Source organism: Cebidichthys violaceus, unplaced genomic scaffold, assembly GCF_023349555.1.
Source record: "Cebidichthys violaceus isolate CVI_PGR_0920_01 unplaced genomic scaffold, fCebVio1.0.p SCAF_25, whole genome shotgun sequence".
NCBI lineage: Eukaryota > Metazoa > Chordata > Actinopteri > Perciformes > Stichaeidae > Cebidichthys > Cebidichthys violaceus.
The window spans coordinates 907,805-1,423,064 of record NW_027176428.1 but is presented as its reverse complement, the minus strand read 5'-3'; the positions used below and the strand labels follow the sequence as shown (position 1 = coordinate 1,423,064).

General features: G+C 42.8%; 19 protein-coding genes, 1 non-coding gene and 1 pseudogene across 31 annotated transcripts; 12 read left to right on the top strand and 9 right to left on the bottom strand.

Annotated features, from left to right (window-relative positions):
• The first annotated feature begins 4,787 nt into the window (after positions 1 to 4,787).
• trnaf-gaa (transfer RNA phenylalanine (anticodon GAA)) lies at positions 4,788 to 4,860 on the top strand. Its single transcript has one exon. It is a non-coding gene; the product is annotated as a tRNA-Phe (tRNA).
• A 10,392-nt stretch (positions 4,861 to 15,252) lies between these two features.
• LOC137879381 (inositol hexakisphosphate kinase 2-like) lies at positions 15,253 to 33,472 on the top strand. 4 transcript variants are annotated; one of them, XM_068720042.1, is made up of 8 exons: positions 15,253 to 15,482; positions 15,631 to 15,680; positions 17,881 to 18,039; positions 27,360 to 27,615; positions 29,852 to 30,086; positions 30,633 to 30,781; positions 31,278 to 31,453; positions 31,979 to 33,472. In XM_068720042.1, the coding sequence occupies exons 1-8, from the start codon at positions 15,452 to 15,454 to the stop codon at positions 32,585 to 32,587; spliced, it is 1,665 nt and encodes a 554-aa protein (XP_068576143.1). In that variant the 5' UTR covers positions 15,253 to 15,451; the 3' UTR covers positions 32,588 to 33,472. The 4 variants fall into 4 exon arrangements, with proteins under 4 accessions (XP_068576143.1, XP_068576146.1, XP_068576147.1 ...); XM_068720045.1 differs by lacking the exons at positions 15,253 to 15,482; positions 15,631 to 15,680; positions 17,881 to 18,039 and adding exons at positions 20,770 to 20,843; positions 21,804 to 21,924; XM_068720046.1 differs by lacking the exons at positions 15,253 to 15,482; positions 15,631 to 15,680; positions 17,881 to 18,039 and adding an exon at positions 21,802 to 21,924.
• A 5,919-nt stretch (positions 33,473 to 39,391) lies between these two features.
• On the top strand, positions 39,392 to 44,063 carry LOC137879502 (protein transport protein Sec61 subunit alpha). Its single transcript, XM_068720264.1, has 12 exons — positions 39,392 to 39,502; positions 40,365 to 40,432; positions 40,534 to 40,599; positions 40,693 to 40,771; positions 40,937 to 41,068; positions 41,231 to 41,340; positions 41,600 to 41,753; positions 41,858 to 42,018; positions 42,148 to 42,345; positions 42,527 to 42,718; positions 42,808 to 42,884; positions 42,997 to 44,063. The coding sequence occupies exons 1-12, from the start codon at positions 39,496 to 39,498 to the stop codon at positions 43,181 to 43,183; spliced, it is 1,431 nt and encodes a 476-aa protein (XP_068576365.1). The 5' UTR covers positions 39,392 to 39,495; the 3' UTR covers positions 43,184 to 44,063.
• Positions 44,064 to 44,948: 885 nt separating this feature from the next.
• On the top strand, positions 44,949 to 46,870 carry chchd4a (coiled-coil-helix-coiled-coil-helix domain containing 4a). The gene is made up of 3 exons (XM_068720470.1): positions 44,949 to 45,097; positions 45,503 to 45,601; positions 45,695 to 46,870. Exons 1-3 carry the CDS (start codon positions 45,076 to 45,078, stop codon positions 46,069 to 46,071), a joined length of 498 nt encoding a protein of 165 aa, XP_068576571.1. The 5' UTR covers positions 44,949 to 45,075; the 3' UTR covers positions 46,072 to 46,870.
• A 209-nt stretch (positions 46,871 to 47,079) lies between these two features.
• si:dkey-202e22.2 (netrin-4) lies at positions 47,080 to 52,013 on the bottom strand. The gene is made up of 10 exons (XM_068720469.1): positions 51,458 to 52,013; positions 50,428 to 50,921; positions 50,037 to 50,339; positions 49,597 to 49,723; positions 48,958 to 49,146; positions 48,437 to 48,653; positions 48,175 to 48,302; positions 47,994 to 48,062; positions 47,720 to 47,890; positions 47,080 to 47,632 (listed from the first exon to the last, which is right to left on the bottom strand). The coding sequence occupies exons 1-10, from the start codon at positions 51,546 to 51,548 to the stop codon at positions 47,496 to 47,498; spliced, it is 1,926 nt and encodes a 641-aa protein (XP_068576570.1). The 5' UTR covers positions 51,549 to 52,013; the 3' UTR covers positions 47,080 to 47,495.
• A 7,388-nt stretch (positions 52,014 to 59,401) lies between these two features.
• On the top strand, positions 59,402 to 88,185 carry dnah1 (dynein, axonemal, heavy chain 1). Its single transcript, XM_068720370.1, has 73 exons — positions 59,402 to 59,563; positions 59,702 to 59,783; positions 59,937 to 60,114; positions 60,406 to 60,556; positions 60,672 to 60,804; positions 60,894 to 61,064; positions 61,182 to 61,437; positions 61,570 to 61,727; positions 61,855 to 62,066; positions 62,453 to 62,751; positions 62,983 to 63,133; positions 63,289 to 63,482; positions 63,603 to 63,828; positions 63,993 to 64,112; positions 64,201 to 64,283; positions 64,430 to 64,571; positions 64,805 to 64,960; positions 65,306 to 65,504; positions 65,612 to 65,865; positions 66,031 to 66,243; positions 66,379 to 66,543; positions 67,288 to 67,409; positions 67,761 to 67,866; positions 67,959 to 68,138; positions 68,264 to 68,404; positions 68,561 to 68,724; positions 68,862 to 68,975; positions 69,066 to 69,254; positions 69,346 to 69,451; positions 70,005 to 70,118; positions 70,207 to 70,356; positions 70,650 to 70,736; positions 70,853 to 71,039; positions 71,141 to 71,232; positions 71,354 to 71,508; positions 71,603 to 71,780; positions 71,862 to 72,056; positions 72,171 to 72,290; positions 72,781 to 72,939; positions 73,065 to 73,166; positions 73,253 to 73,393; positions 73,675 to 73,835; positions 73,932 to 74,089; positions 74,330 to 74,512; positions 74,719 to 74,897; positions 75,157 to 75,387; positions 75,611 to 75,807; positions 76,240 to 76,375; positions 76,608 to 76,816; positions 76,947 to 77,118; positions 77,795 to 77,986; positions 78,101 to 78,277; positions 78,479 to 78,610; positions 78,883 to 79,008; positions 79,149 to 79,268; positions 79,500 to 79,649; positions 79,826 to 79,986; positions 80,643 to 80,868; positions 81,010 to 81,205; positions 81,294 to 81,445; positions 81,572 to 81,768; positions 81,881 to 82,025; positions 82,302 to 82,460; positions 83,131 to 83,262; positions 83,398 to 83,568; positions 83,702 to 83,881; positions 84,012 to 84,188; positions 84,742 to 84,912; positions 85,128 to 85,258; positions 86,271 to 86,415; positions 86,974 to 87,180; positions 87,397 to 87,631; positions 88,023 to 88,185. Exons 1-73 carry the CDS (start codon positions 59,402 to 59,404, stop codon positions 88,142 to 88,144), a joined length of 11,937 nt encoding a protein of 3,978 aa, XP_068576471.1. The 3' UTR covers positions 88,145 to 88,185.
• A 278-nt stretch (positions 88,186 to 88,463) lies between these two features.
• Positions 88,464 to 103,273, top strand: mapkapk3 (MAPK activated protein kinase 3). The gene is made up of 10 exons (XM_068720386.1): positions 88,464 to 89,198; positions 94,615 to 94,754; positions 97,890 to 97,954; positions 98,187 to 98,266; positions 98,376 to 98,502; positions 98,709 to 98,784; positions 98,888 to 99,012; positions 99,997 to 100,082; positions 100,224 to 100,304; positions 102,157 to 103,273. The coding sequence occupies exons 1-10, from the start codon at positions 88,902 to 88,904 to the stop codon at positions 102,310 to 102,312; spliced, it is 1,233 nt and encodes a 410-aa protein (XP_068576487.1). The 5' UTR covers positions 88,464 to 88,901; the 3' UTR covers positions 102,313 to 103,273.
• A 2,541-nt stretch (positions 103,274 to 105,814) lies between these two features.
• Positions 105,815 to 119,651, top strand: LOC137879608 (6-phosphofructo-2-kinase/fructose-2,6-bisphosphatase 4-like). Of its 4 annotated transcripts, none has more exons than XM_068720473.1 (14): positions 105,815 to 105,958; positions 111,048 to 111,164; positions 111,296 to 111,392; positions 111,481 to 111,547; positions 111,649 to 111,723; positions 112,341 to 112,397; positions 112,494 to 112,615; positions 112,816 to 113,023; positions 113,111 to 113,257; positions 113,345 to 113,449; positions 114,189 to 114,318; positions 115,440 to 115,502; positions 115,634 to 115,698; positions 118,740 to 119,651. In XM_068720473.1, the coding sequence occupies exons 1-14, from the start codon at positions 105,904 to 105,906 to the stop codon at positions 118,797 to 118,799; spliced, it is 1,368 nt and encodes a 455-aa protein (XP_068576574.1). In that variant the 5' UTR covers positions 105,815 to 105,903; the 3' UTR covers positions 118,800 to 119,651. The 4 variants fall into 4 exon arrangements, with proteins under 4 accessions (XP_068576574.1, XP_068576575.1, XP_068576573.1 ...); XM_068720474.1 differs by lacking the exon at positions 118,740 to 119,651 and adding an exon at positions 117,014 to 117,890; XM_068720472.1 differs by lacking the exons at positions 105,815 to 105,958; positions 118,740 to 119,651 and adding exons at positions 109,720 to 109,992; positions 117,014 to 117,890.
• A 651-nt stretch (positions 119,652 to 120,302) lies between these two features.
• On the bottom strand, positions 120,303 to 123,052 carry arpc4l (actin related protein 2/3 complex, subunit 4, like). The gene is made up of 6 exons (XM_068720479.1): positions 122,944 to 123,052; positions 122,133 to 122,251; positions 121,664 to 121,775; positions 121,445 to 121,540; positions 120,996 to 121,166; positions 120,303 to 120,845 (listed from the first exon to the last, which is right to left on the bottom strand). The coding sequence occupies exons 1-6, from the start codon at positions 122,944 to 122,946 to the stop codon at positions 120,840 to 120,842; spliced, it is 507 nt and encodes a 168-aa protein (XP_068576580.1). The 5' UTR covers positions 122,947 to 123,052; the 3' UTR covers positions 120,303 to 120,839.
• Positions 123,053 to 123,553: 501 nt separating this feature from the next.
• On the top strand, positions 123,554 to 128,533 carry tada3l (transcriptional adaptor 3 (NGG1 homolog, yeast)-like). Of its 3 annotated transcripts, none has more exons than XM_068720476.1 (9): positions 123,554 to 123,587; positions 123,911 to 124,176; positions 124,870 to 125,117; positions 125,207 to 125,312; positions 125,462 to 125,597; positions 125,705 to 125,808; positions 125,960 to 126,066; positions 127,665 to 127,856; positions 127,975 to 128,533. In XM_068720476.1, the coding sequence occupies exons 2-9, from the start codon at positions 123,967 to 123,969 to the stop codon at positions 128,165 to 128,167; spliced, it is 1,296 nt and encodes a 431-aa protein (XP_068576577.1). In that variant the 5' UTR covers positions 123,554 to 123,587; positions 123,911 to 123,966; the 3' UTR covers positions 128,168 to 128,533. The 3 variants fall into 3 exon arrangements, with proteins under 3 accessions (XP_068576577.1, XP_068576578.1, XP_068576576.1); XM_068720477.1 differs by having other exon boundaries at positions 123,569 to 123,587; positions 123,930 to 124,176; XM_068720475.1 differs by having other exon boundaries at positions 123,570 to 124,176.
• A 14,935-nt stretch (positions 128,534 to 143,468) lies between these two features.
• Positions 143,469 to 153,654, bottom strand: LOC137879382 (RNA-binding protein 38-like). Its single transcript, XM_068720047.1, has 4 exons — positions 153,230 to 153,654; positions 150,926 to 151,049; positions 150,392 to 150,446; positions 143,469 to 145,314 (listed from the first exon to the last, which is right to left on the bottom strand). Exons 1-4 carry the CDS (start codon positions 153,440 to 153,442, stop codon positions 144,972 to 144,974), a joined length of 735 nt encoding a protein of 244 aa, XP_068576148.1. The 5' UTR covers positions 153,443 to 153,654; the 3' UTR covers positions 143,469 to 144,971.
• A 1,856-nt stretch (positions 153,655 to 155,510) lies between these two features.
• Positions 155,511 to 161,836, bottom strand: rae1 (ribonucleic acid export 1). Of its 2 annotated transcripts, XM_068720186.1 has the most exons (13): positions 161,732 to 161,836; positions 161,059 to 161,162; positions 160,838 to 160,942; positions 160,585 to 160,677; positions 160,399 to 160,485; positions 160,227 to 160,313; positions 159,847 to 159,918; positions 159,641 to 159,748; positions 159,320 to 159,426; positions 159,138 to 159,213; positions 158,356 to 158,550; positions 156,502 to 156,587; positions 155,511 to 155,914 (listed from the first exon to the last, which is right to left on the bottom strand). In XM_068720186.1, coding segments are annotated over exons 2-13 (1,104 nt in total). In that variant the 5' UTR covers positions 161,146 to 161,162; positions 161,732 to 161,836; the 3' UTR covers positions 155,511 to 155,913. The 2 variants fall into 2 exon arrangements, with proteins under 2 accessions (XP_068576287.1, XP_068576286.1); XM_068720185.1 differs by lacking the exon at positions 155,511 to 155,914 and having other exon boundaries at positions 156,498 to 156,587.
• A 1,777-nt stretch (positions 161,837 to 163,613) lies between these two features.
• On the top strand, positions 163,614 to 172,961 carry LOC137879453 (bone morphogenetic protein 7-like). Its single transcript, XM_068720175.1, has 7 exons — positions 163,614 to 164,019; positions 168,151 to 168,340; positions 171,594 to 171,742; positions 172,011 to 172,217; positions 172,348 to 172,421; positions 172,527 to 172,637; positions 172,728 to 172,961. Exons 1-7 carry the CDS (start codon positions 163,614 to 163,616, stop codon positions 172,875 to 172,877), a joined length of 1,287 nt encoding a protein of 428 aa, XP_068576276.1. The 3' UTR covers positions 172,878 to 172,961.
• Positions 172,962 to 173,975: 1,014 nt separating this feature from the next.
• Positions 173,976 to 179,414, bottom strand: LOC137879505 (uncharacterized). The gene is made up of 3 exons (XM_068720267.1): positions 179,147 to 179,414; positions 176,553 to 177,747; positions 173,976 to 175,391 (listed from the first exon to the last, which is right to left on the bottom strand). Exons 2-3 carry the CDS (start codon positions 177,609 to 177,611, stop codon positions 175,029 to 175,031), a joined length of 1,422 nt encoding a protein of 473 aa, XP_068576368.1. The 5' UTR covers positions 177,612 to 177,747; positions 179,147 to 179,414; the 3' UTR covers positions 173,976 to 175,028.
• A 2,789-nt stretch (positions 179,415 to 182,203) lies between these two features.
• On the top strand, positions 182,204 to 195,077 carry LOC137879490 (dysbindin-like). Its single transcript, XM_068720239.1, has 4 exons — positions 182,204 to 182,416; positions 192,590 to 192,742; positions 192,836 to 192,979; positions 193,064 to 195,077. The coding sequence occupies exons 1-4, from the start codon at positions 182,374 to 182,376 to the stop codon at positions 193,315 to 193,317; spliced, it is 594 nt and encodes a 197-aa protein (XP_068576340.1). The 5' UTR covers positions 182,204 to 182,373; the 3' UTR covers positions 193,318 to 195,077.
• A 4-nt stretch (positions 195,078 to 195,081) lies between these two features.
• cdh27 (cadherin 27) lies at positions 195,082 to 204,598 on the top strand. Its single transcript, XM_068720235.1, has 17 exons — positions 195,082 to 195,141; positions 195,765 to 195,887; positions 196,109 to 196,258; positions 196,587 to 196,728; positions 196,815 to 196,978; positions 197,479 to 197,610; positions 198,444 to 198,626; positions 198,825 to 199,132; positions 199,317 to 199,459; positions 201,813 to 202,037; positions 202,119 to 202,340; positions 202,447 to 202,568; positions 202,653 to 202,778; positions 202,970 to 203,056; positions 203,141 to 203,188; positions 203,277 to 203,351; positions 203,479 to 204,598. Exons 1-17 carry the CDS (start codon positions 195,118 to 195,120, stop codon positions 203,674 to 203,676), a joined length of 2,472 nt encoding a protein of 823 aa, XP_068576336.1. The 5' UTR covers positions 195,082 to 195,117; the 3' UTR covers positions 203,677 to 204,598.
• Positions 204,599 to 205,510: 912 nt separating this feature from the next.
• LOC137879488 (protein LSM14 homolog B-B-like) lies at positions 205,511 to 208,148 on the bottom strand. 2 transcript variants are annotated; one of them, XM_068720236.1, is made up of 8 exons: positions 207,872 to 208,145; positions 207,568 to 207,731; positions 207,310 to 207,439; positions 207,022 to 207,201; positions 206,833 to 206,910; positions 206,441 to 206,581; positions 206,172 to 206,298; positions 205,511 to 206,071 (listed from the first exon to the last, which is right to left on the bottom strand). In XM_068720236.1, the coding sequence occupies exons 1-8, from the start codon at positions 207,996 to 207,998 to the stop codon at positions 205,915 to 205,917; spliced, it is 1,104 nt and encodes a 367-aa protein (XP_068576337.1). In that variant the 5' UTR covers positions 207,999 to 208,145; the 3' UTR covers positions 205,511 to 205,914. The 2 variants fall into 2 exon arrangements, with proteins under 2 accessions (XP_068576337.1, XP_068576339.1); XM_068720238.1 differs by lacking the exon at positions 206,441 to 206,581 and having other exon boundaries at positions 207,872 to 208,148.
• Positions 208,149 to 209,334: 1,186 nt separating this feature from the next.
• LOC137879712 (piggyBac transposable element-derived protein 4-like) lies at positions 209,335 to 211,115 on the bottom strand (annotated as a pseudogene).
• Positions 211,116 to 211,859: 744 nt separating this feature from the next.
• Positions 211,860 to 221,074, top strand: taf4a (TAF4A RNA polymerase II, TATA box binding protein (TBP)-associated factor). Its single transcript, XM_068720293.1, has 15 exons — positions 211,860 to 213,012; positions 213,172 to 213,308; positions 213,581 to 213,691; positions 214,333 to 214,422; positions 214,561 to 214,683; positions 214,879 to 214,968; positions 215,055 to 215,267; positions 215,384 to 215,504; positions 215,602 to 215,704; positions 215,891 to 216,060; positions 216,150 to 216,280; positions 216,527 to 216,652; positions 217,366 to 217,422; positions 217,517 to 217,639; positions 219,737 to 221,074. Exons 1-15 carry the CDS (start codon positions 212,292 to 212,294, stop codon positions 219,899 to 219,901), a joined length of 2,481 nt encoding a protein of 826 aa, XP_068576394.1. The 5' UTR covers positions 211,860 to 212,291; the 3' UTR covers positions 219,902 to 221,074.
• Positions 221,075 to 230,150: 9,076 nt separating this feature from the next.
• cdh4 (cadherin 4, type 1, R-cadherin (retinal)) lies at positions 230,151 to 408,969 on the bottom strand. 2 transcript variants are annotated; one of them, XM_068720325.1, is made up of 17 exons: positions 408,742 to 408,969; positions 407,412 to 407,523; positions 336,334 to 336,357; positions 295,918 to 296,144; positions 288,404 to 288,586; positions 271,630 to 271,785; positions 267,457 to 267,601; positions 258,828 to 259,000; positions 250,336 to 250,473; positions 244,769 to 244,954; positions 244,246 to 244,499; positions 239,791 to 239,942; positions 235,514 to 235,750; positions 234,491 to 234,724; positions 234,228 to 234,367; positions 232,560 to 232,724; positions 230,151 to 232,079 (listed from the first exon to the last, which is right to left on the bottom strand). In XM_068720325.1, the coding sequence occupies exons 1-17, from the start codon at positions 408,793 to 408,795 to the stop codon at positions 231,873 to 231,875; spliced, it is 2,787 nt and encodes a 928-aa protein (XP_068576426.1). In that variant the 5' UTR covers positions 408,796 to 408,969; the 3' UTR covers positions 230,151 to 231,872. The 2 variants fall into 2 exon arrangements, with proteins under 2 accessions (XP_068576426.1, XP_068576427.1); XM_068720326.1 differs by having other exon boundaries at positions 239,800 to 239,942.
• A 97,572-nt stretch (positions 408,970 to 506,541) lies between these two features.
• Positions 506,542 to 509,738, bottom strand: LOC137879537 (potassium channel subfamily K member 15-like). The gene is made up of 3 exons (XM_068720317.1): positions 509,456 to 509,738; positions 507,003 to 507,589; positions 506,542 to 506,861 (listed from the first exon to the last, which is right to left on the bottom strand). Exons 1-3 carry the CDS (start codon positions 509,736 to 509,738, stop codon positions 506,610 to 506,612), a joined length of 1,122 nt encoding a protein of 373 aa, XP_068576418.1. The 3' UTR covers positions 506,542 to 506,609.
• Positions 509,739 to 515,260: the final 5,522 nt, after the last annotated feature.

The following is a 515,260-nucleotide window of genomic DNA, read 5'->3' as shown; positions in this document are numbered from 1 at the left end:
AGAACACACAGAACACAGAACACACACAGAACACACACAGATCACACACAGATCAAACACAGAACACACAGAACACAGATCACACACAGAACACACACAGATCACACACAGATCAAACACAGAACACACACAGATCACACACAGATCACACACAGAACACACACAGATCACACACAGAACACACACAGATCACACACAGATCAAACACAGAACACACACAGATCACACACAGATCACACACAGAACACACACAGATCACACACAGATCAAACACAGAACACACACAGATCACACACAGATCAAACACAGATCACACACAGATCACACACAGAACACACACAGATCACACACAGATCAAACACAGAACACACACAGATCACACACAGATCACACACAGAACACACACAGATCACACACAGAACACACACAGATCACACACAGATCACACACAGAACACACACAGATCACACACAGAACACACACAGATCACACACAGAACACACACAGAACACACACACAGATCACACACAGATCACACACAGAACACACACAGAACACAGAACACACACAGAACACACACAGAACACACACAGAATACACACACAGATCACACACAGATCACACACAGAACACACACAGAACACAGAACACACACAGAACACACACAGAACACAGAACACACAGAACACAGAACACACACACAGATCACACACAGATCAAACACAGAACACACACAGAACACACACAGATCACACACAGATCACACACAGAACACAGAACACACACAGATCACACACAGATCACACACAAAACACACACAGATCAAACACAGAACACACACAGAACACAGAACACACACAGAACACACACAGAACACACACAGAACACACAACACACACAGAACACGGAACACACACAGAACACATAACACAGAACAAGTTGGCTCAGCTGAGAGAGCATTGGACTAAAGCATTTTAAAGTTGCATGCCATTCAAAGACCCCAATGTTTAGGTTTGAGAAATTATTTAAAAAATGTTTGTAGATACGACTTTACTCAACACAAATAAATACAATACATGTTTGTGGATAGTGAAATATTTGTGGATCATAGTAAACATTTGTGGACCGTCTTCTGTGGGGTCCAATGAAACCTTCCATTACAGTTTTTCTTGATTGCTTTGACCTGCTTAAAGAAACTGGGATCCACTCGGTTTTCATCGTCACTGTCTCAGCAGAGCACAAGACACCTCTTGCAAATGTGTTAACCCTTTCTCATTGGATTGACACATTTTCCCCACCCTTTTGCAGAACAGTTAACACGGATGTCATTCAAGCAGTCCAAACTCCGTTGTTTTAGCTATGGTAACCAAAAAGAAACCATCTGTTCCTAACTATTAGAAACTACCTACATCAGTATGAAATCACTGAAGCACCTGTTTGACACTCCTTCACACAAATCTGCAATTAGCAATCAGTCTGCAGGCCTTAAAAGGTGCAGCGTCTGGGTTGTTCTTTGCCAACATGGATGGAAGAGGTCTAAGGCAGATGAGAGTGAGAGTAAGAGGTAGAGGGGTCCGAGGAAGAGGAGTCCGAGTGCGAGGTGGAGGTATAGTTGGAAGGGCTCAGGTTTCTGATGAAATTCGGGCAACTGTTATTGATCACGTTATCAATCATGGTCTTTCACTGAGAGAGGCTGGACAAAGAGTCCAACCTGTGCTAAACAGAAACACTGAAACAACAGCTCTATACAGTTCCATTTCAAAGGAACTCTGACGTTGTGAAGGAGGCCAGATGCCAATATGTGGAGGTAAGGAAACATTACTACAGTATACTGTAATGCCTTGTCATATCATGCAGTTAGAGTCAACTGGAGTCACTTTTCATTGTCATTTTGCCTTTTTTTACTTAGAGAATAATGGAGCTTGAAGCTGAGGGGCCACATCATGTCTTCATTTATGTTGATGAAGCCGGCTTCAATCTCTGTAAAGTAAGGAGACGTGGAAGGAACCTCATTGGGTACAGGGCCACTATCACAGTTCCAGGACAGAGGGGCGCCAACATAACCATGTGTGCTGCCATCTCCAATGATGGTGTCCTATGCCATATCCCCACTATTGGCCCATACAACACCGAGCGCCTCATAATATTCCTGAATGCACTTCATGACAGGCTGATCCCACCTGAGGAGAGAGGGCTGTTGAGGCCTGGCATGCCACTCTTCGTCATTATCTGGGACAATGTGGCGTTCCACCACTCTCGCCTTGTCAATGAGTGGTTTGCAGTACACCCTCGAATGATGATGCAGTTCCTTCCAGCATATTCCCCATTTTTGAATCCCATAGAGGAGTTCTTCAGTGCTTGGAGGTGGAAGGTTTATGATCACCGCCCCTATGAGCAGATGCCCTTGCTGAATGCAATGACTGCTGCTGCCCAAGAAATAGGTGCAGAGGAATGTCAAGGTTGGATAAGGCATGCAAGAAGATTTTTCCCTCAGTGCATTGCAAGAGAGGATATTGAATGTGATGTGGATGAGGCCATGTGGCCCCATCGTCAAGACAGAAGAGACTGAGTATCAATAGTGGCTATTTCTTATACTTTACTGTAATAGATTTTATTTTGGTTTACATGTATTTTGTGTAATATTTAAAGTATTTCAGTTTTCAGCCACAGTTTGAAAAAAAGAATCAATGGAATCAATAAAATTTGCATCAAAGCATTTCTGATTCTGGATCCAATTCTTTGCAAGAAGGCAAATTTGACAACAAATGGCACTGGCATGAAAGCTACGTACAGTAATTGGCTACAATGACAAGCAATGGTGCACTGATTCGCACTGAGTGCTGTATTTTGTATTTTGTTGTCCACTGTGTAATGGTTGATTGGAAGAGCTCATACACTTGTTTGCAAGTTGTGTTGTTTGAAGGCAAAATTTGCTTTTGTTGCATATTTTAAATGTTTTGGCACGGTTAGAGCCTTTTGCAAACAAAATGTGTCATTTCGACCATGAGTGCCACTGTTTCGGCCTGTGTGTTAACTGTTTTGAAAATGTGGAGTTTGAGTTGACTGCTGCATCAAAGCAATCAAGAAAAACTGTAAGTAATCAACAATTCATTATGAAAGGTTGCTAAAATTGACAATGCAAAAAAATTATTTACAGTTTTTGCAAGATTAATTGTTGTAAACCTTCCACATAGAGGTGTGTATATATATATCAGAGTAGAGATTGAACAGTTAAACCATACAAAGAGAACAGAGTAAGCTGTAAGGTCACATGTGCAGATGTCTTACTGTCAAATGACACAAACATTACAAGAGAAGCACAAGGTATTTCTGGAAAGAAATGGTTTCACAGGACTTTAAAGAAGTTTACGGCATAAGCTCACCCAAGCAAAACTCCCAAACTCCTTCGATATTCAAAACTGGAAGTCTGTCGAGACCTGCGAACAAGAAAATCAATCAAAAATAAGACGATTTGGGGTTTACAATAGTTGTTAATGTAACGATATAGGACCTAAAAGCAGAAAGAACAAGGAAGATCCTTTTTTTTGTAAATGCATTACAATGGGATAAAATCCAGGAATTATGAATCAATTTATGAATAACACAACATTTGTAATAAACAAATCTGAATAAACCTATTATACTATGGGCTATGTTTGCATTCTTTGCATGGCTTGTTTTTGTATAGTATGCTGATTTTATTACAGCAATGAATATTATTTTTTTTTACAGCTGAATGATGAAGGGTACATGTCGTACTGAGAGGGAGCGGGGAAACCCCACTGTGGGGCGAACAGCATGATGATAATCTCCAGTACTGTGCATCAAAAGCTCATATGATGATGCATTAGCCTGCTGCAGTACTCATACAAACAACCAGACATTGTTGGAGTGAATTTAGACACCATGAATAACTGTAATCAGAATGTGTTTCACTGCTCGAATTACTTCTGCTCAGACTGCTGGACCGTTCAGTGGTTAGTGAAAATGACTATAAATATTATTAGGGCCAGTCTGCCCTCGGTTTAATATGTGTCACACATGCTGCATCTGTAAGGGCTCTTGCATCATGACTGACCTCTTCCATCATGGACTCCATGCTCCCTCGCCGTCTGGTAAAATGTGTGGCAGCATCTTGGATATATTCTGCCCAGTTTCTGCCACAGTCTTTTCTCAGCCTGTCACTCCACCTGAGTTTTGAACTTTACGTTCTGAAGAATTCTAACTTGGAAAAGGACAGCTAGAGGTCCACGTTAGGGTAGCTTTACTAAATTTAGATTTTTGTTTACAATAGACGCTTTGTGGTCAGAACTTTCAAAGGTCACATTTATTTTCATTTCTTTCTAAATTTGTACAGCACTCAAGTCAAGTTAACTCAATCTTTAACATCATCGTGTCTGACTCTGTGTGCGGTGGACCGGCCTCTGTATCGCAGAAACTCCTAAAGATAAAACGGCATGTGTGTGAATTTGTATGATGCACATTCATGTGTGTTTTATAAAAACCGTAACTCTACCCAGGACGTGCCATACTAGCATACTAGCATATTACACCACACTGCAAGAGCAATTTGCAAATGTATCATGGTCATTTGTTCCTTCTAATTAAATAATCCGTTTTGTAGACACAAGATCAAACTGCTTTAGATATTTGTCATATATCATGAGGGAAAATAATCAAAACATCCCTTGTAAATGTCAATATGGTGAATAATATCCTGGACTAGACTGGCCTCTTGCGGGTGGACTGACAAATTACATGCAAATGATGTGTTATGCTATGCATCCGCCGAAATAGCTCAGTTGGGAGAGCGTTAGACTGAAGATCTAAAGGTCCCTGGTTCGATCCCGGGTTTCGGCAGTGAAAGACTCTGTTTTGTGCGCAAAGGGTAAATGAATGTCTCTAAATCAAGGGCGAATGTATACATTGTCTACAGGAATAAATAAATAATAAATATATAATTAGAAAAAGATATTTGTTGTAGTGAATAAACTAAGTTTCATACCTAAATAAGTCATTAATTGCTAAATATATTTCTAGATTTTTGTTCACTTTCATTTCTGTATTTCTGAGGTAGGCGGTCCTAACCTCATTCTTAAACAGAATTGGTCAATTAGGGGAGCCAGACAGAAGCAAACCAGTCCTATCAACTCTTCCCTGTAGACAACGTCAGGAAACTAGCTTAGTGACGGAATGGACCTTAAACGTTGGTTTGTAGTCCGACAATCAACTGGAAAGAAGAAGAAAGCTAGCAAGTAGTGCACAATATACTATATTTAACTGAACTAGGAAGCCATGTAGCTTTGTTTTTGTTTTTGTGCTGAACAGAGGACCTCAAAGTTCACCTAATGTGACACCCAAAATCCCAGTGGACGGTAGGTTTCTGCAGGGAACAGTTTTTAATGCTAAATCCCTTGTGTAGACTAAAATACTATCGCCGGTGTTCAGTGATTTATTCAGGCGTGCTGTGCATCAACAGATCACACTCCTGTAAAGTGCGTCCCTTCCTCTGTCTCTGAGAGGATGTAAAGTTGGCGTGCAACTCTGCATGGTTCTCTAAATCGGTCGCTAATTATCGTAAATCATTTGCAATGGCTAAACTATTTATTGACGATTAAATTACTATTAATAAACCAGTGTTAAAACACATGTCTTCAATTTCAACGGTTAGCTGAGCAGGCTAGCCAACTAACGTTACACGAATCAGCATCGTCACACTCCTATAATCAATCCTGCTTTAGACAGAAGTTTAGACCTCATTAGCATACAGACACACACATACACATACATATATATATATATATATATATATATATATATATATATATATATGTATATATATATATACATGTAGGTGAACAAAAATCTAGATGTATTTCTCTATATCCTGTTTGATTATGAACTTTTATTTATCCATCCATTCAATTATTTTTTTTCCATATTTATTTCAGCATTTATTTATTCTTTTATTTATATATTTCCGTATTTATACATTTATTAAAGTATGTATTAATGTATTCCTGTATTTATTTATACATTTAATTTTGCATTTATTTATGTATTCAATGATCTTTAAGTAAATTTTCGTCTTTCTAATTGGCTATAGTAAAGCAGGGTATTTTGTTCATTCTTTTTGTGAATGTAGGTTATTATTACTTTAATATATATATATATATATATATATATATATATATATATATATATATATATATATATATATATATATTTATTATTCTTCCATTTTTTGGATAACACACAGCAGTAGTACATTTATCAGCCAGCAGGTGGCAGGACTCTTGCAGAGTTTCAGCCCACTAAAGAAGACTGTGAACACTACAACCACAGACACTAATAATTACTGGTATTACATTGATTGTACATTGATTGCGGTACCTGTATACACTGTGCATGCAGAAGTAGCTCAGTTATCCTGGATAGGCGGTAGCTTGCTGAAGTGCGTCCAGATGTACAGTCACACACATACAGTCACACACATACATACTACACACTGCTTTAAGATTGGCAAATGAGGAAATGCATTTTGAGCGTTTTGTTTTCATTTTGTTAGAGTGAAATACACAGGTATCCATTGCACTGCAAATGGCACAACTTTAGGTCAGGTTTGAGAAGGCTTCAAAAACTTGAATTCTACTCTTTTTTTTAGACAAAACTATTTTTGTTTTTGTGCATGTATGAAAGTGTGTTTGTCTTTATAGGCTAAACGCACATTTGGCAAGAGGAATAACTGAAGAACAACTCAAGGTAACAACGGATAATGATAAACATCTGATCCAGGTACGTACATATTTTCATATCAAGTAGGATCTGAAACAGCTGATATAATGCCAGTATAAATAAAAGTATGTTAACGAGATGGGTGTCTATTCATGTATTTTCTTTAACTGCTCCTAAGTTTAAGTGATGGATAAAGAATAGCCTAATGTTATACCAGCTAGAAAGCAACATTGAGGAGGTAATAGAGACAAACATTGATGGATATAATTTGGTTCAGTATGTTTCTGTAGTTGAAACACTTTGGTGCAAAATAAGCACTTATGTAACAAAACAAACAAACAAACAAAGTTCAGGCCACATCAGACATAATATCACGCCAAGAGAGCCTCAGCAGGACTGCATCAGGTTTCTGGGACCTCCACCGTCTCTCAGCTGTTCTCACCTGTCTGAGTGCCAGCTGAGGCGTGTAGAGGCGAGAGAGAGCCTCGGTCCAAGAGAGCAGCTCCAGGCCACGGGGCGGCAAAAGGGTCACGGATTTACGTCATTCCCATTGAAACCTGAATGAATCACCAAATGGCTCTCTGTGGCGATGTGCTAATCAGCAGTGCATTGATAATGAACCGACCGAAAGTGATTCAGAGAACTAACAATGTGGAAGATTGGCAGGAGGGGACAGAAAAGGTGTAAAATGTGCTGCTGAGCTGCAGGCTTGTGAAGAAACGATTGTGTGTGCGTGTAGTACAGCTTGTTCCTGGAACTTGTTTGCTTTCAAAATGAGAGCTTTAAAAGTGGCCATAATAAGATCAGCTAATACTTGATTGATCTATAAGATACCCCAAAGCTACAGAAACCCTCCCACAGCAACATGCAATCCTTAGAATGAGTTTTGTTTTTTTTCCATTGCAGTTATGTAATGTTGCCTGTATGCCTGCCTTTGAAACACACTGTGTAATTGTGTCTGTGTGTTTGAGGTGTTTGAGTTTCAATGCCCCCCTGAAAGCACATTAGTCGACAGAGATTACAAAGTAATTGTTTCCTCTTTTTTTCTAATAGATGTTCTGCTTTATTCATTATTTATTGCTATGTAATTCTGTTGGTTGTGCAATCTCTCTCTCTCTCTCTCTCTCTCTCTCTCTCTCTCTCTCTCTCTCTCTCTCTCTCTCTCTCTCTCTCTCTCTCTCTCTCTCTCTCTCTCTCTCTCTCTCTCTCGACTGTTTCCACAGCTGTAGTTTGGTTTTGTGGTGGCTTTGTTCTCACTGCTCTTGGAGACTTACAAAAAAAAAAAAAGCCTTAAAATGCCAGTCAAGCTCTGAACCAATTCAATTAGATGGTTGAATGAAATCCGCAGGTGGAGAACAGTCCAGACAGCCGGACGGATTCATGGTTGCGTAGAGAGGATGTTTTTGCTCTAATTAATCCAATCTCTATTCAGTCTAGTTCCACTTCCAAGCAGCTCCCACAGACGCCGCGGTCAGTCTGGCGTTGCTTGAAGGCTTGCATAACTTCTACACAGCAAACTTTCTCCCCCGTTACAGCACCACTCTCTGCAGGGCCAAGCGATCTCTCTTCCAAAAACAGGCAGTGACTCTCCCTGTCAGGACGCTCTCTGCAGCGCAGGTGTAAAGTCTTCAGCACCTTGATGGACAGCCTGAAGTCCCTGAGGCATCTGAGGTGATAGAGACTCTGACGGGCTTTCTTCACCAAGGTGATGATGTGAGAGGATCAAAATTAATCCTCTGGTGATGCAGACACCGAGGTAACTGACGCTGTCCACCCTCTCCTCTGTCAACTGATCTCTGACAACTCCTGAGGGACATATCTGGCTCCTTAGCAGCTGAATTATTTTACATCAACGTATCGCTGTCTGTTGTTTGGTGCTGGGCAGGTAGTGTGCCCTGAGTTTATTTATTTGAGCTTTTTGCTGAAAACACCTGCCTTCTGCATGAGGAAACAGCTCAAGCAATGTTAAACATGCCCTGGCCTTCCGTGGCCCTGCAGACAGTTCTTAAATATCCACTGCTATACACAATCTAGAGTGCTCACAAAGTATGAAAGGTCACCAGGAATCCACTGTCATCACCACCAAGTTGGCAAACATGTTGGTGAACGAGTTCACCCACCCGACCCATCGCAGGTCTGTGACAGAAGTTATGGCTCTGTTCTGTCAGTCACTTTCTTTTGTGTTAAAATGCCCATAGGGTAGAAAGTGAGATTTCTTTCCTTTTTTTTCATAGTACGAAGTACATAGTACATACTTCTATGGGTTTGTTCGTTATACTTTGCATGTTTGTTTTGATTTTGATGGTAGCAATGCAGATAAGTTAAATCAAGTATTTTTTTTTATCTGTCAAAAGTGGCATTTGGTAAAAAAAAAAATAAGATTTGGCATCGGGCCCCCAAGAAGCTAGAAGCGGCCCTGCTAGCTGGTGCATCTTAAAGTTGGAGGAGCTGCTGGACAAGATGCAAGAAGTTTAACAACAACTGTGTGCTACACAAAACACCAAAAAAGTCTCAACTCATCCAAAATTCATCTCAAAATTAGGTTTCATCCTCCCCGATCCTATGTCTTCTTAAAAGAAGTACTGCTGAACTAGTATGAGGAAAATAACATAACATTTTTTATGAAGGAATGTTAATATGCTCTTGTAAAAGTCCAAAAATACAATGATTAATGAACCTGAAATGAGCATATGTTTCTTTTTTTCATACCAGGATATAGAACTGTCCCATTACCCAATTCACTGCATCCCATTTACCACTTAAGACTGCAGTAAACTCTTTGCTTGTTGTCTACTTGTATCACAATAACATGCAGAGACACTATTTGCAAGATATTAAAGACAATGAAAATCAAACTTAAAGGTGTTTTTCAACCCGCTGTGTAAAAGTAACATTTGTTTACCATTGAATGTTGGGGCAACATGACACACTGTGTAATTTAGTTTGCATGTCCCAAATAAGTGTGTCCCTAAATTGAAGAGATCTGGCCTACAGATGAGAAATAATAATTCGAAGATGGTCTTGTTGTGGAGATCTTGTGACATAACCCACCGTGGTGCATACAGTCCAAATGTGACAAGGGGAGGTTGTCTAAGGGAACAAGTATGACATCGCTTTTGTCCTTCTAGACAAAAAGGAGACATTGTCTTCTCCGACTGACTGAGTAGAAAGCAACGAACCCACTCACTGTTCCATGAACAAGCTCCAAGGACAGCGGCGAGGCTTGTTTCTCGGTGTAATCTGCGTAGATGCTGTTGTTCAGATTGGAGTTGTTCTTTCTCTGAACACTGTTGACCTTTGTAAAGGCCTCGGTGCTGATCTACGTCACTAAATCAAAGCTACAATTGATAAAAAATATGCAATTGCTGTTCTCTTCATCCAAACAATGGGGATTAACTTTGAGTGCTTGTGTGAAAAAACAAATCTAGACTTTGAATATCTCTAGCCTTGTGACTCTCTGGTAAAATCATCATGCTACTAAATTCATTTGAAAAATGCATTTTACTAGGACGTGCGATTAAAAAGTAATAGAAAAAGTGTGAGCAAGGAGAAATAATACACATACCTTTTTGGTATTGTAAGTACACTGTGCTCCCTGCTTCAGTTTACATTACCACTTGCTTTCTAGGTTTAGTAACTCTTCTCTTCCTCTGTTCTCTGCTTCTACCACTGAATGTAGACCTGGAGGATCACATACAGGATGTGAGCGCTTTACTGACCTCCTGCTCTGCATGTCCAAACCAGATGAAGATCGCTGACGTCATCTACTGGAGATCGACACCACCAGGTGCACCAGTCTGTGAACTTCCACAGTCCGAAAACTCACACGCATGACATTCACTACCACGTCACGTCCTTATGCGTCTACATTTCATTTCTGTTCCCCCCTTGACTCTCAGAAGTAGCAAGGGTTAATGGCTGAGGTGAGGCGAGTTACCCAACGCGTCAACGTGTTGCGCCAACATGTGTCAGTCACACTCTCCAGTGACAGTGCTGTTGTGTTTGTCGTGCTGGTTCATTCCTTTGTTGGTGCAAACGTGTGCGTCACTGTCATTGTGTTTGAGCACCAACATTGAAGAAAACGGACTGAGCTCCACCTCAAGCATTAACATTCACATTATAAGTAAAGTGATGGTAGATCCCTTCATTGTGGCGCTATCACTTAAGTTCAAAGATCCAAATGTTGAGCGAGAGGAGACACTTTGTCTGAAAAGGTTTGCTATATGGTCCCAACCCTCAGTGATTAGTTGTCATCTCAGTTGCTTGCTCAGCTTCTACTTTAAAGTTCCTCATTTGGGAAAAACCACAGATGTACCACCCATGTGAGAAAAAACGCACACATAAAAATATACAGAAATTTGTCATATTTCAAGAGTTTGTTCCACATTTTGAATAATAATAAATTGGGACAACTTGAGTAAAGTACCACTAACGACCTCATTTAATTTCTACTACTCTAGAGATCAAAGTGTTTGTAATACTTACGGCAACATCACCGACTGGTTTTGGCTGATTTAACGCACACTACCCTGACTAACAACTAACTTAAGCCAGCTGTGTAACGTCATAACCAAGGTTACCGCTAGACAGCCAGCTGGCGCTAGATAATTGAAGCTAATTCAAGGTACTTTGTGTAACACTAGAATTAACAGTGAGCCTTTAAAAATGCACTTAGTTGCTGTGAGTAAGGTTAGGAGCTGTGTGTGTGTGTGTGTGTGTGTGTGTGTGTGTGTGTGTGTGTGTGTGTGTGTGTGTGTGTGTGTGTGTGTGTGTGTGTGTGTGTGTGTGTGAGAGAAATGCAGGTTATTGAAGTATTAAATAAGTAGACGGTAGTGAGGTATGGTTATGGTTAAGTTAGGGAAACACTGGTGACTGAGGAAAGACGTGGTCTGTTGAATCAAAGAATGGGTTATCCTTGGTTATAGTCGTAGCATGTATAGCTTTGCTGGACCTGTTAGCTTGGAGTTGCAAACAAAACTTATTTTATTGTGCCAATTAGTGTTTTGCTCATTTGGGCAATTCACATTATTCTATAAAATGCCAGAAAACTAGAAAATGTCCATCGTCTTAAAGTATTTTGTTTTGTCTAACCAAAGTTCCAGAACCCAAAAATGTTTCACAAATAATACATTTATCAAATTGTCATATTTGAGAAGCTGGAACCAAAATAGTGTTTGAAATTTTTGCTTTTGAAATTAATTGAGTGATTAATCAAAAATGTTGGTCCACTAGTTGATCAATCCCTCTTATCATTTCAGCTGTAGACTGGTGTTTATTTTGTTTGCCTGTTCTTACTACAAAGCATCACATTTGGTAACTTATCTTTCAGGTTTCAAATATAAACCAGGTAGGTTTGTTGCCTAAACCTAAGGAGATTTCTTGCAGTAAGGCAAAGTTCTCCCATGTGCAACTACATTTGGTTAGGTTTTTCCACATGTTGATTTAGCATACAGCTATTGCAATTAAAGTCCAGCCCAGCCAGTGAATCAGCCTTTTTTCACAGATCTATTAAATCGTGGATATCTCCCCTCATGGATAGGACTCTTCTTTAGCACTTACGTAACACACGTTAGAGAAGATTCCCCCACTGTCAAAGGGCACTGACTGGCTTGGCTGGCCTCCCCCATGCTGTGATAATATTTTGTGTCATTGAAAACTAAAACCAGGTGGTTACATGGAGAATGACAAGCTGTCATCTCGCTGAAGATAGATTTTAGCATCGCATATTTCACAATCTCATTTTCTGTTGCACGATTTTCCACAGCACGTTTTTGTACATTGTACATTGTGTTGACATACACGGTTAGTTATACATTCAGCACACAGTATATTATGCTTCCATCCACCCATAACTTTAGTTTTCATATATTCATTGCATAATAATTTGCAATTATTTAATTTGCATTTAGTTTGTACTATCTATGTCAGCTGGGGCCAGGTTGTTCAAGGTTGTAATTCACCTCGTGTAACAGCAGTTGCACGATGACATGCAGATATATTGCCAAGAAAAGCCAAGCAGCTCTGGTATACATTCAAGGAAAACAATAATCATATGGGGATTGACTTTGTGAGTCCACAACATGGCAACATGTTCTCCTTTAATTTGAACTTAATTCGCCATTCATTAAAAAATTCACTGAAAATCGCCATAAAATGTTTTTGTAATCAATTCATTGTTTGTCAGTTTTTAAGCATAATTGACAGATATTCTCTAGTGCCAGCTGCTCAAATGTGAATATTTGAATATTTTGTGATTTTGTAATTTGTGTTTTTGACTGTGAGTTGGACCAAACAAGCATTTGGACATTTTGCAGTATTTTCTGACAAGATTAATTAATTAATCCACAAATTCAAATAACTGTTAGTTTCAGCCCTAAAGAATCAGGCTTGCGATAAAAGAATAATTTGTCCATCGGATTTAACCAAATACCTTATAAAACCTACATCAAGCAGCATAAGGCCTGGATTAACATGATATGCAGAGGTGGAGTGGAAGTTTGGTAAACAGACTTAATTCCTAATGCAGTGTATGCGGTTTTTGTTGCAGGGTGAGATCTCCCCTGATTCCTGGAATCCCCCTGTTTACCTGGCAGCAACAGCCTCTGCGAGGCAACTGCTGACAACTTTTCTGTTATGATGTTGATAAGGCTGCCAGCAGTTCATGCAAGGTGACAGACCAAGTAAAACACAAGTAAAACAAATCAGAAGATGATTGATGCTTCATACGCTTGCAGTTGCAGTAAAGAGGCCAGAATTGTCTGCAACGTTAGATCCTGATAGGCTGGGCTCCATTAAAATCCTTCCTTCTGTAGGTCACTGGCAGCAGGTTCACAGGGCTACTTTTGTCTGATAATAAAGCTCACAGCCAGTACTCACTTGGCCGACTTGCAGGTACTTTTAAATATATAAAGCATAACCAAGCCACAGTGCTTGAAAGTGCCATTTTCTTGTTCAGTTATCCCCAACTCTAGAGCCACAGCACGGCTAGCATCTGAGTCGCTGCCCCCTTTAGGCATGCAGCCTCTTGCAGTCAATCATTCAGCCCCTGTTAATCTCCCGAACCTCTGATCTGAGAGCTCTTATTACACATGCTCATACACACTGCCATGTTTACTGCACTGTTTACTGGCACTGCGCTGAAAGGGATGAAGAGCTTTTTGCTGGTGAAACCAACCAGTGTGCTTTTAACGGGATACGTGTTTTTTGTGTGTCTGATCTGATTTGCCTTTTTAGAGCATCGCTCAGTGATCCTATGTATACTGTAGGTCTATCCACTTAGAGTTGTCACAGAGACATGGTCACATTTTTCCTTGACTTCCAGGCATATGGGGGTCACACTGGAATGAGTAACTGGCCAGCAACCACTGGCTTAACAACAGAAACATTCCTTGATGAACACAAATGTACTGTGTCAAAACGCCTCAGAATATATCTGCTTAATGCCTCTCCCACAATGTTTACCTTTAAGGAAGGTGGACATAAAAGATTGGTCGATATATACTGTATATACGGGAACACAGAAGAGCTTCTCTCTGAGATCAAAACTAAGGGAGAAATAGACACTTGACACTGGATATGGATGAGATGAAACCACGTCAGAGTTGTGTTGTGGAGAGAAAGTAACACTGTGCCGGCACCTCATCTGAAGCCCAAGTTTCAAAGCGTGTCCTAGGTCTGGAGCCAGCAGCGTCTCTTTGACCTCTCTGAATAATTGAGGTACTTACCCCAATCCAACAGGGTGACTATCAGGGCTATCGTCACTCACCACTCAGTCATTATCTCTCACTCACGGAAAGTGTGACGAGTTTTAATCCTGAGACTGCATTCGATAATCTGCTAATTCATTTTTTTTGATTAGCAGCCATGAGCCCAGTTTGAAAGGAGAAGCATGGTTCTGTAAGGTTTGGCATCCAGGTGGATTGATGGCCTTGAATAGCACAGGGGAGAGTGGTATTTGTCATTGAGAGGGCGCTGAACACAAAGCCGTTCCATTGGATGAGTGGACCACCTGCTCTGAGTAGCAGTGGCACAATCCTGGGCCTTTGCCAGCGACATTCCTCCCTTCACCTCAGTCCCTGTAGCTCACATCCTACCATTCAGACTGACACCCGTTAAGTGCCCTTTTGTTGAGGGATTACTGAGTTTATATTTAGCCTCTGTTTGCACTATCGAAGCATTTGTTGGCACTGACGGCTCATTTAGAGTCCATATCTGTGTGTCTGTCTGGCGTCTGACTCCCTTCATTGTTTCTCCACATTTGCAGCCCGTCTTCTGTCTCACATCTCTCGGTTCCAAGGACTTCCCTCCTTCTGGATAATACAGTCTTTATCTATTTTTGTCGATGCAGGACCTAGTTTCTCCCTGTGGAGACCCCAGCTTGGCTTCACGTTTAGGACCTGAACATTCAGAAAATGCTGCGTCTGTGTGTTCCCATCATTGTGCTGGGTCTGATTAATCAGGCATCACCTTTTTTTCTGAAGTTTCTATGCCTGGCCGCCCTCAATGTGTGCACACACATGCACCTTTCATGCCATGTCCGACACTACTCATGTATGTATGTTTGTGTGTGTGTGCACTGTGTTTTAGGAACAGCCTGTTCCCTGCCTACCGGGCACGAGAGAGTTGGGCAGAGTGAATTCTAATCTTCCGCTGACTTGCTGAGAGTTCAGTTGCGGGGTTTGGCCTCTGGAGAATTGCACTTAAGCAACTGTCCTTGATGGCGAAAAAACACTGCCAGGGTATAAGAGGTCAGTGGGATGGAAACAACGGTTTCTATTTTGGGGGTTTGGCTTTGTTTATGACTGTGTTTGTGTAACCTTATTGACGTTTTGTTTAGCAACATATGCACAGTCAGAACTCTGAAGTGGTGTTTATGTGTTTCTGTGTGTTTTGCAGGCGTTGTCCTTCGAGCACACAAAGCCAGGAACAAGGTGTTTGAGCTTCAGGTAGGCATGGACTTCCTCAATTGTCTGCAATTTACCCTCCATTACTTCAGTGGTGCACTAATTTTTTACTTTCTGCTATCAGTCTTTCCCCTTTCCACCTGGTGGGCTCATTCTCTACCTCCCCTTTTGACCCCGACTGTGTCTCGGGTGTGGTTTTACTAGACCAGGTCATGTTAGTGTTATGGATTTTAGTAGAGTTTAGACAGACAGCATACCTGTTGATTCAAACATCTTTCACCAGGGGGTAAAAATAATTTATTTATTTTATATAATTTATGGTACACTGTATTGTAACTAAACTCCAGCCAGTGGGGAAAGTCCATCCTAATGCCAAATATTGTCCTGGCTCTGAGTAGAGACATTTGGACAGAAAGTTGATATGCCCTGTGTTAAGACTGATATAAATGCCACACAAGGAAGTCATCAGAGGGATAGACTCTGAGTCTGATTTAGAAATTACGACTATGTGACCTTCTGTTAGGGTTTCAACAGCATGTCCATGTCTCATAATGCACGTGTTGCATCACAGCTGAGATGATCTGACGGGTAAATCTGTACCCTAGGACTTCTCAGGTCTCCACACCTTGCACTATTCAGTAAATCTTTTCATTTGTTAAATTATCTTGGAGAACTCCCTAAAAAGGAAATAGGTTATTTGAATAATTGGTCTTGATAAATAATTCAAACTTCCTTTTCTCCACTCAAATTCAGATTTAGATGTCAGTCATCCTCTCCCTGCTATTATTGGGACATCAATTGACAAATGTTAAATGTCCAATGTTTTTTCTTTGACAAAATCAAAAACTCAACCTCCTCTCTTGATACCAGTACTATCCGTTTTAAAACGGCAGTGGTACAACCTCTCCTTGAAAAACCTGCACTAGACCCAGATACTAATTTCCAGCCAATCTAAATAATTGCTCTTCCTTGCAAATGTCAGAGCAGATCAATTCTTTTTGGAATGGTAATCATCTCTTTGAGGAAATTCAGTCAGTTTTTAGGGCAGGTTATAGCACTGAAATCGAACTCCGTAGGGTTTTAAATGATCTTCACTAAGCAGCTGACTGTGATCAGCACACTGATAGATCTGTCTGCGGCTTCTTACACCGTTGATCATAGTATTTTAACGTTCAGGTTGGCTTCTCAGGTTTGGTTTTAGATTGGTTCAGCTTTTATCTTCCAGGAATGTAAAATTGTTGTGGAAATTAGGAATTATCAATCAGCTTCAGTATCTCTAAAATATGCAGCTCCACAGGGATCTGGTATTGGGCACTTACTATTTACCATTTACATGCTACCACTTGGTTATATTATTAAAAACATAATATCAGTTACATGTAGACAATTCACAATGATATCTTTCCCTTGACACTAATGACACAAATCAATTAAACAACCTCCTCATGTGCATTACAGTTATCATATCAATAACTGGATGTGACACATTTTCTACTGTTCATCTCAGAAAAATCGGAGGCTATTATCATAGTTCCAGACTTGTCACAGAATGATATTTCTTCCCATCTTGGTCCTTTCTCATCTAACGTTACTAACTCTTTCAGAAACCTGGATATTATCTTTAACAACCACCTCAACTTTGACCAGCGTTTCTCTTCATTTGTCTAATCATGTTTTTTCCAAATGATCAAAATTCATATTTTTTAACTGCTACAAATTTAGAAACAGTAATGCCTCTATTCATTTTTCCCCGGTTAGATAACTGTCATGCCTGATGCAACAAAAACTCAATAAACTTCAGGTGATTAAAAATGCTGCTGCGTGACATAACAAGTTCCAACAGGAGAGAACGCATCACACCGTCTTAGAGTGGATTTTAATGATAACTTTTAATGCTCATAGGGGGCTAGCTCCAGAATATAGAACTGATCTCCTGACCTCCTGAGAACCTAAATGCAACCTGAGATCCTCTGGTAGGTCATTCCTGGCCATACCTGGGTCCAACCTGAAAACTTAAGGTGACTTTTCTGTTCTGAACCTGCTGCTGGAGATCAGGGAAGCTAACTTTTGAAAACGTACTAGTTCAGACTTTTATTGATTTCACTGTTTTTTTTATCATAAAATGTACTAACTAATTATTTGCTTGTTGTATTGTGTGTGAAGGACTTTGAAACTTGTTTTGAAAGCACTTTATAAATAATGGTATTATTATTATTATCTTTTCTTTCTGTCTCTTTGTGAGTGTTTTGCAGGTGTTCTTCAGTCAGCTTCCTTGAACAAGACCAAGCTTTTTCCCATCAGTGCCCATTCAGAAACCATCATCAGACCCTGCACCCCAAACCCCAGCAGTCTCGGCACCCTCTTCACAATCCTGCTTCTGTATCACCTGCACCGCTCACAGGTACAGAACTTTAGCTCAGGAGAGAAAGAGACAGAGTGACGCGAGGAGGGTTAGAAAGATATCTCAATTTTAACACAGTGATGTGTTTTGATTATGAGGAAAAATGTGGGCTTAAAAATGAGGGCTTCATTAGTGCAGCAACGGGTGTAGATTTTGTCTGAAGGGGGAAGGGCGTCTTCAGAAGGGAGTTTGGATGGGCTCTTCTGAAATCCTCTGACATGTGCACTCTTCCTCACGTGCACACACAAGCCCTGCAGTGCAGAGCTGTCTGTGGCACAGAAACACACTGCACTGCTGCCAACGCAGCCCACGCTGCTTTGTATCACCCGCCAACATCCATACCCACACAGACAGTGTAAACACACATTTCATCACAGATCTCACTATAAATCTCCTCACTATTTTCTCACTTGTGAAACTTTATGTCTCTTCCTAGTCATCTTTTTTTTTTGCGCTAATTAAATACTACACAAAACCTCCATCATAAGACCACACTAAATGGTGCTTCTTCCTACATTTTGATGGCAGTCGGTGCCACAGTAATTATAGGAATCATGTTGAAATTTTAAATCACAAGTTGTGCCATATTTGCCTTCCAATAAAATGATATGGAATACTATACTTAATACTGAAATGTGTTTGCTTTGTATAATGAATAATGTATATATTTTAGTGTGTTAATGATGTTTTATAGTGGATACGTTATTTTGAGAAAAGCAGTTTAAAGTTTAGTAGGAAACGAAAGTAGCATGCCATGCGCCAGGAATAGGAGTTTGGGTAGATTCTCACATAAAGCAGCTCCAACAAGGGCTAAATGAACAAGATCTCACATCTACAAGCATTTTACAGGTGACAGATTACTTCCCATCCTGGTCATAGGACTGTTTTATGTTCCTTGTGCTGAGATTCTGAGTTCAGATGCAGCCTGCAATGCAAGCAGATTGAACAGCAGAGTCAAATCATCCAGTGGAGTATCACAGTAGCACACAACACTCAATAGCCCCAGGTGTCTATCATGCCTGTCACAATGAATAGACTCTCAGGTGTGTAGCCAAGTATGTGTGTGACACGGCGTGTTCTTGCTTGCGTTTGTTTGTGCATGTAAAAACATGTACTTCAGTAAGTCACTCTGCAGTGCACCAAGCCTCTAAGTTGCTGTAACTGTACTCCGTCTTGTGTTTTTGCACGTGTGTGGCCTTTTTCCAAGGATTAATATTCACCTGGGTAGAAGTCAGCAGGTGCTGAGTTTGTTTGCCTTCATATGCTGAGATAATTTACAATATTGGGTGTCCTGGATGAAGCAGTTGTCTTCTCACTGCAATGATCACATGTATTTAAATATGATGATATCAGCTTTCAAACCATGGCTTCATTTTACCTTCAGTCTTTCTTTTATTAGGCTCCACTCCACTTGTTCCTTCATCATTTCCTTTAGTGTCCCGATCTTACCTCATCCAGTTTTCTTCTCACATATCCTTTTGTCTTAAATTTCTTTCCTTCATATTTTGAAATTCTTGGCTCTTTTAATAATAGCATGACTCTGTCCCTACTTTTAAATACTTGATATATTAGATACACATTGCAGTGTCCCTTCTGGTTAAGACATAGCTGCCTCCAATTTCTGTTTGGCTATCCACAAAAATGTGAGTGAGAAAGACAGTTTGTGAGAAAGAGCTTTGGTCTGGAGACACTGAGGGCATGCCATTGTGTTTATGTCACTGCCTAGCTTTTAACATTATGCAATAAGGTGCATGAGTGTGGTGAGTGAAAACAGAGTGTGTTCGTTGTTTGAGCAGATGCTTTACGTTTAACAGTTTCAAACATAGAGACCTTGCCATTAGGATCAAATAAAACAAGTACTTGTGTATTCTTCAGGCTTTTGAAATACATGGAAAGCTATGGTACCCATGTCTGGAGGCAACTCAGGTCTAGCATGTCAATGCAAAAGTGTATGTAAATTACCGCTACATGGAAATGTCCCTGACACTGCATTTAAAACACAAACAGATTCACCCCTGGCCTGTGCTTTTGCAACTGCAGCATCTGCTGTATTTTGTGTTTTGTCTGGGCCTTCAAGTGTCCGGGGTGTTGAGTGTTGTTGACATACAACTGTGTCATGGTCCCTATCTATTGGATCATCTCAACCCAAGATTCAGCCCAAATACAGCTGGGTTAGGAGCTGAGTTAGGAGTGACTGGGTGCTTGTGATACTGATATGTCGACAGGTACCACTTCCTCACATGATGTAACACAACTCAAGGGTTCCTGCCAAATACAGAGCGGCTATAATGGTTATCTGGGGTTTACCGTTTACCTGCCCACAAGGCTAGACATAAAGACAACTGCAACTGACCGATGTAATTTGTGGGTTTATGTTTAAGCAGATATTTGCAGTAATACTTTGAGGATATTAACTATTTCATCACGTTGTTTCTGCTCCTGAAACTTTGGTTGTTTTTTCCGTTTTTAGATGAAAGAACCACTCAATCACATTACCATTGGCTTCATAACTGTTGGCCGGGGTTATTATGATGAGAATAACTTGTTGTTTTCCTCTGAATAGAATTACATATTTTTTTTGAGCAGGGTCCGTGTGAGAGGCAGAGGTTTTCTCCAACCAAGCCAAAAGAAAACACTGCTCTGCTGTCCCGTCTCAGAAGATTCCTAGAAACTAAACTAAAGAGAGGGGGTGAGCCAATGCCCTTTGACCGTCCCAGCTGCAGAGGAGGAACACAGCCAAAAGGACATGGAAATAGTCCAGTCCAGGCCTGAGGGAATGCCAGAAGCAAAACAACTTAGGCAATGTAGGTTTATTGTCACTGTACGAGGCTCACTTCTTTAGTTTGTGTAAATATGAACCACATAAATATATAATTGGCGATATACAAAGAAAAACATCATAACAACAAGGGATCTTTAAGAAATTCCGCTTAATTCTTCACATTGTAGCTTGATGTCAAATTAATTAGTTATGTTGTGCCTTATCGTTGCTGTCAATGAATGCCAAATCCTGTTCCAGCGATAAAAACACAGTGTGCATGAGGCATTCAGTAGCGTAAGAACCAGTTAGCAGTTATCTGCCATACTGCATTGTGTCAATAGACTGAAGCCAGTGTCTGTCTAATAATTCTTAGAAGTGTGAACGGATTTAAGCATATATCCAGGAAGTGTGTGACGTCCACATTCCCATGTTCTGTCCAGTGGTGCTGAGCTTTACGGCTGGGCCAAAGGCAGCACAACAAATTGCTATGTCAATGTAATCACAACTATTATGATGGTTATTATAATTATTGCTTGTATTATTATTATTATTATTATTATATGACCATTATGTGATACCATGTCATTATATTGTCATTATTAGATATTACTGTTGAAGCGTATATTTATTTGTTACCACTGCAACAATTTCACTACGTCTTTTGTCTTTCCGCCACACATCTCATAGACTACTCGGACGCATACTGTTGCCTCTTATAAAAACATACACACACACACATGCCCATACGCACCCAACGTAACCCAATCTAACTGTAATCTATAGTCCCGGACTCTTATCATTCCATTACCTACGTCATAATAACTGCTTTAAAAAGAAAAAGAAAAAAAGAAACCATCTCTTTTGGCAGAATTTAAAGACTATTTGAGAGAGTGTCCTTTGAATGAAAAATTAATGAAATGAAATGAAATTTTATTTATTGTCATACATTTTGTACACATATACGAAATTTAGCCTCTGCTTTTAACCCATCACCAACTTATAGGGAGCAGTGGGCTGCTGAGAAGCGCCCGGGGAGCAATTAGGGGTTCAGTGTCTTGCTCAGGGACATTTCGACACAGGACACGTCCCAGGCAAGGATCGAACCGTCGACCCAGTGTGCCACAGTGAGTCTAAATAATTGGATATTTAATGTGAGATAGTTTTTTGAGATAGTTTTGTGTGATAGCGAGAAAAGCGCGGGTATAACAACATCAACGCTGGCCTTGTTGTATTTCAGTGTGCCAGTAGACCAGGCAGTGGGTTGGCACGCCTAAATGGAATCAACCATTATATATATCAACCTGCTATACCTGTGTTTGGCAGGTCAAAGTGTTCTCTGTGCAAAATCTCTTTTGACAAGTGAATTGTTTCCTTTCTCTGTGATCCCTGTGTTTATTTGTCTCTTGCATTTGTAATGGAGCAAGCTGTTTATTTATAGCTAGTCCGCAGCCTGAATTACTTACAGCATGTGGTATTTTTAGTGGGGGCTTAAGTGTTTATCTGGTGTGATGTCATGTGAGGTGATCAGTCTGTAAAATGACCCCAAAAACCACCACACGGGTAAGATCAGCCTTTCTACGCTGCACCCATGCCAGGTGCCCGACCAGCTGAGGTAAAGCTTGTGTGTTTGTATATATGTGTTGGTGCAATTTTTTTTTTTTTATTTTACTTTGTTGTGTGTATGTGTTGCTTCGTTTCTGCCTGTCTGCATGTGTGATTTTCATGACTTTTGAGAGTTCTGCTCACCTGAATATGAGTTGATGTGTCTTTGCATGCTTCCCCTGGGCCACTGTCTAAAATGGTCCAGGTATAGATCCAGACTCATGCCACCTCATTCAGATTATCTGTCTCGTCCTAAATCTTTTAAGGCTCTTGAGCTAGATAAGGTCAGCAGTACAAAAGCACACAACAAACAAGTTCTGAGAACCATGAAAAATACCGAGCATACACTTAACATTTAGAAGAGGCATTTATGTATAAAGGAGTAGTTGTTTGTAAGATTGTTGTGTTTACTGGAAATAAGAACCACGTGATAGACCTATCCAAGTTTATGTGTGTGTGTGTGTGCGTGTGTGTGTGTGTGCTCTTTGTTACTACTTTGCCCTTCACATTCCCCGTCTCTCTTTACTGTGTCCCTTGCATTTGTTTTATATCTAAATTCACTCAGCACCTCCATATTAGCTTTCTCCTCCAATGTCAATGGCCACACAAGGGCAAAAGACAGACTGCACTCCCCTCCCCTCCACCAACCATCCTCCACACCGGCCCTCTTAATACGGATATATCTGCCGATCACCTTTCTAGGACGCCTTAACCTGCTGTGAAGTCCTCTAGAGCTACCTTGATCAATGAATCATCGACCCACTTGACCTCCCCCTCTGTCCCCTTTGCTGCCCTGTTAATGTTGATAGACGAAAGCTCACAGATTAAGTTTGCTAGATGAGCCCCCTTGATCTCCGTAAATATGTTGATCATGGTGAGGAAGGATGTTATTTGCAGGGTTTTGTCTTTGAATAAATGTATGGAGTAGAAGGTAATGCACAGTTAAACAACGTTTTAAGGTGAAATATAGTACGATAGGAGAGATGGTGGCTTCAGCTTTGTGTGTAGCATAAATCAAGGAAGATGGATCCAGGTTTGATTTCCGGTACTTTGTGTGGGGCTTTTTGCAAGATCGTCTCGCGTCAATGCTGGTGTCCTCAAGCGGATGCAGTTTTCCTCTACAAGACAAAGACATGCATGTGTAGTAAGTTGGGTGCGAGGCTGTTGATTTAAAATTGTCAATTATTATCAATGAAACAGCTTTGCAATAGTTTGTGCTCCAGTGTAAAGTATATTAGCAAAAAACTGGCTCAAAGTGCATTTTTAAGAATGAGAGAAATGGTTAACATGATTGTAGACTTGGTCTTTAGCTATGGCGGCTGTTTCTTATGTCATTTCAATGGCAACAGCTACAAAAGAGTGTTTGATGCTGGTTAACTGAGATATAAAGATGTATTTTGAACCTCAGCTTTGCAAATGGCTTTTAATGTAAATTCGATGGTCTGTTTATCTTTGTTACTTGTGTGATAGACTGGTGACATTTACTGTGTGTACCTCTGTGACAATTTCTATAGTTACATACTATATATTGTGTGTTTTATTAAGATTGATTTCACAGTTAACACATTCCAGCTCATTTCCAGTGTGTGGAATCAGTCTAGTTGAGAACTGAACCTGAATCTCGCTTGCTGTCATAGAAGAAACCAAAATTATAATTACAATCATAAGGCTGAAGAAAAAAAACAGGGCTTTGAAATCCATTTGCAAAGCTGTTTCCCACACCTGTTGTGGTTCTGGATTCCAACTTCTTGTTAGCTGCGTATCCCAGTGTCTCTGTCTGCGACTGGCACATACCTCATCGGCGCTGTGAAAAGCCCCCGCTAACTGCCCCATGCTGGTCTCGGCCCATTTCTTCCAAGGTCACGGCGCTCACTCCGCTGTCTCCTTTTTTATTTCCATTGCTCTCTACAGCATGTAATTTCAACTGCACAGTTCATAATCAATTCACAGTTTGGGCTTCAATTACTGCATTTCCACTGCATGGTACGACTCGACACGACTCGACATGCTTGGAACCGTTCTTTTTGCTTTTCCATTGGCAGAAGTTGTGGAAAGTAATCGGGACCTGGTACTTGTTTTAGAATAAAGTCTCCCTCTCTGTGTGTTGTAATCCGTGCTTCTCTTTGCTGTGTTTAAGTAGCTGGTCTGGCTAAGAGTCCCTGTTTTTGTGCCCAGCTAGTGGCCTCTGCACTGCTCTCATACCTCAGTTATCACTGATAACGCTGTTATCCGATGAGCGATGGCGTCCTCGCGTAAGTTTAGCGCCCACCCTTTTGTTCCCCTCTGGTTAACACTGTTAGCACTGTTGCCTTTGTTTGCACTGTTCATGCTGTTAGCACCGTTAGCTGCTAGCCGCTGGCTCAGCCTTCGCCACATTGAGAGCCGTGTGGAGGCAATCCCTCAATCATAGATTTGTTTTTGAGTTCCGAATTGAGCTTCTTTAATGTTGGTTTTTGACATTGCCAGCTATCTGCCACTCTCTCTTTGATCTAATTTTAATACAGCATGCAATACAGGAGTTGACATTGACATAGTTGTATGTTAACGCTGCAGGACAACCATGTGGTCATAAACTCAGGGATTACTACTGCAAGAGCTCTGCACCTCTGTGTCCACCATCAGACAGAAAGCACAACACACGTGTGTTTAAGTGTAACTGTGGCTATTTCCTACTTGTTTGGCATAGTTTCACTTCTACTTGTGTTCCTAAAGGGAGGATTAGAGAGATTAGCTCTGGCTTTCTGACTCTGCTCCTTGCACAACCAGCCAGTGTCCAACTGTAATGTACAGCACAAACCCACGTGCCTGTGCACACACGCAAGCACACACACACTCACAAGTACAGAAAAAATACATCATGATATTTTAGAACCCACAGACATGCGTTTTGGTAATACACCATGCACTTCTGTCTGTGCTATGTGTTCCCACCAGCAGCGTAAAGGTGGACGCACATGAATGGAGAAAGCAGGGAATGACGATCAGATGTTGTTTTGCCTGCTACGATAATCTGTGTCAAGAAGGGAAGGAGGGTGAATGAGGATTATAGTTTCCACTCTGGCCACAGCATGAGTTCCTAGCAACCCGCTCTTGTCACCCCTCCTTATTTTATCCACAACCTCTGCTGCCATCAACATCTTCTACTTTCTCAGTTTCTTTACATTTTTCAATTAAATTCTTATTGAGCCATAGGCTCTGCTATGGTCTGGAAGAATTTCACTTTACGATGGAGTTTAAATAAAGGCAGGATTCCCCACAACTCTTATTCATTCATCAAGTTTTATGGTCTAGCATATTGTTGCTACACCACTATAATTCGGGGTGTAGGTGGGAGAAGTAAATACAAAAAATATTTTATTTTTTAAAGCTGCATGCATACTATACAATTATTATATCAATTATATAAACTTATCTTCTTAGTTCTTACATTTTGAGTTAGTAAGTTGATTTTGCCATCTGTCAAATTATATTTTAGACCTTTACTCCAGTCAGTTAAAAAGGGCATTGTGTTATGGAAAAACATGAATATTAAGTAAGGCCAAAGTGCCTCTTACAGTAGTAGCCATCTAAAATTGATAGGATCCATGCTGATCTGAAGCTGATCCCTGATGGTTGGTAATTGATCCCCCGGTGTAGCGAACACAGAGGGGCCTCGTAACGTCCCTAAACACCATGTGTAGAAACATTGCAATGCTTTATCTTTCCACCAGAATGAGCAGGGATTATGGAAGCTGAATCATCAGACCACTCAAGTGTGACCATTTTACTTCAAGTTTGCCCATTGCCGCTAGACATTTTCATTGACCCAGTGTGCCAGAAATCTTCTGTTCTTCTTATTTTTCATGTGTATGAGGGAGTGTGCTTCCCACAGCAAACTTTTAGTAAAGCTTGTTATTATCACATCATGAGATCATGAACATTTTATGCAGAAGCGTTTTGGAAAACACTGATAGATTGTTGGTTTTATCCATTAACTAATCTATCCAGACAGAGTGAGGTTTAAAGAGACACGCATCTGATTATAAGCTACCTTCTGCTAATAGTTATGAAAGAGACGCTTTTTTCAACAGAACTGCATAAAAAATGAAAGCAATGTTGGTGGACCTGCTGGCCGCCACAGATCCTCCAGCTGGGAGCAGCAATTTTCGATGGCTAATACTACTTCTACTGTAAGTGTGACAACATTAAAATGAAGGCGTCTTGCACCATGTTTCGCTTTTCATGTCAAAGCTGTTGGTTCTTTCAGTCCAAGTTTTCTGTGTAGTTATTAAGTCATTTTGTATTTTGTACTGCACTCCGGTTTCTGTGTTCCAATCTCCCATTTGTTCGGTTGTTCCTTTCTCTAAACCTCACTTTATATGAGGAAATGGTGTTACTTGTCGTGTCAGGTTGTTAAAACCTGCTGTGACAGAGAGAGAAACAGCTGGGCTCAGCTTTGCCCTCCCCCCTTGTTTTTATTCTCCTTTCCTCTCTCTCTCTCTCTCTCTCTCTCTCTCTCTCTCTCTCTCTCGCTCTCTCTCTCTCTCTCCCTTCCGGCAGACTCCCCCCTCCCACCACTGTCTTTGTGTGCTAGCTTCTTTCCCTTGAAGGGTTACCACCCAACAACCTGCTTTGGGCGCTCCTGATTGGTGGATTGCTTGTTATGGGGGTGGGCCCAGTGTCAGGCTTGTGAGAGCTTTACCAGTGGAGAGCCAGCTCTCAGCTGTCAGAGAGCTTTCTCTGTCTGAGGTGGAGGCACAAGCAGGATCTCTGTGTGCTTTATCTGACGCTGCAGCTCTAGTCCAAACGTCAACATTTAAAGGACTTTCTGTGGCTTTCTGTTTCTACTCAGCTACACAAACTGCCAGACAAGGAGTTAAAAAGGGAATAAGATATCCACTAAAACTTGGCTTTTTTATTGTTCTGTTTCTCTTCTATTTCCTCCTTGCTGTCTTAATGCCCACGGCGGTGTGGTCAGCACCAGAGGAGGATGGGTCCGGCTGTGGAGGCTCAGGCCCAGAAGGCCGTGGATGCAGAGCAAAAGCAGCAACAGCAGCAGCAGTGCTACATGGAGAAAGGGGTGATGCTTGAGCCTTTCCTACACCAAGTGGGGGGACATTGCTGCGTCTTGCGCCTCGGGGAGCAGACCATCTGCAAACCCCTCATCCCCCGCGAACATCAGTTCTACAAGAGTGTGCCTGCAGCAATGAGGAAGTTTACCCCCCAGTATAGAGGTAATGCAAGCTATCCTTCCTTCGCTAACCGGTGTTGTGTTATGCTGTGTTGTTCTTCATCTCGCTTTCTTTATTTCACTGATCTATGTGCTTATGTGAAAGGCAGGTGGGAGATGATGCTTTGCAGGTTGCGTGTTAATTTCTCAGATTTAGTGGAAACAGAGCTCTCTGCTCCTGCTCAAGTGTTGTTTCCAGGTGCTTGTCAGCAGCATGTTTCAAATTGTGCCACAGGAGGGTGCTGCACCTGCAGCTATATGTGGGCCTCCTGCAAACATACCACCCGGTTGCGATGTCCTATTTGTAGGAGGCTGCACTAACACAGGTACGTCACCCATTTATTTTTCTGGCAGACGGCCAGCCCGGTGAAAATGATACCAAGTGAGATTCTTACTCGCTTTGATCCCAAAATCCCCCACAAGGTCATTTGCATCTGAAATGTCAACATTGGCAGACCTCTCCTAAACCTCTGGACGACTGTGGATTAGTCCACAAACCCAATGGTCACATCACCACCACACCCTTTTTAGAATCTTAAAGAAAATGAAGCACAGTAAGTGACATTAGCAAACAGAGCGTGGTGGACTGATGGTTTAACATGTCACCTCTTAATGAGGGCAGCTGTATATCACTCACACATATTACAAGGACTTCAGTTTTTTTTATGCTTCAGTGCTGGCAACATATTAGTTCACACAAATGCTTAATAGGATAAAATTATGACATTTAACTTACTTCACTGCGACATCATGATGTTTTGCAAAAACACTTTTCTGGCCATTATGCAACGCCATACCTCAGGAACAGAAGGTGTGATTGTGACCATATTTCACAGCTTTGTTCCCCTCTATGAACGTTCGCACCCATAGACAAACAGCAGAACAAGAACAACAAAGCTTGACGAAGTCAAGTCAAATCAATTTTATTTTTATATCCTTATATATTTTTTTTATATACAAAATTTGCCTTCACAAGCTGTACAGCAAACAACATCCTCTGTCCTTAGACCCTCGACTCATCTATATTCATTCCCTAAATGTTCATTGGTACAGGAGGATATTGTTCGCACCTGCGGAAGTCCACCAACCAGCTTTTTGGTTTTTCCCTGCGTCGCTCTGGAGATAGTTCCGCTGGCAATAGCCCACAAAGTCTGTACTCGTCTGTCAAAATAGTCTCTAACTAGTCTCTCTAGTCGCTAACTAAAGACTGCATGTTTCTTACTAGAAATGATTCACTGGATATGCATATCAATATAGTGATAACGTCAATTTTGCCAAAAAATACACATAATACCTTTTATCACTACATCTATTATATGAGTCTGGACAGACATGGATGTAAACTGCAACTTGACTAGTTGGCGAAGGCAAACAACCATGAGGGGGGAATTCTAGTTGTCATCTCTGGAATTTCCCCTTTTCAAAATACTGAGCCTCAACAAAAACCTGTCATTCCCTTTTCTTGCTTTGCTTTGAATATTTTGCGGCAACGGTCTTGTCACTTCAGCATTTTCACTTCTTCATACTTATTTTTTAACTTACATTCTATTCTAATAATTCCATATTATTGGACACTATGGGGAGGAAAGACTTTATGATTATGATATGTTTATGTTTATGATACAAACCTGTCCTACTGACTGTTATTTGTTGTGCTCTCCATTCGTAGGTGAAGCCTGTAGACTAGCATGTCTTTTTTTCTGTGTACATTTACAGTGATGCTGTGTTGTTTCTGTATGGTATTTCTGTATATTGCTCATCATCTGTGTGAGATTAAATTTTTGGCAAATAAACAGAACTTAAATTATGCAGCCTTGTGTCATTTATGTCTGGCTATTATTTTCTCTGTGTTGCTATATGCATTTTAGCATTACTACTTAAGAGCATTGTTTGTTTTTTTGTATAGGTTTACACCATTAAAACCCAATGCCAGCACACTGATATTTATTGATTGATTGTTCTCTCATTCTGTCCTTTTCTGTGTTGCTTTTAGAGCTCAGTATCTCAGTCCCATCCTTTGTCGTGATTTTGTCCAGGTATTGTTAGGACAGATGTCTTAAAGAGATGTGGGTGTAGACACAAAGTACTCCGTAAAGCAGCAGGTTGGGGATAAGAGATCCTTAGCACTTAAGATCTTGTGTTATCTTGTGTTTATTTTGCTTTGCTTCAGTATGAGAGACATATCTTCCCTGCTCCATGATCCAGATGTTTTTCTGTTTCCCTCTATGTTCGGCTCTCAGGTGTGGTGTCAGTGAGCTTCGAGGAGGACGAAGAAGGGAACCTTTGCCTAATTGCTTACCCCATCCAGAGTGACCCAGCAGATGATCTGGAAAACAAGGACCCCTTGGCCGACAGCGAGCCCAAATGCGAGATGCTCATGTGGGGGAAAATGATGGCATCCTGGCCGCTTGTGGACAGCGAAACTTACAGCAAAGATGGCAGAAGCCGTCATTCTTGTAAAGACCAGGACAAGAGGTGAAATGAAAGAAAATGTCCCATCAGAGACAGCAGTACACTGTGGGCCAGTCACGATCTATTTACAACAATCTTTAGTTTTCCATGAATGGTAGAGCTGTAGTCTGTAGACTCACATCAATTGACAGATGACGCACACATTAACTTACACATACAACCTTATGCGTTACATACTGTGAAAGGCTGATCCATGGCCTTGGCAGCCAGAGAGAGGCTTATATAACTACAATAGATGCATGTCTGCATATACACCAACACTTAGTCAGCCCTGGTTTGGAGTGGCAGAACGGCCGTAAGCCTGATACTGGTTGACGGCGAAATAAATGTTGAGATTGATTTAAAATGTTTTGGATGGATCATAGTAAGTAAAAGACACAACAGCATTGGTTTCCTCTTTACATCCAATATAACAGTTTATTACTGCCCTCTTTTTATACTTTGAGGCCCACACACATACTTTACCTACGATCCCAAGCAGATGAGTTTGTTTTTTCTTTCTTCTTTGTGCCTTAATCTAATGACGTTCTCTCTCCGTCTGCCGTCCAGTGTTAAGCTGGAGGAAGAGGCCGAGGTGCTCTACTACAGACTGGAGCGCAGTCACAGCAACGCTGTACCACAGCTCAAACACAACCCCTGGACCCAACAGCACCACCTGCAGAAGATGAAGGACAAGGCCATGCACTGCAACCAATACAGTATCCTTTCACCTGTCTGACAACTACACTGTTTGTTTGGCCCCTATTTTGACGACATTCAGTATCACAGTGGATTAAGATTTAATGTCCAGAGGTTCAAGGCTAGAGGTCATGGTACGTGCCTCAGCCAACTGAGCCACCAGGACACCTTAACACCTGATGCAGCTGAAATGTATACATGATTGTCAGTGCCTGCAGCATGTAACCGGAGGGACTTTACCTCCTACAATTTCTAGCTATCAATGTCTTTGTCTGGTGGAGTTGTGCTTCCAAAGCACTCCCATTAGTTACATGATATCGATGTGACTTGCCTCCACATACAGTATTGCATGGATTGTAGCATTTATGTGAATGCAGTTAAACCTGTGGAGGGAAAAACTTAGATGGACACAGTTTTTTTTATCTAACCTTGTTAAGCAGTTGTATGTTGTAAACATAGTGTAAGAGGTGGCCCCTTTTTTTTCTGGCTCTTGCCACCTTGACTCAGTTTTACCAGAATTCCTCCTGCTGGAGAATCTGACGTGGCGGCACACGTTGCCGTGTGTGTTGGACCTGAAGATGGGCACGCAACAGCATGGAGATGAGGTCCCAGAAGAGAAAAAGGCGAGGAAGATGCACAAGTGCCAGCAGAGTACAGCATCTGTTTTAGGAGTCTGCCTCTCTGGCATGCAGGTGAGCTTCACTGTTCATGGCTACGTTTTAAAGGCACAGGTTGAACATTTGGGAAACACCTCTAAAGTGCTGTAGTTATATTATATCTCCTTGTTAATGAGACTATTCCTACTGTTCGTTAACCATTCCTTAAATAAACCTGACTGCCATGTATTGTTATGGAATCTACTCTGCGACAAAAGTCTGAAATTAGCACCTGTCAAGCACCAAATGGCAGTGAAATTTGCCTTTAGCTATTAAATAAAACTGACATTTGTTCATCATCTCTGACTATGATCAATCAAAACAGTGGCTCTGTACATTTTGGAACACTTGCCCTTTTTTCCTTCACTGCCGGGAATATTTAAGAACGAGAAAAAAAAGAGGCAAAACATTTGTTGTACAGTTAACCATTAATTATCTCTTCTACCTGGCCAGTCTAGTCCGGGTGAAACAAAGCCAATTTTAGGCACTTCTTTCAATATAGTCAAACAAGTCTTGGGTGTTATAGAAGTAGTCACCCTCTATATCTCTCCATCCCTTCAGGTGTACCGGTGTGACACGGGCCAGCTGATGTTCATGAACAAGATCCATGGCCGCAGGCTGACTGTGTTGGGCTTCAAGGAGGCTTTGTTCCAATTCTTCCACAGCGGACGGCGTCTACGAAGTGAGCTCTTCTCATCGGTGCTGCGCAGGCTCAGAGAGTTGCAAGCTGCCCTGGAAACCTGTGAATCCTATCGCTTCTACTCCAGCTCTCTGCTCATCATCTACGACGGAGCGCCCCACCAAAAACACACTGAGGACGGCCTCTCAGAAGAAGAAGAAGAAGAAGAGGATGAAGGTGAGGAGGTGGAGGCTGAACCAGAAATGGAGGAGGGTGAAGTAGCAGGTGCACTTGGTTTTACCCGCAGACCCTCCACGTCTAGCAATGACAGCACCAGTGGCGGGAGCTCAGGTGTCAGCCAGGCTCGCCTGTCCCGCTCAGACGCTGGTAGCCCCTCGGTTGATGTGAGAATGATAGATTTTGCCCACACCACCTGCAGACATTACCACGGGGACAGCGTGGTGTACGAGGGCCGGGACAGCGGCTACATCTTTGGTCTCCAGCACTTGATCACCATCATCTCCGAGCTGGAGAACCACAGCACAGACTGAAGACTGACATGGCACGCACACACATTCAGACACAGATGCACAGTAACACAGAGGATAAAGAGGAGGACTGGACTACAGAGGCGGAGAGAGATTTCTCCTTTCCTCTTCAAAAATAGACCTGGCCTGTGATTGGACCCAGTTCCTGGTTCTGCAGTTGGTGCTTCTCAATGTTCCTGTTGTTGTGTGTGTCCGTCTTTGGAATACGAACGAGGCCTGCACATAACATAAACCAGCCATCTGTTTGACTGATGTAATCTCTATAAACAGATTCTGCATCTTATCCGTTGTCACACTGATAGCCAATGGTTTCCCAGATTGTGACTGATGTAGTGACTTACCCGACGTCATCATTCTGTTTAACAGTTCACTGTTGGGACAAATAGGTTGGCAGCAATTAAATCAGTTTGAAGTCTTGAGACAGATCCAGACGAAATGTTTTCCTTATGTCCGATTCCAAAGAAGGCGTCAGCAATTTGTACACACAAACACATCCTGTTGAACATGTGTGTGTTTGCACTGGTACAGGGTTATGAGAGAAAGCAGGAGTTGTATGAGTATGAGGACAGAGTCGATGGGAGGCGTCTTCTTTTTTGCCTGTTCAATCAGCCATCCTTCTATCCCTGTTCGTCTCCACTCAAAGAGACTATATTCATATAGGTATCAGGGACAGATGACATAGAGTTATTTCTTTATTTGACATGTTTCATAAAATAAACTAAAAGTTCAAAAAAGAATATGAATGAAGAGTACTACATTCCATTTATTAATGTTATAATAATGATATTAATTAATATTGTTATTTGGCATCTTTGGTACCGCTATCTTGTATGTATGTGTTGTCCACAGTTTGTTGACGAAGAAAATAAAGACACTGGTTTGTGTTAACATCTGTCTTCTTTCATATTTGATGTCATTTGTTGAAAAGGTCAGGAACTTTATGATCACTGGGTTATTGAAAGAAACCAGAGACTTGGCTAATTTAAATGTGCAGCAATCAAATTTCATGTAAATATCCAGGATGTGAGGTCGTCCCATGGGTGTGTACAAATGACCGCTCTATGAGCACCAGCCAACACAAACACGTGATGACAGAATTATTAATGTCTCTACAATCACCCTGGAAAGTATGGGTCTGCATTCAGACCCACTCTCACCATCTGCTTTGCAGACAAATAACTGGAGCAAATGCTGTGGAGTGCAGCCAAGACACAAGGTTCCCCGGACATATATATAGACTTTTTTCCCTTAGTCTAGAAGAATTTATTTATTGCAGAGATGTTAAAACAGAGACAGGTTGTTTTGGCAGAAGGAGGAGGATGACGACACCCTGGGCTGCCTCAGCCAGTCCCGGCCATCTCTTACCAGTCTGAGGCGGACAGAGAGGAGTCGAACAATCTGCTCCGAGAGACACAGGCGCTGTGTCATGAGGAGTACCGGCGGCCTGTGTGGAGAAGAGCTATTAAGCAGACACAGGCTTGTGTCAACAGAAAGCATGCACCACTCTCTCTGGAATGTACTGCTGCCATAGACATCCATCTGACACACACATTTCAAGTCAATTTGAAGTATAAAGAACAATTTTATATTCATTCATTGTCATTTTGTGGACACAGTTTGCTGTTTGACATTTCAATCTTAATTGAAGCGACTACACCTTGTTTTGTTAAATTAGAATGTAAAAATCGGACACAGTTTAAACACTTTTTTCCCCCCATATTTCACACCACTAGCTGTGCAGACTGTTTTTCTCAATAATGCCATTGGTTGACTGTCAACACATATGTTCTTTATATACTGTATGTTGGAACTGGCTTATTCTGTAATCCTGTGGTGGTTTAGGACAGTGCAATAAACCTTTACTGTGACCCAGTAAAGGACAGACACTTTATCCTTTAAGAGTCTGGGTCGAGGCAGGGTTAGGGGGTGTTTATGAGCACATACCGTATTTGCACGCAACTTTTAGATGCAAATGTATGTTTAATATACTGCCAAAGATCAGCTGCAGAGCCACAGTCAGTCCTGAGGCAGTATAGATCTGATGTTTCTGTGCTGTATGATTGCAGAGGGATAGAAAGATTGATAGATGAGAGGATGGAGAGATGACAAAGATAAGCTCTTCCATCTCAGCTGTACTGGGAAGAGAGGGGGGGGGGGGGGGGGGGGGGGGTCAGCCAATGTTGCGTAACAGCCCCAGGATCAGTGGGCTGTTCTCAACCATCAATATGACCCCATTCTGCCATCATATTGTATGTATGCAATGCTTATAACACTGCACACACAGTGCATCTCTGTTATTCTATACCATCGAGCTTGCATGCCACTGTATGACACACGTGTGCATGTGTGTCCTTGTAGCCCAATGCTTTGTGATGTGGAGCAGTTGCATAATGGTTAAAATCACTATGGCAACAGCAGGCTTTGCTGGGAATGAAATAGTGTCAAAGCTTTTTGGGTCACGGGAGTCCCAAAACATGAATAAACTCTTTCACTACTCTACTCATTCATCAAGTCTGCTCCATCATTTCATGAGCAGTTAGTCAGTGATTGTAAATTGTACATTCTTGCATATGTACATAATGGTGCACACTTCCATTCAAAGCACACAGTCCTATGATTGGTGCATGTTGTGTGAAAGACAACAATTACTTTGCATTGCAAAAGTCATCCTTTGCCAATGGTTAAAGGTCATACATTATGTAAAATCAATTTCACTTGTTTGTTCACTTCCACCAACTCATTTCCTTTTCACTCATTATCTGCAACAGGCTGAGGATTACTTATACCTGTGAAGCACTTTCACTTATTACACTGTGGGGGGGGGGGATCTTGCATGATTAAGATGGTGGTGGTTAATGGGGATTAATCTCCCTACCTGCTTAAACAGGAATATGATTATATTTAAGTCCAGCCACCAGTTAAGTGGTTTCAATACTAAGAGACTTTCAATACTTCCAGGAATCATTATCTCTGGAGGATAAAATCACACCGTGACTCCAAAATCATTCAATTCATAAAATCCCTGCTCTCTCGCTTGATTCTGACACATGCACTACCATGGTAATACTACGAGAACCCACGTAGTAGGTTTTAACCACTTAATAGAATCAAACTGACTGTCTGTTCGTCCAGTCACAGTAGCAGAGAGAGTCAGAGAAATGGACGGCAAAAAGCAAGAGAGGAAAAAGCAAAGTGTAGCCGAGATGTAATTGGAGGGTTACATAACGGCGGCAGTGACGCTGTCAGCCAGGCGTCGGGCCTTGACCTTGCCTGAGGCCCCCGTTGTACTCACAGCATGCTGGGCCACTGACCTCTTAATTACAACAATGAACCATCAGAGGCACAGATTTACTAAACACCGTCTTTATTCAAACTCACCCAAGAAGGTGAAATGAAGGAAGACTTTCTGCCCTCTGGAATCACTCCATGGGTGTTACTCTGGCTCCCATTACACTATTCCACTGCCAGGTCTCGATTGGATTATTTGGGGATTACAGCAGTTTGGGTTTAGGCTTGAAAAATGGAAATACTATGAATACATAAAACCATTGTGAAACACTCCAAATGGAGCCTCCAAATGGAGCCTCAGCTGTCCGCAGTCTGACGTGGTTTCAGTGATAGACAGGTGCCAGACATGGTGTTATGACAAGTTTATTATGAAATGAAATGAAAATGCAAATATTACAGCCAAGGATTACGATTTGTACCCTGGGATTATCTCTACCCAATGATAGCTCTCTCCCTTATGGACAATCCTCAGTGCTAGATTTACATAAGCCCTTCATAAATAGTGTGGATGTGTGTTTTTACATTTTTGATCGTGCTCGTTCCCAGCTGAGGACCCCCAACAACATAAAACACTCATCTCTAAAAATAAGGTGCAAACTAACCGACTAGCCATGTACCGACATCACTATGAGTGTTCGTGTTCACATATCAGCTTCCCACTCGTCTGTGTCACTCTGCACAACATCACTGTGTGGAGGCATATCTGTCAGCTAATGTTTAGGTGAAGATCAGTATGGCGTGAATTTTTTATTTTTTTTGCTGTATGTGGGGAGAAGTGGCGTAATTGTTGAATCAAATGAGCTTGCTTCTGCTTCTTAAAGCTTTTTTTCTGGAAATAGAGAAATTTGATTAAAGAGGGTGTAAATACTGCACTGCGTGTGTTCAGCTATTAATGGAGAGAGAGTAGTGGTGTCAAAGGAGAGTTTAATTTGGTTTTTATTTAAGTTTCAATTATTATTCCAGTCTTATTATGCAGCTGTCAAAAATAATTATCTCTAAGGTGTCTAAGGCCTTACTAGTGTAAGTCATAAAAATAGCTCAACCACTGCTTTCCTTTTCTTTATAAAATGTTATTCATCTTTTAACCTAGAAATAAGCCATGGATCATACCAAATATTAGCTAGCACTGGTAATTATGTACAGCAGAAGAAACAAAATGCCAAAAACGTACTCTCTCCAGTTTCTTTAATCTAAAAATATGCTGCTTTTCTTTAATTTATATGATAGTAAATTGTATATATTTGTGTTTTGGACCATTGGCCGAACAAACCAGTTTGGGGGCTGAGAAATAATGAATGAATCAAAAATACTTTAGACATGTTATAGACAAAACAAAAATGATGACAGATTTATCAATAATATTCCAATTTAGAATGTAAATAGTGTGGTCCTGGGTCTATTCCCATGGCCCGAGGTTCCATGTATTAGGCATACACTGAAACAGTGGTGTGTTTACATAATTGAAGGTTGCAGACAGTCACAATGTCCACAGGTACACACAGGAACAGCCTTAGCCATGAACTGAAGGGGCAAAATGACGAAGTTATCAAAAAATGTAATCAGCATTCATGTTTTATTGGCATGGATTTTTCTTTTGTTCAAAAAGATAATAAATATTTGTGTATTGCCACAGACTATTTGAATTACCTGGTGTTGAGACACTGATTGCACATGGTGTATTAGGCTGTGTTATCCTTTTCGAATCATTAAAGCACAGCAGAATAAACAATCATTTCTGGATGGCTCTGTGTTCATCAAAGCATGCATTTGATGAATTCATAAATAGATTCCCAGCAAATAATAGAAACTTCTATTCAACATATCAAAGCAGAAGTTGACTGCTTTCCTTATGACTGAAAGGAAGAAGTGTGCAGTAGATCTTGAACAGACTAATCAAAACTCTGTGAAAAAGCAGAGACTGGAGGGGGTTTGTGTGGTATTTGCTTTCCCTCACCTGTTAGCTCACAGCTCTGTGGTCATTATGTAACCACATGAACAAATTTTTTTTTATCTGAGGGCAGATGTGCTGGCTCCCAACCACCCTCCACTATCTTTGTGTGTGTGTGTGTGTGTGTGTGTGTGTGTGTGTGTGTGTGTGTGTGTGTGTGTGTGTGTGTGTGTGTGTGTGTATGATTTCTGCTGGAAAACAAATCAAGCGATGGACGAGAATAGATCCAGAAAATGTAGACTGATCAGATGTACAAATGTCTGAAAGCTCAGTGGTGCTATCGTGTCATTATGGGTCAGTGGCTAAGTGTGCCACCAGCAGTTTGCAGCCAAAGGTGCTCACCGCCATTCAATACCACAATCCCTGACCTAGAGCTTCACAACTAAAACAAAGTGATGAAACCTTCTCATTATAATAACCATACGCACAAACAGCCTCTCTCCACTCAATCTACATCATCTAAATCTAATTTGTTTTTCTTTGTTTTCATCTAATAGAATACCGCTCACACACACACAGCTAACTTTCACCAAAGGAACAACACTGAGCCCTAGTGGTGAGAGCGTCTCAGGAGAAATTACGTAGCGTTAAAAGAAAAAAAGAGGTTGCTTCTCAAATAATTTTGATAGAACTGAATGTTTTATGAATGTTTGCAGAACACTTCAAAAAGCCTATTACAAGGTCACAATGTACATTTATTGTCATTGTACAACGGGGTTGCGTAACTTTGTAGTCCTATTTTGCTGCACAATAAAAACAAAAGCACACAAAAAAACTATAATATATACAGTATTGTGTGTGTGTGTGTGTGTGTGTGTGTGTGTGTGTGTGTGTGTGTGTGTGTGTGTGTGTGTGTGTGTGTGTATACAGCCATTTGAGTGCTTTTTAACCAGGATGGAGATATTATTTCATTGTAATATGTAACACCGAACTGCTAAGACTTTTTACAGTGAATACATTTTGATAAAATGTTACATTACACTTTTTACAGTCTTTTATATATGCTATGCCAATGCAGTAGCCTACTCTGCAGCCACAGTTATTCTAGGTAACATTATTATTATTTTGTATTATTATTATTATTATTGTGGTGTATGGTATACATATAATCATAGTATAGGGCTAATAATGCAAGCGAGCAGCAGAAGACTGGTGGTTATAAGTCCATGACAGTTTGTATCATATCTCTTCTGCACGATTTGGAGGTATGTCATGTCACTTGTCGGTCCTCGTCCAGACAAGCCCTGATCCTGATCTCGAGAGGCTCTTTATGGTGAGGCATATATCAGGGCAGCTGAAGAGTCCGGAGCATGGCGCCCTCTGGAGGATGGAAGACCTCTGTGTCACAGGAGGTTAATTTATATATATGTTAACAATTTAAATCGTGCGTTTTCTGGATTTGTTCATCACCTTTAAATAACGTGTCTTCATAGACACGACTGCACACACACACCACGTATGTGTGTGTAGCAGTGTGATTCACGTGTGGTGCGTGTGCGCGTGTCTCGGAGAAGTGACGTGTGTTAGCGGCTTGTCTGGTGACGTGTCTCTACTGTGTGTCTCTGCTGCTCTCTCTTTTCTTGCGGAGAGGCTGGATGGAGCCACACTACTGACTCCACTGAGCACTCAAACCCGGTACCAGTAAACACGGCAGGAGTCGTTCTAAAAGGACAACATGGGGAGTACGTGACATTCTTCTCTTGTAGACACGTTGTCAAAAAAAATACCTGCTGTCTTTTTTGTTTTTTGAATCTCGGAACTATAACGGACATAATGCGCTCGTCGGCAAAGCTAATTAGCTAACCTTGGATAGGTTAACGTTGAACGTTAGCTAGCTTGTAACGAGAGCTAATTTAAAGCTTTTATTCTAATCAAATTCCGTCTCAAACGGGATTAAGTAACGTTTGCTTAACAGTCGGAGCCCATTACGAGCACCCTGCCTTCCTCTTTTTAAAATAGGTTGCAGAAGCTTCCTGTTTTAAAGTGATTTGCTCGCTCGTTTTGTGATTTAATGCTAGTTAGCATCACGCTAGCTCTATGGGCTGTTCAGGATCATTCTCTGAAAAGACAGATTTGATGTTGGTTTCTTCTCCTTTCTTTTGTGTGAGCACGTTTGTAGATTATGCCAAAGTGACTAGTCGTGTACCATAAAAAGAATTAAGTAGAATCTGTTAAATCGCTTCCTGTCAAAGTCAATTTCAGTGATTGACACAGCTGATCGGCACCAAGACGAAACGCAGCAACGAGCCCCGCTAACGGTTAAACATATGACTACACACTGGATACTAGTTACTCCAACCTTTGCTCAAGTCTGTTCGTTTGTATATCCAGATGTTGCTCAGAAAACACAGCGTGTTGCTGCATTGGCCAGGTGACCGCTGGCAGCTGTATACCTGAGGGGTTTAGTGATGACGTAGCATCTGATGTGACCTGGTGAAAGAAGACCAGTAGCTTAAGATAACACCAACATGTTGTGATACTGCGACTGTGTGGTGTAAGTGCAATGTTACTAATGTCTGACAACCTGCTAATGTCTTTCTGCAGTTAAGTTTTTGGAGGTCATCAAGCCGTTCTGTGCGGTCTTGCCAGAAATTCAGAAACCAGAAAGAAAGGTACGTTACGTTTCTGTTAATATGTATAATTACATTGCATCATGTCTGCACTGTGCATATATGAATGACGTGCTCATTTTATTTTTTTTAAATCCTTGCAGATTCAATTTAGAGAAAAAGTACTATGGACCGCCATCACACTATTCATCTTCCTGGTGTGCTGCCAGGTTAGTATCTGTTGATGACGACCTACCTACTGGTTCTGTTAGGGGTGGTACTGGTTTGTGACACTGTTTCACATCTTTTTTTCTTTGATCTAGATTCCTCTTTTTGGCATCATGTCTTCAGATTCAGCAGATCCTTTCTACTGGATGAGAGTAATCCTGGCGTCCAACAGAGGTGCTTGATTTGTATATGTTTAACAGGGTCGATCACTTCTTTTAAGTCCTGTGCAGCGCCAACAAATAGAAATAATCTCATTATCACAAGTCAAAGGTCAACAGATATAGGCCCTTATGCATTGTTTGTGGTGTTGCTGTTGACACTAATGCTGTTCACCTCCAGGTACTCTGATGGAGCTGGGCATCTCACCCATTGTCACCTCAGGCCTTATCATGCAGCTGCTGGCTGGTGCCAAGATCATTGAGGTGGGAGACACTCCTAAGGACAGAGCCCTTTTCAATGGAGCTCAGAAACGTAGGTCTACTTTTGCTATTTTTAGACTTCGTCACATGCCTTTTGAAACTGATGCTTTTTTTATTTGCTTTGAAGATAGCAGACACTGTTTATTGTTTAGTAACTGTCCCTGCAAGATTGCCAATTGCAAATCATTTTTTTTCTGTTTTTTTTTTTTTGCAGTGTTTGGAATGATCATCACCATTGGACAGGCCATTGTATATGTTATGACTGGCATGTATGGAGACCCTTCAGAGATGGGTGCTGGTATATGCTTGCTCATCATCATTCAGGTTAATACAAACTCGGTGCTGCTCTCCTGCCTTCACTTTGTATCTGGAAACAGACAGAGTTAACATTCTGTGCATGAAATGGTTAATTAAGATTAAATTGTAATCGTCTCCCTTCGTAGGGGAAATAGAATATTTGAAAATATAAAACCCTGACAGGTTGATTGTGACTCTCATAATGTTTTGTTGTACACAGCTGTTTTGAGAAGCTGGCCCTCTGCCTGAATTGGCTCAATACAAAACCTCTTGTCCGTTTCTTCAGCTCTTTGTTGCCGGTCTGATTGTCCTGCTGCTGGATGAGCTGCTCCAGAAGGGCTATGGTCTGGGCTCTGGTATCTCTCTCTTCATCGCAACCAACATCTGTGAGACAATCGTCTGGAAGGCCTTCAGCCCCACCACTGTCAACACTGGCAGAGGTACGAGTACTGGGAACGAACACGTCTCAAAGCTAAGTGATGATAAATGAGCGACATCATCTGTATTATAACTGCTAACCCCGTGACTCCTGTTGTTTTTCCAGGTACTGAGTTTGAGGGAGCCATCATTGCTCTCTTTCATCTTCTGGCCACCCGCACAGACAAGGTGCGCGCCCTGAGAGAGGGCTTCTACAGACAAAACCTGCCGAACCTCATGAACCTCATCGCCACCGTCTTTGTGTTTGCAGTGGTCATATACTTCCAGGTGAGCCGGCAACGCCAACAAAATACAGTCCAGTGTCTTACCTGCTGTTGTTGCACTAAAGGAATTTGGATGAGATGTTTTGAAGCAGATTATCAGCTTACTGATCGGCACACTTTGTTACCTCACCAGGGCTTCAGGGTGGACCTGCCCATAAAGTCAGCGCGCTACCGTGGTCAATACAACACCTACCCCATCAAACTGTTCTACACCTCCAACATTCCCATCATCCTGCAGTCTGCCCTGGTCTCCAATCTCTATGTCATTTCTCAGATGCTCTCGACGCGTTTCAGCGGCAACTTCCTCGTCAACCTCCTGGGAACCTGGTCTGTAAGTATATAATGGGTGCTCCGCCTCCAGCACATCCAGTCTCAGTCTTTTGCGACATATTTGCAGACCGTTAGATTGTATCAAGGAGTCTTAGTTATTTTCCCAGTCAGGTTCTGTCTCTTGTGATCTATTTAAATCGTGGACGATCAGCATCTTACGATTAAAATCTTGTTGTGTTCAGGACGCCACAAGTGGTGGACCAGCTCGGGCCTACCCAGTGGCCGGTCTCTGCTACTACCTTTCTCCTCCAGAGTCGTTTGGTTCTGTCCTGGACGACCCGGTTCACGCCGCCATCTACATTGTCTTCATGCTCGGTTCCTGCGCCTTCTTCTCCAAGACCTGGATTGAGGTCTCAGGATCCTCTGCCAAAGATGTAAGTCTGTGTTTGTACAAGCATTTGCTCCTTGCTTCGTGTTAGTCGCTCAGGAAATTAACCTGCTTATCTCACTTTGTGCGTCTCAGGTGGCGAAGCAGCTGAAGGAGCAGCAGATGGTAATGAGGGGACACAGAGAGACCTCTATGGTGCATGAGCTTAACAGGTAAAAAACAAACGTGCAAACAGAGTCTCGGGTTTCATGTTTGCTACTTGCAGCACATTGAAAGTTGTCCTCCTGAATATGTATGTATTTATAATGGATTCACTCCTCACAGGTACATCCCCACAGCTGCTGCCTTTGGTGGCCTCTGCATAGGAGGGCTGTCTGTCATGGCGGACTTCCTGGGTGCCATTGGTTCGGGTACAGGAATCCTCTTGGCTGTGACCATCATCTACCAGTACTTTGAAATATTTGTGAAGGAGCAGAGCGAAGTGGGCAGCATGGGAGCACTGCTTTTCTAGATAATACCAACTATCTGACACACATCAGACACAAAGCATCCATCCCCCCATCATCTTTTTTTCATTTCGCTTTTTTTTTTTGCAAATCGCACAAACAGTACATTTTGCTGCTGGGATAGGTAATCTTTCTCCACCACCTTGTGTTTTCCATCGTTACCGCTCCAGCATGTCAATGCTGTGAAAACCATTTTGCTTACTCCCAGCGTTGAGCACAGTATTGTGCGTCTTCAGTCCTTTTACTCCAATAGCTGTTACCCATCTATCTGCAGGCTGCCTCTGTACCCACTGACTGTCTTATCAGCTGAAGAATGCCTACAAGCACACACGTGTGAGGTGCCGTCTTTGACTTACCTCAGGCATTGTTCATTGCAGCAAGGAACACGAAGACGGCGACGACGAGTTAGTGCTTATTTCAAGCTGAAAGCACTGCCTGGACATTTCGGGGGAAATGAAAGAAAACCATGTCTTGTTCATCAAAAGTAGCAATCAGGCTTGAGGTTTCTGGGGGCCCATAGTAGGATGTGAAAAGTATAAATATGCTTGTACTCCTAATAAGGGTTCTTGTAATCTCAGACAAGCTGTCTGTGGTTTTTATTTACCTTTTTATTTTGATATTTTAAATGACAGACTATGTTTATATTCACTCTGGTCTTATGTAGGGCAAAGTGTTTGTCCTCCGTCTCTGGGTCCTCAAAGGAAAGTGTTTGTCAGTATCGTCATGCTCTTTTATTCCCAGACTGAATCGCTGCACAATACTGCCGAGATGGTCGGGATGAGGGTGGGTTTGATAGGGATGAAAAGGGGTTTCATTTTGGTTTTTACTTTATGTAACCAACATAATTGTGTTATTAAAAAAAAAACTGGATTTTTTTTTTTCCAACATGCTTGGTAGTTTTGTTTTGATTCCTATTGTCTCGTCCTTGCATGTTCTGTGACCACTACAGGATACTTTTTGTGGGTGAAATAATGAACAGTGGCATAGCGATGAGTTGTTGGCACACATCAGTGATAGGTAAAGCTGAATTTGACACTAAAGGGAAGTAAAACAACTTAGAGCAATAAGCTATGACATACTCATCAACTTGATAGGGCTGTTGGTCTGATCTAGAGATGAGACAAGTTTGTGTCCCACGAGTTGTGATTTATAACTTTATAACTAGTAGTTTAATTCAGTTGCTGTAACTACAAATCACCACTAGAGGTCACTGTATGAGGTTTAAGATCAACTTGTTACACAGTAAAGAGTAAAATATACTCTATAACCGGGTGGGGGGGGGTTGCTATTCAAGCTGTATATGCCAGTCCATTACTACCGGCAACCTTCTCAGACTACATTCAGTGTTTATATTAAATGTTGCTTTGCAGAGCTCTAATGTGACAATGAGAACCAGGATAAATAAGAGATGAAATGCCTTCAAGACAAACCAGAAGTACAGTTACCCATTACTACTTACTACTACTAGATATCCTATGATTTGAAGAATGAGTCACCACACATAAGTTATGAGGCAATGCATTAATGGGTATTTAATTAGGTGTATGTTAAATCTATTTGTAAATTCAGTTTAATATTATTCACAATTTATTTTGATTTCATTTTTTTTAAAAGAATGATATATATATGTAAACACCTATACGTGTCTTGTAGTATGAATTAAATAGAAAAATATTTACAACATGTTTTAAGGTAGTTCTTGTGTTCATATTATTTTTGTTAAAAAGGACCTTGTGACGTCATTACGGTGCGACTACATGTGACCGGAGGGTCAGAGGTGTAACAGACGCCGGTTAGCTTGTCAAATGAGACCCTTGCAGTCGCCAAGTAGTCTTAAGTACCTCTCACACTGGTCATCTTTTACCGCAGAGGGCGAAGGACAAAAACACCGGAAGGAATGTCGTACTGCAAGCAAGAGGGTAATGTCAATTTTCTTTCGTTCATTTTAAACTCCACGACGTTCAATGTCATCGAGCGAGCCACCATGCTAGGCTAACGTACAGTAGGTTAGCTACATGGCTAGCGACGAGGAAAGCAACAGTACAGGTGTGTTTATGATAGGCTCTGGCATTGTGATGACATAGCAACACTGTTCGCTGCACTTATCAACGTAACGTCAAGTCGCTAATTGGGATAAACGGCTAGCTCTGGTCCTGACCGTCCTGTTGGAGCAGGTTAACCAAGTCAAAGAGCTACTGTCAAAGTGCGCCGTTAGGGGTCACTGTCAACCAAATAGTACAGCTATATTCTCCAGGACCAGGTCTTCTACTTTTCTGTCATCCATGATGTTTTCCTTGCTTGTGTTTTTTTTTTTGTCAATGAAGGTAAAGACCGCATCATCTTTGTGACCAAGGAGGACCATGAGGCTCCCAGCAACGCTGAGCTCATTGCAGATGACCCCAATGATCCATATGAGGAGCAGGGTTAGTCATTTAGTCGTTATGGAAACAGTGGGCCTGACTTTCAAACGTTTCTTACCTCCATGAAGGTATTCTAACTTGATCCTGTTTCTTCAGGTCTGATCCTGCCAAATGGAGACATCAACTGGAACTGTCCGTGTCTGGGCGGCATGGCCAGCGGACCGTGCGGCTCTCAGTTCAAAGAGGCCTTTTCCTGCTTCCACAACAGTAAGGAAGAGCTGAAGGGCTCCGAGTGCATCGACAACTTCCGCAACATGCAAGAGTGCATGCAGAAGTACCCCGAGCTCTATCCTCAGGATGAAGATAAAGAAAGTTCCTCCCAAGCAGAGTCCGGCTCCAGCTCCGTCTCCACCGACCCGACTGAGGGCTCCGCCTTACCCCCTGAAACTGACTCTGCCGCAGCCGCCTCAGCATCCGAGTCCGCTGCCTCGCCTGACAGCCCGTCACTCACAGACAACCAGACCGCCAGCTAAGGTCCGTCAGTTGTCATCCAGGCTTCTGTGTGCAAGCGCTGCCCAAGCATAACTGACTCTCCACGTCAGAGCTCTGACACTCATGGGCGGTAGTTACAGGCCATCGGAGAAGGACTTTGTGAAGGCAGAGGAACGTAGCGTATGTACAAGAGTTTAGGCTGCTTTGTTTGCTGAGCAATCAAAAATCATTGTACAATATGATTTAATGACAGCTGGCCAAGCTGTTTGCTGCAGGGACATTAGTTGAAAGACTCACTTTATATGCAATTGGAATTTAATTTACTGCGTGTCAATTAGAATAGCTTGTTTGTTAGCGTTCAATATGTGTGTTGTTTGACAGATCTAAACTGTAACCACTGGATTTTTGTTATTTGAGCAATGTTCATCTTTTCTTAGGAATTCACAGTTTTGACACTTACTATGATTTCACAGTTAATCCCTTTTGCTTTGCATCATTTGAGAGACCAAAAAGCAGGTAATTGGTAAGAAAACAAGACTACCGTTTCAGCTCCTGAGATGTTTTTAGTTGTGTTTTTTTGACATCTTGTAGAAACTTCAGGGGTCTATTCTTGCCGCATATGAACAATGGTTGTCATATTTCCTAATTGACTGTACCTGGTCTAGACCAAAGTGTTTTTTTGGCAAATTCAACTGTCACCGCTTAAATGTTCTTGTTGTCTTCTGTCTAGAGTCTGCAGTTGGATGCTGTGGTCACTATTCACTGACATTCGGGCCTTAAAAGACTTGAAGGATATTTCTCAGTCATGTCTAGATTAAAGTTATAATCAAACAATTTTAACTTACCTTTTCCCTTTTTGTTCTTCTAAAGTCGAGGTACAATGCCCTTGTATGTCAGTAATTTTCTTCTTTACATGTTGAAAGTCTGAATTTTATGGGCGGTTTTCTCACTGAAGTTGCCCAGAAGATTTACAAGTTGAGGACAATAAGACAGAACCACACCATCATATTTTATAGCTTTAACTTATCACATTATATTGCCTGTATATTAGTAATTTATAGTTTAATTTCATTGAATCCAAATTATTTCAAAATGTATCATATTTACTATTTATAACAAAAGTTTTAAATACAAGTAATGCAAACCAACTAGACATTCAAAGAGCTAAAGCTCAAGGTTTTGCCCTTCCTATATTTTCTGTATGATAACAACTTAAAAACATTGAATAACATATTTGTTAACAAATCCAGGAATTCATTTGTCTTTATTTTGTGTTGCACACTCGCACATTGTGAGTACCTTTCTTCAATGTTCTGAGCGAGAACAGTCATGAGTTTGACTCTTTGATAACTGATGACGCAGCATATTGTCCAGCGACTTTCAGTCCCTTTTTCTGAATTGTCCACAGTCTGAAATTTCCTTGTGAAATCCTCTGAAGCCCGTTCCGCTTTTTTTGGATCTATATTCACGTACATCCATTCCTCAGGCCCTCTGATATAAGTAGACCGAGTCGGGGTGTCCACGGGACCACCACACTCTGCATGGTGACCAGTAGACGGCCTGTCCCGGCCTCCTCTGGGCCTGCCAGCAGGTACTCCATACCTGGTGGAAAAGGTAAGACATATCTTTGGTGTTGGCTTGATATTTTTGTAACTTTATTTTCTTTGTCCCGCTTTGAACTCGCCCTACCTGGGTTTAGAATAGGACAGGTGCAGCCGCGGCTGGTCCAGGACAGAGGATAGATGCTGATGGTCCCTAAGTAGAGCGCCACATTGCCTGATCGAAGGACCTTGCGAACTTTGACCTGCACTTCTGCGTGGCTGCCTTTGTCGTGAGCAGACAGCACACTGGCCTTGATCGCTGTCATGGGCCACACGATTAAAAAAAGAGAAGGCAGAGACGGTATTTTAAAGAAAGTATGGATCACACTTTATTAAACAAGTGACAATTGCTAATTTCTTACCATAATCATGTTTGGTCTTACAGAGGTCAGACACACTTCTCAGCTTTTTCTCCTTACAGCTACACTTTCCTGTGTACAGATGTTGAGTTATATGCCAATCCACTTTTATCTCCATAATTACACTGCAGGATTCCACAACTTTAAGCCTTGCACTGCAGATGAACGTCAAAGTACTACTCACCTGTGTAATGCAGAGCAGAGACCGCAAGCTCCTTCGACCACTGTACCTCTTCTTCGATCGTGAACATGTGATCCAGATCCGGTATTTTCCCACCAATGGGAACATTGAACACCTGGTTATTTGAGTAGCTGCAAAAGTGGAATTGAGCAAATCCGGTTATGGTTGACTGTTAATAGTTAGTAGTTTGTTGTTAATTAACCACATGTAGTTACATTTTAGGTTCTGTGTTCACGTGTAAATGATTTGGTTGAATTAAGCTAACCTGTCCAGACACTGCCCAGTGGTTGGGTCACAGCTGTGAGGGCATGTGCAGGGTTTACAGCCCTCCTCTCCAAAACCCCAATAGCCAGGCAGGCAGTGGCTGCAGCTCTTGCTGCCTACACCAGATTTGCAGTGGCACTGCCCGCTTCTAGGGTGGCACCAGGGTCCCTCCTCTCCTGGACGAGTAGGCAAAGAGCCCTGTGGATCACACCAGCAGCCTGAGGAACAGAGACACAGATACAGTTGTGTATGCTTCACAAAAATGTGGTTTATTTTCCTCTTATTTTATTTACAAACATATGCCAGCAGATGGAGCTATACAACATTATGATTCCTTTTCATCTCATCCACAAACATCCCTAACTTTAAAATAATTCCACAGGGGTCAAATCAACCATTAAACCTTTATTTTGCTTTCCTGTCTGTCTGAAAACACATTAGCCAATCCCACGCCAGAGCAAGTGACCCCCCCCCCCCCCCCCCCCCCCACCACCACCACCACCTCAGTTCTGAGTCTCTTACGTGTGCATGCGTGGGGGGAGTTGATGGGCAGCAATAGGTGGCGGTGGTAGCCGTGGCGACAGCGCTTGCACCTGCGCCCGACAGTGTTGTGTCTGCAGTCATCACAAACGCCCCCACTGGTGCCACCGGAGGAAAGCCATGCCCGCTGAGAGAAGTGACAGCTATCCGCGTGACCGTGACACTGGCACTCTGAAGTCACACAGCGGTGTGTGACGTCAGTGAGGGGAGAAGGGAGAAAGGGAACATGGGTGACAAGTGAATCAAAAGTCTGTTTAGTCTATGTACCGTACTTGTATACTATAGGCAACTATGTATCTAGTGTCGTAGAAATTATTTGCATCCTGTGCAACAGGTGCACTGACCACATGTGACCAGCAATATGAGGCCGTCTCTGAATAGGTCTTAAAAAGACCCTTTAACATGTTGTTGTTTTTATGTCTGGGCTCTGATCTAAAAATGAAACGTCTTGAAAAAGTATGAAAATCTTTGCTCTTCTAAAAACGTCTTGAGTATGTATTTGAAACACTGCTATATGGTGCCTTAAACATAAATCAGTATTTAATTCTCTTTAAAGCTCTTCTCTGGCCTTTTCTTTCTCAGCAAGATGAGTATCGTGCAGTCCTGTTTGTGGCCACTTACTCTGGCATGGGTTGGACTCCCCGCTGCTGCTGTTGGCAGACCTCCAGGGACGATCATTGTAGAGCGGGGCACACTTCTCACAGTGATCCCCGGCTGTGTGGTGAGTACATAGGCACCTACCAGGCACCTGGAAAAAACACATCTTGTACTGCTCAGTTACTTAACCTACACTAGCAAACGTTACAAACACCTACTGTCTGGGGAGAGCTATAAAATAGATCCAGACAGGCGGTGTAAAGAGAAAATCACTGGCAAATTTTCCATCAGTAAGTACATTGTACATCTGGACCTAACTTCCTGACATGTGCGTGATACAAGACTGCAATAGAAAACAGGCGCGTGCAAAAACTGATGGACACACTTTCTCTCGTGATGGTTTTTCTTTTATAGTCGTTCTTTTACTTTTCATGTACCTAGACACACAGGAAAAAGCCACTCACCATGTTACTGTCCTGTCTTGTGTCTTGACTGCTGTTGTATGGTACACAGTACTCAGCATGTCCATGGCACAGGCAGGTCCCTCTGGCCAGTAAAGTGTAAATAGCATAAGGTGCGGAAGCTGGGCTTTCTCTGGTGGATGTTGAATTCAGAGCTGAGCCTGCAGGGGGATTTAGAGGTGCAGGACAGGTCTGAGCTTTTAGCAGTCTGATGCGGAGATTAGTGAGGGTGAGGCGGGCGAGGGCCTCTGGACTGTAAGGGTCCAGTCTTTTAACACTGCTGGGGTCAAGTGTCCGTATTATTACCTGGAAGGAGAGCACCAATCAGCACTGAATCAAACACTACGGATCTGCCAAAAGAAAATACGCTGCATCTTTGTGCATATTCTCTTACCTCCCCTCCGCTGCAGGGTGTAGCGCTGGTATAACGGGATGTACACAAAGAGCCTGGCTGAGTAAAATCATCAGGCCAACCAAACTCCATGCTGCAATTGTGCGCAAATAGCTTAAGAGCTTCCCAGGTCTTTCCAAAGTCAGCGGAACGCTCAATGGCCATGGCAGCAGGCCGCGGTGACCTGAACACCAAAACTACATGGGACAGACAGAACTGTGTTTCCAGGTCCAACCGGATCTCATCCTGCTGCTCCTGCTTGGCAGTGCCCGCACCTGATGCCCACCAGGTATCCGGATGCAAGAAAGGGTCGTCAGTCATGTGAGCAGATGGGTGGGTGTCCTCTGGGCTGAGGAAGTGGGGGTTCAGCGAAGGATTTGGGCAAGGACTGTGGTGGAGGGAGCTGTTCCCACAGCAGCTTGCGTGGATGAAGAGGGTCCTGCCACTAGCCAAGTTCCCGATTGGTGGGCTACATGCATGGTCCACACATCTGGAGACTGACACAGAGGGGGGTGGAGAGGCAGCAGAACACATACAGGTATTCAGATCAGTGCTTTTACGGTATATCTGGTGACAGAAACATCTACAAAAAAGAACAAGCACTTTCCAGCACTGACATCATGGACAAAACCTCTTCATTGTGTTTGCCATGAATATTTCATTTGCCTGACCATTGTGCCACTGCTGATTGCTCTAATGTGACACATAATCCCACTCTTTCCTCATTAGCATTAAAACTATCATGTTACATGCAATGGCAAGACACAATCATGCAGCCCAGGTAATAGGTATACGGCCTTTACTTTACTTTTGGGTCAACGAAGCTTAAGCAAACACAATGAAGAACTCACGTAAGACATCATTAGGTCATCAATTTCATAGCAATTTAACACATGCTGAGTTATCATAACGGTCTGCCCAATCAATAACATAGGCTAACCACAAAAAACAAAAAGTTCAGCCACATTGATGCAGGACTTAGAGAAAGAGGATCAACAGCAGCAGAGATGATGATGATGATGATGCACCTCACCTGCTCCGCTCCTCGTTGTAACCAAAAACAGCCAACAAAGCGCCACCAGCATCTGATGCCGACCTCTCCCAAGCACACTAGGCACTCTCATCCTTGTTTCTGCTGTGTTTACAACATAGATGGTGTGACAAACGCCTTCCAGCAGAGATTGGTCCCAACATTATGTGCTGCCTGACAAATGGCCAAGCGCATTTTCCTGCCAATTACGCAATGCGCAAAGCGTACAGATGAATCAAGGAGTATTTTCCCGATATCCTTCCGTGAACAATGTGGGGGAAAAAAAATCCTTCATAAAGTTCAATGCATCCTCAGTAACAGCTAGTGCGTCTCTCTGACAGAAGTGGATTCTGCGCCCCCAATGCAGCCAAAGATGGACGGGATGGATCATTGGTCAGTCCAAGAATGAACGCTCCGTATTTGAAATGTTACTTAATTACGATTTGATAGATGTTTGTCTTCATCCATTTTGCGCAACAAAAAGTGTCTAAACGATACAAATTATGTATCCAATACTAGGCTAATTAATACATGTAAATGCTTTAATTAATTCAGTCAATCTGAGAGCTTCGAGTCGCAGCGAGTTCCAGCGCTCTGCGCATTTACGCACAGGAGAGGAGTGTGCGCTCTATTTATCCATGGTCCTCCCCGCCCACACACACACACACACACACACACACACACACACACACACACACACGGCGAGGACGTTGTACTGCAACAACGCTAAACCTGGATGGAGAAGATGTATTTTTTCTCCACTCTGGCCGACTTTCATCGATTTAGGATTCTGCAAAAAGATCGTGTGCAGAGGAGGACAGACTAGCGACTTACACGGGCTCGTCAACGCAGTTAATGTGAACCAGCCGCAAAGCGCATACCAGTTAAACCAGGTCCCTCCACTAACCAGGGCCTCGTAATGGACCGAGGAAATTAGTTTATCTGCTTCTGCTATTCTGTTTTTCAGCTGCAGTGATTCCAACTTACAGGTCTCTTTGAAGTCTTGCAGGAGGAAACCTGAGAAGGGAGACTAAAATAGTCCTCAGTGCAGTATTTGCAGCTTGATGGAGCATTGTGGCACCAAAAGAATGTGACAGTGGAGTTCAATGCAAATGACTTGAACATGAAAAGGGTCTTTCTCCCATCTGTCTGCCTGACTGGATAGATTACTCTGCCCTTATGCATTATAGCCCTGGATAGTGAACACATGGTCTGATATGTGACAGTGATTCATTTAAAATTCATTTTAACTCCACACGTCAGGAAATCTCGAGTCTTTTGCTATTTTCCCTCCCTTAGAGAATAAACACCATGTCTCTTCAGTTTTATGGCTCAACTTCAAATACAGGGGGCTCAGAAAATTGGAATGGACGCTCAGAATTGGATTGGTTTCCATAAATGTCTTTAATACCATGTAAATTGTTTACAGACCTGCCTGCTTGCTTTTCCCCATGAATGGAGAATGAAAACAAAATTACCAAGGAATGCCATATGGGCAATGTTTGCTCTGACAGAAAATACAATATGATGTTTATGAGCAGCCAGCAGTGGGTTACTCGCATCATCACTTTGTCCCAGTCATCAATCCTTATTAATCTGACATTCGTCCATCTGTGTCGATTTTAAATGTATCTCCCTGTTAAAGTTTTTATTTCCTTTTCCACAGTCTCTCAACTCGTATATCACTCCAGTAGTGCATTTGTCTGTGTTCACCCCTCTCTGGTCTTTCCTTTCATCTCTCTGTCCTCCTGATCTCCACTCGTAACACCAGCGACAGCGTCTCACAGGCCTCCACACAATAAAACCCGGAGGCTCTCCATCTTCTGGCATCTCACAGTTTCTCCTTTCGTCACACTCCAGTGGTGCAGTATATGCTAAGAATAGCTTTATGGGAGATTAGGGTAATGCCATTTATGAGGGATTAACTGTTATCTGGTTGTTTGTGGCATACAGACATAGTTTATGGCTGCCGTGTGCTGATTTGGAGTCAGTTCTGGATCGATGGGACACACGGAAATGAGTTTAACATCTTTTCACATGGTTGCGGGATGGGAGGACCTGTGTGCATTTGTAATGGATAAAACATAGAGGGAAATCTTCAGTGTGGTCCAGCTGTGGTTTTACTTACACTGACAGAATCAGGTGGCTTCTGGCAGAAGTTCATACTGTATTTATGAATTCACGTCACTGAAGTTTGAGTCCAAGGTTTGCAGAAGAGCCATAAAACATTTTAAGAGCAGCTGGTTCAAGTGCAAGTAAACTAAGTTTGGTTGCTCATTTCGTCTTTAAAAATGCAAAAACACGTTGCATTCTTAATTGACTAAGTTGTAATTAAGGGTAATTTTCTGTGATATAGGAATGCAGAGCCGCCCACATCAAATAACATGCTTGTTTAGAACGTGAGCGTATCAAGGAGGATGAACAACAGAATCCCCACCTCAGTTAACGACACGTGTTTCATTGTAAGTGCAGAGAGAAGAATGTCTTTTTATTTGTTCTTTCAGTACCTCTCAGCGAATGCATTCTCTCGAAGTACAGGATGTATATTTATCCTGGCCCCCAGCTGGGAGAGGCCAAATACCAGCCAGGAAAGGTCATAGAGATCTCCTACCTGCCGCGTGACTGCCTCTCTAATTGCTCCTCTTTCTCTCATTTACAGGGCTTAATAGGGGCCGGGGGTTAGAGAGCTGGGGTCAGACGAACAGGGACTCCCCCTTCCCGCCCTTATAATCCCTGGTGTTTGTCCAGGCTGCTTGTGTGTGGAGCACATGGTGTCACTCCACACTTCTCCATCTCCATCCATGTCTTCTCTCGGTCCTTGTGTTCTACATGTCAGCTCATATATTCATCCACGGATGAAGAGGATTAAGCTGCTTCCTGACATGACTTTACCGCATTTAGCCAACACGATCACGCTCGGATTTGTTTCTCCAAATAGTACGTCTGTTCAGTTAGCGTGTGTTCAGTTGGATCAATGAAGTTTATATAACAGTCTAATTTACATGTCGCAAAAGAGACTATAACGGCACATAGTAGGCCTTAATATGACGTTATCCACTGGCCACAAGAGCCACCAGTTAAGTGCAATGGTCAACTTGAGGTTACTTGAGGTAAGCACTGAGGTCAGAGGTAATTATCCTGTTGAATGTTTGGAGGAAGATTCATAGCTTTTAAAATCTAGAGAACACAGGACTGATGTCTTATATATACTGTAGATCCAAGAAATTCCAGTTTAGACAGTTGCCCTTAAAGTCATACAGCAAATCCTAAAACTCTTCCCCAAAGCCAGCCAGTTGACATAGTTTAAATTTTAAAGGTCAAAGTGATAGGTTAACAACAAAGGTTCAAGTCCAACAAAACCAAGAGGACTGTATTTCTTTAGGATCGTTTGAGTTGTTCTATTGCTTTAATTTATTATCACTGTGAGCACGGTAATCGATGTGGACAGCATACAAAAGAAAATGTCCTCCCTGTGGATGATTGCTATGATTTTCATGTCATAGAGTTTTTTTTAAAAATATGCACAAAGAGACGGTTCAAAGTCTGTTTGCACCTCTAATTTGTGTGGGTGCGCTGGCATGATGGGTTTAGATAGCATGTTGCCTCTTTGATGTGAGAGGATGAATGACACAGATTAAGCTGTCAGACCAGAAACTGATAGAGGCCAGATGAGGCAGGATGACAAATCAAGGCCTCAGTGAAGCACTCAGGCAGCTTGCCAAACCAATAATGTGTGCAACTGTTAGCTTGTGTGTGGAATTGTGTGTATGTGTAAGTGGAAACTATGCAGAACGGTTTACATTTATTCTTTATTAACGCTTAACAAGGAGGAATTTCAGAAATATTAAAGAGTGGTTCACTTGAGGAGACTTCAGCTGAGCGGTGGTGACTTATTTTTAGCTTTAAACTCCTGTTTATTATTGGACAACAAATGAATCTCCCACCCACAAGCACACTTACAAACACACACTCCTACTACTGCTCCCCTCAGTCTTGTGTCCCCCGACTGTCTGACTTCTTTATATCTGTTTATGATGTCATCAACTAACAAGACCAAAATTTACTGTTGTGCGTCACCAACTCGCTCACTTAAAACCATTGTCCCTCTGACACACAAACACATGTACAAGCATGCACATACACAAGCACAGACACAATTTCTTGATTTCTTGGCTTTCCATCGCCCACCCACATAAACAAACTGGAATGCCAGTAGACACACTGGTTTGTTACCACAAAAACAATCACACACACACACACACACACACACACACACACACATGTGTTACAGATTCCACTCACTGCTTTCTTATTCTTCCAGCTCATATTCGCACACCCACTTAGATAAAAGATAGTGACTTGGCTTACATAACAATTTGTTTTAACTGTCTCAAAGAACTTCAATGGATTCAAAGGAACTGCAGTTTGACACGAGGATAAACTAGCTGAAAAAATACCATCAAGTGTGCTGGGAGTTGGAGGTCAGCACGATGAAGCTGGGTTAAATACTGGACAGTCATTGGAGTTCAACGTCAGTTAGATGCAGAAAGCCACAAGCGTAATAAATTCACACAAGCAGCTTTAGTTCTTTAACTTTACATCACTGAAATTCTCTGTCTGGGCTCAATATTTCTATGATCCGTGTTGTCTGCCTTTGGTTCTCCTCCTAAAAGTCACACTAACAAATGTAGCAAATGAAGAAAAAAAAATCAAATGCAGCTGTTTGAGGTCCTGGGCCACAGGTTGGGGGTTCCAGTCTGTCTCTCATGTCTGGCCACTTTGCTTCTTTGAGGCCCTCCTTTGCTCATTAAACAAGTTTTTATTGGCATGCCAAGAGTCCACCTGTGAGTCATCCAAGCCATGACAGAAACTTCAATGTATAGCCAGGCACAAGGGTCACCGTTAAACAACAGTACTTCATATGACTGGGCAAAGTCAAAAACCACATCTGCATGGAGGCGGCCTCATATGTATGTTGCTGGTATCTGCTTTGCTCTTGTAAAATGCACTGCCACAAAACACTGTGATGTTAACGTGACCATTGCTGCCCTCGCGGTGGTTATGGTCCATCTTTGAACTGACACCAGTGACAGTCATTGACCACAGCGGTGTTGTCGCTCAGATGCCCTTTAAAAAGGGAAAAAAGTGCTTTGAAAATGGGGTGCAGCGATGTGTATTAGGTTGTAAGTGTGAGGTTTAAATTATTCACACAATCTGTCCAGGAGCTCTATTTGTTCCTGGTAGTTCCATAGTGCCGATGTGTAAGTCACAAGGAAGGATCTCTACTGGAAACCAGAGCATGCCTTTGTATGTTTCCATTCCTGTGTGCAAATGCAAAAATAAAATCACCCTGCAACGTAAGGGTGTGCCTGCAATTGTGGTTGGACTGTGGGTTTCTGCTGGAGGTATGCGGGAATATGCGCAACTGCTAAACCCTCCTGGCTTGCCCAACAATGTGACAGTAAGAGGGGGATAGCCAGTGTTTGATCCCATCAGCCAACATCTGGCCCTCAGGAGGAGCTAAAGTTAGCGGCACATGCTGATGTCATTAGCGTAAAATTGGAGTTATATTCACAGAGCCATGACCCTCACAACATCCCAATACTGTGAAAGTAGGGGAGAGGGAGGATGAGAAGTGGATAAATAATATAAGGATTTCAGGATGAAGAGGGGAGAGGATGGATTATGCATCTGAGTGATTATGTAAGTGACTAATATTGATGTTCTTTAACGGTTGATGTTGAGCCAGACCTTTCATGTCAGGATATATATCTACTGCTAGAATGGGAAGTGAGAAAAGGACGAGTACGGGGTGGATCAAAGCTGTAACAAAGCTTGTTAGGATTTAATCAGTTCCACTCACCCAGAGCTGCTGGGCACATCTGTTCAATCAAGTCCCATCGCCATGGTGGGCTCCTGGCTCCAGAGATGGCTCCAGTACTGCCAACATGGTAGGCGACCATGTTTTGAGGACCACCACCTCATCAGAGACTTGTGGTTCTCGTGGGGTTTTCTTTGAAACCTCTCTGGCCCCGGATCTCCTCACTGATTTAATCAATACCATTAAACATGTGTTAATGATTAATAAATTGCTGTGGTCAGAATGCTTGAGTGTTGAGGCCACTCTGATATGATAATGTCTTTATTAGATGTGGGTTATTTAGCCCCTTGGGGAAGTCTTTCATTTGGTTTAGGCTTCCTGGTGATGTCATTGTTTTGAGACTGAACTCAATTGAGAAGAAGCCAATGAAGCAGAAGGCCTCTTACTAAACATTTAAACGGGCCTATTCTGAGTAATGACCGCTACACAGTATTGCAGTAACCATAGCATCCATATCAAGTCACTCTATTTGACCTGTGTTCTTTGTCTCCACTATAACGCATTTTGTTCAGTGTTGTACAGTGATGTAGGTCACCTCTGACCCCCTTGTCCTCATGATCCCAGCCACACCATACCTCCTCAGTGACTCTCCGGTCCCCTCTCGACCTTAATTTATCCATATCTGCGTGGCAGCATGTCCTATGCAAGTGACACGTGAAGGGTTTAGACACATGAGACTATTCATTTGTGCTTGGCTACCCAATCTCCGGCTGCTCTGATGGGTTTCAACTGAAGAGGCCAGGGGCCGGAGCAGGGGCCGCAGTGCATGATGCCTGTGATCTGCCATGGGAAACAGACACGGTTATGATGCCCTTGTGACCCAGGAGTGTGGGGATCGCACGGGTCAATGGGGGTTTCCCCCTTGTGGACACATTCAAGCTGTCATGAGTGTGAACGGAAAAGATTGGAAATCTGCTCAAAATGTGCATTCCAATCAAATTCCATTAGCTTATCATTACTGCCATTACCATCACCATCCTCACCAGGAACAGCATGGGATGTGAGTGTTCTGGTGCTTATCTGTGGAGAACAGTGTTATGCAATTTTACTCACAGTTTTGAGTATCTATGTCCCAGAGGCTCAAACTAAATACTAATATACATTTTTATTTATTTATTTTGAGTTATGTTTTTGGTCTTCTGCTTCCAGATTCAAATGCTTTTATCCAGCAGTTATTTAGCTGTTTAAATTAGAGGACTAGTTGGACTGGGTGTGGTTTGGTTTGAATTCATATTTATCTCAGAAGAGCCCCTTAGCAATGACTTTGTGAGTGTTTTTCTGATTGTGTTCACACATTGGATTCATAATATGTTGCTCTGCTCTCTCTCTCTCTCTCTCTCGCTCGCTCGCTGGTGCAGCGACTGTTTTCGTCTCCGTGTCAACCGTTACCGTGTGTGTAACGTTTATAATCTGGTCGCATAGAGACCGAGTAGTTAACTTCCTGCACTTGGAAACTGAGATTTCTAAAGTTCAGCTCGCCAATACTTTTAGCCATGCAAAGGACAATTAAAAAGAAGAGTTAGAACTCGCAATTGAATTCAAAGATAAGGTATGTCAAAAATGAAATAAGAAAACGTTGCGTAACGTCACTTGTTAATGTCATGGGGCTCAATCTGACTCGAACTATCGCAGCACAGCGTTGAGTTAACTGTTGTTACCGCTAACAGCTGACACTAGCGTCCGTCATTTGACAACAGCAGTTGGTTTAATTAGCGTCCACAGGTGACTCGGTACACGGTGGATGTTGTTAATTTCACATCAATTTATCTTTTACAAAATATAGCTATATAGCAGTTTTCATCCACATTGTGCGTTAGTCATAGTAACACATCATCAGTTCACTTACAGGACAAAGACGACCAAGTGACACAGGCAACAATTCATTTGTATTTATTAAGCAACAGTATGAATATAACATAAACAATGTTCTTTATAGACACCCATTAGTTTGAGGCAGCTAGTCCAGTGTCTACTGATTATTTTAAATGCAGCTAAACAGGATTAAATCCAGGCTTCATTGTTTGACATTAACGTTGCACATAACGGTTGTTTTATTCTGCTAGGTGATGGATAGGGAATGTTTTCCTGGTTTCGGTGTACCGGTGCCTCATCCCCCGGGCAAACCTCGAGCTTTAAGTCCCTGGTGCAAACTCCCTCCAATCAGAAAATACATTGTGAATAAACAGAGGGGCTTCTATTCGGAAGACATCACTACGTTCAAGTTCCAGGTAAAAGCACAGATGCTCATGCATGTGACTCCTTCATATTCTGACAGACATTTCATTGTGAAGCCCATGCAAGACACTGAGCTTCTGTTGAGTTCTGACCAAAAACCAAGAGACTGAATCTTCTTGTTTATTGATCAGTCCTGTACAGCGCCACCTGAGATCCAGCAGAGCTCACGGGTTCATTCCATCTCTGAGTTCATTGATCTCAACGCAACAAAAGGTGCGATGCTACTGTATTACATACATTTTTTTAGACATGTAAGTATTTCCAGTCATTATTTCTGATACGACAATATGTATTCAGAAGAGGAGCATATTGTGCTTTTCTAAAATACAACATTTTATAAAATATAAAATGTGTCCCTTTCTTTAGATACAACCTTCAAGACTCCAGATGACCAGTGGATCATTGACAGCCTAAACGATAAATATAGATCTACCTCACACGAATCACAAAATTCTTACTTCTGCCGAGGTGGAAATGCACCCAAGGTCCAGATAGCCTACCAAACCGTTCCTGGCCAGATCCCCCGCAAGTTAGCGATAGAGAGGTATGCATGCAGTGTTTGTGAGTACCATGTATGGCAGAAGAGGACGCATCATCTAGTGCTGTGGAGCTTTCCGTTACATTCCTGCATTTCTTGTAGTGAGGGTATTGCAGATACTAATGCCAAATTCACTGGTCATATGTGATTGAGTAAGGCAGTGAGCTTCTATCATGCAGCACATTAATTGTGATTTTCTCTTATTGTACATTAGCTGGTTTAGTTGGGTCCACATATTGGTTTATTTTAACTGCCTGTTAAGACTTATTTATACTGTTTTATATTGTTTTCTTGTAGACGTCGAAGGGAATATTTAAATTTAGACTTTGAACAGCTCCTGGCAGAAAAAGGCATTGACTCCAATCTCCTAATTCCAAGACATCGGAGCAATAGTGATGAGCATGTGACTACAACAGACAATCCTGTATCACCCTACCTTCCCCTGGAGGTAAGTCTTTTACTGCTGCAATCTTTTCTTTAGCATTTAGCCAACTGCCATTACATCCCATATTTTTGGGACACAGCAGCTCCCCACACTCATCTTTGCTGTGTTTGTCCTTTAGGTATTTGACAATGAGGAGTATGACTGCCGGACCCCAGATGAGTGGCTTGCCCTGGGCAATGCTGAACAATCACTTGATCAAAAACCCGTTCCTGCAAAAGCCCTGCTGCCTACAGATGACCAGATTGCCTCCGGTAAAATGTCCTCAGGAATATACTGTGTGAACAGAGATAGACACTATTTTCTGTTCTTGGGTGATTACTCTCTTCTCTCTCTTTTGAAGTGGACCCAAAAAGCTCCTCCCATGGGTACAGCTGGCATTTGGTTGGGGTTCTTGACTACAGTAAGGAGAAATGCCAGTACCTGGTACAGAAAGTTCTCCAAAACAGCAAGTTGACAGATGAAGAAGGAAATCACACTCTAAATAAGGAACACAAAAAGAGCAGATCTCCTGGTTGGATTTTAAGTCTTGGCACTATAATGACACAGTATCATCTCATGATTTCATCTGGTCTCTGTTGGTCTTGTTGATCATGTATGTATACCTTTTATCTCCCTCCTTTTTTTATAGAAGTAAACGCTATGATAGCAGGCACTAAGTTCTGGGTTCCCAGGATCAGATTGATGTTCAGTGCTGAGGACCCACAAGTCTTTGTGGAACGGATCCAGTTTGCCCTGCGCTATCGGGAGAACACAGAAGCCTTGCTTCTCTACCACTTGTCTGTGGACTGCATGCCCTTCTGGAGTGGAACACCATCTATTGATACCCACAGCCTCCAGCGTATCAAAAGATGCGCCCTTTCAACGCCTGGGCTCAGGCTGAAAATGTGAGTAATGTCAGAGAATATTACATGCTGTCATTGTCTCCTTCTTCAGAACGATCTGTTTTATAATAGATCCCACTGAGTTGAAATGTAAACTAAATAACAGGGTGTATAAAGAGAATATTATGTGTGCAGTCTGGAGAAGTGTACAGAGGATCTGGAGAAGGAGGTCAAACTGGACTATGAGTGTACAATGAACCGCATGATCCTTGACAAAGTAGTGATGAGCCACCCAGAGGAGTTTTCCCACATCACCCTGCCACAGAAGGATCTTGAGTATGTTCCGCAAAAAGGTAAGACAGTTTGCTTTGTATACATTTGTTTGAGTCAACGAGGTTAAGAGTAACGAAATGTATTACCATCCAAAACCTGGCATTCACCCTCAGAATCTAAACACTGGTTTGTTTTATCTATGTACAGGGCGTGTTCCAGTTCCTTGCTTTCCCTATAAGGAGAACAAAGCTGCTTTTGTCTTCCGTTCCATGCTAACAAAGCCAGAGGTGATCTCTGCATTATATGATGTACGGTCTGAGTGCAACAAAGTAGCAACTATGAGGCTGTTCAATTTCACCTCAACCAAGCCACTACAACTGCACGAGTTTGAAGTCATCCAATCTCAAATACATACTCAGGTATTGTAGCGTTGGGGTAGCTTTTTCTTCTGCATACCGGGCTTCAAAGTAGCTTTTATTTCTTTTAAATAAGAATTTGAATGTATTGTTTAATCACTGAAGACGTAGCATCCAAATTTATTAGCGCTAAAATAATGGGTCATCTGGGCAATTGCAGCGTATTGTTGGTCAAACCATTTGTAAAAGATTAACAGCAACAACTCTTATTTTAAATCATATGATACTGGTAAAAAAAAAAGCCTCTACAAATCCCATTCATTCAAATATAACCATGGATAAATTTTTGTTGCTGATGTGGATCACCAGAAAGAGATACCATGCAGATAAAGAAGACACCTGAAAATCACATGACTAAAGAAGCTTGAAATCTTTTCCTCCCTCTCCAGATAAGCTTGTTTCTTAGGAAGGCATGGATTTCCACGATAAGCAACAGCATCCATTCCAACCTGGATAATTGTGGTAACGGCACGTACAATGTGAACGAGTCTCGCTGGGACATATACAAGTTTTCCAAGCTGTACAGACTGATGGCTGTGGTGCACTTACACATGCGGGACTCCCTGCGCTTCCTCGTGCAGAATTCGCTGGTCAACTTGACTCAGCTGCTGTTAAACGCTTGCCACAGTGTGCTGACATGTCCTCAGGACCTGGCCTGGGGGGACGACCTTATCACTAGCCCCTACAAGTAGGACAGCATGCAGTTGCACACATGGGCACACATTCATTCATGTAAACATCTTCACAAACTTTTTGTGCTTCATGCATCTGTGTTTTCTTATGCTGTTCTTATATCTTCGAGTCAGTTATACATTATATACTCAGTATTTATATATTATATTATACATATACATTATATACTTACTGTCCTAAATATTTAGTATTGTGTTTGTAATATTACTCTATTCTCTACAACTAGGCCAAAAAAGAACCCTCTATTCCCGGTGGACTTGGTTCTGAATCAGACTGGGGTGCATTACAGTCCTCCACTGGAGGATTTTGAGACATCTATAGTCAACCTGTTTGATAAGGCCATTCTGGCCACATACAACGTACCGCAGCCTGATGAGGTAAAATAAAATCTGTAATCACCTGAATTACAGAGCATTAACTGAAATAAAGAAATGCAATGTAAAACGTGTTCATTATAGTTTCCTCTGTCCATGGATGATGATAATGACTCTAAGGGTCAATGATTTAACGGTTCCTCTCTTGTCCTTGCCAGTTTGTGATGCAGAAGTTGTTCATCAGTGGCAATCCGGTGCTCAATTCAGTGAAGCTTTTGGATCCAGAGGTAGCCGAGCTGCGAGAGAAGGTCCGCAATGCTCTGATACAAGCTGCCATACCTCTCGGGGCTTATGCTGCTGAATACGAGAAACACTTAGAGTTACACAACTTGGACATAGAGACCCTGCTCAAGTAAGTCTGTTCAAAAATGATGTATCCTTCTCCCGCGAGGTTAAGGCTCAGTCATATTTATGGTCCGTACAGCATGCTTTTCTCATCAAATGGAGTCACTATTTTAATCTTCTCTGCCAGATCTCATACACATGCAGAACAGACATCTCAAGAGCTGAAGAAAGAGATGGAACAAAATCTCAAAGACAAGGAAAGGCTCGAGCACTCTCTTCCATCCTCCATTGTCATTGGTCCATTTATTGTCTGTGTAGAGGCTGTACGTCAGGCTCTCTCTAACAAAAAAAAGGCTTTAGCCAATGCAATGCTGGACCACTTTACTCTGAAGCTACACAAACAGATTGATAATGTAAGTCATTTGTATGTATGTATGTATGTATATATGTATACATGCATTCAAGTGTTTTGATAATGCATTTCTTTTCCGCAAGATCTACGTTTACTTCAGTTTAAAAGTGGCCTTTTCCTACCTTTTTAGCTTTGATTATACGTTTTTGTCTTGTATGTGCGTAGGCATGTGAAGAGTGCAGCAGAATGAGTAGAAAGCTATGTGAAAGGGTCAACAGCATTGAGGAACTGGCTGAAAAGACGGAGTGGATAAAGCAAATCCCGGAACAGCTCAAGAGTTACAAGGTGCACATGCATGGACTGGCTATTTCTGTTATATGTCATATGAAGGGTTGCTTTGTCGATAAATCTGATGATAATCTGTCCACAACAGGAAGATATTGGCAAGATCCTGCCAGACTATGAGGTAACAGAAGAAGTTTGCCACTGTCTTTCAAATGAGGATTTTGATAAAAAGTAAGTGTAAAATCATCATGCTAGTGTTCTAATTTATACGCTCATTTTGGGGTGATAAGTGATTTTGCTGGGTTCGTAGTGATTTGAGGGAATAGAGGAAACTGTGGAGTTATTGCAGTGATTGCTTTAGTTACAAATCCCTGCAGGTGGACAGCTATTGGATGGCCTCAAAGGATAATCAGCCAGATGGAAGCAGTAGCCGTCCAGCATGCTGAGGACAAGGAGCGCTTCTGTAAGATCCATCTGGTTAACCAGTACGAATTTGAGAAACACCTAAACTCTCTAGAGGTCAGTTGATCCTTTTTGTTCAACAGTAATTGAACTCACAGCCTTGTTTGGACTTACAGTTGTCCCCCTTGATGATTTCTACTTTTTCAGATGTCTTCTTTTCTGTCAGTAGTCTCTAAAATAATCCGCTGTAGACAGGTCTTAGTTTATTCTGTCTTAATGTTAGAATTTTTAGGGTCACTCAAAGTAAATTGATATTATTTGGTTCTAACTCCCCACAACTGTGTTTATAGATGCTGGTTGCTGGGTTTGCATGTCATGCAAACGTGGATCATGCCCATGAGGTTGCCAACGAGATGAGGCGTACAAGCAAGCAACTTAAGGAGTGTCAGACAATGGCTCAAACCTACAACGCCAGAGAACGACTGTTTGGTATTCCTCTCACTAATGTAAGTGAAAGAGAATCCATCAAATGATGTCTAAATACATTTTGCCAGAATATTCCCCCCTATATATATGTTAATATATGTAAATATATGTACATATATATATTTATATGTAGATGTATGCATATATGTATATATATATATATAAATATGTATATATGTATGTGTATATCTATATATGTATATATATGTATATATATGTCTGTATATGTATGTATGTATGTATTGTAATATACAGCAACATTTAACTAATAAACTTTCAACTAGTATTCATAGATGTCAGTACATATAGTACATCAAGTATTTGTCGTACTTTTTATGACAATGAAATGTAAATGTGTATTACAGTATGATCGGCTGCAGAAGCTTGTAAAGGACTTCCAGCCTTTTAAAGATCTATGGACCACCACCTCTGATTGGCTTCTTTGGCATGAGAGCTGGCTCAATGACCCACTGTCCTCCATAGACCCTGAGCAGCTTGAGCACACTGTTACAAATGCCTACAAGACCATGCACAAATGTATTGAACAGTTCAAGGACCGTCCTGGTAGGTGACACATCTGTCACCATTCAAACTTGACAAAGTGAAGTGTGATCGTTAATATGTCTGACGTGTTCTTTTCTTGTCGCTTTCTTTGTCTTACACAACGTCAGGGTGCCAGATGGTGGCATCTGGAATCCACAGCAAGATTGAGGACTTCCATCCTTCCATTCGTCTGATTCAGGGCCTGAATAACCCGGGGATGAGAAGCCGACACTGGGAGATGCTTTCAAAACGCATTCAGATGAAAGTCATGCCTGAAGCACACCTGACCTTATCTCGCTGCCTGGAGCTTGGTCTACAGAACCACGTGGACGACATAGCTCATGTGTCTCAGGTGGCTGAGAAAGAGTACACCGTTGAACAGGTACCCTTTGAACAGGATTCATACTCTAAATACAGTGTTTTATGAAGTGTTAAGGTAGTACTAGGATGTGTAATGTATGGAGTGACCCTATGGAAAGTTTGGACAGAATTCGGGAAGCAAAATCAAATTGGTGGCTGCTACTTTTTTCGACACCTTCTGACTCAGGCCCTGGATAAGATGGAAGAAGAGTGGTCGGAAGTAGTCTTTGATGTCTTGCCCTACAAGGAGACAGGCACCTACATATTGAAGAGCCCAGATGAAGCATTGCAGTTGCTGAATGACCACATTATCATGATGCAAAGCATGTCCTTCTCTCCATTCAAAAAAAACTTTGAGGGCCGTATCAACACCTGGGAGAGCAAGCTCAGGATGACTCAAGTACACACACACACACACACACACACACACACACACACACACACACACACACACACAGATACTTATAGTATTGTGTTTTTAACATTGTTTTGCAGTGTCTTATGTTGTGCTACTGCCCTCTTCTGGTGCTTGCAGGATGTGCTTGAGGAGTGGCTGACATTCCAGCGTTCCTGGCTCTACTTGGAGCCCATCTTCAGCTCTGATGATATCAACCAGCAGCTGCCTGTGCAAGGAAAAATATTCCAGCTCATGGATAAAATATGGAGGGAAATCATAAAAAGCGCCTTTAATAATCGAAAGGTCAGCGCTTCCATAATACGTCATATTAAAACCCTTGTGTCAATTTGTAATTTTAGATTATTATTATTTTGCCTGTGTTATGGCAAATAGCATACATTTTGACAAGAGTGTGTTTTATTTATTTGTTTTAACTTAGAAATTTTGAAGTTCAACCTCATTTCCATAAAAAGTCTATAATAAACTTGATGCAGAGACTCAGGCCTATGGACAAAAATGTTCCCTATGAAACCCATTATAACCAAAAATTTGTATCCAATGGCCATTACAGCATAAACATGCATTCTATCATATCTTCAAAATGGTTTTACTATTTTCCACCATATTGAGGCATTGTTTCATGTTTGCCCTAGTGGTATGCTATTTCTCTGGTTTCCTGCACAAAAAATAAAAATGCATCAAAGTCAATGATCACTGACTTATCTCAGACTTTGAAAATATCCCCTCGCATTTAGTATAAAGAAAATAGTTTCCATACTAAAATATGTCTTGTAATTTGAAAGGTTAAATGAATGAAAATGAATTAATTGCATTTATGGTCAGGACTGATGTTGGTTAAAAGATTAAATTGGTAAAAGTGGTAAATCATTTTCAAATATAATTTTATGGCAGATTTCTTGATGCAGACATTATAGCAACTTTTTTATAGTGAGGCACAAGGGTTAAAGGACAAAGGTTTTGTTCTTATACAGTGATACAACTTAATTGTTGTAAACTGTTAATATGGGTTTCTGCATTTTTCTCTAGGTGATTGAGCTGTGTCCAGATGCTCATCTACTACACAAACTCAAAAGGTGCAACACACATTTGGAACCGCTGCAGAAGGGTCTCAGTGAGTACTTGGACACAAAACGAGCATCCTTCCCCAGGTAAGCCTTGCTGAAAGTGTCCTGAGATTCCCCTGGCTCTCAATTGCCAGTGGTGTTAATAACAAAGTTATGAGATGATTCCACGTACCATACCCCTGGAAATTATGTCATTTTTTCATACGATAATAACAATCACAAACAAAACTTGCTTTGGTTGCTATAAATGTAGGTAGCTTTGACACCAAAAGGAAAACAAGCAAATGCCTTCAAAAAGTAAATGCTAATTTATCAACAATCATATATTTGTGGACGATTTGGGGCCAGAAATGAGTTTCCATGCTAAACATCGAAACCCTTTTGATTACTCAGACTTAGGACTATGTAATGATCAGTGGATATTTGTCCTTTTAGGTTTTACTTCCTGTCAGATGATGAGCTCCTGGAGATTCTGTCCCAGACCAAAGATCCTACTGCTGTACAACCGCACTTGCGCAAATGTTTTGAGAACATCGCATGGGTTTGTTGTTTCTTTACAATTACTCTGCTCATATATTACTGAAAATATAAACATGCATACCACATACGACTGAGACTTCTGTTGGTTCTCAGCTTCAATTCCAGCCAGATCTACAGATCACACATATGTACTCTGGAGAAGGGGAGGAGGTGAAGCTGTCACTGCCAGTGTGGCCTACTGGAAATGTGGAGGACTGGCTCAGGGTGGTCGAGAAATCTATGAAGACCACACTGAGGGATAACATTGACCGCTCACTCCAAGTCTATCCGGAGGTCTGCGACCCTAACTCTCACTTTGATGTGTATTCCAATCTTCTATTGCTTATTTGTACAATTACAAATCATATTTAAATTGTCCATTTTTTGTACCACCTGTGTGTGCTCTTCTGACACCTCAGCAACCTCGTGTAGAGTGGGTGTTATCATGGCCTGGTCAAGTGGTGATAGCTGGCTGTCAGGTCTTCTGGACTGCTGAGGTGTCTGAGGCCTTGGAGCAGGGAGACTTGTCCAACCGCCTTTATCCCCAAATACAGAAACAGGTGTGGAATATGGGGCCAATATTCAAACTTAAAACTCTATAATATTTGAAAAATATACACGTTCTATAATGTGGCGATCACATTTACACTGAACATTGAGCACACTACAGTGCACTGATCACTACATTCTTAAGACTTCCCCTTTTGTTTCTGAAGCTGGGCGACTTGGTGCAGCTGGTGAGAGGACGTCTGTCTAAGATGCAACGAGCTGTGCTGTCTGCCCTTATCGTCATAGAGGTCCATGCTAAGGATGTTGCGGCTAAACTGGTGGAGCAGGATGTCTCGAGCATCAATGACTTTGAGTGGATCAGCCAGCTCAGGTTATCAGTTTGTTTTGATCTGTCATTTTTTTTGCTTTTCAGTTCAGTCTCATTTTGACGTTGGAGTTCACTGTATTCTATCATTGCAATTAATTGTGTGCAGAATACGTTTGATACTGATCTGATACTGTTTGTAGATATTACTGGGCAAAAGATGACTTGTACATCCGCGCAGTGAATGCAGAGTTTTTGTATGGATACGAGTACCTTGGTAACTCTGGACGTCTGGTCATCACCCCACTCACTGACAGGTAGTTGTTAAGTCTTAGGTTGTCGACGCTGTTTTTTTTCCCCCGAATGTCATTTAATCGTTTGAATACACTACCCCCGGCCTCTTTCAGATGCTACCTGACCCTAACAGGAGCGCTACACCTGACGTTTGGAGGAGCTTTTGCAGGTCCAGCAGGGACAGGAAAGACAGAAACCACTAAAGATCTGGGAAAGGCTCTGGCTATCCAGACACTTGTTTTCAACTGCTCTGATCAGCTGGACTTCATTGCTATGGGCAAGTTTCTCAAAGGACTGGCCAGGTGAGAGGCCATTACAAAAGTGTAATAGAATGTCTGCTGTTAAATATCTTCTTCAGTCACGTTCATGTTTTGTCCATCTTCCTTTTCGCAGCTCTGGGGCCTGGGCATGCTTTGATGAGTTGAATCGCATTGATGTGGAAGTGCTGTCTGTGGTGGCACAACAGATCACCACTATACAACAGGCCCAACAGCAAAGGGTGAGAAGAAGTTAATTCAATAGAAATACATGTGCTAGTACATACTGTAGTTATACACAGAGTAGTTGAGTTGTACAAATACTATGCCTTAGTCCAGTGAGTATTTCAATTTTGTGTATACATGTTGTACTTTATTTCTACTGCATTTTAAGAAAGAACAAATGTGCTTTAGTAAATATGACATTCATTTTATTTCATTAATTGAGTTGAAGAAACGTTCACGTCCTGGAGCAATTACAGAGACATGGAAGCATTACAGTTTACAGTAGTATTATGAAAAAACGATTTTTGCAGAGACCAACTGCAGCAATGTGCTTTTTACATAATTAAAGTCAATTATATCAATCATTAAAATTCTGAAAGTGACTAATCTTGCTGCAAATTTACTTTTCATTGAGTCCTTTCCCATTATGAAGTTGTAAAATATATATATATTGTTTTTATTTAAGTAAAGAATATGATTTTTTTCACCACCACTGCATTCCACCCAAAAAGAAGCATATGTAGTAGCATGAATTTCTAAGATCTAATTGTGTGTATGTTGTGTTTTTAGGCAGAGCGGTTTGTGTTTGAGGGGACAGAGATCCCTCTTGTCCCTTCTTGCGCTGTATTCATCACTATGACTCCTGGTTATGCTGGACGAAAGGAACTGCCTGACAATCTCAAGGTTTGATATGATGATTTCATTTTAAATAACTGTATAACACCGAGGATAAGCAGATGGAGCTTAACAAAGGAGATTATATCTTCTACAGGCACTGTTTCGTCCTGTGGCCATGATGGTGCCTGACTATGCTATGATAGCTGAGACCTCCTTATACTCATTTGGCTTCAGTGATGCCAAAGTCCTCTCCAAGAAGATCACCAGCACTTTCAAGCTCTCCTCTGAGCAGCTTAGCTCTCAGGTATTGTATGGATTCAGAGGAGCTCAGACATGACATTTACATTTCTATGTAAGTACAATATTTGTCCAGGGAAGTGGGTGTACAGACGATTGAAAAAGCTAGTTAAACTGTCGTGTATATATTGTGATAGACATTACTTTTTTAAACTTTAACACTTTGTATTAAAATATTGGTATACAACACATAGTTAATACATCCCTGAGTGGATCGAGAGATGTTTGCATATGTGTGTGTGTGTGTATAAGAATAACAAAGATATGAAGACGTGTTTACTTTTGCTCTTGTTTATGTAGGATCATTATGACTTTGGTATGAGAGCTGTGAAGACTATGATCTCAGCTGCTGGAAACCTGAAGAGAGAAAATCCCGACATGAATGAGGTTAGAAAAGTTTCTTTTGTTCATGATGGAAATAAAGTAAAGGAAAATATGACGCAAATTTCAAATCAAGCTTTGTCAAATTAATATCATTCTTCTGCAATCTTGCTGTCTCCCAGGAGTTGATCTGTCTTCGAGCCATTCAAGATGTGAATGTGCCAAAGTTTTTACAGGACGACCTGAAGCTCTTCAACGGTATTGTGTGCGACCTTTTCCCTAAAACAAAACAGGAGCCAATCAACTATGGAACACTCGAAGAGTCCATGCGTAATGTCTGCACCAAGAAGAACCTCAAAGATGTGGATGGTTAGTGTTTCTTGAAGTACATAAAATATGTTTGTTTTTTTTAGATATGCAGGTACTTGTGTTTTTAGGATGAGCAGATGACAGTCTTGTGGTTATTGCAGGGTATATAAATAAGTGTATTCAGCTGTATGAGACCACTGTGATGAGACATGGCCTGATGTTGGTTGGACCCTCTGGATCAGGCAAAACCAAGGTAAGCCTTTAACTTGTCAAGATGTTGTTTACAGTTGTATTCACAGTTATCCAACGTAGACAATTATTTTTGTTCGGCAGTGCAAAGACGTGCATGTAAGCATTACTGTCGTGTGTTTTAGTGTTATGAGCTACTAGGTGAGGCAATAACAGCTCTGAAGGGCCAGCCCTCTGTGAGTGGGGGTGTGTATGAGGCGGTTCAGATGTATGTCCTCAACCCCAAGTCCATCACCATGGGACAGCTCTACGGGGAGTATGACCTGCTCACACACGAGTGGTAAGTGATGCTTTGTTTTACGCAAACTACAGAACAACCAAAAAAAACAGCCAGACTTATACTATACACAAACACTTTTTCTCCACCCCTACAGGACGGATGGTATCCTCTCATCTGTTATCCGTAGAGGAGCAGCATCCATGGACAATGAGATAAAGTGGTACATGTTTGATGGGCCAGTGGATGCTGTATGGATTGAGAACATGAACACTGTGCTGGATGACAACAAACAACTGTGCCTTAGCTCTGGGGAAATAATCAAGCTCACTGATGTAAGGTTAAGTCTTCATTTTTGTGCCTGTGTTTTCCTCTGTCCCATGTGCATTCAGACATTCTGTGTTTTCCCCTTCCAGGTAATGACCATGATGTTTGAGGTGCAAGACCTGGCGGTGGCATCTCCAGCTACAGTGTCTCGCTGTGGTATGGTCTACCTGGAGCCCAGTATCCTGGGCCTCATCCCTTTTACAGAGTGTTGGCTGAGGCGAGTCCCTAAAGCCCTGAAACCGTTCACAGAGCAGCTCGACTCCCTGTTTGCCAGGTTCCTACAGGTGAGAGATAACTGAAAGACACCACCAGGGAATCTTAAAGCTTTTCATTATAGTAGATAATGATTGTATAAAGAATGCGCTGCCTTTGTTTTTGTTTTTCTGTACTTTTAACAGGACTCTGTCACATTTGTACGCACATCAGTAAAGGAGGTCATCCCCTCTCTGGACAGCAACCTAACCTGCAGTCTGCTTAAACTTATGGACTGCTTCTTCAATCCTTACGCCATTACAGAGGTGTGTGCTGCTTTTCTTTGTTAGTGTAGCCCCCATGAAATGAATATACATGGATTTCTGTGCAAATATGATGTATAATATATAATACTCGTAGGAGTTCGAGCTTTGTAAGGTAAATATTTAGTGCTTTAGAGAAGCTGTACAAGCTACTTCAAAACCCAAGGTTTTGAGCTACTTTAAAAACTGCAATGGTATTTGAATGAATGTATAATTATCATAATCATCTGTATGATACGGAAGCCCCGCAAGGCAAGTGAGAAAGAAAATATTGGTGAAATATTTTCTAAGTCTCATCCAAACGGTGTTCTCTCTTGTGCTTATGACTTAAGAACAGATGGAAAAAAATGAAAAACTTTACCTGACAAAACTTTTTTTGCCACCTGTTCTAAAGTCATAAACTCAGGAGAGAAAACAATTTACATGAGACTTAGAAAATGGATCAACAGATTTTTTTTCTCGCTTGCCCCACCAATCCTTTATTGTCTTGTAGGATGAGAGGCCACCACCCCAAAAGAAATTGGAGCGTCTGAAGGAGCTGATTGAGCCCTGGTTCTTTTTCTCTCTGGTGTGGAGTGTCGGAGCCACAGGAGACGCAGCAAGCTGTAAGCACTTCAGTGCCTGGCTCAAGAACAAGATGGCAGAGGAAAAGGTCATATCAGCTTCTTCACTTTAGCATCCCCATACCAAAATAATTCTAATGTAATTTCTATTGACAGCTGGATTATTTCTTGACGTTGGTATATTTTGATTAACGTAAACGTATTTGTCCTTCAGGTTCAGTTATACTTTCCAGAGGAGGGACTGGTGTACGACTACAGACTGGATGATGCAGGGATTAGTAACTTTGAAGATGATAAAGAAGACGAGGAAAGAAAAGTAAACTGATACCAATATTTCATGCAATCAAGACCATCAGATGCGTTTTAGCTTTTCTCTCAATCATCGTTTTGCCTGTACTTTAGGTCCAGTGGGTCAGCTGGATGAAATACGCAAAGAGTGTTGTGATCACCCAAGAGACAAACTATGCTGACATCATCATTCCCACTGCTGACACAGTGAGAATGTCTTTCCTCATGGATATGCTTTTGACCAATAAGAAACCAGTGAGTACTTCGATTGTAGTTGAACTTCACACATCTGTCTACAAATGTCTGTAATTGTTATAAAATAACCTGTCAGCATAAACTGTGAACATTTTATGCTGAAGCACTTATTCAGAATCCAATAATAAACGCTTTACATTTAAATGCTTCCATTGCCTTGGAAAGGCACCAGTAGACATGATTTATATTTGTGTGTGTGTGTGTGTGTGTGTGTGTGTGTGTGTGTGTGTGTGTGTGTGTGTGTGTGTGTGTGTGTGTGTGTGTGTGTGTGTGTGATCCAGGTGCTCTGTATTGGGCCAACTGGTACAGGAAAGACCCTGACCATGTCAGACAAGCTGCTGAAGAACATGCCTGCTGAATACATCACACACTTCCTCATGTTCTCTGCCCTCACCTCAGCCAACCAGACTCAAGATTATATTGACAGTAAGCTAGACAAAAGGTATGCCTGCTCTACTGTACTTTGTCAATCCAACTACACATAATTTACAACACAACAATGTATTTTTGACCAATGATTCATGTGCCTTTGTGTCAGGCGGAAAGGTGTGTTTGGACCTCCATTAGGGAAGCACTTCATCTTTTTCATTGATGACCTAAACATGCCCATGTTGGAGACCTATGGCGCACAGCCTCCCATTGAACTGCTGAGGCAGTGGATGGACCATGGAGGCTGGTATGACAGGAAACAGATAGGTGGGAATACTGGAGTTTTTTTCCCCTTTTTCCCACCCTGAGCTTTTGATATTCAATGTTGACCCTTTATTGTCCTTTTGCACTAATAGTACATTGCTCTAGAGTGTGTCTTCATGCCTAAAATATTTATTGTTACTGTTTAAATACATAGATTTGAGTTTTGTTATTTCCGCTTTTAAGAAATATGAAAAGTCTCATTAGATTGAGCTTCTCTCTTGTTTTCCTTTCCTTTCTAAACAGGGACATTCAAGCACTTGGTGGACATCAATTTTGCCTGTGCCATGGGACCCCCAGGTGGAGGCCGGAGCCCCATCACCCAGCGCTTCACACGCCACTTCAACTTCTTGTCCTTCACTGAAATGGAAGATGCCAGCAAGAAACAGATTTTCTCCACCATTCTGGGCAGTTGGATGGGTGAGTCGGGTCTGCTAAACGTGCAGAGGGTAGAGAATACTTACATAAGCTTGTGAAAAAGAAAAACTAACAATAGTGTGTAAAATGTGTCATTTTATTCACAGCGCATTTACACATGTTGTTGACCAAATCAAAATCTTACAGTTAATAGATTTTCACATGAATTTAATGTTTTCAATTATTTCACCTCTCTCTACCCTGCTATCTTTCATCAGGACCTGTGCCAGTAATCCAGCCGCTGAATGAGCCTCTTGTAGACGCTACTATCAGAGTCTACTCCACCATTACCTCCCAGCTCCTCCCAACTCCAGCCAAGTCCCATTACAACTTTAACCTCCGAGACCTGTCCAAAGTCTTCCAGGGCATCCTGATGGCTGAGGCTGTAATGATAGAGGTAGTCAGATGCAAGACAATCAAATTAATGTGTCCTAATCAGATTACTATTATGAAATATATTGTTAGAATATTCTTTCAGGTTCAGTCACTTGATCCATTTAGTACTTACAAATTCAATTTGTACAGTACAGTGTATGCGTTATACATATTATTGATGCCCAAGAATAATACATTTTAACTAAAGTGAAATGTTAGAAGGATTGAAAGTACATCTCACTACAGCCAGTATAAAAGTAGTGTGACTTTGGCGATTTTAGGACAAATTGCAGCTGCTGCAGCTGTGGTATCACGAAAGCTGTCGGGTTTTCCGAGATCGCCTGGTGTGTGCTGAGGACAGGGACTGGTTCAACAGGATCCTAAAGGACTGCATTCAGGAGTTTGACTGCAGCTTTGAAGAGGCTGTAACCTGCCAACCTGTTTTGTATGGAGATTTCATGAATCCTGGAGATGATCACAAGGTCTACACACTCATAGAAGACAAGGAAAAGGTGAGTGGTGGAAACCAGTGCTGGAAGTATTTAAGGTATGTTTTTATTTTGATTAACAGCTGGTCAGTTGGTTTATGGGGAGTAACATTGTACTTAATTGTGAGGTTGCTTCGTTTCTCTGTGCCCCACACATCAATCTTTTATTTTCCATTCTACAGCATAAGGGAATGTATATTTTTCCAAAATGCTTGATTTTCTTTTACCTATTTATTATATAATTTAGTTGGTGAAAGTGATGGATGAGTACATGGAAGACTACAACCAGATCAGTACCACCAAGATGAAGCTGGTGCTCTTCATGGATGCCATTGAGCATGTGTGCCGCATTAGCCGCATCCTACGCCAGCCTCTGGGCAATGCCCTGCTGCTTGGAGTGGTTGGGAGCGGGCGTCAGTCACTCACCAAGCTGGCCTCATATATGTGAGATTCCTACACTGTAATTCCCATGCCAACGGGCTGAGTACAGCTCTCTTGAAACAGAAGGATTTTGATAATTTTGTGTTACTGCTGCACACCTTTTTCCAAAGAATACAGACATTTTTGGATTGGTGTCCCAATTTATGGGCAGCTTTTTACATTTACTTTTAGAAAACTATAAACATCATAGTGACACATGAGATAGATACAGCAATATGTAACAATCAACATTTAGTTACTTTTGTTTTATACCAAAGTTGCATTATTTATTGATTACTGAGTAAAGGTTCAGGCACAAATATTTTTATTTATTTTTAAAAGGGAAATTCTTTTAAGATCATTCAACCAAAAGTATACACAATTTACTGTTAATGTCCTAAAACATGCAGGAACATCTTGTGGCCCAGTCCTCATAGTGTGTTTGTCCACATTCAGGTCACACTGTGAGTGTTTCCAGATTGAGCTGTCAAAGAACTACAGTCAGACAGAGTGGAGAGAAGATATTAAAAGCATCATGCTGAAGGCCGGCCTTGAGAACCAGCAGATCACCTTCCTTTTTGTAGACACACAGGTAATAACTCTAATCACCTGCTACAGTATACTGCAAGTTTGTGGTAGTTTATTAACATCACTATCATACAGTCATAGTACATACTGTAATGGAATTTTGTGGTAGTAATGCTGTTGCACTGTTTTCAATCTATTTAGTCATTCAAATTAAATGAGAGCTTAAAGTAAAATGCAACATGTAGAGTATACAATGCAGCATTTTACTCATCATTACCTTTGTGTTAATCTCCCAGATTAAGAATGAGTCCTTCCTGGAGGATATCAACAATATTTTGAACTCTGGGGATGTTCCCAACCTGTATACAACAGACGAGCAGGAGCGCATCCTGACAGCCATGAAGCCAGTGGTGCAAGACCTGGGCCAACAGCCAACCAAAGCCAACCTCATGGCTGCCTACATCAGGAGGGTCTGCAGCAACATCCACACTGTACTCTGCATGAGGTTGTACAAAGTTTTGATCGCTTGGTCAAAAGCAAATGAAAAAAAGTGGATGAATTCATCTTTGTTCTTCTTATACCCATCCATGTTCTCTCCCTTTCTGCTACACTCCCTTTCACTTCTTCCTCTGCAGTCCTATCGGTGAGGTGTTTCGTGCACGACTGAGGCAGTTTCCCTCACTGGTGACGTGTTGCACCATAGACTGGTTCAGTGCCTGGCCAGAGGAGGCTCTGCATGCTGTGGCCACATCCTTTCTTGATGAGCTGCCTGAGCTAGAAGCCAGCCCCACAGCCATGAAGGGACTGGTGAGGATGCTCTCTGTGTGTGTGTGTGTGTGTGTGTGTGTGTGTGTGTGTGTGTGTGTGTGTGTGTGTGTGTGTGTGTGTGTGTGTGTGTGTCTCAGTGGGCTTTATTGATATGAAGGTTGTAGGATAGTACCATACATTGAAAAATATAATTTCAGAATTTCCATAATTTAAATAAAAATACATAGGAACAAACTTAACCTCACCACAATACAAAATGTGTCAACAAGCTTTTTCATTTAAAATTTCTGTCTCATTGGCTAATTGGTTGTCACACTGAGCCCTAGTCTGTGTGTCTTGTCTCTTACAATGAGAACAAAGACATAAGATAGCATATAGATAAGATGAGGGCATGTGGGTGAAAACAACTTGAAACTTGCTTGAGAAAGGCTATCAAACACAGTCAACATATACAAGTCCAATGTTATTGTCAAATTGTGTGGTAATGCAGTTCGATCAGGAGCGATCAACATGCAGCAGATTAACTGCCATTTAATAAGGATACAGGATCATTTTCTCTCAAATGCATTTTTATACCTTGGTTGAATAAATAGAAATTACTGGCCACCTTAAAAGAAAAGGAAATATGTAAAAAAAAAACTGGAATCAAAAATCTAAGATACTGAAACACCTTTTCATTAAACAAAGTCTCTCCCTAATTGATTTTCTTCTCCAGACATTGATGTGTGTAAAGATCCACCAGATGGTAGCTAGGAAGTGTGAACATTACCTGGCTGAGCTTTCTCGACACAACTATGTCACACCCAAAAGCTACCTGGAACTGCTCAAAATCTTCTCAGATCTCATCGGACGCAAGAAGCAAGAACTGAGCGGTGCGCGACAGCGCATGAAGACTGGCCTGGACAAGGCAAGACACTGAACTGGCAAAATAAACATGTCAGGAATTAAATTTGTAATTTGTGTACATATGCCGCTTAATTAGCAATCTTATCTGATTACCTGCTGTTCTGTGATTCTTCAGCTTCTTAGCACAGCGGAGGATGTGAGTAAGATGCAGGAGGAGCTGGAGACGATGAGGCCTCTTTTGGAGGGTGGCATCGCCACTTTGCAAGCCAAGTACCAGGGCAGTGTGGCTAAGAAAGATGAACTGGACAACAAGTATCAACTGTGTGAGGCCCGCCTCGTTCGAGCAGACAAGGTCAGAAGGAGGGAGAAGATGGGATAAGACTTGATCCCCGCGGGGATATGATGTTCTGTTCTTAAATGGCAAGGACAAAGAAAATGCAGTGTAATATTTTCTAATGACAATAAAAAAAATCCTAATTTTCAGTTTATCTCAACATATTTAACTTTGTTAATATTGATCATTTTATGATGATGACGCATTTGTTTTCTCCAGCTTATTAATGGACTGGCAGACGAGAATGTGCGTTGGAAGGAAACAATGCAACATCTGGATGACTTGGTCAATAATGTGGCAGGCGATGTACTCCTATCTGCAGGATACGTAGCATACCTGGGGCCCTTCACTGTAAGTGGGTTGTATTTCAGTTTGTGTATGAGTGTGTACATCTTTTGTTGTTGTTTTGTGTTTCTTTGTTGGCATTACGCATCTCTCTGTGGTTTTGTGTCTCTTTGTGATCATTTTGTGTCTCTTCGTAGTTATTTTGGTGTTTTTGTATTTTTCATTCCGTGCTTATTTTAACCTTTATTGTAGTTGTGTGGATGCTGTTTGTCTCTTTGTGATTTGAGTATTTTTTAAGGTTAGTCATAGTGTGCCACTGTTTTTCTGTCTGTTCCTAGGGAGAGTACAGGGCAGCCATATCAGAGGAGTGGCTGCATTGTTTCAAAGAGCTAAGTGTTCCACACACTGACGAACCCAACATGATCAACACCATAGGAGATCCAGTCAAGATCCGCTCCTGGCAGGTCAGAACCATCCTGTCATCAGCTGGCATTCAGGGCCTAAGCCTTTTAACATTTTGATTGTAATTAGTCAGACCATCAGACTGAATCAGTTTTAGATTCTAATCATAAGTCATCATACGTTATCATTTCTATGTGCGTAGATATCAGGTTTGCCCAAGGATAACCTATCAGTGGAGAATGGTGTGATTGCCCAGTACTCTCTGCGCTGGCCTTTATTCATTGATCCCCAGGGACAAGCCAACACATGGATCAAAAAGATGGTGAGAAATCTGTGTGCTGATCTGAACTGCAGAGGGTGCCAGTGAGACAAAACTGTATGAAAAGTAGCTTTATCAAGATCTGAATTTATTCCTTCACAGGTGCAGGTGCTCAATACGTTGTTAAACTAGGTTCAGTACATACAGGTGTACCTGCTTTGGCTCTGTGGCAACCAGTGGGTGTACTGTATTTAATCCACTGTTCATTCATACTTGTTTCCTGTTGTCACTTAGGAGCAGAACAATGGATTGGAGGTTATGAAGCTAAGTGACTGGGACTTCCTGCGTAGTCTGGAGAACGCCATTAGATTTGGTAAACCCTGCCTCTTGGAGAATATAGGAGAGGAGTTAGATCCTGCTCTAGAACCTGTCTTGTTGCAACAGGTGAATACACACACACACACACACACACACACACACACACACACACACACACATACACACACACACACACACACAAACATTGATTACAAATGAAAATCCCTTGTAATGTATGGCAGTGTTATATGCAAATATCTACCACATACTGGTCTGCTTAAGTCACATTTTTCTGCCCTCAGACATTTAAGCAGCAAGGTAGCACAATGCTGAAGCTCGGGGATTCAGTCATCTTTTACCATGAAGACTTCAAGATGTACATCACCACTAAGCTGCCTAACCCACACTACTCTCCAGAGGTCTCCACCAAAGTCACCCTCATTAACTTCACCCTGTCACCCAGGTAACATGCCTTTAACAGATAAAAGCAAAATTATTTTTCATTCATTTTAAAAAAACTTTCAGTTATGATCACACTTTACTCAGCTCCTTCAACATGTAGATCTGACAGAACGGTTGTTGTCTTAATTGGCCCAGCATCCAAAATACACAGGCTGTGTATTTATTGAATATAATTAATATAATTTAAAAACAATGGTAATGCAAGATTGTCTATTTGTCTTTCAGTCTCATCTGTTTGTTAATTGTTATTATTCTGCAATCTACAAGTCAAAATCAAATTGTTAGCTAAGGATTTTAGGGTTTACATTACATTACATTACAGTCATTTAGCAGACACTTTTATCCAAAGCGACTTACAATTCAGTATCTATCTACACACCGTAGATGCAGCTACGGGAGCAACTGGGGTTAAGTGTCTTGCTCAAGGACACATTGACATGAGACTAGTAGAGCAGGAGCCGGGGATCGAACCACCGACCCTCTGATTGAAAGGCGGCCCTGCTCTCCACTTAGCCATGGTCACCCCTTTATTAAAAAACTGTTTGCAACCATGTGATAGAAAATCAATATTTTTTTCAGAATCAAATCTAGGGTATGAACTTCTAACAGTTATGTATTGGTCTTATGATCTGTGTTTGTGTAAATGTGTGTTTCCAGTGGTCTCGAGGACCAGTTGCTGGTCCAGGTGGTGGCTGAGGAGCGTCCAGACCTGGAGGAGGCTAAGAACCAGCTGATCATCAGCAACGCGAAGATGAAGCAGGAGCTAAAAGAAATTGAAGATGAAATTCTGTTCCGACTCAGCTCCACAGAAGGAAACCCTGTGGACAATGAGGAGCTCATCCAAGTGTTGGGGGCTTCCAAGATCAAAGCTGGAGAGATCAAGGTAAAATAGTGGGAGAGCTATTACCTCTAATATCGTATATGACCTACCTTGGAAGGGTTTTTCTACCTTCAGACCTTATATATGATACAAAGGCGATTTGTCATCAAACTGACAAGCTACTATTGTTGGTTTTACTGGTAGGCCAAAGTGATGGTGGCGGAGAAGACAGAGCAAGACATTGACACCATCCGTCTGGAGTATGTGCCGGTGGCTGTGCGTGCTCAGATCCTCTTCTCCTGTGTGTCGAACCTGTCCAGTGTTGACCCCATGTACCAGTACTCACTGGACTGGTTCCTTGGCATCTTCATGGCTGGCATTGCCAATTCTAAGAGAGCAGGTAGAAAGAAATTCCATAGCATTGAAACCAGATGAAGGGATGTTTCTCTGCTTCCACTGATTTTCTTTTCTTGATATGTTTCTCACAGACACTGTGGAGAAGAGAATCGCCAACATCAATGAATGTTTCACCTTCAGCCTGTACAGCAATGTATGCCGCAGCTTGTTTGAGAAGCACAAACTCATGTTTGCCTTTCTCCTCTGCGCTCGCATCATGATGAATGAGAACAAAATTGATATGGTGAGAAACAGGGGAGTTTGCACAGACTCCTTCCCCATTTTAATTTCCTGTAGGAACTCATACAAATACATAAAATTGAGTTAATCCAGGTACATTTAATGAATCTGTGTTGTGTTTCTGTGGCAGACTGACTGGCGCTACCTGCTTTCTGGAGGGATGCCTGTCCAAGAGCTGACCAACCCGTCAGTGAGTTGGCTGTCGGAGCGCACCTGGCAGGACATCCTGGGCCTCAGCGCTCTGGAAAACTTCAACAACCTGGCAGAGAGCTTCAGCGAACATCTGCAGGGTTTCAAGAGAATTTTTGACAGCAAACAGCCACACAGGCACGCATAGATAAATACTACGCTGACAAACGCACACTTGTTTCCTTAATTTGAACTGTGCAGAAGCTGTCAATATCTAACAAGGTGTGCATGTGGGTTTGTTTACCTCTAGGGAGCCTTTCCCTGGAGAATGGGACACAAAACTGGACTCATTCCAGAAGCTGTTGGTCCTGCGCTGTCTGAGGGCTGACTGTCTTGTTCAAGGCCTGCAGGACTTTGTCTCTGCTCAGCTGGGACAACGCTTCATTGAGCCTCAGGTAGCATCACTCTCCGACCTCTTGCCTTAATGTTGATATTAAAACCAATATGTCTTATCTCTCTGACAGTGGCTTAGATGTGTGGTAATATTAACATGGCAATGATGGTTCCATTTGTTTTGGCTGGGTCTGCATCAGTGCAAACATTGGTTAATGTTTGGAGTACGGTATTAACTCTGCAAACTTCACCTGGAAATCATTTCCGGTTGTTTGCTCTTCAGTATGCCACAGCGTTGTTTATGGCTTGTTGTTCCTTCTCTCTCCATCTTTCCACAGACGTCAGACCTGTCCGTGGTATTCAAGGCGTCGTCCCCCTCCACTCCCCTCATCTTTGTCCTGTCCCCTGGGACTGACCCTGCTGCTGACCTCTACAAGTTTGCTGATGTCATGCAGTTCTCCAAGAAAATGAGTGCCATATCTCTGGGCCAGGGCCAGGTCAGGGTCACGGGGGGTGCCTGGGAATTATCTCTCACTCTCTCTTTCGTACAGTCTCTCTGACCCTGGGGAGAGGCACTGTACAACACTTTCTCACAGAACCAGGCCATTCTCATTTGTCTTGTTAAGAATGGCCACCTATGTGCTAATTGTTTCTCTATTTATGGCCATAGGCCGGGACAATGTACAAGACTACTTTGACAGATGTTAGATTACAGGACACCATAAGTAAGCTCAAAGAATAACCATAAAAATCTCATGTGTAGGTTTTAGGATAAATGCAGACTCATCATCCACAAACCTGAAATCTAGTAGCTGGCCAAACATTTCTCCCAGCAACACACTACCCCTGTGGCTGTTCAATAGGTGTTAGTGTGTGTTTATCATATTACTTTCAATTATGTGAGTTAGAATCCTGGCTCATACTGGGCTGTTACATCACCCTGTCCTCAGTTTCTGTCTAGAGCTCTTGAGCCTTTCTGAAAGACTCCTAGAATGTCAAACTGGCTGAAGAGAGATCATTTTATGACTGTTACTCGCTCTTTAAATACGGAACAACTTTCTAGGTAACGTGGATGTTTTCTCTTAAATTTAAGCCTTGTGTTAAGCTTACTGTTGTTGTTGTTGTCTTCACATCTGCCTTTTCTCCTGCTGTTGTTATGTGATTTAGGGCCCCCGGGCTGAGATCCTGATGCACTCTGCCTTGGAGAGAGGTCAATGGGTCTTTTTCCAGAACTGTCACCTGGCGCCCAGCTGGATGCCCTCCCTGGAGAGACTCATTGAAAACATCAACCCAGAAAAGGTCAGATCATATGCACACACATACTTCACACTATTAAGTAGTATTGTATGTTCGACAAGCTTTCATTTACTTTGCCAGTGTTAATACTTCCTTTACTGCCCACGGGCACCACATGTCCCACAACACCCCAAACAGGTACACAAGGACTTCCGTCTGTGGCTCACAAGTCTTCCCAGCAACAAGTTCCCGGTGTCCATTCTCCAAAATGGGTCAAAGATGACTATTGAGCCTCCCAGGGGAATCAAGGCCAATCTTCAGAAAACTTACCTAAGGCTCACCAATGATTTTATCTCCTCTTCCACCAAGGTCTGGCTTGTCTTCTGTCACCATCTGAGTCTGCTCCAGCTTATTGTATTCATCACTTTATACCTTTGATTAGAAAACCTGCCTTGTAGATCAGTTTCTCTAACTTCTTCCTCTCCTCTGCTCTCCTCTCCAGACCGCACACCTCAAGTCTCTGCTCCTGTCTCTGTGTCTCTTCCATGGAATTGCTCTGGAACGAAGGAAGTTTGGCCCACTGGGCTTTAACATTCCCTATGAGTTCACAGACGGAGACCTGAGCATCTGCATCAGCCAACTCAAAATGTTCCTGGACGAGTACCAGGACGTCCCATACAAGGTGGGAGGAGAGATGTCCATTGCTCACCATTAATTGCTATTGTGACATGTGCCTTGTCCTGTAGTAAGACCCCCACATTGTCTCAGAGAATGAGTGTGTGTTTGAGCCTTTTCGTCCTCTACCTGTCCAGGTGCTAAAATATACTGCAGGGGAGATTAATTATGGCGGCCGCGTCACAGATGACTGGGACAGACGATGTCTGCTCAGTGTGCTGAAAGATTTTTACTGTCCTGCTGTGCTTAATGATGATCACGTCTACTCTTCATCTGGAGTCTACCGGCAGATAGACACCAATCTGGATATCAATGTGAGATAAACGCAGGAGCATTCAAAAGATTGTGATAAGATTAACAAAGTTCAGAGCATTAGACTTGACCTTTGTCTGCATCAGTAGGTATACTCCAAAACTGCATATATTTTTAAAGGTTGGGGAATCACATTGCCTCTCTCTATTCTAATACCTATCGTTGAGTCTTCAGGTGATGAATTGCCAGACAACCATCTATGAAACATGATGATATGTTTGTAATTAAACACCAAAACACTAAAAGAGGGAGATAATTCTTTTGAAAGCAGAAAACAGTCAAACTATATTGAATCATTCATTAAAGGGTCGATTAAGCAAGACTGGGTGAAACTACCCTTTAAGACACCCATTACTTATCTAATGAGAAGACTAACTTTAGCTTATTGAAATGGACCACAGGTTGTGTATAAGATGTAGTTTTAACATCAAAATGAGAGAAAATGATAAACTATAGTAAATCAAAGCACATCAACTTCTGAACTGCTGACTCATAACTCATTGATAACAGTTGGTGTCCACGAGTGACCTGATGTCATGGTAATTCTGACTCTAGGGTTACTTGGCATACATTCGTGGTTTGCCCATCAATGATACACCTGGGATCTTTGGTCTCCATGACAACGGCAACATCAGCTCTGCCCAGAAGGAGACTTTCGCTCTGCTGGGAGCCGTTGTCCGTCTCCAACCCCAAGCTGCATCTGCTGGGGGCAAAACACTGGAGGAGGTACAAATATCTATTGATTTGATTTAGTCTACTCTAGATTTCTTAGTACTACTTTTATAATGTCATAGTATGCAGGGACAGAAAACATCATTTCATCATCTCCTCCGAAAATACTTAACTGAGCATTGTTTTGACATGAGTGTGTTTCTAAATGCCTGGACTACGGCTGAGACATGATGTGTTTCATTGGTGATGTGCCCGTTCCCGTACCGTAGACAGTGGAGGAGATAGTGGCCGGCATCGTTGAAAAGATTCCTCAGCCTTTCAGTGTTCAGGAGGTGATGGAAAAGTACCCGGTCCTCTATGAAGAGTCCATGAACACAGTGCTCATCCAGGAGGTCATCAGGTAACATTAGGCTGTGCTAAAAGATAACTTCACAAACCACACCTCAGGCCTCCTTGATATAAACATGATTATACGGTTTGGTAAAATCTTTGAGATCAGAGAAAGAAACTACCATGTGTGCTGCACTGAAAGCCTCTTCGACAACATTTGCAGCTCAGTGTCCATAATAGTTGTGTGATTTTTTTCCCAATATCAAATTGTTTCACTTTTGAGGTAAAAAACAGTAATTAAATGCGTAACCAACAGTAGTGTAATATCTCTATTTAAGTCAAGTAGCTGAAATTGTACCCTTCAAAAGTCACAGCTTGTAATCATAATTATATGTCTAGGTAATCATACTGTAACAATAACTGCTTTTTCATCCGGTTATGTGTGAGTAGCTGTAGCTTGTGATGTCAGCAACTCTCAAGCTGGAAGCTGGAATTGTGATTGCTGATGTATTGATCAACGGTCCTTTCAGCTTCTCGCAAATATATTATCTTTCTTTTTACACTATAGAGTAGTAAAAACGTTTAAGTGTTGTTAAACTACCTGATGTTATATTGTTGTTTTGTTTGTACACTAAACTTGATCAAAATACGTTTGTCCTTGGACTATTCAATTCATTAATTTTACTTTTATGAACTCCATCTGGGAATTTTTGGTCATAGTTACTTATTAGTAATTTACAAATTATGACTTATTTAGATTTGTAGCAGGTATGTTAGCAGTAATCATATTTAAATTGTATCAGGCTGCAAGAACAGAATGGGAAATTATTTTACTGCTTTTGGGCCCTCAGTGTGATTTCTTGAAACATGTATCTTACATTTTTACTTCCCTTTATGACATATAATTGTTATGTATTTGTCTTTGCCCATCTTGATCAAATGAACAAACACAAGTGATGCACATGCTCTTGTAATTGGCAAATAGTAGGAAACATGAATGACTGAGTAGTACTGAATCAGGTATTGCCAGTTTAAATTATTAGTACTTCAGTAATTGGTCTTTGTTTCTTTTTATCTTTCAGATATAATACGCTGCTGGCAGTCATCTCTCAGAGTCTCAGTGATATTGTGAAGGCTCTGAAGGGTTTAGTGGTGATGTCATCAGAACTGGAGCTTATGGCCAACAACCTGTTCAACAATGTGGTGCCCGATATGTGGAAAGCCAAGGCAAGACACCCACAACAGTTATTCTCCTTCTGGTTCTCTTGTGGGTACCGGTGCCCATTGCTTGTTAGTTACAATCACTGTTAAACATTATGCAGCATAACATGTTGAAGACAACCCACACGACAAAATGCTGCGTTTATGTGAATGAATTCTCTTCATTTCAAAATCCTTATTTGTAAACAATTACCGTCTCATATTTTTATGCATTTAGCAATTCTGTGGGCAGGATGACTCACCCTGGATAATTTCAAAGAAAAAACGTGACTCACACACACTAAGTCAACATACACAGACGCATACATAAAGGATTTTTAGGGTAACGCAAACTGAAAATGCCACTTACAGAATACAGCAGTGGGCCTTGAACTGAATATAACTGTGACATCCATCTGTGTGCTTTAGTGGATGCATTTGGGGATGAGACTGAGACGAGACAGTTGACATTTGGGAGTGATCTCTAAACTTTCGGAGACATTTCTGTCCTGCTCTAATAGTTCCAGCCTGTTTTCTAAGAATACATAGCTCTTTGACTGGGAATGCGTCTCTCTCTCCCTGCAGGCATACCCGTCTCTAAAGCCCCTGGCCTCCTGGGTGTCAGACCTGCTTCAGAGGATCAATTTCCTGCAGAGATGGATCAATAATGCCATTCCACCTGTTTTCTGGATTAGCGGCTTCTTTTCCCCCCAGGCTTTTCTCACAGGAACCCTGCAGAATTACGCACGTCGCTCCGGCACCTCCATCGACACAATTGGATTTGACTTTGAGGTCGGACATTAAGCCGACTGTTTTAGCCCCACTGGCTAAAAACATAAAGATTTCGGGTGTAGCATGACATATTTACCCGTCTAAATTGACTTTGTATGAATATCGACACATAGGGTCAATCTTTATTAGCATTGCTTTGAAGATTTGCTATTAATGGTTTATACAGGCTGTCACCCAGTCTCTTCCTCATTTCTTTTGTAATCCCTTCTACCTCAGGTAATAGTGAAGTCAGCGTCAGAGATAACAGAGAAACCAAACGCAGGGTGCTACATCCAAGGTCTATTCCTGGAAGGGGCTCGCTGGGATTACGAAGCAGGTCAACTCAGCGAGTCCAGGCCCATGGAGCTCTACACTGAAATGCCTGTCATCTGGCTGATCCCCAAACCCAATCGCAAACCTCCAACCTCTGGGGTCTATGTCTGCCCCATCTACAAGACCCTCACACGTGCTGGTTAGTACACAGTATCTGAGTATTTGCTAGATTAGATAGCGCTGGAATTCATTTTTTTAGTCAAGAAAAATGTATTCACTGAAACTTTTGCTGAGGTGCATTAACCCTGTTTTTCAGTGCGACTAGGTGTTGCTTTGCTTGCTCTACTGTTTGTGTGTATCCCCTTTTGGTGGTTTTATTACTCACCCAAAATAGACTCCAGTTAGTGTCTTGTTTCACGAAGCGTCTGAAAGTGCAGCACTGTATTTTCCACCCACAGCACAGTAGCCAACACCTCGTGTGCTGGCATGGTAGACTGCTCAGAAACACTGAACTCAGTGCCGTGATAGAACAAAAATACAAACAATTCAAATGCTTTTATGTCACTGAACTGCTTTGTGTGCTTTCGTAGGGACTTTATCTTCAACCGGTCATTCCACCAACTATGTGATGGCGGTGGAACTGCCTACAGATCTCAGCCAGAGACACTGGATCAAACGGGGAGTAGCCCTCATCTGCGCACTGGACTACTAAATTCTGACACACAAAAAAAAGCACCTGTTGTATCCACACTGTGCAATAAACTGTTTTTCATAATGCCTTATGAGTGTAATATTGTTAGATTATTTACTTTGATTGAGGTTAGAGGGATCCTGTTCCAGGGGTTTGCTTTAAATCTACTCTCCTCCCAGCTTCACTTGTTCTCCACAGTGCTCACTGGACACTGAACTGAATATACGTCCTGCTCCTTTAAGGCTTCCACATAGATGGGAAATATGACTTAACTGTAGGAGGGTGGTGCTTACACAAACGGTGACAGTGACTGGCCATGTGACCACTACCAAAGGACTCCAGATCACCGGGAAGCTGAGATCAGCAGAATCAACAGAATATCCTCACACTGCTGTCTGACTTCTCTAACTGGAATTTAATTTTTGTGACATTCAGATAATCTAAAAAATATTCGAATTTCTCTGACCGGTTGAAAGAACAGTTATTTTTGAAAATTGGCGGGTATTAAAGTTCAGTGAGAAAAATAGCTATTGGGCAGTTTAAGCAAATGTAATTTGTTTTATAAACTATTCGTTTTAGATACAGAGGAATTAGTGTGTGGAGTCCATACAGTGCCCAGTCCATACAGTGGCTGCGGTGCCCAGGATAACCAGACGCGCCAGCGGTGCTCAAGGATTCCTCTCACCTTTACGCAATTACCGGAGGGCAGCGGGCGTCATCGCGTTACTTTGGTGAATTACTCGCGCTTTTTCTACTCCGGATCACCGCCGGTGTCAACATGCTGCAAAATGGAAACGGAAATGAGAAGCCGCTGAAAGCGCCAATGGCTGAGGCAGAGCCGGACTCCCCGGCCGACGAGCCCAAACTGCAGCAGCCCGCTCCCCCCACAACTGACAGAGAGGACCCGGGCGGCGAGTCCACACACTTCGCCTTGCCCGATTATCCCAAAGTGGAGATAAAGCGCAACGCGGTGACGGACGAGTATAAGATCTCCAGTCAGGTTCTGGGCTTAGGGATCAACGGAAAAGTTCTTCAGTGCTTCAACAAGAAGACTGGAGAGAGGTGCGCACTGAAGGTACTGAAGTCACTTGACACACATGTTTGTGTTATCAACAGGGAAGTAGACAATAGGTCCCTTCAGCTCTGTTTACACTCCCCATAAGTAAACTTCAATTAGCCCAGTCAGCACAAAGTTAGATTTAGTGTAGTGTAGGTCACTCACAGCTTTATGGAAGACTTTTAAGCATTGTGTGTGCCAAATGATCCCGCTTGAGAAATAGTTTGACATTGTTTTAAGTTGTTTTAGTCACTGTCCAGTGTCCAAAGCTGTCACTCATTTTGGAATAGTGCAGCATGTAATAGAGCAGAGGGATATTCTGAGCGTTTAGCTTTTAAATAGAAACATTTGTAAAAGATATAAAAGGGTGTTAATACCTGTCTGGAAATGTAATTATTTGTTTGTTCTGTTATTAGTGCCACCTTGATATGGAAACATTGTTTGGTCTGTGGTCTGTATGTATTTAGGATCTTAGTGTGGAAATGGGTTTTACTAGTGAGTCTGTAGCCCAGATTCAAAAACATTGGCTCTAGGACTAACACTGAAGCTTGTAGTAGTGACAAACAAAACCCATCTTTCTGTCCCTTTGTTCAGAGACCTACACTCATGTCAAGACTATGACTGGTGTACAAGCATGTCTGGGGATCTGCTTTTCATATTGGGTTTGAAATGTACGGCGCATGTCGCCCACTGAGCTCACATGCTCTGCATGCATGTGGACAGGCTGAGCGTGAACCTCAGCCGATCACTGTATATCAGATGCAAGTTAAAGGCCGCATGGTCACCCAGCCATGTGCCATGATATGTTACGCTGCTTCATGGGGGCACGTGGATTTTGACAGTGACACCTTGTTCTGGGGGCAATGGAAACTTGAGCACGCCCCCCTTTAGAGGCCCACAAGCTCGGGTCGTCAGGCTGTCACCACTTTGGCACAGACTCTGAGAGATTTACTGGCTTACAGTAATCCATCTGGATCTGAGCTGTCAAAGCAGTGTGGAGCTGTAGAACCAGACTCTGGGATGGACAGAGAAACAGAGGATGACAAAGAGAGTGAACTGCAGTAGACAATAGGGACTCAACAACAAGAGATGAATGAGCAAGAGGGACAGGATGCCTCGTAGTGTCATATCAGAGAGGGAGAAGAACACGGTTTAGAAATGACAGCGGAGAGAAAGATGAATATATATATTTATAAAGTCATAGTAGAAACTTCTTGTTGGCTTTAAAGCAAAGGTGTGTTAATCTGTGAAAATGTTTTTCTGTGTAGTCATCCATAAAAGCTTCGCCTGGTGCTCGACAGACCTCAGATTCCACCAGAGAAAGCTATAGCCGGGTGAGGGTGACCCCAGCTTTGAGGAAGCCCCACAAACCCACCACTCTCAGCCTCTGAAACAACTTTGATCCCTGAAAACGCTGTTAAAAGGCTTTGAGAGATGACAAATGAAACACTCATGAAATCACAATACGCCTTCTCTATAATAGCTCTTACTGGCGTCTGTGTGTGTTGGTTTGCTCGTGGATTGTACTGGACTAAGTGACTAAGTGTACCTGATGGAGTGTTTATTTTACTTTATTGCCATTCAAGCTAAGTCACCACTTCCCTGTATTTTTTTTTAATCTCAAGGCAAAAAGGGAGAGTTGAGGAGAGTTGACCAGCTCATTGGCTTTTTAATTAAGTGTTGCTCTCAGTGCTAAACGTAGTGGATGGGTGGTAACGATGTAATCCACTTTGCAGCAGAGCTGGAGGGGAGCCATCCTGTTAATGTCATTCAGTTAAAGTCATCAGGATTCTTTTAACTTGGATTTGTCTGACTCCCTGGAGGAGGGAGGGCCTGGGAGAGCCCTGTGGTGCGCGGCGGTCCTCTTGAGCACCCCCATTAACTGTTAATACCTTTCGGGGCACGTATTTGGCCGCTGATTGTTCCATCTTAGCGCCTGAAGTGCCTTCCAGCTTAGCACGTGGAAAGCTGTACAAGCCACAGGTTCGTGCTCTGGCAATCCAATTCACAGTTCATGTGTTTGTATGTGTTCACCACTGTGGTCAGGCCTTTGGCATGATTGTGACACATCTGGGTTTCCTCTGGGACCCACAGACACCAAACTGTCATAGAAACTGTCTCATTAGTTTGGTAAGCTCTTCATGGAAGTGATCTGCTGTATCAAAACTACAATCAGATCTTACGCAGGCTCACTCCAGGCCACCGGTTAAACAAGTTAATCAGTCTCTGAGGTTTGGGCTCCATTGACTCTTTAGCTGCTCGTTGTGTGCAATTAAAGCCCATTACCCGCTTTGACGGTAGCATGGAGGAAACATGCTGCAGAACTGAAGATCCATGAGGTTGTCGTGAATGAATGAATGCAACGAGAGATCCTTCCTGGTTGAGGACCTTTGTGTTGGTTTCGATCATTTGATCACTGTTCATATGTTCAGTTTAACACAGAGGAACTTAAGATGCAACATAAGATTGCAATACAGTACAAATATACAAATCTAAAATAACAATAAAGTGCAAATCTAAAATACATACACTGTATATGCAATGCCAAAAAGAAAAACAGGTTTTCAGTGTGTATGATAAACATAAACAGGCCAACAGTAAGGATCTTGCTGGGTTGCAAATAGATAGATAAACATAAGTGTACTTATGTTGATGTTTCTTTTGCCTAGTGGGGACATTCAATGAGGATTTTCACAAGGTTTTATGTAAAGTACAATGCAGTTTAACTCTGATGTCAAGCACAACTCTTACTTGAGGTGAAAGTTTACTGTGTGTTAAGTGTGTTGAGTGAGATTTTGATAATTGAGGTTTTTTTTTTCAGACTTTAAATAGTATTATAACACTGCAAAGAATTCCACAGGAATTATTATTATTGTTATAAAGAAATGTTTTGGTTGGTCTGTCCTCCACTTTAGTCCAGACGGAAATATCTCAACAACGTTTGGACGTTTTACCACGAGGTTTAACACACAACCAGAAGATGAATCTACTGATTTTGAACCCCTGACTTTTCCTCTCTCGCCATCATGAGGTTGACGTTCATGTTCATTTCTTCTTCCAACACCCTGCTTTATGATTAAATACCTGTAATTGTAATGCCGTTCTCTTGAACATCATTTGCATTTTGCAGTTTAGTGCTAATTAGCAAGAGTTAGCATGCTAACATGTTAAACCTGCGTTGAGCTTGTTCTTTTTTGCACAAAGCCGGTATAGACAATCATTTGATCGTATGTTAACACTCATTGATGAACTGTATACCACTCTGCTGTAGACTTTATGAGCAGCGATTTATTGGTAGAAGTTGTAAATATAAATCACCTTTTCATCAAGACAGACAGATCAGGACTCTCTAAGCCACTAATATGTAATAGAGTGCAAACATGCTGGAGCCATATAAGTGTGTGTGTGTGTGTGTGTGTGTGTGTGTGTGTGTGTGTGTGTGTGTGTGTGTGTGTGTGTGTGTGTGTGTGTGTGTGTGTGTGTGTGGCTTCAGTTGAGAGGTAATGTGCTGTTAAACTCAGTGGGCATTACCAGGTCAAGGTGTGTGTGTGTCTCAGAGATCTGATTGGTTTAGAGGAGTGTGAGGATGTGGTTGATTGGTTTATAGCAGGATCAGGGACAAGCGTGTGTTTAGTCATCATGATATGGCCTCACATGACAAAAGAGTCCATCAGAAGATTAACTGTCTGTCTCATTCTCGTAATCGTCTCTTTGTCCCATCCCCCCCCCCCCCCCCCCTCCCCACACACACACACACACACACACACACAATGTTTTATTTATGTATTTAATCCAATACAGTCCTCTTTTATTGTAGCCAACTCTGGTTCAATGCAGGAAATTAAGGAAAGCAGCTCACATGCTATCTGCTCTGATTAAAGTCATAAAGCTTCAAATGATACCGCACAAACCTGCTCACTTCTTTGCTTTACAAAATAGGACACACGTAGCGGTAGATCAGACAAATAAGTCACCGGAAATCCTCAACTTCTACTTTCAACACACTGCTGCTCCGAAACACTCGGCCCTCACTTCCTCTTTGACGTTAGCGTTCTAACATTTGGGAAGGGGAAATTGTTCTATCTCCACCCATAGAATTGAAATTATAAATATTCTTTTCACATTTTTAGAAGTTTAAAGTCACCTGTTAGAGGAGTGTATATATGTGTGTGTGTGTGTGTGTGTGTGTGTGTGTGTGTGTGTGTGTGTGTGTGTGTGTGTGTGTGTGTGTGTGTGTGTGTGTGTGTGTGTGTGTGTGTTTTACGTCAATGAGTCAGCCTCTCTGTGTGTCATGTACTCCAGGCTCAGGCCTTGTGAACAGCAGGCGATCACTCCATTCCTGTCACATCCAAAAATACACCCTGACTGAAGATGTGTGCTATGTCAAGGTCCACCTGCTGGTGTGTGTGTGTGTGTGTGTGTGTGTGTGTGTGTGTGTGTGTGTGTGTGTGTGTGTGTGTGTGTGTGTGTGTGTGTGTGTGTGTGTGTGTGTGTGTGTGTGTGTGTGTGTGTGTGTGTGTGTGTGTGTGTGTGTGCGCGCGCGCGCGCGCGCTTATGTCAAAAGCACATCCTGGCAGGCGGCCTTAAGGATTGTGTTTGCCCTACACGCAGTGGGTCAGTGGAGACAGTCAGTTGCATTAATGTTGTTCATTATTATAAGCTTTTATTTTTCTCTTACTGGGTCTACACTATTGAGGCTCACTTTTCACCAACTAAAACAAAACAAGTAATTATTATTGAACCACATAAGACTACATTGATGGTATAGGTCACAAAAAAGTATTTTAGATGCTGTTTTAGGTCTCAGTGAACATTAATAATGATTCTTTCTGATATGAACATTAGCGCTGCAATTATCAATCAATTTCATCATTGATTAAACCACCTGTTATTTTCTTGATTGATCCATTGATTGTTTATACAATAAAATATTCATCACAGTTTCCTAAAGTCTAAAGTGACACCTTCAAACTGCTTGTTTAGTCCAACCAACAGTCCCAAAGCCAAAGATATTGAATTTGCAGTCATAAAACAGAGAGAAGCATCAAATCCTCACACTTGAGAAGCTGGAACAAGGAGAGAAAATGAAATGACTCAACAATTAATTGATCAATCAAAGCTGTTGCAGATTGATTTTCTGTTGGTCTAAGAATCAAAGTCAAATAACATGAGACCAAAAGCTTCATATATGTCAAGCAAAAAATACATTTTATGAGTTGTTTAATAGAGTTTGCTCTGAAACCTGAATTTTGACGATTACATGATTACATAAACGTGATGGGATTCCACTGAAAGTCGATCAACGCACAATATTGAACCAGCGTAGAATCTAGAATATATTAAGTTAATCAGTCCTGACATACTCTTACAATTTCATTTCTACGAATCTCTAATTAAATACATATTCATCATATCACATCTCTGTGTCTCCCAGATTCTCTACGACAGCCCAAAAGCCAGACGAGAGGTGGAGCTCCACTGGCGAGTATCAGGAGGACCGTATATTGTTCGCATCATCAGCCTGTATGAAAACATGCATCAGGGAAAGAAGTGCCTGCTCATCATCATGGAGTGGTAGGACTCACATTTCACCACTCTACCCATCAGCTTACACACTCTCACACACACGCCTCCATATTTAGTGCAAGTTATTGAAAAAAGCGTAATGATTAAATTCTCCTGTGTCATAAAAACATTGATTAGACAAATGATTTAAATTGGACAGTGATGAGTTATTGGGCTATTTTATTATCAGGCTCAAACTGGGAACAGAGTTTATGACTACAGTGTCTCTTAAATCACAGCTCTGCTCTCTCTTGAGCTGCCCTGCGGAGCACAGATCTTAAAAAAGGAGGATGATGGGGATTTATTCAACAAACCTTTTTCAAACAAACGTTTCCCAGAAAATGGGAAGTTACAATGACTCTGCACAGATTCCACAGGTTTCCGCTGGAATATTTGCATTTGCTTTGTGATGAATAAAGAACACAAGCTCCGTAGCGACTACAGACATGTGACCCGGCATATTTCTCTCAACAAGAGGCCGCTGGTACAAATCAATCAACACACTGTGTGTGATCGCAGAATCACATCTTTATATACGCATAACACTGAAACTGTTGCTTCAGTTTTCACAGCAGGTTTGTTTCGTCTCGAGAAAATAATCAGCGTATTACAGCACTCAACTAAAGCCACTCTCTGGAAAGTTCTGTCGGAAAGTACATTTTTTCAATATATATAATATGCTTGTATGTTTTCACGCAAATTAGAGCCTTAAGCAGAAGCTTTGTGCCACTGGGAGCATGTTAAAGGTCCGTCATAAGGCCTGAAGACGATGGTGAGATAGAGGGACAGAATTCCATCCGGGCTTCTCATGTCTACAAACAAACTGTCCATAACGTGTGTGTGTGTGTGTGTGTGTGTGTGTGTGTGTGTGTGTGTGTGTGTGTGTGTGTGTGTGTGTGTGTGTGTGTGTGTGTGTGTGTGTGTGTGTGTGTGTGTGTGTGTGTGTGTGTGTGTGTGTGAGAGAGAGAGAGAGAGAGAGAGAGAGAGAGAGAGAGAGAGAGAGAGAGAGAGAGAGAGAGAGAGAGAGAGAGAGAGAGAGAGAGAGAGAGAGCTTTGACGTGTCTACATGTAGCTGAACTTTGTTCCTTTTATTGCCGCTCACTTGTGAATGGAAAAAAAACCCAGAATAATTCAGTGGAAAAGAAAGAAACCACAGAGGCTGACAGCAGAGAAGTGACACCGTCCTCTGTAGCTTCTGGGGGATTTTAGATAGTGATTAACTGGTCCTCATCATCACATTTAGTGACAGAGCAACTGTTTGTGTTGTACTTTATGTGTGTGTTTCTGTGTGCTCTCAGTGTGTGTGTGTGTTTCTGTTTCTGTGTGCTCTCTCAGTGTTCACTCACTGCTTCCTGTGTGAGCGAGGGTCAGAGGAGGAAGGTGGTACAGTCAATTCAGCGCACAGACATTTGTCTTTCATCTATCTGTTCATCTGTGTGTTAGGGACCACAAGAAGTCCGCTCTTACTTAATGCTTAGTAACTTACCTCCTCGTCATACTAGTGCACAAACATTTTTCTGAGGACCGGAACGGAGAGTCTCAGGCATCAGTGAGAGCCGTTTGATGAGTGGTTGTGATTCTGAAACTGTCTGAACTTTAAAAGAATTAGGTCATAGGTGTCACCATTCCTCAGTTATTGTATTGTTACACAGTTTATTATTGTCAAATTAATTGTTTTGTTCTAAAACGGCTATGAATGAGACTACAGAGGAAACAAAGTAGCCACATTACTGTTAAAATGATGAAATACATTATCATTTTACAAAATCCCTTAGATAAGAATATTTTCCCTTCTACCGTATTTCGGTTCAGTTTTCCACTCTGCTTTTTTCTACTTTCACAAAAATTTCAATTTCACGCATCGTTTCTCTTTGCAAGTAACTGAAAGCTTTCTACTGAAATCCAACCCAGTGGCTCACAGTGTAAAACTGTGTATATAAGATGTGGTGTTTTGTCAAACTAACTGTGGGGACGATTTGATTATAGTAACTTGGAATTGTGTATGGCCAATAACATGTCATTGCTGTGGTTATGTCAGCTGATCGTTTCAAAATCACCTTCAGTGTACTTTGCACCCGTGAAGTTTACCTGTTACACTGTGGGCGGACCCCGTCCCCATTGTGTCACTAAATTGAATTGTTTACAATCCTCGTTTTTGGATTGGCCGGATATCACTCCCGACACAGACGCTAGCTGGCGGTATAAAGGTGAAACCACTAAACACTCCGCTCCATCTCAGAGGTAAATAATGTGCTTTACTGACACTACAAACATACGATGATCTTATAGAATACGATGCATTGCTGTAGATTAAACTAACCAACATGCAACATACACGTTAATGCAGCAATAATATACAGTATATCCTGAAACATCAGATATAATAGTAAAACTCTGACGGGGAACGTTTTACTGCACGGGTACTTTTACTTTTGGTACTTTAAGTACATTTTGCTGATAATAACATACTTGACTACGGTTTTGAATGCAGGACTTTTTCTCTTAGTGGATTGTTTCATCAGTATGCTATTAGTACTTTTAGTGCAGGGAAGAATCTGAATAATTTTTTGTCCACTAATTCAGTGATTTAAGTTTGGGAACTCACTTGGCAAACAGTTAATATACAAACAGTGCTTCAACTTTATTGACAAAAGAAACACAATTGAGTAATTGTATTTCAAAACGCTTGTATTTCATCAGCCTCTACAGTCTGAAAAGTTAACAAGTTGTCAGAGAAATGTTGAATATTTACCTCTGAGATGTAGAGGAGTAAAAAGTACAATATGCGTGGCTGTTTAAGTTGCACATGCGGGACCTCTACACACACATACACACACACACACAAATTATCTCATTTGTGCTCATGGATATTGACAGTGATTTGCCCTCAATGAAATGACTTAAATTTAAATATGGAGAGCATTTAACAATTTGAAAAATGTTCTTCCTACATGTATTTTTCTACAGAAGGCGAAAATATCAAAATGAGTAAAGAAGACCTGCTCAGTGATCACAAAAGTTTTTAGAAATGCTCAGAAAATATTATTACTTCATTCAAGGTTGATATCTGTGATACAGAAATGACATTATGCCCTGGATCGTCATTTGTGCAGTTTGTAAATGTGTGTGTATGTGTGTCTCCAGTATGGAGGGAGGAGAGCTGTTCAGCCGAATCCAGGCCAGAGGAGACCAGGCCTTCACTGAGAAAGGTGAGGACTCATGGACTGTGTGTCACAGGATGTGAGAGAGAATAAACCGTTATTAACAGGGAAGAACGATATAAGGCAGCCATCTTGGATAACATTAGACAGAAAGCACAAAATAGAGAGTTATATATATGTGTGTTTGTTCCTTTCTGAGCCCTGTTTTATGTGTATCTTTTGTTGTGTGATACTGGAATGGCTTCTGGTTTGAGAGTGTGTTCTCCTCTTTTCCTCCCAGAGGCTTCTGAGATCATGAAGGACATCGGCACGGCCATTGAGTATCTCCACCACATTAACATCGCGCACAGAGACATCAAGGTGCAGAGCAATCAAGACCTCCACCGAAATCATGAAGAATGTGATCCGTTCTGGGTCATTAAAGAACATTTTGTCATATTTCTTTGTTCTTCCTTTGCCTCCTAACCAGCCAGAGAACCTGCTGTACACCATTAAAGAAAGAAACGGGGTCCTCAAATTAACAGACTTTGGCTTTGCTAAGGAGACAACGCTACACAACCCTCTGCAGACCCCCTGTTATACACCGTACTACGTGGGTATGTTGCTTTATTTTTTTTAAAGTTTTTTTTTTTTTTTTCTGACGTGAACTGTTTATGCTTGGAAACATTGTCATGTATTCTGTATATAGTATTTTTATTTATTTTTTTGATGAGAAATACAAAATACAATATTTTTTGCTACTGATCTCCATTATATTTTTTTGAAATCTATTTCTTTGTGTTCATGTTTTGCCAATGATAAGCTCCTGAGGTTTTGGGTCCTGAGAAATATGACAAGTCATGTGACATGTGGTCTCTGGGCGTCATCATGTACATCCTGTGAGTACTGATCGGGTGGTTCATTTGATATATGGATGTCTTCAAAGGAAGCGTTTAAGATTTTAAAGTTTCCCTGTCTGTCTCAACCTGTTTGTCTCTGTAGGCTGTGTGGCTTTCCTCCGTTTTACTCCAACACCGGGCAGGCCATTTCTCCAGGGATGAAGAGGAGGATCAGGATGGGCCAGTACGAATTCCCCAACCCAGAGTGGGCTGAGGTGTCACAGGAAGGTGCGAAGCCCCCTCCCCAAAAAACACACACACACACACACACACACACACACAGGCCCTGTCCACACTCACACTTAAACATTTGAAAATGCTTGTTCTTCTCTCCATTTCTAGCCCTGAAAATGTAGTTTTTCACAAATATTTTCTAGAATACAACCTGCTATCAATGGAATATTAAACTTATATCTTTACCCACACATTTCTGAAAAGTTTAATATTCCATAACGATTAAATCACTCTGTCATGATGACAAACGGAAAGGTATGTCAGTGACAACACATGCGTTGTGTGTTATATATGTGACAGGTTAAAAAAACATGAGAACATGCAGAGTATGTTGGTCAAAAATTAAAGGAAATCCTAAAACGACCTGCCTCTACAGGTTTACTGGATGACCTAGTCAAAGACATTCTGTGTTCAGCTGCAGCTGGTTAAAAATATCACATCATGTGGGTGAAGTACTGCACTTTGCTTTCAGACAGCTTCAGTTTACGTCTACACCTTTTAGCTTCTCGTGTCCTTACCTAAGTGCACTCTCTTTAAACACACAACATTTTCCAGCTATGGTTAAGGTAAACTATGGTCTCTGTCTGCTGCCCTGCAGGTCACAATGGCTCATCTGCAGCACTCACTGGCTGTATTTCCTGGTGCTTTCCTTCAGTTTTACTTCTAAAGAAATACAACAAATTGTCTTGCCCAACCCGCTCTATGAGACATCAGAGACAGATAACTCAAGACACATCAGGCAGCTGGTGTTGTCCTCCTAACCAACTGCGATGACAGTGCATGACGCTGTGCACACGCTGTCATTTTTCTATTTTTTCACTCGGTCTCACTCTTTTCTCTCAAGTAATCCTATTCGCTGTGAAAGTAGGCCAGTCTGTTCCTGAGTCCGTGAATAGCTTCACAAGACACACAATTAGGCATGTATGTGTTCTGCTGCTGATAATGTAATTATCTTTGCATTGCCTTTTGCTCTTCCAGCCAAAGATTTGATCCATGAGCTACTGAAGACAGACCCTAACGAGAGAATGACCATCACTCAATTCATGAACCACCCCTGGATTAATGTAAGAATCTGTGAATCAAGTACAGAGAGACATTGTATACTTCCTGTACTGCTTCCTGTTTGTCTGCTACAGCTGTGTGTGTGTGTGTGTGTGTGTGTGTGTGTGTGTGTGTGTGTGTGTGTGTGTTTATGCCCTCTGCAGAAGTCGATGGTGGTTCCCTCCACTCCGCTCCACACCACCCGCGTGCTGACTGAGGACAGAGAGATGTGGGAAGATGTGAAGGTCAGAAGCACAACAACACTGACCCCCTCTGGTCACATATTCACATTACAACCTCTTACTGCTGGGCTTTCAAAGCTTTAGGTCGGCCTCAGTGTTACAGGGCCACTCCAGCAATTAAGTATTACACATCTGTAAATGTAGGGAGTAGTGAGAGACAGATTAATAAAAGAATAGTCAAAATCAATGGGGCAGAGTAAGGGGCAAGCTCTGAAAGCGCTGGATCCTACGTTTCCCAGAATGCAACTCAAGAGCATCTTAAATGCATGCCTGGTAAATACCCATATGCTTCAAACTCCTCTCCCTCAGTTTGTGATACTCTTTGTTAAAATTTGGAGTTTCCAAGCCCAAACTGAGATACTCCCTGATGACATCACTATGACATCATCGAGGTAATTTCTCAGCCTTTACAAAACTGTAAACAAAAAGCAATCCCCTCCAATGATTATAATGATTATAATGATTACCACATGAAAGCCAGCAAAGGAAAATTGTTAATTTTATTTTTTTACACCCAAAATTAAAATGCTTCAAACCTAGGACTTTTTTATATGTATCAACATCTTGATGGTCCCCCGATAGCCAATAGGGGGAGGCAGTGGTCCCTGTCTTGTCTGTAAACACACACACACACACACACAGTTTACATTTAACACGCACACCTAAACACAAAGGACCTTAGCTGCCCTGTGCTGTTTTCTCCAATTCTGTTTCTGACTTGCACAAAGCAATGTGTTTAAAGAACAAGAACGCTGTTTGCTCTTATCGAGTCACCGTGGGGTTAATGTGCAGTACTGTACGTAATGTACTGCACCGTTGTACGATGGTATATTTCTGCAGTGGCTGTAAATGTGAGCATGGTCATGGAGATAATGGCACATTCCTCCACAACATCTGAATGAGCAGGTTTGAAGCGATAAGCTATGAAAAGAACATTTCCTCAAAAAGATACACACAATACGCCTCTGTTCAGTTCTGCCATGGGCAATGCTACATTGTGCAAAACATTTCACGGATTGCACTCCTGAGCAACCACTTCTCAAAAAGCACAAAAACGTTACACTCTTTCTACATAGGTAGACTGACACACGACTGAGCCTGGCCTCAAATCATGAACCATAAAGGATGAAGTATTTCCAGCGCTGTAGCTCTCAGCTCCAGTTTGCAGACCAGCCTTCTCTTGTCCCCGGACAGTGATGAATTGATCTTTCCCAAACTCATAACAGTGTTCAGTTTCTCTCTACCGTGTCCACTTTTGGTTATTTTTACCTGCACTTCCAATCTGTTAGTGAAATAGGAGTAGTAGTAGTTCAAGGGTAATAAAAAAGCACCTACCAGCACCCCTAAAGCTGGTGTGTAAAAATGCAGAGTTGTTTTTTTTACGGGGGGTTGTGTGCCGGACAATGTCTATGCCAGGACCACAGACCCATAAAACGTCAACCTGACATTTTGGTGCTGGTAGGTTGATCTTATTACCTATGAACAGAGCAATGCTCTTTCCCTCCGGTTCCAGTCTTAATGCTAAGCTAAGCTAACCAGCTGCTGGCACCAGCTACATATTTACTGTACAAATGTAAGAGTGGTATCAACCTTCTTATCTAAAATGGGAATAAGCATATTTCCAAAAATGTTAAACTATTGCATGTCTGCACTGATTAGCTAAAATCTATTGATGTAAAGGGGGTAAAAGTAGCAAAGTCAATCATTTCAAAACTCCTAAAGCCCCAGTTTAAATAATTTCTTGGTTGAGAATAGGACTCAACAAAGGTTTACTTGCAATATTATATTATTGCCCTGTATAGTATCATCGCTGCCCTCTTCACTGAACTGACACACTCTGCCCTGTCTCTCACAGGAAGAGATGACCAGCGCTTTAGCGACCATGCGTGTGGACTATGACCAGGTTAAGATCAAAGATCTCGACACCTCCAGCAACCCGCTGCTCAACAAGAGGCGCAAGAAGGCCGCTGCAGGGGCCAAGAGTGGCTCCACGGTCTGCCAAAGTCAGTGAGGCGCAGAGGACTGTTGGTGGAAACCCAAGCGGGACAGCCGATTGTGACGAAAAGCGGTTCACAAGAGGGAGGAAAAGCTGATTTGTGCAGGAGAAGATAATTTAGAGATTTGACTCTTGAGAGACTGGATGTCGAGGAAATGTTCTCTGAAATAAAGGGACAACATCACAGTGAGAGCTGGACATTTATAAGACGTATCAAGACATGATATCACCTGTTTCTCCTGTCAGTGGCAGAAGTCAACAGCTCTGTTCACTGTGGTTTTACCTGTTTTTAATTATCTTTATGTATGTACATCATTTTTAGACCATGCCAGTTTGTAAGAGTGTCTGTGTGCAGACATGAAGTATTTCTAGTATGTACTGTATTTGAATGCTGGGTTGCCTGTTTGAGGTCTCCTTTTGTAACTATGCACTAGTGTGCAAATCACACACAAAGAGAGACAAAGCAACTGTGGACAGACTGAAACTAGTGCACTCACTATTACCTGCGTGGTCTTAACGCTGTCTGTCAAAGCAACGCCTGACACTGACTGTCTTGTTAATAACATCCACAGCATTCAACCCGAGTGAGTATTTTTCATTGAAACCCCCTACACCTATTACCCTGCAGTGAATCTGACTCTGTCACTGCTGCAGATAAACATTGTCTTCTTAAAGGAGCTATGAGAGGCGGCACACAGCCTGTCTGCTTCCTGTCAGTGTGAGGCCAGAGAGCTTCATGTATCTGTGGCGTAATGGTTGGTTTTGCTACGTGGATGAGTTGTGACACTTTTCTGGAGAAAGGTCTTGCGCATGTGTTTATGAGGGTTGACAGTAAATATGGGCTGCAGTTTCACTTCACGTTAAAACATCAGCAGTGCAGCCTCTCGGTAATGGAAACCTCATCTATCAGGGACATCCACTCCGTGTAGAAATTGGATTTGTTCATACGGTTGTAAATAAAACTTTATAAAGCAAAGCTTCATGCGTTTTTTTCCCGAGGACCTTGGAACTATTGCTTTTGTATTCATGCCTTTCAGGCTTTGTGAGGCCGCTATAAATAGCAGCAGTGGAATAGTTATTTGGGACGCAGCTATCTGACTTGGTGTTCGACTTGGAAAGGTCAACAATATTATGTTTAGATTGTATGTTGAGTACCTTTCCCCCACTTTGATCACATGCAGTATTTAGGTGATGGGTTAAGGGAAGCTTATCATAAAAAACTACTTGGCTTCCCTACTGTAAATACAGGATGTCAGCCATTATTAGATGTGGCCCTAATAGAGCATGACCTCTCAGCTGTTGTCCGGTGCTCCATGACTTTGAGTATAAAAGTTCTCAGAATAAGACAACAGTGTATTTGTTGGTGGAATTTTACAGAGTTTTGCCATTGATATACTCCCTCATGAGGAGGCAGTCGTTAGTTGTTAGTCAGCCATCTCACAGAGACAAGTGCAGTCATGATTACAGCATGTATCTGTAACACCACTATGGTGTTGACATAATAGTGTCTCATGCACTTGTTATTTGTTATAAGTCACTGATCCTCCCCCTCCAGCCGCCTTGACATTGGCTCATGGAGACACCTGAATACAACAGTTCTTATTAGGTCAGAGGTCAACAGTTAGGTTCGGTCATTGGTCAACAGTTAGGTTCGGTCATTGGTCAGTTTTTTCAGCAATATTCACAGGACAGACACAGAGCTAGGCCTTAAATACTTTAGTTACATTTTTGTATTATTATTTGGGAGATTTGATTTGGTAATACATCTTTTAAAGTCTACTGTTATTTTAATATAGGCTACAGTCAGACACAGTACCTTCTGATAAAAGAGATACATTCTCTCCAAAAACTGTGCAATGAAAGTTGTATATGTATGGAATAGCCTAGGGGTGTAGAGCAGACTGAGGTGTGATCATTGATTATTACATGGTCATGTAAGGTTATTATTATTAGATTGTTATATTTACAGAAGATTTAGGAGAATTGCCAAAAAAGGAAAATTGTGTTTGCGACTACACAACGTTTAAAGCTGCACAAGTGTAACCCCTAAACTCTGAGATGAAGCCCAACGAGACAAGTCTGACTAGTATGTGAGTGTGGTTGGGTGTGTGGCGTGCAGGGTGAGTGTATATGTGTCAGTGGGGTGTTGGATCACTTTGCCTTTTGGGGTGGAAGAAAAAGTCGAAGGTCAGAGAGTTGTCTGACCTTTGACTTTTTCTGTCATGCTCAGTCCAAGTGGTCTCAAACTGTCTGAGATCCATTCGTTCCCTTTCCTTATGTTTCATGGCCTCCATGGTGTGAAGAACTCAACGAATCCCTGATTGTGTATGTGTGTGTGTGTGTGTGTGTGTGTGTGTGATTGTCTCATTCATCCACAGATGTGCAATCAAAGGCCTTGTGCTTGACAATAAGTGGCACCACTATCACAGGCTGCTGGTAGGTATCATGACTGCCACTGAAAAATAAACCCAAGAGTGTTTTCCCCATGCCACGGAATTTGCATGACTTCATAGCACTGTACTTTGAGGATGAGACGGCTGGGTAAATGATCTGAAATGATCGTATTTAAAAAATATGTTCAACCCCACATCATCCCTCCTTTAACTTTTTCAGCAAATCTTTACAAAAACCCTGGTAATTCATTCACAGTGTCCACAGGTCTGCCGTTGTCCTCCATCAATAACGCCTGTCTCTCATTTTCTTCTAACTAACCTTCCCGTGAATGACACATTACCTCTTAATAAACTCGTCACAGATATGTTGTGTTTAATTATCCTCATGTTGCCCTGTCACACCCTAATTACACACAGGTAGTGTCAACAAACAACTTCTAAGGCTGCACCATTAGTGGTTTAGCTGTGTCAAAATAATAGGATGCACAGTAATGCAATCCATTTTTAAGAAACCTTTGATCAATTATAGAGATTTCCTTCCAATTGGATATTAAGGACTCTGAGTTCTGCTTATTCATGACAAAAAGCCTGATGTTACATAATTAAACATGGGCATCTTCAAAGTAGGGTGAATATTTTGACTAGCACTGCAGAAAAACAAGCTCTACAAGTTAGACTGCTGCTGGGAAACTTCTAACTTTTCCTGTTTTATTCCTGCACATGAACTTTGCATTGCAAAATGTAGTATCCATGGTGAGTGCTATTGTATGTATTATATAAAAAAAAAGCATCCTATAAGGTAAGTATGGGAATTACTTCTCTGAAATCGTCTGAGATGATATTATTTTTATATTGTGGTACATCCACAGAAGTGTCCGTGATATGCCTTTAGCTGCGTGACTCTATGCGCTGGAATGTTTCCAGCAATGCATATCCTCAACTGAACCTTAAGTGTCATACAAATGTTTTTAACAACTTTAGCCCTGTCGCGACATGTGGGGACATTTCTCAACAGTCAAGTGGTGGGTGGGGTGTAGGAGGGTGCAGGGGGGGGCAGGTAGGCTGCAACCTCACTCCATCCAGTTTTGGAGAAAACCTCCCTCACTGTGTGTGCGTACTGTACAGTGAGCATCAGTGAAGAGAAGCGCTCAGCAGGCTGCCGTTTGAAGCACGTACACACCGCCAGGCGCTGCGCTCCATCAGACAGACGCCCATGATGAGAGGCTGCTCCAGCCGCACCAAGCTCACACAGAACCGGGCCTCAGCGGGTAAGACGCTTCGCTTTGAAGGCTTTAGTAGTTTTGACTGTGCATCTTTAAACCGGATGACGGGGGGCGGGTGTATGGTCGAGAAGCACCGATGTGCTGTCGGTGTGTTGGCGCTGTCACCGTCGAGACCTTTACCCTACATTACCACAACAAGCGACAATCGTTGGGTTTATTATAGCAGCCAGCCTCGTTCGTAGCAGCAGCAGCTGTGCGTTGACACAGAGGGTCAGGAGCCAGGCGGATGTTGTTGGACTGCTGCCGAAAAAAAACAAAACAAACAAAAAACATTCGTGCAGCCTAAAGCGGATCTCCTCGGGTTTCTTTTCAGTTATTCATATTGTCATTTCCCAAGCACTGATCATGACGAAGATGCTGCTGACGGTTGATGGTTTACGTTTTCTGGCTGATTATGCATTGTGTTTATGTTTTTTGTTGTGATTGTACAGCTCGCACTGGGCTGCTACGATGACACTGTTATTGTTGTTGTCTTCTATGTTGGTTCTTGAGCTGAAGCGGTATCTGAGGCGTGGTGGGTATTGGTGTACTGTGGAGTGTAACGTTAACATACTATATTGAGAAATGACTTGTCCAGTGTAGTTTAGGAGCTAAAAGCTGCTAGCAGCAATCAGAGCACTGTCAGCTGCTGTGTCGGGGAGGAGCTCGCCGAGCTGTTTCCTGTTCATTACCCCAGTGTAAAGTATGCAAGACACCACGTTTGAAAAAAGTGTGTTGACGTTTTCACCACAAGTGCGCATGCGAATGACTGCCTGCTGCTGTTTCCACACGGGCTACCCGAGCTACTTAAAATAATACATGTCGCCTGACCAACTTTCATGCATCTGACAATGTACAGGAGGCTATGTGCCACAGTTTGTATGTTTTTTTTTATTCTGCAAATGCACTGTGTTTAGGAGCTAAAAATATACCCCCAGCATGAGATAGTGTGCCATTTATGTGCAGACCTGATGAACCTGACATGTATTATAGTCTACTCGCAGGCAGGGGATTTGAGAGAGAGTAGGAGCTATTTAATTAGAAAAACTTCCATCTCACCATATTTAGGTCACAGGCCCTGTTGCTCTATAAAGACTGACTAAAGCTTAATACAATCAGTGCATCAGATAGTCCAGGAACACAAACAGATGAACAGAGAGTTACCACCCTATCAGACAAACCTGCACATATAGTCCAGTAAAACACCTCAGAGTCCTGTCTTTGTAAAGCCTAAACTGTTCAGTTTTTGTTGACACTGTGTAAGTGTGGATTTATCTCCATGGCAATTGTGATAGCAGAGTGACCGGACTCTGGCACTCTGAGATGGACAAAATATTAGAGACACCCTTATGGAAATCCTCTGGTACCTCCCCACCCACACACACATCTGAACATTATAAACATTGCATCTGTAGGAATTTGCCGCAGGGCTGTTGAGTTGGGTTTTATTACAGGTGTGTCTTATACACTAGTTTAAAAGTCTAGTCAACACACATGCAGAGGAAGAGGGAGAGTAATGCTGCCATCTCGTGGGCATTGTCAGCTCGTGTTTGATGGAACGCACCCTCGATAAGAATAGATCAAATACGTTTAAAACATTTGTCACTTAGTGATGGCTGATCTGTGAATGATACAATGATAGTATAGCATTATTGTCACAATAGATTTTTTTTTTACACTGGATATTTTGACTTGTCAAAGCAGGAAAATCATTAACAATAGCTCCATTGTATTAAAATGTCAGTAAGTTATGACAGTGTGACAGTGAGTCAGCATGCACAATACCAGGAACCTGAAACTGAAGCAGCTAAATGGACAGTCATCATTCATTTTTATTATTTTTTCCGGCTTGTGACATGTCAAAATGTCTTCTTTTAAAAAGGCCTGTTAAATGTTAGAATCAGCAGAAAATGTTGAAAAAGGAGAATTTTTCTTCAAAAATAATCTGAATCTGAATACTCAAAGTAGTGGTTGGGTTCGTACTCTATCCCCATAAAACATCCAGCCAGTTGTTCTGTGCCTTGCTTTTCTTTTGTCACAAATACTCAACACACACATACTGCTATTTATGTAGAGGTGCTTGTAAAGGCATATTTTGGGCGTTTGTAACGAGCAAGGCTTTCTGTTTCCCAATGCTGGTTTGAGTTTCATACATGAAGTGTAAGAGTGCTTATCGATCCTGCCTTTTTTCTTTAACCATGACCTAAATCTTTTGCAAACTTTAGCTAAGCAGTTTTAACCAAACCAATGAGCTGGCAGAATATAAGAGTAATGTTTAGTTGTTTCTTAAACCACTGATGAACAACTTTTTTTTTCACCTTTTAACCTTTTGTTGTTTAAAAGTAGAGGAACTTGTAAGCTGATAGAAAAAATGAACAAATATATAAAATAGCAGATTCTTTAATAACGAGTCCAGTAGAGACCCAACACAAGTGGAATGCTTTGTCATCAGCTCAACTGTACGGAAATAAATGCATTTATCTTTGTTTATTTTTTATTTATGTATTTATTTTTATTTCAAATATTTTTTATATTATATCAAATATAGATTGTATTATATTACAATATATTACATTATTGATTACATTATTACATTGAGCCACAGCCTCTTAAAAGTCCTCCTTTCTCCAAACAGTTCTTCACTTTAGGAGATCTCATAAGGGTCAAGATGCTTTGTGAATAACTTTTATCTTTACTTGTTTTTGTTCCTCACTTGTTGGAGCCCATCTTAACTCTAAGGAGGAATTTCGTTACTAATAATAACGATTTGTACTAGGAAGCTTAATGAATACGGCCCCAGGTGTTTTGAGTCATTCTGGCTGAATAGACCTCTGCTCAGGTTGAAGTTGGACAAAGCTGTGGTGGACATGAGGTCACCAAATAACAAAATGACCATATGAACCTGTAGGGAGTAATAGAGATATGAATCAAGCACAATCCTTACACGCTCACACAGTGTTGAGAAGAAGTGAAATCAGGCAACATGATGAGTGAAAACCCCTGTGTGGGTGGATCATGGCTATAGACAATGGAGCAAATGACTATGTGATGTGAGAGAGGTTGCTCGTAGTAGTAGTTCTCCCTCGCGGCCGGCAGCTTAACTGTTTTGGTTCATCGCTCTCATCAATCCCACTTCCAGTCAGCGGCTGTTTTCAGTGAAAAAGCTCTGTAGGCTTTGTTACAGAAACAGCCGACAGACTAGGTTAGCTACTACCTGTTAAATATATGGAGCATTTAGCAGCCAAGGAGGAGTCAGGTGTTTCAATCATGAACTAGAAGGTTGAGTTTGTGGCCTATGTTTGGGTGACCACAAACAGACCTCCAAATAAACACCAATGACGCAATTTTACTTTTTAACTGTGTTTCGGTTGCCCTGCTGCCCCAAGCGGTTAAAATAATAATTAATTGGCTAAGTGGCTAACTAACTATAAGTCTATACCTTTTTCACTGCAGGCAGACATCATTAGTGTTATTTGACACACATGGGCTTTTCCTGCTGCGACATCTGAAACATATTTTGTGAAAGGGGGTTTCTATAAAACTTGCATCACACCATCAGCATCTATTGTTGCTCAAATAAGTCTAAAGCGTTGTTTTTTCACAGTTATACTTCCCAGAAAGCAGCTTTGAATAGCTTGTGTTTTCTGGCTGAGCACTCAGCGCAGCTAATGTCACTTACGGTAAAGCAGAAGATGCGCTGCGCCCGTATTACGGTCATTACGGCCAACAAGTTGCTTTCCATTGTGGCCAGACTGGAACACGTGACAACAGCTCTGAGAGCGAGAGAGAGACAGCGAGAGAAAGGAATCATCTCCATCACTACCGCAGAGCAGTGCTGATGAAACACCGGTCACATTCAGAGCAGCATCCGGGGAAAAGGCCCCGTATTCCCGACGCGGCCGCCTCCTCCTCCTCACCGCCGGACGGAATGGAGGACAAAACACCGTCAAATCCGCGGGAACTCACTCAAAACCCACTCAAGAAGATCTGGATGCCGTGTAAAAATGGCCTTCCTGAAAAGCACATTTCTCAAAGAAAGGGTGCGTATGACGACGTGGCGTCACTTAGCGTCTTTATCTATTTCACCGGTGGCGGTTTGGCCAGAAGCTAATGCTAATCCGTCCCCTCTGCATGAAGTATGTAGCATATCTCTAAATTCGTTATGTGTTAGCTAACGTCTCTACGGTTATAAACGCGTGGACCTCAGTTCGCAGAGTTCATGTGCCTCGCTGCTGCTGCTGCTGCTGCTGCAGCCATCTGGGTGACACAGTTATGTAAGGACTCACATGATGCCGATGAAGGCTGCTGCTCGCATCGAGGGGAAAGGACTGACACTAGAGGTGTCCATGTCATTGTTACTGTGTGCTAAGTCAACCACCAGCTGTTGATAAAACATGAAATATATCCCTGTAGTCATGTGAGCGATTTGCACCCCCGCGTGGATGTGCTGTTGCATTTGCTGTCACTTGTCTGTATGGTCAGTGTCTCCTCACCCGAGGAAACAATTAAAATGGCATTGAAGTTATGAGCTTGTGGTGGGTAAATGGTTCTGTTTGTGTGTGAGTGAAGTGGGTTTTGGTATGCACTGGGACAGACTGTGGACATGGACATTATCTTACAAGAAAACTTGAAGTTGCAGCCCCCCATGAAAACTATCTCGCTCTCTGACCCAGTCATCTGTGGACACACTGAGTGTGGAAACACCAGCTGTTAGCTCTCTCCAGATGTATTGAGTAGTTCAAGTGCAGCGTTTCACAACTCCTCTGGCACAGCCTGGTGCCACCGTGACCTCCTGTGATGTGACTTTATCTTCATGGCAGATAACGCAGGGTTACACACCCGTATCAATAATGGACAATCTAATAATTACGTTAATATTGACTCTTATAAATGATAGTGTAAGGGCAGATTTTGAAAATTGGTGGAGGCATTGTCCAAGATGTGAGAATAGTTGTAGAACAAAACCTTGAGATAAGATAATATCCTTGTACTGAGACGCATTTTTCACTGAAATCACTTTTACATCTTTCATTGCATAATGTGTAGCGAGCGCACGACTTAAGCTTTCTTTCCCCTCCTCCATCTCTCGTTGCAGTATGTATGACCAACTGTCCCACCCTGATTGTGACAGTGGGCCTTCCTGCCAGAGGGAAGACCTACATCTCCAAGAAGCTGACCCGCTATCTCAACTGGATCGGCGTGCCCACCAGAGGTACGACTTCCTGGGCTTGCGTGAATAGTTTTGTAGAAGCATCGATTCTAGAGAAGAAAGGGAATGGATGTTAGGAGGTGCATCACAGGAGAAAGTTCTCTCAAGTGTCCTTCCCTCCATTTTTGCCGTAGAGTTCAATGTTGGGCAGTACAGGAGAGAGTGTGTGAAGATCTACAAGTCCTTTGAGTTCTTCCGTCCAGACAACGAGGAAGGGTTAAAGATCAGACGGTAAGAGTGTGAACTGGCCTCGGACTGCCTTAAGAATGTATTTAACCATGTGACCTTTTTAAACACATGTTATCTTTGATCTTTACAGACAATGTGCCTCAGCAGCACTGAACGATGTGCGACAGTATCTCACGGAAGACGGAGGCCAAGTGGCGGTGGGTCAAACAGTAATATAGTTTTGGTTTAGATGGTTGAGGTCGGTCAAACATAGTGTGCGATGCTAACAAGCGTATCTTGTTCTGTCTGTGTTAAACAGGTTTTTGATGCAACGAATACCACCAGAGAAAGACGGGAAACCATCATCCAGTTTGCAGACCAGAATGGCTTTAAGGTAACTGTTGGGTCACAATTGTGGGAGGACATACAGCATTAGTTCACATCATAGAAATACAGTAGACGTAGAACGGACGCTCACGTTCAAATCAACGTAGCAGGTCAGAGCGGTGGCCGCTGACTTCCTTATAAACTAACTTGCGTGAAGTCGCTGACTCACTAGGTGAGGTTTTGCAGTAACGACTCAAAGGAGCAGTGGGTAAGAGAGCAAATGAAAATAAAATGTAACAAGTTATTGCTACATACACAGTGTAGGAAAGCACATTGCTATCTCCAGATGAGTGACAACTGTGTTTGGCTCCATTTTCTGTAAGTGTAGCATTAAAGCATGGTGGAATTAGCAAGCTAACTAGCGGACAGCTGGCTATTAGCTAGCTTGCCAATTAAGCTATGCTTTAATGCTAAACTGGTTACGAAAACACAACTCAACAGCAGACATGTGGCCAGCGGTCCCTCCACATCATTGTGATGAAATGAAAGAAATATATACTACGGAAAAAATTACCATTACAATCCTCCCTGCCGCTTAGTAGAAAGACATGCTAGCTAGCTAGCTAGCTAGCCATGGTTGACGTTCACACTGAGCTTGATTAGTTCCTCCTCCTCGTCTCTCAGGTGTTCTTCGTGGAGTCTGTGTGTGAAGACCCAGATGTCATACAGGAGAACATAGTGGTAAGTGAATGAGTTTATCTGTTTATTTTATCTCAAGAGAGGAAATTAACTTCCGTCCAAGTTGTGCTCATTCCTCTCTGCTGTTTCTCTGTTTAGCAAGTGAAGCTGGGAAGCCCCGACTACACCAACTGTAACACGGAGGAAGCGGCGGAAGATTTCATGAAAAGGATCAAGTGTTATGAAAACTCCTACGAGCCGCTGGATGAAGTCCTGGACAGGTGAGGGGAAAGCTTTGTGTGGAGAGTGTGTTTAGTAAAGATGTCCTAGCGGTGGGAAAATATGGGATCAACTAGCTTAGCATTTTCAAATATACTCTGGTCATTTCACAACTAATTATCCTGTGGTTCTCAAACTGTACACGGGTTCGGCTCCGTCCGTGTTACACGGGAGGCTTAACGTTTCTGTGGTCTCCTCTCAGGGATCTCTCCTTCATTAAAATCATGGACGTGGGTCAGCGCTACTTGGTCAACAGGGTGTTGGACCACATCCAGAGCCGGATAGTCTACTACCTCATGAACATTCACATCACGCCGCGCTCCATCTATCTGTGCCGCCACGGGGAGAGCGAGCTCAACGTCCATGGTCGAATCGGTGGCGACTCTGGCCTCACACCTGGAGGGAAAGAGGTAGATCTGACTTTTTTTCATCAATATGTCTTCAGTTTTTCTCACTTTACTAGAAGAGATGGTAACATTTCTTTTTTCTCCGTGCAGTTTGCCAAGAAGCTGAGCCAGTTCATCCAGGCTCAGGGCATCAGCGACCTGAAGGTGTGGACCAGTCAGATGAAGAGAACCATCCAGACGGCCGAGGCTCTCAGTGTGCCCTACGAACAGTGGAAGGTCCTGAACGAGATCGACGCTGTGAGTACCTCGTTCTGGACTGCTAAGCAAGCACAGCCGTCTGCTGGCATGCTTGCGAAGTGTAATCTGTGTGTGATGTAATTTTAGGGCGTGTGTGAGGAGATGATGTATGAGGAGATTCAGGATCACTATCCTCTGGAGTTTGCTCTGAGGGACCAGGACAAATACCGCTATCGCTACCCGAAAGGAGAGGTCAGTGGCTAAAGTTCAACTTAAAGTTTTGTCTAATGATGGGATTTTATGTAACTGTTTTTGTATTTTAACATTGAAGTAGCATGCTTGTGGACAGTGTGTCTCTGTTTTAAATGTTTCAACTTCCCAAAGCAGAGTCTGTCCTCCTCTGTGAAAATAAGGACGCTCTCACTCTCGCGTTCTCATAAAAACTCACACGTCACGACAAACCCAATAAAAGTGTGTCCACATGGCCACTGGCCACTTACTCTCTGCTAATGAGGACAAGCAGCCTCTTAGAATGATTTGACTAAACACCAGATTACAGTAAACAAAGACTTCACGTGCGATTGTGTGTGCCAGAAAACGTGGGGTCAGCTTGTTTACTGCGTGTCTCAATGCCTGCTGGTCTGTTCTCACCTTAGGTTCATCCCATTACCTCTCCATTAATGTAACACAGGAAGATGGATGTGGGCATTAGCTGGCTGCCCAGGCGGACAGGGCTTTGGAGAATCTTGTTAAAGCTGGTGTTGGTCTAGACGGCCTAGATGGATTTTTCCACCTGCAAAAGATGTAAATCTGTTTAAGCGATTGATCATTCAGCAGACTGTGAGAAGAAAGTGGATCGCGTGGACGTTTTAATTTACTGATTTATGACTTTCTTTGTTTTATTCCATTATTTTATTTTGACTTCAAATGTAAAGGTGTTGGCGTGCTCGTTCTCTGATTTTCCTCTTTTGCTATATCTGTTGTGACTCAGTCCTATGAGGACCTGGTGCAGCGGTTGGAGCCGGTCATCATGGAGCTGGAGCGACAAGAGAACGTGCTGGTCGTCTGTCACCAGGCCGTCATGCGCTGCCTGTTGGCTTATTTCTTGGACAAAACAGCAGGTCAGTCCTAAAACTGAACTCCTGAAGGCAGAGCTCGTTAAATCAGACACGTGGTGGGAGACGTAGAAAGTCACTGAATCCACTAAGTAGAAGTAGATAAAGTAAGTCGAGGGAGTGCATTCACTTACAAAGGGTGGTTTAATACTTCACAAAAAAAAAAAAAACAGTACTGTAGAGTGAAGATTACAGATTATATCAAATTATCTTGAAGGCACATTTTTCCTTTTAGCCACACAGTTACACTTTCACCGCAGTAAAGTATTTCTGACTCATTTTGAATGAAGCACTGGATAAAATGTTTTGCACTTTGTGAAGCAGTCAGTGTAAAGCCGTGACATACTCTCATAGCGCCCAGATTAAGAAGTGTTTCACTCTTTGCTGACTGACCTGATTTCCATGTTGTAGACCGGAGCACTGCAGCAAACAAAACTGAGAAAAAATTAAAAAAATAAAACTTTATTTTTCTTTCATTCCATTTTTTCTTAGTTTATATTGTATATTTCAAGACTATGGATGAATATTATTTGGATTTTATTGATGCTAGTGTGGTCCCATACTTCATACATACTCTATCTGCTCTTTTTTTAATTTATGAAATAATAAAAGAATTTATAACATTTATATTATTCAGAAAAGGAGTAAAATTAGAACAATATAACAAAATATTGTGTCCAGAGCAGCAAACCACTGAGTGAAGTTTTAAAAGAATGAAGAACAGTCCACAGAAATCTGATCATTCATCCTGTTCACTGTCCTCCTTCTATTGCTGCTAATTCAGATTAGCTCATTCATAAAGATTAACTGTTGGACTAATTCGTGCTCTGTGGCTTGAACATACCAGTGATTAATGGGACGCTGCGGACATAACAAGTTAGTGCTTGTTGAACAGGCATTTTAATAAAGTACTCTCGTCTTTTTACTCGTAACGTTTTCATTGCACCTACTCTAATGAATGTATCTGTATTAACTCCAGCAATATCTTTACCTTCCCACTCCTGTCCTTGCCATAATGAATTACTCTTGAAGATCACACATTACAGATTAAAAGAAGAAGTGTATGACGTGATGTTCAGGAATGAGAGTTCTTTGTTTCATGAATCTGTGCGTCTGTCTTCACACAGAGGAGCTGCCCTACCTGAAGTGCCCGCTGCACACCGTGCTGAAGCTAACGCCAGTGGCCTACGGTGAGACTGGTCTCCTATTAGCATATATTACACGTGATAAATCTGTTTCTAATAAAAATAAATGTGGGGCGGGATGCACTTTTTTTGGCCACCTGAACGAATAAAAACAAATCTTCTGTCTGCATGCTCAGGCTGTAAAGTGGAGTCCATCAGCTTAAACGTGGAAGCTGTCAACACACACAGAGAAAGGCCGGAGGTGGGTATATTGTTAAACACACACACACACACACACACACACACACACACACACACACACACACACACACACACACACACACACACTCTTTGCGAAAGGGAAGATGGTTCACAAACGGGTTGACCCGACAGCCTCAGGGGCCGGTTGCGCCAACAGGTCTAATGTCGGTCATTACTTTCCGTTCTAAGCCCGACCTAATAGTTACACTGTTTGCACCATCTAGGCTTAATTAAGCTTTCTTCTCACTTAGACCAGGTGTAAATCTTACGCCTAGTCAGGAGCCGGCGAACAGTCAAAATCTGACTCGTGGCCGCAGTCGGCTATGAGGCGACCATTTCTGGATCATCACTAAATATTAAGCAGAATCTGATTTTGTTATTTGAGTTGGTTTATATTTTTTTACAATTGAAAGGAGCTTATGGGATAGTTATGGCTCATAAGCATAAATGACACTGCTGGTTTGAATGTTTATGAAAGCCTACCCTTCATTGGAGGTGGTGAAGTTAATATTTGTGTGGACAATAAGATACACAGTGATGAGAGATTTATGCCTCATCAGAAGTGTTTTCAGTTAGCTTTTGTTTTTAATACACTGCATTATGTCCGAGCTAGCAGTTGGGACCAGGCTTAGTAAAGACCAGTTGGTGCAACCAGGTGCTGAACATCATGTGTCTCATGTGGTATTTCACCACCACCGCAGTTCCCTCTGATGGCTTTCTGGTTTTTATATCAGTGGTATGAAATAGCAATGAGTTCAGAGCAGGTCTGTGTCTGAGCTGTGTGTTAATCATGTGCTATCAGGGCGACAGCAATGACTAATGCTCCTGTTGCTTCTAACCTTCCAGGTTTTCTCCATCACACCCGTTAGATACATATGCCTCTGTGTGTGTGTGTGGATCATGTTGGAGTTTGATAGACTGATAAAAGTAGTTCTCAGAGAAATATACCCGTCTAATACAAATGTTGAGTAATGTAAAATGATGCAAGGCTTAGAAAACCAATAAATCAGGATCATTTATTTACTTTTACAGGTGAAATGTGGGATTTTTAGATGAAAAAAAAAATCCCACAAAAAGCCTCTTTGTGGGATCAAACGTTTTTCATGTTTTTGTAGTGAAGAAATCCTCAGATTTTCTAAGAAAAGCAGGCCTGCAGTGGTTTGATTTATCCTCCACTTGCACTGCTAACACATAAGTGACGAAGATGGAAACATAAACACGCCTCTAAACGTCCGTCTGTGTGCAGTGGATTCAGTATCTCCTATGTGTTTTCATCCCTCCCCCTCTTTGTGTGTTTTGTTTTTTTTATCAAACAGAACGTAGACGTGTCGCGGCGGTCAAAGGAGGCTTTGCTAACAGTGCCAGCTCACCAATGAGACAGTTACACCCCCCCCCCCCCACACACACACACACACACACACACACACACACACACACACACACACACACACACACACACACACACACACACACACACACACACACACACACACACACCTTCATCCTCCTTTACCCGTCTTTACGCACACTGTACTGGGCAAACTCAGCAACCTCTAGTCTTTCTTCTCCACCTTCCTTTTGATTGCACCCCCCTCCACTGTTCCGATCTTCTCCACTTATCTTATATGACATGATGATGGTGGTGGTGGTAATTGACTGGAATCCAGTTTCTAATTTTGACGCGGATCTTGTGTCTCGAGCACGTTCTCCCATTTTTGGAGAATGAATGAAAAGCAGATGAAGGGTTTCGGAACTCATGCGTAATCCCAGTTGTGAAGCATTGAAATTGAATCACCTTTTTTTTTGTTTGTTGTGATTTAGTTTGTTTTCTCATAGATTTTTCCTGTTGAACTGATTTTACGATGTTAACTGTTAGCGATCTTCTCACTTTGTATTTCTGTTGGTAGAAGTCGGGACGCTCTACTCTTAGTTTTACAGCATTGCACAAAACAAAGTTGTGCCTTTTTATATTTTGCACATAAACAAATCAACTCTGTTTATTTTCTTACTAAATGTCCTCTATTGCGGCTTGTCTCTGGTTTTAGGATGTCTAGCACTGTCTAATGAAGATCCTCGAAGTACAGTCATACTTTGTTTCATTGTTTTTTTGTTCATCAATGTGAAGGTTCTTAAAGTATAATACATAAGAGGAAATATTTCTGTTTGTTTCTAAATAAACTCAACTCAACCATTTCACGTATCACTATCCCACCCTTCTTGTGAATCATTTTAAGAAATATCTAAATGAAAATGGCTTTCCTCTTAATATCTGAAAGTTGAATTATTTACCTTGAAGCGAGGTCCTTTGATGGTTTATCTTGAGATAATATGTCTAGGCTGCTGAGCTGGACATTTCTTACTCTTTAATACTTGAGGATCAAAAGTGACAGACCGCTTCCTTCCTATTCGTACGATCCACAGCGTTGCACTTCCTGCGTACTCTGCTGTGAAAACTGAAGACTCAGAGGGTCCCCCCCCCCCCCCCCATTCATTCCTATGCAAAGACTCCACTGCATAAGAAAGTGCTGCCATTCATCACCCTCAACAAAACGCTCATTGTGTCACACACACACGCACGCATTTCTTCCTGCCTCCATTTAGAGAGATAACAAAACGTGCGCTGATACTCAGCTAATAATACTGGCCCTCTGTTAAAAGGCGTGGTCAGTTTTTGACTTGAAGAATGCTCTTCCAATGCCAAACAAGTTTCCCAAGAGTTGCTGCCATGTACATGGTGTGATCCAAATAGACATGGTGATGAAATAGGTCTGGTAATCTGCACTTGCATGGCTTTTCAAAGGACCCTGAAGCATCCAAAAAAAGGTCAAATCATCTAATCTATCAATCCAAAAACCATTTCTAATATGGAAAACTGTCTTGAAAGCTATGCTGCAGTACAGTAGTAGTCACAAGTGCAGAAACAGGAATATATACAGCATGACATTGTATATAACTTGTTTTTCTCAACTCCCTGTAAATGTGTTGGTACACATGCAGTGTTCATTCAAAAGACATCTGACCCCGAGTCATTCCTCTTTCCAGAATGTGAACGTCCATCGCACAACTCGAGACGCCCTGCACACCGTCCCCCCTCACCTCTGACTGCGGTTGGACCTCTCGTTCTCTCTCGCTCCCTTTTGAATGACTCGTGCTCACAGTGGTGACCGTCTGGGTGATGTGCCTCCTGCTCCTCCATCCTCACCTCATTGTGCAGCAGTAGAATTAACCCTGCAGGAAATAACATTAACCACGTGGCTTTATAAAATGATCTTTCTGCTGCATGTTTGACATGCTACTGTTTTGTACAAATCATTGTTTTATGTCATCATGTGCAATTTGAAGGTAACAAACGTCCTTGGAAAACAACACTATGAAGCTTATTATTTTTGACTATGTGGTGATTCTATGAATGAATGAATGAATGAATGTTTGTTTTATGGTGAAAACAAACATGTATTTTACAGATGGGTCAATCATCTGTTTCTGCAAACAGACCTTCAATGAAATATGAACATGTTTTTGTGAAGAACATATTTGAGGTGCAAAGGTTTTGGAAAATAATATATTTAATATAAGCTCAAAGCTGTTGATGTTAATATGGGTGATGATTTCAAAATGTACGTCCCAGTTAAAGATGTTATTTTTATAAACCTGTCCGTCATTATCTCTGTCACTGTGGGTTCAAGTATTTATTGGGGCTTCACTGATGATTATCTTATCTTTAATGAATCTGCCAGCACATTATCAATGAATATTTGAGTCTATAAAAAGTCAGAAATAAAGAAACGGGCATCAGAGCCCAAGTTGATATATTCTACAGTGCTGTTTTGTTTTACCAACTGTCTAAAACCCAAAGCTATTTAGTGAGTTATATTCACACTTGTGCTAAAAAATATTGAACATCTAAAATGTTGCTTGTTCATTTTCTGTTGATGAAATAAAAGACTAATTGTTTGCTCTGTTATTTATTGAGGAGGAGGAGGAAGAATAATAATAATCAAAATCAAGTAGGTGAGCTGGCACCGCATCAATATATGATCATGAGTAGGGAGTGTCCACAGGGTTATTTTATCTCTCTTGCCATTTTCATAAAGATTATGCCAATAAGTTGTGGCACAATTGTGGTTGGGATAACCCTTCTTCAACCATTATTACTTCAGTGCAGTTGAGCAAGGCATTTCACATCCAGCATTACAAGTCTTGTGGATCAGAGGTAGGTGTGTGTGTGTGTGTGTGTGTGTGTGTGTGTGTGTGTGTGTGTGTGTGTGTGTGTGTGTGTGTGTGTGTGTGTGTGTGTGTGTGTGTGTGTGTGTGTGTGTGTGTGTGTGTGTGTGTGTGTGTGAAATTAGAGTGAATTTTCAAAAGTTATATTCTTATTTTTCACTTGCTTCTCTGTGAACTAGTCTAAACCCAAAAGGTTCACACAGTCCGTTGTGTTACTTCCCTTTCCCCACAGCTGAAATAACACAGTAAGTATATAAAGAGAGCTGTGGTGAAGAGCTCAATAAAAACTACTTCCTCAGACAGAAGCGATCTGTTTAAAGGTACAGCAGCAGCACAAACGACACAGAATGATAGTTAGTATTTAAATAACAACACCAAAGGTATAAACAAAAGTTTTATTATCTTTCATCATTATTTTCATACATGTGTTTTGGTGGTTTCTTTATAGACAGCTCTTGCTCCATGACAGTCATTTAACACCACACAGACTACTTTCCGCAAACATGGCGTTCCTGAACAGAGACAATTTTTGGAAACTAATTTGAAACGACAGTGACGGATCACGCTGACTCACATACACGAAATACAAAAACCTGGCCGGTGTATTTGCAACGGCACGTTCTCAATGCCCCTGTACTCGTGGCTATCATCTGGATTAATACTTTAAGGACCCGCCTTTGAATGGGGATTTGTTCTACGTGGCTGAAAATGAAACTGGTAAATATTTCATTATATACAGTCATTGATATTCACGAGTACAGGGAAATACTCGAGAACGGTGCAAATGGTGTCATCGCCGGATTGGTCGTGTTCCTCTCATCTCCTTGCTGATTGGCTGTTTACTCCTTTAGTTTTCTACTCTTGTGCTGATTGGCCCTTTGGAGCGTTTTGCCAGTTTGTTTGGGACCAACACTGCACTCAGAACTGTGGAGAGGAGAAATCTAATTATTTTCCATGTTTCTGCCTTTAACAACACAGAACATTTGTCCACAAGTACAGCTATTAGTCTGACCGTTCTATACAGAAAACCCCCAGATAATATCTAAATTAAAAAGCAGAGAGCAAGTTCCTTACGTTCTTGAGGAATTCCTCAGCAACGATACGGGCCCTGGCATTCACGGACAGTTTCATCTCGCTAATCTCCTTGTCGATCTCCTCCATGAAGTGGATGACATAGTCCACCAGCTTGTGTTTGTACATCTGCTCCGTGTGGAAGTTGGTAATCAAGAAGCTAATATCATATCCCTGAAATCACAGTGCAAGGGAGAAAGAAAAGCCTGAAATCACTTGAGTCATCGTAATCACGGGAATATTGAGGGATTTTATGTCAGTATATAGTTTCTATTTTTTATATTTCTATTTGCATGAAGAGCACTTCGACATTCTTTCATTTTAAAGATAAACACTTCCTGTTTTGTTTTTTTATTCTTCCTGTATATTGATTCCTCTTTTGTTCCTCACATTCTTTAATTCTATTATACAAAACCCAGATTACCCGTTCATCTCTCTCTCTCTTCTCATACCTCTACTGGTTTCCTCCTCAGAATGAAGAAGTTCTCCGCTCTCATCATCATGAAGCGCATGAACTTGTGGCAAAGGATCTTCTCAATCTCATCAGCCTGCAGTGAAGAAGTTTATATTTTTAAAAATGCATTTTAGACCGTGACAGAAAATTAGGAAACGTGCGTTGTGCATAGCTCATAACCAATAACAGCCTGTTTTTTTTGTTTTTTTTAAATCACCTGTTTGACAGCAATGCTGACTCTGACAGAGTTGATGGATCCCTCGATGAGAACCTTCTCCTTGTCATTACGGCTGATCACCACAGGTTGAAGTAGCAGCTCCTTACTGCTCCTGTAACCACAGAACAATCCAGCCATTACAGACAAAAATACTGTGTTTCACAGAGGCTCTACATGGCTCTTATAGTCACTTGTTGAATAACTCGCAATCTTCTCATTGCATTTGAAAAAGACACCTCCAAATAGGCTGCGGCAAGTCCCCACAGGCCCATTTAAAGGCCTCGCTCGTGCTTGTGTCATTTTTTTCCTCCCCTCATAGATTTTCTTAGGCAAGTTTGCACAAGTCTGCACTCGTGTGAAAGCTGCAGATGATGAGCTTAGGGGCAGGAGAAACTGCAAATCAGCGGGACAACCACTGAGACTGCACAACTTCAAACACACACACACACACACATGCCATTAGACATACCTGACCTCCACCTCCGGCTTGTTGTGACGCTCCACCACCTGAGAGGAGAAGTTCTCCAGACAGAGGGCCGCTTGCAAGGTGGCCCTCACAGCGTTTAAGTAGGGGCGCAGAGTCGCTGTCTGAGGAGACATTGCATTAGATCAATATCTAGGTATCAAGAAGATCTTGTTGGATGATGCATTTGTTAGTTAAGAGTTTAGATCAGGTTTAACAAGCATACTGAACCTTCCAGTCTATTGAGGGTGACTTGATTAGCAGGGTCAGCCTGTGAGGTCATGTTTGACCAGGAACCAAAAATATGTGTATGCAGTGATGCTGCTCGGTTACACTTTAAGGTTTCCATCTTTATATTTTAGAGATAGAACGACTATCAGTCATTTTTAGAAAGAAAAACATGATGGTAATCCATATGTAAGTTGTCTATAGATGAGAGGTTCTTTAAAACATTGATTTCGCTCGCGTTAACGTTAACAGATCGTGACCGAGATTGCAGAACATCCACATTATTTACGTCCTCCTACATCACAACAGATACACATCTTCCTGCCCGTCTACTGACAGAGCTTTTGGGGGAGCTGACTCTTCGCAATGATGAGAAAAAAGGGGGCCGAGAGGAAAAGACAGCTCAGCTCGATCACTTTAGTTCCTGCAAACCGTTTCAAGGATGCCCGTCCTCTCATTTCACCACAAACCCCCGTCTACGACAAATACGACGCTAGCTAGCTAATCTCGCCTTAAATGTAGCCACAGCTAGCGGAAATAAATGGCTAAATAATGAAATATACAGGTACACTTAGTGCAAGACACTTACCATTTTTGTGTTGTAAAAGACGGAAGTTCCTCAGCCACGCCTGGGACTGCTCTTCCGTAAATTCTACATCGTCTAGTACAGATAGGGTGCGCTTGTTTTCTATATGGCTCTTTGGTTTGACGAGACGGATTTCTCCGCATCACAGACATGCAACTGTTTTCCGCTTATAACTCCGCCCAGTTGGAGTACGTTTTCTATAAAATGAACATACCCTACGATGAATCCATTCCGGTCTCTGAACAGGAGACATATTGCTCTGCGACCGTTGGTTCAGAAATAATTTTTACTTTTTTTAACATGTTCTTGAATAAAACATGTTGAATAGCAACGTTACAATACACATATAATCCAATAAGATTACGGAACGACGGGTTTAGCGGAAATGTGTTTAGTATGGCACCGTGACAAAATATGGTTTGATCCGATGATACCATTCTACCATTAGCTCGGTAGTCACCGTCACATCACTCAATATTATATTGATATGTTAACACAATAACACAACAGAAGCCTGCAATGTGTATAGTATAGTGTGAGAAAATAATGTTCTAAAAGCGAAAAGAGGCCATGTATCAATTTGAACAATTTTCACACCCCTCTTTTACCATAATGGCTCCATCCATCATGGACGCCATACACTGACCGTAAATATCAATCCTCTAAAACATTCTTTGATATACATCTGTGCTTTTCGTTAGTTCTGTTCAATTCTTGTAATTTAGTCAACTGAATGTAAAATGTTCTTGTGCAAAATCGTGAAATCATAGCTACCGATATTTACATGTAAGAGTAATTTGGGCAGTTTGGGCCCAGCGAGTTCGCGTTCTACACAGCAGACCTGCGTGTTCGTGTATTTGCGTGCGTGCTTGAGTGTGTGTGTGTGTTAATGCGTGTATTGATGGAGGGATGCAGACGAACTGAACCACAGCTGGACACCTCTGTGTCTGTGTTTTAATGATCATAATAGCCCACACACTGTCGATCAGTTACTTCAGATCCGCCAGGTCTTCGCCACACAGCATCATGAGTGAGTTGAAGGACTGCCCCCCACTGAAATACTACGACTTCAAGCCCGTCGAGCATGTCAAAGTGTGTCCCCGCTACACTGCTGTGCTCGGCCGCTCGGAGGACGATGGCATCGGCATTGAGGAGCTGGACACCCTGCAGCTGGAGCTGGAGACGCTGCTCTCGTCAGCCAGTCGCCGCCTCCGAGCCCTAGAGGAGCAGAGACAGGTAGGAGGAAGTTGGGACACCCCCCCCCCCCCCCATTATTCATCTAACTTGTTTTGTGGTATGGTCAGTTTTCTGTGTCTGTGAATCTCAAATGAAGACAGCAAAAATGTCACTTTTCACATTGTCTCTCTCGTGTTGGTTTGCTTTTTGTAACCATGGATGGGTTATGGGTGCCCCAGGGCCTCGGATTGCCAGGGGGCCTCCAATCTGGCCTGAGACATCCGCAGGAAGTTGAACACCAAGGCCCTCAGTGAGCACAATGCAAGCTGTCCACGAGGGCCTGCCAGACCCCTCAGGGCTTAGAATGTGAGGGGCCCCCAGACCCTTTTTAATGTTTAAAGCATAAACTGACCACCAGGGCCCCTGCGGCTTAAAGTGTAAGCTGACCCCTAGGGCCCCAGGGACAACTATGGCCTGAGGCCTCAGGATGCATATGCTTCTGGTGTGAGTTGACCACTAGGGCCCCCCAGGCCCCTCAGTGCACAAGTGTAACATCTGGATTGGCTCTAGGCTGCTTGCTGCACCTTCTCTTTCTGCAGGATGGGACTAAATAATGAAATATTGAACAAAAATAATCGTGATTATGACTTTTGCCATAATCAAGCAGAGGAGGAAGGGGCCTCCACAAGACATGTGCCCAGGGACCGTAATCCGGTCCTGTTTGTAACCCCTCTTTTCTGTGCTGCCTCTCAGATCCTCACAGACTGGCAGGACAAGAAGGGAGACAAGCGGTTTCTGAAGCTGGGAAAAGACCCAGACCCAGCTGCCTCATCTCGCCACAAACCAAAAAAGCAGAAGTTGGACGGCAAAGGCGCTCACGCACCAGGTCCAGGTCCTGGAAGACCCAAATCCAAAAATCTGCAGCCTAAAGTCCCAGAGTATGAATTCACCGACGATCCACAAGACATTCCACGCACACCTAAAAACGATGCACCCAACAGGTCAGCAACAACCGCCATTCATAATATCGCTCAGTTCTGTATTTGCTTTGTTTGTTTTGTGTTAATTATTATTTTTGTTTTTTTTTCAGATTTTGGGCATCAGTTGAGCCATATTGTGCCGATATCACGAATGAAGAGATACGGTTGCTAGAAGAGCTTCTGAAAGCTCCGGAGGATGAGGCTGAGTATTTCAAAGTACGACATCAAAAGCCACGCACCTTATTATTGTGTTACACCTAAATCCACTCGAGGCATTGCCAAAATTCTGAGTGTTTTTATTGTGTAATGCAACATTTTCCTTTTAGATGTGTGTTGAGCTTTTGTACTGTCTGTGTGAACTGTAGATTCCGGCTCTGGGGAAACACTACTCTCAGCGGTGGGCTCAGGAAGATCTGCTGGAGGAGCAGAGGGAAGGAGCACGAGCTAATGACAAGAAGAAGAGCCTCATGGGAGGGCCGCTGTCCGAGCTGGATGCAAAAGGTGAGGGAAGACTGCAGCCTGCGCCTTGAATGACGGCACAATGGCATAACCATACTGCACAAGCATGTATCCACCTTAATACTCCTCTTCATGTTCAACTGCTGTAGATGTGGACTCCTTTTTGAAAAAGTCAGAGTCCCAACATGAATCTCCAGAAGACGGATGTCCCTTCGGTCCTCTCACACAGCGCCTGCTCCAGGCCCTTGTAGAGGTCAGTATGCTGGAATCACGCATGTGCGCTGATAAAACTTCCAATAATGCATATTGGCTTTTGAACATGCAAATGACTGATGAGTGAGATATGGCATCGGAAACATTCATGTTTGAATATTGTGAAAACGCTCAAAACACTTTTCTTCCAGGAGAACATTATATCCCCCATGGAGGATTCACCCATACCGGACATTTCAGGGAAGGATGCTAATGATGGCGCTGGGACGTCTCCTAGAAGCCAAGGAAAAGCTTTCAGGTATTTGTCCAACACTACCTTTGAATGTAGAAATCAGAAGCATCTCCAGATTACATAACTTGGCCCGTTGGCCGTCATGTTTACACACAAATTACAATCACACACCAAGTGTCTGAAGTAGGATAATAAACACACGTTCAAGCCATTCGTACCAGACTGCTATCGGGGGTTAATCGCAGGTCATCGGGCCTCGTTCACTAATATGTGCGTAGAAATGTTCTTACTTTGCACACAAGATAAGAGCACACGCAAAATTACAGCCGTGTTCATATCATGTGCACACCGGCCAATTTAGTTCTGCCACCATGAATCAGAATCAATCTAAATTAATCAACAGGTGTCCACTATTTCAATCAGCATACTGCCACGCAGCCATTTTCTATATAAACACTTTTGCTTTGAGGTTTATTGTGGTGAAGTTGTGAAAGAGAGGAGCGTGGCCCCTAAAGCAAAAGTCAACTAATGAAGAATTCAACATAATAGTTTCTGAAGTGTTTCCACGAGAGAGATGATTATTTAAAAAAAAAAATGAGTCTTGGGCTGTTGTGTCAGCTGAGATACTGACTGTGGCTCATTTAAAAAAGAAGTGGTTGAATATTAAAGTTTATGTAAAAAGAGAATAACAGACCAGAAGAAAAAATAAGCAAACCGGAGGAAGAGGAGGACCATCTGATTTTTCAACCCGAGATGAGAGACTCGGCGCAGTTGTTGGACAAACATCCATAAGTGGATATGTCCAAGAACTTAGGGTGAAAGTGAGGACATCCAGCGAGGACTTTCACCCAGAGGTAATTTATTTCATGATCTTATTGGGGCTGAACCAAATAGTTTGAAGCTTCATTCATAACGTTGAAATTCAAAATCAACATTTGAATGCTGCACAACTTCTTTGTTTTATATTGTGTTCGGTTTAAACCCGGTATTTCTGCACATTTGCAGTTAAAGATTTGGCTACACAAATATTAATATACTATTTACAGAATTAGATTCCACTGGTGGCTGCGTATCATTTTCTATGGCTTGTGTGATCCTAACATTTCCTCTAGAGTGTAACATTTTTTTAATTTTTTTTTAAAAGGACCATATCTATTCTAACAAAATATTCTGCTTCAATCCGTTTTTGTTGATGGTAAGCTTCATTCATAAACCTTTACGCTTCAAAATATATGTTTTGATTAAAAATGATTGATGAGGATGAAAGGGTATCAAAGATGAACTGTTTTGAATATTGTCGTCTATTAAAGCCTTGTTTCATGGATGTTGTTTTAATATGTACTGTATTTTGTTAAAAGGTGAGCGTACAGATTTGTGAATGAGGCCTATAGTCTTTCTCATCACGCAGGTCTGTAGCTGTACTCTCATGAACTGTAGATACATTCACTAAACAGAACTGAGCTGCAAACACCTGCATGTGATGAATGTTTATCTTGCCACACATATATACACGGGTCACACCGTTAATCTGACTGAGGCTGCCCGTCTATAGTTCCGTATGTTGGTTGTGAGTCTAGTCTCAAATTGCCACCCTGAACTTTTTTGACTTCACTTGATGTCACATGTCTCATATCTTCGATCTTTCTCGCCCCCCCCCCCTCCAGCGTTCCTCACACGCGTTCTCTAGAGGCTCGGATCAAAGAGGAGCTGGTGGCTCAGGGGCTGCTGGACTCAGAGGAGCGACCTGGACCAGGAGGAGACTCTGAGGACGAGGTCCTGGCAGAGCTGCAGAAGAGGCAAGCGGAGCTCAAAGCCCTGAGTGGTCACAACAGAGCCCGCAAGCAGGAGCTACTCCGGTGAGGACACAGGCCACCAATGACTAGATAATGTACCACAAAGTAAGCTGTACTTCAATTAAAGTCTGATCCATAATCAGCGGTTGACCTTACGTTTTATATTTCTGCTGCCTCACAGGTTGGCAAAAGAGGAGATGCGCAAGCAAGAGCTGAGGCAGAGAGTCAGGGTGTCCGACAACGAGGTCATGGAGGGATTTCGGCGAATCATGGCAGCCAGGCAGAAGAAACGCACTCCAACCAAGAAGGAGAAGGACCAGGCCTGGAAAGCACTGAAGGAGAGGGAAAGCATCCTCAAGCTACTGGACGGATAAACGTAGAAACAGTTGGTGTCTGGTGTTTATCCAGAAAAGAATGTTGGAAGAAGAATCTTTTCCCCACAGATTGACGCAAATCAAGAATCGCTGTGACAGCCGTTAGATGGTCAGTAAACCGCTGTATTTATGATAATGTGTGACACTGTTTACTGCAGGTCTGTGTGATTTCATTAGGGACATTTCTGTAGTAGTTTTTGTTGGTCATGTACAGCAGAATGCTCGATTTATCAGTAGCATTTAAAACGCAAAAGAGACTTTCTTTCTTTGTCAGGTGAATTTTTATGTCGTTTTTTTTTTTCTTTTACCATTGTAATGTTGTGAAAACAATACACACAAATGTTTGAATAAATCACTACCACGTGAGGACAGCTTTCTGTAAGTGTATGAAATGAACAATTCAGAGGATATGCACCATTATAGTGTGTGCTGTAGTCTTTTCTCCAGTGCAGACGATGAGTCCTCTGCGTACTGAATAAACACTGCTGCTACTGATTCACATAATGCTTAAACATCATCGGACTAATATATATTTCTTATGTTGCTATGTTCATATTCTTATTGTTGACCATTTTCCATAACTGCCACAGTGTATAGACAGAAAGTTAGATTTTACTTTATATTTTACCAAGCTTATAGGCTAAATAGGTCATGCTCAAACAACACAAAAATGTATGCGTTAATGTTTTAATGACTCTTATCTCTGTGCAGATGTATGTATGTATGTTTCAGTTAAGTTAAGCCAGATGTTCAAATTGCTCCACTGTTTATGTGCTGACTTTAGAATAATGTATATTGGTATTTACAGTAATATTATTACACCAATAGGAGGAAGCATCTTAACAGGTAACAAAGGCAACTGCCATGAGCGAGATTATTTGCCATATGCTTTCTTGTTTGTTTATTTATTACTGCGTAAAGTCATACAATCTATTGTGTGAATATGCAAAATAGCATCTTCTCTCTCTATTGTTATTTCATTTTTTCTATTTATCTACCTTGTTGTTTTTGCTCCATTTAAAAGTCAATATGCGGAGGAATGAGTAATTATATTATTTACTTCTGGCACGCTTTGGGAGAAAACATGTCAAATAGTGTCTTATCTTACTAAACTCTTCACATAACAGCGGAAAGTGCTCCTCTTTGCTGAGTCACCACAAGATGGCAGTCATCGTCTGTTGACTGACGCTCCTGTGGTTGACATCAGCGCAACACAGCATGTGTCGGTGCGATGTGTATCCAGTGTTCACTTGAAGATACCCTCACGTATCTCGATCCCAGTAGAAATCAGGAGACTGCGTGTCTCACGCTGTGCATCTGCTTCACAACACAAGCGCCGGTCACGCTGCTCTTTCACCGACCATGACTTGGTCACAGACACGTGTCCACCACCGTTTTAACAGCCATGTCAGTAGCTCCAAATCTTTATTTCTAAAGCATTTAAAAAATATATGTATATTTCGGTGAAAGTGTTTATATCAATATCAATCATCCTCATTGTTTGTTTTACCCCCTCTGCCCAAGAATGATCAAAAGGTTTTGGTAAGTGTAGAAGAATGGTGCCATCAGGCTGGTTGTTACTGTGTGAAATTACATTTACCTTAAATATATTATATGGCAGCACCGATGATGCCTCTCACCTTAACAAGCTTCTTTTTTTTAATTTGACAGACATGTATACGCACACACGTGTGTAGTGTGTGTATATACAGCATATCAGTATGCTTGCAAGACCCTTAGTGGAAACTGTCTAAACATAAAGTAATACCCCTAAACCATCTTTTCAGAACGGACTGGTTGAAAAATATAAACTCAAGCTCTGTGTCCTTTAGCAGAGCTTACAGCCAGGCTGGAGGCTACAAGAATGGCCCGATCCTCATTTAAAAAAATCCCTCAGTTTAGGTCGATGGCCTCTATGCAAATTCATAATGCCTTCAGCCCGTATGTATGAAAGCTTTTATTAACATGCAGACCTATTGAATCCTCCTCACAGGTGAATGAGAGGCTGAACAAATAGCCGGGCGGCCCTCCAGGCTGGGCGTATTGCACAGGGCTTTTGTTTGCATTTGTTGTCATTAGACCTCAACTGAAGGGCAGGAGGGTTTTGTGTTGATACATTGCTCATACATGCTTAGTGATGCCCGCCTGCTGTTTGCACACCACGTATTGAGCTGTCTGTTTAAAGGCTTGCTGGACTCCTTTTGACAACCCAGAGGGACTTATGAAGAGGCTCTAACTTCAGCCTCAGCTCCCCTCAGTGATGTCGCTCTCTCTCTCCTCTCAACGTGAAATTCAGCTATGTGGTGAGCTTCTTCACTCCTCTATGTCATGGTTTGTAAACCTTTATGGCTGTTTAAGTACAGGGCTCTCCACTGGAGGGTCTGCGTAAGTATCTTGAACTTCAGCGTTCTGGCACAAGATGTGCAGCGGCTGCATGTCTGGAAGCTTTTCCTGTATCTCCTCAAGCAATTACAAGAAGAAAAATGGAGTGTAAATACAGTGCTATCATGTTGGCAGGCTGTGTGTAATTTGTTTACATTAGCCCACACACACACACACACACACACACACACACAGACACGTGCGCACACACTTATCTAGGCTACTATCACGCCAGGGCTCCTGTCAGTGGGGGCCTTTCTGTCCATTGGCTCTTTGTTTTGTCAGTTTGTACGAACTTTGTTTCTTTCTCCGGGGCTCTCCTCCTACTCCACCTCCGTCCCTGCGTTCCTGAGCTGGAACTGACCATGGACACACACACACACACACACACACGCACACACGCACACACACACACGCACACACGCACACACAGATACATAGGAGTTAAGGGATTTAACATAAATCTGTTGATCCTTTGTCCTAATGCTATGTCAGCTTTCATGCTGGATTGAAATTGTGTGTGTGACAGAGACACAGAGGTTGAGACAGCTGCTGAGGCTGACTGGTCCACTGAGACGACCCTCTGTGGAGCCAGGCCACGCCTCGGCTCTACTCCCCGCACAGAGAACTATTGTCTTCAGAGCTGCTTCCACTATTCTGATGTCATGCCTTGTCTTTCCCCAGAGGGCTGCTGTTGCCGCTGTGCTAAAACTTGACAGATCTTTTAGTCAGTGGTACAAATGACTGCATGGATACATGGTGAGATGGTTGCACATAGTATCACACACACACATAAACACTACCCTGGTCTGGTTTGAATCTCATTTGCTTCTCATTTGCATGGCAGTTGATGCTTTTCTTGAGTGGCTCTGGCACCTGAATTTGGCAGCTCATATGCAAATCTTTTTTGCCTCGTTCAGCCCCACCTGCCTGTGAGGCAAAGATCAAGATCCTTTGGTCTCCTTTCCAGCCTGCCATGTCTCCAGGGTAGTTTGTACAAGATAAGCACAATCAGTCACAGACAAGCTCTTCACTTGCACTATTTGAGGCAACAAACCCAGTCAGACAAGTGTAGTCTATAAGTTGCAAGGGCAGTATTAGCCATGCTATCGATGGCAATGTCGGCTGAAATATCTCAACAGCTATTGCCAGTTCAAAGAGGATGAATCCCACTGATTTGACTGAACCCCAGACTTTTGCTCCATCATCAGGTTCACATTTTTCTTTTTTTGGTGAAAAATCACTATTGGATGGTTTTGCCATTGAAATGTAATGACTTTGGTGATCCTCAGGCTTTTCATCTTCCACCACCAGCAGGTCAGAATGTTCGCTTATCCTGTGAACTATCTAAACATCTTCTAGATGGATTGGCACATGTTGTATGTGGTATTGTAATAGGTAATCCCCTGACTTTTCCCCTATCAAAGACAATTGTTGTTCACAGTGAAATATTGTGACTTCCTAATGAGTTTGGTAATCCCCTGACTTTTTCTCTAGCGCCATCATTATGTAAGCCTCAGCTGCACTACTAAACTAAGATGGTGACCATGGTTGAAGCTATAGCTCTCTAAACATCAGCATGTTGGCATTGTCACTGTGAGCATGTTGCCTTGCTAGCATTATCATTTAGCAGGCCTAATTCAGGCTGATCTCACAGAAATACGTGAAATGACCACAACCACAGGACAGTGAATTATGACGTGGTGGCACAAAAGTTTACCTTTTTGTTTTTAACTACTACTACTAAGTCGTTTTGTTGCCTGAACCTAACGTTAAATTGTTTCTGTGGTGCCAACATGTAATTTTACACATTAAGTGCCACCATTGCGTAATGCGCTGTTCAGAGGTTGTGGTCATTTCAAGTAGTTCTGTGAGATCACGTCGGCCTAATTAAGTGCAGCTTCCCAGAGCGCCTAACATGGCTGTAGACTGAGGTTCGATTACTGTGCTACTGATAGGCCAATAACACAAGTCGCTAAAATTTGTCGTTAACAATTCTCCGCCTGTATTTACTCAACGAGTCTTTTCTTTGTAAAGGCTCAAGTCTTGCAAAGTCCATTAGCCCCCATCTGATGCAAAAACACAGCAAAGCCTTTTCTCTTTTTCACCTCTGCAGCAAAGTGAGAGCTAACAAGGGTCCGTTAGTGTTTGACTATACTTTATTAGAATCACCAGGTTAGCAAGCAAGATAAGAAAGAAAGAGATAGGTGGATAAGAGTGTGCCATGTTAAAGCACTGTTTGTCATTGGCAGTAAATTTGGACAGCAGAGGTCAAAGCTCTTGAGAAATATGCTTCTCTAGAGATAAGGCCAGAAAGCAGAGGTATGTAGAGGGGACCAATAAGGGGAATGTATATGCTCATATTTCCACATACAATACTGTCTGCCACTGCAGCTTCTCATTATGTGTGCAAATTGTTGCAATGGGACTAGAAGAGACCCGTCCAGTGGTTGTGGGACTTCGGGGTGCCGGATGGACATCATGCCCCTTTGCTGGGAGTTCCTTTGAGCTGTAGAGAGAGGACATCACCGGCACTCAGGATAATGGTCGGTGAGGTAGAGAAGAAGATGCAATGAAAAACACTTCTCTCACCACCCACCACTTCTCTGTCATCCTCCCTCCATCCTCTTCCCATCTCTCTTTCGTTTCCTCTGCTCTGTTATTATCACCCAGTCCAGATCATTATCAGGCTCACTCTCCCCTTGCTGTGACGGAGAGGAGGGCCGGCCGCCCACATGGCTTTGGTGAGAGATTTCTAACAGCGGCAGCACAGGAGGAGGGGGGAGAAAACCGAAGACAAGAGGTCCAATAAAGTCCATCTAAATATAGAGGCAGCAGGCCCTTGTCCTTATAAAGAGCTGCTGTTGGATCCGGGTGTACTATCCCTGTACACACTGTGTACCGAGACCTGATCACTCCCACCATGATGGGGAACATGACTGTTGGTGCATGGAAACACACACCCGCACACACAGGGCTACGCTGTTTTATGAGAAAGAGAGAGAGAGAGGACGGGCGCTTAGGGAGTTTTTTCTCTACACCAGAGGGCAAATCATGTTCGGTGGAACATACTAAAATAGGAGAGGTTTGAAGAAACCTCCAAAGAAGAAATGATGGGAGAAATGAGTGATGGGGGAGGAGGCTCTCAGCCTGAGAGTTCAAGACAGTGGAGGAGATTAGGAAAAAAGATACGGATGAGTTTATGCCCCAAAATACCTCCAAGGGTGGATTATACATTATAATTTATATCAACACACATCTCAAGCTCAAAGATGCCCCTTTTTTGGCTTTTTTACTTCTCTAATCCTATCTTACTTAAAGTCATTCTGTTTTTTTTAAGAGAGTTCTGTCTTCTAAACTTGGCTTTGTTTTTAAAGGAATAGTTTGACATCTTTGGAAATGTCTGCAGAGTGATTTTTTAGCTGCAACCAGCAGCCAGTTAGCCTAGCTTAGCATTAGGACTGGAAACAGTTGGGAACAGCTGGTCTGTTTGTCAAAAGGTTACATATACACAATATATATACTGTATATATATATATTTTTGTAGCATATTTGTGGCTTTAGTAGAAAAGACAGATATGTAAGGCAAATAGTGAAGATAGAGAATGACATGCAGTTCACTTTTTGTATAGATTTTGTTTAGTCTGAACAAAAATCAAAGTGTAAAACGTCACGTTGTGGTTTGGAGATATTTCCAGTGACGACAATATCTCTTGCTTAGTGAAAAGAACGGTACTTCCTTATAACTGTCAACATGGCTGCAAAGCCTCCATTGCTTGCTAAATAAAGTCCAATATTAATGCTTGTAAACTAATTTCAGCTAACTAGAAGGCTCTAAACACTCTTTGCTTGTATCTGGTTTCACTTCATGCAAACAACTACAAATACCTAACCAGTAATCATCTTGCAATAATGTGTGAATGCTCCCAAGTTGGAAGAATGGGGAGTTTTCCTGTTGTGGATGCAGCAATGCCAGGACCACTTTCAGTCCCCAAAAAAGGTAGCAAAATGTTTATTTAAATGGAAACAGTGGTACACTGAACACCCTGTTATGTAAGTAGATTAATTGTGTGTGTTGCCTTTTTAATAAAGTGGGGTTTATACAGGTCTACACGTTGCTGCTGATTGGGTAACACCTCTGACACACCCACCAAAATATACCGCAAAGCCCATTGCACACTGCTTTGAGGAAATTAATCACAGAAACCGTACTAAGAAGGTTCACACCGTTTTTATATTGAACGTGCCTCACGCAAAAGACAGGTACCTGAAATAGAGTTGAAGCTCCCCAGTTCAGTTGTAAATGATCAGGCTTCAGTCAGCAACATAAAGGGGACCTCTTCACTCAATGCATTCCCCACATGACAAATTAGCAAATCCAACAGCTGCGTCATCAATGTAAGTGTGTAATGTGATTTACTTCCATATCCTATCCTATCCAGTGACGACCTGTGCTGTTTTCTTGCTGTTGTCGTCCGTGAAATCAGCAGCTGCTGTATACAGGTCATGTGCTGGTTAACGCACACCACAGACAAGACGTTTCACTCGGAGACACAGAAGCAGGTCACTTACGGTGATCTGCAAAAGAGATACACACATATTGTTTGCCACGCTCTGTGTGAAGCTAACAAGATCATTCTCACAGCTGTCCCCGTATGCTAGCGGTGACAGCAAAAGTTCAGAAGTCAAACAGGAGAAAATAGGTTCACTGTGTTTTTCACATCCTCTTTTACACCTGTTGCTTACTGTCCTCTGTGGTGTGTGTGTGTGTGTGTGTGTGTGTGTGTTTGTGGCCACACACTGAGACACTTGTGGACACACACACACACACACACACACACACACACACACACACACAAATCATTGTAGCTGTTCAAGTTGAGACTGTGTACCAAAGGCAAGCATAGAAAACATCACACAGAAACAGAGTCACTCACTGAACATCAGCACTTCTTACATAAGAGCTCCTCTTCCACACAGACAACTCCACAGCACAGTCGGACAGAGTCAACGTCAAACTCTGCATGAGACAAAATGGGTGTAATTCGTGCGTGACCACTCAGTTGCTATGTGTACAGCTGAAGTGGATCGATCTGTGTGTGTGTGTGTGTGTGTGTGTGTGTGTGTGTGTGTGCCAGCCAGTGTGAGACTGTGTCAGTTTGTGGTCGTGAAAGCCCCACTGAGAGAGGAAGCTCAGCTGTCAGTAGTTGTCAGGCCTCTGCTTTTCTCTCTTTCTTTGCTGATCCTGCTAAAGCTAACCCCCCCCCCCCCCCCCCCCCCCCCCCCTTTCTCCTCTTTTTTGTGCCCCAGCAGCGGCTGGCTGGGTTTGAGGTTGAGGTGGAGGCGCTGGTTTGTACAAGCATGTTGGCCAGAGATAAGGAAATGTGTCACAGGACCAACAAACCTCCCTCTTAGCTGAACATCTTACGAACACACACACACACACACACACACACACACACACACACACACACACAACAAACAAGTGTCAGAAATATTGTTGCCAAAGCTTAAGGCATTTATTCCGTGATATGTGATATTATAAACAGAGCTTAGACCACGCTTCACCCTTAGATTTAACACGTTTCACCGTCTCACCTCCTCTCTTGTCTTTCTTGTACTCTACCCACTGCTCTGTCTCACCCCGTTTAGGGTGTTGCTCATTGCTACATCAGCTGCTCACGTGCAGAAGGAAAAGGAAACAAAACACCAACTCTCTGCAAAGCCCTGCTCCACGCTTGTTGGGGAAGCACTCATTTCCATGTGTGCGTGCCGACACTGCCGGACTGGTGTGGTGTGAAATGGACATGAGAGGATGCGGGGCTGAAAGCGTCTGTGGCGCCTCAGCTCTGCTTTCCGTTGGGGTCGGGATAGGAGCTGTTGGTGAGGGGATGGGGGGGGGGGGGGGGGGGGCTCTGATGACCCTCCCCAGGCTCTGCTTGAGTGAAAGAAACTCAGATCACATTACAGAGCTGGAGACTTAGATGAAGTCGCAGAGTGAAGGCAACTACTACTGGGCTAATGGAAGACACATTTATGAACTCAAAAACAAGCACACACACACACACACACACACACACACACACACACACACACACACACACACACACACAGATTGATACATAAACTATATCCCATATATCCAGAGTTAATTTACTCAGAGTGCAACCTGTTCCAGCTGTTGTTGCGTCTGTCTTATCTGTCTGGCCAACTAATTAATTCCTCTTCACTCCCATTAACTGTGATAAACTCCTCTGGCTCACCTCATTATCACCGGCCTCAGCAGAAGTGCCAGAAGGAGCAAGAGTTTTGTGAGTGGCGTGAAGGGCCATCAGTGCAGCTGATAGGAAACAGACCTGTTGTTGGATAAGCACTTGTTTCTGCCAGAGCCCTGAAAACTCACACTGATCCACAAATATCACAATCTGTGTCACCCCCAGAGTCCACAGCCCTGGTTGCGCACTTTCCTAGTCACTTTCAAGTAACATTTTCATTGACTTAAGACAAAGGCTTATTGTTTCCCAATAGGGGAGCATGTGATTGTAAAGTAAGTGCAATAGAAGTCTTCTTCCAGTTAAAGGGACACAATGTAAGAAGAAATAACCTACACTCACCCCTGTTCTTTTTCATCAACAGCCTGCATCCCTGACTAGGTCACGGTAGGGACCAAGGGACATGTTTATGTAGAAGCGAGGAGTATATTGGTTTAAGACTCTGCTATGTGCCCAGTTTTACCGGCTGAACCAGCGGAATCTTTTACTCTGCTGAATGATCAGGTTACTCGGCTTTTTTGAGGTCATCTCCAACTTTGCACTCAGTTGAACTGCTTTTAGTTGTTATAGCCTTATGTCTCTTCCTCCTTCAAACCTTTGTGCAGGTATGTAGGATGTTGTGTAACATAGGAGTTTCAGTTTGACGTTTTCTTCATTCCTCCTCTCCTACATAAATCTTAGCGCTGTACAGCGCTGTACAGGTGTCCCAACTGTTTGGAAATTCTTCATTGGTGACTCTATCAGCTATGGTTGTTCTGAACTCCAGTTCCCTTTTTTTACAGTTAATCTCACTATTTATCCCCAGTTAGCTTGGCGTATAATGATTAAACAGCATTAATACACCAAGTAAAAACAAATTATTATGTTTTTCAACTATACCATCCTGCACATCACTGTTCTAACCGGGACCTTTACTTTCCTTCTCGTTGAAACTGGGATCTCTCTTGACTAGACCACGTTATCTGAATGGGTTTTTGGCGTGGGGGGGGGGGAAAGGTCACAGTAAAGAGCATTTGATGGGTTTCTGGGGTCTGGTCCTTTCCTCTAAGAGCCTGGGTAAATATAGCCTGTATCAGAGGCCTATCTGAAGCCATGGGTTAGCCATGTGGGACTGGTCTCTGTCGTGACACACAGACACAGGAGGACCTAGAGACACGGTCATTCATGTGTAGAATTTGCCAGGGGTTTTAGAGGCCATCTAATAAAGGAGCATTTGCATGAAACAATGTTAATGCATGATCATAGCTGATCGCAAACTAAGGAGTTTAAAAGGAAAGGAAATTAAACAAGGGAGGCACCCTGACTGCTCATAACTATCACAGCTTTGATTAGATGTAATTAATCAAGCTGTTACAATTATTACTTATTGTATACACAGCAAGCATGTAGCCAAAGAGAAAGGCAAAACAAAGTTGAGGTCCAATTAAGAGTATCAATTAAGCCTAAAAAGATAACTTATGTTGTTTAGCAGTGCCATATTTGTTGTATGTATAAATTATATTTTGAAGAGAAATTATTATCATGAGTTGAGTGTATTTACTTACCTAGCAGGGTTACAATGTGCTGTTAACCAGAGAGATTCAGATTCATCTAAATTTAGGGGAACATTTTTAAAAGGAACATTAATGATTACAATGCTCAGCTTTGTAGCTGAAATCATCAAGTCAGCCAGCTAGCTTAGTTAACTTCAGTTTATCTGGCAATATTTAGTTAGCTACCCCTCAAGGTAGCTACCTGGCTAGCTATCGTGGGTGGCACATTCTGAGTAACTTATAAGCAGAATTTCATAAACCTGGGTAAATAAAAAGTGTCATATGTAGCTGTGCTCAGGATTGAGGCACTAATACTAAATCACATCACCTAAAATTAAGAATAAACTAGTTGCTCAAGTTTGGCTGATTATTTGGTAATTAATTGGTTTACTTTTCTGATCATTTTCTGATATAACTGGAATATAATTTTGCATGATGCTAATGCTACATGGTGTTAAGACCTTGAAAAACAAGCGGTGTCGTTGCCTACTTGTGATTAAAGTTGAGCCGGGGTCTGATAAGGTGGGACTTTTTTTTAATGACAGTTCTGAGGAATCCCTTTACGTCAGAGTTGCACGACAGAGCAAGAAGCTTGTGGTGAGTGAGATTTGACTGAAGCGACTTTGCATGGGCATGTGAAAGAGAGAAGGAGAGAGTGAGAGACTGAGTGAGAGACTAAGTGAGAAAAAGAGAGAGGCCTTATGGTGACTCAGCATAACAATGTCTGCTGGGCCTGTATGACCTCGTTCATCAAGCTGACGCTCGGCTCCCTTTCTGCTCCGCTCTGGTTGGATTCACAAGGAGAACGCAAGAAGGGCAAAGGGATAGAGAGACAGAGAAGAGAGGGGAGGGATGAGGAAGAAGAGAGGGAGAGAGGAACAGTGGCATGTGAAGAGAAACAGGACCACGAGTGCTGAAGTGAGGAAGACAAGAAGAGATGTTAAAGGGAAGAAAAAAAACACAAATGACAAGCAGAAAAGTTTAGTAAATAAATGTGTGAGTGTGATCACAACCAGAGAACAGGGAGGTGAGATAATGAAAGATAAACTGTGACAAAGTGAGGATAAGAGAGGGAGACCAGAGCGGCATCAGTAACAACCAGTAAACACAGCAGCAGCATGGACATCAATTCTGTTGAATGCAAGTGTTTTCAAAATCTGTGACATGATTTAGCTATAAAGAAGTGCAACTTGTCCCAACACGTTGGCATGGCTTCTATCAAGCTTTTTTGCTTGTACTTATACCTGCTGTCTTGTTCCCAGACACAGCTCTTTAACACAAACACACTACGCTGTCATCACTGAAAAAACAAAAAGCTGATATATTCTATACAACCACACACCTTCACCAAATCTGTTTAAGGGGCACGCAAGTCAATTTATGCATTTACACTCACCCAACATGTGAAATCATTTGTATAATGTCCTCTGTGGGTGAGGTGCTTTCTGACTAAAATAACCCTGATGTCGTTTTGGAGACATACAATTTATAAGACAAAGTGTCCATTACAAACTGATGGAGTGGAGTTTAAAAGACGTGGGCATTTACGAGGCAAGGATGGTCTTTCAAAAGACACCACCAAGTTGCATTATGGGAAATGTAGTATATTTCGGGTAGTTTTTTCCCATAGTAGTGATTCTAGATCATGCTATTCACATTTTTTACATCATTTTTTATTATGACTTACAATACTTTTTATTTAACTATAATGACTTTGTATGATATACATACTAAACGTTGCCACTTTTAGGAGTTTATATGACATAGTATAGTGATTCTCAACTGGTGGGTTGCGACGCACTTTTGGGTCGCGGACCGTTTTCAGTGGGTCACAGGCCTTTGCCTGAAAAAAAATAATGTAAAAATCCTGTGCTTTTATTTTGAAGTGGATTTTTTATGCAGCGGAATTATTCACACTCCTTAACAGTATTTGGCGTTAATACCTTGTAATGCTAATAGACACCCATTTCACAGTATAGAAGAACACCCACAAAGTGTGTTTTCATATGCTAATTGAGCGAAACGCAAGTACGACACCTACTACATGAGATATGGATTTTCTTACATTGAGGACAAAAGAGGACAAAAACCTCAATGTGTTTTGTGCAGCGAGGTTCTGGCACAAGAAAGCACGAAGCCGTCAAAACTGAAGCGGCATTTGGAAACAAAACACCTAAAGATAAACCTGTTGAGTACTTTCGAAGACGACTTCAAGACCTGAGGACATCACAAAAGTGTCTTACTTACCTGCAGCTATGGACATGGACGTGTTGGATCAATCCACAGCGGATAAACTGAAAACTATTCCTCTGTGAAATGACACTATAAGTAGGCGAATTGAAGACATGTCGGGTGACATCAAACAACAGACCACAGCTCAAATAAAGACAAGCGGTCATTTTGCATTACAAATGGACGAATCTACAGACATAACAAACAAAGCAGTTTTACTCGTTTAAGTGAAACATGTGGGACGGGGACTGACAGGAACAAGAGAGCTCCTACTACTGCGACTGCAGAGGACATTTTCAGCTCATTTTCAGCTATACTGTGACAATTTTATGACTTTTTCGACATACTATAGTATGACTTTTATCACTTTGTTCGGCATGTTATACTATGACTTTTTTATGACTTTTTCGACATGCTCTAATATGACTTTTATCACTTTGTTCGGCATGTTATACTATGACTTTTTTATGACTTTTTCGACATGCTCTAATATGACTTTTATCACTTTGTTCGACATGTTATACTATGACTTTTTTATGACTTTTTCGACATGCTCTAATATGACTTTTATCACTTTGTTCGGCATGTTATACTATGACTTTTTTATGACTTTTTCGACATACTATAATATGACTTTTATCACTTTTTTCGACATGTTATACTATGACTTTTTCGACATACTATAATATGACTTTTATCACTTTTTTCGACATGTTATACTATGACTTTTTTATGACTTTTTCGACATACCATAATATGACTTTTATCACTTTGTTCGGCATGTTATACTATGACTTTTTGACATACTATAATATGACTTTTATCACTTTGTTCGGCATGTTATACTATGACTTTTTGACATACTATAATATGACTTTTATCACTTTGTTCGGCATGCTATACTGTGACAATTTTCTGACTTTTTCACATACTATAATATGACTTTTTTGGACATACGTACTATCCTATGATTATTCTTGACTTTTTTTCGACATACTATGATTTTTTCATGACTTTTTTTTTACATACTATATTAGGACTTTTTGTGACTATTTTTCTACTTGATATACTATAACTTTTTAATGCTTTTTTTTCAATCAACTTTAAAATGCATTTTCATGACTTTTTTCGACATGCTAAAATATGACTTTTATGACATGTATTATCACTTTATCACTTTTCGACATGCTATACTATCACTTTTTTCGACTTTTTTATGACTTGTCGACATGCTATGGCTTTTTTTGACATGCTATACTTTTACTGTGTTATGACTTTTGCAACATGTTATACTATGACTTTTTTATCACATTTTTCAACATGTTGTACTATGACTTTTTTCGACATGTTATATTATAACTTTTTCAACATGTTACACTATGACTTTTTTCGACACTCTATACTATGACTTTATCACTTATTTCGACATGCTATACTACAATTTTTGACATGTTATACTTTTACTTTTTTGACATTCTATACTATCACTTTCTTCGACATGTTATACTATGACTTTTTATGAATTTTGCGACATGTTATATGACTTTTTTATGAATTTTGCGACGTTATACGACTCTTTTATGGCTGACTTTTTCTAGAATTTATTTTAGACATACTGTGGAGAGCAGGGTTGTCCTTCAATCAGTGACTTTTTTGACTTTACTGTGGTTCATATAGTATGCATTTTTATGTTTCTTTTGACATATTACCTTTTTATGACATACTATATGACAACTTTTGAACTATGTACTAAAGAACTATTTCATGACATTTAAGATTTCCTAAATTATGACTTTATAACATACCATACAATTATGTTTTGCATGATTTGTTTTTACATACTATACTTTTTATGACTTTTCATAATTTATACATGACATCTTAAAGCACTGCTCACTGGACTCTATATGTTATTTTGATATGCCTATTATGTCCCCAAACTTAATGGAAAAGCAAAAGGAGGACTGGGTATCAGAGATCAGAAAAAGAACTGAATCTCATTGACATGACAGGTAAAGGTGCAGGGTGGCCACACAGAATGTCTAATAAGGTCTGAATGTATTTCAATAAAGCAACACACAAACATTTAACTCAAGTCTATTGTAAATTATCAGATTACACCCTGGGTAAGGACAATAAAATAATGGATACCTTTATGTTTCTAACAGCTTTGATTGTGTTTTTTTCTCTCCAGGTCAAAGTGAGGTCTATAAGTGACATCTTCCAAAGTAGTTGATGTAATCACAAGCATGGAGAGACACTGCTGGGAAACAGAGCTAGTTGAGCTTGTTAAGCAGTTTTTTTTAAAAGAAAAAAAATCATTTGAAAAACCCTGAGTAACAGGGCCTCAGGGCTCCTACACAAAACTCTTAGTGAGAAGGAACGTACGCACGTGTGTTAGCCGGGGGAACAGCCAGCACCCCTGGCAGGTGGCGGTGTTGTGACTTGATAAAAGTCTGGGTCTCTTGCCCCCCCCTCTCTGCCCCCCCCACTCTTCTCTCTCTGCCCCCCCCCCCCCCCCCTCTTCTCTCTCTGCCCCCCCGCCTGTACAGGACACACACACACACACACACACACACACACACACACACACACACACACACACACACACACACACACACACACACACACACACACACACACACACACACACACACACACACACACACACACACACACACACACCTTATCACCCTACAGGGTTTTCACAGTATCATCACAGCAGCATCTGCCTTTCAGTTTTGGTATGAGTACAGTGACATTGCAATAACATGACATACTGTAAACACAAATAGCTCAAGGGATGGCAATGTGAACTGTGGACAGAATTAAGGTCCCTTTTTGACTTCATTTAAACAATCAAAGAAGACGTCAAGAGGCATCTTTAAGTACAAAGTCTTTATTTCGATTTTTTTTTTTTTGGTATGGCTTCTTTGAAGGGACTGTAAAAGACATCTAAAGTGGGAAAAAAAAAAAAAAACTAGAGAATTTCTGATGCAACCGGACAAGGACTGTAGTTGTCGTGCACCAGGGCAAATCCACAGATATGGTGACTGAAAGGACAAAAAAAAAAAAAAAAAAAAAATGGATGAGACACCTGTGGATCTGCAGGTATGCCTCTGCGGGTTAAATGACATCAGTGCCACAACTATAGTCATAGTAACAAAAACAATATGCTATTTTAACTTAGTACCTCATATAAATACCTACATATAAATATTGTAAATGTACTTGATGACTGAAAACATTTCAAATTGCTGTACATGAATGTCCTTTGAGAGCAACAATCTCAGTGAGAAGAGGAGGAAAAGAAAAGAAATACACTGGTGTCTGAGCTCAGTGTCAGCTACCTTTAAACAACGATACACAGCCCTCCTGGTCCCCACCGCCCACATACTGCATGTGATTATCTACATCCATTTGAAAATATCAAGACCCAAGTAAGCCAGATTAATGTGACTGACTGCTGAAATGCCAGTTACAAAAGGGCTCTATGCACTTGGTTCTGTGGTGGGGGGAGTGCTTGAAAAAAACAGGATTCTAAAAGAAGTTTCTCTTTTATTAAGGCCTCTTTAATGAATAAGAATATAAAAACAAAAAAATGTGAAGTCCAGACATCACAGTCTCAAAGCAATGGAGCCCCCACTGTCTTATATACTTGAAACTATCTTTCCGTTTTGTCCTTGAGGCGAAATTTCTCGTCGTCCTCCTGTGATGTGGAGAGTTTGTTCGTGGTGCAGACAGTGCTTTACCTCACTGTGGACGGCACCAGGATGGGATCACAGATGAGAGGCTGAGAGGCTTGCCGTACGCCTCCCCAAATCACCACCCTGTCTTCGACCCGCACCCAATATCTTACTGTTCCCGAGTGTCCTAAAGCAGCAGCGCCCTTCATATCCGCCCCAGATACTCTGGAGACGGGAGGAAAGAGGTGTGACATGTCCCAGGTGGCTCTCCACTCATCCATATGTACCATGGACACACATCTGATTGAGCCATAAACATGATAATAAAGGCATACAAACAAATATTGACAATGACATTAATACAATAATAAAGGACGATAAAAATAATAAAAAAAATGAAGTGTCAGCTTCTGGAAGTGACCACATATTTTATGCTTTTTAGCTTCCCAACCTGAACCTCGAGAGTCCTCCAACCCCTCCCAACCCCTTTACCCTTTAACCAATGAGCAAACGGCTCATTCTGATCCTATAGTGCAATAGACCCACCCTTTTTCCTGAAAGCCTCTGCTGACGATAGCTGGGTCACCCTTTCGGGCGTTTTTGCCATCCTCTGTCCAAAAAGGTCTGCGTCCACTACTCCCTCCTCCTCCTCCTCCTCCTCCACCTATAGGGCTCCTTCTGCTCCGCTTCCTTCACAGGCTCACTGCATACGGTCTGGCTGGATGTGCTGCTGCGGGGCGTAGTGTAGGAAGGCCTGGGCCGGGCCTGCGGCGGAGGGGAGGGCGGGGTGGACGGTGGCCGGGGCTGTTGCCGCGGCGGCCGGACCGGTGGTGGCTGTGGGGCTGGTGGCGTAGCTGTAGCCAAGGAAGCCGGCCGGGGAGGCGGCGTACGGGTACTGCTGCTCAAAGGCCGCCTGGGCGTACTGGCTGTAGGCTGCGCTGTAGTCCATGTAGGGGCTGCTGCTGACGGCGGAGGAAACCTGAGAGGGCAGCACCAGGCTGGGCTGCACATATGCTTGTGGGTAGACGTATGGCTGGGCCAACCTGAAGACAGACACAAAGACCGGGGAAAGGGGGGGGGGGGGTGTATGTGTTAGACAAGGGGGTGCTGAAGTGCCAGAGAAAGAAATCTCAGGGCCTGGCTCCCATTGTTTACATTACTAAAGCATGTTTGGGAATACAAACTCTCTGTTGGTGTTCTGAACTTAGCGAGTTCTCACACAGATATCCACTGTTATTAAAGACTAATAGACAAGAGGCACAGGAGGTTAGGAGAAGGTGACTCAACCCTCTGTCTGTGTCAGTTAGTAAAACCTACAAAACCTGTTCGGTTGGGCCTCCTGGGATAGATGGGGGTGGAGGGTGGGTGGGGGGTGGTTGAATGACAGAGTCAGCCGTTACTGGCAGGTTTTCAAGCTCAGGCATCAACAGAGTGTTTTAACAGCTGCTGCTCTTCACTCGCTAAACACACACACACACACACACACACACACACACACACACAAAAAAGAAAAAAAAGAAAAAGGGAAGTACACGACGGCTGTGCAGAAGTTGCCGAATCCTAGTTCTCACTTGAGGATACATCTCGTGATCACAGGTGATGACGCTAGAGGCGGCGGGGGAGCTCATCAGGCCTGGGTGCCAGGCTCTGCTGGGCCTCACGGGCCAGCTTTCAAAATATAGATGATTTAAAGCGGCCGGGTTTGGGGACTGTGCCGTCTCTCCTTCTCTTTCCCTCTTTGCCACTTCACCCGTGAAGGAAAGGCAAGGGGAGACTGGTATAGGAGTCTATTTTTAGTCAGGACTTGAAGTATCTCTCCTTGGTTTGCCGTCTACAGGGAGGGATGGTTGTGGCAGTGAGAAGCCCACCCTCCATTTAAAGGGTGATGTAACAGACTTTTTTTTTTTGGAGAGCCTTTATCTTTGATAGTACGTCTTGGGGGGGGAATACATCCACAGACAAACACCACGAGACAAAGACAAGATAGTGACAACATATGTCACAGACGCTGCCTCTCAGTACTGATGAAAATCTTCCCCTTCATGGACTGTATTTAAATTTTGGTCTTAGCTTTTTTTCCTCCAACAGATTTAATCCAGGAGAAGAAGTGGATCAGTAATGAGAGGCAGCCGTGAAGTCGACACAGCAAAAGATGGAAGCATGCATGGATAGGGATGTCATCACGCTCTCATACACCCACACACCCACACCCACACACACACACACACACACACACACACACACACACACACACACACACACCCAACTCCCCCCCTCGTCTCTTCCATCCACCCACCCACACCAGTTACAACAGCAAACCCCAAACCATGCCATAATAGGGAAAGAGTCACACCACAATCAGCAAAAACCTCTTCAGTTCATATCACACGAAAGAGAAAAGATAAAGTGACACTCCAATCCATCACAGCACACCGCACTGCACTCTCAAGCCATCACTGGCACCTTGGAGAGAGGCTGGCTGGCTGGCTGAGGGAGGGAGGAAGGGGGAAGCGGGGGGGGGGGAGCAGGCAGACATTTCCTCAAAACCCCTCCTCGGGACTAGTCCTGCACTGTGGGCATCTTCTGATCATCTGCTGGTACACTGGTCAGCTGGCAGCAGAGAGCAGCCGTGGCAGAAGGTTGGATAGGAGGATGGCAGTGATTATTGTCAGAAATAACATCACGGTCTTGTTGCATCATTGAGTCAATGTAAAAGATGTGTATTCATTCAAAATTAAGGAGAATCCCACCTATGATACGACATTGCAAACACAAAAACAGAGCGAGGCTGATGACCGCTTTAGCTATAAAAAAAAAAAAAAAAAAAAAAAAAAAAAAATGAACAATTCTAAACGGCACAGTAGAAACAAGTCAGAGGCTCATTGAGATGCCTGGCGACTGAAGGGGGAAGAAATGACATGAATCCAGATAACAGCCGCGTGTAACAAGTAAGCATAAGCAAATGAAGTTAACCCCGACCCACGAGTGCAGTCTACACTTTGCCCTCACAGTGCTATTGAGCTACGCACAAAGAGGCATTCACTCTCTCACACAGCCTTCAGAGATGGTCATACATTAATGCTGTGGGGCGTGTGTGCTTTCACTCGCATCACGTAGTAAAATGAGTCCTGCCCTCTCCGCGGTGCGTCTCCGCAGGCGGTTTGCCTTAATCAAGGCTTCAAAATCAAGTGACCTTGTTTAGGTTAAGTGGAATAGAAAGTAATGTAAATAATGTACGCCTAAAGGGAGTTAAGGAGAGACAAAGCCCTCCTGTGTTATATCTGTGGTGTGCCCAGAGAGATGGAGATGTAATTTTTTATTTTTTTTATTTAGCTGCTATTAAAAGAGAAGAGAGGGACGGGGACCAGGGGCAAGTTGGGGACAGCAGTGAGCTCCCGGGGGCCACCGAGATACCAAGTGGATTGTGGGGAAGTTGCAGGGGGAATGTGGATGACGGCCAGAAGACCATAGGTCAGCTGGCTTTGTGCTGACTGCCAGTCTGTGTGCGTTTGAGATAGTGTCACTCATGCGGACTGAAACACTAGAGAGAGAGAGACGCTCGAAACGTTACAGACACAGGCCGAAGTGATCCTCCTCATCATCATGGAGGCAGCATAATGAGCTGATGTGAAAAGCCTGGGCGATATCACACCGAGCGGCTAAATATTTCTACACGATAAGACAAAACGACCTTCAGCGCATGACTCACTGCAACACTAAGTGTGAAAGCAGACAGGACTGGACTGGACTGGGTGTGTGTGGGGGGGGGGATTAAACAACACCTCACAATACTTGTAAGGCGACTTGATGTTCCTTCCTTGTCTCTTTTGTTTCAGAGGATTGTGAATGCAACAGGAGGAAATAATGGTGTTTTGTTTGGCACCTGGAGAGGTTAGTTTCCTAGGGAGCACACTGCCTCATTAAGCATTAGTCCCAGAAAACACCCCCAGATACACCCCCCCCCCTCTCTCTCTTTAAACCCCCTCCTCTCTCAGTCTCTCAGAGGTGTCAGTTTTCAGCATCTGTATCCGACACACTGCTAGTGGAAGCACTTCAATTGGATGAATCAAAGTAAAAACCAGTGTTTAAAGTAATAAAATAAAGGATAATTGATGTGACGTGGGATAAAAGCGTAGATAAATGGGACGGCGTGGAGGAGGTGATGCGTGAGAGGAGATGAATTTGCGAGTACACTGACAATTCCTCCCCTCCCCATCAAAACTATGTTCCCGACCTCGGTGACCCCCTCTGGCCCTCACAGTCCACGGCATCTGCTGACAACAGCCCCACACACACACACACACACACACACACACACACACACACACACACACACACACACACACACACACACACACACACACACACACACACACACACACACACACACACACACACACACACACAGCAGTAAGTCCGAACAGGCACACTACACGCGACGCTCCACAGCACTGTTCAAAATCCTGCTTCAGACCATGTCCTCACACCATATGTTGTCAAGGGGTTTGGGGGGGGCAGAAAGAAAAGCCACTTGTGCCCTCTTGCATCTTAGGGAGGCCTGCGTCTGTCACCCGCTGCACAGAGGAAACTCAGAGGCAGGCGGACAGGTGCTCCGTGCGCCTCTCTGGGGGTGGTGGTCATGGGAGATTAAGGGGGTGTAGAAGGCTGTAACACGAGCCAGCACCTGTCTGGCAAATGCCTCAAAGCAGCACTGTGCTCCACATTTCAAACCCTCGGGGTTTCTGTGCCATCCGCGCTCACTGTGGTAGCTGGAGCACAGACGTTGGAGGGACTTTCTAGTGTCCCCCTATGGTCTTGGAACATGATGGGACATGTCCCCAGTGGACTTTGGGATTAATCATTCAGACCCAGTACGGTATTACAGAAGCGGATATGGCACATATTCATTTCTTGTCTTTTTTTGGGGGGGTTCATCGACCTCAAAAACCACCAAATGTTTCTTCTTTTGTTTCGTGGACTGTCCTGGGATTTCCGTGTAGCTCTTAAGCACTCACATGCTCTGGAGTCAAAAACTGGATAGGGCTGCACTACTAATTATTTCATTATACGTCAATCTGCCCGTTGTGGTTTTTATTTGTCATGTAATTCATGAAATGTCAGAATCACTTAAAGTGCACTTAAAATTTTAAAAAGAGCAAGCTGACATCCAGCTTTTTTTTTGACCAGTCTAGAGTCACTAAATATTTGTCCTTCATGCTGGAAAACGGCTCAAATAGTTAAGGGATTATCAGAATTGTTGACCGTTCATTCTCTGTTCAGCTCTTTCCTGAAAACATACATCGGGCTGAAAGTAATTATTACTTTCATTATAGATTATCTGTTGATAATTTAGTTTCAATTACTGGATTAATAATGTAGTTCGTAAAATGTCTTAAAACAGTGGAAAAAGGCCCCTGGTGAAAAAGCTTTTTCTTCAATTTACAATAAGCAAATTGAAAGAAGCTAGAACCAAACAGATGTTTTCATTTATACTTAATATATGACCTTTCTGTTGATCAAATAATCAACCACTTCTTTTCAGGGCTCCTTGAATCTCAACGTAGAAATGTTGCCGTTTGCATTTCTAATACCGGTAATCAAAATCTGAACACAAAACCACGTTTGTAAAGTTAACTTGACTCCTCTGGGTATTTCAATCTTCCAGACAGATCTGAGGTTTTGGTGTGTATAATATGAACAGTGGCGAGAGATAATATCTGAGGGCTGCGGGGGATGAGGAGACTCATTACATCAGTGAAATGCTCATTAGCTGCCCAGCAGACCGTGGCTCCGAGACGCTATCCAGGCTGTTTCTACAACACGGCCGCTTCTAAGAAGACGCCTCAGCGAGGGAGCCACAGTCAGGCAGCTACACGAGCCAAGAGGACAGAGGTCCACAAGTGAGTCACACATTCACCTCTGGAATGCTCTTCTATTACCACAGATACGTGAAACACCACCCAGCCCTACAAAACTCAAATATGCTAATAGGCTACTTCTGGAGTTGCATGTGGACACAGAAACTGACATGTACTTTCCAGAGGCCCCGTTTGTCAAAGAAACAGTAGCCTAGTGGCGTCCCACAGAGTGTAATACAAGCGCCCACTCCCGCTCACTTACCCATACTGCCTCTGGATGAGTGCTGGGTGAATGGGCTGCACTCCGATGGATATGCCTGGAAGATAGGAGGCCGGCTGTCAGACACACACACACACACATTTGCATTTACAGAGGAGGACCAGAGAACAATACACAAAGGGCATGGAGAGACAGAGGCAGCGCCTGTTTCCAACCTACCACAAATGGAACAACAGTTACGAATGCGCTATACGCACTAGTGAAGCATGTATGCACTGGGGAAACTGAAAAAATATTTGGTATTGACAATTTAAATAAATATGCTGCATGTGGACCACATGGGTTGTGTTACTGGACTAAGACTGCCTGAACCCGGGTACACCTGCTTGCAGCTGTAGTTTTTAAAACCAGTTTTATTTGAATATAGTTTAAATTCATTTATGGTTTTACGTTTTGGACATTCATACCGTATGTTCTACGTGTGACGCTGCATTCGCCATTGGTTGATCAGGACCATTATTTCCACGACTTCATGGTTGAGTTACCTGGACATTAACACAACATATAGCATCTCACCTGTCTGTATGCTGCGGGGTTTGGCCCCCAGGTAGGCCAGGTTCACATTGGCCTTCCTGCCGTCGATTATGGGGTTGGGGTCCTTGCAGGCTCTCTCGGCTGCTCCTCGGTCTGTCATTGTCACCTGGTAACAGAGTCAGAATCATCAACAAGGTTGTTGTTTTTTTTTGTAAAAATTATTCATCATCTCATGTAACAAACGGTAGCACGGAGTCTGCAGCACGGCTGGTGATAAGTAAACTATTCGGGTAAAATAAAAACCAAAAAGCACTCGAGATGCATAAAAATGGACTTTGTCTGTTGGTCTTATCACAACCACCCCCCCTTACAGGCTTTCCACTGTAGAGAAACAACAAACAAAGACACAGTGATAAGCTTTGAAAACTGCCCACAGCAGCAGTAGCCAGCCACTTGACTGCCACTCAGGCCCGGCAGACCTGCTGAAATATGGTTCTGGGAAGAGCAACAAGGAGCTTATCCAATTAGGGACACATTTATTAAGGAGATTGGTATTAGTCCACCCCTCCTCTCTCCCTCCTGGCATTAGACGAGCCCTTCTGTTTTGATTGCCACATTCTGCCAACTCGGAGGGGTTCAGTCACCTCGGTGTGCAGCGAATGTAGGCCATTGTTCAAGAGGACGTTTTTAAAAGCAGTATGGCTTTTCATTGTGGAAGGATCCGGAACAAAGCCCACTCCAGGGCCTGTGTTGTGAACACACAGGAAGGAACAAGACTGTGTTTACACTGTGAAGAGCCTTGCTGTGGGGGTTGGGGGGGGTTCTACAAATCCACCTCTAAAAGTGTGTGTTTAGAAAAAAAGGTGCGCTCAGCGTTTGGAGCGCCTCCCCTCCACTCCTGCTGCCAGCTTCCTCTCCGACTGGAACGCTCAGAAAACAGAATGAGCAGGTTGCCTCATGCCACACAGAAAGTGTGCGGAGTATAAAGTGCTGATCACGGGGACGCTCGCCGTGTCCCTGGCAGCACCCTCATCGCACTGAGCCTGTTTAACCTGAAACACCGGCCTCGATACACAGCCGTTGGAGACCAGCTAGACTCACGGGACAGCTTTCCTCTGAGTTAAGGAGCTGATGTGTAAACACCGAGAGCAATTGTCTTACGATTCTGACTTGGGAAGATAAACATGCACACATGGCAGTTTTCCATTCCTTCTTTGGCCTGACAGTACATTAGCGCTGATGTGTCTTTTCAAGGTTCTGGTAAATATTTGCATTTCTTGTGCCGCTTCTGTTCTTTGTGTCCAAGAGAGAATAACCATCTCTGTGTGTCTGAAACAGGACAAGTAACCTATTATTGGACGTTTAAATCAGATATCACAAGAGTTCTTGAATATTTCTCATTAATCTGACTGAAAGAAACTGTGGCCAGGGGCTCACGCTGTGATTAATGTGGTGATAAACAGCACTTTTCCCACCATACACAACATGAACAGAGATCAGAAGGCAGGCTCGATTAAAGTACAGCGTAGTTTATATTTTGTTAACTAAAAGGCATTTTAAATGGCTTGTACTCCTCACAGACTCCAAAAAAAAGAAGAAAAAAAAAAGATAAGATCAAAAGGGAAGCTTAACATAAATTTGTAGAATACTAGAGAGCCAATTTGTCGTTGGAGGAATTTCTTTCCAAGCAGCCAAGATGTGATGCAAATCATGTGCTATGGCCGACTGCTCAGTTACTTGACAATGGAGGGTTAGGGTGTGCAAGGTCAACCTCCCCACTGCTCCAAAATAACCATATAAAGCGAGCAGGGAGTACACACACACACACACACACACACACACACACACACACACACACACACACACACACACACACACACACACACACACACACACACACACACACACACACAAAGACATAAGCTGGGGCTGCTCAAGGGTGAGTAAGGGGGGGGGCATCTGACATATGTTGAAATATAATCTTCTTAGTTACCCATCAACTAGTGTGAGCCCTCATGCCCATTAAGCTAAAATAACAGCAAGCCAGCGAAAGAAACAAAACAGATGCTGTTTAATTATGCGAGTAAGCTTCAGTGAAGGATTCCCTTTGACATGCATCTAAATGACTACATGCAGTAGATGCACCTCATAAGGATGCGTATTCATACAAATTCCCATATGGCGGAAAGACACCAACGCGCACAAAAGGCAAGTGTTGTGCAGACACTAAATACTCTTATTGACAAAAGTTATAATGTGGCGTGATAGTGTTAAAAGTTGTGACTGAGAGCTACGTGTCTAATGGTGGATGTCGGGTGCATGGCTGCTGTTGTTGTTTGTACTCACAAAGCCGTATCCTCTGGATTTACCGGTCTGCCTGTCCGTTATCACCACAGCCTCGTCAATGTCCCCGAAGGCCTCGAAGTATTTTCTCAGTGAGGCGTCGGTGGTGTGGTACGGCAGCCCACCGACGAAGATTTTGGTAAAAGTAGTGTCTTTCTGGATGGCTGAGGGATGCATGACTTCCAGGGCGCCGTTCATGAACTGATGCAGAAGCATTGGTCAGTCGTGGAGAGAGAACACCAGAGGCACGCTGGAGGAAAAAAAAAAAATGTACAAAGCGCCTAACAACGTCCCAGCATCAGCACAACAAAGCGGAGTATTTCACTGTTATTATGCCGCAGCTTCCCTCTCGTGTTAGGACCTCCGCTCCGAGTTGTAGCAACCTGATGATGACAAGTACGAGCTGCCGAGGACGCGTCCAAACTTCTTTTCTTTGCCGCTGTGAGGAAAAAGTGCCGGGAGCTTTTATATGCCATGGCTGAGACCACGCCCACCAGACCTCTTGACCAATCAGCGTGACCGGTGAGAGCCCACTTGGGCAGCGGCTCCTCCCATTGGTCCGCCTTCCCCGGCGCTGTGCTGCACCTGCTTTTGTCCTTTACGACACAAAGAAAAGCCCGAACTGTACGCCAGAAAGCGCGGCTCTGCCACATGGTACACTGTACCACTGTAATGAGGAAGTAATTGCCTCGGCTTCTGACCTATTTTACCTTTTTCAAACTTTAAAAAAAAAGCAGCCATTACAGTATGCTTATTATGCTTTTGCTGCGACTTCACGTTATAATGGTGACATGGCGCATAGACCCCGAACAGGACGCAACAATACATTCATTATGCGATGTAGTTATGCTTTAAACAAAAGAACAGTGGACACCACATCACTTCAACTAAAACACAATAACCTGTTTATGCTGGGCCTGTAACCGTCCCTTTAAAAAGTGTCCTATCATTTACTTTTACAATAGTCTTACTCTTTTTTTAAAATCTTCTTTAAATTAAGAGACCAGGTCTAGACTAGTGGTACTGTACAACATGCCACGGAATATTAATCTAAAACTACTAACATTTTGTATAAAGTTGCTTTGATTTTTCCTTAATTCCTTTTGGAGAGGACTTTCTTTTAGCCCTGACAGGTATACACGGCGGTGTGTCCTTTTGTTAAACTGGTTAATGTACAATATGACTACTTCATTGGACCCGTCACAACAGGCCACCTCTTATTACCCTATAATAAAAGCACATGACTGGCACATTTTGTAAAGAAAGAAAAAAGGCACTGGAACTCAAAGCTCTTATTTTTTCCAGTGCCATTGATGCTTTCTACACGTCTCTACGTGCTGCTTAGAAACACCGATGACCTCTTTGCATGAAAGGGCTGATCCAAAGGGTCCATGGCAACAGGTCAATCCAACAGTAAGCTTTCTAATGGCCTGACTGTCCCAAAAAAACCAAAAAAAACTCTTCTTGTAATATAGGAGCCAGTGAGTCAGCCTCACATATGATCCTGAATGGAGTCAATCAGGTAAAAGAAACGTGGTGCAGCACAGGAGACAGTGGTCTAGAGGTGTGGTACTATAGTGTCACCCCTTGAGAAGCTAAGAGGCGCCGGTGAACTGTGGCAGCAGCATATCTTCCCGCCCCCGGTGCCTTGGAGTTCCACCGCTAAGTACCAAGGGTCAAGTTAACAGTTAGGTGACATACTAATGACCTCAATAAAAAGGCATTTAATTCACACCTTCTCCTCTATGAACTGGTTCACTTTTCACACGTGGCCTTTGTAGCGTCCCATGCTACCTCATTCATATCCTCTTGGTAAATTACCCCCCATTTCCAGCCATGTATCCCCACCAAAAGGACTTAACCTGGGTGAAGGACCGCACTGAACTGCTTTGATCTCATTTGTCCTGCTTTGCTCTCTAACCTCAGCTCTTTGACTTTTTTTTCCACAGGTAACTGTTGCAGTTTAGACACTGAAAGGGTAAAATGCTCCACCTGCTGGTCAATTTGGGTTAAAACAAGCAGACAGGAGGGGGTCATTGTGATACAGATGTTGTCCAAAGTTTATCATTTTTGATGTTTGTGATGATTCCAATGTAAGACAGCAACATGTGTGAGAGACCTACACGATAGAGAGAGATTTACAGCTGAGACACCAGAGAGCGGTTAATGGGTTGGCATGCACAACACAGTTCTGTGAATCACTGACACACCTGTAAAACACCAAACACAGTAGGCTAATATTTAACCTACTCCCTCAGGTTGGAATAAACATGTTCAAATCTAATAGTATGCACTTGGTTATTTATTTTACATCCCAGTTTTAGTCACGGAGCTAAACCACAGAGTAACAGCAAATCATAAGAGAATGAAAAGTCTTTGGATAGCTGTAAAAAAACAACAACAAATAAAGAGAGGAGCTGGACACATTAAAAAAAATTGGAACATCAAAATGAATGCCAAACAAAGCCCTCCCTTTCTATGATGACCTCTACGACCAATTGTCACGCAGCTGTCATCAACGCCAGGTTGGGTAGGCCCCTCTGATTGGTCCATGCACAGAACGCAGCACCACGGCATTGGTCCAGGTGTTTGCCGAAAGGAAGGAGTCTGTCTCGAGCGCACACACACACACTTAAGCAGCAGGTCTTCCGCATTTCTTCACAAGAGATGCGACTTGGCACGACGAATCTAAAAGACAGGAGGGAGCCGTCAGTCACAAAGAACATTCTTCTTGATTTTTGTTTATTCCTAAGAGAGTTCACTGTGTCCCATTTTTTGCACTGAATAAACAGTATCACACTTCAGCAGACTAAAATCAATCAGTGCAGATGATTCACTGTTAATCATTACTTGCCTGTGTTCAATGTTTCTTGATTCTTTTCATTGTTATCTCCATAATTACATAAATAATCATTAAATACCTCGTTGTGTCATTGAAAACACTGCAACGCCTTAGTGCTAACAAGCTAAAATCTATAAATAAAAAAAAATCCCCAAATTCCTGACTGGACAGTGCAGCTTTACAGCATAAACTACAGAAGCCTTCAAAATAACCTCAGTCAGGTCAGTACAGTACCATTCCCATACTAAATGGCTACTTGTACTATTACATGGAAGTACAGAGATCGGACTCATGCCCATGTTCATGCATGCCAGGGATTATGGGGTGCCCTGAAGGCCCCAGTACGAGTCACAAAGGTACTGAAGAAGAGGGGCAGCCCCAGTACGGCGACCACATTCTCCAGGTTTACAGACGGCGGCTGTACTTCTCTCACCATTTCTTATTCCGAGGCTTCAGCTCCTCGGCAGCGTTCCTCAAGAAGATGTAGTTCTTTTTCTGGGGGTTGTAGTACTCATGTCCCTGACGAATTCAGATGAGAGCACAATATTACAAAGAGAGAAGGCCACCATGATGTGCATGCCACAGTTTTCTACTATTGCAGTTGAAATACAAACACCTGCTCTCCACAATTGTAAAGATTTAACACCTACAGTTGTGGTCAAAAGTTTACATACACTTGTAAAGAACATAATGTCATGGCTCTCTTGAGTTTCCAGTTATTTCTACAACTCTGATTTTTCTCTGATAGAGTGATTGGAACAGATACTTCTTTGTCACAAAAAACATTCATGAAGTTTGGTTCTTTCATGACTATTATGGGTTAACAGAAAAAGTGATCAAATCTGCTGGGTCAAAAATATACATACAGCAGTGCTAATATTTGGTTACATGTCCCTTGGCCATTTTCACTTCAATTAGGCGCTTTTGGTAGCCATCCACAAGCTTCTGGCAAGCTTCTCGTTGAATCTTTGACCACTCCTCTTGACAGAATTGGTGCAGTTCAGTTAAATTTGATGGCTTTCTGACATGGACTTGTTTCTTCAGCATTGTCCACATGTTCTCAATGGGATTTAAGTCAGGACTTTGGGAAGGCCATTCTAAAACCCTAATTCTAGCCTGATTTAGCCATTCCATTACCACTTTTGATGTGCGTTTGGGGTCATTGTCCTGTCGGAACACCCAACTGCGCCCAAGACCCAACCTTCGGGCTGATGATTTTAGGTTATCTTGAAGAATTTGAAGGTAATCCTCCTTCTTCATTATCCCATTTACCCTCTGTAAAGCACCAGTTCCATTGGCAGCAAAACAGCCCCACAGCATAATACTACCACCACCGTGCTTGACGGTAGGCATGGTGTTCTTGGGGTTAAAGGCCTCACCTTTTCTCCTCCAAACATATTGCTGGGCATTGTGGCCAAACAGCTCGATTTTTGTTTCGTCTGACCACAGAACTTTCCTCCAGAAGGTCTTATCTTTGTCCACGTGATCAGCAGCAAACTTCAGTCGAGCCTTAAGGTGCCACTTTTGGAGCCAGGGCTTCCTTCTTGCACGGCAGCCTCTCAGTCCATGGAGATGCAAAACACGCTTGACTGTGGACACTGACACCTGTGTTCCAGCAGCTTCTAATTCTTGGCAGATCTGCTTTTTGGTGGTTCTCGGTTGACTCTTCACCCTCCTGACCAATTTTCTCTCAGCAGCAGGTGATAGCTTGCGTTTTCTTCCTGATCGTGGCAGTGACAAAACAGTGCCATGCACTTTATACTTACAAACAATTGTTTGCACTGTTGCTCTTGGGACCTGCAGCTGCTTTGAAATGGCTCCAAGTGACTTTCCTGACTTGTTCAAGTCAATGATTCGCTTTTTCAGATCCATGCTGAGCTCCTTTGACTTTCCCATTGTAGCGTTTGTGGGCGTTTGTATCCAATGAGCCCTATTTAAATGGCCTCAGAGAAGTCACCAGCTGTAGTCACTCATAATCACTCACAAGAAGTTAAGAGGCCATGCTATGAAGCTCATTTCATTGACACAACTTTCTAAGTCACCAAAATTGCTAATTCATGTTGCTGTATGTATATTTTTGACCCAGCAGATTTGATCACTTTTTCTGTTAACCCATAATAAAGTCATGAAAGAACCAAACTTCATGAATGTTTTTTGTGACAAAGAAGTATCTGTTCCAATCACTCTATCAGAGAAAAATCAGAGTTGTAGAAATAACTGGAAACTCAAGAGAGCCATGACATTATGTTCTTTACAAGTGTATGTAAACTTTTGACCACAACTGTACCTTTGACCAGTCGTAACTGGAGGCGTATGCAAAGATGTTGCCATTGCTGTTGAAGCAGCAAGCTGTAATAGGCTGGTCGAGCTGCTCTGAGGTCTTCAACTTGGTGCGGGCGTCTTTGTCCCAAAAGCTGAAGCGCCCGTCTGAGCCCACGGTAGCCAGCGTGCCATGGACAGGATGGAAGGAGATGGCATTCACCTGATGGGGGGGGGGGGGGGGGGGGGGGGGGGAGAATGGAAATCATGAGGTGAGACATGAGGAAACATTTAAACTAGTTCGGTTAGTGTGACTATATTGCAATGAGTCTGTGAAAACATACACAAGGGTCAGCCACATTGCATTAAAAAACAGTGGATATGACAAATGCAACTGGAATTTGTGAGGGAACCATGTCATTATTCAAAGGATGCAGCAACTATACATTAATTGGGTGTATTTAACAATGTGAATTACATTAATGTTAAGCCATATTCACATTCATATTGATCTTAGATATTGAACACTGTGCTAAAAAGTGTCATTAATTATATTCTTTTTAATTTTAGGTTACTTAGTTCCAAGGCATTTATCCCTATTGTCCCTAGTACCACCTACGGGTTTCCTGCTATGACAAACAGAATGTCTGTTGTGCAAAAAGATCTATTATAAGAATTTGCAACAAAACTGTTGACAATAAAAGTCCACAAACTGTTCCAACAGAATGTGTTAATACAATCTCATTTAAGAGCACAAACGATACAATTCTTTCACAGTGTAAACTCTGTCTTATAAACTGAACTACTTACAGCATAGATGTCCTGTGGAGTGGTTGTGTTGGTTCCGTTCGACCGGTGACACTTAAAGGTGAAGTTGTCTTTGGCTCTGCATGGGATCAGGGAACACGTTCATGTCATATTTTGCTTTCAGGCCTTTGACAGCGAAAGCAGTGTCTTAACTTATGCAAGAACTGATTGTTTTAGACACTCACGGGTTTGGAGGGTTGATATAGTGGATGGCCACTCGGCCCTCGATGCTTCCCAGTGCAAAGCCAGTGGGCTTGTTCTGCTTGTCCTTGAATATGGCAACACAGCGGTGCTGCAGGACCAGGGCAGAGATGTGCATTGGATCAAAAGATAGATCGGTTTCATTTATACCTATCTTAACTTTGACTTTATATCTAGCATCAAGTAAAATGAAGATAATCTGGCTGTACATAAAACTACCAGAAGAAGTGGCTCGATGTATACAGAGACATGTTCGAATTGGGAAAAGACAATGACAAAATATTTCATGGAGGAGAATATTTCACCTGATGTTTGAGAGGAGAATCTATTCTGCGAAACTCAGAGGGCTGGTTCTCCAGCTGGTACACTATCAGGCCTCTCTCCGCTGTGGCAACCACAGCCATGGGGTACACCTACATAGAGGTGAAAAAAACAACACAAAAAGTCACATATTTAATGATCTACTCACTAAGTATTACAATGTTTGTTATTATCGTCATAAACCACTTACAACATCTGCACAGTAGCATCTCTCTGGCATCTGCAGAGACATCATGGGATTGGGAGAGCGGGTGTCCCAGAACTGAAGAGAAGAACATGTCATGTTTCCCAGTTCTTCACTACAAATGTAGATATGCCAACGATCTGATAAGTGATTATTATGGTTACAATTAAGTGTCTACTCAAATACATCAACAAAAAAAGTCTCAATCGTTGCCATCGCAGATTGATAAAATGCTGATGGTCCAGTGGGGACTGAAGTTAAGATTACCAGAAAAGTGGAAGCAGAATGGACAATCATATTTCATGGTCTTGTATTTTTCAGATATTTCTGGGATCCTAAATTAAAAAAACCCAAGATGTGTTGACATGTTCTGTGTGCTGTTGTACCTTCAGTGTTTTGTCCCAACTGCCGGTCATGATACAGCTGTAGTTCGGGGCTTTTATCCAGTGGATTGCTTTGATCGGACCGTCATGCTGGGAGGAGAAACGGTAAGAGGTGTAAGATGATTCTGCTTCATTATTATGACTACATAGTTAAATTTGTTTACTCTTATCCAACCTGTGCAATCTGCATAGCTTGATTGCTGTTAAGATCCCACATCTTAGCCGTTTTGTCACAGGAAGCAGTGAAGACTTTACTCCCATCCTGGTAAAAAAAGAAAGAAAGGCACATCAGAAATGATTCCATGGCGCAGCAGGTAGCATCTACTCCGGGGCTTTAGCTACTTCGTAAGATGAGACTTACGTCACTCCAGCATACATCCAGCACTGGACCTGTGTGCATCTGTTGGGCTTTGGGGACAGTCTGCCCATTGTCCTGAACCTCCCAGCACCGGACCTAAGATCAGATGATACCAGATACGTAGACTGTGTTTAACCAGCATACTATATGATACTCATCTGGTGCAGAAGTAGTCCTTAGTGGAAGACAAGCCCGGTGAATCATATCAATTGAATCTACTACTGAACACCATTGATTGATTGAATAAATAACTCACATCGTTGGCCCAGGATCCTCCGATGAGGAAGTTCCCTGGCATGGTGGGGGGGCTGAACGCCAGACAGCTGATGCTGTCATCTGGAGGTGAAGTCACTTCAACATCCTGTAGGAACATAAACAAATACAAACATTTAACGGTCAAGTAAAAAGGTAAAAAAGCACAGTTTTCAGAGAGCCATCCTAAGAGTTTATAATTGTCCTGCAGTCTGCTGGTTTTACCTTCATGGGGTTATGGCTGTCAGTTGTTGCGTTTCCAAAGACTGCCCCTGCTGCTCCAAACCCGGAGGTTGTCCCGAATAAACTCATAGTACATTAACGTTATTCTGAGAGAGAAGACAGGGGCACGGTGTAATTCACACAATATCATCAGGCAACAGGTAGCAATAGCGGACGCACACTGGATGTAGCGTTGAATATAAAAAAGGGCGTGTAAGCAAGCACATACTGTACATTACTTTAGCTACCGACCTTTATCATAGCACTCAGTTATCAACTGAAGAGAAAACGATTAAGGTTGGATATCAGGAAAACGTGGTAAACAAACCAAAACAGTTGCCACTTGACAAGACGATGCTAATGTTGACGCTACCGACGTTACCGTTGCTAGCTCCAAATGCTAACGTCAGCTAGCTTGTTAACGTGAGAACATACGGGCAGTGTGACCGTGTGTGGTGTATAAAATACGTTTGAGCGCAGGTAACGTTAACGTTCTATATTTCAGTCATTATCCATTACGTGGGTAAGAAAACAACGTGAGAATTCAACGCTAGCTACCGTTAGCTAAATCAGTTTACCAGTAGCTAACGTACCGTTACTGGATTAAGACAAACTTCCCAGTGCAACACATTGTATTATGTGCAGATAAGTCTCACGAACGCATGAACATACTCACCCCAAATGTGTTGTACTGTAGATAAATGTGCCGTAACGCTGAAAATGCCCAAATAATTTGGCGCATCAAAAAATGTGGCGCTTGTTCCTCGGTATGTCGCACTTTGATGATGTAACGGACCCGGTAAAAAAGCATGCAATGTCACGAGCAAAACGCTTGGGGGCAGTGCATGAAAACAAGTCACGTTGATGGAAAGTAACCAAAGTAACTCAGATCTGTGTGGTATAAACTGACGACTTTTCGCTCTGTATCTCGTCGATAGCTAGTTTATCTCAGATCAGGTGGGAAAGAAGTGAAGGCTAGTTTACCATCATTCCTAACCGACAACAACAGTAGTCCAAGTGTGCGTCTCATCAGTCTGCCACAAAAATGCACCTTCATAGAAGTAAAATATGTCTATATGTGTACATTGTACACATGAATTTGACTTTGCCGTGATACACCGCACTTCAAACTTGAAAGCAAGATTAATACGATAATTCTATAATGATGACAGTACATACAATAAATACGATTTGTGACAGTTTGCAGGTGAGTAGTGGAGTGAAATGTACAATATTGCCAAATATAGTGAACTAGAAGTAGCATCAAATGGAAATACTCAAGTACCTCAACATTTTACTTAATTATATAATGATGTACGTTTGTACTGTCCAACACTGGTAATAACCGAGCCTGTTTTCTTTTTATATTCAAATTTATATGTTGCCAGTTGTAATGCGTGGGATCTGGGATGATGACGTGGCTATACCGTCAATTAGAGGACCTGGAGGCATGCATTAACGGGCCTTAAGCAAAACAGAATTGCACAGTCTTAAATGGTTAGTAATGTTTACAGATGTTTGTAGTGGAAAGGGAGGACTCTTGTCGTTAAAAGAGTAATAGGGATGAGTCATAAAGTGACCTCTGCTGGGAGAAAATAAAACATCTCAAGTGACTGTTTGGTTGTGTGAGATGAGTTTGTGTATGGGTTAGTAAAAGGTCACTTTATTCTGTGGCTGTATGACACATTAACTTCCAATTTTATGTTCCGATCCAGTCACCGCTGTCTCAGTAACTCAGTAAAGCACACATCTGTATTTAGTGTAGGATTCTTGCTTTGTCATTCATTGTCCACCCCCACCCCCATTAACTCTATTAAAGGAGTCACAGAGTGCTTTGCACATTGTTGTAGTAAGTCATTGGGGCTATTGGCATGTCCCTTCATGTGCCTGTACTGCTGATCACTCAAACCCCTCAACAATTAGGGTGGGCCTGGGGTTTATTGTTTGAGTTCAAAGGTGTCTCCGTTGAAGGAGGGATTAAAGGATTTTACCTCTTTACCTTTGGACTGATCATTAAGCGTTTTTTTCACTAAGTGCTAAAGTAATTCCATGTTCACAGCGTTGAGGCACTGTGACAATACTTAAAAAAAATGATGGAGCATGGGATTTGAAAATAATTCGATGTTGATGAAGAGGTCCACTTTCATCAGTGGCTAAACAATCATGTCCAAACAAAGAACGCAGTGATTGGACACTTAGTTTGAAAGGTCCACACCCTACCTTATTACCAAGATAGAGAAGTGCACTTCATGATAGGACACTGAGCTATTGCCCCTCATTGACTCACCCCCACACACTCTCCCAATCTTTCCAGGATTGGTTTATCCCACTCTAAACCCCTTCTGCCCCTCCCCTGAAACAGCGCCTCGATAAAAATCCATTCCCAAATTCCCACCAAGAGGAGCGCACGGCTAAGACAGCGCGCAACAACAGATGATGAGGGCATGCTCTTCTGAGTTGATAAAGGATAGTGTGTTTTACTCTTAATAGGGAAGGTGTGTATGTGTGAAGCGCATCCCTAGTCTTATCCTGACTTTCGACTATAGCCGCGCGTAAAAATGGGACAAATTGTGACAAGCGCCCTGGTGACGATAACAATCCTCCAGTCGTGGGGTTACTGCGTGTCGGCCACGCAGGTCGCCTTCTCCAACTTCTCCGTGGACAACGAGGTGCGCTCCAGCTTCATCCAGCGGCGGCTGCGGAGCCAAGAGCGCAGGGAGATGCAGCGGGAGATCCTCTCCATCCTGGGGCTGCCGCATCGTCCGCGGCCGAACGTCCACACCAAATACAACGCTGCCCCGATGTTCATGCTGGACCTCTACAACACCATCTCTACAGACGCAGAGCTGCCCGGATACTCCTACTACAAGCCCGTTTTACCGACCCAGGTCTCCCCCGTGGTGACCCCGCAGGACAGCCGCTTCCTAGATGACGCAGACACGGTGATGAGTTTTGTCAATCTTGGTAAGTTTACAATCTGACTTTATATGGACAGTGTCTTGTTTTCAATTCGAACTTAACATTTTATATTTGCGTTCATATGTTTTAAAGTCCAGGCTTTACTAATTATTACTTGAGGGACTTTATTTACTATGATAATGTTTTCATGAACATCTTTCTTATTTTTTGAATTATAAGCCTATGGGAGTATTCTTTGCAAAATGTCCAAATCAATGACTACTTATTATGTTGTCCAGGGGTTCAAGTTTCATCTCTTGTTATCTGATTGAATCCAAGATTTAAAATGCTTTCCATTTTGTTGTGAGATATCCAGCCACCACAGAGTGCTTTGGTTAAGTGTGTTTCTGACATTGTGGCTTTTAGGTCACTTTCTTTACTTGAGATCAGGCATTATGCATTCCGAGCTGTAAATGTTATGACAACATGTCTGTATCCGATTTCACCAGAATCCCTTCAAAGCTTTTTTTTTGGGGGGGGGGGGGGGCTTTAGCATAGCTTTGTTTCGCATGACCAGGAATTGGACGGGCATTTCTAAACCTCTAGGGAGTGAGAGTCAAGTTAGCTCAAGATACTAACTGCATCACATGTTATTGCTGTAGTAATCCCTGATAGTGCAGGTGCTTGTGTTGTGTGCACTGCATTCCTGTAGTTGTGTGTTTGTGTGTTTGTTTGGAAGGCGCAAATCACATGGGTCACAGGCTCACTCAGACATTATTGAATTTATGAAAGGCAAATCCTTCCTTTGTTTCCCTTGGAGATCCTACAGCGGCTCTGCTATCACTATGGTGAGGCAGCAGACGGCATGGTGCCTGTGGCTCTTATCCGGATGTGGTTACACCCAAAACCAACCTGTGTCTCCTTTATGCCCCCCTTCGACCTCAGGAGGAGGGTTATAGGTCAACCTGAACAGATGAAGTTTTTCTTTTATCTGAGATACAGCTCCAAGAAACCTTTAACCCATGCTGTCTGTTTGTTTGCCATTAAGATTGAACTGAAACCTTTAGAGTGAAGAGACATTTAGACTTATTTCTCAGCACATAAATGTGTAGTTAATACAAAACATTTGGAGGCTTTAAAAAAACATAACAATTTGCGTCCTCAATCGTGAACTTCTAACTGACGGTCTTTAGCTAATGAGATCTGGAAACATTGTTTCTGAAAACTCATAGCAGACTTCTGTGGTTCCACATCTGAGGGGGTTGATTATAAAGAGGAAGGAGGAAAACACGGACACAATGAGTGTGCATTATTTCTCTCTCAAGCCCACCACGGCCTCCTCCTGTGCTGATGATTGGCAGAGTTTTTAGCTGGGGCTCCCACAAAGTGCTGCAGTGACTCTATCTTGGTGGTCCCTGGATGATCGCTTCAAGACTGAACTGGATTATGGTATTTCCCTTCCAAAGACCACAACTTCCAGCGTGAGGGAGAGCTGCTGTAGCGCTGCCCGGCCCCTTGTCCCAGTGCACGCAGGTACATCCTGCAGGTGGACTATGCATAGAATAATATTTCTATTCTCATCTACTCAATATGAAATTAATTATGGAAGAAGGAAAGGATTAAGGAAAGTTAAATTAAAAGGTTCAACCCCTCTTTTTTTATTTGTTAAACTGTATTTAAAGGGCTTGTGTAGTCATATTAAAGCGTCTATGCACCCACACAGTATATCGCATCACTGCACACATGTTGATACACATACATGGCTGCATGTGTTTACTTCTGTTAGAATGCCAAACCGCGGGTCGTACTTCAGAAACACCAGCAGGAAGCATTCGTCTCATTGTCATGCAACATTAGACAAGGCAGCTGCTATTGCACTGCACATTTGTGGTCCCTCTGCACATTTATTTCTAAAGAAATACATCAAACGTAGTGCAGAAGACTGACTTAACATTAAATCTTATCAGTTGTTGCAGTTCTGCTCGCTGCTCTCGTGCTCGTCGTATCGACCGTGTTCAGTATGGGCGTTTTTTTTTGTTTTTGCATTGACCTCAACACACCTGCAGTGCATGGGAAAAGGCCTGGTGACCAGAAATGCCACTGGCTTTAATGAAAATACAAAGGGTACAAAATGCTCTACTAACAGCTGGAGGAACGGCCGTGTCGCTGGAGAACAGAAGGTGTATTGTGTTTTTGAGAGCAAGCGAGAAGAAATGTGTTTGTCCTGTTAAGCTGATCTGTAAGAAGCCTAAGGAGATCATACTGAGAATTAATTTTACCCCACCAGAAAATCGCATTAACCATCTCATTATTTATACATTGTGTGCAAAATAAGTCCTCTCTGACGAGACTCTTCAAGCCCATGTCTGTCTTTTTAAACCGTGTTCAGAAATACTTAGTAGATTTGGTTTGTCGTCAATCAGCATACATGGTGCTACATTCTGTAGGAAAGAAATGTTTGCATCCGTGAAATATTTGTTCATAAAAGGCCTTTTTGGTGGTTTTAATAATCTGGAAGGAAACAGCTTAAGAAATGAGAAATGAAATTAAGAAATCAGCGCATGCAGACATTCATGGATTTGAAAGGGCAAAAAATGTTCACTTGAGTAAAAGGTTTACAACTAACTTCAAGCAGTTGAAAATTAAAGTCTGAGCTTGACTGATGCATAGAATGACTAAATAATGTCTGCAGTGTATTATTATCCACAAAGGTTATATTTTAGTAATTTTTGGAGTTTTATTTTTATGCAGGCGTGGTTATACATCATTAAACCACCCATGCTGATGGGTAAAAAACAACATTTACTATAAAGTTGCCACAGGTCAATGATAGCTTCGTGGCTGTGTGGCCCCGCAGTGTCAGGAGTAATCTGAAGTGTTGAAATGCCTCCCAGAGGGAAGTTTGCATATCTGAGGTCTGATCTCTGCAGCTAATGGTCCCTAACATAAACACACCAAGTCCTTACAAGCAATTATTGCTTTCATAAAAACACCCCTCGTTCCTTTCCAGCATTTAATTGCGGTCAAACAAATGACTAGCAGGGCTCAGAATGCACTGCTCTTAACGATCAACGGCTTGTGTGCGTTTCTGTGTCGTTAGAATTGTTTTTAGAAGACTGTGAGTCAGTGTGTGTATGTGCTCTTATGTGAAAAAAAAAGTTTTTCTTTCTAGTGTTGAGGTGCTGTGTGTTTGGTTGTCGGTGCACTGAAACAATAGTGGACCATCAGTGGGAGCGCAGGCTGATGTCATGATGATGTCATGGTGTACGCCAGTGGGCAGGATGTGTTTAAGGTGACTAATCGCTGCTCCGCTCTGCACACCTTCACCAGAGACCTCCACCGCTCTTTCCAAGGACAAACACATTGGCTAACGCTGTGAAAACACGACACTGGAAAGCTTCAGGAAGCTTTTGGGGTCTTTCTGACCACCGATCCTCTGGAAAGTCTGAGAGTTGGAGAGCTTCAGCTGGCTCAGGGCGGGTCGGAAACCCCACAGTGCCATCAGCGGCTGCTGCTTTACTTTATCCTCCACCCTCACATACACAGCGATACATGGCAAAATGATCAGGGAGGTGTGGGTGGTACAGCCTCTGGTAGCTAAGTCACACATGAATTTGTGTGTCTTTCTATACTTTATGTGAGTGCGTTTGTAAAAGCACACTGGCAGCTGCGGTTTTCCGGGCAGTGCCTTAACGGGCCTTTTCTTGTGGTCAGCACATGTGTGCAATTTAAACAGGGAGCCAAACTGAGCCCTGAGTGTGTTCTCCCCCCCCCCCCCATATATATATATTGGCACGTATGGCAGATTTTAGTGATGTTTAGATCAATCACTTCACAGCAGGATTTTCCCTATTTCTGACCCAGTGTTTCCGAGATGTGGGCAGAGTGACACACATCAGAGCAGCGTTTGATTTTGCAACAGTTTTGACAGATATGCAACCACCGACTGGCTCACCATACTAACAGTGGTTTGCCTTTCCCTCAGATGTACAAACTTTCCAATGCAGAAGTATTATTTCACTGTGTGTGTGTGTGTGTGTGTGTGTGTGTGTCAGCTGATACAGACAATAAATGACTTCTTATAATGGTATCATTATCTGGTGGATTATAAATGGAGCATTTTGATAAAGCGCATCAATCAAATGTTCATTATTCACCTCTATTGCTTTCTGTTGTTTTTTTTTCTCTTTCCGATAGTCGATCAGGATCAGGATCTTTCGCACCAGCAACACAGAAGAGAATTTCGGTTCGACCTTTCCCGTATTCCCGAGGGCGAAGTTGTCACAGCAGCAGAGTTCAGGATTTATAAAGATTTCATCCAGGAACGTTATGAGAACGAGACATTCAGAGTCAGTGTGTACCAGGTCCTGCAGGAGCCTCCAAACAGGTATGGATGTTTTCTTTACAACGTTTCACAGGAATTACTGCTGCTTACCCTTGATTTGCTTTATCCTTTGTCATATGTATTAGCTTGATCTCCTCGGTAGCATTTAGGCAGTCGTTAAAGTACTCAGATCTTTGACTTAAGCAAAAGTAGTAATACCGCAGTGTAGAAATACTCTGTTACAAGTAAATGTCCTGCATTTAAAAGTACACTAGTATTGGCATCAAAATATACATAGTACCAAAAGTAGAGACCAGGGTAATTTATTTATTGATAATATTTTGTAGTGTTTATCTGAATCAGCAAAATAACTGGTAACTGGAGCTGTCAGATAAATGTAGTGAGTAGAAATTACACTATTTGCCTCTGAGATGTAGTGAAGTAGAAGTATGAAATAAACAGAAATACGCAAGTAAAGTACAAGTACCCCAAATTTACTTTCCACCACTGGATGTAGGATCGGTTCACTCAAATTACTTATATAGTATTTCCTCACTTACCTCTAGTCGTGCCTGTTTGTCAGGGTTTTGAGATATACACAATACAAAAAAGGTGAACGTAATTACATTTGTGGCACTCTCAGTATAGAAAAGTAACATTTAAACAGTTCTACAGCTACACTAGCATTACTACGAGCTAAATGTCAGCTAATGTCTGCAACATTCTCACAATGTCAAGGCTAACAGACGTTTAGAACGTAGAATGTTTACCATGTTCAGCTTCGTAGCTCGGAGTGTTAGCATGCTGACATTCGCTACTTAGCACAGGTATTCGGTCATAAACCAAAATATTGGACAGAAAACAAAAACTGACGTGATAATTGAAGGAGAGAAAGGGGTGTTGCAATCCATTTAAGAAGGAAATCTATAATATTTTATGGCAATCCATCTGAGCGTTGTTGAGATATTCCAGTCTGAACCAAAGTGTCTATTGCTATCCCTAGAGCCACGCCACTAGCATAGCTAAAAATGTGACTTTTCACAAACAGTGTCCTTGTTACCGGATAATGCCCCAAGCCCACTGTCAACCGCTTACATAGTGACTAGTGGAAACCAGTTCCTAAGACATGCTGCTGGTGAATATTTTATTGTAATGTTTCAGTACTGTGAGCACCACCAATTCAATTAACCTCTGTTATTTTGGAGCAAATGTCTCTCCGACAGATATCTTAAAACCCAGATATAAAGCCAAACCTGCATGCTTTTTTTTATTTTTATTTGGGTGAACTGACCCGTTAAAGCATTTGTTCAAATGAAGTCATCAAAGCTTGTTTCACTAGTACACGTGATTATCCTCTTATGCTAGTGACATGGTATGAATAGTGTGGTTGAGTTCAAACAAACACCTCGTGCTACTGTGTGTTTTCTTGTTCTGGCTGGTTGTTAGGCTGCTGCGTGTGCACTCAGCTGTCTGCTTTGGCCGTGTGTCTCTCTGCATTTCCCCACAGGTTATTTCTGCTGATGTTAGTGTCAGCACCGAAGCTGTTTACACAGACATTAGTGTCAATTACAGAAACACAATTATTCTCTCCAGAGCGAGTTTACTCTCACGCAGTCAGAACAGGACAGTCCCCAGGAGACATGCATTTATAACACGCAGCTCCAACCGCAAATAATGCTCTCCACCCTCAAGACATCCACTCTCTTTCTCTTACACAGGTAGTCATTCCTCCATGTTTCTGTCTGTCTTACTGTCTGTAGCTCGGTTGTGTCTTTCAGCCTTGCCAGCCTCTGTACTCTCACACTGTTTTCAAACCACTTCTGAACACGACAAATTATCCGACTGTAGAATACCTAACCCACACATTTTATTCTTTCTCACAAATCAAAGCTATAGAAATCATATGCTGGCGGCAATAGATTTAAAGTCCTTCACCGGTGACAGCGGGGCTGACGACGGTGTTAAAAGCAACGCCATTGTCATGCACAGACACACAAAGGCCAATCCACACAGACGAGCAGCCAGCAGGACCACAGGCAGACGTCGGCCTGAGGGTCTGGAACTCAGTCTGCAAACACAGCCATTGTCTGTGAAATCTGCCCTTAAGACGGCACGTATCAGTATAGGAGATTTCTTCTGGGACGTGAAGAAAGTGCTGCTTTGATAATGGCTGTTGGTTGTGGGTGGATAGATGATTCACATGATGCTTTATGAAGGACACTCACCCTGGATGTTTAGTTCGCTATAGACATCGTTTTGAGGCTGAGCTGACAAGACAAATCTTCTTTAATCTTGCACCCAAAATATTTTTTCATTTATCATTTGAAGAATTTTGATTAAATTCACGACGAAAAATGTCCAGTCACAAATGTAGCGGACACTTTTACATTGTCTGTTGTGCTGGCTCTGTGCTTCAGCACATATTTGTTTTGAATTAAAACAGTGACTATTAGGTTTAATAGTTGTCTCTCAGCTTTAGTTTGAAGTTGTTGAAATCCACATCTGATAAACAAGGTTGGAATGCCCCCATTTATATAAAATTTTTAGGTGACACAGTGTCAACTTAACCAAAGTAATCATGTTTTATATTTGGTTCGTTCGCAGACTACATACATGAACTATGTAGCCTCATTAATAATTTCTTTGTCAGCAGAACACATTCTCAGTTGGACTGACGTCAGGTGTCCGACTTGGCTTAACAACAACATTCCACTTTTTGGCCATAAAACCTCTTGGCTGTCTTTATACATTATTTCCCTGCTGCATTGTTCTAGAATTGGGGGAATATAGAGAAAGAGGGTAACAATTGCTACACTGTTCCCAGAGTATGGAGGTAAACACCTTTAAATACAAGGCTGAAAATATCCACTCTAACCTCAAAGCCATTGTTTCATTTTCAACCCAATGTGCTGGCGTACTTTTGCCAAAACAACATAAAAAAAAAGTTGTCCAAATACTTTCTAGCAATTACGGGACCACACATGCAGTTTGGCTTTATCTAGCCTATTAAAAACTAATTTTGATGCAACTTGAATGGCAGCCAACCGTTTCCCTAGGCATACCATACACTTTTAGACAGCCTTTGCTTTCAATTAAATTCAGGAATGAAAATGAATTTGCAGAAACATAAAAAGAAGTGATGGGTAACAAATCACAGTAGACATTTGGTCAAACCAAGCAAAATTCAGAATATATTTACGTCTGCAGCAGAACATACTCCATTACTCCAATACTCCTTTGAAAACCTGGGTTTTGGCACTCAACGCTTTCAACCTTTAAATGCCTTGAATTCAATTACATACTCTCCTCTCCTCAGTGAAGTGCAGCTCTTTCTGCTGGAACAGCGGGAAGTGTGGGCTGCAGAAGAGGGCTGGCTGGTCTTTGACCTGACCGACACCAGTAACCTCTGGCTGCTCAACCCTGAGCAGAACCTCGGCCTGCACCTGGTCCTGGAGGACAGCCACGGTCAGTCACAGCCATACATTAACTCACATGGGGAACAGCAACAATTGCACAATCACAGTCTTTGTCTGGACTGATGATTTAATGCTTTCTAATCTGTATATTGAGTAATTGTCTGTAGGGGCTTCTTACAGAGAGCAAGTTGGTCGTTTTGTGGTCATATTAGGATGAACAAATGATTGTTGAGTAGAGACGTAGATGTGTGTTATTGTCATCTTCAGTGGTTGGTTGACTCTCTTAATAGTTTTGTTCACACGGTCTCCCATTATAGGTCAGAGGAGGAACCCCAGACTGGCGGGGCTGGTGACGGGCAGTGGACCTCAGGACAAGCAGCCCTTCATGGTTGCCTTCTTCAAAGTCAACGAGGTGCGTTTCCGCAGCGTCCGCTCTGCCCACGGCCACAGGGGGCGCCAGTCCAACCGCTCCAAACCCCAGAGGACTGTCCAAGATGCACTGAAGGCAGTGGAGGCTGCAACAGGTGCCCGAACCCTTCAAATCTCACCATCATTGACTCTAGTCATGGTTTAAGTGACTCTGATCAACTTACTCAAATACTTTTTGTACTTTGATACTTGTGTGTACTCATACTTGCATATTTTCCATCTCAGATAACCTTGGCATCTCCAAAGAGGGATGTAAAAAGCATGAGCTGTATGTCAGCTTCAGAGATTTAGGATGGCAGGTATAATTAAAATTTCTATCAAATTTTTCTATATAAACGTTCACCTTATTACACGTCCAAAAGTGACAATTCACTGGCATTTACCGGTGGTTTTACTCTGAGCAGGACTGGATCATAGCACCAGAGGGTTATGCAGCGTACTACTGCGAGGGAGAATGCGCCTTCCCTCTCAACTCCTACATGAATGCCACCAATCACGCCATTGTGCAAACTCTGGTAAGTCCCAGACAGCCCCAATGATGACAGGCACTTTCACTACAACCTCCACTTCATGTGAGGATTCATTTATGCTTCTTCTGACCACAGGTGCACTTCATCAACCCGGACACGGTGCCCAAGCCCTGCTGTGCCCCCACGCAGCTCCATGGCATCTCAGTGCTCTACTTTGACGACAGCTCCAACGTCATTCTCAAGAAGTATCGTAATATGGTGGTCAGAGCATGTGGCTGCCACTGACCGCTCGAAACTCCCCCTGTGAGTTCTGCAATTTTAGAGGGGGACGCTGAAAAAGGCGGAAGTGAAGGAACCAGAGACAAGAGATGATTGACTGGCTGGTCACCAGGGAGCTCCTGCCACAGAACGAGCTTTAAATAATCTGGCGTTCTGTTTTTTTATGAACAGCAGCTGAGCCTCCAATGCAGTATTAACCACTACCACAAACCAAATAGAACTATTGGTAACAGAGAAAGGTTCAACAAAGGTGTTTCTTTTGCTCCGACTAGAAAAAAAAGTGCAGTGGAAGGACACCAAGCAGTGTGGAGTTACTTCAGAGACTCAAACAAAACGTTCAGTGCTGGAAACATGAAATTAAAAGGTTACTATTATCCGTAATGTGCAACACATATCTCTCTGCATTTGAATTCAGGCACTGACCATAAGGCGTCAGAATATAAAATACTGCGGAAATGTGCATTTAGTAACGGATTCCACAGCTCGTAAAACTTTAAATTGCCATCTTCCTGTTGAACTGGAACAGCAGGGTGAACTTGTGTCTGTTGAGGAAATAATAAACTTCAGCTGGTGCTGAACCGGTTGTTCAGCAGGCCACTTGGACCACGTCAGGTGTATAACATCTGGCAGCTCGCGTGTGTGCTGCTGATGTAGAGGAGCGCAGTGAAGAACGGCAGACTGGACGACCTGCCTGTTGGACCTAGTTTCCTGGTGCAGACAGACATCACCAGGCCTGTGAAATCTGCAAGATGTCAGTGATTCATCTTCATGAGAAGGACACCAGGGCGTGCACCTTCGCCCCGACTGCAGCTGCTTTTTTCATGATAAAAAGGGAAAACTGTAATTTTATTTAGTTAGATTAAAGTTAATAAAATGGAAACTATAAAACAAGAAGCAGGTGTGTGTTTTTACCTCATCTGGCCTCAATGATGTTCCCTGCAGCATCATTCAACGCACCTCTGGCTTGTAAATATATGTTTTTTAAGTGTTGATGAGTTTTTGACATTTATGTGAAAATGATGCAGAAACTTTACATATATTTATTAAACAGTGAGAAAACTGTTTCACACGGTACAGACAGACACTATCTGTGCGTACAGCACCCTGTCTGCCCTAATTGGGACATCATAGTTGAGCCCACGTGGTTTGCATTTCAATTTTCCACAATTTCATTGTTTGCCAAAATAAGTGCTATGTACACTCAGAAGGAAATCACATTGCAGTGCTGACATATGACATTGTACGCCAATCACAGATTTGTGCTTTTAAAGTACTTTGAATTGCACAAGCATCTCCACTGTTAACAATCGAACAGACATGTGGAAAAAAAGAGCAAAGCAGCTATATACTGTAACAACCAGGCAAATAAAGGCATTCACGCTGACATTCACTGAGAAGCTGAGCGCTTCCAACGCAGCATATAACAACACAGCCCACACCGTTAAAAACAGATCGTACGTATCTGTCACCTTAAATAGAAAATAGAGGTAGAAGCGTAAAACGTAATCCTAGTGATGCAATCAAAGTGGTGTTGATTGTCAATGTTAAAGCTCACTCTCAAACAGGAATTAAGGAAATGCAGTAATTTGGAATGAAAACGTCATTAATGATCATAAAGAAGTCTTACATAATCTTTAGGCAGAAAAGATAGAACTTTCGACGATATGATGAGCGGTGAAAGACCTGAGGGAGTATTCTTCTTTGCTTTTCAAGGAACGTGGGCTGATTTAGTCAGAAGTGCTTGAGATGAGACGAACACTTTGAACACGCTTTATAACCCAAACGATATTCTTTGAACCTGCAAGAGCTTTTTGAAATTCACTGTCACTGAAACAGCTTCCCAAAATAAATAAATCACATAGCCTCACATGAGACTTTGCAGAAATTGTAATGTTTAACTCAACTTATATTGTCAGTGTTTGATCCCTGACTTACCCTGACAAATTTGCAAATATAGGTTTACCCTCTGGGGGAATCCTGAGAGTTCATCTTTTATCTTTCCACTTTAGCTTTTACTCCTTAGGTACAATTTGAAAAACGACAGTCAAGCACAGAAATATGATTCGGGAGGTAGAAAGACAGCAAATACAGGCTGAGTATAGCAGAGCTTAAAAGAGATCGACATGCTTCGTGTCCTTGAAGCATCAGCCCTCCTCACTACATGCAGTTAGTCCCTGGACCTCTCAACTCAGGGGCAGAATAGCGTCTCCTGCGGACCGCGTCTGCCTCCGTCTTCTTCTGTCCCCCTGCTGGCCGCACTGGCCCTGGAGGGTCCCGGGGTGGTGATGCCTTTAGAGACTCACACCCTCCCTCTGGCTTAATGGTTGAGGTTTTTGGCTCCAGGGTGGCTGACGGTGGAGGCTGGGAGGCTGAGACAGGAGTGAGAGCCAGGCAGATGTCTCCCACACTGAGCTGGCGGCAATGCAGGCCACAGAGACGGGCAGTCCTCTGAGGGCTGCAGGAGGACCAGCCAACCCCTCGCACAAAGAACGGGTACTCCACATAGACGTCCACCAGCTCCTGCAGGAGGATGTTACATACGTACAGGAAGATGAGGCACAGCAATGCAGCTTACACACTTGTTCACTAGGGGGTGCTACTGTTTGGACAATCTTTTTTTTTTTTTAATGTAGGCTACTTATCTGAAGCAGTCAATAGATTCAATAGAGACCGTTGATGAATGCAGGTACTGTCAGTTTGGCGATAAGCTATTTTCACACTTCACACTGATGCCCCTGAGATATAGCTGAGTGGTCAGTATAATTTCACCACATGCCAAACACAAAGTTAGGCCAAGGTCCTGCAGTAATGATTAAATCTATTTTGGTAATTATATTTGAAAACTAAAGTCAGATGAGTCCCATTTTTGTTATCATTTTTGTTTTAGAACTTGTCAAATGTTATCTCTTATGACAGAAGATTTTGTTTGTAAAAAAAAAAATGAAAGAATGTCAGTGAAAACTGAGGCGTGAAGATATGCATTGTTGTCTGTCAGTCTTAAAAGTATAAAGTTGGGCTTATTCTAGATATTTTCTTTACCGTCAACAAAACCCTAAACTGACGCGCCATATGTTTTTTTACACAATACTTCTGAGAAACCTCTTCCATACAGTGTGTGGGAAAGACATCAATTTTGTCCATTTTTGACAAAGGCTGCTCTATTTCCTGAAACAGTTCTGTAGATTTTAGCAAACGTTACTGAAACAGAAGTTAGTGGTGCAGTTGGGGACTATTCTTTAGCTGCGTATTATTACAAATGTTGTGTGCTGGTATTTTATGCTACCAGGACAGGGTATGTGGGAATGTCCATGGTCATTGTCACTTAGTTTGGCTCATTTATGCATTTTAATATTTTTGGGACGATGGAGATCTGTGGCTGAGAGGACTGAGAGACATCAGGTTTTGGCTCAATAGACAATACTTTTTACTTTCCATTGTATTTACTCAGAATATAAAATATCACCAGCCTTGCCCTTTAACATTTAATAGTAAAGGCTAAAGGCATTTTATCATTTAGAATTTGAGAGGATTTAAGTATTCGCACTATTTATCTTATAGTTTAAATGTCAAATTCAACAATTGTACAGCATCTCCCATATGACCATTGGGTAGATTTATTAAAATAATGCATGTTAAGGGCCTGTTGTGATTAGTTAATACTACAAAGTGATTCTCCTTCACCTGGGACTGCTGGTCGTGGAGCAGGATGAGGAGGCGCGAGATGGAGTAGGAGGACGCTGAAGGGGTGATGCTCTGCACCGTGCAGCAGCTCAGGCGCAGGTCAGGACAGGCCAACGATCCCAGCAGGAAGTCCTCCGTCTGCAGGTGCTCCACCTTCCTCAGCCTCCCGTCTCTGAGCTCGATCAGAGAGCCTGCCCCGAAGTGAGGGAGCAGCCAGGGAAAAAGGTTAGGAGAGGAAGAGGAGGAAGAAGCCTGCTCAGAAGATGGGAGAGCAGAAGATCTCAAGGCGTCCTCCTTCATGGAGGTGCATTTCTTGCTTGAGCTATCGTCTCGGGAAACTCGTATGAGGGAATGTCCAGAAGCGGGATGTTTGACAACCTTTTCTGATTTGTGCAACCCATCATATTGCAGAGTGAGATCCTCGTGTGGAGAGTGAGGTAGGCATGTGCTCAGTGACGGAGGACTTGCTTTTTCAACCCTGGGAAAATACTCAACTTTTCTGTCTCTTCTCCTCACATATGGTCCTTTGTTCCTTCCATTGGTCTGCCTCTCGGTGTCTAAACTCTTGTCCCTTAATGTCTTGAGCTGCTCCCAGCTGTACCCTCCCCGCACCCTTTGGAAACCCTCGGTGACCAGGGAGACGGGGCTGAATCTGGAGGGGAGGTGTTGATGGCCCAGGTGGAGTGCAGGTGTACCAGACAAGGGGCTGTGGTGCTGATAGTGGTGAGGAAAGGCCCATCCAGGATGCACGGGGTTGAATTGTCTCCACTCTGCCCAGCCACGGTGATCCCTGAATGCAGAGAGGTCGTGAGGTTTGGACCTGGTGGATGAGTGAGTCTGCATCCAGGGCTGGTACAGTGCAGGAACCCGTCTCGGTACGGGCTGGAAAGGGCCAGTGTGCTTTGTCTTAAACTCACTGTGGCTCTTGTAAGGGTAGGGCGCCTTGAATGTCGCAGCATCACACTGCTGCTGTGATGGTGAGCTCGGCCTTTGGTCCCTCTTTTTGAGCGGGAGTTTGTCCCTGTCTGGGACTAGATCTGGGTTCGGTGTGAAGCTCATTGGCTCACGCTGCCTGTCACTCACACTGGCACTGCATGTCCTCCTGCAAAGGCCTGAGGAGGTGTTGTGAACATGTGACACAGACTCCAGTCTCTTGGCAGGCGTTGCGGATATATAGGTCCAAGGTCATCACGATCTGAAAAGTCAAAGAAGCAAATAGCAGTGCACTTAATATCCTCGCGAACAAGGTGTCAACCGGTAGAAAAACATCAGGTCTTCTATTCAGACTCTCTGTTTCTGTCACTCTATCTCTCTTTTAAAAAAGAATTTTGATAAATGACCGATTTTTCACCCTCTCCTCTGAATGCACCACCTGGTGAACTCATTGCCTGTCAAAATACCCTATAGACACGACAACAATGCCGTCACATTCAGCTTAGAATGAAGGCTTTCCAACCACCACCAATTGCAATAACGAAGGGGCTGAGTTTGATGGACATTACCAACTCCTTTGAAGAAAAATGAACTATGGTTACAAAGTACTGTACTGCACAGTGTGGTCGTAAAGGAACGAGCGTATGGAGAACAATGCAAAGGAAAAGGTTGGTGGAGAAAAGTTAGATCTTATCACAAGATTAATATAATTTAATCAAGTTTTCATGGCGGCATTTTCCTCTGGAAACAATGAAAGCGTTTGTATCAGGGAATAAATAGGTGCAGGACTGAAGCGATCGCCAACACCTCAAGCTATTGAGAGCCCATCATCCTCCTTCCATGTATGCACAATAGTGAGTCAGTTCACAGTTTCTCACCTATTCAAAAAGAAGTAAAGAGCAGTGTAGGACTTTTACAGCCCGTCAATGCAAAGCTCATCTCAATGCCCTGGATTATGTAATCATCATAGCTGAGCACCGCCGCTGAATGGACCTCTTTCACTCTGCCCGACAGGCATGTCTCTGATATGAGCTGTTTCTTTATTACGTGTGTGTGTGTGTGTGTGTGTGTGTGTGTGTGTGTGTGTGTGTGTGTGTGTGTGGGATCAGACAACAACCTCACACTGACATTCCTGTGCGAGCTCTCAGCAGTATGCACACACATCAGATAAGTATTTGTCAGCTAAATGCATGCAGTGAAAATGTAAATTCATTCCAAGAGCCTCCAGGTGTGGGCTGCTTACCCACAATGGCCGACACACAGGTACGATCAGATCGTGACCCAAACGGGCCAACACTGCAACGCTGTGCATCGTGAATCACCTTATGAGGTGATCAGCTCACCACAGGTCGCTAATCTACGGAAATGAAATGTTTGCACAGCGGTGTTCAGAGCCATCATGAGAACGATAATCTGCCCGAGGACGGGATTATTTGCATACAGTGACTTAGTCAGCTTGATGTTTCTATCTATGGAGCTGTAGCGCAATACAACCAAATATAACCTCCAGAGACCGCAAAGAGTTCCATCAACACGCACTCAGAGCGAAGCCAATCCACGTATCACGACCGGCTCTCTTGGTGGACTTGAAGACAAGAACATGGCACATAAATCAAGATAAACTGGTGTTCAGAGAAGCTTCATGTTGGAGATTTACTTACACGTTCCTCCTTCCATCCATCCCTTCGTCCATGCGTCTCCCTGTGCCACTCATCTTCACAATGCGTGTCCATCCATATTCACAGATGCTCCACACACACACACACACACACGCAGACACACACACACACACACACACACACACACACACACACCTGTCTGGCTTGTGTTCTCCTCCCAGTCTGCAGGTGGAAAGACAAAACAGAGCAGAATGATCAAGCAACCAGACAAGCTCAACAGACTGTCTATCAGACACGCTCTCCTCCCTTTCTCTTGTCCTGCTCTCTCTCTCTCTCTCTCTCTCTCTCCCCCCTCCTACTCGCCTTTACATTTTACACTCCCACTCCACACTCAGTCAGTCAGTCTTGTTAACCTTTCTCAGACAGATTTGATGTCTCTCTCTCTCTTACTTTTACCTCTCTCTCTCTCTCTCTCTCTCTCTCTCTCTCTCTCTCTCTCTCACAGTCTCTCTCATCTGAACTTGCCCACCCCATGTTTGCCGCTGAGTAGCACTCTCAGCCTCTCTTCCATTTGTAATCACACTCCTCTTCCTCTCTCCATATTCCACACACTCTCTCTCCTTCGCTCCACAGCTCTCTGCTGTTGGGTGTATAATTAGAAATGAGACTGCTGTGCAACTCCTCATCTGATGGTAGGCGTATGACTGCCTGATGGCTTTGGCGCTTTGCCTGGAAGAGTGAGGGCGGGAAACCTTGCTTTTGACTAAAGAGTGGACACACACATGAGAAAAAAAAAAGAGGGAACAGACATCCTGCTATCACATCTGCAATGTGATAGAGCATAGCCATCACTTGTTGTGAATTCTTTCTCACCTCAGCATGAAGACTAATAATGTCTCACTCTGAATGAGCGCAACACCTAACCCTGTGAATGCTTCGGAAATGGCAAGTAATTGCATTTGAGCAAAGTGTTCAATGGTCAGCATTAAGCATGAAGGTCTTTCATGGTTGTGCAGACAACATGACCCCCCCCCCCCCCCACACACACACACACACACACACCCGCTTGCTTTCTATATATTTTTCCTCACTTGCTTTCTTGCTCTCCCCTTTCATCTCATTTTAAAACACAAGAAGGAGGACTTGGCTTTTGCTTCATGGCTGCCTCTGCAGCACAGCAGCCCAGTTGTCAGCTATTGATTTTGCAGGGCCTCAGCAGGTGAACCCCCAGTCATGAGAAAGCCCACACATAATCTAGTTTGAGGTGGAGAGGATTTCTCACTTTGAGTCACATCATGCTTCCTCTGCCCACTCTTTCTCTTTCGCTCTCTGTATCTCTGTCTTTTTTATCTTCGGATGTACACACACACACACACACACACACACACACACACACACACACACACACACACACACACATATTACACTCATATTTAGGCTAAACCATCATAACCACTGACATTTACAGTTTTGAGTGTTTTATGGATAGAAATCGCCAATCACTCCCACCACTTCCCAACTGCTACATTACAGCCCGTATTTGAAGTTTCACTTTTCAGCGGGGCACCGACGCAGAGTTTGAGTTTCAGTAGTGAAAGTTTTGGTGCTTATTTATGCACGTAAGCATATAAAGGTTTGTTATTAATTTGTTGCCTTGTGTGAAGATCTATGTGCCACGGTTATTGTAAAGCATTGAGGAAAAAAATGATGCATTTTCTGTTGATCAAAGTTACAGTGGATGATCAACAAGTTATGTCCTTTTGTGCCGATTCTTACACGCAGATTCTTGCAATGACTCACAACAGCATCTTTTCCGGCCTGTAACTGAGGCACGGCATCCTTTCAAAGGCTCTCTCGAATGCCGATGCAGTGTTTTGAGAAAAAGGGAAATGATGTAATGTTGCTCTGTGAAACCTCTGCATGCAAACATTGTGTAATCAGCAATGCAACTAGGAAGAACTGGAAGTGTCATCTGTTGTCCACTAGATGGTGTCTAAGACACACAGTCTATCTGTACTTTTACTCACTATTTGGAAATTACGTCTTGAGGTAATTTTTCAGCAGCCAAAACATGAGACAAATTAATAAATACATCAGTTTCAACAGTTTAGTAAACCATGAAGAAATCTTTCCTGACAAAAGTAGCAGCCATGAGAAAAGTGAATTTGGGCTACAACTAACAATGTATCTGCTGGATATTTGGACTGTTGATAACAACAAGATGTCTACAGATACCACCTTAGGCTTTAGGAGTTCTTTTGACAGACCAAAAGTATATCATTTATAATAATATGAAACAGAGAAACGCTGCAAATGCTCGCTGGATCAAGCTGTAACCAGAGAATGTTTGGCATTTTTGGTTAACATTTTTTTAATGAAAACAAATGACTCTAATAATTAACTAAGCAGGTACAGATTCATGTTTTGTCAATTTACTCATTGATTAATTAAAATGACTATTTTAGCTCTAATAAGAAATAAAAGGATCTTTCTTCAAATGTTTTCTGCAGAATCTTCCTCTAAAAAGACACCAAACAATTCTACTTTTGTGTAAAAATGTTGCTTTTAGTGTTTGGATGTAGAATCTATTTTGGGATTTTTTTTTTCAAAAGTATAGTGCGCACATTCCTCATTCAGTGTGTAATAATCTGGAAGGATCAAAATGTTCTTTGTGAAGAGGAAACAAAAGCATTTGAATCGTTCAAGGGGCATCAGTTCCAATTATTATTAAACCAGCTAGGAAAAGTAAAAATACAATAATTAAAAGGCATAATTGTTGTCTGCTCATGTAACATGTGTTGACATCACTTGACCCAGAAGTTGACACAGAAGAGTGAGCTTTTAAATCCGGAACAAAAAAGGGAGAACGGGACAAGAGACAGAAGGAGAGGGAGGGAGAGGGTGAAAGAAGACAAAAATAACAAAGGCATGTGCCTGTCTCTCCTTGGCATTTTCCACTCCGTTACATAAAATCCCCCTTCCCCTTTTTCTCAATCCTTTCCTCCGACTCCCTCTCGGCTCCTCCCTCCTCCCTGTCATTGGTCAGCTGGTCGGCTCCACAAAGCCACAAACTTGTTCTCTCCTCATCCAAGTGGCTCAGAGTCCACCGAGTCAAAGAGGGGAAGCTGGGAGGGAGAACAGCGAGCATCAGTCACCTTGGAGCAGTCGGAGTGAGCAGAGGGCGTGGGAGATGATCCGCAGCCTCTCTGCTGAACTCTCACCCATCATCTCTGATTGATTATCTCCTTTTTCTACAACTCTCCAGCAACATGAGCTCCTCGTCAGCCAACCTTCACAGCAAACGCCTGCCCTGTGAGTCATCTTCAAAACTTCTAAACATTTAGTCAGAAACTCATCTTTTAGTTCAGGTGGATATTTTAAGATGTAGCCACAAGTTTGCTCCATTAACACAGTTTTGATGTGCAGATGTAGAGCGGGGCATCGGGGAGGAGAACATGATTCTCCATATATGGTTGTCAGAAGTACAGCACACACAAAGATTAAGGCAAAGAAACAGAAACTCAAGCTACAATGAAAGCCTTTCCAACTGCTGTTCCATTTCATGTATTACATATTACAGAGCTGCCGTTTTCTTTATTTATGATAGACACCAAATGTATTAACTGCTCCACGAGGCATACGCTGTGTGTGTGTGTGTGTGTGTGTGTGTGTGTGTGTGTGTGTGTGTTTCAGATAGAATGTAGAAGCCGGTGTGACAGCTCAGTCAGTGTGTTAAATAGCTGCTGTTGTGTTGATGTTACCTGAAGTGAATGGTCAAATAGCTGCACTAGCCAAAAATCAGACAGGAACATTGAATCATCGCCCTGAGTAATATACCAGTAATACCAAGTGAATAGGTCACACTCTCTCTGCACAGGAACAGGGATGCATTCCCACACACACACACACACACACACACACACACACACACACACACACACACACACACACACACACACACACACACACACACACACACACACACACACACACACACACACACACACACACACACACACACACACACACACACACACACACTGAGGCAGCCTTGGATTAGGGCCAGTGCAGGGCTCCAGACAGAGATCTCTTATTTCTAATGGGATTGTGCCTGCAGATCTCAGAGTAGTCGACTGACTGCAGCTTGTTCCACAGACACACCAACCCAGATGGAACACACAAGAACTGAAACTGAATTAGTCCCAGTGAGATCAGTTTCTGATTTCACGAAGCTAAAAAGGATCAGGGCTGCGACTCCAGAGAAAGACGTCCCCCATCTGTTGCTCTGCCCAGAGCCTCTGTGCCTCTACAGTCCGCTCTGTCTCGTTTTGATTATTGTGGGACTGTGCCAGAGAGCGGCACATCGGTGTGCTGTAGAGTGAAGGACCGGCCAGCTGCTTAGAGCCTGTTACAGACAGCAGGGTGTCGGGTGGAGAAGGAATTGTTCCTATTCTCCATGTATTCTTAGCGCAGTCCCCTTTGACTTGACCCAGATAGGAACAAGGAGTAAATGATGTTTATTGAGCAAATTAGTGAGGCAAAAATCCATAACATGTACCGTCAATATCTTTAATGGATCACTCTCTGAAGGATCCATACAGTACGTTTATCTGCTGTGCTGCTCTAGTCATTGGAGCTTAATGTCAGAGCTAGAGGGACACAAATGGGAAAAATTAAAACACTTCTTTTTGTTCCTCCTCCTTGTTAAGGCATTGATTACAGTTGCAAATTTCCAGCAATTAGGTCGCAGTTGTTGAAACCAAAGACGTGTAAATTGTTAATACTAATGCTTACCAACGTGTGAAAAGCACACATGTGGAAAAAACACACAGATTATTCTATTATAAACAATGCCGTGTGGCATATCACACGTGGCTAAATATACTCTATGTGTGTTTGTGTATGATTATATTAAACCGCCGTGGGTAGATGGGTTACTAAGGTTCCCATCAATCTAAGTCTAAGCTGTGCAGCCCTGGGGACATGGAGCAGCTCCTCTCATTAGTTCTCTAACAAATCCATCTACTCACTGTTCAGCTGAATCCTCCGTTTGGTCAGTTAATGATTCGGAGTTTGTTCACCGAGGCGTCGGCATTGCTGGGAAAAGGAAACATCACTCCTCTGACTATCAAAACAAAACAAAACGAAAAAGGTTAAAGCTGCTAAAATCAATACGTTTATATTATACACCTGTGAGGGTGTGCAAGGAAAATAAAATCCATCAGAGTAGAATACAATTTAAAAAAAATGACCAAATAATACAGAAGAAATACAATTATAGTCACAGCATTTATAAGTTTCCAAAATTGTAATAAAGAAAAAGATTATTTTAAAAAAATCAACCCAAAATCATAAAGTCAGAATTATTCTTAGAGCTTACAATTACCAAATTTAAGACAGTATAGTTCAGATGTAATGTGGTTTGAATACTGTATTCTTATAAACTACATACATTTTTTGTGATTGTGATACCATGAAGGAATAATCAGTCAGTGCTACAATAAATCATGATAAAACAGTGTTGAGTCTTTTGTAACCAGCAGCATCTGCGGACTAACCCGCCTCAACCTCAACAAACATCTGAGATATGTCTGAGTCTCTGCGTTGAGTCTAAGCAAACATTCCTACAGTTCTCCCAGCTGAAGTGGAAATAGTTTAAACCGGCCTCACAAACACAGAGAGAGGCAGCTGATCCAGGGACAGGAATGTGTAGGAGCCTTAACCTTAAGCCTGACAGAGACGACGTACTCGGCTAACCTTCACTACATAAGTCAACGTTGGAGTGTAATTACAGATTCAGTCATCACTCCAGACGCACGTTGCTTTTATTGTAACAATAGGAGCAAACCAAATAACACCGTTTTCTTTATAATAAGGCTTCTATGATGATTAATCGTTTTAAAATTACGCTTGTTCAGCGTTAATTATCTTGCCCAAACAACGCTTTGAACATTATTAACAGGTTGGCTTGTTTGAGTACATGTTGATCTTCTTCTACTGTGAATTAATAATTAGTTATAAGAGGATTTGTTAAAGTGTATATTGTCAGCTGGTGAAGTCTACTGTGTTGATCAGAATTCATGGCGGTCTGCTTGTGGACTTATGGAGGACAGTGGGACAGGACACTGACCTACAAACAGTCCTATTGTCAGTGGGGAAGGAAGGAGAGGGTTAACACTGATGTCATTGTTGTCCTGACGGACTGGGCTGATGGGGCTGGACGCTGCTTTGTCCCAGCGAAAACAGACAGATCTAATGTGTAAATGACAACACGCACATGCATGCATTGAGATACAGACCAGACCAGACAGACACACAAGCACACATCAACTACTCCAATGCATAATTTACGGCGCTTGAAACTGGAGCCCAGTAAGTGGCAGGTTTTTGGAGAGGAAATAGGGATTTGTTTTGGCAACCAAAAATAAAAAAGTGTGAGACAGAGCAAGTGCATCGTCTCCAAAGATAGTATCGTCCATTTTACGAGCGTGGCCAGTTGTCTGTTCCACTTTAGTTCAAAGCATCATGTGCTCTGAGGAACGAGGAAAAGACACAAGCAAAGCAATGTGAACGAGTCACTAGAAAATAGAAAAGTGTAATATGGGAACTTTACCCTTTAGGATGTGCTGAGCAGGATGTGGTAATGTTAGTGATACATTAGCACATTGCATTCATAGTTACATCTCTGCTCTTGCTGTTCGAGCCGGATAAATCTTCTACCTGTAGCCAAACAGGCGCTCTACCATTCCTCACTGAGACACCATTAATTACTGTAACAGCTCGAGCACAGAGACTGATCCACTAATGACCAACGGAGACTGTTAGCAGCCTGCTGTTGGGGTCAATGTTGCGCTGGAAGGTAAACGGAAGAGACTCTCAGTAAAAAATAACAAGACATCCTCTTTAACTAACGAGCCCATGCAGAATTCATTCTCTCTATCCTCTCCATCTCTATAACCCACACTCTTGACTCACTTTTGGCTAACCTCCATCCCGTCATTCCCTGGATTTCTTTAAAGACATCCTCTTTGTTTTTAGCCTTTCTGCAAGTGTTCCTGACCTTTCCTACCTCACTCATGTTGCTGCCTGTCTGTGTTTACAGTCTCTCTCTCTCTCTCTCTCTCTCTCTCTCTCTCTCTCTCTCTCGAGAACCCATCTATGTGAAATAAAATCAGCCCAAACCAGTGTTACCACATCTATCCCAGTATTTAGGAGTCAGCGTTGCCGGCTGGCTTAGTGCCAGCAGGTGGTCATGCCTCAACTAGTCCACATACAATCACAGAGTGTGTTTGAGAGAGACACACAGGGAGAAGAAGAGCTACACTGTTACTTAAGTATGGAAGGCAAAAAATGACTTATTCATCAATAAATATAAACAAATAAAAAAAAAACTGAAAAATCTAGTCATATGTACTTACTCATATGTTTGATTTTAACATTTATTTATTTCAGAATTTATTGATGTATTTATTTATGGATGATGTCATGAATGTCACACAGGGAAACACGTGGAAGTATGTAACACCACCACCACCACCACCACAGCCATTTAAACAGGGATGACCTCATCCATTTGTACAAAGAAAACTACTTCTTAGAAAAAGCCTTGGGTTGGATGAATAGACTCAGGCTGAGAGTCTGGAAGAACTGCTCCGTAATCAAAGCTGAGGAGGTTGTGATGTTTCCCACTGGGGTTTCTGTTTAACTAGTGTTTACTCAGGGGTCATAGCCAGAGCTGCTTCTTCAACCAACAAGTGTAAAAACAACTGGATCGTCTGGAGAGTCAGTTTTCTCTGCTCAGTTCTGCCCTGACCTTCTCTTTCCCCGTCACAAGGGAGCCAGCCTGTGAGCTCACATTTTCATTTAGCACAGTGCTGGGCTAATGGCAGCCTGTGAGCGACACCGAGCCCTCCTGCTATTCCTTCACTTAGCCTTCAGATCAATGCGTTGCCTCGACTGTTTGTGCAGCACTTCTAAAGCGGCGTTTCAGGATCCCATCCTTGAAAATGTGACAGTGGAAAGAAGCACGTGATGCTTGAATAAATTGATACAGAAAGTGACCTGATTCTCAGCATTTGTGTGTTCTTTGTGTGTAGAATATAGATGCATAGTCGAGCTGAAGACAGTAGAGCATTGGCAATCATGTGGGGATGATGCATTATATCTGCCACGTCTGCTGAGAAGTGATGACGGAGTTTTCACACAAATTTGATGAAAGCAAAAAGGAGGAATTTAACAAACATCTCATTGAAGGCTGTAACTCAACTAAACACATTACAGGCTGAGTTTAGGTGAATTCAACCGTGGCTAAATTCAAAGCGATTTCCTGTAAATGGCATCATGACTAAGGAGCGCAGGCCGGTCCCGTTCCCTCACATCTGAGCCTTTGTCCGGCTCTGAATGGGCTCTTTCTCTCTCTGCCTCCTGAGCGGGGGATCTGGGTTTGTCTTTATGTGGGGAGGCAGAGTGGCACACATACACGTCAGGCCCGCTCTGTCTGTCTCTGTCTTTCTGTCTGTTCCAGTCATTCGGCATGTCCAACTGGGTCTGAACCCATGGCCTTTTCTTTCTCCAGTCCCTGAAGACTCAGAGGACTCAGCGGAAGGAAGGAGGGGGAGACGGAGAGGATGGAGCAGGAGAGAGAGAGAGAGAGAGAGAGAGAGAGAGAGAGAGAGAGAGAGAGAGAGACACAGGCAGAAAGAAGGAAAGAAAGTTTAACAGGAAGGAGGATAGATAGAGAGACAAAAGACAAAAAGACAAACAGGAACAAAGACACAAAGAGACAGAAAGATGGGGAAAGGAAAGACAGAAGAGAAAAAGAAGACAGAGAGAGAGAGAGAGAGAGAGAGAGAGAGACCGGAAGTTGTTCTGCACCGCCATATTGACGGCCGTCCCAAAGCTCTTATTTCTGCTACATCCCAAGTCTCTTAATTGCATCCCCCTGAACTTTCGGTTCAAGCGAGGATCGAGGAAATGACAAATAAGAGACTTGGGACGTACCCAAAGACAGACAGAAAGAAAGACATAAAGAATGAAACATATACAGAAAGAAAGACATAAAGAAAGAAAGATAACAAGATATAAAACAAGAAAGAAAATAGAAATAAAGGCAAAAAGAAAGAAAGAATCTCTTGAGCAGCCACAGGCCCTTCAGACATCTTGCAGTATGAGACTAAAGACTTTGGGCTGCAGCGGTCTGTACATCTCATCAGCAGTGGACGTTTTTTTCCGTGTGAGTGGTTGTACTAATCAGAGGTCACCAGGGTTGTCCGCGGCCAGGGAAGCCGTATCGATCAAGGTGATTAAATGAGAAAAGAACTGGATAGGGAAGCAAAATCAATGTGAGGATATGCATCTGTAGCTAACCTTTAAGCTCACCACAGGCCTCAGCCTTTAAGTGGAAACAATCAATGCTGTGATCAATCAGTGTTTAACTGAGCGTGAAGAAAAACTACAGGATAAGCAATTTGTGTAAACCTGTAGCTTTTAATGAAAAGCATAATTTTTCTTGGTTTCAGCACAAACATGCTATTGAAGTCCTGTCCGCCCTTCTTTTGAGAAGTAAAGAGAGGACGGTCTTTCATCAAGTACAAATCCAGTGTTTTGTCTGACGCGATGTCCTCGGCTGGTCACATTAAACAAGGAGCTCTTTTCATTTAGATGCACGCGTCAAACAGGCAGCTCCTGATTGTGAATGACATCTTGCTTTGTCAGCGCTGCTCCCTTCGCTTCCGAAAGACTCCGTAGACAATATAGTGTTTCTGATTGTGCAACAGTGCAAGAAAAGGGACGCATCACACACTCGCACAACCTCCGACATCTACATTAAGACACAGGAATGCTGCAAACACAAACTGCCATAAAGACGACTGGCACAAGATAAACAACTTGTAATCATTCACCTGCCACCTCACTTTTCTTATGGAAGATTGCAGCTACTAAAGAGCAGTTGTACCATGTGACTGGCGGCACTAACAGACTCCTTCATTGCATAATTGTAATCACTAACATCGCCTCTTACACAGACTTTCTGTGTCTGCTTGTTAAAGAGCAGTGATGGAAAGTACTTGAGAGGGTGAAGTGCGCCAATTTTACACACCAAAGTCTGTGTACAGGTTTCCAGAGGGAGCTGATCCAAATCTGATGAATTGCCTCGACAGATGTCACTTGAGTCGGCGTCAGTTGGGGCTGAAGTTTAAAGACGAAAGAAAATCTGGTGATGTGGAGTTAGAAAGAAGTGAGCTCACCAGACGGCTCCTCATCTCTAGCTACTAGCATAATGTCCTTCAATCTCCGACCAAACTGTCAAAGTTGAATTGTGGGTAATGCAGTGACCAGGTTTTGACAAGGAAGAAGAAAAAGACAATGTCTCTGGTTCTGCTGCGGCTGTGGAATTTGAAAGATATTGGCATTTACCAGAGAGGGTGACTAAAAATAAAAGATTTCATTGAGTGGCATTATGGTTAGCATAGGCTGCAGCATTTCTGGAGCCTGACCCATACTAGGGACGAAAATAGTAGTAATAATAATAATAATAATAATATCTCAGTCTCTGCTCCACCAATTTTGACCATTATTATTATTTGCAAATTGATTTCTTGCAAGGCCTCAAACTCTCTGGAAGGTATCCCATTAAAAGGGAGATAAGTGAAGCTGGATCTTTGTCAACATGTTTTGTTGTCTTGGGAGCTAAAATGCGGTATGCATTAGGTATGCAGTAGAAAGCCTTCATGTCCATATGGAACAGGAAATGAATGACGTTTTGGTTAGGGATGAAGAGTAAGGAGGAGGATGAAGCAGTTTTGTGCACAGAAGGGTCTGAACGTGTCCGACAAGCCAGCGAAAGGCATATGAGGTCGGTTTATCAGATCATGTTATTGAAGACTAGCCAGGCTGCACAGCACTATTGATTAACACTATTGATATTGTTATGATCACTGACATGATCATTCAAAATGTCATTTACACAAGACACATTGATGCTTTGTTCTTCTGCTATTTCAGCTCAATAGTTTGAACCAAACACATGCAGTTACACTATGATAACTGTGTCAGGGCAGATATTGTCAACTCATCACTTAGATTTGTGTGTTTTCAGTCTTTGGGGAATTCCAGTCTATATTTTGTCTCACACATACAGTAAGCCCATAGGTGCAGTCAGCCGGTCCAACCCTGTGGTTTGAGTTGTCCTCTACTTCTCTTCCCTCCAAAGCTGTCTGCCCAGTCTGATCCCAGAGCCAAGCAGGTCCCTGCACCCAGGAGGCAGGCTGTCAAACAGGGCAGAGCAGAGCTGCAGTGACAGGCGAGTGTCCTTATGTCACCGCAGACGCGTGGACACGACTTGTGGGGAGGACTGCGCTGACACAGCGCTCCGAGGATCGCGACCTGTTGCTGCTATTAGGCAACGTTGCAGCTTTATCCTGACTGCAACAGTTATGAAGTTATGGCTGAAATGCATCTTAAGGGGAGTCCCCTAATATTGCCAGAGATAACAGACAATCCCTGGAATCCTTCCCTTTCCTAGTGTTGTAAACATCCTGAGCTGAACGTCTTACTACTCTCCATCACCCAGTGCTGTGTATTTCTAGAGCTGCTGTGTCTGCTGCTGTCAACACAGGCTGGGTAATCTTCCCATTATTCCCAGTTTAGACATGGCTTGAAAGCCTTATCCAATTAGCTCAATCCCTGACCGCATGTTGTAATGGCACCTCAAAACGCAGACACTGCTCTAATGACTCATGCAACATTTCAGTTATAAGCTGAGGGGGGAAACAGAATAGAAATGCACTTTACAACTAGAAAGGCGCACTCAGTAGAGCGCAGATCTCCGCCAGGTGTGTCTTCAACGACCACCGCTGTATTGTGTGATTGAATGAATACAACCAGTGCTGTAAAGTCATCATATAGTACACTTCATGCAAGCGTGCCAAAACACAAAAGGTAAACTCACCAAGACGTCTGGCCGCTTAGCAGCGGCTGAGTGGTGGCGAGATACTCAACAGTGTGTACACTGGTAGTTCTGCTAGCGGTTAGCCAAACACAAGGTCAAAAAAATACAATAAAAGTGAGCCGCAGAGCAGCAGCCGAAGGGAACTCAGCAGCGTGTGTAGTTGTAGTTGCGTTAGCCAAACACACCGTCCAAAACAGTTTTTTGTCCCACCGTGTCTCTGGCCGCGGACTAGTGCCTGTAAGTTATCACTAACGGCCCCTATACCAGCCAGTGGGGCAGTTAAGAGTGGTGAGTGAGGGGCAACAAGTCAATGGCAGTAAATAAAACAGAGGTGTTTTGAGACATTGTGAGTCACACCAATCATGAGAGGTCCTTGAAGCATGCAACCATAACTGGCCACCCAAAATTATTGGGTAGTTTTCTGCAGCAGAATGCGAGATTAGCCACGGACAGACACAGAGGCGCACACTCACTCAGTCATGGACGCACAGCCGAACGCATAACCTCTCTCCAGGATTACGCCTGGTGGAGATAATAAAAGAATGCAAAATGTGTCAGTGCATAGCTACTCGGTATGTGCAGTAGTTCCATTTCATGCCAAGAGTTACATGAGAAGAATGATATTTCAGATGTCTGTAAGGTAAATATGAAGCTACAACCAGGACATAGAAAGCTTAGCTTAGCACAAAAAAATGGAAACAGGGTGAAACTGCTAGCTTGGCTCTGTCCACCTACAAAACCCTCTAAAGCTCACTAGTTTACAAGTCACACTTCATCGTACAAGTTGTTGTAAAAAGGAACTGCTTAGCAATTCGACGTGTCTTCAGACTCAATTCAAGTGTTTCCTTCTCAGTGAAAGAAAAGAGCACTCACAGCGTCAGACATTTACAGTCCAGCATTTCCCCTCTCCTCATTCCTCTTGCAGTCACACTGCTGCAGTTCACCCATCCACTCGCACACATTGGACGTGCACTCAGCCTTATTGCACTGATGCTGATGAGGGAGAAAAGATTAACTTAGTAAAGGACCTGGCAGCTTGATGTGTGGATCTGTGGACATTTAATAAATGTGCAGGCTAGAACAGTGGTGAATGTTTGGCAAGCTTGTTTTATTAGCGTCCTGACAAAAGACAGAAAGAGCAGCTTGTCAGTGGAAGTTCAGTGGAAAATGGAAACAGTTGATCAACAATATCGTTTCATAGTCAAGATATATGTGACCAACTTTTCATTACCTCTCCATAAGTCCATACAAAGGGGATTCCGCCTCCTGATGTCTCTCACTTACAGCTCAATGGCTCCCCCTTCTGGCTACCAACATTTGGCCCCTGAGTGACTGTAAAATGGATCTCAAACTATGTGTCATATTATACAACACCAGGTTATGTCACTGCCTAGCACACCTACATCCAGAGAGGAGGAAATGGTTTGAAAATATCCTTGTATGGTGCTTGATTGTAATGCAACTTCCTGGAAGCAAATGTTAGAATTCCCGTGAACTGGTTTCTAACTTAATGTCCTTCCTGTTGCGATTGCCAGCGGAGACCGAGCGAGGCCAGAGGCTTCCAGACGTGGACGCAGCACAGCAGCTCAAGCTGAGAGAGAGACAGCGTTTCTTCGAGGAGGTCTTCCAGCATGACGTGGACGTCTACCTGTCCTCGGCGCACCTGTGTATCCGAGACTATAAGAGGCGTGAGTCGGACTGGTGGCCTTTTTGTAAATCCATGCACAAATGCACGCTCCTACACAGATGCCTATCATTTCACTGCTTCCCCTCTCTTGCAGCTCCAATTGGCAGCATCTCGTCCATGGAGGTGAACGTGGACTTGCTGGACCAGATGGAGCTGATCGACATCTCTGACCAGGAGTCCTTGGATGTCTTTTTCAGCTCTGGGGGAGAAGAGGGGGTGCTGACCTCCCCGCTGCCAGGTACGGCAACCAGAAACAGAGCAGAGATTACAAGAAGCGCTGCGCAGTTACATCCCTAACAAGATTTTGTTTTCTCACCCATAGTCCAAGGAAACAACAACAACAACGAAGTCATCAGTAATGGACTCTTTCGACACGTCCTTGAGGGTCTTGATGCCAAGTCCCGCGCATCCTCCACGTCTTCAAACTCCTCCTCTGACAGTCAGACTACCAATGCCAACGGAAGAGACACCCCAGTTGTCCGGTCAGACGATGAGGAAACGCACACCAGCAGAGTGAAGCGAAGAGCCGTGCCTCCAGAGATAGAGAGGGTGAAAAGTCAGACTCCATCTTCGTAGGAAGCACCCTCTGCACACCAGGTCTCTCCACCTGCAGCGCGGTAGTTGACACCTCGGCCGAGGGCAAGGAGTTGACTTTGAGATACAAGCTATTGAAAGAGGCCTCTCAGCCGCGACACACTGGCTCCTACAGCTGCTTTCAACCTTTCCTTTCATTTATGAGTTGTGCTCTGTGTGTGTGTGTGTGTGTGTGTGTGTTTTGGAGGTGAAGACCGTGAACTGTAAATATGGAGATTTATTCATTCTCACCCGTTTCCATTTATGTTTTGGCACGTGTTGACAGATACGATTTGCTCCCCGGTTTCTGACCTCACGGGACCTGTTGTTGGTAAACGATGCATTTTGTACAGTATTAACAACCCAGGGCAGTAAAGCATTGACTAGAACAATACAATTGGGTGACTTGATTACATTCATTTCGCAATACAAGGCTTTATACTGTTAAAAGTTCTGTATTTCAAACCAACACATTGTCCTGCCGATGCAAAAGTTTTCGAAGTTCCAATTTTAAATGAATCTCAAACCGGAGTTCTTTGTTTTAACAATAAATAACTAATAATCAACAAAACTGTTCCTGGTTATTTCAAGGTGTTTTAGATAAATGCTATTCACCTAATTACCTAAACCGAAAAAGGGAAAAGTACAAACGCTAAAATTAAGGGCACGGGCGGATCTGAATTAGTTGGTTTATGGAATCTATATCTGCCTGAATAACCTGGTATTATTATTATTAACCTATTATTCCCTATACGAATAGACCACACCAGACACCAAAGAAACCACACACCCAGGTAAACGTAAAACAATATATTAATATAACTCAAAATTCACTCGGTATACAAAATACACAACCAAAAATAACCGTGAGGCTCCCGCCGTACTTCGGCACAATAAACTAAACATTCACAAACGATCCCCCCAAACCCCGTGTCCCATTAGTTCTGTAAGTTCCTTAAGTAATGAAAAATAGTCCGTTGACAAAAAACAATCCCCGAGGAAAAGTCAATAACCGGCGGATGCGTGGCGAGACGCCGCGGTCCCTGTATCCGCCGAACCCGCGCTACCTCACCACAGCTCGTCCCGATGTGGCCCTCTGTGCTGTTCCTGGCAGAGACTCCAGCCTGTTAATCCCTTACAGCTTTCTTCGGATCCTTGGCTGAGCAAATGCCGGCAAACCGTGCTTTCCGGAGACCAGTGAACGGAGCTCGCTTCCTCCAGTGTGCGCGCACACAATCTTCCCTCGCGTCACTTTCCCCCCGACACAATTTATACAAAACACCGGTGAACACAATTACACCAATAACAATAACAGATCCTATTTATATCCTGTGTCATAAATACTAGCAACTGATAAGATTACATTACTTTATGTAGGTGAAGGAACATAACCCACAGGTTCCCCATTCACATTTGCTGTAACTAGCAGGCAGACTTCTGGCAATCATTACAAGCTGCTTCCATGGAAGCTTGAGGAGAGTACAACCACAGCCTGTAATGCAATGACGAATGCAAACAAACAAAAGCTGAGACTTCCCTGCAAGCGTTGTTCAATTCTAAGGAACCTGCATGAGTAAACACACACACACACACACACACACACACACACACACACACACACACACACACACACACACACACACACACACACACACACACACACACACACACACACACGTGATTATTATTCTTTGTGTGTGGGTGTGTAAAGAAGAGGGGGCAGGGTCTTGTCTCCCTTTGCTTACATGTCAGAAACAGCCAGTCCTCGGACACTCTCACAGTTGGATGTACTGAACAAGCATCATGCTCTGCTTCTTCTTCCTCCTGGTAAGTAGGAACACGGACTTCAAATCTTTTTGAAATGACTTTTAAAGTTAGTGTTACTTAAAAAGGAATATTCATTTATCTTTAATTGTGATTGAAATTGTGATTTAAATGATGTAATATTAATAATATTTATTATTATTATTATAATAGGGTTCCAACAATTTGATTATCTATGAAAATCAGTTACTTTTTTTACCTTTGTTTACAGTCAATATTATTTTCCATCACTCCGCTGGTCTAAGTTCCCGTGGAGGTCAATGTCTTCACACAAGTGTTTAAGCGAGTCAGTGGTGTAAAAGTTACCTCTTTGATACAAAAAAATTAAAATACTCAGTATGGTCAAACATGAGTTGCAAAGTACAGCATCCCACTGTGATGGAATAATTTCTGTGGAAATGTCTGTGTGTGTTTGTATATTTATGAACTGGTTTCCCAACATAGCGGCGCAAGTTTTAAATAATTTCATTGCCAACTGTAGAGACAACTTCAAATATGAGCTCGGCCTCAAACAAACATTCTTTCTTAGAAATGTCATCATAACGTTCATTATGAAACTCCTAAGGAAGAATGTCTTCATAATGAGGACGCCGTGCTTCAGGTTTGGTTGGCTTCTTGTCTTTCAGGTTTTCTATTCCTCAAGTGCAACATGCTCAGAGCTGCTGAGCCGTCACAGGAGGAATTGGATCATTGACTCTTTTACTATTGAGGAGGGGCATCCAGGGCCCTTCCCATATGAGCTGGGCAAGGTGAGAAACCATCCAGTTAGTCAATAAAAAGTTGAGCCAGAATAGCCGATGTGTTCATTTTCAAGCTCAAATACCAAATATCAATTGATAGACCTGTTGATTATAATTAATACAGTTACCAAACATGGCAGATCATGTTATTTCATCATGAAAATGTATAAAAGACAAATAAAAAGTCTCAGGCTCCCCAAAGCCAACTGTAAAGTGTTTGTTGCTTACAGATAAACCTTGAGCGGGACTATCAAATTCATTTTGAACTCTTTGGAGAAGGAATAAATGAGGAGCCAATAGGAGTTCTCTCTATTCATAAGGAATCTGGCACCGTGTTCGTACACAGGGCTGTGGACTACGAGGAGAAGAACATGTTTCAGGTTAGACTCGCATATAACGTTCCAACATTTAGTAACAACTAGTAATCCACTTTTGTTATACTGCTGTAAAGTTCTACACACCGATTAGGGATGCACAATATGTCATATTGGTATTGTAATAAATAAACAAACTACGTTTTTTAAATTTTCTTCAGTATTATTATGTTATCTTCAGGCCTTTGCGGCTCATACAAGCAGGACTCCTCACAGTGGTGTTGCACATTTAAATCTAGTTTTACTCCATATCATTTTACAACATCCATTAATTCAATCACATTATTTTCTTTGCATTGTGACCGCAATTGAAATCACATCTTTCAATCCGCAGCTGAAATTTCAGGCCATAAAGACCGATTTCTCGATTGACACCAAAATAGGAGTTGAAATCTCCATATTGGACATCAACGACAACCCACCACGCTTTCCGGTGGATCTGTTTGAAATCAGCGTTGATGAGAAAACCCCACAAGGTAAAGCCTACAGTAAAGAGTACATGCTTTTTTTTCCTCTCACAATGTCTAATAAGTACACTCCTTTCTTCTCATTTTCCCAACAGGCTCACCTCTCCTGACTGTGGTAGCCTATGACAGAGACCAGAGAGGGACGCCAAATTCAACATTCCACTATAAAATCAAGTCTGTGGCTCCAAACCCTCCAGACACCAAGTTCACCATTGCTGAGTCCGGATCAATTTCATTTAAAGGGTGTTTGGACCATGAGGCAAGTGTCTCTACAGTACATACTATACAGTAAATCAAATTGAACTAGCTGTTCTGTATGGAAGCCCATTCCGACCAGCAAAAAAAGAAAAAAAAAGCCTTTTTTTTTTATGTGACTTTTTTGTTTTGTTTTGCTGACGGGAATGGACTTCCATAGTTCTGCAAGGTCTTCACTTAGAGAATGTAATATATGATATGTATGCAAGGGAATACAGCAAGCTCGCTTTGAGCAAGTTATGTTAAAAAACACACTGCAGGGTGAGTTGACCACGTTTTTTTTTTTTAAAAGAGTAATCTAATCTAGTATTTATCTGTGTTTCAGGGACTGGATGATATATGATATCTCATATTTAATGGATTTATTCATATTTATATTCACTTTAGAACAATATTGATTGTGATACACTGATCATTATAGAAGGAGCACACTGGACTGGAGTAGTAACCCAGTTCTGTAGACTATAACTGTAATCAAATTATTTTTCATTTTCTTGCATTAAGGTGGCTGAAATGTTCACAGTGGTGGTGGAGGCCAAGGACCATGGTGACGTAGTCAGTCTTTCCAGTTCAACCACTGTCGTCATCTATGTACAGGACGGCAACAACCACCTCCCAACCATCAGCGGACAAACTGTAAGCAGTCGTCCTGATTAGCAATGTCTGGACAACGTCACAAGGATTTTAAAACACACAGTTCTACATATCTTTCCAAACACAAGCAATAATCACGCCTCTAATGTACGATTCTGATGTACAGTACATGCTAGATTTGGCATATTGCTGTTGCCATTTGAAAATATGACAGGAAGTCATGTTTAAGTCAAAACATTAATCTTTGAAATTCTAAAATGATATTTTTGTTTAAACCTATTTTCAATTACTCTAGGAAAAGAAAAAAATGATAGGAAAACAATAATATAGGATTAAAACTTGTCACAGTATTTCAAAAAATATAAATATATTATTAATTATTATTGTCCATATAGGGACAAACAAACAAACAAACCAAAACAGAGACATGGGAAACTAGAAATAAATAAAGCAAAAAATACAACTGAAAATGTGAAACAATAATAAACGGAAGAGGAATTTATGCTGCAAGTTGGAGTTGCATAATGCAAAAAAAACTATTTACTTTTTCTGTTTTACTCTATCATCTAATATAATTATTTTCAATAAGTGGACGCAATGTTTTTCAAACACTTTTGTCAGTCATTTATTTTTATATAGTTGTTTAACCCCCAAATGTATAACCATAAAAACATTATTTTTAAATGAGGTAGGAATATATAGAACAGATTTTTCAGTGCTATGTTTATCCAGATAATTTTACACTTATATCTTCTCGTCAACTCTCAGTTATTGAAGGTGAAACATGTAGGCTACACTGTGCTTGATACTGGTGGTAAGAAGCAGCATGGCAGGTTTCTTTCCCCTGACCTCTGCACCTCGGATTCTTACTGTAGGGCTCTGGCAAAGTAAAAGAAGGTGAGACCGGGACTTCTCCTCTGCGGCTGCACGTTTCGGACAAAGACACCCCAAACAGCCGGGCGTGGAGAGCCAAGTACACCATCCAGGGTGACGAGGGAGAGCACTTTAACATAAAAACAGACCCAGACACCAATGATGGAATCCTGACAGTCATAAAGGTAAGTGACGCCTAGCTGCATGCTTCACATTACAGCGACACCCACCTCTAGTCGGATATGTAATTACGTCGCATTCTTGTCACGGTACGTCTGCTCTCACTTGTGGTTTACACGTTTAAGTGCTTTAACAGAATTCATGTTTTATGAATGATACATACAATAAATGAAAAATTAAACACAACCACGGTATAATTTCAGCCTTTGGACTTCGAGGGTGGAGCCCAAGTGGAGCTGACCATTTCAGTGGAAAATGAGACGCCATATAGCTCCTGTAAAGTGAGGGAGAAGACGCCCAGAGGCCTCTGGAAAGTTGACTCCAGTGAAGGTGACGACGATCCTCCGTCTCACTCTGTAAAAGTCGTCATCGAAGTTGAGGATATCAACGACCCCCCACTTTTCAGTGAGACTGTCAAAGAGGCCGTGCTGAAGGAGAACGCACCCATTGGAACCTGGGTGGAGAAGGTGACAGCTGTGGATCACGACTCCAGTCAAGCGAGAAGTTTCGTGTAAGAGGATATGTTTACGGTCTGGTTTGTTTGTCTAGCCTGATTTTTAACAGATCTGGATCACAACATGTATTATTTTTCACTTGGGGAAACGGCCGTGGCGAAAGTCCAGTGCCCTGGTTGTAATATGTGGGAGCTCTAATCTGGGACCTCCTATACTAAAGCACATTGTATTCGTCCTCAGGTACAAAGTGGGAAATGACCCTGCAGGCTGGGTGACGGTGGATCCACACACAGGAGACATCACAACATCCGAGACGCCAGATAGAGAATCCCCTCATGTCGTCAACGGCGTCTACACCATCTTAGTGCATGCAGTGGACGAGGGTAAGACTCAAAGTGTTGCTGAATGGCACAGACGCAAACCAATTATTTGATTTGAGGAAATGTTTCATTCAAATCTCTACTGCTTTGTCACACTATTTTAGCCATGCTACAGCAGCATGGATCTAGGGATGACTTTGGTTATCCCCTGACTTTTCCTCTGGTGCCACAAGCAATTCAAAGTTTTCCCTTATTTTGTGAAATAACTCCAAATTTGCTGAATGGATTGGCACAAAATGTGTTTCACTCCCTCCAGTAAATACACGACACCTTTAGTTCGTTTCCACTGATGGATTTATTCCTCGTCGTGCGCCACCGTCCTCAATCCACCGTCGAACTATATAAATTACATTTAAACATACAAAACAATCTGACATGAACATTTACACAAACAGTTTAAAACGCAAATATGCACGTTGACAAATTTACATGCGTTACGTACCTCACTGGCTGCACACAACCGAGAGGGAAATGAGTCCACTTAATACGTCCGATCAAAGATGATCACTTTAACTTAAACAGTAACCCTTTAACTTCAGTTACTTTACTTAAACCTTTAGCGACTTCTGCCGCTTCACCTGTCCTGCTTTCACCGTGCCACAGTCAAAACACGTCCCAGTGCAACGACGCACGCAACAATAGTTCCCCCCCCTTTATAGAAAACAAAACGAAAAACCCATACTCATAAAACAAACCGTACAAACAACAACATATAAAGAAGCATACTAAACAACAACATAAATAACCTTTATGGCAGTTAAAATGTGGTATAGACTTTCCCCAGATGATTAACCCCGTAGGTGGAAAAAGTAGCCTACTAGATCATTGTCTGGTACTCAAAATAAATTTAAAAGAAAAACTAACTTTGTTAAAATGGCGGGGGGGGGGGGCAACAAGACCGCTTCTGTTCAAACCAATAGATGGGCACTCTGCAGTCAGTGCATACAACCGCTTATCAATTATGAATATACAACTGATTATTAATTATAAATTATTCAACCGATTATTAATTATAAATATACAACTGATTATTAATTATAAATATACAACTGCTTATCAATTATAAATATACATATAAAACTGATTATTAATTATAAATATACAACTGATTATTAATTATAAATATACAACTGCTTATCAATTATAAATATACATATAAAACTGATTATTAATTATAAATATACAACTGCGCTCCAAAAAACCCAAAAAGAGACTCATCTCAATAAATAAAACGAGCTATGGACACCACGGCGCCTTAAACTTCCTTTTAGAATAAACAGTAGAATAAAACATCCCCACAGCAGACCACATGGACATGTAAAACAATACAACACACGAAACTACGTTGCCAGCGGTTGTTGACGTTCTCATCGGCGCTCAGCAGCATGTTGTGGTACTCACCGATCTGAACGTCAACGTGAAGTCCTCCATAATGTGGTCCAGGTTCAACGTCTCAGAGCACGACGGAACCAGTCCATCGGTCTCTCTCCCCCAGTGTAAGCAGTCAACTCGGCCTCTCTGGTCCCGCTGCGCTCCTCACACACCTGAGTGTCCACCACAGCATGTCATGCTAGGCTAGCCAGACCCAGCTGTCCATAGTGTGCAGGTTACGAACATAGTGGGTGTGTTAATTGGAGTAATTCATTAATTAAGCTAGATATAACATTTTTAAACTATGACAGGGGTTCAATAATGCTAATTATAACCGCACCCCAGATGTGATCCACAATACGATTGAGCTGGAGGTGCTAGTGGCTCAGGCACCTGAACCCGTGACCCATGAACTGAAACCAGTCAAATCTCTGATCATTTCCGCAGTGTCACCACTTTGGACACGGATGCATGAAGAGAACGTGAAGCTCCGCCGTCCTGCAGCTTCTTTCCTCTGTTCTATTCCCACTCAGTTTATCAGGGCTTTTCATGTGACTTGTGCTTTTTATTCCATAACGGATGCAACTTGAGCAAAGTGCTTGTGATAAATAGTGGCCTAAGTATAATTACAGAGCAAAGAAAATCTCCAAAAAGTAAAAGTACACACAAAAAAAAGAGCAAATAAGGAGAGTAAATGTAATTCATCACTTGCACCCCTATATACCACCTATATCCAAGCACCGGTTAAAAGATTTGTTGGAATAAGTTTGGTGATCCTTTTTATCTGGCGCCACCAACATTTCCATTTCTGACCAAATACCAGCAAAACAGCCTAAACCTCCCACTGCCGAATGTTAACATGCTAATCTAAGGTGGTGAAAATTATACCTGCTTCACATCAACATGTTAGCATTGTGATTGTGAGCGTGTTAGCATACTCACCTTAGTGACTCGTATTCTTGTTTTTTTTCCCCATCTTGGACAGGTAAGCCACCGTTGACAGGCACAGCCACATTGAACATCCATGTGATTGACCAGAACGACAACGTGCCTCACCTCACGGTGGACTATGTCGATGTGTGTGTGTCTGACGGCCCCATCACCACCAACATCACAGCCTTTGACCTGGATGACAGTCCATTCGGAGGGCCTTTCACATTCGAACTGCTGGGGGATGTCAACAGAAAATGGAAAATGGATCCCTCATATGGTAGAGACAGCAAAGTGAAATATTAGGGCATACATAAAAAAATTAAAAAAATACATTTAAATTTGTGATTGCCTCTCACAGGATACATAGCTGGACTGGTGAAGGAGCCCGATGTGTTGACTGGCCTACATACAATTTATCTGAAGATCTCTGACATGCAGGGAATGTTTGGCTCTTATAAACTCAGTGTGACCGTGTGCGACTGCTCTGTGACATCCAACTGCCGAAACCGCGCTGCCACAACAACAGGTGCCTCCGGCGCTATAGGCGGCGTAGTGTTTGCTTCACTGTTTTTACTCCTGGGTAAGAAATGAAATTGTTGCCTTTAGTATCTGAGAATACGGTGATATTGTCACAATTCTGATAACTCACTCCAAATTGCATTTTGTGGCCTCCTACTCGCTGACAGTTCTGCTACTGATGGCGATAGTCATCACCTGCAAAAAGCAGTTCACCACCATAGAGACCAGTAACTCCTCCGGAGAAACACTCCTTGTATCGAACATTGAGGCACCTGGAACCGACTGCCAGGTCACTGCTTAAAAACTTTTGCCTGTGATACTTTTCCAGATTTGTGTCCATGCTAATATCAGTTACTGTTTTTTTCCCCTCAAGGTACCTAATAGTGTCCTGGCACTGTCCACTGATAAGATGCACTACCGCTCATCTCAAAGGGAAAGTCTGCATGACAGAAAGCGACACAGCTCAAATTCAAAAACGGAGGGAAACGATGGAAATTATGTAGACTAAGTTTTTGATTAATTGCAATAATCTTCAGATTTTGATGAGTTTTTATGTTGGACTTTCAAAGGTTTTCTCACATAATACTTTGATGATAACCTGCCTTGTAAAAATGAAAGAGGTATTTTGAGTGGACCCACTGTAGTCAAAATGATCCGTTTATCACAGTTGCTCCTGTCACTCTTCAACAGGTAAGGGAGCAAAACTCCATCCGCAAACACTTCACAGATTACAGACCGGAGAATGTTTCCCACCAATTCAATGATGACTGGATCCAGGTAATGTGCACTTATTGAAGGTCAAGTATCAGTTACAACTGTGCATGCAAATAATTCCTGTAACACTCTTTCCTCTAATCATAGACAAATGGGAATTCTCTAATAGCCAATGGCAACTACCGCAACCACCAGGTAAACAGTTGTTTGAATTGTCATTATTGCTCATTACTTTGAGGAAGCAGCTGAAGAAACGTAATCATGTAAACTTGTTTTTGTACAGATTGATGACAAGAGGACAATGAAATGGAACTCAAGCTCTGCAATGGACCGAACTCTCCGAGCCCTGCTTCATAAGGTTGGTAGTCCACCTATAGTATCATGTATACTCTGCAAAGTAAGACATTGTAAAAGCATTCTTCTGCCTGCAGCAGAATAATCGCTGTATAGTAAGACTTTGCTGTTTTTTTCCACTCTTCCTGCAGAAGCTCTCTCACCGGGAGACAGAGAAAGACCTGCCAGAGTATCCGCCTCACCTTTACGCAGATGAGAGGGACTCGGACAACTTCTCGGAGCTGGACCGCATCAGCATTCACGACGAGGATTCAATCGAGAACGCGCTGAAAGACTTGGGCCCCAAGTTCAAGAAACTGGCTTCCATCTGCAAGCCGCCACATACATAAAACATCACATAACCAACATATTTGTGCTTGAGCTGTGAAACAAACAGGACATTTTTGAAACCATACAAGGGCTGCAGTCGAAAAGTCCAAAAATTACCTCTTAATGTCTGTTCCTAACCACTTTTCCTTGACCTCTATGGACAAAAAAACATTGGGGTCAAGGAAAGATGTAGTGGAGAATTCATGAAGAGTTAGGAAAAGACAGCTGTGGTGCTTAGAGAATCCGACTACACTTTCACTAAGCTACGTAATTGTGATGTGACTGTGGACGTTACTGACGTGGGACTGGCATGGGGAAATTACGATAAACTCCAAAAAGCACATCAGATACCATATATAAATATATATATTACAACCCAAAACCGACCATTCATGTGTAATATTAAACAGTTAAATATTTCCTGTGAATTCAACCATTTTTTATTTAGCTTTTTACTGTTTAATTATTGATTGTAGACCTATCTTGTTGCTATTGTGAGGAATTTTAAGTTTTAAAGCATTCCTAGTGCTGGATATTATGTGTCACAGTGTGTTTAACCAAGGAGTGTGGTCATTGAATGTATATTGAGTGTCTGTGATGGGGGTTTGAGGAATGTCAGAAGGTGTAAATCTGCGGGGGAAGTGGGTAGTTCACTGAGGTGTCTGCCCAGGACAATGGGTCAGGATCCAAGGAGGAGCCCATTGGACTTCAGCCAATCGTGGAGCTGATCGATAGGTTGAGGAATGTAACTCTGGGGGGGCAAAGGAGCCGTTTGTCCCCTGAGAGAATCAGACTTCCTTCGTACCATGGGGCAGATACATCTATCTGTCCTGTGGTATGAACGGGGTCTCATATTTCTTGAAATATTTTACTATCAGTAGTGTAATTTGGTTTGTGATTGTTTTGGCTTCTGTTAACAATATTAAATACTTTTGATTTTGACCTGGACCTGCTGACTCCTGCCCTGCTTGCTGATGGAACAAAGAGTGCAAAGGGGGGGGGGGCTGCTGCTTCTTCTCCTCCTCAGTGGCCTTCTTCCTCTCTGTTTGAGAAATTTCTGAACATTGCACTATACAGTGTCCCCTTTGCTGCTGTAAGTCTGTAAATGTTCATGCCATGGAATGAAGGATTATCTTCATATATAAACATGGACACACTGGGGAAAAAGACTTCATTACCAAGGTTGGAATTAAAATTGCAAAAGGAATATACCAGTCAGAGGATTATATGGTAAATGAGTTGATTGAGGTGTGAAGAAGTATATGCGTTTTATTCCTGCTCCTTTTTTCAGACATTTATAAATGTATCTGGTTTATGAGAATTGGTTCATTGTCCGTTTGCTATATTTACTTCTCATTTTATTGATTTTGTACAGGTTAGAATGGAGTAAATACATATAAAGTGAAAGAAATGGTTGTCAGTCTATTCATCAACGTGAATTTTATTAGTTTATGACTATATGAGAAGAATTGTCAGAAATCGGTGCAAGGGCATTTCATTTATCATCAAGGACCATCGAAGGGTGTGTCACTTTAAGCCGCCGCAAGGAATTGTGGGACTGTATTATCTTCATTCCTTTGGTAAAGGATGGTCCAGTGTTTCCTATGCTAAAGGAGCCAAGAAGGGAACCATTGAAGCAGATTTCATTAGCATTTAGATACTTCTTATCATGGCAGTCACTTAGATACTTCCAGGTCGTTTCACTCTGTTATGAACCTTCCAAAGCAAAACGGACTTTTCAACCGCATCCCAGCTGTGGTTAAAAGGTTTATGGATGCCAATGCCAACACAGAGATGGAAGCCATTCTGATAATTATATGTTATTTAATAACAACTGTTAAAGTCCTCCACAGTTTTCATTTTACAAGTAGGCGAACAAAAATAAACTAGAGCTGTCCTCCAAAAGCAATTTGGAATTACATTCAGACAGTCAAGTAGAGAGAATTTAATATATTCAGCAAACAAAAACTACATTACGTGCCTGCTGGCCTGTTGAAAAGACAAATTCCACATTAGTTTTACCAAGCTAACTGCAAATTAATAAATTTGCTTCCAGCATACAGCCGCTTGATTAAAAGAAATTGCTCTCCCATTTCATATAATAAAGCTTCAAAGTACAAAATTCCCTGAATGCCAATTTGGGATAAAGTGAAAAAAAAAAATTGGGGGGGGAAAGGGAGGTACTTTTTTTTTTTTTTAAATGAGTAGAAAACTACAATATTTACAGAAAAGGTTAACAGAAAGAAACAAAAGCGCATTCAAACCCTCCCACTAACAATTTTTGGGAGGGCTCGCTGCTCGGGGGCACTCTGCCCTCTGTGTCCTCGGCCTCTGAATCCTCGGCCTCGCAGGAAGCGGCCGGGCACTCCAAATGTTTCCATGTTCATTTTTTTCTCCTCCGCCCAGGTGGTTCTCCTTCAGACGCACAAAAACCCCAAAACATGTTAAATATGTTGTCGAGCGTGACAAACCGCTGAGGTAACAGAACGACAAACAGCAATAGTTACATAATCACCTGGGCTTAAGGTCGGAGGAGACGTTGTCAAAGAAGCATTTGGCTTTGTCGTAGTACTTCTCTCCGACAGTGTTGTCTTCCTGCATACCCGGGCTGTCCTGGGCCTCCCCAGAATCCACCTTTTCTACTGCGGCAATTCACAAAAAAAAATAAAAAATAAAAATTTTTTTAAAAAAAAAACCTAAATTGCATATATACACGTATACCCTAAATTGCTTTACATGATGTTCAATTCACAGATTGATAGATATCCTTTAAATGAAACATACCCACAACCTCCTTAGTAAGATCATCTTTAAACTGAGCATTTGCAGTTTCAAAATCAAAATCTGACTCAAACTGCAAGGTTGTGGCCTTCGAGTTTTTCACGAGAAGTTGGCCTTTGCTTCGATTCCTGGACCTGCGACTGCCTGCACGTGAGCACCAGAACAATTTTAGACAAATAACACAAATGAGTGTAAAACCGGTTTTAGTAACCATTTAGAACAGGTTCATCTAGTTGGATATTTACATGTCAGACAGCAGAGCTATGAGAGTCTACTTTGGGAAAAAGAGAAATCCTGCGGCCAGTCTGCCCTCTGATGGAACAAACGGTAAAGACAAAGACACTGCAACATGTCAGTGAGAAATAGCTCAGAGTGTCCATTTCTAATTTTGATACCTTGTTTTTGCCTTTGTTGCTGGTTCTCAGTGCCTTGGCCTTGAACCTTGGCTGCACTTGGCTGAGATGGTGCCCGACCTAAACATAAATAAGTTAAACATTTATGTCTTTAGATGGATTAGAAGCAACGCTAAAAACAGAAGAGTGCTTTCTCTTGTACAATATGAGCCACTGTTTGAGTGCGCTTACTGGTGGGAACGTTCTCCTTATGAACCTGGCCAGAGCGCTGGTTTGGACGAACAGGCTGTTTGCCCTGCGGCTGGGTAGAAGTCTTTCCCCTTTTCTGGGCGGCACTGACCGAGGGCACGGTCTGGACAGCCTGCTCCACCATGGGAGCCCTTCTGGCTGGGATGCCATGAAGTCCTGGTACTGAGGGAGCAGGAACAAACATGGTGGGTAAACAGCCACTTTAGCATTGGGGAAAAAAAAAAGAAAAAAGAAAAATCAAATATGACATTTCCGAGACATTAAACGTACCTAGGCCCAGTGCTGCGTTGTACTGCTGGTTGAGTAGAGAAGTAGCAGCCAGCTGGTTGTAGGTGGGCATCATGTCCCTGTATGAACTCCAGCGTGGGTGATACGCTGAAGAAGAGTTGCCAAGGGATGACTGAACGCAAAAAAAGTTGAGACAAAAAAAAGGAACCCTGTTTAATCAATAGAGTAGTATGACCTTTTGATGAACATCATGTGTAAATAACATTAAAAAGTCAGCCAAATCTCAGAGCGCACACACACCTGTACAATAGCAGGGTCACGAGGCAGCCCGTGGTGGGGTTTCGGTGGCTCAGACACAGTGATATCTTTGATGTCACTTCCTCTGAAGATTATATATTCATAAATTTCATCTTTGGGTGGCGCCGGTCTGTCTGTGTGCCGGTCCTCTGTCCCATAGGATTTAACTGTTGGGAAACAAAAACCGTTTTGTTTATGTACAGCATGAAGATTACATTAAGGAACAAACGGAAAGGTCACTCTACCTTCATGTATCGAGATAAGTGTCAGAGAGAAACACGTGTCGCATCTAGGTCTACCAACCTACCTTTGGCTAACGCAACGGTGGACCTGTCCGTGTCGACAGACGACAATATCCCCTCGTACCGCATCTGCGCCTTGGATATCAGACTAATCTTACTGCCAATGTACGGGGTGCCTCCTCCAGCACTCATGTTTGTAGCGAAAAAAAAAATATGTTTTTCAAATTCAAAAGCAGCGGCTAAATCTCAGAGCGTTGAACCTCGGCACACATCCGACACGAATCAATCATATCAAGCTGTGCGCACAATTAGCGAGCACCTGTGTTGCTTTATAAGGTTGTCAGTGACGCGCCTCTTCGCCGATGGCGCTCACCTGCGCGTGAAATGGGGTTAGTTTCTTTTGCTAGCCGGCGTACACCGTAGAAACGAAGCGCAAGACTGTGGACTATACGGCCTTGGTACAACTGGACGTCCTGTTGCTATGACAAGCACACGACCGGAAAGGCTAGCGGTGACCATGGAGGAGTTTGAGGGAGCGGTGGAAAGTGGTTTTAAGAAATTACTTTTATTTTACTCCCTTGACGACACAATTATGAGCACTTGATTCATCTGTCCCACTTTATCTACAGGTGCCAATATGTAGGCTATGGGGGCAATTATATCTCCCCATAAAGGTGAGAAGATGGAAAATCAACTATTTATTTATTATCATATTATATGCCATATCATATTACATGACTCAAATCGCATTTGGATGTTAAAAATAAAAGTAAATTGGAATATATATTGTGAAATGGCCGTTTGATGTACAGGTTACAGGGGTTTAGCACATTTATATATATATCATACGTTAAATGTCCTTCAGTTTCCCTTTTCTTTTTCACATAAATATGACATGATTACCCCAAGTAGTACAATACAATACTATTTATATGCCATTGTCATTCTATTTCAAGTGTGGGTGAAATTCAAAAAATATTGCCACCTGCAAAATTCCTCGCAACTGTTTTTGATAATGATAAAAAGGTTGAGGATGTGATAATTGCTCATCAATAGGAAAAGTATAAGCCTAGAAAATGACTTAATAGCAGTGAGGGGTCTTGCAGCCTAACACCTCTTAGATTGGACTAAACATTTCTAACTTTTCAATACATGACTACAGTAGCCTTAGCTTACATTTATATTTACATTACACTTACATTATACTTGTTTAACTTAGATGCACGAGTGACTGGACCCTACACTCTTCCATAAGTGGGTCAAAAATGACCCATATTAGAATCAATGTGTTTTTATGCCATTTTTGTCATTTTGGTTAAGAATAATCACTTGTATAATATTTAGTATTATATTTAGGACCACACAAGAATGATTTCATGTTTGAAATATCTTTATTTTTCACTTTTTAACATTTTTGAAAAAGAAAATGACCCAGAACAGCAATAGAAAAATGTGAACATCCATTGTGTGTGTGTGTGTGTGTGTGTGTGTGTGTGTGTCTGTGTGTGTGTCTGTCTGTGTGTGTGTTTGTGTGTATGTATGTGTGTAACTGTCCAGTCATTGACAGTTCCTCTCTCTTTTCCCTGTTTTGCCTTCTTGTCTCATCACTGTATGTAGTTCAGACAAACTACCTGTTTCTGGCTGTGATCATTGCACACAGGTACATTGCATTTCCCACACCTATTGTTGACTTTGCGATCTTTGTTACTTGGGCAGATCTGACACCTCTTTCTCTTTGGTAGGCCCTGTCTGCTTCTTTCCTGTGGCTGGGTTGTGGCTTTTGTCATCTCACACATTTTTTTCTTTCTGCTATTTTCATCCACTACTTTGTCGTGGTGCATCGTGCTCAGGAGCACAACAGCTTTTCCTTTCTTTCTGACATAGCTGACCATGGTAAGGCTGTCGTTGAATCCAAACTCTGTGCTGTGAACCTCCCTGGACTTGGAAGGCTTCATCAGAGGAGGGATGTCTGGCTTGTTCTGACGTAGAGTCCCCACAATAGTGAGATCCTTCTCCAGGAGATGCTGCGCCAGAGGCACATTGGTGAAAAAGTTATCCATGGTGATGTTGCGACCTGTGTTTCTAAATCTACTACACAACTGCTGGACAATGTTTTCCCCCAGATTCTTCTGAACTTCTTCCCCTGGTTGTCTCCCCGTGTAAACTATACCATCTATTGCATAGGGGATGCGTGCATCACAAACCCAGAAGATCTTTAGGCCGTACTTGGCGGGCTTGCTTGGCATGTACTGTAGAAACTTGCACCTACCCCTGAATGGCACAAGCTGTTTGTCCACAGTGACACAATCACTGGGGATGAATCGCTGTCTGCAGTTGACCAGGAACAGGTCCCATACATAGCGGAAGGCTGCCATATGGTCTGTTTCCAGTCGGAAGGCTCTGGTCCTCTTATCATCGAAAGCGCAAGGTACGGCGAATGTCTTCAAATCTTCCAACAGCCATAGTGGCCTTGTACATGGGATTATGTAGAGGACTCCCAAACAGCTCACGGACTGATACATCCCAGTTCTTCTCACTTCCTGCAAGCAGGGTCAATCCAATGAAGGCCATGAATTCATCTTTGGTGACATTTTTCCATTCTTTTCCTCTAGCTGTTGCTACTCTCCGTCTTTCCAAGTTTGTGCACTTCATCACCTCTTGTATTATATCATCAGTGATAAAGAGCTCCCATGCATCTTTTGGTGAGACAGTGGTGCTAAGCCCTTGTCCAGGCCCTGACCGACTTCTGAGGATATTGTGGCTCTGTGTTCTGCCCTGGGTGGGAGGTAACTCGCTCCAGTAAGAGCCCTTCCGACTCATTCTGTTGGACATGATTTGGACACTTTCTTCTTCAGAGGACACAGAAGAGGAATCTTCTGAGTCAGATTGATCCTGTTCAGTTGGATTTCCAGGTGGACGACTGCCACTGCCACCTGGACAATAGTCCAATAGTATCAGCTCTTGCTGTGTAAAATAATCTTCCTGAGGGGTGACACTTCTGATATAGTCTGTGTGGTCCACAGTTAATTTATTACTGACAGCCACAGTTGATAAGAATCAAAGGTTCCCATTGGATTCCATAGAAAATGCATGCGGGTCATTTTTGACCCACTTATGGAAGCTTGGGGTAGTAATACAAAAACTACAATTTCTTAAAATGTATAAAAGGTAAGTTAAAAATGTAAATGGCATTATATCAAAAACATGTATTTTGAGGAATACCTGGAATATGAAATGATAACAATTTTTCATTACGAAGATATTTCAAGAAAACAACCTCACCGGGTCATTTTTGACCCACTTATGCATCTAAGCACTGTAATCTGTTTGTTTGTGCACTATATTTTATTATGAATGTTTATATGTTTATATTGTTTGCACTGTGTTGATTGTTTAATGTTATGCACCATCCATGTACAATTCCTTGTGTATGTGCAACATACTTTAGCAAATAAACGGTTCTGATTCTGATATTTCAAAAATGAAAGTAAAACATAAACACACACTTAGTTTGCATCGTGCATTTATCTAAAAAAAAAATCAGCGCACGTGGGACCTTAACCCCAGTATTAGTCCCGTGACTGCTGACAGCACTGTAGGCTATACTATTAGCTCTCTAACAGGAGGGTGGGGCGCCCTCAAACGCCTCTTTACAACAGCTACTTCACTTGTTGGCCAAAAACACTGCAGCCATCTTGCCCCGCGCGTCAAGAGTGAGTAAACTCTGAAATTAGGTTCGTTGGCTTGTTGTAAACCACGTTATCACTCTACCAATAGTCACGCGGTGCAATTCTGAAACCAAATCGCCATTGGGTTTGTGTAAACACGTCGGTGACGATGTAATATTTGATGAAGACAATTCGTCTCCGATACGATGTTGTTCCGTCTCACGCATCCGCTGGAATGACAGCTGAAGCCATTGGTACCGCCTTTTACAATGCGGAGCAGCCAATCACAGCTCGCCAAAATCCCCCGCACGGAGACGTTTCACTGTTGTGCGCATGCGCATGTCAGTTGGTAAGTCCCTCCGCTTCTCACAAGCTCGCAGGAGTGTGAAGATGGCGGTTGGGTCCGGTCCGCTGGATGAGCCTTTTTTACACACAGAGGCGAATAAAGCGGTAGTTTGTCATTCCGTTCAGTCTGTAGAGTCACATCTGCCGTTCTTGTGTCACAACAACCACTGGTGTAGGCACGAGGCAGCCGGTAATTACACGGCTATAGTTCACGGACAAGAGGGTAGCGCGAGCTAATGTCCAGCTGGGACTTGGTCAAGACGGTTGCCAAAAGCAGGTACGCTGTAACTACTACTGTTGTTTACCTCTTTGTCTCTCCGAGTATACACGAAAACCAACAGCTGACTGAGAAAAACAGTGTCAGAGTATTGCACCCATCACAAATTCAAGATTGTTCGTGCTCCTTTTAAACAAGTTGGAAGTGCAGGGGGGGGGGGGGTTCTCATCATAACGAGGTCTCCATGGTTCAACCATGGATGCGTCGACGGACTCCACCACGGGACGCGACCCGGACAAAACACTTGTTGTCAGTGGTGCTGTGACTTCGCTCCCTAATCACCAGGGGAAAGTCGACTCACACTCAGCGCAGACTTTCAATGGGAGCCGAATTATGAACTCTCACAATTCAGGAAGTGCCGACTCTCTCGCGGGGGCGACGGTGACAAGTGGCACCGTGATATCTGTCAACAACAGTGGACCAGTGGTGTCAAAGGGGCTGGCCAGTGCAGCAACGCATCCCTCGTCAAACAGTGTAATTCAGACGCATCTCGTGAACTCCCCGAGTGTCGTCTCTGCGACAGGAGGACCCACGGTGACGCTCGTCAGGCCGCCTGTGAACACCGCGGGGTCGGGTGCAACTGTGAATGGGAACAATAATAATGCGAGCCTCAACACAGCGGGTCACACAGCAGGTCACACAGGTTTAGGCATACACACCCCGCCGTCCAACCCGGTGTCTGTGAGCGCAGGGCCGAACATAATCAAAGCAGAGCCACCCACAACAATAATACAGTCGGCACCGCTGCAGGCGGCTGTCAGTCCTGGTGCCGTCGGCGCTGCCCGGATTTCTCCGACGGTAGCCAGCGGTCCCGGCGGGATCCGAGCCCCGACGCCTCAGATGTTGGCCCCGAGGCTGCCCCAGACCTCACCCGGACAGCCCAGTATCGGCCTCCATAACATCCAGCTCCCCCCGGGTGAGTGAAGACATTCTTTTTACACGTTTGACTGATTGACCAATCATCGGTTTGTTGGTCATCCAATACAAACTCTATAGAAAGTGTCCTCTCAGACTCAACATCAGTAGTGTGCCAGATTCCCTAAATAACACAGAACTGTTCTGATTTATGGTTCAGGGATGGTGCTTGTGCGCAGTGAGAGTGGACAGCTGCTGATGATTCCTCAGCAGGCTCTGGCCCAGATGCAGGCCCAGGCACAGGGAGGCACGGCACCGCGCACCGCTACACCGACAAGCGTGCCGCCTCCTGTCCAGGTAAGATCCTTTAGTCCGCCTCGGAAGAGCTTTGTGCCGGCAACCATTGTGTCACTCTAGTGCCACGGTCAGTGTTATTGTCCATGTACAGCTCGCCATCCTGCCTACAGCTCAGATTAGCACCTGTTGAGTAGAATATTAGTTCATTTATAGCTCATGTGTAGGTATATGGATAGCAGTGGGCTTGTATATTATTGTGTTGTATTCATTGGCGTATCTTAAAGATGATATGGACTTTACATCGATGATATTTGTTTTGGGTCTCGTCTCAGGCTCCTGGAAACATCAGCAGACTAGTGGCCCCCAGCACAATCCGTCAAGGCTGTCCCGCCCCGACGCCGCTCGCTGCGACCACCACTCTTCACAGACCTCCCATCCTTCAGGTAACCCCGTCTGTTGGCGTCAAAGGATTTTTATTATTATGCTCACTTGGCTCGTTTGTGTCCATAACTTGCTCATGCTACAGACTGAGGGATGATACTAAGTGACCTATTCACTGTTTGACACATAAGCCGGTAATATCATACTGTAATATAAAACATCATCAGAGTGACACTAGAAGGAGTGCATTTTGCCTCAATGAAAAGGATACAAACTCTCATTCTCTAGAAGATGTGTTGTTTGGTAGACGTGTGAATAAATGTTTTTCCAATTGCCCGGGTTTATTGGTAATCCTGAAACTTGTTTCCTGGATTTTCTATAGTAGAGTTGAGACCTGTATTGAAGGAATTCATTTATTTATAAAGAGCTTTATGTGTCACACACGCTGAAACATGTCAGCAGATTTGCCAGTTACAAATATAGGATGCTGACGTCTTTACTAATGTCGTAAAAAAAACAAACATATTTTTTTTTGAGGAAGCAAACCCAACTGAAATTCAGTGCAGGAGAAGAGCACCTGTTTCCTCTTATGAACCTGACATTTGATGCAACTCTAAAACCCACACATGACTAGAAACATGGTTTTGAAACATTTGAACAACCTAAATACCATGTTTATGATGGTGATGTCTTGTCTTCTCAGAGCTCAGTTGGGGCTGCAGCACCAGGAATTACCCCCAGGACCGTCAGCCAAACAGCTGGGACCACAGTGGCCTCAGTCATGATGAGCAGAGTGAGTTGTGCTATGCCCCGAGGGATAAGATGCTCGTTAAATAGTCGTATCATAAAAGAAGGCGAGAGATGCGGCGATGTATAGCGTGGCTATTCAAAAACGAGACGGGAATCTGTTCATACTCTGTGTTTTTGGCAGGAGACAATAGAGAACGTGAAGAAATGTAAGAACTTCCTGTCTACGTTGATCAAGCTGGCATCCACTGGGAAGCAATCTACAGAGACTGCAGCCAGTGTGAGAGAGCTGGTCAAGGAGCTGCTGGTGAGTGAGCCCTACATACAGGAGACACACATGGACATGTCAACGGCTATTCTAGGTTTGACAAATGACAAATAAATTAAATTATTTACCTAAAAGTAAAAAAAGAATCCCAGCTGTCCTTTAAAAGTGGAAGCCTCATCTGTACCTGCAAATGATGGCTCTCTCTCAGCTCTTTATGCCTGAATGTCGTACTAGGAGGGCAGACTGGAAGCGGAGGAATTCACCAGCAGATTGTACAAAGAGCTCAACTCCTCCCCGCAACCTTACCTTGTGCCTTTCCTCAAGGTAAGATAGCTTGTATTCTATCGTCATTGTCCGAGTGTCATCTTTAAGCGCGTTTCTGTAAAATACAACCCGTTCATCTTCTGTAGAGAAGCCTCCCAGCCCTGAGGCAGCTCACCCCAGACTCAGCAGCCTTCATCCAGCAGAGTCAGCTTCCCCAGCAGGCCTCAGGTCCGGTCCCCTCCACCTCACCCATCCCCACCACGGTGGTCCTGGGCAGCCCAGCGCCCCGCCTCACTGCTGCAGTCAGCAGGCCTCAGCTCCAGCCCGGCATAAGCAAACCAGGACTGACCCCCTCACTGGTAAACCCACCGTCAGCCTAACTCAAATCTATTTCCACTTGCACAATAAAACATACATTTTATATATCATTCTTGTAATAATGACACAATCTGCATTTGGAACTTTATCCATGCAGGTTATGCAGCCCCAACAGCAGAGAGCAATGTTGAAACCTCAGGTAGTTTTATCCACAACCCCCATGGTGACTCTCAGGAATCAGGCCCCTGGCCGCATCATGCTGGGACAGCAACAGCCGGGTGAGGAAGTCAATTTGATCACATCCCTGTCTGTCTGTCTGTCTGTCTCTCTCAGAGTGACCTGTAGTATTCATTGAGATTTTTGTGTCTCTGCCAGTTCCTGTGAGGACGGAGGTGTCACCTGTTTTTAAACAAGCCTCTGCTGCATCCTTGAGCCTGGCTCAAAAGAACAAGCTGAAAGAGGCGGGGGGCACATTCAAGTAAGATTACAGAATTCAAATCAGTTTCCACCATAAATGTCCCTTAATCACAAAGGTTATAGTGAAAGCATCACTTGTAGGTGGTAAATGTACTTTTGGAAACTCTTCGAACTTGCCCAGCAAAAAGAAAAAAAAAAATCAGCTATTTTTTTTTTTTTTTGCCTACACCTTCGTTTATGTTTACAGAGACGAGGACGACATCAACGATGTGGCCTCCATGGCTGGAGTGAACCTATCTGAGGAAAGTGCTAATATCCTCGCAACCAATTCTAGACTAGTGGGAGCGGTGACACATTCCTGTAAGGACGAGGCTTTCCTCTCCTGTCCCGTCCTACAGAGGAGAATGCAGGAGATAGGTGAGACAACGCTTTTGACAATACAGCATCTATCTCATTTATTCCTCCATCCACATCCTAAAGCCCTGTTGTCTCCGTTTCTGTTCCAGGTAGGAGGTATGGGGTGACAGACCTGGGTGCGGAGGTGGTGAACTTTGTCTCCCACGCTACTCAGCAGCGGCTCCAGAACCTGATGGGAAAAGTCACTCTAGTGGCTCAGCAGAAAAACGTCAACTTCAAGGTTTGTTTACGGCATCATTAGAGAGACTCGTACCGGTATACATGTCTGCTCCCCACAGTGCAGATTGAGTCTTAACCAGATGTTTGCATCCAATCAGTGTTGGTGCTAAGACACTCAAGGGTCCGCTGTATTTACGATGCAAGTGACAGATACAACGTTTTGAGCGCACATATATGCAGTAATCTCTTTTGTATCCTTTTCTGGGATAACATTGTGGCACTGACACATTGTGCTGTCTGTCGGCAGGAGGAGGACACGCATGAGCAGAGCAGTGATGTTCGTGCTCAGCTCAAGTTCTTTGAGCAGTTGGACCAGCTGGAGAAACAACGCAAGGAGGAACAGGAGAGAGAGATCCTCCTAAAGGCAGCTAAGGTGCAGCTTCACTCACAGATAATAATAATAATAATAATAACAATAATAATCATACAAATATGTCCAAAGGCTATTGGTGAAATTCACTTTACACAAAATGGTAGTAAAAGGTAATGGGGTAGCTGCAGTGAAGAGTTACAATCAATTCCTTTCTTTAATGAATACTTTGATAAAATATTCTGTTAGTATGAACCATCTTATGCACTCGTCAAAACGCGACTTATTACATGCAGCAGGCATGGCATTGAAGATCTTCTGGGATTAAATAGACTTTCATCCATTTTTATTTCAGGGTGTTGCATTTTTAATGTCTGGATGAGATCAACCCATTTATTTATAATAGCAGGTGTCATAAATGCTGATTTGTTTGGCCTACATTTAGTGCTTTGGTATCCCGCAGCGATTCTCTTCTCCAGAAACACATTGATATTCTGCAAAGTTTGACTAAAGGTCTCTTGCGATTGATTTTGACTCACCCTCAGGATGTTAGGATGTAACTCTGAACAATTTCTAACAAATGTACTGTGTGATATATCAAATAGCAATTTGCATATATATACAAAACATGTTTTTTGTTGAAGAATTGTGCAGTAAAAAAAAGTAAATATTGATGTTTATGAGACTATGTAGGGGACGTGAACTCACAAGTAGTTTATGTAGAATCTGCTTCTGCCAACATCGCGTATTAACGTGTCTCGTTCTCGGCTTTGCAGTCTCGAGCTCGACAGGAGGACCCAGAGCAGCTGCGTCTGAAACAGAAGGCAAAAGAGGTAGGATGAGAGAGGCAGGACAGTCAACTAGTGTTTCTGTAGGTTTAAGCGATGCATGCTGGGATTTTCATGTCGCTACGTGTGCGTTATCCAGATGCAGCAGCAGGAGCTGGCTCAGATGAGACAGAGGGAGGCCAACCTAACAGCTTTGGCAGCCATCGGTCCCAGGAAGAAGAGGAAGATTCTGGGCTCTCCATCCTCCTCTGCTGCAGCCGAGGTAACGCTAATTACTGTACATTCCCCAAATAGTGTTATTTGTCCTGGGCCAGCTGGATAAAGAAGCGGTGGCGTAGCTCGTTTATCCATAAAGTCACCATATACCTTTGGCACCACTTTCCTTCTCAACCTCAGCCGTCTTCACCCTGCAGCGAACATCTCTTTACGTTACTTAATTAGCATAAGCTGGACAGAGACTGAATGGAGAGTCACATATGACTCACACTTTAACAGAAGATGTTAAAATGCCAGTAACAGCAATGGTATTATCCATTTTTCCATTGACCACAAATCTCTCTGTTCTAGACTTTTGATTGCTCTATACACACACACACACACACACACACACACACACACACACACACACACACACACACACACACACACACACACACACACACACACACACACACACACACACACACACACACACACACACTCTCTCTCCATGCGTTGGGGGTTCGGCTCTGTTTAGTTTTGGTGTTTTCTTTCTCTCCACATTCATTCTTCCACTGTGTGGATTCACGAGGGAGCATCCACAATAGCAAAGGCTGTTCTCAGAAATAAGCGTCAAACCATTTGCTGCAATAACCGGCCCTGTTTGATTCCCTCAGGAAACAACGTGCGATATCCCTTCTTCTGTTTACTTACTTTGACAAAGGCTGCAGTAATTTAAAGAGGTGGTGTTTATTTGTACACCTTCCCTGCCTCCCAATAACACTGCCGCCTTTGTGCTGGTCTTCTACATGTAGACTTTTCTAAAGTTTATTGAAAAATACAACAAATACAGATGTCACAGAGTTGTATTGTATTCTGTTGGGTACGATGCAAATTGCTGTAGCAGTAAATGGTAAGTGGGAAAGATGTTATTAAATCAAACAAACGCCCATGGAAATAACATTCAAACAAAACAGTATTGTATGTTTCTATAAGCAACAGAGTACATGACTGCTGGGCTTCCTAAATAGTCTGCATGGTATTGCTAGCAAAAAAAAAAAAAAAAAAAGGCATTTACACAGGGTTTATAGCAATTAAAAGCATGCAAGAAACGGCTTCTAATGATCACGGTTACAGTGATTAACTGAGTATTTTTCTCTAAATGAAAACCATACTCTCCTCAAGGCTCATGACAAACTGCAGAAAACGAGCCAACAAGACGCAGCAGCAAAACAAGGTTTCCTTGTTCCTTGTTTCCAGTCATGGCTGCTCAAAAACTCATCACTACTTTATATTTATGTAATTAATATACAAATGGCAATTAGATGAAAGAAAAGAAAATGATTATAATAATCATCCAGGGACAGACGTGATCACGGTTCCTGCTGCACTTCATCCAACATTCCCATAGTAGACTCGGCCTACTGTGTCACAAAAGCCTTTTCTTTAACCATTTCTAAATGTCCTATGGTGTGGCGTTGTCTCGGGGGGGAAAGAAATCGTTCTGATGTATTAAAGAATAACAAGTTCATTGGCCAACATGCTTCTATCCATCACATTTCTTTACCGATCTTAAAGCAGCTCAGGGTTGTGTGTGGGGCTGACGTCTATCCCATCATGCTTCTGACAACAGGCCGGGTCTATTTAAGTGCTCACACATGTAGACAGACAAATACAATTCCAATATTATTTCATCATTTCCCTATAGCTTTAGCCAAACCTCTCTGCTGGCTTTCTAGTGTCAATGCACTTTCAATCTCAACACTGAGTGTGGATTCATTTATCTTGATCAAATGGTACATTTCTGTTTAGTTGAGCTATTCCACAACCTCCCCTGGTAACTGCAGAAGTAGGGCTGCGCTCTGGGGTACTAGCTCTCCTGGATGGATTTCATTGACCGCATGCTTTTGGACTGTTGAATTGAATCCGGAGCAACCCATGCAGGAGAACATGCAAACTGTGCACGGGGAAGGCTCCAGCCAGATGGGGCTTTCTGCTGCTCCTTAGTGGTGAACAATAACCATGTCAATGTAAAAAAATAAAATAAAAGGGTAAAGATGCATGCAGGCGCAAACTTTTCCGAATATTTCTTTGGGTCTACTCGTATACATGTCACATACCCCCCCACTCTAAACCTCTCTTTCTCCCGCCCATCTGTCAGGGATCAGGACCGGGCCCCTCTACGTCTGGCGGGGCGGGTCCGTCGGGCTCCAGACCCACACGGCAGCGCATCACGCGCGTCAATCTCAGGGACCTGCTCTTCTGTTTGGAGAACGAGAGATCCAGCAGTCACTCCCAGTTCCTCTACAAGGGCTTTCTCAAATAGACTCGATGTCAGAGGGGAGGAGGAGGGGAGTGTGTGTGGAGAGACCAACCGCTCCCACCACAGAGACGGCATGTCTTCTAAATGAAGAAGAGGAGGAGGAGGAGGGCGGCATCTCGGCACATTTGGAAGCTTTTCGGATATATACCCGATGACCTGAAGTACAGTAATAACCATATTGGATGGCCTCTCTACCTCCCCCTCCCTTTAAATAATGCCTATTTAGCTTCAGAACACTGATGGACTAATGCCATTTACCCTGTACAACTATTCAGAAAGTGCAGTAATGGATTGTGTGTTATGAGGTATTGTTTATGTATGAAAAAATGACTTATTATACATTATGCACTGTCACGCAGTACAGTATATTTTCAGATTATTTGTATGCGCATTAGACTTAAAAGCAATGGTAATCATTTTGTTTTCAAATCAAAATTTGTTTTAATACACCATTGACTAATTTTATTGAATAATGATTTGATTTTGATGATTTATTATTAGTTTGTACTCCAAACTGTGTAACCTACTGAGTTGCCTTCCTAACTATGAATAAGCCATATAGCCAATTAACCGTGCTGTAACCCATGAAGCAGTAGCTCTGTATCGTCATCTCCATCACTATACTTTATTTGTTCAGCATATTTATTTACTAAACTCGAGCTTAAATCAATGTTTAGTTATTTATTTAAGTTTGCGTGGCGTGTCAGTTGTTTCATGTAGCTTCAATTCAAAACAAAATGCATTTACCTGCATAGGATGTGTTTAAAATGAGTTTTGATATTGTGTTGGGTGTTTTAGATTTTAGTGAGTGAAGAGGGGTTTGTTCTTTTTTTTATCTTTTAAGTTCTTTTTGAAATTAGTTTGACATGTATTGATTTCTATAACTTCATAGCTTTCAGAAAGCTTTTAACCCGTATTGTTATAGCAAACATATATCTACCTGAAAGTGATTTCTATTTTTGTAGCTGCCCACCAACACATATTTTTACTTTTTCAATAGTGACTGACATTGTCCGACTCCAGGAGGACACAGGAGTATCTTCTTGTACATTTGTAAATGTTACACCTAAAGTTTACACACGGTTTTGTATAGAATTGAGAATTTACCCACCCAGCATAAAGGAAAACCACATTTTATCTATTAAGTAGTTTGAATAAATAATGATTTTACAGTAACTGGTATGGTTTGGTGTTTAAAAGGTGTTTTTGTATTGCATTGTATCCCACTAGGGGGCAGCATTGCATTATTAAAACATCTGGATGTGAGCTCCATGTGGCACTGAGGATACTGAGGCTTTGTACATGAACGAGCTGAATGCCTTTAATTCCTTCTTACTCTACCTGTTCACAGATAATTCCACTTAATCCTCTAACATCTGCAAAGCCACATGTACTACACCATGTGTGTCCCCTGGGTCTACACAGGCATCTATTGAGCACAACTCCCAAGAGCAGAACACACAGCTCTCAACCTAGAACGAAAAAAAAAGAAAAAAATCACAGTCTGCTACCAGTCTGTGCGGGTCTATGTTGGGAAGTCTCGTTTGAGTCCGTCTCCATTATGGGCCCCAACACACGGCGCACTGGCAACAGCTGCAACATCAGCTGCGAACATTCTCCACAAGCATGGGCTGGAAATAATTAGGCCACTCTGCCACTGGGACAGTTGCCTGATGCTGCAATGATTGGGAGCAGCTTTCGTATCGCCGTTGACCAAAGAGGAACAATAAGTGTATATTTGCAGCCATCAGTGGTGATGAGCCACACTTCCATTTTCTATAATGAAAGTACATCTGGGAGCCACTAGGTGGCAATTTTACCCCATTACAGGATTGTGCTGTAGCTGACGGGGACTGAAACGGCAGGTTCTTCTTTATAGTTAATAGTATCTCGTTACATTTTGGTAGACGTTATTGTTCACATGTTCATGCTTTGCTCTGCTGGACAAAACAGACCACTAAGCCAATCTGTGAGGCAAAAAAAGAAAGGGAGAGAAACCCTGGATTGCCAATTATATCACAGCACAGTGACGCTGTGAGAGAGCAGAGCTGGATAAAAAACCCCGGCTTTCCGTCGCGAGTACAGAACCGGCGTGGCCTCGCAGTCCCTCGCAGTCCGTCTTGGTGTCGGTGACTCAGGTTAGGCCTCGACCCTTGCGCCTCAGCCCAATCCAATATTTTTCCTGGTAATCCTCCTTCCACTCCTCAACACTGCTGCTCTTTCAGAGTTAAGTCCACATAAGCTCCCACTTGAGTGCCAGAGGCAGAGCAACAACGGGGATGGTGCGGTTGCCTAGCGACGTCTCAGTCACTGCACCTGAGGGTGTTGGGTAAACACCCCGAGCCTGCCGAAGGGAAGAGGAGAGGAGTAACACCGCCGTTTCCTTCCTTGACATTTATTAAAAGAGGGGGCTGTTATTAATTTGTTACATTCATTGTTGTCATTTATGACCCCAGGGTGAGATTATATAATAAACCAAACATAAAAGCAAGTTCATTTATGTGTGTGTGTGTGTGTGTGTGTGTGTGTGTGTGTGTGTGTGTGAGTACGCCTGTGACTGTCGCTCTGTTGCTTTTGTCTGAATCCAAGATGCGATTTGACTGCAGCGATAGTGCTTCTCAGCAGGGTCCATCTTGCCCCATCTTGCACTGTTATGATAAATCTCCAGTCTGACATTTTTTCTTTTTGTTTACGCTCACAGAGGGGCTCACTTTTAATGATGGTTAGAGGCTGATGAAAGCCCCCCCCTCCCTCCTGCCCCCATCACTCACATGAATCAGATGCTTATGGAAATCTTTATTAAAAAGGTAAGACCCCTATAGCAAGATGAATACGAGGGTTGCGGTGTTCCTTCATTGACACTACTTTGCAAACCAATGAATTCAAAATTCCATTTGTAATCCCACCATATTCACACTGTGAGACAAATGCAATACTAAGAGTCAGTTAATTAATTTTATCCCTTTTAACGCCTCCTTGCATATTGTTGATTAAGCTTGGAGCTTATGAATAAAACTCCCCCCAAGGAGGAGTGTGAGAATGGGATTTGGATGAACTGATGTGGCACTTTATCGTCCATTAAGATGCACAAATCCAGTAGCCTATAACCACTCTTATCCTGGTATGAAAGTGAATGATTTTCAGCCTTTCCTGGAATAATCAAACCTTGCAATATAACATTCAACAACAACTCATTAGTTTGCACCTCCTCGCAAGTCCATTTCCTGTGTGCCCTTGTTCCACCTGGGTTAATGCTGACTTTAGGACTCTTTTGTTATGGGGTCGACGAGGCCAGTCTGCTTTGGCCCGGAGATACTATAATAAGGCCAGTGTTTATGACTGCTGCTGAAATGGGTTTGTAAGTGTGGCTAAACCTGTGCGGTATTGACGCTGGGGTTAATAGCCTGTTGGCCTCTTTAATAGAGTTGAATCAGGTCAAGCAGCAGACGCCGTCAGCCCACAGCAGAGGAACATCTCCGTTTATAAAGTCATCTCCTACAAGAGGCGGGACACACACCAAAATGTGTTGAGCATACACACCTGTGGTTCACACAGAGGAATGTAACAAACAAGCTAAGCTAAGGTGTTTGAAGAAACAAAACTACAGACTCTACAGCTATGCTAGTGGCTTTGTGAGGCTGTACTTAGGCACAACGGTGCTTTGAGCTAAATGCTTGCGTGGCAACTATAGGGTGACCGGATGAGAATGGGCGAAATTGGGTACAGGGGAGTTGGGGTGGGGGTGGGGGGCGGGGGGCGTGCAAAATGCTTTGTTTGGATCTCGTAAAGGCAGCAATGATCCATGGGTATTTCCCTCACCACTCCTCCCAGTAGTTGCAGAGATGTTTTTAGTTTTTGGCTGAATGCTCACAAGGTTCTGGGACACTGGGCTCCATCTCAGCGATGGGAAATGTTCTATTTCCCATCGCAGCTTTCAATTTGCGGCACAACTGTACATGGCTAAAAAAAACACTACAACGGCCATAATTCATGCAGGCTACGGAGATAGCATTGCGCAGCACCAAGGTAATGTTTCACAACGATCAGTATTTCATGTTTTAATGGCTAGAACTACTCAAAGCTCAGGTTTAGTTACATTTTAGAGACAAACAGGACAGAATTTGGGATTCAGGACACCCGCTTGTAATTCGGGATTGGGACTGGAAGTTCTTCAGGATGTCTGGTCACCCGTTCATACGAGTCAGCCGTCACACGGCCGCAGTGTAGTTCATACACTTCACTGATAAACCAGGGAACCAGAGGCTTCGAGGTCAAAGAAAGTTTTAGTATCACGTCTAAACAAACTTTAATATACGTTTAAACATTAAATGAATACTCTGCCAAACATCTCAGAGTTGCCAGATCTATTTTATAATCAACAGTTATAACCAAATCACAAAACCTATAGTCTACATTTACAGTGTCAGTGTACTGCAGCAGTAATAGCACTTACCATATAAAAAGGTCATACAGGTCAAACTCTATAGCACCAGTGCTATGTGCAAAAAAAGTTAACGCAGAGTATTCTGAGCAGTTATGTTCACCATCTTGTTAAGCATGCTAACATTTGCCGAGGGAGACTGAACTCAAGTATTGATTCATCTTGATGGGTACTCGCCGCTTTTTATGTGGAAGTCGAATCAGTGTTAAAGGTAAATGTAGCCGACTGAAGCAAATATTTGTATACAAATACAATTGTTCATTTCTTAATCATTTGAATTATGTGTTTTATGCAAATAACCACAATAGAAAACAATAACAAAGTAAAAGGATTTAGAAGTTGACACAGACTTTTTGACTGTTGAATTTATTTTTTGGGACATTAGTAAACTGTTTTCTTGAGTTGCCTCTTAGCAAAATGCTGAGCGAATTTAAGTTGGGCTTTTATTGTGAAAGGTAAAAGTGGAAGAAGTGAATCTGTCAACAATGTGGAAGATAATAGAGTTACATTATGTTTTGGCTGAGAGGTCGACAGACCAACATTGTCATCCATACACCATGGCTGAAGAAAGTCAAATTCAGCCCAATAATGAACTGCTATAAATGAAATGTCTGCAAATTTTGGATCAGAAAAAAAACAAAAACGGAATATGAATGACCATGAGAGAACTTTAGGCCAAAAAAATCCACCTCACCTTGATGCGCTTTTTAAGATTCAGAAAGACAAAAATTAATTATCCTATGTGTGCCTCATCTTTAGTAGCATCACAATAAAACCTATTGAAGTAATGCTCTTAAGATGGTGAGAGGAAATTTCACACAAACATAAGCACAGAGGCATCAAGCTGCAACTAATCAGCTTACAAAGGAAACAAGGCCAGACACTTAGGTTGTCGTTCTGTCCCGTCATGTTATTGTAATATCATCATCATACATTTACAAGATTAATTATGTTTCACGTGTGGTGGTCAATTATTTATTTATACTAATGAGTGTGCTGCACATCCATTATTCATGGTAAGCTTTGGTCTGTCTTCCTGGAGCGATGCTGACGGAGGGAAATGGTTGGGCAGATGGGAATGGAAGCTTGATTGTACCCTAAAGGACACCAGAGTCTAACTTGGCTGTGAAGGAATCATCTCAAACCCTTTAGACATGTAGCCAGTGTCCCAGGAAAGGCACTTAACCTGTGGCTAAGGTGGAGAATTTCACCCAGTTGATTAGAGCAGCTGCTCTGCTCGAGGATGCAGATTGAATTTCCAACTGCACTCTAGCATGTAATCACCAAGAGAAGTCGGCCTCCAAAGAGCTCTTCTGCATTTGCAGCACCACCACAGGTTTCACGCACTTGTGTTGAGGACGTCAACAAATGTGACAAGGGCAATCCCATGATGCATCATTCATGGTGATCTCATGATAGATGTTCCTGAATAGTTCCATATCCAAATGTGTTTGGGCAGTTGTGTGGACATACATAGTGTAAGTGTTAAAACTAACGTATGTACTAAAGTACAATGTATTACAGCCCCCCCCCCCTACCCTATTTCTCACCCCTTTAACTACCAACGCGTTCCCATAACAAACTAAGTTTTAATTCAGCTGAGTTTAAATATGTAGTTTTAACAATAAAATGTTCCTCTATAAAATGTTTCAAAAGGTGCCTAAAAGAAAATCAAATTGCTGTTTTGTAATTTCTTTTTTCTGTATTACTGTTCATGTCTTTCTTGTCTTAGCTGTTATATTTATAGTTGCTTCACTCATAGGGACTTGTAGCATTACTATTGCTTAGGAGTTAATGCAGGTGTACAAACCAATATAGCACAAGCCCATGCTTACTCTCACACACATGCAGGCACACAATCGACACAATTACATTTTCTTTTGTTGTTTGTAATGTAATGATATTGTTATCATATTTCATATCTTGTAAAAAAACATCTTGTCAATAATATTTTACGTAGTCATATCTTATGCATATTCATTTTATGTTCTCTGTAATATTGTCGATTTTTTATATTATATAAATGGAGGTTTCAAATAAGCCCAGTTGGCTTTTTGCCTCTTCCTGCACTGTGATATCTATTTATCTCTGTTTTGTTTGTTTATTTTTATTTTATTGTTCAAATTGTGCAAAATAAATAAACTAAATAGTTAACTAATGTAAAACGCAAAAATACAAATGAATAAATTGCAGGCTTTAATCTGACTAAGTCGCCGTGCAGCCGACAAAATCTGTATCCTCAACAGGCGAGAAAAACCCCCCACAAAAAGTTAAACTCACAGTTTGTTGTCAGTCCTCGAGGAGCAGTTCGGTGTGAAACCCTCACCGCTAGATGCCGCGGTGGCGGAGGTGAAATCCTCGTCCTTTCCGGTCAGCAACCTCGTCGCATCTGAATGGCCCAGCAGTGGTCTTCATCAGGACACACACACACACACACACACACACACACACACACACACACACACACACACACACACACACACACACACACACACACACACTATCCCGGTCACCATGGAGTCTGCAAGTAGCTCCGGTCGGTCTGCCCGCTGTCTCTTTTTTGAATCCCTCGCGCCGCTCCCCTGTTGTCTCCCGCCCTCTTCCGGACCTGCGACCAATTACTACAGGTGGTAGTGACTCAATACCTACAGTGACCAATCAAACTAACTACCTGAAACTAAAGGTACAATCAGTGTTCATGTATATGTAGTTTACCCACTGTCTGCAATATTGTTCAGAACCATTCATTTTCATTATTCAACTATTTACATCCTAGTCTATACTATATTCTATACACTATATGTTATGTCTTAAGCCCTCATTACTTTCAGTTTAATTGCCTTACATAATTAATTTATCCAACTATAATATTAGGAACTAACTTGTCTTAATACCTTATTTTTGCACTGGGGCAATATAAAATATATAGTATGGCTCTTAGGAATAGATTTTGGACATATGACCCTGCTAATAGACACAAGTTTGTGCATGCTGGTTCATTGTCACCCTGAGTGTGTAAACATGGACATGAGTATCCCTGTTATCATCAGTTATGATCATAAACGGTATAAACTCTATATAACCATGTAAACACACTCACTTTAAAGGCTTACTGGAACACCTCATTAGTTAAGTAATTCCCGTGGTTTTTAGTACTGACAAGTCAAAGTGTTCCAAATTAGCGATTTAATTATTTACGTGCAACTAACTGACAGAGTGAGCCTGGCTTTTTGGGGGCCCTGGAGGTAGCGGGGGCCCCAGGGCTGTTGCCTGCTTTGCTCAGTTGTTAATCCAGTTTTTTTTTTATAGGCAGCGCTACAATAAAGCGCTGCAGAGATGATGCATTTTTCAAGGCCAACCCAAGGAGGGTTAAAAGAGGAGATGTTACACGTCATATCATTGGGGTACAACACATGTTACACCACGGTTGCCTGAGCAGAATATACACAACGAGGCTGTGACAGCGGACTAGTGGGCCAGAACACTCTGTCTCATTTAGCCTCTTGTTAGTAACCGGCCTTTTTTACTCAACAGCTTCAAAATCCACACGAGGTGTATTTACTGATGTACTTTGTAACGTAGAACAAAACATTAAAATCCCTTAAGCTTGTGTTAACTACAGACCTTATTTCAGGCAGCTAACACATTAACACATAAAAAACAAAACATTGACTTTGAGACTAGGGAACCGGGTTTTAGGACTCATTCCTGTGGCGCTTTATACTGCTACAAACTACTGTACTAGTGCAATTACTTCACTGGCTGCATTTATTTCACCAACAGTAACTAAAGCTGTTGAATAAATGTAGGGGAGTAAAAAGGCCCTTTATTGATAAGATACTCCGCTTCAAAAAGCAATCACGATTAGCAGGAAATGCTCTTTTCAAATGCTGTTTGATAATGCACAGACCGCTTCAGACCTCACTGATATGAACATCCTGTCTTGGTAATAGCAGAGTGTCTCCCGTGGACCAGCCATCCATAAATGGCTGGTCGTTAAATAGTAGACGCCCCCCCAGCCCCCCCCCCCCCCCCCACCATCCCCACACTTGCAGCAGGAACATCAAATTTATTCTGCTGCTTTGATCTCATTCTAAAGTCCTGAAATAGCAGGAGGCTCAGAGTGGTGTCAGCAGAAAAGCAGGCAGCAGAGCCAGCCCGTACCGGTCGGTACCTTTGCTGAATAGCAACATCAACACTAAAGTAGGAACAGTTGATCACACAGCCGGCATCAGAACCAACATCCGGTGGTGTTTTTCAAATTGGACTTTTTCCCAGCACCAACCCAAGAGACTCACTAGCTATATAGCGAGGAAATGAAAAAAGCCAGGCTTGGACATGTTTGAAGAGGAGAACTTTATTTACAACACACAAGGCACTGGCTGCCAGCCAGCAGCAAAGCTCTGTCTATATACGCCATTTATCAAGGGGGCAACTCAAGTGTGCTTTCTTCTTTCCCTCTGCCTATCTGCCACACAGAAACCAAGTGAACTTCGGCTAAGCCCATCAAAGAAACTTTCTCTGAAATTAATCTGCTTATCTGCTGACTGGCTATGACCAAGATGACCTTTTACCAACTTGATTATTATTTCAGAGCAGTGGAGCCCACCTCTGATGGCTCTCTTATTACAGAGACATAGGTCCACATTTTTGCCTGGTCCATAGCAGACTTCACTATTCACTCCAAAAGGTTAACTTAGGTCTATTACCGGATGTTCTCATTACTGGAACACTCCAGTAGATGAGGAATCTTTCCCTCTCCATTGCCCGCTCCTCCAATCTCGAGCCATAGTGGACAACACACGGTTAAGTATCGCTCTATTTCTCTTCCTCATATTCAACCATTTCTTCCCAAACCATTTCTAAATGTTATGCATTGTCCCTGCAGTGCTTACTTCCCCCCTCTCTCTCTTTCTCTCTGCTGACCCTCTCTTCCATCCTACTAATCACCTCTACACACGGCCTACCTGCAACTCGCCACCGCCTCATTTTTCTCCCTCTCTCTTACTGCCTGCCTCTCCGCTTTCTCTCTGGGTGTCTCATTAAAGGCGCTCTATCTAATGAGATTACGCCGTGGGGATTAATGGTGTGGCTAATTGATAGACACACAGCCGGAGAGGATTAAATCCCTTTAAGTCCCCAGTGGGTTTTTTGGTGCTTCAGCTGACTAATTGAAATCACAGGAACGGACACAAATATACTTCCTGACCTCTCCTACTCCCTCTTCTGGGATGCAATAAAAGGACGGATAGCGGGTGTTTTATTAGAAAGTGAAGCCATCTCCAAACAATAGGGTCAAAGATTATCTGCGTAGTTCCAAAGGGAGTCTGTTACGTTTATCACTTAAAAATGAAAAACTCTTGCACTTAAAAATACATTACTTAACTGTAAAACAATAAAGATGGTCCTTCAGTGTGCAAATACAAACCAATCATTTCATGAACAAAGGTGAAAATGCAGTAATTTAAAGCTACTATGTGTGGAATTTCTATGTGTGTTAGAGTCATACATTGCTGTCTAAGACAGTATCTTTTTGCAATATTACTGCGGGGACACACACACACACACACACACACACACACACACACACACACACACACATCAGAAATTCCAACACAGCGTTTTTTAGTCAAGGCTACTCGACATGGAGCTGCAATTAATGATGATCCTCAAAACAAGACGAGCCCATTATAATCTAAAACTCTGAGTCCAATTATAGTTGCCATGTGACACAGTTCAGCATACACCTGAGGATGATTAATGCAGGGAATATAAAAAAAAAAAAAAGATGCCACATTTTCAAAACACGTCTTGTTTATTTTCTGAAGCACACATCCAGTATCTAGATGATTGAATAAAAGAATTCCAGGACACTGAATAATAGAACAACTATCAGCAGGCATGGCTAATGAACCTTCGTCTGTCCCGAGGTCAGAGGCCAACAGAAGGAACACATCTGTCAGAGACAATAGAGAGTGAAAGGGGAAGGCTGTGTTTTCACATATAAAAGGAGTATAACAAAGCATTTTTTAGAAAACAATCTCATGAGAACAAAAGCAGAGAAAAACTGAAACAAAACATGTTTAAGCAGGCATCTTTAAAAAAAAAATATTGAATAATGCTTCAACAGAAGACAAAGAAACAAAAATATCCACATATTAAAAATGAACGGGCCAAAAATCCCCTAAGCCCAATGAAGAGCTAGAGAAAGAGCAGCAACTTTTATGTCATCAATACTTCAAAAATAGGTATCTTACAGTATTTTTATTTTCTCAGTGTCTTTATACAGAGTATACTCATATAGTTTCCGCTGACTATTTTCACATTCTCACCACATAGTAACAAGTGCTTTGAGTAAAACACCTTGAAAAAAAAAAAAAAAAATCATGCACCTTTTAATATTTTTGTTGGCCTATAAAAAACGGGAATGTTCAAGGCGACAAAAAAAAATAATCTTTTTCAGATTGTTCCAAGTCATTTCAAGTTCCACTGTCTTACACCGTCTGACTACTCAGATCATGCCTACATAAGCTTTACACTGTGGAGAGAGCAACACAAAACCATACAAGGCAGGCAAGCATCTCAACATAAAGGCTCCTAAACTCGTGAGTCCACAGAGGAAAGGCAGGCATTCTCCACTAAATTAGAAAAACCCCCACATGTATAAAAATGGTCTCACACAATGTCAGCTTGTCGACAGGTGATGCTTGTGAAAGTCAAACTGAGCAGGTCCTCGGGGAAGAGTGTTGTCTTCCCCGCAGCAACTGTTACTGGCTCGTCTATTAGGCCATAATTCATTGGGTTATGATATCCGATAGTCTGCCCTGGTTGTGTCCTTCCCTCCTGGGACTGGCTGCTGGGGTTGTTCATCTGCACCACTGTGAAGGGGAGAGGAGTGACAGGCAGGGCTGGTTTGAGGAGCGTGAGGGGGGGGGGACACACGACGACAAGAGAACGCGCCTCCACTGCACTGCACAAATGGCAACCGATCCTGAGATAGCAGGAGTCTGATACAAAAACACACCACAAAAGGCACTTTATAAAATGACAGTGCTTCTGTTCTAAGGAAATTCAAGTTGACAGAGTGAAAGAGAGAGTCAGAGAGCGTCGCCCCCAAAAACATTCTCTTCAGTGTGAGACTAAAGCAAGAGATGGTTTTTTCGTTTTAAAAAAATCAAATCAGCACAAATTCACTACTCGCGTCTCTCACGACCGCCTTGATTCATCCCCAGAAAGCTCCGGGGTCCAGCACGGTGAGAGAACAACCAAGAGAAAAAAACAAAAACGTCACACTAGAAACTCGCCACTACGAAATATAAAGCCAGAATACAGTTGCACTGCAGCGGGAATTCATGTTTGCGGGGCATCGGTCGCTGTGAGCAAACTAACGCAGCCCATGTGAGGGTCTGTTCCTCACACGTCTACCATGGAGACTGCGTCGTGTTCTTGGCCCCTGCCCGGTTTCTGGGAGCATCCATTCAACCGACCCCGCCTCTCCTGACTCCTGCCGCAGCCCCACCCAGCACCCCGCTCTCAGTCATCGTCCCCTCCCCCGTAGAGATCGGCCAGCTTCTTGAAGCGAGGGCCCCAGTCGTTGAGGTAGTCGTAGTCCTGGTCCCCTGAGCTAGAGGAGTTCAGTGAGCTGACGGATCCGGCGGTTGAACCGCTGCCCTCGTAGTCGAACACCAGCAGGGAGTCGTAGGGAGGAGCTGTGGGGTCGTTGTCTGCTGCCCTCAGACCCTGGAGACATGAGGACAGATAAAGAATGAAAGATATACAACCTCCTCTCTACAGTAACGGCACTTCCTGTTTGGTGTGGTTAGACCTACATACTCTCAGGATGGTCTTTTAGCGACACTGGATTTAGGCCAGTCTTTGCTCATCAACAATAAAACCGAGATGATGATTTTTCACAGGCTCAGGTGGCCGGACAGTAAAAGTAGCAATAAACCGCATCTCCTCTTCCTCACTCAGCCATTATGGTTTTACTGTTCCATCATGGTCTGAATGCTGTTTCAGAGCCTGACACTGAGCTGTGTACGGGGGACAAATATTTATCACAGTATCCCTGCTGATGGGAGCACATTTCTGGAAAATAAACCTTTGTATGAGTCACATCAATGAGGTCCGTGGACGCTGCTATACTGCCCAGCTTACACACAGAAACAGTAAAGGGAACTATGCAACACCGAGACATTTTCCTTCCATTCTTGAACTTACATCATTGATGAAGTCTCCTATATCTCCAGGGTGGGGCAGACTGGGTCTGACGGGGTACTGTGACTCAGAAATCACAGGTCTCTCGTCCACTCTGCGCACCCCCGCCGGCTTACTGATGATGTGGTCTAAAGACTCGGGCTGCTGCAGCTGGCTCAGGTCATAGTCCTGGATGAAGGCCATAGAGGGAATGGTGAATGAAAATCAAGATTTTAACCTTATTAACATAATGATCTACTTTTTTCCTACGTTTGCCAAATCTACAATTGTTTTTTTTTTGTCAAAATGTGTTTTTTTTTAAACATTCAGTTGGGTCACTTAGCAATTCAACCCCAAAATCATGAACCCTTTTCTGCATATACAGTACTCGACATGCATTGTGTTTTGAATCCAGCCCAGTTTCCATGTTGGCCCGGCTCCCTCTGTCCGTCCTCACAGCCTCACAGACTTTGATGATCATTCCTGTTCAGTCTGCGAGGGCTCAGGGCTGACCTGCAGATATATCTGTGCTACGGGGCTTTCTGACAGACTTTCAGCCCTTTTTGTAAATCTGCAGTGTTGCAGTCTTTGCTTGAGGGAATTACCCACAATTCCTAGTGTTTTACTGTTAGAAACAAGGACGTTCAGGGAAGTCTAAAATGATAAAAAAAAAAAAGAAATACTGGAAGCGATAGCGTCTGTGGTTTGAGGTAGGGCTATAACTTATATCGCTATATCTACACAGAAAAGGGACTCCTCATATGGGAAGAGTTGCACATCCGACTGTACTTGGCATTCAAGCCAAGCAGCACATTCAGCCTCAGCACTCGCTTGTAGGGCACAGGGCAGATTGTACACTGAAAACTTTTTTCAAAGTCTAACAAAAAAAAGGTATATAATTATTCTCTACAAACGCTATTGGCGAGCCAGCTGATTCAGACTTTCTCAATCCTCATTGTTCATTTTTTTTTTAAAACAATTTTCTATGTCTTTCTTTGAATATCATTGAGCATTTCATCTCATATTCATTAACTGTTTCATCGGTCCTGTTTCAGATGTGTCAGCTTTTCTTTATTAATTGTGGAGCTGCAACACTCAACCAATAGAAAATTCATCAACGACTATTTTAATAATCAACTAACTGACAAGTTTCACTTGTTTTTCAAGCAAAGATGCCAAACATTCACTGGTTCCAGCTTCTCAAGTGTGAGGATTTGATGCATTTCTTTGTCACATGGGATAGTCAACTGCATATTTTTGGGTTTGATTGTCAAATAAAACAAGCAATCTGAATACATCACCATGATCTGTGGGAATTAGCGACGAGTGTCACTATTTTCTGACATTCACAAAACTAGTAATCAAGAAAATATCAGCAGACTATATTTAAAACAATCATTAGTTGATCATTTTGATTGATTTTTAACTGAGTGACTAGACAGATTCCTGAACCATGCTAATGTCCTCTTGGAATATACGTTAGTTTGACTTGTGTCTCTTTTGTTTCTTGGTGACCAAACTTGTTTCCTTAAAGGGATAAATAAAGTCTAATGTAATATATCAATACATTCCGGACCTTCCATAATAGTCTGTGGATACATCTTTAAACAAAAGATTTTCATGCCACTGCTGGTGTACAGCCTTTTATGTCTTTAGTTCATTCTGCATATATTTATGATCGTCAAACGATACCTGGTCCTCCTCTCCTCCTCCCTCCTCATCATATTTGAGGATATTGTCTCTGACGTCGTCCTCGGGGTCGATCAGCAGCGGCTTCGCCTGCCGCTCCTTCTCTCTGCGCTTCATCCACACCACAAACAGCAGAACCATGCCTGTGAAACACAGAAACGGCAGCAGTTGTAGTCTTACAAACTCCATTTTCGCATTTTCACGACACGATACGTACTGATACACCGATCCAAACAGTGCAAAGGTTTGCTCGATTCCACACTCACTGAGCAGTATGATGATGCAGATGAGTATCGCGATGATGGCCCCGGTGCCGAGGCCGGCGGCCGCCACGGCCCCTGTGGCGCTGCAGTCCCCGTTATCATCACAGGGACAAACTTTGACTCTAATCACAGAGCGGTTGGACAGAGGAGGGTTCCCCGAATCGGACACGATGATGGGGATCTCGTACACACTCGCCTCCAGGTAAGAGATCCTTAGCCTCAGCTGAGCATAGTCACCTGGAGAGTGGGGAGCGAGATAGTGTTGGTGATGGAGAGAAAATGGGGACAACATTAGGAGATGGAGGGAAGTGAGTAGGAGGAGGAGAAAAAGAAGAAGAAGAAGAAGAAGAAGGGGAAAATAAGATTAGACAGTGTACTGCGGAGGAATTACATTTTGTTTACTGCAGGATATCATGTCATCATGTGCGTAGGTATGAGGGAATGACATACCAAATAAAAGCTGCAACCAAACAAACTGCACAGCAATCATTCTGACATGTATGTATGCGAGGAGGCATTAGAGATATAAAAAGAAAACAGAATGTATGACCTTCAGCATCTATCACTCAGTCAAGCTAAGACAAGAGCCTCAGTGGGAGAAGAATCCAGGTATGTGATCAGATTTGTCCTCAAGACAACTGCTGTGATACATCCATCTGGGTGGATTAGGTGACAGATCGGCTGCTCGGGGGACAGAGAGATGAATGGATCTCATTTGTCACAAACGATGGATCGTACGTCAACACTGGATGGCACCCGCGTCTCTCACTGTGAGCTTTGTGAGACATTTTGTTAAACTTGGACTTCTCTCGCAGCTTACAGCAATCCCTGGTCCCCTGATTGATGTCGCCAGTTATTCTGTTGAGGGCTTTTGCATCCCATCTGTTAAGTTTATGGTTTAATTCAGCTGGGGATGCTAAATATATCATTCCCACATAGCTCCTAAATTATACATCACACGGGTGGGTGAAATATTTGCAATATGAATCGGAGCTGCAGTAAAAACAATGTACAGCGTTCACGTACCACTGAGTCGGGAGATAGTCCAGTTGCGGCGAACGCTGGCGGGGAAAGAAGGCAGCTCGAAGACAAAGGGCCCCACGTTGGGGTCGGCGTCGGCGTCTGCGGCTGTGATGTTGACCCTGGAGTTGGGGCGCGCGTGCTCGCAAACCTGGGACTCCCTGGGGATCAGCACCGGCGCGTTGTCGTTCACGTCGATCAGGTAGATCTGGAGGGTTCCTGTCCCGCTGGCTTGAGGCGAGCCTGAGGGGAGGGGAGTGGAAGGAGACGAGGCAAAGAGATCAAAGGAGGAGATGGCGAGATAATAACTTGGCGATCGAGAGAAGGGAGTAAACGGCTGTGAGGCAGAGGAGTACAGATGAAATGATTTTGAAGATGGAGCAAAAAAAAAAAACAGGAATGGGGAGTTGAGAGACAGTGTGATGAGAAAGCAACAGAAGTAGGCAAAACAATCCTTCAATTTCAATGACATGTTTCGAGCTGATTCGAGCGCGGAAGTGAGAAAATGAGGCGTGCAGGCAAATAAACAATGGGGAAGAAGAGAGGTTTTGTTTACTGAGGGACTGAAAGTGGAGGGACAATACTGAGTACATTTGTACAGAGCATCCAAACAAAACAACCAGAACAAATGAAAGGACGCATACTTTTTGTTTCAGTCCTCGTGTTTAGATGTAGCCGCTTCCTGAACAGGCCGAGGCGAGACTCGTTCTGGATGGGACAACGCTAAAGATAAAGATTGCTGCTATCTGCACTCTGCGAAGCCCACTGGGTAATGACGCTAACCCTTCGCTACATCCAGCAACACAAGCTCATCATAACTTATTCAGGGTTTCTCACGGCTGCCAGGCCGGAACAGAACCATCAGGATGTGAGACACATTTTTGATGTTTTATGCATTTGCAGCAAATCTCCTATGTGCTTTAATTATGGCGCATAACTGACTGAGAAATGTTGTTTTTCTGCCGCGCTGTTTCTGTTGCTCTCGGTGGTGTACAACACGGTGCTGGGAATAAGCGCCTCATTGTTCTTTTTTAGTGCACCGCTTGCTTTCAAAAAAGTGAAGTGAACAGGAAGTTGTCTTGCTGGGCTGTCTCTTTTTGTAATGAGGTTGCACTCTAGTGTGAGGTTAAACATGCACGTCTGACTCAATGCCTCTAACTGATTTTGTTGAATAGAATATTTAAAGGCCCTGGAAATGTATTTTCTCAATCAGCTTGTTACTTTGAGTGGTGGTGTGCTGCATGAACACAAGACGGCCAGTCAAAGTTTTGGCTGCGGCGATGCGATGACATATTTCCATGCATCAATCAGGATTTAGCAACATTTGAATCAAAACATGACAGTTATGGGGTTGTTTATTCATGTTGCCAGGCTGCAATCAATCTAATCTGATCAAACCACACACCAAATGACGCTTATTAGCAGTTATTGAGTGCTAAAATCTTATTATAAATAACACAGAAGGATGTTTTCTTGCAAAATCTTACTTTGATAGTTTCTTATTTAGTCATTAGTAGTCAATGTAATAGGGAATTACTTTCAAATGTGAAGTTTTCAGGGGCTTAAAGCTATCCAAGCACTGGCAGAAGTGTGGGCACGCTGCAAAACAAAGACTCATAATTGATAATTTCTCTCATTTTAGTGTTTGTTTCCACTGGGAAGTGGTTCAAATTACTGATATAAACATATGGGCAGAATTAAAATGATCAACAGACTCCAGTGTGCTGTAAAACAAACAGCAGACGATTAAGGTTGTTTTTTCTTGAGTTACGGAGAAATCTGTAAAATGACTCAATAAAAATCAGTGGATGTGATCATATAATCATTCTAATCTCCAGGGCTGAATTAACTAAAGTGCAGTAGATCAATAAAACAAAGGTAGGTTCTTCTACTGTACTATATTTTAAAAGGGATCTATTTTTTTACTTCACAACATTTATGTGAGCATTTATGTGAGCTACTAGTTACTTTGAAGATTAAGATTTTACTTGCAAAACATATCTGTTTCTAATATGATCTGATGATTTGTTAGATTAAAGTAGGCAATGCAGAAATAACCGAGCATCAGTAGGGTTCATTCACATGGTTTGAATCGATATGATATTCATAAGAGTGTTTTTTTTCCAGTAACAATATATGTCACAATATAGCAAATTAATGCAAAATCACATGTGAAATAATCTGACAAACGCATGTAAATCAAGAGCTTCAGTAACAAATGTTTGTAGTGTGTGAGTAAATTTAGCCAAGAATCATTAACTCTTGTAATACGATAACAAAATGTTTGTATTCTCACAATGAATTTCCACTGAAAGTCGATAAAGTTGTATTCATCACAAATAATAGTAACCAGCGATAATTTGCCAATAATATAATATACAGTTAATATAAACCACTTTAAAATGTGTCCCTCTGCAAAATAAATACTTTCACTTTTGCTACTTACTACAGTTTGCTGATTCTACTATTTCACTTTTCCTGAAGTGAATGCAGGACGTGTGTGCACTGCTCCGTTGAACAAACAGACTGCAGTGATATATTGTAGCCTTGATATTCAGTTGACAACCCACTGCCCACAGACTGTCAGCAAGCCGAACAAAATTCCTGATGCAATGCAGCATAGTTTACCCCAGTAGCTCATCAGTTTTGTATTTCAACTTTTTCTCCTCTATCAGACAGTAACTTGGTGCATCAACTATGTAAAGGTCTGTTGCCCCTGGCAGGCCCCAAGGCCCATCGACCGTCTTGTCGGTTATGATTGGCTGGGTGCTTTGTTGCTTCTTTCGCTTCGCTTGAGAAGAATAAGTAAAGAGAATTTCAATCAAAGTAGAATATATCCCCTTGTTGACACTAGGCTCCAGAATCAATAGGGAGTCAACACTTTGAGCTTAAGTTGGTGTGCTTTGGGGCAACCGATCCCTCATTTCTCACTGGAGTAAAAACACCTGGGTCCCTCCTACTTACACAGAGAGCAAGCACCTCTATTTGTAGTGCTTTAGTTACGCTCCATACATTGTTGCGGCAGCTGAGGCTGATACTCAAGACCTTCATTGGCAGATCCTGTTTTCATTTTTCATCCATCAGAAGCAGGGCAATGAAGGTTTGCTGTATACTGTACAGTATATGAACAGAACGTCCCACACATTCACAGTTCACACGCACTGTAGAGTATCTGGCAGGAAAGTAACAGTGACATATTTAACAAATACAACCTCCATTTATGGAGTTCCATGTCACAAATCCCCAACTGTTTGCAGAGCTCTGGTCCATAAAATTATTTTAATATCAAGTAAAACGGGAAGCCTTGCTCAGTTTGGTCATAATGAGTTTAGAGGCACTAACCTATGTAATAAGTTAGACCTGTGTTAGCGCCAAGAGTTATGTTCCGGTTTATCCAAACAAGTTACTTTACCACTATAATGTCAAGCGACAGCACAACACCTTGCCTGAAGTTATGGACCCTATTAATAATATCATGATTCATAAGGTGTCTGGATGATAAGTGCGAGAGTAGTGAGAAATATGGCAGCAAAATGTGTTACTTAATTAAATACGTTGTAGCCCATAATGACACCCACTACATTCATCCCGTCTGTGCTACACTACTTTCATTCTCAAGATGATGAAAATGACATTAAGCAGCCTCCTTTTCAGTCAGATGATGATTGATGTATGGTTATCAACGTTAAAATATAGCTGATGTAATGTTTTCACAACAAAAGAAAAAAAAAACATCGAAAACAAACCAGATTATGAGTCTACATTGGTGCTAGCGGCTATGCAGGCTGTCCATAGACGTAGTGGTGCTTTGAGCTAAACGCTAACATCAGCATAGTAAAATGCTCAATGCCAACATGCTGATGTTTAGCAAGTGTTAACTCGGTTTAGTGCGTTAGCATGCTAATATTTGTTAATTAGCACTGAACACAAAGTAGCACTGTGGCTGATGGGCATCTACAGGTATTTGGTCATAAAAGTATTGGACAAAGAACAATTGTGACCTGATGATGTCGTTAAATAAAACTCAATCCATCAAATATTTCTTGAGATTGTTCAGTCAAAACCACAAACGCCAACCTCATGGTGGCGCTAGAGAAAAGTCAGGGGATCACCAGAGTCGTAAGGATTCATCTTCTGGGGACCATGAACGACTGCGCCAAATGTCCTGGCCATCCATCCATCCAAGATTTTTTTGGTCTAGACCAAAGTGGTGGATCGAAAATCGTGTCCTACTGTTTTATTATTTACTAAGAGTCACAACACACACAGTCATCATGACTTACCAGACTTACCATTGTCGAACGCCAGGAATGTGGCCTCGTACACGTTGTTTTTGACGTACATGGACTCTCGGTCCAGCAGGGCCATGGTGGTGATCTGACCATTGGTCCTGTTGATCTTCAGCCAGTTAGCTGGGTCGGACAGCTTGGAGTACCTGTGCACGCACAAATCCACAGAGACAGAGGGACAGCGAGAAAGCCAGATACTTCATTAATCCAAACACAAATAGTATGGAAACTTATGCCAGATGTTGACTTTTGCAGCCAACTGTTACTTGAATTCCAGCAGCTCTGCATCTTTTATTCCAAAGTACCCATCACCAGGTTGAATGTTCATTACCATAATAAGCAATACCAGGCGAGCACCTTCGATATATTACAGTGACATGGAAAGCGGAACATATGTTCAGCGAGCATATCATAGTAGCAGCTCATTAGCACGAAGACCGATGGAAACACGAACTCAGTTGCAGAACAGCCGAGCAGTGGTCTTAACAACTTCACCGCTCTTTGTACCCACACAGCCGCTACAGCAACTCTCATCGCTGTCACCGGTCGATACGTCAACAGAGTGGAACGTGACAGCTGCAATTAAAGTCTATGAATCCCATTAAGAACTATGACGAGTCCTAAAAACTTGCCGAGCGGAGGAAGAGCTTCTCTCTCAGGTCTAATGAGAAGTGTTTAATTGCGTACAAGCGAGAAGTCTCACTCGAAGGTTAGACTGTCAACGTGTCGCCACAATGACAGGAGGTGGAGGTGAAAGATCCGAGCAGACGGAGAGGAAAAGTGAGAGAGATCAGAGGCGTGTGTCTGAATGTAAGCATGGCCGGTAGAAATCGTGATCAGGGGGAAAGGAGGCTTATTTAAAGTGCGTTGGAGGCTGACACTGGTTAGTTTGAGCCTCACAGGCATGGAGAAAACTTATTCCACCTCCAGCTTCACACACACACACACACACACACACACTTCTACGCTGGTGCACACTTAGTAAACAGGCAGACAAAGGGACAAAATGACACATACCAGCTGTCATATTTTTCACATTTTTTTTCTTTAGAGGATTGAAAAAATAGTTGAAAATAAATCTAATTTCTAGTGAAAGACATTGTCATGCAGTGTTAGTCAGGATCTGTTGTTACCCTGCAGGTTAGACTCTGGCGCTTGCGTGTCATGCCTGGCACTCTCATCTCCTTCCTGTGCCAACAAGATGTCACCTCCTGCTGTCTTCATGTGCAGATGGCAGAGCAAATTGTCTTAACCCTTAACCCTTAATGTTCTGTTTGGGGGCCCTGGAGACTCCTGGCCCACATTAACGGCTCAAAAACATACCCTACATTACAGTTAAATCAGCTGTGATAATTCATGACTTTTCCTAATTTTAGGGGATTTACTAATAAATATTTTCTTTCGGGCATTTTAGCGCATGTGTCTCTGTTGTGCCTGGCGAGCTCATGGCTCATGTTGAGAGCCGTGTGGAGGCAGTTCCTCAATCATAGATTTGCTCTGACTCTCGTAGAAAGAACCTTTAAACTCACCGCTAATTCCAACCTTAAAAGGCACTCTCCACTGATGACAGGTCTTGCATTACACAGTTGGGGTGATGGGTTTGAAAGAGATGGTAATTTTGGAGGTTGGAGCATCCAATTGAAAGACACCGTTGAGTTGCATTGTTGGAATTGTAGAATCCACCTTTATTAAAGCTGGACCCACACTTGAGACTGTATGTTTGAGAAGGCTCTGAGCGCTGCAGGTGACGTACAGTACACTCAATACTGTGCGTGAACACATCACTAGGAAGACACAGCCTGAGGACTGAAGCTGGTGCTGCTGCTCTGCTAATCTGCTGCTTCTGCTCTGCGGGCTGTGTAGACATTGTGTAAATGTCAGGGTGTCTCGACCCATGCTGATTTGATTTCGACCTTTCCTTTTCTAATTTGTCTCTCTTGAGTCTTCATGAAAGTCCGTTACTGAATTCTCACAGTACCCCTTTAATCCTAAACCCAGGCTTTAAACTAAGACCCTTTAGAAGTGAGGACTAACCAACATGTCCTCACTCAGCAGGGCTAATATTGTCATACTAACAAAAAAAAAAAGAAAACCACATACACCCATAAATTAGCTCATGCTGCCACATCTAACAGTAAAGTCAGTTGGCAAAAAGGCTCGCCCTCACATCATCTTTCTTTTCCACCAGAGAGAGGAAAAAGCAAGAAAATTCAGAAACACGAGCTGGCTCCTCTCCCATCCACTGCTCACGCACAAGCCTTTCACTCACCCTCTGTGGGAGCTCGTGTGCATGTTGTGAGTCTACGGCTCTGCATTTCTGTGTCTTTTTTTTTTTCTGTTGTGAACTTCAGTGAGGGTTCAAGCGAGGTCACCTAAAGGGAATACAGCAGCAGCAGCAGCAGAGATGAGGCTGTCTGAGCATGAGCTGAGCGTCTGTTGGCAAGCTGCTTTAGAGAAGACAGCAGCTCTGAGCTCCCATCAATAACAGACACACAGACTGACAGAGAAGAAAGTGACAGGGTCAGCGGGAGGGAGAGGGAGGGAGGGAGGGAGGGAGGGGTGAGGCGGAAAAAAGAGAGTAAAAGAGGAGTTGCTTCTATCAAAGAGCAGAGGAGCTCAGCCCACTTAGTTTGCATGACATGTCTTTTTAGGAGAAGAAACCTGAAATGTGGATATTGCTCACTCCTCTGTGCAGTGTAAATATATACATATATATAGTGTATATGAGTACAGCTCCCACTCCCTCCCTCGATATCAATTCAGTAACATTTCCACTGGGTTCCTCAGTGGAAGGGGCCGTCTCACTGACATTAAGAAAAATCAATCCCTCACGTTGGAGCTGGCTATGGAGTGGAACGCTGCCGCTGGACCTTAGTGGGCATGTGGGAGTTTCTGTGACACAGGGTCGATGCCTGGATGGCACCATGCCCGCGGTGTGTCACCCCAGTATGGATGAAGGATGGGTTCAATGAGGAGGAAGAGAAGGTAGGGATCTAAGGAGGGCAGACAGACAGTGTCCAACTCATTACAGGATGACCTCTTTACACCAGTCGCCTGGCAACGGGGAGGTAACTGGAGCCCGGTCTGTGGGCGGAGGGTCGGTTGAGAATGTCACCGAAGAGGGATAAACGGTGGAGAAACTGCTCACAGCTGATAAAACACTGGTGACACACTGATTGAAAAGGAGATTCATATAGTACACAGGGTGGGCGAAATATTGGAAATGCCTCACTATACAGACTATCAAGAGGAGCTCAGAGGAGCTTTAGTCCGCAGAGTAATGCGAGTCCTTAACCGCAAATGTATCCAAGAATCTCCATGTGCGTTTAAAGAAAAGACAGACGGTTGTTTGAACTAAACAGGTTGAGGATGCAGCAAGTAGCATGAGCAGTGATTGCTGACATGACAGTGGCACCCACAGAAATCAAAACTTTAAAAAAGTACACATAAATCAAATACAAATAATTTCATGCATAAATATAAAGAATCTATTGGGACTTTATGACATTTAGCATAATAGTATAAGGTATCAATGCTGCAAAAACCCACACAGTATATAAGGAGGTGGATTCCTATGATTTTTCATAAACTTTTTCTCCTCATTTCCCGAACAAATGAATATCTTTTTAATTTGTGTGTAGGAGGTAGTTTTGTTTTTGGTTTGCTTTATTATTTATGACACTTACTCTAATTAGTTAACCTCAAATGTTGTGTTGTAAGATATTATTTATACACAGACATAACAGTGCAAGCAGTGCGGCTGCACTGGGGACAGTGAAGTGTGTGTGTGTGTGTGTGTGTGTGTGTGTGTGTGTGTGTGTGTGTGTGTGTGTGTGTGTGTGTGTGTGTGGGGGGGGGGGGGGGGGGGGGGGGGGGGGGGGGGGGGGGGGGCTCTTGAGAGTGATGCCACTTGGGAATTACACATGTGTTCAAAAATGAACCGAGTTCGTTCACCGCCAAGTTTGGTACTTTTGTCATATACAGATATTTAATGATGATTGCTGGGTAATGTTTGTTAGTGTATGTTGATATTATCCGATGGCAAATCTCTAGTTGATCATGTGACGAGCCGATATAATGGTTTATGTGTGTGTGTGTGTGTGTGTGTGTGTGTGTGTGCTTCATAACTTCATAGCTACACTAGGGCCCGTCATAATAGTGTACACTGGGGCCCATTGTAACTACCTTACGCCACTGCGGTGTATCTTTTTTTCTTTCCAATTGTTTTTATTTTATTTTAACAAGAGAAACAAAAACACAACAATTAGTCCCCACACCAACACCTCTGGCGGAGTCCCAATAGACAGTACAATTGGCGTTAGTAGATCTAAATGGAGAAGACATTATACACACATACACATGTATGTAGATCAGCGTAGATAGCTGTATGGTATTATTATTATAACAGTAATAGTCTAGGGTCTATGACACCACTGCGGTTTAAAGTACCTGACAATCTGGTGGATGAAGTGGTCAGGGTCCTGAGCAGCGAACACGGTAAGAGTGGTCCCTGCGGGCACACCCTCCTCAAAGCGGATCATCTTAGGGTTGACAGGGAAGACAGGCGGCTCGTTCACATCCTGAACCGAAATGGTGACGCCCGCTGTGGACTGAAGCGAGGACTGGATGCCACTGGCCAGGTGGGCCTGGTTGGAAACCACCACGGTCAGCATGAAGGCCCGATTCATCTCAAAATCCACCGGCTAGAGAAGAACAGAGGAGGTGTGAGGGAGAGAGATGCAAAAAAAAAAAAAAAAAGGGAGGGAAATGAGTGTGGCTGATTGCGAGATTAGTTCTAATTGTGTTCCAATTTGAGAAATGACATATAATTCAGTGAAAACAATGTGAGACCAAAGTACTCAACATCTGGCACTTCAGAGCAGGTGGAAACACAAGATGCCATGTGGAATAATAATGGACAACAAAGATGTGGGCGTGTGCGGAGAAGCCGAATGCGCGGCATCATTTGTACCTTGACCACCGTCAGCATGCCCTCGTTGGTGATGGGGTTGGTGCGGATGGTGAAGTGTCCGGTGGGGTCTCCGCTGACGATGCGGTAGACGGCGTTCCAGTTGGGGCTGTGGGGCTGATCCCTGTCCACCACCGTCAGGTTGGTCACCACCACATTCACCTTGTTCTCTGGCACCTCCCCTGAAAACTACAGAGCAGGAGGGAGGGAGGGAGGCAGGGAGGGGAGGTGACAGCAGGCAGCATGGGAGAGATAACATTATGCTGATGTTGCTCCAGCACTCGGCTAATGCATGCTAATGAGTTGATTTATTGAGGTTCTTAACATTCGCTTGTGTCATCATCAATCTTTTAGCATTTTCCATAACTGTTATTATGAAAACAAACTGCTTTTAGGGTCATGCCAATAATGCTCATTACATTGAGAGTGCAGAGCAAAACAAATGGGGCAGAAATTAGAAAGATAGGAGAGGAAGACAGCAGACAGAAGGATTCGTATTTGTTTAAAATGTGGATAATAGAGAATCATATCTCCCATTATCTTAATGCTGTCCCCTATTCCACGCCAAGTCTGCTCATATGAAACTCTTATTTAAACTAATGGATTTGTTCAATTAGGTGTTTACCCATTTAATTTAGATTCTGTGCTTTCACCAAATCTAGGTCTTAATAAGCAATTAGATAAGTACTATAATTAAGGCAGTGGTAGGAATAATCTTTGGCTAATGATCTTCATTATATTGCAATCTGAAACAACTCCCCTCTGAACTAACTCTGGAGGAAACTTGGTTACAGCTGCAGAGCCTGAAGAAGAATTCACTGCGCAAAAGGATGCATGTCCTTCTCTATAGGGATTTACCAAGCTACAGAGGGATGGGCACTCCAAAGGTACACACACACACACACACACACACACACACACACACACACACACACACACACACACACACACACATGCACACACACACTAAAAGCTCACATTGTCAGGCAATAATCCACGTTTCCTCTTGTGAAGCGTTAACTTGTTTATGGGGTGTGTCTGCCAGATGCTGTTCACTTTAATGGCTTCATCATCGTGGGATTGAAGCAGCGTCCAAACCTCCCCATTCCTCTCTTTCTCTTCTTCCCTTCCTCCCTCCCTCCTTCCTTCCCTCCCTCTCTGTGTGCGTGCGTGTCCCTTCTTCTTCTATCCCCTGCAGTACGACCACGCTGATAAGCACAGAACAAATTAAATATGCACTCTCAGTCTCTTGTGTGTGTGGGCTCCTCCATTTCATTTCCACCCCGGGCTTTAGCAACAAACAGCACCACGAACCTTCCAAGCTTGTTGGGCTGTGCTGTCAGACGGCCAAATGGAGTATGCCCTCTCAGAGGCATACGCAATGGCGCTGACTGGAGGGGAGGACGCTTCCAAAATGGCCACTCTCACTAAAATGCAATGTGGACTCATTGATAAGCCACCAGAGACACAGACTTCCAGTTTCTGAAGGATTTTGTAGTTAAAAAGAAGGAGGGGAAAAGGAGCAGGGCGAATAAGATTCACTCGTAGGTAATCGTTAAACCTCTGCCTGTTTCGGCAGTTAAATATAAGATTCAAATGACGCAAATGAAAAAGAATCATTAAACTTTAACTTGAGTTGCTATGTCACAAAAGGTATAGTCAGTATCACAGGTTCTAGCTCTATAAGGCTTTGTATACAAACTTTATGGGCTTTGCTTATTCAAACAGTCAACAAGGAGAACTTTATCGGAGCAAAATATTAGGAACAGTGTGAGCTTGTACAGCAACACCAGGTGAAGACGCTGTGGCAGTCAATGGGATAATGGTGAAAACATATAGAGCAAATTTTTTACGTTCAGTTCAATGATTTGACAACAATCGCATTAGGATTGTGTGTGTTCTTTCATGTTCTTTTGAAAAGCTTATAACCAGGAAGTAAGGTACTGTGCATCACAGCTGAGCTCACAACTGTACTGTACATTTGGTCAGTAAAGTCACTTTCAAGATTCAGTGTGTTTTGGCAGCACATGTGCTGAAGCCCTCCAAAAACACAGAGTGGATTGAATTGAGCAAAGGTGCATTTTTATTGCTTATGAATTCTTTTTTTACTTTTATAACTTCACCATTCAAAGAATCCTCATTGACAGATTGTGCCAGGGTCTTATTTGATGAGCCTTCGACATGCCAATAGATCACAAATGTATGAAGGTCAGCACTACACAGAACCCTTCTAAAACAGGGCCACTTATGCCGGATCGTTTCTAATGATTGCTGTTCATGTTTGAAACTGTCTATTAACGCGACCAGCCTTAAGACGTTTGAGTATTACAGTAGCACAGCCAGGGGAAATCAGTGCGGCTACAGTGCTGTACAGAAACCAAACCATTTTAGAAATATAAATCTGCATCAAGGTGCACTGCCCGGCAGGGGAAATCTACTACCGTTTTACTGAAAACGGACTCTCAGACAACAGAGCTACAGCTCAAAAAGACAAAAAGACCTCTTCTCTTCCTTCATGGGGTATTGAGAACAACACCAAAGGGTAATGACAGCATTATGTACCAATAAATGTCCCAAAACACACTCCCAACTAATATCAGACTGCCATCAGTCCACTTAAGACGCTGTTATGTCTCCACTATAGTGTAATAACGATACAGCTACTGGCAACCGGCGTCTACCACCAGTCTCATTTTTCATGATATACAGACATATCAAGCCACTTTTCCTAGCAGTCTGCGCTTTTTTTTCTAACACAAATCAAAGTCAAGGAGTGGGAAGCAAGGGAAAGTGGTGAATAATCTCTGGCACTCCAACTCTTTCAGCTATTTAGAAGCTGCAGCTCTACAGGTGAATCACCAAAAGCACTCTCTTCAGATCTGTAAGCCTGTGTGTCTTGGAGTTCAAGCTTTCAACCCCGCACGTCTTCCAAACAACTCTCCTGCTCCCCATCAGTGTTCACTGACTGAAGAACCACTGGGTACACTTTAGCAGGGGTGTGATACACTTGATTAGATACTTTGATTAGATAGATTGTCCCATGCAAGTACCAAGCTTTCTTTTTGTTTATCACACAATGACAAACATAGCACTACCATCGCACATTCAGGCCCATGTGGTGAAATGAATAAAAGATTTTATTTTTTTTTCAAATTAGACGCTATATATCAGCTCGGGTTACGCCCCCGCAAGCAATTTCACTTAATTAGCGCGCTTATGTTTTCTCCATGCCTCCCGTAGAGAGCAATGAATTCTTCTCGCGTCTGTCATGCACAAATAATTACTGAACTGCTCCAAGTCTAGTCGTTTGTGTGGGAAGCAAAACAAAAAGTAGAGATTGACAAAGCAGCGGAAATGGCATCTGGTGAGGAACAATTTCTTTGCCGTGGATGTTCAGGTTAGAGCGGGGGGCTGTTTGCGTCAGAAGTGAAGGACATACAACGAGAATACAGTTTTTTATTATTCATTTCTACTCATTACCTTTGAGTCACACACCGGACAAGCTCAGGCAAATCTACAGTCATTTGCTAAGCAGGGTTTCGGGGGGAAAGTAATGACACCCTGAAGAGTGGACGAACATCTTTCACAGCGTGTGAGAGCATACATCCCCCTGTACTGTATATGTCAAGGACAATGTACAATTTTCTTTTTTTTTGTGTCTATTGAAGTGCAGCATGACCATTTTCTGGCTAGCTGGCACCCCCCCCCCCCCCCCCTGGTGACGAGCAGTGACGGAGGCAGCACCGCAGACGGGGACGGAGCAGCTATGAGCGGAGCGGCAGCCTTGTTCGGTGAGCTCTAGCCCTGACAGCTGGGGAGCTGTTATCAGGGCATGCGGCTGGAACTGTACTGGCACGCACGCCGCCGACGGCCCCGCCGAGGAGACAGGGATCACAGTGTGTGACGCTGACACACTGCTCGCTCTGCCTCTGAGCCCGGCTGCAGACAGCATCTGTTTCTCTCTGGAATCTAAGAAATCCAAGCGCTCGCATGAGGAGCAGCTACAATCCTGTAGGTCTGTCAGGCTGCGGTCAGGAGAATAGAGAATACAAGCTAAAAATGAGGCAGAGGGCTTCTGCTTACTCGTCAATAACCTCAGATATAGTAACCCTCACTCTCAAAAAACGGACAACTCCCTACTTCACCACACACACTGCCATGCAAAAGTGGGCCAGCATGGCTTCCTGTCAGACCAATGCGGAGGTATCAGGGACCGGGGCCAGATGCCTGCAGACAAACGCGGCCACCAGAGGCCCCGCTGGCAGGAAAAACACCGAGAGGAAAGGAGCGAGGAGTGCAACTCGATTTCTCACTTTCATTCACAGTGGCTTTTTCTGTCCCTCCATGTGTTGTTCTTGCACAGCCTTTCTTTGTCGGTCACCGTTATTTCATATTCTTATTATAGCTGTCTTTAGCCTATATCTTTGTCTTTGAATGCTGTATTTGCATTCCCTTCATCTCAACGCTCTATGAAAGCATATTGCGGTTGAGCTACTATTGCATGGTTGTTTTCTCATACTATCTGGGAGCATGGAGGCCTGTGTACACTGTTCTGCCCAAGAATAATAAATCCTCATATGCTAATGTGTATGCAGCATAATGGCTCTATGGCACAACGGGGTAGCGTCAAGATTAAATGAGCAATTGTTAAAATGATCGATGCAGGGTCAAGTCCTGAGGTGAAACTGTTTGGTGGAGTCCGACCTCGTATAGACATTACATTCCTTATTGATCCTATTCTTTGCCTGAATTAGGGCATTCCTGCATCAGGTCATTGCATAATCTTCCTTCTGTTTTAGAGCAGAAGTGCCATTCATTTTGGAATCTTAGGCTTTAAAAAAAGCCGAAAATATCCATCTAGATTCTAAATATGTGATCATTTAATTCAAATAATGCCTATTTTTTTGAAATTTACGCCAACGTTTTGAGAGCTGTGAAGAGCTGCTGGCTGTGAGAGACCAGCACATGTTGACAATATGTTTGTAATTACTCTTAATGTCAGAAAAGGTGGACACAGGGCCACACTGCATGTTTAACCATGGGGTATGAAAAAATGATAACACATTAACCCAAAAAACACCAATTTGACGATAGCTAAATAGCTATCAGATTAGACTTTGACCGGCATGCACTGATTAGCCTCGGTACTTTTGTAGTTCCTCATAGCGGAGACACTACAAAGTAGTTACAAATGTCCTCATGTGTGATTTCAGTCCATTTTCATATGTCGTCCTCCCAGTCACTGATGGCCGATGGATGTGGGATGTAAAACCATTCGAAAGGTGCAGGCTTGCTGTAGAATGTTCCCAAATATCATCTGTTGTTTACAACGCTACTAGCACAGAACCGAAAGAAGATTGGGGTGGGGAGGGTGGCTGAATCTAATATTTCATTCTGACCCCTTAACCCCCTGCAATATCCTCCCCAAATATACTGTAAATAATATATTTATAGCAAACAACAAGATGATGAAAATACAGCCACTCTCTAATGTTGAATAAGGGGCTGTTGAATATATGGTTACGACACCAAACGAGTGAACCGGGAAGAAACTGCTGTCTGGGACTCACCGTTCTGACTGTCAGTTCTGGGGGATTGTCGTTGATGTCGGTAATGCTGATGAGCGCCGTGGCTGTGTTGGACAAGCCAAAGTTCAAGTTGCCCTCCATGTCAGTGGCCTGGACAATGATGGTATACTGGGACACTTTCTGTAAAAAGAAGCAGAAAACACACCCAAGGATTGATATATCAAATGCTGCGGCAAATAAATATGTTTGCCGCGTGACAATGACATATGTCATATGAATTACTGAATACGTGAATGCATGAATGAAAAGCAGCCATGCATACACATCGTCCCTTCATTCTACTCAATCACTGGAACAGCAGAACAACTGCAGTCTGTTGGGAACCTTATTTTCCTCAATAACAGATAGACATCACACACACACACACACACACACACACACACACACACACGAACATACACAAAGTTGCAGGGAGGGAGCACCGTGTAGGTAAAAGGCCCATCCATTATTGCCTAAAAGTCTTGGCTTTCCGCTGTGGGAACAGACCAGGATCATCACTCATTTTAATGGAGGCGCTGCCACTTTAAGATGCACCACAGTGCTGCAGATAATACCAGAAGGTGAATGGGCCTTATTTAGTCCAGTTACAGTGAGGGGGAGTCGCCCCCAGAGTGTACTGCAGCACACGCTGTTATATTACAGTGCCATTACAAGATACACCATCAAACATTAGGCTTAGCTTAGACACAGCCACAAAACAAAGAGGCAGAGAGACAGTGCATCCACATCCCAACATTGTGGCACTGTCCATGGTGCTGAAAGTTCAGTCTGTCCCCAGACTCACCACTGGAAGGAAGACCCTGTGTGTGTGTGTGTGTGTGTGTGTGTGTGTGTGTGTGTGTGTGTGTGTGAGTGTTTCCACCCTGACAGTATAAGCCTGTGTGCTTTGTGGTCTCTTCTCTTCCCATTAATCCATCCACAACCTCCATTGTGTCACAGCGCAGAGGGGGAGCGAGAGTAGACGTCAAGGACAGGCCAGCGTTCGGCGCACAGGACCTGCTGCATTGTTGAGCATCCACAATGCGTCGGATCGATGGTCAAATGTTTGTTTGTTGTGAGGCTACTTTCGAGATATTCACCCGGTGGGTCGCACTTGTTAACGACTTGACAGCCAGTGGCACTGATGTCAGAGACTGCCTGGAGGAACCAGAACCATCCAAGACAGAGGTCTTGTAGAAATAGATTGGGGAGTTATTGCTTTGCTTTTCTTATTTCTTTGAGTCGTGGCTTTTTTCCCCCCCCATCCTCTGGTTTATTCTGTTCTCTTTGTTAACTCACATTCTGCACCTCTTTTGATCTCTTGCTATCTTTTTGATTTCATCTTGGTTGCTCAGTGTTCTCCGCCTGTCTGTTCTCTATCTGTCTGTCTCTCTGCCAGTCTCTGCGTATCTCCATATCTCCTTTCTCACTCTCACTGTTTTCTCGGTCGTGACGGATGCAGTTGATTGTTAGATCAGTCAAACCATTGAGGCCAGTTAAAACACCCAGCCGGAGTCATTTAGCATCTCTCCAAGTCATTATGAGCAGCGCAGACATGTTAATCTGCACCAAACCAGCCCTATTAATGAAAACTCAATACTGGCTGCCCTTTATTAGACTCGTAATGAAATATCAATACCATCTCCCCTCATAGAGCGCATCAGTAAATAGAGCCTCCGATGAATGTGACTCTCGGCAGACTCGTTTAGATCCCGTCACATACATCAATCTAGAGAAAGCACCAGATGGCTGTAGAAGGCTAATAGGCTCGAGCTTTGATGGACGCCTTTTCCTTTGGTCAGGTGAGGGAAAAGTGACGGGAGCTGAGCCAGCAGGTGGAGCTCTCACACAGTATGAGATGTGGCTGACGCGCGCTCTCCTGCAGGGTTATATCACTCATCTGAGAGCAGTTGTGAGTTTATGGCCCTTCTAGTGCACACATACACATCCGCTGACGCTCCAGTGAGTGGGAACAGGTGGGACACTCTTACACAGGGTAACCACGTGCACGAGCGCACCGAGCGCACACACACACACAGAGCCAAGCACACTCTGCTGTCCAAAAGTATCTGCCCGAACAAGCCAATAAAGGGCTCTCTAATGAGTCCTACAGAAGTGCTGAACAGAAAATCTCTCTGTTAGATCGGAGTCCAGCGCTGGCAGGAAATAAAGCCCCTTGCATCACGACCAACGGCAACAGCCCAGACTCCCCCAAAGGCCTTGAGCCTCACGGACTTAATCTGTGGAAGCTGAGAGCCGTGAGAGACCACAGAAACACCTGTACACAGAGCTTCACCATCTATAAAAACCCAATGCGAGAACAAATGAGGTTGTCCACCAACCAGGAGACTGAAGAAAAAAATAGGAAAATGGCTTAAGGCTATCAATGTTAGCTCCCTGCCGACAAGTCAAGCCAAGCAGCACACAGGACCGCTGGAAAAACCTGGCTGCTCATGGTTGGGAAGCAAATGGACTTGTTCTTTAGTGAGACGAACAAAGACGAAAGTAAGGGAAATAATGGTCTGAACATGTAAGGCGGTGTCGAACAAGAAAATGGAGAGGAGTGGTTTTCTGCCGAAGCACATACAGCGGTGAATTAATTATACCTGAGCTGAGTGTGCATTTCCACTTGGCGTGCCGTAAAGGACCACTCAGAGAGTAAGAGACTTGCTCTTACTTGTGTCGTTTGAAGATTGAGTTCCGGCCTGCCAGGCTCCGAGTGGCCACAGTCATTAGCTTGTCACTTACAATCTGCCTCAAATGGCCCAGTGCTGGTGGCGAAAAACTGTGGAGACCAGCTCCCTTCCTTCGTCTGACTACACTCTTTCTCTACCTCAGTGACCCACAGTGTCAGCGACCCCCACTACAGTTTCAGTTCAGTTCAGTTTGCTTCTATTAAATGTACTCAGTTTGATGGTATTCAACTCCACTTCGTCTGATTTTAAATTCAGTTCAGTTACACATACAAGTTGCCATTGAAAAAATGTAAAGTTGAGTTCACGTCTACACAAATATTTTCTAATTTCACTTCTTTTCCCTGTTAGTCCCAAAAATATGCAGAGAAGTCTGTTTTGTCACCATCTTCATCATCCACCCCTCTCTTCAGGGATGTCTCTCAGCTTGAGTTGAGGACAAAAACAGCTTCGAGCTGGTTTGAAGAGAACAAGAACCTCTGAATCCCATTATAGAGACAGTCACTCAGATACGTAGGTACTGTAAATCTGAGATACAAACTCAGAATCCACTTGATTAGATACGCCTCCACATTTACGCAAACAGCTCAGACTCACATACTAGATAAACAAAGGCGGTGAGTCATATATGAATAAAGCTGCAAGAATAAAACACGCAGACAGGGCAAGACATTTAGTTAATTGTCCTACTGCTAACAATGGCAATGCTAACATGCTGCAGGTTTAATGTCTAACACAATCACTATCTTAGTTTTACATGTTAGCATGCTAACATTTGCTTATTAGCACTAAACACATAGGACTGATGGAAATGTCAGTAATTTGGCAGGTATTTTGGTCATAAACCGAAGTAAATGGAAATTTAAAGGCTGATGCATTGTTGGAGAACTGTGAGTGGATCAACAAAGTTATTACAATTAAGGGCAATCCATCCAATAATTGCTAAGACATTTCACTACAAACAACAAACGTCAACCTCATGGTGGTGCTAGAAGTAGGGTATTATCTGGGGTTATCACTAATGTAATTAGGAACATGTCTGGGGACCATTCATGTTTATAGCAAATGGTGTGCCAATTCTTTAAATAGAGAGATATTTCATAGCATGAGTACACAATCTGAACTGCTAGAGGGAATGTCAGTGTATCACCAAAGTCATTAGCATTCAGCTTGCGGGGACCATATCTGTACAACATTTGATGACAGTACGACCAGTATAGTTAAGATAGTCTAGTCGAGATATTTCAGTCTGAAAGCTATGCTGTCTACATACAGAAAGAGATGGAATGGGAGAGATCGTGAATAAACCTGTAAACAGGTTTGGCGCAACTGCCTCTCTGCTAATATCTAAAATAGTCTTTCAATTTCTGTCCAGTACTGCAGGATGGACAAAGCCAAAATATGTGTATACGATCTGAAGGGAAATGCTGACATTTATCACATGAAAAGGAAAACATTGACATGGATTTGAGATAGCCTGGTATTGGTCTTATAGGTAGACTGCAAGATTTTAAGCATGTCTTGTGCTGATACAATGAAAAATATTTCCCAAAGGGTCCTTATGGGGTCCAACATTTGTGGACGTATTGGGGGAATTCTATTGTAAACAAATGAGACAAAGCCCTTTAAAGAATAGGCTGGTGTCGAGAAGTCATCGAGGGATTATCCATGGGAAAAGAACAGACAAAAGAATGGATTTGCAAATATCTGTTAAGATTTTGCTTTGGTGGTGAATATTTATCCGAGAGCTGTTGACCTAAGCCCAGACCAAAATAGAATCTACAAGAGAGTGCAGAGAAACATGGTTTGAAACTAGAAGGGCATAAGTGCAACAATTCATGTTTTCCAAAGACGAAACAAGGTCTAATTCAATACTTCTTCGGCGCACATAATGAGGTGGATATTGAGTGGATGTTTTCTTGATTGAATGTGGGCAACAAGCAGTCAACATCCACCTGCACGCATCAATATTCTCCATTCAGTAACCCGCTCACAATCTTCCGATGGCTCTGCTGTCTGGCTCCTGGAGCTTTGGTGCAAGGCGAGGCGTTAACATAACTCAGGGTCTCTGAGACAATAAAATCCCAGACCCATTTAGGATGCCTGACGTCCGCTTGTATCCAGTGGGGCTCTGCAGATCCTAATAGAGCCAGGCTGTGGGCACTCATGTCCTTGAGGCAGTCCAGGCGATGTCCTAATCATCAGCCAGACAGTCCAACCTAGAGCTGGCATCGGTCCGGTGGACGGCCTGGCGCTGGGCCCCACCACGCCACGCCAGACCGTTCCAATCCAGGGCTCATGGGAGATTGAGACAGCCTGGGGTAATGAAAGACAACAGCTCTGCCTGCCAGTAGAATCGCAGCCATGGAGAGAGGGCACAAAGGGAGAACATCCACGCCAGCTGTGGCACCCTGACATCTCCCGCTCTGCTACCTGCTGCAGCAGACTCGAACTTCATTAAAAATGTATTCTCACGGTAGACTGATAGACGACTCTATTTTTGGTACGGCATATATACTGTACATAAAACTGTAGGGGTGGAAGAAAAAAGACGATTCACTTTGCAAAAGATTTTTTAATGCCTTAATCGATTCAATCAACTGCTTTCTTTTAGTGTATGCAGGGGTAAGTTACTGCTTTTGTAGTTGTAATCTATGAGAAACGTGATGTTATGCGTTTCAAGAAGCTGAAGCGAGACAGCAAAAAGCGGCGGACGGTCCGAGATCTGCGGGGATATGCCCTGCACCCTCACGTTTTAAATCCCAACTATGGTGAACACTACACATACAGTAAAGTATGGAAACACTTTGGGTTCCACACATTGTCAGAAAGATAAAGGATAAAGGATGTTTATTGTCATCGTAAGAAGATACAACGAAATTCAGTTGGTGACTCATCAGTCAGTTCAGCAGCAACAAAAAGAAAGAGCTGTGTTCTGTAAAGCAAAGCTGCATGCAAACTCTGTCATGGACAGGGAGCGTTATCATTTTGCAGTAACGTTAATACGTCCAATATGATGCCTCGACTACGGTCAAACCAGCCTTCACTCACATCTACGTGGTCAAATCCACCAGCACTACAACTGTAATGTACCCATGAACTGACATTTATGCTAAATGCATGCTACCTGTGTCCTTTAAAATAAATAATTACTAAATAAAAAAGTATTGTGACAGCATTGAATTGTTAGATAAGCATATTGTCCCAGTCCTATAAACTGTATAAACTCTAACCTAAACCTTCACCTACTGCAACTTAAATTGTTACCCAAACCTTTTAAATGCAGCACATCACAAAATCAAACCATAAACCGACATACAAATAACCATTTTATACTGTAGGATGGATAGAGTCAAACACACATGTATTCGCCTTAGCCCGGCTTGTTAGCTTGTGGGCAGGAACACAGTGGAAGCATTTGAGGTCAGGAGAGGAGAGGGGTTTGCGGGCGGTGAGTGATGGAGAATAATTGGTATTCAGCGGTGTCAGAGGTAAGTGATACCAGGCTAACCTCCATGTACCCCCTGGTCTCCTCAACACGAGAGAACCTGCCTCACCCCTTAATTAGCACATGAATATTGTAATTAGACACCGGCATGGTGGACGAGGATGAGCTAAAGTGTGAAAGAAAGAGATGGGAGAGAAGATGTGGAACATCATGTTTATGCAGCAAAGGTGTTAATAAAGGTATTCAGTGTCCATACGGCGAGAATGCACATTCATGTTGTCGTGTAGCAGCGTGTGTATACGCGACTCTGGTTGCATGGATCCAGCTTGACACCTTTGGATCTAATTCATCATATCTGCTGCTACACCTCACTCTGTGTGAAACTCACAGCTTCTAAACAACAAACAGAGCTGCATTGGAGTATAGCGTATGCCAACACGTGCCCATGTGTCTGAGCACGTTTGCGTGTTTGCGATGATGACCTTGACAGCAGGTGGGTGAACTCCCAGGTGTGTCCCAGTTTTAGTGGGAGGATCAGAGGCAGGTGGGACTGAGCCTGGCTTGATGTGTCCAGATTAATGAGCTTTCTCTCGCTCACATCAGCTGCTATACTGCTGCCGCCAGGGCCAAGCTGGAAACAGGGACACAGAACTGGCTCGCACTCACTTGACTCATTTATGTTGTCCCACAAATGTACGACGCTATCATGCCATGCCAGCTCCGTGAAACATTGGAATAAAGAACGAGCAGCATTGATGTACAGTATTGTACTCTTCTGTTATCGAAACCTGTTTTTGTTCTTGAGATTTTAACCGTAATTATTTTCCAAACACGCTCCATCTTACTGTTGGTAAAATCCAATTTTAATTTCAAAAGTGTTGCCTGGCCGGGTTTAGTGTCGAGAGGGACCAGCGGGACTTCTCAGAATATAAACATTATGAGACACACTCAACGCTGCTTTAATGTCGGTCGTAAAATCAGCCAACTAAATTACGAGGATGAGATTATCCTCATAATGGCGGCATATGAATTTGAAAGTTTTCCTGTATTTGCCAATTTCTTTTTTTTTACCTTGCACCGCAGAGAGACATAAGAGAAGGTTTTGCGTGTATGTGTGTGAGAGAAAGGCTGCAGGATGAACAATCTGCCATGAAACACTATACGGCCAACAGTCACCTGATGCATCTCGGGATAAACAAAAATCGACCCAGCGTGACCTTCCTCATTAGCAGATTAAGATGGAAGATGGAGCAGATACAATGTGTGTTGTGGTGGTGTGTGGGCTGGTGAACAACCACAGAAAGCAACACATCATCAGTGGATGAGACAAAAGACGGCAGTGAAGAGAAAGCTCCCGCAACCTTGTCAGCAGAGCGGTGCTGGATTTGCGTGGCCATTATATCCGCCCTGCTCTACGCACTGAGAAAAAAACCACGAGATATTAGCCTGCCGTTTATATTCCTACAAAAACGACTGGAACAAATTAATTAATTTGGTGCTTGGTTTGTTTTATTTGACATTTTTTGAAAGGGCGAAAGCTGCTGAAAGTAATCCTGACTTTTTTTTTAAGGTTTGGTGACATCCAGGGATGAAATTGGGATTTGTGAGGCAGGAAGCACTGGATTTTTACAGGTTGCTATTTAATAGCATTGTGCATCCGGAAAAAGCTGATGGTAAATGCGTAGGGATTCATAATTAACTTATAATCAGACATGTTGGGGTTTAACAACAGTCAAAATGGTCAGAATAACTCTCCAAATAAAGACATTTAAACCAAGCATTAATCATGACAACTCACCTGTATTGTGGCCGACCTGCATTTGATTGACTTGATGTTTTCATGGAGACACAAGCAGCTGTGAATCACAACCCAGCTGTGTTTTGTGTGCGTGTGTGAGCAAATGATGTGGGATTTTGTCCCTCCAAAAATGCTGTGTAAAATAATACGGTTCTTTCTTTAGCAGGGGGCACATCGGGGAGAAGTAAGTCCAAAATAGAGTGACTATGGGCATCTTGGTGGCTGGGTGGGTAAATAAATAGTTCTACATTTATGGAAAACATGCTTATTCCATTTCTTACCATGAGTCAGATTGATACAAATCTGAAGCGTGAGCCAGGATACATATTTTACTTTAGTGTAAAGACAGGGGGAACAGCTTGCCTCTCTCTGTTCAAAGGTTAAAAAGAATCTGCTCTGGTCTGTCTGGTTCTCTACATTAACCCCTGAATGTAACATACAAACCGTTGAAGGCCAAGAGAATAATAGCACAACATCAAGTCACTGACTTGCATTTCATGGCTAGGTGGACACAAATGAGCGGTGAGAGTAACGAGGACACAACGCTGACACTGACCTCTCTGTCCAGGCCGGCTGCCACCGTCACTATGTCTCCGGTCTCGCTGTTGATGGTGAACATGTTGGGGATGGGACTGTGGGGCGTCTGTGACAGGATGCGGTAGCGCACCATGCCGTTAGCTGTGGTGGAGTCGTCCGAGTCGGTGGCTGTCACCTGCATCACAGACGAGCCTGTGGAGAGAAAGCTAGTTAGCTGGGGAGACTCAGATAGAACAATCTGAAAAGTAGATGACGGCACTGGAGAGGGTCAAGTTGGGTCGAAAGCAAGACGGGAAAAAAACATGTTGCGGCATTCATTAAAATACAAAGATGTGCTTTTCAAGGTCCCTTTGCTCACACACATTTTTTAAATATGAATGGCACAATGAAGGTCTCCCGTTTAATACATTTAAAGAATATCAAAGAGAAGGAAGAAGGCTCAGAGAAAACTCAAGTCAATCAGACTTTGCTAATTGCTGTGACATTCTCTGTTCTTTGGCAAAGCATCTTTTAGAGTGAGAGCACAAAAACACAAACAAAACAAAAGCTGTTAAACAAGCCCCGTTTTTCAGGCTGTGCTGTTCTGTCATCTGTATATAGAAAGCTGGTGCGGCAAAGTTTCCACCTCTGCAGAGTCCATTTAGTAATGAGCAGCGCTGGGTCTTCTGCAATTTCCACCATCCATTATTTCAGCCTTCAGCGGCACCGTGGCTGCCCTTAATGCTCCGATGCTCTCTCCCTATTTGTCTTAGAATCACGGATAAACACTGCCATTGAGGACAGACAGCACGGCAGTGGCGAGGCGGAGAGCGTGTGTGTGTGTGTGTGTGTGTGTGTGTGTGTGTGTGTGTGTGTGTGTGTGTGTGAGAGCCTGCGTGGGTAAAGAGTGTATGTTTGTCTGCGTTTACTTACAGGTATATGTGTGCATCTGTATGCATATGCACGTGTGTGTGTGTGTGTGTGTGTGTCTTCACATTACGTATCAGTGCGAGGGGCCCCGTGGCCCCACATCTTCCCCGAGCAGAATTATTGATTTGCACGAGTTTGTCAGCTGGGCTCACAAATGCGACCAGGCAATTAGGAGCACTTTGTGCTGGAAAGAGGAGAGATCACCTCGCCTCTCTCAAAGGGTTCTGTGAAAATGTCACTTTCCATCAGGCAGCTATTTACAGGCGGCTGCTGCTGCTGCTGCTGGAGCCCAAAAAAATACTGTCAGCTTGCAGGAGGGGGACAGCAGAGAGAAGAGATGGCTGGAGCACTAACATGCTTAAATGAGAAGACAGTGTAAGGAGAGAAAAACTTATAAAAGAGGGAGACAAGGACATAGGAGCTGCTGTAGCATAAAAAGCCGACGGGGAAAGAGAGAAAAGGAGAGGGTGGTAATTATAACACCTACATGTTGTAATTTTGATAACATTTTTTAAAACATACCACTGTTTTCATGTAAGTGAGCACGAAAAAGCATCTCAGCAGCTAATGCATGAGCACTCTGGTTACCGCAGTGGGCACGACGGTGGGTGGTAGGTGTCATGTTGAGCAAGCACTAAACCAACAATGTCACAATTATCACATCAAAAGCAATTAAAATAAGTCACAAAAAAACAAAAACAAAGCTTGAATGCTTCAGTGTACAGCAGAAGTAAGTTTTGCCTCATAAATGTAACGTCTCAGCCGAGCCAGCAGAGCTGCCGGACTGGTGGCAGATTCGGCTGTCCCTTCTGGGTCTGAGCAGTTACAGGTGTCTCCATTCTCATAATTGGGTCTAGATGGCACCATCATTCCTGTGACAGCCTGTATGGACAGGATAATTGTTGCCTCGAATTCTATTTCAAACGTCATTAAGTTTCTAAGAAGGATTTGTCACTTTTTTTTTCCAGCAATGAAAAGAGTCCAAGGAAGAAGAAGAAGAAAAACAATTACGGCTATTCCACCGAGGACAGCGTCAATATATATATAATCAGCCTTTCTAGTCCCGTAGGGAGGAAGAGGACGTGATGTTGAATCACATGTCAGTGCTGCTACCTTTCACTTCAACGAGGAGGATTCAGTGATATGATGATGGTGCGCTTTTACATCCAAAGAGGGGCGGCCATGCCTGAAAGGGTTAATCTCTGAGCCGGTTTAATTCCTCTTTAATTTGAACACTAATTCCAAATCCTAATTGCTTTTCCGCCAAAATCGCTGGAGCTGAAAATTTAACTGGTGGCAGGCGCGCATATTGTCGGCCATTTTGCTCACGTGACTTGAGATCACCGGTGAGGTCTATCTGCTGCGGAAACATTAGTCAGCCAGAGTCAACATCTGCCTCCCAATTACAGGGAAGAGAGGAGAAAAAAAAAGAGGAAGATGGATAGAGATAGACAGCAGTAACAGGGTAATACACACAGATGTAAAGATAGGAAGCAGAGGAGGAAATTGCAGAGCAGAAAAAGAAAGTGAAGGCGAGAATAGAGGTGAGGGTTTATAAAGACCACTAAAAGCAAAAGTACAAAGGGAAGTAAGGGGCAGAGAGGGCAGGGGATGGACGGTGTAAGAGGATAATAACTCTCATCAGTGGAGGGAAGATAGAGGTTGAAAAAGAGGCCACCGTACAGTGGATAGAGAGCAAGAAGGCGAGGTAGAGGTTGAGAGGAAAGGGAGGTGAGAGAAAAGGTTGAAACCCGGTGAATCTTGGGGGAAGTGATGAAGGGGACATATAGTGTTCACACAAGGGCCTCTAACTGAGCCCTCTACTCTCCGACAACACGAAGACAGAGTAAAACCATTCAAACCGTTTAAAAAAAAAATGAGGTCAGAAAAAGGCAGCATTTGTAAATCGATGCAAAGGCCAGATCAAATGCTCACTATTCACCATTACCGCATGATAGCCGTGCCTGAGGAGCATCGCTACCTGTTTACCCTCATGCAGGCTGGCGCCTGAGCCAGTGTGGAGGGCAAACAGCCGAACCTGCAGAGGACTCCAGTCTGTCACACAGAAAGGCAATAGAGCAACTACATGGGAGGAGTTGTTTCGGATGTCGAGGGTTTTCCAGTTGCAGTTACTGTTCATTGTCCGCATGGACAATGGTAGCTGATTGGAGGCTGGAGCACTTCCAAAGCTCGGACGGGCCTAAAATGATCCTGGTTGAATCATCTGTACAAAAGATGAGCAGTACTGTTTGTATTTCTTTGGTTCTTTAAGGAGGCACTGCACTAGGTAGAACTACTTATCCTGAGAAAACATTTGCCTTTTGTGGTTCTGGCAAAGACAATGCCATTAACAGGTACAATTAATTATCTGTTCTGCATTGCTTGCGTGTGAACAAAAAAAAAAGGGAACTGACACAGAGACAGTTTTTAATATCTAAGCGACAGCGGTAACCGAAGTGACAGCGGTAACCGAAGTGACAGCGGTAACCGCTGACGCTCGGCGTCATTAAAAATGGTCTGGATTGACACTGCGGATGAACAATAAGGAGCACAGTGAGACACACCTGCTCACAAAGTCCAGGCTCAATACTGATTGAAATATCGTTGTGCTTTTTCACCTCCGCTCGCCTCCATCACTACATTTTTCCCTCCTGTGCCGATCCCTAATTACCCCCCCTAGGCAAGACGGAGAGGGAAAGTCTCTTAAACCTCTCTGCAACTGTTAGCAAACTCTTCAGCAGAGAGAGAGAGAGAGAGAGAGAGAGAGAGAGAGAGAGAGAGAGAGAGAGACGCAGCGCACCTGTCCCCCCATTTGGAGGGCAAATCGACTGTGAGAGAAGGCACTCAGCGGCTGGTTTTGATCTTGCACTCTCATTTAGGGAGGCCTTTTTGAGGAAGACGCTCGTTAAAAGGGAACAACTTGCTGTCAGATTAGGGGAGAAGGGGGGAGGGAAGGAGAAGGACAGAGCGTCACGGGGCAGATGTTCTGAGTACACTGCAGCATCAGAACGCGAGGGCTTTCTGAGGAAGTCGCGCCGTGTCAGCATATCTTTATCCGAGGCCACTAAACACAACGCAGGGATCCTCTCACGTATCAGTCCAGAGGATTTTACAGAGATTCAGATCAGATCAGATTCAGATCAGTTTAATATATTTTTTTTCTTCAATGTATGTGTGTGTACCGTGTAGCTCTTGAGCTACAGATGTTTTCTTTTGATGATACTCAACCTATTTGCACACATTTAACAGGTTTATCAGGTTTCTCAGGATAATCCTAGTTTAATATTGAATCCCATTTATTCCTCATTAACAAGAGGTGAATGTGCTCCGATAGCTCATTTTGTCATGCACTGTTTTGTTACATTTGATTACCTGCACAAATTAAATTCCATCAGTCACAGGTTCACGCGGTGCTGAGCAGGGGCCCGGAGGAAAGAAAGTAACAAATGAAGCCGTTTCAGATTGATCCTGGCTGACGGCTTGATCGGATCTCTCACTACGTAACATCTGGTGACGGCGATAAGGGCGGTTCCCTGTAGGTCTCCCTTCTTTGATGGTTTTTACACGGCGCTAGATGTGAAGATGAGTTGTAATGCTTTGGAGAACCTTTGATATCGGGGTCTGTAGATACAGAATGTGATACCGCTGCGGCTTTGCACATATCCCCTCCTCTGCTTGGCATTTAGGAAAAGAAAAATAGGGGCCCAAGGCTTTTTATCGAACAACTATCCATAATAAAGGGTTGCTGTTCCACACATTTTCAAAACGTTAAACATTTGAAATGATTCTATATAGATATAAACATCTCTCTGCTGAGACAGTGCCGACAAATATGACTTCAACAGAGCTCTTATTGGGATAATGGAGCATTAGCATCGGCTGCATGCCATCAGGAAATGTTCTTAAGTTTAAAGCGTTTACACTTAGTGCCTTATCATGCAGATAATTTCCTTTTTCTTTCCTTCTGTTGAGAAGTTTGTCTTCACAGAATCAAGAGGTAAGTGAGAAAATGGGTTTTTAATTGCAGGTCGGTTTTTAGATTTGGGTAAAATAGCCTTTAAATACATTTCATGGCACAAGTTTTATGACAACTCAATCAACTATTGCATCTCATATTACCGTGATTTTTTAAAAAGTATTAATTGCGCCGTGTCCTGATGGGCACAAGCAGTGCATGGCTGTCATACTGTTTGTGACTGTAACTGTATTTTGTTGTGAATCATTAATATGAATATTCTTTGATGTTTCCCCACTGTTTGAACCCGCTGTGGGCAGTGGGAGACAGAGAATTGAGATATTCCAGCAGCATCGCTGGACACCGCGCCCCGAGCAGCACCTGTCAGCTGCAACGCTGTGATAGGTTTCAAAACACCACCTGTAGGCAGGAGGGAAAGAGAGAGTGTCACCTGGAGTAACACCTCAGGAATTTCCATGGCTGTCTTTTGAGTCCACAGACTGATTGATGCACACCGGGGATCTGTGAAGCTCAGGCGTTGTAGTGGATCAAAATAGTGAATAAGTGTAAAATAAATAAATAAATAGAACAGCAGCTAATGTGCTCTTCAGGACATTGAAAGGTAAAGACTGAAAGAGAGAAAAATGTGATGAATCCAGAGAATCTGAGGCACAGATAAGTACTGTTTGTGCTTCGGAGTGCCTCACATTCCTCTCCGTTCAAGTTCAGATAGTTCTTTTATTTAGTCGTAATATTTATTGTTGTTGCCATAGGTTTTATGAGTCTATGTAACAAGAGTTTCTGCTGTGTAAAGAAAGGTGCGTCCAAAAAAGTTTAGTCAAAGTCAAAATTGATATCAATTAATGTTTGTTATGCATTTGGGAGACTTTTAATGTGAAGAACTGAATTAATCACTGAATTAATTAAGGTTTGTTGGCAACTATTTTTCAATAAAACAAGTCTACTGATCCAGCAGGGAGGAAGAGTAATGCTATGTTCACATTACAAGCGACAAAAACAACAAAATGGTCCAGTGTGGCCAGCTGCATTGTTAATGAGTCAGCGTTGAAATGTTGCACACGCGCTCGTGGATGTAGTTATGCAGTTAAATAGTACTGAGGAACTGGCTAACGGCGTTTTTTAAAAGATAGAACGGAGCAGGACGAAACAAAAACACATCGACGGGTGTCCGCCGTCAGTTTGTCAGTTTCCATTGAAATGACGAGTACGAACGCAGCATAAGCAGCCCAAAAATAACGAGGTACTTTTATTGTGAAGACTTTAGAAGAAATTAAATGTGTTTATCCACCGTTTTCCAGCCACTGCTTTGATCACGAAATATATTGGATCATTATCTGAAGTGTGGACACACGTATGTGGACACAACTGAGTTCTAATCTGGTGCATCCGATCACAAACGTTGTATTAAAAAAGACATGGGTAACCCGCTCTCTATCTGCGGTGCTGCTGGGTACAAAAAAAAAACAACTTCAGCAAAGCTGTGCGGAACTTCATTATTAGTGAGTAAACGATTTAACTGGCGGAGGATACATTAAAGGCTTAAATGGGCCAGAAAAGTATAAAATGTCTCCTTAAACCAACACCGAAGATGAATCGCAGTCCTTCCTGTTTTCTTCGGCTAAACAGGCAATTAGGCCAACACGGCGTTGCGGCCTATTTTCCTAATTAAAATTCATCAATTCAGAGACCAAATGACTTAGCAAAGGAAGCTTGGCACACATTAAGCTTCTCTGACACAACTCTCAACACCTGACATTGTGCGATGCACAATCAAATGTTTCTTGGCAGTGATTGCTTAATGAAGAGCAGCGTAATTATACTGTACACAGTGTAACATATTTTTTTTTGGTTAATTGGTATCACAGATTACCTTCCGTTCAAAACAAAATCTAACTCAAAGACTTTTTGTCGTCGCAGGCTCTCATTTGAAACTAAACAGAGATTATCAGAGTGAAAAAACGAAGAAAGTAGCTTTTGGAATGTGTGGTTGCCCTCGCTAATTAGGAGCTCTGTACATAGACTCACGCTCCACTGAGGAGTAACCAGAGTTTACACACACACACACACACACACACACACACACACACACACACACACACACACACACATAGTCAATCCCATACTTGCTCATACACACACACACACACACACACACACACGTACACGCACAACATGCTTTCCTATATTGTTTACAAATTCCCCTGAGATTAAACTTTGCAACAGAACAATATCTGAACGCTGTGAAGACAAACATGGGTCCTCGGGGTCTGATTGTTAGAACAAGAGTTCTTCCAGTCGAGACATGAAAGCTACTTGCTCATTCTGCTCTCGTCTCCGGCTTCGCACTGACCGCAGCTCTGTTCCCGGATTCCGAGCGAGGGTCTACATCTCTCCATGCTCTGCAGAATCTGATAATGATGCATCCAGCCAAGATACTGTGACACAAATATCTCATGAACCCGCCCCGGTTTGAACCGACACGAAAACTTCAAGAGTCACGGCGAATTCACACGTCAGAATGTCGGTCGGGCATACAAGTCCAAGTTTAGTCAAGGACACCGTGAGTAGGATTGAAGCGTTAGGGTTTTCTCAAGGGCCCTCTGAAGATTGGAGAAAAAAAAAGGGCATCTGATTGGTCAAACTTACTGAAGTAGAGGACGTGAACCAGATCATTAAGCAAAAAGAGGTTGTCATTTCAAACATTGTCTTTCAGCAATTCTTAGTATTTCAAACCAATACAATAAAAACAGCTTTGAATGGATTATTGCATTTTCTGTGTTCCCTTCAGTTGTTACATTATACATTTTGAAGTGTAACAATTGGAGATGATTGCAGGCTTGTGTTTATAGGTATGTTATGGCTTCCATTATGACTCCATTCTCTAGTCAGAGCTGAACAAAAAGTGCAGTTTGAGCTCATATTGTCCTTGTATAATAAAATGAAGCGGCACTTCCTGTTCGCTTCTTCTTTAGTCACAATGTGAGCTTTGTTGTTGAGTTGGTATATTCGGTAATCCTGAATCTGAGAGGCGCAAACATGATACCCTTGTATATGTAACAAAGTCTATGCTCAAATCCCCACAAGTGTCTGTTAAAAGTGCTCTGCAGCATCGCTGGTTGCTGTTTGTAAACACACCATTCAAAGTCGCTCTCTCCTCCTGACTCACCCAGTGAGAGGGAGCGAGAGAGAGAGAGAGAGAGAGAGAGAGAGGGAGGGAGAAAGATGGAGAGAGAGAGAGACAGAGGGAGAGAGAGGGAGAGAGAGAGAAGGAGGGAGGGAGAGAAAGAGAGGGAGAGAGAGGGAGAAAGATGGAGGGAGGGAGAGAACGATAGGAAAAGAGGGAGAAAGACGGAGGGAGAGAGTGAGAGAGCGGGAGGGAGAGACATAGAGGGAGGGAGGAAGAAAGGGGGAGGGACAGAGAAAGAGAGAGAGAAAAGAGAGAGAAAGAAAGAGACGGAGAGAGAGAGGGGGGAAGAGAGAGTGATAGAGAGAGAGGGAGGGAGAAAAAGAGAGTGGGGGAGAGAGAAAGAGACAGGGAGAGAGAGAGAGACAGCGAAAGAGAGGGAGAGAGGAAGAGAGAAAGAGAGAGGAAGAGACAAAGAGGGAGGGAGGAAGAAGAGGGAGATAGAGGGAGAGAGAAAGAGAGAGAGAGAGGGAGGGGATGGAGAATGAATGAAGAGAGGGAGCTGCATTAGTGAGAACAAAGCGGTGAATCCACAAAACAAAACTTCATTTTTCAGATCGCTGTATTCTAAACTCTTACCTGGTTTGGACCCTTCAGCCACGGAGCCGTTGTACACCTGGTTCTGAAACTCCGGTCTGTTGTCGTTCATGTCGATCACATAGATGTACAGATCGATTGGATTCTCCACTTGGTTGCCATTCATGTCCACTGCATGGGCTCGCAGCTGCCAACAGAGGGAAACAGCAACGCACACAAAGAAAGATGGCGTTATTAGCATTCAATGCTGAACATGAGCGTGAATAAATATTCCAAATGTAGCTCAGCTGACAACAGGCCGCTGGCTTGATTGATATGAGCGTGTGCAGAATGTCTGGTCTGGAACAAACTCGGCACACATACACACACACACACACACACACACACACACACACACACACACACACACAGACACACACACGCACACACACACACACACTTTGACTTTATTAATTGGCAACTTCATCTAATTGGCAAACGGTCCGTTTCTTGTTTGCCAACGGGGCATGAGTGTCCTGTTGGTATCTTGGCACGGACCACAACAACACGGAAAGGGACAAAGTCGTGAAATGTTCCAGCCACACAAACAACACCTATTTTGTTGTTAGCGCAGCCAGAGGCCTAAGAAAATATCAGAGATGTGTTTCTGCTCAAGCTGTGGCTTCTTTTTGTCTCGCGTTTGTTTTTTTTCCGACAAAGCCAGCCTTTTGGATGGATGTCTCCGACTGATGAGCTGTTCCTCGACAAGTCGCGGTGTGTGAGAGGCGTGAGAGCAAAGAGGAAGAGAACGAAGGAGAGGCGCGTCGAAGGGAAAGAAAAGAAAAGGCTGAATGAGATGGGAAGGAGAGGAGGAGAGTGACTGAGCCTTGTGCAAGTAAATGAGAGATGAAAGCACAAAGAGGCAGTGGGAGGGGGGGGGCTTGAACAGGGAGGACTGACAAAAGCAATCATCATCGACACTGGGATGTCTTAATCTCCACCGCTGCTGTTACACACCCTCCACTCCCCACCAATCCCCGCTAATGATATCTAACATAACGCGGAGCTTTGTAATAGCCCTGGAACCAAACCGGCACAGTTCACTGTGACTTACATTACCCTCATCCAATTGCCTAGGAATACATATCCTCTGCCGAAATGCTATTCAATCACAGCTTGGCTTGGTGAGAGGAGAGGGGCTCTCATTCTGGCTAAAGCTGACACACTGGCAGCAAAATATTTTGTCAACAACAGTTGAGGAGGATCCGCCTGCCAGCCAGCCTATTTACAGGAAGTGATGTATTGTGGGGCGACATGAAAGATGGAGTGGCGGCACCTGCGCTTCGCCGCAACACAGCTAATCATGTCGGCTTTGTGCCTGCCTGCCTGTCAGAGATGTTTCGAAACATCACCGAACATGCGGCCGCTTGAGCATTCGCGCGCGCCTTCAAACACCAATTCAGACGCGGACGTTGACAAAAGCGAACGGATACACGCTGGTGGGACACACACACACACACAAACACGCAGCCAATCAAAAGAGCCCCTCTTTAGCCACTTAATGGTGCTCAAGATGCTAGTGTTCCATTGGCCGGAGCATAGCAAACAAAGATGGAGAGGAGACCCAACAAACAAACAAGCCCAATCTGTTTTCTCAGCTGTGGACACTGCATGCTGAGGGATGTGTGACTGGGATATGTGTGACTGCTTCAGCGCGTGTGGGTGTGAATGTGTGATAATGATTGTGCCTTTTTGTCTGTGGTAAAACGTGTTTGTTGTGCGTGTACATTTAGGCCTTTCTGCCTGTAGATATGTGTGTGCATCCCTGCCCATGTGTGTCTCTAAATCTCTATAATCGCGTGTGTGAGCGCCAGAGTCTGTTTATATGTTCCTGTGTTTGTGTGCTCGATGGAGGAATTGGAAATGTGATCTTGGGGCCTGGAGGAGTGTGTGCGTCTCGCAGACTGTAAGTGTATCTGTGTGTGTGTGTACTGACATCAGTATTCTGCAGGGTGAGCTTTAGTATGACTGGACCGACCACAGAGGAGAAATACAGTTTGTATTTGGCCCGGCGGTCCCATTAACCCATGAGCTGCGTGATAAATCGATTTGATCAATTAATTCAAATTGGTTTAGGACGAAGTTTAAAATTGGAAATCAATTTTCCGTTTAAACCAGGTAATTAAATGTGCAAGTTCTCCTCAGACACAGGCACAATATTAACATGGCAGCTAACAAAAGTGAGGGGTTTGTCTTATAAAAAAAGCCCCGTCAGCAACCAAATAATTGTGACATTTTAATAATCAAGAAATAATCAATAACATAATTATTCACAAATTTACCTCAAGAGGCTTTACAACCTGTACAGCATAAACCACTGATTGTAATCCGTTTAAAACGCACATACAAAGACTCACTGTACACTGAAGTACACACATTCATGCGACCCTAAAAAAATAAATAAACATTCTCATATTTGCTCAATTGTGACTCACAGTAGGTCCGTCTGACAAAACTGAGGCTGAGGCTAACCTCCGCTCTCCTCACCTCGCAGATCACTTCCCCTCTGCTGCCGGTCTGTCAGAAACAGCAGCCTCGTCTCTCTTTTCACTTGAACCCAAAACTGACAAGCAAAGTTTGGCCAGTGAGAGTGCGGCAGTGCTGGGGACTTCCTGTCTAGTTCAAAGGAAGTAAGCGCTGGACTAAATTTCCTCTGGGTCGAACTCTGGCTACATTCTCCTACACTAAATCATACATCGCATCGCAGGCAGCACGGGTCCACGGGAGTCTAAACAGGAGCCGCATTCAACTTGAAGTGCCCTCAACCTAACATGCTGTTTTCACTACAGGCAGTGTCAAATAAGAACTGTTTACTGAGCGGCTGTCCTTTCCCAGGGACCAATAACCTGGCTGCTTTATTGATCCCAATTTGCTGGTCGAGTGTAAGAGCAGGAATGGAGAGACAACAAACACAAGCGCAGCGGTGTCCAGAGTCCTGAACGCAGCAAGCAAGATAACAAGAGGCTCATCTAAAACTAAATGGAGCACACACACACACACACACACATACACGTACACAAAAGTATGTGACAAACCAATCAAGAAGGCAATCATCTAGAGCGTAGTGTTTGTTGAGGCGTGTGTGCATTGGTGTTTATAATGTGTGCGCTGACAGAGATCCACTCTCCTTTATTCTATTCTTCCTCTGAGATGGCAGCATGCTTTTGAATTAGCTCTATCAGCAGCGCAGCCATCTATCATGCTGTCAGGCACGCGGGTGTCGGGAGTCTGACACCAGCGCTCACCTCGAGCCGGGGATGTTGGATATAAACTGAAGCCTGTAATGTGTGTATGTAAACCAATGGCCTATAGCGTTAACACAAGTCTCATGTGGTCTGCATATTTAATTCACAGATTCATAAAGCTGTTTAACCCCGAGGTTCCAAAGGGGGCCAGGAATGAACTCCAACCTCCAGCCTCCTGTGTGTGCAAGTGTGTGTGGCGGGGAATCATATGGGCCATATGCAGCGCTAACTGTACAGCTGTTAGCCTTCACCTTTGAACGGCACAGCTGTAAAGTGCACAAGGTGAGTGTGGGACAACATATGGGAGGGGGGGGGTACAGCAGTACAGTACAAGATGGGAAAGTGGGACACACACACACACACACACACACACACACACACACACACACACACACACACACACACACACAGAAAGTAAGAAGAACTGGGGAAGCGAGAGACCCGACCCTGTCGATGGTAAAAACACACATCGTGTATCAAATCAGCATTCCAGACATGTCCGTTCACACTAGACGCTGCACCTGCTCATTAGCTCTGATGGTGAGAACAAAGACAACAGTTTTCACTCCACCTTGGTTCTGTCTCTCTTCCCTCTGTTCAATCCACGCCGCGCTCCTCTGTGCGGTTAAACCTCGATATAAATGCCAGCTGAAGTGGCTGAGTGTTTTGTCGAGCCATTCGTCCTTTCATTGTTGGCTTCGGCATCAATCAGAACCTTGAGATGCTGGTGTGGAGGTACTGTACACTTTCTTTCTGAATGCGCTCCAACTTGTGCTTTTGTTTCGGCAGGTAACGTTAGGGTTAGAATGAAAGGCAGATGGGGAAGATGACAGGCGAGGCTCATTTCCACAGGGATGATTAGGAGATAATGAGACGGGGGGGGGGGGGGGGTTATACAGAAACAGACAAGACGGACTGGTTTTGTCCTTACATGGAAGGAGGCTCTCTCCTCTCGGTCCAGGGGCTGTGTGACAAACATGTTGCCGCTGATGGGGTCTATGTTGTAGATCCCACTCGGGGGCTGATCGGCGCCGGCTCCCGTGATGCTGTAGCGGATGCCAGCAGCCTTGTCCTGATCTGAGCGGATCTGAGAACAGAACCAGAGAAACAAGTTTAACACTGCCCTGGCTTTCTTCCTGCACTTGCAACAGAAAGCACAACACGATCAGAGCATAGAGACATGAGCTGTCAAAAAAACGCATTGTGAAATAAAGTTTGAGAGAAGCGTGAGAGGACACGGGGCGTTTGATAGAAACACAGATGAAAACATTTCCACTGCCATCTTTCTTTTTGAGCTCACGCTTTGAACCTACAGCCTGAAGCTAAAAACTGAAAATTGAACAACGTGCAGTGAGGGAATGAGAGCCACGTTCAGATGATTTTGTCTGACCTGTTGAGATTTTGGTTTTCTTTATCTTCATGGCGGCGTCTCGGCAGACCTTGAGCAAGTGTAAAAGGACCTTACTACCAGCTATGCTGGTATTTTTGAGGCTAACTGCCCGTTATTCTCAACCACGTCTGACTGGTGCTTAAAATCTCAATATGCCTGGTTCACCTTCAACACCTCAGTTGTTATTTCTCACACAAATCAAAATGTGACATTTAAAGACTGATATATTTTACTTTGAACAAGTTTCAGTGTGAATGCCTCCACTGCCACTGCAATAGAAATATCAATACTTTTGCTCAGCACCGCCCTGACTCAAAAGAAGACAAAAGGAGATGGGATTGAAGCATTTCTGTGGCATTGATTTCCAATGGGCTCCAAGGATTCAACTATCTCACAACACAATGCAGCAACGTTAATGTGACATCTAACTATAAAGCAAAGAATGTCTGTACGTCTGTCTGTCTGTGTGTGTGTGTGTGTGTGTGTGTGTGTGTGTGTGTGTGTGTGTGTGTGTGTGTGTATGTGTATGTTCTTCGCATATCTCAAGGACCGATCTACTTCACACCAGGCGGGTGTATTGCTGGGGACCTAAGAACATTGAACTGGGTGTAATTTGGCCAGATGGTGATGCTATAATAACGTTAGAACTTCAAAACCTAAAATCCCTTTTTTCTTTGTATTCAGACAAATCTATCCATATGAGCCACGCCCATTTGGTTCAAGAAAGATTTTTGAATTGTGTCCATTTTTTTTTTTTTTAATGATCAGCATATTGAGCACTGTCACCAAATTGGTCCAGAACATCTCTGGACTTGGATGGATGGAGTTTTAAAGTTCTATACAGTTTGCTCAAATGCTTTATGTGGGCAAGGCTTATATTACCAAAAATGTCATGTGTATATATGACGTCTGTGAGTGACCATGGGAAATCTGGTGTCAATAGGTGGCGCTGTAGCAGCATTATCTAATGAATATCAAGGAATCTCTCTGTCTGTGTGTCCTTTGCATATCTCTAGAACCACTCATCCGATCTACTTCAACCGTGGTGTGTGTATTGCTGGGGACCCAAGGAAGTGCAGTGTTGAAGTTGGTGCAATTTGAACCTGCGACACCTTCAATATCTTCAATATGCTCGGGGCAAGCACTGTTCGTGCTGTTAGCACCGTTAGCTGCAAGCAGCTTGCTCAGCCGCCGCCATGATGAGACCTGTGTGTGGACGCAATCCCGGCCAACATTGAGTGAATCATAGATATGCTCTGAATTTTATGTTTAAGTTTAATGAATAATATTTAATCATATTTAAATTGTTATAATTTGTGAGTAAAATCTTAATCTGTGACGTAACCAGTAACATTTCTATGCATGGTAGTGTAGTACAACAATGCTTTTCTCTGAAGTACACAGGAAGTAGTATACAGCTGAGTTGCATATTTTTTAAGTGCTTTGGGGGCCTTTTGTAAGTTGAATCATCATCTAAAACAAACTACAGTACGACTCAGTATACAAAGCTGTATTGTGATTACTGTGTTCACGTTTAGCATAGAATCATTTAATCAAATTACAGTGGCCAATGACTCTATAAATCAAGTAATATGGATTGATTTTATGGATTTAAGGAGCCTGGACAGTTTAATCTATCTCTAGGTGCTTTATCTTCATATCATCTTCCCTCCCAACTCAGATTGACTCCTTTTTTTATTGGGAGTGAACCATCACTATGGTTTCAAATTACAAATCAGAGGTAATAATCCCAGAGTCAAATGGTGAGAAAAGGAAGACTTGGCTCTTTTTCTCTCTCGATCTTTCTCTTCTCCTCCTCTGCAATTTGCCCGGTCTGTGGGGCTGCAGATCATGCATGAAAATGAAATTACTTCATCCGTTCAGCAGTGACGGAGGCTTCTGCATAAAACATCTCTCTGTTTGAACATGAAACCCTGTCTCTTAATTTCCACCGTGGTCCTCCCACACCCACGGTGTAGCACTCTGATGCGAGCTTTCACACCCGCAATTTTCATTTCCTGAGCTCGCTTCACACAGGATCCATACGTGGACCCTGCAGGTTCAGGTGTAATGTACAGCGTACTATTACTCCTATCAATCTGTGCACTCAGCCTATTCTACTTGGCGTACATGTAATCACTGTAGCATGACAATAATACTGTAAGACTGATTACATTTATTATTCACGACGCCCACCCTCTGCCAATCAAAGCGAGATGAAATGACGCATCGATAATAACTTAATTTGATCATTCACCCTCATCAGTGTCATAACGCGGTGCAGAACAGACGGATTATGCGTTCCAGTAACGAGAACATGCCTGAGAAATTCTCGGTGTTATCTGTGAAGTAGACAAACTTGTTAAGGCCAGATCTGGTCGAGTTGTGGGAACATGCAAAAAAAACACTGCAATGAAAAAAAAAAAAAAAAAAACACTGCCCTGCATCTATTTCTGAAAGTATTTCTCGGGTGCATAAGAGGCAGCTTGTAGTCATGTATGTGTGTGATGTGAAGTGTTTGACAGGTAAGAGATTCTCTGTGAGCACACCAAAGCGAGGATCAAAAGGACCAGCTCGGTTCAATAATTAACAAGGCCGTCATGTGGGAAACGAACATGTGAAGTTTTCACCTGCCACGGCTCTGCGCTTCTGCTTCCGGACGTGTGCGCGCGCGGTTTGCGTGTCTGGTGGTGTGAGTGTCTGAGTGTTCGCGTGCGATCTGTCTCTTCGCTGGAGCTTCAAAGCAGACCGCGTGTTGCTGCCACACTGGTGGAATAGCCCCAAGAGGAGACAAAAGGAGCTCTTACACGTCATGCGGCCTCCGCCTTTCCAAGCCTGCTTTAAAATTCCACATCAAGGCCACCCGAGACCAGATGTCACATTTGCCGGTGTCTCTTAATGAAGAGTCTTTATATCAATAAATTGAATAAATGAAGAAACACGGCTTCTCGGAGTCCTGGGAATCCCATGAGTGACAACTGCTCAATTGAGACATTTGAATGGAATGCTAATGATGAAAGCTGGGATTACTATCCTCCTCTCCATCCCTCTCTATCTATCTATCGCTATCCTTCATTCTTTCACTTCAGTACCTCTTGGCAGATAGAATGGCTACTAATCATGCAAAAAAATAGCAGATGCAAGGAACTAACTGGCTGTCTGTCTCTGTCAGATCAGACCAGACATCAGATAAGTGACCTATTTGTAACTCTTTGAGAGTGATTTCCTTGATTACTGACAACCACTGGGATCCTGTGGGACAAGCTATCAGCGTGAGAAGAAAGACGGAGGGGGATGGAGGCAGAGAGACACGGGGAGCGAAAGCAACGAGGAGTTGGGGGGGGGAAATTAGATGGGGAATTAGTGTTCTGTTAAACTCCTCGGGGTGATGCGAGGCACGCAAACAGACAGAGGGAAAGGAATGTAAAGGAATACATTTCCATGTATTGAGCAAAGTGGCTGGCTGCCTAATTAGCGCAGTGTGAAGTTTCAGTCTGTCCATATCTCCTTTAATTGATCCAACCCTGTATGATCACCCTATCGGCATAAATAGTTTGATGCCTACATAAACAGGGACTAATTTGCTTGTTTGTTTGATGGTACTCTGCCTTTCATCCCTTCAATCCATGTCGGACATATTTCTAGCGAAACCGCGCAACGAACAAAACCAGCGTTCTGCTCTGCCAAGGACGAGCGCACGTGGAGCTGTAGTGCTCTTTTTCCCTGGCAGTATTTGGCTTCCAGGAAGCAACATTCATTCAACCAGCAAGTCATTAAAGGACAGTGTGCTGCGGGCACCCATGGGATCATTAAGGGTTACTGTGTGCTATGGGCTAATGTCACACAATAATGGGAATCTGTAGTTTACACTCTTTGATAGCCTCTTTTATGTCTCGTCTGCGCTTAATGGTTCAGGTCTGTGTTGTAGTCCTTTGGCTTCACACACATCTCTCTCTCTCTCTCTCTTTATTTTTATAGCTCTTTATGGGCTCAGCCTCCTCACTCTGCCTTTAGGGCACATCAAACACCCCCCACAGGTTACACAGGCTCACAAGAGCCACACCAGGATACCACGGGGTCATTCAATACTACAGATCTATCCAACACACTATGAATTTACGGTCAGCTACTCTATCATCAAGAGGACAATGCTGCATGTTGTTGCCTCTTTTTTTCAATTGATCAAATGCTCATGGGGGGAGGGGGGGGGGGGGGGGGAGTGTGCTCCACTGTAGGTTAAAGACCTGTAAATGTCACACATGCACGTTAAATAGAAGCAGTTGAATTATTCTCTTAATGTCTGAGTTTTAGGACTGCGGAAGAAGCAACAGCCAGTTCAACCCGTTCCTGTTATTCTAACCTGCTTTGGTCAAATCCCTGAATATAAACGGTTGCTCTGTCTGCAGCTTGTGTAGCACCTTAGTGCGACAGATGGAAAAGGTTTTAGCGGCAATGTAAACTGGAAGTTTAAAGCTTTAGGAGGCTCGCACTGCTTGCCCCAGTCGATGTAGCTCAGGAGGCCGTCCTTCGGTGTGTGAATGTGTGGGTGAATGACAGGTAAATTGTAAAGCGCTTTGTCTGGGGAGGTAGAAGGGGTCTATATAAATGCAGTCCATTTACCATGTTTTAAAAAAGAAAATTGCTTTAATGGAGGTGACGAGTGCAACTTTAGCATGACCCGTAGAAAGAATAGAAACAATTAGGACAAAAAAAAAAAAAAAGAACCAGGTTGAAAAATAAAATCCTTTATATAGTGTATCTGTGAGAAATTGGGTGATGGTTTAAATGTACTCTCTATCCTTCAGGAGATTCAGACTCTCGTCTTGTCTCTCTCCCTCTGTGTGTTTGCTTCATTCTCCCATCTCTGTGAATGTTGTGCTTCAGTGTTGTAGCCTGTCCTCTTCCCGAGTTACATGGTGTTGAGGAGGACGTGCGGCTCAGGCTCTATAGCTGTTTGGCGCTTTTCGATCAATCTATATGTTCACTACGCATCATTTTGTTGATTGCCTACTGTGATTTTAAAATGTTGGTCTATTCTGTACACACAATATCTACTGCATGTCTGTGCGTCCAGGGAGAGAGATCCCTCTGCAGTTGCTCTTCCTGAGGTTTCTTCCATTTTCCTTCCCCCTTAAAGGGGAATGTCGTATGCTGTACAGATTGTAAAGATAATGGGCAATATATATAAAATTTACTTGACTAAAAATATGTTGGGATGATTTGATTAACCTTGATTTGATTTTTTTCTTTTCTTTATTTCTTTCTATCTTGGAGATACACTTAAACTTATTGTTGTATTAAATTGTGCTTTAATAATTGTGTTCTCAATCCTAACCCAATAGCGATACGTTTGACATGTGCAATAATGTTATATGTGTATAAAGTAAATAGAGTGAGGCAAGTGGCATAAAGTCAGCTATTTATATTACCGGGTGGCGCCACTAGACAAACATAGAAAAACGCCTACTACACAGCAGTTTGGAATGTAAGTATGTAAGTTTGAGGGATGGTTAATATGCAGTAAAGCTAAATTAACGGCATTTCCATGCTGAGGTGCATTGTGGGAGGAAGTGATGCCAAACACTCAGGGCACAGACTACGACTGAGCCTTTCTGGAGGCCTCTCTGTCACGCTTTAGCCGTCATAGCTGTCAACCATAATTAAGACAACGCCTGCCAAATATCTGGATGCCTTCAATAGAGACGACTTATTGACTGGATGCCGAATTTACTCACAAGCCTGCTCTGCTTTTAGACTCTGTCTCCCACTCTGAACCCTCCTGTTTACGTTGGCACAAGAGCACGTTAGACAAAACAAAACGGTTATAAAATAGGGACGAAGAAGATTATTCTGACTTTCTATTGTCCAAAAATAGAAATAATGAGGCAAAATTCAGGATTAGATTGAGGTATTCTGTCGATGATGGCTGGTCCATCATGTGGATCTAGTGTAAGCAGCACACAATCAGAAGATTCCAGACATTTTTTAACAGGGGTTTTAAAGATAATCAAATCTAATTTGCTCTCTCGTGCTCCTACTCTTCTCCCTTCAAATGACACAGATTTCCTTCAAGTAGTGTGAATTTCTCGTAATTTCCGCCGCAAGCTCATACGTCTAATTTCTATTTGCTTTACTGCTCCTTTATACACTGCTGCCTGTCGACCTGGAGAATCGCTAGCAAGCTCCTTAATGGTTACAAAATATGCTTTCATTCTTTTTTTGTATGATTCCATAGCAGATTCACAGCAGGTCTGACACCTTAGTGAGTGGTTTAAAAGGGAAAAAAATGACACTATCATGCTGCAGGAGACTACTGATATTCATATCTTGAGCAGTCTGCCTTCAGTGTCACCACTGGGTTTAGCATATTCAGAGCTGACAATAAACCTTTACACTCGTGGCAGCGCTGGAATGGCTGCTTACATGAGTCACCGCAAATGGATGAACTGCCATGTTGAACGGCATTATCAAACGCATCAGTGCATCAGAAAACTACACAGGCATCCTTGAAAATCGCTGTTTGATAATGTCTCATCTCTCCCTGCTGTTATACAGTATCCGTTTTCTCTTTGTTGAACATGAGGGAAATGGCAAAACTACATGCTTTTTAACTTCCTCTTAAATTTCAGTTTTGCATTGCTTTGATCCCTCCTGCTGTGTGCTTGTCACTCTTCAAAGCTGATAGGGCGCAGGAATTCAAATAATCTGATAGGCCATCCACACAAACATCCCACGAGAAGGAGGAGGAGGAAATATGAAGCACAAGATGAAAGAAAGAGAGATAGGCTGACAAAATGGAAACAAAATGTGGGACCTCAAGTTTTTTTTGAGTTTTTTTTTTTGCCAGCCTTCAAACTTTTTCTCGTACACAATACAATAAACGCGAGAGAGTGCGGCGATGAAGAGGGGTAAAACCTGTCATTTAGTGGCGTGGTGAGAAGGGAATGGTGCGGATGGTTTTAAAAATAGTCACATTGGAGGTCTGTGTGTGAGAGAGGAGCTGCAGAGAGCTCAGGTTTAATATATCTCAAGCGAGAGCCACCGACAGCCACCGTCGCACACAGTTATCCCTGATACTCATAACGAACAGCCGCGTCTGGGCCTCGGCACACAGGCATGCTAGTGCATTATGGATCAGAAACTGAATGGGAAATGAACCAAGCTCCATGCAGCTCTGCAATATGTTTATTTTTTATTGCCATTCTTTCTGTGTTTGTGCCACCGTATCAGTTCGTCTCTCACTCTCCTCCCAATGCTCCCAGTGGGAGGGAAGCAGTGAGAGTCCCATCAATACAAACGAGCGAAAGTCGCCACTTGAGGACGGTTTGTCTGCTCTGGTACTGACACTGTTATTCCGCCATTCTTCTCCACTTTCTAACGCGGTCAATTGAATTGAATCCTTTGAGTTGCTAAGGTTTCCTGAGGCAATTCGTCTGTGAAGTGGGTTTGGATTTAAAGATAATAGGGTAAGACTTTCTCTTTCTCAAGACAATTTAAGGAAACAAAGCTGAGACCTTTTGGGGAGGATGTTTTTCCCCCCACAGAGGAGGTGTTTTAATGTGATGCATGAGAGAAAAAGACAATCCAGTTATGTGAGTGTGAAAAGAGGGAGGAAGCTTAGAAGGCAACATCTGAGGACGCAGAGGCATCGTAAAGAAATATCTCTTTTAATGAACACCAGAAAGCATTCTGAATGCCGGCAGCATATCCAATAAATAACCTTCAAATGAAAGAGTTTGGCTCTCCATTTAAAAAAAAATAAAAAAAACAGATATGAAGACATTAGATGAAAGAATTTTTTTTTTATACAATCTCATATGGATCAAAGCTATCTGGACTTTGCCCCTAAAAAGATTGACCGCGAACCTTTTCTGCCGTCTCTCTCTTGAACTTGAATACCCTCCTGTTCCGTCCTGTATGTCATCCGTCGTTACCCAGAACAGAGAAAGAAGTCCCGGCGTTTTCACATTTTTGTATCTGCTCAAAAATAGATTAGATGCTTTCTCAAGTCACTGCCTCCACCTCAGACCATTAACCAGACGGAGGAATGAAATGTAGGATCGGAGAAAGTGGCAATTAGAAGGAGAACAAATATTAATGGAAGTTAAGAAGTGCCTCACAAACCCAATTACAGCATTAGCCAGGCAATTTAGATGAGCTCTGCGAAAGGCAAGAATCCTGTTGAAATGTACCAGCGGTCTCTCTGCATTAACAATGGCATTAATTCCCCCGATTCCCACCGAGGGGGGAAGAATAGAGCAAATACAGCCATTCTGTCTCCTTTATAAAGAGAGCCGCATTCCATAATTCTGCGATGGGAATAGAAGAAGGCCGCCGTTCCATGTCTTACCCGCCCCAAACAGACCGCGGACCCCCTGGAGAGTTGCAACTCGTTAAATAGCACCATTCTCCTGCTCTACACAAGGCTTTCCAATACTAGAACGATAGGTAAACCACAGGTCTTCCATGCACAGAGAAGATCCCACAAGATAATTACAGTGAAGACATGGTTGACTGCTGGAAGGCTGACTAAAGGGAAAGACAGCAGCAAGAAGCGGTAGATATAGAGATATAGGTAGAGGTATGGACGGAGGGAGGGGGCAGCGAGGAGCTTTCCGCTGCGCTTGCACTTTTCCTCTCCACCTACCGCCGTTGTCATATCGCATCCTTCAACCAAAGCTGCTGCCACACGCTCCCATCGGGGACATGCGGCCCTGACAGCCTGGCCAATCAGCAGCACCCTGAGGCCAGTTGAAAGGCCTTCTGGCGTGCCTAAGGCTAGCGGGGTCCAACCAATCAGTTAGAGGCCAGGCTTGAAAGGAGGGCCATGCTTGGCTCAGGGAGCTGCTAAGGCTGCCAATGGGAGTCCAGAGGGGGAGTTCGAGTGGCTCAGAGGGAGGCAGCCAGAGGGGTCAGAGGGGACGAGGGCAGACTGACAGTTATTTAGTGAGAGGCTGAGCTCTGTGTCACTCACAACAGCACTCCGCCTTTGTACTACTGGGCCGGCTCTAATGGGACTGTCACCTTCTAATTGTCCGACTGGGGATGCAGAGAATGACAAACGCGCTCAAGACAATGCATAGAGACACACACAGATACGAAGATACACACCCGTGCACTCTCAGACGCTGGCACAAAACCAGCAAACAGAAGGCAATGTGCACAAATGATTACACATACGTGCTCTTTTTAAGCTGAAGGAGATTTGTGTTCATGGGAAAATTCTCACATTATGTTGGACTGCACTGACCTGCACATCCATCAACAGCAAACGCAAGGGACTATTTTATAGAATACTTACATTATGTGTGTATATTATGTCTTCACTATAGTTCCTAACTTTCTCTCACAGTTTTTTGGTGCTGGGCAGGTAAAGTGTTTTTTTTTTTTTTTTTGCTGAAGGCTGGCGTCTGCTGCTTGAAAGAGAGTTAAAGAGAGAAAACCAAGAAACCAAAACAAAGAGCTAAAAGACAACGTTTTTCTGCAGAGCTGAGGGGAGGTGCAGTTTGGTTAGAATTAGTAATTAATAAACCTTTAAACTTCTCCACAGCTGTAATGAGACACATTTTGATCGATTTATAAATGTAAAGCAACACATTTTTCTGTGAATGAATAAATGAGATTCATTTTAAAATTAACCTCAGAGGGAGCAATTAAAATGATGTGATTTCCTAGTCACTAAGAAGAATTTTATAGTGCACTATACAGCCATGACTGAGATCTCGAGACCAGCGCATCAATTTTGCATCTAAAGGGACATTTTCACCAACTGACCTTCTTAAAAGAGCAAAAAAATAAAGATGTATGTGAAGTAGAGGGAAAAATCAATGACAGAACAGTCACAACAGTAAAAAAAACACGAATAAGTCTTGAGCCATCATCGTCTGCCGGACCACTCAAGAGGACATAGACTCTAGACGGAGTTGGAGTGGGTGAAAATGAAGCTGAGTTGAAATGTAATGAGCAACTGATTGTATGAACTAATTCTTACTGGATCAATTGGTGTTAACAGCTCTGCAATAAGGAATTACAGACTGAATTATTGGAGTCATTTTGAGGTATTGAAATGATTATGTTAATTAAATGATAATCTTTACCTGCTGTCAATAGGGAGTGGAAATAATTTTGTTCACAGCGTTCAGCTCAGTCATGTAGTGTAGTGTTGTGTTTGCCGTTCAGTGGTGACTAAATTATACATCACTAGTGCGGTGCACGTTCACAACAAGCCTGTTCAGAACGGACCGTATACTTATCCTGTGGTGTTGTTGGTGGCAGTTTTCTCGAAAAACCGCTCACATAAACAATTTCACACTCAACACTGCACTTTGGGTCCTGAGCAACAACACCTGCCATGACATAGTTGCGTCACAGACCCGAGTCACGGCTACTCACATGTCAGAAAACACCGGTGAAATAGGCACAGAGTTATTCATGAAACAATTCAGCAACAAATCGAAATTGAAAGTTTCGCTTTGACCACATGTTACTGTATGTAATACCTGTCTTTTACTCTTCACTTGAAGACAAAAAAACCTCTCCTACCAACATACCCAGTTACAGTACGGGCGAAAAGTAAAGCAAGACCAAAATCCCTAAATCCACCCCTGTAAAAACACACCAGCGACGCTGTGAAGCAGGTATTTTGCTGGCGGTAACGTTATTAGTGAAATATGGTCCTACTCATGGGGGAGAAGAACACAGCCAAGACGCCAAACACTGTTGAAATACACTCTGGTTTGATTGTGCTTCCAGTTGGCTATCCGCTCGTGTTGACTCCAGGGAAGTGAAAAAGAGTTAGATTGTAGAGTTAAATTGCAGTCCCCCCCCCCCCCCCCCCCCCCCCCCCGCCCCGCTGTTTAGTTAGAGTGTATTCACATTGAACGTGTCACGTGTCTAAATTGCACCAAAGTCTACAAAAGCACTCCCGTGGGTCTCCGGCAATACAAGCACCGAGTCTGAAGTAGATGAAGTCGAGATAAGCGGTTCTCAAGATATGCAAAGGACAGACCGACAGGCTTTAGTTCGATGTAATGGAGCCTACTGCTGTGTGGCTTAGCAATTAGGACAGAACATGTGACACAGTCTACTCAGTAAGCAGTCCTCTGTTTAAGTAGTGAAGAATATAGAAACTACAGTTCCACAAGATCAAACCCCTGCAGTCCTTAAATAGCTTGAACCCAAATAAACCCCACGATCTGACATTAACCCTCATCCCCACAGGCCCCAGAGGTAGTCTACCTTTTGTCACAGGTGCTTTATTCTGTCATTGCGACTCTTCATGACTTTGCCAATCGTTTTTTTTTTTTTTTTTTGGTAAATATGACTTCACATCATTGTTTTCTGCTTCTGTTCTAATTTGTGCTTTTTAAAAATACAAATGTATTGGAGTCCCCCAGTCAAAAGCACCCGCTTTCAACCTGTGCAGTTTTAATAGATTCAATAGAGTAGACAGATCAAATGTTTGCCGTGGGTTCTACTGTAGAGTATCACACACTGTCAGGGGGGGTGGGAGCGCTCCGTCAGTCATTTTGAAGGAAACACAGATTTTCTCTTGAGCCCTGACTATTTTGGTTTACACAATATGCTAATTAACTGTAACTTTCCCAATATAACAAAAAATACAAACGACTACCATGACATGCTACGTTTGAATGTATTATTTAAGTTAGAAAACATTTAATTAAAGCCGTTGGGCTCCCCAACAACTGGAACTCAGAGTAGCCAATGAATGAGTAACGACTCCCTGCCAATCAATCGGCTGGTATACGACATGAGATGATTTAGAGGAAGTCATTTGTGATGCAATACTTTGCTGAAACTACATGTGCTTGGGATGCTGAATGAGTAAAGCTTTATTTTGCTGTTGTTTGTCCTTCACTGTCCCTCACTGCCTCTTTCAGAAGAGAAGGAATGTGCTTTCCATTCCAAAACTGTGCTGGTGGATTTAGTAAAGTAATTGATTTGATAACCTTTCTTTTTCCGGGTGAAGAATTCTATTCAGTGTTAAATTTAGATACATTTGGTCCTGAATGATGTAATCTAACGGTGTACATCATACTACCTAATTTACCTATATGTCGGTGGAAACACGCACGTGTGCAGGCACGCCCACATACACAATCTAGATACAGTGGAAACAATATATGCCAATGCAACAAGAGATGCAATAAAACTGCAGACGAAACAAGCGTATCCAAAAAGCATATTACGAGCTCATTACGAGCTGTAATGAAATACACTCTGCAATATGAGGTTGTAAATAACCCACCGTGTTTTCATTTTGGGTACTGAGCAAACAGCAGTACTGACATTTCAATATCACTGAGCTTACTTGCCCCTACACACACACACACACACACACACACACACACACACACACACATATATATATATTGATACAGTATATCTCACATATATTTTAGCAGAGAGAATAAAATAACAATAAAAAAAGGCACACGTTCCCTCCTGTTTCTAAAGTTTTCCTCTGCAAAAAGTGTGGAAAGTTAACTGGAGTGGTGAGTGAACATTTGTTTTTTGTTTGTGTGCTTCTGTTTGCTTTTGATGAAATCCCTCTAAATGAGGAGCCCCCAGTCATTCCGGCTGTGACACATTCAACACTACACTGTGCCGTATCATATTACCCATGAGCACTACCGTAATGGGCTATTCAAAATAATGAGGTGAACCAAATCATGCTGAGATGCATTTTAATAGGCCGGTTCACCTATTCACCTTAAGACCTGCATTCTTCTACAAGAATGTGAATGCATGATAAGGACTGCATATTACAGTTTCATTTAGCTCCATGGAAAGGACATGGAGTCATGCGGAGAGGAAAAGAAACAGCAAACACAAACTTTTGTCTGGTCTTTCCCTTGGCTGTGGAATAACATAATTATTAAATGACATGTCCAAAATGTGCTCAATTATTTCCAGCTCATGTTGTTTGCTTCCTTGTCCAAACCGTGGGTCAAAGAGGGAGCCAGTGTTTGAGGCCTGGTTCAATGAAAGGAGGGTCTTCTCTCTCCCATATTCAGACTGCTTTCCATCAGTTTTGCCTCATTGGCCCCAGTGTAGGTGCTGCAGGAGACGGTTGAGATGAGAATGCCACAAATGGCCTGAAACTAATGTTGGCCTCCCTCACCCTGCAGATTTACAGCACTCCCCAAAAGACTTTCTGTCTTTTCTTTTCTTTTTTTCAATCGCAGCCTGTCCCCTTTTCTCCCTTTTACATCTACCACCCTTACTGCTTTTCAAAAGGAGTAGTTCTCTCCATCCACCTCAGTATCCATTTAACTCAGGCTGTTTTTCAATCTCTCCATTTCCACTGCACTTACATCTGTCATGTCAAATAATTTGACAGCGAAAGCTCGGAAGCATATTCCATTTGAGCACAATGGTAAATCAATGGCATCATAGCTGCACCACTTGTGGTTCGTCATGACCGAATTGCACGTCAAAGGGAAAATGGCCAGCAGTGGAATGGCGCTCTTTCACACTGTTGGTCTGTGTGTGTGTGTGTGTGTGTGTGTGTGTGTGTGTGTGTGTGAGAGAGGGCGAGGGTGTTTTTTCTTTGTTTCGTGGAAGTGAATGCAGCTTTCAGAGGCATAAACAGAATATTGCCATCTGAGCAATAACAGCTGTGATGATGATGACGGTGGTAACGTCAGAAGGCAGTGGAATATAACCTCAATAGCACCATAAATATTACACAATGACAATGAAGGAATAGATGACAGCTTTATGATCGTATGAATTATTTTTTATAATTAAATCAGCAAGTACTTTCTTTTGTACATGGAATTGGATTTGCCTTGGATTAATGAAATATCCTACAGCAGCAGAGCTACATTAGCCTCTCATTGTGCTCCCACTGAATCAAAGAGAACAACCACCACCGCTCCACCACACACCTCTTTGGGCGCGTCATTTGCATCATTTGATGCTTGCAAAGCCGTAATTACACTCCGAGGGTTAATTGGTCTTTTTAAACCTAGTGAACCGGGCTGTGTGACGGCTCGAGTGTAGAGACACAGGTGAAGAAAACCTCAAAGAGTTTCCACGGCGCAAAGAGTGCCGGCCGTGTCCTGAAATCAAGTGTGTAGGCTTTAAAGGCTGTTCTTGGCCACTTCTGAGACCAGCAAGATAAAGCACGAAATCCCCAGAGCTCCTCTCCTCGGCCGCCTGTCAGAACGGAGATTTGTGTTGAGGAGAGAGCCGGGGACAGCATGAGTCACGCACCCCATGGTGCACTACTTTCAGCTACGACTGAGGGCTGAGACACACCTATATTGTGTTCACACACTGTATAGCTGGAAGCAAGCTGGGAGACGTTCCCTCGCACAAACACACACACACACACACACACACCAAGTCAACCTCAAAACTCACATGGCCACACGCACAAAGGAAGCCCGTGAGGTTTAATCCAACCATCTGACACCCGACATGTGAAAAGGGGATAAAAGAGGGTCCATTTCTCTAGCAGGGCAGCACAATTAGGTGCCTCCCCTGACACTGCGTGGCCCTGCTGTGTGTGTGTGTGTGTGTGTGTGTGTGTGTGTGTGTGTGTGTGTCTTGTGTGAGGGTGAGTGTTTCCATGCCTTGGCGGAAAATCTGCCCTCTTGCCGACACACTGGTGAAAGGCGATTTCCGTAATCCGGGAGTGTAAGCCTCGCTGTACAAATGGGCGTAAGGGACTTTGTGTGTATTTGTGTGTGTATATATATATATATATATATATATATATATATATGTGTGTGTGTGTGTGTGTGTGTATGTATATATGTGTGTGTCAAAACTGCCAGCAAAAAGCTGCATGTCTGTCTGTGTGTCTGATAAGAGGCATCAAGAGAGGGGAGTTTAGAGTAGCAGCACATAGCTGAGAGTATGATGCCTCCATGAGAAGCTTGCTTTAGATTTTCCTTATTTCTAGTATTCGTTGTGATCCACTGGTTGTAATTTAACAACTGGTTACATACATGCTCTGTTAAACTTTTTATTTTTATTAAATGGAAATGGAAAAAATAAGATGAGAGACCAAATCCAATATATAGCAATATTCTTTTTTCGGCTGTCAGTCAGTTTCATTAAGAATTAATTATTTTTTGCAGACTACACTTGCAAATTGAAATTATTTAATCATTGTCAAGTGCTTATTATACATGTTCCATTTAATGACTGTTGCATGCTCAATTGTACTATTCTTTGTTATTTATTCTGCTTTGGTACTTTCCCTTGTTTTATAATTCATTGCATATCTCAGAGGGAAACGTCTGTTTAGACGTTATACACTAAATCCCTATAGGCGACCTTCCCAACGTTTGAGGGAAATTCATAAAAGAGATCCAGGCCTTTGGAAATCTGCAGAGAAGGGTGTGTATGCATATTTCTTTTAGTCGTAACTCAACAGAGTTAAATGCATCTGGCTCCTGGTGGACGAGTGGTTGACGCATAACAGTAACATGTCATCATATCCTCATCTCTTAGAAAAAAATCTTAAAATCTTAAAATCTAATATATTAGAATTGAGATTTGAAGACATTGAGTTTTGGTCAGAGAGAAAACATTGTATGCAACTTCATTGCAGTAAAGCAATGCATGCCTCTGGAAAACTGAATTGTGCACAATCATTAGCATCCATATATAAAAAAAAAATCTGTTAAACTGCTTTATTTGTTGCAGAATAAATGCTAAAACGCTAACGCAATCCTTCAGCAAACGTGGATCTCCAAGTGTTCCCCAACCTCGGTACAATATGGATGTCGTGATCGCCCAACAATTTAGATGTGCCGTAATCTACAAAAAGATGCACTGTGATGCGAAAAATAGTTCACCTGCTATAGTAACAGGTGTAGGAACGCCACGGAGAGAGAATACTCCAGAGTAATCCTCAGATCTATTCTTCTGAAACCAAGCATGAAGTGCATATTTGTGTGCTTTCCAAGCAACGATTATTATTTTCCTTCTGCCTGTCTGCGGCGCCCAGAGGCACAGCAGACAAATCACCTGGCATCATGACTTAAATCGGAGACAAGTGCAGCGCTTTTAGCCTGCTGGGTGTGCTTGATAGAAAATACCAGAATGTTGTGTCTCTTGGCCTCGTGGTGATTGTAAGAGATATTACTCCATATTCACCAATCTTCTCTCTTTCCTGACCTGAGTAAGTGCTTAGAAAAAAAAAAAAACATGACTTGTCTACCTTTCATTGCATTTCTCTGCAAAGACAAGTTATGTAAAAAGTTCTGCGGTGCACCAAAGACATATTCCACATCAAGTGTGGTATTTGCTGAAATTATATAAACATGTCACTCACTCTGACAAGCATGTGAGGGAAGGGTCCTCGGGAGTTTTCGGGCACGTTGATAGGCGGGATGACCCAGTCTCTCTTCTGTCGCCTCAGCCCATTGGCAGAGGAGCCCCTCTGATGTTTTCGAGGAAACTTGATAACTCTGGGTTGGGAATCCCAGGCTCTTGACAGCATTTCTTCAATGCCACCCTGAAAAGAAAAACCCAAAACATGTCACACTGTGCCACATCTCGCATTGAATAACTTGCGCATCGTTATCGTTTGAAGAATGCTATTTTCCCACGACAGGTTGGAAGGTGAATCTATAAAGTGATGCTAAAATTGAAACTAAAATGCCGGGTGTCACGCCGACAATAACCCCATTTTGGAGGAGTGACAGAGCGGAAGACACGAGAAAATATGAATCTTTTTTTTTTTTTTTTCATGAATGCTGCTGCATCACATCTCATGAGGCCTTTGGCAAGACACACTTTAGCCTGCCCAAGCCCTCGGCTAAGACAGCGAGGCCTCCCCCAGGCTACGCGGCTGGGTTTTGTCCACCGAGGTGTTGTGCCTTTGTCTGCATTCCTGCACAGATTTTTAAAAGCAGACGCCATTATTCCTGCTGAAGACAGAGAACAATGTGACACTCTGCCTTGACAGAAGCCTATATCGTCAGATAAAACAGGTGTTGATGAAATACCAGTGTAATAGCAAGGGGAGCAGGGGAGAGAAACGGGACACCACCCAGCAGTTTTGTTTGGATGTGAGAACTACTTCTTATTTTTGATGGCGAGGTACCTTTGACATCATACAGGACAGCGGTATTATGGGTAACTCCTTTGAAGGAATGTATGGGTGTATACAACCCTCCGCGATGACTCCCTCCAGCTACAGCTGCAGAGAGGAGATTGTGTTCTTGCTCATCTTGCCTCGTGAAATGAGGGTTAGAAGGGTGTCTAAAAGACGGAGTGTTTTTTACCCAATCCTCTATGGTGTCCTCCTGTGTAAAATGGTTGTATTGCTGTAATCCACCTAATCCTATTGTTGTCTCTGGGCCCTGTGTGTATACACACACACACACACACACACACACACACACACACACACACACACACACACACACACACACACACACACACACACACACACACACACACACACACACACACACACACACACTCATTGCCATTGTGTCACTGTCACCTGAAGCACAGTGGAAATCCTCCTGCTCATCCCACCTGGAATACACACAACGCAGGCAACACACAGGCAACGCAGTGCACCCGAGCAACCGCGGCTTCGTTGCCACGCCAAACGCAGGCCGCCGGGTTCATCATATCAATATGCACCCGCTTTGCCTGTGACTGTAAGCTGCACCTGAGCAAACGCAGGGTATGTTTTTCATCTTTTGTTTGAACTCTTCAACACATTTGGCAGCTCACATGATTGGAGCTCGGCGCGGACCTCCGTACAGCCGGTGCTGAGTGTTTAGCTGGGCGGGAGCACGGCGTGGAGGGAGCGGGGGCGACCGAGCGGATGGTTAGAGGACAGAAAGAGGAACGAGGAGGGACCAGATGTGTTTCCCAGATAAGATAACTCTCGTTCCGGCTCCACTCATCCAAAACACTCACAGGTACCAACTGGCACGGGGGAGGCAGGGATGCTGCCAACCCAGCCTCCATGGACGGCAGGTGGAATTAGTCTCTGTCTGTGAATGCGTGTGTGTGTGTTTCTGTGGCGGTGTGTATATTTGCAGATGCTCATTTCAAACAAATAAGGAAAAACAAAGATCATGCTGAAAAAACGAATCACGCAAAGCAGCACAGATAATGGCGAATCATCAGGCCTGTCTCCATGTCAGCGCATAGGGACAGCTATGACATATATGAGACCACATCACTGCTCCTCCTCATCTATGCTCTGTCAGTGTGCTCCTATCATGATAGAGTCCTTATCTGCAGAGAAACACAATGAATGAATAGCTGCTCTATACGCCAATCAGCCCACTGACGTAGGCGGCCCCATCAGGCCTGACGATAACGAGGTTGAAGCATCCGATTGGTCGGGGTCCCAGCATTCCTTTGGAAAGGATGCCAAAACAGAAGTCAGGAGGGGAGACGGTCAGGCAGAGAGACAGACAAAGAGGGAGACAATGAAAGGGAGACATCCTTTTATTTTAAGTCTGCTTGTGGATGATATCAGTGTAGTGGCTGCATGTGACTGTCACTTTCAAACAGCATGGCAGATGACAGGCTGTTGGCATTGTGACAATACCAGGATTACAAAGGAAAGAAAGAAACTCTTCGGGCGCTGCGAAGAAGCTAGGTGCTTATTAGGTTTTGGGGATTTTTTATTTTTTTTGTCTGAATATCTGTGTATGAATTTAGTGTGCATTGTGTTCAGTCATGCCTGTGCGCACATATGGGAAATCATGAGTGCAGGCCTTAATGCAGGCATGACTGCACATGTACAAATGCGTGAAAATAACGCACAAACATATGTGCGGGTGCATCAGTCTGTGCGTGACCCAGAGAGTGCATGTGCATGAGCACATGACCAGGAGTCTGTAAGTGTGTCCCTGAAGCGCCCGGGGGCTCCTGCAACCCAGAGGCAGGCAGGGCCAGCTGGCAGCTCCCAACTCCCAGGCAGGCCGCACATTACTGGGGCATTCTTCAGGCCGGCAGCCCTGGAGCCCTGGAGCTGACATCTGGAGGTTATCAGCCTGACAAACGGGCAGAACAATACAATAAGAGTGTGTGCTCATTTTCCCATTCTCTGTTCGGTGTGGCTCTGAAAACATTTGATTCAGGTCTTCAGATGTTATTTTTTTGTTATGTCTTTAGTGCTGCAGTTCCCTTTGCTAGTTCGCTATGATAAAAAAAGAGAGATCACAGTGCTAGTCTTCAGTCAGGAGAATGTTCTCCCGTGAGATCTTTTCTCAAAAACTAAAATGAAGAAAAATAACATTTAAACCTAACTTGTGTAAAAAAAAAAAAAGTATTGAAATTCTCATAGCTGCTATTTGCCTGTTGAGACGTGCAGCTTTCCAGTGTGGATTGTCAACATAATCAGGCTATAATCACAAAGTTAAAGCACACAGCGAAAGCGCAACCATCCGACCATGCCAGTCTTGCTTTTCATCGACCAGTGGACCCCAGGGTCCTACGTTCCACCCCGCTGCCGGCCTTCGCTGTAATCTACCTCGAACAGGTGAGGCTGTCTGGGGGAGAGTGCGGTAAAAAATGCAAATCAAATAAGCACTAAAACCCGCTCTGGCAACCGGTCGAGTCCACATCCAGCGGTGCATAACTGATGGGCTCTAAGCTGGTAGAGAAGTCAAACCAACGTGCCATGAAATCAGTACGAGCTGGAGAGCACTCAACGAGAGGCCCTACCTGTGTGAGCTGCGATAGCCTGAGTACATAGACACAGTGGAAAGGGCTCTCGGGTCAAAGATGCACTACACTTCAATTGCTGTGGTATTGTACACAAAATGATACTAAAATGATACTAAAATCAGAGGGTTGATCACCGAGCACCTTTCTGCTGCCAAAACAGCACAGTGAGAAACTGAGCCAGTTATTAAAAACAAATCAGTGCACTCTCACTGGTGCTATTCGACAAAAGCGAGCGTAGCAAGAGGAAGAAGTCGCAACGTATTGTTGTGTTTGAGCCAATTCAACTGAGAACTGATGAACAACCGTCTCTACACAAAATGAGCTGCTATTTGAGCCGTCTGTGTATTAATCAGCATTGAGAGGAAGAGGATATCCACGTTGATAAGGCAGAGATACTGGAGGTTGCCGTTACTGTAGGTGATGCGATCATTTGTAAAATAAATAGAACAAAGAGATGAGCTCAGATAACAACTACTTACCTCTGTGTGTGTGTTTGTGTGTTTACCGAACTAGAAAAGGAAAATTGGCCACACTTCAGTTCCCGACTAACTTTGGTATTTTCCTTTCTTTTGTGTCTAAGTGACTAATGGGGACCACAATTTTGGAAATTGGTCCAGTATTGAGGGAGAGTTCTGCAACTAGCAGACACAAAATGAGCTGCGAGGGCAAGTGAGCAGCGTCAATGTAACTTTTTTTTGTTCTTGCCACTGACAGGCTCAGATTGTCATCATAAGTGTCTGACAACATTATGGAAAGGAGCCTACAGAGAAATTCAAAGGTTATTTTTCTTTTATACTTTAACTTGATCTGGTCTGTTTGTTTTTGTGTTCCACTTAAGGAGACGTCTCGTTGAGAAATCTGAATATCATTATACTCTGGCTCAAATTAAATAGGCTACAGGCAGCAATCAAATTCAAAGACCTCATCTATATTGTCGATATCGTCCAAATACATTTAGCCATGACATTGAATATCTTTAAGGTAACACTAAGCTACGGTTTCTGTACTCCAACACAACAAAGACTGACTAGCACTCGTGTTTCCACCATTCCAGCAACATATCACCTCGCGAGATTTCATCCTTTAGAGAGAGACTCTTTCCATTTTGTCAGACACTACCGCTACGCTATCGCCAGCGCAGAGGCATAAATATCACGAGAAGTCATTGCCGCACACAAATAGTTTACAATGCTACTGTATATATCGAGGGAGAAGAAATACGGGACGGATTAACTACGGCACGTTTAATTCGGTTTGCCGTTTTTGCACGAACATGTTCATACATGGTTGTCAGGTGACAACCGTGACAAATAATACTTTCACGTAATCACAGAAAGTATTATTTGAGCTTCAGACTGGAAAGAGTACTTTTAGACTCTAGAGAGGGCAATGCTGGCCCGCCGTGGGGTCTATTACTTTGGTCTAGATTGAAATTTATCTCTAGCGCCACCATCAGGTTCACATTGGTGGTTTTGAGTGAAAGGGTTTTGGAAATTATTGGAAGGATTGTGATTACATTTTTGTACAGACATTCATTTTCCCCTCAGAATGAACTGTAATCAGTTTAGTGATGCCCTGACTTTTTCTCTTGCCCCATTATCTGGTCTGCATATAATCTGTCCAATACTTTGGTTCAAGACAAACTACCTGCAAACGGAATGACGTTCCTATTCATTTCAATCGTACTTTATATTTAGTTCTAATTAGCAGATGTTAAACATAATAAACAATAAACCTCTGTGCACTACTGTGCCATGAATTCGTTTGAAGTGGTTTTCCTCTGCATCGTACAAACAGTCAAACTGCAGGAGAAATGCCGACTTTCTGCTTTTACTGTCAAATGAAGGAATGGTTTCTATAAGTCATAAATAGTAGATGTCAGTGAGGACAAACTGTTTAAAAGGGAGATTTTTCAGCCTCGTGGAGGTTGTCACTCAATGTTTCACTCAATGCCTGGAATTTTATGCAGTTTTAATAATGCGGGTCCATGAGAAATGGTAGTACTGAACTAGTTCTACACCATGTTACAAGCAGCAGGGACATGAAATTAACCACCAACCAAAGTGTATTTTTGGTATCTTAATAGGCATTCCTTCACCCATGTTCCTGTCGCACATTATCCTGTAGCACATACTATATTTTAATAATTACTTTTTTAATGACTAGGCTCCTAATGAAACAGGTATTCAGGTTTTATTCCTCCTCGGGGCGTACCGGGACATTGGAACTAAATTCTACGGTAGCAGTAGCACCCGTTTATTGCATGTGAGGAAAGCAGTGACACGAACACATGTAAACATTATTCTTGCAGGAATGCAAGCTGCACTGCACGCATGAAAGCTGGTTTTCAAATTTCCATGTGATTAGAGAAAAAAACACATTTATTTCTTGTTCAATTATTGAATCTTTCTCCAGCTCCATGATGTGGGGAACATTATTATACGCCGAAAACTACATCACCTGGTCCTCGCAGACTCCGCTAGAGTGGAACATTAGCTCAATCAATGTCAATTATTTCCCAGTCTCCATTATTGCACTGCCAGGAGTGGGCAGAATTTTAATCCCCACTCTGCAATTGCTTTAGCTACACGAGTCTCTGGCTTTTTGTCATGATTAGAAACATGACGGAACATTAAGCCCAATGGCGTTCAACAAGTAGTGCAGGAAAAATGATAATGGGTATGTCGCTCAACAAAGTGCAGCCCGGTGGTGGAAGTCAGTAACAGTGGCTATACATTTGGCCCCGTGTAGTTTTACAGTCTCTGCTAGCCAACAGAGCCTTGGCAGCAAATAGGGCCATGTCTCTACTTGTCACATACAAAGAAGCACTGCATCCTAACTGCCGTGCACGCAATGTCATAAAATCTTGCCTTAGAGGTAGCTGGAAACACAATGACGGTGTACATGGTGACTACACACAGGGTCAGAGAGACAGTAGTGTTCCTACTGTAAATACTAAAAGGACTCTGAAAAGAGGCAGTTCTGATCAGATCCTTCATTAGGAAGCTGCTTTACACTTTCTCCAGATAATGAAGCATATCTAATCAGGCAAGCAACCTAGGGTTGGGGTTTAATAGCATTTCATTGAATTTAAATCCAGTTCCAAATCCTCTTATCAAATCTAAATCCTTTTAAAAAATACTTTTATCAAATATAATTAGGTTTAGCTTTCAACACTTGCAAGTAACTCAAGTTATTAATGTCTGTAACAAAGATCTGTAACCACCATTTGTTGACTGATTAGGCAGACACAGCTTCTATACTGTATTAAATAATTAAAAGCATCTGGCACATAGTAATATCTTCTTACTTCGACACCCTCTTTTTCACAAGCTACTTGAATACTAGAGGTCCCAATACGGAGCTATTAGGTTTATATGGTTAAAGTAGTGATGTGGTATGTCCAACATTTACCTGATATTTATGTGATACGGTCACGGAGAGAGGAGTAGTTAATCTGTCTCCCTGAACCATTAAATCCCACATCCTCGGTCATTTAGTGGTGTTACATAGTGATGTTTACCTTACAAACTATCTTTGATTGTGTGTGCAGAGAGCACATTAACCACATAACAAGAAAGGTTTTATTTTGTACGGTTAACGTGTCTTTTTTTGCTAATGAAAGAGAGTGATTTGTGGGAGCGTTATCAACAAGGATCGTTGTCCATTAATCAGAAGGTCAGCGGTTCGATACCTGGCCCCAGCAGTCTACATGTTAAAGTGTCCTTGGGCAAGATACGGAACCACAAACTGAGTGTGCTTGTGACTATTTATCGCTCCTAATGAGTAGTTTTCACCAACAGGATATGAATGGGTGACTGCTGGCTTGTGTTGTAAAGCGCTTTGAGAAGGAAACGCAGTCGATTGACTATTTATCAGTATAACATGATACCATCACAACACCAGAACCCTCAACCTCAACACCTTTAACCTCTGGAAAGTTTCTTTGGACAGAAGATGGGAAAACAGCTTTTCAGCAATGGTCAAGAGGGCAAGTGGCATTTTAGTTGTAACACCCTGTGAGTTAGGGTTAGGTGAAAACGTATTAAATTGGCAGCGTAATCCCGAGGGAACAATTGTAGCGGTCCCATCCGTGTGCCCTTGTGTCTATCTATTCCTGAACGTGTTCTCCCTCGTTACCTTCGTCAGGGCTAAAGGATGAGGATGTCCGGCCAGGGCTAGCTTCACGGTGGTCTCCCAGATGTGTGCGTCATGGAACCCCCGGGCCGTCACCATGAACTGGACGGGCTCCGACAGGTTGGCCAGCTCCTGCTCGGCATACACCGACCCGTCGGGCCTCACGCTGAAGTTGGGGTCGCTGCTGACGAAGCCCACCTCTCTGCTGCGCTGGCAATCCTCGAACTTCACTGCAGAGAGAGACAGAAACGGGGGAACGGAATTAGAGAGAAGCACAGTGAGATTTACTTTCCGCTGGGTGTTTCGCGAATCCTTGACACATCTGGCACGTTTAAGATTAACCTGCATCCATCAAGATGTATCTTGAAACATCCCGTCCGCTGTGACTTTTGATTCCCAACTTTGACGTCTTTGGCAAAAACAAACTGCTTATCTGGTTGTGAAGCGGAATTCTTTTTAAAATATCATTCTTTTCCCAAAGTAGACGGATAGCCATGTTGAAACAGCCTTTCCCTCCGGAGAGCCAGAAGAGAATTAGGCTGACTAGGGCCGACTGCGCTCCATGCTTTGCTGCCTGGCGCGTGGAGCACAGTCTTGAATGACATTCGGAGGGTTCAGCTTGACTTAGACGAAAGAAAAGGAGCAGTGAGGATGCCCATGTTTGCACACACAAGCTTCATAATCCTGTTTCCAGAGTAATGTACTATATTGGTCTGTATGAGCGGTGTGGAAGGATGGTTTGCAGCGTTTCCACTCCCCACATGAGCAAAGGGTCACAGAGAAACAAGCAGAGAGATGGTGTTCGGCTGCTGAGTGCATCAGTGCAGATTGTCTGGTGACAGCAGACATGAATATGCCATTACACCACACAAAACACAGGCGAAACCAACGGTCTCCGACACGACTATTTGTAAAATCCTTTCATTTCATTGCCAAATTTAATCAACACTCAATGCATCATCATCATCATCCCATGATTCATAGCATGATGCAACGACATGAATGACTGATTTGTTGTTTTCAACGTGTCTATTATGTCCACACCCCACCCGCCCGTCTCCGTCTACCCGCAAGTTGAAAAGCATGTGCTCTGAATGATGCTATCTCACAAACTCTGGCTGTTGATAACAAGACAAATTGATTTCATAAATCACCCAGGGAACAGATCGTCTGTTATGAGCTGTGGCAGCGTGATTTTTCAAAAATCCAGCGTGAAGAATTCTGCACAGCAAGCTTTTTATCAAGCCATCTATTTAATTTATTGCCCAGCTTCCTGTCAAAAACAGCTCCCAAACAACAGGCTAATAAAGCACGAGATCTCCTCGGCTGTTTGTTTTCAACCTCTGAGTAATTGCATGCATAATGGGACGGACGGTAAACACAGTTTTGACAACGTGTGCATCTGTCTATGTTGGCAAATGCAATCCTTATTTTCATTAGAAGAATAACATAACAGAGAACAATCCTTATGTGAATGATATGCTTTGTGTTAACTGACTTTGGGGATCATTTATCAAGCCAGTGTGTGTGGGGGGGAGGAAATCTCACATCAGGTTGTGACAATATGACACAGACCTGCTTGAATTGTCCACAGATGAATTGTGATGGCAAGCATGTATTATGCAAATGACTTCAATTAGCTTGAACTGAGCAGGCTAATTGTTGTCACTTAGACAGGTCTCTTGTGGTGCAGCTGGGAGAAGCAGGGTTTAAAGACACGAGCACACACTGCAAAGGGCTTATGCTTATGAATGCGCGCGGGTGTGTGTTCCTGCCTGTGTGTGTGTGTGTGTGTGTGTGTGTGTGTGCATACGCATGGGAGTGAATTCAAACCACAGCTAGCTGGTGCATATATCAATTTGGATGTTAATTCTACATTAAAACCATCAAGGTCTCCAAGGGTCTGCCTGTTGCCCCCTGTGCTGTGGTTGATGCCAGTTGGCATGGGAACACACATGTGGACTGTGAGGGATCGCCATAGTGCAGCATTGTTAGAAGAATGACTTTGATTTTCTGCTAGGGCACCGGGCCACCTCTCAGCTTACCATTCACCGCCCACTGGTTCGTAGCCGCGAGGGGCCGGGACCACGACCCTGATTCCTAACACATCTACTTAGTGTGAAAATATTCATAAATGCGTTGATATTCATTAAAACTCCCGTTCACAAAGCGCATTCAAATCAGTTGGTGGGATCTGATCTGCCACGCTGTTAAATGGAGATGAAAGCAGCAGAGGGAAACAACGCTGAGACTAGATACTGATAGAGGAACTGTGCATGTGTGTGTGTGTGTGTGTGTGTGTGTGTGTGTGTGTGTGTGTGTGTGTGTGTGAGAGAGAGAGAGAGATGGCAGGATTAAAGGAGAAGGCGGGAGATGAAGATAGTGTAGCACACAGAAAAAGAAAGAGGTAAATTAGAAAATATATAAAATCAAACAGTAATTGGAACAATTTTCTCTGCCACAAAAGAACAATCCTCAGTTTTGAGACACGAGGAGCTAATGTGCAAATGTAGCAATGCAGATTATTCATCGCTGTCACATCATAATGGAAATAGAAGCAGTGAGTGAAGACTAACACTGGGGATAACTAATCTGTGCGTATTTGATGTAATTGTTCTCTGTTGCATGTAATTTGTTTTGTCATGTTGCGCTGGGCAAACTACAGCATGCTTACGTGCGAGAAATTGAAGTTGAAATGAATAACGTAAGGCGATGCTTCAGGCTGACGGCCCTGAAGGTCAGTAAACCCGCAGTCAGACCTTCATCAATTAATAATCACATCCATATTTTACTGCAGGTTCAATCAATACTGCCACTGGACTCATCTGGAGCCCAAGGACTGAATGGAAGAGACTCCGGCTGAGTGCATCACTGCATTGTTTCTCTACATGTTATTGTTATATCACACTTTGTATGACTGCTGTGTACCTTTATCAATGATATTTAATCATTTCGCTCACTCTTCTCGGAGGCTCAGTTGATAAAATCCAGCAAACACAAGGACATCAGACTTTGTTGCCAGATATCTCCAGGCAGCTCCATTCACCAGCTGTTCCTCCAGTAATGTTTAAGGGTGATGTGTGTGCTTGTCAGTCAGCTTTATAACATATTCATTTCAACAACTCTAAGCTAATAGATGCAATCAACTCGTCGTAGTGACATATGCGGTAGGATAAGTCTAAATCAGCTTCTTTCAGTGAGTTTTTAAATACATTTTGAAGATCAACTAAATATCTTGACGATTGGGTTTATCTATCCAGCATGTATCTCAGCGTCAGGGTGAAGACTCTCAGCTATACTCACTGTGTTCAACTTTGAAGACCTCTCTGCAGACTGAAGCTTGTTTCTGAACACGGTCCATGCAAACAGCAGCATGGACTAAAATGCAAGCAGTACTGTTCTGCTTGGCTAAATAACAGAGCTAACAAATAGCAACTAACTTAATGAGACACGGCCTATTACATTGTTATTCATTCCCATCATGCTGACCAAAGTAATCGCAGTGACCGGCTCGCCTGCAGACAGCAGAAGGTCTCTCCCTAGCGCAGTTCTACTGATAACGGAGTTAACTGCAGTTAACGGAGGTTACATTGACTTGCATCATGATGCGTTTAAGCTCCAAACGGTAAAAATCAATATTGAGCAAAGAAAGGTAAATTAAAACATTATGTGTTGGAATGTAATCTTGTAAAAATTAGTTTTTGGCGAGAAACTTGAATGAATACAGTTGTTTGAAGAAGCTGTTTTTATAGCAATATAAAATAGATATTAGAAAGGGAATTATGACACGTTTAACTTCCTAATGCTTGCTCTAAGCAGCTTTTGATACATAATTAAAAATACTAATGCCCCCAAAATATGTTTAATCAAATCATCTATTTTCTTATCATTTGAATTGTGTGCTTTCATGCAAATAACCAATTTATATGACAACACAAAAGGATAAGCAAAAGGATAACATAGTTTCTTTGTCCAAACCATTTCTTAATAGGCCCACATTTTCTGTTTTGGACAAGTAAGTTTGGCTATCGCACACAAACATCTCAGCTACTTGCCCGAAGGTGTGTCAAGAAGTGTCAAGCCGTGAAAATATACACATGTGGTGGTGATGAAGTGAGTGGGCGTGGCGAAATGCGCTCCGTGGGAAGGCCGATACTGTTGCTTCAAACTGCCATCTCAGCAGTTCACAATCAGCTGGCAGCGTCAACTGTGTACAAGTAGGGTCGATTTTGTGCCTTGCTGGTTATGGCAACGGCCTTCTGACTCAGAGATCTATTATGTCAATTGCCTTCTTCGTCGTTATCGATGTGTGTCCCTGTGTTTTGCTGAAGTAGTGCCGGAGAAAAACATCAGGGGTATTAACACCACCAGCTTAAGTGTGTGTGTGTGTGTGTGTGTGTGTGTGTGTGTGTGTATGTTTGCATTCAGTTTTTCTATTTTGTAGCCTAAAAGCGCAGTGTGTGTGTGTGCCGTACAGTGTTGGTCTGCCTCTGAGTGTGCATGTATTGAGTGTGTGCATCCTCCTGAGTGTGTGTGTGTGTTTGTCTCTGTGTGCCAAAGTGTGTTCTGTATATTTTAGTGTGTCCTGCCATCCACAGCGGTGTTTGGCAGGCTGCTGAGGCTGGTGTCATTCTGCTTGGCTGCTCTTCTTTGGACGCGTACGGCAGAGAACATGCTGTCCAACAGAGCGGCTAGCGCAGCACAGGCGCGGCTAAAACAGAGCGGGCAAGCAGCCGTGACTGCCGACCACCGAGTCCTCTGCACACACATAGGGGGAGAGAGGGGGAGAGAGAGAGAGACACGCTTATGCTCTTTGTCTCTTCCAGCTTGAAGATCCACGACAATACCCTCGGGGAGGCCAAAGCCGCTCTTGTATGGAAACATTACATGTGCATAATGTAGATGACAGGTAGGAACTCTGCTCTACCTGCTTTGTGCATCCACACGGAGCATGCCTCCCTCATCCCTCCGCATCCGCCTACCCCATGTTCACCTGTCGACCGCGCACGCCTCCCCGCCATTCTCTCCTCTCGCTGTCACCCGTCTCTTCCCCGTCTCCTCCACTTCCCTGTTCAGCAGAGACACAGCAGTCCTCCTTACCTCCTACCATCCTTACTTCCTCCCTGTTTAAACCCCCCACCTGTCCTCCTCTATCTTCCTCTCGTATTCCCTGCAGACTGAGGAACTTTCTCCCCGAGAGCCGGTCCGAGCCAAAGGCCTGGAGACCCTGGTGGGCCAGTTATCACCGCTGTTAAAGTGAGCTGAGAACATATGGCACAAGAGACCCAAAAGAGGTGCAGAAAAGGGTCAAGATTTGTAAGCGTTTATTCACTTGTTAGCTGGTTTTTAGAAGAGATTATATGATTTTTGCGGATCATTTTTAAGACTTCGATGGATCTTTTTATAGACCTGCTTTTATATAACAACCTTTATTACCGTCTTAGCCTCCCTGTTATGAGTTTTGCTTTGATCCTGCATGTCTCACCCCATTCATTGCGTCTACTGCTAATTTGATCTGCTTTTTTAATGTGATTTAAGTGATCTGTTTTTTTGCGCTTTAATAGGTGTATAAATAAAGATTATGATATCAGCTACAACAGCTAAAAATAGACGTCTGACAGCAAAATGGGGACGAGACGGGACGGGACATTTAATACCCTCTTTATGCAGTAGATGCAGTTGTAAAGAGAAGTTTAAGTTAAAAGTCTTGCAGTGGAATACTTGGTAGAGAGAGTCAGGATTTACCACTAGTGGAGGGGTTAAATAGCTCCAGACTGAGCATATGGATATTTGTTATGGTGCCGTTCATCGCAGTTGTGCCACAGTGCTAAGTAAACATTCCCTCTGGTACCCTGCTGCTTTTCTCAAGCCAGCGGGAAAATCAACGCCACCCACTCAATTTGCAAATCACAGTATTTTTGCCTGAGGCTGTGATAGACAGCAGCACGGAGCCCGCTGACGAGTAAACGAACACGGCCAAAATACAGAGCATACTGCGTTGCAAGGAGCAGCAACGATCTCAGTGCAACTTCAGTGCTGTTGCAATTGTTGTGTGCATGTTGCAAGTCATTTGATGGATCAGCATCATTAGTTTCAATGGTGGTTTTGGTTTTTCTAGAATGACAATGATTCATTGAAAAATGACAAATTTGAGTGCACTCACCAGCATTAAACTGAACAGTGAATAAAAATGCTAGGATGCCAAAGCATTTATTCTTCAAGATAAACAGTGTCACTAACAATAAGTTGGTTTAATGAAACAAATGACAAAACCCTGAGAAAAGAGCGTGTGCTCCTCCAGCGTGCGTCTAAACAAGAGGAAGGACTAAACGGTCAAGGTTCCCGACTGACAGTGACATTACAGCAGCTACTCAAGGGGCATGCGACTTGTGATATTCTTTCCACCTTCGAGAGGCAAACGAAATGAGAAAAGTTTACACCTTTCAGTGGGCGGCGACGGAAATGCAGCAGAGCAGTCGTGATTGGCAAGTGAAGATGTAAAATCTATTTTCAGATGTCGTGATTTATCACAACTAAAGTGCACCGTCTTGTGTATCTGCCGTCAAACCTGAGGCACCCCATGCAGCATATACACAACCCTTGAAAGTCTTTTGAAATCCAGCCCACTGTGCCCCCACAGGAATGCTCATAACTAATTCAATTTACATACTGCTTTTTTTAAAACACTGCAGGTACAATGTGACTTTCCTGAAAAGGATTTTTTTTTTTTTTTTTGCCGCAGTTGGAAATGAATTTCTCTGCCTCTGCAGTTCTGTTTTAACAAAAGCCCACACAGTTCCCTCTGACAGCTCGCTCTCACAAAAGGAAACCACTGCGACTCAAGTGTGTGTGTGTGTGTGTGTGTGTGTGTGTGTGTGTGTGTGTGTCGCTGTGTGTGCTTGTGCGTGCGAGGGACTCAGAGCAAGAGAGATAAAGAGACAGAGAGAGAGAGAGAGAGAGAAGAAGAAGAGGGACATCGGAGTGGGAGTGTGTGACACCAGCTCTTTGCATTTACGATTATTACAGCTGATGCATAAATGGGGATGAGTGTCATCGGCTTCCTGCGTTCCCATAGGTGTGTGCGTGGGAGAGAAGGTGCCGTCAACCTGCATTTGTGTGCGTCGGCGCTCATGTTTCACTTTTTTTTCTAAACACCGCGCGCTCGTGATGTGGTGCACTTGTGGCGCTGAGAGAAGAAACCTTGTCACACCGTTATGTGCATATGGCCAACATCCGCCCACAAGCCCGCCGCCTCCCCCACCCTGTCACACCTTTGATTTCCTTCTGTCGCCTCCTTCTCTTTCTGCAGGTGTGAGGGGACCAGGTGTAAAGGGCCCTGCCGGCCTGTCAGCTTACAGAGAGTGATGTACAGCAACCACACAAATACAGGATGTTGTGTGGGCCTCATCTTCTGTTCTGTGGGCTTCCTTTCAAAAGGTTGTCACGCTAGTTCAATGGATTATGAAGATATTTGTTTCCTGCACATCGTCTCATTACACTTCACTCCACGTGAGAGCGTGAACGTCGGCGGCATCGCGCTGCCTGCTGCATTCGCCTGCATTGGGGTTTTTTCACATCCCCGGCCCTCCCTCTTATCTGTGCATTAGCCTCCTCTCGTGGGCGTGAGGCATGAGGAGGCTTGAAGAATGAGAAAGGGGAAAGAGGCGAGATAAAGAGGGAGAGCGGGAGCAAAGCAGAGCGGATGCAATTAAAAGACTGGGTCACAGATCGCAGTGCCAGGCGTCAGTGTGATTAATACACCACCATTCAGCCCAGGAGCTTTTCTCCTTTCTCTCTGTGTGTGTGTGTGTGTGCTTTTGTTTGTGAATGTGTTATCTTGTAAGCATGCCACAGCTAGGGGGCACCAGTGTGTCTCAATACGCGCCACCCTCAGGTGTGCCAGGGTTAACCCTCTTTCAGGTCAGGAGTCCTGTTGACCTCGACAAGCAGGTCCTAAGGAATGATCTGGCTGCTCTGATCAGACTCTCATTCCACCTGTTACAACAAGAGAAAACACGGACGTAAGGGAGGTCAGTGGGCAGACATTTGTCAACACTGAAAATATTGTTAAACTTCACACTGTTGTGAACTTTAACAAACACCCACTATCTTTGCGCATGCCTTTTGGCTGACCATCTACTCAGCAGCTACTCACAAATTTCAAACCGCAAAAAAGTCAGGGAAGTCTGGCTCCCAATCAATCCACCGTCTGCAGAAAACCTTCATCAAGGCAGGAAACGACACCTTGAAAATCCCCCCAATTGAGCTGGTGGCCCCTGCAACAGTCTTATGGTAATGAGCAATGTTCCCCTTTTGAAGCACACAACTGCACAAACATATCAACCGATTCTTTGTTTTATTTCTTTCATCTGGCTCCCACTCACCAGACCTTGCCTTCAAGGCTTCCCCTTCGATTTAGCGCGAGCAGAGAAGGAGCGGCGCTTTATCACAGCAATATCTTTTTTAAGGAGGTGAAGCGAAGACACTGCCTCAAGGCTACACACTGTCTGTTATCTCCCAGTACAATATAATCATTTCACACGGCCCAAAGCGAGGTGGTGGGACCTCAGCTGGGCCAAGTGACAAAGAGGGGAATGTGAGCAAACAAGGGGCAAGGATCAGGGGACAGAGGGGGCTTATGTCCTTGACTCCCACTCAACCGTATAATGACTGTAATGGAAAACCCAATATTCTCCAGTATTTCTTCTTTTTTTTTTTTTTTCTAGCGTGAGTCACATTTCCTCTACTGCCCACACCGGTCAGCGTAGAGAACAAACTTCAGGTTTTAGATAATAGTTACACTTTTATCATATTAACCGACGCAGAGATGTTCGGGCCGGGTGAGTAAATGAGTCCAGTAACAGGCTGTGTTCCAGTCAGTGTGCTGTGTTTATGACTGCAGCATCTTTTAGCTGGTTATTTTTAGCTGGTCTTGATTACCCTGGAGACCGGCCTTAATAAATACTTTAAGACTAAAACAGGCTTCCTCCCGATCCCCAGAGAAACCAAAGACTCACTCACAAGGTAATCAGCTTTCAATTTTCTCCCCCCCATCCCCTTACCATCTCTCACTTTATCTCTCCCCTCTCTCCACTCTCACTCACTGAGCAGCCCTTTCTTCTCCCGGGTTATTCCTATTTTTCTCCCCATCTTTCCCCTCTTCTTGTGTTATTTGCATAAAAGTGTTTGCATCCTTCCCCTGTGATTGTTTAGCTGCTGTGTTCAGCATCTTGATTTGATTCCCTACAATTGGCCTAATTAGCATTACAAATATACACTTAGAGAGGAACAGAAATATCTGTTATGCCCGACAGACTAATTTAAGGGAATTGGAGGCCAGATGAAGAGGAGTTTGTGTGATAAAAAAAAGGTGTATCGCCGTGTCTCAATAACGAGCTGTCTTATCAGAGGCCGCTGAAACTGCACTTTTTACTACGTTTATGTAAATCAAGGAATGGCGTGTTTACTTTGACGGCGTAGGAACTGCATACGGTGCGGCTGACAGTGGCAAAGTATTAGATGTTCATTTGTGATAAAAGGTGTAATCACAACAAGAAAGGTGCCTCTTATCTTCTCTCGCTCTCCCTCTCTCCAGCCCAGATCATGTCTTCAAAAGCCAATGATTAGACGTAAGACAGATCTCCTTCATTATCCGCTGCTCTCATCCATTTCTCTCTAATCCTGTCTCTACTCCGAAGCCCCCTGGGGCGAGCGATAGGCCGGGGCCAGCCATTAGTCTCCAGGCCCCGAGACCCGGGACCAAACTCATCCGCGTTTCTCCGTCGGAGGAGATCAAGGCCATCTCAGAGGTCAGCTACAGTACAGCGACTGCTATCACATGCCCATTATTGCCACGCTTCTTCTTCATTTTTGGGTATTTAGCTGCTGTTTAAAAGTTAAACTTTGCTGGTCACTCATCTGATCGAAGGAGGGAGACTCCGAGATGGAAACATGCAGCCTCATTGTTCTGTCAGATTCCTGCCATCTGAAGCCTTACAGGTCATTCTACTCATCAATCAGCCAAAGTTACTAATGAAAGTAATTGGTTTCATTATTGTAAACCAGCACACTTGAATGGGTTTAAGTTGGTTTCCCTCCGGAGGGCCGGAAACCAGCGAAGCAGATGAGGTTCATCTGAAGAACGCAGCTACGTGGACTACAGGGACAAACTGTTGCGAGCCGGGTGCTGATGTTGTCATTATGAAGATAATTGCGTCCAACAAGTAGCCTTGAGTCATACGGAGCAGTGTTCAAGTCGAAACAGGAATCAATGCACGCTGCTTCAAGCCTGCAACAGGAAACGTTGCACATTAAGTGTCAAGCTCACTAAAAGTAGAATAAGAGGAACAGAGTTTTTATGTAGACATACAGTACACCAATGAAATGGATGCTGCAAAAAGATGAAAAGAACAAACTTTAAAAAAATCAACTATATCAACAAAAAAAAGAAGTGCATGCATAATTTGTTTACCTTATATAAATACTGTAAGTAAAGAATCTACACTGTTAAAGCTGCATTACGGAGCACGGAGCAACATTAGCATTCATACATGAAGTCATATTTCTGTCCACCTGCTGAATGTCCAATGCTCAGTCTTCATTTAGCTCCGTTTAGTCTTCATCAACCCCTGAGGGAAAAATTTGGCACTTTAGCTGCTAAAAGCTCCATTATATTCACCACCTAGTCGCTAACTGTCTGGGGTTTGGTTTGGTTCTTAACATCAAATTATTTACTAGTGCAGCTTTAAGTCAAAGTCACTTACTGTGTACACACGTAGCGTAAATTGCTTCGTAAACAACAGCACATATTGTATATAAGCTAGCATTTAGCAATAACTCTGACCGAATCGAGAATGCTTCATTACACATTTACACGATGCCAGTTTGAGATATATGAAGGTACTTGAATAAAAAAGAAAGAAAGAGATTTTCAGAGTGCAGCCCTCCCTTAAAAGCAACAAATCTGAGTTTCTTTCAACAGCCATTTGCTTTGAAGTCACCCTGGCCTGTACCAGAAAATCAATTAAAAACATGACTAATACATTTGCACCCATCATTTTACACTTTTCCTCTTAAGAGCGTTTGATGTCCCCCTGCTGCATAACACGGTGTAAATGTTGAGATCACAGAGATAGTGACGGGAGGATTTTAACAAGGACCCTTTCGCACTTATTCGCTGCTTCAAGTGAAGCTCCGACCTAAAGTGGAATCAAATAATGAAAAATATCAGTCCGCTTTTACTGTGCTGTTTTTGCACAACACTCGACAGAGGAATCCAACACGCTACCAAAAAAAAAAGCCAATCAGACAAACGGAACAACGCTATGCCCTGCGAATCTTCCTCTCGAAATGCTTCGCAAGTAATTCTAATGCAAGTGTCTCTGCTCTGCCCCGCCTTACATTTCCTATATAAGTCGCCCGGTGACACTTATCAGAGACATCTGCAGTGGTCCTCAATACGAGCATACCGCTGTCCCTTAAGTGGGCAGCACTAAGCCTCATTGTCTGCTATAGATGTAGGGAGCACAATAGGAGAGGCTGAATCTCTCTCCTCAACTATCTACTGGTAGGGGAGGCGAGGTCGGTCTCCCTGGGCCAATGGCTCCAAAACCATTATTCTTATCGCTGCAGGACAACTCACCGCAGGGCAGAGAAAACCCTTCTGAAAGGTCAAACGAGTGTGTCTCTCATTGTGTGTGTTTACCCCCACCCCGCCGCTCTCACACGCCACACATTTCTGTATTTCTCATTAACTGATAATACATCACTCGTGACCTTGTGATAAAAATACATTAGCTGGAGACAAGTCATTAATCTATAAAGAATCAGGCTGTTTAGGTTATCAGGTGAGAATGCGTATACGTGTTATCGCACAGGTTATGGGAATGGGCTTAATTGCCCTTCTTAAGCGAGTCACTATCAGTAGCGGAAGTGGTTTAGGTTTTGTTTTGTTTTTAGGTTTTGGTACTTCTGTATCAGTGGTGCTTGTTTGAGAGATAAAGGAGACTGCTGCAGTACAGTGGTGTGATGCACTTTTATGAAGATTATGGTTTGTAGGGTTGCAAAAATTCTGGGAATATTTCATGTGGAAACTTTACAGGAATGTATGGGAATTACACGGAAATAACAGGAGTGAAATGGAAATATACGGGTTATTTTCTCAGGCTGTATTTATCATACGCAGATAGAATCACACTGTTTACTTTATCATCAACAGACATTCATTTGCAGAATAATTCCTAATTCAATGCATTTGTCAGACACATTCAGTGTGAAATGTGTCACGTGCTACGAGCAAGTTAACTAATGGGGAACGGTAGTTTGAAAATTCGAGCCGACGGTGTGTTCTGTGTGCAAACTTTGGGTTTAAAGGGAACAACCAATTTATAAAAGACATGTTTTACGATAAAAAATGAATAGAAACTAAATAAAACTCCTTATTTAGATCAATGAAGCTTCATTCCACGTGGTAAAAGCTAGCGCTGACACATAACCTTGACAAATGCAATGCTTTAATTAGACAATATTCCCCACATTTACACTTAAAGTTTTCTAACTGACTTTGCAATATCAATCGATACAACACAATATTCTTTCTCAAACTTCCTTAATGTTCTCTACCAGCATCAGAAACCCGTAGGAGTAAAGACAAGCAGCCCATGCTGACCAACCGCAGCTGTTGCGGCCTCAACATGGTATCTCTAGCTGCAAAACAAGTACAAACAAGTACACCAGCTTAACACATCCCTATTAATCCAGTAAATCCAATCATTTTGTTGCTTTCTGGTCGGCCCTATTGACCACCAATTTTCCTGTGTTAAAATAAATCCCTCGATGTACCTCCACATCAGCGTATGGGCCTAATCTTCTGCCTAAGCGAGCACGAGTGCTGCTGTTATGGATTACCACTCTTCCAAACAACGAGAAAAAAAACTCCAAAGATAAACTGTCAGACCTACAGGATAACCCACAAGACAAAAGCCATCTTCAGACAGCTCACTTTGAACAAAAGAGACGTTCACGCTTCAATCAAACCTGGGAGGCGGAGCAGAACTGTCTTACAGAAGAGGGCAGATTAAAAAAAAAAAAGGAAGAGGGCTCAGTAAGAGGTGGAAAACAGAAACAGAGCTTTTTTTTCTCTCGTTTCAAACTTTAGATATAATTATTCCACATTTTTCTATTTTCCCTCTGAGATACATTACTGTACATTGAAAGTATATGTGTGTGTGTGTTTGTGTCTGTAACAATCAAAAGACAGCGAGAGAAGCTAAAATGTGTTTGTATTAAGTAAAATATGTTCAATCATTCTTGGTATAATTTTCCATTAATTAAATATGGCCTATAATTAAACAGAACCATTAACACTCCCATTAAAAACTGTTAAATACACCATCCATTCTGTCAATTTGGCAACCTAAAGCTGATTGGCTGGTTGCCAGCCTGGCAAACCACTTCTAAAATTTACTCTGGGGCCCTGGAGAGGTTGGCAACATTTTGTTTTTGCTCGAGTTGAAGCTTGAGAATCAAAACCCAACCAGAAATAACTGTACTGAATACACAACACAAAAGCACACTGAGGGCCGGGATTATTAAATTAGCACTTTAACAGCACTGTATCCAAGGCAGTCTTTGGCAACATTTCGGTGTTCTGGGTCTTACTTTATTCAACTAACATGATTATCCTGCTTCTTGAGACAGGCCCCAACTGAATAAATAAAGAGACCAAACACACATCGCCTACGTGCGCAAAATGAAACGCAGCATTAAAATGACGATTCAACGTAAACCGTTCTGGAAGCAACAATGTTGACGAAACAGATATTTGTGAAAGCCGCTGGATGTGTTTGCGGTGCACAAGTTAATCTATAGAAAATCTACCAATGCTGGAACACGCGCAGTAATGTCAGTGTTAAAACAAATAGAGTGTTCCCTTCTCAAATGAAGTTGTCCGTACTTAGCAGGAAGCCTATGCTCTTCATAATCATGGAGGAACACGTCATCGCCTGCGCTGTTGTCGTCTGAAGTGTTTTCTACTGTTTGCAAACATTCCACATGCGCACAAACCTTTCAGGGTGAAAATACATATTGTGCTTGTATAAAAATTCCAGGCAATAAATCTGAGTGTGAAAAGCATATTTAAACCTGCAAATAACCATGTAAACAAAGTCTGCGGCGGAGGAATGTGTTCCAACAGAGTCGGCTGTACGGCAATCACAGGCTTCAGGCGTTTAAAATCCCAAATTAATTGCTATGCTTTATTTTCACGCCATCCCCACGGCTGAGTTTGACTTTCTTGCCAGCATCAATTTGTCGGTGTAGGTGCTAAACTTTCTAAGTGGGGAAAGTTCCATGCCTATTGCTTGTGTCATGCGCTGTGGCTCGCCAACCTATAGCGTATGCTCGGACTTGAGCTGTCTGCTATGCATAAATCTCCGTCCCGCCACAGGCGGGAGGTGACGAGAAGAAGCAGATGAGGACATCCAGTGCAGTATGAAGGATGGTGGCAGCCGTTCCCCCAGGCCACGGGGATGGCACTACATCGATCCAGCCACTCCGGAGCCTGAAGTGCAGAGCCTTTTGGCTTTGTCAGCACTGTTCAGCTCAGCATTGCTCCAACTCCCCTGATCACTGTCAGAAACCCAGGAGGAGAAAAAAAAAAAAAAAAAAAAAACAGAGAATAGAGGGAGAAAATGCTGATGTATCTGGTGCCAGACAGGCGGAGCATTATTGGCTAAATAACTGCTAACTATTCACCTGGCGCTTCTTTATCATTTTCTAGCTGTTTTGAAATTCAGGCAAATTAATGTTTACTGTCAGGCAAGGGAAAAGCAAAAAGACAGATGGGGTTTTTTTTTTTGTTGTTTTTTTGGAGCTGTTCCTCCTTCATCTACCTCTAAACACAAGCACCTGTTAATTCAGCCTGCCAACCGCTGCGCCAGGAAACTTAATTCTACTAATCTACTCACATATTTACTCAGGTGGAGGTGTGCTGGCACCACTGAAGGTATGCTCCGTTGTCTTCAGATGGCCAGTGTTTGTCTTCTGAGGTGATTCACTACACACTCTAGTTTATATCGTGTGACATTAATCCCTCGAGTCACTTTGGATGTTCGCAGAGAGTCTCTGCTCGCTCTCCTCTTTCTCTACGCTTACTAAATAGAGCCAATACAAGCCAGACCTTGGACTTTGAGCTTCCTGTTTTATTGTTACCTCTTTACGTTTAAGTTTCCTCTCGATCCGAGTCACAGTACAGGCGAGCAGGAAATCTGCGGCATCTAAAAGCACAGGGCCTTGAAGAGGTTTTGAAGTGCACAGACAGACTGATTGAATTTGGTTAAAAGCTCACATCCTGGGGTTAGTCTGGGGCATTCGGAATATGGCAGCCAACGTTGGCCATAGTCTTCAGCATTGTGGCCCTGTGCATTTTAGACTAAGCCCATACTCAACAACGCAAACACATCTGAATATCTTTGGATATAAGCAATAGTTTGACATTTTAAAGGATTGGCTCATTAACTTATTTGCAGTACACATGTAGGCTGCAGCTGGTAAGCTTAACTTAGCTTAGCACAACGACTGGAGACAGGGTACACAGCTAGCCTCGCTCTGCCTAAAGGTAACAAATTGCCACCTATAGCGCTTCTAAAGCTCACTTATTAGCACGTTATATCTTGTTTGTTTAATCCTTAGAAAAACAAAAACGCGTGAAAACAATTTGTCATTTTCCAGGTCATGTGCTGCACTCATTTCTAGCTATTACAAATCACAATTGGGTTTCTGAAGGATTCAAGCACATATTAAGCAGGCAAAATATAAGGTGCTAGTAAACTAGCTTCAAGCTACATTTCCACCAAGAAGTCCTGTTCGCTTCAGTTGAGTTTTTTTACACATTAGAACAGTTATTTTCGTGTTTCCATTAGCAAAAGTGGCGGATGGTACCAATAGAACCTTTTCATTCTCGGTAACACCTCGGTCGAGGTTCCAAGCGAGCTGAGTCGATACCAAAAGGTGAAGTTAAAACACTGCAGAACACTGATTGGTCACTAGCGCGACATGAGAAATCAGTTTTTTTAAACAGCCAAGCTACAGTCAAAAGCCACCGCAATATTTTATTCACACGACCCCAGATTTCTTTCTTTTTTTTAAAATGGCAGCTGGCAATTGACGAAGTACAGATCCTCTTTTTGGTGTCAGATGAAATGATTCAGAGAGTGTTGCGTTGAAGATGATGTCACTGCAGCTGAGAATCCTGACTAAACTGTGGGAGTGCTATCTGCCGTGAGAACACAGCATAGAGAAAAGGACTGGTACCAAAAGTGAGGAGAGGGGAGCTCAGTGTGGAAACACTGCATTAGAGGTGCCGGTAGGAGGATGTTGTATCCTTTGGACAGAGACCGTCTTTGTGCTAGGCTAAGCTAACCAGCTTCTGGCTCCTTTAAAGACATGAGAGTGGTATCGACGTTCTGATCCAACTGTTTGAGACACAGTATTTCTCAAACACGTCCAAATATTGTTTGAATTAGCAAAACATAAAGCATGGATTTGCTTGCCAATTTACATTAACATTACTTCTTGGTTTTGTTTTCAGGTGGATCCTGGATTTTTCTCTGACAATTAGACATTTTTAAAGAGACCTTCTCGCTTTAGTCCTACATGAATAAAAAGTTGTAGCCCGATGTTCTTGACACCAGCCAATTATACCTCAGGATTTATGAGCAGCATGGAGTGGCCCATTATTTTCTGACACACCCCTGCTCACTTCCAAACAGTCATTGCAGCATAAAAAAACATTTATCGGTAGAAAACAAACTCAAATCATTCTGCCGGGACTTGTAAAACTGAACTTAGTCTTTCTGCTGTGCACAGGGAAAAAAAAAGCTTTCATTTACCCCATAACTATTTGTGTGTTCAGCATTTACAGTGTAGTGAAATCCATTAGGCACAATTGCTATGTTGGCATGGGTACCGTTTAGGTGGGATAAGCAAATTCCTGCACACACAGGGAAATTTGCAGGAATGTCAGATGTGGAGAGACGACAAATAACCATCTACGGTATGCGTCAACATAATCACGCTAGCTTGCTTTAGGCTGAAGAGATATTTTGTTTTCTCGGGGGACTAACAAGAGGCCTATTAAAGCGCCTGCACCTACACATATGCCTATACTGTATGGTTCTCATTATCATATGCACTTTGAAATATCTTCTGATCAGTGACAAAAGTCTAGATAGTAAAATCTTTATAATAATATTTTAAATCCTATGAACCGGGAATGCGCTAGTTGATAAGGTGTTCATAAAAGTTATTCCATGTACGGCACACGATGAAATAATGGAAGGACTTGGCATTTCCCTCTGATGTATTCTGAATAAGTATTTCCAATGAAAAGCTTACTGGTAAATGTCAAGCTGGTTGTCATTAAAGACGCTCTGACATTTTTATTCCATCTTTTAAAGGAGTGACTCCATCTCTGCCAACTGAGGCTCTAATATCTGCTGCTCCCCAACCGACAGAAGACAGACAGATTAACTCAATTACTCCCTGACTTGAGTGAATGAAGGAAACAATACATTTCTCATTTAAAGCCTAATCCTGCGTGGGAGCCGCGGAGGAGGAATATTGCAGGTGTGTGTGTGTGTGTGTGTGTGTGTGTGTGTGTGTGTGTGTGTGTGTGTGGGGGGGGGGGCAGAGGTGGTGGAGCGCACGAGGCTCGAAAATGAATTCCGAGGAAGCCGGCGTGTTTGCTCATCTTTTTTCACACTCTCTCTTAACTACAGTCAAAGAGCAGCAGAGTGAGAGAGACAGCAGGCGGGTAGACGGAGAGGAGGACAGACGGACAGACGTGATGGAGTGACAGGCAGGCAGAGAGTCAGGCGGAGAGGAAGAGAAATGAGAGAGACAGAATGGGGTTTACAGCTCCCATATGTCAGAGTTAGTTTGCAGGATGAGGCAGCACAAAATCAACCAATTTCCACAGTGCTGACACACTCAAACTAATACCCTGCACGGGGCATTACAGTCAGCCCCGTGTATGAAACATGGTGTGACACATGTGGCGTCTGTATTGTCTGCAGCATCTGTCGCAGGGGCACAGATGGCAATGGCCATCCTCGGCGCCGCTCCGCCGCCGTGGGAGATTGTGGTCTGTGATGACGTTCTACTGACAGCGCGGGCCATCTGTCATCACATGACAACCCGTTTTAAACGTCCGGACGCAGTGGAGGTGGGTCGCGGAAAAAGGCGGGCACCGCGTGAAGGATGGATATTTGTACGGTGTGCGTGAAAAGGTCAGGGCTCAGCGCTTACTGCGGCAGCAACATCAGTGAAACCCTGGAGCGGCAACGGCGGTGAAACCCCGGATCCACAACAAAGCTCTGTCAGACTGCAGGAGAAAGCTGTCAGTGCAGACGCCTAAACCTTTGCCGCCCTTCCCTCTCACTTGCCTCGCTCTGACTCATTGTGTCAGCTCTTCAAACTCTCTCCATTCTCTCCTGCCTCAAGCTAGATGCAGAGAGCAAAAGGAAGAATGAGTCCATCTTCGGCTGCTGTAAACAAAAAGGAACACTGCTTTGTGGTCGGAGAATTTTCCCTCCCCTGTCTGCCTGCCACATCAGGCTTCTCTCGGTTCCATGTACATGCAAGAGGGAATTTCCCTCCTTTTCCTCATTTACTGGTCCTTTGGTTATTGGCAGATAAAAAATAAATTGAAGAACGGGGAGATAATGAAGATATGATGAGGACAAGGCGGAGACAGTGATCCAGGAATATTGAAATTGACTTGAGCGACTCCACAGCTTTCTCCTCTCCCTCGTCCTGAATGGTGATACGGGCTCATTAAAAATTCATCGCTCCACGATGAAAAGAGCCGACGTCTGCATTTCAGCCGGACTGAGAGACTGCCAGCATTGTCTGGACTGTCTGCGGCTTTGGTGTGTGTACGATCGTGTCTGCTACTGCAAAGATTGACCTTTGGGAATCAGGTCCAAAGCAGTGTAAACCAAAAATACAGCATACATAGCAAGACTAAGAGTCTACAGCCAGAGTCTGTCATTTACAATGCTAACATGTTCATCATTTTAGTTTTTCAAATGTTAGCATGCTAACATCAATGCTAATTAGCTCTAAAACTATAGTACAGCTGAGGCTGATGGGGATATTAGTTGTGCAGGTATTTGTCGTGTCAATCCATCCAACAGTTGGCAGTTAAGACATTTGGTAACATTTTCTATGACGCCCATGTCTACAATGCATTATAAACATACTTATAATGTATTGTAATCTGCTTATGGCACTGCATAAGCACATTGGTTAAAAATCATTATAATCTTTTTACAATGTGTTATAACCTCTGTTATTATGCATTGCAATGTGATTGTGAGTCACTCTAAGTGGTTAAGTCAAGTTAAAATTACATTACGATGTTTTGTGTGTCGTTCTTAAGCATATTCTAATGCATTCTAAGTATGCTTAGAATGCATTATAGACATAGGCGTCATACTGTTACCAGACATTTCACACAAAATGTCGACCTCATGGTGGCACTGCAGGAAAGTCATCGGATCGATCACCAGGAAATCATCTAGTTGACTGAGAGATATTTCACTGGATCCTGAAACCTTTGATCTGCTGGTGGTGCTTGCTGAAAAGTCAGGGGATCACCAAGAGGTTCATCCTCTGGGAATTATGAATGTCTGTAAAAAAAAAAAATCATGTCAATTCATCCAATAGTTGTAGAGATATTCAAGTGTAGACTGAAGTGGTGGACCGCCTGACCGGCAGACAAACCAACATTTCCCTCCCTGGAGCCACTAGCATGGCTAAAAATGGCAGCGTAAGAGTAGATCTTCACTCAATACCACATTCTCTGCATATACAATTATAAACTGAATTAATGGCCATGAGCGGCCGAGGTCATAATGTAAGGAATACATTTCATTTTACCATTCACCATTCGCACTCCATACAAACCGCTGGGATCAAGGTTTGTGCTGCAAGAAGATTAAAATAAAGTAAATGCTCAAGAGCTAGATCCGGCAAAGCCATTCATTTAGTCATTCAGTGGCATCACACATCCAATGACCTTACTTCTTTTTATTCTATAGACCGGACTCCTTACTGATTAAATGTCCATCACAGAGTTTCACACTATACATACTCTGTGAATGCTCCGCATTAATCGGTGCTGTGCTACTGTAAGTGGTTTCAATGGGTTTAAGAAAACAATCTACTCATAGAGCATCGGTAGAAATTGCAGGGCTTCACCTACCGGCAGAGTTCTTTGGTGAGCAAGTTTTTCACAATGTAAAAGAAATATCAATTAAATGAGCCATCCAGTTCCCACAATGCACCTTTAAATATCAATTTTTTTATCATTACAAAACTGAATGATGTGGCTGATGCTGTTTCTTGCCAAACCTTTCCACCTCCTCAAATGATGAAAAGCAAAGGACGGATCGGTTTTAGTATGAATACGCAAGAACATGTCTTTAAACAGAAGAATATGGTCGAGTGGCACTTAACATTCTACATTTCTGTGGTTGTCAACAGTTTGTTTTCTTTGTGTTGCTTAGTTGTATTCAAACCTATTTTAGTTATACATTCACCAACAGTTTTCAATGTCATATTTTATATTAAAAATACATCCATCTGTGTGTACAGCTGTTTCTACAACAGCATTGTACTCGACCTACGGTATTTGGATCTCAGACGTTATGTCTGCTTTGCGAGACAAAACACAAACGTGATTTATTATTTTCATTACACATTTGATGAGTTTCTGCATTACAGCTATTTTCTTCAATTCTGCAACTGTAAATAGAAATTTGATTGGAATCAAATTCTTCAAGTCAAGCTGGGTTTTTTTTGGGGGGGGGGGGGGGGGTTTAGAGGCTAGATCTATTTGTGGAACAATCTTGTACTCTAGTAAACAATTTCATTATAAACACATTGGTTGTAAGGATATGAATGGTGATGACACGGTAGAAAAGTCACACTCACAAAGTATGGTTGAAGACACGGTCCATGTTGCAAGACAGACCTTTCCAAGCCCAACGACATTGTCTTTTGCAGGTTTCAAATTATTTTTGAGCAATCTCAGTTCGAGGACAGATAAACCTCTTCGGTCAAGGGACCATATTTCTGGGTTTCCAGTGTAACCAGCGGATATCCAGGCCAATACTTCTTTCCCCGTGCGCCTCATGAGTAGCACCTTGAGATGAGGGACTGGATTTGGGGTTGAGAGACGACGTGTATGACCGGACTGTTTCACAAGTGAACGGTTGACAAGTTCATTTTAAATCAACACAAATCGAAATCATCTTCAGACAATGGCCAGAATGTTTACAGATCGCATTTCCGCCAATGTGTTCTGCCACTTTTGCTCTCCACACTAACCGTTTATCTGCATTCAACCAATACGTGTAGGGTGAGAGATTATGTAGGGTGTAATGTAATGGGATATTTTGGAGGGAAGTTACAGTCTGTCTTTATATGGACCCAGCCTGCTTTTCTAATAAATACCGCTAACAGTATAAGAGAAGCTCATTTCACTTTCAAGGATAAGGTTAAGGTTGTTTTGTCCATTTTCCCACTGATACACATTTACAAGGTTTGGTGACTCCTTTTTGCTCTACATGAAATTACAATTATTGCGTAACAATGCTTTTTCTTAAAGATTCTTTGAAGAACTTTTACTGGTTATACAACAGTCCCAATTTAATATTAATGCCCTTTATAAGCAAGAAGATTTTCAATTTCTGTATAGTTATTCTTAATGCTTGTCATTGGTGCCACCGGGTCGGATTTAGCGCAAAATCAGATGAAAGCATGCAGGTTCACCAGAAACTCCTTCAGCTCAAACTCCAGTGGGTCCACCGTGGACCGACCCAAATCCAGCTTCACAGCCACCTTCGACCTGCGGTTGGAAGCTCCGGCAGGAGGAGGACACCTCTGCACTCAGCAGCAGCGGCTCCTCCTCCGGCCAGGAGAAGAGCTTCACCTCGCTGGTCCCCGCTGGGAGCCAACACCGACACCACGCTGCTGGAGGCCCAGGCCGTATTTCTGGGCCCGCACTGGAGGGAAGGGAGGCACGGGAGAACCAGGACTGAGTGAGGCAGACTGTCAGACCCTGCTGCAGTAAAATGAGAGGTTTTCTAAAGAGATTCTGTTACGGAAACAGTAATGCTTTTGTTTACAGGGGGCGCCAAAATCAGCACAAAATAAAAGTTCCTTGTAGTAGCTTTATGTACAGTTTTGAACTACTGCATCTGCCTCAACTGAGGTCTAAGGTCCTTCCAAACCATCCAACCCTCCTTCTTACCCTGCTCTGCGGCTTATCTGAGTTTGGGTTTTAACGCAGACGTCCTACTCAGCCACGACCTCCAGCTCTTCCTGGGGGATCCTGAGGAGAAGCGATGTGTAATTCCTCCCAGCAGTTCTGGGAGGGATTATACACTCGGGTCTCCTCCCAGTTGGATGTAGCCAGAATACCTCCACAGAGAGTCATATGGAAGGTGTCCTGATGCCCAAAATCACCTCAACTGGCTCTGTTTAGTGAGCTTGTCCTGGATATCTGAGCTTCTCAGCCATGCCTGAGGGTGAGCCGGACACCCAATGAGGGAAAGTCAATTTGTCCACTTGTAGCTATGGTATCAATCTTTTAGTCACAACCCAATGATCATAGCTGAAGGCTGGAAGGTAAATAGATAAAAAGGAAAAATAACATCAGGGCCCATATTTATTATTCCATATCATTATATTATATTATATTATTATTATATTGAAGTTACTTTACAGACACAACACATTCAATAGAGAAATCATATACAATAGCAGAGAGTAGCATCATCTGTGGGTGTATGACAAGGTACTCATAAGCTGAAGGCTAAAAATTGATTTGGGCTAAAAATTGATTTGGGCTAAAAATTGATTTTGGTCAAAAATAGTGAAATTACCTATATATAAATTGCATTTCATCTGCTTTTTTTGTAAATGGCCTCCAGCAGTTGGGTTGGATCGACCACTACGTCTCGCATAAATCTGCAGAAAATGAATGCAGACAATAATATGAGAGGCGATATTTTTGCCGCTGCTGTTGCTCTGCTCTATTCATCCTGCACACAGACACGCCCACATAAACTACAACATCAGAGGTCATGTCTCTCTGCCAGTGATATATGTTGGAACTGTTATCGATTTACTTGGAGAGTGTTCTCATATGTGCTCGAAGCTACGATATCATGTTAGCTATAGTGACCTTCACAAATACAAGGAATCAAACAATTTACATAAAATCTTTCAAAATCACCTTAATGGACTGATAAATTATTGAATATGCATGATTTGGAGCATTGAGGTGCAATAAACTGCTGGTAGGGCACATTTGAATATATTCATGTCCAGTATATAAAGCTGAGCTTCAATAAATAATAATTGCAAAAGCATCGGCAGAGTGAATGCACAGACTGCAGCCCTGTATCTTCCTGTAGGTTAAAGGTGCACTGTAGAATTTTCTTGTGTACAAAATAGGTCAAAAAAACATGCCAACATACATTGCTTCCTCATGGAACATTTTTATTAAAGCAGGAATGTGCATCTCTCAATAGCGCTACAAATGGTCAAAAGCTCCACAAGGTACTTTAAATTATAATGCATCTTATTATAGGGATTGTAATAGCAAGAACAGCAGGCTACATAAATGCCTTTGTGTGATTGATTGATTTATTCAGAAGTTAATGAACATTAGCAGGCAGCTTCTGCTGTGAATTATTGTTTTGAAAAAGAGTTACAATGGCAAGACTGCTCGCTTGCTTATGTATATATGTAAAATAATTGTATGGCTTTTATTAGTAGGTTTGAATACTATGTGTTTTAATATTTAATTAAATCTGAAACAATGTGATCATCACAAACAACCTGAAATTAGAACATATAAGTAAGTGAATGAAGACTGTTTGACCATATAGAATTTATATAGGTTTAACGGTTTGACCTTTTAAGTGTTCCTGACATGAAGCAATTATAATTATTATCCAGCTATCTATCTATCCATTCACCTTGGAGGGAAATCACGGCAGAATGAATATATACTGTATATATTTTAGTGTATTTTCCTCAAATTCATATTACATTTGAAGTCAAAGAGTAGAAGACACTCCGTTGCATCATCATCCATAGATCTTGGTAAAGTCTTGTGTTTGGTAAGCTTTTCCTGATTTATTTTGGCTATGACATTTTATAAAAAATGTAGTGAAAGAAATAAAGATAAGGACGTCATGAGAGCGAAGCAGAGCGAGAGAGAGTTGTATAATGAGGAAGAGAGACACGAACAAATTGAGGGAGTGATCATGTATAATTTAAGCACAGTGGTTCTCCCCAGAGACATCTTTGTCAGTTAATAGGTTTCACTTTTTAACGCAAGAAGCTGTGGCAGTCTGCGCGGCGCTTCACAGCGTTTTTGAGGCAAAAATAAAAAAGGGAAAATGAAAAACAAAGGACATGGAAAGACAAAAGAAGGATTAAGTAAAAGAGATGCGAGGGGAAGATAAAGAGAACGGGGAGAGAAAGAGAAAAAAAAAAGGAGAAAGTATGAAAATTAGCAAAGACGCTGGTGGGCTTGTGATCAGATAAAAATAGACGGCGAGAAAAAGGGATGAAGAGGCGAGTCATGTTCATGCTGAAATGTGCAGACCCTTTTCAGAGTGGCTACTAATGCACCAATGTACCACTCAATAAAACGGTATGCATTATGTAAGCCCTCACACAAAATGAGTATCAAAACAATTCTCTATCTAATTTTACTTTTACTCATTTTTCAGTTTCTGAGTGTGTCAGTTTTACAAAATGGGTAGAACTTCACACAGCAAGAGATAATTCATACGATTAGTAAGCTCTTACTGTCGGTGAAACCATTCTTCATTCCTGTACACAACTTTAAATGTGCAACAACACAACCCCTACTGCGAGTGCTTCAAGCCCAATTATGCTGCACATTGACTGGATGAAACGCAAAAGAAGATCCTTATTGTGGAATGCAGACAGTGGAGAGCGTGAGTGAGAGCGAAATGAAATGTTTAACATTCTTTGCTGGATATCCTTGTGCTACACGGACCATAATGCTTTGTTGCTCTCCACTGGAGGAGCTGCGGTGTAAGAGGCTGTGATTGCTGGCAGCAGAAACATCCCTTGATCAATGAACTTTCACCATTTATCAATAACAAAGGAGTTAGTTACAAAAACCTGGATGCACATTTAAAATACACACTTAAAATACATAAGTGTGTAATGAATCCTACATAAGGGCATGATATACACAGTTATGTATGCGCAAAACAAGCAAAAGTTTGGGAGAGTTATATAATGTAAGGGATTTACTTAGAAGCTTTGGTTGATTTACCAGAAACTGAAATCATACTGTATGATCATGTTATTCTAAATGGTTCTTATTAATTAGTTAACTAGCATAAAGGCACAGAGGGGTGTATACGTATTTGCTTTTGTGGTCAGTGTCTTTTGACTTTTAGACTTGTAATGTGCAACGTGATGCGACTGCACTAAATGGAGTAAGTGTGGTTTGCAAAAAACTTCAATAAAGAAAAACTGAACGCAAAGTGAAAAGCAGGAACACATTTTTTACAAATAGTGTCATTGTTCTTGTGTGTTCTAAAACATGAGAACCTTTGTAGCGTTTATCTAATTTCTGGTGTTCATGCTCACACTGAAGAAGCTGACCTCATGAGAGACGAGGCGGCTACAGAAGCACACAAAGTTTCTTTGAAATCAACACCTGGTGAACAAAAGAATGTTCAATGCACTTTCTTCTTCGTAACTTTTGTTCAAGGTGGTCGTGAACGAGTTTTCATAGATGGTGGGTTAAATATAGCATAAATCAGCTTCTTTAGATGAGTAACATATGAAGCCTATATTTGAAAAATATATCCAATCATTTTTTTTCATCCAAGAACTACTTGGTTTAAGTGCATGTGTACATCAGGAGGAGCAACAAAGGCAGTACGACGAGGATGCACCTTTGAGATGAGCCGAAGCCCCTTCAAATGTCTCCTCACGTTGCCGACCGTATGACCGATCATGCGTACAATTGTTCAATTTATGTTGACATTACAAGATCTGAAATTCATCTCAGAAGCCTGAAGTGCTCAGTCAAACATTTTTCAGTCAGTCAAATATTGTACTGTCTTCTTGGTCCCTACAGGCTGTCAGACATCTCAGCGAACACTGGGTGTCCTAAAAATATCTCGACTTGACAGTGATGAGATCATCAGCTGCTGCTATCTGCGGCTAATCTCCGGCTCATCAGTATAGGACGCTATAGGCTGTGGGATCACAGCCAGCCTTTCTAGTGTATGAGCCGTGTGCGTGCGCAGCAGTGTGCAGTGTTGAGCTAATCACTTAACCGGTCCGCTAAGGGAGCGAGCTCACTGAGTGAGAGACGAGTGTGTGTGTGTGTTTGTGTGTGTGTGTGTGTGTGTGTGTGTGTGTGTGTGTGAGCACACTGTGGATGACTGAAGAGTTCTGGCAGAACGAGGTCACTCTGTTCTACCAGGTGAATTTGTGTGGGGGTGGACAGGATAAGGAGGTGTGTTTGTGTGTGCATCTGTGTGTGTGTGTGTGTGTGTGTGTGTGTGTGTGTGTGTGTGTGTGTGTGTGTGTGTGTGTGTGTGTGTGTGAGAGTGTGTGTGTATATGTATGTATGGCTGCATTGTGATGTTTGAAAATGCCAAATATGTGTTTCAATTTTGCAATTGGAGTAATAATTTCATTCATCAGCGGTTGCGACTTCTCACAGAAATTGTAGAAATTCTGCACAAATTACTGATGCAAACAGTATGATTCTGGTAATGTGGCATATCAACATCAGCATACAGACTTTTCCAGTAAGAAGTCCATATATTGTCCAATTGTGATGATTGACTTAACATCGTGGTAGTGTGACAACCTGATAGATGGTCTACTGGAAGCTGATTTCTACTTCTAAGAGAGTGGCAGGTGAAGTTTGGAGAGCATGTGAGAGCTGATGCTGATTCATAATAAAAAAGGTTACTTTTTAATCCTATACCAGTTCAGGACCACCAGGTCCCTCCATGGTGCGACGGAGCTTATTTTTTCTCTATGTCAAGACTATTAAGGCATCTGCTTTTGATCCCCGCAAGGCAAATGCTTGCATGCAATGAAATATAAATAAGCAGCTAATGTGGCTCTCTGCAGACCCAGCCAATGATGTGATGTGATGTGAACACTGTGCTGCTTAATGAGTGTCTCAGGAGAAGGCAGGTACATGTCTTCTGTCCCTCCAGCCAGCCCAGAGCAGTGCCCTTCTCTCTCAGCATCATTAACTCCTACAGTAATGACGACAAAAACACACACTCATGTAATGAGGCTAAGTGACATTTTCATGCGTTGAGACTACAATAAATGTGAGGCTACATAATGTGTCAACACATAAAGTCATCACGGCGAAGTTTATTAGCTGAGAAAACTCACGACAGGGCTTGTTTATATAAATGACGATTTTTTTTTTTCATATTGTCAGCAGGATTTTTAAAGAAAAATGCTAAGATGAACTGAAGCCAAGGAAAATATCAAATTGAACACATCTTGGAAGGTGATGTTGTGGTACTTAATCATACTCTTAATGAGTAACTAATAGAGGAGTTGTTTTCATAAATGGCCATACAGGCTGGTGTCCCAGGACAGCACCTTTTACTGTTTGATTAATCCCGTTCAAGGTGTCTAGGAGCCCTGTTTTTATTTGTTGCCCTACAGGGTGCATTTTATTTTCTGCTTCAGACAAACAGCCCTTCATTTATCACAACCCGGCCTGAAAAGACACCTGTCGCAAAGCTGGCACCAGAGAGGGAACGGAAAGGAGAGCCTGGGGGAAAACTAATGTTCAGTGTGCTTCGTCCTAAATATTAACCAGGCGCTTCCTGCTCTAAACCTGCTGATGGTAGCCACTTCTAGATAGACGGAGGGAGGATGCGGCCCAATCCTCCACGGACAACACTGCCCTACTTGTGCGGAGGTGACCCCCATGTGTTCTACACGGCCCTAACATTCACCATTGTTATTTATGAGCTCGCAAAAGGTGTCCCGTTGCAGGGAGACTGCGTGCCACCTGTTTTAGCAGTGGGTTAAAGTACAGCGCAATGTGTTCTGCAAAGGTGAAACTGGAGGTGCCTGAGTGGAGATAACCTACTCAGCAAGTTTTAAACTAGGCTGCAAGCTTTAAAGTCAGCTGCCAGCTGCTACACCTGGACGGCAGACTCATTCTGAGGTGCTATGGGGAGCTCTTTCAAATACCACCATGTTGTTGTCAAATGAATTGGTGATAATTGACATAATAAAGACTACAGATTATATGGTCAACACAATTTTACACCTCCCATGAGTCTGGTCATGGGCCGCTGCCCCCCTGTTGCAAAATCCTCGCCTGTCCTCCACTCAGCCCTGTTGGTCTGCATGTGTTTGCTTTTCAGGGAATGGTTCAACGTTGTGGGAGATACATTTATTCACCTTCTTGATAAGAGTTTGATGAGAAAATCAATACCACTCTCATGTTTGTACTCTAAATATGTAGCTGGAGTCAACAGCCAGCTAGCTTAGCATAAAACTGGAAACAGAGGGAAACAGAGGGTGTGTAGTAACTCAATCTGCCCAACCAGCACCTTTAAAGCTAATTTATTAACACATTTTATGTCTGTCTAATCAGCACAAAAACCAACGATGCCCTGGCGTATGCAGGTCTATTTCTTGGCCAAGCGATTTTGTTGCCTTTGTGGAGACGGACAAGTTGTTTCCCTCTGTTTCCAGTATGTATGCTAAGCGAACATAACCAGCTGCGTCCTCCGACTTTATATTCACTGTTCACACATGTATTGATCTTCTCATTTAATGTCGAAAAAAAATTCCTTCATAGAGTAAGAACAGGTAAAAAATCCGACACCAGTGTTAAATGAAGAAGCTCTATGATTCACTGTGTGAAAGAGACTGGGATCATTTATGTGTAAATAGTAATATTAATAGTAGGAAACACCAGGCCTGACTTAAACCTTGCCTTCATAATTTTGTTTAACAAATTAAAATAACCAATACATGTAAATAAATGTACTGATTTATTGTTTGATAAAATAATGGCATCTGATACTCAATCCAGCTATTTGAGTCAGTATTGGCCCGATATCAGTATCAGAGAAAAAAGCCCATAATAGAATCTTGACATAAAAAAGAATATATCATATTACCGACTCAACTAGACCCGATGTTAATGTGTGTAAATGTGTGGACAAACCCAGAGGCTGTGACTGTAACTACATTTAATGTGGTGTGTGTCAAAGAGCACGAAAGAGTCCATACAAAAAAAATTAACATGTTAAAAATTTAACATGCGTTTTCATTTTCGCAAAAAAATAAATAAATAAAAAATGGCACACAGACTTTTCACTCTCCTCACAGCCTTGCTCTCTTTTTCTCTCATCAAGGGCCCACGTGTGCTCTGGAATTTATGCACCTCTGGTTTTATGCAACCAGGTGGGCTTTAGCATGGGAATCAGGTGCAAGAAAGAACAGAGACACCTTGAGCAATCCCTCACTGCTGATTCTTTCATTTTCTTTCTCTGAAGGAAGGTTACCATTTAGGCTCACAGTCAAGCAGAGAATTAAGGATGTAATCAGAACTGAAGATAGCCATCTGCACTGTATTTGTGATTAAATGTGGAGGACATAGGTTGGCAATTTCCTTATTAAGTGCTGTTGTGCTGAATAAGGGCCCTTGGGGTTTATTATCAGTTCTTTAAAATGCATGACATTGAGGAGAACTCCAACAAAGATCTACATCAGTCAGCAGCCGCAGAAGCTCTCAGTGTGGTCGACGAAGCACCGGGGTGGAGGCTATTACCGAGTTCATCCTCGTGGCAGTCGAAGCAGCTTTTTCTGCCAGGAAATATTCCCCCTTTCTTCCTCCCCGTTTAATGATGTTAAAGGCCATTTATTTAAGCAGTCTCTTTGCTGTGCTTGTAGTCCAGAGGTACATGATTATACCGGCTGGACATACTGACACAAACACAATGAAAGCAGACATGGTCAATGGACTCCAAGTGAACTTTTACACCACTTCAAAGCATCAAGGTTGAGCAGAGGACTCTTTCCTATAATGAAGAGGAGATAGTTAATCTAGCATTAACGCCTGGCTTCCCATGAGGGAGCACCGTGATTCAGGGAGGTGTGAGGGGTTGTCAGTAAGCGCACACACACACACACACACACACACACACACACACACACACACACTCTCTCTCTCTCTGCCCCTCCTTTTTCTTCCTTTCTCCATGGTGATACAGACACACCACAAAGGGCTCTTGAATGAAAGGGGCGTCAAACGGCCATCGATTTCTAATAGGGAACTTTCAGGATCAGCATGGGGCCTGGCCTAAGTCACGTCTGTGCGTCGGTCAAGGACACCATGTGTGGGAGCATCAACTGGAGCGGTCTCTCTCCGCCGGGCACCAAATGAACCGCCGCAGCAGGACGCAGGGATCAGAGAGCAGTGGGAGTCTCCTTTCATCTCTTGGGGATTAGCACTCCCATAGGCAAGAAGTATACATGTGTGTATGTGCACTGTGCAACACTCCGGGAGAAGTATCTACCTTTTAGCCACAGGCTACACACTTCCTGTTTCTGCCGTACGCTGAGAATCCCCCCTAAGGCCACAAAAATATGAAGCTCCATAGGAAAGAGAGAGATGAAGGAGAAGACATTCTCCTAGGGCGAGTTTTCTTAAAATAAACATGAAACTCTGTTTGTGCAGTGACGGTTATAGGCTGACTTGCTCCACTGTCGGTTGATTATGTTTAAAATATTCAGCGTGTAACACCATTCAAAGCTCCCTGTTATGTTTCGAGAGGGAACCCATTTGTAGGAAGCAGGGAACACAGTCACAGTGACACCAAAAATGTTGACATGTGCTGGAGAGAGTGCCATTCGTGGTAATACTTGTACAGGCATTAAACATGCATGGAAACAGTGAAGGCTCCACTGGACTGCATCCACTCAGTTCTATCGACGCAGTAGTGCCATGAGAGGGGGGGGGGGCGAAGAGCAAAGCCATCTGGGAAAACGGGATTGCGTGACAGTCTTTGGGATCCTGGATCTTCAGCCAGTTCACACTAAGCAACACCTCTAGTGTCACAAGCTGCACACGAGCTCCACAGCTGCACAGAGGCAAGAAAAAAACAAAACAACGTGCTACACAAAGACACTCAATCCTCACCTGCCTCCTTGCTCTTTATCTTACACTTCCATTCCTTCATTCATTTATGCCACACATCCCGACACTGATCGCAACCCTTCACACACTGTCAGGAGTGAGTGTAAATAAGTAAGTAAAATGTATTTATATAGTGCTTTTCACAAACAAGAGTCTGTGAAAAAGTGCCTACCAGGAGCGGTATTTCAAAGAAGAAAACATAAATACAACAATGTGACCATACAAGGGCCAATATTTTTTTTCAAGAACAGTTTTTAAAACATGAAATGTATTTAAGAAAGCCAAATAAAAACACACAAATAACACACAATAAAAACATAAATTAAAAGCCGACCTGGAGCATGACTTTTACCCAAACGGCAGTCTAAACAGGTGTGTCTTGAGCTGATTTTTAAACAAATTCACTGAATCAGCAAACCGTAGGGATGCAGGCAGAGCATAGCTTTGGTGCTAGTGCCTCAAATGCTCGGTCACCGCGGGTCTTAAGGCATAAGAGTGCGTGGGACAGACAGAATATTTCTACACGTTTGACCTGAGAGCGCGGGCGGGTAAATAAGAGCGAAGTAGTAGTAGTAGTAGTAGTAGAGTGAGAATTTCAAAGTGGATCCTATACGCTACAGGGAGCCAGTAAGTAAAGAGACTTGAGTGTGGGGGTGACGTGAGACCTAGTGAGTAATCTGGTGGCAGCATTCTGGATTACCGTATTTAACGGTTAATAGCAGACATATTGAGTGAGGAGAAAAGTGTGTTACAATAATCAATGCGAGAAGAGATAAAGGCGTGTATGATAATCTCTAGTTCAGTTGTTGATAACACAGATCTCAGTTTCCTAATATTTCTTACGTGGCAGAAGCAAGTTCTAGACAGCTGCTTAACATGGCGGTCAAACGACAAGGATTTGTCAAATATTACCAGTAGATTATGCAGGATGAAGTGGGCGGCAGAGGAGAGCGGACCAATACTCTGCTTGATCGTATAGGGAAGACTTCATCTGGTGCAATAACCAGAACCTCCGTCTTATTAGCAGTGAGTTGTAAACAATTTTCTGCCGTCCAGTCCCTAATAGCATTGAGACTGTCTAGGGGTGTCTGTGTGTCTCTCCTTGCGCTCACTTGCTTCTTTTGATGTCACTACCAAGAATAAGAATGACTGCCGCTGCGCTCTGTGTCCTGGCTACCAAGAACAACCACTCTCACTCTAACTCTGCAAAGCTGCCTGTCTGCACATATCCAGGTACTTAGTCTCACCATGGAGACGGTTTAGCAAGATTTATGTCCAATTACAACCATCCAAATGCGAATACATCATATCATATTGCCCATTTAATGAATAAAAATTGGACAGCTTGCATTTGGGCTTATGTGAAAAGAGTGATGACAGCGTTGTTTTCCACTTGTGTTTTCTTACTCTATATATCACCTACGTATTCACAACTGCCCACCAATCCAATAACACCAGAGTCCCATTTCAGACAGTTTAACAGCACGGCCCACCTAACCATGGTCTGTTATTAAAACAAACCTGGCCCTGCCACCACTGAATGCCTTGGCACGGTCGTCCAACAGCAGCGTTCCTGCCATGCCAGCCGAGGCCCGGACACCAGGCTCTGGGCAACGAGCAGCGGGCAGCTCATAAATGAGTAATGGCAGTCACATTAACATTCGGTGGTAGGGCAGGCTAAGGGCAAAAAGGAGGGGGACCCAGGGAGTGCAGGCGCTCCCTCTGTCTTATAAAAGAGCGGCTGATTAATGTTTGATTTTCGCTGGCCTCATTCTTCCACCAGCACAGTGCAGAGCTAATCTACAGAGTGGGTGAGAGTGATGGAGGTGTAAGAGTGGGGTGAAGAAAAACAGTTGGTACAGGTGCTTTTTTTGGAAAGGTTGAGCCAGCAATATGCTGTCTTTCCTCCGGCCCTAAACGGAAAAACATCAGTGGTGCGGAACGGTTCAATCAATTCAAAATGAATTGGGACATTGATACGATGGGGCATGGAAACGATGATTTAGGATGAGGGAAGGACAACAACGAGTCATTTTGGACGAGTCACCAATACTACCTGTTTTACAAGAGCAGTTCATCCTGTAAAACCTCAACACATGAAACAGGTTACTGGTGTTAACTATATTCACCCTTTTACGCTTATATTTTCGCTATTCCAGCACACACCTAGCTTAACGCAAGAAAGTTACTGAATAAAAAAACTAGAACTAAAACCTAATTAACAATCGAAGAACGCAATCTGCACCAGTACATGTTGACCTCTAGTATGTAGTCTTGACACTGTGAAACAAAGAGTGATAATTATTTTTACTACATATTTCTGAGTTCAAATAACATAAATGAACTGTGCTGCTTTGAACTAAACGTCAACAAGCTCACAATGCAAACATGCTGCTGTTTAGCAGGTGTAACGTTGACCGTGTTCATGTAGCATGCTAGCACTAGCTAATTAATTTGCTAACTAAAAGCAAAGTACAGCTGAGGCTGACGGGAATGTTATTAGTTTAGCAGGTATTTGATAAACCAAAGAATTGACACATTTTGTCCTGATAATGGCACTAGAAAAAAAAGTCAGTGGATCACAGAGGTCATCAGGATTCATCCTCTGTCTGTGCAAAATTTGGTAATCCATCCATAGAGTAATGCCGTTAGCGTGTTTGTGTAGCACCATGAACATGAATCATTGAATATGGAGCTGAATTTATTCTGGTCACATACAAACCACGGATAAATGGAAAAAAGTGCTGCAGATTGTCAAAAAGCATTGTGGAAAAATGCAGAAAATCACTGACACAAGTAAATGCAGATGAGAACCTTCAAATATTCATTAAACACTGTATGAAGCCTCTACTGTAAACACCTCAACAGACGGTCATATTCAGTGTAATTAAAAACAAATATGGACGACAAGAATCTCTGAGAATTCACAGTGACAGATTATTATCTTTAATTCTTTTTTTCCATATATGGCCATATGCTGCCCTGCGTGCCTGACTCACAGGTGAGCGATGAATGTGCTTTATGGGATGATATGGGAGAAAATGGTAGCAGGAAAGTGATTCTGGCAGTTGAGAGACTGGGGAGCAAAGGAAATTAGAGTTTGTCATAGGTGACAACGGTACACCTCTTCAGACTTCACAGAAAACGCTTGTTTCATTTATCTTTTCCGGGGAGAATACTTTACAGCGTGTTTCACAATTCTTCCTCTCTCCCCTTAAATTGAGTGGTAATACTTTGCATTGGATTACATTGTAGTCCTGGAGCTATTTCAGTGTCTATGCCCTAAAGATGAAAAAGGAACGTCCTTTTCTTGGTGGACTTACTATTATAACAAAAGACTGTGGTTGGTGTACATTAACTAAACATTACATGATTCATACAGAAAGTTAAAGTCCCCATAGCATTTTTATGGGAGAGCAGATACACTTATGATCACAATTACGATTTAACCATCGTTAAGCAGAAGTCTGCGCTCCGTTTTCCAAAACCAAACGAGACGATTGCTCACGTTAACAAGTACACGTTAACAAACTCGCTGGACAGTAATTAACAGTTGCAAGATCATTGGTGAATTCTCCACCTTCCATCTGCTTTCAAGTGCAGATGAGCAGTGTGAACAGTATTATGCTGTAAATGGAAACAAGCCCATTGAGACTGGATGTGCTCCACAAATCTGCCAAACAACAAACTCAGTGCAGCAGTGGAGAAGTGAGTCAGAGAGAGTTTAAATAATATTAATTTGTCAAGTTAGGGTTGATTAAAGTGATAGAGGTAGGTGCGGTTCGGATAAACGTCAAGGAAACCGGAAACCAGCAGGTTCTGTCAGCTGGGATGTTGACACGCGCCGCATGCCGGCAGCTCCAGCAGTAATCTTATAGAAGTGGCAGATTAGTTCTTATAAAATGTCTGACATGCATACGCACACATACACACATGCAGGATGCGTGCTCATTTGCGCACACGCGGAATTCAGTGCATACAGTGACAAAGTAATCTGTGCGTGTAAGAAACACTGAGAGGTGGTTGTGATTGACAAGCAACCCGTTCCCGCTGAAATACCCGTTTGACAGAGAAAAGAACCAAACGCAGGAGTTAAAAAGCCAGCCACAGAAATCGCCTCAGTATACTCCACATGAACGCAAACGAGAGTATTTCGTATGCCTCTGAGGAGCTGAACATCTGAGGTGAAATGTGTGTTAAAACACCAGGCTTTCCCCCCCCCCCTTTTTTTTTTCAAAACGAAGAAAATTGATGCTCTTTGTGCAAACCCGGGTGCCAATCATGAGCATGCCTCTTTGAGGGCCAAGCCTCATGCGAATGTCAGCTCCCTACTACATTATAATTCCACCCCAGATCTTGAAGGATGACACAGTTCCAAAGCTGCACTCGCTCCAGTGCGCAGCTCTGCCAGGGAGGGAAAGAGGGGGGTAATAAAAACTGCTCGCTTTTTTTGTTCAAGAGACATTGTAATTTAACTGTTGGTAGCAAGCAGTGGCAATCGCCTTTAATAATGGTCTCTACACCCTAATTTGTGTAGGGATTTGCCCAGACCAGCTTTGTCTCACGGGCCCTTAATTCTTCTGTGCCGTCCGGCCAATGTCGCTGGGAGAAGGCGAGGAGGTGCCTGAAAGTACCGAGTGGAAGAGAGAGGAGAGATATTTACAGTAAAGGGAAGGAGTGAGAGCAGGGGAGGGAAAAGTCTCCCACAGCAGGAGGTGATTATGGAAGGGAGAGATACTAAAGTGTGCTCTGCCATTTCCTGTTCCTCATAATATCAGATAATGTTGGTATAATTAAACCCAGGAAATGTGGCTTCATTAGTCCCAGTCCGGGTGTTAAAATGAAGTGTGAACTAATTGGTCAAGTATACACCATGGCTGAAATTATAGAGATGTAGAGATAGAGATGGAAGCAGCTAACCATGCGGAGATAGATATGACTGACAAAAGCCTGACAACAAGGACGATGTATTGTTTTTTCGCAGGTGATGTAAAAGCACATTCGACGTTAAAGTGGTCTGGTGAGGAAAAGCTTGCATTGTGTATAATCTGCTCTGGACCTCAGCACAGAGCCTTAGCCGCCTTTGGTTCCAGCAAGTCTCCTGTCTGCTCTCATCTGCATCACAAAAAGAGGCCTCGTCTCAAGAAAAACACTGATCAAGTCTTATCTTTTTGAGACACGTAGTCCACTGGGGAAAGCCGGACTTGTAGCCATTAGGCACTGTCCTCTGAGCCTTGACCCTCTGCACGCTCAGCCTTTGTAGCAAAAGGCAGTGGCAAAGCTTGTTTCCATTCAGCTGGGAGAGGTGGTCAAAGCCACGAGATCAAGCTGTTCCCAGCACTTTCTTTTCTTTCTTTCTTTTTTTTTGCTGAGAAATACTTGTCTCAATAGTTTTTTGGTAGATGGTGTGCAAAAAATCCTGCACAGAACAAGATCTTATGTTTTCCTTGGTCTCCCGTAGGTTTGACAGCATTTTTGAGGAAAAGTTTGAAAATTTGGAAATGGTAAGTCTTAAATTGGGCATAAAATAGGAGCTCCTCGCTGGAGACAGGCTGCCATTTTTATGCTTGTTTATTTCCTTCCTTGCTTCTTTCTCTCTTAGCACATACTCTTGCACAAACCATCTGCCATACAGGTCCTGTGTGACTTTACTTCAAGAGCTCTTAGTGGCTGTCTTCATCAGCTCAAGATCCGCTGCAGAAAAACAGCTTTAATTAGTACTGAGGGGGAAGAGAAGCAGAAGGGGTCGCACGCTTCACTATATTTTAGAGAAAACTGCTTGCAAATGATCAAGAATCGCATTCCACACAGCTTCTCCTTGGCAAAGGCATTTAATGCTTTTTTCAACACTATCCCTTTTGTGTAATAAAACACGTAAACGCTTAGATTATTAAGTAGACTAGGCTACTCTTCAAATGAACACATGTTCAAATTAGCAGTAATAAGGCGAGCTGTGAAACTACAGCGCTCAGATCACTTGGCGCAATAACTCTCAGGTTGCATGCAGGTAAATCAACTTGTCCGGCTAAAATTGCCAACCATAATATTTCAAGCAGCCTTGTCAATATCCCTGAGCCTTGAATTTGCCCTACTAAGCATTGTGCTCTGCAGCTAGAAAGATTGAAACAGCAAATGTCAGAACACTGTTGAGCAGCGTTCAGGATCTTGTGTTACACGAGAAAATGAAACTCTACAGACTGCAGTCTGATCCATTCCAGCAGGCAATTACGCCATTTCACCAAGGCCGCTAGGAAAGCTTCACTAGAATTGGGCTGACAGAAATGGCCTCTCTGACACATCAGAGGAAACTAGGGATGCCCCCACTCCCTTTTTCTTCTCTTTGCAGGGTTTGTCAGGGTTCTTCGCCGCTCGTTTTTGTTTCAGAAGGGCTTTGAACATTAGCTTCTGTTGTTCTGTTCTGCTCTAGCTTTGGAGACATTTCACAGCCCATTAGCTGCTCTTTTAGCCCTAACCACGACTCAAAACCCGGCAAAGAGAGGAAGGGTGGGGGAGTCACTGACATAGTGACAGACTGTACATAAAGCAATTTTCCTGCACATGCATCTGGTGCACAGGTATTACCTTTTCATGTGGAAGATTAGAAAATACTATTTATACATTTTGGGAAAAAACATTATTGGCTTTATTGCCAAGTTAGCTTAGCTTAGCTTATCTTAAAGACTGGAAGCAGGGGGAGACAGCTAGCCTGGTTCTGTCCTACAGTTACAAACTTTGGCTACCAGCTCTTCCGAAGCTCACTAATCAACACATTGTTTGTTGTTTGTTGGATGTGTTCAGCTATGCTAAGCTAGGCTAAGCGGCTGCTGGCTTTAGCTGCATAGTTAGCGTACATACATGAGAGTCGTATAAACCCTCTAATCTTTATCTTGGCAAGAAAGCACATAGCCATATTCCCCAAAATGTAAAACTTTTGCTTTAATATATTTTGGCATTTAGAGGAATCATGATTTTTAGAAATTATCTTACTGAGATAAAAGTAGCTGCTGGGAGATCCAGTATAGTCATGTTAATTTGACCATAAAAAAACATTCATATTATATAACAGATGCTAAACTGTACTACTGTCTCAAAAATATCCCTGCTGCTTTTAGGGGAAAGAGAACAAGAAAGAAAGCATGCAAAGCAACTAGTAGAAATCAGAGCTTGAAGCCAGTGGTCAGAATATTGTAGCGTAATCAGCAGTACACGCACCGTTTGGTTTATAGCATTGCGGTTTGGCCAAGACAGAGTTAAGGTGGTTTTCAGTGCAGTTGATGGGGTTGAACAATTTGCGCGGCTGGCAGAAAAACCATAATCAATCCGGAGACTATAGATAAGGGCCCTAAAACCAGCCAAGCACAGCGTTTTCTCTTATCGCAATTACACCTTGCCCTCCTCAGGTACAGCCAATTAAGCTAGGAGAGGATGCGCCGGCAGCCACTTCACATTGAGGAGGCCTATCAGACGACTCCAAACACACCCCATCACTGCAGAGGGGGCAGAGAGGAGCTTGTTAAGCACATGAAGATAGGGGGAGGGAGCTAAATTAGTAGCCTATACTGTTTTGCACTGCAGGTATTGAGGCCTACTGTACGTTTCTGGTATTCCATCAACGCACTGGTATGAAAACAGGAATTGAGTGGCGTGCTCTGGTGAGTGATGAGCAGTCTACTGGGTGGCTGCGTTTCATCAAGGGACCAAGGACACACAGACCTTACCCTGACACTAACTCCTCTCACTCTCTCACCTGCTTTTTAATCCATTCATTACGTCACTCCTCTTTTCCTGCCTTTCATTGCCGAACATCATTCACATTATGTCACTACTTAGCAGTACAGAGCAGGAAAGGGGGTGTGGGAGAAGAGAGAACTCATGCGTGTGTTTTAATGTGAGAGCGGTTAAGAAAGGCAGCGATGAGGTCAAAATCAAGGATAAAACTTGGGATGAATACAAATCTCCACCTATTGTGACTTTTATTCCTTTCTCTTTGTTCGAGTTTTACTGGAGTGGAGGAAAAAAAGTGCCAAACTGTCGCTAGCTTGGCAATGAAAAATTTATCACACAAGCTTCTCTGTGCTGCAGATCACTGTCTCCTCCACCAGCGAAAGGCGGTTAACCAAACACACAAAAGTAAACCTCAAGTGCTTGATCTGAACCACAACTTTACACTCCTCTTTCCTCTCGCCACTTTTGAGGTTTCAAAGACCAGACACACAGCATGTGGTGTTTTGTCTCCACCGTGTGATGCCACCACACCAATTTAGCTTGACAATTTAACCCCAAAGCATCATCCTTCAAGGAGCGGAGGGCAAGTTGAGCGGGATTGCTTCTGTCCTCAGCGCCATACTGAAACTCTGACGATAGCATGTACAGTGGGGAACATCGAAGCACACAAAGCAGCGTTATAGAAGAAGAATGGCCGACACAGACGCTCTCACGCTGCTTACACTGCGAACCAGATGTCTGGCCAGAGCACACACACACACACACACACACACACACACACACATACAAAATAAAACCTAAGATATACACAAAGCCAGTACTGCAGATGGACTTTCCCTTTAAACCTGTTTGATGAAATGATTGAAGTGCTCCTCTAAGCACAGGAAGCCATTGATAACAACACAACAGAGGGGAGCCAAATTCAAATTAAAAGGAAAAGAGAGGCTGCCTCAGTGGGCGAAACCATCGACTCCCTATTTAGACTACATGGAGATGCGTTCCACTAAAGCTGGAATGAGACAAAGTGAAAAAGAAACCACTCATTGGCTCCTTATTGAATACTATTGGAGTCAAAAGGGGGTAAATTGACTAAGTAGGTCGAGGCAAAATGTGTGCAGGGAAAATATGCTAAATTCAAATTGATGTGATTGGCCACATGGGTCTGTGGATGCTGCTTCCATAATTGCCTGCGCTTGATGTTTTCCTCCCCGTTTCAACATTTGCCGAAACACGCAATGTGATGGAGAGGAAAATAGCTTCCTGGTGAAATGATGTTTGTGGCGCGGCGCTCCCCCACTGAGACTAACATCTGTGAATGGTTTCTTCCACATCAACGCAAACAGCCAATCCGCTGTAGACGGTCTACGCACAGATAGCTGTAAATCAAGAGGGCATCCGGCGGCGGCAATACTTACCACGTTCACTGGACAGGGTGGTATCTGTCCCCGAAAGACAAAGAGAGAGGGAGAAAAAGGGCAAGGGGAAAGGAGAGAGAGAATGATGATTAGAACATAATAGGCTTCAGTAAAAGTGGCATTGCAATGCCGAAGTCACCGCTGAACAAGAGAAAAAAAAAACAGATCAATTTCTGAGGATTAATGGGTAGTCACAGGCAATAGCCGGACAGTGACATACAGTATACAGAACGTGGGGCTACTATCGGAGAAAATTTGCTGTCACAACGGTGTAGTCGCTCACATTTGTCTTTGTCTATTATCCAGGCAGCACCATTTAACCAGAATACAGTTTGTTCTCTCTCTTACACTTCTTGTCATTGCCTCAAGCAGTGGGATTCATCATTATCTTCAAACGCTTGTTGCGATGTCTACATTGCTCTTGTGCTCACTCAATGAAACACATGAGACTTGCGGGATATTGCATATGCGTATCGCACGCACTTATGTACATCGTCGTGGGCGGTATTTATTCAGGCCGTGGCACCACAGCTGGGTGGCCATGAGGAGAGGCAGCCGTGGAGGCTGTTGACATCTCTCTCCTTATTGTCTGCCCTTCTCATTGTCCTCCAGCAGAGTTGCTAAGGCAGATTTGATCAGAGGTAAATTCCATGGCTCACTTTTGCATTTATTGCTTACATTGTTAGTCTAGAAAGCCTTTACGATGACTGCTACTTAGAACAATACCCAATCTGATCACATAGGATCTGCTGGTTTTGGGCATCATGAATCCCAGCATTACATTACATGACAGTCATTTAGCAGACGCTTTTATCCAAAGCGACTTACAATTCAGGATCTATCTACTGTAGGCACAGCTACGGGAGCAATTTTGGGGTTAAATGTCTTGCTCAAGGACACATTGACATGAGACTAGTGGAGCAGGAGCCGAGGATCGAACCACTGACCACGGACCCTCTGATTGAAAGGCGGCCCTGCTCTCCACTTAGCCACGGTCACCCCGACATCCCAGTGATCCCAGTGATGGAAAAAAAAAGTGTAAAGAAAAGGCTCACTAGTGGCTCTAAGCTTCCCCTCTCACAAGAGTAGTTTTGTTTGAACTTTGCTGTCTCACAAAAGTTTGTCGAGAAATGCTGGAAAGACTCCAATTGTCCCAGTTCTAAGCCACATTAGAGGCCTGGCTCAGTCTACCGCATCAGTTCAGACTAAAACATCTCAACAACTATTGGATGGATTTTGGACACACATTCATTGTACCCAGAAGATAAATCCTCCAAGGGTCGGGCGATTGTTTCTATTCATATCGTCCAATCACCACGGGGCGGCAATAGTAGGAGAGGGAGGGGTAAGCTGCGTCACAGCACACCGGTGAAATGCCAGCATAGACGACTTAGACTTAGTGTGAAAGAACATCTTGTATTGAACATATTTCTACTAATAAAATAGAGCAAAGACAAAGGCAAACTGGTTCGTAATAGCTGGTTTGTAAAAGCGGGCGGACATGCCGCTCCACCAGAAACATCTCTAAATGCACAGCAAATGCCTTCTGTCGTCAATATGATCCTACTGACCGGCACCAATATCAGGTTGATATGGCTTTGAGTAAAATGTATCAACTACATTTAGCGCATACATTGATCCACTCAGGATTGTAATAACTTTGGTGCAGCACCACCATTAGGTCACCTTTGTACCTGACCTATCAGCCTCAGACACACTTTGTGGTTTGTGCTAATTAGCAGATGCTAGCATGCTAACACACTAACTGGCATACATGGTAAACATTAAACCTGCTAAACATCAGCGTGTCAACATTGTCATTGAGATCGAATGTATTAGCATGCTGACGTTAGAGGTTCGCTGGAAGCACCACTGTGCCTGAGTGCAGCCTCACAGATCTGTAGACTCTTAGTCCTGTTTTACTCTTAGTCAAAGCACAATGATGATTCTACAGTGTGCTGTCAGGAGATGTTTAATGGATTTGCTGAATGATGACCGACTCCTCAAAGGATGACATAAAATCAAATGGGAACCTGCAACATATGGGAAAATGCCTCATAAGCTACAATCACCACTTAAAAGCTGTTATGAATAGTTTCCCACACAACAGCTATGTTGGATGGCGCTGTGCTAAACAACATTTCTTAGTTAGATCTGATCCTTTCCTTCCACCTGTTTTGCTTGCAGTCATGTATTATATACACACCTGCTTTAAACATATGGACTAAAAATATGTTTTCTTGTTGTTTAAATAATTAGCAATATCTATTAAGAGGTGTAAGGTCTCAGAAGTATTAGAGGCTGTAAAATGTTGCCGTTGCATTTGCTGCCGGCTGATCTCGATTGAAGTGTCTGCTAAATTATTACAACTTGAATATGAACACATAACCCGTTTGAAAAGTTGCCTCCACTCAATTGATTAAATTGTACAGATTTTTCTTCAAACAGTCCTCATTTTTCGGGATGTATATTGATTTTCTCGGGTTTCTCTGCAAACTTGTAAGCTTGATGACAGCTTTTGGCCTCATTGGATGTAGTTGTAAACATCAAAATGCAAAAATGCCTATGTGCCTCGCCATAAATCCATTCAAGTTAATCTTTAAATTCCCTGCAACTTTTTGACTTGTTTACTAAGAGCACATAAGCAGCGTCTCCATTCCCCTTCTCCGCGTATAAAGCCACCCCAATCTATCCCAACAGAACTTCGCTCCGCGCATGTTCAATTATTCATCTCCCTCTGTCAAGAATTCAGCCTTGCTAGCACTTGCCAGTATCCCCCACAACTTGGCAGGCAGGCTCATATTTGGCATATGGTGCAGAGCAGTGCTGCTTCTCCTTCTCTCTTCAGTTGGCCTGCTAGCACTCCCAAGGAGCACAGCAACACACACTGTCATGACGCACGCACACACGCACACACACACACACACACACACACACACACACACACACACACACACACACACACGCTAATGATGCACAATGTCTGTCAGTTTTGTAACTGAGACAACCCCTCCTTCCCCATTGAGTTGCTGGGCATTCGTCCACAACCTGTTTGCCACAGGTCTCAAGGTTTTCAACAATAAGCACTGTACATGCTGTAAGAGCCAAATCAGACATAGCCTTACACACAATGTTGGAATACTCAAAACTGCCTGATTTGGTATTAAGGAAATATTTGCCACTAATGTGAACAAGTATTCCATTAATGTCCCTGCACACCTTCGCATGTGTTTTCATTTACTTTGGCTCTTTAGATCCATGTTTGGTTAAAGTTGGGTGGAGCTATGCTAGCACTTTCTTGAGGTCACCAAACTGAGATGGGGCTGGATGATCGGACGAATGTATCGGCTATCGGCGAAATGTTGAGTCTACCGACGGTTGGCTTTTTTGGGGGGGATTTATGTCATTTTATTTTGCTAATGAAATGGTCTGCCTCGGAAGAATGAGTGCAAGCCGCTGCACAGCGAGCAGCTGGCACGGTGCTAAAACTAAGTGCACTGCACAGCGGGGAAACCAGCGTGTCGACACGGCATATTTCACATCTTACTCAGTGAATTAAGGGTTTTATTTCAACCCAACCAGAGTTGGTGATTGTTGGTATAGCGGAAACACTTACCAAGACGGTACTGCTGATATTTTTTATTTTTTATTTGTTTCTGTCCAGTTTGAATGAAGTGGGTTTTACCGTACGATGCATTAACATGGCAATTAGGCAAGTCTTAGTTCGATGAAAGAGAGAAACTTGAATTCAGAAGGAAAGAAATTTGAACATATCAACAACCCTACTGTGAGAACACTTTTACCGCTTTACCAACCTGACAGGTGCAGCAAAGCTAAAAGAAGGGTCAAGAAGAAGTCAATCCAGCTGAGCGTTGACACCCAAACCATTAACTCAAAACACCTGCGTAGCTGTAAACATGGATGAGTAGGGGCTTCAGCAAATCAACCAGTACAGTGTCAATAATATAGGCCCTTTTTTACAGAAGACATTTTGACTTGTCACAGTAGGAAAAAAACTAGTTTAAACAGTACAATGAATAATGGCTGAATTCCATTTAGCTGCTTTTGGGGTCTTGGTGTTCACTGTCAATGTAAATGTTGTAATACTCACAGAGATGTACATCTATGTATCGTGTGTAAGACCTCCATGGTAACTTTGTAACTCTATTTGTGTATTGTTTATCATTATTATAGATTATCTCATACAATCTATTGAGCATTAGGTTGCAACAGCTAAATGATTGCCAGGTTTGCTAGCTGATTGCTCACTTATCTCAGTTAGGAAGATGATGTCACCGGTCTCAACGTCAAGATTAAAGCCATCAGTTTTTCCTGATTTTGTTCACAATGGCAAGGTTTGTTGTTCAAGAGATTTTCAAATCACCCTCTCGCACTCATCACGGCACTAGCAGTGCTGGCAGTAACAACAGAATGCATGGTGGGAAACTGGTCAACAAACACCCGGGGTTGAGTTGTTTAATGGTGGACTACAAGTATGCTTTACCACAGAATGTAAAGTAGTCCTTTATGTCGACAGCACACACTCAGAGTCATGATCTTAAATGTGTGTGTGTGTGTGTGTTTTTATCATCTCTGATAGCTAGCTAGTGCACTCCCTGGAGGCAGAAAGAAGAAAAACCCACTAAAGCATGCATATTCTGCCATTCCATTGATGGGGAAATCACATCAGTGGTACAAGCCGATCTGTTGCAGTTGGATAAGTTGATACATGGAGCATTTGAGAGTATTGTACTGTAGATAATTTAGACATGCCGACCACAGTTTTAATTTACACTGCCTTACAAATTCCTCAGGAGCTGTGCAGCGACTAAAGTAGGATAGAGAGACACAAAAGACTTTTATTCTATCAATGTTCTCTTTATATTTAGAGAACATTAAATCAGCAGCACTGAAAAAGGTATGTGGCCTGTCACAGTGACAGTCTTGTGTCATCTTTGCTCACAAGTTCCAGAAAAAACGTTCTGCATTCCTGTCTGAAGCGCACTATCAGTTTTCTTTTTAAACACATTCGACCCAGTTCTTCAAACAGCTGCTGTGAGAGGAATCAGTCAAAGCAAGTGATGGTGCACACTTCCACATATTGCAAAGTCACCCAAAAGGTCACATTTTCCCATTTCCTTCACCAATGACATGAAGACAACATTTTTAGCTTCCAGGAAGCACCAAATTACATCCGCGTTGTCTGTTTGATAACCTTTTTCGCTGCACTTGGCCATGGAGGCTTACATCCACTGTTACTGTGTTGTTGTGAATGGCAGCCTATATTTTTGGCATTTCTACATCAAAATGGCTTCAATCCATGTTGTAAAAATTCTGAAAAGAATGAAACTTTAGTTGACGATTAATCGTCATACAAATAATTGTCCTTTTCCATTCGTTTCATGCCACACTGTGGTGCCGTTGTGTTCGGCTTTGCAACTTGACCAAAATACATGTTGTATATTTAAATGGCTGCTCATCAAAATGATGCAATTGTTGGAAAAAGAGCTGCTCAAAAACAGTAAGGTCAAGACAGACAAGCTATCTTTTTCCATATTGTTTTTCCTGACGTTGGACTTGTGCTAAGGTAGACATTCTATTTTCCTCAACCCAACCCAGCAGAAGGATATACGCACCCAATTCACTTTCCATTTGCTGCCATACACCGGCCTAGCTGTGAGTAGGGATGCACCAATCTGACTTTTTCAGTCCCAGTACAGATACCATACCTGTGATCGGCCAATACCGAGGACCGATCCCATACCAGTGTTTAATCAATAAGCCTCACTGTGTGGAAGTGACAGGGACCATTCTTTTATTTGTGGGGAAACATCAGGTTTGACTTACAAATTGCTTTCCTTACTTTGTTAAACAAAAATATGACCACAAACATGTTCTAAATACTTATTTGTTATTGAAATAAAAAATTGTGCACCGTAGTAAAAATCTTCAAAATTGACAGGAATTACTGTTCAAGTGTAAACCTTTTTAATGCAGCAACAAATTGGTCAAAACCTAAACCCTAACCCGAAGTCTATAACGCATAAAGTGTGTAAACATAGAACTGACTTGAATAGATCGGCTTCTCGGTCACCGATACTTGATCGAGCTTTTTGAGTCAATATCGGATCGTGTGTCTGTGCATCCACAGATGTGAGTCGGAGAGACATGCGCTAACATATGCAGAAAGGCAGTTAACATGTTCACAACATCCGAACGTGTTAAATCCCACAAACACACACACGCCGCCACCTGCCATGGGACAAGTGAGTGCGGACTGATGAGAGCGCGTCTGTTTGCGTGCAGATGCGTCCTTATGCCACATCTTCTTGTTGCCCTTGCGATGAGTAATAACCGGAGAGCATTTTCAGCTAATAAATAATACATTTAAGAGTCTAATCAAATTGAACAAATGAGTATGTCTAGAAAACTATTAATCAGAGAGCAAACGTGTATTTACAAATATAACACTGGCACAAACAATCAATTATTCATAAAGTGAATGCTGGGTAAGTGGGCTTCTTCCCGGGTGAGATGCTGCCATAATTGGAGTGGGACTACAGGAGTACCGGCTGGTGTGTGTATGTGTGTAAGTGTGGTTGCATGTGTACCTATGTGTCTGTGTGCACTCTCTCTCACACACACACACAAACACACACACACACACTTCTCCCCATGCGCCAAACTTCCCCCAAACACGACAAGAGCAGGCAGAGTCGGCTCATTACTGCCTAATGAGTTGTCTGATTAGTGCCGAATATAAAAGCCTCATTGTCAAGCGCTGTATGTTTATTTTGATTAATTATTGTACTAAAGTGACTGAATGGAAGCACAATGACATGGAGCATTAACGTTTTGCGGTAATAGGGCCCTTGTGGAGTGAGCGATCGTATATTCAACCCTCAATGCGACGCATAAACCACGGCCACTGCCTGACAACGGTTTCTATTAGACTAACAGATACGCATGTTTGAATTGAGCTCTGGGCTGCCAACACGCCGCTCGACCCTCAACAACACGCGATAACATTAGGGACGGCCTAATCCGTGGTCCTGCAGACAGTAATGCTGACACCGGAGAGGGTCAGTGATTCTTCTCTTTGTCGTGTTTTTCCTCTCAGTGAGATTTGTTCACGGAACACTAGAAAAAACACGCCAGATGGGATTTTATGAAAGAGGTGCAAAACTCCCAATTTGTGTGCATCTGATGAACGCCACTTCTACTGACATATGTGCGAGTCTGTCCATACTCCATAGTGATTAGCATGTATGTAACTTCGACAATATGACAGCTACAATAACTTGGAAAATAGCTATATGGCATGGGGGACTTAATTTGATGACTTTATTTATCGTTTTTCATATCATATATAGCAAGAGAGAGAGAGAGAGAGAGGTGCTTTTCCACCAGTGCTGCTGGAAATGTGATGAATGACAAAACTTGATAGTCTAGTGTTGATTGTGAAAAAAGAAAATATAGTTTTAGAGGTGTGAGCTAGCAGAGCGCCAGATGCACAAACACCCTTGTCGAGAGTTTAGACTCTGGGCATCACAGATTAACAGCATGTTTGGTGAGTGCTGTTGTTTGCGAGTCAAACAGAGAAACGCTTTTAGAGACGCTGCTATGGCGACCACGTGTCTTTCACTCCTGTGACATTTGGCACGCTGTCAAAATCCGAATATGTTCTGCTGCAGAATGCGGGGTGATTAATGACGCCCGCGAGAACATTCGGGGATACAAGACTCCCCTCTCCCTTGACTGTCCTGATGAGTGGAAAAAAAAGAGTGCCTTTGTCAGGTTTGACTGCTCTCTTGTGGATATTTTTTTATCATAATTATTCACTTTGATCAATCAGTTTACCATGTTTCCCTGTTCAAAAGAAATGCCTGCTTGGTTAAATTTAGTATGGTTTTCATGCGCCAAAGCACAATTTGCTGAGGTCCGTATTAGACTAATGCCGCATTAATAAACATGAACACATCAGTAGTCACAGTGGAAAGGTTTCCGAGTGTATCTTCTCTAACGCACGTCTCTAAACATGGAGAATTTTTATTGAGCCAAAGACCAAATGAGGATTTAAAAAAAAAAGGGGGATAAATGGCAAAATGTTATTAATGGTAGAAAATGCGATTCTATGACTGTGAATGAGGCTCATTTCTAGTCCCATAATCTGCCTCTTTCTGTCTCTCTGCAGCCCTCCTGTCCGTGAGCAGAATGTCACTGCTGTTGTTAGAGGAGGGACTGTACTGTGCCTGGCCTGTTGCTTTGTACACACTTTAAATCAGAGGTTTAAATGGGGCACTTCAGGAGACTGCTGTTACCCACACCCAACTGCCAATACACTGTAATCACTAAAGGCCCCCTTTTTCTTTGGAGAGAAGCATCGCTTACGTGCGCTGCACTCAAAACTACGAGGGTTGCACTGGGGATGCATTGGCGATAACTTAACGCACACAACTTTGTGATTTCACGTGTTTTGACAGCTCCGCCTTTGCTGCAGGCGAGCGGCGGGTCTGGCTGAGATTTCACCCCGTTTGCGCTGTACGAGCCCCCCGGCACATGTTCACACTTTGAGCGTCTAAACAGATCTTTGTCATATCGTCCACGTTAAAAACAGATACCAACAGGTTGAGAGGTTATTTCAAGAAATGCTAAACTTCTAAATGTTCTCCATCAGAGAGCCTATCAGGTGCTTATACACTAATTTCCCCAGCTCAAGTGTCTCAGGCGAGGGTTTCAATCCTGCCAATAACCTTTTCAAGCAAATAGAATCTATCCAAAAAGGAAGTGGCTAGTTGGCTGCTTTTCTGACTCTCTCTCTAGGGTTTGGATTTTTTTTGTTTTCTTACTTCACATCTTCAGCGTGTTATTCAAAAAGCATTCTTTGTTTTTCAATTTCCACCCTCAAGATTTTTCAATGGTATCTTCCCTTGTTTTCAGAGAAACAAAAGACAGTAACGCAAAAACTCGATAAAATCAACAGTGGGAATACTAACAAGATGGAAAAAAACCCAATTCTGTCTTTATTCATCTGGAAAGACGAAATAGAGGACGGGGGCAGAATACAGTTTTTGGGGGGTTTTGGTCTAACCCTTACGCGGATACGCGGATGTATCCTAAGGGGGCAAATTGTGGTACAGCAGAGTAAACAAAACATAATATAGACACGATTAAAACACGGAACAAGAAACACAACAAGCAAAGTCCATGATCATCATGTTCTTTCAACAAATACAACACACTTTGCACATCTCTACTGAACGCCCCCCTGTTCTGTGAGATAACATAAACTCCTTCTGTATGTTGTTCTACTACAGCTTGTTAAGTTGGGCTATTGCCATAGGAATTAATGACTTTTAAATCCTATAGTAAAAGCCCAAAAGGAGAGTTTTGATTGGTGGCACCAATAATCACACATAAGACCAATTTGTTGAATTCATTTTCCATCAGAAAAGTAGTAATAAAGCTGAACATGACTGATTTTTGTTGAACATGACCCTCTCACAGCCTGATGTCCTCCCGGTGCCGACATTTAATTCACCATGTCAGGGCGCCATATAGTGACTTTCTTAACGTCATTGTTAACAGCCTCAAAAGCTGAATCACTCCTCTTGTGCAGAGTGCTGCCATTAACATATGCCGATAGACCCTAAATATAAAATGGTTCCGGCCTGTTCCCGGCTATTTGTACTTTCTCTCAGCTAACATTAAAGCACTTCCCCTGGAGGCTAAACACATTTAATGGGGTGACTCAACCTTAATGGTAATGCGCTGTAGGTAGCAGCCGATTAATTGTTATTGTTGAAGCCCAGTAGGTGGCTTCATTTCAGCATGTAAACTTCCTGTGTGTAAGGACGTGTGTGGGTGTGCGTTGGACACCCAGGTTTGTCCAGTCGAAGCCCTCAAATGTAAACCTCTGCCTGATGATTAAATCCAAATGAATATGCATGCGCAGCGCTCACTCACAAACGCCCAACCAGCGTGAATTCGCAAAACAAAATCTTCTCCCAATGCAGCCTCCCAACATGCAGAGACGAGACACGGAGGCAGAGAAGGATGGGGGGGGGGGGGGGGGGGGGGGGAGCGGGGGGGGGGTCCCTGCTGTGATGAACTGGTGCTGACACAGCCAGATGTTTAGTTAAAATGCAGAGCCCCGGTGCGGGATGGAGGGAGGAGTTGACATGCGCTTCGGGGGCTTTAGGCAGCCAAGTGCTCCTCCGTAGCCGCCTGGTATCTATGTAGGCAGGGGTGAGTGTCTGCGCTTTATCTCCTGTGATTTGCATTCGGCTGAGTGTGCGTGTTTGTGTGTGTGTGTGTCTGTGTGTGTGTGTGTATATATATGCAAGCCCCTTGCAATTCAGTAAATGAAAGAACAATCTATTGTGTGAGTGTGCGCATGCCTCCATGTCTGTGTGTGTGTGTGTATGTGTGTGTGTGTGTGTGTGTGTGTGTGTGTGTGTGTGTGTATGTGAAGAGTGGTAAATTGAACATATGTCTGAACCAAGGTCTCCTGTCGCAGTTTCCCCTCTGTGGACTCTGTGGAGCTTGAGGGGAGGGTACGCAGCACAAGCTCGCACAGAGTCAAGCAGAGCTCACACACGCACACACACACACGCACACACACACACACGCACACACACACACACACACAGCTGACTCAATGCACGCGGAGTCTGTTGCTGTTTGGTGGCAAAGGCAGAGCTCCTGCAAATATAACAAAGTAAGAGGCGAGCGTTCAGAAGCAATCAGCCACGTGTTGTGGATGCCATCACATTACCGACCGACGGCAACAACAGCCTATCGTCGTCATCATCACCATCATCCCTGCTATCATCATCTCCATTAGCGTCATCTCTTTCATCGTGTTCCTGCTGGCTCCCTTGGACACGCTGCAGTGAGCCATGATGGAGTCAGTGACAGGATGACAAGCAATGGGGCTGTAATGCATTAAGTGTGTTGTTCTAAAATAACATGTACTCGAAGCTGCCGAAGCAGGCGGGCGGGCGGGGGGGAGGGGGGCAGAAGGGGCGGGCAGTGGTTGCCCTGTCCTCCTCTCTAGAAACTAATCTCATTTCCCTGTAGCTTGAATTAAATAAATGTCTGACATTAAGAGCGGTGAAGGATGAAGGAGGGCCTGGGGAGATCAGGAGCCGGGTGGGCTGGGGAGGGCAGAAGGTGCTTAGTTAGACCATGTGGTTCCACAGAGGCTGGGAGGGAGACGATGAGGGTGAGAGGAAGGAGTGGACGCTGAAGAAGGGGATTCACAGCTCCACTTTTCTTCTTCTCCACTCACGCAGCGCACGAAACAAGCATAAATAGCAATTAAACTGTATGATGAGGGAAGAGGAACGACTGCACCTCTGCAGCAGCCAGGCAGTGTCTCTCCGTTTGCTCCGTGTCAGCTTAACCCCCCTCTCCACCACCCCCACCCCAGCTCCAGCTCCTCACAACCCCATTTAACCATTAAGCCAACAAAGAGCACCGCTGCCTGCCCGCCAAGCCAACCAAACCACCTCAGCTTCCTCATATCCCCTGGTTCTATTGACAATCAGCAGCTAACAGGTACTGTGAAATATTTCCCATCCACCTGGGACTTATCCTCGCAGTCATATCTGTCCAACATGGGACTATTAGGAGGCGACTAAAGGCTGCCATCAATCCCTTAGGTGTCTATTTGATGATCCCCACATGGGAATACGTGCAAGTCTTAGCTAACCTGCTGCGCTATTTTAACAATCTCCCTTGGGTCTGTTCGGGGACTATTATATGTCTGCTGGAGGAGCTGGATGGTACATTATGAGATGCATGTCGACATGTAGACACTGCTTAGTCACCTTCCATGTAGTGTGTTCTGAAGCAGGTTGTTTGGCTCCGATTCCCCTGAAAAGCTGGCAAAAAAAAGAGACGGCCACAGAACCATTCGACTGACTTTGTGAGCGGTTTTGTTGCTTGGTGACATGAAAAGGAGATGACAGAATGGGAGACTGGTTAAAACTAGCTGTTAAACTTGTCCAGTCTGACGTCGTCTGAAAGGACCGGACCATTTTTGACACGTGGAGGCACATGAACGTCTGTCATCAAGCCTGTTTTCTGAAGAACAACCGGCGAGTCAGACGTTGAAATGCAACTTCACACCAACCGCACTCTTTCACATTGACCTCTCTAAGCTTCTAAAATGTCAATGGTCTATAAATGGTTTTAAATAATTACTTTTATTGTATTAAACATCTAGAATGCATTCAACTAGGACTGGATTTTGAATTTGTATATCTTTACTAGTGGTATAACGGACCATTGTCGATCCGTACAGATCACCCCTCACGGGTTCGGCACGCATATGAACCGCTGATTAATTACAGTTTAAAGTTAACCATCTCAGTGTGAAATAAAGTGTTACTGTTGAGCTTTATCTGCCGAAATTCAGTAAAATATGCGACCAGGACATCGGCATTTATGCTTAATTTACAGTCACTGAACTCTGATAATGTTACATTGTAAACAACCAGTCCGTGTTTAAACTGACTGAGGAGAGCTAGTAATCGTGGCAGCATCGCTAACGGCGAACTAACGGATGCTCCATTAATTTACACTATGATGCGTTCAGGCTCTGTTCAGTGAAAATGAGTATTGGGCGAAGGTAAATTATAACGTTATCATGATGTGTCCACACTCGTAAAATGTAGTGTTGGTGAGAAACTTGAATAAATTCAGGTGTTTGAAGGAGAACTAAGCATCTTATAATACATCATTAAAACTACTAATTAAAAGATTTGTTTTAATCAATAAAAATACAAAATTGTATTTCCTTATCATTTAAATGATGCGTTTTTATGAAGAAAAAATACCCTCTATAAATTACTATAACAAAGTAAAAGAATAACATTTACAATTTTTGATGGTTTACACTTCAGAGCTGATGAATTTATTTTTGGTACAGTAAAAAAAAAATAGTCTGGAGTCTTGTAGACCAGCTGCTATAATTAAACAACAAAGGGATCTGTATCTGCCAATATGGATCATCAATGATCGGCAATTAGTATCGTCGGCAAAAAAAACGTGATCAGGAATCTCTAAAAGTTAGATTTGCTCTCTTTTTTTATTTTGTGCTGATCCGATCTGTGACTCTGATACCGTGATCCGATCCCAACCATGAGTTTAATGATTCATTGCATCACTAATCTTTACGACAAACCTGGATTACAAGACACCTTTATGAATGGACCAGTCAACAACTAATGGAATCTGAATCCACAGCAAATCATTAAATAATCCCCCAGTGTCCAGAAAGGGGGTCTTCAGAACTGGCTATTGCTTGATTGTGTTCTAAAAAAAGCCTGGACTACTCATGAAACCGACAGAAAAACGCTCCTTAATTGACTTTCTGCACCCGTGTGGCTCATGTGGCTCAACACCGATTGCTGTGTTTGTGTTCGCTCCACTGTCATTGGTTGTAGTTCAAGGAAAATAACAGCGGGCAAACCCGAGAGAGTGGGTCACATGAGAGGTGATGAGCTCTGTTCTGGGCGCTGAAAAGGTCAAACGGAGCACTTAGGTATGTGAAGGCACTAAGTGGACAGAGAACATACCTCAAACCTCTCTTGTGAGGGTCTAAGGTAGCACTTAGGGGCATTTGCTTTTCAGCACCTTGTGTGGCCTGTCCAAATATTTCAAGTGTGTGTGAGCGTGTGTGTGTGTGTGTGTGTGTGTGTGTGTGTGTGTGTGTGTGTGTGTGTGTGTGTGTGTGTGCATGGGAAGGGTTCATGGCTTACATTAAGATACGGTATTATTTAGGAGATGCAGTCAAGACCCACTTTAACCACTCAAATACAGAAAAACAACGAAACATAATTGTTATGTCTATCGCTGTGTTATGTGATCATTTGAATAAGTGTCTAATGTTTTAGTTTTTTTTACTCCGTATCGAGAAACTGCTCTTGAAACATTAATTGTATCTTAATGCGTGAGACAGTTGCCATGACTCCCACAGGGCTGTTATAGAGGGAGCATTGATGGGGGTGCAGCACCTACAGTGCCGGAGTAACGGTAACTATCCTAAACACGAATCCTCAGAACAATAAAAGACGGATTGACTTTTTCTCCGTAGATGGCATTTAAGTTCACTGCAAGTTGCCAGATTGTGTGCTCTAGGATGTGTTTGAGCTGCTTCTTTTACCAACAAGAGCTGTGCTGACTCGGCTCAGAGAGGTTGTTCATTCCCAGATTCCCAGTGGGTTTATTAAGTGCCGGATACACACACTCTGGGAACCCTTCCACCGTGTTCATTCATAGACAATAAAAAAAAGCAATAAGCCTACATCAGTGGAAGTCATGTCATGCATGTGCATTTGATATACTGTAAATTGTCTATTACATTAATCCCCAGATGTGCAACTCCGATCACGGCCACTGTGCTAGAGGCTCAGCTCTGGTTGCTTTGTACCCGTCCTCATTGTATATGAGGAGTTAAACCTTAAATCTACCACGTGGATTATTTTTGTAAACAAACAACAATTGTGTTTACCTTCTGTGTTTTTCACCAAAACGTGTGTATGAAGTTTCAGGGAAAGGGGCTGCAAAGAAGCGCCCCAATAGTCTCTGAACAGGTTAAGTTCAAACAATGTCGCTCTGACATCTGACTTCCTGTCTCATCTCCTCATCTTTCTATCTTTCCTTATCAATGTCTAAACCCTGATTTTCCTCCATTCTTTAATAGTTCCCTGTCCCTCTGCTCACAGTGTCTCAGCTATGTCCCATATGTGCTGTATTTGCATTTTTATGAGGTGACAATTGACTTGAACAACAAACACGATAAAACTACTACGTAATTATGCCCTCTACTAAAGCCCACGCAGGGAGCAGATGGTTGCATTCATATGTCATGCTGTCATATGTCTGCATAACCTCAGTGAGAAGAGCTTCTCGTGAAAAAATAACCCGCCCTCTGTCAATACAACTACGCTGGGTGGCTGGGAAACAGTGAAATTCCATCATCTTCCCGATTCAGTCTCTTATAGAACCTATAAATTACAATCTGATCTATTCCAATGCAACTGCAGAAACTCTCTCGATATTGCGCCAATAGGAGACAATAAACTTGTCATGTGGCTTTGGAGTGACACTTGCATACACTTAGATTCCGATATAAAAGTCCTAGTCTTTATTTGATGCAGCACTGGTGCGCCATTGTTCTGTCCCGCGGAGGATTAGTTGGGAAAATCTAACTTTTGCTTTCATTTCTGTTTTCATGAGAGACAACAAAGAGTGAAACCACCCAAGCGAATAAGAACCGGAGTTTTTCTGCTCCCATGTCTATTTACTTCTGCTGTTCTACATTTCAGAAAAACAGCGAGCAGACTGAAGCGTGGCGCCGCTGCCGAATATTGCGGGGCTTCATCAGTAGCTGCGAAAGTGTCGAATCTTTTGTTTATTCTTAGAAGTTTGAGCCAAGCAAACTTTAATCATCTGATTTAGTGCGTCCAGGAATGAATTACCAGTTGTGCCGGGTCGTGTATTTTCTTTAGATTGCTGGCCAGCCGTACACAGACATTTATGCGTCAACACAGGACAAACTAAGGCAGACAAACAGCAGCTCCAGCCCATCTAATAACAGTGGGGCTTATCAGCTGCCTCTGCCTCCTCTAATTTTCATCAGTTTTGACAAGCCCATTAAATGAATCTGGGACCAAAAATAAACATGTTTTTGTTGAGCTGAAGTGACAGGCAGTGATCACACCTCCCAATGTTGGAGGGAGAGATACGTCGACTTTTAATTAAAAATGCGGCGTCCGTGCACAGCGGCCCATCCACGATAAGCACGACTTTTGCCTCCAGCACACAAACTCTTGCGAGGACACTAAGAGAAGGTGTGATCCAAGACGTAGCACATTACTGGTGTTAATGATCATTAACACAGACGCTGGAATATTCTGGAAGATGAGTGTTGGTAGAAGGATTACAGAGCAATCCGCCATCTAATCCTGACCTGATAGTAATGAGTTTTATTATCCGTCTTCTTGAGTGTATTAGTTGTGTGGTTACAAGGCCTGAATTCGTGATGAAAGGACAGTTTGGCTTTTCAGATTTCTTACATTTCGCGACCGCTCGGTCGTTCCGCATGCCGCACTCTTCGTCGCAAATGAAGAGCAGAACAGTATCGCCTCGCCGCAGCGTCGCATCTCCAGCCTTGCAGCGTGTTATCTTAAACAGGCCCTGTGGCAAGAAGCTCTTCAAATTCAAAAATAAACTAGAGATGCGCTATAAGAGCCTTTAGGATCCCCGGTGGACTACCCGGGACAATGCGGCTTCGGCGGAGAGTGTCAGCACTCAGGGCCTTTGACGGCCAACACCTATTTTCCTCGGGGTGACATCTTTATCGGTGGGCATTGTCATCCAGTGGAAAAACACAAAGGGCCCACCCGCCTATCAGCGGGACAAAAATCTGTTTCCATGACAACCCCAGTCTCCAAACTTCAAAGCCATTTCTGTCACAGAAGCTGACATGAGGTGAGCTATCATTACTTTCTTTACCCCCCCCCCACCCCCCACCACACACACACACACACACACACACACACACACACACACTCTCCCATCTTGCTTCTGCTGCTTTTAGTTCGACTTCTCTGCCTCCCGTCGAGTTGTCTTGTACCATTACTGCCCCGATCATTCACTCCAGCTTTGTCTCATTTTCCTCTCTTTGATCGACGTTTATTTCCCAAAGCAGCGACCTCTGGGTTAAGACGGGAAAAATAATGACTCCAAGTTTAGTTTCTGTTTTCCCAAAGGCCTGAAAGCAGGTTCACGGCTTGAGGTTTTTCTTCTGCATTACTGAGCGGGTAATGAATACAGTGGTTGTTATGCAAACATTTGTTTCTGCTCTACACTGGACTCGATCCGGACTATGGATCCCCGAGATGTTTTGAAGAGGTCTATAAGATCATTTCTTTTCATCTGTTTGCCAGGGGTGCCTCCTACTCGTCGAAGATGCGTGGAAGAAACCTAATACCTGAAAAGTAAAAAAAAAATAAAAGAAGAAAGTGTGTGCGTGAAAAGATAGGAAGAGGAAGAAGATGGGAGATGAAGGTCCCTGAGCAAATATTCCTTTATTTTTTTCTCTATCCTTATTTGCCCTGCTCTGAGTAAATGTCAGACTGTGCTGGGAGCTGGCAGGAACAGCTTATTATAAAAATCTGAACCTGAAGCATCTTGCCCCCTCCACTCGATGCCAACATGCATCAAAAGCAAAATATCGAGAATAAGCTGAAGTCGGATATGTATGCTGTGCCTTAAGTGCCTATTCCTGCGGTCACGTCTTTGCTATCAAAGCCTACACGACCATGAGCAGGACAGAGGCCGGTGACCGGTACCAAACGTGCAATTACAGCAGTCACTCGTGTCTAGTACGATGAAATGAATCATTACCACTGCAGCATGAAAGAACATAATCTGGCACGCTCCCAGCTATTCCCCTATGGGGACTGATTTGTGATCGAGTCTGAAGATAGACTGTGCATTCAATCAACAATGCAGCTTTCGGCTTTCAGGCCACCCCGCTGAAAGGCTTGAGGGATACAAGAGATCAATAGAGATAAATTAATTACTACGCTGCCAAATGGGAATGCTGCGTGGACAGAGTTACTATAGAAACGCAAAACTGCACGGCAGGCCACAAAAATGATATTGAAGCTAACATCTGCACTGCTACAAACGGGGTCCAAGGAGGAGGTCTTTGAGTCGCCTGCGACACGCCGAGATCGTTTGCTGCACCGCTGACATTAAGAAATACCCAGTGGCTTGAGGCAGAGCAGCAGCTGGCTGCAGAGAGAGAGAGCCATAAGTGAAGTGCTTCAACACTTAGATATTGAAGCCAATCCAGCAACAAAACAATGCCGGCTTGCCAGGGAGGCGTGCGACTCATTTATGTGAGTGTGACTCACACAAATTCATGATATGAAAGCAATTAAGACAAGACGCAAGCAAGGTAAAAAAAAAACAAGAACAACAAGGCAAGAAAAGGGCAGATATGATGAGCTGCTGTGTCACTTATCGTCGCCGTCCACTCCTCCTCAGCGTGTTCCACTGTGAGTCCACAGCGGGGCCGGGCTGCAAATCGCGCTTCCTCCCAACACGCTGGTCTGCAGAGAGCGTGCCGGCTGCCCAGCCTGCCCGGGGGCTACATCTGCGACAACACTAATATTATACAGGCAACCAATGAATTCCTGAAGAGCACAATCAAGGGAGAAACAGCCCCTGCCGCTGACATCGCCCTGGCGCTTGCCTCCCTTCCTGCTACTTACATGAGCAATATTCCAAGTTGTTGTTTTGCTTCCATCAAATTTTCCCATTAAAAGTGGCATTTCATCTAAATCAAGCCCCCCGGGGTGACAATAACTAAAGGGAGGTGAGGGATGGGGGGGATTCTCGCGTGCAGTTAGGCGCACATGCACGGAGTCTGTGCACGTGGGCCTGTGCGCACGCCTCCAGCACCTAACTGACTCCGTAATCATGGAGAGTGCCATTATTTGTAGCCATCAGAGCGACATCAAAGCAATTACATGTGTCTCTGCATTCAGTGTGGTTATTACAGCAAACAGCACAGCCATTTATCTGAGATGTATAAACATTACAGGTTCCTCTCCTCTCGTTTGCTGCCGGCGGCACACCACGCTGAAATCAAATTCACAACTATCCAAAAGCAAAGTGTGTGTGAGCGTGTGTGAGCGTGTGTGTGTGTGTGCAAGGGGTGTTGTGGGATGCGTTGTGTGGTGGCGAGGGGGGTGGGCACGCTGGGTGACTTCAGTGGGGTTCACAAGAAATGCGAAATAGGCTCCATTCTGCACTCGCTGCATATGAATCATTGTTCACTTGTCACACCGCCACTAGAGCGAGAGACTGAGAGAGACACCAAAGAGGAGAGGAAATGAGTGCACGCAAGGAGGTAGGGGAATAGAATGAGCAGCAGCTCTTGACCAAACACTCCTCTTTTAGGAGGACTGGAAAAATAGTCTGGGAAATATTCGTCCCCGCAGGCACCGAGCTCGCTGGGACTCCTCGAGGACCGGGGTCCTTAAACAGCTGAGAACACGCGCGACTCCCCCCGGAGACCTCACCACTCTTTCACACCAGAAATGAAACACTAAGACATAATATCAATACTGCACGGAGAGCCGCACACTTAAAAGCATTTTTTTTTTTTTTGCCTTAAAGCCCAGCAGCTGCATGTAAGTGCTGGCTCCTGATCAATGTGCTCACGTGTGCCGAGTTCCTGCTGTATGTAGTTATATCCTGCTATAACGATTGAAGCCACAGTTGAGAAGAGTGGTCGACGCATTCTCCTCAGAAAAAAAACATGTCACTTCTTGACAAATGCAGCTTTGTGGCAATCAACTTGCTTTTGTCTGCGTCCGCTTTCTATACCCACTTATTCCTGTACAATCAGTGCAGAGTTACACTCGCGGTGCAACGGATCAAAAAACTCACCGATTCGGATCAAATCATGGTTTTGAGTCAAGGATCGGATCAGCAGAAAAACAGGGAGCAAATTAACTAACAACAACAAGAACAATAATAATAATTACAATCATATCATATTTTTTAATGAGCCTTATCAGCCGATAAAGACTGTTTTTATTTGTTTTGTTATAGCAGCTGGTATACAAGGCTTCAGATTATTATTTTGTCGCTAACAATTATTTCAACTGCTCTGGAATCAGTGTAAACTTTCAAACATTCTTAATGGTATCCTTTTACTTTGCTATTGTCATCTTTATTTGCATAAAAACACAATCTCAGGAAAAAAAACATTTTTGTTGGCATTAATAATTTGGACTATGTATTATAAGCTGCATAGAGCTATTGTTAAGAAATAGAAATAGAAATAGAAAAGGTCTGAATTCCCTCTCTAATATCTGTTGCTGTTCAAACATTTCCTTCAAACAACTGGATTTACTCAAGATTACATGTAAATACATCATGATAACGTTATAATTTACCTTTCGCCTCATTTTCACTGAACAGAGCTTGAACGCACCATAATGTAACTCAATGGACCTCCGTACGTTAGCCGTTAGCTCCGGTGCAGCCGATGTCACTATAGCTGCATCCTGCCAATTTCAACACGGATTTGTTGTTGACAGTGTAGCATTTTTAGGGATCGGTGAAATCTTTTAAAATCTTTTAAAATTGTGAATGTAACGAGTAGTATAGCGACTCTATTGTTGTCAGAGTTAACCATGCGCGGCCCAGCACTTGTTTTTTGAGACATTCAAATAAAATCAGTCCTGTCGATATAGCGGCTCAACATGTTTCTACTCAACATATAAAATGAATCGTATACTTTATATGTGTGAATGGCTGGGTTGGGCAATCACAGCTGGGACGGTACGGTAGGTGACAGTGTTGTTTCATCCTCAGTGAACTCCTGATCCTGAACGCTCCCTCTCTGCAAAAGTAACACAAAAGTTCGGCTCACGTCATTGCAGTCAGCAGCGCGCAAATCAGCGGTGTGTCTTTGAAACCATACGGCCTCTAGAGACAGTGTTAAGAACCAGTGAGGCGTTCGTTTACACGTCTGCCATGACCTTTACCTTCTACCTTAATGAGATTTCCATTGATTCACTTTCCTCCGGAAAATAAATCAATCGGAAACTCTATCAAAAATTGACACAACACCCCTGAATGCATCAACGGTTATGTCTCCGACGAGTCAATTGAAGGTATAATGAAACATCCTATAAAACAGCCGGGTTATTATGCTCGCTGAGCAGTGTGAGCGTGAGTCTCCGTGAGTGTTGGAGAGGCGAGAGGAAGACTTAACTCTTCATCTGCCATGGACCAATTAACCCCCTCACCACATGTTTCATTGCAGATTCGGTGGTTTGCAGGTGCAGGAGGAGGATCAATAGGAGTTCAAATTCATTTGGGTTATCATTATTTAAACATGTGTGACAAGGACAAACTCAATAATGAAAAGAGGAAAACAAACTAGTTCCTACTCCAAGGCTAGGCAAAATAACAGTTGAATCTTACCTGGCCATCGATATCTAACGCCCAGGAAAGAAGTCAGAGGAAATGGAGGTTTAGAGTGAAGCGCGTCTCTGATGCCCCTTCGATAATTACAGGCTGCTTCAGCATATTCACAAATGACGGCGGCCATAAAACAAAATGCCCTTCATCAGTTACTCCAGAGCAAATATACACAGTTTCCTCTCCTTTTAATATGTTCCACATTATGTCTCAGGCAGTGAACCGGTCATATGCCGTGATGTGCTTGTGTGTGTGTGTGTGTGTGTGTGTGGCATGTGGAAGAGCATCCACAAAGAAGTCGTCCTGGTGTACCACAGTATCCAACTGTGTGTGTGTGTGAGTGAGTCTGATTAGACAAACAAAGGAATATCTTGGAAGGCAAACGAGTGGGAGCTCGGCAATTAGGTGTTTCAATTCCACTGATTGGGAATGACAGGAGCAACACACTGTGTTGAGCCTGACACACACACACACACACACACACACACACGCATGCACGCACAAGCACACGCTCGCACACACACACACACACACACACAGCAGAGAACTCTTTGCTTCATTTACTGCAAACCCCAAATTGGATCTGATAAGCAATTAATGGTGTAATTGGCCGTTGGAGAGGTTGTCTTCTCCCTGGAGTCTCGCTGGTTCCACTGGGCGGTAGCGTGGAGAGGGAAGGATGTGTTACTGATAGAGCTGGGTCAATAAGGGGAAAAAAAAAAAAAAAAAAACTCTGCAACTTGTTTGTAAGCAGAGAAGAGTAATGACACAAGTCCAGCACTCGGTAACCAAACTTACAGATCTAAATTGCAAATGAGAACTGATTTCCTTTTCTATTCCACTCTAATCTCGCTCCGTTGGGCTCTTGGTGCGCGGTGACGACCTGCAGAACAGTTTGCAGGCAATTTTTGTTGCCCTAGAAACGGTCAGAAAACCAAACTGGAGGCTGGGAAATGACCCAGTGCCAGTGTGTAATGAAGGCAATGCAGAGCACTTTGAAAGCAATTCTTAAGTGTAGCCCATTTACCATTTAAATGTGTCCACTTTGAAAATGTATTCAGTACAAACACAGGAAACTACACTCATACAATTTTCACATTGCCTATTAACAATGCACTGTTTCTGTTGTCTAAAAATTCATTGGGGTTCCACCAAGATGATTATATAAGATATAAGGAATAATACATTAATGAATCATCTTGTTTTCTCATGTGCTTGTGTTGTCATTCTGTTATTTTATGCCAAACATACAAAAGAAACGTGAACCTTCTGCTTCATATCCGCTTAGTGCTATAGACACAAAATACATTATGAGCATTTCTGCACCTTAAATTACTAGATGATATATGGAGGACCATGACAACTAGTGCAACCGTGAGGGTCACTGATGTGCTTTAATGGTTTTAACAATGGAGGAATGAGCTTTGTCTTTACAGACAACACTTGTTACTACGAGATATTCATTGTTGATTTTGTTCTTTTTATGACATGTGTTGACAATAAGATAAATAAAATATCACCAGGCTTATCCAAATAGACGGAAAATGTTTCAGCATAAAAACAAACAATGATTGAGCATTTTGAATGTGTTTCCACCAAATAATCTTTTGGTGGAATAATTTTTAAAGAATAAAACCCAAGTGTTATTTTTTTCTCCCCAAAGCTGTCAGTCACAGAGGTCTTTCAGAGATATGGCGACAATCAAATCAGATCCCCTCTGCTTCCTGTGTCATGGCCGAAACATAAGAGCTGGTGATTGATGAAAGGCGAGCCCCAACATGCCCAGCAGCAATGGGCCATACATTCATCCTGAGGCATTCTTAATGGAATTGACCTTGTAATAACCCCACCCCCTCTTTCCTATTTATTTTTTTTCTTTTCTTTTATTACTTCTGTCCCTGCCCTTCTTTAATCCCCCAGAAAAAAAAGTCTTTTCAGAATAGGGGGGGAAAAAAAACAAATTACTGAAACCACAGATGTTGCCCCCTGCTGCAGCCGTACTGTGTTTCAATGAGTCAGCAGTATTATAAATGCACAGTTCATTATTAAAACTATCCAGAGTCCCAGGCGCTGCTCCAAACGGGAGAAATGTGATTTTCTCTACGCATAGTGGAGCCATCGGGTTCTCACAGGCTCCTCGGTGAAATTCCCATCAAATATCTTAAACACACGCAAAGTTGGTCATCAACGCTCACACAAAGTGATGCATGGAGGCATGCGGAGACGCACCTGCTGCTTGTCAAATTCAACCTCAAGTAGGTTGCTCTTGGTTGTGCTTCGGCCCGTGCGGGTGACATTTCAGATGACTACGAGCTTGTGTCTTATTGCTCTGTTGGTGTCGTCATGTTAACAAAAAACCAGGGCCACAACAAATTGATCGGAGAGCTATTCAACAACCACAAGTCGCGAGTTGCGGAACGCTCTCGTTGCTAAACTGCATCCCCGGCGGCGTTTCTCCACTTCCTGAAGCTGTAACAAGCAGAATGGCCACACTGCAGCAGATCTACGCTTTTGTCTGTTTCCCATTTTCTGGAGGTGCCGTCCACAGAAACAGCAACATGATGCATGCTTGATGTGCAGAACAAATTCCCTTTAGCCCGCGGCTTGTCAACCGTATCTCCCTGGAGGAAAAAACGGAGAGGGAACGCCACAGTCTGGACTGGCAAACGGAGAGAAGAAACCAGGGAGCAAGTTAAAAAAAAGAAAAAGAGAGATAGATAGAGAGAGAGAGAGTTGCAAGGTACAAGTAGAGCTCTGCTTTCCAGCGGAGACATTTGACCACGTTGCTTTGATGTCCTCTATGCAGGCTTATACTTTCTATAGAGCTCCCTGCTGCATTTTTTTCCTTCTGTAAGCTGAAACACCCACAGGTGTGCTGCCTGCGTGTAAACCATACACAATAGGATGGCTTCAAAGCTCGCCTGAATTTGCCTTTCACATTTACAAAAATGTAACAAAATATGTCCCCGGGAGAGACTCTGTGAGCTTGTATTGCACTATGAGCAACAGCAGAGAGGATGCTGAGCTAGGGAGGGGTAGAATGCATTTGGAAATGTGATGTTTAATGGATGAATATTCTGCTGTTTTGTGCTGTTTCAAAACCCCTCATATCCTGGGGAGTGACCAGATCTGGAAATGTGACGAAACCCACCAATTACACGAGAGAAATCTGAGAGGCAACACAATCTTGTTTGCGGATGCTCCTGCCCTGAACGCGACCTGTTAGGCAGCCCTCAGCTCTACCAATCTAACTCTTTTAGGTTTTGATATTAGTCTCAGTGGTTAAGTTTAGCTGACTGAGAAACGTAACCCAAGGCAACAAGTGCACTTGCAGAGTTCTGCCTGCCTTTAACAGCGTTTTCTCCAGCTTGGCAGTCGAACACAGAGCTACGACTATTTCACCTGCGATTGTCTCCTTCGATATTCTAATACAATTCACCGTCACTCAGTTTGCGCTGACTGATTAAGTAGACAATATGAGTGTACATGCATGACATCACTTTCAGTAGGTGTAGGAGGAAAACATCATCTATGTGCAACTTTCTAGAATGAGGCTGTGCGTGAAGTGAGTTTGCTCGCCAGCAGTTCTTATTTTCTAGTTTAGCGTTAGGATTCGGGAGGGAAAAATTGACAGGAAGGAGATTCAAAGCTCCGATGTCAGAGGTACACAGCAAGCACTTAATCCCTCTGAGCAACCAGGTCCCTTCCTTCCTCCGCTCTCTGATAATAGTTAAATTTGAGGTAAGAATGCTGATGAGGTATCCCACTGAGGAGGATCTGAGGATGAGCCCGTCACAGACACCACCTGCTTACATGGCGCCGGCGCCGGGCTCCCCTTCTTTTTATCCTACATGTTCCCTTCCCTCTCTCTGATCTCTCTCGCTTTAAAGTCCTATCATAGATTTGCAGAAGCCTCGCACTTTTCCCCCATTCCTCTCTGTTCGCTCCCGCTTACCTCTGTTTCAGATATCTCGGTCTGCCTGTCTCTTACACCGTCCATCTGCCCTTCCCTGTATTTCTCTCTCCATCATCGCTTTTTCCTTGTTTACCAGCTCCTCCCTCCCACCCCGCCAACAATCAATGCCATTTCATTCCGGTGAAGGAACAAATGGAATTCCAGCTGAGAGCGTGGCAGCAGGCGGCGAACAAAGGCTGCCGACTGCTGCTGCCTTCCTCCTTCCTCCTGCACCAGGTCCCCATCACCTCCTCACACATATGTACACGGGCCCGTTTAACATGGAGGCACACTGTGACCCTGTAGACATTTACAGAATGCAGAGCTGCGCGCGCTAGTTCACTTGTAAAGGAATGATGTGGTAGATAAAGCATGTACTCTTTGAGTGGTGCATAATCTCTGCAACTGGTTATATATATATTCTCATCACTTGGTCACGTCGCTCGTCTCTGGTGGTCACTTCATCTACTATGGCTTGATTCCTGTATGTTGCATAATGTCCTTGTAAAGCTCCTTGAGACTTACAAGGACAGGTGGTCTGAGAAAAGCTCTACATAAATTAATTTTGCTCAATTTACTTTTTTCTCTCAGTAGTGACTTTGTCAACGTAACCGTCAGCTGTGAAGAAATATGCGGCGTTTCCTGTGGCTGCTTCACTGTAGTAGCCATGGCAGCCTTCACTAGTTTTAAAGGGTAAGCACTAGCAAATGTTGGGTTTGCATTAGCAGAAACGTAATGCAGGTGTGACTCATGGTAAAGATCGTGAACGGTCAAAGAGATCAACTGTTTTACATGAATGCGCCGTTTTCCAGTGAATCCTTCATTCTTAGGTGGGAAATCTGTATCAGGAGCGGGAATGTTGGAAAACCTGATAGAGCCATGAATTGGGTTTATTTCATGAAAATTATAACATTATGGAGTTTTGTCCATGTTGCCCTAAAAGCTGTGAAAGTTCATTCTTGACCTTTATCAGCAGTTCCGTGACATCTCAATGAATGTTCATCTGCTGATGGGGGTGATGTGATATGCTGCGAGACGGACCCTGTGGTGAGATGGTTTTCTTAACTGCTGTTTCTGTGGTCAAGACTGAACTTTAAATCTCAGCTTTGTGAAACACAAACTTCTTCAACATAAACTCCAAGCCAAAAAAAAAGCCTTTGGACTTCTGGGAGAAATAAAAATAATATTTTTTTATTTCTGGTGTCCCGGAGCAATCGATTGGCTGTGAGCTTGAACAGTCCATATCTTGCGATTGCAGAAGCACCAAATCTTGGCCTTTTTTATTATCTCCGTGACTTTAATTCTGTGTGCCTATGTAACACCAATGAACCTTCCTCATCTCGTCGTGGTTACCCCATATTAGGTGGTTTGAAGAATAGATCACTGCAATGAGCACTTACCTGTAGAGTCAGTGTTTCACCATCCACTTGTAAATAACCTCCTCGGCTCCACAAAAAGGGAACGTGTGACTGTTAAAAAAATGACTAGCGCTAGTGTGTAGTCACCATACGTTACCAAGCTCCAGCACCACACATGTCACAAAGACAACTTACTCTGTGCCAATACATGTTATGAACAGGTCTTCAGTCATATTGTAAAACCATCGGCAACAGAAAATGCATTGACATGCTAGAAAACCCATTATGTTGTTTTTCAAATCCACAGTACTCCATGAATAATACCCCCCCCCCGCCTCAGCCCAGCTTGCACTACTGCACCTCACTATCTGCCAGCTGCATGGGGCTCCCTCAGGCATAGCCCTGCCTGGATGTCTGGCCAGCTGTGGCCATCCCCTTAAGCAAAGAGAAAAAGTGTGTGTGTGTGTGTGTGTGTGTGTGTGTGGGGGGGGGGGGGAAGGGAGTGTATGTAAAAGAGAGAGAAAGGGAGTGTAAAAGAGAGAGAGAGAGAGAGAGAGAGAGACTGACCAGCTGTGAGAAGCTGTTTTCTTCTCTTATAACACTGCACAATCAATCGAGAGTGAACCCATAAAATAAAAGCAAAGCATTAAGACACCTGAACACGCAGTATGTGCACACACACACACACACACACACACACACACACACACACACACACACTCGCGTACAGCACACGTAGCACAGGTGAACGCCGTGTGATACAACAGTTGAGCGATTCCGAGATGCCCGATATGACTGAATAAGCACTGTGAGCACAGCGGTACTCTGGTGAGTTATTAATGAATGCACTGACATTTCTTTTAATCGCCATGCCCTGTTAGATGCTGTCCAGCACCGTGGGAGGTGCGAGTGTGTGTGTGCGTGAGAGAGAGAGAGAGTGAAAAAAAAGTGGTAACAGATAATGAAAAACATAATGCATCAGCATACGGTGGATTGCGCAAAGGATTGCAGAAATAAGTCGGTGATCCCCGAGGGAAAATTCAGGCCCATGCTAGAGCAGCCCAGGAGGTCCAGCTAACATTAACACACATTATACGCTAGGCCAGACTTACAGCAGGACACCCATCGCATGCTGTTAGCATCTCTGCTCCTTTTACTCTGTTAATTTGAATTTATAATCAGCTGGACTGTAAGGTTACATATGGGGAAAGGGAACATCTATTCACACAAGTTTCCAATAAACCTAAGTGTGATTCATGCAACTGTGCAACTGACGCATGTGAATACATTTAAGCTTGCATAAAAGAGATGTAAATCGCCTTCGGCAGTGTTCCTGCAGGTCAGGCACATTTTTATTACATTACTGGCTTCTCCTACTTTCATATTGCAGCAGCTTTCCTGGAGCTCTTATTAATAAAGGCTTTTAATGGCATATGCTTCAAATATTTGCACAACATATTACAATGGCTGTAGATGAATCTGCTCCTTGATTTAAATTAGTTACATTCGGAGATTCAATTAAATCACCATCACTTTTGCAAGTTGCATTAAGTGCAATCAACAAGGGGGATGGAAAACCATGTTTCCTTTAACACAATTTGCATATTACATTGGCACTGGTTATGTGTTCAGCTCCTTGGCAAGGAATGTGCTTACTTGCTTCCAACTGCTAAAGACATCTGAGAAAACCGTGGCTCAGTCCTTTGTGTTTCTAGATGTGTTTTTTTTTCCTGAGAATACATTATTCGAACACACAGTTTAGAGGGTAGAAATAAGAAAGCGGTTCTGTACGCAAATCGCAACATGTCCAATAATCACGACACGCATTAGCAAGTGTTGCCGCGTCAGGTCTGACGCATTCGCGGTGTGACTGTGAGATCAAGTCGAGCCTCACAAATAAACAAGTGTGCACTTAAAAACACGACTGTGACTCACGTGTTAAGAAAGCTCTGGCACGTTTTTTTTCCCAAAAGCCGTTTAATGCGCAGTAATGGTGACAGGCAAGCAAAAAGGTTGCCATGTCTATCCGTCACAACCAATTAAATCATTCCTTGAAGTGCGTAGGATTTAGGCCACGCATCCCCAATCACCACCGCCACACCTGTGCTTCTGATTCGCCTTTAAGCCTCACAAGTCGGTTAAACTGCACCCGTCACTATACGAAAACTTTCCCTCCCCTCCTCTCACCTCTCTCTCTCTCTCGCTGTCAGCTGGAGTCCACTCTTCATGAACATCACCATCCACAAAGCGTGCTACTCACTTTACTCCATAGACAGCCCAGCTGACATTAAGGCAGATGGATTTTCTCTCAATCCGCTTAAGACATCAGACGCTGAGTGACTTTGTTCCATTTTTTAAGAAGCATTTTAATACTGCTGCTTTCATGTCTGAGTGCCTCCCCACTGATACAGATATTGAGTCGGTAGACCGCCGCATGACAGGCAGTCGGACGTTGTCGAGTGAGAGCAATAGAGTGCTTAGAAACTCCGCCTACCTACATTAGCTTGATGATCCTAGTGTTAAGATGATATCTGGTGATGGGTTTCTCTGCAGGTGGGTGCTTCTATGTATATATGTGGAGAAAAAAAAATCAATCTAATGAGGTCTAGGGTCTAATCTGAGGTTCGCAGCGGTTTGCTTGTGACACCTTACGAAACTAAAATTACCACCTCGCTGTTGTATGCCTCCGCCAACCAGCAAAGTTGCGGTTTACATCCATGTCAGTCGAAAATGTCATCACTTCATCATTTTATCCCGTTAGAAATGTGTGTGCAATTGTCACAATTGTCATTAATTCTTCAGTTATGGCAAAAAATGTGCATTGTGAGGTCACAAAGAGTTTTGACCATTAACCGCCAAAATGTAATCAGTTCATCCTGGAGTCCAAGTTCGCCAAATTTGAAGATTTTACTTCGAGGTGTCCCTGAGATATAGCGTTCACGAGAATGGACCTGACGTCATCATGTACCGACCGACGGACGAACAGAGAACGTGATTCCTTCCGGCCACGGCTGTCGCTGGTGCTGAGGCATATAAAGTCCCCCGCTTAACTTCTCAGACGATTTCAAAAATTGTTCAAGGAACACAGAGGTCAAACAGTCCAAAAAAAAGAGGATACATTTGTGATGCACAACTTCGTTCATACTTTATTAATCACCTCACAACCCTCTCAGATTTATCTGGTGACCCTTTGGATGGTTGGGAGCCACATATCTAGACTACCCACGTACAGTAACCTGCTCACTTGTGTATGCTTTTCAAAATCCAATATTTGAATAGGATTTGTATTCACCCGAGGGAGCCATTCTGTATGTTAACTATGCTAGAAAGTTAATGGAAAAAAATTCTCCTCAAGCAGTTTTGTGGTGGTGTTCAAGTTCACAAAGGGCTCCTCTTCACCCCTCAAACCTTATCTGTCCAGACAAAGGGAATTTCTCTTCTCTCCCAGAACTTGAATTTCTTCCAACCTCATTCCAACACAGAGGCCGGCAAATCCAAACTTGTCACTTTCTGACTGTTTTTTTTTTTTTTTTTCAAAGGAAGTAGGGGAGAGGAGAAGAGATATGGGAGGCCGGGAACGAGGCAGTTTGTCTGAACTGAATGTGTTTTCTGTGTTATCACTCCGAGTGGCTGAGGTCCGATGTTGGCTTGCCTCTCTCCTGCTTTTCCCGCGGTCTGCCATAATAGCCGAGTCATTTTGTGTCAGCACAGCTCAGCTCCGGAGGTGGACAAAAGTCAGATCGGTCCATGCGGCATGTGTCAGAGGTCATGACTGCTTCTCGCTGCTGTGGCCGCGTGGTGCAACACATCCCGGCTGACCTATGTGGAGAGCCAGTGTGACACGAGCACAGTGTTTCTATGTGAAATCACAGCTATGTTGAATTTTGGTGGCGTAGTTGCTACCTTCATTGATAGAAGTGAAACTCCCCCGAGGGAAGGAGCACAGCATGTTTCATGCAAGGACAGCTCCATCACTATAATACATGTAACATGGGCTTGAATCGCATAGAGGATTGATGTATAACCCTAACCCTGCAACATTCATCTCTCTGCGTGACAGCTGCAAATCACATGCAAGGCGTGACCAAATCTGACCTACACAGGTAATCATAATTTCTCAATATATAATAACATATAAGGTGAAAAAAGCCCATCGAAGACACAGGAAATGGTTAACTGTGTCTTTAGCCTTGTAGCTCTTCCTCGTAGTGAGAGCGCGAGATAAAATGCAGGGAATAATGCAGAGATTAGGCTCATAATCAATCAAATAGATTAGAAACAGCGACAACAGTCAAGGCAGCCGTACCCCATAGGGTCCGCAGTCAGTCCGCAGGAAGTGTTGAGTGTTTTGGCTGTGATTGGCTACAGAAGGGGGTCTGCAGGAGAGCAGCAGCACCACCGCAGTCGGTCCCACATCGTAAATCATGCTCCCTGCTCCTTTAGATTGGTTTAAATCGAGCTTCTCTTTTGGGCCTTGACTGGGTCCCTGGGCTTATTAGAGCCCCACGCCGAGAGAATAACCAAGCTTGCTATTCATCTGAGAGGCCTTACAAAAGAAAGCCGGGCAAGACCCATTCACTTAGATCATCCACTTAAGTGTATCCTCTTACATAATACACAAGCATCTTTAAAAACGGGACACATTTGCAGCACTGCACACTGGTTTGACACTGAAAAATCACATTTTTAAAATTTGTTGGGTTTGCTTTAGATTTGCTGGTAAATATCATCCAAACTCTCAGACTGTTACACGAAAAGTCAAATGTGCCATCAGTTAGCCTCACAAAATCTCAGCGCAGAACATAACAGTTTTATTTCAGCTCCGTATGCTTAGACTTAGTTGCGTATTTTTGCTCTGCGAAAAAGAAAACAAGCTTAATCAATGAAGACGCCAACATAAACTGACTTTTGTGGAAAACAATTACCAAGCTAATAACAACAGACAGAGGGAAAAATAATGGTGAGCAATTACTGCTCACACTACACCTACACACATTTGCCGACAAGTACAAGTAACAACAAAAATATAGAGGAAAACAACTCCAACAGTGAATAGCACGGACATTAAACCTCCACAAGTTGCATCTCAAAAAGAGATGGTGTTCAAACCCAATCCTATTTGAAAAGCTGCTATTTTTTCAGATCAATGCAGATGGTGCTCTAAACAAATCCAATGGCCACATAAAGACACAGTGGGAGGCTTTTCAACTGCTATAGGAGAGGCACATTAGCCTGTCCTGGCTGTTTATGATGGCTCCACACAGCTCAGAGATTACTGTCTCAAACCACTGGGAGCTGGGGTTAAATTGGGCCAGAGCTGTCCGGGTCTCAGCCCTGACACGTACGCTCTTTTATGTCGCGCTGAAGACCCGAATGGTTTCATTGTAGCCCAAAACATTATTCAAATGCTGCGAAGCTCAACAGACACCGTTGTATGTGTGAATGTCACTGAGTGACTCACAGTAGGAAGAGTAGAGGAGAGATGGAAGTGTACAAGTCTAGGTGAAAAATATATATATATATATCAATCTTTTTGTATTATTAAAAAGAGAGGGAAGGGTAATACGTTAACCTTTGTATTGTATAATTTGTAATATGTGATACATTTGTCTTCATCATGCTTGTAGGTGCCATTTATATAATTTGACAAACCTCACGTTGCATAACGCTACTTTACGTTGTATGGCAAGAACAAGAACTAAAGCATTAAATGACGAGATGAGAGAATGAGAGAAAGACGGACAGACAATCTGAAAATTGTATTTGTGTGTGTGTGAAAGAAAACCCTTTTAATATTTCAATAAATGTTTACAGAGGGGTGGAAGAGGGTCTCAGATCTCTACATAAGTAAAGGTAGCAATACTACTGTATAAGCATATTAGATTAGTTTATTGATACACTACTGTGCTCATCACTTCAATGTTGCAACTGGTAAAATGCTTTGTAGTTAATCTATAATCATATATTAGTTGGTATATTTTGTATTATTAATATGAATCGGCATAGTCACTACGCTGTCAGATAAATGCAATGCAGTACAAAGTACAATATTTACCTCTGAGATGTATTGGAGTAGAAGTAATACGGGGTGACCGTGGCTAAGTGGAGAGCAGGGCTGCCTTTCAATCAGAGGTTCGGCGGTTCGATCCCCGGCTCTACTAGTCTCATGTCAATGTGTCCTTGAGCAAGACACTTAACCTTAAATTGCTCCCGTAGCTGCGTCTACGGTGTGTAGATAGATACTGAATCGTAAGTCGCTTTGGATAAAAGCGTCTGCTAAATGACCGTAATGTAATGTAATGTAAAGTATAACGTAGAAAGAAATGGAAATATACCGATATGTTGAGCCATAAAGCACGACAGGTTAGACGGAAACATGGAAAATTGCGGGGCTTTTTTATCAGCAGTGGAACCCAATAGCCTTAGATATCTGATAGCTTATCATGTAGATGCAGCATCTTGCCTTATCGCGGTGAGGAGGCCTTGTGGGCCGTACATGAACACTGGCAGCCTTACATCCCTGATGGGGGCTTCAGCCTGATTCTGCCCAGTCAGCAGAGCCCAGAAGACTACAGCACGGCGCTCTGCAGAGAGTCTCCGCATCACTCAGGGAGGGAAGAGAGAAAACGAATAACTATGTCAGTAATCAATGTACTACGTCAGTAATCCGTGTAGCTTCTGTCTGTCTCTCTACCTGTCTGTAGTAATAAAATCTGTTCCATCAACCTTGATGTGCTCTATTGGATACTGTATTGTATTTATTGTCCAGTTCAGATTAGAAAACCCTGAGAGTGCTTATCACCACAGAGCAGAGCACATCATATAGTGCTGCCCACAATAAACCCTCCAGATCAAATCCACTGATGACTAATCTTGACATGATTTTAACAACTGCACTCTATCTGGTGAGGTATTGTGCTGAATAAACCTGTTCCTTAATAGCGTGAGGGCCCATTGATGCAGCTCACATTGATTTTTCCTGTCTATTTATTTCCCCCTCATGCAGAGTCTCCTCCAGCCTAACCTGCGCCGGCTGATAAACACGGGGCGTCGATGCGGAGCGAGAGGTGTTGGGATTAGGCAGGGACATCTTTCAAAAAGGTCACTGTCTCGTTCACAGGGCAAGGGTCGACGGGAGCGCCGGGGACGGCCGACCTCGTCCTGAATGTGAGCCGAGGTGACAGGTGGGGAGTGGCAGGCGATAAGCCCACCCGGGGAAGGGCGCCCAATGCTGCTGTGCTGTCAGAGATAATGAGTTCAAAGGCAGGCCAAAGGTCGAACAAGAGACATGCGTGTGCGTAAAAAAGCAGTGCTAATCACAGCCACACACACATACACACACACCAACAGGTCACGCTACATGCGCTGGAAGCAGAACAGCAAGATATATAAGAACTTTACACATAGGCAACAGAAAAGGTAAATGCATAGAAAACACACGTAGATACATGTAATCATACACAAAGAGCATGGCCATGCACACTTATCCAATACCATTTTACAGCAGGAGCATTACGAGAGCAATTTACAACGACGGGTCAGCTTTCAGCACTTAGTTGATAACATGAGTCCGCTGGCAAGTGTAAACATAACGTGTGATCCAAATGTGCAGCAACACTTGATATGAGACACAACACATTTTCTAATATGTACACAGAATGAACAATGTGTTAATGCAGCTAACATACTGCGAATAAACAGATTTATACTGTTAGCAACATTGTAATGTGCATGTAAACATGCCCATATATGGTTGAATAACTGACTGCAATCACTCAATTCAAGTATAGGCGGGTGCTAATGATGGAAATATATTTCATTTCACAGATATCAAATTTCTAACAGAACACCTGCTGACAGGTATTATTTGTATAATATTTGGGATTTGTCTGAGATTCTGCATCTGCACCAGGCTGTGTGGTTACTTTGGCATAGTGGACATTGTTGGAACTGCAGGTCACATGACACAAGTGACGTAAAACAGCAGAATTTACTGAGCTTTGTTTTGATTTGAGCCCTTATGTCTAATATCCTTTTTTTAAATGTCATGAAAAGCGTTACTATTAAATCATTTTCAGGCCAAATATGTGGAAGCCTGAGGAACATTTTTGTCCCATTCATGGGATGAATGGGAACACAGTGTCCAATTCTCCTGAAGTAACCATGAAGAATCTGTCCCATTAAAGTGATGGAGCTGATGTAACTGACCATCCTTTGAGGCCACGCTGCTGATACTGTATTTCACCTATTCCTAATGTATTCGTCCTGCTCCATCCTCTCCTCTACATTATTCCACACAGCTACAGGATAGCGATGGTGTCTGCAGTCACCAAAATGAAATGGGTTTGAGCTTAAGCCCCCCCGAGTTTGCACTTGCATCGATTTCAATTTTTTTAAGACCTAACTCACTTCATTCTATTTACCAACCAAACCTTGTTACTACTGCCTGGTGCTGATGGAGAGGTAAGTAGAGTACATTGTATTTTAAAACCAGCTTTACAGACATCAATGCAGCGGTTTAATGCAGTATGCCAATCTGCTGGTGTTTTCCAATTAAAGTGCGTGGACGTGCTATAGGCAGTGGGGCTGTCTGGTTGACAGACAAGTAATTATAGGTGCTCCAATCGGGCTATCGCTCTCTGGTAATGGCAGACCTGTCACACTCACGGCTCTGATGATATACATTCATCTCTACAACTGTCTGGACACTCCAACTGCACGGCAAACACACAACTTTGCAACCTTCCCAATGCAGCTCAACTGTGACACGTAAAATGCAGATGGGAAACGTCAGCGCGACAAAAAGACGCTTGAAGCTCTCTGAATGTGAAAAATCCATTTGTGTGTGCCAATTACCATCACACGTGTAGACACTATGGTTTGCAGTTAGTGTCAGATGTCACTGTTGCCTCTGTCATCTCTTCCTCTTCAATTGTTTTAGACAGATGTGTTGTACTCTATCGAAAAACTTTAAAAATGAACCATAAAGACTGTTAACACCCAACATACAAAGAGTGAGAAAAAGATCCACATTTATCACTGCGCAGGGAAAGAAACCGGTCGTATGAATGATCATCACCGTCTTACCATAGAGTGGTCTGGGCGCTGGTTTTACAGCACAAAAATACTTCACTGGATGAGAGTGAATTTCTGCTCATCCAAAAGAGTAAAAAGCCGTTTCCACTGTCTAAGTGGTCATAGCTTTATTCAGACAATGGTTTACATGTTGGACTGGGTAATTGAGCCTTTGTTGGAGTAACTGGAACGGAACGGAATAATGCGACCTCCACTACACTGCAATAGCTCAAGCTGTGAGATGTGAATGGCACAAAAAACTGTGTGGTTTGATGGAAAAATGGAGATAAAGCTCCTCACAGTATTTTTGGAAGGAACGCATCGAGATAGAAAATGTTTTTTTCCTTCCTCAGTAAAATGACTTCAGTGGAAGATGGATGATGCCTCAGACTCCACTGCTGCGCTCTGCCTTGTTTTTCTTGAGCTACACAGCCAATATTCTAACACCACACAACTCTCTAACCCTAAAAATCACAAAGAGGGGGCGGGGGGGGGGGGGGGGGGGGGGGGGAATGAAAAATCTGCGAGAATCGGAGAGGCTTGTCCCGGTGGAATCAGAGGCACTTTAAAGGATCAGAGAGAAGAGGTGATTCTTCCAGCCGGGCAATTTGAGAACAATCAGTGCGAATTGTCGATGTGCTCCTTCCAGCAAGAAAGAGGCAATGGTACCATTGTTCATGTCAGCAACACTAAACATTGCACTGTTAAGCTCTCCATGGAGGGAAGGAAGCAAATGCATAGAGTTCTGATATGGATAAAGTATGATGGAGAACCGGTGGCGAGCGGCGTTGGGAACAAAACAAAACTTTCTTTCGTCTCCAAATTAAGCTTCACACATTTGAATTGACCACAGTACTTTCGGGTCGATTGCCTCAATGATCTGCTCTGTTGCCCGTGTTCTCAGCTCCTCTCAGCTCCTCTCAACACCTCGGTTTCCAGAAGCCGCCCCTCAAGTAATCCATCAGGATCAATCAAGTCACAAATAGCTATCTGACGTCACACCGAAGCCAATACGCTGTTTGACGCATTCAGTTACTGTACTGTTTATATAACATCCGGAGGGTCCACATAAAGCAGCACCGTTTTTCAAACCCAATGAATAATTTTCTTGTCATCAATTCACTGCTTTATTACAACCAAAGAGCATATTTCCTACATCAAGTAGACCCTGAACTCATCACATAACTGGAGAGAGAGACCGAGGCCTTGGGGAGTAGAAAGAGAGGAAGCTTTCACTATCTCCCAATACCTCATTTTGCACACTGACCAGGGCATTAGAACCTGTCAGACTGAGTTTAACTTGGGCAGGTATCCATTCACCCAGCACAGGATACTTCATTTCATCCATGAGTGAATGGGCACCAGCTGAAATAAAACCCTACTGGCAGAGAGGCTCTGGGCTGGGGGGATGGAGCTCCATCTCTGTGTGTGTGTGTGTGTGTGTGTGTGTGTGTGTGTGTGTGTGTGTGTGTGTGTGTGTGTGTGTGTGTGCGTGTATGTGTGTGTGTGTGTGTCTGCATATAAGTGTATAGATGCATCAAAAGACAGCCTTCCGGTTAAGGTTGGAGTTTAGCAGCTGGTGTTTTGATTCAGCTGTGAGATGGGGAGCTAGATAACGGAGTAAGGCCCTCAAGCACGCCTGCAGACATGATTGCATGTATGTACACTGTATGTTTAAAACCACAGTCCAACTCCCCGTGTCTCTGATCCCTTATTATTTCTCAGAATGCCTCTCCTTCTGAACACTCAGCAAGCAAGGCCTCAAGTAGAATTATATAAGAAGCACACTTGAGGACATAAAACCTCCATTCACTTCATTTAAAACCTGCCTGTTCTAAGGGCCGCAATTATAAATGGTATGTGACTACTTGGGTAATCAAGATGAAACATGGTATTAAAAAAAAAGACACCGTTGTGCCAACTGCATCACTTGCACTAATTGTCAGAATTTTACGCAGTGGTGCCATCTATAGCCGCAGTATGAAATATACAATCGTTAATAGAAGCAGACTGGGCTGAACACAGGTGCTGTAGACATTGTACATTTGTAAATGCGGAACCGTATCAGAGGAGCCTATGGTAAGGAATGCGTCTCTGAAATACATAATGGTGACCTTCAACCAATGCACGGCGTGATAATTGAAACCAATTAGAATGGAAATTCACAGATACGTTGGCTGTGATTTCAACTGCAATTAAACGTGTTAACAACACTCCTTGGGGCACTTCACAGGTTTACCACAAGAGTCCCTTGAATAGCATTACTAGAATAGCAGCCGCTCATTATAAATTACATCAATATCATTCAGAGCCATAGTTTACATATTACTTATTTTCTTCCTGAGAACACATACAGTTGCACGCACAGGCCCGCGGGCACACGAGCTGACACAAGTTGTCACTCCACACACTGAGCATTGAACACAAGCTGAGCCACCGTACGGCCAGATGTCTCACAGCTAATCCCACTTCTGCATGTACAGTTTCACATCTCATGCAAGCAGCCGGGAAAGGACAGACACAGACGCTGGTTGGTTGTCAGTTCCCCTCGGTGCCGATCAATGTACTTCTAAATCAATGCTAAGCTCTGACTAACTGATAGGTCTCGTTTCTGCACTGTCCGACAGCTGACGTTAAGAACGTTGCGAGTAACCTGCAGGGCGGTGGTTGTGGGATCTACCATGACATGTCTAAAGGCAACGAATTTCATTCGTTTCATTAGCTCTGTAGCATGTGGTAGTAGCAGGTGAATGACCGAAGTGTTGCTCTGTTATTGTCAAGTGATACATAGCAAGTGTGGTGAAAATGTGTTTTGTTGCATAGTTCTATTGTCTGTGATTTGCATGGCATTGTGGCCATCGGTATTTGGAAAAACGGACCTGTTTCTTTTCACTTTATTCTTCTTGTTGAGTTCTGCAGACTTCGTGAGAAGGTGATAAAAACAGACACCACCCTCCATAATCAGATGCAGTGTCTGTCTTCCTACAGCCCCATGCACACCGCTTCAACATGCAGAGGAATCCAGAGCTCGACAGGCCTGCTCTGCCTAGGTACAGTTGCTAAGCTTTAATTGGAAAAATCGCTGTTACATTACAGTCATTTATCAGACGCTTTTATGGGGAGGGGTTTAGCAAATGATCACGCAGTCACACTCTCTTATGCAGCGTATGAGTTTCTAAAGTGATAATTGTCGTTACTTTTGAGTGAATTGAGAACTGCACGTGTGCATGTGTTACTGGAATAAAAATAGAATTTTGTGTCTCTGCTCTTCTGTGGCTGATTTACAGTGTGTGTGTGTGTGTGTGTGTGTGTGTGTGTGTGTGTGGGGGGGGGGGGTTACTGGTTTTAGAAGATTGCTTCTTAAATTGCAACATAGGATTGTTGACAAACCCAAACAATAAAAGATCAATCTATTTCCTCACCACTGTGGGTCCCTCATCCGTGGCAGCATTTAAGAGCTCAAATTAATCTGTCTTCAAATGCACCTTCATATTACATGTGTCATTGCATCGCGGTGTCATGGCTGGTCCTTGTGAGTATATAATACAGCAGGGCGGTTTAGCTGTGTCTCTCATCGCGCTGATCAAAAAGTGTTGTGCTCGGCAGGCCTCTGAGGTGAAGGGTCATCTGAGGTACCTCCATGTCTTTGGATGAAGTTCTGTCTAGATCTCTTTTCTCTATTCATGTGCCCTTTTTTTTTTTTTTTTTTTCTAACTCTCTCAGAGCTATTTGGAGGATGTCCCATGCATTTGATCATGCAACATTCACCGACGTTCAGGTAGGTCTGGTGAATACCAAAGCTTCCCACCGCGGAGACTCACCTGAGCACACAGCCGCTTCTGATGCAGCCTGAGCGCCTGCCAACGCTGCGTGGCATCTCGTTCATCATCAATCACTTCAAGTAAATGTCTCCTGCGTCTCCCCTCCAGGGATTTTTTTTTTTGCCCACTTCTCGTCACCGAACATGTTGCAGACTTGTGGGCTCTCTTGCATGACCTGGTCGCTCGTACCAGAGCTCCTCAGTTGAATGTAGGTCATGACTTTGACTTGGCTAATCCTGAAACACTAAATGTCTTCTTCCTGAGCCCCTTTTAAGTAGATTTGCTTGAATACTAAGGGTCATTGTCTTGTTGTCACATTCAGCCCTGCTTTACTACTTGTTAGAGCACTGAGCAGTCAGTTTAGTATCCTCATGTATTCAGATCCACACAGAGAAAAAGGAAAAAGTCCCAGGACTGCTTGACTGTTGGTATAAAGACGTTCTGCAGGTGGGCAGTGGGATGCCGTTTTTGAATCCTATGTTCCCAATCCTCATGTTTGAGGGTTTTTTTGGCCAAATCTTTTCCTCAGTAAAAGTTACCCTAGCGTGAATGCCATTTATATTCAGCGCTCTGTTTATTACTGATGGATGCACAATGACATCAGATGCACCAGTGGAGGCTGAAGGATCGCTCCATCTTATTCTTTTCTTTATTCTTTGGCTACTTTCAAGCCAAAGAATTCTTTTCTACTTTTTATTTTGCTTTCGGCTCTTGGTGAAATTCTGTTTCCATTTGTATATTATGTGTCTCAGTGGACTCCCAGAGCACAAAACTTTTTTAATAAGAGTTTATAATCCCCTCCAAACAGATGCATTCAGGTCATCTTGACACATCTTAAAGCATGTTTTCTTTAAACTGCATGAGAAACGCAGAATTCAATAGGTTCCTGATCTGTATTCATAGGACTGTCAACAAACTGCGCCCCAAAGACATAATTACATGATATGATCACTTTGCAGCCATTTTACCCTTTGCTTTCACCTATGCAATGCATGAGATGTGTCGTCTGTATCTCACATTTAGTGAATAAGTGAGAATAAATAACTTGCAAGCCATTTATTTCTTATACCATGAAATGCCATTAATAACAATTTTAACATTGATTATAATTACTGTTAGCACTCCCAGCTTAATCCACTAAAGACAATAATACAATAATATGAATTCATTTTTTTGTTATAGTGTGTTTTTCTCTAAGTGGAAGCGAGGTCTGTATAAGCATATGGCTTCTTCACCTTTCCTGACACTTTTCTTATTTTTTCATTATCTAGATTTGTGTAGGCAAAATAAAAACGAAAATAGACACATGATCCATACAATAGCAATATTCTACAATAAATAATTGTACATCTGCTTATTTCAAATGTCAAAATGTCTCTATGTTTATAACCGATGACACAGATCCACCAAACACATAAAAAAAGCTACTGGTGACATTTTCCTTGCCGTCTTCATTTGCTCATTTCCCTTACCAGCGTGGCGTGTCTTCTTCCTCCTCCTCCTCCTTCTCCTCCGCCTCCTCTGCAGACATCAACATGACAGCCACTTAAACTATGACCTATTCTGCCTCTGCCAGAAAGGCTACAGGGAGGTCACACCCAGGTGACCCTGTGGGTCCTAGTGATCCATCTGATTCTCCTTTCATTTTTCTGCCTGTGTGCGCTTCCCATTTACTGACCTTCCCAGTCCATCCCTTCTGGCCTCAGAGTCTGCTTTGCAAATGCAGTGAGGGGGAATGACCGTGTCTGACTAAGGTCAGCAATTGCAGCAACACAAAACCTCCCTCACAAAAACAGTTTGTCTGTTTTCCTAATCGCCGATCGGGGGCAAGAGATTATGTTCATAAAATTTTAACATCCTGCATAAACAACACTGTTATTTTTTTGATAGCTTGTTTTTTTAAGCGGCTCTTGGGCGTTCAGAAGCCAGGCGGCCGGTCCGCTATTTCAGTCCAGGCTGAAATAGCTCAACGTTTATTGGATGCAGTGCCATCAAATTTAGTACAGACGTTCATGTTCCCGAGAGGATGAATCCTAATGACTCTGTTGACCAGCAGGTCAACTGTGCTTTCTGTTTAGCACTAATTAGCAAATGTTAACACGCTGTCACAGCGAACCTAAGCTGATGAACCTGCTATTCATTATTGTAATTGTAAGCCTGACATTAGCATTTAGCTCAAAGCACCAATTTGCAGCATACTCAGCCTACTGGATTCATGACTCAGTGCTCTTGTACCTTCTACGTTTTAAAGAAGCTATTAAAGGACATGTATGATCGGGAGCATGGCTACAATTTTTTCTGAACTATAAAAATTCACAGTATTAGGTTGCCTCGATCTTACACTAGAGCAGAAATTGGTCTGTTAGAAAACGTTGCCTCTTTATTTCTCCGTCTCTCTTTTGCAGGCCTACGACTGGTCTGAGCGGAATATGTGACCACTGATGACAAAGACACACAGGAAATGAATGGCTGTACAGTATGTAGGTGAAGACAACGAAGCAGAACAAACAGGTGGACTGAGGGGAAAAAACAACCAGGTCAGACACGTGAGTACTGGTCCGCTTCTCAGCAGCCAGCCAGCCAGCCAACGGCAGACTAACGTGATCTGCATCTCAACCGGGTGCAGCACAGCACTTTGTCCTCTGGCACACTGGCAGCTCACAAGCTCCTTCAGACGGAGCTGCCAGGAGAAAGAATGAGCCTCTAAAGCGTCAAGGTCAGGTATAAGGTCTAGATGGGGAATAATAAACATGTTTAAATTGGCAGCCTCTTGCCTGGCCTGGACAACCATTCAATTACAGATCGACAGTGTGCTAATTCAATGTTAGATGTGAGTGGCTGATTGAGTTTGAATTGTCGCTGCTTGTGGGATTATGAAACATGACAGGCTTTTTATAAGGTGTAATTAACGCTCTGATTTTAATGGGGACATGACAGGTATTAAATTGGTTTCAGATCTCATTGTCAAGACTGACTGTTAGGGATGATGTTGGGTGTGGGTGTGTGTGTGTGTGTGTGTGTGTGTGTGTGTGGGTGTGGGTGTGTGTCCTAAATGCTATGTTGCATTTGTGAGCATTTTGCACACACAGCATTTAGAAACCCGTCATAGTTTTCATCTTATTTGAAAAGCTGAATTCCTTTTGATTTCCAAAAATACCATACGTTTTAGATTTAAATATTTAAATATAACTTTGGAAACAAAATCATTTATGCTCAGTACATCCGTACATGGGCGTTTCTCATGATTGCAGGGCTACAAATATCGATACCGGTTTATATCATTTGTGAGATGACCAATTCAGAAAAAAGAACAAGCAACAAGTTTTTTCAATTCAAAGCCGCTGACACTTAAAAACACTCCTCCTCAGGCATAACGATGTCTCTCGAGGTACCTAACTGTTCTATTCATGTTCAGCTGAACAGCTTGCAACAGGGCCTGACCATATGGCTCAAATGCGGATATGGAAAGCGAAAAACTGGATCTGGTTTGTTTTTTTCTGGCACTTGAGTCACAAAAACACATTCTAATGAGAATAATTCTGTACATATCAACATTAAGGTTTTTGTACGCATGATCAATAGCGATGACATCGCCTGCATGCTGGAAATGTCATATTGAACTGCTGCATCGTCCCATCTGTCTATCATTTCTTGCCCCTCTCTTCTAACGTGCTCCCCTGCTGTTCCTTTCCACTGTAATTCTAAGGCAACACCTGAAACAGCACTTATGTGCAATCTTCCGAGACACATACCCCTCTTGTGCCATCTCTGTGAGCGCCAGCTGTAGCTACCTCGCTGCCTTTCTGTGCCATAAATACTGGCAAATGGAGTGTACAATAGCCAGTAAAAACCAACAATTAGAAAACCCGTCTCCCTCAGGGGCCGGCTGTCAGAGGTATTCATGCCCATCGACCAGATCTTTCTCAACACTTTGATTTTGTAGAAAGAGGCGAGTGGGAATAATGAAACAATATTTGATATTGTGTCTGTGGCTGCCATATGCATCACATAAAACCCTGTTAAGCTGCTGGAAGCAGACCATGATGGGACCGCAGCAAGAATTTCTCGGACTGCATTATTTTATTTTTTTTTCTTGTCTTTCCGCACTCTCCATCATCTGACATGACATGAGGTGACACCATGCCTTGGCCATTTGACAGATGACATTGTCCCAGTTCATTTCAGAGGTAAAGAAGTGTGGAGACACCTTTCGCTTCTCTCTAGTTTCTACCCGTCTACCGTTGCAGAACAGATTATATGGGTTAAACTTGAGTTACGAGACACTTCAGGGCAGATGGACAGATAGAAACGTGATAGACTGGCAACACTACGACTAAAAACGGAATGGAAAAATCTCTTAAAATACTTAATATTATATACTATATACTAATATACTTATTTAATACTTAAATGCTGCAAAAATAAAATTTGCAAAAAAGTCTAACCTCTCAAAAATGAATTAAATTGCAAATTTGATAAAGGTCACCAGTTAAATACTGCTTTGGTAGAGATGTATTCACAGGAACAGTCTTGACAGTTAATTTACTCCACTGGATCTGTCTAATGCACAAACATGTTTGGGAAATTAAAGGTAATTTTCCATTTTGTTCCCCATGAATCAGACATCTCCACACTATACAAATAGAGCTTAACATTTGAAGCCGCTTCAGTCAAATGGAAAACAAAATGATCAAGTTGATACCTGGAAGTGCCATTTTAAAAGTGTCTGAATTTGTTGGCGTTCCAACTTGGCAAAGAAAACCACACTCCAAGGCACTTTGTGTTCAAATCTGAGCCATAACGTATCATCTTTCTCTTTTTTTTTTTTTTTTTACATAATTCTTCTCACAAACCAACTGTCTAACAAAGTACAAAGTCTTAAGAAGACTTTCAGAAATCTAAAATGTCAGCTAATTCCCTGCCATGTCATGACAACGTAACTGATCTGATGCCACATTAAATCACACACTCGGAGAAAAGAAGCTCATCTGCATCCTTTTGATTGGCCCTCGGACGAAACAACCCACTGGAATGTAAGGAGGAGGCAATCTCAGCCCTAACTCTCCACCAACGTTGCATCCCTTTTCTCTCCGGAGGGTTCATGGCTGCGGGGCTGTGGCTTGTCAAAAACAATTACATCCCTTGGTCTCGGGGAGGGCCTCCTCTTAATTTAAACTGATAAGCATCTCCTTGCATATTAGCAGTGAGGCCCAGCGGTCATCCTGCTCCCCGCAGATAATGGACTGGGCTGGCAAACAGCATTTGTCAGGGAAAGCCACTTACCTGGGCCGTGCACGACATGCTGAGCAATGCTAATAATAGCCACTCAGCCAGACTAGCAGTTAGCAGGCCGCGATCCCCAACCCCGTGGCTCGCCAATCAATAGTCATTTACTCTCGCTCTCATTTCCACCAAACAGAGAAAGAGACATATTACTGAGCCCCCTTTTCTGTTGCTTTAAGGCTGGGCTGTGAAAAAAAAGGAATACGTTTAAGTCTCCTCTGCTTGATCAAGTTGCTCTCCCGTTGTACCCCAGCAGCGTCTCTCAAGTATGAGTGTTGATCTGAAACGTGCATGTTTGCTGATCATTCCATGGTATACAGTGGAAATGTAATATACGTTTACAGGAGCATGATGAAAGCAAAACTGCATAAAGAGCTTGAGGGAGATATGATAATAAAACATTGCAATTCTCTGGTGCCGGTATATTTGTACGCCATGCCTAAGGCTTGTAATATCATGGTAAAGTAACTGACGTTGAACACAGCTGAAGTGTTTTCAACCTCCCCGCCCCATGCCTTGACTATAAGGCACAACATTATTATATGGAGACAGTAGACAGCGTTGATGGATGGACAGATGACACATTACGGAAGAAGACAGACGGCGCTAACTAATGGTGAGATGAGAGATCCAGTAAAGAGATGGTGATGATGAGGATGGCGCGTGAGACAGAGGGAGAAAACGGAAGAAACAAACACTAAAGTCTGGAGGAAAAGACAGCGTGATTAATCCCTGTTCATCATCTCCGCTCATGCAGCTCACGAGCAATAATGGCATTCATTTGGCTGGCGAGTCCGCCGGAGTGGGACGCCGTTTCCTTATGGCCGCGGGTTGGCATTAGCCCAGCGCACTTATATCATTAAATCACTCATTAGTGGCGGAGTAAACGACGTAATTCGATTTACAGAGCCAGTATCACTCCCCCAGCAAACAGGTGAGTTGCACAAATACAATTACGTGGCAACAATGACTTCGGGGCGGCGGAAATTATCGAGGAAACCCATCGGCTCCCTTCGTGCATAAATGCACATCGACATTTACAGGAAGATCCGGAGTCCGAGTTGCGTTGACACAACGAAAACAAGCTGAGGACAGTACAAGCCGGGCCGTGACCGACAGTCCTGTTTTCAGAAATGTGTTAAATTTCACTGCCGCGCCTCAGAAGAAAAAGCCAGAGACGGTGAGATCAAAGCATACAGCGTCGCTGTCATAAGTAGTTAAAGCCGCGATACAGACAGTCCATGAGCCCTCGCTTCCTTTAAAGAAAGACAAGAGGGACAAACAAGCGAAGAAGAGACGGACATAGAGGCTGGATCTTGTGTTTGCACACTGCTAAGCGTCTTAAATGGAATGCGTTTTGTCATTCTGTTTGTCCTCGGCTAAATACGTGCGTATCTAAATATGTCACTGAGAATGAATAATGCTAACACACTGCTGCCTTTGTGTAGTAGAATATTACTCCAGCAAAGTATAATAGTTGGGTTAGGACACATATTGAAACTAAGTGATTCAGGAATCCAGAGTGTAATGGGGGGTGGGGGGGGGTTTGGATACATTCCAAACAGCCTTTACTCATTTGCATCTGAATGGTCACCACCATTAGTATGGTAAATATGCTGTAACACATGATAAGCACATTTGAGAGATGGAACACGCACCAAATTAGGGCCGAAGAATATATAGCCGCACAAAGTGTAACACAAAGAAAGTTGCTCCCTCCCACACGAGCAAAGCAGACACACAAACCAAGCAAGGCTTGCAGAAGCCTTTTGTACCTGTATCTCATCCTGGTCCTGAGGGGCATTTGCCTCCCCTCTGTGTAAGCAAAACTGACATCCTTTATAAAAGATTTATGAGCCGAAGATGCAAACGATAGAGCGTGAACTCCCTTGGGTGCAGCCTCTTCCATCTGTGAAGGATCACCTGTTCTTAGGTGGGCTAAAGCGCTTGTTCCCTGCCAGTGTACTAACAGGCGTGCAGGCCGTAGGGAGCAGGCGGGGGGCTGCGGTAGGATGCTGTGCAAGTGTACAGCCTCCTGGCGGTGGCTGCGGCCGGGGCTGAGTGATGCAGCCACAGTGGCAGATATTATGGAGTTCTCAAGCAGCTGACAGAACCTTCTACTGTCTGTGGCGTTGCTTAAACACACGGCCAGAGGCGACTTGGAAAGGTAGCTGATAAAAATCTGCCTTTGATGTGAGCGCACTAGAAGAGAATCATTTGGCAGCTATTCACCAGAGGTTCTTTAGCTCCACATTGACCTGCGATCAGTACCACTTTCAGGACTCTTTGTGGGAGATTTTCAAAGAATTGCTACAAATAAGCAGAAGGTGAGATCTTCCAATTAAAAGGCGAGACCACAAGGAAGCACAGTGCGTGCGATGTGAATGTATTTAACATCTCTAATGTCAGCACAAGTACTGTAGGTGCATGTTAGACGTGAAAACACGAATGCCGCCGTACCCAAAAAAAAAAGCTTAGTGCAAAGACGAAGCACAGACAGCTAGAAGTGGGACAGCTCCTACTGTGCCGCTGCCAGCTCGATGTAGGAAGTGTGTGGGTGGGGGGGGGGGGGGGGGGGGGGGGGGCAGTGAAACGCCACAGCCAAGCCAAGAGGTGAAAACAATTTGCAACTTCAACGGGATCCACAGCGGAGGAAAAGCTTTAACATCAAATCCTAGGGAGCCCCAACAGGATTACAGCTCTACGCCTCTTTACAACCCCACAACTGGTACAGAGTAAGATCAACACCACTGGTTCCACTGAGGGCCCAGTACCAGGCACAGTGTCATCGGTTACACTTTCCCTGTCAGAGCATTAGTCCGAGTCTGTGTACAGACACTGTTTCCCCACCTGCGCTCGTTCTGCTTCGTTCTCTGCCTCATTCCACTTGTTATTCAGATAAATGAATAGCTAAGCACTGTTGCCTTGACTGAGTTGTGCTCCTGGAGGGGGCTCATTGAGCCAAGTCTCCCACAGGAGGGGGGGGGGGGGGGGGCACTAAAATAATGGTGTGCTTTGTGTGGGGATTCTGCTTCATCCCCCCCCCCCTCTCTGCCTATTCGCCATCCCTCTCTCTCTCTCTTGTGGCCTCCCGGGGCGCCTCTCCTCACCTCCCTCTATACGTCTGAAAGATAAACGAGCCCTGGTAAAAAGAGGTGTCACACTTGTTGCTTTTATCAAATTTTCTATTCATCCCCTGTATAAACTTGATGCTCCTCACCATGACCGACCTCCTCCCACCCCCCACCCCCCCCACCCCTTCCCTCCAAGGGCTGCTGTAAGCTTAAACAATGAGAGCGGCTGTCTCCCAGAGCTGCTTGCTAATATGCAGGGAGTGCATTTAGTCCGTTCAGACACATTTAATTGCCGACCTTGTTCTCACGCCACGCCCCTGCTGCTGTTTTGTCCCTGGTTCATCACGTTTGCTCACGGCGAGGCAAACGAGAAAATACTGATGCAGTTACGAGACACCGGTCTGAAATGCGAGGTGCCTCATTGGATGGTGTTTTTAAGGCCATGTCCACGGCGTCACAGGTAAACACTGTTTACACGGGTTTTTTAAGGTCCCTTTTGAAAATCTGTTCACACTGACACACAAAAACAACTGAAAAAACAAATCTATTTTTATTTCCTCTCTTATTGTTGCAAACAACAAAGCGGTGCATTACAGCCACTGGCGCTCAGCAGGTTAAATCCTCCTTCCTGTCACCTCCTCCCCTCCACGGTCGGATATTGTGTTTTCAGTATTGCCAACGCGATTCTGGCATTCACAATGAGCAATCACATGGAGAGTCGGAGGTGTCGGAGAAGTTCGCCCTCGCAACATTTCTGCCCCACAGCACCCGAACCGGAGCTGAGAAGGCGCACAGCATCAGGTGGGAAAATGCCTTTCATTTTCTCCATAAACACCAACGTGACATTTTCAGTTTCAAGTGTTGAAGTGGTGCTTTGGATTGTAAAAGAAACACTATTTTCATGAGGATGACAGAGGAAGAGGTGTGTATTAAAATGTAGTCAGCTTAGTGTGCCCATGGTCCTAAATCATAGCCCATTAGGAGACATTTTTACCTCGACGAGACATTGTGAGTCTCAGACCAAAAGAGAGCTTTGGCCTGATAAGAGAGAAAATTGGCCAACGCGGTCATTATCATGCTAGACAGCTGAAAGAAGTTCCCACTGTGGCCTGAATGAAAGGGGAGTCATTACCGGGCTTTCCTTTGCAAAGCCACCAGATCAGGAGGAAGGTGGGAGCCATTATCCATTTGTTAATTGTGCCGGCTAGTCGTTTCTCATCCACCTTTGACCTTATAGGTTTCAAGAGGAATTTACTGTCAGTTGGCGACAAGGCAGAACTGTGAAAGTAATGCACTCAATACACCTATTCAAATCAATTGTTTTTCCCGCGATCCTCCCATTCGTTTGCTTTCTATTTAATCACCACCTTCACTCCCTCCTGTTCCCTCCGCAGGTTCAGTTCATTCATATCGAGGAGCGGCTTTAAGAGGAAGCACGCCGAAGTCTGAAAAAGACTACAAATCTATAACATAAAGACAGCGAAATAAACTGGAGGTGTGGAGTTTGAAAGACAAGGGTCTGTAGATGGCAAAAACGGGGTTAATGAAAGATGCGACCAGGTTGCATTATGGGAAATGTAGGATCTGGTGGTTTTTAAATCTAAACCCATAAAAGGACTAAAACTTAGCATATCTCCGTCTCTGCTGCAAGGATTTAAATCATTCTTTTTTAAATTTATATCTGTCTCTTTTTAGTCTTCTAACTTTATAATACCTCCACACTAACTCTCCTAGAATTCCCCTTTAAAGGCCGAATAGATTTACTGGTCTCCTCTTCATCTACTCAAAAACTCCCCTTTTCTCTCTTTCCCTAAACTTCCTCTCCGCCGCACTACCGCGGCTGGCTGTATCTCCTCAGAGCAAGGACAGACAAAAAGGTTTATAGCTGAGAGAAATAGCAACCCTGGTGAGTAATTCCTAAGCTAATGAAAGATCATCTCTCAGCTCATTCTCTAGTCTCACTTTCTTTTCTCAATTCACGTTCCTGGGGGGGCTCCTGACTCAACTAAGCAGTCCACCGAAGTCACGAGCTGAATCTTCAGAGCCGTCACCCTTCTGTCAGTGCTGCACTTCTTCAAAAGAACCAAATTAAGGTGTCACTATGCATCAGAGTGGCCCTGGAGTGAAACGCTTTCTCACACCCTCACACATATTTATATAAATGCCACACACACACACACACACACACACACACACACACACACACACACACACACACACACACACACACACACATCAGAGATGCAGAGCCCTTTAAAGAGCAGCCGGCGGTCCTGTTATGTCACATATCTGTGTCATGTTTGCATGCATGTGTGTTGCGTGTGCAGGTATAAGAACACGTTCATGCATGTGAAATACTTTATCACACGGCTGGTTGTTTAACTATGTCTCCATTAACACCCTCCACCGTTTTATCGTGCTACAACGGGATATATATTAGATTAGCCACATTTAAATATTTGCATCCTCTGCTGTTTGCATTGCTTTCGGGTTGCCCCGACGTTCTTGCTCTGATCTCATTTAATGACTCTTTTTTTGCTTTAATGAGTCAAAACTCAAACTTTATGAATCTCATCTAACTTGAAAATAATAAATTGTGCCCCTGAGGCCTTCCCGTCACCTACGAGGGAATGTGATAGCGAGTGTTGCATTGTGGGCAGAGAAGACGTGCAGCGGGGGAACAGGTGCTACAGGGTAATTACAAACACAGCAAGCTTTTAATTATGCTCTCTAGTATGAACTGTTAATGAATGTGAACCTCATGCAAATAGCGATGTCTTCCCACTGTGTCTGCACACATGTGCAATCACCCGCGCACGCACACAGACACACACACACACACACACACACACGCGCGCGCGCCACATACGCACTCACATCAAGTGTTAAGGAGGGGGATTGGCAGCAGATAGCTCCGGTGCAGTGCCTCCTCGTGGCTTGGCGAAAAGATGGCTCTCCTCTCAATCCCCACTCTTGTTCCGCTAAGAACCCAAACAGTGACAGCTGGAAACTTGCTGGGCTTAGCCTGGACTCTGTCACCTGGTGATGTCAAATCACCTTACCAGGTCCTCGCAAGTTTGTTGGAACGACCCGTACAAAATAAGCCTGCGTGTCTGTGGTCCACAGCCTGACCCGTCTAAAATCTGCGGGCTTTAATCCGTGCAACCTGCCACCCTTTGCGCTCACCTCGTAGCACCTGACACGCTTGGAAGCACTGATAATTGATTCACTGTGAAATCCCCTCATTTGATTTCCCCTCTCGGTTTTTCTGTTTGTGTACACTTGTGTGTTTTGCCGCGCGTGCGGCTGTCTGCTGGCATGTGTTGCATTTTCCATATATGAGCGGTGGATAAATTATTGCCTAAACTATTCCGCTTAAATTCAGCTTTTCTCCCAGCTCCCAGTCCCGGTGGAGAGACAGTGTAGACTACTGTATCAGCGGCCACGTGGCCTCCCGTGGTTTGTCTCTCTCGTTCGGCGAGGCTGTCTCGCTGCGTTACATTCTGTCCCTCCATGTCTTCGTCCCTGTTCTTCTCTCGCTCTGCTCCACTTTCTTTCCCTGTCCTCATGTCATCCCTGTCTCCCAGATCCACGATGTTAAAAAAGAAAAAAAAAGGACCAGCCAAGCCAAGCAGCAGACGAAGGTTTTTAGAAGGCATGAAAATAGGCTGAAAATCGGATTAGGGCGGAGGGGAGGCAGACTTTTCTATTGAAAATCCATTTTGTGATAGGGTGGCCATTGTATGCGTAAAGACAGGCAGGACATACACTTGTCTCAAACAGTGTGGGGGTGACAAACAAAGAGAAGGCCACCTATCTGAATAAAAGAGAAAGCTGTCATATTGAACGTCACAGTGGATGATGCTGCATTGATGTTTTCACGAAGGAATCTCTCTCGAAGGAGTCTTTGTGGTCCACTGTTATTATCCAAACTACTCTGATTACGGAGAGGAGCATGACACCCAGTGCAGCGGTGAGGCTCATTGATGTGTATTTAAGAGTTTTTGGACAACAATGGAACTGTATTGTGTATTGAGAGCTACGCTAGTTCAGGCTTTGGTTACACAGACAATACTCCATCGATGTTGGTTTTGGTCTTTAAATTGCATCTGTTGATAATAAGAACAATTTAAAATAACACCAGATTTATATTTAAAGAGATAGTTGGGATGTTTTGAAGTGGGGTTGTATAAGATACTTACAGAGTATTTACTACATAAGATGGTGGTCAGCATGACCCCAGTTTGGAAAAGCAGGTACCAACACAGAAGCTTAGCAATGTACTTCTGTGGATGGGCGCAGCAACAAAACATATTTTACTTGTAAGCTATATTTAAAAAATGTCCACTGCTTTAGCGAACCGTCATCAATGCTATCAATGCTCTCTTTAGAGCACCCGACTCCTTTAAGAAAAACGCTAATTTTACCTTGCAGAACATAGGAGTTGCTGGTCTACCGCTGCATCGATCGGTTAGTTAGTGTTATTGTGTGACTTCTATGTTTTAAAGGGTTAGTTGGGATTCACCAAAGTCACACTGTAACACAAACTAACTAACATTTCGAGGCAGCGGTAGACCAGAAACTCTACTAACGTGGATAACGGCTTCCGTTCCCAGTCGCAAAGGGCTTCTCTGGTGGTAAAAACATTCTTGAAGTGATTAAAATACGTTTTGCTGCTGCCCCCCCTCAATCATCAGAGGATGCATGCGTTACCACAGGCCGTGGTGTGTTCGTGTGCGCCTCTCTTGGCTGTACACTACATGTGACACAGTGGCCTGCTGAGAGACACATTTTCTATAAAGACAGGCACAGGAGGGCATCAATGGACCCCCGTCGTCTCCATTTCTAGTGTCCTCTATTGTTTCTGGCTATCCTTTTTGCCATTAATGTCCGTCAGTGCTAACAGAGCAGGAGAAAGGCAAAAATATCATCCTTCAAAGCACACACTGTTCCTCGACGCAATACAGCCCATTATCACCATGGCATTTCTGCTAACAGTGGAGAATACAGAGGCACGCATTCAGAGTATTACATAAAATGTAATTATGCACGGCATTTCAGAATGTGTTGTACTGCATTAAAATGTCAATGGATCATCTGTAGAGAGAACAACCACATTACAGAGAAGTGCAAAACAGGAAGCCTGCGACTTGTCAAAAGTTCCCAAATCCAGACAGTTGATATTTTGGTTGCTGGCTGAGATGCTCCAGTGCTCCGCTGAAGCTGAGCAGTCTCCAGTTGATAATCATCTGCTTTGTGGCGGGGAGGCAAAGGGAGATGAAGCAGATGGCACTAGTTTGTATTTTGCCGCGGATGCTTTCTCTGAATAAGGAACGCTCTGCTGAATGCCAAGCTCTGTGGGAGAGGAGAAGCAAATTGAAGCCCTCCTGCACCGCGTTCCCCTCGTCGGGGAAAGGGCTGTTGTTGTTGTGTGTGTGTGTGTGTGTGTGTGTGTGTGTGTGTGTGTGCGTGTGTGTACGCTCCAATACTAAAGTGACAGTCAGAGAGTTCTGCTCACTCATTAATGCGCTGAGCTCGGGGATGGACACGCCACGCCGGAAATTCATGACCTCACTCATCTATTCTGACCCCCCCTACACCAACTCTCGCTGACATGCCTACGCTGATGAGAAATGATTCTGCTATGGTTCTGCAAATAACCAGGAAAAACAATGTAACTGCAAATTCAATTAAAGAGTAATGACTTAGTGTTTCAGCTACTGTTGGTTTCTACCCTGAAAGGATTCCACTCCCGCATAGCCTCGAGCCAACGCTTCCTGAAGAGATAGTGGACCTCATATGTACACCGAGAGCGACTTTTACAGTTTAATCATGCATAATCCAAACCACTTCTTTTTTTTCCCACAGAAATGTAACAGAGCTTCGGATGGTCTAAATGTCACATTTGGTGGCATTTCAGCGAACAACGATAATGGGAAACCAGAGGGGAGTCATATCATATAGCAATAAGAGCCTCTCCCCCATAGCCTATTTGAATGCAATTATGAAGAAAAAAAAAAATTGGCAGAAGTATAATTCAAGTTCAACACAGTTGACCTTAACGGGGCTGTCTGAGAGTTATCTGAATGATGTAACTTACTGTTAATGGAATATGTTTATGCAGGAGAGCAGTAAGTGGGGCGAAAGGTCAAAGGGCATTAGTGAACAATGGAAAGTGGAGCAGATTATGAAGGGAAAGCGATGGGAAATGAAGAGAGAGAGAGAGAGAGAGAGAGAGAGAGAGAGAGAGAGAGAGGGCTGGAGTTAAATCCAGAGAGAGAGAGAGAGAGAGAGAGAGAGAGAGAGAGAGAGAGCAGCTTCTGATAAACAGTAACTGTATCTCAGTACAGTGCACCTCAATGTCTTCCTCTCTTCGCCTCTCATTGCCCTCTGCTGTCTCACACAAGCCTGCTGTCCTCCATGTCCACACTCCTCAGTACAGTGCTCACTCTGAACGCACCGCGTCACAGTAATCTGTGTAATCTGTTACTCAGACATCCCTCTGAGATCTCTCTTGTTATCATTTGTTATCAACAGGGGCCCCTCTGTGCAAATGGAAGCAGACGGTGGTGCAGTTCGGATCCCATTTCACACATGTAGCAAATCAAACCCAAGTAGCTGAGGCAGTTTCATCTTTTGTAATGGCGCTGAAAGAGCTTGATGAATCAACAGCGTCTGATTTAGAGAGCTCAGAAAACCGTGTAGACAACGTAAATGCTGTCCTACATCACACAATGTGATGTCTACAGCACTGTGCTGCTGATTTATACGAATGTAGTGAGGCCATCTGAGGGGCAGGCTGCCACCCCCCTGCCCATGTGCCATCTCTCTGTGCTGGACATGGACACTGGCACGGGCCGGCATAAATGATTGAGTTGGATGTCAGAAGTAAAACTCTTGCCAAGGGGCCACAGCATTCATGCTAATGGGCTGATGGAGCCTAATCTAAATAAGTGTGAATAAAAGGGCTTTTACTGCGAGTGCTCACATCTAAAGCAGAGAAAACGTGCTGGAAATGGCTTCATCTTAAATCAAACATCGGCAACTTCCACCGTTTAGCTTTCACTTCACTGTTAACTATCCCTGGGGGAACGTATGTTGGCGTGGCCGAGCCGTTTCCCGCGCCTCTTGTGTGAGCACTGTTTGTTTGTTTTGCAAGTCCTCACTCTCCCGAAGCCGATCTGAGATCAATCACGAGGCCGAGCGTGATGGAGAGGCCTGTCGGAGCTCTCTGTTGCGGCCTTGATTCGGTAAAACAAATACAATAGGCAGAAAGGTTCAACACAAGCTAGACAAGAGACCACACCACAAGTGCATTCGGAGAAAGCGGTGAATAATGAGGAGGGAGGATAAATGTCAAAGAGCGGGGCAGGAAGAAAAATGATGATGTAGAAGAGATAGAGGATAGGCAAATGGATGAAGAAAAAAAAAAGAAAAAAGGACTGGGACAGAGGCTGAGATACAGAAAGCAGCAGGAACAGCGCTGTTGTCGGCCCGCGTTAGCACAGCCGAGCTCTTTGCCTTGTTTCTCCTCGACAGCATGTCATCAGTGCAGCCCTGCTCTGTTTAAGACCCTGCTGTGGATGGTGCAGTGCGTGGCCATGTGATGACAGGGAGGAGGCCTGTGAGATATGTAACGCAACTCCGCTCACACGTCCTTTATATTCTATTATGTCAGAGTGCTTCAGCGTCGTGTCGGCCCGAATAATACCTTTTCTCTGATGTTTGTGTACGTAACGCCGAGCTCTGCGGCACTCAGTTGGATTTGATTCAGCAGCATTTACAAGACCACATATGACAACACAGCATAGCTCTTTCCAGCCATTATACAACCCCGTCTGCATTTAACCTTCCCACCAGCACTTCAAAGAGGCGTCCAGGAGCGGGCAGCCCCTGCCAGACCCCAGAACGTGGTGCTCGCCGCCGCCAGAGCTCCCACATCAAACTACTTCCTGTGCTTCCCCACTCCGCTTCATACCGTGCATGTGGGGGAGTGGATGGCACGCACCCGGTTTGCCAGACCAGGCGCAGTGGAGCGGAGGTCAGAGGTCAGCTTTGCGCCGGCTGCGTAATGAATGAGATGAAACGCTTTCTTCCACCACAGTGCATGAGCAAAGGGCAGTTCGAGACGCTTTGGTCAAACTGCTACAGCGGTGTGTTTCTGCAATCACGGGAGAAAAATAATTGGCTCGATGTCTCATATTAATGACACGAGGTTTATCTTGTTATTACAGCTACTTATTTCATTAAAACCAGAAACTTTTCTCCTTATAACGACACACAAAACTTTTCCTAGTATAAAATGATTAGTTAGTTCGTCATAACAACAATACTCTTTCGTATTGTTCTTCTTATAGCAAGAACAAGTCGGAGCAATTGACAATGACGGACTTCAATAATTCAGATAAGTGCATGTAGGACGCACAGCGAGATTCTGCCATTACGGATCACGGTATTTTACCGTATGAATCCATTAAGCCCAGCTCGGCTCTGAACGAATGTTAACAACAAACCTTTTAAAAGCTTGCTAAAAGTTCAACTTTTTGTTAATGCACAAAGCCTGTTACAGCATCTTCTTGAACAGTTATTTGTCTTGGTAGACATAATGAAATCATTGACATAATGAATCTTTGACTGCACCATTTGACGAACTGATCTTTTTGGGAATCAGTGTCTCCTTATAACAAGATGTTGGTGTGTCATTTTAATGAGATGGTTCTCCATATAATCTGTTGATGTGTCATAATAATGGGGATACAAAAACATATCATTATAATATGATCCAATGACAAAACAAAACTCATTAAAACCAGAGAGCTTGTCATTATAAACGAGAAAGAGCAGATTTTATTCGTCATGGTGGCATCCGTGTGCTGCAGCCGTACAGCTGCAGCCGCACTAACCCTAACCCTAACCGGGTTAGCTCTTTCCTTTGAGTGGGATGTCATCTTTAAAGTTTTGCCTTCTGCTCCCTCTGAGAATTGGTTTCTGGGTTCACAACCAAATGAAAATTAAATTTGCGCTTGACATTTCATCTTTGCATATTTTTTTTTTTACAGCAAAAAAAATAATTCTGGTCTTGCATTTTCAAAATTACATCCAAATCAAGATTTTGAGTGAAAGACTATCGGGAATTTCTGTACTGGGAGCAAAGAAACGTGTTTGTATATTATGACGCTGTCCAGGTGACTACAAAGACTCACAGGATGTTTTTATCTTTTAGAGATTAAAATACATGTGCCACATGTGTATTTTTAAGTGCATAATCAGTTTCTAAAGCACTCCTTAAGTAAAACGGACACAGAGTTCCTCAATAATCGTAAATCTTGGTAGAAGACAAGGTGTCTGTCTCTCTGACTGGCAGTATTTAGAGAGAAAGCCTGTAGAACACCACATTTCATGTGCATTTATCAGCCCTGAGGGGTCCATTCATTAACCGATTCAGCCCTGATACAGAACACTCATATTTCTACCAGGCACATGCTGCACCCCTGGCAGTAATATCAGGAGGATCCTGCTGTTATCTAACTGCCCTCCAGCTGCATCCTTCATCACTGCAGTGTTAGTCTTGCTGATGTCTCTGACCACACACACACACACACACACACACACACACGCACACGCACACACACACACACACCTTACAAAAATGGATGAATGGTAACAAAAAGAAAACCTGTGCAGGTTGGCGCAGACAGCAGGAACGGAGGCGTCATCTCATTTACCTTGATTTACACTTACATCTGCATGCTATCTGCATAGGTCACACACTCTGAGCCTCAGTTACAAGTGGCCTTTTTGCCATTTATTAAGGCGCTAATAAGAGAGAATGTTTGATGTGTGCCGCGCCGTTAATGAACCAAGGCAGGGTTTTATAAATACATAATGATGTTTACCGTGCGATCGGGGAGATTCTTTTTCATTTAAACCTTATAATAAAACCAAGGTTGTTTGCTCATGGAGGTTTAGATAGATATTTAATCACGCCTTTAAGATGGCACAATAATCTGTTAATGGAAACTACAGTATACAGCAGCACTTTATGTCGATGCAATTGTGACAGACAAAGCGGCGGCGGGAGCATGTCGTCACCGCACCGTGAAGAGCTCCATGTGAATGGATGGAGGTTTGACTCATCTGCAGTCTCGCAGGCTGGCGGGGGCTCCAGTCCTCTGCTCGCTTATTCATCTCTTTCTCCCACTGCCAACACGGTCTGACACACACACACATACATTTGGCACATCCTCACCAGCCTGAACACCACCACTTGCTACACACAATGTCATTTATCTAAAACGAACCAACATTCAGAGGCACCACATGGCCACAAGACAAATAATGCAAATTGACTTTTCAATCTCTCTGTGAAGATAAGTGCAGTGCAATGTACAATCAAAGTCCATTAGAATAACAGTTGAACACAATTCAAAGTCCACCGGGCCGATTCCCAAAGGTGTTCGGGGAGTAGACTAAACTCGACATCCTAAAGAAAATATTCAGCCATGAGAGTAAATTATGCATACAAATGTGCCACAGGTTCGAAAGGAAATGCTATGTAGATTTGCCAGTTAGGTGGTTCAGGGTGCAGAGGAAGTAAATAAATAATCCTGTTTAATAATTCATTGAAATTCATGTTGCTTTGCCTCCAGCCTTGAGAGTATTTAGAATGCAGCCTGCAAGGGCCCTGCTTCTGACTTGTGGTGGTGTGTGGTAAGATTATGGAAAACAGGGTGGGAAGCTCAAGTATGCGGGCGCACACACATACCGGCATGTAGGCACGCAGAAATACATATATATGTATACCGTGTATCATATGTTCTGTAAAACAGTGAAAAAAGCATGTCCACTGCCAACATCTTATCCCATTTGCTCCGTTTCTGCCCGGAATGACAGATATAATCTCGGGAGTGTGAAGAGAAGTTCACACGGAGCTTCAGGCTGAAGAACACATTGAACACTGAAGTCGAGGAAGATGGCAACGCAGGCACACAGAGGACTGCAAATTGGATCTAAAAGTCTTCCAATGGGAAGAAAGGGAGAAAATAAAAACGGGGAGGGGGGCTTAGTGATCCATGTGTAATCCATTACTGATGCCTTCGCTTGATAGAATTACACCGGCAAATAAAATTATCTTTTCTCTCTGTCAGTCAGTCAGTCAGTCAGTCAGTCAGTCAGTCAGTCAGTCAGTCAGTCAGTGTGTGTGTGTGTGTGTGTGTGTGTGTGTGTGTAGATGGTCACTAACATCTTTACAATATCTAAGGCAAGAATTTGTCTGCATACAGTTAAAATGATGTGCCAAATGTGGCTTCTGCATATTAAATATGTGAATAACCGGAGGGGGGTTGATGATTAAGAGACTTCTGTAAAAACAGCATCTTTAAGTACTTGCAGTGTACAGCTTACATGTTGGCACCGCCAGTCTCTGTTAATGCCTAACAAGACAAAGTTAGCAATTCTTTCGCATTTTCCACCTGTTGGCAGCTGAGAAATGAATACAAAGATTTGTTTAAATTACAATGAAAAATACACGCCGTGTTAGGATTGAAGTGCAAGTATTCACATGTTTACTGCGATTAACTAGGAGTAAAATAACTGTTACAACGACTGTAGGCAGGGCCTTAAAAGCAGTTATTGCAGTTTAATTGGCTGAACCTCTCAGCTTGCAGCTATTTCTTTTAATTACTTTTCCTGTTAAAATGGCAGCTCACACTTTCCCTGTGTGACAAACATTTTTGGCCGGATAAATATAAATGAGACAGAATGCAAAATCTGTTAACTACACTCAACATATTCAGTATTCAGGTTGTTCAACAACAGTCACAAGTGCAGAGAGGCATTCAACAGTTCTCAGCAAGTTACAACTAAATATCCTAAAGCAATACTTAATAATATAACCAAACCACCAGAACAAAACACTGAATAATTATCTCCAGGTCTGCGTTTAAAAATTGTCAAGAAATCCCAGTTTCCCAGGATAAAAGGTGGCACGGTTATGCTAGTGCTATCGCTATCAGGCTATCAAGCCTCGGGGTTAAGTTATAAGGAAACGTAAACATCGATAATCTATTTTCACTCATAGATATACTACTCGCTAAAATATACAGTTAATCTGCAGAGGTCAATAGGTAACACAAACCATTAATTGTTAGCGGGGCTGTGTTTACTGTGGGTTACATTAGGCTAAGCTAGTAAGCTAGGCTAAGTTTAGCAAACAGGGCAGGGCCTGCCCCCTAACACTAACACGACTCTAAAAAGTGAAAGGCAGCAAGTCTAACATGATTTGGACTAATTTGGACTATACACAAGTGTCAAATATGATACTAGTGCAAATGTTCAAGCAAGGAACAATTGTTACTCGTCCATTTAGAGCCACTGTGGATGATATACAGGCCTAATATTAAAAAACATCCACCAGAGGTTAAGACTTCAGTATTCATTCATTCAGCCATTAAGTGTTCAACATAACAACTCGTTTTTTACAACTTGTATTATATTACAATGACTTTAACATCTTTACAACGGCTCAACATCAAAGAGAGTACAGGATCGCCATGGAAATTTACTCTGTACAACCTGATACCAAGCACATGTTCAATGCCTTTGTAAGTGTCGCACAGTTTAATTCTTTACTTCTATAGTATACACCGTTATGCAGCTTACTATGTTGGCCACACACATGGCAGCATTGATGCTCAGGCCTTCCTCCAATTCCTCACTCGTGTTTCAACTAACACGCTGCAGGGCCTGAAGGTGGAAGAGGGTCTTGTATTGTTGCCAACATCCACCCTAGCTCTACGATAATGAGCTCTACGGGCCTTGAGCCTGACCCAAGCAGGAAAAGCTATCGGTTAAAAATAACAGGCAGAAACGTTGTCATCGTCAAAGCATCACGTGGCGTTCCAATAGTTTAATATAATCTAGGAAAGGCATAACAAGAAATGCAAATTAAGCTGTGAATCACCACATGAAATCAGAAAACCCACCAGATATCCACGGACGGTGGATGTTTATTCATGACAGGTGAGTTATACACAGTGGGCCTGTGGCCCTGAAGGGCAGCACAGCTTATTCAGCCAGGACGTTTAACTCTCGGCTTCATAATGATACTTTTAGAGAGCTGTTCAATGCTTTCCATGTCTAGTTAGAGCGCAGACGGCTACATTAGAAATGACTGCAGCATGTTCAGCCCGTAACCTGTGGGCTGCAAATCAAAAGCCTGCATGTTTAGGTACAGACGTGAGATACTGTATGCAAATTCCATCAGCATAACAAGCTCTCTGCTTATAACAGACGCAGGCTCCAGCAATAACTGAGCGCCAAACGACAGAGCTGGTGGCCAACATCTTTCATTTGTCCGTGGCAGCTCTGACGTGTCATCATTTGGCTTAGCCTTGATGTTGGATTGCTTTACACAGCTATAAATTTGACGCTGCATTTAAATAGGTGCCTGGCTGGAACAGCCATCATTCACTTTGCCACAGCCCTGTGGTGGTTGTAATCATAATGACACAGTAATGTGGCTGCATCCGTTATTTTTTTCTGTTTTTCTTTTACCCAGGCTAAATTTTCTGTTTATGGCAATAAGAAGGCTTCTATTCCCAGAGGCCATAGTTAGTCAGACTGCCTCTTATTGTCTTACTGTCGGTTTGTGGTGCAGAGCGCAAACACTGTCACCAACACCACCGCCCCCCCCCCCCCCCCCTCCTCCTCCTCCTCCTCCTCTATGCCTCTCTTCTCTGTTGGTTCTCAGAGCTATTATTTTTATCTGAAAACCTATACGAGGCAATGGAGAGAAAAGAGACAAGAGAAAGAGATGGAGAGGGGAGGGGGGGGGGGGGGAGGCACACAGAGAGAGACAGAGTGGAGCAAGGGAGGAAAACTGTGATTCTTCTGAAGCTGTGATCGATGCAACCAGCATGTGTCTGCGTTGCACGTTGCCAGCAGAAAAGGAGGGCTCTATTGATTTGCTCCCATATTTCAATCAAAAAAAGTGGGCTCTCAACCCCGGATTTTCTTCTGTACCTCTTTGAATTACCAGGCTCTTACGAAGTAAAGACGAGTATGCCAAACGTCAAGCTTAAGCATATTTGAAGAAACAAAAAAACTCCATCTTGTCATGCAGAGACAACAAAAGACACATTTGTGAGTGCAACTGGGACATCTTTGGCATGATGTTTCAGGTGGATTTCTGACTGCTGCTGGCCGATGGCTATAATCTTCTCGTGGGTATTTACAGTGCGCCTCTATCCAATTCACAAACAAATACGTCAGGAAGTGAGAACCGGTACAAAAGGCACAATCAGATTAACAAAATAATCTTTTTTTTTCCTTCTTTTGTTCCCTGGCAGGTTCACCGTGTGCACATTCCCCGGCAGAGATCAGAAGTATACAGGTCTGCCGATCAGGTGGATTATGATCATGTAGACCGAACCCAACAGGAGGTCAAAGCTGATAGTATAATAGCACATTTAACATTTGGGCAGAAACCCACAGGGGCCTCTGCTACTATAATCTAATATACGGCAAGTGTTAAAGTGTGTGTATATGTGCGTGTGTGAACTGCTCTTGTGTGAATGCAGCTCTAAATATAAATCAGTGTGTGGCGCTTTGTTTGGTGTCATAGTCTTTGAGGAAATGGGATTCATAAGGGAGGCAGTCAGAGGTTGCATGGTGAGCTCCCGCAGGTTTCGAGTGAGAGAGACAGACAAGACAGCTGAGATAATGTGCTCATGGTAAGAAAGCAAAGTAAGCAATAAAAACATAAAAAGATTAAATTCTTTCTCTGACATTCAAGCTGGTAATGTGAGAGAACAGGAAACCGAAAGGATTAAGTCGTAACTATTCTACGGCAGAATATCTTCTGTTTATTCTGGTCAGCAAAGCATATTTGCAGATTTGTCGGCCTCCCACAGACAAATCTGCATCATAACAGGATGGAGCATGGTCCTGTATTGTGATTTCCAAATCAGCCATCTGAATCCTAGCCAGAATGAGCTCTTTCAAACAGACAGACTGTGCAAAGTGTGACCGAGTTCCCTCTGTTGTAGGTAACAATCGCAGCTTTTTTTCAACAAAGCAAGCCAGTCACTACTCAGGGGGCAACGCGCACTTAGCAGAAATACACACAGAAACCTCGTCTATAACATGACAACAAGATAAAAAGAAACAGCTTCCTCTAAATCCTAATTGGAAAGAGAATGGAGAGTTTCAAATCAAATGAGAGGAGATGAGCTGCCTAAGAAATAGTTCCCAGCAGTGGGCATCCCCAAGTCACCGTGCATGAGCAAATAAGCCTGCACACAGCCCGCTTTTTAAATCAAAATAGACAGCAAATTGATACAATCAAATCCAAAAAGCGCTACCACCATAGGAGATGCAATCCCTTTTTTTTCTCCATGATGGAGTCAGGATTTGTGTTTCTATTTTATTTTATGGTGCCATCGTTTCCCAAACTGTTTCTTTTATGTGCCTCAGCGCCTGGTGAAAAATGGCAGAGAAGCTGTATATCTTTCAACTCCAAGGCTAATCTGCAGCACACACACACACACAGTTTATATGCTGCTGTGTATGTCATTGTAGTTGCACTCTTTCATTTGGTATTTAAAACGGTGAATAGCAGGCGACAGTGAAACAAGCCCTGAATAAACTCTGCTAGCACTTGGCAAGTTTTCACCAGTGAGAGTTACAATAACAGTTTTAATCCTTAAAATAAAGTCTAATGCAAGGAGCCACGCTCCAGTGCATCCTGATGCGGCGTAATGCACTTTAACCGAGCAGTTGAGTGGCGTGACAACGTTTGCTTCTCCAAGAGCCGGCTTGTGAGCGTGGAGCGGAGCTGCAATCAAGAGTGCAAATAATCTGATTTTAAACCGAAATTGTGAGAAACATCAAAGCCGCCATTCTGAATATCAACACAGAAATGTGCAATTTAATAAACGCTGTAATTTCTTTGGCATTTCAGCAGTCGGTGGAAAATTGAATTTTACTGTTAAATCTCAGTGAAAATGCCGAGGTGTTTTAGAAATGACAGTTGTTAATTAATATGGGAATACAGAAAACCTTCCTTCCTATTTGATTGACAAGTGTACAGCTTTACCACTATAAACAGGTATCTCTCTCTCTCTCTCTCTCTCTCTCTCTCTCTCTCTCTCTCTCTCTCTCTCTCTCTCTCTCTCTCTCTCTCTCTCTCTCTCTCTCTCTCTCTCTCTCTCTCTCTCTCTCTCTCTCTCTCTGCTGTACACCTCTCTCCCTCGTCCCTCTTCTTTGCTTACTAATGAGCCGTGAGATTGACAGCTGGATTACTGGGCTGGTTTGTAATCCTTTAATTTCTCCATTTAAGATAATCACTCTCTGGATGGGGCGCTGCCTTCAAACACATGCACAACGTATACTGTGTTTGCATATAAATAAACAACTGTGTGTTCACGCATTAGGCAAAAATGAACAAGAAAACGTGGTAAAAACAAGAGCATGCAGGCACCCTAATCAAACATGGATTCCAAGCGGAATTAATCCAAAGGACAAAGTAGAGCACAAGCTGCTCTCTGGCAAGGGACCTTTTTGATATTGGAGTTTGTAGAACAAAGGCATCTTGACAGTGCAGTCTTTTAATTAAGGCGATAGAATAGCAAAAGCCCCGTGGCTTCAGAAATGGCTGTACAGTACAACACAGAGAGGCCCTCTGGAGATGCGTTCAGCAGCTTAGAAGGATCTATGTGTTGAGTCAAGCCAAACGTAAATCAGTTTGATTGGGCCGTTTTTTTTTCATCTCCGCTGGTGTCGCAGACTGAGGATATGAGTGTTGGAGAACATGAGAGGTCAAGTGGCGACGCAAGGTCAAACCGCTTGGCCGTGATTCATCAATAAAGTGTCACTTTGAGCCCCTGACTCTGGAGTGGAGAGGGGGAGGGGGAGGGGAAAGAAAAAGAGGTGCAGCTGACCAAGAGGTGGAGGTTCTTATAGATTGTCGCAGCTCCTCGCATTTTGTAAAATGAGCACATGGCTTGTTTGTCTTATTGACATGTTGTCTTCTTAGCAGGCTTGCTAACATTAGCCACGGTTAAGGCTGGATCAAATACTTTGTCATAACAACATGATTGATTAGAATTTGCCTTAGTGAGCTCACTTAGAGACAGAGAAAGAACATAATACATGAAACAAAGTATAAAACAGGTAATACCCATACCCATAGAATAATCATAATAGCATAAAACGAATGAGTAAAATAAAATCCAACACATTAGAGTGCCATAGATAAAATACCAGCACCTGTAGGGAAAGCAGCAGCAGCATCAAACGACCCACTAGACAAAGTGCTCCAAGTGTACAAACGTCTCGCGCAATTATTTAAACTGCAGAGTTAAGTTTGTGGCGTTAAGGCGGCGGACAGCTCGTTTTGTGATGAGTTGGACGGTGATGGTGTGTGATCCCACCAGCTTTACTGTGACAGTGGCTTGATGGCGTTCGACCAGCTGGTAACGGTCACATGGGTAGATGAATAAAAGTCAAATGTGGTTTATACAGTGTGTCAGTTCTGGCTTTGTATCTCCCAATGTATTTCATTTCTTGGGGGAAGAAAGCTCGGAACGACTCAAAGCCAATCGCGGCTTTGAAGAGCCACAATTTCAGACTGATGATAACGGAAATGGAAAATTTGTTCAAAGTCAGATTTTTCCGCATTACCTTCTGACAGGCGAGGTTTGCACAGAGCTCTTACTCGCTTCTTTTCACTTTCTCTTGCAGAGTTAAAGCCCTATCTTTTTTTTTCATATTAATTGTAGTAATTACCATCCAATAATCCACCTCAATGACACTGAAGTGTGCATTGTCATGCAAACAAGCAGGATGACATGCATGTGAGTAATTTGAGCTGAAGAAACTTCAATGCTGAAGACCTGATTTGTATTCAGTCTCATGTAAATCCTGCAGGGGGGGGGGGGGGGTTATTGTAATGAACTGGTAGATCGTGGGTAACACTTACAGCTAAAAGGTGAGGCTGAGGTCTCCTGGTGGGAAAATTAATTAATTAATTTCTGGATTGCAACAACAAAAGCCAATAGGGTCTTGATCAAGGCCACCGATCGTTAAAGGACACCGAGATACAAAGCGCTATTACACATTGATTGTGAAGGAGGGCGGCCAATTAAAGGAAGGTTTTCGATAAATAATACAAATAGTATTCAGAGAATACAAGGTCGTCGACGGTAGACATGGTGTTCATTTCTTCGAAACACTGCTTTTTGCTACTTTCTTTGATAGTGCATGTAAAGAGAGGCATCCATCAGGAAGGTTAAATTGTAATTTGCAGTTTCTGAGAAATGCCAAAGAAACACCACTTTAAGCTTTGTCCATGAATTTGATTTAATTGTTCTCCCTAAATTTGCCCATGTCTCAACTCCAGAAGTACAGTAGTCTCTAGTTCTTCCTCCAACAGTCTCTTTCTTATCCGTTAATCCCTTGCCAAGGACTCTCTGTTTTTGGCTTACACCATCAGAAGTGCCTGGCTTCTTCTTTTTTCCCCCTCATAATAACTCCATGATTTAACCCACAGCCGCCAGCGCCTGCATCCGCATGAGCTGGCGGTTGAGGTCTGATGAGGTCTGATAACATCGCGGTAAGCTCCGTTTGAAGGTCAGAATTCGGGGCACAATTAGCCCACCTCTGTTTTGTCAGGAACTGTAGATCCGCTGCGTAATCTCACACAGCAAACAGAGGCGCTCTGAAAAATGCAGCAGGAGTCTCCGGCAGCTTCTCACGTCTGCTCGCAACGAGATGGAGATGAACCATGGCCGTCTGTCAGCGGGCTGCCGATCATAAGGCAACGGAACCATCCGAGTTGTAATGAAACTCCATGAGAGCGCGTGCCATGACCCAGCGACCAACCATCAGACTAAAGCTAATACCAGTACACAGCGAGAAGAGCTCAGTGGAGATCAGTGCACTAGAACTAATAAAATTCACATGGAAGCCCCGACAACAGGCAATAAGATTTCTTCCGACAGCCGGTTTCCCGTCTATCAAACACCCCCCCCTCTCCTCTTTTTTTTTACTCACTACCTCCAGTGAGAAAATGACTACAAAACAGGATGAAAAGGATTGTGCTGTGGCATGTACTATATCTTGGGTGGCTTGCTTGATGGAATTGGCTCAGCATGTATGTCATGTTGCAGGGAGTTTGAGGGATATGGGAGCATAGCGTGGTTTGGTAAGAAGGCAGGTGAGATAAAGAGAAATGATGTGGCTCATCTTCTGTACCTGTATTCTATCAGCTCGCCACAGACTGCAGGTCCTGGCTGCAGAGATGAAAGACTCTCTGGAGGACAAGAGAGATGTTCGGGAGTCAGAGGGAAAATGGCATCCCGCTTATCAAATGCCTGGAAACGTAATCCCACACCCCCACACCCCACCTCAGTTCTCAGTGCTGGACGTACTTATGAAAGCCCTGTCACTTTGGATAGTAGGTTAGGAGTCAGGAGTGCTCCACAGCACAGCGAACGCCGAGCTGGCTGTCTCAAAGCAGATATGGCTCCTTGCCAGAGAGTCTAATTGGGGTCGTGTTACAAGTCATTTTGTGTGTGTGTAACTTTTAGGGAATTGAACAAAAGGAAATCCACGCCGAGAGCGTATAGCTGATGGGAGGCGTGATCCTCCTCAAATTAATCTTTTAGATTAAAGTACGGCGTGTGCAATTTTTAACTGCAATGGAAAGGCCCACTTTTAAATTAAAAACCCTGGGACGAAGGGAGCGAATGCGCATTCTTTTCTTCACAGAGCGAGTTCGTCTCCTCCTGATTCACGAGACAAGACGCGGGGACAGAAAATGAAAACAAGCCCATTCTCTCAGAAAGGGCCTTGTAGATATCGTGTGCTTGGTTAAGGACGACACACATCTTGAGATGCTGTCTGCCAGAAAACATTTAGGTATCATCAGTATTTTTTTTTTTTTAATCTCATTTTGCCAACAACAAAGTGGCCGTCTGCTGCATTTCTAAAGCCTGACGGTGAGAAACTGAAATTGATTTCTCTCCCAAAACAAGGTTTCTCCAATCCAGTAAAATCCATCAAAGTCATTTTCTTTGTCATATAATCTTGGCGACATGAAGCAAAATATTCAGTGAAGACGGGCATCTAGAAATCACACAGAGCAGCGTTGTTCGCGGTCTCTCAGGACTGGCCGGGGGCAAAGGGTGAAACTCATCACTGCTGGCTTTTCAAATATGCGTTGACAGTGACTTAAAGAGACACCTTCATGACTGAACTGTATTTCAAATCAATCTCTTTTGTGCCGAGGCCACATCCTCTTGTCCGTGTTCCTAGGTGTCTGTTCCGGCTCTTGGAGCGAGGTGATGGTTTACACAGCGATGTGCAATCACTGGAATATTTCCTTTCACGGCTTATCTGCCCACAGCGGGAATCTGCACGGACCGCGACTCGAAGCCCCGGCTGTCTGCTCGCCTGTGTGCCGCGGCCTCCCCCTCCAATCCCGACCAAGCTCTCAGACAAACATCTCCATGGGAGCATGGGATGATTTATTCAGCGCAACTTAGCGGCAGCGCGGAGATTTGGGACTTAGTTCAACAAAGGTCTTTTATGGTCAACCACAAAGCAATAACAGCCGTTTTAACCTGTAAAGCTGGCAAAAGAATGACCGAAGGGGGCCCTGAATGATGCATTACGATTCAAAAATGACCTTTCAAGTCTTGGGCAGACTCTTCGCGTTACCTACAGGGGACACTATATGGAAAAGAAGCAAGGTTTAAGGGCTGTACCAATGTTTTTATTCATTTAAATCCCTGCGGATCAACGGCATGCTGTTTTGTTTTAGATTTTTAAATGTTGGTGCAGTAGCATTGGTTTGTATGTGGTTGGTTTATATATGTTTTAGGAGTTTTAACTCTCCATTAGATTCAAATTAAACATCCCACACTGCTGTTGTACTGCTGAGTGCACTTTTGGGGCTTTAAATGGTCTTGAGTCTAAAAGGGGGGAAATCAGTGAAGAAAGAATAACATGATCCTTTGTGGGTTGAGAAAAGTCACCTCCTTCATAGGCTCCTAACCATGTCAAATAAACGATCAGTGTTTTGGTCTTTTTGTGCAGTAATGCAGATACAGTTGCAGGTAGGAGCGCCCTAATGACCGAGACGTTTAAGGCCATGAACTGCAACATCAACTCTACACTTTCTCCGATGATGCTTCCTTAAAAAAGGAAAAACACTTGGACAAAGGTCAGCACTAATGGAAAGTGAGATAAAACACCTGTTTGGTCCTTGAAGCACACACACAACGGTGTACAAGGCGTATGCAGCAAGAGCACCAAGGCATTTTTTCTAACACATTAAATGAACTAAAATAACACCAAAATGTTAATGCGACCCAAAGTACCCGTACGTGATCCAAACGAGAAAACAGAGGAAAAACAACTCCCCCTTCCACCGCAGCGTGATGAAAGCTGCTGCGGTCCACACATTGTTCAGCGACTGGAAACAAGAGGCCTGGTTCACACTGCATCTGCTGGGCCGCAGCTCTTTAGTCCTCCCCCCATCGCTCACTGTCTCTCTCTCCAGGGAGACAACAGCCACGGACCACAGCGGCCCAGCAAGCCCCCTATAGCCGGCTCTGGAGCGTCCCAGACCCTCCCTCATCTCGTCCCCGGTCCATTTGTTTTCTTGTAAAGTGACAGTTTCGGGTTATACATATTGTGGCGTTGGTATTTAAAGCTTCCTACCGCTTTGTATCCCACTGTCTAGAAAACAGGACCTTCAGTGAGGCTATCCCCCCGCACATTCATCATCGCACGAGAACTTACTGTAAAGCTGCTGCAGCCACTGTCCCTTTGAGTGGCCAGCTGGGAGGACAGCACGGCTTTCAGATTGATTTCCACGAAGAGCAAACACAGAGACAGACAGAACCAAAGCAAAAGGCTGCTGATGTAGCGCACAAGGTGAATCAAATTGATGCAGTTGAGCTGTGCTGTAACCTTTTTTTAGCAGCTAATATGAACACCAGGACATGTCACGTGTGTGTGTGTGTGTGTGTGTGTGTGTGTGTGTGTGTGTGTGTGTGCGCACAGAAACACGGAGGAGGCACCGACATATGTTATCTGTCCGGACACGTCATTCTCTGTTAACAATGTTTGGGTCAGTGAGGACGCCTGAACCCATTTCCAAACAGGCAGAAGCCTTGAGCGCCGAGCCCCTTCAGGCAAACTCGCTCCCCAAAGACCGGCTGCACTGTCCTTGTCAGCCTCCTAAATAACTAAATAACCTCCAGAATAAGCCAATTGTTTTGCCCGCAGCCGGGGAAAATGCTCAAACAGCTGTTACAATGAGAAGGCCATTTCCTCCTGGCAAACCGCATTTCACCTAATAATAGACAAATAGTGTATTTGGCCATATAGGCAACGTGTCAGGGGAGAGCTGAGGTTATTGTACAGTGTTGAGCTGTTGCCCGCAAGTGTGAGGAACAGTGTCGAAAATAGGTGAGAGGAAATAAAAAGGAGAAAGTGCAGAACAAACTTAATACTGGGCTCATATTTCTAATAAACAAGTTGTGAAAATCAGCACAATGCTGAAGCAGTCCTCATCCAAGAGGTTGAGATAAAATATGTTATAGAAGCACTTCCTGGTTAACGTCTAAGGTGTTGTTCGTCCGTCAATTATGCAAATTAGGACCCTAGGATGTGAAAGAGCGGGATTTTTGGGGCAAAGATTCACCAGCAAACAGAAGAGACGCGCTGATGAAACTACGGCATCATTTTAAATGGCAGGAGATGAACCTCACAGCAGATCCAGCCCACTGCCTGCTCTGGAAGGAAACGAAGCGAATGAAAACAGAATTGAATTCTTCCGAAAGAACAGAAAGAATAAAAAAAGGCCCGGATCGTCTATTACACCGAACGGTGGGAAAAAAAGAAAAATTCTGGGCTTCCAGTTGCAAACATGCAGAGTCGGGAACAGGCCATTTAAATGATTCTGCTTTAGCAGCCTGCTGCTTAGTCAATCAAAAAACAAAGTAATGTATTGGGGGGGGGGGGGGGGGGGGTGTTCTACTGCAATCAGTGTAATTTAGGTGTTCCTTCATGAGTGAAACTCCATATCAAATGACAGTTCTTGAACAGAATGTATTACACACCGGCTGTCACGTCATGTTTAATCATATCCCAAGATTATTATTTTTTTCAATCCAAGCTGCATCATCATCATCATCATGTTCACAACTGGATCTTTGTGCTTGAACGCATGCACGTCTGTGCTCAAGATGAGCTGCTTATGTTGCACAGTCACAACCAGAGAGTGGTGTGACCTTCTTTAGGAGTGATGGAGAGCCACGCGCCATAATATATGTCCCACACACACACACACACATGTGTGTGTAGACACACACTCACTCGCTCAATCACACCATGAGGTCTGGGGGACACATCTGGGCAGGGGAGAAAAAAAAAACATCCTCAGTCAATGAACGAGGTCCAGCAGCGGCGGGCTTACCTTTGAGAATGCTCTGGCCGTGCAGCGCGTCTCTGGAGACGATCACCGTGTAGAAGTTCTGGGAGAAGCCTGGTCTGCACGGGGGTTTGAGGGCCAGACCCGCCTTACTCCCCTGAGGAAGAAAAGGAGAAGGGCTGTTAAGCACTGGCAAATTGACTCGCAGCCACAGGGTCACGATCTGATCAGGCTGATATTGAATCTCGCGTGACCACGATTTGGTTCAGACGAAAACAGCACGCTGCACTTTCACAGTGTGTAATAATAATAGCCATTACAGATGTTGCCATCGTACGTTGAGCGACATAAAAAATTATCACACAAGTCATGATAATGACGTCGATGATGAATCATTAGAACGGTGATGACTGTGGCTAGTGTTGGACCTAAACGTCCATACTGCCTGCTGACTGGAGTGAGAGAGAGAGAGAGAGAGAGAGAGAGAGAGAGCACAGAGTGTGTGTGCATGTGTGAAAGAGACCAAAGAAAGATGCTTTGAATTATACTGTTGATTTATATGCACATTGCAGGAACAAGGTTCCTCCGGCAGGCATTTCATTCACCACAGAATGCACCATCAGCACACACAAAAAAAACCACCTCATTCATCACACATCAATTTGTGTTTTTGTAAAGGAAATATGTTGCACTTTGTTGCATTATACAGGCGACCCAATGTTTCCCTGACAGCACGTGAACAAAGCTCAACAAACCACTGCAGACATCTAGGAAATCAAGCTGATTATAGAGCATCATTTGCATAAGTTTGAAAATAAAGTAAGGTAAGCTATTCGTGTTTTTGTCCCTTAAAATCATCCTTCTTAAACAAGCACTAAACCAAAAAAAGCGAGTCGTCAAGTGAGCCATTAATTAATGATGTGTGGAGCGGGAGAAATGACGGTGCGTAACGTGAAGCGAAGTTGATCGCAGCCAACAGAACGAGAAGCCCCTCCAGAAACCACTGTCCTCTGCAATAATGCACTGCAGCTTATTTGGGCGAGAGGATGGGGAGGCTGGCGAACAGAGTTGCCTCTGACTTTCTTTCTTTTCTTTTTTTTTTTTCACTGCAGTTAAAACAAAAATATTCTTGACCTTAAACGTCGCCAAATTAAGCTCGATTACACGCATCATGTTGCCTTTAGCGCAGCGCTGCGGGGGAAAGTGAGTCGTTCTCTCACACACACACACACACACACACACACAGAGACAGACAGAGACACTTTAGTGGGCTCACACGGCGCGCTGCAAAGCCCGAGTGAGTAAGCGCCACAGCAGTGCAGCACTGCCACTGTACCGATAGCCGGAAAGACGCGTAGAAACGAACTCATCTTACCGAGGATGCGCCCACAAGTAAGGTGCACGCCAGGATGACGCAGCCAACGTTCATCTTTGCGAACTCGCGTGTTATGTGGAGACACACAAAAAAAAAATAAGAGGAAGAGATGAAGTCTTCTTCGCCAAAGGCACCTCAGTAATTCCCGGAGCCCTGTTTCTTCTTCTCGGGTGCTGAGCGAACGACCGTCCCTACTTGTCTGGCGCAAAAGTGCCGCTGAGACAGGGGGTTGCTGCGCTCTGTCCGGAGGAAGCCGGTGCCCATTGGATAGCAGCGTCACTACAACCCCTCCTACCGCACGGCGGAGCGGGCAAGGCTGTGCGCGCTATCTGCACCTCAGACGACTCCCTGTGATGACGCCCCGTGCGCTGCTGGGCTCTGTAGGGAGGGAGAAAAAAAAGAAAAACGCATTTTCCGGGCTATTTAGATTCATATTTTCTCTTCAAATGGAGCAAAGGCGGGTCCGGCGGTGTGAGTGACGAGCAACCATGCGAGTCCCTTCACGTGTCCATCAGCTAACTGGAGTCTATTTCACACCCCAGTTACCCCCTCTGCCCCTGATCCACGGTATAAGTACGGCAAGAGCTGCCGGGTTATGAGCTTTTTATTAAAGCTGCTATGATAGACCACTGCGGGATAAGAATGTACGCTTCAAATGAAATAAAGGTCCAACGAATCAGCAGCCAGTGTGAGGAAATATGTCCCTTTGGTTCAATATGTAGCCATTCGTATGTTTTGAATACTTATTTCTGATGTCGATTATTCCATGTATTGTTATATGTGAGGAATTTTCAGACACTATCTTAAAATCACTCTGCTGGAGAGAATGTGTGAAACCTTTTTTTTTTCTTCTTTTTTTTTTTTTTAAAAAAGATAACTTGAGATTTATAAAACTTAAAAAATGCCATTAGGCTGATAAATCTACAGTTACTGTACAGTCTTGTGAAATAAAGCCCTAGGAAAAGTGTGAACTGTGCCTTTAAATGGTCTCACAATTTAATAATGTTGACATTTCCAAAGCCTCAGATCAGTGGCTTAATTTCCATATCTGAGAGGTCATGACAATTTAATCCCATCAAAAGGAATATGACAGCATTGCGGTGCCAATCAACACGGCCCAGCCTGCCCCTGTCACTGCCATTCACTTTGCTGCTTTATTTGCACCGTTAACTTCCACAGTATTGAAAAGCTGTCTCTGTTTCTCAGTTCCCTTCTTTCAGTTTCTTTCCTTTAAACGATATCTTCAAAAATAAACTGCTTGAGGCTGATAATTAAGAAGTACTCCTCATCGAGTTGACTACTGCAGCTCTGTGGGTGTTTCTGTCCAGAGGCCAGGATTTTTTTTTTTTAAGGTCAGAGATATCAGAAATGCACTCCACTCGTCTGCCCGCAGGACATTGTGCTTTTGCTTTTATTACATACCCTGGAAAAACTTGGCAGAGGAACTGTGGGACAAGGATTTAAAACTCATGCGTTGTACAATAAACAATGAGTCGAATGAATAACGTCACACCTTTGTGTCAGTCACTGTCATTTCCTCACATGGGACCAAGCTGCTGACAGGAAGGAGGGTTGAGAAGGAAAGGAGGAATTGTCTTAATGTCCTCGAGTGAAACATACTCCTGCCAGCAGTGCTACCATATTTTCCTGCATCCAGAAGTTAGTTAAGGCCATAAGCATGCCGTTTTAACTCGACACCTAATTAGTAATGAACATACAGTGCATAAAGTGACCGAGGTCTGATCCCCCCTCCCCTACAACACAATGATATTCATGAAATTATTGTTTTCCTGAATTAGTACCCTGAAGAATGGCTCAGTAAATTTCTGCGTGGCTCGAAGGTACCCTGCCAGTTTCGGCATGCAAGTAAATTATTCCTCTCGAGTATCGAGCATTCGCCTAATAAAAACACCATCTGGGCACTTGAAGTGAATTGGTTTAAGGCTGTGATGAATTATTAAACAAATCTTACAAAATGGGTCCCAGTTCTCTTTTTATTGTGGGGGAAAGACGTTACCGTCGTAAACACCTTAAAATCGACGTACACAAATTCTGCTTTCTATTTGTTCAAATGCTTTTCCTCCTCAGTCACTGCTGGTGAGTTATATGTTGCTCTCAAACAACTCCTAATCTCTTGCTTTCTCTGTCTGCCTTGGACACCACAAGCCACATTTATACAATACTTCCATTCATAAATTTTGTTTCGAGAACTGCAGATTTACAACAGCACAGTTTTTTGTTTGTTTTTTTGTATTCAATTTATCACCAAAGGCACAAAATTTGTGATGGCTCATTGGGAATTTAATGATCCTGCTTGCATGAATTAGGGCCAACAAGTACTTGATCACTTAGGTCTGATACCAGCATAATTAGGGAAGACATCTGACTTACTAGAGATTTATAGATGGATTCACGGATTAATATTCATGATATTCTTATTTTCATGATGTACTTTTTGCTCGTACACGCCGGTGTTCCACCCACCGTTGAAGTGAGACTTCATGAACTGATGATAGTGATCATAGTGGAGTATCTCGCCATCACTCAACATATCAATAGCTCTGATCCGCATGAGCTACTGAACTATCACACTTGATTCCAAGCAACATGTGCACATCAATTATAGTTGTGTCTCATTATACTTAATGGGGAAAGACGTTGCAAATTGCAAATGCTATTTATTGGCAATGGCGGTTATGTAAACTATTTAATTTGTAGGTGTTGACACTTCACCCCTATGAAGTCAGACTTAGGTTATTGACATGGTTTCTACTTGAGAAGAAATTACTTTAAATGTCAGCAAGTCCTACATATTAATGACAAAATACTTTTTTTGTTCAGGCTCTCAAGAGCGTTTTCTGATCTGAGAGTAACTGCTTTGTTGCAATGAAGGGACATGAATTAAGGGTTAAGGGCATGGCTGTGGTTTGGGAATGATCGTGAGTACGGTTAAAGAAACTTCTTTTCTGGTAGGAAACAGAAAAAAACAAACAGCGATCCCCCGTGTTTAAGTCTGATCTTTGTCGACCCATCCATCCATCCCGACCTCCTTCCTCTGTGGACTTTTCCGGTCTATAATGAATGGACTTCCTCCTTTGGTCCCATCATACTGTGGCTTTGTCACTTGAACATTAACATGCCTTTATGTTGTTGCTTTGGGGCACTTGCTGAAATGACTAATTCTGTAGTTTTTTTCTGGGGATGACTCTTAAGAAAATGTTTCCACACGTGTGATTTATTGGTTATGAGTATAGTTTCTGTAGGTTCCACCAAAAAACATCCAGAGTTCACTGGTTGATTGGGTCACTGTTTTTACAATGAGCTATCATATTTTGAAAATGTCTTCCCACAAAAACTACACTATAGGTCATTTCTACAAACAGCATATTTATGTTCATATAAGGCAGCGTAGTAATTATGACGGGAGCGAAGGAGGAAGTCAGGTGACGTAGTATGGCGACATGTCTGTGTAGGTGGGGGAAGAGGGTAAATGTATGGGTCAAACAGGACTGTGACCCAGGAGACCAGTGTTCATGTCATGTGTCATACCAAAATTCATCATTAACTTACTTTAACCCAAACTATAATCTTTTGCTTAACCTAATAAAGTAGTTTCGCGGCCTACACCAAACCCAACTGTGACACAACTGTAACCCCACGTTTTATAACTGTAACCGGTCATATGGTCATATCGGTTGGAGGAGTTGATGCATATTGTAGACCTTCAGAGTTCTAATAAAACCCGTTATTACGGAAGTTCTAAATTCTAGGTGTATAAAATCCATCATGAATCTTGAAAGCTAATTAATGGCATCAAATGTTTCTTCATTTCCAAACCGCCCTGGTTATCCTGAATAAAAAACATGCAGTGATTTTGAGAGGCGGCTAAATGAAAGTAGTGCTAAACCACAGCTGAGGACTGAGAGGACGATGAGATAATATGTGTGATCCCTCACTGGACCAAAGTCGTAAGGCACCTCTCACTTCTATGAAGTCATAGGTTGACTACTTAGTATATCTCGGTACCATCACATGCACTCCACTCAGTCAGTGTTGAGGCATTTCACAGCTTTGTGCCTTTGTCTTATCAAACATGTTCATTCTTATTATTGAAAAAATAATATGTGTGCAAACTTTCACTCAAGAGTTACTTCTTCATTGTCTGTTGGTATATTTAAAGCCTGTTGATTAGGTGTTATTGTGTTTGCTATAAGCCTGCCAGCTCACCACTCATTACTCCCTGCCAAGCAGATGAATGAAGCTCATCAAATGAGAACCAAAAAGGCTAATATCCCGCTTGAACGTGTAATTAATAGGTGTGTTGGACACTTTATGGCATCCCCATGAATTCGCAGTGTGACAGAATCAGTTTGTGTCAACTTTGAACAGACGTATTGACGAGGTAAAGGAGCCACGCAGAGTTCATCAGCGCAGCGACGCCACTGATGATGCAACTATTGCACCGTTGTCAACTGCGCGGGGAATAGTACGACTTGCCGTCGATGTGAAACTCTCCTCGCTGCTGACCAAGGAGAAAAAAAACTTCACAGACATTTCCAGAGTTATGTGACACCAAAGTGAAATCAACCAAACTCTCCAGAGTAATTTAGTCTCTCAGACAGAGAGAGAGTGTCATTTCAGAAGTGTCAAGAGTGCAATGATTTCTGGAATATTTGGAGGCTTTTCAGGTTTTTCAATGATACACGTGATTCAGAGGAAAACAATGTTGCAACTGCTGCCACTATAAATGGTATGAAGAGATTATTTTCTACCATCTATGCAGCTATGTTTGTGTGTGCAATTCACACCATATCAGTGGAATATGCTTTATTATGGCAACACCAATAGGGCATAAAGTATTGATAGGCCAACTTATATACTTATCACATGTTGTTCGGTCTTTTGCACACAAAAAAGCATCTTCCATATTGTGAATTTCATACTGTAACAATAATTTATGAGGGTTTGAGTGTTTTTCTCCCTGAAGATTCAGGTTGATGCAGTTGTCAGCGTCTGAATATCACATTGATACACACAGAGAAACTGAAAGGGGCAAAGGAAGGTAAGCTCCATTAAACTGCAACACAAATCCTGCAGAAACTCAGAATCCTCTCAAGACTTTCAGGAACTGCTGTGTATTTTTTAGTTTTAATCTGCGCCTCCTTAATGAATGAAATGTTGATATGTGCACAACAGCAACGCCTGAAGACCACAGGAGGCAAATGATCCGTTCGTAAAAGACCAGAGTAAACATTTACTCAACACCGTAAGAGGACGTAAAAACAAATATAAAGCAATTTCATCCATGATCTGATTTTTTAATTTAGCCAAGATTAGAGCATATTTCTGTTCCAGTGAGCTTCAAACATTTTCGGATCCTACTGTCTCACCAGAGAGCAGACTGTAGAATCCAGCAGGGGGGGGGAAATACAATAGACAATGGGTCACTTTTTGGACTGTGGTCCAAAATGAATGACACAGAGCTCCAGGCCACTCTTCATATTTAACACAGAGATGTTCCCCTGCAGATGCCTGTATCCCTAACCTTTAGACTGCCATTTCAATACACCAGGATTGCTCGATAGGCGCGCGGAGAGGGGCTCGACGGTGATGGATGACGGTGGGTGTCGTTTGATTTTCATTGGAACCGAAACATCAGAATCTACTGCGCCTAATTAACCTCTCTGTCTGTTTTCACTTGGCAGACTTCCACAGACATGTGAAGGGGAAATAAAGCTCCGAAGCAGCTCATTCAAAACATATTTCACACGCAATTTATATTCTACGTCGGCATTTGTCACGTTAATAGATTTGTTAAGAAATGTCCTCAGAGACAAAGTGCACTGCATGGTACCAACTCTTCGAGAAATACATTTAAATACTAGTCATTTGCTTTTCCAATTACAGCTTTGTGGAGAATCACTATTGCTACCTATATTATGCTCCCTGGCAACCTTTTTTTCTAGTGTAAGAAGCGCTTCATTTTTGTACTACAGACACGTTGGGCATTGAAAAACTTAAAATTGATTTTAAAATCAACGTTTGAACGTTATGAAACAAAAGCAGTACATTGATGTACTTTTTGAACCGAACCCCTGCTCTTGTCAAACACTGTTTGACTGTGGTGTTATCTAATGCACAGGACAAGGGCTTTGTCTATGATTCACTAATTGGTATGACTTCTGAGCCAACGCTCTTGCAATATCTGCCACTCTTCTTGGGAGGGACAGGTAAAGCAGACGTTCGCAGAACTGAATGTTATGAACAGAAAGCATGTGCTGCTGCTCCTTTTTAAAATGTTTCTCCTATTGAAAGATAGATAGACGATGTTTTCTTCTATAAAACTGTTAAAGATGTGATGAAATACTCAAAGTGTAGGTGAACTCTCGCGTCTACTGCCTTCTCATCGTGTGTGTAATGTGGTTCTCACACAGTTTCCTAAACGGAAGGATGAACGCCCCCCCCCCCTCCATAGAAACGGGATGGAGGCTTTGGAGAAGTGTTCAAATGTGTCAAAAAGGACACCAATGAGGCTGTTGCAGTAAAGATCCCTAAATATTCCCTGTTCGTCAACGATGAAGTAATTACTCAACTTTCCCCTGAGTTTAAAACTTGTGTCAACAACTGATCGTCACACTTGTGTTCCCCAGTTGTTTATCCTGAACCAGTTAAAAAGGATGAACGTGGACGAGCGGACTGTCGTCAGGTTCATTGACTCCTTCAAGCTGAGTAACAGACGAACTGCTCTGGTCTTTGAGTTGCTGGATATGACTCTATCGGACTACCTGATTGAAATGAAAACCGTGAATTTACATGACGCCAGGAGTGTAATCCAACAGGTGTGGATACAGTAGCATCCGACACAACGCTAAAGTTGTGAGTCCACCCTTTGAATGTCATTGCTGATCTTGCAGATGGCCATAGCCTTTGACGCCCTGAAGACCATTGGAGTGATCCATGCAGACCTAAATACAAACAACGTCATGCTGGTGGACAGAAAAGCTCAGCCACTCAGAGCGAAGCCCATCGACTTCGGAATGGCTGTTCTGACCTCTTGCGTGAAGCAGGGCGATCGTCACCAAGTACAGAGAGACTCGACTCATCTATGTGCGTCGGCGATGTCTACCATCCGCTCAAATATGACAGTGTTCTTCATTCTGTGTTGGACATTTGTTTCATTTTCAGGGCTCCAGAAATTATTTTGGGACCATTTTCAGAGGCCATCGACATGTGGTCTCTAGGTGTTGTGATGGCACACATGGTGCTCGGTGAATACGATGAGTTGCATTTTCATTTACCTGGTTTTATTCGCATTATCAATTTGCGTTTAAAGAAACCCGAGTGGAAACGCAGACATTTTGTAAATGAAAAAGCTGGTGTGTCGATAAAAGCAAAATGCAACAAAGTGCAATGGAAACAGATTGAGCGAATAAACAATGACGTTCATGAAACCATTGAAATCCATTGAAGAGACGGAAAAACACTCCACGCAGATCTGATGTAATCTTCCTCACATTAACATATTTTCATCTTTTGAGGTTCGACTGGTGCGTTTTTAAGTACGTTGCGACCTTTTCTTCTGCAATGGTATAATGGTTTCACCGACAGGAGCAATGGAGACGCGTATTGCTTATCGCGATGAACCAACCCCTAATAATTGCATAACGCTGCAGGTGTATGGAAACAAGCATTCATTTGTTTTCTTTTATAGACCTTCTCGAAATTCGGTTCAAATTTGTGATACATTTTGATGGAAACGGCTACTGACTGCTTCCTTTTTCCTCTCTTCCTATGAGATTTCATACGGCTGCATCCACATATTCTTTGCTTTATCTTAAGAGCGATTGCTCTAGATCTTCATTGGGATGCACCAATCAAACACTGATATCAGATATATTGGGCCGACTCTAACATCGTGGATCGTGTATCAGTGACAATGGTACCGATCGATTCAATTTAACTATATGTTTACGTCTTTGTGACTTTCTTATGTGCTTTATTCAATGTTTGACAAAACTATATGGTATGTCTGCTGTAGCTTCCTTCAAAGGAAGTATCCAAAAGGGAGTGCTGTGGAATGTTTAGATTAGTCATAAATCTTTAGTGTAGGGAGTATGTAAATTGTGTAGATTAGAAGCAAAAACAGATGTCTTGGTGTGCAACACACCTTCCCTCCCTTCCCCTGTGTGCTGAGATGCTTATAAACAATAGAGAGACTGGATTCTTGGCCCATCCTCCTGCAAACTGCCAGCAGTTTGTACAACAATGAAGCCTTCTCTGCAGAGAATAAATATTCCAAAGACAAACTTCTTTTCTCAATGTTTCTTTCAAAGTATTCAGTACTATAGGACTCACTCGGTACTATTAAATCGTTTTTTCCACCACACAGGTGTCACTATCAGTATCGGGAATGAAAAAGTCAGATTGGTGCATTCCTAGATCTTAATGGTTCCAATGAGTTTTTTGGAACCAATTACATTTATGTTTAATTCTGTGTTTCTCACCAAATTAGTGAGGCCTAGCAAATTTGTTGACTTAATTTCCGTCTTTTTGAAAACATTTACAAAGCTGACCTGTTAATATTTGCTCATTTCTGTTGGTACCAAAAAGTATTGAGGTTTGATACCCAGCCAGAGCTCCATAGTGGGCCTTTAAAAACACTTCAAATTCCCGAAACACGGTCACTTCCTGGGAAACATCTTTAATGATGACCTCATCCTGCACTAGTAGGTGTAAACATAATGCTGCGTTCCAGATATCTCAGTGTTTGGAACTTTCCCGGTTGAAATTTCAAACTTCCAACCTCCAAGAGTTCCAGGTGCACAATGCTTAATTTAAATACAAAACATGGCTGACTATGACAAACTGATTTGAGTGGTGGAGGTTGAAAATATTTTAATTTGGAGACTCAAGTGACATCACTTGAGTCAATTTTGTGCAGCTCCCCTCGGAGGCCCAAAAGGTGTTACACAACGTTGTTCAGGTATGCAGAAGCAAACAGACTGTGATGTGTAAAACCTTTATTGCTCTGCTCTCAAGGTGAGACTGCTGTATATATGGATGCACTCCATGTATTATTCACTGGAGGTTGTTTTGTGTCTGTGTGCACTGATATTTCAATGTTAAAAATATTCTTGGAAAGCTGATGTACTCTCTGAAGGCACTATAATTACTCTTATTACATACTGTGTAGCTGCATTAGGCAAATTCATACTTGCTTAAGCAAAGAAATGCAAGCACAGCTTTTACATGACTGCATTGTATTGCACTGCATGGGGGACGAGAGGGGGCTTAATTAATAAAAGAAGCAATCTTCAGGGAAGTTCTATTCAATAATGGCAGCCCCACAAGTTCTAACTGTCTCTGAATCTAAAAAAAATAATAAAAAAATGCAATAACACACAAAACTGTTGTGTGAATAATTTAGATGCAGAATGCATAAATAGTGGATTAGGCTTGATTTAATTATGTCTGTGTGAAAGCAGAGCCTGGCGTTAAACAAACACAGGCAACCGGAATGAAGCAGTTCAGCACCCAAGTGGCAAGGCCTTGCAAAGGAGCCAAAAGCGGGCTTCTGTCGAGATCAAACGCAACCAGCAGCATTTAACTAGGGCCAGACAGAAAGACAGGTACAATAGACTCGGCTCCTCTTTCTATTGTTGCATAGAGAATTGGATGCGATTCTCTCACAGGAGTGTATCCAACATCATTTTCATGGGAAGATCATTGTATTGTTTACTTCACAACACTATCCCTCTGTATTCTTATTTGCACTCATCAGGTGATATTTATTTCACTTTGATGGGACACCAGTTTATGCAGTGCAAGCCTTGCGATGGAGCTCTGTCTCCCTGAGCCCTTCTATGATTTCCAATGCATGTTATAGAGTTGGATGTATGTGCATACCGACTGCATACATTTCCAACAGTCTTTGTCTGGTGCGAAACGCAGTCAGCACATTGACCTTTATTGATTTGCTGTAAGCAAATACTAGAAATGACATATGAATAGTTGCATTACCATAGAAATAAGTCTGCATGGGGGAATATGGTCACGACGGCCGCGTCTTCATGGGCACTCATGATTCTCGAGCTAAAACTGATCACGTCACACAATTCAGAGCTACTATTTCGACCCTGATAAGACGTGCCGTGTTCGTTTGTGAGTGGCAGAGCTCTGAATGAGAGCAGATGTAGCCAACCTGAGAGGCAGATGGGGAGAAATGGGAACTGATTGCAGAGTTATTCTCTGGGCAATGGAAACCAATATGAGGGGCCAACAGTAAGCTTCGTCTACATGGGCTGAATGGCTGATTGAGTTCGGGTGGAAGAATGGGACTTGGCAGCGAGGAAGGGAACACCCCTTTCATCCGCAGCCATCCACTTTCATTACAACACACCTTTGAAACCAGCAGCACATAATCACACCTGAAACCGGATCAGAGGAAGTGGGGGGGGGGGGAAATTGCGGCTATTCACAAGTTGCATTATTCAAAAACTTCCAGCCGTGTCCGCAGTGCGCGCACAATGCATTCCAAGATGTCAAAGTTTGACAATTTGATTTATGCTAATGTGAGTTCACTTTTATTGTTGTCCTTGCATTCAATTTCCAGCTCCCATAGTGCAAGCGCTGCCGTCTTTTTAGAAAACCATGTTCTATTTGCAAATGCTGAAATTAATGGATTCCTCATGTCAGGAGCCGCCCGCCACATAGCCTGCTGTAGCATCCCCCATTGGCAGGACAGTTAAAACTGTGTGTGGGTGTCATACATCTTACCCTATTTGAATTTGCACTGCCCTCTGTGTCTCCTTCCAGGTAGAGATATGAAATATTGACTGTTCTCGTCTGGGCCTGCAGCCCCCCCCCCCCCCCCCCCCCCCCCATTAAACCACCACCCCCAGCGACTCTGCTATCAAAGTGCTGGCGCAGCAAAGTGGAGAGTGGAGCAAGAGGCAGATATATGGGGAGGCACGTATGAAAGGGGGAAAAAAAATATGTAAAGCAGTAAGGGAGGGAGAGGAGCGGCCGCAAATTATGTATAAACAAAAAATCATATGGGTTGCTATCCAATCAGTAAGACCTGTGATAATTGAGAGAATAGGAAAATGTGGATTGAAATAGAAAGCAAACGCCAAGAGAGGAGGAAAAGTTAGACACATGAAAAGGACAGCAATCTGAATGTGAAGTGCACTGAGGGTGTGACAAGACAGCCGATTGTGCAGTAAGTGGTAATTATACACCCCAGTCTGCAGTCTGCTGCTGAGTGACAAATAGTCTTCTTGCTGTACACTTGCCTGTCTTTCCCTCTCTGGAGCACAGGAGGGAAGCAGCAGTGGTGAGGCTGCGGCTGTACGATCATTCTGAGTATAAAATCTTTTTAAAAAAAACACACACACACTCGGTCTGTCATTAAGCTTTTCTCAGTACAGCAAATTCAGCAGCAGAGACAAAGGCAGTTGTTAAAGCCCAGGCTTTGTTTCCAATTGAAAATTAAAAGGGACAAAGGTAGAGCTCCTGTGGCATGCCCAGTGATGATGACAGGACATTACACATAGACAGCAGCTCCTTGCACAATTATATCAACTTGAATAGAGCAGGAAAAAAAAAAAAAAGCTGTCAGAAGGAGACACATCATCCTGGGAAAGAAGCAGTAGACAGGGCTCAACACTAACTTTTAACTGGCATCAGCTTTTGGTTGCTGAAACGTAATACATCGTTGTCATTTTAAGTCCCTTTATGTTTTGACTAATTAAGACACTGTGCAGTTATATTCAGCTCGGTAAGGAAATGTGACATAAAAGAATAAACGCTGTATTACAGTAACCTAAAAAAAGCTGTGTAATTTGTGTTTTATCAGTTAACCTTCAATTCCTGATGTACAAAATAGCAAGTCCCTGGTTGCGTGTTCATCCGTTCTGTCCCTTTAAAATGTTAGTTTTCTGGAGCTTTTTGAGCCGATTCCGACCACAGATCCATTGGCCCTTCAGCATTGAAGTTTTGGATTGCGAGTCCCTCAGGTGACACCAACATAAGTTTGTCCATCATCTCTTCTTTCAGAGATGACCTCCAGTCTGTCTAGATTCTGCTGAGACAGCTGAAGAGACACCACATCACATGGCATCAAAATGTGGGCGGTAAATGGCGGTAGATGTGTATTTTGGGATACATGTTTCGATGTTGCTGTCCCTATACTTTATATGTTAAAAAGGCCAAGAATTGGTTGCCAATTTCTCAAAATGGTTGCCAATGGTTGTCAATGGTAACCTGGCAGCCGTTACTGTTGATCCCTGGTAGAAGAGAGAAAAGCAGTGTAGTGAGTAGTGTTGCCAAAAATATTGTAAGTATCGATACATAGGTACTGAATATTTGAAACGGTTTCAATACTCATCTTCCGCAGTATGTATACTAGAGTACCAGCTGAGCTTCTGCACTCTCTGCTCTCCGACGGCAACTCAACACACCGCTACCCTCTCTCTCTTTAATAAGAATGTCAGAGTTAGAAATGATAGTAGCGTGATAACACTAGCCTTTCCTGAAGGGTGGCTTGACTTTTGTGTCAGTCTGTTTAATACAGTCTTATTTTGCCATCAGGATGAAATCACAGACAGTTAAAACTATGAATTGGGATTTGATTTAAGATGAAATCCCCAAAATCACCAGTCTTATCTGGGAAGAACTTTTCCAGCATTTATGAAATTATTGACTGACTGAGGTAATTGGGTTGCTATAAAATCAAGTCAAATTTTTGATTTTTCCGCAGCACACCAGTCCAATTATTGAGAAATGTGAAGACAAGACCGCCTTTGTTGCTCAACAAAGGTTAGTTCTGCTTTGTGGCTCTAAGACATCGAGCAAGCCTAATGTTCTGCTTCAGTTTAAAACCGGAGACATTAATAAGCTAATGTTATCCCCGTTGCTAGCAATCCTTACTTTAGCACGGTTTCATGTTTTGGCTTTGTGCTGTTCTTTCTTAGATTTGAGTAAATTTAGCATAGATATACTGTATTTCGCTCTAACTCCTCGGTTGCTCATCCTTGCAGTCCTTTCTCTTTTAAGTTTAATAAAATACAATAATCAAGGCATTAAGCTCACCTGTGTAGCTTGTTCAAGTATGTTTGCAAGTGCTGTGCTAGTAGTGGTGTCGACCATTGTCGATCTGTGATTAATCACCCAGTTTAACGTTAACCATCACAGTGTGGAATAAAGTTTTACTGACTATCGTTATCCGCCAATATTCAGTAAAATATGCGATCAGGACATCAGCATTTATGCTTTTCTGGTCACTGAACTCTGATAATGTTACATTGTAAACAACCAGTCCGTGTTTAAATTGATCAATAAAAATACCAACTTTTATTTCCTTATCATTCGAATCGTGTGTTTTTATGAAGAAAAATAAACACTATAAAGTACTATAACAAAACAAAAGGATAACATCTACAATATTTTATGGTTTACACTGACTTCAGAGCGGTTGAAATGATTTTTGGGATGGTGGCAAAAAATAAATAGTCTGGAGCCTTGTAGACCAGCTGCTACAATCAAACAACAATATGGCTCTGTATCTGCCAATATGGATCATCAATGATCGGCAATTAGTATCAGCGGCAAAAAAACAGGATGAGGGATCTCTAAAAGTTATAATTGCTCCCTTTTTTCTTTTTGCTGATCCGCGATATGACCCGAACCGCGAGTTTTATGATCCGTTGCATCACTATGTGGTAGCATTCCTGGTTTCATTCAGTTTCTTCAGTCACATACTCTCACACTCTCCTGTCAAGTGCTTGGAAGCAGTCAGTTTTAACAGTCAGAGAAAGACTTTTTCAGACTGCCTTTTGGGGTTTAGACACTGCATGTCATCTCGACCTCCTGACAGCTGACTCTGTCTGACCATTTTGCAGCAAAGAAGTCAGGAGAGTCTTTCCACTTCTAACTCCAGCAGAGACACTGTTTAGACAGCCAGACTGAAACTAGCTAGCGTACGCAACATTAAGGCAACAAATAACCCAAAATACAGCACTCTCTTAAAGAGTCCCTCTATTTTCAAATATAGTGCACAGTATTTACAGTCACTTTGACTTAAGTGTCCACATTTTTCATCTGAAATACAAGCACTATATAGCAAAAATTGCAGGAATTGCAATTGCAACACTTGCAATGAAAACGTACAATTTGCTAGCAATGCCACATAACGGTGCGTCACATTCGATAGATGTGGAAGTTAAAGTCAGCGTTACACCTGTCGGTGATGACGCACGCTGATCTTGATTTACTGCTCACGACAGAGTACATTTCCAGGGTTCATTTTGTAGGGAATGAGTGAACGAGGGCGCCTCAGACTCATTCTGTATCACTGGTAATAGGACTTTTTCACAGCAGGCATTTTGACTTGTCAGAGCAGGAAAGGTGTGAGTAATGACACTAATGATAGCTAAAGTATAAGTCACTCCAGTTAATCGGCATACACGATACCAGAGACCGAGGGGTAAGCCCCCCTTATGCGCATCAGTTGTGTATAGTGTAAAAAGGTGGTTCAAATAATGCTATCATTAAGTTTAATTTATGAACCGTTATTAACTAATCAAACAACCACAACTGTTCCACATATGCACCCTGTGACTATGTATATAGTGAACAGTATTGTATAATGTGTGTTGCATGGAATTTATATGCTGTATGAATTGTTGTTCATCTGCTTGGGGACTGGGGATGAAAAGGAGCTTTTAGCTATATATTGAAGTGTATGTTTACCTATACGTGGTCCCCTGTTGTTCAAGGACTGCTTGAATCGGTTGACTTGCTGAGTCATGATGCTAGTTTTTTCCTCTTGCATTAGAAACGTTTTAGTTTTTTTGCTGTAAAGGTCTAAATTGTGATTTCTTTGATAATTTATTTTAAGGTTTATGCACATAAGTCTACACTTTGACACAAAATATACACTTTTTTGCATTACCAATTGAATAAGAACATGACACCATACCACATGTCACCTTTTGTTCCTTATTTGGTAGTGAGGAAGTTGGTAACCCTTCAGAAACCTGATCCCAACTCTAGGAAGAAGAAGAAAAACAGCCCTTATTCCATCTTTGGAGTCATCACACTTTATTTCAAGGTGCTAACCAGGCAGCAACCTCCAGTTCTGCTTGCATTCTTTCTAATGGCCAGCAGGGGGCGACTCCTCTGGTTGCAAAAAGAAGACAGATTGTATAGAAGTCTATGAGAAAATGACGCTACTTCTCACTAGAATTATTACCTCAGTAAACATTGCAAAAATGAGTTAAATGGTCTCAGATGCTAGTTTCAAGTCTTCTTCAATACATCATGATCACATGTCACATGTCACATTTAGAGTAAAATAGCAGTGTATGCTTTAGGGCGTGGCTACCTTGTGATTGACAGGTCGCTATCATAGCGTTGTCCGGTCTGGGAGTTGTCCTCGTTTTCGTCTTACAACTTTCACAAGATGGACACCTGAAAAAAAATGTTTTCAGCTTTCAGTTGTACTTAGCTCCACCTGCTAGTGTCACTTCTGGTTGCATGAAACCAAAATGGCAACTGATAAAAACCAAGATGGCGACATCCAAAATGAACTTGAAAACTTGAGAACCGTATTCCACAAATCAATGGGTTACTTCACTGTGACTACGTCTACTTATATATACTGTATACACTCTATGGTGCCAACCTATAGTGCTAAGTCTGTATTACACCAAATAAGTAGCCTTATATACTTTTGTTGTGTTACATATTTGTAGCACTTTGACACTAAGAGAAACCAGGTACAAAGCATAATTTAGCTCTTCTATTTTGACGTGACTGCCAGTGGTTGTGCATTTGCATGTTGAATGTGTCTGGGTTGTTCACGTACAGCCAACACTTGTTGCTCGTTAGTATGTGAGGTTGCAGGTGCAGAGATGGGCAGGGCTGTCCTAATTTGGGAGGATTGGTTCTTGTGCTGGCACGACAATGTGGCTACAATAAGGAACTGGGAGCATTTTCCTGCTCCGTGCAGCCAGAGCTGGCCATCTTCATATCCAGGCTGGTTTGACCCACTGTCAGGTGTTTATAGAGACATCACTTCATTAGCTGTGGATGACTCCGGACACACATAAGGGCCCACCATCTGCTCCCTGAGCCTCGCCAAGGTTAAATATTCTCTTGGCAAGATGGAGAGGAAGGCGGCGGTGAAAAGTGTAAGCAACAATGGATGGAGAAGGTTGAGTTAGAGAACAGTAATGGAGGGGAAAAAAAGCAATATTTCATAAGCCATTAGTTGGACTGGGGGCAACTGAATAATCAAGGAAAAGCATTAATGCTTTAACCACTCTCTGGAAAGGAAGTTGGAAAACACTAAAGGATGATTTAGTTTTTCAAACCAATGTGACACGTACATACATAAGTTTTGCGTGTGCACATGAATGAGTATGTGTGCCGACTAGGCCATTGTCATTACTCAGCCAAGTAACTGGAATGCAATTAATGGCACAGAAGCCATTAATTTCTCTGTCAAAGCATTCATGTTGTTTAATGCATCTGGACGTCACGATCGCTACCTTGATCTTAAGCGAAGCATTAGTGCCAACAGGTACGGCCCCGCTGGAAGTCAGTAATTGCTGCGGAGATTCTCTGCACGTCAAGCACTCACCCCGACACCGGGGTCACCTTAGAGATGAGGGGATTGGCTAATTCGGCTAATTACCCTGGCAGATACTGATGAGTTCTTCCATTAGTGGGGGTCACCCTCTCTTCCCTGGGGTCCCGATGTAAAAAACGCAATTAGAGATACACGTAGCTCCGAAATCAAATTCTGTATGTCTTCACTCTGACGCTTCTTATTTTGGAGGATGCACTGAAATAATGGGAGTGGCTCATTGGAAATGTTGCATGTGTGTGTGTGTGTGTGTGTGTGTATGTGTGTGTGTGTGTGTGTGTGTGTGTGTGTGTGTGTGTGGGGGGGGGGGGGGGGCTATCTATTAGGCAGTGTTATTTTATATTGCTAAAATATGAACACATTGTGAAAAGGTCCTCTGAAAACAGACATATCTGAAAAGTGCTTTGGGGGAGAAAAAGACATCTCTCCTCCTCTGAGGAGCCAACCGCACCACATCCGTCTTGTTCATGGCCGTGTGAATGTTCCTGCTAACAGCACACCTTTGTGCAGACTGAGCCACCGAGAGACTCTCCTCCTGCTCTGAATGGACAGGATCACATATTCAAAGCCATTATGTTTTAGGGGTGAGGAAGATCAAACATCAAATTACTATAAGGCTGATTTAGAGCCATTTAACTGTCGCTCATGGACACAAAAGGAGCCAACCAGATTTTTTTTCCCGGAACAATTTCCAGGGACCTCTACTGTATTGCATTATAATGTCTGAATTTGAACTGTCATCTTGGACCTCATTAGGAAGACTTCCATGGCAACCGTTTAATCGTGCTCTGGTAAAAGTGTGTATATGAGTGTGTGTGTGTGTGTGTGTGTGTGTGTGTGTGTGTGTGTGTGTGTGTGTGTGTGTGTGTGTGTGTGTGTGTGTTTGTTACGAATAAGTACCTGTGTGTTTGTGAGAATGAGAAAAAGCATGTAGAGGTAATCTGCTGATCTCCTGACCGATATCAATTTACATGGAAACCAATTACAGCCGAGGCTGAGGGAAGTGTCTGGTTCCAGAACAAAAAAAAAAAAAAAAAGCGATGCAGAGGAACGTGTCGCAATGAAAAAGTGGAACTGAGTGGATGAGTGCTGAGATGCAGCGCGGTGGATGATCTGAGGGCCTGCGTGCTTTGATAAGACTCTTAGACAAACCACAGCTCCTGCTTCAGAAGACTCTCTCCTGCTGGGGGAGATCACGGTTTGAAAATGGGACTCAGTCTGTAACACGTCTTTATCTCGATCATGATGATTACGCAGCAAATGAGAAGCTCTTAAATAACAACTTATTCTTTTTTTGTCTATTGCAACAAAGAATGTGCAGATTTCCATTTTTTGATGAACGCGGAAATGTCAAAGCAGACGGTAGAGAAGTAAGTTTATCTTCTAACCTTGACTAAGTCGGGATGCTGTAACGGGTGGTGTATGGATCCAATTGCAGTACAAAGGACTCAGAAGACAGAGGTAAAAAGTTCAATGTTTTACTTAGACTCCGGCAGACAGGCAAACGGTTTAGAAACCGGCAAACAGGAATCAGGAGAGGAGAGGCAAAGTTCTTGGTCAGGGACGGAAGGCTAGGTCGAATAACCAGGAGGCAGATGAAGCAGGGAATCAGGGACAGGCGAGGTCAGTACCGGGAAGACAGGCAGGAGAACGCTGGAAAGACTCGCATGGCAAAGAACAATCTGGCAAAGGAGTGAGTGTGGAGCTGGTGACTATATGCTGGGCTGATTGCATGTGATGAGAGGCAGCTGTGTGCACAGGTGAGTGGAGTGAACTGATGAGGTGGGCGTGGCTGACAGGTTGAGTGGGGCAGAGGCAGGATCAATGGAAAATTACTGATGGCTGGATGACTGAACTGTGACAGATGCAAGAAATGTCATTCAGTCTGGTTTATTTACCACAAATATATCTATATCTTTATAAAAAAGCTTCTCAACAAGGTGCACGGAGCAGACATTTTCGTACGGCTCTTGAACATGAAAAAGCTCCTTTTACCCTCTACACCTTGAGAGATTTATTCCATAATTCAATCTTCACCATCAGCGCAAAAACACACATAAAGACAAAACCAAGCAGAGTTTAAAGATTTTGTCTGTTGAGGAAAAAAAAAAAAGAGGAAGCGTCCATGTTTGGCTTGATCTTCCCCCAGCAGGAAGGTGGAGTGGAGTAGGGCTGAGGTTTAGAGCGGCGGGGTTCAGGTCAGGGGAACAGAGAGGAGGAAATGAGTGGAGACAGGCAGTGCTCTCTGCGGTGAGCCTGTGACTCTGCTTGGCCACCTGTCAGGCCCGGTTTGCTGGCTGTCAGGCAGCAGGTTAGGATGGGACAGGCAGGGTGGGGGGGGGGGGCTGTGAGAGGGACAGATGAGCTGGTGTATGCAGATCTATGTCAGGTCAGGAGATGGCTATTACTGGGACTTCAGAGGACACATGGACATACAGAATGCAGCAGCCGGTGTTGGGGACCGATAGTGGCAGGTGAGTGGAACAATAGTGCGTAATGATGCCGACAATGTTTGTACTGGATTTACAACTAAAGGTTTTCGTTCTGACCAGTGATGAAGGGGTGAGTGTAAACAAGTGTGCGCCCTGCGTCACAGCCAGCTGTGAAATCAATTACGTGTATATATTTCTTTATGTTAAAAAAAACAACTCAGAATGCTAAATTTGGTGGAATGATTTACAGAAGACGTACAAGATTATAAAGCTGTATTCTGCAAATGAGAGGGAAGCTATTCTTTAATTTATGGCACATTTCAAGTAAAAGAAAGTTCCATGTTCTAAGATTACAAATGGAGAAATAACATTATTTTCATTACTGATTAATCTGTTAAAATCTTTAAATCAACTCCTTGTGTTGTCTTAGGGGTCAAAAATGATCTTTTTTCAACTTGAAATTCAATGACTTGTCCTCGAATGACCCCAACATGAGAAAAAGTTAAATATTGCCTTTGTTCATATTTCCAAAAAAGCTGTACACCAACAGGGTACAAATCTTGTCTTAGGGGTCATTTTTGACCTGGCAGTTATAAAATCATTTTCATACTACAGAAACCATAAAAACACACCATACACACACACACACACACACACACACACACACACACACACACACACACACACACACACACAAACACACAATAAATTGAGATAACGTGTGCTACTGATTGAACTCAGGGAAGTTGCAGCATCTCCCCTCCACGACCCCACACCTGACTGAAGTTCGCAGACAAAATACAAACAAGATCAAAGAGAATTAAAGCTGCTTAAGAACTTAAGGCAAGAAGGTTCATTTAATGTCACAGCACCTTTCAAACAACTGCAATTCAAAGAAATGCAAATTAATATTTGAAAACACAAAGGGAAAAATATTAATGTTAATATTGATTTGATCGATTTTCATATAGACGCATCGTTTTTTCAATAACAATTGCATAAAGTTTGAGAAAAGTGCAGATAAAAAAATGTAAGTAATAATAGTTTGTTAAAGTGCAACGCCTGAAAACGATGAAAAATGCCTAAAAATGCAAAAAATGGGAGTATTACTGTATTGCCCCTAGTGGTTGTATGGAATAAAAATTTGAGTGTATGTTACAGAACACAATGTGGACATACACTACAGATTTCGTGATGATAGGCCACATGGTTTTGAAGTTATATATATTGCTGTAGAAGGCCACGCCCCTATGAAATTCATTGGTCCATATATTTCTATTGCAATGGGTTATCAACAAGCTTTTAGTATGATATAGATCCAATAATGATCCATGGCAAATTTGGTACCAATCAGATCCAGCTTGTAGGAGGAGATTGTAAAAATGTGTTTTTCACAAAATTCAAAATGGCGGAAAATATTGGTAGGCGGAACTTAGGGGTCTGATTGGCTTTTTTGTAGAGTAGGTGGAGGTGGACATGTGTTGAATTTCAAGTAAATCGGACATAATGGGTAAGAGTTGCCGCAAGGCATTGCCGGTCAGACTGCTAGGGGGCGCTAGCGAGCAATTTTTTCATACTTAAGCATGGGACCTATAAATTATAAAATTTTCACGCAGTCCTGGTATGCTTGCCAAATATGGGGAGTTTTGGGATATGATAAAGCCCCCAAAAAGGCGATTCATTTGAGTGAAAAAGAAGAAGAATAATTCCTACAGTTTCAATAGGGACCTCGCGGCCCGACGTTGTCAGTGCTCGGCCCTAATAATAATAAACATTAGAATAACAATAGGTCCTCCGCTCCGACTACGTCGGTGCTCGGGCCCTAATAATAATAATAATAATAAACATTAGAATAACAATAGGTCCTCCGCTCCGACTACGTCGGTGCTCGGGCCCTAATAATAATAATAATAAACATTAGATGAACAATAGGTCCTCCGCTCCGACTACGTCGGTGCTCGGGCCCTAATAAACATTTCTTGAATGCATTGTTTACTAATGGGGAATGCAGTCAGATGCTATAAAGGTGCTGCAGATGACAGTACCCCCATTACTCTCTTTACTGTAGCCATGAGTGCATGTTTCACTGCCCAGCAGGTCCTAGATCTGATTTATTCAGATGTCCAGGAGGAACAAGAGGACGGTGATTTAGAACAGGAAGAGGTATCTGAAGAAGAAGATGGGGAAGAATATGACCCAGAGCATGATGAATCATCTTCAGATGAAGAAGAAATCGCCCAATTTGAAAGAGAGACATTTTTGTCAAAGAACAGAAAAATAACATGGTCCTGGTCACCAAATGACGACCAGGACAGGATGGCAGCACAACATGTCATAAGGATGACCCCAGGGCCCACAACACATGCAGTTGCCCAGGATATTGTCTCCACACTCAGCATGTTCATCACACCAGCCATAGATTGACCTGCGTGCCTACATCTGGCTGCTATCTTAGCAGGTGTGTATAGGTCCCGAGGCGAGGCTGCATTTGTGATGCAGAGAGAGGAAGGACGATTTTCCGTGCAACAATGCCACTGAAAGTCTTTCATACTTTCTCAAGAACGATAATAATAATCGTGAGTCAAGACCTGCAAGGCGTGTGACAGACAAACTAGCTGCCATTAGAGAGGTCTGGGAGAAGAGGATTCCACTGATTAAACACAGTCTTTCTGCACTGTGAAGAGGAAACACCTAGATATTCACAAAGTTTGTGATGAATGACAGGTTGTTTCTTCATGCAAAATAGATTTGTGAATGCAATCACGCTGCTTTATTTTAGGGGTTTAGTGAAAGCGGGTCATTTTTGACCCTTAGGACAAAAATGACCCGTGTTAAGACAACACAAGGGTTTAACTTTTGGTCTAAAGAATGTAAGAAAATAATAAATCTAGGCTAATAAATCTAGGCTGACAATTTGCTAGTTTTGTCCAAACAGTTAAAAATCACATCAAATAATTTTAAAACATTTATAAATTGCTAGACACAGTCAGGGTTCAAAGATCATCTTTGCTTTTCGAGAATAATTTGGATTAATTAAAAAAATACTGAATTGAAAGCCTGATGATAAGATCCATAAGCTTGCCAATGCATTTGAGTAAACTCCAGCAGTTTGACTCCAGTCCTTCTTTTGGTTTAGGGTCAGTCCATTGATCACTCCCCTTCATGAAAACCATCCCATCTGGTCACTGGGGGGGGGGGGGGGGGGGTGGAGTAAAAATCTGACATGTTGTATTCTGTTTGAGGATTACATCAATCCTCAAGTCATCTTCAAGTCAGTCTTCTCCACATACAGGAGATAAATATTGAACAGTCGAGCGATGCGGAGCAGGGAAAGAGGGCGGGTACACGCACGCGCTACACACACACACACACACACACACACACACACACACATATAAACAACACGCAGAGAGAAGGACAAACTTGCTACACTTCAGTGGCCGCGTGCACAAGCCTCACACACTTGTGCCGTGGATGAAAGGCGATATCAGGCTCTGTTTGCAGCAAGGTGAGGTAGGGGACATACTGTCGGAGTTCTTTAACACCACAAACCTGACAACACCACGGGCTGAGAAGGTAGACAGTTTCTCCCCCATGCACGCTTCAGCTTCTTTTTTTTCTTCCTCTCTTCCTTGCACGCCACTCCACACACTCAGAATCCCTGACCTCTGTGGTGTGAAATGGAGGGCCGGGGAGGGAAGGCGGAGGGGGGGGGGGGGGGGGGGGGGGGTGCGAAGTAAAGCGAGAGAGCTGTCAGAAGAATGCATCCAGCGCACACTTGACAAGACGGAAGTTCAGATGCGAAGCCCTCATCATGCAGGCGGAGCACAAGGGGTGTACGTCTCAACTCGAGCGATACAGCAAGCGGGACACAAATCGGGGCACATTGGACCGTACGGCTGCTAAATCTGTGGACATGAAAATACGAACATGCGTGTTGACAGTGGAATACTGTCATCGACGTTTGCTGTTATACCTTTCTCGTGTCTTGGGACAATTGTTTGGGAACCTTTTTTTTTTTTTTAAATCAGACGTGAAGTTTACTCCCAATAAAAACTCGGCTGTGGGGTTTGTTTGTGGATAAATGTTTGAAGATTACTGCAACGATGTCCCGTTTAGTCATGATTAATGGTATCCAATCAGGGTTTTTTTTCGCGCAGTAGCCTCTCACCACCCAGGGGTGTCTATGGAAATCATTTTCATATCGCGAAATTGATACCCACTCTCTTCTCTGCCTGCCTTACCCTGTACATCTGACCTAATCAAGTACACAAGATGAATATGGGCTGGTCATGTGACTGGGTCTTGATCGGGTTTACGCTTTCTCTTTCTGCATCGCAAAAGATTGCTAATCGGCAGTGAGTTATGGCAATAATAACCAAGCTTCCTTATAATTAGGTAATCAATTCAATCTCCTGTCAATTGGTCCAGATTAATGCTCCATCTTCGTCCCCCACAGGGGGGCCATAATTGAAGGTTTCTGTGACTATTGACTTACGTTGAGTAAACATCTGTTCTTTAATATTCTTTGTGGAGTGCAGCCATTAATTATAATTGTGCCCAATTAACAGAGTACACATTCGGAGGAATATATCGGGATTAAGTTTGTTCTCTGATGAATGGGGTGCCAGCCTCCCCCTCAACATCAATCGCAATTATTTTATTTCCGACTGCACTGCTTCCCACCAGCACTTTGTATAATATTCTTCAGTGGTGGTATTCAGTATAAAACCCTCTGAAGCAACTCTGATCTTCCAGCAAAGGATGATATTTTATTACCAAAACAATCACAAAAACCACCTTTGCACAACACGATGCCATTTGTTAAGCCCAAAGGAAGCTCTGAGGGTTGGATTTCCATTGAACACCCACGTGCTTGACCTTTTCTCTCCATGGAAATGCTGCAGAGCTGCCCCTTCAGAGACCCTCTGTGGTTCTGTGGGTAAGGGTTGCAAATAATTTGTAAAATAGAGAGGAGGGAGAGCTAGCAGAGCTTCTTGTCTTCCTTCAGAGTAACGCGTCTCTCCCCGAGGAGAAGAAATCAAGAGGATGGGGTCAAGCAAGGATACCGAACAGGGCTTCAGACAAGTCTGAATTTCAGGATATCTATGCCGACATGAAACCACCAAATTAAATTCCGTGCAACCGAATCCCCCCTTTTTCTCTGCTCTAAAACTCCCTCTCTTTCAAAGCAGGCAGGGAGGAAAAATCAATAGTGTATGTATTGATATTAATGTTCAGCATTAAGCATCTAAATGAAATCATAGCAGCAGAGAGGAGCATAAGGCCTTTATTAACAACATGCGCTGGAATCAAATTACCGTCTACTTGCGTCTCTCAGGTGGCTTTCCTCCAGGTAAACCAAACTGCTGCCGCCGTGGATTGTTTACCTCCCTCACAACCGGGCCTCTCTGGAAAGAAGAGCCGGATGCACTCAACTTGTTGAAGTGGGTGTTAGCAGATGGAAAAAGCAAAATCCTCCTCATTGTTTCGTACGTTCGGGTCCTTCTGGCTCTTGGTTTAGAGTAACAGTCCCACAGTACCATGGGTAGCGCGCATGAGGACCGCTGAATGAGGCGAGGAGCTAAATGGCCTCCTGGTTGCCCTTTTAGTTAGGTATTCACTAGAGGTGTAACGGTACGCAGAGGTCGCGCTTTGGTTCATAACCCGGTTGAGGAGCCATGGGTTCGGTGCCCAAGTTTTTTTACAGTGGAGAAAAATACAAATGCATAAGGATGCTTTTCTTCAGTATTTTGAACATTGAGTGTAGTGCAAGTGTTTAAAACCAGATACACCCGAGGGTCCCCCATTTGGACGCAGAGTACATCAAAACTTAGAGAGTTTTGTGTTAAAAGTAACTGGCAGAGAACCCACGAAGAACGAATATAGTGATGTTATAGTTCTGCAGAAACCTCAGCGTCCTGGGAACAACATGAACTAGGTCACTTCTACATGAGACAAACACATCTCCCATCAGCCAAGCAAACAAATAACAAAATATCATAAATCATACTCGATATGACTGGGACAGACCGGAGAAAAAGGCTGCTACACTCCGTTAGCAACGTGCTACCTACGAACATGCAGCATGAAAAAGCACGAGCGCCTGACGGAGATTACGGACATAGTTTCCATTTCTCTCCCCGGTAAACCATCGCAGAGATATTCAGCTTCGAACACAAAAAGTCACACAGCTTTCATCGAATATTGTACTTACTTTTGGTCGAATCTCAGCGAAAAAATGGAATATCTCCGTACTTCCAACGCATGTTTGTCCAGCTGCTGGTGCTCCGTGTGAATCCGTTCGATTCGTGTCTCTCCGACACTCCTCGGATTCTTGGGAGGGTTGGAAGCTCAGCAAATCAGATTTCAGAGCTGGACCTTTTTGAGCTTTATTGGCTAATAGTGCTGTCAATCATCTAGCTTTCAATTCCAGGCAATTCTATTGGCTCCTACGGTTCGAAGGATGTCTCAATGGTGAAAATCGGAGAAGGGGGGGCTGAGATACAGCCCTGAACAGAGAGTCTGAAGCAGGATTTGACCTTAAACTAAATAACTAAAAAGGGCATAGAAAGAGCTTAAAACACTCAAAAAAGGTCCAATCTTCGGTCTATTGATTCAATGAACATCATGAGTGATACATAGAAGTGATATAGAGTGTTTTTGAATTTTAAAAATACTTTTTTATTCAAATCTTGGAGTATTTGATCAGTTTTCTAATTTGAAATGCTCTATATTTCATAAATGTTTCACTGTATCTATGTATAGCTGTGTATATAGAGCCTATATCAGTTGTTCTAAGAGCCCAGCATATTAAAAGTCTTGGATACCCATACTTTCCAAAAAACAATACCCTAAAAGTGCTGTTTTTCAAGATCGAGCTTTTGAGTTTTCCAAGTTCTGCTGTGTTCCATCCTTATCTTATGTGAACCAGTAACATGTATTCTGATAGTTCCATGATTTTTCTCATCTCAAAAATATATAAAAAAAGTTTTTGTTTTTTTTGTTTTTTTTATTTATTTATTTTTTTTTATACAATTAATTAGGTATTTCTTATCTTTATTCGAGCTGAGGCCTGCAAATAGGCCTCGTTTAAACACAATCCTTTTGCTGGACCGAGGTAACATTTTGCCCTGTGGCAACTTTGGTAGTTGTACTATTTCCTCTATTATACGGGTTATTTTTTCTTCACTCGGGTAGTCATTTGAAGGATGCCGTCGCATGTGCATTAGCGTGTTCGTTTTTTAATCTACATACAGCGTAGCAACGCCGAACCGTCCTCGTCTTATAGTCAACTTTCTCTCGGTTGCTGCGGTAGAAGACCAAGAACGCCAAGGCTGCCCACAGCGTGACCTGCGCCTGTTGCAAACGGCGTTCAGCTAAAAGTTCACAGGCTGAACTCGGGTTTGAGAACTTTGGTCTCGCACTACGAGCATCGATCTACATACAGTTTATTCCGCGTGTGGCTGATTGCACCGGACCGTGAGCCCCAGACCGCGATCCCCGGATTGTGACTGATTCAGCACGAATACACAAACTGTTACAGTACTAGATACAGTAGTGTATGCAAATTCAGAATCAACCGATGAAGTCACACAACACGTACCATGTAGAGGACACATTGATCCTCGTGCATTTTCAAACATCATAGTCAGTTGCTTCTTGAATTAGTGTACTTAAGCAAGAAGCACCTTCTTGTTTGGGTAGTTTGTGCTTGAGAAATATCACAAAATGGATCTTTTTACAGCAAATGGAGATGACAAAACATGCACTGCAAACATAGCTTTTAGATTACAGGTGCAGCTCTCCGTGAAGCCCCTGTGGTGCACACACTGCCAGTTTTGCAAAAAGCCTGACAGGAGCTAAGGTGTATTCCAGTAAAAAGGGGATAAATGGCAGGAACTTCTAAATAAATGGTAATCTAGCCAAAACCAAAAAAGCTCAGAAGCATGTACATGTCACCGTGCACTGGGACAGAGAAGGTTGGAGTCAAACGCATTGCCGTAAATAACACGGCACACATTCTCAAACAAATCAGCCTCCAACTTCCCCGTAGACATCCAAAGTAAATATATTAAGTACCACAATCTGGTATCCGTTTATGTATTTTCACTTCTTAACACAATGTACAATAACATCATATTGAAAACAGTTTGGGACCAATATGTTTGTCAAAATGGAAGTCTCTTTTTGAGCTGAAAGGACTAGCTAGCGAATAGATCAACAGAACATTCATGTAATTTTCTGTATTTTCAAACTGAAATAGGTCTGTATGATTAAATCCTTTAAGAAGCAATAACCTTTACCTTGATTAAAGATGTTCAGATGTGTACGTGTGATTGCTGTGGTGGCGGATGAAGTGGCCTCTTCACAGTCCCTCCCATGGCTGACATATTACAATGCGGGCATGGGCGATGGTCTATTAGGCCTTCTTCAGACTAGTATTTGTGTGCTTATGAAGCAGGGGTCTTCAATATTTATATCAAATCTGAATAAAAGCATGAACTTGTCAGGCCCGGATGCATTTAAATACTGAGTAGCCCTCCATCGTTTCTTTCCTGGGGCGAGCTCTTGAGATGAAAGGTAAGAGAGCGGAGAGGCCAGGCCTGGTCAAGCGATTTAGAAATGCTGATATCTGCATCCCTTTGAAAATCAAACGCATTGCCTTTGTCATCGGGGGCTCCGTCTTTGATATTTCTTTCTTTTTGTCACCATGATGCCCAGCCTTCTGATGTCTTATGGGTAAAACACTGCTCCAATATTAATAGTAACCGACTATATTTTCACATCCATTTGACCCTAAGAGACAGATGCAAGACAGATACAGACTCCTTCTGCAGGGAAGAGTAGAATGAAGGAAGCAAAGCTACCACTGTATATGACAAGCGAGAGTGACAGTGTACAAACTGGTGAAGGCTCTTGGGATTTACACCGACTGCATCGTCACGCTCTCAAGAGGAACCACGTCAACAAAGACAGCAATATATCTGTGTAAATAGCTAAATAACAACTTTACTTATACTGCCAAAGTGAGGCTAATGCTTTCAGTAAAATAGCGCTATATGGATTAATAATGGCAAACCATTCAGAAGATGATCGTTTCCCGTATGGAAGCTCCTGCATTCATTATGTTTCTATACTCATTAATTTGGGTTTTTCTTCCAATTTGCAGCCATTCTACACTAGTGGTTACACACTTTGCAACAGAAGTAGATGTGGGTACTGGCCAATCATAAACGTGCTCTAGACCAGGAGTTTTTTAAAAGTCAGAGGCTGTGATCCTCCCCTCAGACAAAAAAACCCTCATCCCTTCTTAGTTTACTTGCTTAGTTTCTCTGAGGATGCCTATGGGATCATGATTATGTTATTTGATCCCATTAGTATTTGATATGACTCCAGACCACACCAAATACATGAAAAAGGTTTAGACACATTTAGGCTATTCTGATGTTCATCGTCTTTTGATAACTAATGTACTTTAATATTTTTTTTCACTGCCATTCATTGAGCCTCCCCTGAAACTGCTTGGAGCCCCCTGAAGACTCCCACTTTAAAAACCTCTGCTCCAGACTGCAGCTAATTAATGGAAGTCAGATCTACCACTCTTAGAAGATTAAACTACTTCTTTGCAAGTTTTACCTTATTATTACTAATGATGTGTACTTTACAAAGGCAAACTTTTTTTTTTTTCTTCATACTTTACTTAATTGTCATACTTAATTTCGGTCAAGTGTGAAACTTAGCGTACAAGAACATGAAACATGCTTGATATGGATAATTGGGACTAGTCTGAAGAGGCTGCAGCTGTGCTCTGTGCAGCCTCTATGTGTCCTTCTAAAAGTGCAATATTAGCTTAGATTTTAGATTCGACTTCATTCCCATTGCACAAGTGCACATTGAGCACAGGTACTGAGAAAAAGAGCAGATGTGCATGAATGCAGTAAAGAGCAGAGTAATGTACAGTGATGTAAATGGTATGGGGAAGATATGAATATGCTACATATATACATACAGTATATAAACATATACACACATATATATACACACAGTATGAACATTGTGTAATGAATACACTACATTACATGACGGTCATTTAGCAGACGCTTTTATCCAAAGCGACTTACAATTCAGTATCTATCTACCGTAGACGCAGCTACGTGTTAAATGTCTTGCTCAAGGACACATTGACATGAGACTAGCGGAGCAGGAGCCGGGGATCGAACCACTGACCCTCTGATTGAAAGGCTGCTCTCCACTTAGCCACGGTCACCCACTAATACATAACAGCATTGACAGTATGCAACAATTACAGTAGGCGGTACATGCAAGTATGTATACACACACACATATAGTGCGGGTGTAAGTACAAGAAATGCTAATAGTAAGAAATGACAAACGGAATTAACAGCTGGAGGTATGATAAGAATATGGTTTGTGAAAAAAAATACAGTGTCATATAAGATCCAAATTGATTGCTTTTATTTGCAGGTCAAAGAAAAGTGTCGTATTTTTACTCAATTGTGAAGTATTGACCCAAAAGTGGTTCATCAAATTCCTCTTCTATTTATTCCAACCGATTCTCGTGTACCTCCAGCACCACGGGGATGACTGAACTGCAGCGCTGCTGTGGGCTGTTGTTCAGGACTCAGACAAGTCAGATTCCACTTGGGGTCGGAGCATTTTAAAACACTTCTTATCTTGGGGCTGCTTTCAGAGAAATGAATGACAACCTGGCTGACCACAAACACCGACAGGCCACCGCGTGTGTAGACACATTTTTGAGAAGTTGGTGTGGGGTTTTTAAATCTTTTAACCAACCAAGTCGTCATGCTGCCAGAGCGTTATTTTAGGATTGCCTGGAATAGACGAGGCCCCAGCTCGTCCAGAATGACTGGCTGCTCCATAATCAGCGGGTATGCCAGCAATCCTAACACGCCATCTGGGGTCCGAGTGCAATGATTTCCTTATTAACGACCGCAGCATGGGGACGAAAAAAGGCTAACGGGGACAAGAAGCAACGGGTCTCCCTGCCAGGACACTGGTCCAGAGGAGGTCTCACCGACTACCAGTTTAGACCCATCAACCCCCATGAATAATGCTGGAGAGCTGCCTGTGGCCATTCTCCTGGCTGCAATGAAATGCGTGTGGGAAAAGTGCCCTTATGTGTGTGCGTACGTGGGCCTGTTCTGTCATAGCAGGTGTGAATGTGGTCTGCATATGTGTATTTGGAGTGAGGAGTGCTTAATTGGTGCCTCGAGTGACAGACTCGGAGACACATTGTCAAAGCTGTGAATCCTCGCTGGGGCTGACAAGACAGCAGTTATTCTGAGCAATCAGATTGGACATGTGGTGACTGACCACGCTGCTGGGACCGGGCCGGACACCGAGAAGACGCGTCTCTGTGCATCGCGAGGAGTCTCGGGGGCCCAGCGTGGGCCGGCTCTCACCGGACCCCCGTTTCCTCTCTGGCGGCATGTACCGATGCCCGCCATCAAAAACAACCAGTCCTTCTGAGCAGAAGATTTGACAGATCAATCCCCACAGCACGCCACGACCCACACAGGATCTGTCAAACCTCCGGCACTTCAGACACACTGTCACACGTTATTGAGCTTTGCACCTTGCGGATGCTTAAGTGGTAGTTAATAATCAGATTTAGAGTGAGTTTAAGTGTGTCTGAATCTTGTTTCCATTGTAAATTGAGATGTACTTGGAAAATATTTACTGAATGTTTTATTCATTTGAAAAACACATTTGTGTTGGTGGATCTGTAAGACCTTGAAATTGTCTTCTTCTAAGAATCATTAAACAGGTCTCAAGCATTGTGAGCGTGTGTGGGCGGTGAAATCCAGTAACAAATATCAAGAAATAATATGTTTGAAGTTTTCATTAAATGTATGTCCTAAAAGTGTGTGTGTATCATACTGTAAAGCTGTAATAGTTGTGAATATGCTGCATTATAATATGGAGTAAAGAGACGCATTAGATTATCTGAATCTGTTCCCCAGTCTGGACTCCCATTCAAAAGTGTTTAACGCCCTCCCTGAGTGTAGCTTGTCACATAATGGCAATCTTAAGTACATCAAAAATCCTCAAGCAAAGAGAACATGATCATCTGTATTCAAACGAGAAGAAAATAAAAAGGTTTCCAGGGACCGCTGTGCATGCCGCCAACATCACCACCACTCGGGCTCAATTTTCAGAGCTATAAAGTAACGCTGCGTTTCCCTCCCGAAGGTATTGAACGCCTGCATAAAAATGCTCTGTTACAATGCCGGCTGCCAACGGTGATCTGAGCTTTCTCTTTCCCCCCGGTGCAGCCTGCAGTTGCGGCAATAACTCTGGTGTTACAGCAAAAGCTGGGACAGCAGCAAGCCCTGGTGCACACCCTGCTATTCACCATTTGTATTTTTTTTTCCTGGCAGGGATACATTCAGCACACACACGCACACACACACACACACACACACACACAGACACACACACACACACCGCCGAACGAGAGAAGGATCGATATGCTGCTGGCTCCGCGAACAGGATTTAGCTCCAATTAGATTCAATTTCCAGGTGTCATGCTTGAGATTATTTTGTTTTGACAAGAGTTGGGGAGGGGTGACGGTAATAAGCAGAAATGTTAAATGAAGGAGCAGCACCGGAGCACCGCCTCGAGATTATCACTCACAATAACTGGGTTTGGGGAGTCGAAATTTGAGACTGTTGACATTGATTTCCTCCTCCGCCGAAAAGTTCAAAGAGGGGACAAGTTTTCTTTTCTTTTAAGCTAAACCACAGTGTTCGAGGCAAATGGAGGTATCTGCGCAAATGCCTCTCCCATAAAGCAAACTATGTGCACTGACAGCTGATGATTTTACGTCTGCTCCGTATCCACCTCTCACATCTCTCTCCCTTTTCCTCCCATCGCACCACCACACCGTCTCTATTACCTTTCCTCTCTCCGGGCACTTTGGCTTTCACTTGCTATCGTCTGCGCACAAACGGCAGACTACAATCATTCAATTTTTTTTTTTTTTTTTTGCCTTGGGTGAACTCTCCAATTCCCTGTATGGATGGTGACCATTACAGATCAGACAGCGCACGCGGGCGGAAGAGGGGGGGTGGGGGGGTTGTAGAGTCACAGGTGGACACGTGACAGGTTGTTAAAGTCTCGGCTCCGTCCCCGAGTAGGAGGGACTGCCCTGGGTCAAATGGAGACGGTGACTGTAGAAGTGTGGCGGAGACAGACAGCGATCATAACAGGCCTAATGGGCAGGACTAATGGTGCAATGGGGCTCCAATTACAGGCCTTTCTGACAGCTGCTCACCACCACTCTGGCTTCACCTGCACTGGGAGCGCCCAGCAACCGATGGTCCGGCCTGTTGAGGACATTGTTAGCTCGCATAGAGTTATCTCCCTGATGGAAACAATGGTCCACTGCACACAATTTAAAGGGCCTTCGCTGTGCATGGAGGAGGGGGCTGTATTTATTAACGTAGAGAAGTTATGGAAATGTTGGGTCACAAGACTTTTTTTTTTTTTTTTAATTTGGTTGGTTTCAAGAGAGGATTGAGTTGTTTACTCTCCTCACCAATGTTGTTATTGAGCAACGGCGAAATCGAGAGGCATGTCGTCATCTAGTTTATCACAAATGTCAATATGTCCGGAGGAAGCTTCGGGGTTTTTGGAGCCATCGGTCGACAGCGGCGATACATCACTGGATCTTATTTTCCCGGAGTTCTAATCCAAATATTAATTGTGCTTCTGCGCTGGGCTCAATCCATCTGCGAGGAGTATATTAAATAAAGAGTAGGTCCTTCCTCTGTGAGCCCCGCCCGCTCATGCTGCCCAGCATTATGCACACACATTTGTCTTCGAGGAGGGCAGCTTGTCCTGCTTGTGAATTACTCTCCAGCGCTTAAAGAATATTCATTCACTTACTGCAACCTGTCTGCCTCCTGCCCTTCTAAATGGCTGGGGATCATTATCAGTGATAGAGAGAGGTTTTTTTTTTTTTTTTCCCTCTCTGTGTGCTGGCAGGAGCTTTGTTTACAGTATGTGTTCCACTAAACACCCGAGCTCAGCATTTGTGTTGATGGATTAAAGCTTGTTACGATGGCAGAAGCATTTTGGGCCGCCAGCGAGGCACGTCACCCTTCAGCACATTAATCATTTACGCTGGTGAGAGGCAGAATTGTTAAAAGGAAAAAGTCCTGTTTATTAAGACTTGTGACGAGATGAGACTAAGCAAGAGCAGCTTAGCCGGAATATCTTGATCAACGATCCTCGCACCTTCTGACTTCTTTGTAGCAATGTACCAAATGTGAACAGATTTCATCTTAAGTGGATCAGCATCCGAACGATTTGTTTAGCCATGACCAGTGACCGGCCAGTCAGTCTCATATTTCATATTTTCTTGCCGGTCACATGCAGGCCGCTGCAGCGTGAACGTTTTTTTGTCGGCACACAAAGCTGCACAGACAGTAAGGTCACACACACACACACACACACACACACACACACACACACACACATGATCCGCATGAGGGAAGGAGACGTAAAGCTCACAGTTTGTCACAACTGTAAGACCAAAATAAGCCGTGGAGGAAGGACCTTTAAACTTTTGGAGCAGCTAACTCAATCAGACACTTCTTTTGTTGTTAGTCGTTCCCCATGAATGACGCTCAGAGTGATCGCAGTGACTGACTCTCTCTCTCCGGCACAGTCCTGTTAATAACTGAACTAACTGCTGACGTTAACAGAGGTTGTGTTGTCTTGATCATGATGTGTTCTAGTTCTGCTCAGTAAAAATGAGATTGAAGATACATTTTAACACCATCATTGTGTGTTCAAATGTTCTTGTAAAATTGTGCTTTTGGTGAGAAACTTGAATAAATAGAGTTGTTTGAAGGACGTGATACTGGAGGGGAAAATATAACCCGTTTCATTTCTTAAGCTCTAAGCAGCTTATAATATGTAATTAAAAGATTTTTTTTTTATCAAAGCAAACATTTGTAAACAAATACAACAATTTTTTCTTAATCATTTGAATTAAGTGTTTTTATGCAAATAACCAGTTTATATGACAATAACAAAGAAAAAGAATAACATTTAGATTTGACATTTTACACCAACTTCTGGACAGTTGAAATGATTCTTTGGGACAGTGGTGAAAAAAGTTAGTCTGGAGCCTTGCTGTCAATTATAGTTCTTTTAGAAACTCTGAATGGGCCAAGAAAATTGCAATCGCTGAATCTCTAGAACCAATTTTCTTCTTTTTTTAATTTTTGCTTTCAGACAAAATTCCTGCCCTGTTGTACGTATATTGTAAAGATTTCTGGGGGAAAAAAAGGGGAAAAACACTTGTTAGACTTAGAATGATACTGCCTCAGTCTAACGTAAAGAGAGATCAAATATGTTACCAGAATCAAATCGAATAACGATAACTAAAATGTAGCTTTTTCTTGGACTGTATCAGCGTCAGTATTTAGTACTAAATAAATCAGATTTATTATGAATTACCATAAACCACTGACTAACACTGGAGGGGTACAGACAATAACCAAAAAGAGAGTAGGCAGACAATCCACAAAAAATGACTCATGTGCATTACTAAATGTGTCATGTTGGACAACCAGGACTTCAAGGTCCACAGTCAGAATTCTTTTTATCTACTCCTGGGTAACATTTTTGAGAATGAAACCATATGGATCTGTTGTGTATGCTAATGAGGTTGTAACAAGCAATTTACAAAAGTTTTACAGAGTTTGACAAAACCACCAAGCCACACAGAATGAAGTCGGAGACATTTAGAAAAAAAGAAGGCTTACTTGAGTCCCTCTGTAATGATGACTGGTGGGAACGAGGGCTAAAGCCTCGAAAACAAGACCTCGGTGGCAAATCTGTGTGCGTTGATCCGACACTTCCAGCTCGACATTCCTTACCACAAACTGGACCTCTGCATGCCAATTACTCAACAGATAATATCTGTGGTGACTATGTGACTGGAAGGTCCATTACCGCATTGAACCTGAACTAGCATTAGCCTCTCCCCAGTAAGGTTATATACATACTCAATATTGCATTTCAATAGGCTGACCTCAGCTGTTGCGGTTTAACATGCCAACTCTCAGAGCTCCGCAGAAGACTTCAGCGCTATTATAAAAGTCAGTGGGTCACACTCAGAGCGGATCACTGTTTAATATGAGAATAATGTCTGTTCGCTCGTACAGTCTTCCTCAGACCATTTATTATTCCACAGGCAGCCGCGCGCTCAGCGCAGGGAGAGTCTGGAAAGTTTCTTCATTCCTTGTTTTTCTTCCTTAAATTTCATTCCTGTGTGGCCAGACTGGTGTGAAACTCAGGCCAGCATGCTGTGCACAATTAAATCCCTGTAGTGCAATAGTAGTGCGGATGATTTCTCTGTATAAGTACCTGTGTTACAGCATATTTGATTGTGTTGTCTAAAGACTCGCAACTACAAATTGGTGTTTGTGCTGCAAGTCTGTACGTTTTTATTTTGGCTCTTTCTCTGTCCATGGTGTCAGTCATCAGGTCCAAAACAACACTGGACTAATTAACTGAAGAGGGCATGGAAAAGAAGCCGAGAACAGAAAACTCTCTCATTCCCTTTTAAAAGTAGTGTTTGCTACACGAGGGACCTCCCCTCCCATGCTGCATAGCTTTTTGTCTGATGTAGAGGGAAATAGACAAGTAAGTCTTTTCCTCCCTCCTCCAAGCTTTGTCTTGTTTTATAGGGAGTCTCCAGAACTCAATTTCCATGTCATTTAAAGCCTGGCCCAGGGAAGAGTGCTAGTCAGAGGTGTAAAATGTGCCCTTATCTACCCTCGACACACACACACACACACACACACACACACACACAGAGACACACACACAGAGACACATTTATCTCCTGACGTCTTTACAACACATTGCGGTCATTTAAAGCCAAATCAGCTCAAAATGTTGACACACTGTATTTCAAAAATATAGAGCAGAAAAAGATCTTTTGAGCTTGTTTGTTTGAACCGTAGAATTTGATCGAACAAGTGTATCCGCGAAAACAAGGAGGAATACTGTTAGACTAGAAAAAATCATTTCAGGCCAGCATACCTAGTGGGACTGGTCGTGTTTTACACACAGCTCATCGTCTACCAATGAGGAGCACAGCGCATCCATATGTCTTATGAGAACAGAGCACAAACACTTTCCATATAGCGATACATATAGAAACAGAGACGCAGCTGGTGCGAGCTTGATCTCCCGTCTGTGCAGCTACAATGCTTTTTGTGTATAGAATATCTACCCTACTTGTTTTTCTACATAGTACACAAGTCCCATTTCTTTCCTCTGTTGCCACTAAATATTTGACAACCACTTGCTGACAACACCAGAGCCAGTCTTTGACAGCTGTACACTGCACCTCTTCCCTCATCCCCTTACACTGATGAATCACTGCACCAGCACAGCATGCTGAATGTTACGCTTTATTTATTATATATATATATCGAGTCCTCACTAAGACCAAGAAAGTGGATCACATCACTCCAGTTCTGAGGTCCTTACACTGGCTTCCTGTCCAACAAAGAATTGACTTTAAAATCCTGCTGTTGGTTTATAAAGCACTGAATGGTTTAGGGCCAAAATACATCTCTGATCTGCTGCTACCTCATGAACCATCCCGACCCCTTAGGTCGTCTGGGACCGGTCTACTTTCTGTTCCCAGAGTCAGAACTAAACATGGAGAAGCAGCGTTCAGTTTTTCTACTCCACATATCTGGAACAAAGTCCCAGAAAGCTGCAGGTCTGCAGAGACCCTCAGCTCCTTTAAATCCAGACTGAAGACTTTTCTGTTTGCTGCTGCCTTTAATTGAACCAGATTCAAGGATATTAATCAATTTCTGCATTTTACTACTGTATTTTATTCCTTACACTGCTTTTTAGTGTTTTAATGACTGTTTTTAATGTTTCAATCAATGTTCTTAATTGTTTTTAAATCTCCTTTTCTTTCTTTTGATGTTTTTAATGGTTTTATGTGAAGCACTTTGAATTGCCTTGTTGTTGAAATGTGCTATGCAAATAAACTTGCCTTGTCTTTATTATTTCTTACCTGCTTAGCATTCATGCAAGTACATAAACACAAAATAAATTGTTTAGAACACAGCATGGCGCAATATAAAGTTGTTGTAAGCGGACATAAGGCAGCTAGCCTGGCAAAGGTAACACCAGCACCTCTAAAGCTGTAAGGGTTAGGGTATTTATGTAATCATACATCACTACATCTGATTACAACCATCGTATATTGTGTTAATTGTTTATATGCCTGCTCAATGTAAATTAGGAGGATTAAAGTGTTGTTGTGGTTTTCTTACTCCTGGAAGTGTAAACGACCTCATACATATTCTATATGTATACCTATCTGTTCATTAGTAAAGGTTTAAACTGAAGGTTTGGCAAGGTGGCAGCACTTTACCAACAATCAATACAGCTGTATTGTGGAAAGGTTACTTCCTGTTTGAAATGTGTGGAAAGTGCAGTTTATTTCATTTACACCAGCGATCCCAACCTCCCATCCTCGGCGGAGGTAACTAGGCATGTTGTGTTGTGCTGTTGGCTTTAATAGAGCAATGATGAACTCATCTAGTTTATGTGATTAAACAGATTAAACAGACTGCTGTTAATAGCAAGCTGGCTGAAAAGAGGAGAGAAAAGAATATGTAGGTTTTAAAAGCGTAATCAGGGGGAAAATGTGAACCGTCCACTTCCACATTCATCCTGTGGAAGTGGACGGATGAGCTGTGTTTACGGCATGAGCTGTGTTTTCTAATGGGTGTCATTTCCCTCCACACACTGGTGATCACTGTGTGCTGCTACGATGAAGAACACAGCGTTCCCATTATGATCACAGGAAATAATCGGAGCATCCATCCGTTCATTCATTTGTCCATTTCCCAAAATCACCTATTCCTACGCCGACAGTCACTGCGGGGCTCGTGTTTGCATTGCGTGAAAGGCAAAGTAAGGCAATAGCAACACTGGGCTGCGTCGATTTCGGCATAGTTGCCCTTCAACGTTTTGCCGCACACGGCCATTACAAAAAGGAAAAAGCTGCAAAGAGCGTTTCTAAAACAGCATCACACAGTCCAAATTTTGTCTTTGAATGTTCAAAGCAACAAAGATTCAAAATAATGGTGTCATTCATGTGTGCCGACAGTCAGCCAGAGGAACGGACTAATAGAAAGTGGGAGGAAACTTTTAAAGTGAGCAGCTTTAATGGAAATAATGAGCCACCATGTCCGAATAACTTTGAAAAAAACAGCCATGAGGGACCATCTCATGTCGTCTTCATGTCATATCAGAGTTATCCTAATTACCAGTTTCTGACTTGTAAATAGTGTTTGCGTCGACATCTAGGTCGTTCAACTGTGAAAACTGTGTTCTATGTATAATGTCTCCAGAGTTGGGAAACAACCCTGATGATGTCATCTAGGTCATCTCAGATAATCTGCCTTAGAAGCTGTGAGCGAGGAGTTTAAAAGATGTGAACATTTACCATGCAGGGATAGTTTACCAAAAAGAAAATGCTGTCGTGTTGCATTATGGGAAGTACAGGATCCAGGAGTTGACGCATTCAAGGAACTAAAAGTCAGGAAATCTCAAACTGTTCTGCATTGAATTTTATCCCTTTTTTTTTTTTTGTCTTTTGTGACTTTATGGAAGTGCAACACCAAATCACAGGCGTGAACCTTTGAAAGGAGAATTTGCCTCATATAATTTATTTAGAGGATAAACAAATGTACCAACATTTTCAAATGATGTTCAGGTCTTTGTCATTACGCAGACCTGAACATCATTTACAAAATGATGACGTTTCAGCAGCCGTTCTGTCCAGGTGGTTTACCTTACAAAAAAAAATAAAAAATCGAAAAAAGAAAAAGGAAAAAGAGATGCATGTTGCAGACGTGCTGGGCTGCAGTGATGGATACTGGTAATTACTTTTAGTGATCTCATTTAACCCTACACACGCACACGTTTAATTGCCTGGAACAGAAAAACACAAATCGAGTTAATCTGGTGTAAGGGGATCCCATGTGGAGAGAAACCTGAGGAGCGATTGAAGCCGGGCGGCGCTTCATCTCGATAGGGCGTGGCCGTGGACTCCTACAGATTCTCCAGGGAGAGGAGATTAGTACGACTCTGATCTTTATCCCGCAGAAGGTATCGTCTCGGTTAGGGGGCTCTAGTTTTTGCACTCCGTCTGTGTGTGTGTTGGTGTGAGAGAGACATTTGTATTTATCTCGTACTGTTAGAGTAGCAATGATAAAGTATACAGCCAAAAATTTTAAGTGTCAACATATCTATGCATTTTGCACTATAGTGGTGTAACACAAAGCTATTATTCGTCTGCTTGTGTCACCAACATATCTGTGGATTTGTACGGAACGTGGGTATTGTAAACCTCGGAAGTTGTTGGAAGTCGTCAAGAATGCTCCTGCCAACAAAATGATGGAATATTTTAAGATAAATGCATTTGAACACCAAAAAAAGGTTTAAAAAAAATAAAGTTAACTGAATCTATAGAAAAGCTGTGGAACTGATAATAGTCTGAGTGAAAAATAAGTGGAAGAAATTCAAGAGGTTTTTAAAAGTGGAAAAATACAAGTCAAGTTTCACTGGGCAACTGTGTAGGACTTTCTTTAACAGCTGGTGGTTGTGTATAAAACAAAGTTGGTCTTAAGTGCCTATGGAAAAAAAGAGGAAAGTATTGATTAAAATCTGCATGCAGAATCAGCTCCTCCGTTTTCTCGTCCACTGTCACGTTGACAAATGTGCAGCCTTCAATATCAAACCTATGGAACATCTCGCTGTTTGAATATTGAGCTTAATCTCTGTATTTTTAGCTTTAGTTTGTTTACATTCAGGCAAATCTGCATCGTGGAAAACCTCACTGCTTTAGCTACAAGCAGTCGCTGTTCCCTTTAGTTCCAGAAGAAATCTGTGTGAATCTCACGATTATTAGGAGAGATCTTGAGTTATGAGGAGAACTTTTTCTATGGTTTAAGGACGGTAGTCCTCGATCACGAACCCTGACACCGCCATTAAGAGTGAATCTCCCTGATGTCTGTGTGTGTGTGTGTGTGTGTGTGTGTGTGTGTGTGTGTGTGTGTGTGTGTGTGTGCGTGTATTTAAATTTGAGTTACGTCTTTGAGAAAAAGTGCTGTGATGTTTGTCTCAGTCAGACAAATATTACTATATCAGACGTTTTTCATATCAGAATGATATATTTAATCATATCCCAGTAATTTTTTGAGTGATATTTATATCAAATTAATCTATTTTTTTTTAATTTGACTTTATCTTTCTAAATGCTTTTCTCATCCGACTGTGCTTTATTGTGTCGGTGCCACAAAGCCGCCCACTCATCTGCGATCAGTGTGATCGATTTACATACACATTGTCTGCAGCACATGTGTTGCTCCATATTGTATCCGTCTAATGTACGAATCATCTCTTCCCTCTACAAAGCCATCTTTGTTGTTACGGCCTTGTACGTCTAACATCTAATCAATTATTGATCAACGGACACAAGCAATTCCTTTACGAATAAATAGAGCAATTTGCACTCAGCGCAGTATATCAATAGCCCGTATGACGAACATGACACTTCCGTCTCATGATAGCTGAGATTCATCAATAGTTCATGAATGGACAAACATTGGTGCCCACTGTGATTGTATCCCCGCTCTGAGTGATGGCATCTCTCTCAGTGCAGGAAATTAAGAGCAGCAAGAACCAGATGGAGATTCCTATCGTCTCTGTTTTATTTCCGCTGTGTGAAGGTTAACAGGGACTCAAACTGCTTCTCAGATGGAATTCTTGAAGTGCTTTTGCCGAATAGCTTCGACATACCTCGTTATTAAAAGGTGAGCATCGAGACAAAAATGTGTACTTTTCCCTACCCTTTTGATAAACAAAACAAAAAACTATGTTAAAGTTAAGTTAAGTTAAATGGAAGAGGCTGAGGCAGTACAAAGATAGGGACACATTCAAAGGTTTCCGACAGCCAATTTAGAGCTCGTGAGAGAGATGGGTTTTTTAAACCCCACTGCCACAGACTGGACAAGGAAATTTCAGTGTTTTGATAAGCTACATCCCTTTCCTCTGCAGTCACTACTCTTATGTATTTCATCACATACCATCTCTTCAGCTTCTCAGTTTTCTTCCTTTTTTTGTTATTTCAAGGCAGCTCTCAATAGTCTCCCAGCAATAAGACTTATATATACCTCTATATGGGGACTATGATGCTTAAAATGCCTTCATGACTTCACATAAAGTGGAATGTCTAATCCTTCCAGCTTGTTGTCAACGTTTAATTGGGGGTATTTGGCTTTTTATCAAATCTAACCGCCACCGCCAATCTATCTACGTTTGGATAAAAACAACTTTTGTCTCCTCAAACAAAGAGAGAAATCATTTCAGGCAGATCAAATGTGCTTTTTGGGCTGTGGAAAATGGCGTATGTGAAGGGTTCATCAGCAATGGCGAAATGAGAGAACCTGACATTTCCCAAATGTTTCTGCATCCATGAGCATCGCCGGAAAGGTCTGCAATAATGCATATTTAATTATATTCATCAAATCAGGAAGGCCACTGCTAGTGAACTCTTCCCATTAGATCAATACATCCGCATGATCTGGCAAGTTAATGTGATCGTTCTGCCACTGCCGAATTCCTCATTGAGCACTGATCGCCACAATTTCTGACTATTTTCCCTTTCATTATAATTCATCTGCTGCTAATAAAACGATCACACAGCTCGCAGACTCCTGCAGGGATATCCGCCTCAGAGATGCACTGCGGATGAAACTCAGATGAATCTTTGATGGAGGTTGTCAGATTAATCTTTTTTTTCTTTTTCCCTTTCTTCACTTCTGCACAATCTGTGCATTCATACCTTGACCTTGTGTACTTCGCTGTGATGAGGACACTTCACTGACACGGGTCATTGCTGCGAACGTCTGAGAAATAGATTAGCAAACTTCTTCCTCTGTTGGTCGTTGCTCGCACAGAGCGACCTGCCGTCGCTCGCGGGGTCGGCTCGTTTTCTTTACTGCGGGCTAACAACGACCCGTCTGCTCCGCTATGAGAGGTGGGGGCTGATCCTCCTTTCAATGCGGTGATGTATGATTCCTGCGCAGAGTGGGCATGTGTTACCTATAGACTATAGGAGGGATCAATACTGCAGCTGGCGGCGCATGCATCCAAAGTATAAATCTCCAAGACATCTGAAGAATTGAGCAGCAGCACTCTGTCGGGGGCTCTAACTCCCTCCTCATGGTCCTCAAGCCTGCCCCCGCCTCGTCCTCCACACACACACACACACACACACACACACACACACACCACCATGACCAGCGCTCCTATCACAGCACCCTACTTTGACACGAACTGAGAAATAGGATCCAGTGCACTCCCAAGGTCACCGACACAGTCTCTCAGGCTCCTGTGATGATACGATACACTTCACACTGTCTCGGAGAGTTAAATGAATCTTCAAGTGCAGACGTACAAGGGAGGGGGATCCAGCGATGTTCCAGACTTGACAATAAACAACATATCAGATGGTGAAAGAAGTCGAAGATATTGATAGCCCTGTCTGCTGAGGCTATGTGCTGGAGCTGCCGGAGGGGGGCCTGCCAGTTTCCAGATTCCCCCAACAGCACAGCGTGTGCTTTTAAACCCAAAGTAAACTTTGGAGTTTTTTTTAATGTCAATAGTGTTCAGCGAGGCCTCGAGGATGAGCGTCAGCCAACCTCAAACTAAATTATGAACCAGCGAAGAGGGGCAAAGCGTCTGCTCGAAGAAAGATGTTTAAAAGAACACTAGTGCAGAGTGGTGGCCATGAATATTTGAAGCCTCGGTCGTTGAGTGCAAAGTGCAGCACATTATTTTGTCCCTAATTGGTGTCAACTCTTCTGATGCAAATGTGGAGCTAATAAGGTATTGAACTGTACAACCAAGCATTGCCTCTTTGTTAGCTTTCTCCAGGTGGTACGGCGCCTTTCGAAAAAAAGCAGATTTCTCAACTTTAGTTAGAGGTGTCTGATTTCCCGAGCACACTTTTTCTTCCTTTAATTAAAACATTTGGTGCGGCGGCAGGTTGGAACGGCTTCTGAGAGCGGCGGCATACGTCACTGGGAGGATTATGAGAATCCAACACGGGAGAGGAAAAGGTGCTTAACTGTGGAATTACAGCTGAAATGAGTTTTTAATCGTGCAGTTAATGTCGGGGAAATGTGAAGCCCAGAGACACTGCAAATTGCCTCCATGAGGGATAAGACGCCATCAAGTGAGCCAAGTGGACAGATTACTTTATATCAGATTGCATCTTAGTAGAGACAATAGAATCAAGTGTCTTTGTAGATACTTTCACCTCCACTGTTTCCTCATGTAATTGCTGTTTGCGGCACTTAATGTGCATAATAAATGTATTGCTGAAGTTTGCAGTCTCAAGCTCGAGACCTGCCTGAGTTGCAACTTCTACCTTTTGCAGAATATGAAAGCCAAAGGTCACATGCACTCATTAGCCACCGCTAATCCTATTTTAGTCTTTAATGCTTGCATGGTTTCGCTGCAATAAAAACCGACTCCCCCTTATTTTTCAGCCCCGACTGGTAGAGCAGCAGAACTGAATGTGCTCCCGTTAATGAGATACTGGTTATCTCTATAGCACACCGCCTCCCGCCCTCTCCCAGCACTGCATTATTGTGCATCTGAGAGGAACTCTCAGTGTCATTAGCGTTCAAAGAGGGTAATGGAGCAGAGCCTACCAAGTTTCATGAGGGGTTACCATGACCCAGTGGTAGTAATAGGCCAGGATGGAGAGGTCTGATTATGTGGGATCTAGTTATTATTTTTTTAAAACATGGCTGAAAATAAAATGGAGACAGGCTGTTCTGGGGCTTCGTGTCCTGTTTTACCCATCTAATGAATGGCTCACGTTGAGTGATTATGAAAATTACCCCTCCTTGTCACTGGCTTTGGAAAATTCAGCATGAAAGTTCTCAATCTCAGCGATTTTAAGGATAATTTGCGGCGTAATGTCAGAGTCCATCATTCTCTGGAGCACACCTTGCTTATGCATAAATGGATGATGAATGCCGGCGCAATGAAAGCCTCATCTTTCATCGCGCGGACACCGTGGACACCGAAGTTCCCGAGAGCAACAAGTCAAACGGTTTGTGTAATCTTCAGCATGGGGGGCTTGTTTCCTTTTAATTCAAGTGGAGAGAGCCAGCAAGAGGAGCCCGGTGATTTTAATTCCCCAAAGCATTTCATTCTATCTAGTCTGTGTGATAACATCTTTAATTCCATTTTAAATAGGTTTATATGTCCATCATAAAATACTCCCTCGTGGGTTTAATTATTGCTGTAAGATAAGAGGCGCTATGGGAAGAGAGCCGGGACAAAAAGAGAGAGAAAGTCATTTCTAAAGATGGAGACACAAATTATGTAGCTCGGTGTCTGATGGTGTCCTTGTTATTGCTTATCGCTGGTGACATCACTTCCTGTAGCTTTCATTCGTTCGGCTCTATCTTGTCATCTGTTCGGCACAGACAAAGGAACTGCAGCATCTGCTATGAGCCTGACACAAAGAGGCTTATTACGGCAAGTGTAATCTAAAATATGTTTTTTTGACACAGTCACAACACTGTAGATGTTACCGGCAGCGACTACGGATGCACTGACCTGCGCTTACTTTGTCCATCACAGCGCATGAGCATGGCTATTTGCAGTGGTTATTGAGAGCAGCTCTCTTCAGTGTGCACACTATTGCTTCTTCCGGTGTACTCTCACTTTCCTCATCCAAACACACACATGCATACATACACTGAAACATATTTGACACACACACACACACACATACATACACACACATAAATCCAGATGTGACCAACAGTGAATCCTGTGAAAGCCTCTCTCTGTCTCTGCGGCGCCGTCACCTTCAGACCAGATACTCGCTGCCTAAAAATTGCTATGTCAACCATAAAATTACCTTCAATTCAAATTCACTTCAGCTACTTGGAAATTCTATTCCGTCAAGCACAAACGTATTTCATTGATAGAGCTGAATATTATATACATATACATATATATATATATATATAAATATATATATATATATATATATATATATATATATTTATTTTTATTTTTATTTTTATTTTTATTTTTTTTTTTTTTATCCTCCCCTCCAAAAAAGTACAAATAAAAAAGAAACTGGTGGTTTGAAGTGAGAAGAATGTGCTGCGTGATAAAAATGGGTAATCTCTTAATCTGTCCTTCTTATCCGCCCATGGTGTTTTTCTGAACTATTCTCTCGCTGTAACCTCCATCCCTCCCACGTACCGTTAGGCAAGCTGCGTTTACGACTTCATCTGCCGCAAGAAATGATCACCTCTGAAAGTCAGCCCGAAGAGACACCACTGAGATGTAACTTCTTAAACTTCACCACCACACTGAGCTCCTGTTCTTTGTATAAAAGGACAAAGAAGTCTGTGAGCGCAGCTCCTGTGTGAAACAATGCCTGCAGTGACGCGTCGCTCCCCGGCGACGCTCTTAATAAGCAACATCTGAAGTTTAAACCAGAAGGAGAGGTGGCATGTAGGAGTGATTCGCTCATTCATATTGATGATTGTCTGTACTTGCAAAAGGTTACAATTAACAGCGAATATCTTCTGAAGTTTGAAATCCCCTGACTGTATTGATTAAGTGTCAGTTGAAGTCAACAATACCGATGGGACCTTAATCACTGCACTTAATGAATGATGTTTTATTAATGGCCATGTAATAAGATTGCCTTTATCTCGAGCTATCAATCTTCGCCCCCCTGCTGAGCGGCGCAGTGAACACTCATTAGGCTGCGTATAGATCTTGCTCTTTAAAACTACAGAGGACCTATAGAGCGCTGAATCTTGCATGAACACAGAGCAGTTCTTTTACTGATATCCAATTCAGAAATCAAACCAGTGATTAGCAAAGCATTATCAATGAATACATTAGTTTGCAAAGTTATTCATCAGTCGATTAAATAAAAAGGGTCAAATCAAAAATCAATGTGTGAAGTGTGTTGGGTTTCTCTTATTGTGTTTGGTTGAAGAGAGTCTTCTTTCCAAATAGATATTATTTTACAAACGGCTGTACAACAGTTCAACCAGACTGACAACTGAAAGGGCAGAAAGAGAGAAAGATCCTCGGAGCAACAGTTCAATAAGAATAGAGAAAATAACTATCATCGGAAAAGAAATAAATTGGACGTTTAGCATCAAAATGTGTGCAGATTAAAATAGAAACAGGTTCCTGTTTCAAGTGCACAATAATGCCTCTAACAAGCTGGAATTAACAGGCGTGTTTCTCAAGTAAAGCTCTTCCTAAAACTTCACAATAGAAAGAGAAGGTTGGTGTAGTGGAAGGTTAATACTGTCGGAACTGGATCAATGAAAATCAGCTGAACATACTATGGGCAGAGAACTTACTTTAAACCTCTTCAATGTGACCACTTAGTAGAGCGCAGAGCACCCAAAGAAAAACGACTTCCAAAAGCAAGTGAAAAGCAGCGCTACAGTATTCTCGCCTTTAATGCAACACTGTTGGGACACCATCTAAATTTAAGTTTGAATCATTGAATTCTTTCTCTTTCGGGGGCCAAAACTATATCAAATGTAAATAATACATTTGATATCTAAATTATACAGTGTGTATCTCTGTTAGAACAGTAATTATTGAAGGAAAGAAGGAAAACATCAGATAATTCCAAACCTTTGAATGCTATGAAATACTGTATTATATTGAATGTTTCAAGTCATGAAACAAAGAAAATCAATCTGCCATCATAATACCACATCGCAATGACATTACACATTCATTAATCAACACTTGCAAATTGCACTTCATCTTTGCACCCCACACAGTATGTTGCTCTACGAGTTTCCTAAAATTGCATTTTAGGGTCACAAGTTGTATTTCTGTTTGGGGACAAAAGGTTGATGCTGGTTTTGACTTTTAGAAAAGGGCATTGTTAGCTTCACGAGCGAAGATTAATATAGAAAGATTTCAATGCTGTAGTTTCATTATAATTTCATAGCAACGGTTTGATCGGAGTAAGTGGTGTGGGCCTTTATAACACGATGACGGCTGTTGAGTGATATACTGGAAGGTTTACAGGGGCCAGTTCAATACAAACAATTTAGCTTGATCAAAAGCCAAGTGACCAGTTTTTGGATTGGTTGAGGGAGAGAGTGGATGAGAGCGGTCGGCTGACAGCTCTGCTGAGGTTGGTTTTCTGCATCTGGTCTCCCTGTGCTCCGGTGGACTGTGGCGGGCCAGTGGACTAGGTCTCAGAGGCCCCCCCCCCCCCCCCCATCCATCAGAGGCTCGACACAGGTCGGAGAGATTGATCTCTCTTTCACGTGGGCCTGACACACGCTGAGCTCTGGCGAGGCTTGTTGAACAAACGCCATCCTCTCTGCCAATAAACCCCCCCCTCCCAGGCATCTCACGGGACAGCACTCGGCGTATACATTAGCCATAACTTTTTTATTTTAAATGCAGGATTTATAGACCCCACAGTGGAAATATATGACAGACCATGGTGAATTAATTATTCCAAAACAATTTGATATATCTGATTATTAATTCTGGGACACGAGCTCACTCAGAGCAGAGACTGCTTGTAAAGGTTGGATTTATCATGTTGACATTTTGTCTCTCTCTCTTTCTCTCTCTCTCTCTCATTCCCTCTTTCATTCTCTCTCTCTCTCTTCTCTCAAGCTCTGCCCTACAGTTTTGTTTTTTTTCTTGCTGCAAAAAGAGGCAGAACACAAATATGCCCTTTTCATCTGTCTTCCGCCTCTTTCTCAATGAGAACGCTACGGATGTTTTAGTAAGAGATTACAGCGTGCACACAAACATATTGTTCGCACACACCGGATGTTGACAAGGGTTCTCTCTACTGGTGTGCCATGCATGGCGGAGCACGCAAAATGAAAGGTCAGGCCCATCAACACCACCCCCCCCTCCCCCTTGAACGGCAGAGACACCAGCCTAATCCAGTTGTACGAACAAACAACAAAGACGCGAAAAAAGGGAGAATTCCAGTAGATGCATCAATCTGAAAGCATTTAGAGAAGGTTAAGCCCCTGGGTTTGTTCAGCGAGCGCTCGACAGTAGCGATGCACTCCCGGCTGAAACACACGTGACTGAACAAAGGACAGGGATATCGTTCAGGTCGCTACATTCCGAGGGTAACGCTGACGGCGTGCAACAAGGTCTACTGCGGCGAGCTTTTGTCGTGGTAACCTCACGGGAGTGTGTTATGACTTGCTGAGTCATCAAAAGTGAAGAGCTGATCCCACCAGTCGGGTTGGAAAGTCACAGAGCTTAATTAAAACTGTGGCGGTCTTTGTTGGGGTTTATTTCTGTTTATGATCGATATCGAGTCTTTTAATATTGAATATCCGCCAACCAAATTTACCAGGTTCATTTTCCCTTTCATATCACAGCTGCACGGCATACTGAGGCAGTAACATTTCATTAAAATAGAGTGACATTAGTCAGGGGAGCCAAGTAGCTCTGCTTCATGAAAATAGAACCTGCATTTCAGGCTCTCTGTCATGGTTCCCTATACTATGCAACGTCTGTGCAGAGGAACGTCAGCGTGGCTCTGCTGTGGCGGGAAGCTTCGGATGGGAGTCAGACCGTATTTCTTCATCTCCAGAGTGAACTAAATACTGAAGGTCAGCAGCTCTTTTCTTAAACCAACAGCAGCGCCTGAAAGTATGGCTCACCTGCCAAAAGTCACCGAAAAGAGACACATACAAGAGAGAATAAAAACACTGCAAAGAGATGCCAAAATTACTACAAATGTCTGGGTGTCTTGCTCCTATATAGGAGGGGAACAGGACCTTTCACATTTCTGCGTTCAGGGGCCCATTTTCTCATAATACGTCCTTGGCGAGGCCATAGTGTCACCGACAGAAAAAAACTCCAACATGACAAGTGACCTCGAAAATGAATTCCAGCCTACTGGTATGTCATTAAACCAAGCCAAAACACACACAATAGCCATTTCCCCAAGCTCCGAGTTTCATTACACTTTGGTTTCCTCAGTTCTATTTTTGCAGCCTCTGTGTGTGTGTGTGTGTGTGTGTGTGTGTGTGTGTGTGTGTGTGTGTGTGTGTGTGTGTGTGTGCGCGTGTGCGTGTGCGTGTGTGTGTGCCCTTGCTGTGATGAGAAATGTGAATTTCTACACAGGACATACAGCATGTAGCGCTACGCTACCCTCTCAGACGCGCTGCATCACAGTCACAATTTACATCCCACCTGAAACATTTCTCTCGGCCTTTCTCTGCAGCTTGATTTTCGCATACTCCCTTGAACATGAGTGGGCTAAAAGCATCACCATTACTCCCTCACACTCTTAAAGCGGTGTATCTGACCCACTAGAGCGGGCTGGTGGGAGTAGGGCCGTGAAATAATGATCACTAAGAATTCTATAAAAAGAAAAAACGGTTGCGAGCATTTGTTAGTCACAGCGGAGGAGCGATTAAGGCGGACTGATTGAAAGCGTCCCGTGTGAGCGCACGTGTCCGACCGCGGGAAAAGTTTTTTTGGCGATCGGCGTAATGGGCCAAATATCTGCTCCGCTTGGCTCCTCTCTCTGCTCCGCTCTGCAACGCTCTGCTCAATTAATCCGGAGCCTCCAAATGACCCTCGAAGGTGACTCGCTAGATAAGTGCAATTACGCAGGAAACAAGGGTGCTGCCAATTAGTCCTCAAGTCTTCTCGCGGCGGAGGGCCGAGCACGTCCCACCGGGTCGGCCTGTTTGTGACTTCATTAGCAGGCTTCTAAAAGGGGAACGTGAACGACTGGCCTAGATCGCACGTCTGCGCGTGGGGGAGGGGGGGGAGGGGGGGGGCATGTGTTTGTCCTTAGAAGTTCAGGAATGACAGAAGAGGCGCGGGAAACATTTCAGCATCTCAAATCCGTCCCGACGTAGATTAGTGACAGTTCTGTACGCTGGCGGCAGCTTACACGCACGCTTTTTGTTATTTTATGCAGAAAGACTCCGGGGAAGCCAAACTGATGTCTCGTCATGCCAAGGAGTGATGATGATGATGATGATGACGGTGATGGTGATGATGATGCATCCAGCGATGGCGAGAGAGGAGGTCTCACTCCTCATCCTTTCTCTCTGTCTCTCTAATGCCTCTTCGCTCGTCTCTAATTGCTCCCCCATTGTTCCTTCCTGAGCAAATTGTTAATGAGAATTTCCTGCTATGTAGACGTCAGGGGCACAGTCACTTGTTGTCTGCCAGCGCAGAGTCTGTGAGTAATGGGTGTGACTAATGCTGCTTGGCAGCCTCCACTCTCGTCCCTCCCTGCCATCTGTCCCCTGCCACCCCTCTGGGTGCACCGGGGTGCTCTCAGCAGGTCTCAGTAATCACACACCCACACACACACACACACACACACACACACACACACACACAATTCCAGACATTTGACAACCTCCAAAGATTGTTGAAAAGGATGTTTTCCGAATCTCCGGGTTTCTAACGCGCGCACACACACACACACACACGCTCTGCATCATGTGAGTCACCGTCACAAGTTAGATTTAACGACTAATTGTTTTCTTTCACACTTTGTTCACTTAGAAATGATTTGGTCTGCGGATTGAGCTTGTGCATGTGTACGGCTGCAGAATATCAATTCAAAATGCATCAAAGAAGAACAGACCACTCACTCTCCTTCGGAACAACACATGGATTAACATTAATGATGACTAAGAATTCTACTTTCTCTCTTGGAGAACACGCAGTCGACTCGAACAGAAAGCACCGACACAATTTAACGAAAATATTTGTCAGCATTCCTGCTTAACTGCTTTTCGTGAAGAAACGCGGCGTCCATGTAGCGACGCAATGGCCAATGATATGTGTGAGCGAGTGTGGAGGATAAATGTGTCCGGGATGTCGGTGCTGGCTTTAGATAGGGAGAAGCAGCATGAATCTCATTACAAGGGCCCCTGGACTTACCCCTGCAGCCAAGTGAATCAATCTGAGTGGCTTTAAATTGGTGTCCAATGAAGTAGGAATTGATCCGTTGCCCTGTTCTGGTTCTCTGAGGCTGTTCGGACTGTAATCTTCAGAAGCTGCAGCTTCGATGGACTTCTGGCGTCCATTTTGTTCCCATACAGGTCATTTTATAATTGGAAAGCAATTCATCCGCGGAAGACAATATTTGACTCACTGGTGACTCCAGCAGTGTTAAACTTGACTGAATATTCCTTTTTATTCTATTTTTGAATGTTACCGTAGCAAATTTCATGGAAATCTGAGACCTGAGGGGTGTATCGGGAAGCAATATTCGTGGGTTACCGAGGTGCGTTGAGCCTAAAGCCAGAGCGTTCAATGTCATGAAGGTGGCTCCTCTTTTAACTTACAGATTATGTTCCGAGTGTCTGATTTAAATTGGCTATAAAAAGCGAACCTGGACCTAGATGCTCGAGTTGTAAGAGGTTCACTTAGGAGGGAGAGAGTGTGGAAGGACTGAAGAGATCTGTTGGCTTTTCCTGACAATATGATACAGATTCTCAGCTGGGGGAATATATAAATATCTATATATATATATATATATAAAACTTGTTGAGATGTATGTTAGTAGTGACATGCAAAAGCACAAACTGTATGCATCGCCACAAGAACTAAGCAACAATACTGTTTGCCTGTATTGGCGAGGTTACGAGAATACGTTTGTAGTGTTCTCCGACCATTTGCCCACTCTTGATCTAAACGAAGCCTTCTATAGAATAGAACATTAAAAAAGAGACAACAGACCTTATCTCTGCCTATCCGAGTTAGGTTTGTAGTGTGAAAAACGCCTGTAGTTGTTACTGGTGTCCTCTGTGTCTCTGGGGCGCAGCGCCAAAGAATCTGTTGTTCTGTAATCCGGCAACGTGATTTATTTGGTACAAGGAACAACTACAGAGGGCTACTCTCAGTTTTGGTAGCTGTGGAACGCAATGTTGCTCTAAAGCTTCCTGGTTGTCCTCGTTTGTGCTACGCTTATAATAGCGAGAAAGGGCAGAGGATGTTATCTATGAGGATTTTTAAGACTGTACATTTTACAGTGTTTAGGCTGAGTCGGCTGTATTATAATCCGCAGAGAGGCAGCCGGGGACCCTCCAGACCGATTATGGCTAGAAAGGATCCGTCTTGTGTAAATAGGCTTTAGGCTTTGTCGAGCCAGCTGAGGCAAAGAAAGCCTGGCTCTGTCAAACTTGCGTTGCGGTTTCTGATGTTTTTGTGATTACGAGTGGCCACTGGCCATATTAATGGAAATAAAACGCATACCGGTATGATCATCATGTACAACAATGCGAGTAGAAGCACTCTTGGCACCTAAGCAGCAGAGGTATCACTGGGACTGTAGTTTGCACTGTTCCTGGAACGGTGCTGAATGGCCAGAGGCATAGTCACTCTGGTTCTGCCTGCCAGTCATTATCCTCATTTCGCAGGGAGACTTGTCGTCCCAGAAAATATAACGGTCAGTTATTACCTTTCAGCTGTTCCATGCATTTGTTAGATGGAATAGTTCTCTCTTTATGTTGCGCAAAAGCCTGATAACTGACTGTTGGAGCAGGTGTTACGCTAACCTGTGAAGTGTTCTTAAATGTACTGAATTTAGGATTTAGTTGCTACTATTGTACAATATTTAGTGTAAAGTTGCAGAGTGGAAAGAGGTTAATTATTTAAATCAGCATCTAACCAGCAGGATGGATAACAGCTGCTATGCAGGTTGACTCTATTGGCTTTCAATAAGGTATTGATGTCAGGTAGAGACCGTACTGAATGCAGTCACCAATCTGTGACATCCCATGATGCATTGCTGCCAGCAAGATGGAAAAAAATATATATATACACAACAACAGAACCTAAAACACAAAAGAAGACACATCATACAAGCAGGGGATTATGTGACGGCTGTGTGAGAACGTGTCATCTTAAAACGTTCTCTTTGGTTCTCATTGAAATCCCCACACAATGAAATACAGTACGTTCAGCGCTTTTATGCTCCACCTTGAGAGGAACACACAGACTCTGCCAGGCATCAAGAAATGGATTTGCTACGGATGTTTTCAGGGTCACTCTGTTGGTCCATAATCTCATTTGGAGTGAATGAAATAAACATATCCGTGGGAATTGGACACAGTTAATTCTGAAGGGTGCAAATTGATTTTCTGTAGAGCCGGGTATGGAGAGCAGTTGTGCAGCATGACGACACTCCGCTGATGAAAACCTCTATCCGGGGATTTTCTTTATCAGCCAGCTTTCACTGTATGGGGAATGGCAGGAGTTTTAGTTCTTGCAAGAAATGGATGAATGTCTCTCTCTCTCTCTCTCTCTCTCTCTCTCTCTCTCTCTCTCTCTCTCTCTCTCTCTCTCTCTCTCCTTAATGAGTTGAAGGACTGACAGAGTTTAAAATTCAACATTACATTTTGGAATTAATGACGCAGCATTTATTTTACTGCTGATCTTGCCTCCAGCCTTGCATTAATGCAATAAAAATGTCAGTAAAGAATACCCTGTTCTCTTTTTCTATATAGAGGACGTTTGTTTTTGTTCTTTTAATAGTTACTTTCAACAATATCGTGTTGTGCAGCCGCTGAACGGGGACGAATCGATGTGACCAAGTCAAATATTATGTTGCTGAAAAGACTCCGCGCTTGAAGCAAACCTACGTTTGATGACTCTGTGTGATGTGCCTTTGAATATTCCACCATGCCCATTTCCTCACCGTCAGTGCTGCATTTCAAACTTATCGGCCGTTATTAACATCATTGAAGGGAGGCTGCTATAGCAACCGGGTCAGTGGAAATGCACTTGAAATGCATCACAAAGGGAATGGCTTTCATGCTGCTTTACCTGCTTAACATGTAGTTAAGACATATATGTGTATACGTAATGCATCTATCTATATATCTATATCTATATCTATATATATATATATATATATATATATATATATATGTGTTACATTGTACTCTAATAAACTGCTCCCATTCATCTTTTTTTTCTTTTTGAGCTTCATCTCTTTCTCTCTTTCCTTCATAAAATCGGCTATGAATAATTTCATGTACACATTAAGCTTTACAAAGTCTGCCTATTGTGAAGCTGGAAAAACATAAGCGATGAGTTTATGACTCTATAATCTCTCTACATACACAATCCTGCAGAGAAGAGCTGAGGCTGGCTCCTAAAGTTGCTGCAATCAATAGTAATTCAGCAGAAGCCAGAGGGAAGCGAGTTAATTATCTCGAGGTTTTCCGGTATAATTGAACAGATGTGTTTTGAAATTGGTCACCTCACCATTGCCATGCCAGTGGTAATATCCTCCCACACCAGTATGGTCTGCAATGCAGAAAACCAAGAGCGAGGGGAGAAAAAGGGAGACGGAGTTAGTGTACGGTCTTCGCGAAATACAGCACACAACAGTCCACCCCAGAGACGGCTGGAAAGGCAATTAACCCTTGACCTCTCTGAAACACTAGCCATACGCTGCCTGAGACTAGCTAGTTTAAAACTCTTAACCTCACAAGACCTTGATTTGCAGCAGTTTGAGCCGGTTTTGAATTGAGTCAGCTCAGCCCCGTCATACATCATTCATACCCTGAGCGTGCTTCGCTGGGTGCCCTGTGGTCTCAGCACCACCGCAGTCCTCATCTGCGTGGGGCCCTCCGGCCACAGGCTGCTGCTGGTGATAAGAAGATGGCAGGGCCGCACCTGACGAGTGGCATCTCTCTTCCATCGCTTCTCCCATTTCATTTCCCTGCTTTAAAGAGGAGACATCAGGATGCACTGGCCTCAGGCTGCTACCTCCACTCTGCGTCCATGATTCTCTCTCTCTCTCTCTCTCTCTCTCTCTCTCTCTTTCCTTCTCTCCTTTTTCTTTGTTAGTCAACATTAAACATACTGCCTCTCTCCAAAACGCAAGTGCAGTGGCTGCTCAGGAATCTCCAGGTTTTTATGAACAAACAAAACCTGCTCCTCTTTCATCACTCAAATACTCCCGACACCTACCTAATGAACACTCAATCAATAAGGCAGGCCACAGGTCACACAACACCAAGAGGCAAACTGAGCACCACACAATTCTCACTCTGAAATAGTTTGCGTTTGCATCGGATTCCTCCACATTGGATGTTGTGACATATATATTTTCAATATGCCGCACATTGTAGCTTAACTTCAGTACATAAGAAGAAATTACAAATTTATAAAAACAAGTAATAACACAGATCATCACCACTTTACACGACATTTGTATTCTGCACTAGATTGGATTTTGGATCGCTGGACCACCTGAAAGCAATTCAATTCAGAGTCCACTTACACGTCCAATTATGCTTAGAACTAAAATTTCCAGATGAGCCTCCAAAAGGTCACAATTACTTTTTTTTTTACAGAGCTACTTTTGAATTATGTCGCATTACTGTCAAAGCCATTCACTGCAGCTACGGTCGGTGCTTGGCCTTGCACATTTTTCATTCATCTTTCTAAAATCCTGTTTTTTTTGTAGATGAAGGAGGTAAAGAAAAAAACACGACAGAAATAATATTCTCCGATAAACCCGCTGTATACCTGACCAGCACAAAACAGCAGATGGGAGAAAGTTAGCAACGAGCTAGTGGACACATCAGAGCGTTTAGCCACTAAAGCAGATATTTCCCCCAGGAGTTGGCAGAGAGCAAAACAGTTAGCGGGAGAGTGAACACCAGGGGGCCAGACTCACAAATAAAAGCTTAAATTGCTCTGTATTCGCCAAATGTGTAAATAAACTTTTGAAGATGATAATTTGTACAGTAAAACCTGCCTCCGCTGCCTCAAGGTGGAGAAAAGGATCCTTTAATGCAGGTTTAAAGAAAGCATAGGATGGTTATTTCAGTAGATCATGACACATTTAACTATTTATATGTTGTAATTAGAGTGTAATTACCCCATCATGACAAAGATCCAGAGCAGACTTCCCTAAATTCACCACGTCACCATGTGCTCCGTGCCACCTCCACACGTTAATGAAGGCAGCCAGCTGCCTAACCATATGCCTCTGCCTTCACTACCAAATGGAAGCGAAGCCGAATTACTTTGTACTTAGACGGCTTTTGTAGTTTGAAAGCGAAGCAGCTCCAGCACCTTCTCCACCCCATCCCCTCCTGCATCACCTGTCTAATACTCTTCATGCACTTTGTATGCCATCCATCGGACGCCTTTCTTGAAATAGTCTACTCTTTTTTTTCTCACTATTTGAACCTGGGTGCAATTCTAAATGCTTCATTTGTCTTTTCGACGTGCACTCATTCCAGCATAAGCCCCACGCTATTGAACTTCCAACATGTTACATAATGCATGGGTTGGTAGCATATGTAGGAGAGGGGAGTTTGTTTTGATCTTAGGTTTTCAAAGTGAGGGTATCAGTCCCCCTTCCTTCCAGAACCACAAAGTCCCTCTCCACTGCTGCTTCTTTCACCTTCCCCAGGATCAAGTGGCATTGATAAAAGCTTTCAGAGCGGCGCTGGGGATGTGTGGGCTGAGAGCAGAGCGGGAGTGGATGCAGCTAATGTACATCCGCGCATGTTTGAATGCACGGCTTATGCGACGGGGGAACATTCGAAAGTCAGCCCTCAAGGTCGCTTTATCTTTTTAAGTAAACATTTTTTTTGTATTAAAAAAGTTTTTTTGTTTTTTGTTTTTTTTAATTGGAAGTCATGGGTGTCTTCTTTCGGCTTTCATGAGCTGGTTTGCTCCTTCGATTCCTGCTTTCGCTTTGATCATTTTCGATCTCTGTAAGATACTTTCATTCTCCGTGATACTCATTAGTGATCATTTGGCCCAATTAATTCCCAAAGACCATAACGACCTGTGCAGTGGAGTGGGGTGACATATTGTGTTAAGCACAGTAATTTCATAATTACTTTGTATGTGCTTTTCGCCACAAGGGACCTTTTAACAGCAGAGCTCTCTGCATTGTTTTTTCACCCGTGTCTTCTTTTATCCGGTCCAATCTAACGCTATAGGGTAAGATAGTCTGAGCTGGAACTGCACAACAGACGCTAGCGTGATTATCAGAGGCTTCTTGTGTACCAGTTGCTTCCCTCTGTTAATTGCTGATACTAAACAAAATCAAACAGAATCCACAAGATGCATTCGGGGTATCTTATATCCAGACAACAGAAGAAAAAAAACCTCTTCTCTCTGTGAACAAACTCCGTATTTTTCTTCTTTCACCATCTCTCCCTCTCTTGGTTCCTAATAAGTGTGATCAGAGCTGAATGGCCCAACAGCCTGACCCTCATTATAACAAAAAGTAATAAGGATAAGACACCAGTGAACCAGGCCTCATTAGGCCAATAGCTGGAAAACTCGTCGAGGGTCATCACCCGAGACGTCTTGCACCGCTCGCGACTCTGCTGCTATCCCAATGTCTCGCAGCTACGCAGAAACCATTGTTCTCCAGCCAACAGCATCGAAATTAAATGGAAGGAATTACACAAGACCTCTGAGGTTTGTGTTATCCCCTGCTCTTCACTGCTAATATGCTATTTTCTTCAACCCTACCTACATGCTGCTGGACCCTGCAATATTAAAAAAAAATGGTGTGATGCATTGCTGATGTTTTGTTCTATTTTTTTTTATGTCATGCAATGCTCACTGCAAAGCCCTGAATCCATTGATTTGCACCGTGCTGTCCGTGAGCAATGACAAGCAGACATGCCTGTCTATTAGACAGGTGAGAGGTTCTCTGCCTCGCGGTAATACATTCAATAAGCCATAGCATACTCTGCCCCGTCCAATCACTATCAATCACTTTCAATTCTGACAATGTCTGCAAACAAATATTATCCTATCGATTCCATTTAAATATATGTCTTGCCGAATAAAGATGAGGAGAGCACTCCTGATAAAAAAACTTTTTTATTCATGCTCCCTCAGCAGGCAACAAATCCCCAACAATCAGCTCTAGAGCCGAGAAGAAGTTTCGCTATTATTTAAATGATTTTTCGAAAAACAATCATTCTCCTCAAGCAGTCACTACTCAAGCAAATACCAGTGGTGTGCAGAAATTTGGGCACCCCTAATCTAAATGCCTTCTACAGTGAATATCTAAATGAACAGAAGCTAAATGGTCCAAAGTTAAACATGACACATTTCTTCTAATTTAAAAGGAACTTATGAAATTGTATTACATTTTTTTAAGAGTTTAAAAATAGTAAAAAAGGGGCCTTCTCCTTTGGGTAACTACAAGCATTTTCAGACCAACAAAAAGCTACTCTTTTACATGCCATCATCATATATTGATTGATTTGATCATATACGATCAAAATAGCCTTCGGCTCATGGTGTTTGCTTTGTGCTGCTGCTGTGGTGCTCCTGGGTCAGGTCGCCGAGCAGCCGCTCTTACTTGTTCTTTGGCTCGGTGGGCGTATGCTCATGTGTTAACTTGCTGGACTTCCCACGTTGGCGTGTTTTCTTTCATTTTTAGGCAATGTTTAGCTTTATTTGGAGAGATAGACTGGAGTTTCCTCTGGTCGAAAAACGCCAAATAACAGCTTGCAAACGCTTCCTGTAGCCACCTAAGAGTGTTTCAATTCTTGCGTCTGGAACTTTCCCTCATTCTTACTGGTAGAATAGAACACAAAATCTTTATCATTCTTTGTCAGAACTTCGTGGTTGATTTTGAGGTATGCTTTGAATTATTGCTGAAATGCCTTACCTCTCTCCAACTTCAATGGATTGACCTTTGGTAATTAGGCCTGCAAAATATCTTTATATTTGTTGGAATCCATTCTTCCTTTCACCTGCACAAAGTTTCCTTTGCCCCCAGATGCCACACAACCCTAAAGCATAATAGATCCACCTCCATGCTGAGCAGTTGGCAAAGTGTTCTTTGCTTTGCCCTTTTTTCTCCAAAAACAACTTCTTCAGATGTGATGAAAAAATGTCTACTTTGTTATAATCAGTCCAAAGCAAAATGTTCCAACAGGTTTCCGAATGTTTTCTTTTGCAGGTCGTAGAAAGGCTTTTTTTTCTTTCAACTCTGGCTTACAGGTCTTTGTTGCTTAAAGCAGTTTGCATTGTACAACAAGAACAACTAGAACTGTGTCTGCTTCTCTGTTGTTGTGAAGTGTGGGTTCTTGTGTTTTCTCACCAGGTCATTCAATCTGTTATTCTTGTTGCTCTTCCAGGTCCCTCGACTTCAACTGTTCCAGTTACCTTCCATTTACTGACAATGTTTCCGACAGTGGAAATGGGTAGTTTGAAACTTTGAGGGTTTTTTGTAACCTTCTCTGCTTTTGGTGGAAATGAACAATCTTGATTCTGACGATGCTTGAATAACTGTTGGTTCTTAACCACCAACAGAACAGCCGGATGCTTGGAGTTACTTCTGAATAAATATTTCAGCCCTGGAATTATATTCACCTAATCATTTTGTACCAGGCACAGAGATTAATCCGAAAGCCTTCTTCATTTTTTTTATCCTTTTGAAACTATAAAAAAAAATATATATATATATATTGTAAGTTTTAAAATGTGACTAAATGTTCAACTTCTAGAGGTCAGGATAGCTTCTGTTCACTTAGATATTCATTGTAAAAGGCATTTTGATTAGTGGTGCCCACATTTTTGCATGCCACAAAGCTGCTATTCACGAAATGCATTTTGTGACAAAAAGCCAATTCATTGAATTGGCTTAACATCATTTAGGACAAAACAACCTTGACTGTTGAATAAGCAAGCCTAATTACAAGACTCTCTGTAGACACATTTCTCCGACTGTGTGAGGAAGCATTGTCCTAAGCAGAGCGGCTCTTTACTTGAGTGTAATGATGTTGAATGTTGCTGCAAGACGGTATCCTTATATGATATTAGTAAGGTTCCAGCAGGATGATCACAGGTCAGGGACGACCCAAGGGGCCGCAGTTTTAAACCCATTAAACCCCATTATGATAGGAAGAGCATTACTTCAGCAGCTTCATGGTATTTTAATGTGCTGGACAAACACCCTCATACATTCTCATGAATAAACATTTTGACGGCTGCAACTAACGACGATCCACGCCATCGATTAATCTGCCGAAACATTTTTTTTTTTCCGGTTGATCTATTGATCATTTGGTTTAGAATACATCAGAAAACTATGAAAATGAACACAATTTCCTTGAGCCCAAGGGGATGCCGTCAAATGCCTTGTTTAGTCTGTCTACAACAGCATCGTAATATTCTCACATTTCAGAAGCTGAAACCATAACAATGGACTTAAATGATCAATCACTTATCAAAACAGTTACAGAATAATCTTATGCATATCGACTAATCTTTGCAACTGTAAAATTGTATAATGGCATCCCGGAATTATCAATAATTTTGCTGAGCAGGAAAAGTACGACTGAGGTCATGAATATAAAGTTCTGGCAATGTTTTAGCAAATGTATCATCATAAAAGGGGAAGTTGTTCTTTTAACAAGAATCTATAACAGCTTGATTTGTAACAGAATTCTGCCTATTGGGGCGTATTGATTAGATTGTTGCTTTAGATTTAAGAATGTGTTCAGGCTACAGAAAGCTGAAGCTCCTTCTGTAAGGATCTGTCCATGGTGCTGAAGTTGAAGCAGGCTACATCAGGCCGGTGATCTGAGTCACAGTTCCTTCAGCCGTCTGCTTTTAACAAATCAAGTCAGCTTGTAAAACGCATGGAGCTGTTGGCTCGTTGCCTGAGACTGCAGGTTTGTGGCGCTCCCCAATTAAATATCCCAATGTGAATTAATACAATGATTAAAACTGTGAAAGTGTGTGAAAGTGTCATATTTAGATATATTTTCCTAAAGGTCTGAGGACCAAACTGTCATTCATAAAGTGGGTACAAGTGATTGACAGTGTACAGGACTCTTTGGCTGCCGTCGGAGACGTTCAGCCCATATAAATTCTGCTCGGCTGCTCTTGTTGGCAAGATGTGCGCTTCGCTGGGAAAGCTAAATAATCGACCAAGTGGATCGCAGCGCGCTCCCAGAGGACCGAAGCCAACCCTGATGTGACAGAAGTCAATGCAGCCGCTTAGTGTTGACAGACACTGTCCAATCAACAGCATTCTTCAAAATAGTCTTTTTAAAAGACACACACATACACACACACACACACACACACACACACACACACACACACAGTCTCGCTATGCTTACAGGGACTCATCATTGATTTCCTAGCCCCTTACCTAACCATAGCCCTTACCCTGAACCTATTAATCACAATTTCTAACCTTAACCCTGAACCGCCTCAAATTAAAGGTTAAGTTCCCATTTTTGTTCAAGTCTGTCTTAAAACAGCTCTCACACGTGTGAGACAACAACATCCCTTCTATATCTATTTTTCTTAGCAATCTGATTCATAGAAATCTAAAAAGGTGAAAACTATTTGGTAAAGAAATATCCCTCTTTGTGTTATCGTTCCATCAAGGAAACAAAAAGCGGAAGACCTGTAAATGGCACACATTGTCACATAAGGACATCATTTATTAATATACTATGTTGTTGACACTATGTAGAACAGTGGAACGCATTAATATAAAATCAACCCTTGAGTAAGTCTCGTGTCTATTTGGAAAAACAACGTATCCTCATACATAAACTTCAGTTTTCACAGGAAACAACTCAGTTAGGTTTAGGCAACAGAACTACTTAGGTTTAGGAAGAGATTGTCTATAGAAAAATCTTTAACTTTATGCCATTTGTCTCATTTATATTTACGTCTTTCTCCAGTAAGTTTCTTAGAACTTGGCTTGGTTTGAGTATTTCTTATGGGTCCCTATAATAATGTGTTATTAGCAGACAACTGGCCGACCACTACAGAGAAACTAAGGACCCCCAGACACTTAACTCAGAAACTAGATCAGGAACTAGAAGTTTAAGTCAAACATGCAATTAGAGTAATTATAAGAACAACGGATTAAAAAGTTATGCGTTTGAGACACAATTAAAACATCACAAAAGAACAGCACAATAATTCTGTTTGAAAGGAAACATGCAGACAAAGAGAACAAAGCCTTTTTAAAGCAGCACAGATCTGTTTTTTTTCTGTTTGAGAAAAGAAACATTGTTTTATGTTAAAGTCTAAAATGCCATGTGCCTACAATATCTAGGCTAAGTGTATTCAAATACACCTGCCTAAGATTTACTGCTGCAAACTCGTTGCTAGAGTACGTACACTTTAGCAGATTTTGTGTTTCTGTCACCAGCCTGGTCGCAGATGGCCCCCCCCCTCCCTCTCTCATAGCCTCCATCCCATCTGCAAAGCTGTCGTCCCACAAAATCACTCTTGTACCTGCCGTTGTTTTCTTGATTGCTTCCTGTACCTCCAAGTTTGGCCTTAAGGATAACATTGATTAGGAAAAGACCACGCTCTATTTATTACTATTGCGATTTTTCTCTCGCCGCCGTTCTGTTCCGAAACACTATTCCTGAACCGCGGGAGCCAATTAATGTCCAAACAGATGAGCAACGCCGAGAGCTAAGCCTTGCCGCAGGGTCAAGCAGCCTGAATCTAATCTCCTCGACAGAATTACATTTCCGCCATCATGCCCCCCCCCCCCCCCCCCCCCGTACCTGCTGACCTGCTCTCGGGCCACGAGCTTGCGGACAGCATTTGTCGCGTAATCACATGTTGTCATTGCAGTGGAATAACTGTACATGACCCACGAGGAGCAGCGTGTGGGTTTATTGGCAACGTTGTCGCTGCAATGGACTGATGGTTGAGGAGACTCGGCTGCCAGAAATGGAAAGCCTGCAACATTTAATGAGGAGAAGTGCCTCAGTTCCATTTGATTCTTCATGTGTCGTACGATCACTTCTTTGATGTGCATTTCCATGTGCACACCATGTCTTTCCTCTCCTCATTTCATTCTGATTTGTGTTTGCGGAGAATGGAGAGGGAGATACAAACACAGAGAAATGAAATACCTGCGGCAAAAGTGGGACTTTACACTTGAAAGTGGAAGACATTACTTATGCATTAGGTATGTCTTTGAAGAACCAAAAGCATGCATATTCCCCTATTCCTTCCCCCCAAATAATACAGATAAAATCAATTATTCATCTGTAAATGTTTATTTCACTTCAAAAACAAGTATGACACGGGCCTTGATGTTGGAAGAACTGTTCCTGCAGTAACCCACACTCACAGTGCCCTCATTGGAAGTTTGTACTTCTGTTTTAAAGTTGTACAGAACTGTCCTACAGCAGGAATGAACAGTGATTACCAACAAATACAGAGTCAGCACATGTTTTTACGTTAATGTTATCGTCATCATCAGCATTTTATTGTGGGCAAAATGACCCTAAAAACAGGAACAGCGGGGGACAGTAGTTCCTTTTCAACAAAAGAGTTCAAGAGCTTAAGAATAGGCAAGAAACAAATAAGATAGGAGTGTTTTTAGCCAACCTGTTGAATAAAATTAAGATTTGCTTTATTAGAGAAAATCCTGATGAAAATACAAACAGCACACCGGACAAACTCAACGCTTAACCACGCAAAGATAATTGCATCCGTGTTAAATATTTTGAACCGATTTAACTCAAAACCTTCTAATTTTTAATTTCAAAAGCCAAACACAATAATCATCGGGTGAACTTTTGAAATTAGCCGTGGAGCCATTGTGCCACTTTATTTAACAACATTATCATACAATACGAGGTTCTGATGGTCTGCTCAGATAAATGAAAATATCTGTGGTTGAAAATGGGCTTAAAAGCCCTGACGGAGTCTGCAGTTACATTTTCATTACTTCAGAAGCTCTTGGCAATGCACAGCTTACTGATTAGTGAGGGCTTTCTTTTTTTTTACTTGTAATTTTCAGCATTAAGGAGAAAGGAAGAGAGGGGAATTCTGCAGTTGTTACTCATAATTAAGCTTGATCCGTACTACTACCACACTTAATGCGTGAGACTTGAGCAGAAAAGTAAGGCTAGTTTAAATAAAGAATAGGTTGATACCCACGAGAGGAACCACACAAAAATACTTTATCATAGTCCATATATGTAGGTTTTGTATACTGTGTATGGCCATCCAGGCCCAACTCAGATCAGCAGTGTCAGCAGGGCTCAACACTAAACTGAACATATAGATGCCATTTTTAGTTTGCCTTCATTTTTGAGTAATTAAGATATGCAGCTATACGTCAGCTTAACACTGAACATGTGACATGAACCTTCCCGTTCATCTGGTTCTTTGTCAGTTGAATCCATTTGCACTAAATGGTAAATGGACTTTTCTAGTCTTCCGGCCATTCAAAGCGCTTGAACACTACATGGCATTCACCCATTCATCCACTGATGGCAGGGGCTGCCATGCAAAGGTGCCACCTGCCCATCAGGACTTTCAAACCATTTTATGTTAACGTTAATGTGCAACAAGACCATTATCAGTATCTTGCAGTCCAATGCAATACGCTGGAGCAACAAACTCTACAAACACAAGCATTTTGCAGGGCGGAACCACTGGATTGCGTTACATAATTCATCTCAGCCTAAGGCTGGTACATAAGAATAATTTAGGCCCATCCTGGTTGGTTGCAAAAGTACAGTTTCAAAGATGTGTACATGAAAGGTTTTCTACTGAATGGATTATTTACAGTTACATATTGGCAATAGTGTTGAGGGCCTCATCTGGTATTCCACACCCCCAGCTCAGCTCTGTCATCAGCAACTGTCTTATCTATTATTTCTTATTATTTAAATCACAGGCATAGTGGAATAGCACCTAAACACCAGTGATGGAAGTTGGCAGATAAAATGACACAGTCGGCCATAACAAGGCTATTTCAGTCTGCAAGATAGTTCATTTTCCCCGCAAATGGTTCATTCCGCGATTCATCTCTGACACATAAATTGTATTCGAGCCCGGATCCTCCAAGGGCTAAAGCGAAGTCCCTCCTCTGCAATGTTAAATGACCTCTGGAACAATTTGATTATGATGTCTTGCTGACAGACAGATTTATCACAGGAGTGGAGCCATGTAATGGATATGAGCACAGCTCTGGTGACAGGAGAGAAGACGGTGGGAGTGGAGGGATGAGGGATAGAGGAGTAGAAGCAGGAGAGAATGGACTCTCGAGCCCGGCTAAGTAATCCCTTTGCATGTGTGTCACATGATAAATAAATGACAAATGACTCTTCTTTGCGTAGCCCCAGTAAAAGTGAATTATGGTTTTAAAGTACCAGCGGCATGTTAACTTCACTCAGAGCAAATGGATCCTGGAGGAGCAGTTTTACCACAAAACTGTAAACACTGATTACATTTACGACCCCCGTTTCAAGCCCGGCGTGCCAGACATCAGTCCTGGCGACTTCCTTGCTGATATTACCAATTCTATTCCCAGTCGCCAGGTCTAATGAAGCTGGATGGGTTTTCTTTAGCTTCGGCCCAGCAAGCTTGACGTTGTTAGACGGTGTTGACGTCTCTGCAGACACAGCGCACAGAGGTCTTACAGGCTGGGCGAGCCGCCATTCAACAACAACACGAGCGTTTTCAAAATGTCACCACTGAGGCTCAACTCCTGTGTAAAATCCGCCGCTTCCGTCCGTCTCCTTTCACCGATTGTCTGTCAGCAGTCGGCTGAACTTCATAACACCGCGCACAACGGAAACACCAAGGAAGACCGACTCCTGTGACATTTGTTTGGGGACTTGCGTGATGTCTGCAGTCTCTCCGCGACGGATGGAGGGACCTGTGTTTAACTGTGCCACTGATGGAGACCTCTGTCAGGCAACAAGTGCTTGACATTATTCTTCTGCTTGCACTTTTCAATCAATCACAGTGTTTCAGAGTGTTTCCATGGAGACTGGGGAGGACAAAGGTGAGATGAGTGTGTGTGGGGGGGGGGGAGTGTGTCAGGACAGCTTATCTGTCAGAAAGTGCATCAGGACAGGAGAAATAATGTGACCGGCCCTGACAAACCTTTCACTTTGCTTTTCTCTTACATAGGCTGCTGTCAAACTGACAGCAGATTTGTTTTCTTGTGGCGGGCTGAGGAAAGTCGCTGTCAGACCGCTGGCATACAAAACAGAAAAAGGGGGAAGCGATATCAGGACCAAGCTGCTGTGAATGGCAGTAATGAGTAGATAAGAAAATCCTCTGATTGTTCATTTTCTTAAGTACAAAGGGGGTAGTAAAGAGAACATTTTTAAATATATATCACAACACACAGGAAGCCTAATTCTTTCCATATCTGTACGCCTCAAAGAGCAGCTAACAACCACCATTGTTTATTCTGCAGTCCAGATGCCAGGACAGAGTGTGGGCGTTTCATTTAGATGCAAATAAAATCATAGAAAAACCACACGAAACAATGCAATCTACCTTAAGGTCACAAACAACAACGAATCCAAAAAGGCTTGATTTCTCGGGCGATATATGCAAACATGGCGCACACATAAACGCTCACAGTGATGATGCGCTCTCACTGCTCTCACACTCATGACCTCAACTGACAGGAAACTAAATGAAAAGTTTGTATCGCAGTATGAAGATAGAAAGAGACAAACAAACGCACACGTCTACCCAATACAGCTGTAAAAGAGTGTCTGGGTAATGTAGGCTATAGATAATTATTTTAAATGATAATTAATAACTCACCTGTTGCTGAGCTTCACAAAGTCCCACCGCCGACTAAGTCTCGGTCTTGTATCCACTGTTGGTCTGAAATATCTCGCTGCGTTGTGTTTCCATAATGTTCTTTTTATATGTTTAAATTAGCTGCTTGGAATTTTCATGGAACAAAACTGTCCTTGAAGTGAACGCTCCACAGAAGTCATTAAAAAAATGACACGTTAATACTAATTAGCTTAACAACGTCATTAGTTCGCTCAGGTGAGAGTTGTGTCGCCTAAACTTTTGTGTGAGGAAATACTGCCGAAGGATCACGTTAGCTGTGTTAAAAAGCGTTAGAGTGTTAAAGATGAACACATTTAAAGCTGTGATTCATATTTACATATTAACAGTAGAAAATGCGTTGTGTGAAAAGGGTTGTTTCCAGTGATGAACACAAATAACAACAACAACATGAACGTGATATTGACGTTGAGGCACCACTAATTATAATCCAGTAATGTAATATTTATTAATCTGAAATGGGCCATTCTGCATGAGTACTTTTTTTAGTTTTTTTTTACAGTATTTCTACTTTTACTTAAAGAACAGATCTGAATACTTCCATCACCATCACTGGCTTTAGTATCTTTTATCTTACTATTTCGGTTCATCTCACAGCTCTCACTGGTGACATTTCAGCAGCAACAGCCAACTTTCTACAGCAAACAACCTCTGACCCACTGTAAACTGGCTGCCCAGTACCGAATAGCATACGCCAGCTAAATGGAACTGGTTAACAAATGGCTAATCAACACGGAGGAGCATTTAACCCCCAAAGAGACAGATATCTCACACAGCAATTGGTGGAGCCAAAAAATAAAAGATAAAAGGAGAGTCACTATAGCAAGGTGGCCAAAAGCAGTCCAAATAAGTCCAAATAAATGCTAAACCACTTTATACAGAGATTATATATGTCACTTTTGTGTTTACAGCTCATGCACAGCCACAAAGTTGCTAAAAATGTAAAAATACTTGGGAGCAAGTAACAGACAGTGATGACATTTCTGTGAGCTGACTGTTACAAGTTTACAGGATTGGTCACAAGTTTACCATTTTGAGTTTCCTGTAGCTGCTTTTTAAAAATTGCATTAAAATAACTAAAGGTTTGATGGTGTATCCGTTCTTATTTTCCATGTTCATTTGAAAGTTCGAGCTGCACAACTCAAGTGATGAGCGTATAAAAGAGTTTTTGAAAAGGACTCAAAGCAACTTGTAATATCCAGTCAGTCAGCCATGAATCGTGGCTTTACTCAGCTCTTTAAATGCGCTCAATGCGAACAGGATCGTCTGGCCTGGTATAATATAAAGAAAATAAGTGAAAAATAAAATTAAAGTTTAAATGGACAGCATTTTCTGATGCTTGAATCAGTGTTATTTCATTTCTTTGACGGCAGCAGCAGTGATCAATAGAATACTTAATCAGCCAGATATTCATGTGTTAATACTTTCTACAGAATGAAGGCAATGCCTCTGGTTTATGCACTGCAAGCCATTGCATTTTAATGTTAATGAAATATTAAATTTCAAGTTGGAAATCTTCTTACATGGGTTGGTGTTGTTACCTTAATAAATCACTGTCATTAATCTTCCATTGAGGAACACATGCATTTGAGTTTGAGTTAACGTCTCCAGAGATGATGCTAATGACTTTCTCTGAGAACATTTTCGCTGTCATCAATACATGCACCCATGAGAAGTAAACACGTCCACAAACACACATAATTTTCTTCTTCAAACAACTTTCACATCGTCAGTCTTTTTTTTTGTTTTAATGTATATTGACCGTGTATTTTAGCAGCTTATTTACTCCACACTTCAACCGCTGCCGCTGCTCCAGAGCCATCACTCAAACATGAAAACGGCTCCTTATGCACACACATCTCAGCAAAATTAATGACTTGGAATGATGCAAGTGTTTTGCCTCTTTTGCAGAGAAATTTCACACATTTCTTGCATTGACAGTTTTGTGGGCTTTCGGACGAATTTGATGAAATGACTTAACCACTGAAGTGAAACTTACAGCTTACTTACTGCAGTAATGATTGCATGTTTGTTAAATGGCTCCAGTGGCATTTCTGCATGTCACGGCGTGCTACGGCGTGAGCCTTCAATCACGGCATCAATCATCGGGAAACATATTATCAGAGACAACACACCCACAGAATGCGGGCTACTATTTTACAAAGACGTCGACAATTAATTGATAAACAGATCCGTTAATCACCTCACAAACTGAATTAACGTACACTCTGAAGTCTACAATCCAGTGATCAAAATGTCCCTTGAAGATCCTAAATCTGCACTTCAAAATGAAACAAGTCAAGTTAAAACGACCGTTTAAAGTAAAAAAAAAAAAAAAAAAAAGTAGTCCCATTGATGTTTTTCTTATTATTTCTTGCTTGTATTCCCTCAGTGTTTTTTTTCTTCTAAGAACCAATGGAGAGACTGCTGACAAGGCAGCTGGCCCAGATTTGGCTTCCACATGCAGCAGTATGATCAATAGATTGGGATTCATGAGGGCCAGTGGTGTGAAACTGCACCCTCTTCACCCCCCCTCCCAGAATTGCCCGTCCAGGAAAACTCAGTCAATGACGTTCAAAAGAAAATGTACAGGAGATTGATTATGCAGACAGAAGTGGGCTTTTCAGCACTATCGCAGGTCACGCCAGCATAGACTCCAAGCGCTGCAGTCAATGCAGCACAGTGGGGGCCACAACATTTAATCTTCTCAGAGGCTGCATAGTTCTTGGAGAGAATGTGTGACCAACAGCATGCTCCAAACAAAATATGTGGTGTGCTCGCAAAAAAGGCAATTGAACTGCTGTTGATCAAAGAGCTGAGAGCAAATTCCAACATGCTGGCTGTGACTCAGACAAAGGAGCTTGAGAGACTTTGTGATCAATGACTTCCTCTTCAGACAAATTGGACTTAATGTAGTCAGGTTCATGCCCTGTTTGTTTTTGTTTTTAATATATATATATATACGTATATATATTGTCATACAGTTTTCCCTGTGTGTTCCCTTACGAACCAAACGCAGGATAAGGAATACAGAATACAGGTTTAAGTAACTGCCTATATGAGGACTCAGCTCATCAGTCAGGTTATCATATGAGGGTCCAGACTCACACACTAATATACTATCCCCCTCAGCCATATGAGTTTTCATCCCCGGTTGAGGTTAACAAACGTAAACAGTGAGCCGGGGAAATTATTTTACGGTTCTGGGGGCATTGTACCACAGAGTAGGAGTGTATCTTTAAAGTAACCATATGTGTAATAATATGCTTCCGAAACACAATCTGTCTCCAGCATCAGGAAACAAAACACAAACTCTTTCCTAAAGAAAAATCGTCTCAGTTTACATGCAAGCACTGCTCATTATTGCATTTTTATCCTTAACTATTGCGCCACTCAGTTGTTTACTCAGTCCAAACAAAACGCTGCATCTGAGGTGATGCAAAAACAGGAAAATTAGAGCTGGCAACTTCAAGCTTGGTTAGTTTGTTCGCTGATGAGCAGAGGAAGATCCTGCAGACATAACCTGCCTGGGCACTGACTACGCCTTGTCCAACTTAGCTTTGGCTCAGCCACTCTGTGTGTGCTTCATCCACTGCTTAGGCAGCAAGCAAATTGGGAGCGGTGGCTCTGTCTAATTGAGACACTGCGTCATTAACAGGCAGCCCCTTTGGCAGTAACCTCCTGATTTATGTGCCTCAGACGAACGGGCCAAGAATATCTGACTGTAGCAAAGCAGCTGCAAAGCAAGATGATACAAGAAGAAGGAAATGTTGTAAATATGAATTGTTATTGTGCTGTGTGCTGTTATTAGCTACACTAGCAGCGTGGGTCCAGGGATGGAAATGTTGATCTGCCGGACCACCACTTTGGTTCAGAGATGAAATCTCAGCTGTGTGATGGACTGTCATGACGGTCATCGTCCCCACAGGAGGAATTCTAATGACTTTGGTTATCCGATAACTTGTACATCTAGGGCCATCATCAAGTCAAACTTTTGTCCGATTTTTGCGCTTAGTGCTAATTAGCAAATGCCAGTAGGCTAACATGGGGAACAAAGGGGAAAATTCTCCCCTCAAGCGGAAATATTCGGCCAACCTAAGAAAGCCGTAGTTAACATTAAAGCTGTTACATGACTTCTAATTAAACATCTAAAGATAGCAATGTACAATTGCTCATGTACTGTAAATCCCAATAAATATGACCTGGTAATATCTAATGCTGCCCCCCCCCCCCCCCTCCCCCCAAGTGTCGCTTGCAAACCACGACTTGCCTTGTTCTGCAACAGGCTGTTCGAACAGCACAATGAAGTCAAATGAATCTACCAAATGAAAAAACGGAGACAGATAATAGAATCCACTTCATTTAAATAAGATTAGTAGCCTGTGAATTAAAACACAGTGCCACAGCTTTAGTATACTTGACCATGAAAGATTTGTGCCTCAATGACACAAATATTGGCAGTCAGCAGTGTGCTGACAAAACACAGGCAATGAAAACAACATCAGTGACACTGCCTTTGACTATAATTGAATCACATCACTCTGGATGTGTTGTTTTGTTCTTCGCCGAATGAGTATTAACATAAGATGCTGTAGCTCTGTTAGCCTTGACTAATGGGGATCATGTGTTTTATCTGCAAATGATTTAAAAGAAATAAACAAAACAATTGTGAAACACTAGTCCCTCAATGAGCAATGCTGCAATGAGCTAAGTAAGTCTCGTTTCACACAGTCTTCCAGTCTAACTTTGCTAGCAAGGAGTGTGTGTGTGTGGGGGAGGGGCAAATGATCCAGGAGTGGCGGGGAGAGGGCGGATCAGATTCCAAAACACTGCACTGTGGAAAATATGTCCACCATTAATTAGCTCAACTCCCTATCATGGGTAAGGCGAAGAAAAATGGGAAGCAATTTTCAAGTTTTCATTTCCCTACCTGCTTCAGCAAAGGGCAGGGTGAGCGATGCCTTTTGGGTTGTTGTGGCTGGCAAGCTGGCAGAATTTATAGAATGATTCACCAGCTTCTAAAACATGATTTCAAAAGGTTTATTTATTTCATTAAAAGCATGACGTTCATATGAAAATTGGAAATTTGATAAGCTACACATGCTCTGTGAGACTCAAACTCTAAACCATGAAGGGAAAACTGGACCAAAGGGAGCTCACTTAGGGGGTTGTAGTGGAGAGCCTCTTATGAGACCAAACTGGGAGGTTTGGGATGAAAGGTCAGCAGATTGCAGAAGGTTGCAGCATGAAAGGAGGAGCTCAAGACGGTTCAGGACCGTTCTAACACGCCTGTCCATTGCTGAGCAGCGGGTCAGCCAATCTGGACAAGCTATTGTGTCAGCCGCAGTGAGGCCAGCAAAAACATCCTATAGCCACTTATTTTTAGCTTCATCTCCAACCTGAGGGGATGTCAAAACAACCAGAATAAAAACGTGCTAAAAACTGTGCAACCGACATTGAACATTGGTTTCTCTTAACCATGACGACAAAGGCGCCCTAACCTTAACCAAGTTATTTTAACCCAAACCCTAATGAAGTTCTTTTGAGCCTTAACCTATCAAGCGTTTCTAGCGTGTTTTGTAACGCAACTGAAATTGTATCTCGGACAAATGTTGCTAAACTATTATCTAGCATCGTGCTAGCAAACTTCATTTTGGGCTTTTTGACTTTTCTGTTCAGAAATATTCTTGTACCATCACTGTATTATTTAGTTTGTGCCTGCTCTGGTTGGTAGTGGTGGTTTGAAGACTAGATTTAGGAATGAACTGCGGATGATGCACAATGATAGTGCTTGGTATTTATAAAATGCATCCCTTAAAACTCATGTTGGTGGGGATGAATTTAGAAGGGTAGGACTGCTGCCAGTACAGCTCAGGTTGCTGTAATATCATTGAGAATGCTCCTGAATGCTCGGTAGCTATAATGACAGGGGCCCGTGTATGTCCATGTAATAATGTTGCCAGAAGCTCACACAGGTGTCATGCTGTAGAACAGCCTTTCATCACACACCTGTTGCTGGAAACACCAGACGGGCTCATAGCAGTCAGTCAGGTCAGGACTATTTTATGGAATAAGGTCACAGATTTATATGAATTAAATTACATTTTTACTTCACCCATCAGATTTTGATGTGGGTGTTTCTTTTTGTGATTTTGAACGCTGAGTTTTATGTTGTATGTCTTGTGTTTGGTCTTAACATCTTGGGTGCATGGTTGAAATAAGTGTCATCTTTTTCAATCTTGAAGCATTCGAAAGATCAAATACAACAAACAACAAATCTGTACGAATGTCAAAGCATATTCCACTTGGGCCTGCTCATCTAAGTACCTTAAAGAACTATAGGGTTATGATGATTTACCTTATTCCGCGTCTCCAAGAACAGCTAGTGCAGCTCTGACTGCACCATCCTCTGTGCTATAGTCGTTTGATGTGCATCCATCTCCATTTGCAATATAAAGTTTCGACTGCGCAGGGAAGTAATATTATATAAAGATTTTGTACCTTGAACGTGTTCATTTGCTTGTTTTATTTTCCTCCAATAGCATTTCAGTTTGACTTTTTGGTCTAAAGAGGGAAAAAAACAGATTCCCAGAAGTCAGTATAGCCTACATACAGTGTATTTCGCTGCTGTGTCTCCCCTCGGTGTGTCGTCTCTACGCAAAACCACAGACCCTCAGAGACTTCCACTGCTTTCAATTCCTACAAAGCCTCCAGACAGGCTTTTGCTCTCCATTTTATGTCAGTTCTCCTCCGCTCTCTCAGTTGCCCCGTCTTTCTGTGTGAGTAAATGAATTCCCCCCTGATGGTAGGGGATGTGATGTGAGAGCAGCGATCGGGGCACTTTAATCTCAGAGATCCATCCTGGAGGTTTGTGCCCCGCCTCATCACTCTCTGTTCAAACACTGAACTTCCCTGCCAAGACTACAAGGATTACAGCACAACCGTTCTCGTCTCACTCCATCTACCGCCCTTTAATGCTCTCGCTCGTTTTCTCTCTCTCTCTCTCTCCATCTCCATCTCCCTCATATCCCTACATTTTTTAAAACACAGGCACACGCAGAGGCATTGAACTCTATGCGAGCGCCTGCGACTCAGAGGCCATTAATATAACAAATCTTCACACAGAATTGCCTCCTTCTTGATCTGACGATGAACGATGGCGCTCACACACACACACACACACACACACACAGTCATCACATACAATCACAATGTGCACGTTTCATTGTGTGCATAAAACAATACAAACAACTGGAGATCTGATTATTAGTACGGAGCACAAAGCGCTGTTTTGATGTCATTTTGAAAAATGAGATCAGCGAGAACCATGACGAACGAGGTAACACGAGTGCAGCGCTGAAATAAAACCCCATGAGCTGTGAAATTATGTTTTCAGACGTCTTACCATCTAAATGAGACAGATAGAGAAAAGTGTTTAGAAATAAGTCGCTGCAATTCATGTAAAAATCCTGTGTGGATTTGCGTGTCCATGCATCTTGTATGTTAAGCGTGAATATGAATATTCACAAATCATTTGAGATGTTTACACTGAGATATAAAAACAAAAAAATTCAAACACTTTCTTGTGAGTGTTGGTAAGCCTGCTGCAGCTAGCTATTTTAAGTATCAGACTGCTCCTTTGAAAATGTGTCAACTTAATCTGATCATCTGGGTGAAATCATAACACATAAGGTTGAGGGATTGATTCAGCACTTCATGGGATATCATGTTAATTCAACATCCAAATGAAGCTCAGCGGAAGTGCAACCAAGAAGACTGTCATCATGCATCAAGTCTTCATGCTTACTCCATTTATTTACAGTCTCTCTTTCTTTTTCCTTTTCAACTCAATCAGCTGACTGAGGGCGGTCAGTCTTTCAGTTACAACAATCAGATTTAGCCACAGCCTCCGAGAGACAATCATCTAGTTGCTGTCAAATTTTAAAACGGTTCCTTTCTCTGTTTCCCTCAGATGTTATTTCATGGAACCTTCCTCCAACCCATTCACCTCCAGATTTCATCACCCACTGAGCTCATCAGAATTCCCGCTCCACAGCACATCCATCCAGATCTTCAGCCATTGCTCTTCACCACCACCGGCGTTGTCTAGACTCCATCTGGGAGATATTCCCGTTCAGCTGATGGCATCACCAATTAAAACAGTGACGTCACGATTGGGTCTGATCGGAAGACTCCTCTCATATCTATTAAACTTTCCCATTGCGCGCGATGTGGAATTAATTAATTGAATTTTTCTTGAAGCCCGTTTTCAATTAAGCCGCTCCTGATTGAACTGTGTTGTTAAAAATCCATATGCATCCAACACCTGCATGCCGACCTGTGACATTTAAAAGGTGCTACATTTGAAATGCCGAGCATTAATATAGCAACAAACAACTCTTTGTTATGTAAAGATTTAGCAAAGTAAAGGCTATCTGAGCTGAGAATTAAGTCGCTCTCCCTCTGTGAGTGCGTTGTAAACCGAACCTCTCTGTGTTACGACTGGTGAACCACAGGGAAAAGGCAGGACTCAATAACACCACCAGGACACAGGATAAGTTGTCAGAAGAGGTTCGGTACACGGGTAGTAGGCAGTCAGAACAGGCATAAATATGGTTGAGGAAAAAAAACAGGCAGAGATATCAAAACCAGGAACATGAAACACAAGGAAATCACTGGAGCGTTTGACACCGTGGACGAAGACGAACTGGCACAGAGACAGGGGAACACAGGGTTTGAATACACTGGGGAGGTGTAGGTGATTAGACACAGGTGGTACCAATCAGGGGCAGGGCAGACAATCACCGTGGTGGAAAAAAAAAAACCCACACAGAGGCAGGAAGTGAATTGACCTGAAACGAGGGGAGAGGTAAGTAAAGCAAAGTAAAACTGGAAACACTGATAAATGATCAAATAAGAACAACATAACTGAGGAGACAGGACGAGACATTTGTTTATTTAGCTGGTCTGGTAGCGTGTGCATGTTAGTGTATGTGAGTCCCTCTGTCATGTCTCACAGGCTAGCTGTTTGCCGCCGCTCTGCACAGCACTCATAGGTTACTGCCCATAACACCATCCTACAGCACTGTCGCAGAAGAGCAACGGTTCACCCCCCAGGTTAAAAATGTTAGCTCTGTCATCCCTGTTGCTGCTGTTTGCACTGTTCGTCCTGTTAGCACCGTTAGCTTCTAGCCACCAGCTCAGCCGTCGCCATGTTGAGAGCCATGTGGAGGCAATCCGTTAGGTTTGCTCTGTATTTTTAATTCATCACCTTTAAACTACTCACATTTACTAAAAAGATAACAACAAATCAACAAAAACAAATATAATTGAATACAACTTACAGGCTGTTCTCTGCCGACAACTGATTGTGCTGACGGTGAATACAGAAACATGAAATTCTACTTGAAATAACTCTTCAGTGCTGTGGGTGAAATGAGTGGGTGGATCCTGGGATTAATGCTGCGGTGAGATGGGACAGAGAGGGAAAATTTCAAAGCAATTTCAATAACTCATTGACAGGCACTGAAACCAGCCATGAGTTGTGCATCCTTGGCTCATGCACAGCTTCAAATCTCTTTGTCCTCTCCTCATCCTCCTCTCAATCACATGGTGGTGTCCTCACTGTAAGACGGCAGCATCTGATTAATATGCAGCTGAAATTAAAAGCTCTCTTCGTCAGAGAGCTAATAATACAAATCATCACACCTACATCTGAAGTTATTATATTTCTTGCTTTAGGGCAAGTACGTTATTAACGCAGAACCCATCAATATACTGGATTTTTAAATTACTGTGAGATAACAGTTGACGCTTTGTTTCTGAATTATTACTTTTGTTACGTTTATTTCATTTCTTGCTATGCAATGTATTTACACCATCCCAAAATTGACATACAATTAGATAAATCAGCCATTATGAAACCAAGCGAACAACATTTCAGCACCTTTCAGAGGGAGAGAGAGCAGCATTAATCAAGATACACTTAATTATGTTGGGCTTAGCCTCACTTTAACTGCTGCTATGAGTAATGCAGACAGATAATGAACAAACCCATCAACGTGTTTTACCTCTCAGAGGGCCTGTTATCAGGAAATGATCACCCCAGATCTGTATGTAGCAACCTGTTGACATGGCCTCATCACAGCAGGAGATGGAGTCATTTGGTTTCACACTGTATGCGCCATTAGAGGGTGAAACCTGCATGAAATCAAGCTGTGTGAAACAGAAGAATAGCAGGAGTCACACCTTCACTTCAAAAGGCTCACAGTCAAATTGCACCCAGCAAACTTCGCTCAGGTGCCTCTGACACATCTGAAGGGTGAGGGCAGCGTCGGGGAAAGATGTGATGAGGTTAACACATGCGACCATTTGGCTGCAGGCACATCTGCTGCGTAAGTGGTAATAATATCATGGGTCCCAGCTCAAGGTTTTTTTATGACATGAGTTGGCAAACAAGCACACGTGTGCATTTGTTACAGGCCTGAAGCACGAGTAGTGAAGAGATGATGTGTCCTGCAGGAAAAAAAGACAGGAGACGTCAATTGTTTTCGTTGAACGCTGTTCTCTGTCTTAACTAAACAGAACTCACCTCCTTTTCTCTCACAGTTGAACCTTCCTTTTCACGTCTAGTTATGAGGGGGTTCACATATCAAACGGCTGAGATAGCTGACATCTTACAGCTTCTAAATATATGCAAATCTGTTGAACAGTGATAGTTAACTCATCAAATATTGCTGTAAGGCTTTGTGAATTACAACTCACATTCAGTTGTCTCTATGGAAAGCTTCCTGAATGTTCTCTCTCAGTAACTTTAATACTGATATTAATACTGATGTATTAAGCCAGCCTGTTGACCTATCTATCGTTTTACTGCATACATAAACAAAATCTTAACAACAATACATACTGTCGGCCCACATTATATAAACACCTTTGACCATTTAACCTCATAAAAACATAATTGCATCCTGTTTTACTGCATTACTTTAGTACAGTCATGAAACTCACTCACTCAACCACACTTTACCTTGTTGTATTTCACACAAAACGTAGTCAAACGGTTATTTTAAGGCACAGCTGTCACAGTGACAATAAATAAAAGGTGTCTAACCTGACCAAACACGATTTTCAAATTTCATTACATCTTAAAAGTCCTTAAAAATATATAGCGATGAGATGACACACAAACTAACCTGTTTCGTAACACAGGAGACATTGGCTGTGGAAAAGGACGGATGCTCTTGAGTGAGAGGCAAAGTGTGGAGAATCAGCCTGGAGGACACCAGAGACTGGTTTGACTGATTTTTCTCCATCTCATCATCAAAGCAGAGGAGACCCCCTAGTTGCCCATCACATCATGATTACTGCAGAAAAATGAATGAGAAAAAGAGAGAACATGACCCATGGTATAGAGCAAAATGGGATCCACCTGATTAAACTGAGCATATAGATGCAAATTTCCAGAGGAGATAAGAAGATAAGTGAAGCCTAAAGAGTCCCATTAGAGGGGAATCTCAGTGTGAACTAGAACAGTAAAGTGTCTTATTATCCCAATACATATGAAGTATTGAACATCTTTATCATGTAAACATTAGATCCCACTCTACGTTGCATTAATGCAGTCAGTACAGTTCTCTGCAATGATCACAGAACTCACAACTCCTTTAAAATGGCAATGGATTTCAATATTTTTGTAAATACACATTTCCTTTCTTGCGAAGTGAGAAATTGATACCACGCTCATGTCTGTGCCATGCATATACAGCTACAGAGAGCAGACAGTTAGCTTAGCTTAGCATAAAGATTGGAAACAGGGAGAAACAGCTAGATTTGGCATGTCGAAAGTTTTCACATTTCATTCTCACAACATGTTATGGTTTGACTATTTCTTGGTGGATAGGCAGATTTTGCTGCCTTTGGTCAGAGCCAAGATTCTCTCTGTTTCCAGTCTTTGCTCTAAGCTAAGCTAACAGGCTTTGGCTTGTAGCGTCACATTTAACGCACAGATATGAGTGTGGCATCAATCTTTTCATCTAACTCTCAGCAAAGAAAGCACATAAGCGCATTTCCCAACATGTCGTCCTCTTCCTTTAAGACTGGCATGTTTACTGTGGCTGAACCTCCGTGTAGCTGCTCATTATTTTCCTGGCTGACAGGGCCAATGAAGTCTATTCAAACCAGCCATCACAAAACAGTCTTTCGCAATCGCGGATTAAAATACATGGCAGGCTTTAGAAAAAAATCATCTGCAACAGACATAAGAAAGGAGCACTTCTCTCTGGCAGCATGGAAGCCAAACAGGGGAGGCACAAATCGCTCAGAGGGCAAAAATGTGTTCAAAAGCCTTTTCACAGTGGAAAAAACAAACACTAAAGTAAAATTGGTGCTCATAATAGTACCAAAAAATAATAAAATCTTCTGATTGTTGTTTAGATAAATGACCATTGTATTGCAATCCAATAACCCGGCATGTGTGCATGTACAGGCTACATTATCACACTGGTGCCAACAGACAACGGACAATAGAAAGACTCTAACTCAGGGCAGAAAGAAGTCTTTACTTACTAACAGGGTTCAGTAAACAGGCAAAAGGTAAAACATACATAAAACACTCGCAGGAGTCTAAATAAAAGGAAACAAGGTCTAAATCACACTAGGAACACACAAGGAACATAAGGCTGAACCGTTAACTATGAAAAGCACAAACTGGCAGCAGACATGCAGGGAGCACAAAGACTGAATACACAGGGGAGGAAGGCTAATGAGGGACAGGGGAGACTGTAGGTGATCACACAGGTGGCAAACCATAGAACAGACTAGCTGTGGCACGTAAATTGAACCTGTTTTCCCTGGTCGTTTGACTAGTAAGAAAATGGAGATTCTTGTTAGTTGTTATGGTGAAAACACATATCAGTGGGGCTGTAAAGACAGTGGATGCAGGGAGTGAGGCAGAGGGACTGTTGCTAACTAGCCAGCTATCCGCTAGTTAGCTAGCTAGCTTGCTAATTACACCTTTCTTTAATGCTACACTGCTTACAGAATATGAGACGAACAAAGTTGTCACTCATTCGGCACTAGCAATGTGCGCTGTGACAAGAGTATATGGATGAACTGACTTACTCTGGCTCTCTGCATTGTAACGTTACCACTCCACTGCTCATTTCAGACGTTACAGCAAAACCACCTCGTAAATCGATTTAGTTCATACAGAAGTTAGCCCGCTACAAGGTCGCAATGGCAAAGGTACAAATAACAATGGCTGCCGCATCCGGCTACATTGATTTGAATGGGGATGTCCGTTTTACTCCTATTCTATTTCTATGTGGGACACAAGGGCAGGAAGTGAAGTATCTGAAACGCGGGTCGAAGATGATTCTACCAATAATAAACATAACAACCTTAATGAGGAGACAGGAATGTAACACACACAATTTTCTTTATCACCACCTGTATGCCTTCTCTCCTAAATCAGACCCTCCTCATATGTAGCCAGCAGTAGAAAGTCTTTACCGATACGTTCAAGTTTATGAAATGTTAGTGTTTCAATAAAATGTGGTTTGTTTATTAAAGCTGTTCATTTGTTCTGTGACTGGGTGTTTTGTTTTGTGGATTGCCATGTCATTTCTTTAAAATGTTTTATTTATTTCATGATTTTCTCATTTGTTTCATGAAGTGCACTTCAAGCTCCTCCTGGCCGTAATATTGCGGAGACAACTTTCATACAAAATTGGAGACATAAGAAATATTCTTCACGAGGCCTACACCAATATGAGGCAGATGAAAAAAGGATTTTTTTTTTCTTCTTTTGTTTTTACAGAACGTCTTTTCATCCAAACTCAATTCCTCCCAATAATGACCAGGTTCATGCTATCATGACAGCAGCATCATATTCATCAAATGAGCATCACTCAGCCAGTTCATCGTTGCACTGAGTCGAACAGAGGAGGAAGAGAAAAACAATAATGTTTCTGAGCTCTAAATTGTGTTTGCTGATAGCGCTGCTGCTTGGCTGGCTGTTGATGGATATTACTTTCCATGCTGTTCCCCAGGCCGCTGTGTGAAGCAGTGCCTTTTGAAATGAGCGATCGTGTGATGCTCCTCTTAAACTAGTTCAGCATGGCATCATTCATCATCTGCGGCACAGCCAGCGGGGAGCGGCAGCGTCCCCATGTCTGCCAGTCACAATGGGGTTACAGGGAGAATTGCTGTCTGCAACCTCGCAGTGCTGCACTTTGCACTGGGCCACTGAGATAGCACTACTTCCACATTTCACATACATCAGAAACAAGTGAACCACAGTGGTAGCTGTTTCAGGAGTTGTTTCAAAAGTACTGCCGCCCTGCATCTATCCCGTAATAAGACATTTCTCCTGAGGGCGGAGAACGGTGCAGAGGCAATGTATCACCTATGTAAAAACTGGGACTTAAACATCTTTAACAACATAGTGCTGTTCTTGAACACACTTAGCCTACTGCTTTTTCACAGTTATGTCAATATATATTTAAATGACTTCCAAGTCAATCATTCAAATGGGCATGATGATTTTTTTTCCTCATCTACACCTGCTGTTTGCCTTTTCGGTCAGTTTGTTCGTGCTCCAGTTTCAGGCTACTATTACTTTTTCTGCAGCACATTTAGAATCCACACCTGCCAACTCTTCAGTTTGTGTTTGTGCAAGTGTTGTAGAGGAAATGATTTGCATGGGGAGCAAACACATTGTTAGCAGTTAATTCAAGGCTGACTTTGGAATCCGCTGCTTTTTGGAAAGTGTTACCCACAGTGTGAAGGGCAAAGCTCAGTACTTCTCAGGCACATCGGAATTCTTATTTCCAAAAACCTTTTCAAGTGACTTTTTACCACATAATTGTCTCTGAATTTAATGGACTCAACTTGAAGTGCTTTCTGAAGTGCAGCTGCTGCGCCGACCACTTTGTACCTGCTGCATACATGGAGCTGCAGCTTCGTGGGTGGATAGACACCAGTTGTTGGCCATGATAGACTGCAGGGAAAAAAAACTACATAAAACGGGCTGCCCTTCGAATGTAAAACAGTTTCAGAGTAGTTTAAAAAGGAACACCCACACTGTGTGTTATAGTACACAACAAGTAAGGCCTTGTTACACCTGCATTTAAATTTGATTTCAGTGGAATTGCTGTGACCAGTAAACCATCTTCCCTGACCTTATGGAAAACATGGAGCCTGAGAGTCCAAAACAGCAGAATCGCTTATTTAACTACACAAAAGATAAATACTTTACAGACTGTTATGAGACTGAGTCAATGGTACAAATAAGCCTCTTGAATTACATGTGTGAACTTATTGGCTTGTTAACTGAGTTAATAGCTTTCTAAATGGGAGTTAGCAAGCTTTCTACCTCGGAGAGCTATTGTGACTGATTTACAATAGCCCCATATTCCCAGCTGGCTCGCACATTAGCGGTTAGCTTGCCAGCTTCAGTAGTTTGCCAACCAGCTCTGCAAGCAAAGCCACCACATCACAGAGCTTCTAGAGCCACACATTTCACAAAGACGCATTTTACTGTAAACTGGGATCTAGAAGGGAAGGAATATAATATAATATATGTATTCAGTTTGGTGTATAATTACCTGAAACTAATAATCTTTGTGTTTTCGTTAGCTTAAAATGAGCCCTTTATATCTACATAGGCTGTGAGTCCTCTTCACAGTGTCTGCATGTTGCACCGCCATGTTTCTACAGTAGCCCAGAACAGACAAAAGAAACACTGGCTCTACCGAAAGCCTTTTGTGTTTTTACATTACTTGAAGGCCACCTTAGCGCTCCTTCATGCTTGGAAAAGGAGGGGTGAGCAGAGAGGTTGGTTGCAATCTGCACCCTCACCACTAGATGCCACTAAATCTCACACACTGAAACTTTGAGCCGTTTTTAAACCCTAAATTATTAATTGCGTTGAATAAAATAGGTCTGGTTCTGTACACACAAACACACGTTTGAACATTGTCATATGAATTGCCCACAGTAAGTAGTAAGCTCAGTTATTTTGTTGAGCAGTTATTCCTCAGGGTGATAAACAACACAGACTGAAAGTGGTTTCCACTTTAACATAACTTGTATTTTATTTATGATTAATTTACTAGTATTTACATTTATGAACTACTGATAAATAAGCTTGGGGCAGTGTTCAGTTGTATTTAGTGGCATAATGCTTCTGATTTGATGTAAAAAAGACACGTTGCTGGAACAGCATTATCCTAGCTTGATTATGGTTTATTCAGTGTCTTCAGTCATTAGGCATTAGTTCATTATTATGCTTTAAGGTTTTTAAATTTGTAATTGATTTCTCACTCACGCCTTTTGTGGGATCAACCTCTATCCAAGTGTAGACTCACTGGCTTGCAAGACCAAGTGCAAGTGTTTTTTTTATTATTTCTTGGAAGTAGAACGCTTACTACTATACAGTGTTTGCTTGTTTTACCCTATTTACATACTTTAATGCCGCCTTTTTTTTAAAGCGTGATTTTTTTCTGGAATACCATAATTAACTCTGGCGGACTTGGCAGGAGGGCTGCATGTTCGAAAGATACGCTGCAAAAAACGCCCTTGTGTATGATGAAGTGCCCTCCAGGGTGCCCTTTCAGTGGAGAAAACAACATGCAGTGCACAAATGGGGGCCTTTAAATGGAGAAAACATGATGCAGTGCCACTGGCTGCCATACATGCTAGAAAACGTTCTGCACGCTGGTGCCCTTTTTATTTCTTTTCATCAATGCCCCTCTGACAGCCTGAGTCCTCCACTGACACATGATGACGTGAAATAATATAAATTTGGCAAAATAACCCAAACATTATGTGTAGGCAGTGGATTTCCTAAATATCTCAATCGACCATCTGCAAGTCGTTTTTCATACTGTGTACACACTGTACCAAGGTGCAAAAACTGGCTTTTGATTATATGTATATATTCAGCACCTGGTATAAATCTGTAAGAAGCCAACAAGAAGGGCTGTATTTAGCTCAAAGCTCTGCTTCTGAAGGCTGTTAGCACACACCTTTCTTAACACTCAGCTGGCACTGGTGAGCGGGAAGCATTTGATCATAAGACATAAGTGATGTTCAGCATCTCTTGCCATTAAACTCTATAAGGAAAGTGTGTTCTTTTTTCAGATGCACAGTTAAAAACTAAATCTGTGAGATGAAAAAGCAGCAGGAATGGAGCAATGCCACCTCAACCTGCCTGTAAAAAGACTTCACAGCTTAGTCTAAATTTATGTGGCCTGTTTCATTTTCAGAATGGGATTGTGGTTCTGGCTAAAATATAGAATGCTCTTTCTTTCTTTTTTTTACCACACCTTCAATAAATCTGCTCTGCATTTTTACTTCTTGTAGATGTGAATTCGGGCCAAGACACTTTAAAACGAGTATTGCTTGGCATTGATTCGTGAGGGCAGGAACAGCAGGTATATAGCTCCAGCCCTCATAGGTCATTCATAGCCATTCAGTGTAATTTGTTATTTTGCTGGGCATATTGAAATTGAAATTATTAAAAAAATACACACATACAAACACACTTAACCAGGGGTTAGATGTTTTAACATTCAGTGTAATTGACACACTGCGTTGAAGAACCACAGATAAAACGGTTTGATGTCATGCTGCTTTTCATTTCACTGCGGCTTCAAACTTGATTACATCAAGTCTGAAGTTCAATTACTTGTAAGAGTCATCATCTGACAGCTGTTCTGTAAAGAAAACAACACACACACACTACATTCCCTTACATAGGACTGTTCCTCTAAATACCACAGAAGTAAACAAGAAATGAAGAAGGACTGGTCTGGTGATAGTGGGATTGTCGGAAAATCTTTACTTTAATCACTGGCAACACCTCTTTGCAACATCAGACCCAAGTAAAGGAGCAAAGACACATTTTATTAGCAGATATCGCAAAGCGCTTCACAGCTATAAGATTAAAGTGCAGATAACGTATAAGACAATGAGATTTAAAACAACCACAAAGTGTTCTTCAACAAGCTATAAACTTGAACAAAAACCAGTCTACACAGGGTGTGAGCAGTTTTTTAAAAGTGTCTACAGTCCAGTGGGAGTGAGTTCCAAAGTCTGGGAGTTACAACCTCAAAAGAGCGATTGCCTTTGATGGTCTTAAAGTCTGGAGTTTGATACACGAAACAAGTCCTGGCCGGATGACCTCAGTGACCTGCTGACAAGATGCAGCACTGTAGTAAGTCAGTAATGCGAGAAGGAGACGGGTCGTGTGTTGATTCAAAAGTTGATAAAAAAAAAGAAAAGGATTTTTGCCATTTCTGAATTTAATGGGGAGCCAGTGTAAGAATACGAATTTCTGGAATCGTAAATGTATCAGCGGCAACCATTTGTGAAGCGTGACGCTGCCACCATTTGCGATCTTCGTTTAAGCGCCGCTTGCTTTTCTGAGATAAGCGCTTGGTACGAAGCCCCGCAGTAGCCCTGACCACTCATAAACGATCAACAGATGTCCTGAGGAGTCAAGTAAACAGATTGTCAGCTCATATTCCACAGGTGGTCGAGCAAATGTCTGTGTTGCTGGTAATAAACCTGCATAGACAGTGAGTCAGCGTGTATGTGGGACGTGTGGTTGATATCAAGCAGAACAGCGGCATATACGTATTCTGCTGGACTCCAACAGAGAGAGACCTCTGGCTCTCAACTCTGTTTAATCACCTCTCCAAGGAATACACAGCTCCACTGAGCTCGGTTAGCTGCAGGTGACACACACACACACAGACACAAACACACACACACAAACAGCAACTTCAGTAACAGAACCTTTAGCTACATAACACAGCAGTAAGCAGGATATTCTGCAAAGCAATAGGTTGCCTATGACTCCGAAACATTTTAATTAAATAAAACATAAATGAAGAGAAGCCTGTGAGCTAGTCGACTTGAGTTCACCATTGCACTTTAGTGCTATATTCTTTTAAATGTCCACTGTGTGGGATTTAAGGGGATCTACTAGCAGGAATGTAATATAATATGCATAACTATGTTTTCATTAGGGCATTAGTGCACCTGAACTTAGAAATCTGTGAGTTTTCGTGAGCTTAGAGTGAGCCCTTTATATAGGTAGTTCGTCCTCTTCATAAAGTCTCTCTGTTGATATATTGATATATATATATATTGACACGGAGCAACATCGTCATTCATTTGGACTTGTGTTTCTGTCTCCCTGAATTTAAGTCCACTATTCTCTCTCTTTCCACTCTGTTTCTTCTTCAATGGCTAACACGTGTTAGCTGATGTCTGCCGTTGCTGGGCAGGCATACAGTGGGTTACAAAGTTAATTGCAGAAAAAAAGGCGGCGGCTGCTACTGAAATGACCCTGGTGCGAGCTGCTTTGCATTACAAATTGTCATTTTTCCCCTAATGATAATGTAAAAATATGAATTAGTACATCATCTTTATTCCCCGGCTAAGACGCTGTTCGTCACAATGAAAAAAAAAAAGGTCCAGTTGTGGGAGCATGAAATGAGTGATTGACAGTCATTATCATTCTTTTGGAGTTGTGTTTTTATGGCCACCTCCAACATTCACTCTCTGTTCCTTTCATTTTTGGTCTCAACCAACTCCTGAGGGAAATATTTGGCTCTGTAGCCGCTAAACGCTCCGCTATTTTCACCAGCTAGTCTCTATCTGTGTGTGTCTGCGGTTTGCTGATGAGCAGGTAATGTAGAAGGTAGTGAATGAGAGCGGGGAGAATGAAGGAAAACAGAAAACGTGTGGGCCAGACCGCTAAACAATGAGCTGAAACTATAAAGCTACGTAAAGGCAAGGGGAGTTGCAGATTTGGGTGATGATTCTCTGTAGGTTTATAACTATGAGTGAGACCTCTCATTGATACATTATGATACAAAATGATTGCTTATAGCAGCTTGACACAGACGGACGGGGAACACACACATTGCCTCAGCAGTCCTCTGATCGTCTGTAGCTAAACTGGAGAAACGCACAAAGCAGCTCAGCACTTGATCAACTCAATAAGTGAAAATTGTCCACTTAATCTGATCATCTGTGTGAAATCATAACAGATCAACACGAGGGATTGATTCAACATTTCATGGGATTTCATGTTGATTCAAAACCCAAATGAAGCTTAGCGGAAGTTCAATGATAAAGTCTTCATGCAACTCTATTTATTTATTTATTTGCATATTTCTCTCTCTTTCTTGTCCAACTCAATCAGCTGACTGAGTCACTCTTGCAGTTACACCAATCAGATTTAGCCACGACCTCTGTGAGCCAGTCATCTAGTTGCCTTCAATTTTGATATTGTTTGTTTGATTTTGTTATTTTCTCAGCTGCCATCATCGTCTAGACTCCATCGGGGAGATATTCCTGTTCAGCTCATGGCATCACCACCCCTTAAAATAATGTCATCACAATATATACACGTACACATTTTTTTACTTTTGCATTATTCATTATTTTAATTACTCTTAAAGCCTGTTTTCAATTAATTCCCTCTTGATTAAACTACATTAGCTGTAAAAATCCATATGCATTCCTCTAAACAATATACACAAATTAAAAACATGTAGGCCTATTAAAAATGAAATGACATCAAAAAGGATTTCTACAATTATTGTAATTCATAAACGTACAAAACATACAGTTAATAAGCTCTCCTCAAAGCCACCAGACTTCCAACCCTGGTCTGGTAAAAAAAAAATTCACAGTTAGATGTGAAAATATGCTTGCTGGACCCCCCTGCCTCTCTCTGCTGTTGCTCAGTGCTATTCCGAGTCTGTCGCTGTGTGACAAAAAGTCTGAACAAACTTTTAAATTACTAGCCCTTTTGATCTAATATGAGTGAAGATTCAGCAACTTTCTCAACTGAAATGTGATGTTGGCAGACTGCTGAGGTGAAATAATTAAAAGTTTACTCAAATATTTCACCTGTTTCCTAATCGGGGGGGAAAGGAAAAGCATCGTGCGCATAGGATTGTGGGTGTTTTAAAAGCCCTGAGGTCTCAGTCCTCGGAAGAATTTGAAGGACGCTCGGAACTCGTTGAACAATCCTTCGGCGTGACTCGATGACGAAGCATCTTTGAAATTCAGCCATTGAAGGATCCTTCTTTGACATTCAGATAACACCATCTTGACCCACGTTGACACTGTTAGTTCTGTCACCACTGTTGCTGAGCTAGCCGTCGCCATGTTGGAAGCCGTGTGGAGGCAATCCCTCAGTTATAGATATGATCAGAATTTGGAATTTAGCACATTTAAACAATACATTTCAAGTTATGGGATTTGGGTATAAAATAAAATCATTTACGAGTTATAATCCTGAATAAAAAATCCGCAGTGGCCTTAAATCTGATGTTTAGCGCTCTCCGATGCGGCGCAGCTAATCAAAAGGCTGCAAAGAAAGACAGCTAAACCACGAGACAAAACCAAAACCAAGGCATGCTTGCATTTCTTTGGTGTTTCAAAGTGTAAGATGTGTTTTATCTCTTAATGACTTGCACCTGGTGAACAACTGGTGTTTTGTGTGTGTTCTGAATAGCAATTATGTAAAGTGTCAAAGGAGCTATTATATAATAAGTAATTTTCCATAACAATCAGGTTCTCTGTATTGTTTTCCCTTGACACGTTCACACGTTCCTTTCTGTGGTTATAACAGATAATAGCTGGGCACTGACCTTGTGTTAAACAAGACCCGATTCTTATTCTAACGCTCGCCTCCTCCACAGGACTACATGTGTTAGTGTCACATTCAAGTGCCATTATGCAAAACCCGAAGAAAAAAAATTATCTCTATAGCCACACATTTAAAAACCCAAAGTCAGCATCCTCACTCTAAATTGCAAGATCTCAGCTTTCTTGAGTTTCTTGTGGGTTCGTCTATATTCTTGTTAGAGAGAGTGAGTGACTTGGAGGATCTCTGCAGGTGGCGGAGCTGTTTGGGGACGATGAGCGATGGTGTGTCGTGGGACCATCTTTAATTCAGATGTCTCATGGTTCTGTGGTGGAGAGAAAACAAGAGATTTAAGATACAAGATTGATGCTCAAGTGGGAGGCGTGCACAGCCAGTGTGAGTCACACAGCTGAGGCATCATGCAACAAAACAAGCGGTAGATTTGCAGTTCATATGTCATTGCGAATCGATCGCCTGGGCTGTCTGGTTTGGTTGTTTTATTCGTAAATCACATCAGACGCTGTCTTTTTATGTGTTTGGTTGTGCTGAATTGTGGCTGACATATTGACATATTAACATAAAATACAGGTGAAATTAATATTTCAGAATTTGTCGAGCGAAGGACACTTTCGATACATAATAAACATGGCTGGAAACCCCCAAGAGGGCCCTGCGGCAAAAAAAAACCAACCCCCGGCTGACTCCTCTTCCTCTTCCTCTCACTTTCTGAGCATTGGGTCAACTTCAAGGACCTGTCAAAGAGGCAAACACGTGGCAGAATAATTTGGAGCCCAAGAAACCAACCGGTTCTGTGTCAGTTAGTTGAAGAAGCATAACAACTGTATTTGAAATGACACATGCTATAGCCTAGTATATGAATATGAAGAGGGGAACTACCTTTAACTTGAGTTACGGAGCAAATTACTAATTCATGCGCACAAATTTAAAAAGAAATGATCCCGACATTTGCCTGGTAGTGTCATTTCAAATTCTGTAATTAATCCTGCCAGAAGAAGAGGGTCAAGAAGTCATATAAATCAAAAGATTTCTATTCATTGTAAACTAAAATGTGCTCACTAAAATGTGTCATTTTTATTATGGGACATCTTGTTGATATTTACCTTATGGTGATGTCAGGGGGTGACCAAAACCAACTAAGAATCATCTATTGGCGACTTTGAACATTCATCCATAATTGCCATTCTTTGGCCCGTCATACAGAAAGACAAGCCCTCCTAGCATAACACACTACCAACACATGGCTGGATCCCATGTTGTGTGAGTCTTTATCTTTTTATACATTTTTCATGGCAAAAGCAGGAGCTTATAGAGATTCAGTGTACGTGGACGCTTACCAACACGGTGTCTTGTATTCTGGTCTTCTAGCTGAAGTGTGCGTGGCCATCATCCAACGCTCCCTAACCGGCAAAACAAAGACATCCTTCAGGGGGTTGAAGGTAACTGCAAGGAGAGGTGTGATTGGAGCGAGACTGCAGGTGCTTGAATGAATTGTATGTACAGCGGTTCCCATGTTCCCCCGGAGACAGCGCACCTCAGAGAATCCAACACAAAGGAATAAAAGAAACACAAATCGGAAGAAAACGTTGCGTAATCTCATTTGCCTGCTAATCTGATTACTCCCAACGTCACATATATTCACATTTTGGCAAGCCCATTTAAATCCTGCTGTTCCAAGTCCACTTAAAAAAAACTATTATAAAAATGAATTGAAGTCCGATGGACACCATCAGTACAAAAACACTATAAACTGGTGTTTTTGTATGGTTGTCCTTCAAGAGAACTGGTTAATCACAATACCAAGCCCTGAGAGGCTTGATTCATTAATACAGTTTGAGATTCTCTTTTGCTGCTTTTTCCCCCCTTTGTTCCACCACCTCATACACTACTACACCACCTCATACTACACAGTTCTTCTGTTTTGTTTGAAGTTATTGTTCAATCAAAGGTAAACGCTTCCATAACCTGGTGTTTCTATTATGATAAAAAAAATGAAATAACAAACAAAACATCCACACATTACTATGAATGAGCGGGAGAGTTCATGGACTCAAGTCAGAACTTTACATTGATTTCTGATCTTTTCATACCAGCAATATTATAATAACGCAATGAGAAGTGCCGGTAACTGACATAATATGCCATACGGGAGGCACTTAAATAGAGTCGTTATATACCACATGTTTCTATTTTAGGCAGCATGAAGGAATAACGACAACCTGCGAGTGACATCTGTTGTTAAACTGTCAAAAGGATGGGTGTGTTGTGTGACAGTGTATACAAAGTGCTAAACTTATCTAATATTGTCTGAGGTGTGTGTTTCTTTTTTTTTTGTGACAACCTGTTTGAGTTTAGGACCTTATCCACCGCTTTTGTTAAGTTAAGCCACTTAGACCTCAGAACACTCGCTTATCACATTCCATATGTTGAGATCATCTGCGACGGACAACAATTGTGTTATCCAATATTTGGCTTCGCAATCCAAACTTCCACAGCTAAACTAATGTACCGCTGCCACCAGCACTCTTCATAGTTGCCTTGGAAACGAAAACTTGCGGTAGCTTGTCTGTTTAGTGAAAGTGAAGTAATTGATGCATTATATGCTAATCAGAAATAACAGTGTGGGTAGGATGGTGTGGATGTTCACTCAGTTGGCATACCAAGCAGATGCAGATGAGTGTAAAGCTGTCGGTTTCCTGGGCAGACCTTTGATGATGAATGCCAGACGCAGCTCTGCTGATGGAAACGTCTGCTTCCTGCTCAGCAGACCAGCAAAGGCGCAGTCAATGGAATATTAAAATCATTATATCAGAAAATGAAAAAAAAATAGTAATAGAGTGTTGGAGGCGGGAAATGGTGGCGCGATAAAACAGCAGTGATTGTTCAAAAGGAACCATTTCATCCGCCTGGGATCAGATGGTGCTGTGGTCATCGCTGATCTTCTCAGTGCAGGTAAAACGTATTTGTTTTTGGTGGACAATTGAATGTTCTGCTGAAATATAAGATTATTTTAATTGGTTGTGAGACTTAATAAGGTCCTAATAGAGGAACACATGCAGGAAAATATGCCACATTAAACTGCATCACTTTTATGTCACCGTGTGGACGGCGACTTAAATGGCTAAAAAGATTATCCCTCTTATCATTGTTTCTCTTTAATGTTATCATCTATTCCCAAAAGTGTGCCCCCTAATGAGCATGGCTCTATAAGGAAAAAATGTATACAGCGTTGCCTCAAGATACAGTAGCAATGATTTTAGGCTCCTGACAGTTGTCGGGGAGAAGAAAAAAAAAGAGATGAAAATGGAATTAAACTGAAGTGTAGTATTGTGAATTATTTAGTGCAGAGGCTGTAGCAAAGATCTGACTACTTGCTCATTTAGGAAGATTAACAGATGTGGCAAATCACTTTGCTGTCAATCTTTTACAGTTCCGAGCTGAAGAACTATGAATAAATCGGATGTCATATCTCCACCGGGAACTATTCTTTATATCTTCCTCTTTTCCTCTCTTCCCTGCACAGTATGTCTAAAAATAAAAAAGGATGCATTTGTTATCCAACTCGACTGAGGGCCATTGTGTTGCATTTTTCTCTTTGGCCTTATCTCATTCATTCAAATTCTGCCCCGACAGCAACTTCTGAATCAGTCTTACTGATTACAGGAGGAAACACATTTGTGCAAGTTCCATATAGAGCTGCACATAATGAGAAAAAATATGGCGCTGCTGCCGGACAGCAGATAAGTGTGACCTGTACGACAATGGGAGGATACCAGCCACAGATTCAGTAGAATAGACCGCTGTCCTCATCTCACGATGACGTATACCTCTTCAAACTGGACTTCTGTTTAACATTGCTGAGACTCTTGTGTACCTTTACCGTCACAATAAGACTTTGTCCCACCTCACATCTTTAAAACCTGTCCTCGAACTGAGGGGCACTCAGACCCAAATGAAGACACTTTCACACAGACATTAATCTGCCACTGGTCGCAGCCTTGCTTTATGGGCACAGATATACTGTCTAAGGAGAATGAGAACCTCACTTCACCACCTCCTCCCACCTCTCTTTCTCCCATCTCTCCCTCCATCTCCGAGCCACTGTTTAGACAGGAAGTCGTGTGCTCAGAGAAGCTGTTGTCTTGTTAAATGGTGCAACCGAGGAGGAAATGGATAACAGCCAACCTTGGTAATTGTACAGACTCAATCACTGGGAATGATTTGGCTCAAAGGCCACTCTCCTTTTAGGCGGCTTTATCAGTTAGCGCTGTCGTGCCTTGTACAGCTTTGCCTCAACTTCTTTGTTATGTGACAAACTAGAGTCCCCCCTCGAGTCCCCCGTAGACCCCCTAGTTGCTGCGTGAGGCTAAATGCTAACATCAGCGTGTCAACATTGACTGCTAACCAGCTGAGGTTTAGCAGATATGTTTACCATGTTCCCCATCTTAGTTTAACCTGTTAGCATGCTAACTTTTGCTTTTTAGCACTTAGCACAAAGAACAGCTGAGCTTGAGAATGTCATTAGTTTTGAAGAAATGTAGTATCGGACAAATGTCAATTCTGATCTGCGCTAGTGGAAAAGTTAAAAGATCACCAAAGTCTTTGCATTTCATCCTGAGGGGTGCTTGAATATTTTTAGCAAATCTTTCCTCAATCCATCCAATAAATGTCAAGTCATTTCACTTTGAACCATAGACTGTATATAAGAAGCGGAGGTAGTCACTGTGACGTCACCCACGGTTGTGGACTACAGTTTAGAAGCCTTGACTTTGGCATTTTGGCCGTCTTGGTTTTTTGTAGCCAAAACTGTCACAAGAGGGAGAGATGAGTACAAACAAAAACTGAATAAGACATTTTGTAGGCGACCAAAATGTTACAGTTAACTTTCATAAACTGAAAACACACCGTGAAAGGTTAGAGTTATAAGACAAAAACAACGCTGTGGCAGCGACCTGTCACTGACAAGGTAGCCTTTCCCTAAAGCATACTCTGCTTTATGGTCTATTTTACTGTAAATAGGACCGTAATTTATTAAATGATTTATTGAAGAAGACTTGAGACCATAAAATCATGTTTATAATGTTTATTGAGGTAATAAATCGAATGAGGAGTAGGGTCATTTTCTCATAGACTTCTATGCAATCTGTCTTTAAGGCACTTCGACATTGGCTACACTTTTCAGACCCGGAGGTTATCGTCTGCTCTGAACCTCAAATGTCAACCTCAGGGTGGCGCTAGAAGAAGAAGCATTGATCAACATGAATGGCTCTGCAAAATTATATTACGATAAACGCAATAGTTTGATATTTCAGTCTGGACCAACCACTGCCAAACATACCTGTGAAAACACTTCTATAGGATATCAATTCAGTGGAGCATTTTGCATTAAAATGGAAAGACGAGGGAGCGTTTGACAGTGTCTTGTTTGACCAGTAAGTCAAACACCCGAGGCACACTAATGTGGTTACATGGAGGCTTGGGTCTCCTTGCTGGGAGGTGACATGGACATCATGAACAAACACAGAAAGTGGTTTTATTCACTTTACTTATGATAGCTGTTATCAAATTGGGATGTCATTATTGCAGTGATGTAGGCCCATCAATTAGAGGGTGATTCAACCTCTCCTTTATATACATATTATCCTTAGTTTAAACTACAAGTGATGGAGCAGCGGGATCCTTTTGACACAAAATGGCAAAGAGGCACAGTGTCAAACACAGCCTCTGATTGGAGAAGACAACCACGGAGTAAAAACAGCCTTTATTACACTGTTCGACACAAGCAGCAAATTGGCTGGAAATTAAAACTAATGAGCAATTACCCAACCAATGAACTCCTATTAATGTCTGTTTTCTCAATGCTCTCCAACTGAATCCTAATTTCTACTTATTTAATCAATCTGAATAAATACGACACTTGTTTTTAGTTCCTTAATCTTTCATTGTTTTTCACTGTGAGCCACGGAGAATCTGCGTTTCCATTTTGATAAACATCCAAGAAAATAATCTCCGAGCTCTTCTTGAAAGACTGCGAATGCAGCATACACGAACATATTTCTCCATAATCAAAACATGGCACCCGCTATTGGTTCAGTTTATTTATACATTCATGAATACTTAATATGCATGCGGCTTGTATTATGAATGTCCTGCCCCTTATTTCTGCCATATAAAATGTATTATTTACCCTTTACAAAGAGAAGAGTTGCACTCTGCTTGAACCGACGGCTTGTTTCCTATTTAATCTGGTATCCCTTACCATGCAACTGCACATGAAAGGCCCTTCAACACGGGACGGTAATGACTTAACAGGGTGTGTTCACAAAGAGAAATCTTTACCAATATAATCAATTATTCACCCGCTCTCTCGGTCCTGAACAGCTATGATACAGCAGAGGATAAACATGCATGCAATGCTTCGGTGATGAATTCAACACTGTAATCAATGAGCAGTGAGGTAAACTGAAGGTTATTGTTGTTGTTTTTAATGAACTCGAGCATTGCTGTGTGGGCTTTAACATTTTGAATTACAAGTTTATAGATTTTCAGTCACTTTCTCTCCAACAGAGCTGAGCATAATGTTCAGCAACCTCAGCAGAGCTTACTGAGGAACCTCTGTGAAGATCCATCATTAAAGAAAGCAAAAACATAATATCAAAATGACCGGACTTCCCGCAGGACTGCTTTTCCGTAAATGTGAACAGATGGTCGTGTGTGTGCGTGGAAAGTAGACTCACCGACAGGATGTGGCTGTTTTAAAGAGATCACTACCACCACCCTCAGCTCACCACCTGTAACAACATACGCAGGTCTTTGTGTCAAAGTAAAGCCAATTCATTTTACACTATCATATGCCTCGTCTGTGTTTTTTTTGAAGATAGGCCTTGGTACAAACTTTTCAGGCCCACAGTGTTGGTGCAGCAACAGTCACAGATATGAGGAGGCATCTTATGCATCACAACAGAATAAAGTGAAGCGCCATCTGCAATATTATTGGGGTAATTATGGAAATTACACACCAGCTTTCATCATTTATAAAGTAGTGATCTTTGTGTTCGTTGTTCTATCCTTTCTGGTTGATAGTGGAAGCTCATAGGCGTCTTTACGCTTGACTGAAAAGCTGGTGCTCGCATATCTAGCATCTGAACATCTATTCTCTCTGAAGTCACAGTTCATGCTGTCAGATGAAAACAAAGTCCTGCTGTCATGCTTTAATTCCTTATGCAAAGGTGACGGCACGCGCCTCTGAGGACAAAGTCCCATCCCCTGTGTGCTGAAACACACACATATAAGAATATAAGGTGCATTTGCATTACTGCTATTCTTGTGGTTATACAAATTCCAAAATAAAACGTTATCGTGCAAAGACAAAGCAAACAGGACTGCCTGTGTTGCAGAAGTCCTCCTGGTGTTCACATAGACCAATGCTGCCCCCTAGTGTCAGAACTGGGAGCAAGAGGAAATTAGACGCAAGTCACTGCTGGTTACCACTGGAGGTTCCTGTTAATAACATAATGAAATGCAAAACGTAAGTGATCCTTCAGTTGACCCTTCACAGGGAGGTCAAAGTACAGGTCAGATGCAGATTCCTGAAATATTAACAAGAGCAGATAATAATTGCAAATGAAGCCATCTTGGGGAGTTGGCAGTAGGCAACCTCTTCTGATTTTAAAATGAGCCGTGGAGCAGCACCCCTGGAGCTTCGGTGACGTTTTGTCAGCGGTGTTCTTCATCGGGGCAGATGTAGATGCCTACAATGCAGGAATATGGCTCCTCGCGTTAATAATGGACAGACCCTTAACCACTGGTTCTTCTTCACAGTACAGCAAATGTGAGGTGTAAATTGGTCAGTGATTTGATCATTACAATAACAACCAGCACGGTTGTTGTAATTGAGGTCAAGGACCTGAGAACGGCTGCTCTCAACAATGCGTCTACCCTGCTGATTTAAGTGGAAAGAAAAGAAATGTTAATGTGATGCTGCAAATATGACGACACCTGTTAAAATGTGTTTTGAAGATCCGAGATCAAACTATGAGCGATTAACATACTCCTCTTATTTTCTCTTGTGCCAGATTAAACACTAAGCTACAAATCAGAGATTTAAAGGGTCACTGACACACAAGTTTAGTATTGTATTTCAGGAAAGTTGGGTAACTCACAAACTGAAGATGACAAGATTTCCTGATTGTTCGTCTAGCACAGCCTACATTACCAATAATGCAACCAATAGTATCCTTTTGATTGACCCTCCCTGTCTGGTTAATTAATGCCAACCTTTTCCCATCCATATCCAGATCGTAACGCAGGCTTTCTGTTCTATATTTTCTAACCTCAAGCCCAATTCAAGTCAACCCTAATGATGTAATCAGCTGATGATGTCATCATGTTTTTTTTCCCAGACCTTACAAAGCTCCTCCAAAGCCACAGAGGCCGTTTCTCACAGGCTGAGTTGTACTCTTCATGACCTGTAAACTGACTCACATGTGTAAAATCGGTGAAGTGCCCTTTTAATTAAATTTTGAGTATATGCCTTACTTTATACATAAAACGAAAAAAAGAAAGTTGTTTTAAATCTAAAAAGTCTGATTAAATTCACAATTTCCTTGTCTCATGGTTAGAATTAAGAATCTAGCGTGAATAATAGCACTGTGTGATTTAACCACACATCTAAAAAGGCAATTAAACACTCATTTGGAGACATTTGTAATTTGCGACTTTTTAGTGCGACTGCTCATATTCCATTCTTTGTTGACACACTCATTCATCACAGAGAAGTCTGGACTGGATGCCGCCTTCAGACAATCACCGCTCACTGTACCGTACTACGTGTCAGTGTCCAGTTTTCCACTGCACTGAGCAATGAGGATGGAAATGTTACCAAGGGAACCTGCCGGAGCGACGGTGTGTACGTTTCTACCGGAGGACGCTGATAATTACACAGTGGAAATAACTGAATGTCACAGGTGACAACACGGCAGAAAGTATGACCATTAAAATATGACTGCCGATAACCAAACCTTTCTCAGGGACCTTTACACACATTTCCTGCAGATTTACATAACACAGGGACAGTAATAGTGGAAAACATGGGTATCACATACTTTAATTATTTTCTTTAACACATTTCTCTTTACAATATTATTCAAAAATGAAAAAATATATTATAAACTGTAAAGGATTTTCATGATATGCTACATTGTATCTGGTGGCAAATAATGCTACATTCATAGGACTAGGAAAATCAGAGGTCTGTGGTGTGTATAAAAAGTCCAGAACAAAAGGCTACACTAAGTCAAAAGGTGCAGAGCGTTATAAGGACTTCCTCCTGGTGTGAGGACGGTTCTTGCCCAGACAGAGAGCGACGCTGCAGGGGGAGGCCTGTGACAACGTGGTGCAGGAGCTGCAAGAGGCACGGTCCACCCTGTAGGAGATGGAGTTGTAAAAGACGGGGTTGCTGTGGCCGCCCGGCTGGTCGCTGCGAGGCGGGGAGGGGCTGTCGTAAATGTCCGGGCCACAGCACACGCAGGACAACAAGGCCCTGAGTCTGCTGGGTTCTGAGCGCTTTGGGTGCTTAGAAAAAACAAGTCTGCGCTCGTCGAGGGGGGAGGCGAGGAGATTCATACAGCTGGTGCCCCCCTCCATGGGAAGGCTCAGGTTGCACAGGCTGCTGTGTCCGTCTTCTCCGTCGTCTTTATAGCTGACACCGGCAGTTTCTGCCTCCTCCTCCTCCTCCCCCGACACCTCCCCATCCCCCCGCGTGTCCTTCGGCTGCGTTCCCTGCTCCTCTACCACGGCTTCAGGCCTCGCGTCAGGCTCCTCAGTGCTGACAGTGAGAAACCTCAGGACCACCAGGTTAAGAAAAGCCCCGATGACCGTCAGCCCCACCAAAATGTACATGAAGCTGAATGCCACGTAGGGGGGTCGCTTCTGGAGGGCATTTGTCTTCTGCAGGGCCACAAAGTCCCCAAATCCGATGGTGGTGAGCGTGACGAAGCAGTAGTAGTAGGCATTAAAGAAGGTCCAGTCCTCGAAGTGGGAGAAGGCAGCGGCTCCGATGCCCAGGGTGCTCATGCAGGACAGCAGACCCACCAGGACCATGTTCCCCATGGACACCTCGGTCTTCCGTAAACCCAGGCCCCGCTTGGCTCTGCGCAGGAGGTAGCGGACAACGGTGTTGATCCTCTCGCCCAGGCTCTGGAACATGACCAGGGTCAGAGGGATGCCCAAGACTGCGTAAAACATACAGAAGGCCTTGCCAGCGTCAGTGCGTGGAGCAGCGTGGCCATAACCTACAAAGTCACAGCATATTGCAGGTCACATAATGTCGAGTACTACTGTTTAATGTCTAGAAAGATTCACAGTCACCACCAAGTGTCAAAGTAGGTCTTAAACACTGATCAAAGCAGAGCAAGTTTGATTTACTGTACCTAGCTAGTTCCATGGTTAAACCTTCATGAATCAATATATAATGCTTAATGTGAACCTGCTCATTGTGACACAATCACTGAGAGTTTAACACCTACTCGTTTGGACAGGCATTTCCAAAGCTAGCACCTGTAGCTGGTGAAGAAAGACCAACAATGGTCTGCGTGTTTTGATGTTTTTCTGCCCCCTACTGGCCAAAACGTGACGAATGCAGCTTTAAAGAAGAGTGTAAGGTGGGTAGACAGGGAATACATGCTTATAAAATCTGTAATATAAGACAATGAATCTTATGTTACAACTTTTTATCATGAAAAACGTTTCATCATCAAAAGCCCTGCGCACCCACACAGGTGTTTTCACTTAGTCCGGCTCGTTAGAAATGCTGGAATTGAGGTTACCAAACCACAAGAACTAATAAAAATGAATGAAATGTGTAGCCTCTCACACGCTAACGGTGCGGCGAAGTTACACCTGGTGTCCTACAAATATTTGCTCCGTCATCCATTCACTTCTAGCGGTTCCTGTTTTGGTGAGACCTCCAGCCGGCTCCAGCGGACTCACGCTTTCAGTCAGTCAGCCAATAGGAACACTGATTGGAGAAGTGCTTTTTCTAGCACGTTTAGTACATTATCACACCACCGAACTACAAACTTTAGCATTCCCATACACTGTTTACAGTGTGTGATCGGTCTGATCAACATTCATCTGAACTCCCCATCAGAACATTGTGTCCTTTTTGCATGCGGGATAATTTAATTGAACGGAAGTTCTTTGGGGTACATTTTTTGCCAGGTACTTCAAAAAGAAATCCAGCTGCTGTTCTACCATTAGCAGTAGATGCAAGAACATTCAAGGAGATACTCCACCGGAAATCTAGTAATCGAGTAACAAACAGTCACCATCTGAACAGCTCAAAGGCAGCTGTAAGCTGTAAGAGTTTCATCCTCAATGTGACCAGATCTCTGTGGAAAAAAAGTATTGAAAAGTCCACAGAAACGTATCAAAATTAGTATAATGTACTTTGCTCTCCATATGCTCACTGTGTTCCAGTTATATCTTCATCAAAACGTGGCTTAATGGGTCTACATTAAAAGGCCTACCATCTCAATCCTCACTCAGGACTGTTACACTGGAAAACATGAACTATTGTCTCAAGCTATTCTCAAGTTTGAGGTTTAAGACAGAAACAGTGTATTTTTTCCCAACGTACGCACGTGGGTGTAAAGAAGAGAAGCGAAACATATTGTATGAGAAGTTTTGAGGAATTTTAAAGAAGTTTCATAATGTTTTGATATTTTGAACCCAATGTGAAAACTGGTCACTATTAGAATTCATAGTGTACGTGTTAACTTTCAACCCTACTGGTGGTAATGTTTCACAAGAACAAGGGTAAAATATCCCTTTTAGTGACCGTAAATGTCACTTAAAGGGATGTTGTTGTTTTCAAAGTGCTAATCGATGGGAAGTCGTTAAAAGGCAAAAGCAAACTTCAGTTCCTATTTGCAAAATCACACACAACATGCATGTCGCATTATGTAACACCTCACAGTGCATCGCAGCCCTTTAAAGTTTCAACCTGTTCCTCTAGTAAGTGGACCTATATCAGGGCTCCACCTTTAAACAGAGCGGACAAACACAAACATGCGTCATGGCCTATATGTTGTTTTTTTTTTTTGGGGGGGGGGGGGGGGGTTCCAGATAAGAAGCGGGTATGGAGAAATCATAATTACCAATTGTTGTGATTACAGTGATGGCAAAGTAAAAAGAGCCGGCTAACTTCCACTGCCTCCCGGCGCGGTGCGGCTCCGACTGGAGGACCAGCCTCTCGATGGCTCCGTAGTCCTCCTCCGTGAAGCCGAACTTCTTCTTCAGCCCGTTCAGCTTCTGCTCCAGCGCCCTTTTCCTGGAACTCTCGCTGTCCGACTCCAGCGCGTCAAAGACGGCGGCTCCTATGAGCAGGTAGCAAACAATGGAGAGGATGAGAGAGAGGGTCCTGATGTTCTGCGTCTTCATCCTCAACTCCGGAGTGCGCGCGGAGCGGGGGTGGGGGAGGGGGGTGAGGAGGAGGGGAGGGAGTGTTCAGAAGTGACCTGAGCTCAACTCAGGCAGCAACTTGCCTTTTTCCACAGGACGTTAGTCGCTCACAACAGGACCTCATTCACTGTAAATGAGGTCCAGGTGAACTCACGCACACGTGGACCCGGTCTACAGAGGTCCGTCCCTCTTGCGCTTACTGTAACGTCACTTTGATGGTTGACCCTCTCCGTGCACCATGACGAGTGTGCGGACACGAAGAAGACCCACCTCACCTTAGACCCTGACTTTTAAGACGTGCATGCACGAGGACGATTTTGTGACATCACAACACAATACAGTGTCGTGCAAAAGTATCCCCCCCCCATTACAAACTGGAATTAAAATCCTATTTTATTTGTATTTGATTTATGGACATACACAAAATAGTCAAAGTGATATAGAAACAACTTGATTTTTTTCAAAATTGTTTTTCAAGGTACTGTATTTAATCTTTGTTTTTAACAAAATATTGCGTAAATAACTCGATAAATAAGTATAACAATTCCTTATACAATGTGATTGCATGGACATCTAAAAGGATCTTGGTGTCCGTGACATTATATCCTTGGTATTCCCAACACAAGCATTGTCAGTACTTGAGAGTACTTGAGAATTTGAGAGCTTTTCCATAAATAAATAAAGCAGAAAAATGTTAATAATGAACTTCAGTAAGCAAAAATAAAGTGCTGGCTGGCTATAGAAGCCTAGAGAGATTTTTTTCCGCCACTTTACTCCTCTTGCACTGTTAATTTAAACAAATGTTTTCCTTTTCTGTAAATTTACAAGGCGACCACAGTCAAATACAACGTGTTAGTTCTCAATTATCGTCCCTTTCTGCCCCCCTTTGTATAAATACTGCGCATATGTTGTAAAGTATATTTATGCTGCAAACTTTTCAGACTGACTCTGCCAACTGTTAATCACTGATCCTGTGTTTGGAGAGGTTTGGAATCCACAAGTGTGTGTGTGTGTGTGTGTGTGTGTGTGTGTGTGTGTGTGTGTGTGTGTGTGTGTGTGTGTGTGTGTGTGTGTGTGGGTTGAGTCTGCTGTGGCTGCCTCGGAGAAGCACAGCACAGAAACAGCTGTGCCTTCCAGACTCTACTCTCTTGATTATTTTGCCCTGTGAAGCGTTCATGTGCGGAGTATTCACAATAAACGCTGGGCTAAAGTATTACTCGGCGCGATGAAGCATTAGCTGGTGGCGGCGCTGACCTTTATCGAGCACACTTAGTCCCTGAGTGATTCAGCAAGCCTTCGTCATTAACTAAGTCCACCACACAGACGGAGCAAAAGACAGACCGACAGTAGAGACGCTCTGAGTGTCTGTGTCCGTGAAGACACAGATGCCTGGTTCATGGAGGCTCTCGGTGGCATCTGCTGGGTTTTTTCGCTCAGCGTCATTGCAGAGAAACCAAAAAAAAAACAGGTTGACTGCTGTAGCTCAATGCTGCAAGATATTTCAGTTTCATATCCTGCTTGAAGTTCCCATCTATTTCAGGAAGACATTCCAATTTGTGGGACCCATTCATGCACTAAACCAGGCCATAAAGAGCCCGAGATCTGTCATTTGAATTCACATTTATTGCCTCCATTCCATAGAAAACATATGGCTATCTCTGCGCTGTGTTTTTATCTTCCGGCGACAGCGCGTGGACCTCATCCCGCTTTAGTAAGCACAAATGAATATATTGCCGAGCAGATGTTAACAGCGTAGCATGCAGACAAGTCTCGATTTTTTTTTTCCACGGGCGGTGAGAGCAATTAACTCCTTTTGAAAGGAGTCCCTGGGAGATAATAGCCTTGCCAGAGTCCACTTAATGAGAGCGCGCGGTGCTTACAGCAGTATTATTCAACATCACTTCTTTATGTAGATTTCACATCGTTTGCAGGAAACAAATAGACCCACAGAAGAAATACTCACATCAATAGAATTGGTGATAATGTATTTTGTAGAACCCAGAAGTTAGCATTGCATCGGTTGCCTTGACAAAACGCCAATGGGATTTTCTATTGGATTTTTATATATGTATATATGTGTAAGCTTTTTTGTTCAGCAACATAACCTTCGCAATTAAACCACTATTGTGATTTTTCTTCGCATAAATGCAATTACCAGAAGAAAAAAGATATGGGCTTTTGTCACCACCACTAAGCCAAGGGTGGACCAGTGTCTCATTTAACCACTTTAAGACATGTAAAAGCTTCAAAATGCAAAAGAGGATGTATTTATTGACACATTTTTTATTGTAGAACAAAACATTAAATTCTTTTAAAGGGACAGTTCAGCCCAAAATCATAAATACATATGTTTCCTCTTACTATTTGTAAGATAGTAAGAGGAGTACTACCTCTTACTTGCTATTAATAAATCTAGATTGTTTGGATGCGAGTTGCCTAGTTTTGGAGATATCATCCATAGAGATGTCTTCTCTCAAATGTAACGGGACTATGGCCCTCGACTTGTGGCGCTCGAAGCCTGTTTTTCCTGAAACTGCTCACAACAGGTCAGAGGATTATCTTGAGTAGCCCAGTCATGATTTCTGGTTGGAGACAGTGTTGAGTTTTTCTAATGTTATTTTTTAGCGCTTTGAGCCTATATTGGAGAGAAGGCAGACATCTGTATGGTGGCGATAGCACTACAGCTAAGAGGAAAGACACGTATTTTGAATTATGAACTGTCCCTTTAAGCTTGTGTTAACCACAGAATTTCAGGCATCCAACCAAAAGCCCATTCAAAAAAAAACCCATTGGCTTTATGACGAGGGAACCGAAAGTGCTAAAATGCTCATTTCCATGTTTTCGGACTCATTCCTGCAGCACCCCATTCAGCAGTATACTATGCAATCACTGCGAAGAACAAGGGACTATTTATTTAGTATGAATCCTGTGGTTAAACAACTCTCCAGCCATGAAGTAATGATGCTGCATTATCTGATGTGCTCATCTCATATCTCTCTGCTCTACAGGACATTTCATACATCCCTTTATCTTCCACAGGAAGACATTAAGAGCAGGATGCCCACTGACATGGAGTCGAGACACTCATCTGTCCAAGTGCTATTCCCGTAGAATATGAGGCGGGGGAATCTACTGCAAACACGATACTATCTTTACACTGATAACAGCGGGTGACAGTGGAGATAACGGTCGTTATGATGATCATATATTACAGATACACGGCCTATTTTGGTTGTAAAAACAAAAACGCAGCATCTTTTTCAAGCCTGTTCAATAGAAAATAAATAAAGAAAGGCTTTATATGAGCTTGCAGGCGAGGATCTTTTGGGCGTCAAGTCATTTGTGTCACAGAGGGAAACAGGCTTGAACTTTGCAGCTAATGTGAACAGTCCTTTGAGCCTTATTAGCCAAAAGGGCATGGATGTGGTCTTCCATTCGTCTACGTCACCTTAAGGGAGAGGGGCCTCATTCAGCTGGAGGAACCTGGTGTGAAGATGGAGTGTTGTATTTCTTTTTCTTTATGTGCATCACTGTTTTCTCAGATGACAGTAGATTGTATAGCCGACTGCAGCCTTTGTGTGTTTTGAATTATCGTCATAGTGACATTTGCAGTTTGAGATCACAGAGTTGAAATAGAGTCTGTGTTTTGGCATCAGGGTCATTTCTTCCTGTGAATGTCCTGGTGAGTGGATCACATAGTGTACCAAATGAGCTGACAAAAAGCAAAGACACAAATCAAAATCAAATAATTCAAATTTAACAAAAAAAAATCTTGTTATGGTTAACATATTTATTATTTTGATATATTGGATGGCTGGATAATGTAAAGTTTCACATTGAAATATTAAGAAGCAATGACATACAGGCCCTTTGCAGTTTTATGCTCTTGTTTAATTAAATGATAAGCACCTACCAAAGGTCAGAATACACATAATTACATAATTGTTGCATAAGTGATAGAGGGACAATTAGAAAACATGTTCAGACTCAAATACAATTAGAGTCGCTACAGTCTTTTTTTTTGCACTTTTCATAAATGAGACCCAAGTAGTATCGATTTAAATGATACAAATCTGTGTTTGAACAACATTCCGAAGGCTCATGTGTGATTTTCCTGACAGTGGTACAAATGGACTCATGTACTTGACAAACAACCAGACGTAGTTCTTAATTTACTCTTGAAAATACATCAAATATCTAAATCAAAGAGTTTTGTATGGCAGCCAGAGATCCTTTCATTTATCCATGAATTGGAAAAAAGGGCTTAATTTAAAAAAAGATATATTCCTTGAAAAATGCCAAAAGGACAGGTAACCCATTTTTGTTTGTACCATAAAAAAGAACTATGTGTATCAATTAAAGTGCAAAGTCATGGCTTCACCTCAAATGTGGGGTTAATTGTGATGGATTGTAACATATAGTGGTATTTGCAATAGTTTTGTATACATAATTTAAGGGGTTCAAAACCTCATCCTTCAAAATTAACCTTTTTATACATTAAAGGATGTTTTCAAAATGCCTTAAAATAATGTAAGTTATTAACATATTCACAAATCATCCAAATATATCTCAATAAAAGGTCTTGCTTAGGCCTACATTATAACTACAAAATGATTAATGTTTAAATTAACAGAGCTTTAAGGTAAGTTTCATAGTGACAGAGGAATGAGGTCATGGACGCTCATATTTATTGAGGTTTAAAACTTCCCTCTTGTGTTTGCAATGATTTCACATCAGGAAATGACGGTGCTTTTAAATGTTGCCTGAGAAGAGATAACACCCTATATGCTCTCTAGATGCTCTCACCCGGTATCAGACTGAGCTGAGGTGCTGGAGCTATTGATTATCAAGCTTAATGGGGGGGAAAAGCATCCGCACACATTTCAAATTGTGCAAAAATCTTTTTATAAAGCGAGCTTTCGGTCAGAGACCTTTTTCATGTCAAGAACAGGCAAGTGAATGAAAGGTGAAAGGTTACGCCAGAGAGAGCTGTTGTGGAATCACCCCTTAGGAGTGTTTTGATAGATATATACACATACACACACACATATACACGCATATATATATATATATATATATACACATATATATATATATATACACACATATATATATATATATATATATATATATATATATATATATATATGTGTGTGTATATATATATATATATATATATATATATATATACATATATACACACATATTTAGATATATACACACACACACATATATATATACATACATATATACATACACATATATGGATATACACGTATATTTGAAAAAACAACTCTATGACTCTATATGCTCTATTTGTTGATGGCTTGAGCCTCATGTTTACATATGTTTTTTGTATATATTTAGTATTTTGTGTACAGTCATTGTGCTGCTTGGTGCTTCTCTTGATGTTCAGCCACACAGGTTCAAGTGATTCACAAGTGTTCCGCATTAAGGCTAATCGTTGAACCTTTTGTCCTGCTACTTTTCGCTTGCTACCC

Coding starts and splice junctions, on each gene's coding strand:
- LOC137879381 (XM_068720042.1), top strand. CDS start 15,452: ATGGCGAAAAAACACTGCCAGGGTATAAGAG. Junction 27,616..29,851: donor GTTTACCCCCCAGTATAGAG/GTAATGCAAGCT, acceptor TTCGGCTCTCAG/GTGTGGTGTCAGTGAGCTTC. Junction 30,782..31,277: donor CATGCACTGCAACCAATACA/GTATCCTTTCAC, acceptor CAGTTTTACCAG/AATTCCTCCTGCTGGAGAAT.
- LOC137879502 (XM_068720264.1), top strand. Junction 42,346..42,526: donor ACCTCCTGGGAACCTGGTCT/GTAAGTATATAA, acceptor TGTTGTGTTCAG/GACGCCACAAGTGGTGGACC. Junction 42,885..42,996: donor ATGGTGCATGAGCTTAACAG/GTAAAAAACAAA, acceptor CACTCCTCACAG/GTACATCCCCACAGCTGCTG.
- chchd4a (XM_068720470.1), top strand. CDS start 45,076: ATGTCGTACTGCAAGCAAGAGG. Junction 45,098..45,502: donor GTCGTACTGCAAGCAAGAGG/GTAATGTCAATT, acceptor TTGTCAATGAAG/GTAAAGACCGCATCATCTTT. Junction 45,602..45,694: donor TGATCCATATGAGGAGCAGG/GTTAGTCATTTA, acceptor CTGTTTCTTCAG/GTCTGATCCTGCCAAATGGA.
- si:dkey-202e22.2 (XM_068720469.1), bottom strand. CDS start 51,548: ATGAGAGTGCCTAGTGTGCTTGGGAGAGGTCGGCATCAGATGCTGGTG. Junction 50,922..51,457: donor TACAACGAGGAGCGGAGCAG/GTGAGGTGCATC, acceptor CCTCTGTGTCAG/TCTCCAGATGTGTGGACCAT. Junction 48,654..48,957: donor CTCCCCCCACGCATGCACAC/GTAAGAGACTCA, acceptor TCTGTTCCTCAG/GCTGCTGGTGTGATCCACAG.
- dnah1 (XM_068720370.1), top strand. CDS start 59,402: ATGGATAGGGAATGTTTTCCTGGTTTCGGTGTACCGGTGCCTCATCCC. Junction 73,836..73,931: donor GACAGTAAGCTAGACAAAAG/GTATGCCTGCTC, acceptor CCTTTGTGTCAG/GCGGAAAGGTGTGTTTGGAC. Junction 79,987..80,642: donor AACTTCACCCTGTCACCCAG/GTAACATGCCTT, acceptor GTGTGTTTCCAG/TGGTCTCGAGGACCAGTTGC.
- mapkapk3 (XM_068720386.1), top strand. CDS start 88,902: ATGCTGCAAAATGGAAACGGAAATGAGAAGCCGCTGAAAGCGCCAATG. Junction 98,267..98,375: donor TCGCGCACAGAGACATCAAG/GTGCAGAGCAAT, acceptor CCTCCTAACCAG/CCAGAGAACCTGCTGTACAC. Junction 98,503..98,708: donor TTATACACCGTACTACGTGG/GTATGTTGCTTT, acceptor GCCAATGATAAG/CTCCTGAGGTTTTGGGTCCT.
- LOC137879608 (XM_068720471.1), top strand. CDS start 109,791: ATGAAACACCGGTCACATTCAGAGCAGCATCCGGGGAAAAGGCCCCGT. Junction 111,393..111,480: donor GAAGGGTTAAAGATCAGACG/GTAAGAGTGTGA, acceptor TGATCTTTACAG/ACAATGTGCCTCAGCAGCAC. Junction 113,258..113,344: donor TCCTGAACGAGATCGACGCT/GTGAGTACCTCG, acceptor ATGTAATTTTAG/GGCGTGTGTGAGGAGATGAT.
- arpc4l (XM_068720479.1), bottom strand. Junction 121,776..122,132: donor AAGCCGGAGGTGGAGGTCAG/GTATGTCTAATG, acceptor CTGTGGTTACAG/GAGCAGTAAGGAGCTGCTAC. Junction 121,167..121,444: donor TGAGGAGGAAACCAGTAGAG/GTATGAGAAGAG, acceptor CTGTGATTTCAG/GGATATGATATTAGCTTCTT.
- tada3l (XM_068720475.1), top strand. CDS start 123,898: ATGATCATAATAGCCCACACACTGTCGATCAGTTACTTCAGATCCGCC. Junction 124,177..124,869: donor CCCTAGAGGAGCAGAGACAG/GTAGGAGGAAGT, acceptor GCTGCCTCTCAG/ATCCTCACAGACTGGCAGGA. Junction 125,809..125,959: donor TGCTCCAGGCCCTTGTAGAG/GTCAGTATGCTG, acceptor CTTTTCTTCCAG/GAGAACATTATATCCCCCAT.
- LOC137879382 (XM_068720047.1), bottom strand. CDS start 153,442: ATGCTTCTGCATCAGTTCATGAACGGCGCCCTGGAAGTCATGCATCCC. Junction 151,050..153,229: donor AATCCAGAGGATACGGCTTT/GTGAGTACAAAC, acceptor CTCTGTTACCAG/GTGACAATGACAGACCGAGG. Junction 145,315..150,391: donor CTCATCCAGAGGCAGTATGG/GTAAGTGAGCGG, acceptor GTCTGTCTTCAG/GTTGGCCCAGCCATACGTCT.
- rae1 (XM_068720185.1), bottom strand. CDS start 161,145: ATGAGTTTATTCGGGACAACCTCCGGGTTTGGAGCAGCAGGGGCAGTC. Junction 160,943..161,058: donor ACAGCCATAACCCCATGAAG/GTAAAACCAGCA, acceptor ATGTTCCTACAG/GATGTTGAAGTGACTTCACC. Junction 156,588..158,355: donor CCAGTTACGACTGGTCAAAG/GTACAGTTGTGG, acceptor TGAATTCGTCAG/GGACATGAGTACTACAACCC.
- LOC137879453 (XM_068720175.1), top strand. CDS start 163,614: ATGGGACAAATTGTGACAAGCGCCCTGGTGACGATAACAATCCTCCAG. Junction 164,020..168,150: donor GATGAGTTTTGTCAATCTTG/GTAAGTTTACAA, acceptor TCTTTCCGATAG/TCGATCAGGATCAGGATCTT. Junction 172,218..172,347: donor GGCAGTGGAGGCTGCAACAG/GTGCCCGAACCC, acceptor TTTCCATCTCAG/ATAACCTTGGCATCTCCAAA.
- LOC137879505 (XM_068720267.1), bottom strand. CDS start 177,611: ATGAGCTTCACACCGAACCCAGATCTAGTCCCAGACAGGGACAAACTC. Junction 175,392..176,552: donor TCCACGACCAGCAGTCCCAG/GTGAAGGAGAAT, acceptor ATCCTCCTGCAG/GAGCTGGTGGACGTCTATGT.
- LOC137879490 (XM_068720239.1), top strand. CDS start 182,374: ATGAGCTCCTCGTCAGCCAACCTTCACAGCAAACGCCTGCCCT. Junction 192,743..192,835: donor TATCCGAGACTATAAGAGGC/GTGAGTCGGACT, acceptor CCTCTCTTGCAG/CTCCAATTGGCAGCATCTCG. Junction 192,980..193,063: donor GCTGACCTCCCCGCTGCCAG/GTACGGCAACCA, acceptor TCTCACCCATAG/TCCAAGGAAACAACAACAAC.
- cdh27 (XM_068720235.1), top strand. CDS start 195,118: ATGCTCTGCTTCTTCTTCCTCCTG. Junction 196,259..196,586: donor AGGAGAAGAACATGTTTCAG/GTTAGACTCGCA, acceptor TTCAATCCGCAG/CTGAAATTTCAGGCCATAAA. Junction 197,611..198,443: donor CAACCATCAGCGGACAAACT/GTAAGCAGTCGT, acceptor TTCTTACTGTAG/GGCTCTGGCAAAGTAAAAGA.
- LOC137879488 (XM_068720236.1), bottom strand. CDS start 207,998: ATGAGTGCTGGAGGAGGCACCCCGTACATTGGCAGTAAGATTAGTCTG. Junction 207,440..207,567: donor GTGACCCTGCTATTGTACAG/GTGTGTGTGCGC, acceptor TTTTGCGTTCAG/TCATCCCTTGGCAACTCTTC. Junction 206,582..206,832: donor GCAACAAAGGCAAAAACAAG/GTATCAAAATTA, acceptor GCTCACGTGCAG/GCAGTCGCAGGTCCAGGAAT.
- taf4a (XM_068720293.1), top strand. CDS start 212,292: ATGGATGCGTCGACGGACTCCACCACGGGACGCGACCCGGACAAAACA. Junction 215,705..215,890: donor GAGGCGGGGGGCACATTCAA/GTAAGATTACAG, acceptor TTATGTTTACAG/AGACGAGGACGACATCAACG. Junction 216,653..217,365: donor TCCTCCTAAAGGCAGCTAAG/GTGCAGCTTCAC, acceptor TCGGCTTTGCAG/TCTCGAGCTCGACAGGAGGA.
- cdh4 (XM_068720325.1), bottom strand. CDS start 408,795: ATGAACGTTGGCTGCGTCATCCTGGCGTGCACCTTACTTGTGGGCGCA. Junction 234,368..234,490: donor CTGCATCATCATACTGCTCA/GTGAGTGTGGAA, acceptor TGTGTTTCACAG/GCATGGTTCTGCTGTTTGTG. Junction 232,725..234,227: donor GAGGAGGAGAGGAGGACCAG/GTATCGTTTGAC, acceptor GCCTTCATCCAG/GACTATGACCTGAGCCAGCT.
- LOC137879537 (XM_068720317.1), bottom strand. CDS start 509,738: ATGAAGACGCAGAACATCAGGACCCTCTCTCTCATCCTCTCCATTGTT. Junction 507,590..509,455: donor CACTGTAATCACAACAATTG/GTAATTATGATT, acceptor GTGACTTTGTAG/GTTATGGCCACGCTGCTCCA. Junction 506,862..507,002: donor AGGAGGCAGAAACTGCCGGT/GTCAGCTATAAA, acceptor AAGCACCCAAAG/CGCTCAGAACCCAGCAGACT.